This window comes from Oryx dammah, unplaced genomic scaffold, assembly GCF_014754425.2.
Source record: "Oryx dammah isolate SB20612 unplaced genomic scaffold, SCBI_Odam_1.1 HiC_scaffold_2, whole genome shotgun sequence".
NCBI lineage: Eukaryota > Metazoa > Chordata > Mammalia > Artiodactyla > Bovidae > Oryx > Oryx dammah.
In genome coordinates, this window is record NW_024070186.1 from 9917849 (window position 1) to 10426644 (window position 508796).

Consider the following 508796-nt stretch of genomic DNA (forward strand, 5'->3'; position numbering starts at 1 on the left):
GCATGGGCATGCACAGATGTACATATCTTCTCAAGCACACACACGCTTGTGAACATGTGTCCTCTACCCTGAGCAGTGGGATAGGAACTGAGCGAAGGAAACACACAGGTCTCACAAATGTAATGCAAAACAGAAGATGTAAAACTCACATATTAGTTCACTCATCAGAGGACCATTTATAAAGGATTCAAACACTCAGAACACGTCTGGTGAAGAACCACATCGAGGGATCCCTGCCTTCAAGGAGCGTACAGTCCAGGGGAGTGAAAGCCCCTGACAGTGCAGCCTGGGAAGTGCTCTGACAGAGGAAGCACGGCCAACTCTTTACCCGCCTCTGCTGTGTTCCCCTTCCCGGGTTACCCTCCACCAGACGGCAAGACTCCCTCTCGATACCCAGAGCTACCAGCCCCCAGCCCCAAATCAGGCCTAGCACCAGGATGCCTTGAGGAACCCTCAGAGAGAAGAGCCATGCTAGACCCCGCCGCAGGGAAAGCCTTAGAAGCTGGCCACAAACTGGGCTCGAGCTTCCTTTAGACCACAGCGAAGAAGGAAACACAAGAGACCACGTGACCCAACCGTGTCCAGAAATACTCTGACAGATTGCATCATCAAACGGTAGCATTTCTCCTGCCATTCATCTGTTACCTAATTATGGATGTCAAGAGGTTCTAGAGAGTGCTGCGTTCTCTAACTGCCACGCTCTCTCCTTTTCCCTCTTGAATCTCATCTTCCCCACTTTTGCAGAAATGAAGACATGCTAAAAAATTTTTTGAAATTTTTATTCAAAATGTATTGTTATCTATAATAACCAAGGTGGATTTGGAGGCAATATTTAAGCCTTTATATTAAGAAATGGTTTAGGCATACCAAAGAATACATGTGCATGCATGTACGTTACATTCAAGGTATAAAAATAAGGGCTTCACAGGTGGTGTTACCGTAAAGAATCTGCCTGCCAGTGCAGGAAACATAAGAGACATGGGTTCGATCCCTGGGTTGGGAAGCTCCCCTGGAGGAGGGCACAACATTCCACTCCAGTATTCTTGCCTGAAGAATCCTGTGGACAGAGGAGCCTGGTGGGCTGTGGTCCATAAAGTCGCAAAGAGTTGAACACAACTAAGCAGGCATGGACACATACATATAAAATAAACATTTGTGTACTCACCTCAGAGATCCAGGAGTAGAACATAAAAAAACATGGAAACTCCCTTTGCTTTCTTTCTAATTAGCAAATGAAACTAAGTGTTTATTATTGTCTATTTTTTTCTACAGATATTCTCTTAGGTTTATGCCAGTTTTGAGTATTTACACCTTTGCAAATGGCTCTCTGATGAATGAATGAATCTGTAAAAGCAACTGTGTTTGTGATGCCCATGTATTTTCCTTGCTCATCAATCCTCCATCTGTGTCTGACCATCTTTCTGGGGTCATTTTTCTTCCTTATGGAGTGTATCCTCTAAAGAAGTTCCAAGGGTGAAGATCTGCTAATAGATTCTCTCATTCATTGCTGTTTGCTTGCCTGAAAAATATCTTTATTTTGCTGAAAGACATTTCCACTGGGTACACAGCTTTGGGGTGAGTTGCTTTCTCCCAGCCCTCTGAACTTGTTTTTATTTGCAATTTAAAATTTATTTATTTTTCTAATTAAAGGATAATTGCTTTACAGAACTGTGTTGGTTCCTGTCAAACATCAACATGAATCAGCCATAAGAATACATATGACTTGTGACTGTTCTTCATTTTACCTCCTAATGGCCCCATTGCAGAAGCAACTTCCTGTCTAATTGTGACTCCTTTTAGCTCATTCCTCTTTTCTCTCCCCTACTTTTCAAATCACCTCCTTTATCCTAGGTTTTCAGCTGTTTCAGTACAACAAATCTACAATAAATCAGTACAATTTATCTTCATTGCAATTCATTAAAATTGCTAAATTTAGGAATTCACAAGTTTCATGAATTCAAGAATATTGACCACCACCTGGTCAGTGTTACATGAATAACCCTGTATTCATTTTATCATACCTTTCCACAAGACCAGCTGAATGTGGGTTAAGTTATACACCTTCTCACTTTATGTTCGTTTCTGACATTGTTTTCCTTGTTTCCACTTCTGAACTAAAGTCAGCAAAACTTCCCAAGATTCACTTGCGTTTTTCCATTTCTCTGCTCAGCTTTTCTAATGGAACTTCTCTGGTGGGATTTCACCAATAGAACTTGTCTAATCTGCCTTTAGTCCTTGCACTGAGTTTCAAATTTTATTCATTTTAGATTTATTTCCAGACAATGCATTGTTGCTTTTCAAATATGACTCATCAGTTTTCATACTGTCTTTTTTTGTGTGTGTTTTCAACTTATCCTTCTCTTATTTTAAACAAATGTGCTAAATTGCTTCAGTCGTGTCCAACTCTGTGTGACCCTAGGAACCACAGCTCACCAGGCTCCTCTGTCCATGAGATTCTCTGACAAGAACACTGGAGTGAGTTTGCATGCCCTCCTCCAGGGGATCTTTTCTATTTTAAACATAGTTGCTTTATATTTTTATCTAGTAAATTCAATATCTGATGTGCTCAGGCTTTATTCTGCTGTATATTATTTCTGCAGATCCTTGTTCATTGTTGCTTGTTTACATATGTACTCTATGATATTTTTTTAACTCAGGAATTTTGGAACTTTCTTTGAATCCATTCTTGAGAAGAGTAAAGGTCCCAAGTGCCTGGGGCCACCACCAATCTGGCACCAGAAAGTCACCCTCTCAGCTTGATGTTTTGCAGACCACCTGCCTATTAGGAATATGTAAAACCCATATGCAGTTGCTAAGTTCTCAGAGAACACTTCTTTCTTCTTACCAGGATCAACATTGACACTAGATAACGTCCCTGGTCACATACATTTTGTGGAAGGATATACTTTGGTTCATCCTTTCACAGAAGGCATGAGCCTTTGAAGATCCTAGTTTTACGTGGGTTCACCTAACCCATCAGCTCACTGCCAAGTTAAATCCAAAGCTCTAGCCTCCCAGAATAACAGGGCAACTTGGGCTGTTGACAGCTTTAGTGCTCACCTCTCTGGATTTGTGCTCTTGCTTTGCTTTATTGTCCTCTGGTCAATTCCCCAAGCCGTGCACTTAACAAGCATTTAATCCTTGATCCAAAGTCATAACATGGTATGAAGAGAGCAGCTTTTAGGATTTGTTGGGGTCCATATTGCCAAAGAAGCCTACTGCCCCTTCATGAGCCTTTCTAATTGGCAGTCAATGTACGAAAACGACTTCAATGTATGGAATAGTCTTTGTTATTCCAGGGTATTGAAGAACAACCAAAGGGAAAGTATCTTGGGAAAAGAACTGATATTTACAGAGCATCTGCCACAGGCCACTGTTAGAAAACGGAATCCTCACCCAATGCTTTGAAGGAGATGCTTTTCTTCTCGCAGACTTAGTCTTCAGTGGTTAGAAAACCCGTCCATCACTTTTCAAATTGCTTTAGCTAGTGGGAAGTTCGGGCTTCCCAGGTGGCACTAGTGGTAAAGATTCTGCCTGCCAATGCAGGGGACTCAAAAGATGCAGTTTTGACCCCTGAGTTGGGACAATCCTCTGGAGTAGGAAGGGGCAAACTGCTCCAGTATTCTTGCTTGGAAAATCCCATGGACAGAGGAGCCTGGGAGGCTACAGTCCTTGGGGCCACAAAGAGTCCATATGACTGAGCAGAGAGGGAAGATGCTGTATAGCACAAGAAGCCCAGCTCAGTGCTCTGTGATGACCTAGAGGGAAGCGATGGGAGCAGAGTGGGAGGGAAGACTTAAGAGGGAGGGAATATATGGACACCCATAGCTGGTTCACTCTGTTGTACAGCAGAAACTAAGACAACAGTGGAAAGCAATTATACTCCAATAATTTTTTAAAAAATCAAAGAGGAAAAAAAAAAAGAAAGAAACCCCTCCACAGTTACCCAGGGGCATTGCTGAGTCAGAACCCTTTTATTTGCTACTTTATAGATTCAGTTGTTTTTCACAGCACTTCTCCAACCATGGAAGAGTTTTGCTTTGGTGCTTAGAAAGTTATCCAGGGTCTTCTAAAATAGCAAAGGCCAGAACCTCTCTTTCATCAACTGATTCCAGACAACTTCATGCAAAATCTAGAATTCTAGCCAATTTTTGAAAAACTGTTTTATCAACATATTTATAACTTAGAAAGAGAATATATACATGCGTAGAGGTACATATATGTACATGTGCATATACACATATGTCCATATAAAGAAGGCTGAACACTGAAAAACTGATGCTTTTTGATTTGTGGTCCTAGAGAAGACTCTTAAGAGTCTCTTGGACAACAAGGAGGTCAAACCAATCAATCCTAAAGGAAATCAATCAAGCTGAAGCTCCAATACTTTGGCCGACTGATGTGAAGAGCTGACTCATTAGAAAAGATCCCAATGATGGGAAAGATTGAAGGCAAAAGGAGAAGGGGGCAACAGAAGACAAGATGGTTGGATGGCATCACTGACTTGGTTGACATGAGTTTGCACAAACTCTTGAGATTTGGTGATGGACAGGGAAGCCTGGCATCCTGCAGTCCCTGGGGTCGCAAAGAGTCAGACACAACTTTGCAACTAAACACCAACAATGTATATTATATTCATGTTTGTGTGTGTACACACTCTTTAAAAATAATGAATAAGCCCTTTAAATAACTTGGAGACACAGTACTTGCATATCTTCACATGCTTCACAAGTCCCAGCACGATGCCCTAATATCGCTGATGTTTATTAAATACCTCTTGGATGAACAATCGCCATTAGTCCTTACTGCAGAACCTAACTGCAACCGTAGACATCAATGTCATGGTTAATTCAAAATGTGTTGAGGTGAATCTTTCAGCCTTACAAAGGCACATACCTCTAAGATTAGGGTTTGAACATTCCAATCCACCCCGTGATGCTCTCAGCCTCATTTCTTCTCCCTGAGTCAGTGTGCATGCCCGCCTCCTACTTTGTCATTTATTTTTTCACCTCGCACCCTCTTCTGGTATGTGGGGGAGTCTGAGTGCAGATTTCAGTGACTCTGAAGTCAGTGAACTTGATGTCTGTCTCTCGGGTGGTATCACTGGTCTCGGGGAGCAGGATTGTGCCTCAATGTCCCCTTTTCCCAGCATAGGTACCTTCCCCTGAGAGCAATGATGTCCCTGGGATCCTCTCTGCTGGGCTGTTGTTATTCGACCCCTGTCATCCTGCAGATCTGTGATGCTTCCTGAAACATTATCATATTTTCTATTAAAGATCTCTTTAGGTTTGTTAATAGCCTATTTTCATCTGCTCACTTGAGGAGGACATCTTACTTCTCTTCACTAGGTCGAGTCATCTGGTCTCGTCCAAGGTGAATCAGATCCACCTTCCACGAGTGCCTTTGAGAAAGTCCATCTCTTTCCCTAGCAAGCTTATCTTTGGAAAGAGCTTGCTATTTAAAAAGTGAACCCCCTGTGGAGGCTCCAGCTTTCCTTAGCTAGTCTAGAGAGGCAAGAAAGCAAATAACTTTTTCAATCTCACTTTAAGCAGAAGCCTGAGACTGCCTCTTTGAACTGGGAAATGTTTGTTTTGAGTGCGTGGCTCCTGGCAGGTTGGCATCAAAAGGCTCTATGTATAGGGAAGGAGGTGGAGACAGGTTAATTGCCTTGAGAGAAACAGCTTGTAATATTAGCCTCTTTCCGTCCACCTTTCTTCCAGAAGTAGGGAGAGCTCAACTCAGAAACGGGAGTGCTTGAAAGCTTGGAAGCCTTCATCTGACTGCACATTCATGCGTTAAAGAGATTGGTCTCTTGTTTTGAATACCAAGGAGCAGTTTTTCTTAGAGCCTGTCCAAGCTCATTAAAAGATTAAAAGACAAACAATAAAGAATACGTATGTATTTAACCTTCTTTTCTAGAATTTTGCTCCTAACTGTAGCGTCAAAAACCAACAGATTCAGTACCTCAGAATATTAAACCTTCTCCAAAATGTAAAATGTTTCTTAATTACAAGAAAAGTTAAACTTATGTTATCTGAACAACAGGCAGTTTAAATAAACTCAGATAAAAAATATAAAACATTATTTTCAAACCAGTTTTTGAGACTGAGAAACATCTTCCTAAATTGAAAATATTAAATGCATGCTATATATCTTCAATTAAGTGGCCAAAACCTGTGAATGCACTCTAAATAAATTCATGTTTATTATGACGAGTGAAGTTAGATTTCTATTTTGGGAGGAAGAAAAACTCAATTTTTCCAAATTGCCAGGTATGATTTTAGAAAGGTAGAAGAAAACCAAGACACATTAGGATGAAAGAATTGCCTCATCCAATTTTGTGCACTTTTCTTGACAAAAAGGTCACCATTTGCCCCTCACTTCTCAACCCCACCCTTTTCATATTAGCATCCTGGCTTGAAATTCTACTCATTCTTTTTTTTTTTTAATTTTAATTGGAGGCTAATTACTTTATAATATTGTGGTGGTTTTCCTGAAGGTGAATTGCAACTTGCATTTCTAGGAATCCTTTCCCATTCATTCCAGTTCAGGCTGATCCCTCATTGGCCTCTGAAGACACTTTCTGCTCTGGTTACTTGTATGGCTTCAGTTCCTTCATCAAACACAAGCCCCACTGAGGTTCCCAGCTCTGTGCTGGGTCTTGGGATGAGGCAGTGAACACGACCTATCCCTGACATCCAACAGGAGGAGGTAATTAAAATACAAGATGAGTTCACCAAAGGCGCAGGTTCAGAGCATACTAGAAACCAAGGGCTGAACTTGGTTGGGAAGGCAATAAGAGGCACAGTCAGAGAAACAACTCAGGATCTCGGAGCCCTGTAGCTCAGCTGTCCTGTGCCTCCTTTCTTCACCTGCAAAGAGCAATTGTTTCAAAAGTATGTGAGGGTTAAAAGAGGTAACCTATGTAAAGTGCCTGTCCCAGTGGCCAGCACTTTGGCACATTCAAAGCATCCCTTCTGGGAACCTCTGTTCTATGGAGCATTGACATCCAAGAGGCTGAAGGATGACCAGCAACTCCTCAAACCAAAAGTTTTAGCCATAAGATAAGCTTGGTTCACATTAAGGAACTTCTGCTGTAGACTATGTTAAAAAGTCAGCACAACACCCCAAAACCTAAATAAGTCTACTCATGGAATGCACGTTTGCCATTTCTATTTCCACCCATTCAAGAGCTAACATCTGCCACGTCTTTCCAGAGGTGCATATATTGCTTAAATTATATCCATTCAGCTCATTTCTCAAAAAATCTTTGAAACTGAACTGAAACATAAATAGATCCCTCTGTACACATACCACGGTTCCCGTCGGGGAAGTTATTTTTGCAGAAAACTTTTTGGTTAAGTGATAATGTGGCACCTGGCAGAGAATCCAACAGACATTTCTGTTAAAGTAGGGTATAAAATAGTAATCAGTTAAGGATATTTATTTGCTATTTGGAAGTCGTCAGCTTCTGGTTTGGGAATATTTCGTAATTTTTATTTTGCACACAAATGCAGGGGTGGGGGGAGGGATACTTTTCAAACCCAGGCATGACAAACATCTGCGTTTGTCAGGGGGACACAAAGCTGACCCTCCCCAGTCCCCACGATAGTGAAGGGGTGGGCGTGTAGTAGGCAGAAGGCCTGGCAGACAAGTCCCGGAACAGCCCTAAGTCCCCAGGTCTGATAGAAGCAGAGGTTTGCCTCTTGGCTCAGCTGCCATCAACCAGCCCACTTCTCCATCATTTTCAGATCCTGGGGTCCATCCATCTTCATTCTATGGTTCTAGCTTAATAAATAGAGGACCAGGAACCTCAAGGTTTGGATATAAAATAAATAGAACTTAAAAATCATTGCTGTATAGCAGAAGCTAACACATTTCAAATCAACTATGCTTTGATAAAAATAAGTTTTTTTTTAAAAAAAAGAGAAAGGCATACAGACAGAAAATTGATGCTGATTGCAACAATAAGCAAACACGATAAATTGCATTGATAAGAAGTCCTTGTGCAGAGATAAGACCAGCAAGACCTTAAGGGGCCAAAAGAACTATACAGAATTGAGTTTGTGAGAAGCATCATTTTCTTATGACATAATATATTAGGCTTAAAGGCAAATAGAATACTTTTAATATCAGTCTATCAGTCTCCAAAAGAGATCTTTCTATATTTAAGTATCAGGAGACCTCACCTGGAAATATTTTGTTTTTTCATTATTTTTATTATTAACTATAAAGCAAATACCAAAGCTACTTGAAAGGAATAAAAAAAAAAACAAATACGTCCAATTTTCATAAAAAGTGTTTTATTAATTATTTGAAGCAATTTTGAAATTTTTTATATATCTAATTGAGTGTGGGGCCCTTCAGAAGATCATTTTTTTAACTAAGACTGGTGCTACCTTCCATGTACTATCCATCTTCTTCACAAAATCTTTAGCCATTTGCAGAGTTCCAATCTACCCTACAACAACGGAGGTTCAGGATATTGTATATATTTCTTTAAATTGCAACACACTCTCCAAAGCCATCAATGTAGAAGCTTATTCTTATGTAAAGTTAAAAAAAAAAAAAAGGCCAAATTGGGGGGAAAAAAAACACATTGAAACCAAAACTAACTTAAATTTTACTTGTATTTGAATGTTTCTCTTTCCCTAAATTCAAAGTGTTTTTTGCTAGTTAATTTCCTTCCAGAGTGACTGGAAGAGTAGGTCTATTGAACAAGGAAAAGCCAACAAATGTAGAAACATAAGCAATGCTTCCCCATGAAAGAAGAATTAAAATTCTGGTTCATTGCATGTGTGTAGAATATCAGCCAGTGCTCCCTAATGAAATAATCAATTCCAAATCTGTTAGAGTTTTCTAGATACAACTTGAAGGGCCTCCCTAGGCTTTACACACAACTCTCCCCTCACCCTGGAATACTTTCCATCTCTTGTCCGTCTGTCTGTTTTATTCAAACAGAGATTCATTCTTCAAATGCTAGATCTATCATTTACTCTTTTATAGACACTTTCTCAATCCCCTTAGAAGAATGAATCACTTCCTTACTCCTTTGTACTCTTATAAAAGCATCTCTTAGGGCACATGTCTGATGTTTTCTTATTAATTCTTTCCATATCTGTACCTCATTGCAGACTGAAGTTCCTATACTCTTCTTTATGTTTGCAACGTTGCGCATGGTGTCTCACAGATGTTTCTTGAAATGAATTGTAATGACCTTGAACATTGCTATACAGTTAATTTTCTTTCTGTTAACTCTTCCTTAGATTGAACCCAATTCTCCCCGTCTTTAACTTCTACTTACTGCTCCTGTTTCACCCTTTTGAGGCAACATAGAATAAGTCTTCTCTCTTCCTTCAAACAAAGCCTCATGAAAATTTCCCCCTTAGGGAAACATCCTTCAGTCTTTACATGCATGCCACATTTCTAGAACTCCTCACCCATACATGGATATGTCCACTCTTGTCTCACTTTCTCCAGAAATGTGGTGGCCAGGACAAGAGCCCAGAAGACAGACATAGCCTGACTAGCGAACACCACGCAGCATCATACTTACACTGGAGCAAACTGAAATTATATCGGGGTCATTTTAACACCTGACCCTCCACTACCGATTCCAACAAACTTCAGTATACTCTACGTCAGAAATAAACTGGTGCTAACCTGGTGCAAACTGGGCTTTGCTGGTGATTCGGGCGGCAAAGATTCCTCTTGCGATGCAGGAGATCCAGGTTCAATCTCTGGGTCAGGAAGAAGCCCTGGAGACGGAATGGTTACCCACTCCAGTATCCTTGCCTGGAGAATTCTATGGACAGAGGAGCCCAGCAGACTACAGTGGGGTCGCAAAGAGTCAGACACAACTGAGTGACTAACACTTTAACTTTTCTTTTTTTTTCAAATTGGCATTTATGTTATTATAATCTCTCATTTGCACATGATAGCAATTTGATTACATTTTTGTAAATGATCTTAAATAATTCTCCAGATATGGGGAAAGACCATCAGGCTATTGACATAGAGGGATGTCTTTCTGCCCTTGTGAATTATCCAATTGTGGGTCATCATGTGAGCAAGATTGATAAATACCTTGAGGATAGATATACAAAGTGATCCAGATTTGAGGCTGGATATTCTCCATTAGAAACAGTCTGGAGCAGATCTGCCTATTGTTAAGATGTGGAGATACGTCCTACACCAACAAGCAAAAAGCTGCTTCCTTCAGTCCCTGGAGTCTATGACAAGGATCCTTCAGGAAATTGTTCAAGCTCTGTGTCCAGTAGCCAATCCAGTTGGATAATGCTCTGGCCTCAGCCATCCGTCCATGAGATTCTCCAGGCAAGAATACCGGTGTGGGTAGCCACTCCCTTCTCCAGAGGATATTCCCACCCAGGGATTGAATCCAGGTCTCCTGCATTACAGGCAGATTCTTTTACCGTCTGAACCACCAGGGATGCCCTGTTAAATCTTACCAGTTGTTAAATATTTTGACCACTCTCTTCCCCTGAACTGAAAGGGATATTTCACCAGTGGCCTCCGAGTACACAAATGACTGTTTCAGTGAATCAGAGCGGTGAGCCTCCAAATCCACAGGGAAGAAGGCAAAAGGAGCTTCATTCAGCCACAGCAAGGATTTAGTGTGGACTCCAAGGTATGGGGGTGACCTTGGGGGTATCTTTGGATGTGCCTGTTCTCCAACTGACCAGCCTTGTAAGCTAGATGGGTCCCCACAGGCACTGAAGATAAAAGCCCAGGTCTGCCTGATCACAGCTCTGCATGGTTCCTTTGGGGTCTAAGATCCCCTAGACTGAAAGCCAGAAGAGAAGGAGCTTGTGTGGGAGGAACTGTTCTCTAATATTAGTCTCTCCACGCTTATAAGAACTGAAACAAATGATCGTTTACTGGTATCTTGCACCAAACCCGCCTGGAGAAGAGAAACTATCAGATGTTTCAACTCAACAGCTGCACATCAAAAATAGTAGTCTTTTAGACACTGGGAGCTGCGACATGAATGCCAGAAGCAGATCCAGGATGCTGGGGGTTCTGATGTTTCTTGTTCCTGGAATGAAAGGAAGCAGCATTGCTGTCACAGGTTCAATTCAATGCACTTGTGATTGCAATCACACTACTTTATGTGTTGTGTGTGTGTGTGTGTGTGTGTGTGTGTACACATGCTTGTGCATAAGCACTCATTTGAACACAGGCAAACAGCGGTTACGGAAAGTATATGCTAAAAGGCTAGCTTATCATATTCTAAAAATCTCTCTTAACAGATCTATGAGTCTCATTTTCTTCTAAATGAACCCATCAGGAAACTCACAAAAGGCAAAGAGCTGTGTCTATAGACCAGGGCATTGTGTGCACCATCTAGGTTTTCTCCCGTGTATTCTACCACAGAATAAAGAGAATGTGGTCAGTTCTTTAGGAAGCAGAGTTTCCATATAGACTGCGGTGGGTGTCATCAGGCTGGTAAGGCATCAGTTGGCACCAGGATGGATATATTCATTGTTCTACAGCCAGCATCTGTTCTGATGGTACAGCATCTAGACTGTACAGATTGATAAATATTTTGAATATATTTCCCAGTTATCATGGGCTTGTAATTGAGAAATAGTACGCCAGCATAGGGGCTTCTCCGGCAGCTTGGTGGCAAAGAATGCACCTATAATGTAGGAGACACAGGTGGTGCAGGTTCCATCCCTGGGTCGGGAAGATCCCCTGGAGAAGGGATAGGCTACCCACTCATCTTCTTGCCTGGAGAATCCCATGGACAGAGGAGCCGGGCGGGCTAAAGTCCATGTGGGTGACAAAGAGTCAGACACGACTGAAGCAACTTAGCACACACACACACACAAACCATGAACTTAAGAAAAAAAAATGGCAATGTGAGCTCTGCTTTGAAAAACAGAGCAGCTTTCTGGAGTGACTGGCTGCTCAGTAGACATGATATTCTTTTGTTCACTGATGGTAGTTGTGTAATGTTCTAGCATGTGTTTTGAATCTGGAAATTCATCGACTCTGGTCTAATATTTTGGGACATCTATAATTTGTTTAGTTATGTTGCTGTTCAGTCACTAAGTTATGTCTGACTCCCTGTGACCCCACTGACTGCAGCATGCCAGGCTTCCCTGTCCTTCACTGTCTCTGGAGTTTGCTTAAGTTCATGTCCATTGAGTCAGTGATTCTGTCCAAGCTTCTCATCTTCTGCCACCTCCTTCTCCTTTTGCCTTCAATCCTTACAAGCAGCAGGATCTTTTCCAATGAGTTGGCTGTTTGAATCAGGTGGCCAAAGTATTGGAGCTTCAACTTTAGCATCAGTTCTTCCAGTGAGTATTCAGGGATGATTTCCTTTAGGATTAGCTGGTTTAGTTATGTTTAAGATGTTTAAGGGCTTCCCTGATAGCTCACTTGGTAAAGGATCTGCCGGCAACGCAAGAGACCCCAGTTCTATTCCTGGGTCAGGAAGATCCCCTGGAGAAGGGATAGGCTACCCACTTGGTTTTTCCTTGTGGCTCAGCTGGTAAAGAATCTGCCTGCAATGCAGGAAACCTGGATTTGATCCTTGGGTTGGGAAGATCCCTTGGAGAAGGGAAAGGCTACCCACTCCAGTATTCTGGCCTGGAGAATTCCATGGACTACAGTCCATGGAGTCACAAACAGTCAGCCATGACTGAATGACTTTCACTTCACTTCACTTCACAAGATGTTTAAAAATCTTTATTTAGCATTAGTAAAATGCATTATTGCTATTAAATTTCTATTATAAAAGGTCTTCAGTAAAAATAGCTTTGGAATTATTTAAGTCCTTTTCCTCCAGCTTGAATAATTATTTTTTTAAGGCAGTTCTTGATAATAAAGAGTTCTCTTTGAATCCCAACAGTGAGTAACAGAGAAAAATTAATAACCATACCTTAAGCAAATGAAAAAGTTAGAGAGTAAGCAGTCCAGAGCTAGTATGGTGGTTAGCTCCCTAAAATACTCAGAGACCCAAACTCCTTCCAGCTCTGCACTTAAAGGACAACCTTGTTCCTCAAGGTCCTATATGGCTGCCAAAGCTCCAGCCATCTTACCTTCATTCCGGGTATCAGAATAGAGGAAAAGGGAAAAAAGAGCAATATAGACTATATAGATCTTAATGACCCAGATAATCAGGATGGTGTGATCACTCACCTAGAGCCAGGCATCTTGGAGTGTGAAGTCAAGTGGGCCTTAGGAAGCATCACTATGAACAAAGCTAGCAGAGGTAATGGAATTCCAGCTGAACTATTTCAAATCCTAAAAGATGATGCTATTAAAGTGCTGCACTCAATACACCAGCAAATTTGGAAAACTTGGCAGTGGTACCAGGATGAGAAAAATCAGTTTTCCTTCCAATTCCAAAGAAAGGCAGTACCAAAGAGTGTTCAAACTACCCCACAATTGCACTCATTTCACATGCTAGCCAAGTAATGCTCAAAATTCTCCAAGCTAGACTTCAAGAGTATGTGGACCGAGAATGTCCAGATGTTCAAACTGGATTTAGAAAAGGCAGAGGAACCACAGATCAAATTGCCAACATCCATAGGATCATAGAAAAAGCAAGAGAATTCCAGAAAAAAAAAAAAAAACATCTACTTCTGCTTCATTGACTGTGCTAAAACCTCTGCCTGTGTGGATCATAACAAACTGAAAAGTTCTTTAAGAGATGGGAATACCAGATCACTTTACCTACATCCTGAGAAAACTGTATGCATGTCAAGTAGCAACAGCCAGAACTGGACATGAAACAACAGTCTGGTTCAAAATCAGGAAAGGAGTACGGACTCCTTTCAAAAGAAGGCTGTATGTTGTCATTCTGCTGATTTAACTTATATGCAGAGTACATCGTGAGAAATGCCAGGCTAGATGAAGCATAAGCTGGAATCAAGATTCTTGGGAGAAATATCAATGACCTCAGAAATGCAGGTGACACCACCCTTATGGCAGAAAGCAAAGAGGAACTGAAGAGTCTCTTGATGAAGGTGAAAGAGGAGAGTGAAAAAGCTGGCTTGAAACTCAACATGCAAAAAATGAAGATCATGGCATCCAGTCCCATCACTTCATGGCAAATAAATGGGGAAACAATGGAAACAGTGACAGACTTTATTTTCTTGGGCTCCAAAGTCATTGCAGATGATGACTGCAGCCATGAAATTAAAAGACGCTTGCTCCTTGGAAGAAAATCTATGACAAAGCTAGACAGCATATTAAAAAACAGAGATATTACTTTGCTGACAAAGGTCTGTCTAGTCAAAGCTATGGTTTTTTTCAGTAGCCATGTATGGATGTGAGAGTTGGACCATAAAGAAAGCTGAGCACCAAAGAATTGATGCTTTTGAACTGTGATCTTGGAGAAGACTCTTGAAAGTCCCTTGGGCAGCAAGGAGATCAAACCAGTCAATCCTAAAAGAAGTCAACCCTGAATATTCATTGGAAGGACTGATACTGAAGATGAAGCTCCAATACTTTGCGTACCTGATGGGAAGAAATGACTCATTGGAAAAGATCCTGATGCTGGGAAAGATTGACGGCAGGAGCAGAAGGGGATGACAGAGGATGAGATGGTTGGATGGAATCACCGACTCAATGGACATGAGTTTGAGCAAGCTCTAGGAGATGATGAAGGACAGGGAAGCCTGGAGTGCTACAGTCCATGGGGTCACAAAGAGTTGGACACAACTGAGTGACTGAACAGCAACAAAGATCATTCTGTCATTCAAGGTGGATTGCCACAGGTTGTCATAGAACACACAGATAGCAGGTGGTAGATAGTCTTATGACTTTGACTATATACTTATAACCTGGATTTTACAAAGAGAATGGAGTAAAAGGGGGCAATATTTAGCTTATATTTTATTGGTCAGAACTTATCCAAAACCTGATCACATCTGACTGCAAAGGATGTTAGGAAAGGTTTTTTGTTTGTTTGTTTGTTTTTAAATGACCATGGAGTCAATAAAACGTCAGAACATCTATTTCTATGGAAGAAGAGTAGACTACATATTTGGAGACAGCTAATCATTTCTACAGCAAATCCATTTCTTTAGAGAAAAATAGATTATATCCTATTCACTTCTGTACTGATACTCACTTGGCTATTCTTATCCTACTCGGGTCTATTGACTTGTGAATTGGAAGGAGGGTATTCATAAGTTTGAGTCCCCCGCATGGTTTTATAACTTCATTCTTTCAATGAATATTGACAGAACACCTGTTATGGGATGAGACCTCTACTAGAGTTCATGGATAGTAAGGTGTCCATCATTGTCCCTGCTGTCATGGAGCTGTCAGTCACATAGAGAAGACCAGTACTGAACAGGGTATATAATAGAATGTGTACTCTGGGAAGCACGGGGCAGGGAGACTGCAGTCAACATGAAATTACTAGGGCCTGAATGACTAAGAGGCACTGATAGAATGTTCCATGGAAAGGGAGGGCATGTCCCAGGGCCTGAGAATTAGAGAGAACATCAGATTTTTGAGGACCTGAATGATTTTCAACATCTCTGGAGCATTAAATTCAGAAGGGAGAATGTTGTGAGACAAGGTTGATAAGAGGCAGGGACCCCAATATGAAGACTCTCTCAGCCATATCAGACTTCATAGTGTTCTTATGGGCATTGGGCAGCCATTGAAAGGGAGACATTGTGATTGCTGTCTAAAAGCCATACCTCATATCTATTGAGTGTTGACTTTGTGCTTGACATTGTGATAAGTGTACTTCATGCATCATCTCAGTAAATATTCACAATAAGCTCTAGAAAAGTATTAGTCACTCAGTCGTGTCCAATTCTTTGTGACCCCATGACTATAGCCTGCCAGGCTCCTCTGTCCATGAGATTATCTAGGCAAGAATACTGGATTGGGTAGACATTTCCTTCTCCAGGGGACCTTCCTAACCCAGGGACTGAACCTAGTTCTCCTGCATTGCAAGCAGATTCTTTATCACCTGAGCCACCAGGGAAGCCTGGATACTATCTCATTGTCCCCACTCCATAAGTGAGAGACATGAAGGCTACAGCATGGAAGAAACTTGCTCGGAGTCACTCAATTAATAAGGGGTTGTGCCAAGATCGAGGCAGAAATAGTCTGAAGCCATGCTCAGTCCATAACCTAGACTCCATGAAAACCAGATGAAACTAGATGGAGGTCAAGGCTGGAGGCTAACTATCAGAAGGGACTAGGGGTACAGTCACATTTTTTAAGGCTACAACCTTAGCTTCTACTGCAAATCATTTTGGAAGTCTTACCTCCAAACTTGCATCACGGTGCTGGGTTGTGACAGTTTGACCTTTCCTGTAGACTCCTCTTGTTAATTTTTAAATGGGGGTTGTTGTCTCCACACTACCAGTCAAACAACACTCCTGTCTGGCTCTATAGACCTGAGTTTTCTGACCTGTGGGTCACGGGGAGCTCTGACAGATTCTAAGAGCATATGGCACTCCCAACACCAGCCCCTCTTAGGCTGAGCACGTATGGTACCTAATAATCTAGAAAAGAGGGAATATGGGAAGGGGAAGGAGCCCTAATGCCAGTACTTTTGTAAAAGTCCCCTCTGCTCTTGTTTTAGGGTTCATTTGTTCCCTGGGCACAGTTAATGATTGTAGCAGGTCAAACGTAATGACCCTCAGGATCAGTTGGCTCCTTGGATCAATACAAACCAGTTTTCTTTGCTGCAGTAGAAACTACAGCAGGGCTGACTCTTGATGCATAGTCCGAGTTAAAACTGGGGGCGCCCTCTGTGTGCAGCCTCCACTCTGTTGGCTACTGTGCAGATAGCTAAGCCAGCGCCAGGCAGTATGGTGTCAAGATGCCGAATCCTGTTGTTACTATTTCTGAGAGCAGCAGTAACTTACCACCAAACGTTGGAATCAAAGGGCCAGGAAGGCCCATGCTCTCATCCACATCTGGTACTGCTGCTAAAACCAGCTCTGTTTTGTCTGCATTGACAGCATACTGAAAATAGCCAAGCCTCCACAAAACAGAAAATCTGACAAGTAAAAATACCTCAGTAATGTACAAAGAGTTGAGGTAATGGGTTTATTCATTGTAAAAGCAGCTGGTTTTCCTTGTTAATGTTTGTTTGGTTTAAAACAAGGGAAGATCCCTGTTGCCAAAGGAACGGACAGAATACACCATAGTTTCTTCTCTTTGAGCCCTCTCGCTTCTAATGGAGGCAAATTGTCAGTGAGTCTGCCAAGAGCCCTAATCTTCTTTGTCTGGATAATGTGTTAGATGGAGTTTAAATTTCTGGGATACAGCCTTTATCACATGCTTGTGTTTGTAGGAGGACCAACCCTCCACCTTCCTGACATGAATTTTATGATGGAAAAATAAAAGCTCAGAATTTATCCTGATGGAATACTGTTTTATGCAGAATGCTGTATTTTTTCTAGATGGAATCAGAATCATATTTTAAATTCATTAGATGTGCACTGAACCATAAATTATTCTCAGTGGGAGTGTAGTGTTGACACTTATCTATACTACTGCATGAAACGAGAATCTGTCCTGTGGTGGGAAGGAGAAAAGAGAGTATCAATCTGGTTTTTACCACAAAACTAGTAAGAAATGAGACATTCAGTGACTTGTGTCTTTTACTTTGTGAGTTTTGTATAAGCCACAAACACACAACTATTCCTATGAAAATGCACAGTGCAATTTGAGCTCAAAGAAGGAATGGAACCAAAGGGGGGTTGCGATATCATCGTTAGTGTTTTGTTTTTGGTGACAGATGTTCTTGAGGAAAAAAATAGGTAAAGAGAAATATATAACAGAGAAGAACAAATATGACTCCATATTATATCTGTTTCTTTAACTTTCATATTGCATTGTTTTTGATATTAATACAAGTTAATCACTTAAGGGATATTGCCTATAGCTTAATAATGGCCCATCTCCGGGAACCCTGCTTCTCATGACATAACTTTAAGTTAAGTGCGTTTGTTATGAATATTAACAAGCAGCACTATTTACAAGAGCCAGGACATAGCAGCAACCTAGATGTCCATTGATACATGAATGGATAAAGAGGTTGTGGTACATATATACAATGGAATATTCAGTTCAGTTCAGTTCAGTCACTCAGTCGTGTCTGACTCTTTGCGACCCCATGAATCGCAGCATGCCAGGCCTCCCTGTCCATCACCATCACCCGGAGTTCACTCAGACTCACATCCATCGAGTCAGTGATGCCATCCAGCCATCTCATCTTCGGTCGTCCCCTTCTCCTCCTGCCCCCAATCCCTCCCAGAATCAGAGTCTTTTCCAATAAGTCAACTCTTCTCATGAGGTGGCCAAAGTACTGGAGCTTCAGCTTTAGCATCATTCCTTCCAAAGAAATCCCAGGGCTGATCTCCTTCAGAATGGACTGGTTGGATCTCCTTGCAGTCCAAGGCACTCTCAAGAGTCTTCTCCAACACCATAGTTCAAAACCATCAATTCTTTGGTGCTCAGCCTTCTTCACAGTCCAACTCTCACATCCATACATGACTACTGGAAAAACCATAGCCTTGACTAGATGGACCTTAATCAGCAAAGTAATGTCTCTGCTTTTGAATATACTGTCTAGGTTGGTCATCACTTTTCTTCCAAGGAGTAAGCGTCTTTTAATTTCATGACTGCAATCACCATCTGCAGAGATTTGGGAGCCCCAAAAAATAAAGTCTGCCACTGTTTCCACTGTTTCCCCATCTATTTCCCATGAAGTGATGGGACTGGATGCCATGATCTTCGTTTTCTGAATGTTGAGCTTTAAGCCAACTTTTTCGCTCTGCTCTTTCACTTTCATCAAGAGGCTCTTTAGTTCCTCTTCACTTTCTGCCATAATGGTGGTGTCATCTGCATATCTGAGGTTATTGATATTTCTCGCAGCAATCTTGATTCCAGCTTGTGTTTCTTCCAGTCCAGCGTTTCTCATGATGAACTCTGCATATAAATTAAATAAGCAGGATGACAATATACAGCCTTGACTCACTCCTTTTCCTATTTGGAACCAGTCTGTTATTCCATGTCCAGTTCTAACTGTTGCTTCCTGAGCTGCATTCAGATTCCTATTACTCAGCCATAAAAAGGAAGGAATGTGAGTACAATGAACTGAGGTGGATGAGCCTAGAGCCTGTTATACAGAGTGAAGTAAGTCCGAAAGAGAAAAACAAATACCATATATTAATGCATATATATGGAATCTAGAAAATCAGTGCAGATGAATCTATTTGCAGGGCAGAAATAGAGATGCCAACATAGAGAATGGACTTGTGGGCAAAGTGGGAGAAGGAAAGGGTAGGATGAGTTGCCAGAGTTACACTAACATATATATATATACTAGCATGTGTAAAATAGCTAGTGGGAAGCTGCTGTACAGCACAAGGAGCTCAGCTTGGCGCTCTGCAATGACCTAGAGGGGTGGGTTGGAGTGGAGAGAGAGGCTCAAGACGGAAGAGATATGTATATAGTTATGGCTGATTCCTATTGTTGTACACCAGAAACAAACACAGACTGTAAAAGAGTTATCCCTCAATTAAAAATAAATAAATAAAAATAAGCACAAAGCTTGACATAAGGGGAAAAGATAAATTAAATGCCTTTGTTTAGCTCACAGGAAACATCCTGACCACCTATAAATGGCTACATCGGAAGAAGAAATTAACACATCCCCTTCAGAGTCTTGACCAGAACCAGGAAATATTTGCAACAACTCATCACCTTCTTCACTCTACTTTGTCATCTCTGTTTGCTCTATGAAAGAAACTAGCTTTCAAACTAGGTTGAAAGTTTGGATTTGGGGCTAGTTTCAATAGCAGTCTTCAGCTGTCAAGTGGCTCAGTTGAACTTGTTGCAATACCTAGGCTTAAGGGGCTTCCCTTGTAGCTCAGTTGGTAAAGAATCTGCCTGCAATGCAGGAATCTGTCTTCAAGGCAGGAGACCTGGGCTCAATCTGTGAGTTGGGAAGATCTTCTGGGGAACGACTGCCATTGAAGACTGCTATTGAAACTAGCCCAAAATCCAAACTTGGGGGCACTTATTTTGGGGACACTAGTCCACCACCTTCTCAGCCTGCTGGCTTTCCCAATCAAACCCCTATTCTTTGCCCCAGTGACTCATCTCTCAACTGATTGGACTGTTGTGCAGAGAGCAGCAGGAGCTTGGACTTGGTAACGGATGCAGTGAATACAAAGAAGAGAAGGGTCCCAAAGGCCCAAAGCAGCAGAGATGGATCCCCCAGGATGAGGACTTCGTGATCTTGACAGCTTTTCCAAATACAACACAACTTCATTTCTCATCTACATTTCCCATATTTCCCGGAACCGTGGGCTGTTTACAGAGTCAGGAGAATTTTTGCTTTGACATGAAGTAATCCTGTCCTTTGGGAGCCCCCAAAATTTAGCCAAGGTTTAAGAGAGTTCCAGAAACCACATTTTCGGTCCACTGTGGGTTTGTTTGCTTTCCTGTTGTGGGTGCTTATGTTGGAGGAAATAACAACACTGCTAGCACTTTTAAAGTTTTACTATATGGGAATGTTTTTTTTTTTCCCCCTTATAAAATCAGTAGTGTTGTGAAAATCATGAAACTGCTTCAAAATATTCTCTACTGTCATCAAAATTAGCCTGGCTCAAAATGTTATGGTATTTAAAATTAATTACACATCAGCAATGTATTTCAAGATTATCTGGGACTGAAGAAAAAAAGAATCAAAAAAGAACAGAACAAAACCCTGAGATAATCCTGCAAAGAGGATCACTTTTATTAATTCACCCATTTTTATTCCGATCATTTAATCCTAGGTGGTGGTGGTGGTGGTTTAGTCACTCAGTCATGTCTTACTCTTGCGATCCCATGGACTGTAGCCCGCCAGGCTCCTCCGTCCATGAGATTTTCCAGGCAAGAATACCGGAGTGAGTTGCCAGTTCCTTCTCCAAGCATCTACCTGACTCACGAATCAAACCTAGGTCTCCTACATTGAAGGCAGATTCCTGCTTTGCAGGTGGATTCTTTACATATTGAGCTACAAGGGAAGCCCCTTAAGCCTAGGTAGTGCAACAATTTCTACTGAGTACCTTTATAGCTGAAGCCTGCTTGGACTGAGTAAGTATATTACCAAGTTCTGTGCCAGCAGTTCTACAGCCTGTACGAGGTTCTGGAGAGTTCCAGAAGGCTCCCGATCTCCAGGCTAGGGAAGGAGGTCCATGGTAGAAGTAGATACAGACCTGGTCCCACAGGGGTCCAGTGAATGCACTCTTCCTCTGAGACAGAAATTAACAATGGTTCTTCTCACATCTGGTAGATTAGACAGTAAAGAATCTGAGAGTCAATGCAGATCTGGGTTCAATCTCTGGGTTCAGAAGACCCCCACCCCCAGCCCTGGAGAAGGAAATAGTTACCCACTCCAGTATTGTTGCTCGGAGAATTCCATGGACAGAGAAGCTTGGCAGGTCCCTGGACTTGCAAAGAGTCAACACCACTGAGCAATTAACACTTTAATGTCTCACAAGGTAACAGACCAAGTCAATTAGCCAAATGCAAGCTATCAGGGGCAGCTCTATCAGCAATGCCCTGAGGGTCCTCGAGAGACTTGCTAACTGCAGATGTGAATGGCTAAGCAAGTGGGAGACTGGAAAAGTGACCCTTGAGCAGACGCTCTGGGTTTCCAGGCTGTGAGATGGTAGATGCCCATGAAGGATGTGCCGAGTGGGAGGTGATCGTGAACAGGGGCCTAGGTATGGACCACTGCTGGCAGAGTCTCCTCGCGGGTCCCCCTGCCCTGCTCCTGGGAGGTGAGGTGCCCACTGCAGAGCTGGGCGTGAAGCCGCACACAGGTGCAGCCCTCCCCTCCGAGGCTACAGTCAGGCAGGAAGACAGGCTCACAGATGCTTAACCACAGCCCACGGATCCAGAGCACTCTGGGCGATCAGAGTGAGGCCCTACAGGGCTCACCTCTCATTCGGGACATGTTATTTGGGTGGCGGGGCACTTTATTCACTCTTCTCCTTTTCAGTCATGGCACCACACAGGGGATGAATTATTTCACTCATGGGGAAAAGAAAAAAAATACGTATGTTCACACATGTGAGTGCATTGTGGTATGAGCACCAACAGCCACTACCTGGAACAACACAGGCATTCTTGTGAGCATTTTTTGTTTCTCTTGAGGTTTCTAGGAGCCAGGACTCCTGGTTTGCTTTGCCTCTGTATCACTGAAGCCTAACATTTAGAATGGAAGCACAGAAGACGGAGTGGGGACTGGGGGAGGGGGGAAATGCTGGAGGACTACTGAACACAGCCGCTCCTACCTCTGCAGTCACCGGTCAGTCTGAGCATCTGTCCTCACTCTCACGATGACCCTTCTCCATCTTTCCTTCTCCCCAGTTCCTGGAATTGCCGGTGTCTTAGCTGAGGTAGATAATGCAGGCAGAGATGATCATTCATTCTTTCCCAACAGCTCCAAATTAGATGTGGCTGAGTTTCCTGGTATCTCCCTCCTCTTACGCCCGCCCGTGTGGACACTGGTTCTCAGCCCACACACGAGGCAGTGGAGCCCTCCCCTGGTGGGGGCCCCACCTCTTCTCTGTCCCCAAGGCACTTGGAAAGCCAGGTGTGGGTATGAATTTCCAGCAAGGCCAGGGAAGCAAGAAAGAGAGCAACCGAGATGTTGAGATTAAAAATAGGATAAACAGGAACTGAAAGGTCTGGGTTTCTATTTCTTTTCTGGTTCACTTTGTTTTCACATTTCCCTCAGTGAACTATGATGGTCAGAAGTTCTCTCAATGAAGCAGTCAGTTGTCATCTGGGATAAGAAAATAAGATTTCTCGGACGCCCCTATGTCAAATTCCCCATGGCCTCCTCCTGAGAACCTGTTCATTCATAGCACTTAGAATAATCTGCTGGACGGAAAAAGTATCAGCTTGAGGCTTGCTCAGAAAAGCCTTCAAGTTTTTCCTTTAAACGTCCTTGATGGTCTCAAATTGACAATGCCATAGATGTAAGACTATCGAGAACACATAGACAGCCAGCAAGCCTCACGCGTTGAGTTCTCACCATATATAACGGTCAGCCCCAGATGGGCAGCTGCGGAATAAACAAGCACAGCAGCGGCCCTGCCCAGTGACGACCAGGTTTCCACATCCAGGCCCCCACATCCCCCATGTCGCCTCCCTAGAATATTTCTCAGACCAACCTAAGAGAAGAGGTTGGACTTCCCAGATGGCACAGTGGTAAGGAATCTGCCTGCCAGGGCAGGAGACGCAGATTCAGTCTCTGACTCTGGAAGATCTTCTGGGGGTAAAACATGGCAATCTACTCCACTACTCTTGCCCGGAGAACCCCATGGACAGAGGAGCCTGGCAGGCTATAGTCCCTGGGGTCGCAAAGAGTCAGACACAACTCAGCAAGCAAACGACAGCAAGAGAAGAGATTTGCAAGCCTGTGTGTGTGGATCCCTGCGATCGACAGCCAGACCCTCATTCATCACAACTCTGCTTCCTAAAAGTGTAACTCCAGGCATGTAAAGCGCCTTATAAATCAAAAGACCCCAGAGCTCCACTAGCCCGAAACAGTAGACGGTGGGAGGCGCCTGTGTTGTCTGAATGAAACGCCCACTCAGCCAGCTGCAGGCTATCTAAAGCAAACATCCCCCTGTCATGGCCACTTGCCCAGAAACCAGCAGCTGAGCTAGCCTCCCAGGGTGGGAAGGAAGGGCCGTCGGCTCTGAGCAGAGGGGCCCACCAATGGATGGATGGATGGTGGAGGAGGGGGGAACTCAGGCCGTGTCCCGGTGCCGCCAATCAAAGTGGATGCTACAGTAATGACTGATTCGCAACACGGACCGTCTAACTGCTAAGTCGATGTTTATTATATTCTTTGGAGCAGGGACTCTTCTGAACTTCCTGTGATCAAAAACGCTTGTTAATCGTTCTTATTTAAAGCCAGATCTCCCAACATACAACTTTGTTACACATGGACTGAATTAAAAGCAGGAGATTGTTTTTGTCTCCAGAACTCAGCTAATGCCAAAACAAATGTACATTAAAATGCTAGGCCTTTTTTTTTCTCTTTTATCTCTTCCTTCCCCGGCCCCTCCCCCCGCCCCCTCCACAGGAGGCAGTGAAACATAGGAAAGAAAAATGAAAATGCCCGAATAAGCTCAGGGTGACTGGCAGGGAATTTCAATTCTGTCTAGGTGGAAGTGCTAGGTTACAGTAGGAATCATTAAATTGTTGTGTTGCTTTTACCTTTTTCCCTGCTGGTTTTCTGGGTGTAGCTTTACAATATGTGTCAATGGCTGGGAAAGGTCTCTTCAGAGTGGCTATTTTCTTGCTTAAATTAAATGTTTTTGATGTATTTCCTCTAGATACCCCACTTCTTGCAGAAAAATATTCAGAATGTGTTTTTGATTAAAGAGTACCCTAGAAAAGCTCATGCATCTTGAAGGGTTGCCAGATAAAATATAGGTTATTCAGCTAAAATTTAAATTTGAGATTTTTTTTTTTTTGATGTCCAGGTAAACTATGAATAATGAAATGTTGCACAGGGTATAGATATACTAAAATGTCATCCATGTTGACCTAAAATTCAAATTTGAATGTCCTGTATTTTTATTTGTAAAATTTGGCAAGCCAGCTCATTCGGCCATAGGGTCCTCTGAGCATGTAGAGAGGTCAAACATGTGTTCATGCTCCATTGTGTCCAACTCTTTGTAACCCCATGGGTGTAGCCCGCCAGGCTCCTCTGTCCATGGGATTCTCCAGGCAAGAATACTAGAGAGGGTTGCCATGTCCTCCTCCAGTGGCTCTTCCCAATCCAGGGATCAAACCCACATTTCCTGTGTCTCCTTACATTGACAGGCTATTTCTTAACCAGTGAGCCAGCCGGGAAGTCCCCTGAACACGTTCTAGATAGTAATTATTCTAAACACTGGGACAGCTGTTTCATTTCTATATTGCTACTCAGAACAGTTACCTAGAAATGGTTGAGTCATCTAATCTAATATTGCCAATTTGTCATCAGGTCATATGGCAAGTCACAATGAGAATATGGAGACTATTCCAACGTGTTTCCTAATAAGCTCAAGCCCTTTAGACTTGAAGGGGGGAAAAAAAGAATTTTAGCCGAAGTGGTAAAGGCACTGGGTAATTAATTAGAACACCTTGAGTGTGGAAGAGGGTGGTGATGCTTCTGCATTTGAAGCTGAGTCAAGGCCAGGAGTGTCTGCTATTTGAGGATATTTTTAATGAAGATTTTTTTCCTTAATTAGTTCCAAATTTGCCATTTTCTGGAAGTAAAGAACTGAAGAGTATATAGGCAGTCTAGGACTTCTGACCTTCCTTTCAAATCTCAAGTGCCAAAGTCAACGGAGCCTGATCTGAGTTTGAAAACATTCCCAGGTTCGGCACACAAGGTCTAAAATTAAACTTAATTATCATCGCTTCACGATGCTCTGTTAGAGGAAAGTCTGTGAGTCAACAGGAGGCGTCCTACTCAACCTATGCTCATCACCTTCAAAGTGGTCCAGCCAAGAATGGCTAGTGACGCCACCACCCACATGTGGACGAGGACGGTGTGTATGTGACTCCATAGCTTCACTTTAGACACACGTTTGCTCAAACATCAAAAGCAACAGGACGATTTTCTTGACTTACTATTGGAGGCACCTTTTTTGTATTTTAAAAACGTCCTTCCTCATACCACCAGAGACCCTGCTGCTTGTTCACTCAAAACACCTCATGGGAAACTCTGAGAAAAGCTTTATTTAGAAGCAAATGAGCCTGTGAGTCATGCAACTTTTTGCTTGTGTTTTTCTTCTTCAGTTCTCTGGCTCCCATAAACATTTATATGAAGACAGGATATTTTACTGCGTTTCAAAAGTCCATCTGCCACAGCTGGTTCTTCCCTACCTGAAGTCATCAACTTTCATGAAAAGAAAATATCTGGTTTTCTTTCAAATGCTGAGAAAGACAAAAATAGAAAAAAAAAAGAAGGAAAGAAAAATGACCCTTGAGCAGACTTACCTCTCCAATGAGTGTTTCTCAGCATCCTTCTGTAAAGCAGTAGTGCTTGTTTAATGCTGGAATCAGCCCAGTGGTGGGAGGTACAGTTTTATAAGATGAACATTATTCCAAGGCGAAGAAATCACCAAAGATGATGTCCCTTTCACGAGGCAGTGGAAACATCATTTCTTTTCTTTTGGAAGAGATTGAGGAGAGTGACAGGCTATGTAAAAAGCACAGATTGATTTCCTGATCACATTTTCCTTTTAAGTTTTTCAGATGCTTCATTTCAGCTCGAAAGTAGCTGCTCGCTAAAACTAACACATTCTCCAGGTCTAAGGATCCTGCTCTGATTTTGTATTATCCTTCTTGGCTCCAGGGTAGGTTTGTGGGTTCTTAGATATTTCATTAAAAGACAGATTTTGTTTGTGATCTAAAATATGACTTCTTTGGTATCAGCTTCAATCCTCTTTTAACAGTAGTTTTGTCAATATTTCCTTGTTTAAAAATAAACCCAAACAATAACACAAATTCTTTATTGTTGTTTTTCCTCCAGCACAGAATTAAACACTTTATTTTTGGATACTTTGCTTTCATGTTTTGATTACTCCTTTTCTCCAGTGCATGCACAGGTGCTGTTGAATTTCCCCTGGATATTGCTTAGTCACTGAAAGAACTAGGTTTAAAGGTTACTTTCTCAACTATATCAATACCAAGCAGATGTTAGTGGCAATACCTTGTTTCGGATGTAGAGAATAGACCATACACATCCTTGTACGTCGTTCACTGGGTCTACATCCTGAATCTAGAAGGAGAAGGAAGGCAGTGTGATGCTGTGATGGAAAACAGATGCTCCAGAGCCAGGTCACATGGATTCAGATCTCAGCTCCATCACTTACTAGCTGTGTGAGCTTCAGAAATTGATCTAATTGCTTGGAACCTCAGTTTTTCCACCTATAAAATGGGGATAAAAGTGGTACCTCCCACTTCACTTGGTTGTCGTGAGTATTAAAGAAACTGGCTTTGGTACTCAGAAGAGTTGTTTGTCCCATAGTAGGTGCTGTGAAATATTGCCATTGTTATTATTGAAAGGTTAGGACTATGGGGAGATACTCAAAGGGCTGGACATAGAAATTTGGACATTGTGAATGATAAAATGAAAGAACGAATAGTATTAAAACGTATTTGTTGGAGCACTTACTCTGTGTTGGGAACTGCGCTAGGTGCAAGGATATAAAAAGCCGAAGTTACAGCAAGTGTCCTAAAGTAGTTTAGTATTGGGAGAAAGTTGAAGGAGAGCAAGGCCACTGAAGTCAGAGAGCTCTGAGCTTGAGTCCAGCTCCATCAATAGAAATGGCCTTAGCAAGTGACTTCTCTCACTTGTAAAATAGAGATACTATCACCCCATTAGGTTGCTGTGAATAAGAATATGGAATACAGAGTATGTACATGGTGAAAGTTAAAGTGTTAGTCACTCAGCTGTGTCCGACTCTTTGACCCCATGGACTGTAGCCCACTAGGTTCCTCTGTCCATGGAATTCTCCAGGAAAGAACAACAGATTGGGTAGCCATTCCCTTCTCCAAGAGATTTTCCCGACCCAGGGGTCAAACCTTGGTCTTCTGCATTGCAGGCAGATTATTGTTACCCTCTGAGCCACCAGAGAAAGTCCCTGTACATGGTGAGGCTCAATAAATAAGTGGTGATGCGTATTATACACGCATGTTAGTACCTGTGTCTACGTGTTTAGAGAGGGAAAGAAGATGATGGCACAAGGTTACAGTCATGCTGAGAGGTTTGGCCCAGGTGAGGGTGGAGGTCATATTCTGCCTGGAGAAGTCTAGTCAGGGGGTGGAGGGTGGCAGAGGCAAGGACAGCTGGGTCTCCTTTTGCAGGAGAGCAGACATGTCCTAGGGAGGCACCAGTACCCAGAGAGGCTTAGGAACCAGAGGGACCGGTGGGTCTGGGAGAGACCATGGGTTTAGTGCTGTGAAACAAAACGCAAGGTGGAGAGGTGGTGGGACTGATGACGCCCAGAGAGGCAGGGCCTAGCTCATGCCTTTGTCAAAATGGCAGTGTCTCAATGAGGTCTCCTTGATTCCCCTATTTAACTAATTCCTTCCCCATCATTTCCTAGAATCCTGCTTGGCTTTATTGTTCTCAAAGTCATCTTCTGTACCTTTTCCACAAGTCATCTTCCAAACATACATATCCATATGTGTGTGTGTCTCTATCCCACACAGACATACCACACACACACACACACACACACACACACACACGATTTGTCTATTATCTGTCTATTATCTATCATCTGTCTATTATTTGTCTATTATGTGTCTCTCCTTGTAGAATGAAACTTCTATGAGAGCGTGAACATTGTATCTCCAGCACCTAGATTGATACCCAACACACAATAAATGCTCAATAAATAGAAAGGAATGAGGATAGTGAATGGATAGCTTTCTCTGATGGGCAAAAATGTGTGTTTGCCCTTTGGCCAGAGAAACCTTGAGAGTTCTAAGCAAGGTCCAATGCAGTCATATTTTCCTTTTGTAAAGAATGACCGTGATTATTATTGAGGGTGGACTGCTGAGAATTTCTTCCAGCAATCTGAGCTGGCTGGACCAGATCCAGACTCAAGGAGGGGAGAAGCTGGGGACCAGCAGAGAGGCTTGGAAGGCACAGCAGGCAGAACCAGATGACAGGTAACAGGGGACAAAAGGAAGAGTGAGCAGGTAAGGTCTCCTCAGGTGCCTGCCTCGAGCAGGTGAGCTTTATTCACTGAGACAGTAAAAGAATATATCATTGAATTAAAGAAAAACAATAATAATATTCACACTCCAAGAAGGATCAAGGATATCAGAGGTGCTCAGCGTTGATGACTGATTGAAAAAAAGAAAGAAATGAGCTGGTCAAATCCTATTATTATTAAACCCATAGTTTCCTGTTTGTGTTTCAAGCTGAAAGCACAAGCTGCAATCAACATTGCCAGGAGAAAGATCAATAACCTCATATATACAGATGACACCACCCTTATGGCAGATAGCAAAGAACTAAAGAACCTCTTGACAAAAGTGAAAGAGGAGAGTGAAAAACTGGCTTAAAACTCCACATTTAGACAACTAATAGTGTGGCATCCAGTCCTATTACTTCAAGGCAAATAAATGGGGAAGTAATGACAAACTTTCTTTTCTTGGGCTCCAAAATCACTGTGGATGGTGACTGCAGCCATGAAATTAAAAGATGCTTGCTCCTTGGAAGAAAAGCTATGACAAACCTAGACAGCATATTAAAAAGCAGAGACATTAATTTGCTGACAAATGTCTGTATAGTCAAAGCTATGGTTTCTCCAGGAGTCATGAGTGGATATGAGAGGTAGACCATAAATAAAGCTGAGCACTGAAGAATTGATCTTTTGAACTGTGTTGTTGGAGAAGACTCTTAGAGTTCCTTGGACTGCAAGATCAAATCAGTCAGTTCCAAAGGAGATCAATCCTGAATATCCACTGAAGAGACTGATGCTGAGGCTGAAGCTCCAAAACGCTGGCCACCTGGTGCAAAGAGCTGACTCATTGGAAAAGACCCTGACGCTGGGAAAGGTTGAAGGCTGGAGGAGAAGGGGATGACAGAGGATGAGATGGTTTGATGGCATCACCGATTCAATAGACACGAGTTTGAGTAAGCTCCAGGAGGTGGTGAAGAACAGGGAAGCCTGGTTGCAAAGAGTCGGACATGACTGAGCGCCTGAACAAAGTAGCTTCCTGAATTCCTTGTGGTCTCAGAAAGATGAGACTTGAGAAAATGTCTTTCTTAACAGCAATGGGAAAAATTCAGCAACAGGTGTCTGTAAAGAGCCAATGACATCCTAAAAGACTGTATTTCACTTGATAATGTTGTTATTTACTTTAATGAGTTTGCTTTGCATACACAAATCTTTCCTCCACAGCTATGAGCATGGTATTCAGTCTCTATTGATTGGCCACCATGAGGCAAACTGAAGAATCAGTGAAGCAAGGAGATAAAAGAGTTTCCATCAGAACTTTTCTCCGAATGCCCTTCTTAGAGGCAGAGGTGTCATACGGATGTTGCCAAACACTCATGATGACCCAGCCACACAGCTTCCATGGGTAAACCTATGGAGACGTTATCATCACCCAGCCCTGGTTTGAACTAAATTCCTGGCCAGGTTGCTGAGTTACTTCTACTTTCTGAAGGAGGGTAGGATACCAAGAGGCCATGTATTAGGTGTGGTTGGATGTAGCCCTTCAGCGATCTTCCGAACCCTGAGATTCATTCATTCTAGTCAATGACACAGCAGTGATCCACCCCAGGCTGGCCTGATAGATACCACTGGGATGAGTCCCATGTATAGTTCTGTCTCCTGGTGGCTGGGGCATCCTAGGAACCAGCTAGGAATCTAGAGCAAAGGGGCCTTCTCCACGTGTGAGGGGAGAATGGATGTTTCAACTGTTAGTTCTCTTACCCATAAAATGAGGATGAGAACATTGTGTTGAGAAAGTTAAATGGAATAAGACCATCCAGCTTAGCATGACACCTGAATGGGCAGGTTGCACAATCAGTGGTTACCAAGGTTGTGGTCCTGATGGTGTTCCATCTTATCTCTATTTCAGAGATGCTGAAACACATGCGGATTCTAAAGGGAGATATGTAGAAACAGGTTCATAAGTGAAGAAAGTGGAAAAAATGAAAAACTGCTTTGCTGAATATGAAAATAATTTTAGTTTCCTGAAAGGACTTGATCATTATTCAAAATTGACACCTTTAACTGAATATAAATTTCTGAATTTATATAAATAACTAAATATAAATTTGCTCATAAATGACACATATAAGCCAATTCAGCATTTTTAGGACTTAGTATCTACTATTATTGTTAATATTCGGAAAATGGTGCTTTGTTAGAACTGGTGTTTTTCCAACTTCTAAGTTGTATTTTTGAAGTTTACTGTATTTCTAAATATAATTTTTATACACACAAAAAAGATTTTTGTAAAAAGACACATCCTTAATTTTGCAGTGGAAATGAATGAAATATCTGGTCATCTTTTTCAGAAACTCACCTATGCGAAATTTGAGAAGTTCCAAATTTGGTGGGAGATTTCACTAAAAGACTTATCAACATCTAGTGTTTCTTTGCTCTTTCTCTCAAGTCGACTTTGCTAAGACTCAATATTTTAAAAGAAGTCATATATGTGTGTATATATATATATATATATATATATATATACACACCTATTTATAGCTTTTAAAAGTCTATGTTTTGTTTAGGTTATTGATTTACAACTTCCAAGGTGCATTTTTCCTCCCAGCAGTTTCTTAGTTTGTTTTCTTAAGTGTCACTTCTTTTTTCCTTTGTATTATCATGTACCTTTTATAACTCAACCCCAAATCATGCATCAAACATTGGTTATATACTGTGTACTGTCACACCATGTAAATCCAGAATTCACTGTGATCAGAACAGTATTTTATTCCTCTCCTTTCCTCCTTTCTCCAGTTCCCCACAGAATCCAGAAGAATGATGATGTGTGCCAGAAATTTTCAAATGGAGATCAAGCTGTTGGAAGACGCTCTTCTCCTCTTATTTCATTCCATTTGAATCTATGACGGTTGGTTGAAGTTTTCCACGTTCTTAAACTGACTCAACAAATGTCCCCTGGGGTATTTCCATCCTCTAACCATTAGCTCACTTTCTTTGCTTATTCATTGCCAGTTGCTTCGTGAGCTGAGCCAGGGTATCAGAGATGAATGACTCAGCGCTATCTCAGGAATCCCCAGCATTCTCCCTGCGCTGACTCACCTCACAGTTCTCTGTGCTCACCTGTCGGGCTCATGGCTGCGGCCGAGCACATGTGGCTCTGGGTGGTCAGAAGGCTCCTGAGACTTACATCCAATTGCAAAACTGTGATCCGAACAAAGTTCTTTTGCCTGTTTTTCCTTTGGCATCATCTTTCCCTTAAGTGAATTCCTTGAGGATAAGAGAGGGCTTTGTCTTAGTCATCTTTGACTCACCAGTGACTACCCATAGTACCTGGGGCACAATAAAACATCTGTGCTCAAGAAATATTTATTGAATGATGGAATAATGTAATCTCAAGAAATCTTAAAGGCAGTTCCTATGATTGTAAATATGGAAAAGAAATATTTTAGGAAGATGGAGATTTAAGTCAATATTTGAGAATGTATTTAAAAGTACTTAGTGGGGGATAAATTAGGACTTTCAGATTAACAGATACACACTACTATATACTGAATAGGTAGTTAACAAGGATTTACTATATAGCACAGGAAACTATACTCAATATGTTCTAATGATCTAAAAGGAAAAAGGATCTGCAAAAGATATATATGTATGTATAACTGAATCACTTTGTGGTACACCTGAAACTAACACAACATTGTAAATCAACTATAATCTTTTTTTAAAAGTATTTCAATTCTGGGAGTTTCCTGTAAAGGATGAGTATGACCAGAAAGTCATAAAATACCCAGAAAAGAGTTAAATCTAGGATTTCCTCGCCGTGGAGCCTGGTGAGCTTTCTCAAGCCCATCTTTCTTATGCTCCTCTTATTTCTTTCTGCTTTTAGCACTAAATCCAACTCTTTTGTTCATTCTAATTTCTTTCTCCAAATATAAGACATGAGTCCCACGAAATAAGAGTACGTGTGTATCAGGAGCCCCCAAGACCATTCCCAGAGATGATTCACCAGAAAGACCCATGAGAGTCAGTGTGTAGTCCTACTTGTGGCTACAACATATTACAGAGAAAGGATACCCAGAAAAATCAGCAAAGGGAAAAGATGAAAGAAGTAAAGTCCAGAGGAAACCAGGCACAGATGTCTACAAGTCTTCTCCACTGGAGTCACACACACAGGCATAGTACCTCCACCATCAAACTGCAACAACACACGTGACCTGCTGTCTACCAAGGAAGATGGTTAGAGACTCAGGGCTTTTACTAGGAGATCATCACAGAGGTACTCTTTCCCCAACACCTAATAATATTCCAGACTCTCAAAAGGGAAAGTATAGATCACATTGTGTGTATAAATAGGTTAGGCACAGTAAATGAGTCTTATCAGTTAAAGAATGGTGAAAACACTACTGAAATGCAAGCTTCCGGATATCAGCCAAGGGCCAAACTTGCAGGAAGGCCTTTCTAAATCCTTTCTAGGTCAGGTATATTGCTTCTTTTCTGCACACATGTGTACACCAAATTCATCCTCTTTCCCACCTTTGGAACACTGCACCCTTGCAGTGCCTGTTCTGTATGTAAATTTGAATCCCAGGGACAGAGGAGCCTGTGGGCTGCTGTCTATGGGGTCGTGCAGAGTTGGAGACGACTGAAGTGACTTAGCAGCAGCAGCAATAGAGGAAAAGACTAAAGCTGTCCTCGGGGGAATCAACACCCTGTATCAGACACTTGAAAGCATAAGTGTGGCTAAGATAACCCAGCAGTGACTTCTGGGCAATAGCATCTCACTCATTGGTAAGCAGAAGGAATGGTGTCTAATAAAGAGATGGAAAAGGTAGAATGAGAACCAGAAGAGTGCAAAATCAGGGAAACAAAGGAAGTAAAGAGCTTTGTGCATGTGAACTTGCAGAACTTCTTCAGAATCTCAGTGAGAAGCTCCAGGCTCCTCAGGGTGCTCACAGAGCTCTCCATCTGCTCTGGGTGGACTTCTCCAATCTCTTCTTCTCTCTTCCCTAATTAGCAAAGCCAGAGCTTCAGAAAGCCTGGAAATTAAGGACTGAACTTTTTATTAGAAATTTCAGTAAGAAGATTACTGGTTACTCACTGAGAGAGCTATTGCAATATAGTATGATGAGAGGAGTCAGACTGCAAAGGACCAAGGAAGGAATGGGTGGTAAAGGAGAAAAGGGCATGTTGGAAATACATGCTGATTGAAGATGCAGAGACAAGATGGGAGTAGACAGAACAACTTGGTGGTGAGATGAAAGCCCAGTCCAGGAAGAAGTGCTTAAATTGGGAAAATCTCAAGCTCATTAGTAGTTTAAATCCAGTAGGTCCCTTCCTTATGAACCTTCAAGTTAGGAACTTCCAAAGATATGAATGTGCATTCCATCAACATCTGGTGTAACTGAAATTTCAGCTTGCCCTCCATCTCCTGGGCTTCCCTCATAGCTCAGTTGGTAAAGAATCTGCCTGCAGTGCAGGAGACCCCAGTTCAATTCCTGGGTTGGGAAGATCCCCTGGAGAAGAGAGGGGTTACCCACTCCAGTATTCTTGGGCTTCCCTTGTGGCTCAGCTGGAAAAGAATCCTCCTGCAATGTGGGAGACCTGGGTTCAGTCCCTGGGTTGGAAAGATCCCCTGGAGAAGGGAAAGGCTACCCACTCCAGTATTCTGGCCTGGAGAATTCCATGGTCTTGTGTAGTCCATGGGGTCAAAAAGAGTCGGACCTGACTGAGCAACTTTCACTTTCACTCCATCTCTTATTGCTGATGGTCCTTCAGCTCTGCCATCTCCCACCTCCTCTCCCTCCTCCAGTGAATAACTTTTCTTGTTTGTTCACTTGATACCAGCCCCTGTATGCCAGCTGTTACACTATATGACTGTACTTTTCAAAGTGCTGTACTGGAAGATTGAAAATGTTTTCCTTATTTTTTGTGTTTGTGTTTATGCATTATTTGTGTGCAAAGTATTATAACCTATTACAGTATAGTCATTTATAGCTGATTATGTCAGTTGTGTACCTCGGACATTGTTGGACTTACGAATGCACCCTTGGCACAGAATTTGTTTGTATGCAGGGGACTTATTCCACAAGATTCAACTGAGAGGACTTCAGAGATACAGGAGAGAATAAGAATGATGAATGAAAAGGACATGAGGGGAGAGGAAAGAGATGCCAATAAAGTCATAACTTGTGAACTTCAACAAGAAAAACAAGCCTCATGATTTGAAAAGGGAATCATAAATATCATAGTTGGTCCACATGGATATATTTGCAATAAGGCTATGGAACAAACTGTCTATTCATCTCAATTTTCTATGAAAATGGCAAGTTTGGCTACCAAACTTGAGGCATCTGTATGAGAAATGATTCTTAAGAAGAGGGATGAAGGTTTTTAATGGACATTGAAAAGTATCAAAAATGTGTTGCCAAACAATAAGTAGGAGAACTGATTCATGACTGAAGATCTAATTGAGACATGAGATCATACATGCTCTTTGAAATCCTCCACCTCCACCACCAGGTCCAAGAAGGTGGCTAGAAGTGTTGATTCAATATTGTAGTTTCATTTGGGGAGGCTAGAGGGTAAGGAAACTGAGAGTCCTAGTGACGTTGATGACTGGAGCCAAGGGAGGGAAGATCAGGAGAAACCGATTCTGAAAGAAAGTGAGGGCGTGGGAAGTCTAACGAGCAGAGAGAGCAGAGGCAGTGATAAAGTCAGACAAACTGGAGATTTTAAAGAGTAGATTATTGTGTTGAGGAATTCAAGGATGGAGACATTCTATGATTTACCCTTGAGAGAGAGTGCCTGACAAGGAGTAGAGATGAAGGTCACTGTAGATGTGGAAGTTAAGAAGTATAGAACAAGGAAAGCATAAGGATCCAAAATCACTGAAAAGAATGGTGGATCCATGAGTTTAAAGGAAATAGGGAACTTTTTTTAGGCGCCCAGTTCTTCAGTCGATGCATAGGGTTGGCTTAGGAAATAGCAGGCGACTAAGAACAAGAAGAAGTAGAAAAGGATAATGTGAGGAGAATTTAGCCTCATTGTAGCAATGATCATGGCCTCTGGTCCCATCACTTCATGGCAAATAGATGCGGAAACAGTGGAAACTGTGGCTGACTTTATTTTTCTGGGCTTCAAAATCACTGCACATGGTGATTGCAGCCATGAAATTGAAAGACACTTACTCCTTGGAAGGAAAGTTATGGCCAACCTAGACAGCATATTCAAAAGCAGAGACATTACTTTGCCAACAAAGGTCTGTTTAGTCAAGGCTATGGTTTTTCCAGTGGTCACGTATGGATGTGAGAGTTAAGACTATAAAGAAAGCTGAGCTTAGAAGAATTGATACTTTTGAACTGTGGTGTTGGAGAAGACTCTTGAGAGTCCCTTGGATTGCAAGGAGATCCAACCAGTCCATCCTAAAGGAGATAAGTCCTGGGTGTTCATTGGAAGGACTGATGTTGAAGGTGAAACTCCAATACTTTGGCCACCTAATGTTAAGAGCCGACTCATTGAAAAAGACCCTGATGCTGGGAAAGATTGAAGGCAGGAGGAGAAGGGGGGGACAGAGGATGAATTGGTTGGATGGCATCACTGACTCGATGGACGTGAGTCTGAGTGAACTCCGGGTGATGGTGATGGACAGGGAGGCCTGGCGTGCTGCGATTCATGAGGTTGCAAAGAGTCAGACACAACTGAGCGACTGAACTGAACTGAACTGAAGCAATGACATTCTGAGGGTATTGGGATAATGATTTAGGAGCCTCAATGAGAAGTGAAAAAGAATGTTTAACCTCTGACACCTACCATCTGAGGCACCACTGATGCTGAGGCAGAAGCTCCAATACTTTGGCCACCTGATGTGAACAGCCAACTCATTGGAAAAAACCCTGATGCTGGGAAGGATTGAGGGAAAAAGGAGAAGGGGATGGCAGAGGGTGAGATGGTTGGATGGCATCACCAACTCAATGGACATGAGTCTGGGCAGATCAGGAGACAGTGAAGGACAGGAAGCTGGGTGTGCTGCAGTCCTTAGGGTTGCAAAGAGTCAGTTGGACAGGACTTGGTGATAGAACAACTGCTACCTACATCCTTGAGAAATAATCAGCATTCTCTCTAGGAGCTGCAAAGGAGTGGTATAATGTTCAAAGAGAAAATAAACCACTCAACTAAACTGAAGTCTTATTTTACCCTCGAAATCCTTATCATTGTCTTCATTATCATATGAATTAAACATCTATAGATATCATGACCTCTCTTTAGCAGGTTTCGTAATTATGTCAGAAGCTTTCAACAACAATCAGTGTATATTTGTATTCAAGCCAACAAAGTATAGACAAGCTTACATTTATGAGATCTATTTATTTTTTAAAAATGAATCAAAAGATTCCTTTACCTAATACTGCCAATTAATTTCAAGTAAGTTTTCAAGACTGGGTTTTAGTAAAAACATACATTTCAAGAAGGTTTGTCTAAGACTGTATCTAATTGTCATGTTTTTGAGACGAGTAGTTTAGTGTGTTGGTAATTTTATTCTGGAAAAAAATTTCAGATACTATAAATAGCACAAAGTCTGTTGTTAGCAATAGCAATCTAATAAATATTAAAATCTGCTTGTCATGTAAGATTAATGAGTGATTATTTAGGACTGAACACATGTTAAAACTATTTGGCCACAAAGTAGCCCATTAAAATAGTGATGATATGAAACCAGATATAATCCAGAAGCAGTTCAAATGTGGAAATACTTAATCTGTCCATCATTTTAGAGCTCTTATTCAATATTCATAATTCAAAATCCTCACATTATATGCATAAATCAGCAATTTGGCAAATCCTATATGAGAGAACTAAATAGTTTCTGTCTCAAAATTATTCCCTGAAATATTTTTTAAAAGTGTTATTCTAGAAAAGCAATGATTAGTATAAGAAATGTAGTAACTGACAGGTATTTTCCTCCTGCAAGCATTATTATTTCTGTTGAACATATGGAGCCATTTAGAAACTATTTCAGTCTCTCTAGAAGCTGTATGATACAGTTGTAAGAGATAATAAAAATAATCATAGTCGCTAAAATTTTTTGCGTTTATTATGTCCCTGGTGTGATAAATGGCTTTATTTGGATTATTTAATTATGATAAAAAAGACTCCCATAAGACAAATACTATTTTTTTTTCCATTTTTAAAAATGAAGTAACTGAAGCTGAGAAGGTTGAGAAACCTTATTCATAAAGCTGTTGAAGGTCAGGCTGGGATTTGAACCCAAGTCTGACTCTATTCTATACACCTGTCCATTTACATGAGCCCAGAAGTCTAACTGCCATGGACAGACCCTCATGCAAGGGGAACTGACAGACCTGCTCACCCTTCCTCTCTTTCCAGGCCATAACCCCAAAACTCAAGCTGCAGGTCAACCTTCCTTGAAAGGCAGAGAGCATGAGAACATTTCTAATTCATTAATGGATTATTTTGGGGATGTCATATTTTTAATGATTGGTTTGTGTTTCTAAACATCAGCAAGGTTAACAGTTGAAAGAAACTTGAAGTTCTGGAGCTCAGCTTCTCATGTGATGTAGGGATCTTCCTCCTTTCCCTGGCCCTTCTTACACTTTCAGAGACCAGCTTTGGATTAAATACAGTTTCATGATAATGAAACTAGAGTGTGACAATTTCTTTCTTTGACATCTTTCTTAGTGTCCTCACTACCGATTCCTGACTTGGCCCCTTCCTTTGAGCCTTCCAGACCCTGATGTTCTTAGTTCCTTGAAACGGTTGCATTTAGTCAGCATTGAGACCATTGCTATGGATCTATAGGCACAAGAAGACTGTGAAAGGGACCAAATTTTTTAATTCAAGCCTGTCTCAGTTAAGACACCTTCACGTGCATGTTGAGACACATTTTAGGACATTCAGAGATAAGTGGGTTCAGGATCAGTTTGGTGGCTCATTGATATCATCACAGACTAGGGCTCTTTCTTTGTCTGTGTGCCATCCTCTGGTGACAAAATGGATGCAGCTGTTCCAGCAATCACTACAGCAACATCTGACCATAAAAGAGGAACATGCCCTCCCAGGCAGTGCTTTGTAATTATGAAGTAAAACCTTTCTCATAAGTCCTGCAGATGCCTTCCCCTCAGATCTTAGCCTATAATTTATCCTCATGATCTAGCTATAAATCTAATATCTGATATTTTCAGGTACTCTAGAGGAGATGAGGTCTGTGAGCAGTAGGAGTATGGAGGGAGGAGAGAGTTGAATATAGCAACTTAGCTTGCTACTCTGATAGCTATAGAGCCAGGAACAGAAACAAGAACTTCATGAGTACTCATGTTTCCTCAGTTCAGTTCAGCTCAGTTCAGTCGCTTCATCATGTCTGACTCTTTGCGACCCCATAGACTGCAGCACGGCCAGGCCTCCCTGTCCATCACCAGCACCCAGAGTTTACTCAAACTCATATTTCCTAAGCCACTATTTTTAAGGCAAATAAGCAAACACTGGGCTCTAGTTTAAATGGATTAGATCTGGACAAGTGAATGTATTGCTCTGACTCTAACTGGGCAGTCTCAGTGTATTTTAACTGAGAGATGGATCAAACTAAAAAATCTCCAAAGTAGTCAAGTGTTTCCCATATTTGACAAAAGCAACTGGCACTAGTCAGTTGCCTTAACTACCAGTAAGGTTTCTTTTTACTGTCTGTCTGTCAGTCTCCAAGAGTAATCCTAATAAGGCTACCACCTTACCTACCTTCCTATAAGCCAGCTGGTCCATGATTGTCTGACCAAAGTCTCACCTGACATAGATGAATATATCAGCAACGTTGTTAGGCTCTCCTGAACCAAACAAAATAAAAGAATCCCCCATGAGGTTAAAAACTCAGCCTAGAACATCTTTCTGTGAACTAGAACTTTATTTGACCTTTACCAGGTTGAGATAAGCATCAGCAGCCTGGAGACAATGACTCATTTCTAAATAAGCAAGGATAAGTTTCACACCTGTCCAGCGAAATGACAATCTGTCTAAGTCTTCGGAGGAAACAAGGTCACACTTGTAGAATGACCCTGAAAGAAGGGGAGCTGCACATTATGGCTGGACTCCACGCTACCATTGCTGGCAAGAATATTCATGTGAACCCTCAAACACCCTCCTGATGGTAGATGACACTACCTTGAAGTTGAACTTTAAAAATGAAATTTCACCTGAAATATCAACACTAAGTCTATGTGTCCATCCATCCATCCATCCATCTATCTGCCCATCTATCTGTCTACCTATCTGCCATCTATTATCTATCTATCAACCTATCATCTGTCTAATCTATACATCTTTATAGATAGCTATATCACAATGGTTATTTGGTAAGTGTATCATACTTATAAAATATTTAACACTCAAGCTGAAAGGTATGGATAAATGTTTAAACATCTCTTTTGTCTACATTTTAAATGCTGATTTGTCTTTTAGAAAGTGTGAATGATCCCTTTTAAAGTTGTTTGGGTATTTGAAGATAGACAGCAATCTTGAGTTAATCATCAAACATCCGTTCAAACTCAAGGATGAAACAGAATTTGTGTTCGTGTTTGTGAGCAATTTTCCTGAAGCCACTAAATTCCTTTTTTTTTTTTTTTTTGGTAGTCTCTTTCACTATTAGCAAACATTTACATGTATTCCAGCTTAAGAAACTTTCAACTGTGAAATTAACCTATCCCCAGTCCCCTTTGAGTAAGACCAGGTGCTTCATATATTTCCCTCCTACCCACAGCAAGAGTCCCTTAGGAGAGAAGGGAGGAAGTAAGATTTTTGACATTTATGTTGTGAAAAAGTGTCAATAGACAATTCAAAAATGACCAGAGGCAAGCTACTTAAACCCATTGAAAATGATCTAATAAACCCTAACTTTTTACATGTAATACAAGACACATCTCCCTCTCTTGCTTAAAACAAAAAGCTCCCCCCCTTTCTCCTATTTAAACAACAGCTATCAAAGATTTCATGATTGTCCCATTGGACACAGTTCAAACAATACAGGCAGGAAAGAATGCACAGCTGTCAAGGAACCAGCCCAGTCAGGAGTGCCCCCAGACAAATCGCTGTACATCATCGGCTGGTTTTAATTAACAGCAGACTCTGGGCTGCTTTTTCTCCACTCCCCCCGCCCCACCCCACTTCGGTAACTTTAAACAAAGTGATTTGTAATGTTCTGTCTTATATAGCATCTACCCTAGTGGAAATGGAGGATGTTCATGGAAATAGCTGAGCCAAAGTTCAAAGCAGATTACAGCATCTGAAGGATACCTTGAGATTTTTATCTTGGCCCTTGAAGAAGAATGAGTTAAGTTCAGTCATTCTTACTCCTGAAGGGCTGAATTGCCTGTGGCATGGAGTTACACGGTTATTACTATACTGGATTGTTATGAATGCTGATCTAATTTTAAGGACATTTTTTTCCTGTCATTAGTGAAAAAACATATTCTGCTGCAAACAGCCACAGTCAAGAGAGATCTGTAGAGATTTATTTAAGGGAAGACTTCCTTTAGTGAATAAAGACCTTGGAAAGACTACCCACTCCAGTATTCTGGCCTGGAGAATTCCATGGACTGTATAGTCCATGGGGTTGCAAAGAGTTGGACACGACTGAGTGACTTTCACTCACATCCATCAAGGAAAGAATTCCCTCAGTGACAAATACTATGGGGGCCACTCAATAACACAAATATTATTGATGGAAGATACCTTAGAGGTCACAGTCTGACCTTTGTATTATATAGATGAGAAGCCTTGATTGCTCTATACTAATATGTGTAGAATAATTGAATAAGACCAGTGTTCAGAGAGAGAACTTTCCCCGAAGTCCCAGACTTGGTTAACAATGCCACAGGTTGCATGCGTATGATTCCTATGGAGGAAGGGGGCTTAAAGTGATTAGAAAATATTTAACATATAGACAGAGAAGATTGTGTTCAGAATGAAGCATCTTTTATGCAATAAATTTGCAAGCTTAGCTTTCAGTGCCATAGCAACCAATAAGATGATTGAGAAAAGCAGAGTTAGAAAGTGGGTCGGATGGTACAGACTCTGCCTGCAATGGAGGAGACCCAGGTTTGACCCCTGGGTCAGGAAGATCCCCTGGAGAAGGGAATGGCTACCCACTCCAGTATTCTTGCCTGGAGAATTTCATGGACAAAGGAGCCTGATGGGCTACAGTCCATGGGGTCGCAAAGAGTCAAACACAACGGAGCCACTAACACTCAATTTCTTTTCTCTTTCACTCCCCAGTTACCTTAAGTAACTTGGACCATCTCATTTAATGCACTTCATTCATGAATTAAACACTGTTTAGCCTAACTATTTTCAAATTCATGGACAGAGTGCAATAAAGTGGCCAAGATCATGAGCTCTTAAGCCAGTCTGCCTGGGTCAAATCCTAGACCTACTACTTACTCGCTGAGTAAATTCAGATGAATTATCTAGCTCTCTGTGCCTTTGTTTCCCCATCTGAAATGTACGGGCAAAACTATGACCTCCCTTCTAGAGTCATGAGAATTAAATGTTATTATATGGGAGGCTTAGAACAGTACCCAGTAAGTTCTAGAGACACACTGCCTATTATAAAACTGACCTTCATCCTTCCTGATCAGCTTTCTAAAAGATCCAAGGCACAATTTGTGACCACGTTATTGCTCTATAAATTATTTGGGGTGCAATATTTTTGTGGTGGTTTTTGATGTCTTTTGAGAAAGAAGAGGCTTAGAGATAGACTTTTAAGGTCAATAAAATGCACTGGTATTTTTTGATGAAGTTTTCAAGAACAACAGCATGCACGTCTATGAAGTATGACCTGGTGCCATTTTCAAGAGCAGAGTGGGGACTGAAAAGGGCATTTCCAGCTGTAAGGTGGCATTTGGAATCCTTGTGTAAAGGATTATCTCCACCATGAGATAACTCAAGAAAACAAGATCACAGAGAATAGGCAGTATATATCCAAATCACCTTCCAGTTTAAATAACTTCTCACTGCTTCAAGACAGCTTTAAAAAGGGTATTCTGGCAAATCACATTGTTTGCTAGAGAGATGGTACTTAGTATCTTTCACTCAGTGTATTAAGCTTTGAAGCATTACCAGCGATTGGTAAAAAATGGCCTGTGGGTCAAATCTGGTCCATTCCTTGTTTCTTTTTTTTTTTTTTAATTTTTATTGGAGTACAGTTGCTTTACAATGTTGTGTTAGTTTCTACGGTACAGCAAAGTGAATCAGCTATATGTATACACATATCCCCTCTTTTTTGGATTTCCTTTCCTTTTAGGTTGCCACAGAGACTGAGTAGAGTTCCCTGTGCTATACAATAGGTTCTCATTAGTTGTCTATTTTATACATAGCATCCATTTTGAACTGTTTTTCCCCCCACATATTTAAAGAGTTATAAAAATAACAAAATATGCAAAAGAGGTTGTTTGTAGCCCACAGAGACTAAAATAGTTCCTGGTTCTTTAGAAAAAGTGTGTTGACCATTGAGTTAGGCTATAACAAAATACACTTAACATACAAACCTCATGGAGCATAAATTATCCTTTCCTGGTTCAAAAGCCACTTCTAACGTGTAATATTCTAGGTTTAAGATTATGACCCTCAGTTATGATTGTCCTCTACTTTGTTTATAAGTATAAATTCCAAAATCAGATCACCTTGGATGGAATTAAGGCTCTACCACTTACCAAATGTGCAATCTTTTTCAAGTTACTTAATCTTCCTAAACCTTGGTTTCCTCATCTGTAAGAAATAAACATGATAATAGCTGCCTCATAGAGCTGATGTGAGGATCAAAGGAGATAATGCATGCAGGGTGCTTTGCATGTGAGGGAACTATAGTTAAATGTGCATGTGATATGAGTTGTTGCTATTAGGCCTCCTAACAAAAAGCATCTGGGTCTTTGAGTTCTCTAGTTATTTACATTGTTGCATGAATGGAAACTGACAACACCTTCATCCTGGTTGGATGATCTATCAGTTTCCCGACTCTAATTTCTAGTGTATCCATTATAATACCTCAGATTTAGAGATGTGGCTGTCACACATGACAGGCTTTGCAAAGACAGAATGAGGAGCATGATCCTCCCCGAAATCTACACACACAATTACACCCTCCTGCCATGAGTCCATTCTAGCACTGATGGCTGCACATGAGATGCACACATTCCTCTTCCTTCGAGGATCCCTAGAGCCCTAAGAATCCACCTGCAATGCGGGAGACCTGGGTTCCAAGCCCTGGGTCGGGAAGATCCCCTGGAGGAGGGCACAGAAACCCACTCCAGTATTGTTACCTGGAGAATCCATGGACAGAGGAGCCTGGTGGGCTGCAGTCAATAGGGTCGCAAACAGTCAGACACGACTGAGAGACTAAGCACGTAGAGCCCTAGGGTGGCCTTAAGATCACTGTCTTGTTCCTAAGAATCAGGTGAGTTGTGGTGGTCATTTCACAGATATTTTATCAAATCATCAATTTGTGTATATTAAATATAGCCTAGTTTGTGTGACTACAATTCATGAGCAGGGCTATTGGCAAAAAGTGCTCCTTTAGTTCAGATGCTAGAATAGAAGGCATGTGAATATACTATACCATGAGTGAAAAATGAACTTTCATTTTTAGGAGGTTCTCGGAGAAGGCGATAGCACCCCACTCCAGTACTCTTGCCTGGAAAATCCCATGGACGGAGGAGCCTGGTGGGCTGAAGTCCATGGGGTCTCTAAGAGTCGGAAACGACTCAGAGACTTCCTTTCACTTTTCACTTTCATGCACTGGAGAAGGAAACGGCAACCCACTCCAGTGTTCTTGCCTGGAGAATCCCAGGGACGGGGGAGCCTGGTGGGCTGCCGTCTATGAGGTCACACAGAGTCAGACACGACTGAAGTGATGTAGCAGCAGCAGCAGAATTGGGGGATTTTGTGTTATTACAATACAGCCTTACAAAGCCTGATTCATGCAATAACATAATAGGAAAAATCTATTTCTGTAGAGTTCTCTGATATATCTAGTTTATTCAAGTGAGGATTATCACTTGCCCATTTCTAACTACAATTTTTTTTTTTTTTTGCAATTTGTGATTCCAAGTCATGAGGTAGATTAAGAAAAGGCAAAATTTCAAGTTTTCAATTGTACTGAAAAGTGTTTATTCATGTTGAAATATTCTAACATGCTTTCATCTACATTTCTTTAAGGGTCAAAAAAGTCTGAATTTTCCTTTAGGCCTACATGACAAGTATTTCCTTTTAACACTTCAATAAAAAATATACAGAAATTTTCCATAGCTCCAAAAGGCTGAAGAGCAAGACAAAATTTCCACTGAATATTGCAAGTTGGCCTCCCAGATGGAGCAGTGGTGGTGAGAAAAGTAGTTCTCTTTTACAAGGTTTGGAAGCCCATTAAAATTTCTCCATCTCCCCAAACATTCTCTGACCAAGGGCCAAAATGTCCTACACTATTGGGGAAAAAAAAAAAAAAACACTGCCTGTGACTTAGAGAAATATTAGAACAAACTATTTGAGCCTCATGCATCTTCAAGGACAACATCAAAGGGCTTTTATGCTTTTATACTTGAGAGAAGATGAAGTAACATTCCCTCATCTTGGTTTATCAAACATAACTGATGAGTTCAGTTCAGTCTTTCAGTCGTGTCCGACTCTTTGTGACCCCATGGACTGCAGCACACCAGGCTTCCCTGTCCATCACCAACTCCCAGAGCTTACTCAAACTCATCTCCATTGAGCCAGTGATGCCATCCAACCATCTCATCCTCTATTTCTACCATACAACATTAGTTAGCATGCAAAATCTGAATGGGAAATTGCTTTCAAAATTTTTTTGGTTAACCAAGAACTGTCATTTGTAATTTTGTCACCTTTGATAGCTGGCCGTCCCATGCTCTGATAACAGAGGCTTTCTTAAGAGTTTGCTTTCCAATTTCTTTCTTAGCAAAATTCCCCACTAGTAGCATTTTCCTTCCTGCGGTCCTCAGAGGATGTGATGGGGGTGGGGAGTTGTTGCACATTACAAGCTGTTTAGTATGGTCCACAGCTGTAGTAAAATGCTTATTTTCCGCTTTAAGGAAGTCGCTTCAGCTTGCAACACTGCCTTATTACGGCCATTAAGAGATTTCACTTTTGTGAATGAATAAGTTAATAAAACAGATCCAAATGGGTCCCATTATTAGAAGCAACTCTCCAAACTCTACATGGAAAGCACTTTCTTGGAGATGCCTGATGGGCTGATCTCCATACACTTCATCAAATGCGTGTATCGGCATTTTGCTGTTGTTTTCCTCAGAACACTCTTCCAGGAGTGTTCAGACCCAGGAGTGGCGTACTCCCTAATTCTCATCTCCTCTATTTCATCTTTCAGCCAGGATTACAGCTATGAGAAGCAATTAAGAGTGGTGGAAATATAAAATAATATTCTTTAATAATCAGGGCTGTTGTCATATAAATAGCAGCGTAACTGGAAAGAGCGTTTCAAGGAACTCTGGGGTGGCTGCTATTCCATCTGTCTCGTGGTGATTGTTGTTAACTCATGTTTTTTGTTCATCTCCATACCCCCCAGTACTGGGATATAACCTCCTCACTCCTCTCTCCCCAGCAGGATTATTCCCAAGAAATGTCTAGACACTGTGGTCAGTTTTCTGCTCTTCCCACGGCAGTGGCCTCCTCCACTGTCTTCTGCGAGTTCAGCCGGAACAACTTTCCATCCCAACATTAGCTGTGATCATTTTCTCCTCTCCCAACTGTAAGCCAGTCCAACAGGCTGGGCCAACAGGTAAAGACTTTCTCATTCATCTTCTTTTGTTTCTTTTGGGTCTCATTCAACCACCTGCTAGAGATTTCACATCTCTTTAAACGTATGTGATTCTCATGATGACTCCAAAGGTACCTGTTACTATTGCCATTGTTTTGCAGAGATAAGGAAGATGAGGTTCACAGAGTTGAAACATTTGTCTAAAGGTCATGCAGGCAGGCAGAGGAGCAGCTGGAGGATTCCAAACCCACTGTAATACGTTCATTAAACACCTACATTCCACAAGGTCCTCTCTGCAATGTTATTAGTCTATTAGTAAACCCGGACGTTGAGAGATGGAAGCATCCTGTTGATGGTCTCTCCAAAAACAGAGTCAATATGTCACACTGTCAAAGAATAAAACTGTAGGCATTTCTGTAAAAGTTGAAGATTTGAAGGGCTCTGGTGTTTAACCATGTTCAGAAGTATCTGAAAGTGTAAGTCCATAATTCTCTCCATTCTGTGTTGCAGAGTCTAGCATTTGCCCATTACTCATGCATGATTCACACCTCTAGATCATCTGTGACATGAATTTAGTGGTTTGAGGACAAAGGAATGGAGTGGATCTGCTAGGTGTAGAGACTGAATCAACCTTTAGCCTCAAAGTGATTTTTTTTTTTTTTTTTTTATTAGAAATAGCTTCTTCAAAATCATGCATTTCTTGCAATCCTGTGACCCTCAGGTATCTTTCCATGTAAGCTCTTATTCATCCCCCTTTATTTGTTTGTTGTTTGATCACTAAGTTGTGTCTGACTAGGGACCAGCTTTTCTAACCAGATTTAGTTTGGGAGAATTGGTTTCACTTTGGATAACCTGTGTCTTATCCTATGGGGCATACTTCAATTCTTAAAAGCAATACTTGTATTAAAATATTCTCAACTGTATGAGAGCCGTGGGGTTTTTCTTTTTGTTTTTTTTTCCCAAGACTTTTTTTTAAAGTTATTTTAATTTTTAATGACGTATAGTTGATTTACGATGTTCTATTGGTTTCAAGTTTATAGCAAAATGATTCAGATATATACATATCCTGGAGGAGGAATTGTCAACCCATTCCAGCATTCTTGCCTGGGAAATCCCATGGATAGAGGAAGCTTGTGGGCTATAATCCATGGGATGGCAGAGTCGGACAGGACTAAAGCGACTGAGCATAGGCATATATATACATACGTATGTATATATATATACACATATTTTCCCTTACAGAGTATTACCAAATATTGAGGATACATCCCTCTGCTATACAATTGTTGTTGGTTACCTCATCTGTATACAGTAATAACAGAAACTTTAAAATACACACAAAAAATGGAAAGGATTGCACAGAAAATAGCCATACCCACTTTTTAGATGGATGTGATGCATATGATGCATTTTAAAGCAAATTGCTGGACACTAATATACTTCATCCGTAAATATTTCCTTATGCATGTCATTAGCGAGAGCTCAATATTTGCTTATATACATTTATTTAGAAAAGTTCCTCCAGTGAAATGCATAAATCTTATGAGTCTCTAAAACTTTTGACAAATGCACACCAATAGGTATGTAACACAACCCTTATCAAGATAGAGAACAAGACCATCACCCGCTAGGTTCTCTCACACCCTTTCTCAGTCAATTCCTACCCCCTCAGAGGCAACCAGTTATTCTTTTTTACTTTTAATTATGTATAAAATGAGCTGCCATGGTGGCTTACATGGTAAAGAATCTGCCTGTTACTCAGGGGGCCCAGGTTTGATCCCTGGGTTGGGAAGATTCCCTGGGGAAAGGAAAGGCAACCTCCTCCAGTACTCTTGCCTGAGAAATCCCATGGACAGAGGAGTCTAGTGGGCTACAGTCCATGGAGTCACAAAGAGTCAGACACAGCTAAGCACATGGTACACACCCATTCCAGTATGCTTGCCTGGAGAATTCCTTGGATAGAGAGGCCTGGGGGACCATAGTCCATGGAGTTGCAAAGAGTCGAACACGACTGAGTGACTAATACATGCGTGAAATGACATTTTGCAAAAGACACTAATTCAGGATTTATATCTATACCACTGTTGGAATTTGTTAACAAGTCATCTGTGACTACCTAGAGTACAGAAAATTCATAAGTAGGAATAACCACACACTTGCTGCTTTTCACAATTACCTCCCTTTGCCCTTTCTTTAACCAAGTTTTCTTTTTCCCCCTCATCCTTGGCCAAAGGTTCATCCACCTTTCCGTGATTTCCAAACTTGCACAAACAAACTTCAACGAAGTTGAGACTGGCACTCTGTGCTGCCCCAGTTTGGCCTTCACAGCTTCCGCTTTGCAACTGAAGTTCCATTGACTTTGGACATGGTCTAGTTATGGGGCGCTGAGTATGTCTCGAGTGCTAGGATCACTTGTGACACGCTGACACTGGAGATTTTTCTGTGCTTACTCAAGGGGTTTCTTGGCACTATTGGGCATTGCTCATTCGACACGGGGTACCGTAGAGTGATGGGACCATCTGTTCCAGCGATACAGCACAATGCCCAATTCAGGGCCAATCGTTAGTCAGATGGCACATGGCTCTGACTAAGCTGATTCTGTGTGTATGTCACAGGATGCCATGAAGCAGACTGACCTTTTACAGCATGAGCTGGTACATTCCATTGTTGGATTTTTTTTTTTTTGCTTCAGGCCTCTGCCAAAGTAAAGCTGTAGGAGGAAGAAAGGAAAATCCATAACGGAGCCCTCCCAGCTCAGTGGAAAAGAGAGCTGGCAGAAAAGCCACAAACATGGGTGCAAGTTGTACATGGGCCATTGAGACGTCCTTGGGCAAAAGCATGAAATAGGAAGAACACTAATAACATCTCTATGATTTGCTTCAAAAGAGGTTGTAAACATTCCTTCAGTGAATAGACAAATCCTTTGAAAACTAAAATGCCTAACACAAAACAAGATGTTCTCAGAATTCTCTGGATCCTTTGGAGCTATGTTTGACACAGAGATGTGGCACAGACTGAAAAGGGTAAATACGGGCTCAGAGTCTTCACTGCGTCTTCCGGAGCATGGACCAAGGATAACATAATAGAGGTATAAGTAACATGATAGAGGTAAAAATGCTCACTAATAGTTCTTGATGCTTACCATTAGACTCCTAGCAGCAAAAAAGATGCCTGCCTGCCTGCTGTGTTGCTTCAGTTGTGTCTGACTCTTAGCTACTCTTGGACTATAACCTGCCAGGCTTTTATGTCCATGGGATTATCCAGGCAAGAATACTGGAGTGTGTTGTCATATTCTCCTCCAGGAAATCTTCCCAACCCAAGGATCAAACCCCCATCTCCTGCATTGCAAGCAGCTTCTTTACTGATGAGCCACTGGGGAAACCCACAGGAAAAAGATGACCTGCCCTTCAGTTGTGGAAACGGGAGAATTTAATGAAGGTAACTATTTACAGATGTATGAGCTTGGGAAGCTCATAAGAAATAGTGAGGGACCCAGATCCTAGCACCTCTAAGTCAGAGGAAGCAAGGCAAAGAGAGGCTGAGACTGGAGCTGCAGAAGAAGGACCATCCAACTGGAGATGTAGCCATACAGCCCAGTCCCCAGAGGAGCTACAGCAAGGTGGGAAGAGGGGGACAAAAAAGCATTTTGCCCTTTCTCTCCGCTCCTCCTGCAGTCTTCTGCCAGAGGGCAAGGCAGCCCAAGGAACACAGTCATGGCCCACAGAGGTCCTCCCCAGGTGCAGGAAGCAGGGCAGAGGATCGGGGAGCATGCCTGGCATTATAAGGGGAGCATATGGTGAATACCCAGCATCCTTATCAGAGCTTCATCCTATGGGGCGGGCAGCCATTCTGATATACTGAGAAAATAGCCTTCTGGAACCATTCTCAAAGTCTAATTGGACCAATAGGCTCAGCAAGTCAACTACAACCCATATCTCACCAGGGAACCTGATGAGAGTTGCCTAAGATCAATATAAAGATCTCCTTTATGGTTCTGAGTGCTTTGTTCTAGAATGCATGAAGGGACTTCCTTGGTGGCTCAGTGGTAAAGACTCCACCTGGAATGCAGGAGACAGGGCTTTGATCCCTGGGTCGGGAAGATCCCTCAGAGGAGGGCATGGCAATCCACTTCAGTATTCTTTCCTGGAGAATCCCCATGGACAGAGGAGCCTGGAGGGCTACATTACAGGGGGTGACAAAGAGTCAGACATGACCTAGCAACTAAACAACAGCAATGAATTACATGAAAAATCCAGAAGAAATGCAAATCTGCGGACGCTTCAATTTTAGGTCTGTAAGACCCATTTTTCTGGGAGATAGTGGAGGACAGAGGAGTGTGGTGTGCTGCAGTCACTGGGGTCACAAAGAGTTGGAGATGACTTAGCGACTGAACAGCAACACCAAGACCCATTTTAAATTTTGGAGCTCTAGAACTGCAAGATGAATTTGTTATTTCAGTACTCTGTGATCATTTGTCACAGCAGCAATAGGAAAACAGCACAGCATGCACTGAAGGCTGTCCATAGAGGCATTCATGGCTTAGTTTGATGCCAGGTGGGCTGGTTGGGGAGGTCAGTCACTGCCAGACCCAGGGCATTGAGTGGCAGACAACAGATGACAGTTACACTATATCAAGGAACGATTTACCCTAAGTGTCCAAATTTAGGAGTATGCTCTGTAGACTTTCACATCTGTGCAGTCATCACGAAAGTGAAAAGTGAAAGTCACTCAGTTGTGTCCAGCTCTTTGCGATCTCTTGGGCTCTAGTGCACCACGTTTCTCTGTCCATGAAGTTCTCCAGGCAAGAATCAGTTCAGTTCAGTTCAGTTCAGTTCAGTTCAGTCACTCAGTCGTGTCCGACTCTTTGCGACCCCATGAATTGCAGCACGCCAGGCCTCCCTGTCCATCACCAACTCCCGGAGTTCACTCAGACTCACGTCCATCGAGTCCGTGATGCCATCCAGCCATCTCATCCTCAGTCGTCCCCTTCTCCTCCTGCCCCCAATACCTCCCAGCATCAGAGTCTTTTCCAATGAGTCAACTCTTCTCATGAAGTGGCCAAAGTACTGGAGCTTCAGCTTTAGCATCATTCCTTCCAAAGAAATCCCAGGGCTGATCTCCTTCAGAATGGACTGGTTGGATCTCCTTGCAGTCCAAGGGACTCTCAAGAGTCTTCTCCAACACCACAGTTCAAAAGCATCAATTCTTCGGCGCTCAGCCTTCCTCACAGTCCAACTCTCACATCCATACATGACTACTGGAAAAACCATAACCTTGACTAGATGGACCTTAGTCGGCAAAGTAATATCTCTGCTTTTGAATATGCTATCTAGGTTGGTCATAACTTTTCTTCCAAGGAGTAAGCGTCTTTTAATTTCGTGGCTGCAGTCACCATCTGCAGTGATTTTGGAGCCCCCCAAAATAAAGTCTGCCACTGTTTCCACTGTTTCCCCATCTATTTCCCATGAAGTGATGGGACCGGATGTCATGATCTTCGTTTTCTGAATGTTGAGCTTTAAGTCAACTTTTTCACTCTCCTCTTTCATCAAGAGGCTTTTTAGTTCCTCTTCACTTTCTGCCATAAGGGTGATGTCATCTGCATATCTGAGGTGATTGATATTTCTCGCAGCAATCTTGATTCCAGCTTGTGTTTCTTCCAGTCCAGCATTTCTCATGATGTACTCTGCATAGAAGTTAATAAGCAGGGTGACAATATACAGCCTTGACGTACTCCACTGGAGTGGTTAACCATTCCCTCCTCCAGGGGATCTTCCCAACTCAGAGATAAAACTCAGGTCTCCCACACTGCAGGCTGATTCTTTACTGTCTGAGCCACCAGGGAAGCTCATAGTCACTGTGACCGCTTGCCGACTACAGAACAATGTTGCCTTCCAACTGAAGTGGACATAAAATTACACCTAGGAGGGAAGACCTACTAAAAGCACCAACAGCCAATCAGAGCCAGCAGAATTGGTCACTTCACTAGGGACGTGGTCCACAGAGCCCATGGGTCCATCACACCATTGTGTTCCTCACAAGCCCAGAGAGAGACAGGGCTGTAACCTGCTTAGAAGGTTCCAGTGAAATGGTTCTCAGCTAATAACAGCCAAGCATGTTGCACAGTCTTACTGACTAATGAGAGGCCAAGAGAATGCTCTGAGAATAATTTATTGAAAAAAAAAATCCTCACAGCAGAATTCTGAATACCCTCCTAGCAGTGGTTTTTTCAAATATTTGCACTCTAGCAGCCTTTTCTGAGTAAATGGTGGCTTCGACTTCCTATGACTGCTGTGACAAAGGACCATAAGCTTGGTGCCTAAGAACAAAATTAATGTACAGTTTTCTCAAAGTTCTGGAAGCAGGAAGTCCAAACTCAAGGTGTCGGTAGCACCGTACGTTCTCTGAAAGCTCCCTTGAGAGAGCATTGCTTGCCTCTTCCAGCTTCTGCTTTCTTGGTTTTTGGCAGCATCGCTATCACCTCTGACTCCGCCTTTGCATGGCCATCTTCCCTGTGTGCCTTCACTTCATCCATCCTCTGTGTGCGTCTGTCTCTGTACCCCTTCGCCTCTTGTACTGGGGGCCCATGTTCACGACTAATGATGTGAACTAGATTAGAACTGCAAAAACCTTTGTTTTAGTCTGGTTGAACAGCTGTAGTAAAACATCATAGACTGAATCACTCAAGCCACAGAAATTAACTTTCTTTCCGTTCTAAAGGCTGAGAAGTCCAAGATCAAGGTGCCAGCTGGTTTGGTATCTGGTGAATGCTTTCTTCTTGGCTTACAGATGGTCACTTCCTTACTATGTCTTCACTGAGCTGAGAAAGAGAGCTGGAGAGCTTTTCATATAAGACCATGCAGATCAGGAAGCAACAGTTAGAACTGTACATGGAACAACAGAGTGGTTCCAAATAGGAAAAGGAGTACATTAAAGCTGTATATTGTCACCCTGCTTATTTAATTTATATGCAGAGTACATCATGAGAAACGCTGGGCTGGATGAAGCACAAGCTGGAATCAAGATTGCCGGGAGGAATATCAATAACCTCAGAGATGCAGATGACACCACCCTTATGGCAGAAAGTGAAGAAGGACTAAAGAGCCTCTTGATGAAAGTGAAAGAGGAGAGTGAAAAAGTTGGCTTAAAGCTCAACATTCAGAAAATGAAGATCATGGCATCTGGTCCCATCACTTCATGGGAAATAGATGGGGAAACAGTGCCTGACTATTTTGGGGAGCTTCAAAAAATAGTGATGGTGACTGCAGCCATGAAATTAAAAGATGCTTACTCACTGGAAGGAAAGTTATGACCAACCTAGACAGCATATTAAAAAGCAGAGACATTACTTTGCCAACAAAGGTCTGTCTAGTCAAGGCTATGGTTTTTCCAGTGGTCATGTATGGATGTGAGAGTTGAACTATAAAGAAATCTGAGGGCCAAAGAATTCAAGCTTTTGAATTGTGGTGTTGGAGAAGACTCTTGAAAGTCCCTTGGACTGCAAGGAGGTCCAACCAGTCTTTTCTAAAGGAGATCAGTCCTGGGTGTTCATTGGAAGGACTGACGTTGAAGCTGAAACTCCAATACTTTGGCCACCTGATGTTAAGAGCCGACTCATTGGAAAAGACCCTGATGCTGGGAAAGATTGAAGGCAGGAGGAGAAGGGGGGGACAGAGGATGAATTGGTTGGATGGCGTCACTGACTCAATGGACATGACTTTGAGTAAACTCTGGGAGTTGATGATGGACAATAAAGCCTGGCATGCTGCAGTCCATGGGGTCGCAAAGAATCAGACATGACTGAGCCACTGGACAACAACAACTTCCTAAAGACCTTATATCCAGATATAGCCACATTGAGGGATAGCTCAATATATAGATTTGTGGGTGGATGTGGCACAATTCAGTACCAGCAACCTTCTTTCCAATTAAGGTCATATTTAAAGGCCCTGGGGGTTAAGACTTCAGCATATCTTTCTGAAGGGACACAATTCCACCTACAACAAAAGGCAATGGTGGCAAGGTTCCAGTAAGTGTACTTGAAGTGGGCTTTGCCCCTAGATAGTGTCTAGAGTACTCACCTTTCCAGGGGAGCCCCAGTGAGAACAGAGAAGCTAATGCTGACCTCTTGGAGGAGGGGATCCTGACAACTAGAGGAAGCTTAGAGCAGAAAGGCAGCTGTGGCTGGGATGTGCTGGGGAGAGACAGAGATGCTCCCAGCCACATCTGCACACACAGGCCAGGACAGACCCCACACGCCCAAGGCTGCAGCAGCCCATGGCTTTGGCAGGGAGGGTGCGTCCTCCCATGTGGGTTCAAGCTGCTGCCTCTGGCCTGAGGCTCTGGGGGCTTTCACACCTCCTTCTTCTACTGCTCAGATACCCTCCACATGTCCCGTCCGTTGGGGGCTTAATCGTTTCCTTCTTTTTCACTACACTGATTGGTTACGTATGCCCATTCTGGAGGTAGTGGGGGGTCTACACTCTCTGAGGTGCTCAACACACCATAGCCCATCTTAGCCAGCTTGGCAAGGCCAGGGACCAGGCAGTCAGATGTGGGCAGAACCCTTTTGGCTCAGGGAAGTTGGAATGCCTTTCCACTCCCTGGACAGGAAATGCCCTCAACAGGGAACCCTATGCTTCACTAATGATGGAGCTGTGACCTGATTAGGAAACAGGAAGACCTGCTTTTCATTCTTCACATTGATATGATGCAAGGGAAGTTGTTTAAGCTCCAGAGACTCATCTTTCTCATCTGTAAAATGGGGCTATTACCAGTGCCTACTACAGAGGGTGGTTGTAAGGATCGAACAAGATGGTGAATTTCAAATGTGTGGTGTGTGAAACTATCACAACACTGTGAATCAGCTATCAGTTCAGTTCAGTTCAGTCACTCAGTTGTGTCCGACTCTTTGTGACTCCATGGACTGCAGTATGCCAGGCCTCCCTGTCCATCACCAACTCCCAGAGTTGACTCAAACTCATGTCCGTTGAGTCAGTGATGCCATCAAACCATCTCATTTTCTGTTGTCCCCGTCTCCTCCTGCCTTCAATCTTTCCCAGCATCAGGGTCTTTTCCAATGAGTCAGTTCTTTGCATCAGGTGGCCCAAGTATTGGAGTTTCAGCTTCAATATCAGTCCTTCCAATGAGTATTCAGGGTTGATTTCATTTAGGATGGACTGGTTGGATCTCCTTGCAGTCCAAGGGACTCTCAAGAGTTTTCTCCAACACCACAGTTCAAAAGCATCAATTCTTCGACACTCAGCTTTCTTTATAGTCCAGCTCTCACATTCATACATGACTACTGGAAAAACCATAGCCTTTGACCAGATGGACCTTTGTTGGCAAAGTAATGTCTCTGTTTTCAATATGCTATCTAGGTTGATCATAACTTTTCTTCCAAGGAGCAAGTGTCCTTTAATTTCACGGCTGCAATCACAATCTGCAGTGATTTTGGAGCCCCCCAAAATAAAGTCTGCCACTTTGCAGCTATACTCCAATATAAAAGAAAAAGTTTTAAAAAATGTGCAAGATAATATCATTTTTGAAACTATAATATTACAAATGCTTTTAATATAAAGATTTAAGTTAAACATATGATATAATTTGGAATTACATGGTGGCTCAGTGGTAAAGAATGTGCCTGCCAGTGCAGGAGCTAAAAGAGACTCAGGTTTGATCCTTGCATCAGGAAGATACCCTGCAGAAGGAAATGGCAATCCATCCCAGTAGTCTTGCCTGGAAAATCCCATGGACAGAGGAGTCTGGTGGGGCTACAGTCCTGGTGGGTGGCAAAGCGTCAGACAGGACTGAGCATACACACATACACGACATAATTTATGTAAGCAGAGATCTTTTATGAATGTTATGACCAAAATTATTACAATCTCACATTAGTTGCTGTCACCCTTAAAAATTATAATTGTGATTATCTTGATTAAATATTTCTATAGAAAAAAATAATAAATAAAAAAAATACATTGTGCATTGTGCTGAGTCCTGATTGTTAAAGCATTGCTCCATCATTCGTGGTAATTGTTTTGTTCCACACACATGGCTAGTAATATGTGTGCACCCAGCAATGCATCCAGGAAAGAGAAGCAAGGCCGGGGGGTATGCACGATCAACCAGTCCATTGTGTTTGAAGCTCATCTGTACAACTGCTGCCAGCTTTATTATCCCCTGACCCTAACCTGACCCAAACCCTAATTGATTTAGTGGTGAGAAGGCAACATCAGATTTTTGTGCGTGCGTGCTAAGTCACTTCAGTTGTATCTGACTCTATGCGACCCCATGGACTGTAGCCTGCCAGGCTCCTCTGTCCATGGGGTTCTCCAGGCAGGAATACTGGAGTGGATTGCCATGCCATCTGCCAAGAGATCTTCCCAACCCAGGGATCAGACCCAGTCTCTTCCCTCTCCTGCACTGGCAGGCGGGTTCTTTACCACTAGCGCCACCTGGGAAGCCCTCAGATCTTTGGGGCATGTCAATTTCCCTTGCCACCCAGGCAGCCCCATCCTGAGTTGATTTAGGGAATGTCTTTAATGTGGCCTCCAGGATCTCTAAACCCTTTACAGAGCGGATTTATTCAAGTTGCTGCTCTCAAGCCTCTTTTAACTTCAAGCTTGAATTTTATTTGTTTCCCTGGAGCTGCCAACTGAGCTATGATTGGGAAGGGAGCATTTACTGAAGTGAGCCACAAATGGTGTAAAAGGATAAATCTGTGACAGTTCATGTGTGTGATACTGCTGATCCCAGTGCTACTAGAAGGCAGAGCACAGCAGTCACCCAGTACTTCGTTATACAGCTGGGATCACGGTTACGGACACAGCATTTTGTTATCAGAAGAGTTAATATCACTTCTATTTCAGAAGAAAGCTTGTCTGTCTGAAATAGGTAGGTCTCTTTATTTGCTTTTAATAGGTAAGAAACCAATACTCATGGAGTTTGAATGACATTGAATTGAAAAATGGGACTTTGAACACCCCATCCACCAGCCTTTTTGCTGTTGTTCAATTGCCAAGTTGTTTCCACCTCTTTGGGACCCCACGGACTGCAGCACATCAGGCTCCTCTGTCCTTCACTCTCTCCCAGAGTTTGCTCAAACTCATGTCCACTGAGTCAGTGATGCCATCCAACCATCTCATCCTCTGCCACCCCTTTCCCCTTTTGCCTTCAATCTTTCCCAGCATCAGGGTCTTCTCCCGTGAGTTCACATCAGGTCGTCATATAATTTTGTAAAGTTCACCATTTTATCTGGACTTCTGTTTGTTGGACTGGTAAATACAGTATATATTTGCCAAGGTCATTGCCATGAAGAAATAAAGAAGCATCTATAACCACAGTGCTTGGTACATGGTGGATGATCTTACTTTAAGCAGCAAGAAGTGAGGCAGCAGAGCAGTTATCCAGTAAGGACCTCTGTGCTTCACAATCCCAGGTCCTTGATGGGAGTTGAGTTAATATGGGAGTTTGGGATGGGAGTTTGTTCTATGAGCCACATAGTGGGTATTTTCATCTCTGTGACCCATTTGGACGCTGATGCAACTACTCAGATCTGCTATTGTATCATGTGAGCAGCCATAGGCATTAGTCAAATGAATGATCACGACTGTGTTCCAATAAAACTTTATTAATGAAAACAGACACTAGCTTTCCTAGTGGCCCAGTGGTTAAGAATCCACCTTGCAATGTAGGGGTTGTGGGTTCGATCCCTGGTCAAGGAGCTAAGATCCCACATATCTTGGAGAAACTAAGCCTGTGTGCCGAGACTACTGAGCTCACATGCCGCAACTAGATACCGTGCACACCACGATGGAAGATTTCACATAAACAGTGAGGATCCAACACAACCAAATAAATAATGACAGACAGCAGGCCTGATCTGTTCCGTAACCCATGTGACAATCCCTGACCTCGAATAAGAAGTTGAATATAGCATGATAAGTAACAAGATCTAGTAGATAAACTCCCATTCATCCTTTAACACTCTAGTCTCAATCTTCCCTCTTCTGTGAAACTTCCTCCCTGATGATGCTAAGCAGACTCATGGCTCCTGTGACCTCTGCACCCTTGGGTGCATCACGTGACAGCCACCTTCCCACTGCGGGAGCATGATGGCACCATTCCCCAGTGGTCTGAGAGGCCCTTGCAGTCCCTGGCTATGTCTCTCCATTTTTCTCAAATATTTAAAAAGTGAACAACAATATGTCTCATTTCCCCCAAAGGATAAAAAAAAAAGTAGTGAAACGGCTTAAACTGAAGTTGGGGAAACTTAGACTAATGAGTGGTTCTCAGCTGGGGAAACATTTTTAACGATGGGAGTTACTTTATGGTGTCAAGATGGGAGGAGGGGTCCTATTTACCTCCATTGAGTAAAGACCAGAGGTGCTGCTAAATATCCTACTAGGCTCAGGGCAGTCTCTCACAAGAGAGGATCATCAGGTCCCCCACGTCAATGATACTGAGGTTGAGACACCCTAGACTGGCAAAAGGCAGTGTCTAAGTCATGTGTACCACACTTTACAGTTTATACTATGTTACTAATCTGTCCTCCACAAAAGGAGAGTGGGAAGAATCAGATGAGATGACATGTATAAAAGGAATCTGCATAAATCATTACATTTGTGCAAAAGTAAAGTCTTCTGTCAGTGAACCAATCCTGGAGTGTTGACACCATGCAGGCTAATTCTGGAACATTTTCAGTTTATCCCACCTGAATCTCCCCCTTCAGTCTGAGCCTTTTTCCCATCACTGTCTTCTCAGCAGGAATAGGAGTGCCTTTGGCCACCTTTCAAATGCAGAGGAACTGGGAAGCCACACCTAAGGGCTGCTTTCTGCAGGCAAAATTATCAAATTCCTTTTAGCCTTTTCTCTAGGTCCTATTTTTGAAGCCTTTAATTATTTCAGTTTTTACAAAGATCCCCCTGTGGATTTCTCCTAGTTTACCACATACCTCCCATGATAGTTAGTCTTCACCTAAAAGGGTTTCCAGCAAATCTTCCCCTTGGACAGAATTACCCCATGGTTTTTGCAAGCCATGCTGGCTTTCGTCTTAGATGCATTTATGCTTATACCTTTGGTAATAGTCTGTCTTCCTGCTGAGTCTGGCCCTCTTTTCTCTTTACTGTGATTGAGTGAAGTAAAAAAAAGAAAACCCCAGGGGCTGCTGTTTGGGGAAATGCTCGAAACGCCTAAGTTGACAAGGGGTACAATTCCTTGTTAGGTGTTTGCCTACTTAGGGAGACTGGGTGGGACAAAGTTTAGTGCTTTCTTTTCACTGAATCATGCTTTGGATTGAATTATGTCCCCTGGAGAGATATACTGAAGCCCCAATTCCCCATACAGAAAGGAAGCATAGTTGGAGATAGTCTTTACAGAGCTAATCAAGGCAGAATGAGGTCATTACGGTGGGTCCTAATCCAATAAGAAGCTTCCCAGGTAGCTCAGTGGTAAAGAATCTGCCTCTCAATGCAAGAGACTAGGGTTCAATCCCTGTGTAGGGAAGATTCCTTGGAGGAGGAAATGGCAACCCACTCCAGTATTCTTGCCTGGGAAATCCCATGGACAGAGGAGCCTGGTGGCTACATGGCATTGCAAAGAGTCAGACACAACTGAGCACGCACGAACAAACTAATCATTAGGACTGGTGTCCTCATAGGAAAGGGAAACTGGACATAGACACACACGTGGAGGAAGGCCATGGAAAGACGGAGAGGGAGAAGGCGGCATCTACAAGCTAAGGACTAAGGCTTTGATGTGGATCACAACAAACTTCGGAAAATTCTGAAAGAGATGGGAATACCAGACCACCTGACCTGCCTGCTGAGAAATCTGTAGGCAAGTCAAGAAGCAACAGTTAGAACTGGACATGGAACAACAGACTGGCTCCAAATAGGGAAAGGAGTATGTCAAGACTGTGTATTGTCACCCTGCTTATTTAATTTATATGCAGAGTACATCATGAGAAACGCTGGGCTGGATGAAGCACAAGCTGGAATCAAGATTGCCGGGAGAAATATCAACAACCTCAGATTTGTAGATGACACCACCCTTATGGCAGAAAACGAAGAAGAACTAAAGAGCCTCTTGATGAAAGTGAAAGAGGAGAGTGAATAAGAAAACTAAGATCATGGCATCCAGTCCCATCACTTCATGGCAAATAGATGGAGAAACAATGGAAATAGTGAGAGACTTTTTTTTTTTTGAGCTCCAAAATTACTGCAGATGGTGACTGCAGCCATGAAATTAAAAGACACTTGTTCCTTGGAAGAAAAGTTATGACCAACCTAGATAGCTTATTAAAAAGCAGAGACATTACTTTGCTAACAAGGGTCTGTCTAGTCAAAGCTTTGTTTTTTCCAGTAGTCATGTGTGGATGTGAGAGTTGAACTATAACGAAAGCTGAGTGTTAAAGAATTGATGCTTTTGAACTGTGGTGTTGGAAAAGACTCTTGAGAGTCCCTCGGACTGCAAGGAGATCCAACCAGTCCATCCTAAAGGAAATCAACCTTGAATATTCATCAGAAGGGCTGATGCTGAAGCTGAAACTCCAATACTTTGGCTACTTGATGCGACGAACTGACTCTTTGGAAAAAAACCCTGATGCTGGAAAAGATTGAGGGCAGGAGGAGAATGGGACAACAGAGGATGAAATGGTTGGATGGCATCACCGATTCAATGGACATGAGTTTGAGCAAGCTCCAGGAGTTGCTTATGGACAGGGAAGCCTGGCATGTTGCAGGGGGTCACAAACAGTCAGACAGGACTGAGCGACTGAACTGAACTGAAGTTGAGAGACTGGAACTGGTTCTCCCCTGGAGCCTTCAGAGGGGTCGTGGCCCTGCTGACACCTTGACTATGGACTTGACCTCAAAGCTGTGAGATGATGTAGTACTCAGTTTGTGGGACTTTGTAACAGCAGCCTTAAGAAACTATCTGCTGTAGCTTCTGCCACTCATGTACTAGCTGGAATTCACGATCATCTCAGAACATCTCTGCCAAGATTGTTTAACAGCATTTCTCTATGTAACTGAAGTCATCAGTGGCTCACATTTTCCTACCATACATACACACACCCCTATCCCAGACGCTACCTGCAGCGATGCTGATGGCTTCCCGCATCTCCTGGCTAAGAGCATCCTCCTACCATGGGTATACACACCCACATACAAAACAGGCTGACGTGCCAGGAAGTTCCCAGAGTGACTGTCAATCAAGGAGAGGCAACAGCGGTGAATAAATAACCCTGATATGTCCACTTAGAGTTGGGTTCAACACAACTTTTTAGAAGGTCCTCAGCAGCTTGAGCTCAGGTTGCCCATAATGAAACCTACTAATTAAGGTATCTCGTCTTGGCTTTGGGTCCTCCACTTTCTCACTTCCCCAGTCTTTCAGCATGCAAATAAAATGCTGTTGCTGTTGTTCAGTGGCTAAGTCGTGTCCAACTCTTTGTGACCCCATGGACTGCAGCACACCAGGCTTCCCTGTCCTTCACTGTCTCCCAGAGTTTGCTCAGATTCATGTCCAGTGAGTCGGTGATACTCTCTAATCATCTCATCCTCTGCTGCCCTCTTCTCTTTTTGCCTTCAATTTTTCCCAGCATCAGGGTCTTGTCCAGTGAATCAGCTCTTTGCATCTGGTGGCCAGATTATTGGACCTTTGGTTTCAGCATCAGTTCTTGGCCCAGATAAAATTCTTGGCCCAAACCCTTGTGTTGGAATCTGCTTTAGAGAAACTTCACCCTAGGTCACGCTGCTTCAGAAATATGAATGACGAGTCTGAGTGCTAGCACCATCCCTGAGGCTCAGAATCAAAGGAGAGAGGAAAGAGGTACTAGGAGTCCAAGAAAAGACTTATTGTCCCATCAACTGGGGGCAAGGTCAAGAGTCAAAGCCAAAACCTGAACAGGCACAGGATAAGATTCAGAGGTCCCAGCCAGAGCCACATCAGAGAATGAATGGTCCAGGGTGGCTGTAATCCAGGCAGGTGGCCATTCCCATTGACTTGGAACCATCCATGTGCCGGACACTGGGCTGGGAGCTAGAAACACAGAAGGAAATAAGATATGTTCCCTGAACTCAAGGAGCTCACTTTCTTGTAGGGATACCCAGGTGTAAAACAAATGTGACTTAAGTGCCATGAGATAAATCCTAAGTACCTGGGACCCTAGGGGAGAGGATGGAAGCCTTATATAATGTGCTAAGGCATTTGAATATCTCACTTGTAGGTGATAAGTGGGGCAGGGTTCATGACCATGTGATCTGGACCATCAGACAATATTTTGTGCTTAGAAAGCCCTCAACTTCAACAAATGCTCACCTGTCAGTTTCTTGTTGTTCAACCTACAAGTCATGTCCGACTCTTTGTGACTCCATGGACTGCAGCATGCCAGGCCTCCCTGTCCCTCAGCGTCTACTGAGGTTTCCCCAAGTTCATGTTCATTGCATTGGTGATGTCATCCAAACATCTCATCCTCTGTTGCCCCCTTCTTCTCCTGCCTTCAATCTTCCCCAGCATCAGAGTCTTTTCCAATGATACATGTAAATGCATGTTCATAACGGCATTCATGTAAATGCGTGTTCATTTCCAGGGTCTTTTCCAATGCATTTCACATCAGCTGGCCAAAATATTGGAGCTTCGGCTTCAGCATCAGTCCTTCCAATGCATATTCAGGATTGATTTCCTTTAGGGTTGACTTGTTTGATCTGTGTCTTGAGACTGTTAAAAACTTTTTAAAAAGGGGTCTTGATTTTGCACTGGGTCCCCCAAATTATGTGTCCTGTCCTAACAGTAAGAAGCCTAGAAATGCATACCATAGGGAATGCTTTTAATCCAGGTCTATGGTGTATGAATTGGAGATTCTAATGAGGGAAGCAGGCTGGTGGGAAACCAATGGTGGGTGCTTCATTGGGGAATTTTTTTTTTTTTTTGCATTGGGGTGATTTTGAGGAGCTCACTAGCCAATCAGAACCTCTCCTTCCAGTTAGGCATGTTAATGCTTCATTCATTCATTCATCTACCATGTTTAAACTGTTTCAAATCCTTCAAGATATTGACACATGATACAAAAGTACAGTTCAGTTCAGTTCAGTTCAGTCACTCAGTCATGTCCGACTCTTTGCGACCCCATGAATTGCAGCACACCAGGCCTCCCTGTCCATCACCAACTCCCGGAGTTCACTCAGACTCGCATCCATCGAGTCAGTGATGCCATCCAGCCATCTCATCCTCAGTCGTCCCCTTCTCCTCCTGCCCCCAATCCCTCCCAGCATCAGAGTCTTTTCCAGTGAGTCAACTCTTCTCATGAGGTGGCCAAAGTACTGGAGTTTCAGCTTTAGCATCATTCCTTCCAAAGGAATCCCAGGGCTGATCTCCTTCAGAATGGACTGGTTAGATCTCCTTGCAGTCCAAGGGACTCTCAAGAGTCTTCTCCAACACCACAGTTCAAAACCATCAATTCTTTGGTGCTCAGCCTTCTTCACAGTCCAACTCTCACATCCATACATGACTACTGGAAAAACCATAGCCTTGACTAGATGGACCTTAGTCAGCAAAGTAATGTCTCCGCTTTTCAATATGCTATCTAGGTTGGTCATAACTTTTCTTTCAAGGAGTAAGCGTCTTTTAATTTCATGGCTGCAATCACCATCTGCAGTGATTTTGGAGCCCCCCAAAATAAAGTCTGCCACTGTTTCCATTGTTTCTCCATCTATTTCCCATGGAGTGATGGGACTGGATGCCATGATCTTCGTTTTCTGACTGTTGAGCTTTAAGCCAACTTTTTCGGTCTCCTCTTTTACTTTCATCAAGAGGCTTTTTGGTTCCTCTTCACTTTCCGCCATAAGGGTGGTGTCATCTGCATATCTGAGGTTATCAGTACAGCAGTATCATAAAGTAAGCTGTGTGTCCTTGCGGCATGATTGTCTAAAGAATTCAGTCAATGCTTTCCATACAACAAAAGACTGTGAAGCATTTTTCCACCTTGAGTATAATTCCTTCAAGTTCCCTATGAGGACGGTATTGCTTTCTTTGTTTCACAGATTAAAACTGAAGCTCAAGGACGCTTCAGTTCATGCAGGATAAGTCCAGTCTTACTAGGAGTTCTGAGCCCAGACTCCCTCCAGGTCCTCCTGTCCAAGGGCTCCTTCCACCTCTCATCCACAGCCTCCCAAGTCATCTCTCACTCTAGTGTCTTTTGTAGAAGTGTCTCTGAAAGTTAGGGTTTCTTAAAGCAGTCACAATTTTGCAGACAGTGGACAATATTTTTTAATCTCCTCCTTGATGATACTTTAGTTTTGTAAAGTATTTCTGAATCTCTGCGGGGGAGCTCAGCATTTCCTACAACTTATGTTTAGACAGCAGTATTGGCTTTTCAGGGCTTTCCCTGGTGGCTCAGATGGTAAAGAATCTGCCTGCAAGGAAGGAGACCTGAGTTCGATCCCTGTATCAGGAAGATCCCCTGGAAAACAGAATGGCTACCCACTCCAGTATTTTTGCTCAAGAAATCCCATTAACAGAGAAGCCTGGCAGGCTATACAGTTCATGGGGTCACAAAGAGTCAGACAAGACTGAGCGCACACACACGAAATCATACAATGTGTGATCTTTTGTGTCTGGCTTCTTTCACTTAACATGATGTTTTTGAAGTAGATCCATGTTGTATCTGTACTTCATTCTTTTTTTGTGGGGGGGGTGGTGGATAATATTCCATTGTCTGTAGATATCATCATTTGTTTATTTATCCATCCATTGATGGACATTTGGGCTATTTTTACCTGTTGGCTATCGTAAATAGTGCTGCTATGAGCATGCATTTATATGTATTTGTTAGAATACCTGTTTTTAATTTTTTTTTTTTTTGGTATATACATCAGCATGGAATTGCTGAATCATGTGGTGATTTTAACTTTTTGAGAACCCTCCAAATTGTTTTCCACAGCAGCTGTATCCTTTTACATTTCTGCCAGCAATGCCTGTACATTATCTTACGTAGCCCATGATACTGATTTGATGAGGTCGGGTTATTTTATAAAGAAAAATCCTGAGATTCAAAGACTTAAAATCACTTGTCCATCTCAGTGTTAGAATTTGACTCCATATCTTTGAAAGTCCCATTTCTTTCCATTGTTTAAACTTAACTTCTCAGGTCTTTAGTATCAGTGACTCAGACAGCAAAGAATCTTCCCGCAATGTAGGAGACCTGGGTTCAGTCCCTGAGTCAGGAAGATCCCCTGAAGAGGGAAATAGCAACCCATTCTAGTATTCTTGCCTGGAGAATTCCATGGACAGAGGGGTCTGGCTGGCTACAGTCCTTGGGGTCACAAAGAGTTGGACACAACTGAGCTACTAATATTTTGGAGAGAAAAACTGCAAGTCTATCGTGTATGAACTGGTCCAGATACTGATTAAGAATTATGGGGAAATCCCAGCTCAGAGTATCAGACATTTAACATTCTGTTAACACACATATATGTTTATTTTGCAAACTTAAAGTCTAAAATGATATCCAGCCCATAGTACATGCTCAGAAAATATTTGAATGAATGAGTCTTATGCATTCACCTGGGACCTTTTGTGTCTCTGGCAGCTAGCAACCCATATATTGCCTTTTCTTTAGCATCTTTCTTTGCCCTGTAGTTCAGCCAGGAGAAAAAGTGACCAGATCTTGCAGATGTGATGGAACTCCAATGGTGACCCTTTAAATTGAAAATATGCCCTCATCAAACATGTCAGTATCCTTCTTCAAGTTGGGTGGCCATAGCTTTCTCAATGTAACTTACTATTGTCTGATTATTTAATCTACAAACAGATATATTGCTGATGTATTTTAACCAGCATGTTTGTCTTATTTATGAATTAGTTTTCCTCTTTCACACTTTTGATGTTCTCTTGCCAAGAAGTTAACTAGAACTAATTTCAAATAATGAATATCTTTTGTAGTTAATAAAAGGCTTCCCAGATCAATAAGGTTAATAAGTGATACAGTCACTTGGGCATGTTAATAAGTTTAAAAAAAAAAGAAAGAAAAAGAGGCTGAGCCAACTAAAAAGCTGGAACTGAAAATAGATTATAGCATTTTGCCCTGAGGCTTTGGCAGCAATTGAAACAAAGTGTTTTGAAACAGAGCAAATTGGCATTTCTTTGACTTCTAATGTTCAGTCTCTCCAAGCAGGACACCTGGTTCAACTACACAAAACAGCCATTCAGAATTATAGTCTGGGCTTTTGTTATGCAAAAGGTAAATGAGGGTAGCAGGAACTCTTCCAGGAAAAGCTGTTTTTACTTTTTCCCTGGGGAAAGCTCTCAAAAAAAAAAAAAAAAAAAAAGAGAGAGAGAGAGAGAGAGAAAGAAAAAAGAAAAGCAAAAACTGCTGTTGACAGGAAATCAGGAGTCCTGAAGATGAGTGAGTTCTGAAATTATTTTCCAGAAGACTATTTCACACAATGCTATAAAGTGTTTCCACCATCAGTGAATTAATGGAACTCCCAGAGTTCCCTATTCAGGAACATAAAGTTGTCAGAGAACATTTTGAAGAGTTTCTGGCTGACTCTCCTTCCCCAACTCTCAGTCTTCAGAGACTTACTTTGGTTTGAGTTGAATCTATGTTCTCATAGAAACCATTTGACCAACACTAATTGGTTGACCCATCAGAAGAGAACCTCGGCCCCTTATGGGGACTTTCCTGGTGGCTCAGCCTGTAAAGAATCTGCCAGCAATACAGAAGACCTGGGTTCAATCCCTGGGTCAGAAAGATCCCCTGGAGAAGCTACTCTAGTATTCTTGCCTGGAAAATCTCCTGGCAGGCTGCAGTCCATGGGGTCACAAAGAATTGGACCCAACTGAGTGACTCACAATTGGACCCTTATGACAACAAGCCTGTGAATGTGCACATACTTATATGCAAATAAGTGGTTTATTTGACACAATGCAAACAGTGTTGGAAATTGCACTTGAATTTGAGGTTGCTGGTCAACCTGTCCAGCCCATTATTGTAAAAACCTAGAGTCCAGAATAAAAGGAGAATGAAGTGAAGGTCATTTCACCAAAGCAAGCCCATGCGTGGCATTTACCTCCATGACTTTTAACCCTTTGACTCCATTGACTCTCTCATCATGTTGGGTGGGTGCTGGGCACTCGTGGAGCCAAGCAGCTTCCAAATTTAAAGGGAAGAGGTTTCTTTTGATGAGTATTGAGAGAGTGAGGGGATCACACATCCAGCAGGGGACCTCTGGAACCTTCTCTTCCTCTCAGGACAGGTCTTCATTCCCTCCTTAGCTCCTTTGACAGTGATTCATTGAGTGTCCACTGTGTGCTGGCCCTTACTTTGGAGATGGGATACACGGCAGGAAAGGGGACAAAGCCCATGCTATCATAGCGGTCACCTCCATGCAAGGAAGACATATGAAGAGAGGTCAATAGTACTGTACCTGTCCGTGAGTGGAAGTGCTATGAAGAAAGAACGGAATGGGAAATTCTTTAGTTCCTAAGATTCGAGAAAGTCTTAGGAAGGGGCAAGCCCTGAAAACAATCAGGAGAGAGACCAGAAGGAGGACTGAATGCAAGTGTCCTAAGGGGACTAGGGTGTGTCTGGGAAAGCCATGACTGTACAGGAGAAGGGGGACGGAGAGGAATACCAGAAAGGTGGACAGCGTAGACAGGGCCAGAGCCTGGGGACCTGGAGGGCCTCTCCGGTTCAGTACTCTTCACCTCTGGGGCTGCAGAGTTCTTTGTCATGGTGGAAGGAGGGAGGTCAGAGCCTACCCACACCAGGATGTTTAACTTATCCCCAGGCTTTACTCAGCAGATGCTGTTAGCACCTCCAAAAGTTGTGACTACCCTAAAGTTCCCAGACATTGCCAAGTGTCCCAGCACTGGGCGGGGTGTGCGTGTGTGTGGGTGTGGGTGCATGCAAAATCACTCTTGTAGGTTATGGGAAGAATAAGTCTTGGCATATATACACGACCTACTCCCGTATTCTTGCCTAGAGAATTCCATGGACTGAGACGGCTGGCAGGCTACAGTCCATGGAGTCACAGAGAGTTGGACAGACTGAGCGACTTTCACTTTTTCACAATATACACGATCACGTGTAAAAGAGATAGCTAGGGGAAAGCTACAGTATTTAGCTAGGGAGCTCAGCTTAGTGCTCTGTGATGACCTAGAGGGGTGGGATGGGAGGTGTGGGGTGGGTGTCAAGAGGGAGAGGATATATGTGTACATACAGCTGATTCATGTGGCTGTACAGCAGAAACTAAAATATTGTAAAACAACTATATCCCAATTTTTAAAAAATGAATAAGTTCAGTTTAGCTCAGTCACTCAGTCATGCCCAACTCTTTGTGACCCCATGGACTGCAACACATCAGGCTTCCCTGTCCATCACCAACTTCTAGAGCTTGTTCAAACTCATGTTCATTGAGTTGGTGATACCATCCAACCATCTCATCTTCTGTCATCCCCTTCTCCTCCTGCCTTCAATCTTTCCCAACATCAGGGTCTTTTCTAATAAGTCAGCTCTTCACATTAGGTGGCTAAAGTATTGGAGCTTCAGTATTGGTCCTTCCAATGAATATTTAGGATTGATTTCCTGTTTAATCTCCTTTCAGCCCAAGGGACTCTCAAAAGACTTCTCTAGTACCACAGTTCAGAAGCAACAGTTCTTCTTCAGTGTTCAACTTTCTTTATGGTCCAACTCTCACATCCATACATGACTACTGGAAAAACCATAGCTTTGACTAGAGGGACCTTTGTCCACAAAGTAATATCCCTGCTTTTTAGTATACGTTCTTGGTTAGTCATAGCTTTTCTTCCAAGAATTGTAAAGTAAAATAAAAAAGAAAGAAAGAAAGAAAAAAAAAAAGAACTGCATTTGCTGCATCCCTCCCCCCCAAAAAAGAAGCAAGTGTCTTAATTTCATGGCTGTAGTCACCATATACAGTGATTTTGGAGCCCCAAAAAATAAAGTCTGTCACTGTTTCCATTGTTTCCCCATCTATTTGCCATGAAGTGATGGGACCGAATGCCATGATCTTCATTTTTTGGTTGAGTTTTAAGCCAGCTTTTCCACTCTCTTCTTTCACTTTCATCAAGAGCCTCTTTAGTTCTTTTTCATTTTCTGCCATAAGGGTGGTGTCATCTGCGTATCTGAGATTATTGATATTTTTCCTGGAGATCTTGATTCTAGCTTGTACTTCATCCAATTTGGCATTTCTCATGATGTACTCTGCATATAAATTAAATAAGCAGGGTGACAATATACAGCCTTGACATACACCTTTTCCTACTTGGAACCAGTCTGTAGTTCCATGTTCTAAGTGTTCTTGACCTGCATACAGATTTCTCAGGAGGCAGGTTAGGTGGTCTGGTATTCCCGTCTCTTGAAGAATTTCCCACAGTTTGTTGTGATCCACACACTCAAAGCCTTTAGCATAGTTAAGGAAGCAGAAGTAGATGTTTTTCTGGAATTTTCCTGCTTTTTCTATGATCCAACAGATATTGGCAATTCGATCTCTGGTTCCTCTGCCTTTTCTAAATCCAGCTTGAACATGTGGAAGTTCTTGGTTCAGGTACTGTTGAAGCCTGGGTTGGAGAATTTTGAGCATTTGCTACTGTGTAACATCTCACACTCTAGCAAAAAAAAAAAAAAGAATAGATATTGGTAATGATCCTCGATAGTGATAGTGTTAGTCACTCAGTTGTGTCCAACTCTTTGTGACCCCATGAACTATAGCCCACCAGGCTCCTTGGTCTGTGGAAATCTCCAAGCAAGAATACTGGAGTGGGTTGCCATTTCCTTCTCCAGGGGATCTTCCTGGCCCAGGGATCCAATCCAGGTCTCCCGCATTGCAAACAAAGTCTGTACCATCTGAGCCACTGGACTTTATTCTAGATGTGATGGAAATCTGTTGGAGCATTTTAAGCTTGAGAGTAATTCAAAGTAAATTTCATTCCAAAGGGACCTTTGGCTGGTGGGCAGCAGGAACTTGGGTGGTTCAAAAGGAGGTGAGAGCAGGGGCAGAACCGCTTTTGTGGGACATCTGTCTTAGGAAGGGAGAGCGCCTCATACTCATGAGTGTCCCCAAGCATCCGACCATGGCAAGAAATGACCTTCTTGGCTGCCAAGCACCAACTCCAAAGTTGCTGAGTCAGCAGTGGTAGTGCCCAGAGAAAGTAGCTTCTTAGGGGAAAGGCATCTGGAAAAGGCAGTTTCTTAGCAACCTAACAGCTCAGTGGTACGAGGCTGAGGCTTTGGGTTGGTTCAGGCACAACCCAGGGGATTCATACTTATGGTACCTGGGTGTGTGACCCCTCCCTTGCTCAACTATGTCACAGCCTCAGGGGGTACTCACTGGAAAAGACCCTGATGCTGGGAAATATGGAAGGCAAGAGGAAAAGGGAGTGACAAAGGATGAGATGGTTGGATGGCACCATTGACTCAGTGGACATGAGTTTGTGTCCAGGCTCCTCTGTCCATGGAATTCTCCAGGCAAGAATACTGGAGTGGTTTGCCATTTCCTTCTCCAGGGTGATTTGCTCTATAACTCTGAAATACTGGGTATTTTCAAGTTCATCCCATGTCACCATTTCCCACCACAGCTTCTGAACTGTGTCCTCTCCAAATTCATCTGCTGAAGCCTCACGCTCAATGCGATTGTATGAAGAGGCAACACATTTAAAGAGGCAATTAAGGCTAAATGAAGTCCCAAGATGGGGGCCTATTCCAATAGGGGTGATGCTTTTATAAGGGGAAAAGGTACCAAGAGGGTCCATGCACAGAGAAAAGGATATGCGAGGCCACAACTAGAAGGTGGCCGTCTGCATAACAAAGAGAGGCCTCAGCAGAGACCAGATCTGACGGCACCTTGATGTCGGACTCCAGCCTTCAGAATGGAGAGGAAATAAACTTCTGTTGTTCCTGCCCCCTGGTCTGTGGCATACGCTTGTGAGCTGTAGTAGACTACTGCAAGCTCTCCTCCCCCAGATGTCATCCTTATGTGGATAATGCCACTGCACCTCTGGGACATTCATCTTTGATCTCAGTCTCGGTGGCTACTTTGGAAATCCTTACTGAGATCCTCCCCACCCACCCCCCAAGCCTGCGTCTGCCTCATATGGTGCTTCCAGATTCTCCAAAGGAGCCTCTGACTCCTGCCCTTCGCTTCACTTCCCTGACTCATCTTTCTTGGCTCCACTCTTTCACTAGTGCTCCCCGGGGTTTGGTACTCAAAGCTCTTCACATCTCAAGTCTAGACACCCGCCTAGGAAGGCGCGTTTGTTCCCAGAGCTTTAACAATCACTTCCATGCCCGTGACTCATACATTCATTTTCCCAGACTCTCAGTACCGCTCACGAGCTCCAGAACTTTGCTTTCTGCCCCTAACTTGACCTTTCCCCAGTGAAGGATATCACCACCACACCTCTCACCTAAGCCAGAAAGACACCTTTGGCTCTTTACTCTTTTTCTTCAGACGGTTCACAGGATCTTTTGAACACCACTGTCTTCCTTCAGTGTGTCATCTCCTGAGTCAGTTTTCTGATGCTTACATTTGACAGTGCTATCTTCCTACTTGAAAGTTATTAACACTGCTATATAAAAAGTGGAAAATGAATAAGAACCTACTTTATAGCACAAGAAACTTTTTTCAATACTCTCTAATGACCTATATGGGAGTAGAATCTAAAAAAGAATGCATATACATATATGTACAACTGACTCGCTTTGCTGTACAGCAGAAACTAGCAAACTAACACTGTAAATCAACTATAGTCCAGTAAAAAAATTAAACTAAAACATTATTAACAGCTTTCAATTAACCTGTTGAGAAATCCCAAGTCCAGTTTCCATACATGGTGCCTTTCCAGTAACATCTTCTCCCCTTTTCCCATCCAGATAACTATGTTCCAGGCCCACAAACACCAATTATGCTCCCTAAAATCTGTGTTCCTTTACCTCTTTTGCTTCTTCTGACTGTAACGGATCCACCAGCAATCCAATCTTTCATCGTCAACCCTTCTCCTTTGTCCCTTCTCTACTATGCAAACCATACTCTTTTTTGAAAATTTTATTTTAATTGGAGGATAGTTGTTTACAATATTGTTCTGGTTTCTGCCATCTATCGACATGAATCAGCCTCTGCCATAGGTATACATATGTACCCTCCCTCTTAAAACTCCATCTGAACTCCCTCCCCATCTCACCCCTTTATGTTGTCACAGAGGACCAACCATATTCCATTGTGTGTATGAAACACAACTTCTTTATCCACTCATCTGTCAATGGACATCTAGGTTGCTTCCAGGTCCTAGCTATTGTAAACAGTGAGGCAATGAACATTGGAGCACATGTGCCTTTTTAAATTACAGTTCTTTAGGGTATACACCCAGCAGTGGGAATGCTGGGCCATATGGTAGTTTTATTCCCAATTTTTTAAGAACTCTCCATACTGTTCTCCATAGTGACTGTATCCATTTGCATTCCCACCAACAGTGAAAGAGGGTTCCCTTTTCTCCACACTCTCTCCAGCATTTATTGTTCATAGACTTTTTGATGATGGCGATTCTGAAATGTGCGAGTTGATACCTCATTGTAGTTTTGATCTGCATTTCTCTAATAATGAGCGATACTGAGCATTCTTTCATGTGTTTATTAGCCATCTCTGTGTCTTCTTTGGAGAAATGTCTGTGTAAGTCTTCTGCCCAATTTTTGACTGAGTTGTCTGTTCTTTGGTATTGAGCTTCATGAGCTCCTTGTATATTTTAGAGATTAGCTCTTTGTCCGTTGTTTCATTTACTATTATTTTCTCCCATTCTGAGGATTGTCTTTTCACGTTGATTATAGTTTCTTTCATTGTGCAAAAGCTTTTAAGTTTAATTAGCTCCCATTTGTTTATTTTTGTTTTTATTTCCATTACTCTAGGAGGTGGGTCATAGAGGGTCTTGCTGTGGTTTATGTCAAAGTGTTCTGCCTATGTTTTCCTTTAAGAATTTTATAGTTTCTGGTCTTATGTTTAGGTCTTTAGTTCATTTTGAGTTTATTTTTGTGTGTGGTGTTAGGAAGTGTTCTAATTTCATTCTTTTACACATAGCTGTCCAGTTTTCCCAGCACTACTTATTGAAGAGACTGTCTTATCTCCATTGTATATTTTTGCCTCCTTTGTCAAAGATAAGGTGCCCATAGGTGCGTGGATTTATCTCAGGGCTTTCTATCTTGTTCCATTGTCTATATTTCTATTTTTATGCCAGTGCCATACTGTCTTGATAACTAGCTTGGTAATAGTCTGAAGTCAGGAAGGTTGATTCCTCCAGCTCCATTCTTCTTTCTCAAGATTGCTTTGACTATCCAGGGTCTTTAGTGTTTCCATACAAATTGTGAAATTATTTGTTCTAGTTCTATGAAAAATACCAGTGGTAGTTTAATAAGGTTTGCATTGGATCCATATATTACTTTGGGTAGTATAGTCATTTTCACAATATTGAGTCTTCTGATCCAAGAACATGGTATATCTCTCCATCTGTGTGTGTTGTCTTTAATTTCTTTCATCATTGTCTTATAGTTTTCTGCATACAGCTCTTTTATCTCTTTAGGTAAGTTTATGCTGAAGTATTTTACTCTTTTTGTTGAAATTGGTGAATAGGACTGTTTCCTAAATTTCTCTTTCTGATTTTTCATTCTTACAGACTGAATCTATCCCTTCACTCACAAAGCCATCTTCTCTTGCACAGACAGAGTCCCCAGCTCCATGGTCTATGTGCCTAAAGCCTTTTGCCTGCTTGTCTATCTTGCTCAATTAAGCTTTTTTTTTTTTTTTTTACCATTGCAACCATGCCATAGCTATCCTTGAAGCTTTAAATAACCTGGAATTATTCTTGACATCCAATTTGGTCTCTGAAAAACACTAGCTGAAAGAAGGAACTATGACTAAATATTCTCTGTGATTATCTCTGATGGAAAACTCTTTCTCATTTTGCCATTCCTAAAACTCTGAGATCGTAGTAAGGCTCGTGTTTGGAATGCAACAACAGAGGGCATCATTCTTTCAACTGAACTAGATTCAAAGGAACACTTAGGGGAGTAGAAACAAGAAGATATACATTTCCATAGAAACTGTGCGCCTCAGGTCCAAAATAACTTGGGAAATGGCTGAGTGAGAGGAAAAACAAAAATAAAATAGTATCATCAGTGTCATGGAAGATTATTACAGATTGTCTACACAGACAGAAAATACAGATGTTTCCTGACACCAAATAAGCTATGAAGGGGATCAGGGACATAAGGCACTCAGTATTATATCAAGGTTTTACTCTGTCCAATGCAATTATGTTGAAATATAAAGATAGTTATCAAAATGGTTTTTAAAAATAACAGGAAATAGTAACTATTATGCTTCTTTATTAACTCATTAAATATCAAGATGAATGGTTTTAATTTCAGAGTAGTGATGAGCATACACAATATTTTGATACATTTGTAACAACTATAATGCAGTGTGAAAATACCTATGATTTCTATTGGTGAGAAAATCTTAAGTATTTCATGGTTAAAGGAAATACTCTATTTGAGTGAGAGATTAGTAAAAGTAAAGATGTATTATAACGTAGGTCACAAAAATGCTAACCATAGAAAAACTCTAGAGATGCACAGAGACTAGTTTGTTTGACTTCTTCATGGATAAATAACCTTTGAGAAGCTACCTTTAGAAGGACATCAATAAATAGCCAGTGGACTCTTTGATTTTCAGGATAGACAGTGCTAGATTCCTCAGCTCAGTTCAGTCACTCAGTCGTGTCTGACTCTTGGCAACCCCATGAATTGCAGCAAGCCAGGCCTCCCTGCCCATCACCATCTCCCGGAGTTCACTCAGACTCACGTCCATCGAGTCTGTGATGCCATCCAGCCATCTCATCCTTTGTCGTCCCCTTCTTCTCCTGCCCCCAAGCCCTCCCAGCATCAGAGTCTTTTCCAATGAGTCAACTCTTCGCATGAGGTGACCAAAGTACTGGAGCTTCAGCTTTAGCATCATTCCTTCCAAAGAAATCGCAGGGTTGATCTCCTTCAGAATGGACTGGTTGGATCTCCTTGCAATCCAAGGGACTCTCAAGAGTCTTCTGCAACACCACAGTTCAAAAGCATCAATTCTTCGGCACTCAGCCTTCTTCACAGTTCAACTCTCACATCCATACATGACCACAGGAAAAACCATAGCCTTGACTAGACGGACCTTAATCAGCAAAGTAATGTCTCTGCTTTTGAATATGCTATCTAGGTTGGTCATAACTTTTCTTTCAAGGAGTAAGCGTCTTTTAATTTCATGGCTGCAGTCACCATCTGCAGTGAATTTGGGGCCCCCCAAAATAAAGTCTGACACTGTTTCCACTGTTTCCCCATCTATTTCCCATGAAGTGATGGGACCAGATGCCATGATCTTTGTTTTCTGAATGTTGAGCTTTAAGCCAACTTTTTAACTCTCCTCTTTCACTTTCATCAAGAGGCTTTTTAGCTCCTCTTCACTTTCTGCCATAAGGGTGGTGTCATCTGCATATCTGAGGTTATTGATATTTCTCCTGGCAATCTTGATTCCAGCTTGTTTCTTCCAGTCCAGCGTTTCTCATGACGTACTCTGCATGTAAGTTAAACAAGCAGGGTGACAATATATAGCCTTGACGTACTCCTTTTCCTATTTGGAACCAGTCTGTTGTTCCATGTCCAGTTCTAACTGTTGCTTCCTGACCTGCATACAGATTTCTCAAGAGGCAGGTTAGGTGGTCTGGTATTCCCATCTCTTTCAGAATTTTCCACAGCTTACTGTGATCCACACAGTCAAAGGCTTTGGCATAGTCAATAAAGCAGAAATAGATGTTTTTGTGGAACTCTCTTGCTTTTTCCATGATCCAGTGGATGTTGGCAATTTGATCTCTGGTTCCTCTGCCTTTTCTAAAACCAGCTAGAGACTACATAAACTTGAAAGACACAGGAATGGTGATTCCCGTAACATTCCCATTCAACTTGCTGATCTGGCCTGTGCCAAAGGCAGATGGATCTTGGACAATGACAATGGATTATTGTAAGCTTCACCAGGTGGTGACTCCAATACAGCTGCAATGCCAGCTGTGGTTTCATTGTCTGAGAAACTAACAGAGAACCTGGTACCTAGCGTGCATCTGTTAATCTGAAAAATGCTTTTTTCTTGAAATATATTTATAAAGGCCAGTAGAAACAGTGGTTTTTTTTTTTAAGCTGGCAAAGCCAGCAATACACTTCTACTCTCTTACCTCAAAGGGTGCATCAACTCTCCAACCCCATGTCATCATTTAGTTGGCAGAGAGCTGGATTGCTTTTCTAGTCTATAAGATACTTATTATACTGGTCATTATGTTGGCAGCATTATGCTGATTGGACTTAGTGAACAAGAAGCAGCAACTACTCTGGACTTACTGGTAAGACAGCTGTTTGTCAGTGTATGGGAAATAATCCAACAAGAACTCAGGGTCCTTCTACTTCAGGGAAATTTCTAGGCATCTAGTGGGGCAAATCTAGTGGAGCTTCCCTGGCCGCTCAGCTGGTAAAGAATCTGCCTGCAACGTGGGAGGCCTGGGTTTGATCCCTGGGTTGGGAAGATCCCCTGGAGAAGGGAAAGGCTACCCACTCCAGTATTCTAGCCTGGAGAATTCCATGGACTGTATAGTCCATGGGCTTGCAAAGAGTCGGGCCTGACTGAGCAACTGTCAGTCACAGCGGGGCAAGTCAGATTGATATATCCCTTATGAGGCAAAGCATAAATCAAGTCCATGGAATTTTCCAGGCCAGAAGACTGGAGTGGGTAGCCTTTCCCTTCTCCAGGAGTTCTTCCCAACCCAGGGATCAAACCCAGGTCTCCCACATTGCAGGCGGATTCTTTACCAGCTGAGCCACAAGGGAAGTGCAAGAGTACTGGATTAAGTAGCCTATCCCTTCACCAGGGGATCTTCTCAACCCAGGAATTGAACCAGAGTCTCCTGCATTGTGGGTGGATTCTTTACCAACTGAGCTATCAGGGAAGCCAGGGCCTTAGCAGAGACTGAATGCTTAACCATGAGCCACTAAGTTACCACATGACCACAAACCATAAAGCTGGTCATGCACAGCAATGCTCTGTTGTCACACGGAAGTGATGCTTAGGTGAGCAGGACTGAGCAGGCCCTGAAGGCATAAATAAGGTACACAAAGAAATGACTCGAATGCCCACGGTGCCCCCGCCTCCTGCTACTCTGCCTTCTCTCCCAGCCACACCTGTGACTCGAGAGGAGATCCCTGTAATCCCGTTGACAAAGTAAGAAAAGACTAGGGCCTGGTTTACACATGGTTCTGCCTTCCAATGGGAAGAACTCTGAGCCCTGCCCTTGGCTGCGCTTTGGTTAGAAGGGAAATGGCCAGGTGTGTGACTGTGTATGTTTCAGGCGCTGGGGCCAGTGGTCTGTCAGGAGAGTCCAGAAAAGCAGGTGATTGGAAAACTGATGACAAGGAAATTTGGGGAAGAGGATGTGGATAGACCCCTCAGAGTGGGGCAAAAAAAAAGTGAAGATAGTTGTGTCCCATGTGAATGCTCACCAAAAGGATATCTCAGCAGAGAGGTGGTTCAGTAGTCAAGTAAATAGGATGGCCTGTTCTGTGGGTACCAGTCGGCTGTTTTCCCCAGTCACTGCCATCACAGCCCAACGGGCTCGTGAACAGAGAAGCCGTGGTCGCTGGGTTGCAGGTAATTCACAGGCTCAGCCACAGGGACTTCCAGTCACCAAGGTCCACACAGCCATGCCTGCCCCAAGTGCCCAATCTACCAGCAGCCAAGGCTCCCGACATGGCACCATAACCAGGAATGACCACCAGCCACCTGGTGGCGGGCTGATGACGTTAGATTCTGCCTTCACAGAGGGTTAGCATTTTCTTCGTGCTGGAGAGACACTCTGAATATGCACTTGCTTACCCTACATGCAATGCTGTTGCCAAAACTGCCACTCCTGGACCTACAGAATGCCTAGGCCACTGCCATGGCATTCCACACATTGCTTCTGACCCAGGCTCTCACTTCACGGTAAATGAAGTGCAATAACAGACCCATCTCATGGAAGTCACTGGAATTCTAACTGTATTTCTGAAGCAACTGTATCCTGAAGCAACTGGCTTGATAGAACAGCGGAATAGTCTTTCGAGGACTCAATAGCATCAGCTAGGCATTGATACCTGGTCAGGCTGATGTAAGGTTTTCCAGAAGTCTCCATATACTCTGAATCAGAATGCAATATATGGTGCTGTTTCTCCCAGATCCAAGACTCCCAAGTCCAGGAATCAGTGGTGGAAAGGGGAGTGGTACCACCCACTATTTCCCTTAGTGACCCACTAGCAAAACTTTGCTTCCTGTTCCCATGACCTTAAGCTCTATCGGTCCAGAGGTCTCAGCTCCAAAGGGCACAGAGCTTCCACCCGGAGACACAACAGTGATTCCATTGAATTGAGAGTTAAGACAGCCACTAGGCCCCTTTGGGTTCCTCATTCTTCTGAATAAACAGGCAAAGAAGGGAGTTACTGTGCTGGCTAGGGTGATTGATTCTGACTTTCAAAGGGAAAACTGACTTCACTTGAGCCTTCAGCTTGCTGACTGAAGATCTTGGGACATTTTAGCATCCATAATTGCGTGAGCTAATTCCTTATAGTAAATCTTCCTATAATATAGGTACACACTTAGCATTGATTCTGTTTTCTCTAGAGAATCTAGTTAATCTCAAAATAGTTATCAAACTAGTTTTTTTTAAAATTATAATAGAATTAGTTATGCTTCATTATCAACACATTAAAGAATAAGACCTGGACTTCCCTGGTGGTGCAGTGGATAAGAATGTGACTGCCAGTGCAGTGGACGGGGGTTTGATCCCTGGTCCAGGAAGATTCACAGGCCTCGGAGCAACTAAGCCCATAAGCCACAACTACTGAAGTCTAGAGCCTGTGCTCCTCGACAAGAGGAAACCTCAGTGAGAAGCCACCACAAAGAAGAGTAGCCCCTGCACGTCAAGGAAGACCTGAAACAGTCAAAAATAATTTTTTAACTAATTAACTAATTAAACAGCAAAAAAGAATAAGACCTATTGCCAAGCTGAATAACTATAATTTCAAGGTGGTGATGAGTTTATACAATATTGTAATACATTTGCAATAACTATAATGTGGTTTAAAAATATCTGTGATTTCTATTGATGAGAAAATTGTATGTCCTTCTTTTAACCACTGCCATTTGTTCTCTATATTTGTGATTGAAGAAAATGCCATGTTTGAGTTAGAGATTAGAAAAAGATAAAGACAAATTTTTGTTGTAACCAATCTCATAAGGATCCTCACTCTCTCAGGGTCCATAGAGACCAAGAAAAGAAACTCTGAGATAAAAACAACCATCCCTTCATGCCTTCCTAGGATAAACTATGCTTTGAGAAACTACCTTTAAAGGGACACAGTAAACACTTACTGGACTCTTTGATTCTCAGGATAACCAAACACCAAACATCTGAAAAATATGTGCGCCATAGACAGGGCAACTGAGGTAGACTTTGGTTTAAAAAAAAAAAAAAGAGAGAGAGACTGGCAGAGAGAGAGAGAGAGTGAAGTCTCCTTTTCCATGAATGATTGGCTTTGGGGACAAAAATCTAAATCTCTTCCACAAATTATTTTAGCCCCTCTGGGTCCCCAGCATAGTACTTCCATGCAACAGACACTCAATGTTACCTAACAATATTACTTATTAAAGATCACTGATGGATGCATTGATGAACTTACAAGAGTGTCACTTAAAGTTGCAGAGAGAGCAGTGGACTCACACAAGTTGTTTCATTACTTGCTTTTTTCCAGTAGTCATGTATGGATGTGAGAGTTGGAACATAAAGAAGGCTGAGCCTGAAGAACTGATGCTTTTGAACTGTGGTGTTGGAGAAGGCTCTTGAGAGTCCCTTGGACTGCAAGGAGATCCAACAAGTCATACTAAAGGAAATCAACCCTGAATATTCATTGGAATGAATTGAAGTGAAACTCCAATACTTTGGCCACCTGATGTGAAGAGCTGATTCATTAGAAAAGACCCTGATGCTGGGAAAGATTGAAAGCAAGAGAAGAAGGGGATGACAGAGGATGAGAAGGTTGGATGGCATCACTGTCTCAGTGGACCTGAGTTTGAGCAAACTCCAGGAGTTGGTGATGGACAGGGAAACCTAGCATGCTGCAGTCCTTGGGGTCTCAAAGAATTGCACACAACTGAGGGACTGAACAGCAACAAAGCGTCCTCTTCCCTCCCCTCTCATGCTATCTTAGAGGCATGCCCAGGCTCTTCCCTTAGAGCAGCTGGCTCTGGCGGCTGTCTGGCATCACCATCCGGAAGCCAGGTGGTCTTACGGCCCATTCCCTCCATTCCAAGGGCAAAGAGGGTAAGATGAATACATCCAAACCACTTGATGTTCGTGCTGTTTCCATGCATGAAAACAAGGCAACTTCCCATCAGGAGCTCTGCCCTCCTTGGTTAGTGTATCCTTTCCTAATCTGCTCAAGGAGAGTGCAGTACCCCCTCATTAGACAAGATGCGCACTTCAGACAACCATATTTTGTGTTAATGAATTCATATATGAATTAATTAATGAATTACTTATAATGTGAGCCCCAAGGAGAAACAGAAAATACAAAGAGAGGAACAAATATGTATCCAATTCTACAATCCAGATATGCATATTACTAACATTTTAGCATATTTGATTCAAGATTTTATTCGCTTTTGAATAGTTTCTTACCCCTTACCCCCCGCCATGGGCATTTTTGTCAAGGAGCATGGAAAGGGGGATTGTATACACTTGTGATGATTCTAGCGTATGCTATCTTGTTTCTTTTCCCCATCATTTAATATAAGCTTGTTATTATATTTATATAAATTGTATGTGTGTATGTTTATATAAATTGTATGTGTATAATTTATATGTATATAATAAGACTAAATTCATGTCTATAAAAATAAATTTGATAAATAAAAGCACATATATATAAAAGTCTAACCCTAATACACATATGCTTTTATTTATCAATACTGTTTCAATGGTCACATATTTGCTCATCCGTTAAACATAGTAATGACATAGTCACACTGTTTCGCCTTTTCTCTGTCACAGATAAGGTTCCCACAAACATGTCTTTCTACCCATCTTTTCCTTTACTTAGTCTTTGGGCTGATTTCCTAGATGTGCAAATCATGCATGAAACAATGAAATTGCTTAAGGCTCTTCATAGAAATGGCGACCAAACTTTCAATGTGGTCTTCCATTTTAAGTTTTAGTAGTGGCTTCATTAACTAATTCAGGAGAAATCCCTAAAATCCCAAACAATTTTTTTTTTTTCATGCCCAATAAGCTGGAACTTTCTCAGTGCTAGCACATGAGGAGTAGGGTCACACAGCACAGCACTGAGGTCAAAAACACCAGCTTGGAGTTAAACACACATGTTCAAACCCAGCTTCGTCCCCTCCCTGCTGGACAAACTTGGGCCAGTTATTCAACTCCTCTGTTCCTGAATTAACTTATTTTAAAAGTGGGGATAAACAATAATACTTACTAAATAGTAATACTTACAACACATGGATGCTATGAGGATTAAATGAGCTACTGAATGTTAAGTGGTTTAACATATAGCATGACTTCAAAATTAGTTTTATTGTCAGTAACTGAGAACATAGTTTACAATAACTGTGGTCTTGTAAATAGTAATATATTTGAGGCAAAATTTGCCTCCTACTATTTGCTTTCTACTTATCCTACCTGTTTTGATAATCATTTTCCCTCTGTTCTTGCATTATTTTGGTTTCATGGAGTATTTCCACTTTGTCTTGTTTTCACCTCTCATTGTGGGGGGGTTACTGTTCTTTCATAGCTGACCTAGAGATCCCTGAGACCTGCTTGACTCATAAACTGAGACCTCACTTCATTCAAACTTGAAAGAACTGCTTTCCCTTCCTTTCAACTTATTTGCTTTTGTTGTCATTTATTTTAATTGCATACATATTCATATTCTATTAAAATATTATAGATTTGAACAATCTACATTCATTTCAGTTTACAGACGTAAATGCCTTTTCTTATTCTTCATCCTTTCTGTATCTCTAAGATCCCATCTGGGATCATTCACCTTCCTTCTGCAGAATGGCTTTTATATTTCCTGCCCTATACTGAAAGTGAAAGTCACTCAGTCGTGTCTGACTCTTTGCAACTCCATAGACTACACAGTCCATGGAATTATCTAGGCCAGAATACTGGACTGGGTAGCCTTTCCCTTCTCCAGGGGATCTTCCCAACCCAGGGATCGAACCCAGGTCTCCCACATTGCAGGCAGATTCTTTATTAGCTGAGCCACAAGGGAAGCCCTGTAATATCGCTCTAGTATGTGCATAGTATAAAATATGTCCTGTATAAAATAAATATGCCCTGTATAAAACAGTATAAACTATGCCCTGTAATATTGCTCTAGTAAGTGCAAGCTTACTAGTGACAAGTCCTCTCTGCCGTTTGCTTTTCTGAAAATCTCGTTATTTTATCTTCATTCTTAAAGAATTTTTTTTCATCCAGTATAGAATTCTAAGTTGGGAATTAGTTTTCAGTATTATGAAAATTTTCCTTTTATTACATTCTGGTTCTATTATCTATTTTATTTTATTATTGATTTTATTATCTCTACTTTCTATTTTATTTTATATTACTTTATTATTTATTTTTATCTTTGTTAAAATTTCATATATTGTTTTTATTTCATTTATTTCATTTTATTTTAGTCTATGTTTTACTTCACATTTTACTTTTACTATTTTTCTTTATGTTCTAAATTTTATGTCATTTTATTATAGCTTATATTTTATTTGTGTGTTTATTTTGAAATTTCACTATTTTATTTTATTATGTTGATTTACTTTATTTTTTCATAGAATTTTCCAGGCAAGAATACTGGAATGGGTTGTCGTTTCTTCCTCTAGGGGATTTTCACAATCCAAGGATTGCACTTGTATCTTTTGCATCTCCTCTATCAACCAGCAGACTCTTTATCACTTGAGTCCTCTTAGCAGGTAAAGAATCCACCTGCCAATGCAGGAGACACAGGAGAGTCAGGTTCGATCCCTGGGTTGGGAAGATTCAGTGGAGGAGGCAATGGCAACTCACTCCAGGCAATACTTCAGGAAAGTACTTCTTGGCTGAAAAATCCCATGGTCGGAGGAGCCTGATGGGCTATAGTTCAAAGGGTTGCAAAGAGTCAGCCATGATAGCAATTAAACATAGCATGCTCCAGAATTGAGATGATCCTAAGACGTGCTTCCATTCCCACAGGGCTGTGCTATTTCCCACTTACTGGGCTCTTAGGATATAGGGCTTGGGTGTTTCAAACCAAAGCATGAGAGGTTTTCTAAGCCCTGCTTTGTGGGGGGCCCTGAACTTCTGTTATTCTCACGCTCACCATGTGAGGTTGGCAAAAGATCAGCACATTTTGTATTTTCAAGTTCTGAGCTCCCTCTTTCAGAATGCCACTCACCTTTAGAATAAAAATGATCCCAAATGCTGGGATCATCTTTCTGTATTTCTGTCTCCTTCTGGATCTTGGCCGTGGATTTCTTCATTGCACTGACAACTCTCCAAAGATTTCAGTTACTCCAATTAGACGGTGTGCATGTATCTATGTGTGGGGGCGGGGTTGTTTTATTTAACTTTCTCTTTGTCTTCAGCAGTTGTTTTTGTTTAATCAGTAAGTCTTATCTGCCTCTTGCGATGGCCTGGACTGCAGCCTGCCAGGTTCCTCTGTCCATGGAATTTTCCAGGCAAGAATACTGGAGTAGGTTGCCATTTCCTTCTCCAGGGGATCTTCTTGATCCAGGGATTGAACCCACATCTTCTCCATTACAGGCAGATTCTTTACCACTGAACCATCTGGGATTGTCTTCAGCAGAGAGCTGATCCAAATTATTTGGATCACCTAGTCTACTATGTCAAGAAGTAGAAGTCCAAAGTTTCTCTTTTCAAAAGTATGATCTTCTGAATTATTATTATTATGAAAAAAAAGACCCAGAAAAAGATATTTAATTCAGAATTCCCTAACTTATTTTTCTACTAATGCCTTTATTTTTGTGAAGCAGCCCATAGAACAAATGTTCCACAGCATCTCAACTTACAAAAGGCTTAGATTTCAAAAGGCTGTCCCTAAGAACTTTGCCTTAAGTTCAAAGTGATGTTCAACAAGGAGCCATTGTATTCACGTTTATGCAAAGTTAAGTTACAAGAGAAGAATTCCGTTTGATGGTTTTGTTGTGACTCATCCCACTCCATGTAACAACTGTCATTCTTTCACCACTTTCTTTTGTTTTAATTATTTCTACTTTTATTTTCATTGTAATTGTACACACAGAGAACATAGGACTGCTCTAAAAGGCACTTTGGGACAGGTATGTAAAGCCATTGTTAAACATGTTTTATTTTGAAATAATACCTTCATCCATGTGTGCGCAGTCATGTGGGACTCTTTGTGACTCCATGGACTGTATAGCCCGCCAGGCTCCTCTGTCCACGGCATTTTCCAGGCAAGCAGACTGGAGTGGGTAGCCATTTCTGCCTCCAGCGGATCTTCCTGAAACAGGGATTGAATCTTTGTCTCCGTGTCTCCTGCATTGGCAGGCAGATTTTTTTTTTTTTAACCACTGAGCCACCTGGGAAGTCCTACCTTCATCTAGCTCTCCCCATTGATGACATTTCACACAACTAAAGTAAAATACCAAGACCCGGAAGCTGACACCAAGTATTGACACTGATACAATACTATCCAGTGACCTGCAAATCTTAATTAATTTCACCACTTTTTAACATGCATTCATTTGTGTGTGTGTGTGAACATGTAACTCTATACAATGCTCTCTAGTGTAGAGATTCATGTAACTGCCAAACACAAGCAAGATACAAAACTGTTTTATCATCACAAAGAAACTCCCTATTGCTACTCTTTTACAGCCATACCCACGATCCTTGTCTACTGGAAACAACCTATCTACTCTCAATTTCTATAATTTTGTTCTTTCAAGAATGGTGAACTGTACACAAAAGATCTTAATGACCCAGATAATCACGATGGTGTAATCATTCACCTAGAGCCAGACATTCTGGAATGCGAACTCAAGTGGGCCTTAGGAAGCATCACTATGAACAAAGTTAGTAGAGGTGATGGAATTCCAGTTGGGCTATTTCAAATCCTAAAAGATGATGCTGTGAAAGTGCTGCACTCAATATGCCAGCAAATTTGGAAAACTCAGCAGTGGCCACAGAACTGGAAAAGGGCAGTTTTCATTCCAATCCCAAAGAAAGGCAATGCCAAAGAATGCTCAAACTACTGCACAATTGTAATCATCTCACACACTAGCAGAATAATGCTCAAAATTCTCCAAGCCAGACTTCAACAGTACGTAAACCATGAACTTCCAGATGTTCAAGCTAGATTTAGAAAAGGCAGAGGAAATAGAAATCAAAAGGCCAACATCTGCTGGATCATTGAAAAAGCAAGAGAGTTCCAGAAAAACATCTATTTCTGCTTGATTGACTATGCCAAAGCCTTTGACTGAGTGGATCACAATAAACTGTGGAAAATTTTGAAAGAGATGGGAATACCAGACCACCTGACCTGCTTCTTGGGAAACCTGTATGCAGGTCAGGAAGCAACACTTAGAACTGGATATGGAACAATTGACTCGTTCCAAATCAGGAAAGGAGTACATCAAGGCTGTATATTGTCACCCTGCTTATTTAACTTATATGCAGAGTACATCATGAGAAATTCTGGACTGGAAGAAGCACAAGCTGGAATCAAGATTGCCAGAAGAAATATCAATAACTTCAGATATGCAGATGACACCACCCTTATGACAGAGAGTGAAGAAGAACTAAAGAGCCTTTCGATGAAAGTGAAAGAGGAGAGTGAAAAAGTTGCCTTAAAATGATATTCAGAAAACTGAGATCATGGCATCTGGTGCCATCACTTCATGGCAAATAAATGAAACAGTGACAGACTTTATCTTTCTGTGCTCCAAAATTGCTGCAAATGGTGACTGCATCCATGAAATTAAAGGATGCTTGCTCCTTGGAAGAAAAGTTACAACCAACCTAGACAGCATATTTAAAAGCAGAGACATTACTCTGCCAACAAAGATCCATCTAGTCAAAACTATGGTTTTTCCAGTAGTCATGTATGGATGTGAGAGTTGGACTATAAAGAAAGTTGAGAGCTGAAAAATTGATTCTTTTGAACTGTGGTCTTGGAGAAGACTCTTGAGAGTCCCTTGGACTTCAAGCAGATCCAACTAGTCCATCCCAAAGGAAATCAGTCCTGAATATTCATTGGAAGGACTGATGCTGAAGCTGAAACTCCAATATTTTGGTCACCTGATGGGAAGAACTGACTCACTGGAAAAGACCCTGATGCTGGGAAAGATTGAAGGCAGGAGGAGAAGGGGATGACAGAGGATGAGATGGTTGGATGATATCACGGACTCAATGGACATGAGTTTGAGTAAGCTCCAGGAGTTGGTGATGGACAGGGAGGCCTGGCATGCTGCAGTCCATGGGGTCACAAAGAGTTGAACATGGCTGAGAGACTGAACTGAACTGAACCAAACTGAAGAATGTTGTAGAAATGGAATCAAACAGCTTGTAACTTTTAAAAAACTTTTGTTTGTTTGTTTGAAAGAAAGTGTTAGTTGCTCAGTCATGTCTGACTCTGCGATCGCATGGGCTATAGTCTACTAGGCTCCTCTGTCGATGGAATTCTCCTGGCAAGAATACTGGAGTGGTTTGCTATTCCCTTCTCCAGGGGATCCTCCTGACCCAGGGATTGAACCTGTGTCTCCTGAATTGCAGGCAGATTCTTTACCCTCTGAGCCACCAGGGAAGCTTATCAATATTTTCTGGCTGTGCTGGATTGCTGTTGCTCTGTGCTGGCTTTCCCTCACTGTGACGAGCGGGAGGTACTCTTTGGTGCCATATGTGGGCTTCTTACTGCAGTGGCTTCTCCAGTTAAGAAACACAGGCTCTGGACACATGGGCTTCAGTGGTTCCAGCTCACAGGCTGTAGCTTGCTGACTCAGTAGCTGTGGTGCATGGGCTTAGCTGCACCAAGGCATGTGGAATCTTCCCGGACCAGGGATCGAACCCATGTCCCGTGCATCGGCAGGCAGATTTTCATCCCACTGAGCCACCAGGGAAGTCCAATATGTAACTTTTTGAGGTTTACTTTTTTCACTAAGCACAATATCCTTGAGGGGTCTACCCAGTAATCATATTTTTACTTGACTCAACATCGATGCTCTATTTCCTTTGCCTTTTTATTTTATTTTATTTTTTTACAAAGAAGACAAGAAACTGTCTAAAAGTCATGAGTGAATTAATGACAAAATTCTTGACCCTCTAGTTCAGACTTACATTTAACAGACCTTGTTTCTCCTACGACCAGTCCTTGCTTCCTGACTGGTTTGGAACAACAGGTCAGCTGAAGGTCATGATGGATAAACACAATCCACTGAGTATTTAATCAGAAGTTTGTTATATGAAAATCAAATTGCTCTTGACTTTGCCTACAGCAACTGCTGCATGATCGCACTAAGTACAAACTACAGAGTGGGTCACTTGGAAATCATTCACATACTTATTGTTGAAAGAATGTCTAAATAGAATTTCTAATGCCTGAGTAGAATTTCTAAACTCTTAGCTCAAGAGTTGTTGACTTCAAAAACAAGAAATGAATGCAGTGACTGTGTCTACGACATTTCCTAGTTTTCTTCTTTATCTTCTCTCATCTTTAGGGGTTTGCCTAAAAGGTCACCAAGTTTAGGAATGAAACTAATAAGTATTCCATAGCTTTCTGCAGTGGTGGAGAATGTTTCTGGCAAGGGCAGGAATATTTCATGAAGGAAGTCCAAGAGCAGACATTAGCAATCTGAGGTTTGTATCATCCCATAAGAAGTCTTGAAGTATCTTTTTTAGAGTACCGATTAAGTACGTGCAGGCATGCTAAGTTGCTTTATTACTGTCCAACTCTTTGCAACCCCATGGACTGTAGCCTGCCAGACTCCTCTGTCCATGGGATTCTCCAGGCAAGAATACTGGAGTGCCCTCCTCCAGGGGATCTTACCAACCTAGCGATCGAACTCACTTCTCTTATGTCTCATGCATTGGCAGGTGGGTTCTTTACCACTAGCTCCACTTGCGAAGCCCATTGTTGTTGTTTAGTTGCTCAGTCATGTCCAACTCTTTGTGACCCCATGGACTACAGCGCGCCAGGCCTCCCTATCCATCACCAACTCCTGGACCATGCTCAAACTCATGTCCATTGAGTCGGTTATGCCATCCAACCATCTCATCCTCTGTCATCCCCTTCTCCTCTCGCCTTCAATCTTTCCCAGCATCAGGGTCTTTTCCAATGAGTCGGCTCTTCATATCAGGTGGCCAAAGTATTGGAGCTTCAGCTTCAGCATCAGTCCTTCCAATGAATATTCAGAATTGATGTCCTTTAGGATTGACTGGTTGGATCTCCTTGCAGTCCAAGGGACTCTCAAGAGCCTTCTCCAACCTACAGTTCAAAAGCATTAATTCTTCTGTGCTCAGCTTTTTTATAGTACAACTCTCACATCTGTGCATGGCTATGGGAAAAACTATAGCTTTGACTATATAGGCATTTGTCAGCAAAGTAATATCTCTGCTTTTTAAAATGCTGTCTGCTGCTGCTGTTGCTGCTAAGTCACTTCAGTCATGTCCAACTCTGTGTGACCCCATAGACGGTAGCCCACCAGACTTCCCTGTCCCTGGGATTCTCCAGGTAAGAACACTAGAGTAGGTTGCCATTTCCTTCTCCAGAGCCTGAAAGTGAAAAGTGAAAGTGAAGTCGCTTGGTCGTGTCTGACTGCAGCCCACCAGGCTCCTCCGTCCAGGTTTGTCAAAATTTTTCTTCCAAGGAGCAAGTGTCTTTTAATTTCATGGCTGCCATCACCATCTTCAGTGATTTTGGAACCCAAGAAAATAAAGACTGTCACTGTTTCTATTGCTTCCCCATCTATTTGCCATGAAGTAATGGGATCAGATGCCATGATTTTAGTTTTTTGAATGTTGGGTTTTAAGCCAACTTTTTCACTCTCCTCTTTCACTTTCATTAAGAGGCTCTTTAGTTCCTCTTCACTTTCTGCCATAAGGGTTGTATCATATGCATAGCTGAGGTTATTGATGTTTCTCCTGGCAATCTTGATTCCAGCTTGTGCTTCATCCAGCCCAGATTCCAGCTTGTGCTTCATCCAGCCCAGCATTTCACATGATGTACTCTGCCTATAAGTTAAATAAGCGGGGTGATAATATACAGCCTTGACATACGCCTTTCCCGATTTGGAACCAGTCCATTGTTCCATGTCTGGTTCTAGCTGTTGCTCCTTGACCTGCATACAGATTTCTCAGGAGGTAGGTAAGGTGATCTTTTATTCTCATCTTTTGAAGAATTTTCCACAGTTTGTTGTGATCCACACAGTCAAAGTCTTTAGTGTAGTCAATGAAGCAGAAGTAGATATTTTTCTGAAATTCTCACTTTTTCAATGATCCAACAGATGTTGGCAATTTGATTTCTGGTTCCTCTGCCTTTTCTAAAACCAGCTTGTACATCTGGAAGTTCTCAGTTCATGAACTGTTGAAGCTCGCTTGGAGGTTTGAGCATAATTCTGCTAGTGTGTGAGATGAGTGCAATTGTGTGGTAGTTTGAGCATTCTTTGGCATTGCCTTTCTTTGGGTTTGGAATGAAAATTGACCTTTTCCAGTCCTGTGGCCACTGCTGTTTTCCAAATTTGCTGGCATATTGAGTGCAGCACTTTCACAGCATCATCTTTCAGGATTTGAAATAGCTCAACTGAAATTCCATCACCTCTACTAGCTTTGTTCGTAGCGATGCTTCCTAAGGCCTACTTGACTTCACACTCTAGGATGTCTGGCTCTAGGTGAGTGATCACACCATCTTGGTTATCTGGATTATGAAGATCTTTTTTGTACAGTTCTTCTGTGCATTCTTGCCACCTCTTCTTTATAGCTTCTGCTTCTGTTAGGTCCAGACCATTTCTGCCCTTTATTGAGCCCATCTTTGCATGAAATTCTCCCTTGGTATCTCTAATTTTCTTGAAGAGACCTCCAGTCCTTCCCATTCTATTGTTTTCCTCTATTCCTTGCACTGTTCACTTCAGAAGGCTTTCTTATCTCTCTTTGCTATTCTATGGAACTCTGCATTCAGATGGGTATATCTTTCCTTTTCACCTTTTGCCTTTTACTTCTATTCTTTCATCAGCTATTCGTAAGGCTTCCTCAGACAACCATTTTGCCTGAAGCCCATACTGAGTGCTAAGGGACCTAATATATCTCTGCAACCACGTTTTTTCAAATTACTTCCCAAGGCCATCCAGTGTAGATCAAGGAAGCTTTTCATACCAGTCCTTACAGCTGCTGAGTTTCCTAGTATGAGGCCCAGGAGAACATCCAATGTCCAGGAGGCTTTATTAAGCTCCCCTTGAGTGCTGGGTAGTCTAAGTGTAGAGACACCTGGGATGGGCAGAGTTTGGGGGTGATCAGAGTAGTGCATCACTGCACAGTATCCCATATGACTGACTTCCTCTTGATCAAATCTCCCAGTGGAGTTATGTTGTTTAGGAGAGAATGAAACACTCTGTTTGGCATAGCAAATGTAGCCAAGTAATTTTAACCTAAGGAACCACAGCCAGGATTGGGGAAAAAAAAAAAAAGCACTTACTCAGGCACATTCTCTCCAAAACCACCTTTGTATACATCTTCAAAAAATGGGTTGGATACTGATGCTGGGGTCAAGCTTTAATTGGCGATCTCTCCTATAGATACAAGGCTGATCTTGTATTTCAGAAAATTAACTCATGTAATTTATTCACATCTGTAATAACAGGTGAGCTGTTCTCCCTTTAAAATTCATTGAGTCCTTTTCCTCTGATGTTTTATCATCATAACAGCATTTTTAAAATGTTGGCTCACAGGCAATTTGCCTTGTAAGGTATTTTTATCAGTTTTAAACATGGTAAACATTATAGTAGCTTAGAGCAGATTTGGAAGTTGGAAGGTGCTTATCTAAACAGGAAGACTTTGAAGGCCTTGCCATTCTTCCATTAGTGCCTAATGATGGGTTTTTCCAACAAATGGGGGAGACCTGTCAGCTCCCTAGGCAAGAAGACTCTACTACTAAGAAAAGGAAGTCCTCCCTAACCCTACCTAGTTGTAGCTTGGAGAACTGAGACCATTTAAGATGTGGAAACTTTAAGTTGCAGAAAATAGACTGAAATGCTGGATATTGAGGATAATGTGCCCTTGGCCAAAGGTAATATCCTTTTTCTAGGAAAAGAGCTTTAACAAGACTTATTTAAAAAATAAAAACAAGGGGTATATTGGGCACCAAATACCTCTTAAACAAGTAACATTTGGGTGAGTTAACTATAAAGGTACCCACTGTGTATTAAATTTTCCTCTAAATAAGAAACTCATGGGTATGAAAAAATAAGGTGGAAAATTCACAGCTTTTTTCCTCACCCTATAGGTTAGAGGCCACCCACCCAGTTTGGGGTCTTGCACCTTTCATATTTGAAGCAGATCAAAGAATTTGTAAACCAAAATCTAACAACCTTGGCATATATTTATAACCCAAAAGGGGGAAAATGTCTTGCAGTTTCCATTACACACAGAAAAGTGATGAATTATATTGAGAGGGAGAAACTTATAATATTCAAAGAAACCATATTGAGTGCATATATTCCTCCTCATTTTATACTGGTGTAAAAGTCAAGGCTCTACAGCAATGTATGCGAAGGAGTCCCATGGGGAATGAACATTTCCAATAATCTATTATTGAAGTTTATAATTTATAGAACTTTACTGACTTTCCAAAGGTAAAAAATTCTCCAAGGTAAATTAATGTTGTTATTTACACCAAATGATCGTCCATGTATTTCTGAAAGACCATGAGATAAAATATAAAACATTGCATTGAAAGACCATCAACAATGAGTCTATTTTGCAAAAACCCCACCCATCTAACAATGCAATAATTTTATCGACTTTTCCCTTGGAATATGCCTTCCAAAGATGAGGCTGTCCTGACTTGCAGAAACAATAAACAATCTTGAGAGATTAAAATAAATGACTTCAGGCTTCTTTTAATTTTCTGCAAACCTTTTGTGAGAATAAAAGAATCACTATCCTTAAATAACTGGAGAATTACATCATTGATCAACTATGTCCCCAGTGGATAAGAGCTCAAGGTGAGACATAGTGTATGTGAAAGAAATTGCTTCTTTGGTGAAAACCCCTCAGCAATTAAACACTCCAGACAAAGGGCCTTCTCTCTCTATCCTTTCACCATCCTCCCCCACCCTTCCCCACCCCAGTGGGGAAAAAGATCAGAAGTTTGGATGTGGGAATGTGACATAGTTCTGGTTATACTTTTTCCTCTCTCTAAGATTAATCATGAAAACATTATGAGTTGTGGGTTGGAAGTGGTTTTGGAGAAAGTGTTTTCAAGCATTACAAATGTTGAAGAGTTTGAGGAAAACTTACTGTATTGAATTGAAATTTCATTCAAGTGACATCTTTTTTTCTTGTCTTTCTATGAGTTTTGGTTCATCTTGGAAATACTTCCAGCCTTGGTATTATGGTGAGATTCTTGCAAATCACCAGAGTCACCATTATGATGGAAAAGAAATCAGACTTTTAAAGGAATCTTCTGTTTGTGAAAGTGGAAGTCACTCAGTCGTGTCTGACTCTTTGTGACCTCATGGACTATACAGTTCATGGAATTCTCCAGGCCAGAATACTGGAGTGGGTAGCCTTTCCCTTCTCCAGGGAATCTTCCCAACCCAGAGATTGAACCCAGGTCTCCCGCATTGCAAGCAGATTCTTTACCAGCCGAGCCACAAGGGAAGTCCATCTTCTGTTGAGTGGCTAATATCTTCATGGGCATTAGTGGTTGGAGGGGGAGGGTCTAAACAGCTTTTCTCAGAAGAGTGAGATGTGCTGACACAACCAATCAACAGGATTCTTTAAGATTTGCTTTGAGAAAAAAGTATTTAAATTTGTGCTTCTGGGCTAATTTATTAAACATATCAGTTTGGGGGTTGATAAGACTACTAGTAAGTCTTTATCCTTCTGTTAACTAGCTTGGAAATGATAATTATGGTGGTGATAATGATGGTGATGATAGTAATAGTGGCTGAAAGTGAGAACCGACTATGCCTCAGTTCCCTTTCCAAGCATTGTACATGCAAATTCCAAGTTAAATTAGTCAATGATTATCTGAGATAAATACAATTATTCCCACAAAATAGGTCATAAAATGTTACAGTATGTGTTTATGGTCACATAACCAAAAAGGAATACAGTGGAGAAGGGAGTCTAGATATCTCTTGAGTCTTTATTCATTCTGTGATGGTCTTCCTCATCATCAATGCTTTGCAGCTATTATATAAAGGCTTTTGTACCAAACCTTTCCATCCAAAAAGCAAGAAACATTCAGACTCTACCAGCTCTCCCAAAGGGAATAGTCCATCTTCACTTATTTGGTCAGTTAAGTCTGGACTGACCTGTGTCCTTCCCCAAAATCCTATGTTGAAGATTTAATGCCCACGTATGTAACTCAAGAATGGGGTCTATAAGAAGGAAATTAAGATTGTTAGGTCATAGGGTGGGGTCCTCATCCTATAGGATGAATGTTCTTACAGGAGACACCACAGTGTACCCTCTCTGTTTCACTCTGTCTCTCTGCCATGTGAGGACATGGTGAGAAGAACAGCCTTGTAAGCCAAGAAGAAAGCCTCATCAGGAACCAGATCTGCTAGCACCTTGACCTTGAACTTACCAGCCTCCAGAGCTTTGAGAAATAAATTTCTATGGTTTCAGTCACATAGCCTTTGTTATGGCAGCCTAAGCAGACTAATCAATTGTCTGTTAAAAAAAGAAAGAAAGAATAAAGATAAGAAAAGAATAAAAAAGAAGCAAAAGGAAGAAATCAAGTCATGCATAAACACATAGATTGTTAGAAAAATGACTCTTGAAGTCCACTGTCCACGGCAGTCAGTTAGCAACAGACCAAAGACCATGGTTGAAGTCAAATTTAGTCGACTTTGCTATTTAAAATATTTGGTTGATTTTTGTAAAGTAATTAGCTTCCAATTAAAATAAATAAATTTAAAAAGGAAAAAAAGATTTGGTTGAGAAGGGACTAGAGGGTTCATCTTGGTGTTTTTTTGGACATAGCTAGAGTTTGGCAATCTAAGGTGGTAATACAGTAGAATGAGTTCAAAGTTTTCAATAAGCATTCTATTCAGTGTTTTATTCCCAAACCATCATAATTCCATAGAAGTATTTCAGGAAGTGGCATTTGGATTAGCTTCCCTGGTGGCTCAGTGGTAAAGAACCTGCCCGCCAATGCAGGAGACTTGGGTTCAATCCCTGGATGGGGAAGATCCCCTGGAGAAGGAAATGGCAACCCACTCCAGTATTCTTGCCTGGGAAATCTCATGGACAGAGAAGCCTGGCGGACTACAGACCACGGGGTCACAAAGGGTCAGACACGAATTAGCTACTAAACATCAAAAGTTGGATTAGCATGTATTTTTCCAAAGCACCCAGAGAAAATACACACAGTATTTTAATTGTCCATATTCAGAAACTCAGTTTGTGTTTTCATCTTTCTGGGTTAAAAAAGTATTTCAGAAAGGAAGGATCTGGAACTGTGCGTTAGCCATGGACATTTGTGTTTCCAGCAACCCTGCCTGGGATCTGAGGCTGCTGCCAAGCAGGCTCTCTGCCAGAGGGGAGAGGATTGTAAATCTGGAGAGAAAAATTCAGGAGGAAAACCTGTTTTTGCTTAATTAAAATAAATTTGGGGAAATAGACAGACAAGGGGAAATTCACTGCTTAATAGGATCATTAAGTCTCATCCTTCACCCCAAATGACTTGTCAAACTGCCACAGGAATCCTCGTGTGAAAACTTGTCAGGAATCCTGACCAGTGAATCAAACCATGCGCTCTCATCAGACTTTCTCATCAAAAGTTATGAAGGATGTTTTGGAATCCAGGTGTGATTTCCAGACACAGAAGGAAGTGAAGGTGTTTACAAAGGCAGAACTGTCAGTGATTCGGGGACTGTCTCTGCTTTTTTCCTGAAATGGAGAACAGAGCACAAAGACTACAATGTTCAGAAGGAAATTTCAAAAGTTGTAACATGCAAAAGTGCATCCGGTATTTAGGTGAGAGTTTCGGGGCATGGCTGGGGGTTCTGCTGGAGAGATGGGAGCCAGGTATTTGGTGGGCACAGCCTCTTAATTCGCTTGCTTTTCTCAGGCTCCACTAGCTTCTACAGATGATACACAACAGGTGAGAAATTACCGAGGATGCTTGCCCTAGAGGAAGTTAGCACTACAGGTGTGTTAAAGCCACCATAAAGAGCCTTCCATTTTATGCATGCCAAAATGTACAATTTTGACATTTCTAAGAAGAGTGTGTTTTATTCCAACACACCTTCCAGGCTGTGGTTCATACCTTGGGACACGTGGCAACTTCTTGCCCAGCACCATCGCTAACCAAAACCAGCCAATTGTAGGCTTCACCTAAACCAAAGCTTTTTCTGGGAAACTTCCTTCTAAAGACCCTCTAGACATCATGTGTTACTAGGACTCTTCTCTTGGTAAGCTAATACCATCAACCCAAGACTCTTTGAAAGACATCATTATTTAGCCTTACCAAAGCTATGTAAAAATTATTGATGTTGAATCTTTCAAGATGAACGTTTAAAAACAAAATGTACTCCCTTTGAAAATTGTTCATAAGCTGCATTATTTTTATCTGGGAGCCAAAATAACTAAATCATTCTAGATTCAAATCTAATATCTCTACTGACTCCATACAGGGTGTTTGCTGCTATTTCCATAAAATAAAAAGTAAATTTTTGTTTATTCAATTTTCATGTCCAGTCTAAGGTATTTTGGTCATACAGGGAGATATTGTCTGTGACCCAGCCCTGTTCTTGAACTTCTTGGATTTAGCTCTTATTCTGTTGTAAATGTCTGTGATTGACATTCTACAGAAACACTTTACAATTTTAAGCGCCGTTTCCTCGGTACTGGAAACAGATGCCAGTTAACACATGGGATACTTCTAGTAGAAATGACTTTGTTGGTTTTTTGTTTTATGAACATGATAGATAGGTACTCTAAAGAAATATAGAAGAAGAAACCTTAAAATGTTTCTGTGTCAATAAAAACATTTGCATATATTACACAATATAATTTTTAATAGTTGCACATTATTCCATTGTATGGATCTATCAAGATTTATTTCACCAGTTCTCTATTGATGGATATTTTGGATTATTGCCAAATGTTTGATGTCATAAGAAACCCTATGATGGAAAAGATCCTTATATGTACATCTTAATACACTTTTCTCCTAGGACAATTTGTTTAAAATAGAATTATCAGGTCAAGGAACATGCACATACTTTAAGGCTTTTTCCAAATTGCTCTGCAAAAAGGTTATGCCAATTTACCTCACCAACAGCCATCACATCCTCACCAGTAACAGATATTATCAATCATTTAATCATCCTTAATTTGATAAGTGGATATCATTTTAATTTATAAGAACAACTTTAATGATTAAGGTGATCAAAGCCATTATTACATTTTGATTGGACATTTAAATCTCCTTTTGTGTAATTTTCTGTTCACAAGTTTTTCTCATTATTCTATTGGTTTACTCATCTTACTGATTTCAAAAGATGCTTCATATAACCCTTCATCATCTATGTTGCAGCTATTTTTGCAAGTTAATGTTTGTCTTTTAACTATCTTCGCCACCAATAGGTGGTGGTGATGGAGGCTGTACAGAAAATTTTGATTTCTGAACAGACAAATGTTTTATGAAATCCCAAGTATTCCATTTTTGATATGTTTTTCAACTAATAAAACTAAAATCTTTTTGTATTTTAAACAAAAATTTTGCTTTCAGGTATTATGGGAATTGGTATAATGCACGAACGATGAGAAGTGGAGTCAGAAATCTGGGATTCAGTATCCAGCCTTCTATCGTCACCAATCAGTGAGGAGCTTTGGACTCTGTTTTCACAAGTGTGAGCTTAGTCTCCTCAAGCCTCTTCATTTTACCTGCACAACGAAATACTTGGTTTTCAACCTTGCCTGCCCCTGTCGTCACCTGGGGAGAGGTTAGCGTACCTGACACTCGGGACATATCCAAAACCATGTAAATCAAAATCTCCAGAGTGGGGCCCAGACATCCCATTTTTCTAAGCTTCATGGTGCTTCCAGTGTGCAGCCAAGCTTGAGACCACAGATCTGGATGCATATGTACTAAGTCACTTCAGTCAGTTCAGTTCAGTTCAGTCGCTCAGTCGTGTCCGACTCTCTGTGACCCCATGAATCGCAGCACGCCAGGCCTCCCTGTCCATCACCAACTCAGTTCACTCAGACTCACGCCCAGCGAGTCAGTGATGCCATCCAGCCATCTCATCCTTTGTCGTCCCCTTCTCCTCCTGCCCCCAATCCCTCCCAGCATCAGTCTTTTCCAATGAGTCAACTCTTCGCATGAGGTCGTGTCCAATTCTTTGTGACCCTATGAGCCCACCAGGCTCCTCTGTCCAAGGGATTCTCCAGGCATGAATACTGGAGTGGGTTGCCACACCCTCCTCCAGAGGATCTTCCCAACCCAAGAATCAAACCTGAGTCTCCTGTGGCCCCTGCATTGCAGGTGGATTCTTTACTGCTGAACCACCGGGAAGCTCACAGATCTGGATAGATGCTGTGTTTTCTAAACTTGCCTAATGATTTCTTTAATGGCTTACCAGGCTCTGACTTGGGATTATTTCTACTAGAAATGGCTTTTTCTTTTGCATTATGAATATGATAGATAGGTACTCTAAAGAAATTGAAGAAGAAACCTTAAAAGTAGGGTTTAGTGGCTATAGTAAGCCTGCCTTGGGTCCCAAGAATCAGTGTGATTAGCAAGTTTTTCCACAATTCTTCTTTTTAATAACATTCAGTTATTCGAACAATCTTTCTGGATGGTCTCCTTGCAGAGATGTTATTTCGAAGCTGAAGTTATCAGTGAAGACTTAAGTTATATCCTGGAAATGAGCACTCTCACACTTGTCCATTTGCTTGACACCATCACAGATGATTAACGTTGTGTGAGACATCGGCGATTTTCCATTCCAAACCCCTAAAAAACCTGAGCGAAGGCATACAAAGTCACTCAGATATTGAGTGAAAAAACCAGAGCTAGGACTCAGGCACCCTGGGCCCTGATCTCACCTCCTGTTGCCTCAGACTCTTCATCTGTGAAATGGGGGTGAGAGTGTCTCTGTACCAGCTTTGAGGAGTGTTCTGAAGGCGGGTGAGGTAATGTCTGTGGGACTCGGCAGCGACGTAGATGAAAGGCACTGTAATGAGTACAAAGTACTATTTTTCATATTACACTTTAAAGCTCTGTAAATGTTGAAAGGCCTTTTTTACATAAACATGCAGAAACAACAGTAAAAACGAAGTACCCCCTTTATTCCACTTTTTATATCCCCGGATTCCTTTTACCCATTAATTTTTCTTCAGTGTTGCCTCAACAGTGCATTTCCCTGGTTGGGAGCCAGAGGAGAGTGTGGAGATGACAAAGCCATATTCTAAACCACCTTTGCCTATTTCACTTACCATGCCACTGGGCACCTTGCTTTAACAATGCTAATCAGAACTTGTGCTAAATGCTTACCTGCCTGAGGATTTGCTGTGTGTCCACCTACCCCACAAAACCATGGGCTGCTATGAGGACTGCACCAGGTCCAATGGTCTCATATTCCCCAGAGCCTAGCATGCTGTCTACCCCGGGGATTTATTTTTTAAAGATATAAATGCGTGAGTGTGTAAATTAATGATCTCGGTCAAAAGGCAAGGCTAATCACTGAGTGAAGCCAACAAGGGCACTTTTATAAGCACAAAGAATAGTTTGTACTTGAGATTTGCACCCTTTACTCCGGGAACTTCAGGTTTTCCTGGGCATATTATTGATATTTTTCCATTCCCAACTCTATCTACTTCTACCTTTCAAAATATATGTGATGCCAGCTTTAATACTAGCCACTGTGGTGGACAGGAGGTAAGGATTGGAGGCTGGAGTACTCAGCATTTTTAGTTGTTTTGACTAAATTATACATTTTAGCCAAAATATCCCCTTAAGAGTTAATATTTATAATAGATAATATACATTCTCTCATTCATCATCACCAAAAACCCTGGGAAGTAGATATGATTAGCCCCTTTTTGAAGCACAAGCAGTCAAGGCTGAGAGAGGTTAAGTAACTAACACAAAGTCACACAGCTGAGTCTCGACTCAAGTCAAATCAGGTTCCCAAGTCCCTTCTTTCTGAGATATCACAGTGTCTTCTGGCCCCATGAACTTAAGAGGACTTTCTTCTAGATTATTTCTTTAGTTATAAATAAAAAGTCTTCTTGAATGCAAAGTGACTTGATGTTTTTGCAGGGGGCTGATGGTCAAAACATTTAACAGCTCACAGGCACAGACCAACCAGTAGACATAAATGCTGCTTGTAAAACCATCAGTTCTCTGCACAGGTTTCCCAGATAAAATACAGGACCTCAAGGTAACTTTGATTTTAGATAAAGAACAAGTCATTTTTCACTATAAGCAATACTTGGAACAAATGTACACATACACACACAAAAGGTTATGTATGGAGCTGAAAAACCTGGTCTTTCAGCACGACCTCACACACATAACAAGCACACGACACTTAGTAGTTCACTCGACCTTCGTTAGTGAACTTTCAGTTCACTAGTCTTGGCGGCTGGTTTCCGGGGACAATGTAAGAGCTGGTTTAATGGAACAGTGTCAACGTTGTTCTTAAAAATGAGTTGTTTCAGTATCAAAGCTGGAGCAGTCATGATTGGGGCAGAATCTCACCTCTTACCTCCACCTTGACCTGCATGCTACTGTGATCCCTGTGTACTCTGTTCTGATTTCAGTTTTATGATGGATAAATTTGCAGCCCTATTTAAACTGCCCTCTTTGCTGAAGGGCAAAGCAATGAAAGTCTGAAAAATAAAACAATAGCATTTTAAAAATATATTTTAACTTCAAAACTAATTCTGCACTATGATCATCAAAGCATTATTTGTATCCAATACTAATAGAATATTAACTTTTAATAATAAATACCTATTAAAACCATCAAATGCTCAATGCAAAAGACTGGTTAAATAAATCTGATGCTACTTTTTTCGGTCTTGTGGACCTGTAGCTGGTTTTCCTTTTCTTCATCCATATCTCCATTTTGAAATGTGCTGTGTGAGCTTGAATTACTTTTCTAATCAGAAAAAATAAAAAGAAGTGACTTTTAAGGTTGCTTCATGAACCAAGAACTGGACAATCTAGATTCATGATCAGACAGACAGAAGATGAGGGGCAATAAGGTTAAAAATGAACCTTCTTCATGAGGGAACAGTTTTATTCATGGAAAAACGTGGCAGTTAAATTCAGAGTGAAAATGGCAGTGATGGCTCACTATACAGTGGAAATAATCAGTCAACCCACCCAATGTTTTGTCTACATGACATAAATAACTGTTTGAGCTTTTTTTTTTTTTTCCACTCCATCGGCCAATTTAAGAATTCTGCAAACAGAAGATTTGATTACTGTTTCCAAAACTCCAGTTTAGTGCAGAGCGTAGCTTAACATTGACTGAGAACATTCTTGAACCCCCAGGGGTCATGGTCCCTCAGGAGCAAACAGGCCACCTCCTTCACCATCCCTTCTAAGTAGCTCATGTGCTTGCAGGGTAGACCCAGGAGATAAAACGCTCATGTGTTTTCCTTCTGACAGCCAGGGCGTGTTGTCTCCCCCTGGAGAACATTTGTTTATAAAGGAGTAAGAGTTTTTAATATATATGCAAAGGATGATAATGAAATGTGTCTGGCCAGAACATAGTCAGGCGAGATTTCATCTAGTTTCAACAGCACCGTGTGCCAGGGCTGAAGCCATTTTTACCGTAACTCACATTTGCAGGCCTGTGAAGTTGCCGCCCACACAGGAAACGACTTGGAACAGGTGGTCCTCAGAGCTTGCTGGTCTTGTCTGGCTCCTGGGTAATGCTTGTGGGATACTTAGTCACTGACTAATTATGAGCCTGAACAAAAGGCTCTCAGATAAGCTTGAAGTCAAGACACGGGAGAAGGTAAGGTGTAGCCAGGGACTGTCTGAGCGTGCTGTGCTGGCTGTCCAAACGGAGTTGATGAATGAGGTTCCTTGGGAAACAATGCCCCCTCGGTCTGGGCTCCTCTTCACTCCCCAGGCACCTGGTGGCAGCGGGACAAGAAAGAACAGGTGAGGCAAGAAGCCGTTGCTCATCTCAGACTCTAACGGCTGTAAACGCATCAGAAAACATCCTTCTTGGAGTCACCGCTCTCAGTGACAGGAGGGATCATTTCTCCACCACCTGAGCTATCAAGCCCATCCATGGATGTGTGTGCAGGCCATGTGAGTCTTTGGTCTCTTTGATCTCTTCCTAGAATGGGAAGAGGTGACGTAACACTTCTCATTTCCCGGGTGAAGAAACGGAGACTTTGGCAGCCCACGTGCTTGGCTCTCGTCCTCAGAAAGAGGATGGTGTCAGAGATGGAACTGTATCTGTGTAAAAAAGAGGTTCTTACGTCCTGACTGCTAGTACCAGGAATGTGACCTTATTTGGAGATGGGGTCATTGCAGAGGTAATTAATTAAGATGAGGTCATAATGGATGTGGTTAGGCCCCTCATCCAATACTACTCATAGACAGAAGTCCACGTGAAGAGACAGAGACACAGGAAGAAACTCATATGAAATGGAGGAGTGAGGGAATGGAGCTACAAGCCAAGGGAGGCTGAGAGGTGCCAGCAAACCAGCAGAGGCTGGAAGGCTTTCCCTACACGTTTCAAAGGCAGGGCAAGGTCCTACTGAGCCTTTATTACTAACTGCAAACTTCCAGTCCCCACAACTAAGAGACAATGAATTTCTATTGATTTCAGCCACCCAGTTTACAATACTTCATTAAGGCAGCGCAGGGAAATCCTGTGTTGGGAAGATCCCCTGGAGCCGGAAGTGGCAACCCACTCTAGTATTCTTGCCGGGGAAAAAATTCCACAGGGAGAGGAGCCTGGCAAGGCTACAGTGTCCATAGGATCACAAAGAGTCGGACACGACTGGGTGACTGAGCTCGTGCCTGCGCATGCTCATGTGCACACACACACACACACACACACACACACACACACACACACACACACAGGAAATCCATGTGGGTGGGAACTGGGATTTATTGAGAGGCTATGTTGTGTCATTTGGTCTAACTTTCACCATCCCCAGTGAATCTATACATCGTATTGAGCCTGCAGATTTGGAGAGGGAGTCTTTTAATTCTTCCAAGAGTAATTTTCCTTTCACCTGGATGGCATCGCTTTAAAAAACTCTATCAGCTGACTACTAGAAGTAATTGCTAGTTTGATGACAAGTGGCTCAAATGAAAATACTGCAGGTGGATAAAGTGAGATCAAGAAGAGGGAAGGAGAGTAAGTGGCTGTTAAGAAGTGGGAAAGTGAGAAGTTTCTAGAAGGCTCAGCGTGCACACCCTCAGGTCCTCACTTCAGAAAGAAGACCCCTGGTGAGAGAGAGAAGGCTCTTGCTTACCATAGACCTGTAATTTCCAGATGGCAAGTGTAGAGGGAGTGATGGAGTTGAAAAATTGCCATTAGGTATATTTAATTTTTTCCATTATATACAAATATATAAATTAGGAAAATGTAAAAAAAAAAAAAAAAGGAAAAGGATCCCAAGTGAGAGCTCCCACTAACTGTCCAGTTAGAGGGAGGGTGTCTGGAAGATCACCACCTTCACTTTCCACACCAATTACAGGTTCAGGGGTTCTGAAAGCACCTCAGTTTCAATAATTCGCTAGAGAGACACGCAGAGCTCACTGGAACCTGTTATCCTCCACTTGCATTTGTTCAAGGCAAAGAACGCAGGTTAAAATCAGCCAAGGAAGGAGGAGAGAGGGGGCACCAGACACTGAGGTTGCAGGGGGCCTCCTGGTGCCCTCAGGACAGTTATCCTCCTGGGAGTAAAGGGGGATGTACACACAGAGCGTTGCCAGCCAGCAAGTCACAGAGCCTCAGGGTCCAGGCTTTCCTGGGGCTCCGTCATGCAGATGGGGTTGAGGGGCAGAGCTGACACAGGAGGCCCAGAGCCCCCACTCTAAAGCAAGCGGCTCTGTCTCACAGTCTCCACCCGAAGTCCTGCTGTTATTATCTGTCTGGTCCAAGGCCCGGAGGCAAACAAAGACACTACTATCAGGCCTGACATTCCAAGGGCTTAGCGATTACCTCCCAGAATCTGAGGGCAGAGTCCAGATCTCTCTTTGGGCAGTTTTATATCTTCAGTACCCCCTCAACTGGACTGCAAGGAAATCAAATCAGTTAACCCTAAAGGAAATCAACCCTGAATATTCCTTGGAAGAACTGATGCTGAAGCTGAAGCTCCAATACTTTGGCCACCTGATGGCGAAGTGCCGATTCATTGGAAAAGACCCTGATGCTGGGAAAGATTGAAGGAGAGAGGAGAAGGGGGTGGCAGACGATGAGATGGTTTGATAGCATCGCTGACTCAGTGGACATGAATTTCGGCAAACTCTGGGAGACAGTGGAGGACAGAGGAGCCTGGGGTGCTGCAGTCCATGAGGCTGCAGAGTCAGACACGCCTCAGTGATTGAACAGCAACACCCCCTAAATTAGACCCAGACCTCCATTTCTTCATCTACCCTCACCCCAGGGAAACGCTGCTGCACTCCCAACTCGGAGCAAGCTTTCCTCCCTGCCGACCCTCTGGACGGGAAGAAACAGGGCCATCCCTCCCTCCCAATGCTCCATTGTGGGCTGAAGGCAGAGGTTGCTCTGAGCCTTCTTGCAGGCTGGGGTCTTTTGTGCAGCTGGGTCCTGGGGATCCTCAGTCCGCTGTGCTTATGGGCCTGTGTGCAGACAGAGCTGAGTGCAAGGGAAGGAAGGCTTGATCAATCAACAGGGATAGGGTGAGGGGCAGTGGGCCATGGGGCTAGGAGAGGAAGAGGACACTACAACCCTGCAGCATCAGGGGCCCCCCAAGGTCAAGGTCAGAGTCTGCCATTCTCTGCGGGTGTCCTGTGCCAGACATACAGGGAAGACAAGGTGTTCCCTCAGCTCAGACTGGTGGTGGGCGGTGGAAAGAAAGTGAAAGTGGAAGTCGTGTCTGACTCTGCAACCCCATGGACTGTAGCCCGCCAGGCTCCTCTGTCCATGGGATTCTCCAGGCAAGAATACTGGAGTGGGTTGCCATTCCCTTCTCCAGGGGATCTTCCTGACCCAGGAAAAGAACCTGGCTCTCCCGCATTGCTGGCAGATTCTTCACCGTCTGAGCCACAAATTTTCACTTTCATCATAATTTCGTTTTACTCCAAAATACACATGCGTGTGACCCTTTTCAGAAGCTGAACCAAGTTAACCAAAAGGAGCAGTGAGAAGAGATGCTGCTGATTATATTCTTCCTTCTGCTTCTAACATCGGCCTCTCCCACTTTTCAGGAAGTTCAAGATGTCTTTAGAAAACAATCACCTCTCCTTTGCTCATCAGCACTTTCATGCTTCTGTCTAATCTCTTAAAATTCCTCACCAAACGGCATTTTGTTATTTCCACATTTTCATTTAGCACGCCGACATTTGTTGAGCGTTTGAAACATTTTTACGATGTGGACAAAAATTACAGAGTGAGGGAGCAAGTTGCCTGAGCGACGGCCCATCCCAGCTGCTGCCTTAATGTGGGTCTTCTGTCCTCTCCACAGTTTTGATGTAAAATATGCCACAGGAGAAAGGGACGATTTTAAAAGGCAAAGGAGAAAAGAAATGGAAAGAAAACAGGAAATTCATGGAATCATTTACAGCCAATTTGAACTTTTTTCCATGATTTTACGGGCTTGAGAAAGAGTCATTGCATGGTAAATGACTGAAATAAAGAGACTGGGGTCGGGGTGGTATCTAGAACTCTATGAACAACATACCTGCAACTGACAATGGAATTAAAGTTATAAAAATCATTTCCATGGATGCAGAAGACCTACAGGATGGAAGAAATGTGTTTCAAATCTTGAGTTTTGACCCATCATTTGAAATTCGTTTTCTCTGTCTTTTCCATAAGCCATGCCAAAGAAAATAAAGGAGCCAGCTCTTGCCCCATCACAGGGCTCCCCCCTCACCCACCAGGCCCACTAGCTTTACTCTATCACCATGTGGCAACTCAGAGTCCCGAGGATTCAGATAAATACAGAGCAAGTCATCCCGAAGTCTGGTTTTCATTGACCAGAGTAGAAATTAGCATCACCTTCGGGCACATTCTGCGTTGTATTCCATAATGCATTAGGAGCCCCCTTTCTGATTCTGTTTTGTATCCTGGCTTGATAGCTCAGTTTCTCTTAACTTCAAAGGTTATTCTCTGCCTGAGTAGCTCCTCCAAGTTTAGGGGGTAAAAAAAAAAAAAATGAACCTTTGTACTAAATAAGAATTTACCTCCCAAACGAAGGAGGGATCCAAAAAGGAAAAAAAAGAAAAAGTCCTTGATAATGAAATAAAGTAAAATAAAACCTTAACAACACCTTATATGAGAACACGCTTCCTTTGATTTAGAAAAATCCAGATTTGGCCACGTCCTTAGATGGGGATTAAGTGTCAGCATCCTGACACCAGCCACTGCAAATACTTAAAACAAGCTGAGATCTGTTGCTTCTCATCCATTAGGGGCATTAGCGGGCTCAGGCTTTGCATGGCGCGCTTGTGCTTTTCCACTTTTCCACGGATCCTTTATCATATATTAATATCATGCGTAATGTCAACATTTGGAAACGGTTTGTGACTGACGGGGCTGAAAAGACATATTTCTCCATCAGCCTGTTTCTATAATAGAAGTCATTCTTCTTTAAGACTCAGACCACCATATGCTTCCACTTTTTTTTTTTCCTGTTTTTATCAGGAGACCTCAGCACATTGGATTTCAGTATAAATTTCAAATATATTAAGACAGTTCCAAAAAACTCAAGCCAGCACAGCCCAGGTTCCTCTTGGCACATCCTCATGAGGATTTATTGAGGCCTTAGAAGTTTCTCATCTATGCTCGAGGTCAGCCCTAATAATAGTAATAGCTGATGTTTATTGAGTGTTTACTATATGCTGGGCTCGGTGCTAAGTGTTTTTATGTGTGTTGAGATAGTTAGTCCTTCCAAGAACTCTATGAAGGACAGATGAGAAAAGTGTAGCATTGAGATATGTTAAAGAAATTTCCCCCAAGGCACAGAGCTGGTGCAAGAAGCCAGCCATCCAACGTTCAAACCCAAGTTCTTCTGTTTCACCATATTGGCCTGTATTGACTAGTGCCTGCTCAACACACACTCACAGAGACACAACCACACAGTCCCAACATCCCTTCTTTAGGAGCTCTCAGTTCTACCAATAAGGAAACAGTTCCTCTTTTTAATCTTCTCTCTCTATTCAGTCATTCAGTCATATCTGACTCTTTGTGACCTCATGGACTATAGCCTCCTCCGTCCATGGGATTCTCCAGGCAAGAATACTGGAGTGGGTTGCCATTTCCTTCTCCAGGGGATCTTCCTAACCCAGGGATTGAACCCAGGTCTCCTGCTTTGCAGGCATACTCCTTATCATCTGAGCCACCAGGGAAGTCAAAACTGTGGTTTTTCCAGTAATTATGTATGAATGTCAGAATTGGACCATAACGAAGGCTGAGCACCAAAGAATTGATGCTTCTCAACTGTGGTGCTAGAGAAGACTCTTGAGAGCCCCTTGGACTTCAAGGAGATCAAACCAGTCAATCCTAAAGGAAATCAACCCAGAATATTCATTGGAAAGGCTGATCCTGAAGATGAAGCTCCAATACTTTGGCCATGTGATTCAAACGGCCAACTCATTGGAAAAGACCTTGATGCTGGGAAAGATTGAGGGCAGGAGAAGAAAGGGGCGACAGAAGATGAGATAGTATCACCAACTCAATGGGCATGAAGTTGAGCAAACTCTGGGAGACAGTGGAGGACAGAGGAGCCTGGCGGGCTGTAGCCCATGGAGTTGCAAAGAGTCAGACACAGCTTAGCCACTGAAAAACAACACTTCACTCTAAGCCCTCATGGAGGGTGGGAGGGTGCAGGTCCCTTCCCTGGACTGGGAGCCATCATCACAAAATGCATTTGACCCAAGACTAATTTCTTTCCAGAGCCACCCATCCATGTGATAGAGAAATAATCCAAAGCAATATATATTTAGTAAGCACATATTTATAATACTTATATCATTATGATGAGTAATCATACAGATTCTTGCCTTCAAGCCCCTTTGCACACGCCCACTTCCACCAATACACACACACACACACCGCCACCCACTTCCACCAACACTCACACACACACACACACACACACACACAATATTTAGAAGTTTGGTATTATGGCCTCACGAGCCTTGTGGAGTATTGAGGGATCATGCAGAGAAAAATACTCTGTGTATTTCACAAGGGAGAGGACAAATCACAGGAGATCTTGCAGACAGTGAAGGAGATAGAGGTGGGCTGCAGGGATGGAAGAGGGGCGTGTCTAAGCCGGAGGCTGACAGCCATTCACTCTTTCCACAGAGCACCGTCCCTCCATTCTGCCTTTTTAGGGGACCTCGCTAAGGACTGACCTTACTCCCCCGTCTCTCACAGTCCACATTGCATCTCTTCCAGGTGTGGAAATTTGAAGGTGAAAGTTGAGAGCAGAAGGCAGTTAGACCAGGTACTAAGTAGGACAAGCAATGATCTGCAGTCTCAGACAATTTACCCCCAGGGATGCTACTTAAAAAGTTAATGCTCTGAAGCTCTAATGCAGAATAAACACACTGCAGTACAAGTTTGCAAGAGCAATGAAAAGAGATCAAAACTCATGTAAGTCATTGAAAAACTGAAGATAACTTCTGTCTGGTCCTGAGCAGATGGGGTGGGGGCGTGAGCAGTGTTTGGAGGGGTGCTGCTTGTGAGTGAGGAGGGAGGCAGCCTGACAGCCTCTCTGGCAATAGTTCCCGTCTCGGTGACACCGTGTCCTGGGAAACCCATTTGTCTTGGACACACTAGGAGTTTAATCAACTGTCGTCTATCAGTCACCAAGATTTACAGGTCCTGCCTCTTATGACATTCTCTGATCCCTGTTCTCACTCCCTCACTCTGCCACCACCGCCAGGGAAGGCTTCCGAAGTTTCCTTTCCTAAGTGATACAGCAGAAGACCTAACCCAAAGAGGAATTCCAGAAGAACATCTTATCTGTGGGGGGAACATTTTAAAGAAATGGGGGGAAAATAAGAGCATGAAGTATCTCTGTGAAGCTAAAGAAGTGAGTTGGCTTGTCTGTGGTAGATCTCATTTGCCTGGATTTGGAGGTTGGCATTCCCTGGTGGCTCAGACGGTAAAGAATCAGCCTGTGATGTGGGAAACCTGGGCTCGATCCCTGGGCTGGGAAGAGTCCCTGGAGGAGGGCATGGCAACCCACTCCGATATTCTTGCCTAGAGAATCCCATGGACAGATGAGCCTGGTGGGCTGTTGTCCATGGGGCCATAAAGAGTCGGACACGACTAATCGACTGAGCACATAAGGAATTATGATTCTGTTCTTGATGCAAAGGGACGTTGGCACCCCAGTGGGTAGAAAACAGAGCTTCCCCCTGGCCAGAAAGACCATTTCTGGCTTCAATTCCCAGAGGATGCTGAGAGCTTATGGTGAACAATGTCGGATTCGTGATCTCCAAAGAAGATTTAGCTTTGGGACCAGAGACTAGGCTTGATCATTCAAGAGCTTTTGTGTAGCAGAGTTTTATTAAAGTAAGGAAAGTAACAGAGAAAGCTTCTGACATAGACATCAGAAGGGGGACGGAGAATGCCTCCCTAGGGAGTCTTATCAAGGCCTTATATACTTTTTTCAGACCCACTCCCGCAACATACATTTTAAATTAATAAGATTAGAATGAACAATAGAAAGATCTTACCAGACCCACCCAAAGAAAGTTGAGCATCGAAGAACTGATGCTTTTGAACTGTGGTGTTGGAGAAGACTCTAGAGACTCCCTTGGACTTGCAAAGAGATCCAACCAGTCCATCCTAAAGGAAATCAGTCTTGAATATTCACTGGTGGGACTGATGGTGAAGCTGAAACTCCAATACTTTGGCCACCTGATACAAAGAGCTGACTCTTTGGAAAAGACCCTGATGCTGGAAAAGACTGAAGGCAGGAGGAGAAGGGGACGACAGAGGATGAGATGGTTGGAGGGCATTACTGACTCAATGGACATGCATTTGAATAAACTCTGGGAGTTGGTAATGGACAGGGAGGCCTGGTGTGCTGCAGTCCATGGGGTCACAAAGAGTCAGACAAAACTGAACTGACCAGACCCACTCCCATAATATAAATTTTAAGATGACAGGATTAGTCAGAAGGTTCTTGTTAAGGAGAAAATGTCCTTGAGCAAGATATAATGCTATATTGACTAAGACAAAGCAATGTAGAAAAGAACGTTTGTCCTTTTCTCTTTGAGAGCCCCAGACCCCTTTCTCCTTATCAAGGGCTCCAGAACCCTTTCTCCTCCTTGGGAACCCTGGACTTCTTATCAACCTACCTAGGAACTGACTCTCTCAATGACACGGAGGCAGATAGAAGGCAGGCTCCATGGAAGTGGGAGATGGTGCCATCTCTCTTACATGGAATGGTGTTTAAGGGAACCATGTGGGGTAAATAAATCCCTTCCTGTGCTGCAGTATAAGGACACAGTAGGTGAACTCTGAGACAACTGGGAAAATAGCAGACAAGCTGGAGGTTTGCTGGGCTTCAGGCACAGGGATTGGACCCTGTCACTCACGTTCCCACTGTTTGTGACATTCTGTTTCTCTTTTTCTTATCTAGTCTCACAGCCATTAGTAAAGCCATCTTGAGTATTGCAAATTTATCTTCAGAATAGTTCAGCAGGGTACCAACATGATCTTGGGTCAACAAAGACAAGGCAGAAACAATCAGGAACTTTCCCATCACCAATCCCAAGCCAAGTAGCTGCAAAATTGCAATATTGCAAAATAGCCAGATCTCCCCCCCAAAGGAGATTCTTGGTTTGAAGTTTAACTGTGTGATTCTGCATTTAATTTTTCACTAAAGAAATTATTTCCTTTTATGCTTTGCCAAATGCTGCCCAGTTTCTGGATAACATATCTTCGGATATGTATTTCCTCTGTGGCAGGTATTTGACAAATTGGCTTACCTTAAGCCATTGCATTTGGAAAAGGACTTGGGAAGATCGTTCACTAAGGCAGATGTGGGTCACCTGTTTATGGCTCATCCATCTCCCCTTTCTGAGGACAGCTGGCAGCCCTTGGTACCCTGACCTGCTGCTGTCTGTAACCACATCTTGGAGCCAGACTTCTGATCTTGGCCAGAGCCGATAATGACAGACCCCCTTGAATGAGAATAACTTAAGAATGGGCAATGCAAAGGCTCATTCAAGAAATCATGGCATCCGGTCCCATCACGTCATGGCAAATAGGGTAACAATGGAAACAGTGACAGACTTTATTTTGGGGGGCTCCAAAATCACTGCAGATGGTGACTGCAGCCATGACATTAAAAGACGCTTGCTCCAGCTTATTAAAAAGCAGAGACATTACTTTGCCAACAAAGGTCCGTCTAGTCAAAGCTATGTTTTTTCCAGTAGTCATGTATGGATGTGAGAGTTGAACTATAAAGAAAGCTGTGTGCCAAAGAATTGATGCTTTTAAACTGTGGTGTTGGAGAAGACTCTAGAGACTCCCTTGGACTACAAGGAGATCCAACCAGTCCATCCTTAAGGAGATCAGTCTTGAATATTCACTGGTGGGACTGATGGTGAAGCTGAAACTCCAATACTTTGGCCACCTGATACAAAGAGCTAAGGAGATGACAGAGGATGAGATGGTTGGATGACATCACCGACTCAATGGACATGAGTTTGAGTAAGCTCTGGGAGTTGGTGATGGACAGGGAGGCCTGGCGTGCTGTGGTCCACGGGGTCACAAAGGACTGGACATGACTGAGTGACTGAACTGAACTCAACTGAGCTGTCTGGTTTGCATGGACTTTGCCCACATTGAGGTCTGCCCTCCTTCGGCTTCCCAACTAGGCACTCACAACATAATCACTAGTGGCATGCTTAGCCCATGATTCAAGGGGATGAAAAATGAAAAAGTCAAACACTGACTTGGATTTTGTTACTTGGACCTCTAGGTGTTTGATATCATGAGGGTAAAGACACTGGTATCTCTAAGGCATACGATTATTTTATGCTCTGTCATATAAGCACTGCCCTTCCCAGGTTGCGTTAGTGGTGAAGAACCCATCTACCAATTCAGGAGACAGAAGAGATGTGGGTTCGACCCTGGGTCAGGAAGATTCCCTGGAGGAGGGCATGGCAACCCACTCCAGTACTTTTGTCTGGAGAAGTCCATGGACAGAGGAGCCTGGTGGACTACAATCCATAGGGCCGCACAGAGTCGGACATGACTGAAGCTACTTAGCATAGGGGCACATAAGCATCTTCAAACTTTATCTCAAAGAATAGTCACACAATTTGTGCCTTGTACCTCTGGAGCCATTGAGTGTTCCAGAACAATCTGAATGGACCTCCTGATAGAATCACAAGATGTACCTTATGCAGAAGAATCAACAAAGCTCCAACTTTCTCCAGGTCTCTCTTTCCCTGCCTTGTTAAGGAACCTTAACCGATGTGTTGAGACAAAGTTTCAAGAAGAGTTTGGAATTCCTTGGCCAATACACACGTAGAAGTGCCATAGCTTCGGTTCACTACCATTTTCGTTGGAAGCCTGGAGACCTGAGACCATCACTCCTGCTGGTGTGAAGACCAAGAGGACGATCAATACAGATCAGAGCATTGACCAGAGCCTCTTCTAGCATTTGGAAAAGTTTTCATCATTCTGTCATAAATTCATGGCACCAATCTTGAGCTGCAGGGAATCTTGGTGAATGCCATTTCAAGTGTAGATAGCATTCCTTGCTTGTACTGTCAGGGTTCCTGTGAAAATGTCAAGACTGTAATTAAATCATTTCAGAAGGATTTGAGTTGAACATTTTGTCCAGGGGTATATTACACCTTGAAGACTTCTTCAACTCTTCAACTGGAAGTTTGATAAGTTGGAAGGTTTGATAAGTTTTCTCTAGGAAAGAAACATAACAAAAAATTATTTCATCTAATTAGACCAAAAAAAAAAAAAAGATCACCATCAATAACGATAAATCTTTCTGAAATTTTAGAAATCAGACTTTAGCCTCTCCAGCTGTTCATTTTCACAGCCCTCTTAAGATTTATACCCATAGTTTTATTGTAATCATTAATCTAGATGATCTAAGATTATGTTATTGCCTTAAAGGCTAACGTGATGAAAAGATCAGGACATTTAATGAAGTGCAAAATTCATCCCACTTAAAAAAAGCAAGGCTTCGCTCCCAGGAGAAAGCCAGACAGAAAATGAGGCATTTTTCATGAAAGTTATTTGTTTTTGTTTTAAATTCTGGATGGCAGGATAAATCTGTGTCATTTTCACACAATAAATAGCAACAAGTGGCAATGAAGCAATTGAATTCCTTGGCACCGGGCCTCTTGCTCCAGCTGAATACCTCCCCCACTTAATGAGATCCATCAGTAGAAGGTTACTTATATTACCAAGCGGCTCAGCTGGTAAAGAATCTGCCTGCAAGGCAGGAGACCTCGGTTTGATCCCTGGGTTGGGAAGATCCCCTGGAGAAGGAAAAGGCTACCACTCCAGTATTCTGGCCTAGAGAATTCCATGGACCATATAGGCCATCGGGTTACAAAGTCTTGGACACAACTCAGCGACTGTAATATACATAGGTAATTTTAAGAGCCACCCCCAATACAACTTCCAGGAAGTAAAACACCTATTAAGGACTTAGAAGCTCAGATCCACCATGATTCCAGCTCAACTTATTTTCATCATAAGTTTACATTTTACCTGCAGCTAAAATTATGTTTATTTTTTAACATATTTTTTTCCTTTCTAAAATCATGTATTTCTTTTTTATTGTGTTCAGATATACAGAACATAAAATTTACCATTTTAACCATGTTCAGGGGTTAGGTGGGGTTAAGTTCATTCACACATTCTTTTCTTGTCCTCATGATAAAGATTTGGCTAAGTGTTAAGAAAGGAAACAGGATGGATGATACCGACGACTCCAGTCACAGGCTGCATCACCATGGGTGACAGACGGCCGACGGAGAGAGAGGAGATGGCACAGCAGGCGCTCAAGAAAGAGGTGTTCTTTTAATTTTTTTTAGCGTGACTTCAATTATATTTTAAAAAAATACATCAAAAGAGAGAAATACATTAACATCAGTAGCAGTTACCTCAAGGTGGTATGCAAATAGATGGTTTTCAATTTTGTCACTATAGAAGTCCCTCATTACTGACACCAATATCAATAAGTAATATTTCAATAGTAAAAAGCAGTAGTTTGATATATATTCTTATATTTGAAAAAAAAACCAGATTGAATGATCAGGAAATTCTTCTTTCCATTCTATAGATATAAGAAACATGCAGAGAAACTAAATGGATTATTCACAGTGCCTGTAATCGGCAGAACTAGCATTAAAGTTCACTTTTTCTGACAGTTATTCTTGTAAACTGAAGCCATGGATCCTCCCCCAGGCCCTGAAATTCAACATTTTCTATGAATTAGCACCCAATATTCTCTGCAAATAAGTGCACACACTACTTTCCCAACCCACTGTTGCTTTAATAGTACTATTTACTCATTCTTACACCTTTTCAGACATGCCAGTGTTTTTTCATCTTTCTCATTTGTTAGCTCACGGAAGGCAAGATTTAGGCTGTATTCACACTCAAGAGTATCAAAGGTAGAAACAACCGACTAATCTCTAAAACTTTGCAGGCTTGGAAAAAACCGCAGTGGTGTGTTTCTTGCAATCACCATGGACAACTAAGCTGAGATTAGGAAAGATGGTCACAAAGAAAGTGAGTTGGGTGGGCTCTACCTGCCTGTCTAGCTGTAAACATGGACTGGAGAAGAGGAGCCTGAGAATTAATTTTTGTCCATTTCCCCAGGAGCAAATTGAAAAGAGAATCCTAGTTAACCCTCGCTTGGTGTTAGCAATGTTGAAAGTCCACATGGACCGAGATAGCATTTGGAAACACTGCATGAGGTTTGAGTTAAAGCAAAGTTGGAAATGAAGACTCGCTGGTACCAAGTGAAGAACGACAGTGCATGCCAGTTTCCAGAGAGTAATTGATGCTGAAACTTGTCACTTCACTCTTAAAGCACAAATGTTTCAGAGCAGATGTCTCTACAGGAAGGGACCCACCCAGCGTGGCGGAAGGAGCCCAGAAGTAAGAACCACCAGTCCTGTGATCAGGGCTGGCCTAGACCCAGACTGGTGGAAGCTCGGACAAGGACGTAAATTCAGTGGCTCTCAGCTCCTCTTAAAACGAAACCACGTGGGCAGTGAAGTTCAAACCCAGCTCCTAGCATTGTGGTGTAAATCATAAAGGAAAAACCAGCACCATGTCTTGTGCATATTGGTATTAGCCTAAGGATTTCCTGATTGAAAACCTTCTTCCCAAGTTCACAGGGATGAGAGAGGTACCAGGAGTCATTTGTGATTTCGTGCCCAGGGCTGTCCCTTTTCAACAAAGCCCCTGATATTCACGAGTGTCCTGAGTGCTATGAATCTCAGGGGGAAGTAAGAACTTGCAGCTGTCTTAAATCACCTATCTGACTCTATGCCATTCTCTATTCCATATTCACTTTCTAGATACCCAGTTTAATCCAGCCAGAACTAGCAGTAAAAGTCATCACATGCAATCCAAGGGTCCAGTGTTCAACCTGGTCAACCAAATCTATCTTGTACCTTTACAATAAGCAGAATCGCAGCAGAAAAGCTTATGGAGGAAAAAAAAAAAAGTTCAGCAAGGAAACACAAAACTTTTCTTATTCTGGCATGCTTTAGTGAGACAGTTGGTGAAATGTGTAAATACCTCTATGCACATTAAAGACTACTTAATAAAAACCTTCCCTTGTGTGTGTTTATCCTTTAGCAAACATTAAAAAAAAATCTCAGCTTGTTTCATTTTCTCTCATCTTTTAATATTTTAGACGCAAGATTCAGTGGCATTGCCATGTTTGGGGTGCAGAGATGTGATCTGTGGGCCTTTGGATAAGTTGCCCTGTACAAGACATGGTAGCTCTCTGCTGCCTTGAGATAGTTCCCACCCGCTCTGTTGTAAATCCGCACTCTGATGACCTGTACTTTGGGAATGTTTGGGGAGCAAAACATTGCCTAAGGGTACCCAGATGCAAAGAGTAGTAAATGAGACAGAGATCTGAGGTACAACATAACATAGACAATGAACACAGACAACCATATTGTACTATAATGATACAGTGTAATAGAAGCGATAAATATAGCTACAATGGCAATTGCATTGCAATATATAAATGTATCAAATTAACATGTGGTACACCTTAAAGGTACACAGTGCTATATGTTGAATATATTCAATAAAATAAAAAAATAATTTTGGCAGATGTTTTTATATCCCCAAGGGAAAGTGTCCTCTCCATGTTACTTACTCTAGGGGCTCCTTACCCATGAAACAGCCCAACCAGCATCCCTCTTCATGTTAGTCCCTGCAAAGAAGATGTGACTGACCCTAAATCTCACAGCCCTGGCCATCTGGGATCAGTGAGGAAAGAACAGTAGAGGCTAAGAACTTCGTTTTCTCCCATTCTGTCTCTGTCTCTCTCACCTTCCCAGTTTCAATTTTATGAGGCTGAATTTTGGAAGATGGAAAATAAAAGATCTATTTTGAGACATGAAGGGAAGCAGGTGTCACCAAGAGTCCTCGGTGTTACAAATAACATCTCACTTAACTCTTGTTATTTCTCTGAGATGAGTGTCCTTTTACTGTGCCCACTTTACAGATGAGAAAACTGAGGCACAGAGAGGTCAACTGGATTGCTGAAAATCAACTCAGCTAGCAAAGTGGTAGAGGGAGGTTGCTAATACCCAGGCAGGGTAGCTGGAAAGTGGATGCTCTTTGCCACCAGGGTCTGTTCCCTGCAGGAGAGCCTGTGCACAAAGAGGAGAGGATGGCTGGAGGTCAAGAGAAAGCCCCTGAAATGGGTCTTGTGCATAAGTTTTCACATATTCCCTCTCTGGGCTTTCAAGGGTCTGTGCCTTTGCTTCATTACCCTCGCCTTTAACTTTTCTAAATGGGTCCCCAGATGACATCCCATATTTTAGCATGGCCCCCAACCCTGAGTCCTTCCTGCCTGAGGTGGGGGCTACATCTTCACATTCTTCTCCCTCCACTGAGTTCAGTGGATCTTGGTAAGAAGCACCCTCAGACCCGGCCTTCAAATACAAGCTCCTTATCAGCAGTGGGCTCCTGCCAGTCACCTCCCTTTTCCTGCCCTTTGGGCCAAGCCTGCAGCCCTTGGTGGTGGCTCCCAGGCCCCGTGTTGCCCCCAGCTCAGCTCCCACCCCTCTAAACTCTCCCCCCACCACACACTCTGCTCCCCCTCTAAGCTCTCTTCCTCCAATCTTTGCTATTCCAGTCTACAAGCCTCCATGCTCCTGGTCTGTGTGGGCACACTTTGTGTGTGTGTGTGTATGTGTGCACACTTGTGCGTGCTCAGTCACTTCAGTCGTGTCCACCTCTTTGCACCTTTTGGACCATAGCCCACCACACTCCTCTGTCCATGGAGATTCTTTAGGCAATAACACTGCCGTGGGTTCCCATGCCCTCCTGCAGGGTATCTTAGGTCTCTTGCGTTGGCAGGTGGGTTCTTTACCACTAGCACCACCTGGGAAGCCAGCGTGAGTGTGTGTGTGTGTGTGTGTACACATAAATACTATACATGGTTGATATTGGGCACATAGGATTTTATCAGCACCCTTGATCTCTACCCTGGTGGCTCAGGCAGTAAAGAATCCACCTACAATGCAAGGACCTGGGATCGATCCCTGGGTTGGGAAGAAGGAAATAGCAACCCACTCCAGTATTCTTACCTGGAGATTCTCCATGGACAGAGGAGCCTGGTGGGCTACAATCCATAGGGTTGCAAAGAGTTGGACACAACTGAACAACTAAGCATTTGATCTACTGACTAGATGCCAGTAGACCCCTCTCTACAATACAATGCCCCCAAATGTCTCCAGACGTTGCAAAATCACATTTGAGAACCTCTGGGCTAGGTATGGACCTCAATTCTGCCATAATGCGTCTGAGCCCTTCCCCTGCCCCCTGCACCCCCTGTCTTGCTCCACCCTCCCCCTTGGACCCAACTGTCCATGAATAGGTGTCCCTGTGACCGCAGCCCCACACTCCAGTCCTGAGTCCTATTTGATCCCCCAGGTCTGCAATCTACCCCCTGATTGGGAAACCAACACTTTCCCAGTTTGCAAGTTGACAAGACCCCAGATTCCTTGGCTTCTGGATCTTTCCTCTCTCCCAGCATCTCTGGAGTCCTGCTCCAAAGCGCATGCACTCCTCCTAGCCCCTGAGTGCTGCGCCATTCCTGGCCCCAGTGCTGCCTTGAGAGAGTCACTCTTTTTCCAGAGCTAGGCTGTGAGTGGAAGCATGCAGGTCAAGCAGCAACAGTTAGAACTAGAAATGAAACAACAGACTGGTTCCAAATTGGAAAAGGAGTAGATCAAGGCTGTATATTGTCACCCTGCTTATTTAACTTATATGCAGAGTACATCATGTGAAATGCTGGGCTAGAGGAAGCACAAGCTGGAATCAAGATTTCTGGGAGAAATATCAATAACCTCAGATGTGCAGATGACACCACTCTTATGGCAGAAAGTGAAGAGGAACCAAAGAACCTCTTGATGATGGAGGAGACTGAAAAAGTTGGCTTAAAACTCAACATTCAAAAAGTGAAGATCATGGCATCTGATCCCATCACTGCATGGCAAATAGATGGGGAAACAATGGAAACAGCAACTGATTTTATTTTCATGGGCTCCAAAATCACTGCAGATGGTGACTGCTGACATGAAATTAAAAAAAATATTTGATCCTTGGAAGGAAAGTTACGACAAACCTAGGCAACATATTAGAAAGCAAAGATATTACTTTTCACATGAAGATGCAAGTCCTTATGGTCAAAACTATAGTTTTTCCAGTAATCACGTATGGATGAGAGAGTTGGACCATAAAGAAGACTGAGCACCAAAGAATTGAAGCTTTCAAATCGTGGTGCTGGAGAGGACTCTTGAGAGTCCCTTGGACTGCAGGGAGATCAAGCCAGTGAATCCTAAAGGATATCAACCCTGAATATTCATTGGAAACACTGTTGCTGAAGCTGAAGCTCCAGTGCTTTGCCTACCTGATGTGAAGAGCCAACTTACTGAAAAAGATCCTCATGCTGGGAAAGAGTGAAGGCAAAACAAGAAGAGGGTGGCAGAGGATGAGATGGTTAGATAGCATCACCGACTCAATGGACATGAGTTTGAGCAAACTCCAGGAGACAGTGAAGGACAGGAAAGCCTGGAGTGCTCCAGTCAATGGGGTTGCAAACAGTCAGACACAACTTAGCAACTGGACAACAACAATGACAACATACGTGTGTATACGTGGGATCAGGTTATATATCCTACTAGTGTGTATATGCTTCTTTTATTTTTAGTTAAGCTGTGTCATGGACATCTTTGCATGTTTTTAGATAAACAGATTATCACAACAACTTTCACCACGATTGTATGGTAACCAACGCCTGGTCTGCAGCCCTCAATGTTAGCTCCCAGTTTATCAAGTTTCCCACGAGACAATGTCTACTATTCCCCCTCCAAAGCGGTAACCTAAGATACTAAGAACATTTTCATACACACATTTTGTCCCATCTTCGACAGGACAGGATAAACTCCTAGAAGTAGAACTGGGGTCAAAGGTGATAGAGGTCTTTGAGATGTGCTACCAAATTGTTGTCCAGGAGTTCATACCAACCAGAAGCCCCTCCAGCACCACGTTCGCCCTTCTGTCCTCATTGTGAGGGCAGGAAACATCTGTCTTCGTGCATTAAAGGGTGGTCCCCCAGCTGTGCACTTACCAGTTTGGAACCGATTAGGGGTATTTTACTCAGAATTTCTTTTTTTTTTTCCTGCGAGATCTGTGCCTTCCTTCAAATTGCAGTTTTTGGAAGCTATGACCATCTTTTCAGCCAACTTGGACTGAAGAGGCAAGCAAATGAGATACACTGATAGGGCAAACATTCTTGCCATATTTTCTCTGTTCAAGTACAACTGCCGTATAGTCAACCCTAACTTTCTTTGCTTAGTGTTTATGTAAGTTCCCAGAACAGCTACCTTAACTTTTGTGATCCCTATTTTTTTTTAACTCAACTTATACCTGATTTGCAATGTTGTGTTAGTTTAAGTGCATAGTAAAGTGATTCAATTTTATATACATATATTAATACATATTCTTTTTCAGATTCTTTTCCCTTATAGTTTATTACAAAATGCTGAGTATTGTTCCCTGGCTGTATAGTCAGTCCCTGTTGATTATTTGTTTTATATATGGTAGTGTGTATATGTTAACCTCAAACAGTCCATTTATCCCTCCCCCTCCCCTTTCCCCTTTGGTAATCCTAAATTTGCTTTTTACGTCTCTGGGTCTGTTTTGTTAATAACTTAATCTATATTATTCTTTTAGATTCCACATATAAGCAATATCTTCTGATGTTTGCCTTGCTCTTTCTGACTTGCTTCACTCAGTATGATCATCTCTAGGTCCATCAGTGTTGCTGCAAATGGCATTCTTTCATTCCGTTTTATGACTGAACAGTATTTCATTATACAAATATACGATCCCTATTTTTCTAAAGTATGGATTTGCTAATAATAATTATAAAGTGAGTTCTTATCATCCTTCACAGGGGAGCGTGAAGGAGAAGTTAGAACATGAATCTTGGAAGCAGGCTATGTGTTTGTGACCCAAAATTGTCCCACGACAGTGGGTGACTGGTCTAGTCCCTCCTGAGCCTATCTTTCCTCATCTTTAAATTGGGGTGAGTGTCTAACCACCCAGAGACTAGGAGAATGATCCTCATCTCACACAACAGCCAGGATTCAGTAAGTCTAGGATATGACAGCATTGACAAAAATGTTATTCATTAGTATTAAATTTGCAATGATGTAATTAAACAGAGTGGACTCATAGAACACTGTATGGTTTGCTAACACTGCCAGAACAAGGTACCACAGGCTGGGCAGCTGAAACAACGGAAATGTACGGGGTCACAGATCTAAAGGCCAGATGTCAGAAATCAAGGTGTCATCAACAGCACTGGCTCCTTCTAAGGCCAGTATCCTTGGCTTGCAGATGACAGTTTGTTCTCTGTATCTTCACATGCTATTCCTTCTTTGCATTTCTCTGTGTCCAGATATCCTCTTTTCATAGGGACATGAGTCATATTGGATTAAGATCCAGCTTCATCTTCTCATTTTATCTTGATTGCCTCTGTAAAGCTCCTATCTTCAGAGATGATCACATTCTGAAGTTTCAGGGGTTAGGATTTCAACGTATGAGTTTTGAGGGGACATAATTCAGCCAACAACCATCTCTGTAGCTGGAAAAGAAACCTAGAGATTCTCCATCTTAATAATCTTGAGTTCCACCATAATAACTGGAGGACAGATTCAGAAGCGTGACATGCTCTACCAGGGACCCCAAGGAGAGTGGTACCAAACGCAAGAATCAATCTTCCTAGATGATAAAATGAATTATTAACTCAGTTCCTCAGATTTCAGTTCACTTGTATTTCCTTGCACACTAGAGTACACAAAGTTTTCAAACACAGATTCAAAATTTTCTCAGGGAATGAAGATGAGAAGGCTGAGCTCATGAGAACTTCCTCACACACAAATCGCCAACAATCAGAGAAGGGAAGGAAGGTTCACAGCAGCTCAGGAGAGGAGAAAATCATTTCTAGCTCAGACAATAGTGTCACACGACTGCATCTAAACTCCAGTGTGTGAAAGTTCTGCATCTAAATATTAATATAAAAATCTGCACTTAGGTCATGATGGGGAAGTTGTTCCGTCACTCAGTCGTGTCCAGCTCTTTGTGACCCCATGGACTGCAGCACTCCAGGCTTCCCTGTCCTTCGCCATCTCCTGGAGTTTGTTCAGACTCAAGTCCATTGAGTCGGTGATGCCATCCAACCATCTCATCCTCTGTCGCCCCCTTCTCCTCCTGCCCTCAGTCTTTCCCAGCATCAGTGTCTTTTCCAGTGAGTTGACGCTTTGCATCAGGTGGCCAAAGTATTGTAGCCTCAGCTTCAGCATCAGTCCTTCTAATGAATATTCAGGGTTGATTTCCCTTCAGGATTGACTGGTTGGATCTCCTTGCAGTCCAAGGGACTCTCAAGAGTCTTCTCCAATGCCATAGTTCAAAAGCATCAATCATTTGGTGCTTAGCCTTTTTTTATGGACCAACTCTCACATCCATACATGACTACTGAAAAAACCTTAGCTTTGACTATAGGGATTGGGAGGTAGAAAGTTAAATTTTATAGTATTAATAGATCGTGTTCCACATGGCAGATATGCATTCAGTGCTTTCAGATAACATATTTCAATTCAATGTATGTGCATTTTAAATCAGTTAACTTTTAAGAATAATTTTATTTATGCATTTATTTATTGTGCTGGGTCTTCCTTGCTGCCCATGGACTTTTCTCTAGTTGTGGTGCCCAGCCTTCTCATCGCAGTGGTTTCTCTCACTGTGGAGCCCCGGTTCTAGAGCACAGGCTCAGTAGTTGTGGCTCATGGGCTTGGTTGCTCAGAAGAATGTGGGATCTTCCTGGACCAGGGATCCAACTAACCTTTACCGCTGAGCCACCAGGGAAGCCCCTAAATTGGTTAACATTTTGAATTCTCTTCCTCAAGGCTTATGTCCACCCACAGGAAAGCTAAAGTCTATCCCTTCATCTCAGAGACTGGAAGGATGGGTAAATTATCCCCTAGACTGCACACCAAAAATTGGGCAACCCAGTCAAGTTTTCAGATTCCTTTGTCTAAAATTCAGTCTTTGTATGTGAAAAATGGGAATAATTGGCCCTTTGTTCTTTTATCTTCTACTAAGGTGGTGCTGGAGAAGACTCTTGAGAGTCTCTTGAACTGCAAGGAGATCCAGCCAGTTCATCCTAAAGGAAATCAGTCCTGGAATGATTTCACCTGGAATGAAATCAGTCACTGGGAGGAATCATGCTGAAACTGAAGCTCCACTGCTTTGGCCACCTGATGCCAAGAGCTGACTCATTGGGAAAGACTCTGATGCTGGGAAAGATTGAGGGCAGGAGGAGAAGGGGCTGACAGAGGATGAGATGGTTGGATGACATCATCAACTCAATGGACATGAGTTTGAGCAAACTCAGGGAGATATGTGCTCCCTTCAGCAGCACATATACTAAAAAAGCTCTGGGAGATGATGAAGGACAGAGAAGCCTGGCATGCTGCAGTCCTTGGGGTCACAAAGAGTCAGACATGGCTTAGCAACTGAACAACAAGGACATAAGGCTACTAAGGCCTCTGAGTCAGCTAGAGAATTTCTGATATAAACAAGGCCAGTAAAATGAGTCAGGTCACCATGTATCGTTTCCTCCAGCTCAAGTCTCAAGGAAAACTTGGTAGAAAGTTTAGTGTGGATGAAACATGCAGGAAGAGAACCAGAGGTCAAAGAAAAGAGAAGGAAATGGAGTTACATAGACCATTTCTCAGTGCTAATATAAAATCTACAATATGTTTTAAATGAAAGACTTGGAAAGTTTTTCCTTCAACTTCATATAAGCTGTCATGATGGGGATTTGAGAATGAAATAGATGAGGAACTGATTTACCAACCTTGACTTTCTGGAAATGAATGTGCTAGTTTCCAAGTGTGCAGACTCTCCAGCCAGGTTACCAGAATCCAAAGGATGACTTCAGCTTCCAACATCGTCCTTACTCCTTCCAACTGGAGGCCAACCAAGTCAGTGACTAACAGAAAAACCCAGTGTGTACATTTCATTGCAGCCACTCAGGTAGACGGAGATAGGGCCTTAGGAATTGGTCACAGTACTGTGTCCAAATACAGTCAGGACGAGAATGTGGCGGTTCCCCCTGTTGTTTCTCAGGCACTCTTGATGTTCGTCCCCAAACAAAAGCAACGCATCATCCAGAAACCTTCCAGTCCCTGTGGTATGTGCTGCATATCTTCTTAAAGAGCTGCTCGTTCCAGGCATTTGTTGAAGCTGGAAATACACTTCCCACTTTGGGCTGATGAGTGGGTATGGGGCACTGGAGATGGAGGTTAAAAATAAAAGGAAAGAGAAGTTTGGCTTAATTGGTGCTCACATCTCTCCACAGCTTGGTTGAAAGATGTGAAAGTGTTTGTCACTCAGTTCTGTCCACTTTTCGTGACTCCATGGGCTATAGCCTGCCAGGCTCCTCTGTCCATGGAAGTCTCCAGGCAAGAATACTGAAGTGGGTAGCCATTAGCTTCTTCAGGGGGATCTTTCTGACCCAGGGATCAAACCTGGGTCTCCTGCATTGCAGCAGATTCTTTATGGTCTGAGCCACCAGGGAAGCCCATAGCTTGGTTATCACTCACCTTTTCCAAATCCCCCTCTACTCACTCAATGTCAAGTTCACAGAGTCTCTTGTATTCCAGAGCCTAGGTTGCTCTCATCCTTCCACATGGTTTCTCTTGTGCTTGTAATTGTAGTCTCCAGGATGTATTGAATCCATCAGCTGCATACATTGCTCATATATTATGCCTCTTTTTAAGTTACAGTCCCTTGTCTTTCATTATATACAGCTTCCCAACTTGTTTCCTTATATAATAGACCCTGGAAGACCCACTTCTCTTCTCCTTTGTTATTCTAATTCAGATTTTTATTAGGTATCAACCAGAAAGCTGTTGATATCCATAGAAGTGCACACCCCTGGTGAAGGATGGGTCTGTGACCCAGAACTGGCCACAAGATGTGAAGAGCTGCTTGCTGGGCACTTCTGAGAAAAATATTTTGATCCCTGGATTATGATGAGTGAATTGTCTCCCTCAAAAAGTTATATTCAAGTCCTAATATCAGTATGTGTGACTGTGACCTCATTTGGAGGTACAGTCTTTGCAGATTATCAAGTTAAGATGAGGTCACTTTAGGTCAGAGAGGGTCCTAAATCCAGTGATGGGTGCCTTTATAAGGAGAAAGGAGAGGGAGATTCTGACATCCAGACACAGAGGAGAGACACTCAGGGAAGAAGGGCAAGTGACGACAGAGGCAGAGATTGGAGTGAGGTAGCTACAAGCGAAGGAGTGCCGAGGATTGCTGTCGACCTCCGGAAGTTAGGAAGAGGGAAGAAAGAACGCTCTCCAGAGCCTTGAGAGGGAGCGCGGCTTTACCAAAGCCTTGGTTTCAGACTTCTCTGAACTGTAAGAGAGCACGTTGCTGTTATTTTAAGCCACCGGTTTGTGGCACTATGTTAAGGCAGCCCTGGCAAATTAATAGACCAATTAAAGGCGAGAGCAACACAAGGAGAAGTTTCCCTTTGCCCTAGTTACACCCCTGATTTCCGCTCTCGTTTGAGGTTATGCTGCATGAAGCTGGCAGTCACACTGTGGCTGTGAAGCTTGAAGCCCATAATGTGTGCTAAGCAGGGCAGAGCAAAGCAGCAGAAAGAGTTGGGGTCCTTTGTAGATATAATGATGGCTTCCCTGGTGGCTCAGCAGGTAAAGAATCTGCTTGCAATGCAGGAGACACAGGTTCAATCCCTGGGAAGGGGAGATCCTCTGGAGGAGGATGAACATCGGACCCCAACCAGCACAGCTTGAGCTATGTGACAGACACAGCTACGCTTTTATCAGCTCCTTTGAGAAGTATCCTGACTTTCAGCTGAAAGCATTCCTGATATACCACCACTAGTGTTTTCCCACTGAATCTAACTCCACATTGCTCTAACTCAACTACAGATCTGATCAAAAACGTCTTAACCATCTTTCCAATAATGCCCAAACTCCACATCCTGTCATTCAGGTCCTGCCATGATAAGGTCCAGCCTTATCTACTATTCCATGAGCTGGTTCCAACATAATTCTGGACAGAAAGCTTATACTTCACTTCATTACTAATTCTCCCTGCCTCTACTTTCTCATCCAATTCTACCTCCATTTCATTATCATTTCTTTCTAAAGAACTCTTCATATTATAGTACTCTACTGAGTTCAGTTCTCTTTTTACTGCTACTTGTTTGGAAGATAGATATTCAATTTTTATACTTTCTTAATTCCAAACTAATTAGAATTTTTAATAGCAATTACTTTAAAAAATATTAATCAATATTTCCTCCTCCTCCTGAATAATTAAGAGAAAATCAATACTGCTCTAATTCTTATCACGCTACATCCTGTCTTGTATATGATGCTTTTCCTGTACTGAGTTTTAATTCTGCAGTGTTCTTTATGTTGTAAGTCATCATAATTACTCTTTTTGGTCTATACAGTCAAAATATGTTTGATTTTTTTCCCATAGTTCCCAGTTTCTCTTTGCTAACATTCCTAAGCACATCTGAGATCCAAGATATTGCTTTTATGTTGATGTTCTGTTTTTCTGAAGTACAGTCTGCCCTTGAACAGCATAGGTCTGAATTGAACAGATCCATTTTTACACAGATTTTTTTCTCAGTAAATATATTGAAAAAAAAATTGGAGATATACAGCAATTTGAAAAACCTCATGGATGAATCACATAGCCTAGAAATATCAAGAAATTAAGAAAAATTATGTATATTCGGAATGTATAAGACACATGTCTGTCTTTACATAGGCATAAGATGAATGATACTGCATGTAAAATTAACAATGTGTTAGTTTTCTTATTATTTTATAACTTTGTCTTAAAAAATGCTTTATTATATAGAGGATGCATGTATGTTAAGTCACTTCAGTTGTTTCCTGACTCTGTGGAACCCTATGGACTGTAGCCTGCCAGGCTCCTCTGTCCATGGGATTACCCAGGCAATACTGGAGTGGGTTGTCATGCCCTCCTCCAGAGGACCTTCCCAACCCCGAGATCGAACCTGTGTCTCTGATGTCTCCTGCCTCGGCAGTCAGGTTCTTTACCACTGGTGCCATATGGGAGGCCCTCTCAGTACATGAGTACCTGTAAATAGATATAAAATTCTTTTTCACACTATATTTTCATGTTTTATTCCTAATATTAGTAATAATATAACATTTATTGTGTTTTGTATCATATAAAACAACATTGGTATAGGTACTAACAGAATTTTTCTTGTAGACAGTGTAAACTTATGTTATCAATAAATACAGTTCAGTATTGTAAATGTATTTTCTCTTCCTTATGATTTTATAATAGTATTTTCTTTTCTCTAGTTTACTATAAGAACACAGTATATATAATGTCCAAAATGATATTGATTGCTTATGTTATCAGCATGGCTTCAGGTCAACAATAGGTTGTGCTGAGTCACTTCAGTTGTGTCTGACTCTTTGTGACCTTGTAGACTATAACCCACTAGGCTCCTCTGTCCATGGGAGTTTTCAGGCAAGAATACCGGAATGGGTTGCCCTGCCCTCCTCCAGGGGATCTTCCCAACCCAGATATCAAACCCACATCTTTAACATCTTCTGCCCTGGCAGACAGGTTCTTTACTACTAGTGCCTCCTGGGAAGCCCAACAATAGACTATTAGTGGTTAAGCTCTGGAGGAGTCAAAAATTATATGTAGATTTTTGACTGCATGGGGTTGATGATCATAACACCCGCTGGTCAAGTGTCAATCATATATCTTTTACAAGCTCTTTATGTGAGGCTTCTTTAGAAGTAAGACTCCTTGTATCTTGTATGAAAATGTGCTTACCCTCATTCTTGAAAGATAGTTTAGCTGGGAAAAGTTCTCTTTGCATTTATTTCCCTGTCTTTGGATATTCATTATTGTTGAGAATTCTGCTGTTTATCTGATTACTGCTCGTTGAAATAACTGCCTTCTCTCTATGGCAACTTTGAAATATTTGGGTCAAAGTTTCATTTTGAAGTTCTATACTATCACTGTAATGTTGCCTAGATACCAATTTCCTTTTTTTTAATTCCACTTGCTCTTTAAATCTGAGAAGTCTATCTTTCATGATGTCTGAAAAATCATCAGCCTTGATATCGTCAACATTTCTTCTCTCTCAAGTATCTCCTGGAAATTTTGATGAGTCCTTCTTATTTCAATTTCCCTGTCACAGTTTCCATCTTCTCTCTGTGGGCAGAATTCCACATTTCTTCAAATCTATATTCTAATTTGCTATTTTGACATTAACTGCTCCAGGAAAGTAGGAACAATGTCTCTCTTCTTTCCTCTGTCCTGTGCATGGAACCTAGGAGGGGTCCCCAACCATCTCTTGACTTAATAAATTAATTTCACATTTTGTAGGATACTGAGGTTTAGTAATACCAGATATTTGCCCAACAGTACCCATCAAGTGCAAACTACAGTGAGTTTGCCCTGACCTGTCTGACTCCAAAGTCTATGAATGAATTAATGAGTCAGGAAACACAGTGAAGAAAACTTGGTCCAGAGACTGAAAACAGAGGTCCTGACACTTCTCCACACCTTTCCCTGATTATCAAATGGAAGATTTATCTCAGAGTTTTTCTCTCTCTCTCCAGTGTCAACATTTACATATTTAGTCCCTCAAAATAGCTCTATAAATGTCTCCAGGACATCTATGGGAAGCACTATAGAATTACTCTCAAACATTTATCACTGGATGACAAGAAGTGGTGGAATTTTGTGTCTTCATTCACTTTAACAGTTTCTTTTTTTCTTTTTTTTTTTTGACACTGACTGTACTGGGCATGCTGGCAACTTGGAGAGTAACAAAGAAATTATGGTGGCACCCATCCTTGCAGAGCTAAAAGTGCAAAGTGGAATACTCCATCTGTCTCAAATTAGGAATCTAATGTACCAGAACTAAAATGTCCTGTAGAACTTTAAGGCCCCTTCTAGATAGTGAAAAGACCATGTGTATATTGACCCATTAAAAGGGAAAAGCAAAACATGGAAAAGAAGCAAACTGCATGTTTTAGTCCGCTTGATTTTTTTTTTTGCTTTTTAAAAATTGATTTTCAACCATCTTTTAAAATTGAAGTATAGTTAATTTACAAGGTTGTGTTTGTTTCAGGTATAAAGCAAAGTGATTCCATTATATATATACATGTATATGTGTATATATGTGTGAGGCTATATATATATATATTTCCATTATAGGTTTTTACAAGATATTGAATATAGTTCCCTGTGTTGTACAATAAGTCCTTGTTATTTATGTATTTTACATATGGTAGCGTGTATATGTTAATTCCAAACTCCTGGAGTATCTCTCCCCTTACCTTCACTATCCCCTTGGTAGCCATGTTTTCCATGTCTGTGAGTCTATCTCTGTTTCATAAAGTTTATTTCACCATTTTTTTAGATTCTACATATGTGTGTGTTGGGGGGCTTCTCTGGTGGCTCAGATAGTAAAAATCTGCCTGCAGTGCAGAAGAGGTTCCATCCCTGGGTCAGGATCTTTGCAACCCAGTGGACTGTAGCCTGCCAGGCTCGTCTGTCCATGGAATTCCCCAGGCAAGAATACTGGAGTGGGTAACCATTTCCTTCTCCAGGGGATCTTCCTCCCAGGGATCAAACCTGGGTCCCGTGCATGGTAAGAAAATTCTTTACCACCACCAAGGAAGCCCCAAAGTGAAAGTGTTAGTCTCTCCATTGTGTCTGACTCTTTGTGATCCCATGCATGGTAGCCCCCCAGGCTCCTCTGTCCATAGAATTCTCCAGATAAGTGATATTATATGATATTTGTCTTTCTCTGATTTATTATTTATTTTTTATTAAAGTATAGTTGATTTACAACATCATATGAGTTTCAGCCGTACACCATAGTGATTCAATGTTTTTATAAGCTATACTCCATTTAGAGTTACTATAAAACACTGACTATATTCCCTGTGCTATATGTTACATCTTTATATCTTATATATTTTATACCTAGTGATTTATACCTCTTACTTTCTCCCTGTAGCATCCCACTAGACCTAACACACCTCTGAGAGGCTTACTGTAGGTTTTTTCAAAAGCCTTGGCTGCTGCCCCTTGCCTGGCCCACTAGGCAAGGTTGGGCTGGCTCCAGGCAGTGGCTATCTAGGGACAGGCACCTTTCTGCTGTGCTGACAACACTGGGAACTGCTTGGAGAGCCACGAGCCACACTAATCACTGCTGGTTGGTCTGGGGATGAGTTTCTTCCCTGGCAAATAATTCAAGGTTCAAAGAACCAACATGTTGAAAACTCCAAGGAAAGCTGTTAATATGTGTGAACGATGCTGATGATAAAAGCGCTTTTTTTTTCTCAGAAGACCACTTAGAAAAGCGTTGTTCACAATTGCACAGGGCTGCTGAGGTCTTATCTTGCAGTCCACATGTGATCCCACTTATCTGCCAGCACTTACTCCACTGAAGGCTATGCTCAAGTCCAACTCAGCACAGATGACCAACAAATGAGGATCAGGTGGTAGAAAAAAACTTTTTCTCCCCCATATGTATCCTCTATAGAACTGTGTATTTCAATTAACAGCAGTAAGAAAAGTATCTTTCTAAAATCATCACAGTTGGGTTTGTATTGAGATTTTTAGTGTCCTCGGGTATCAAAAATAGCATGAGGGTCCTGTTTGCAGGAGCAGCTGAAGTTATGAGATATCACAGGTTCCTTTGAAAACTGGGACCATGTAATCTGAATAGTCATGATCATCTGAATAACCTATGGCTGAGTTAGTTTTTCAAGAGAAATTAAGTACAAACTGGTAAACATAAAATAAATAAGATACAAAGATATAGTGTAGTGCACAGGGACTATAGCCAGTATAACTTTAAATGGAGTATAATCCATTTCCCAATCTATGCATTTGGTCAACTGGTGTCAATAGCTAACAAATGAAGATGTCCACTGAGTTTATCCTATAGGGTAAGGAGGAAGGATTAGATTTGCAGTATTGTTAAGGGACTGGTGTTGATCTAAGTGAGATAATGGACTTCTGTAGACACACAGACACACATGGACACATAGACATACACAGAGACACACACATATACACAGACACGTACACTTTCAGGTTTACATTTACACACATAGATCAGACGTACATACACATGTACAATAATGGAGATCTTTATACAGAAACCCTAGTGAATGATTAAAAGCATTGGCTCTGAAGCTAGACTGACCAGATTTGTAACCCAGTTCTGCTCTTAAGAGGTACATGACCTTTAAACATTCAACTGTATAGGAAGAGAATAATAGTCTGTACCCAAAAAGGGTTAAAAATCAGCATGTATGTGTAAGGGACTAGAAGAGCAGCTAGCACTCAGGGAGTGTTACATAAGTGCTTAGTAAATAGAAGACTCTCTTTATTAGAAGGAGGATGTGGTCTCCTTGTTTCTGTCTGGGCACCCAAGAGTCTGGCTAACTCAGACATTCCACCACCAAAGGTCAAGAGAGAAGTTAGATGATGGTTGATGATCAGTAGTCTCTGTCATTCCTGCATTTTGGGGCTGATTTTTATTTGTGTGAATATTTGGTTATCATTTGTAGACAGCAGTGTTCATGGGGCCAGGGACAGTGTGAGACTTTCTCAATTTTGTTCTCATTTATAGCATGCTGCTTGGCACACAGTAGTGCTTAATAAATACTTGTTGAATGAATGGTAACTGTTACTTCTACTCCTATTATAACTACTAATATAATTATTGTCAGACTTTGGTTTTGGAATTATTATAATGAAATATGAATTATTGGTTAGAAATTGTATCTTATGAAGATAAGTCCAGTTTAAATCATAGTAATAAAAAACAATGTTGTTCTATACAAAATGAAATAGAAGTTAAAAAATTTTAAGTCAAAACTAAAAAAAAAAATTAAAGAAGATAATCAAGGCTTTGTTCTACAAAAAGAGCTCAGTTCAGTTCAGTTTCTCAGTCGTGTCCAACTCTTTGCAACCCCATGGACTGCAGCTTGCCAGGCTTCTCTGTCCATCACCAACTCCCAGAGCTTTCTCAAACTCATGTCCATCAAGTCAGTGATACCATCCAACCATCTCATCCTTTGTTGTCCCCTTCTCCTCCCACCTTCAATCTTTCCCAGCATCAGGGTCTTTTCCAATGAGTCAGTTCTTTGCAACAGGTTGCCAAAGTATTGGAGTTTCAGCTTTAGCATCAGTCCTTCCAATGAATATTCAGGACTAACTTCCTTTAGGATGGACTGGTTTGATCTCCTTACAGTGAAGGGACTCTCAAGAGTCTTCTCCAACACCACAGTTCAAAATCATCAGTTCTTTGGCACTCAGCTTTCTTTATGGTCCAACTCTCACAACCATACAAGACTACTGGAAAAAACATAGCTTTGACTAGACGGATCTTTGTTGGCAAAGTAATGTTTCTGCTTTTTAATATGCTGCCTAGGTTTGTCAAAGCTTTTAAGGAGCAAGTATCCTTTAATTTCATGGCTGCTATTACCATCTTCAGTGATTTTGGAACCCAGGATAATAAAGTCTGTCACTGTTACCTTTGTTACCCCATCTATTTGCCATGATGGGACCGGATGCCATGATCTTAGTTTTTTGAATGTTGAGCTTTAAGGCAACTTTTTCACTCTCCTCTTTCACTTTCATCAAGACACTTTGTAGTTCCTCTTCACTTTCTGCCATCATCTGCATATCTGAGGTTATTGATGTTTCTCCCGGCAATCTTGATTCCAGCTTGTGCTTCACCCAGCCCGGCATTTCACAAGATGTACTCTTGTACATCTTGTACAAGATAATATACAGCCTTGACATACTCCTTTCCCAATTTGGAACCAGTCCATTGTTCCATGTCTGGTTTGAACTATTGCTTCCTGACTTGCATACAGATTTCTCAGGAGGCTGGTAAGGTGATCTGGTATTCTTATCTCTTTAAGAATTTTCCACAGTTTGCTGTGATCCACACAGTCAAAGGCTTTGGCATAATCAATATAATTTGAAATACCTCAACTGGAATTATTGAGTAGTGATGCTTCCTAAGGCCCACTTGACTTCACATTCCAGGATGTCTGGCTCTAGGTGAGTGATCACATCATCCTGGTTATCTGGGCAACAAGAGTAACATCAAATAAATACTGGGAAAATTTATGTGAAAACAGGGAAAATAATATCATATAATAATATGACTGAGAGAGTAATAATTTCAAGAATCATTTGCCAGAAGCCTAAATTAGTGCTTATGTCTATATCCCAATTGGGTAGGCATAAAATATAGTTTAACAAATAAAAAGGTAAAATGGATTTGAGCAAGGGAAGATAAGCATCACTACTTGCCATCCCCAGGATGTAAAGAAACAGACCCTTGACTGGCTGAAGACACTGTAGTTTATGAGATGTCTGTTCAAGAGAAATCAGGTTCGATGTTAAGCCAGTCAGGGTCATGAACACCTGAGGTGAAACATGTGACTGGGAAGATGAGGTTGTGCAGGACAGAGTTTGGTTGAAGATTAAAGGAAAGAAGCAGAGTGGGAATACGCTGAGACCACCCACCCAGATGGCGGAAGCAATGATGTTTTCCAGGCATGGATCAAACAACAGACACAGATGCAGCGAGAGGAGTTGGGTGATGGCAGAGGGAGGACGCGGGGTAGGAGAACCGTGGGACATCTGCTAGAAATCGACTTACCAAAAGGGGAAGCAACGCAGAGCTGCTTCTCTGGGTCTCTTCTAACCAACACGGAAGTGAAGGGGCCCTGGAAAAAAAAAGCCGGTTACTCCAGAGACAGCCACCAATGAGTGAGCTGGGTATTGTCAGATGAACGGCCTGGTTTCAAGAAGGCAGGGTTCTAAAAGTTGAGAGCAAAGACCAGTGGGACTCTAAGCTTTGGTGGAATAACAGGTTCCTTTTAAAAGAATAGAAATCTCTTGTTAATAGCATAATCCTGCCCAGGAAGAAAATGAGGAAGCAGTTAAAGAGGAGACCAAACAAGAAATTGTTTGTAAAGTCAAATGTAAAAACACTTGTTAAAAAAATGAATATAAATGAGAGTAAGGAATAGTGTCAAGAAGTCTTGTGCTTTGAAGAGGTTTGAAAAAAATACGCTAAGTCTGAAATGAGGGTCAATAAAAAAAACAAGGACAGGGTAGACCTTCTGGAAGGGCAGCTGGTAATATAAACAGACAACAGAGAAGAAGGTTAACAAATCAGTTCAATTAAACAAGCATTTACTGTTTTCTGTGTAAAAAGCCACTACCAGGAGCTCACAGACCGGAAAAAGAAAGTATACAAATCACTAGATTTTACATCAGGATGGTAAGTTTCCATAGTGTTAAGGGCTTCAGTTAGGAAATATTACACCAAGGAGAGGAATGAAAAGGTGGGTTTTGAAGGACGCTGGGGTAGGGACTATGAGTTGGGAAATGCTAATACTTTAAGGGAAAGCAGAGGAGGAGGAATCTGAAGAGGACAATGAGAAGAAATGGTCAGAAAAATACAGAGAGCGTGGACAGGACTATCAGAGCAATCTGGGCTGGAGAGAATTGCCAACCACGAAGTCCCAACAGAGACTGAATGATATGCCCACTGATGGGAAGGTCCTAGTGATTTAAGCATGCTTTTGGTGGCATGGTGGGACAGAAGCAAGGTCCCTAGAAGGTCTGTGAGATGACACAGAGGGCGCCACTCTTTCCAAAAGTTTGCCTGTTAGGAGAGTAAAAAAAGAAAGTGTTCACCATAGGAAGATATAAGATCAAAGATGAATTTATGCTTCATGCTCATTTAAAATTTTTTTCTGTTTATCCATGGGGGAACACTTCAACATAACCACATGTTCAGAGAGAAGAGAAAGTAGAACAAAAGTCACTGGAAATGGAAGATAGAGAGGAGGTAATTGATAAGGAAAGACTCTGGAGGAAACAGATAGGGTGTAGGAGTTGAAGGCCATGTGAGGACATTAACTGCAAGGTGAGGACATCAGCTTCTCCATGGAAATTTTGGGGCCCTAAAAGCAGATCCACTTACCTTCACTGCCTGTGGCAGAACACGAAGGTATTATATCTTGTGGTCTCCATTTTTAGAGAATTAAGAAAGACGGCATCCTCTAAGAGGGGGAAGGGAGACGGTCCCAGGGTATGTGAAGACTGGAGGGAAGTGGCAGTCTCCATTCCCTTAGGAGAATGAAGAGAGAACTAGGGATTTGTGGAAAGAGAATTTGGTAGAGTTGAGATCCCAACTCAAGCTGGAGACTATGGGTGTACAGGACCTCAATCTACATGGTATCCAAGTTTTACCAGTAGTCCAGGTGCAGAAAAGTAGATGGTCACATGGATCCAGGGATGGGGCTTGTCAAGCAAGGGTATTGGAGGGATAGGAATACCTAGAAATGGAAGATGGAGACAAGAGAGGGGTTGAAGTGGTGGGTCATGAGATCTAGGTTGCTTAGTGCTCAAAGTGAGACTAGTAAGAGATGAAGAGCCAACAGATCAGCCCAGAGTCAAAAGAACAAACACAGTAGGTATATAGCAGTATGAAAGAAAGAATAATACAATATTGTGGGCAGACGAAGGGAGGAATGGGTGTAAGTCTTCGCAGAAGAAAGAATTCCAGGTTATAAGAAGATCCAGGGCACAGGCCTGGAAATGTCTCTAGAGTGAGGGAAGGTGAAAATCAATAACATTGAGAATGTCAAGAAAAGAGTTGAATGGAAACTAAAAAAAAAAAAAAAAAAAACAACTCATCACTATATTGGTTTGCTCTTACACAAGGAAACAACTTAAGCATGTTTCTGTGCTAAGGAGAAGGATCTGGAAGAGAGGGAGATGGAAGCAGGCAGCTGAGAGGGGAGATGGTTGAGTGGTAAAGGTCTGGAGGAGATGAGAGAGAGTGCAAACCAGAGCCCAGCTGCTGGGATTGGCTGCAAAGAGCTGAAAGAAGGGGCAGAAGTTAAAGGTGAGTCTGTGCATGTGATACATGCCTCTAGGCCTGTGAGGCAAGAAGTTGAGGGGCTGGTTGTCCTCAGAGGCCAGGCCCTCTGCTGTGATAGAGGAAGTTAGGCAGGCAAAGGCATGGAGAAAGGAGGTGAAGGTTTGGAATAGCCACACTAGCTTCTTGGTGTGACTGGTTGAAGAATCTTAGTGATTTCCTCCATCTTTGTGCTGCCTCCCAGGCTTGAGCACAGATAGGATCAGTGAAGGAGGGATAGTTGGCATCTGGTCAGGTCTGGATGACAAGAAGACAGAGTGAACAGGCGATTGCTAGTGGAGTGGAAAGTTTGGCTTAAAGCTCAGCATTTAGAAAACGAAGATCATGGCATTCGGTCCCATCACTTCATGGAAAATAGATGGGGAAACAGTGGAAACAGTGGCTGACTTTATTTTTTTGGGGGGGGGGCAAAATCACTGCAGATGGTGACCACAGCCATGAAATTAAAAGACGCTTGCTCCTTGGAAGAAACGTTATGACCAACCTAGATAGCATATTCAAAAGCAGAGACATTACTTTGCCAACAAAGGTCTGTCTAGTCAAGGCTATGGTTTTTCCAGTGGTCAAGTATGGATGTGAGAGTTGGACTATAAAGAAAGCTGAACACCGAAGAATTGATGCTTTTGAGCTGTGGTGTTGGAGAAGACTCTTGTGAATCCTGTGGACTGCAACGAGATCCAACCAGTCCATCCTAAGGGAGATCAGTCCTGGGTGTTCATTGGAAGGACTCTTGTTGAAACTGAAACTCCAATATTTTGGCCACCAGATGCAAAGAACTGACTCGTTTGAAAAGACCCTGATGCTGGGAAAGATTGAAGGCACAAGGAGAAGGGTCTGACAAAGGATGAGATGGTTGGATGGCATCACCTACTCAATGGACATGAGTTTGAGTCAACTCCGGGAGTTGGTGATGGACAGGGAGGCCTGGTGTGCTGTGGTTCATGGGGTCTCAAAGAGTCAGACACAACTGAGTGACTGAACTGACAACCATTTCCAGTAAACCAAGGAGCCTGAACTAGAGAAGGAGAGAAGTCAAGCCTGATAGATCCTGTTGGGTGGAAGGAAAATGGAGGAACCAAGGTCTGGAGGGACTTTAGGAAATTGAGGGTGAGAAGACTGAGCATAAAACTTTGAGGGAGTATAAAGCACAACGGGGAGCTGTGGCTTAATGGGATTTGTGAGGATGGTTTGGGTATTGGACTTGACAGGAAGCACCTATGAGTCAATACTGAGATGAAATATCTGTGATAAGAGGTGACCTCATTGCACTCGAACCAAGACATCGTTAGCATCTTTCTCTTACTTAGCAAAGCTAGAGGACTGGATGAACACTTGGTTCCATGTCAATTCCGAGAATCTGTGTGAAACTCCAGCCAACACACACTGAAGCACATAAACATATTTTGTATCAATTTACACGTAACTCATTGACCCTTTGGGAACATGTCATAATTCTTTTCATGCTCTGCATGCTATACATGTTATGTGATGCTTTTAGACACAAATTGTGTTTGGGGAAAAGGAGGATCTAGCCTACATCATCACTGCTGTTGAACTTTAAGATGTAGGGATTAAAGGGCATTGATGTGATCTCATTTAATTCTCCACAATATTTCTGGGGCATGACCTTTGCTAGGTCCAGAGACTCAAAGATGAGGGCTGCCCATGTGCGAGGGCTGCCAGTCTGACTGAAGATACAAGTGGAATTCACTGAAATGGAAAGGGACAACCTCTATATCTTTCTGTCACTTTTACTTTAAGTAATGGCGTGAATAAAACCTTGTGGGGACAGAGACGAGAGAGACTGAATCTATCTAGAGAGTCATGTCAGGGAAACATTTAATAGAAGGGATCACACTGGGTCTACATCTTCACAGGAGAACATGAATCAGAAGAGAAAGAGGGTGAAGATGGGTATGGAAGGAGGGGTGTTAAGTGGGGAAACCTTTCAGGGGGAGAAGTTTAGACCATATGAAAGTGCAGGGTGTTTCCAGAAAACTGTGAAACGTGAGATGTGGCTGATGCTTAAGACCCAGGAGGAAGGTGAATAAACCTGGAAAGATCCCCTCCGTGGTGGCCAGGGATGCCTTTGAATCCTGTACTAAGGAATTTGGCTTTTAGGTTATGTGGCTGTGGCCAAACTGTGTTGCCTTCTGTGTAAGAATCCAACCTTTGATTAGTTCTGTTCTTGTGACACTTGATAAAATAAAAAATGTCAACTATGTGCCTAGGAAGCATTTGTTATGGTGAAAGTGAGCCTGATGCAGCTCACATCTGGACTGAGAGGAACCATCAATGAACCCAGTTAGGGTGCCCCATTTGGGGGTTTCCCTGAGCCTGGTAACGCTTATAATTAGCCATGGCCTGGCGGCTCCACCTCTGCAATTGTTACAAGATATCCTGCATCAGGAAGATCCCCTGGAGAAGGAAATGGCAACCCACTTCAATATACTTGCCTGGGAAATCCCATGGAGAGAGGAGCCTAGCCTGCTACAGTCCACAGGATTGTGAAAGAGTTGGACACGACTGAGCAACTAACACGTTCATGCTGGTGAACGTTGAGAGTAGGAGGCTTTGAAACCAGGGCAGCTTCCCTACATGTCATCTAGCTGCTGCATAGACAACTATCATAGAACGTTATGAGTATTGGACATTTGTTGGCAAACTGTGACTCCCACCCCACATCCTCTGAATAAGTGGATGTCAAGGGTATCCTATGATAACGTGTGAGTCTGAGGATTTAGTTGAACCTGAGTCTGAGTGAACTCCGGGAGTTGGTGATGGATAGGGAGGCCTGGCGTGCTGCGATGCATGGGGTTGCAAAGAGTCAGACACGACTGAGCGACTGAACTGAACTGAAGGAAGAACTCTTGATGGGTATTGCAGTGGGTAACAAAGACCCAAAAGAAGCAGTTAAGTGAAACTGTAAAAAAAGAAACGTCTAATATTATTCAGAATTATTTTTATTGTAACTATGGAGAAGAATTTTCCAGAACATGGAATTTCTAAATTAAAGCATTTTTAGATGACTGCATAAAGTTCTCGAAGAAATTTTTTCTCAAAATAAAACTTGGAGGGCGGCAATCACAACATGTAGATGTGTAAGGGTTGAGAAGGTTCATATGACTAATGAAAACAGTAGGGCAAGCCACAGACAGTTGGGAAATTATCTCCCTGGTCCAAAAGATGAGCTGAATTGGGGCACTATGACCGGGTTCACCTCACACTTCCAGTACAACTGGATAATAGCCAGCACAGAACCAAGTTCAGATGCTAATCTCTTACTTCTGGTTTTCACCACAACATCTCTATGTGAAAAGTATAGCAAACTGAAAGGAATTGCATTTACTGACTCATCAAGTGTGTGCTAAGAGTCCTCTGTGCCAGACTGGGGGTCAGTCATGAACGAAACGGACCATCTGTCTGGTGAGGGAGAGGGACATACAAACACCTAATTACATTCAATGTGACAAGTGCTTGTGAGAAATGTGCCTGTAGTCTTAGCGGAACCCAGAAGAAGGACCTATTGATTTCGTTTGGTTGGACTTTCCAGAAAAAAAAAAAAATAACCTAAAGACTGAATTTTTAGGAGTTTAAGTAGGATTTTCTAGGCAGAAAAGAGAGTGTGTGTGCGCATGTGCATGTGTGCGTGTGTGTGCGTGTGTAAAGGGTGAATGGAGAAATAGGGAGGAAGATGCTGAATAAAGCAAGAGTAGCAAAAAAGTTCCACATCTCATTCATGACAAATGCCCGATGCTCAGAGCACTGAAGCTCTTCGTGATGTTTCTGCCAGCATCAGGATCCCTGTGCTCTGACGAGGCAAAGACTATTCTAACATCCTTCAGGGAGAATCACTGACTGCCTGAGGCCTAATCTCAGACTGGCCATTCTCCACCAGCCAGACCTTGAGTTTCTGATGTTGTCATCACCAAGCAGTCTTCTACTGTGTGATCCAAATCCCATGTACTTGGCTTGGAGCTAGAGGGGGGATGAGTCAAGTAACGGTAGGATATACACTAAAAGTACAAGTACCTCTGGTCAGAGGAGGTGAGCTAAATAGTGATCCCTCAGTTTATCTACAGTCAGATTAAGAGCCTTTTATTTATTCTTTTATTGTGGAGTCAATAAAAGATTTCAGACAGTGTGAGGCACTGCAAATGTTTTAAGATGGCATGTCTAACACCAATGCTGTTTCAACCAGGATGCAGTGAGAAAAATAGAGCCCACAACAGGTAGTTTTAATAAGGGGACTTAGCTACAAAGACTTTGAAAGGGGTGAACATCCCAAGTGATGACAGGGCTACCCAGAGACGAGCAAAAAGAAGGGTTGTAGGAAGAAAGGGAAGCAGTAGAGTTGCCAGAGCTGGGAGCCAGAATCCCAGGGGAGATGCAGCCTCTCCTAGAATTGCCCCAGAATTTAGAGAGAGGGAGAAATATCTCTCATTTCTCAGCCAGAATCCTCTCCTCCAAAGAGAATTAAAAACATTCATGTTTCTGTACCCCTCAGTTCAGTTCAGTTGCACAGTCGTGTCCAACTCTTTGCGACCCCATGAATTGCAGCACGCCAGGGCTCCCTGTCCATTACCAACTCCCAGAGTTCACTCAGACTCATGTCCATAGAGTCAGTGATGCCATCCAGCCATCTCATCCTCGGTCATCCCCTTCTCCTCTTGCCTCTAATCCCTCCCAGCATCAGGGTCTTTTCCAATGAGTCAACTCTTCACATGAGGTGGCCAAAGTAGGCGTTTCAGCTTTAGCATCATTCCTTCCAAAGAAATCCCAGGGCTGATCTCCTTCAGAATGGACTGGTTGGATCTCCTTGCAGCCCAAGGGATCTCAAGAGTCTTCTCCAACACCACAGTTCAAAAGCATCAATTCTTCAGTGCTCAGCTTTCTTCACAGTCCAACTCTCACATCTATACATGACCACAGGAAAAACCATAGCCTTGACTAGACGGACCTTAGTCGGCAAAGTAATGTCTCTGCTTTTGAATATACTATCTAGGTTGGTCATCACTTTTCTTCCAAGGAGTAAGCGTCTTCTAATTTCATGGCTGCAGTCACCATCTGCAGTGATTTTGGAGCCCCAAAAAATAAAGTCTGACACTGTTTCCACTGTTTCCCCATCTGTTTCCCATGAAGTGATGGGACCGGATGCCATGATCTTCGTTTTCTGAATGTTGAGCTTTAAGCCAACTTTTTCGCTCTCCTCTTTCACTTTCATCAAGACACTTTGTAGTTCCTCTTCACTTTCTGCCATAAGGGTGGTGTCATCTGCATATCTGAGGTTATTGATATTTCTCCTGGCAATCTTGATTCCAGCTTGTGTTTCTTCCAGTCCAGCGTTTCTCATGATGTACTCTGCATAGAAGTTCAATAAGCAGGGTGACAATATATAGCCTTGACGTACTCCTCTTATTTGGAACCAGTCTGTTGTTTCATGTCCAGTTCTAACTGTTGCTTCCTGACCTGCATACAGATTTCTCAAGAGGCAGGTTAGGTGGTCTGGTATTCCCATCTCTTTCAGAATTTTCCACAGTGTATTGTGATCCACACAGTCAAAGGCGTTGGCATAGTCAATAAAGCAGAAGTAGATGTTTTTCTGGAACTCTCTTGCTTTTTCCATGATCCAGCAGATGTTGGCAATTTGATCTCTGGTTCCTCTGCCTTTTCTAAAACCAGCTTGAACATCAGGAAGTTCACGGTTCACGTATTGCTGAAGCCTGGCTTGGAGAATTTTGAGCATTACTTTACTAGCATGTGAGATGAATGCAACTGTTCAGTAGTTTGAGTATTCTTTGCCATTGCCTTTCTTTGGGTTTGGAATGAAAACTGACCTTTTCCAGTCCTGTGGCCACTGCTGAGTTTTCCAAATTTGCTGGCATATTGAGTGCAACACTTTCACAGCATCATCTTCAGGATTTGAAATAGCTCAACTGGAATGCCATCACTTCCACTAGCTTTGTTTGTAGTGATGCTTTCTAAGGCCCACTTGACTTCACATTCCCAGATGTCTGGCTCTAGATTAGTGATCACACCATTGTGATTATCTTGGTCATGAAGATCTTTTTTGTACAGTTCTTCCGTGTATTTTTGCCACCTCTTCTTAATATCTTCTGCTTTTGTTAGGTCCATACCATTTCTGTCCTTTATTGAGCCCATCTTTGCATGAAATATTCCCTTGGTATCTCTAATTTTCTTGAAGAGATCTCTAGTCTTTCCCATTTTGTTCTTTTCCTCTGTTTCTTTGCATTGATCGCTGAAGAAGGCTTTCTTAACTCTTCTTGCTATTCTTTGGAATTCTGCATTCTGATGCTATATCTTTCCTTTTCTCCTTTGCTTTTCACTTCTCTTCTTTTCACAGCTAATTGTAAGGCCTCCCCAGACAGCCATTTTGCTTTTTTGCGTTTCTTTTCCATGGGGATGGTCTTGATCCCTGTCTCCTGTACAATCAGGAACCTCATTCCATAGTTCATCAGGCACTCTATCTATCAGATCTAGGCCCTTAAATCTATTTCTCACGTCCACTGGATAATCATAAGGGATTTGATTTAGATCATATCTGAATGGTCTAGCAGTTTTCCCTACTTTCTTCAATTTGAGTCTGAATTTGGTAATAAGGAGTTCATGATCTGAGCCACAGTCAGCTCCAGGTCTTGTTTATGTTGACTGTATAGAGCTTCTCCATCTTTGGCTGCAAGGAATATAACCAATCTGCTTTCGATATTGACCATCTGGTGATGTCCATGTGTAGAGTCTTCTCTTGTGTTGTTGGAAGAGGGTGTTTCCTATGACCAGTGCATTTTCTTGGCAAAACTCTATTAGGCTTTGCCCTGCTTCATTCCGCATTCCAAGGCCAAATTTGCCTTACTCCAGGTGTTTCTTGACTTCCTACTTTTGCATTCCAGTCCCCTATAATGAAAAGGACATCTTTTTGGGGTGTTAGTTCTAAAAGGTCTTGTAGGTCTTCATAGCACCGTTCAACTTCAGCTTCTTCAGCATTACTGTTTGGGACATAGACTTGGACTACCGTGATATGGAATGGTTTGCCTTGGAAACGAACAGAGATCATTCTGTCGTTTTTGAGATTGCATCCAAGCACACTGCATTTCGGACTCTTTTGTTGACCATGATGGCTACTCCATTTCTTCTGAGGGATTCCTGCCCACAGTAGTAGATATAATGGTTATCTGAGTTAAATTCACCCATTCCAGTCCATTTTAGTTCGCTGATTCCTAGAATGTCGACATTCACTGTTGCCATCTCTTGTTTGACCACTTCCAATTTGCCTTGATTCATGGACCTGACATTCCAAGTTCCTATGCAATATTGCTCTTTACAGCATCAGACCTTGCTTCTATCACCAGTCACATTCACACCTGGGTATTGTTTTTGCTTTGGCTCCATCCCTTCATTCTTTCTGGAGTTATTTCTCCACTGATCTCCAGTAGCATATTGGGCACCTACCGTCCTGGGGAGTTCCTCTTTCAGTATCCTATCATTTTGCCTTTTTTCAGGCAGCTGCTACCGACTGGCGCACTAAGCGCGGCTGAGAGGAACTACCCCACATCCGAGGTCAGGGGCAGAAGCCGGGAGGACCCCATGCTGAAGGGCCACAGCCAAGAGGAGTTACCCACGTCTGAGATCAGGGGCAGCTGCCGAGAGTGCCAGGCTGCGACGGTGCAGGAATGGCCGAGAGGAGCAACCCCACGCCCAAGGAACTGTGGCTGCGCACGCGCAGGAGGGCCTAGAGGAGCTATCCCATGTTGAAGGTCAGGAACGGTGGCAGTGAGGAGACACCCCTCATCCAAGGTAAGGAGCAGTGGCTGTGCTTTGCTGGAGCAGCCATGAAGAGATACCCCACGCCCAAGGTAAGAGAAACCCAAGTAAGATGGTAGGTATTGCAAGAGGGCATCAGAAGGCAGACACACTGAAACCATACTCACAGAAAACTAGTCAATCTAATCACACTAGGACCACAGCCTTGTCTAACTCAATGAAACTAAGCCATGCCTGCGGGGCAAGCCAAGACAGCCGGGTCATGGTGGAGAGGTCTGACAGAATGTGGTCCACTGGAGAAGGGAATGGCAAACCACTTCAGTATTCTTGCCTTGAGAACCCCATGAACAGTATCTGTACCCCTAGGAAACCATAATTGTAAAAGGCACATGTACCCCAATGTTCATTGCAGCACTACTTAGAGTAGCTAAGACATGGATGCCACCTAGATGTCCGTTGACTGATGAATGGATAAAGAACTGTGGTACATATATATATATAATGGGATATTATTCAGCCATGAAAAGGAACACATTTGAGTCAGTTCTAATGAAGTGGATGAATCTAGAGCCTATTGTACAGAGCAAAGTAAGCCAGAAAGAGAAAAACAAATATATATTAACACATATATATGGAATCTAGAAAGATGGTACTGATGATTCTGTTTGCAGAACAGCTTGGAGATGCAGACATATAGAACAGACTTGTGGAAACAGTGGGGGAGGGAGAGGAAGGGACGAATTGAAAGAGTAGCATTGAAACATATATATTACCATATGTAAAATAGATAGCCGGTGGGAGTTTGCTGTATGACTCAGGAAGCTCAAACCCAGTGCTCTGTGATGACCTAGAGGGGTGGGGTGGGGTGGGGTGTGAGGTGGGAGGGAGGTTCGAGGGGGGGGGCATATGTATGCCTGTGGCTAATTCATGTTGATATATGGCAGAAACCAACACAATATTGCAAAGCAATTCTCTTCCAATTAAAAGTAAATACATTTTAAAAAGAAATGAAAAAATCTTTCACACTTAAGATATTACAATGAAAACAGAAAGACATGCCACACAGATTGCCTGAACATATTTGCAAATCACATATGTAATAAAATACTTGTATCCAAAATATACAACAAACTCATGAAAGTTATAACTTGAATATTAAAAGCTCAGTTTAAAAATGGGCATTTCACCAAAGCTGACATACAAATGATTAACAAGTACATAAAAAGATGCTCAACATCATTAGAGAAACACAAAACAAAACCACAATAAAATAACATCCACTAGCATACTTATAATAAAAAAGAAAGACAAATATAAATGTAAGCAAAAAGAAACTGGAATCCTCATGTTTTATGGTAGGAATGTAAATTAGACCCTCCAATTTTCAAACGGTTTGGCATTGTCTTTTTTTTTTTTTTTGAGTTCATTAAAATTTTATTTTATTTATTTATTTTTATTTTTACTTTATTTTGCTTTTCAATGCTGTATTGGTTTTGCCATACATTGACATGAATCAGCCACGGGTGTAAATGAGTTCCAAATCCTGAACCCCCCTCCCACTTCCCATGGCATTTTCTTATTTTTATTGGAGTATAGCAAATTGACAATGTGATAGTTTCAGGTGGACAACAAAGGGACTCAGCCATATATATACATGTACACATGGACATCACCAGATGGTCAACACTGAAATCAGATTGATTATATTCTATGCAGCCAAAGATGGAGAAGCTCTATACAGTCAACAAAAAGAAGACCAGGAGCTGACTGTGGCTCAAATCATGAACTCCTTATTGCCAAATTCAGACTTAAATCGAAGAAAGTAGGGAAAACTGCTAGACCATTCAGGTATGACCTCAATCAAATCCCTTATGATTATACAGTGGAAGTGAGAAATAAATTTAAGGGCCTAGATCTGATAGATAGAGTGCCTGATGAACTATGGAATGAAGTTTGTGACACTGCACAGGAGACAGGGATCAAGACCATCCCCATGGAAAAGAAATGCAAAAAAGCAAAATGGCTGTCTGGGGAGGCCTTACAAATAGCTATGAAAAGAAGAGAGGCAAAAAGCAAAGGAGAAAAGGAAAGATAATAGGCATCTGAATGCGGAGTTCCAAAGAATAGCAAGAAGAGATAAGAAAGCCTTCTTCAGTGATCAATGCAAAGAAACAGAGGAAAAGAACAGAATGGGAAAGACTAGAGATCTCTTCAAGAAAATTAGAGACACCAAGGGAACATTTCTTGCAAAGATGGGCTCGATAAAGGACAGAAATGGTATGGACCTAACAGAAGCAGAAGATATTAAGAAGAGGTGGCAAAAATACATGGAAGAACTGTACAAAAAAGATCTTCATGACCCAGATAATCATGATGATGTGATCACTAATCTAGAGCCAGACATCTGGGAATGTGAAGTCAAGTGGGCCTTGGAAAGCATCACTACGAACAAAGCTAGTGGAAGTGATGGCATTCCAGTTGAGCTTTTTCAAATCCTGAAGATGATGCTATGAAAGTGCTGCACTCAATATGCCAGCAAATTTGGAAAACTCAGCAGTGGCCACAGGACTGGAAAAGGTCAGTTTTTATTCCACTCCCAAAGAAAGACAATGCCAAAGAATGCTCAAACTACCACACAATTGCATTCATCTCACATGCTAGTAAAGTAATGCTCAAAATTCTCCAAGCCAGGATTCAGCAATACGTGAACTGTGAACTCCCTGATGTTCAAGCTGGTTTTAGAAAAGGCAGAGGAACCAGAGATCAAATTACCAACATCCCCTGGATCATGGAAAAAGCAAGAGAGTTCCAGAAAAACATCTATTTCTGCTTTATTGACTATGCCAACGCCTTTGACTGTGTGGATCACAATAAACTGTGGAAAAATCTGAAACAGATGGGAATACCAGACCACCTGACCTGCCTCTTAAGAAATCTGTATGCAGGCCAGGAAGCAACAGTTAGAACTGGACATGGAACAACAGACTGGTTCCAAATAGGAAAAGGAGTACGTCAAGGCTATATATTGTCACCCTGCTTATTGAACTTCTATGCAGAGTACATCATGAGAAACGCTGGACTGGAAGAAACACAAGCTGGAATCAAGATTGCCAGGAGAAATATCAATAACCTCAGATATGCAGATGACACCACCCTTATGGCAGAAAGTGAAGAGGAGCTACAAAGTGTCTTGATGAAAGTAAAAGAGGAGAGTGAAAAAGTTGGCTTAAAGCTCAACATTCAGAAAACAAAGATCATGGCATCCAGTCCCATCACTTCATGGGAAACAGATGGGGAAACAGTGGAAACAGTGTCAGACTTTATTTTTTGGGGCTCCAAAATCATTGCAGATGGTGACTACAGCCATGAAATTAAAAGACACTCACTCCTTGGAATAAAAGTTATGACCAACCTAGATAGCATATTCAAAAGCAGAGACATTACTTTGCCGACTAAGGTCCATCTAGTCAAGGCTATGGTTTTTCCTGTGGTCATGTATGGATGTGAGAGTTGGACTGTGAAGAAGGCTGAGCACCAAAGAATTGATGCTTTTGAACTGTGGTGTTGGAGAAGACTTTTGAGATCCCTTGGGCTGCAAGAAGATCCAACCAGTCCCTTCTGAAGGAGATCAACCTTGGGATTTCTTTGGAAGGAATGATGCTAAAGCTGAAACTCCAGTACTTTGGCCACCTCATGCGAAGAGTTGACTCATTGGAAAAGACTCTGATGCTGGGAGGGCTTGGGGGCAGGAGGAGAAGGGGACGACAGAGGATGAGATGGCTGGATGGCATCACTGACTTGATGGACATGAGTCTGAGCGAACTCCGGGAGATGGTGATGGACAGGGAGGCCTGGCGTGCTGCGATTCATGGGGTCACAAAGACTTAGACACGACTGAGCGACTGAACTGAACTGATCCATTCTCCCCTAAAGCAAACCATAACCTTAACAAATGACCCAGCATCATTACTAGTTACTAAGGGAGATGAGAATATTTGCCAACACAAAGACTTGTTCATAAATGTTCATAGCAGCATTCTTTGTAACAGCCAAGAACTGGAAACAATACAAATGTTCATCAGCTAGTGAATAGACAAATTGTGGTACATACATTCAAGCAAATACTATTCAACAGTAAAAAATACCCCCAAACTACTGATACATGCAACAACATGGACATATCTCACAAGCACTAAACAAAGTGGGAGAATACGTTTGCTGAATTATTTCATTTACATGAAACTATAAAAAAGGCAAAACTATGAGAAGAGGTGGAGAAAGCAATGGCACCCCACTCCAGTACTCTTGCCTGGAAAATCCCATGGATGGAGGAGCCTGTTAGGCTGCAGTCCATGGGGTCGCTAAGAGTCAGATACGACTGAGGGACTTCACTTTCCCTTTTCACTTTCCTGCATTGGAGAAGGAAATGGCAACCCATTCCAGTGTTCTTGCCTGGAGAATCCCAGTGACGGGGGAACCAGATGGGCTGCCGTCTATGGGGTCGCACAGAGTTGGACACGACTGAAGCGACTTAGCAGCAGCAGCAGCAGCATGGGAAGAGAGATCACACTAGTGGTTTCCAAGGGCTGGGGTATCTGGAGAGGAATTGATTGCAAAGAAGCAAGATGGGGCAAAAGGAGACTGCTGAGTCTGATGGAAGTGAAAGTGTTAGCTGCTCAGTCGTGTCTGACTCTTTGCAACGCCATGGACTGTAGCCTGCCCGGCTGTTCCATCCATGGGATTTTCCAGACAAGAATACTGGAGTGGGTTGCCATTTCCTTTTTCAAGTTATCTTCCCAACCCAGGGATCAAACCCGGGTTTCCCGCATTGTAGGAAGACTCTTACCATCTGAGTTACCAGGGAAGCCACAATCTAGTTTGTGGTGGTGATTGCAGGGTTTTTTTGGCAAAACTCATTAAATTGCACACCGAAAAAATGGTGAATTTTAATACATTTGAATTATACGTCAACACACCTGACCCTTAAAAATTGAGAAGCATTAGACTAGTGTCAGGGAGAACACAGCCAACAGGGAAGAGCAGTGAAGAAAGGGAAAGGATTTGATGAGGGGAAGCCTGCTTAAGAAAAAGGAACATGATAGAGACAAGCTTCCTGGAAGTCAGAGAGGTAAGAATTACAGAGAAGGCGGAATGATAAAATGCAAGACTAGTCATGACAATGGAACTCAAAATAGCCTCTTTGTAGAGACAAATACTAGGATAAAGAGGAAGGTTCTGGTAAGTCCTCCATGAATAAGAAGAAAAGGAAGCACACAATCACTCACTCATTCATTCACTCATGTGTTCATTCATTCATGCATGACACATGCATGCTTTGTATGTTCATTTTGTACTAGCTGTGGGCAGTGGTCAAGACAAAGGAGAAGGCAGAGTTGAATTCATCCTCTAGCAGCAGACATCTGCATGCAAAGCCCAACTTCAGACTGGGTCCAGACTTGACCCAGTAGCTGCTTCCTCCCAAACTTGTTTCAAAATGTTGAACAGAGGTAACTTCATCCCCAGGAAGCGAGGCCATTTCTCAATTTAGCATGAATCTTTATTAGCCTAGACCAATCATGAGAATTCTAATCCCCTTCACCAGTGATCAACAAGAGATGGGAGCCTGCCTTTGTTCTTCACCTTGAGACACAAGGAGAAATACACCGGAGGACCTTCATGTTCTGAATCAAAAGAGAGCTTCTTGAGGAGAATGCTTTTCATGTTAATACTTTGCTTCCTGCCTGGCTAACTGGAACAACATTGTGTCATCTGGAGCTATAGCAGCCATCTTATGACCATGAGGTGATAAGCCTGAAGACAAAAAGCCAACTGGCCAAAAATCTCAGTGAAGGCAGGAGAGAAAGAATCTGAGTCCTTGAGGACACAAACCATCTGCTACACCAAAGATAAAATCATCTACCTCCAAATTTTATGAAAGATAATTAAATGACTGTATTTCTGAGCCACCATTCATTTCTTTTTGTTCCTTGCCATCACAATTCAGATAACACGACGTCCAATGAGAGGTCTCAGCATAAGAACTTAGCAATGATCTACGTGGTTGTACATGTAGCCCTCATTCCTAGGGCTCATCAGAGAGGTGGCGAGAAGACAGGAAATCTCAAGAATGTGGACGAAGGAAAGACCCTTCTGGGCTGTAGGAAGTGATCCCATCTCTGAGATGGGAATTGGTAGGGAAATGGAAGTTTACAGAGATGGGATACAAGATCAATTCTAGTCTCTGGAGCCAATGAGTGATGATGAGAATCAGAGATTAGAGAGAGGAAGAACCCACTGGGGAGGGAGGGAGCAAAAGGAGGTCCAACCAGTCAAAGTGTTTTTCTCACCCATGGAGAATGAACTCAGAGTATCTCAGCAATGATCCCAGAGTACCCCCAACTCGATCATCTTGTGGTCATCAAGTCAGTGGATTCAAGGAAGATATGTGATTAACTGTCACATCATTTCCTAGCCCAGCCCATTAAAGTGTAGGCAGAGGGCAATGAAATGGAGAGAGAGGAAATTATGAGTTCAGATCTGTGCCGTCAAGTCACTTTGAGGGCAGTCACCAGGATCAGGCGTTTGAAAGTCTGAGGGGTCTTCGCTGACTCTCTTGGATTTCAATGCAGAGTTGAAATTGCCTCCACATGATCCTTTTCCTCCAGCTACTGCTCAAGGAAACACAAAATGTTCACAGTGCAGCTCTGCAAATAATTTCCCAGAGAAAAGGACTAGAAGGGAAGCAGAGAAATGTTAGAAGATTATCAGTTTTGGTTTCATAAAACAGTGGAAAGTTTAAGAAACAGATGTGTTCTTTTGAGACTGCATTTTCAATAGCTTGTTCCATATTTTCTTCATATCATGTTTTTTTTTTAAAAATCAATAACAACTAAGGTACAATGACTATCCATCTTCAATTTCTTGGCTTATGGTTTGGTTCTGGAAACTGAAGCCCAGTCTTGCCTCTATCCAGCTCTCCAGCCGCGTCAGCTTGACGTTGTCCCATTACACAACTCTTTTTATTAGTGTTCTTTCTCTGCCAGGCCTGACCTGAAACTGATGATCCTAAGCTTTCTAAATCCAAATCAAGACAGAGAGGAAGAAGATGAAGTTAGTGGGAAACACCAGCATCAATGTCACAATACTTTCTTCTCACCCCTTGGTCTGTACTTTCCTAAATATGTGATAACCGACAACTAGGTTAATGCCCCCTGCATCACAGTTTTCTCATCTCTTAACAGGAAGTAGAGTCAGTCTTTCCAGCCCTACTTTACAGAGTTATTCTGAGAACAGATCAACATTGAATTGCCTCATTTTTGTTCTTAACGTAGAAGGGCAAAATTAAATTGAGACCATGTGCTTTGAGCACTAATGTGTCATGGCATTGTAAAGAATTAGCATTATTAGTTACTGTTGTCATTATTATTATTTAGTATATAAAGTACATAATAAATATTGTGCAGAAAGTACATAACAAGTATTGTACAAAAAATACATAATAAATATTATTATTTAGTACAGAAACATGCAATGAAAAAGCATTTCAAAAAATTGATGACATTGTTCAAACAGAAGTTTTTCTTTAAAGCCCCTAAATTATCTTTTCTAGTTTCTATATTTATACTCAACAAAGAGACACATCAAAATAAAGATATAAAAGTATCAGAAGTATTTTTTCTTACTTTACAGCTTACCACATTCTGACAGGTTATTCCACTGAATGTGCTTTTCTGTGTGTTTTTTTCTTTTTGGCTGTTCATCTATTTTCAAAAAGAGACTGTACTAATTCAGACTGTATAACTTCTTTTTTTTTTTTTGCACTGATACATATTGTCTCAGTAACTCTCAAGGTGAAGTCCCTCAGTCGTGTCCGACTCTTTGCAACCCTGTGGACTGTAGCCTACCAGGCTCCTCCGTCCATGGGATTCTCCAGGCAAGAATACTGGAGTGGGTTGCCATTTCCTTCTCCAGGGGATCTTCCTGACCCAGGGATCGAACCCAGGTCTCCTGCATTGGAGGCAGACGCTTTAACCTCTGAGCCACCAGGGAAGCCCTCAGTAACTGTAGCTTTATAATAAGTTTTGAAATCTAACCATATAAGTCCACTACTTTTGTTCTTCTTGAATATAAAACTTGGCTAATCTTGACTTTTTGCATTTCTACATACATTTTCATGTCAACTTGTCAATTTCTACACAACTAAATACAAATTTGCTGTGATTTTCATTTAGATTATATCAAACTAAAAGTTCAGCTTGGGGAGAATTGTCTTTTGTGTGTGTGTGTGTGTGTGTGTGTGTGTGATAGTGAGACGTCTACTTCCCTAACATCATCAGTTGTTTTGTATTTACTTTCATTTGTTTATGTTCACTTTAATTTATCACAGACCACTTGTTTATAGTCTTCTCCCTGCTCTAGTCTGACAATTATCTGCCAACATATTCCCAGTAACTAAACTGTCCTTCAGCTGTATAATGAATGTCAGATTCTCTTCAACTAGTGTCCTTTTCTACAAGATATTAGACCCTCAGATCAAGTTCGTTTTAGTAACTCTTTACTCAGAGTTACACTCTGTGTGTGTGCATGCACAAGTGCACAAGCATGTACACAGGCCAACATAATCCAGCTTTTCCTGGTTCTTGATGGTAGTACTGGTTTGTTTCAAGCTGTCCCTTCAGAGTAACTGACTGAAGCCCTTCTCTAAAGATTAAAAAACAAAAACTCAAATAATCTTTCCATTAAATACTTCTTCTTTCCCCTTTAGGAGATCCTGGATGAAGGGATTTGAAGGCAATCTTGAAATTACCGCATTTCTCAATAGAATTCCATGACTCTGATAAAGCTATGACACATGTCAGGCGTAAAATGTTCTCTGGTTTTAAAGTCCTACCATATATTAGACTATGAATTCTTACATTACTGTAAATGTGGTAGTCATTAGTGCTGGTTTCCAAATATTCTAATTCTTCCTCCTTCTCAGCAATTCCACCTTCTGGAGGATTGCCCATCCTGGCTCCTCTGTGGTGGGATATGACTAGCTCTGTCCAATATGCGGTGAATATATGTGTGTATCACTTTCTGGCTAAAGCAATTCCTCAACCCAGTGAGACCCTATAGAGCTCTTGTTTTCTTCTTCCACAGTGACCATAAATGTTCTGGTGTGTCCCAAAGTGAAAATGATGACAACGTGGAACAAAGCCCTTACACCAGCCTCAGGGGATGAAAGTGCATAGTCAGCCAGTCAGCTATGTCTGATTCTTCGCAACCCTATGGACTGTAGACCGCCAGGCAAGAATACTGCAGTGGATTGCCATTTCCTCCTCCAGGGGATGAACATCTTGGGTAATAAATTAACTTTGCTTTAAATCACTGATTTATGGGATTATTTGTTACTGCAGCATAGCCCAGACTATGCTGACTGATACATTAAGGAAGGTTAAAAAAAAAAAAAGGTATATAATTATCTACAGTCCCATTTCACAGATAAAATTAAAAATGACTCAAATTATTGCCCAGAAAACTCCTTATAAATATGAAGAATGTCCTATTTATTTCTCCTGGCCTTTTACCTTGTATGGTTTATACAAACTATTCAATACAGAAGATATTTGAAAAATGTTTGACATGACTGGATAGATGACCAAATTAATCCCTTTGAATGAGTCCACATATAAGAAGACAAGAAGGCAAGATATTATGATCTCATTGATTTGGAATCAGATAAATATGAACTCAAGCCCTGATTTTATCACTGATGTGTGACCCTGAGCAAGTCTCCGAATTGCCCTCTCTGCTTCCTGAACAGTAAAATGAGAAAAATAATATCAACCTCTTGGGGTTATTCCAAGAATTAAATGAGGTAACATATGTTACCTCATTAGTGTAGTTTCAGGAATTAAGACTCAAAAATGGAAGCTATTATTATTATTATCCTTCAAACACCATCAAAAAAGAAAAAGAAAAATATAGGAAGCAATGTAGATGAGAATGTCAATATTTTAGAAGTTACTCATATATTCCCTCCAGACTTACATCAAAGTCCAAACAAATAAATCTAGAAGACAAAGCAAAGCTAGTCTGTAGGATGATAAACCAAAATCTAAAATAATTAAATTCATTAATCCATTCAAGGTACTATTAAATTAAAATATAAAGTGCTGGTGAATAAGATGGTGGAGCAGTGGTGGACGTGGAGTACATCTCTCTCCACCGACCAGAATACACCTTCAGACTCAGAAGTGCATGCAGAACACCAGCTGAGAGTGGACAGGAGTACCCAAACAGAGGAAAAGAATATATCGAACCAAGTAAAACTCGGTAGGATGAAGGAACTAGGGGGAAAATCAGGAGTGTTTGTAGGACTGGACCTGCCCTCGGTGGGTGGGGGAACTGAAGCAGGGGTCAGATCTCCATATTGGGGCAATTGTCTCAGTCAGAGGAGAAACATTTAAGGCTGCGAGTGAAACAGCTGACCTGTGGCAGCATAAACGGAATGAGAATCAGACAGTCCTTGCCGCAGCCTTAAATACTCTGGACAGGGATGAGGGTCCCCTGGAAGGCATAGTGGCTGGAAGTTGGAGTTTGGGGAGTGTGGAGTGATCCAACAAGGACAAGAGCTGCTGTTGACTGTGGAGACACGGATCTAGGGGATGTGAGGGAGGAGACTGTGGTGGGAAATGCCTGTGGAGGAAAGCCAGGCAAACATGGAAGCAAGGTGACGCTGCTGAGTCACACTTAGGGGTGGAGCCATCACCATAGCCTCTCTCTCCCCACACGCCAGCATCAGCAGCTTAACAATAGAGAGGCTGGCCCATCAAACACCTGATGCACTGAACTACAGAGCAGGACTCCACCAAGGGTGCTCCTTCAAGTGAATGATGCACCCAGCTACAGAGTAGGACCCCACCCAGGGTGCCCCTTTAAGTGCCTGACATGCTGATCTACAGAGTAGGACCCCAGCCAGAGGGGCCCCTGTAAATGCCTGACACACCGAATAACAGAGAAGGATCCCAGGTAAGGGAGCCCTCTATGTGCCCAATGAGGTGGAGCTACAAAGACTGTCCAAAGAAGCCTCTGATTGCCAGCCACAAGAGGCCCCAAAAAAGACTCTCATAGGGCCATAACTCCTGTGGCAGAAGCAGTCCATGTCCCTGCACACTTGGCTCCGCCAAGGTCCCTGCAAGCCAAGCAGCTGCACTACCTTCATACTCAACTGTCACTGGGGCAGAGCTGCCACAGGCAAAAGAAGTCTTGCATCTATGCACACAGGGTCACTTGGGTAGTGTCAGATTCTTTGCGACCCTGTAGACTGTGGACTGCCAGGCTTCTCTCAGGGGAGGGGACTTCTCCAGGCAAGAATACTGTAGCATATTGGCCAGTACTGGTTGCCATAGCCTTCTAGAGCACTATATTTCCTGCTTCCCTAGCTGCCAACTCCCCTGAGTACCTGGTGCTACCAAAACCCCTATGACCCAAGCAGCTGCACCACCTCCACACCTTGGCCTCACAGGGCAAACCCAAGTACTTCAGCAAACCCCAGTGAACGACTCACATGCAGAGGTGGAAATAAAATCACAATTGAAACCCAGGGGTGGCTAAGGAAGAAGACCCAAAACCTTCCCACCAGCTTTACAAGATACGGATTAAAATCTGTACGATCAACTAGGCAGACTCTGTGTCTATGGAATATACAAAAGGTCATTGAGAGCTCCCACAAAAGAAAACGCACTAGTTCTGATAGCTGTGGACATTGGAGGCAAGAACACACAGGAGTAGGACCCAATAGAATCTGAGCTGTCCCTACAGCAGGTCAAGAGATCAGCACAGTGTTGGAGAGCATCCTAGGGAGGTGAGGTAGACCGTGACTCCCAGTGAGGGAAAGGACTCTGAGAGCAGGGACTTAAGAAAAACATTTATTATTCTTATGTTTTGACTTGTTCTGTTGACTTTTTTGGATTTTTTCATCGCCCCCCCCACCCCGCCCCGCGCCGTTGTAGTTGTCAATTTTATTGGTACTATGAAATCTAATTAAGCTTTTGAGCTTTTTTCTTTTTTTTCCTAGTCACATTTTTTTAATTGCTATTATAAACCTCTGCCTCTCCATTGGGCTTTTGCAGTTCTGTGGAGTTTCCTTTTTTTTTCTTTTCTCTTTTTTAATTTTAATTTTTTAAACCTATTATTATTTTTTCTACATTTATTCCTTTGTTTGATTTTCCTATTGTTCTTTTCCCCTTGCAGCTAATCTTTAATATCTATAAATCTTCTTCCTCTACCTCTATTTAACTTTGCATATCTATTCGTTCTTTCTTTTATTTCTTTCCTTTCCTCTCAACGTATTTGTTACTTTTATTTTCATTGCTTAATTCCCCAGTTGGCACCTTGCTGTAGCTTTGTTTTCCAGTTTGTGCTTTAGTTAGTTCTGCTCTGGTAGATATAATTTTTGGTTTCCTTTGTTCGCCTGAATGATCTATTGTACTTTATTTTTGTTGGACTGTTTGATCATGAAAGATGATTGCTCCTTGGAAGAAAAGTTATGACCAATTTAGACAGCTTATTAAAAACCAGAGCCATTACTTTGCCAACAAAGGTCTGTCTAGTCAAGGCTATGGTTTTTCCAGTGGTCATGTGTGGATGTGAGAGTTGGACTGTGAAGAAAGCTGAGCGCTGAAGAATTGATGCTTTTGAACTGTGGTGTTGGAGAAGACTCTTGAGAGTCCCTTGGACTGCAAGGAGATCCAACCAGTCCACTCTTAAGGAGATCAGTCCTGGGTGTTCTTTGGAAGGACTGATGCTAAAGCTGAACTCTAATACTTTGGCCACCTCATGCAAAGGTTGACTCATTGGAAAAGACTCTGATGCTGGGAGGAACTGGGGGCAAGAGGAGAAGGGGAAAATAGAGGATGAGATGGCTGGATGGGATGAGTTTGAGTGAACTCCAGGAGTTGCTGATGGACAGAGAGGCCTCAGTTCAGTTCAGTTCAGTTCAGTCGCTCAGTCGTGTCCGACTCTTTGAGACCCCATGAATAGCAGCATGCCAGGCCTCCCTGTCCATCACCAATTCCTGGAGTTCACACAGACTCACGTCCATCGAGTCAGTGATGCCATCCAGCCATCTCATCCTCTGTTGTCCTCTTCTCCTCCTGCCCCCAAGCCCTCCCAGCATCAGAGTCTTTTCCAGTGAGCCAACTCTTCTCATGAGGTGGCCAAAGTACTGGAGTTTCAGCTTTAGCATCATTCCTTCCAAAGAAATCCCAGGACTGATCTCCTTCAGAATGGACTGGTTGGATCTCCTTGCAGTCCAAGGGACTCTCAAGAGTCTTCTCCAACACCACAGTTCAAAAGCATCAATTCTTCGGCGCTCCGCCTTCTTCACAGTCCAACTCTCACATCCACACATGACCACAGGAAAAACCATAGCCTTGACTAGACGGACCTTAGTCAGCAAAGTAATATCTCTGCTTTTGAATATGCTATCTAGGTTGGTCATAACTTTTCTTCCAAGGAGTAAGCGTCTTTTAATTTCATGGCTGCAATCACCATCTGAGTGATTTTGGAGCCCCCAAAAATAAAGTCTGACACTGTTTCCACTGTTTTCCCATCTGTTTCCCATGAAGTGATGGGACCGGAGGCCATGATCTTCGTTTTCTGACTGTTGAGCTTTAAGCCAACTTTTTCACTCTCCTCTTTCACCCTCATCAAAAGGCTATTTGGTTCCTCTTCACTTTCTGCCATAAGGGTGGTGTCATCTGCATATCTGAGGTTATTGATATTTCTCCCGACAATCTTGATTCCAGCTTGTGTTTCTTCCAGTCCAGCATTTCTCATGATGTACTCTGCATAGAAGTTCAATAAACAGGGTGACAATATATAGCTTTGACGTACTCCTTTTCCTATTTGGAACCAGTCTGTTGTTCCATGTCCAGTTTTAACTGTTGCTTCCTGACCTGCATACAGATTTCTCAAGAGGCAGGTCAGGTGGTCTGGTATTCCCATCTCTTTCAGAATTTTCCACGGTTTATTGTGATCCACACAGTCAAAGGCTTTGGCATAGTCAATAAAGTAGAAATAGATGTTTTTCTGGAACTCTCTTGCTTTTTCCATGATCCAGCAGATGTTGGTAATTTGATCTCTGGTTCCTCTGCCTTTTCTAAAACCAGCTTGAATATCAGGGAGTTCACGGTTCACGTATTGCTGAAGCCTGGCTTGGAGAATTTTGAGCATTACTTTACTAGCATGTGAGATGAGTGCAACTGTTTGGTAGTTTGAGCATTCTTTGGCATTGCCTTTCTTTGGGTTTGGAATGAAAACTGACCTTTTCCAGTCCTGTGGCCACTGCTGAGTTTTCCAAATTTGCTGGCATATTGAATGCAGCACTTTCACAGCATCATCTTTCAGGATTTGAAATAGCTCAACTGGAATGCCATCACCTCCACTAGCTTTGTTCATAGTGATGCTTTCTAAGGCCCACTTGACTTCACATTCCCAGATGTCTGGCTCTAGATTAGTGATCACACCATCGGGATTATCTGGGTTGTGAAGATCTTTTTTGTACAGTTCTTCTGTGTATTCTTGCCACCTCCTCTTAATATCTTCTGCTTCTGTTAGGTCTATACCATTTCTGTCCTTTATCGAGCCCATCTTTGCATGAAATGTTCCCTTGTTATCTCTAATTTTCTTGAAGAGATCTCTAGTCTTTCCCATTCTGTTCTTTTCCTCTATTTCTTTGCACTGATCGCTGAAGAAGGCTTTCTTATCTCTTCTTGCTATTCTTTGGAATTCTGCATTCAGATGCTTATATCTTTCCTTTCTCCTTTGCTTTTCACTTCTCTTCTTTTCACAGCTATTTGTAAGGCCTCCCCAGACAGCCATTTTGAACTAGCCATAGGGAGTATCAAATAGTGAAAACTCACACAAAGGAAACCATTTGAACACAAGACCCAGCATCACTCAACTACCAGTACACCTCATCTAAACAACAAACAAAACAATAATACAAACCCAATCATCAGCAAACAGTATTACCACCTCACTCAGCCTTGCCCATCAGAGGAAAAACAAACAATAACTCAGCACAAATCTTACCCTATACGAAGCTTACACAAACCACTGGACCAACCATAGGAGGGCAGAAACCAAAGGGAAGAAAGAATTCAGCCTTGAAGCCTGGGAAAAGGAGACATCAAACACAATAAGTTAAAAAAAAATAATGAAAAGGCAAGGAAATACTACACAAATGAAGGAACAAACCGGAAACATAGAAGTCCAAATAAATGAAAAGGAAATAGCAAGCTACCTGAAAAGGAATTCAGAATAATGATAGTAAAGATGATCAAAAACCTTGAAAACAAAATGGAGAAAATGCAACGATCAATTAACAAAGACCTAGAAGAATTAAAGAATAAACATACATAGACAACAACATAATTATTGAAATTAAAAATACTCTAGAAGGAATCAAGAGCAGAATATCTGAAGTCGAAGAATGAATCAATGAGCTGGAAGATAAAATGATGGGAATAACTTCTGAAGGGCAGAATAAAGTAAAAAGAATGAAAAGAACTGAGGATAGGCTCAAAACCTCTGGGACAATATCAAATGCACCAACATTCGAATTATAGGGGTCCCAGAAGAAGAGAAAAAGAAAGGGTATGAGAAAATTTTTGAAGAGATTATAGCTGAAAATTTCCCCAACATGGAAATAGTCAGTCAAGTCCAAGAGGCACAAAGGGTCCCATACAGGATAAACCCAAGGAGAAACATGCCGAGACACATAATAATCAAACTAACAAAGACTAAACACAAAGAAAGAATATTAAAAACAACAAGAGAGAAGCAAGAAGTAACATACAAGGGAAACCCCATATGCTTAACAGCTGATATTTCAGCAGAAACTCTGCAGGCCAGAAGGAAATGGCAGGATATATGTAAAGCATTGAAAGGGAAAAATCTACAACCAAGATTACAGTAACCAGCAAGGATCTCATTCAAAATCGATGGAGAAATAAGAAGCTTTTCAGACAAGCAAAAGTTAACAGAATTCAGCACCACCAAATCAGCTTAACAACAAATGTTAAAAGGACTTGTATAGTCAAAAAATACAATAGAAGAAAAAAGATCTACAAAATCAACCACAAACAATTAAGAAAATGGCTATAGGAACATATATATCAATAATTACTTTACATGTAAATGGATTAAATGCTCCAACCAAAAGACATAGACTGGCTGAATGGATACAAAAACAAGACCCATAGATATGCTGTCTACAAGAAACCCACTTCAGACCTAAAGACATCTATAGACTGAAAGTGAGAGGATGGAAAAATATATTTCATGCAAATGGGAAGCAAAAGAAAACTGAAGTAGCAATCCTCATATCAGACAAAATAGACCTTAAAATAAAGAAAGTTAGAAGAGATAAGGAAAGACACTACATAATGATCAAGGGATCAATCCAAGAGGAAGATATAACAATTGCAAATATCTATGCACCCAACATAGGAGCACCTTAATGCATAAGGCAAACACTAACAGTCATAAACGGAGAAATTGATAGTAACACAATAATGGTAGGAGACTTTAACACCCCACTCACACCAATGGACAGATCATCAAAACAGAAAATTAATAAGGAAACACAGGTCTTAAATGATACATTAGATGAGACGGATCTCATTGATATCTTCAGGACATTCCATCCAAATGCAGAAGAATACACCTTCTTCTCAAGGGCACATGGAACATTCTCCAGGATAGACCACATCTTGGGTCACAAATCAAACCGCAGGAAATTTAAGAAAATTGAAATCATGTCAAGCATCTTCTCTGACCACAATGCTATGAGACTAGATATCAATTACAGGGGAAAAAAAAAAAACTGTAAGAGACACAAACACATGGATATTAAACAATATGTTTTTAAATGACCAAGAGGTTACTGAAGAAATTAAAAAAGGAAATTAAAAAAAATTCTAGAAACAAATGACAATGAAAGTATTACAACTCAAAACCTATGGGATGTAGCAAAAGCAGCTCTAAGAGGGAAGTTTATAGCAACACAATCTTACCTCAAGAAATAAGAAAAACATCAAATAGACAACCTAACTTTACACCTAAAACAACTGGAAAAAAAAAGAACAAAACATCTCCAAAATTAGAAGGAAAGAAATCATAAGGATTAGAGCAGAAAGAAATGAAAAGGAAATGAAAGAAACAATATTAAAGATTAACAAAACTAAAAGCTGGTTCTTTGAGAAGATAAACAAAATTGACAAGACTTTAGCCAGACTCATCACGATAAAAAGAGAGAAGAATCAAATCAACAAAATTAGAAATGAAAAGGGAGAGGTTGAAACAGACAATGTAGAAAAATATGAGACTATTATGAAGAAGTATATGGCAATAAAATGGATAGCCTGGAAGTAATGGAAGATTCTTAGGAAAGTTCAATCTTCCAAGACTGAACCAGGAAGAAATAGAAATTATGAACAACACAATTACAAGTACTGAAATTGAAGCTGTGATCAAAAATCTCCCAAAAAACAAAAGCTCAGGACCAGATGACTTCACAGGAGAATTCTATCAAACATTTAGAGAACAGCTAATGCCTGTCCTTCTAAAACTCTTTCAAAAAATTGCAGAGGAAGGAACACTTCCAAATTCATTCTACAAGGCCACCATCAACCTGATACCAATACCAGACAAAGACAACACAAGAAAAGGAAACTACAGGCCAATATCAATCACTGATGAAAATAGATGCAAAAATCCTCAAAAAAAATTTAGCAAACAGAATTCAGCAACAAATCAAAAAGCTCACACACCATGATCAAGTTGGGTTTATTCCAGGAATGCAAGGATTCTTCAATATATGCAAATCAATCAATGTGATACACTATATTAACAAATAGAAAGATTAAAAACCATATGATAATAGATGCAGAAAAAGCCTTTGACAAAATTTAGCACTGATTTATGATCAAAACTCTTCAAAAAATGGGCACAGAAGGAACCTACCTCAGCATAGTAAAGGCCATATGCAATATGCCAAAGCAAATATTATTCTCAATGGTAAAAAACTAAAAGCATTCTCCCTAAGATCAGGAAAAAGCCAAGGGTATCCACTTTCACTCCTATTATTCAACATAGTTCTGGAAGTCCTAGCTACAGCAATCAGGGAAGAAAAAGAAATAAAAGGAATCCAGATAGAAAAAGTGGAGAAGGCAATGGCCCCCCACTCCAGTACTCTTGCTTGGAAAATCCCATGGACGGAGGAGCCTGGTAGGCTGCAGTCCATGGGGTCGCTAAGAGTCAGACATGATTGAGCAACTTCACTTTCAATTTTCACTTTCATGCATTGGAGGAGGAAATGGCAACCCACTCCATTGTTCTTACCTGGAGAATCCCAGGGACTGGGGAGCCTGGTGGGTTGCCATCTATGGGGTCGCACAGAGTTGGACATGACTGAAGTGACTTAGCAGCAGCAGCAGCAGATAGGAAAAGAAGAAGTAAAGCTCTCGTTGTTTGCAGATGACATGATACTCTACATAGAAAACCCTAAAGATACTATCAGAAAACTACTAGAGCTAATCAGTAAATTTAGCAAAGTTGTAGGATATAAAATCAATAAACAGAAATTTCTATGTACCAATGATGAAAATTCAGAAAGGGACATTAAGGAATCAATCACATTCACCACTGCAACAGAAAGAATTAAATATCTAGGAATAAACTTACCTAGGAAGAAGAAAGAACTGTACACAGAAAACCACAAGACACTAATGAAAGAAATCAAAGACAACATAAAGAGATATTTGATGTTCCTGGGTAGGAAGAATCAATATTGTGAAAATGTCTATACTACCAAATGCAATCTACAGATTCAATGCAACCCCTATCAAATTACCAATGGCATTTTTCATAGAACTAGAACAAAACATTTCACAATTCATATGGAAACACAAAAGACCCTAAATAACCAAAGCAGTCTTGAGAAAGAAGAATAGAGCTGGAGGAATCAACCTTCCTGACTTCGGATTACACTACAAAGCTTCAGTCATCAAGATAGTATGGTACTGGCACAAAAGCAGAAATATAGATCAATGGAACAAGATAGAAAGCCCAGAAACAAACCCATGCACCTATGGGTACCTTATTTTTGACAAAGAGGCAAGAATATACAACAGGGCAAAGACAGGCTCTTCAATAAATGGGGATGGGAAAACTGGACAGCTACATGGAAAAGAATGAAATTAGAATACTTCCTAACACCATACACAAAGATAAACTCAAAATGGATTAAAGACCTAAATGTAAGACCAGAGACTATAAAACTCTTAAAGGGAAACAGGCAGACCACTCAATGACATAAATCGAAGCAAGATCCTCTATGACCTACCTCCTAGAGTAATGGAAATAAAAACAAAAGTAAACAAGTGGGACCTGATTAAACTTAACAGCTTTTGTACAGCAAAGGAAACTACAAGCAAGGTGAAAAGACAATCCTCAGAATGGGACAAAATAATAGTAAATGAAACAACTGACAAAGGATTAATTTCCAAAATATACAAGCAGCTCATACAACTCAATGCCAGAAAAACAAACAACCCAATTAAAATGTGGGTAAAAGATTTAAACAGACACCTCTCCAAAGAAGACATACAGATGGTTAACAAATACATGAAAAGATGCTCAACATTGCTCATTATTAGAGAAAAGTAAATCAAAACTACAATGAGATATCACCTCACACTGGTCAGAATGGCCATCATCAAAAAGTCTACAAACAATAAATGTTGGAAAGGGTGTGGGAAAAAAATGGAACACTCTTGCACTGTTGGTGGGAATGTAAATTGATACAGCCACTATGAAAGATGGTATGGAGATTCCTTAAAAAAACTAGGAGTAAAACCACTAGATGACCCAGCAACCCCACTCCTAGGCCTATACCCTGAGGAAACCAAAGTTGAAAAAGAAACATGAATCCCATTGTTCATTGCAGCACTGTTTGCAATAGCTAGAACATGGAAGCAACCTAGATGTCCATTGACAGATGAATGGATAAAGAAGCTGTGATACATATACACAATGGAATATTACTCAGCTATAAAAAGGAACGCATATGGGTCAGTCCTAATGAGGTGGATGAGTCTAGAATCTATTATACAGAGTGAAGTAAGTCAGAAAGAGAAAGTTAAATATTGCATTTTAATGCATATATACGGAATCTACAAACTGGTACTGAGGAATTTATTTACAAGGCAACAAGGGAGAAACAGACAGAGAATAGACTTATGGACATGTGGAGCATGGAGGAGAAGGTGAGATGTATGGAAAGAGTTACATGGAAACTTACATTACCATATGTAAAATAGATAGCCAACAGAAATTCACTGTATGGCTCAAGAAACTCAAACAGGGGCTCTGTATCAATCTAGAGGGGTGCGATGGGGCAGGATGTGGGAAGGAGGTTCAAAAGGGAAGAGATATATGTATACCTATGGCTGATTCATGTTGAGGATTAAAATAAAACAACAAAATTCTGTAAAACAATTATCCTTCAATAAAAAATAAAAAATATAAAGTGTTAATATGTATGTATATATTGTATGTGTGAGACATATTTAGAATTTGACATTTAAGATGCATGGATAGATAGATAGATAGTAGCCACTAGATAGTAACTAGATACTGAATACAAGGGTCATAGTCATAGAAACTGGCAAAGATCTCTTGAATAGTCACTGTGGTGCAAATGGGTAAGGCTTCTAGGAAGGCAATGATAGTTACTTGGACATGAAGTCATTAAAAGGAAAACATTCATAACCTAGAAAAACATACATCATTTATTCATGCCAGTGATGGTATGAAAATTTTTAAGATTCATCTTAAATACACCATATAGTATAAGTAAACACTCCTGACAGCTAGTGTTAACAAAAAGTTTTTTTAGAAACACAACTTTTTGGCTCCAAACATGGAGTTGATGAAATGGTGATGCAATCTTTATATCCAAAGGCTTGCGTGGGCTGGGAGTCCAAGATGGCACACTCACAAAGCTCACAGTTGATGCTGGCTGTCACCTGGGAGCATGTGTGGGGGTGTTCACTGGGTCTATACATAGCTTCAGCGTGGTGGCTGACTCCTAGAGGCCAAGGCAGCAGGTGTCACTGCTCATAAAGGCTAGGTCCAGGACTGCCTTAGCATCACTTTTGCCAAGTCGCAGTGGTCAAAGAAGCTTCAGGCCACCTCGTCATCAAGTGGAGAAGCAATATGCCTGCCTCTTGATGGGGAGGTGCCAAAGAATCTGCACCATCTATTTTGTCACACTCCAGTACATAGAAGGCAATACATAATAAATATCCTTTTAACAAGTGGATGATTAAGCAGTTGGCTGCCTTAACCTATTTCTGTTATACATATTTTCTCTTCCTTTACCTCTGAATATATCAATTTTCCATCTGTTCCAAAATTTTAAATTCTTCCCTTCCACCCTCCCTTTGCATCTTCCTTCCTTTTCCTCCTTATCAATTTCTCTCTAAATCAGTCTTCCTTCATCTACCTCCCTGCCCTCCCTCCACCACACACACACACACACACACACACACACATACACGCACTTCGCCCATGATGAGGACTACAGCAGTTATAAAAGATGGAGACTTATCCATGCAGTTGCTGTAGATGCTTCTGGAAGTCATATGTTTGCAAGTTGGCAATACCCCCTTTGAAATTTGGAAGAGGAAAGAAAGAAAACAGCAGACACACATATTTCTTCATTGTACAAATTTGTGGTTGCAAGTCTACACTTTGCAAAATATGATTTTCCCTCTTTTTCAAATTAAAAAAAAAAACTGAAAGGATCTGTAAATCACAGAAGCATCGTTGAGCAACATCTTGATGATTTAAGTGTAAATGGATAAGAAACATATGGATTCCATTGCGCACAAGCACACACATTGGAAATGAGTGGGGAAAGCAGCTGGCAAAACGTGTTTCTGGTTTGGTAGAATCTGGACCACTCAGGAGGTGTGGTTCAGGACATCAGCAACCCAAATGCCAACTACAAGTTGAGTTCATTTCATCCTGCTGCCAAGGCAGAGCAGGGGTTTCATTCACGTTCAAATGCACTTCACCTAGACTTTTTTTTTTCCCTCCACATTATAAACTTGGCAAAATTTGAAGATTCCTTCCATTTTGGGTTTACATGAGCTCTATGTCCTGGCATGAGGAAAGTAATCTAATACAAAATGACATAAAGTTTGGGAAAAGTGACAATTTGATCTCATGTTCTCTTTAATATGGAAAGGTTGAATAACATTCAGTTACAATTCATTCCAATTTTCATCTTCTCAATGAAGGGCAAGGGGCTGCCAAAGAGAGGTAAACTGGGACCATTTCAGCATCTGGTGTGGAGGGGGAGGAGTTGGGAAGGGGTTCTGCTCAGGGTATGCACAGTCCTGCAAAGATTTCAGGATGGAGCACTTTTCACGCTGACATGATCATCTGTTCCTTTGACGATAAGTTAATTTGCAGCTTAAAAAAAAGCACGTTACTTTGACTTAGACATCAAACATTTGAGAAACGAAGATAGTATCTGATTCTAATCTCAAGAATTAAGGCTGGGGAGAGGAGCGGAAAGGCTGGTAGAAAGATAATCAGAGATGAGATGATAACTACTTGTAAGGCTGTCAAATTCCATCCCCACGTGAGATAACAAATTTGAAAGTATATTTCTGCCTGATGAGCCACCCCAGCCCCAACAGTGATCTGTAAAGGTATCTGTAAATACCAAGTCAGCCACTGGTTGACTTGTCCTCTTGTCAATACTGTGTGCTGTCCACCCCTGTCATACCCTAACTGGCCATTATCACAACTCATTGGGATGCTTCAACCACCCAAACCCGGAACCCCACCTCCAATCCACTTGCACACAGCAGTCAGAGCTCTCTTCTCAAACGGGATCTGATCACGCCACCCCCCCAGCTCAGCACCCTTCAGTGGCTCCTCAGTGCTCTGAAGCTAAGCCGTGACTTCTACAGCATTTCAGAGGAGGAGCAGAATGGTCGGTCCCCATGCTCACTCACCCCTCTAACCTCATATCTCCAGGACTACTTTTCCTCTTAATGATTTTTTTTTTCAGTTTCTCAAACTCCTCATGCTTTTCTTTCACTGTTTCATCTCTGGTGTGTTTTCTGTCCTTCTTTCACCTTCATCTCCTCTCGTGACTCACATCTGTTGTCCTCCAAGTCAGGGGAAAATCTTTCCGGGCCCCACAGCTGTCAATCAAGACCCCTCGAGGTGTTCTCGCAATGCCTCCAGATGTTATAACCCCTGCCCAGTTTGACCTAGATTGATGGGTCAATGGTAAACTCTGGCAGCAGAGGCCACAGTTGGCCTGACCACAATGCCTGACACTTACTAGGTGCTCAGGAGTACTGAAGAACAAGTTGGAATCTCAAGTCCACATGCTCCAGTCTGGAAATGTGATAGTTAATTTATGTGTCAACTTGACTAGGCTACAGCACAATGCCATTGTGTCAAACATCAGGCTAGATGTTGTCGTTGTTCCATTGCTCAGTTGTGTCAGACTCTTTGTGACCCCATGGACTGTACCACGCCAGGCTTCCTGGTCCTTCACCATCTCCCAGAGTTTGCTCAAACTCATGTCCATTCAATTGGTAATGCCAACCAACCAGGCTGGCAGTTATCAATTACCAATCATCCTCTATCATCCCCTTCTCCTCCTGCCCTCAATCTTTCCCAGAATCAGAGTCTTTTCCAAAGAGTCAGCTCTTCACATCAGGTGGCCAAAGTACTGGAGTTGTGGCTTCAGCATCAGTCCTTCCAGTGAATATTCAGAGTTGATTTCCTTTAAGATGGACTGGTTTGGTCTCCTTGTTGTGCCAAGAGTCTTCTCCTGTACCACAGTTTGAAAACATCAATTCTTTGGTAGATGTAGTTGGAGAGGTGTTGTCTTAGAAGTGATTAACAAGCAGATTATCCTCTATAGTGTACATGAGCCCCATTCAACAAGCTGATCTTAGGAGCTAAAACTGAGGTCCCCCAAAGACAAAGGAGCTCTTAAGACTACAGCATAGAAATACTGCCTGAGTTTCTGGCCTGCTGACCTGTGGAATGAGAGGACTCAAGACAATCACCTCAACTTTGAGCTGAATTTCCAGTCTGGTGGCCTGCCCTGATTCCAGACACACCAGGTTCACAATCCCATAAGTTAATTCCTTAAAATAAACCTCCCTTCTCTAATAGTTCTGTTTTTCTGAAGAACCATGACTAATACAGTAAGGAAAGTACAACTTCGATTTCTATTTTGACTCTCCACGCAGTCTCTGGGTCTGGACACTCATCTTCTCCAATTCAGTAGCATCCTGTTGGCCAAAGGCAAAGTTCTAGGCTCTGTTGTGTCCACTCAGGGTGGGAAAGTAGGCCTTGGGTCTTTGGTAATCTTCTGTCTCTAGGCTTGACTCTGATGAAGTGATCATCACCCCACCTGGTCAAACATTTCCTTTGCCACTCAGGTGGGTGGTGCCTTCAGGCCTGGCTTCCTCTTTTTCAACTGTCTCCATGCCTCCCTGGGGTGCACAGATGTGATTTTACTGAATCTAGAACTTGGGAGCTCAGAGACAGCCAGAGATCTGTCTGCCTGGGTAACCCAAATAACTCTTCGGCTCTGAGCATTTCCTTCCTTGCCAGAGCTGTGTCCAGGGAAGAAGGCCCTGCCGAGGGCTTAGCAGCTCTCTCTCAGGGACACATCAGCATCTGAGTTTTGGCACTGGAGAGGGATTAATGGTGGCTCCCGAAATATACCTCCATGAGCTAACTCCAAGAATCGTGAACATAAGTTTATTTGGAAAAACTATTTTCCCAGGTTGCGCTAGTGGTAAAGAACCCTCCTGCCAATGCAGGCGATGTAAAAGATGTGAGTTCTATCTCTGGTCTGGGAAGATTGCCTGAAGGAGGGCATGGCAACCCACTCCAGTATTCTTGCCTGGAGAATCCCATAGACAGAGGAGCCTGGCGGGCCACAGTTCATAGGGTTGCATAGAGCCAGACAAGACTAAAGTGACTTAGCACACACACAATAATTAAGGATCTCCAGATGAGATCATCCTGGATTAGCCAGGCCCTGTCTCCTTAAAAGAGTTCAAAGAGGAAAAGACATAGGGCAACTTCCCTGGTGGTCCAATGGTTAAGAATCTGCCTTGCAATGCAGCAAACATGGGTTCAATCCCTGATCAGGGAACTAAGATCCCACATGCTGCAACCAAGACTCAACACCAGCCAAGTAAATAATGATTTTTTTAAAAAGTGGAAAAGATACAGATAAGAAGAAGGCACAGACATGAGAAGGCCACGTAAGATGAAGGCAGAGACTGGAATGGGGTAGCCATGAGCTGACGGACACCTGGAGCTGCCAGAGGCTGGGAGAAGCAGGATGCATCTTCCCCTGGGACTATCAGAGGGAATACGGGTCCATCAGCACCTTGATCTCAGATTCCCAGCCCCCAGAAGAGGAAGGAGAGGACATTTCTATTGTTATACCTCCACTCTGTCTGTGGTACATGGTTATAGAAGACACAGGAAGCTTTACCCACTAATCTCCTTCACTTTGTGGAGAGATTTTGTAGTCGAGGCAAGGTGGATAATAGACTATTCTTGTTTGTTGTTGCTTATAGTCACTAAGTCTTGTCTGACTCTTTGCACCCCCTGGACTGTAGCCTGCGAGGCTCCTCTGTCCATGGGATTTCCCAGGCAAGAATACTGGAGTGGGTTGCCATTTCCTACCACAGGGGATCTTCCCCACCCAGGGATCAAACCTGAGTTTGATCAGTTTCAACTGATTTTGATTACCCTGCATTGGCAGGCAGATTCTTTACCACTGAGCCACTAGAGAAGCCCAGGCTATTCTTACTCATCATCAGGTTTTTTGGATCTCGTGTACGTGCTAAGAATCATTTCCATTCCCCTCTGGGACTAAGCTCCTGGAACTAAGAACACCAGTGAGAAACTAGTTGACTAAGTCTGGCCGGGGTGGGGGCAAGTGAGACAGGCAAACAGTATTACATCAGGGAAACCACTTTAAAGTGATCTCTTCTGAGAACTTTTAGGAACACTTTTTTTTTTTTTTTTCTGAAATTGTCCTGAATTCTCACTTAGAGGGTAAACACCCCGTCCAACAGACACATGACTTGGGGATTAATTCTAAATGCCACTTTCTTAACATGGAAACCCACCGCCCCTATCTCTGTTCCTAGTTTTGTTCTTCACGAGCATACAACCTTCATTGCTAGGTTCTCCTAGTGTATAAACATGACTGCCTTTTGGCCCTCAAAATTCCCAGTAACCAGCAAATAACTTCTGCAGTGATAGGTCTTTAGCCCAGAGGTTGTTCCTGGACATTATTTGTCAGTATCTCCGTCTGGAAATACTCTCTATTCCATGGACTTGTCTGGCTTCCTTTTCCAAATAGCAGAAAACCTGCCACACCTCAAGCATCTTCAAGGCTCTAAATTTTACTGTATTGACCCAAGGACCTTTCCTGAGAATAGAATCATAAATTATGTATCACTGTTATTGCAGAACGATTTGAACATAGGCTTACCTTCAGGCAATCCTGGGTCCAAATTCCAACTTTGCCCTAATAAATGTGTGTGACTTGTAGCTAATTATTTAAATCCTTGGTGCCTTAGTTTATTTATCTGTGAATTACAGACAGTAACATCTAGCTTATAAGACAATTGTGAAGTGTAATAGTCATAATGTGAAAAAGAATTAGCATTAATTGTGTCATCTTTTCTCTGTTTGCTATTTCTCATTCATTCCTAAACAGATTCTTTACCAACCATGATGGAAAATTATGTAGTTGTTAAAAATTATTCTTCCTAAGAGTGTTTAATAATGTCAGGAAGGCCTGGGTCATATTACTGAGTCAAAAAGGTTATTAGGCCGTAAAGATGATATGATCTCCGCTTATATTGGAAAATATACAAGAACCTCAAAAAATTCTGACATTAGAAATTATGCAAAAATAGAAGCATACATATCAAAACTTTCAGTTCAGTCACTCAGTCATGTCCGACTCTTTGCGACCCCATGAACCGCAGCACACCAGGCATCCCTGTCCATCACCATCTCCTGGACTCCACCCAAACCCAAGTCCATTGAGTCAGTGATGCCATCCAACCATCTCATGCTCTGTCGTCCCCTTCTCCTCCTGCCCCCAATCCCTCCCAGCATCAGGGTCTTTTCCAATGAGTCAGCTCTTCGCATCAGGTGGCCAAAGTATTGGAGTTTCAGCTTCAGCATCAGTCCTTCCAGTGAATATTCAGGACTGATCTCCTTTAGGATGGACTGGTTGGATCTCCTTGCAGTCCAAGGGACTCTCAAGAGTCTTCTCCAACACCACAGTTCAAAAGTATCAATTCTTCTGTGCTCAGCTTTATTTATAGTCCAACTCTCACATCCATACTTGACCACTGGAAAAATCATAGCTTTGACTAGACGGACCTTTGTTGGCAAAGTAATGTCTCTGCTTTTCAATATGCTATCTAGGTTGATCATAACTTTCCTTCCAAGGAGTGAGTGTCTTTTAATTTCATGGCTGCAATCACCATCTGCAGTGGTTTTGGAGCCCAAAAAATTAAAGTCTGACACTGTTTCCCAATCTATTTGCCATGAAGTGATGGGACTGGATGCCATGATCTTCGTTTTCTGAATGTTGAGCTTTAGGCCAACTTTTTCACTCTCCTCTTTCACTTTCATCAAGAGGCTTTTTAGTTCCTCTTCACTTTCTGCCATAACGGTGGTGTCTTCTGCATATCTGAGGTTATTGATATTTCTCCCAGCAGTCTTGATTCCAGCTTGTGCTTCCTCCAGCCCAGCGTTTCTCATGATGTATTCTGCATATAAGTTAAACAAGCAAGGTAACAATATACAGCCTTGGTGTACTCCTTTTCCTATTTGGAACCAGTCTGTTGTTCCATGTCCAGTTCTAACTGTTGCTTCCTGACCTGCATATAGGTTTCTCAAGAGGCAGGTTAGGTTATTGTGATCCACACAGTCAAAGGCTTTGGCATAGTCAATAAAGCAGAAATAGATGTTTTTCTGGAACTCTCTTGCTTTTTCCATGATCCAGCGGATGTTGGCAATTTGATCTCTGGTTCCTCTGCCTTTTCTAAAACCAGCTTGAACATCTGAAAGTTCACAGTTCAGGTATTGCTGAATCCTGGCTTGGAGTATTTTGAGCATTACTTTACTAGCGTGTGAGATGAGTACAATTGTGTAATAGTTTGGGCATTCTTTGGCATTGTCTTTCTTTGGGATTGGAATGAAAACTGACCTTTTCCAGTCCTGCGGTCACTGTTGAGTTTTCTAAATTTGCTGGCATATCGAGTGCAGCACTTTCACAGCATCATCTTTCAGGATTTGAAATAGCTCCATTGGAATTCCATCACCTCCACTAGCTTTGTTCATAGTGATGCTTCCTAAGGCCCACTGGACTTCCCATTCCAGGATGTCTGGCTCTAGGTCAGTGATCACACCATTGTGATTATCTGGGTCATGAAGATCACCAAAACTTTAATAGTGGCTATCTCTAATTGACTGTACATTATGAGTTTTAAATCCACACAATTTTCAAATGTTCTCTAGAATGCACTTATAATCAGAAAAAAATATTGAGTGTGGCCTTAAGTAAGTGACATTGCCTGTTTGCATACTGGCACATTGGACATAGTAACTTCTGGAGATTGAAAGGAAAAATAGAGATAAATGTCCTAGAAATCTTAATGTAAGAAATCAAAGTTTTTGTTGCTCACATAACAACTGAGTTTTGGGTGATTGGTGTTGGGCTCAAAGGAAAGCTTTAGCATGAAGTAAAAATTTGATTTTTGCATGCATGCTCTCTACTATGCACTTGTAAGGAGATGTGTGTGTGTGAATGTTGGGGCTGCTGTCACAGGCAGGCAACCCAGAAGGACTCATCTCAAAAGGGCCTCCCTCACTCTTGGTTTAATGCTCTTGAAATTCTGTTATCACCATTTTAAAATTCTTAATAAGTTCATGGCCATCTTGAAATTCTTTATAACAAAGGACCTATATTTTCACTTTGAACTGGGCCTCACAAATTACATACCCTCTCCTGAATATAAGTGACAGTGTGTATGAGGCCTTGTGTATATTTAAAGAATTGAGTCTTTTGTAGTAAGAATGATTGCTGGTGAATGGGAGAAGGAAGTACATTTGGCTAAACCTGAAAGAAGCTACAGGCAGAAATGAAGGGATCAGAACCCACTGGGAACTAAGCAAGTGGGAGTGGTGGCAGCTGGCTGTCTTTGTGAAATATGTAATCTGTTGGCAAATAAAACCAGTTAGTTAAACTCTGATTAAAGGGTTCTTTCCTCTCAGTTCGAGTAAAACATTTGAGGGTTTGTTCACACTTCAGATAAAATTCTAAGTAAAATGGAAAAAAAAAACTATAAAAATAGAAAATGCTTATTCTAGAATAAATCAGTGGGCTCTGTCCAGGAAGGAAACATATTACCTAAAAAAGACACCAAAGCTGTACATTCTACGGGATCCATTTCTGCCATAGAAATCCTTAACATGATCTATTCATCCAGAGATAAAGGCGTCTCAGGGATTTGTTTAAGACTTGGCTGGATGCCCCTGGTTTTGCTCACTCTGATGCTTCCTGAAGGCTGAGGTCATGGGGCTGGACGATGAAGGATGAGCGATGGTGGTTGGCTGTGGCCACTTCATCTCAGCCGATGTGATTGGCTATTTTGAAATTGTATTTAGCATACCCTCGGACCTTGGGGGTGATATCATTGCAACTCACTGGGAGGAAGTTGGTTGCTACCAGTTTCTGAATTAATCAGTTCCTCTCTTAGTGAAGTAACAGATTTCATATCAAGTAATTGAAGAGCTAAACATTTGAAATCAGGGTTGACGCCCTACGCATTTTTCAAACCACCTCTTTTTTGAGCCAGAGTCTCCTCACACCTTCTTTTATAAGTATTACCAAGGTATTTTTTAACCATAGTGGTTAATTCTTAATTAGGGAAAGATAAGATGAAACATAATACCTTCTGCCACTCCTGTATCTGTCTTTTTCAAACTGCTCCAAAATTCCAGAAGTAATTTTAAATATCGCCAATAATGCACTCTGTTATTTGAGATTTATGCTGGCTTACTTTTAGAAATTGGGCACCTCCAAAGTTTACACCTAAACATGGGAATGTATGAAAACAATAGGAAGGAATATTGGTTATTCAGTGGCCACTTTTTCCCCTTGCTCCCCACAGAAAAGATGTCTGCATATCAGACAGAGGAATTAAAAAAAATATATTTTTGATGTGGACTTTTTTCAAAGTCTTTATTGACTTTGTTACAATATTGCTTCATTTTATGTTTTGTTTTGTTTTGGTTTTGCCCTGAGGCATATGGGATTTTAGCTCCCTGACCAGGTGTTGAACCCATCCCTCATACATTGGAAGGCAAATGCTTAACCACTGAACCCCCAGGAAAATTTTTAATTTTATAATTTTTATTCAGATTTCATACGTAAAAATGCCAACTTCATGCCCTGGCATGGCACAAAGGCAAAATCTTTGCTTCCTTGTAGGTCAAGTTTATCAAGTAATTATCCTCTCTTACATGAAGAATCTGGGAACTCCAATGTCAGAATCTTAAAAGTCCTAGGAGAGGTCACTAATTTCCTGTAGCTAACGACTACAGAATAAATGCAGTCTGTTTATCTAGGACAGTGGTTTCTACATGTAACTGAAATCATATTTTTTTTAAACTAGATATAGGCTTCCCAGGTGGACCTAGTTTTAAAGAACCCGCCTGTCAATGTAGGAGAATCAAGTGGCTTAGGTTCAATCCATGGGTCAGGTCAGGAAGATCCCCTGGAGGAAGGCACAGCAACCCACTCCAGTATTCTGGCCTGGAGAATCCTCATGGACAGAAGAGCCTAGCAGGCTACAGTCCAAGGGTCGCAAAGAATCAGACATGACTGAAGCGACTTAGCATACACCCGTAAGTTCTGGAAAGACCCTCTCCAAATCCTTCTTCATCTTGTAACTTTGGAGACAACACGTCAAGAGTCATGCCTTTCTGAGCCTGCTTTGAAAGGATCACTCAGGACTCTGCCTATTTTAACTATATATATATACTCTAAAGAGATTTTTCCAATTCACTTTAAAAAATCCTCACATCTATTCAAGAAATGAAAGTCTCTTCCTTGCTCTAGTATTCAAATGATTTTCTTGAAAGGTGATGATGATTTGAGACCAGGGAAATAGTGTTTTCTTTACCCACTGAGGATCTTAGCCCTCCTGCTTCTCAATTGGCTTGTATCACAACTTATAAAGCAGAGAGATAGCCAGAAGTTAGCAAAACCCTTCTGTGGTTTAGGCTGGATAAGCTCACAGAAACAGTGGCCTCTCCACAGGAACGTTGGTTTTGCAAAACAAAGAACCAAGTTCCTTAGCTGTCCAAGGAGCCCCATCCAAAGGAGGAATCAGGCCTCTGCTTCCTGTATTTTTTCTCCCCAGCAGGTCAACCCCACTTCCCCACCTAATCCCCCTTGCCTGTCTTTGCAGGATCGTTGCGAGCTTAGAATAGAAATCGTTTTGTCTGCGTGTAGTGGAAAACACCAGTTTAAACAGGATGTCGGAGATCAGGACGGCTGACCCAGAACACGGGCCAGGGCAAACTTGAAAGCACGAGAGTTTCATTCACAAAGGTTTCCTGGGACCAGCTCTTTCTCAGCCTAAACAGAGTCACGCACAGGCTGGCCCTGGCGCTCCCACACGGCTCCCAGAGAGGAGGCGACGGCTTTGAACGTCCTGCAGATTCGCAGCCTCTGTGGATGGCAGCCCTGAACGCGACTGGGAGTAATTACCAGTTGGAGAGGGTGCTCCTTGTGAAGCCAGCGCTTCTGCCAGCTACCACCCTTGCAGAGCAGGAGGCAAGGAACATGGGCTGTCCCACGCCTCCTTGTTTTCTTTCCCTTCAGTGGGACAGTTTCAACTGATTTTGATTACCCTGGCGCCAAATAAATGAAAACATTTCATAGACATATAATCATCCATCACTGTGAAGAAAGGAAGAATGTTTCATGTTCGGTATGTTTATAAATACACTTAATGAAAAAAGGACAGTGCTGTCTTTTCTCCACGACTTCGCTGCTGCTGTTGGCCAGAGGGTCCAGCAGCTCTGGGATCCGCCCCCATCCACCCCCAGAGACCCCGCCACCCTCCCCTCCCACGGTTCGCCTTGACAACACAGCACGATGGCGCTCAAAGGAAGTCAAGAGAATGACCTGCTCCTCCAAGGTCATCTTCTGAACTCTAGCCCCTCTGCCAAGACAGTACAAGGACAGGGAGCCAGGAAAAGGTAAGTGTTGGCTTGTGTATTAGGAAGTCAAAAGCCAGCCGGCTTTTTTTTCCCCATCTGCCTTAAGGCAGCCCCAGGGAAAGAAGCAGCTCCATTTCAAAAGAATTAACAATTGTCTGTGCAGAACTGGTATAGCCCTTGCCTTGGGTTTGGTTAATAAACGAATGGCAGGTTGAACTTCCTGGAGTGTGTGGGTTATGTCAACGCCAGGAAGACCAGAGGAAAAAAAAAGCTTGTTGAGGGTTTGCATGTCCCATTGGTTTACGTACAATGTGTACTGCCATTTAAGGTAATTTGGGATTTAGGATTTTTACAGGCCATGGTAAATCTTTTGGGGAATCCAGAGCAATGAATTCTCTCTAGCCTCTCTTGCTGGCAAGGTCTTTTAATTTTGGATCCCATAGGCACTTGGGCTTCCCAGGTGGCTGAGTGGTAAAGAACCTGCCTGCCAATGCAGGGGATGTAAGAGACCGTGGTTCGATCTCTGGGTTGGGAAGAGCCCCTGGAGGAGAACATGGCAACCCACTCCAGTATCCTTGCCTGGAGAATCCTGCTGGACAGAGGAGCCTGGCGGGCTACAGTCCACAGGGTCACAAAGAGTTGGACACGACTGAAGCAACTTAGCACACACGCACACACACACACGCTCTCGGAAGTTGGTGATGGACAGGGAAGCCTGGCGTGCTACAGTCCATGGGGTTGCAAAGAGTCAGACACAACTGAAAGACTGAACTGAATTGACACGTGCTCTCAGGCACCATAAACACCCCCGTGGAGCCTCTCAGAGGCCTCAGTTGCTGACTAGAGTTCTGAATGTGGGGAAAAACATTGAGGGCAGTTCCCTGCACATATGAAATCAGGGCTGGGCCTATTTCCCCTAAATGTCATTTCTAGCAATGTGTTAAATATTTGCATTCACACTTGGCTCATAAACAGGGCCAGATTCCCCAGGGCGGTGGTGGGGGGGGGCAGGGGGGTATGTAAGAGACTCCCTAAGAGTCTTTCACGCAGAACGCATCTCGATTTTAATCACAAGGGCTGTCACAAGAAGGGGAAATCCACCCATTCAAATCCAATTGGTAAATACAATTGACTCGCCCTCTGTATCTGTATCCTTAGATTTTGCATCCCACATATGGATGGCTGACTATATTCATTTATATTCAATTGGGCAATTAAAAAAGCGACTTAAGCACCCTTGGATTTTGGTATCTGTGGGAGGTTCTGACCCTGGGTCGGGAAGATCCCCTGGAGAAGGAAATGGCAATCCACTCCAGGATTCTTGCTTGGGAAATCCCATGGACAGAGGAGCCTGGCAGGCTACAGTCCGTGGAGTCGCACAGAGTTTGACATGACTTAGTGACTGAGTATGCACACACGGGGGCTCCTGGAACCAATTCTCTATGGATACCAAGGGAGAACTGTTTTCAGTATCACCAGAGACTATTTCTCACTTCAACAAGGGCCATAAAAACCATCCTAGACAGCAGTGAAGAGGGATGTGGCCTCCCAAAATCTGGAAGAGAAGCTGTGACTTTCTTTTTTTACAGAGCTTGTTAATCCTTCAAGCAGAAACAAATAGAGAAGTCGGATGTTCTGCATGCCTCCGTCCTTTGGTGTGGGAGGCACCCAGGGCAGGAGCATATGAGAGGTGAGCGTGACCGCTTTCAGAAGGGATCTCGTGACGCCCCCTACACGAGGCAGCACCATCCCTGATTCTCAGGAGGAACGTGAAAAAAAGGCGGCTTAAGGAGATTTACATATTCTTTGCGGGTGCTATTCAGCATCTGTCAATAACAAGGTTCTTTCGGGTTGTCGAGACGCTGCTCAACCTTAAATAAAATAACAGCACTGATGATTCACACATGCATTGAGGTTTATAATTTACAGAGCAATTCAGGATGCTTTGTTCCGTTAGATTCCCCCAACAACCTTGAGGAGATGGGGGAATGACGTGACATGACACGGCAAGATATGACATGTTCATGATCCAGCAGCTATGGAAAGGGCAAGGATCTTAACCAGCTGCTCCAGCCTTTCCTTTTTTTTCCCCATTTAATGACACCATTCATTTTTGTTTATTTATTCCAGTGGTGGCAGATTGATTTCAAGGATGGCCACAACTCTTCACCGCTCCTGGTGGACATGTCCTTTATAATGGGATTCTGCTGCTCTTCCCATTGAGATATGCGGCTTACTCCCCTACCCCTTCAATGGTGCCTTGCCTGCTCACTTGCTTCAGCTGATACAATGCAGTAGAAATGATAACTTGCCAGTTCCCAGCTAGGTGTGTTTCTTCTGGCTCTCTATCACTGTCGTCTCCATGAGAATCTGCCTAGGTGGGTGTCCTGGAAGACAGGGGGCCATGTGGAAGAGAGCCTGGCTATCCTAGCTGAGGCTATCCTAGCTGAGGCTCTCCTAGACTAGCCAACTCCCAACCAGAAAGAGAGTCCAGCCAAGATGAGTAAAGCTCCCCACTCAACCTGCAGCTGATTGAAGATGCATGCGTGAGTGCCACTGACTTACAGACACAAGAACAATGATAAATGTTCATTGTTTAAGGCACTCAGGATGGGAGGATATTTTTAATTCAGCCTCATCGTGGACATGCTGCTGCTGCTGCTAAGTCACTTCAGTTGTGTTCGACCCTGTGCGACCCCAGAAACAGCAGCCCACCAGGCTCCTCTGTCCCTGGGATTCTCTAGGCAAGAACACTGGAGTGGGTTGCCATTTCCTTCTCCAGTGCATGAAAGTGAAAAGTGAAGTCACTCAGTCGTGTCCGACTCTTCGCAACCCCATGTACTGTAGTCTGCCAGGCTCTTCTGTCCATGGGATTTGCCAGGCAAGGGTACTGGAGTGGGTTGCCATTTCCCATACTGGTCAGCAAAAAAGCGATGGGACTCTATGACTTTCTAAGACCTAAAGGTGCTATAACAATGATTGAGACAGGCCCTTTTCAAGTATCATATTACAGTCTGTCAGGGGAGATAAGGTGTGGGCATGGGTAGCCAGGGTGGTACACAATATTCATCACATGAATGGTTAAAAAGTGCCCACACAATTTGGAGGAAGGAAAGATTTCATTTTTAATTACCTCACAGACAATCTAGTTAACTGCCAAATCATCCTCTTTCCTTGTTGAACAAGATCTAAAATGACCTGAATTCATCTTATGTTTTATAAAGACAAGGACACATGCAGGCCTGGGCATGGTAAACTCATATTATCCCTGAAAAATGCTATTTAAATCTCCAAAGGGAACATATGACCCCTTTGTAGTATAATTGAATATCTTGTAAATAATGCATATTGTGGAGACAAGAAAGACAATAAAATGTGGGAACTACCTCTGAACTTGAGTGAAAATATTTCTATTAACCTCAAGCAAATGATCCTAGTGCTGATCCACAAAGCATGTGAAGTTTGAATTCCTGTTGAAACAAATCTTCTCTTTCCTAATCTTAGCTGATTCTTGGATTGAGAATAAAAACAGAGTAAGGATGAAGGCTTGAAATACTCTGAGCACTATTTTATAGTGAAGGCTTGCATGGAATTTGGAGCCAGACTACCTAGGTTTGCAACTCTGGCTCCCCAACTTTCTATCTGTGTGGTCTTATATATTGCTTAGTCTCTTTATGCCTCAGTTTTCCCATCTATAAAATGGGGCTAAATATGGGGTTGTGAGAATTATATTAGTGTAAAGCACCCAGCAGGGGTCAAACAGAGATCATTGCTATTATAGACTTCCCTTGTGGCTCAGATGGTAAAGAATCCACCTGCACTACAGGACACCCTAGTTTAATCCCCAGGTCAGTCCTGGAAGATGCCCTGGGGAGGGTAATGGCAACTCATTGCAGTATTCTTGCCTAGGGAATTCCATGAACAGACCATGGTGTTCCAAAGAGTCGGACACGACTGAGCAACTTTCCCTCACTCACTCACTCAAATTATTGAACACAATGGATTCCACTGTTGATGAAATCAAGATGTCACCTGTCACATATCATATGTGTCAAAGACACATCAAGTGCTTTCCTATCATTTCATTTTAAATTTTTTATAAAGGAAGAGTTTTTAAATTATCAAAGGTTATTAATTTGACAATGGAAATAAACACGATCATTCTTCTCCTTCTCTGTTCATAGAAGAAAACATTCCTAGTGAAAAAAATGGCCACCAGAGGAAGAAAAACTACTTCTTGTTATCATCATCATATTTTTAATCTAACTCCTTACTCTGATTGAGATGCAAACTTCATTTGTCCATACTTACGTGAAATATTACAAATATTTGTTTTAGAGTTTTGTGTTAAGTCACTTCAGTTGTATCTGACTCTTTCTGACCTTATGTGAAGATAGCCTGCCAGGCTCCTCTGTCCATGGCATTCTCAAGGCGAGAATACTGGGGTGTGTTGCCATTTCCTTCTCCAGTTTAAGAGTTTAGATCTATTAAAAGCATAGTCATTTGGCAATTAATATGTAATATACCCAGGTTCCTGGAAATTTTACTTTAAAACTTAAGGAATTTTACTCCCCTACTTCTGGAACCCAGTGTGTATAACAACCCAAGTGCAAGTGGATGATGAGGGAAAAGAAATAGAAGACTGACCCTGTTATCTGGAAAGTTCTAGCCAGATGTTAATGGCAATCAGAAATATGTCTTCAGTGTTTATTACTTGGATGTTTTTTGGAAGGAAAACAGCAGGAAAAAAATTATCTTCTTTTCCAAAAAAAATAATAGAGTGTCAAAACCTGGAAAGATTTTGGTTACTTTAGATATCTTCCCAGAAGAGAAAGTTACTGAGGAGTGAATAGCCAATAAGAGGTAACTAACCACTGCAAGGAGATCCAACCAGTCCATTCTGAAGGAGGTCAGCCCTGGGATTCCTTTGGAAGGAATGATGCTAAAGCTGAAACTCCAGTACTTTGGCCACCTCATGCAAAGAGTTGACTCATTGGAAAAGACTCTGATGCTGGGAGGGATTGGGGGCAGGAGGAGAAGGGGACGACCGAGGATGAGATGGCTGGATGGCATCACTGACTCGATGGACGTGAGTCTGAGTGAACTCTGGGAGTTGGTGATGGACAGGGAGGCCTGGCGTGCTGCTATTCATGGGGTCGCAAAGAGTTGGACACGACTGAGTGACTGAACTGAACTGAACTGAACAGTATTGAGAAGATAGAGGGGACACTGGGGAAAGATTATTTTGATTAAAGGCACCTGATTATCATGGAAAGCTAAGGAGGGAGGGATGTGATTTAAGTTGTAACCCTTATAAAGGTTACTAGTTAGGGTAACCACTAAGTCAATGAAAATGAAAGCGAAGTCACTCAGTCGTGTCTGACTCTTTGTGACCCTTGTGGACTAGAGCCTACCAGGCTCTCCCATCCATGGGATTTTCCAGGCAAGACTACTAGAGAGGGTTGCCATTTTCTTCTCCAGGGGATCTTCCCAACTCAGGGATCGAATCTGGGTCTCCTGCATTGTATGCAGATGCTTTACCCTCTGAGCAACCAGGGAAGTTAATATCACTTTATAAAATATTAGAAGTCAATAGCACCTTATGAAATATTATAACTAGGGGCCAGGGCTTGAACTGGAGGGTAGATGGTAAAAGCTAAGCAAAGTGTTACCTTACTCAGCACGTAATGAACGTCTAAAATTTTATGTGTCTTTAAAAAAATGTTTTCTGCTATCTTGATAAGCTTTGGAAGACAGGAACCCTGACTTGTAAGCATTTCTGAATTGCCTCTCTGCTTCCCCCAGCACTCAGCCCAGAAAGTACTATAGACTGGGTGTTAGTCGAAGGTCTGTCCAGTGAATGAGTGAAAGAATGGTGAACTTCGATCAATGCGTGAGTGTTGGGTTCATAATCATTTCGTAAGGGGACAAGGGCTGTTCTAGACACAACTCTTACGTTTTAGTACATGAAACTTTGTATTATAACCAACTCACACAAAAGGAAGAATTGACCTCAGAGAAAGAGAGACAACCATGAGTCAGGTGGATAGTGGTTGTAGCGACTACATCAGACAGGATGGCCTAGGTCATGGGCACAGACTACCCACATCTCAAGGCCTATGACCACAGCAATTGAGCTCTGCCCCACATTGCTCGCCAGCTACACGTTGGCTGTGGTTTTGCTCCCTGTCTGCTGAAAAGCAGCCCCATTGGTGCCAAGCTCAGGGCAGACCGAGCAAGAAAGGATTTTACATGTGATTGTGAGGCCCAGAGGACCTCAGAGAGTGTTCTGGACAAGAATCTCGTCTAACCACCCAACAGGATAATTTTGATTTCTAGTTCAGGATGGTCAATGTGCTTTCTACATGTTCTGAAAGTGGGCGCATATCATTGATGTCATTCTGATAATTTTTAAAGAATTACTTAAAGGAAGAACTTATTTTTATTGCATAGCCCAGAAAACTGTCCTCAGTATCTTGTAATAACCTGTAGTGGAAAAGAATCGGAAAAATGTGTGTGTGTGTGCACGTGTGTATGCATGTGCCTGCTCAGTCATGTCTGACTCTGCAACTCCATGGACTGTACCCCACCAGGCTCTTCTGTCCATGGGATTTCCCAGGCAAGAATACTGGAGTGGGTTGCCATTTCCTTCACCAGGGAACCCTCATCTCTCACATCTCCTGCATAGCCAGGTGGATTCTTTACCACTGAGCCACCTGGGAAACCATATGTACATCTATATGCACACATCTGTAACCTCTATTCTAGGCTGCCTTGCCCCGGAACAGGCAGTTTTGTCTATCTTGCTCACTACAGCAGTGCCAGACATACGGAATATGCTGAATAAATGCTTGTTGAATGCGTGGAAGTTTCAGTCCCTGAGCTGTGAAAAGGAGGTGATGTTGCCAAGTGTGTCTCCCCATCCTCCCTCCTCCCCTTCCACTTCCTAATGCCCCTTTGGGACTTTTCTGTCAAAGCCATACGTGGGGAGAAAAAGAGATCTATTTTTCCTTTTAGCAATTTCTCAAGGAAGCATTTCATAGATGACAAGTTAGTTATGTCCTGCCTCTTTCCCTTTATTAAATCTTTTTCCCAGCACTGCGCACAATCTGTACCTGGTGTTTACCCAAAATAAATCAGGAGAGAAAGTTCCTAAATTCCCCATCTTTGGGCAGCGCTGAAGTCAGCTGTCCCAGGACAGAAGTGGGAGGGAGCCTTAGACTCAGATCCGGAGCCTGGCCCCCGAGAGGGGCTCCCAACGCCATGGGGCAGGTCAGAAGCCAGCAGCAGCCTATCCTCCGGTGTCTGGTGTCTTGTTGCTTGAGCGTTTGCCTCCTGCCCGTAGTGGTTGGTAATTGCTGGGTTCATTGTGTGCCTTTGGTCTCTCAGGTGTATTTTCTAAACCAACATAAAAGGAAAATGATAAGGGCAAGCGCATGAGGGTGTTTATGTTTTCAGCGCTAGCCAATTGCCTGAGACCAAAAACAAAAGTTAGTGCAGATGGAGGGGTGCAAGATTATGATTTGACTACAATGGAAACCCAAACCTCTCCTTCTAGAACGTGCCTCACTCCCAGCTGTCGTCCACCTCCGTTTAGCGGAGCTGCCACCCGGCAATTACCACGCCTGGGTTCTCCTTTGGAAAAGGAGCACAGAAGAACAATGCCACAGCCAGGCCTCCTGGACAAGAAGGCAGGTGAGTCCAGCGTGGAAAAAAAAAGTAAGGTAAATGATCCCTTTGGCCATTGTTTCTTTACCGATGGACAAATCGCTAGCAAGGTGAGCCTGGTTTTAAGTGCTCCTCCCGGACCTTAAACAGGCTGCAAGAAAAAGGGTAAACAACAACAACAACAACAAAATCCATGCCAGCCTGCTGAGATTGAAGGCCATTGGCATATTCTATTATCTTCTCCTTTATGCTTAAATTTACTCCCAAGGTGCTCCTTAGGTGATATGTGTATAGATCCATATGTCACATCTTGACCATCAGTGAGAACTGCCAGGTAAAATGCAGGTCACTCAGTTAAATCCGAATGTGGGTTAAACAGTGAAGAGCCCTTTCCTAGAAGTGTGTCCCGTGCAGTATTTGAGACAAATACTCATTTCTTGTCTAAAATTCAAAGATAACAATGCATCCTTTTTTTGTTTGTTTATTTTGTATTGCTATATCTATCAACCCTACCAGATTGCATGACAGAAGCATAGTGGTAAACTTGAACTTGAAAGTAAGCGATATGTTACTCCAGTATGGTTAGAGCTTTAAGAAAGTACAGTGAAATTATTAATGCTTAATTGTTCCAAATATTTCCAGTCCATCCTAAAAGGGAGAATGAGCTAGAATTTATTTACTCATTGGGTGAGGGATGTGAATAATGATGGAAGTCGTGGAATTAAAAGGTGTCTATTTCAATAGGTGAGAGGTTCTGAATTGAAAAGAAGTCATCGCCTCCTTCTCATCACCTTAATAACCAGGTCCTAGACAGCCCAGGGACAGCACAGCACAGGGGACATAATAGTCAGCACAGAGCCATCCCTCCTTCCCTGACTGTCAGCTTCCATTGGCACCTCTGCCAAGGGTTCACTGGAGTCAGGTCAGCCCAAAAAGGATAAAACAGTTTAATCAGCATGTTTTCGTGGGTTCACCTGATTGACCTGAGAGCTGGAAACATAGGAGGCTGATGGTGAATCCTTGACTAGATCCATGGAAAAAATAGGTATTGTTAGGATTAATCACAAGTGGAACTGTATTTACAGTTCAGGCATCAAACAAAATACTGTCTGCATATTAAGATGATGCAGCAAGAGGATTAAGCATTGGCTTATCATTAAAATGGCTCTCTCCTCCAGGTCTGCCCTCTGTGTGGTCTGCTAGCTACAGGAATGAGGACCACCGAAAGATAACGTTTGGGCTTGCTCCCACATTGGTGGCCAAGCAAGGGTAGATCGTAAACTGAAATCAGTATCCTGAATTCAGGTGTGTGTGTGTGTGTGTGTGTGTGTGTACTTGTATGCCTCTGAGTGTGTGGATCTCTCTTTTTTATCTATCTAGTTTTTGAAGCAAAATTTAGTACAAACTACCATATTCTGGAAAAAAATCTTAAATTTCATTTTTCTCAAGATAGAGCTCTAGATTCTTCTATAAGCAAGGGAAAAGCCTATACCATGTAAGATACAGTCAAAGTCAGAAACTTTCTGAAGAAGCATTTTTCTGGGAAGCCTTCTGATTTCTTCCAGTTATCAGAGAAATAATAAAAATTCAGTAAGTGCCTATCAGATAACCAGTACTATCTCAATTGTGTTGCACATGGAGTTAAAGGAAACTTCTGAAGAGACTCAAGCCATAAGATATACTGCATTGACAGACCCAACTATCTAAAGGCACTATCTATACAGGCAGAACTCGGAGGCTCTGCGGATTCAGTTCCTGACCATCATGATAAATTAAACACTGAGTAAAGTGAGTCACATGACTTTTTTGGTTTCCCAGTGCATATATAAAAGCTATGCTTACACTATACTGTAGTCTATTAAGCATGATGTCTAAAAAATAAATGTACATACACTCAATAAAAATACTTTATTCCTAAAAAATGCTAGCCATCATCTGAGCCTTCAGAGCACAGTAACTCTTTGCAACAGTAACATCAAGATCCTAATCACAGATTCATATCACAAATATAATAATAATGAAAAGGTTTGAAAGATGGTGATAACTTGGTAATAATTATTACCAAAATGCAACTCAGAGACACAAAGTGAGCAAATGCCGTTAGAAAGCTGGCACTGTTAGACTTGCTTGACACAGTCTCAAACCTTTGATTTTCAAAAAACTGAAATATCTGCCTAGTGCAATAAATGGAAGCACTGTACAATGAGGTATGACTGGGCTGTATCTGTTCTAAACTGGCTGACCCATCATTGCTAAGGGGAATAAACAATGATAAATAAAGAAATCTCACTACTCCTTACCCTGGAGTTTTGTGAACAAATATGCAAGAGTCCTGAGCTTTCCTGGTGGCTGAGTGGTAAAGAACCTGCCTGCCAGTGCAGGAGGTACAAAAGACGAGGGTTCAATCCCTGGGCTGGGAAGATCTCCTTGAGAAGGAAATGGCCACTCACTTCAGTGTGCTTGCCTGGAAAATCCCACGGACAGAGGAGCCTGGCAGGCTACAATCCATAGGGTTACAAAGAGTCAGACACAACTTAGTGCCTAAACAACAACCACCTTCCTCCTTAGGAAAAGTGATCACACCTCCCAGGCTTCCTTGCAATAAGCTGAGGCCAGATGACTAGCCAGGGACTAAATACTACACGCATACAAATGAATATAAAGTTGTTTTGGACACAAGGAATTCATTGGGTCCAATCATAAAAACCACTTGATTTTTCTTTATTGTGACAAAATATATGATTTTGTTCTTTTCATTGAAGTATAGTTGATTTACTATATTGTGTTAGTTTCAGGTGTACAGCAAGGTGACTCGATTATACACCCACATACGTCTACATATTATTTTTCCATTCTTTCCCATTATAGTTTATTACAAAATATTGAATATAGTTCCCTATGCTATACGGGCTCCCTGATAGCTCAGCTGGTAAAGAACCCACCTGCATCCCTGGGTCGTGAAGATCCCCCGGAAAAGGGATAGGCTACCCACGCCAGCATTCTTGGGCTTCCCTTGTGGCTCAGCTGGTAAAGAATCTGCCTGCAATGCGGGAGATCTAGGTTCAGTCCCTGGGTTGGGTAGATGCTCTGGAGAAAGGAAAGGCTACCCACTCCAGTATTCTGGCGTGGAGAATTCCAAGGACTATACAGTCCATCGGGTTGCAAAGAGTCAGACACAATCGAGTGACTTTCACTAAGCTATACAGTAATCCCTTGTTGTTTATCTGTTTTATATGTAGTAGTGTGTATCTCTAAATCTCATACTCTCAATTTATACCTCTTACCCACTTCCCCTTTGGTAAACATAAGTTTGTTTTCTATGTCTGTGAGTCATTCTGTTTTGTAAATAAGCTCATTTCTACTGTCTTTTGGATTCCACATAAAAGTGATATCACATATTTGTCTTTTTGTGTCTGACTTACTTCATTAGTGTGAAAATCTCTATTCCCATCCATGTTGTTGCCACTGTATATATATATACTCCACATGTTGTTTATCTGTTCAACCGTGAAGTATGCTTAGGTTGCTTTCATGCCTTGGCTATTGTGAAATGCTGCTTTGAACACTGGGATGTAGGTATCTTTTCAAATTAGAGTTTTTTGTCCTTTCAGGATCTATGCCCAGAAATAGGATTGCAGGATCATATGGTAACACTATTTTCAGTTTTTTAAGGAACCTCTGTACTCTTTTCCATAGTGGCTGCACCAATTTACATTCTGACCAACAGCATGGGAGTATTCCCTTTCTCCATACCTGCTCTAGCATTTATTATTTGTAGACTTTTTGATGATGGCTCATGTGAGATGGTACCTCACTGTAGTTTTTAGTTGCACTTCTCTAATGGCAATGTTGAACATTTTTCATGGGCCCGTTGTCCATGTGTATGTCTTCTTTGGAGAAATGTCTATTTAGTTCTATCCATTCTTTGATTGGGTTGTTTGCTTTTTTGTCACTGAGTTGTGTGAGCTCTTTGTCTATTCTGGAAATTAAGCCCTTGTCAGTTGCATCATTTGCAAATATTTTCTCCCAGTCCGTGGGTCATCCTTTCATTTTGTTTACATAGTTATCGTTTTAACCATAAGTGTATAATTCGGTGGCATTCACGAGTACACTCATAATATTGTGCAACCGTCCCCACTGTTCATCTCCGGATTTTTCATTTTCCCAAACTGAAACTGTGTACCCATTAAACAATGACTCCCCAACCCCCATTCCTCTCAGCTCCCCTTAACTAGTATTCTATTTGATGTCTCTGAATTTGACTACCCCCAGTACTTCACATAAGTGAAATCACACAATGTATGTCTTTCTGTGTCTGGTTTATTTCAGTTAGCATGATGTTTTCAAGGTCTGTACATATCAAAACATATATCAAAGGTCATCCCTTTTTATGGCAGAATAATATTCCATTGTCTGGACAGTCCACAGTTTATCCATTCATTCCTCGATGGACCCTTGGGATTCTTTCTACCTTTTGAAAAGCAACTTGAGTTTTGTCATTCACTGTCCTTCTAAAGCTATTTAGTGTGACTCCTTCCCTGCCACTCCCCCTCACATAGATAAGGAAAGTCACAGCAACACTCTTCATTGTACACAGAGTCCCAAGTAACCAAGACTGCAAACTTGATTGGATGCCCATGGCTGCAGGTGGAGACCTTTGGGTTTGGGCTGACTGCTGGAGTGATTAACAGAGTGTGGTCCAGCAACTTTCTCGCTACAGCCTAGCTTTTGTCTGTCCACCTCCAGCCTTTGATAACAGAGGCTCCTTACAGGTAAGTGCTGGAGAGGATGAAAGGAGAGAGGGAGAGCCATCAGGAGATGCTTATTTGTCAGTCACTGTGTAAGTGGCTTGGCTCTCTGGTCCTAGCAGATGTTCCATGGAGGTGTTCCATTGGTATCTCCTGTGTACCTTTGTGGGTTCTACATGGGCTGTCTCATCAGGTTCCTTAGGCTGTGCCCCTCTCTAGGCTCTTGGCCCCCAACCCTACCTCAATCCTTTGTCCCACGTGTGCACACCATAACCTCTTTGGGGTTGAAATCCTTTTACTTGGGCCGCCCACCCTCTAGTGCAGAATTCGTTTTCCTTTTTCTCTAGCCTCTTCCCCTTGCCACCTTCCTCTGGCTCCTGGCTCCTTCCACTCCCTTCTTGTATGGATGTCCCACCTTCCATTTTCTTTCACTTTGAACACTTACTGATTCTGCCTGACTGGCTCAGCCAGCAGCCCAGCACTGCTCTTTCTACATCTCTCTCTCTTCTACAACAAAAACTATCACCACAAGGATGCAATGTTACAAACCATCCCAAAAAGATGGCTTCTAACAACCACCATTCATTACTGCTCATGCGTCTGTGGGGAGGTTGGCCAGTTGTGCTGGTCGTGGCTGGGTTTGGTTGGTGTATTCTTCGGCTTTAGGCTGGAGCTCATTAAGTGCCTGGTGGTCAGCTGGCTACTGACTGACGTAGGAAGACCTCGGCTGGGATGATGGCACTCTTCCGAGTGTTTCACCTTGCAGTACACGAGTTCAGGTGTATTTGAACATGCAAGCACTTTCCCAAACTGTGCTTCCTTCAAATTTGTTACTGTCCCATTGACCAAAGCAAGTTATAAGGTTGAGCTCAGGGTCAGAGTGGAAGGGACCACGTTACGTGGCATTCCCCAGCATCTTGTCTTAACATAGTCTCATCTATCCATCTGTCTATCCGTCTGTCCATCCATCCATCCATTCATTCATTCAAAAAGTTTCCACATATCAAGCATAGTGATAGATACTGGAGATATGATAGTGATCAAAAATAGTCAAGACCCTACTCTCAAGAGTCAACAGATGAACTAAATAACCAGATCACCCCCAGATCAGTTTGCCAAAAACGCCAACTGCGCTCCATCACTTTTGTGGCCCAAAACTTTTTACAGTGCCCCATTATTACAGAATAAAAGCAGATTTCCTCATCCTGGCCTTGAGCTTTTCCTTCATGTGTCTCAGGAATTTTCTTTCTATATGAGTCCTTCTCTGGTCTCCATCATTTTCCTCTCTCATTGACAGGCTGGGCCTCTCACCATCTCCCAAGCAGGCTGAGTTTACTTCTGATCTGCCTTCAGCCTCATAACTCTGCTCCATTTGTCCTTTTACATATCAAAAGTGGATGTATCTAGTGAAACAAAATGAAACCCATATCTGCCAACATCCAGCTCAGGACTCTGCTATTCCGTGGCTACAGGCTTTTCGGTCACAGAGTTTCTTCCTGACTCAAACACTACCTTCTCCCAGCCCACGGTCCCTGCTCAGTTTTCTGAGCCAGACCTAGGGTTGTGGGTGGGGTAAGACACATGAGGTGCCTGGGGGGCAGTATTTAAGGAAGCGCTCACTCATGGGGTCATGGACCATCCGTTCAGAGTCAATGCCACCACAGTACAGTCAGTGCTTCCTTAAACATTGCATCCTGGGAGCCTCACTCACCTCTCCCTAGTCCCTGCCTTGGCCATACTTATCATTTTGATATCTTCTATTCATTTCCTTTCTTAAGGTCAATGGTTCATAAGACTATCTTCTTCTAACAGTACCAAGTCTGCCTCACCCAAGATTAGGAAATACTCAGTGGAATATTGTAATTAGAGTTGCAGGGAAAGTAGGGTGTTCCTGATATTTGGTAAGGGCTTCCTTCCGTGGTGGCCCAGACAGTAAAGAATCTGCCTGTAATGTATAAAGCTCAGGAAAAAAACTGGAAGAGACAAAGAATGAAGGGATAAGGGGGGATTGGATAATTCTGCCAAAGACGAAGACAAGTCAATTCATTTTGTCATATGAGTTAAAGGAAAGCAACCCTGCTATGTTATGTAGCAACCTTGAGAGGTGTGATGCTCGCTGGATGAAGAGAAGCATAAAAATTGTGGGTTTGAGCAGGGGAGAGGGAGGGCCCAGATGTAAATTCATACAGATGGAAAAAACCCACAGACGTAGGGAGACCTGAGTTTTCGAATGAGTAGTAGTACGGTTAGTTGCTAGGTTATGCCCAACTCTGCGACCCCATGAACTGCAGCCCACCAGGCTCCTCTGTCCATACGATTCTCCAGGCATGAAGTGGGTTGCCATTCCCTTCTCCAGAGGATAAAGCTAAATACATGCATGACTATGGCCATAGCCAAGACGGGGATCAAGAGAAGGGAAGCCATGACATCATAAAAATGCGATTCAGAAAAGACCAATCAGAAGGGCAATGATGGGTTCCTGTTTAACAAAAACAAAGGCACAGTAGGAAAACATCTGCAAAATTTGGCCAAGTACGTATTCCCTGTAAGGCTTCTCATCGACAGTGACACCAATGTAGACATAAGAACCACTATTCTGAAGGAACTCAGGGTTTTTTAAGAGCCCCAGATGATTTAGGTACAATTCCAGGCCTTTCCCTGGTGGCTCAGCTGGTAAAAAATCTGCCTGCAATGTAGGAGACCTGGGTTTGATCCCTGGGTTGGGAAGATCCCCTGGAGAAGGGAACGGCTACCCACTCCAGTATTCTGGCCTGGAGAACTCCATGGACTATATAGTCCATGGGGTCGCAAAGAGTTGGACACGACTGGGCAACTTTCACTTCACTTCCAGGCCTTCCAACATTCATTAGATTGACTTTCTGAAACCCCTAACATCCGTTGGACAACTACTTCAGTAAGTTCTGGAGTTACAGTTCATACCATACAGACCACATGGGCAAAAGCTAATGTCTTGAGTCTTCATTTTCAATGTTAATTTGAGAATTGTAAACAAACATTAGTAAAATCTGGATAAGCACAGGGAAACCAACCAAGGGTAATATCTCCCTAATAATGGAAATTCATTAAAGCTCTGATGTGTCCTGCAAGGAAAGATCATTGATAGCCCTCATGATGGAAACCCAGATGAACGTGCCTCTGTTTTACCTCTCTGTAATCCTTTAGTTCCGCCAAATCTCGCCAGTCCTGGAAATGTCCTTATCCTGCAAGGAATATTATCCCAGATATAAATCCTATGTGAGAAACAGTATCTTCAATAAAATCTCTGTGTGTATATGTATCTCTAAAGACCCCAGGTTCCAGTAATGATGTAATATGACCCCCCTTTCACAGGCAGCCCCAGAGGCTGAGGGAGTCATGGTCTGTTAGTTGGATGTAGCTGGAGTAGCATAAAGTGATACCTTGGTTTCTTCTTTCTGCTTTTGAATAAACTCAAAACTTAAGAAGAAGATGAAATGAGAACCAGAACATGAACAAGATTTTGCTTCCTGCCCTCCTCCCAGAAATCCAGCCAGTGTCTGAACTGGCAGCAGGAGGGGAAGGGAATTTGAGGAGGAGGAAATTAAAGCACACACCACAAATTGTAAGTGTGATATTCTGTTTTCTCAGTAAAGTTGATATTTTTTCATTTTGACATTTTGAGGTTCTGTAAGAATTTGCAGCCTGTATCTGCAAGTCTGAATGATACTCTTCCAAAAGAACATTGAATTCAATAATTAAGTGATGAACACCATGGGTTTCTTTCTGCAGAGGAGATTTGCGACTCATTCTTACCCAGACCTCTGATTTAGGGGACCAAGGCCATGTCTTTTTGACACTGGCAAGTGCAAGTATTAAAATTCACATATTGCATTTTTCCATATTGAAACATCAACCACAGATCTCGCTTATTCCATTCAAAACCACTTTGCATAGTCCAAAAATTAGTGATCCTCACAGCACCCTGGTGAAAAAGGCAGTATTATGCTTCATGCTTCTAAAGAGTCATGTGGACGTTTGTTGATTTGCTTATCACCAGGAAAACGAGCAGCAATTACAATAAAAGGCCAAAGTTCCTGGAGTCAGGTGCTCTGCTCAGGCTGGGCACATGCAGCATTCTTTGCCACCCAAACTGAAACATTGAATCCTCTGCCATCTCACCAATGTGAATTCTGGCATCTCTCACTCAGAATAATTTTAGTTTGCTCATTCCCCTTAGCTTTCTCTGCCTGGATCTCATGCTAAAATTAACCTCAAGGTTGGAGGAGCTGGAAAGTTCAGGACCAACCCAAAATGTTTTCCATCTTTTGACCAAACCTCGAATACTGAACATTTCTAACATTCAAAGAGGGTTTGTTGAAGTTTCCCAACTTTACCCCTCCTGGTTTCAAATGGCACCCGAAGCAGAAGAGCCAAAATGCTGTAAGGAGAAGCTATTCCAAACAAGATTCTTGGCCCAAGGCAGGCCTGAAAGGCTCCAGATGGATCTGATTGAAGTCGCCAAACTCCTGGGTGCCTGTGGAAAAGGGGCCTCTGGATTCTGGAAGGTCTGGCTGTTATGAGCAGGTACAGTATAAGGCTGGGTCCCTTTTTCTGGAACAGAGCGTTGGGTGTGACATTGTCAAGGCTGTGACTGGACGGCAGAGGCCGTAACCAGTGGGGAGGGGGACAGTCCCTCCTGGGACCCTTGAAGCCACCTGCAGTGCTGCGGCTCTGTGAATACGTGCTGTGCGGCTGTGGGGTCACAGGCAAGGCTTCCCTCGGAGCAGGAATGTGCTTCCAAAGTGTGAACAAGGTGGAAACTGACACTCTGATATCCCTGGAGGAAAAAAAAAAAAAAAAATATATATATATATATATACACCTGTTTACATGCATGTGACTACCAGTCTGGCAGAGGGAGCACACGGGAGTCTCCTACACTGTGGGTCAAGCCTCAGAAACGTGACCCAAACCCAGCGCTTGAGAAGTTCGAGTAGCCATTCAAGAAAGCTCCATCTTGGAGGACACAAGCCATGCCTCTTGGGGGTTTCTGCTGTCTAGAAACGTCTGGGGCTTATCAAGTTACACCAAGGTTGATGCTTTCGAATTGTGGTGCTGGAGAAGACTCTTGAGAGTTCTTTGGACAGCAAGGAGATCTAACCAGTTCATCTTCAAGGAAATCAACCCTGAATATTCACTGGAAGGACTGAGGCTGAAGCTGAAGTTCCAATCCTTTGGCCACCTGATGTGAAGAGCCAACTCACTGAAAAAGACCCTGATGCTGAGAAAGACTGAGGGCAGGAGGAGAAGGGGATGACAGAGGATGAGATGGTTGGATGGCATCATCGACTCAATGGACATGAGTTTGAGCACGCCCTGGGAGATGGCGAAGAACAGGGAAGCCTGGTATGCTGCAGTCCGTGGGGTCGCAAAGAGTTGGACACGACTGAGCAACTCAACCACAAGAAGCGAGGAAGAAAAGTCAGACCTTTCAGAAAGTGCAAAGGAAAAAACTGATCTCAAAGTATGTGAGAAATTAAAACATTCTTTCTTTACTGAATTCCTACACAGGCAAGGCTTTGCTCTGAGCCACGCTTCTCCAACTTGACTGGGTGGAGGAATTCCCCATGGGATCTTATGAAACTCTGGACTCCGGGAAACTCTGGACTCCGGCTCTGTCAGCCTGGGGGGTGAGGGAAACCCGAGATTCTGAATCCTAACAAATTCCTATGTGATGTTAGTGCTCCTGGTCCATGGGCCACTCTGAGCAGCTCAGTAGCTTAATCTCTTGTATTTGAAACAAGTGTCATTAAATAGCTCTTTATACCATTAGACAGCTTTCATTTGATGGGCTGGTTTCAATGCCTTTTTAAAAAATTCCTATTTCCCCATTGAGCAATATGTCTTCATCTCAGGCAGGTTAAGAAATAAACACTGAAACTCTTGCCTGTCTATCAAACTAAGTCTTGGGACTTCCCTGGTGGTCCAGTAGCTGGGATGCTGTGCTTCGGATGTGGGAGACCTGGGTTCAGTCCCTGGTCGGGGAACTAGATCCCACACACCGCAGTGAGTATCCAGTGCAGCCAAATAAATAAAATAACTAATTAAAAAAAAAAACTATCCTCTTAAATTTGAATTGTACACTTATCCTGAGGGCCTTTTGCACAAGACAGATGTCTCTACTCTGGACCCCACCCCAAGGGTCCAGGAGACACAAAACACTCCCACTGTGGCCTAGGAGAGTTATCTGCTGTTACGGCACTCAATACGCCAGCAAATTTGGAAAACTCAGCAGTGGCCACAGGACTGGAAAAGGTCAGTTTTCATTCCAATCCCAAAGAAAGGCAATGCCAAAGAATGCTAAAACTACCGCACAATTGCACTCATCTCACATGCTAGTAAAGTAATGCTCAAAATTCTCCAAGCCAGGATTCAGCAATACATGAACCGTGAACTTCCAGATGTTCAAGCTGGTTTTAGAAAAGGCAGAGGAACCAGAGATCAAATTGCCAACATCTGCTGGATCATGGAAAAAGCAAGAGAGTTCCACAAAAACATCTATTTCTGCTTTATTGACTATGCCAAAGCCTTTGACTGTGTGGATCACAATAAACCGTGGAAAATTCTGAAAGAGATGGGAATACCAGACCACCTGACCTGCCTCTTGAGAAACCTATATGCAGGTCAGGAAGCAACAGTTAGAATTGGACATGGAACAACAGACTGGTTCCAAATGGGAAAAGGAGTATGTCAAGGCTGTATATTGTCACCCTGCTTATTTAACTTCTATGCAGAGTACGTCATGAGAAACACTGGGCTGGAAGAAGCACAAGCTGGAATCAAGATTGCCAGGAGAAATATCAATAACCTCAGATATGCAGATGACACCACCCTTATGGCAGAAAGTGAAGAGGAACTAAAAAGCCTCTTGATGAAAGTGAAAGTGGAGAGTGAAAAAGTTGGCTTAAAGCTCAACATTCAGAAAACGAAGATCATGGCATCTGGTCCCACCACTTCATGGGAAATAGATGGGGAAACAGTGGAAACAGTGTCAGACTATATTTTGGGGGGCTCCAAAATTACTGCAGATGGTGATTGCAGCCATGAAATTAAAAGACGCTTACTCCTTGGAAGAAAAGTTATGACCAACCTAGATAGCATATTGAAAAGCAGAGACATTACTTTGCCAACAAAGGTCCGTCTAGTCAAGGCTATGGTTTTTCCAGTGGTCATGTATGGATGTGAGAGTTGGACTGTGAAGAAAGCTGAGTGTCGAAGAATTGATGCTTTTGAACTGTGGTGTTGGAGAAGACTCTTGAGAGTCCCTTGGACTGCAAGGAGATCCAACCAGTCCACTCTGAAGGAGATCAGTCCTGGGATTTCTTTGGAAGGAATGATGCTGAAGCATGTGAAGAGTTGACTCATTGGAAAAGACTCTGATGATGGGAGGGATTGGGGGCAGGAGGAGAAGGGGACAACAGAGGATGAGATGGCTGGATGGCATCACGGACTCGATGGACGTGAGTCTGAGTGAACTCCAGGAGTTGGTGATGGACAGGGAGGCCTGGTGTGCTGTGATTCATGGGGTCGCAAAGAGTCGGACACGACTGAGTGACTGAACTGAACTGAACTGAACTGGCGGCAGATAACCTGGAGCAAAGCAGCTCCAGGCCAGCGCACAGGCCTTCAGACTGCCCGCTGCTGCTCCGTGGCAGCTCCAGCCCCAAGGGCCACAGATGAGTACAACAAAGCGTGCGCGTGCGTGTGCGTACTCAGCCGTGTCTGACTCTATGAGACCCCATGGACTGTAGCCCGCTGGGCTCCTCTAGCGGAATTCTCCAGGCAAGAATACTGGAGTGGCTTTGCCATTTCCTTCTCCAGGGGATCTTGACAGATTCTTTACCACTGAGCCACCTGGGAAGCCCACAACAAACCATGAGACCTCTGCAAATTCCAGCCTTACTTTCATCTTTAAACATGACCTGCCATAGGAAGTTCCCACTGGGAAAGATCCCTACTTGGCTCCAACTAGGCCCACAGAGAAAAGCCAAGAAATTGGGCATTTAACGGGTACATCCAAACTCTCCCGTTGAGCATCTGGACACTTCAGGCCAAAATTTTCTGGGAAGTTTCTGGAATGGAATACCCTAAGGACTAGTTGCATCACCACTTGAATTTCTAAGTCATTATGAAGTCTCAACCGACTCTAACGTGGCAGCGTTGAGCTTGTAGGGTCCATCCGGGGAGTACTGAGTGTAGCAGAGAGAAAAGACCCTAGTATGGGGTTTAACCAGCCTCAGCTTTATCAGGGAGCCCAGAAACACACTGGTAATTATCTTAACAGAGGATTTCCATGGAGAGCTCAAGGCAACTTGCATGACATTGAGATCTTCATAAATTTGAAGAAATGCACACATTGTTATCCTTCTAAGTACTAATAAGGTGTCAAGCTTTGGCAAAATAACTTCACACCCGTCTGGGAGAAAGCAGTCTCTCTCTGGAGTTTCAATTCCTGCTTTAGTCAAAACAGGAGTAAGAAAGAATTATGTCTATTCCTTTTTAAAACCCTGTGCCCTGATCTCTGGCTGTGTTATCCCTGGTGTGTGGGGGTGAAATTGAGAGAATGGAAGGGGAAAACCCAGGGGGTTATTCTAATAGTACAGACTTTATTACAAAGTGTCTTTGCTGGCTATCACTGACCAGCTTGGAATCCAGGGTTAGCAGTTCAAAACCCCTTGTCTCAGGCTTCCCTGGGGGCTCAGTGTTACAGAATCTGCCTACCAAGGCAGGAGACTCAGGTTTGAGCCCTGATCCAGGAGGATCCCACATGCCGTGGGGCAACTAAACTGGTGCGCCATAACTGCTGAGCCTGTGCTCTAGAGAGTAGCCCCTGCTCTCCACAACTAGAGAAAAACCGGAGCAGCAACAAAGATACAGCAGAGCAACTCCAACTCACCAAAAAAAAAAAAAAAAAAAAAAATCCGTATTCATAGTGTCTCTTAACCATGTGCATTGAAATTAAGAACAGAGTGCCCTGGAACAGCAGTCCCCAAACATTTTGGCACCAGGGACCAGTTTAGTATAAGACAATTTTTCCAAGGACTGGGGGCAGGGGATGGTTCAGGTGGTAATGTGAGTGATGGGGAGCAGTGGGAAGTGAGAGGGCAGCAGGGGAAGCTTTTCTTGCTCACCTGCCTCTCATCTCCTGCTGTACAGCCTGGGGTGGGGGGTTGCGGGGGAGGGGTTGGCGATCCTGTCCTGGAGGATGTATACAGAACAGAGCAAAAGAAATAAAGTTATTAGTGGGGAAAGGAGATATTTACTTTGGAACTTCAAAATGAACAACATTTGATTAGTGAGCTGGTAAAACCAGTGGGCTGGGGCTTCCCACGTGGCTCAGTGGTAAAGAATCTACCTGCCAATGCAAGAGATGTAGGTTCAATCCCTGGGTTGGGAAGATCCCCTGGAGGAGGGAATGGCAACCCACTCCAGTATTCTTGCCTGGGAAATCCCACAGACAGGGGAACCTGATGGGCCACAGTTCATGGGGTCGCAAAGAGTAGGACAGAACAACAACAAAACCAATGGGCAGGAAAAATAAATAAACATGCGCGCCCCAAATGACTGGCCCATGTGCAAGATTAGCCTGATTTCAGCGCTTTCAAGTAGGCATGTCTTCTTCCTAGGCTACAGAACGAACTGTCTAGTATTCTTTTGTCAGTTCTTGTTCTGGAGGACCATCCCCTCTGCCCTCCCTATATTTTGTGAAGTCTTCTTAATGCTCTCAAAGTGCAGTTGCCACAGTGCTGGGCTGAGTTTTACCTACAGGTGTGAATTAGCCTACTAATTTGAATTGTATTTGAAAAAGGCAATACAGGGATCGTTCATGGGTGAAAACAAAAAGTGAACAGTGTTAAGGCAGCCACTGCTTCAACCCCAAGTACAATTTCGCTTTTCTTTGTTTTCCTTTAGCTTCCTGAGTTCAGTGTGTATGTATGTGTGTAAGAGATAAACATAATTTTATCCCTTTATTGAAAAGATGTCCACTTAGGAGGAAGAAAACCACATACTTTTGGTTTTATTAAAATGGTCTTTTAGTCACAAAATTAAAATGTTTTCTTCTTTGCAGGCTTTAAAATACCAGTAAGTTGCTAGACCCTCTTAGGGGTCAGATTCTCATCCAAATATTTCCTTTTATTATTTTTTCCTTTTATAGTTTCACTTATGCTGTGATCATCTTTACCAGGGGCTGAGTTCTGCTGATCTGATGCCCAGCATCTGAAATGATGGGCTCCATATCCTGTCTGCACAGCAGCCCGATGCCAGGGTTGAATTACTATTGAATAAGCAGCAGTGAAATCTTTATCAAAATAATCAGGGGTTCCCAAAACCACAAATAACAACAACCGGACTCAAGTTGTACTAAATCAGCAAAGATCATTGATATAATAAGATTCTGAGTCACTTTTTTTCTGCAGTCTCTCTCTCTCTTTCTCTTGCAAAGTCTCCTCGGCTATTTTCTTGCACCGCTTGGGGGAGGGCAGGTGGAGGGAAGGAAGGGCATTGCTCAGAAAGTTAAAAAAAAAAAAAATTGACATCACTGAAGTCACATGATTGGCAAGAACCAATTAAGATGGGCTGTGGAAAGGGGAACAGTTAAATTTGTAATTTGGGTTGTGTGAAAACTTCTTTGGGCCTCATAAACAACCACAGAACCACAAGTTGGGTAGCCTGGCAGTGTCAGAAGTCTGAGCCCAGCATAGTGGTCAGCAGGCAAGACGGATCACTCTGACTGGAAACCACAGGGCTTCGCAGAGTTCTGAACATCATCAACCCACAGCCAAGACGCCGCTTTTTTTTTTTTAATCTTTACCAATTTGAATATTTGACTTTGCAAAGGTACATTTCTTTTTTTTTTCCTTAGGGCTCAGGGAACCCCAGAGGTGTCGAGGGAAAAAACAAAAACAAAAACAAAAAGGACCTGTAGGGAACCATGGTTGGGGGTGAGGTTAAAACGGTGACCTTTCTTGGTTTCTCGCTCTTAAGGTAAAAGAACTCATTGAATCCCCCGCCTTCAGAAGAGGGTGCCTTTTCAGGAGGAAGCGATGGCTTCAGACAGCATGTTTGAGTCATTTCCTTCATATCCACAGTGCTTCATGAGAGGTGAGTACACTCTGAGATTTTAATATCTACTTTTGCTCGGCTCTGTAGATAATAAAGTGGCTGCCTGTTGTAACTGGGTGCAGAGAGCCCCTGCCGCTCTCCCGTCTGTTTGGAGGGAGGAATTCAAACACCTCTTCGGGTGTAAGATTTCAAGGCTATTGGATTACTTATTCATCAGATGGCCGCTTTTGAGAAATGTTTTCATAAATACTTAGTTAAGCTGTCGAGGGGTTCCGTCGGTGGGTGAGAACTTTGTCCGGGGCAAGTCAGTTGGGCTGTTCCTGATTAAAATCCTAGAGATCATAAAGCTTGCAGGAAGCTCTCTGGGTTTTCTCTGGTTGCCCCCCGGCCTGAGATGGCTGTGGCTGAGTTGCCCCGTGCTGGGCAGGCAGTGTGGCCCACATGCCAGCCTGCCCTGGGCTTTAGCGGACTCCAGCATAGCCGGCCAAGAAGGCTGGTGCCAGCGTGGGGCGGAGGCAGAGGTCGGCTCACCGCCCAGGCGGGGACACGGCAGGGACAAAGTAGCAAGTCAGTTGTCTCCGAAAGACGGATGGTAGAGGAGCCGGGCAGACTGGTCTAGGTTGAAAGCCCCAGAATGGGGCCTTGCTGGGTTATTCCTTGCAGCCTCAATGCAAAAGAGGCTGCCGGCATCTTCTGAGAGAGAATGAAAGCGAAGCATACACAAGTCTCTCCCGCCAAGAGCAACGAAGAAGTTGCCTAAGTCAAGCGTCTGAAGTGGCAGCTGAAGTCACTGGGATTGCGTGCTTCCTAATAGAAGCAGCTAGTTCGGGGTACCTGCCTGCATGTTGGCAACCGGCCTCTTGAAACGCGCCGAGCTGTGGTTGAGCTCTGAGTGTGTGAGTATGTGTGTGGTGTGCATGGGCGTCTGGGGTTATCTTTGCTGGGAAAAAAGAGGGCTGCGCCTAAACAAACACAAAGAAGAACGCAGAAATGTCACCAAGACATTGCCGTGTGCTTCGGGGCGAGCCCTTTGACCAACGCCTGCACAGCCTGTGGCTTAATGGTTTGGCAGAGCTGTGATGGAGTGGGATGGATGGGACGTGGGGGGGTGGGGATCATTCATTTTCTAGCTACAAATGCTTGCGCGCACCCAAATAGTGTCTGTGACTCATTATTTATTCATCGAGCCAAGTGAGCCGAAGAATGCAGAGGGCTGCCAGCCACTTTGTCACAACAAACGCTATTGTGGATGCCACAGAGCCTCTGTGTTTCCGGGTCTCTGAAATTTAAACACTTGACAAAGATGTGTGTGTGTCTGTGTGTGTGTTGTAGGGAGAGCAGGATTTCAGGAGAAGGGGAAGAAAGCAAGTCATTAACCGATTCAAAGCTTCAAGTTAAAGGGTTTTCAAGGGCTTCTTTACTGGCAGCTGAGGACATTTTAGTGAAGTTGAGTCGCGCGCTGGGTATGAGTCACACATCCTCATGGCGCTGAGCTTCTGCGGCAGGAACGCCGGCCGCTGGGGGTGAGAAGCTGTGAAGGGCCTTCTCGCTGCATTTCCTCTGGGCCTCTGACAAGCAAAGGAAGCAATATTTGTAGAATAACAGAAAGGAAAAAAAAAAATCTTCCTGCCTCGACTCTGCTTTCAATACTCTCTCCAAACGATGATTGTTTCCTATTCTATCAACTCAGGAAGGCAGATTCAGGAAATTTTTCAACATCCCACTGGGTAATAGATGGGATTTCGGTGTGCAGGGCTAGCCTGCCTTCCTGTCCTTACTGGTGAGACAGCAGAGCTAAGTGCGGGGGAACCTGGTGACCTGCTCAGATGCCGGCAAAGACAAGGAGCTCAGCCCCTAACCCAGCCCCGCAGTCCCTGTGTCCCCAGGATGGACACTGACCGGACCTGCCCCCCAGGTTTAGGAGTTGGTGGCAGCATAGATTTCAAGAGGAACTCTGTGCAGGGGACGCTAGCACCCCAACAAAGACTCAGAAGGGCTCATGGGAAAAACTCTTTTCTTTCCTTCCGGTCATTAAAAGAACTCAGGGATGATTACAAGAATATAAGAATATAATACGCACTCAAGAATATAATACAGAGACTGAATTTCAGAGAATCAGAGTGAAATCTAGGCCATTTTTCATGGCTCAGTTTATCAAGGTTATTTGTCAGGCTGAGGGTTTGCATGGTCTGGGTTCGCGGTCCACACCACTCGTTTGAGTCTGGAGAGGTAGCAAAATGTCACTACATTTGGTACGAGATGGGCCCTGCCTTAGAGCGCAATGCTAGAAGAATCGCCCTACTCTCTATTAAAGTCCGTATTCTCCTTGCAGCCAGTACCCTGTCCCCCGAGCCTGGCCGTGAGCAGTGCCCTGCACTGTGGTCATTTATTGCCGCCTGTAATTTATAGCGTGTGTGCCCTCCCCAACTGCAGCTCCAAGCGAGCAGGGAAAATATCTTGTTTTCTTCCTGGGATGGCCCTTTATCAGTGCATGCAATTCTCACAGGAGGAAACCCATAACTCATTTTTTGAGCAAGATACCCATGTGGAAATGGAGGCGAAAGAGAGGTGTGGGACCAAGCCAACCATTGTTCCCTTCTGTGTGACAGGCAAGCGAGAGTCTGAGAGCCTGGCATGCAAAACAAATGTGGTCTACCACAGAGAAGGCTGCCTCTGCGCCTTCTCACTGAATGTGCTCAGGCAAGAAGATGAGGCGTGATTGAAATTCCCTGGCATGATCCCCCGTGGTTCAAGGCACGACGTCCCTGCAGGACCCAAACTCGGGTCCACTGGCGGGGTACCACGTGCAGGCCTGCAGAGTGGGGAAGGAGTGCGGAGGAAGAACGTCGGCACGTATGTGTTTTTGCAAAATGCCTCAGGTAGCCGTGTTCTTAGAAGTGGCTTAGTGGTCTATGCAAAGCCTGAATGCTAATATGCCTCCGAGTTCCTAGAACCACAGGTAAAAATCTCAGCGGGGCTGACGCACCGCTGTCTTCTCGAGGTTATCTCTCAAAGGGAATTGCAGGAACGGAGGCTGAACGTGTGAAGCGTGCCTCTCCATGGGTCTCAGTTTGCCACTTCTTTGCAGAGAAATATTTGTGAAGACATCTCTGGCTCTGCTGGAGGTTTAAGATCACACAAAGCCATTGATTCAACTGGGTATCAGACACCGTGTGAATTCCGTGTCCGTTTGCCAAGGCTGCCATAACAAACAAGCATAGACTGAGTAGCTTAAACAACAGAAGTGGATTGCCTCGTGATTCCAGAGGCCAGAATTTCACGGACAATCCTGGTGTAGCTTTGGTCTTGGGAAGGCTTCAAGGCATCGGGAGGTTGGTTTCTTCTGAGGCCTCTTTCTTTGTCTTATAGACGCTGTCTTCTCCCTGTGGCCTCACGTACTCTTCCTTCATAATTATCTATGTCATAATTTCCTCTTCTTACAAGGATACTAGTCGTATTGCATTAGATCCCACCATGAGGACCTCATTTACTCTTAATGATCTCTGCAAAAACCCACTCTCCAAATACAGTCATCTTCTGAAGCACTGCGAGTTAGCACTTCAAAGTATGAACTTGGGGAGGACACACTTCAGTTCCTGACAGTATGTCTTAGCCAGTCTGACTCCCCCGGACCCACAAGGAACCTGTACTTTTCCTAAGTGCCCTCCTGGATGTGGAGGAATCAGATCCCAGCTCCTCCCATGTGAGACACAACTCTTGCGTTCTGAAACTGCCCACACATTTTGAAACTGAGAAGAAAAAAAAAGGTGTTAAAATCTATCTAAACTCACAATCAGACCCTTTGCTATTTAGTTCCTTTGCATGCTGAGAGACCTGTGAAAATGACAAGGCAATTTTGAAATGTTTAAGCTTTAAAAGAGCAAAGAGCAGTCCCCCAAGAGATGCCACCTCCTTGGCTCTGCCTCCTCCCCAGGGATCGTCCCTGTAATTCTAGACCTTCCCAAGGCACACCCCATGCCTGGGGGTGGGAGACAGGCCACAGGAGGCCCCCACACCTGCTCAGACTCCAAGGGCTGGCCCAGTGAGCTGCCAGGAGCAGAAGCAACTTTAGAAGGAATAGCTGAGCCAGGGGCTAACCGGCAAGCAAGCAGCCTGGGAGAGCTTTTGGAAGCAAATTCATCGCCAGGAGGTTTCTCTCTTCTCTTGAAACAGGTCTGAATTGTGGACTTTGAAAAGATTTGCCCTTTTCCTGAGAAAGCGAGTGATGCTGGGCCACTGCACACACAGAATCTAAGAGAGACAGGCTTTGGGGTGTTGGTCTAAAGCACAGAGCCCAGGAGCTTGTAAGAGCAGCCAGGATGAAAAAAGAGACGGAGCCAGGGCTGAAGAAGGACCAGGAAGACTTAGTATGGTGACGCCCTTCTCCTTTCTTTTCAGGTTTTCCGGCTCTTTGCCAAAATAGCATGGGACAGCTTCTTTCTTGAGCTTTGGTTTCCTCATCTCTAAAGTGAGGACAGTATCAGATTAGCCAAAAAGTTCATTCGGGTTTTTCTGTATGCTAAAACCCAAATGAACTCTTTGGCCAACCCGAAGGACCTGTTGTTAAGGTGACTGCAAGGACTAAATTAAACAACCCAACTACAATGCTTGGTGCCGTCATGAAAACCAGGCAGTTAATGTCGGCCAAGGTGACTGTGGTTCAGCTTTCCAGATGATGCTTAGTCAAGGCTGTCTACTCTCGAAAGGAGAGGTCATGGGGGACCCCAGGAGAGGCCTCCCAAAGACGAAGACCCAGGGTGGGGAGGAGACGGTGTGGAGAGTCAGAACCAAGACGAGCGGCAAGAGGGTCTGTCGTGGGGGTCCAGCCTAGGCCGGGGCAGCGTGGCAGGAGCCCAGTGGGGCGTGGAATTTGGTGAGTAAATTAGCCGTCCCCTCAACACCATGTCTTTCTTGCTCTATGAGAAAGAGGACAGAGAAAGGGTGAGGGCACTTTGTGTCACTTGATGGGCTTAGCTTTTCAACGTCATAGCTAGCTGGGGCGTGAGACAGGAATCCCGATGGAAGTTTCTCCTTTTTGAGGTCCTGGTATCACTTTATTCTCCTGAAGTCCCTTCTTAATGAAACAGCCACCTCCTCACCTGGTGACCCTCCACAGGTCCCCCTGGCTCCTTGCTTCTGGGGATATTTCTGTGTATTTGTCAAAGTCCTGGAGAATCCAGTGGATAGAGGAGCCTGGCAGGCTATATATGGGGTCACAAGAGTTGGACACAGCTTAGCGACTTCCCACCACCACCACCAGTGAAGGCACCTTGGTTGCTTGTCAGGTTGGGGGTGGGAGTGAAGGCCGCACAGGAAACTCAAGTGAAATTGCTGTTTCTCAGGTAACTTCCTAGTGACCTAGATGAGTCATTAGATGTCTCCGTGTCTCATCTGAGTTCTGCAAAAAGGACTAATAATGTTCTAGATGAGCTTGCCTCTGAATGACCGAGTTCCTGTTCAAAATCCTTGAACATGTCAGAGAGAGGTACCATAAAACACATCACAAAGTGTCTCAGTGTAAAAACATGAAGCAATTAAAAAAATATATTTTATTTCCTAGTGGAAAACAGTGATCCTACCATTTAACATATGGCAAGCATTTTCCCCAAATTCTCTTAAAATTTTTTCCAACTCCCATTCTTGAGAGAGCTCCCCAGAAGCTGCTCTGGTACCTGAAAAGAAAGTGTTAGTCTCTCAGTCCTGTCTGACTCTTTGCAACCCCACAGACTGTAGCCCGCCAGACTTCTCTGTCTGTGGAATTCTCCAGGCAAGAATACTGGAGTGGGTTGCCATTTCCTTTACCTAGACCTTAAAGTTTGCAAAATATTCTTTTTTCAAAAATTTTGTTCCTTGAGCTCCCCTGTCCCTTCTCCTCGAGGCCACCAATCCCCTCCTCCAGCCTCTTTGCTGAGTAAAAAGAGCCTCAAGTAATATGTCGTACTTGGCCTAGTTATCCCCCTCAAAAAAAATTCAGTATGATGCCCCAGGGTGGTAGAAAGGGAGGGAGCATCTCCTTCAAGAGCTTTGCAGACCGTGCACATAATCAGGGAGTGTTTTCAGAGAACTATGGGTGGTTCCTGGACACAAGTTCAGCTCAGTTTAGTCCCTCAGTCATGTCCAACTCTTTGCAACCCCATGGACTGCAGCACGTCAGGCTTCCTTGTCCATCACCAACTCCCGGAGTTTACTCAAACTCATGTCCATCAAGTCGGTGATGCCATCCAACCATTTCATCCTCTGTCATCCCCTCTCCTCCACCTTCGCTCTTTCCCAGCATCAGGGTCTTTTCCAATGAGTCAGTTCTCTGCATCAGGAGTTTCAGCATCAGTCCTTCCAGTGAATATTCAGGACTGATCTCCTTCAGGATGGACTGGTTGGATCTCCTTGCAGTCCAAGGGACTCTCAAGAGTCTTCTCCAACACCACAGTTCAAAAGCATCAATTCTTCAGTGCTCAGCTTTCTTTATAGTCCAACTCTCACATCCATACATGACTACTGGAAAAACAATAGCTTTGACTAGATGGACCTTTGTTGGCAAAGTAATGTCTCTGTTTTTTAGTATGCTATCTAGGTTGGTCATAGCTTTTCTTTCAAGGAGCAAATGTCTTTTAATTTCATGGCTGCGATCCCCATCTTCAGTGATTTTGGAGCCCAGAAAAATAAAATCTCTCACTCCTTCCATTGTTTCCCCATCTATTTGCCATGAAGTGATGGGACCAGATGCCATGATCTTCATTTTCTGAACGTTGAGTTTTAAGCCAAGTTTTTCACTCTCCTCTTTCACTTTCATCAAGAGGCTTTTTAGCTCCTCTTCACTTTCTGCCATAAGGGTGGTGTCATCTGCATATGAGATTATTGATATTTCTCCTAGCAATCTTGATTCCAGCTTGAACTTCATCCAGCCCAGTATTTCACGTGATGTACTCTGCATATAAGTTAAATAAGCAAGGTGACAATATACAGCCTTGACGTACTGCTTTCCTAATTTGGAACCAGGACACGAAACAGAGTCTGAAGCCTCATGTAAGCTTTCACCTGCTGGACAAGTAAGCTGGACACTCCCCTAGATAACACAACCTTCTCTTTTCATCGAAGGGAAATCCTTTCATCCTCTCTTAGCTCCTTGAATCTCTCCCTTCCTCCTCCCCTTTACTGTCCTGACAACACTGAATGATGCCAGAGAAAGAAAAGAAGGAATTCAGGTGGAAAACCATGCACCTCAAAGACGGCTGAAATGATGCCTTTTCTTACAGTGACATAAAGAGCCTGAAATTCTTGCTAGGGTTTACCGGTGAGAAGTATGTTCAGCTGTACATTGACCACAGTGGCTCAAGCAGCCAGGCCTTGTTCCAGCATGGGTGACATGTGGTTCAGGAGTAAGTGGTCCACTGCTGACATAGCAAGATGCTCTTGTGTTCTGGTTCCACCATGAGATGCATGCAACTCAGATCTGTCCATGCAGGAAGGAGATGGGGGCCTCAAACCCTTCTTCTTGGAGCTCTGTCTTTTTACTCAAGAAACGAAGCCCCTCTCTGCCAGCTCCCTCTTATGTATTTCATAGGACAGAACCGTGTCTGTGACATGGTGCCCAGGGCAGCAGACGTGTTACTTATCAGCTCACAGAGCAGAGGAAAGCAGAGGGGAAGGTGGGTGGGAATGATGTCGGGGGCCCAGGGCAACATCTGCCAGACCACATTGTTCCCTGGCGGGTAACCTGGCATTCCTGGTGACGTCCCTTCTGCTATGTCCTCCATGTGGTCTGTGCTTTGAAAACACACCCAGAGGTGGGGTGAGCTGGGAGACTGGGATTGAAATACACCAACTATTGATACATGTCTGCTTTCTCATCTCTGACTCTGAGACCCCATGGGCTGCAGCCCACCAGGCTCCTCTGTCCATGGGATTCTCCAGGCAAGAGTACTGGAGTGGGTTGCCATTTCCTCCTCCAGGAGATCTTCCTGACCCAGGGAATGAATCTATATGTCCTGAGTTTCCTGCACTGGCAGGCAGATTCTTTACCACTGAGCCACCTGTGTAGCCCCGATACTGTGTCTGAAATAGATACCTAAGGAGAACCTGCTATAATAGCTTAGGGAACCCCAGTCAGAGCTCCGTGGTGACCTAAATGGGAAGGAAATCCTTGAAAGAGGGGCTATGTGTACACGTATAGCTGATTCAGTAGAAATCAGTAAAAATCACCAACATTGTAAAGAAACTGTACTCCAATAAACTTTTTTTAAAAGAAGAAGAAAATACACTCAGGGAAGCTCTGAGTTATTCCTTCAGTCCTTGAAAGTTGCCCGTGGATCCTGGGGGTGAGGAGGATGGTTTTTTTTTTTTTTTTTTTTTTGCTTTATGAAGGAAAATGAAAGCACCTTCAAGTAAAGGTCTTGAATATTTTTTACTGAAGTATAATTGACTTACAATGTGTTGATTCCAGGTATACAACAAAGTGATTCAGTTATATACATACATATATATCAGATATATAGAGAATATATATATATATCCTTTTCAGATTTTTTTTCCATCATAGGTAATTATAAGGTATTGAATATAGTTCCCAGTGCTGTATAGCAGACACTCATTGTTTATCTGTTTCATATATAGTGGTTATGGTCTGTTAATCCAAGCTCCTAATTTATCCCTCCCCACTTTTAGTATTTTTTATTGGAATATAATTTCTTTGCGATGTTGTGTTAGTTTCTGCTATACAACAAAGGGAATCAGCTGTGTGTATACATGATCCCCATGCCCCCTCTCCTGAGGCTCTCTCCCACCATCCCATCCCACTCCTCCAGGTCATCATAGAGCACAGAGCTGAGCTCCCTGGGGCATAGGGCCACTTCCCTCTAGCTAGCTATCTCACGCGACTGTGTACGTACGTAGGGCTGCTCTTGCAGTCCGTCCCACATCCTCCTTCCCCTCCACGTCCACAAGTCCATTCCCTACACCTGTATTTAGAGCCTGTCATACAGAGTGACGTAAGCCAGAGAGAAAAACAAATATTGGGTATTAACGCACATACACGGAACCTAGAAAAATGGAACTGACGAATGCACTTTCATTTTTGATTTACTGAAAGCAAAATAGGCAGGAGATGGGATGGAGTGGGACAGGGGGCCTGTCAAAAGGAAGTCAGGGTCACACCTATTTTCAGGGTCGAAACCCAGAAGCACACTTAACTCTCACAGTGTTACAAAAAACAACCAGCTTTGTATAGACCAGAGTGTTGCTTATATAAAAGCCACCACACCTGGCCCCTGGGTGGATGTATCTACTAGTAACTGGAAATAATTTCCTTTTTTCTCTTCCTCACCCTTTTGAATTCTCAAAACCCCATGACCTAACCCTCTACACCTTTACTTTTTTTTTAAGAGAATTCTTTTCTACAGAATTTCTGGAGGGAAATTTTCTTTCAAATCACCCTCCTTAAATTTACCCAAAGATGTTCTATCTCTGATTGAAAGACAACAACCAGATAATACCCCTCTATCTGGGAGATAGAACACTTATTCATACCTTATGTTTCTGCAAGTTACAGATTATTTTTGCTTCGTAATTACTGGCCTGTCTACTTCCTGAGTCTGGATGAAAATCTACTTCCCTGAAAGTCGATGGCTTAAAAAAAAAAAAAAAGCCTTTATTCAGTTTTTCCCTGAAATAAGAAATAGTGTAAATCTTTCATCCTGCTTTGCTGCAAGATGAGTGAACATGGAGAATTGTTGATTTTGTGCAAGATACTGCCCTCCCTGCCCTTGGCCCTTCTGTGTCTAATCTCAGATGGACTTCTCTTTAAAGAGTGGGCTCTCCCAGACAGTTTGGGGGCCCCAAGGTAAAAGGTCACCCAAAATAAAAATCACAGTTGGCTAGTTGGGCTTATTCAATGCCTCTACTGCTTTCAAGACTGATGCTTCTTTGAGTAAATTTGCCACCTGTGCTAAACTGATTCAAAGCTAAGGACTCAACTTGTTAAGTCTTGAAGCCATGTCTGTTGGAAGAAATATGTCACTGACATTTTGCAAAACTTCTGCCCACCTTCCTTGCCAACCATCTGATTTTTACTCCTGGTCTTTTGGATGTCCTCTGTGAAGACTAGAACTCCTAAAAATAAACCCTTTCTGATAAGGAACAAAATTATAAGATATGAAGCATAAATCAAATATAGCCTCGGACCTCAAAGCAAGCCTCTATTTCCTCTTCTCTTTGAGAGCCATATTGATCCTGAACAGCACATAGGTTTTTCTGAAAATGTATAAGAATTCAGATTTTTTTTTTTATTAGTAGGATGTCTTAAAGAAAGAACTAGAAAATATTCCAGTGATCAACTTGCCAGATAGGGATATGTTAAAAAGAGCAAACAAAAGTCAGAACCCTGGGATTAACAGATACACACTACTGTATATAACATAGACAAACAATAAAGACGTACTATATAGCACAGGAAACTATATTCACTGTCTTGTAATAACCTATGATGAAGGGTCTGAAAGACCTATGATGGAAAAGAGTCTATGTATACACACACACACACACACACACACACACACACATATATATATATATACACACATGTAGCTGAATCACTTTGCTGTACACTTGAAACTACACAACATTGTAAAACAACTATACTTCAGTAAAAATAAAGTTAGAACCCTGAGTACATGGTTCACTCTTAGGTGGTCACAGGCTGCTGTGAGTGGAGTTTTTTCAAAGAGGCTAAGCACGGTGTCAGAAAATCTTTCATTGTTCAGTGAAGGAACAATTTCCATCTTCTACACACACACACCGAAAAAAAAAGATCACATATAACCTTTGATGTTCATTTTTATTACAGCTTCAAAACGTGCAAAAGAGAATGTAGACAAAAATACATTAGTTTGGGTGCCATTTTTCCAGGAGCAGTTTCAACGCCAACCACAGTTTGCTGTTTTATTACACAGCTTCTGTTTGCACTTTGAACTACGTGCTTGAGGCCGCTCACTCCACACCATCTGCAAGCTGCGTCTGTGACGCCCCACCCACCTCGCTAACAGTCACAGCTGAACTTGACATTAACCCACTTTGAAAGTATGCAATCTGTAAACTCTGAAACTGCATATAGATATATACACACATGCACACGTGCGCGCACACACACACACACATATAGCCCATGCAAAAGTCTGGAGGAATTAGGAGGAAGGGAAAAATTAGCCATGTCTTTTATGAGTTTGCCGTCATGTCTCTGCCTTTGCAGCCTGGGCTTAGTAACACAGAGGCACTGAGTGACGATGAAATGATCTAGGCACCGACAGGTATGAACAGAAACTCACACTGCTCTTTTATTATTATTGACTGACTCCACCGTTCAGAAATATTAAGATGGCTATGACTCCCAAAGTCTAGGAGGAAAGAAACAATTACCAAACAATTTTAAACAAATATTAGGGCTGCAAAGGGTGTGGGGTCATATAAAGAAGTACAAACACCAACAATGGAAATTCTGTTCAACTGCCAATCATCCTGCATCATTACTTCATATTAAAAAAAAAAAATTACACCTCCAACATGCTTCCCACTAGATTGTGTTCAAAACAAAGAAGTAATTGTATCCTAGAGGTGGATGAATCTGTTTAAATAACAAATGAACTATGAGACATATAAACTATGAGATATTGTCACATGTGATACGTTCTAAGGTATGTGTGTGTGTTTTCTATATATAGTTTTATCTAGTTTTGACTGGCATCTGGAATTATATAACTGTTTTATATAAAACTACATAACTATAAAAATATTTTTTTAAACTATGTTTTTTGGCTGGAATTGTGTTAGACATCTCTGTGCCTTAGGGCACCAGAGACATTCTCTTGTTGGAGGTCCTACCATTGGCTCAGTGCCTGAGTCAGAACTGGAAGTTGGGTCAGCTCTGCTCCTGACCCTAGAGTTTTGCAGACACTGGACTTCAGGGGCTGATTCCACTCAGGAGCCTAAATACTCAGCAGACTCTTCTCCTTATCACCCTTCATTCCTTCACCTCGGTCAGACGCCACAGCTCTTGTCAGGCTAAACCCCTTGCTCTATGTGGAAACATCAAGTAGACAATTTCTGTGGAGGCCACGGGCCCAAAGATCTGCCACAGGTGCATGCAGGAGGGGGAGCCGCCCCACTGGGGCAGCCTGGGTGCTCTCTCCTGCCCAGGGGTTCTGGGTCTCATCTCTTAACCCAGCACCACCCGAGCCAAGCATCCAACTGTGCCCACCCCCCCCGCCCCGAGGCAACCTTACGGTCAACCAGGTTGGTTCTGATGAGCATCTCTTGTGAAATCCGGACGACCAACAGAAGGGCAAGTGCCTGTGCTCACACAGAGGGACAGAGGGTGTAGGGTGGTGTCCCACTGAGGCTGCCAGCCTCCAGTTCTCAAAGGGCCCCCTGGGAAGTGGGGGTGGTGGTGCTCTCTTCTGACCAAATTTGAACCCAACTATGAGTCCCATCAAGAATATGTGTCCTCATGACACTCTGCATTCAAAGCTCTTACTCTCAAAGGTGGCCTCGCTCAGGAGAAACATCAGTCTGTCTCTCTGTCTCTCTTTGTCTCTCTGTCTCCATTTCCCTCTCTCTCTGTCTCTGTCTCTCTCCCTCTCTCTCTGTCTGTCTCTTGCGCACGCACACACACACACACACACACACACACACAGAGGCAGGTATTCAAGTCCCATGCTTTCTGGATTCTAGTGGCTCCTCTTCGTCTGAAGCACTCAGTTCAGCAAAGTTGCTTCTGAGTGAACTAATAACCACTGAACAGCAAGGCAGGCACTTCCAAACACTTTTGATCACATCAAATAGAAGTAAAGCTTATTTTAGCACACCCCCTAAACCTATGCGTATTTATTTATTTAGAAACTACACACCTATACTACTATACTCATACTACTGTACTGTATAATTATAGTATGCTCAGTGTACAACACACCCCCAAAATAGAAATTAAAATAAGATGAAAACTCAAAAGGCAAATTATGATGGTTTTCCTTCCCCTCCCTTGCTCCTGCATGAATACCTCAGTTTAAATCAGGAGGTCCCCAGGTGACTATATATTTCATGATCACTGAGACTCAGCTTATATCAGCATCCTTGAGTCCATCAGCTGCAAGTTGCAATAGATGTGTTTGGTTTGGTTTGGTTTTTTATTGACGTACAGTTGGTTTGCAATGCTAATTTCTGATGTACAGCAAAGTGATTCAGTTAGATACCTATAAATATATATATATATTCTTTTTTTTCTTCTTTTCCATTATGTTTCATCATAGGATAATCAATATATAGTTCCCTGTTCTCTACATTCAGACTTTGTTGTTTATCCCTTACGCAGATAATAGCTTATATCTGTTAACCCCAATCTCCCACTCCATCCCTCCCCCAACCTCCCACTGGTGTTGAAGTATCAACTCAAGGACTTGTGTATTCTTGAGCCCCAGGCTCTTCTCTATGAAATGTCATTGGTGCAAAAGCCACGAGGTGGACAGACCTGACCAGCCAGTAGATCAGGAAGCAGGGAGCCCAGAGCTTGGGGCCAGGAGATTGGTTCCTATCCCCTGTGTGAACTTGACCTGCTTCCCCAACCTTGCAGAGCCTGGGTTTCTCAACTGTAAATGGGTGCAATGATCCAGATGGTTGTCAAAAGGATTGGAGATAACATATAAAAAGTAATGGATACAGAGAAGAAGTCAATAAGGAAAAGTAACCGTGGGAAATGCCACTGAAAGTATCTAGAATGGAGGCAGGGAAGGAGCCTCTGCTGAGCCCAGAACATGGCCTGGCAGCTGTGCCAGGAAGAGCACCACATTGCAGAATGGAGAATTGGCTCTCTTCCCTCTCTCCACGCAGCCGTGCAGAAGTGGTCTTAGTGCTCCGTGGCAGAGAGCTGAGCTTACAAATATTAAAGCTGACCACGTGCTTGCTAAGTCGCTTCAGTCATGTCTGACTCTTTGCAACCCTATAGACTGTAGCCCACCCGGCCCCTCTGTCTGTGGGATTTCCCCCACAAGAATACCGGAGTGGGTGGCCATGCCCACCTCCTGGGGATCTTCCCTACCCGGGGATCGAACCCGCGTCTCTTGCATCTTCTCCATTGGCAGGCAGCTTCTTTACCACTAGAGTCACCTGGGAGGTCCTCTGCAAAGCTGATCACAGCAGCGGGTAATGTTTATTGATCATGTGCTCTGTGCCAGCCCTGGCACTGTGTCCAAATTTCCTTGTGTCACTTCGATAAATCCTTCACACAAACCTGTGAGTGGGTCGCCTTGTTGCTAATCCTCTTTTTATTCGGGGGTGTGGCATGCAGAGATGAGGGAACCTGAGGTTAGGCTTCTGGTAGAGGAGGGAGCCAGGTTCAAATGGAGAGGTTCTCTCTGCAGGACCTGAGGAGAAGAGTGGCTATTGCCGTTCTCTCAGTTTGACATGCTGGAGAGCTGAGCTTTATGGAGCCAAAGACTTGCCGAAGGCCCTGGACAGAAGGTGATACTGTGAGGAGGTAGGGAGGGGGCGTTGAACCTCAGGGGGCCTCGAGCTGGGGCCACTATCCACTGACAAAGTCCACTCTCCTGGATGGCTGGCATGCCTCTGAACACATTTGGTGGCTTTAGGCGCCCACCATTGGTGTGAATGCCTCTCCTGGTCACTAGCTACATCCTCAGGGCCCCTCCCCATCAGAGCTGCCCCCCCGAGAGAGAGAGAGATGTCCTGGTGGCCCCAGGATTGCCCATGAAGGATGCCGCTCTAAGCCAGCAGTGCTCAAACATATATCAGAATCACCCATTCCCAAGATGCTGGTGATAGGCTGGCTGGGGGTGGGAGTGGGGCGAACCCTGACTGAGCCTTTCTTCCCAACCAGATGGTTGTCAGTTTACCAGTCTGGCCATTCGTCTGGAGTAAGACTAGTTTGATTCAATGAGGCACTTCCCGAAAAAACCTTTAGGAGGCGCTCTTTCTGAGACTCATGTAAAGCTGACCCTGAACTGGGAAGACTTGGAGAGACGGCACCTTTTTTAAATGCCGTGTCTAAGGTGCTTCTCTTGCTCCATCCTAGTCCACGTCCTGGGACCCGCGTATGCAAGAACCCACCAAACGGCGCTGTTCCACCCGCAGTTAGGGACCTCAGACTCCAGTCCATCCTTCAGGAAGCCAGGGAGCCTCTGGGAGCCCACCTGTCAAAACCCTCACTCTGGCCAGTGTTTTCAGTGATGCTCCCAGTAAGCATTCACATCCAGCTATTCCCATGGTTGGGATAAAAACTCCACCCAGAAGCAGGTGATTAGCAAAACTGGCCTCACACCCTCCTGACGACAGACCTCCTCCCCCCTCAACAAGCCTTCAGTTGCAAAGCCAGAGACCCACTCCCTGATGGGCCTTTGGGAATCATCTCTCTGTCGTTCTGCAAATATCTGCCATTTCAAAAGCCCACATCTCCAGCCCTCTGACATCATTACAAATCCTCTCAAGCAGGTGGGTTTGAGGTTTTCTTTTTTTTTTCTCTCGTTCTCTGACCTTATGCGTACAAAAGGCACGTCTCATCTGATTATTCTACAGCGAGTTACCACAGGGTCACATGAAGTTCCTTCCCTTTCTCCTTGGGCTCCACGTGGCAAAGGACACAGTAATTAATTACATGCCCCACCACCACCTCTTCACCCAAGCCAGCTCCCAGCCAGCCAGCGAGAGTCCCCGGCTTGCCTAGAAGCAGGGAGCCTGGCCAGCTTCTAATTGTTGTTATCCAAACATCGTAATGGGAACAAATTAAAAGGCACTCAGGCTAATTATTCTTCGCAATAAAAAATAATAATAAACTAATAAAGCGCCTTTGGAAAGGTGACTCTGTGTTAGACTCGATTTCCTTATACAGGGTATGAAGGGAAATAAAAATTTCATGGTGTGAACTGAAAGATTATCACTGAGGAATTCTTGTGACTCAGAAAACGCCCTGCCATGCTTAGAGCCAGCTGCCTACACCTCAGGGCCTGGCCTGACCCCCAGCTCCACTTCCCTTCCTCCTTCTTCCATCTTCCCTCCATGAGTTCCACTTGACCTTTACTGAGGATGAGCTCTTTCTGGGGAGTCCTGGCCTCAGGTCCAATCTGACCCTCTCTCCCCACAGTGGTCTCCCTCTGAGGGCCAGTGCCCCCCACCCCCACGCCACCACTGTTTTGTGTGACAGATTTTACCCGCCTCCCACATCAGTTTCCAGGTGGCTCAGCTGGTAAAGAATCTGCCTGCCCAATCCAGGAGACATAGGTTCGATCCCTGGGTCGGGAACATCCCTTGGAGGAGGAAATGGCAACCCACTCCAGCAGTCTTGCTGGGAAAACCCCATGGACAGAGGAGCCTGGTGGGCTACAGTCCATGGGGTCGCAAAGAATTGGACATGACTGTGCAACTGAGCATAGAAGCACACACATACGTCTGGTTAGAACCCAGCAGGTCATTGACACAGAAGCAGTTGTTTCAACACAGCCTCTTCCCTCTAAGTCAGCTTTTGTATAAGAACCTCACAACCTAAAGGAGTGAAAAACTGAGGGACCTTGACCCCACAGCTTCATGTCAGCCTGGACCTCCCCTGTGGCCTGGGCCTGAGGACGGGTTCTAGAAAAGTCCGCAATGGGAGAGTGAAGAGAGGGAGTCCTCCGTCTCCTCAGGGAACCTGTCCCACTCTCCCACCTCCCTACGTCCCCACGCCCCCAACCCCGACCCCACTATGGCCCCCAGGCTCAATTACATCCTGCTTCTGGTTTGGGAAAGCTTCCGGTCTTCATGAGATAATTGACACTGTTGCTTATAAATGATGACAAGCACAGCTAACATTCACCAATAGTTTATAATGTGTCAGGCAGAATCCCTCCTTCATCTCTTTTAATCAAAAAACTTGTATGTAAGTACAACTCTTTTCTTTTGAAAGGGACTGTTGTGGGTTTTTTAATTAATTGGTGTTGGAATCCAGAAAAATAATATAGAAGATCTTATTTGCAAAACAGAAATAGAGACACAGATGTAGAGATAAGCATAGCTCTTAATCCCCAGTTGATAAAGATTTTAGAAGGAGGATGTAGCAGAGATGGATGAAGAAAGCCACCCCACACAGCTAGTAGGAGGCCAAGCCGGGCGGGGAGCACGGACCCTGCCTTACTCACTCACTCCCACCTTTCAACGTGGTGCAGAGCCTCTGTGTGTAAAGCCAGCTCCGTTTCCTGCTGCGCTGCCTTGGGCGGATGGCCTCACCTCTATGGGCCCCCGTTTGCTTCATCTGCAGAGTAACAGTGATGATGCTCATCTTGTAGTCGTGAGACCTCTGTTAGGAACAGCACGGGACACCTCGAGTTGATCTTACCACTTGTAAAGCGCTTTTTCTCTCTATCTGATTAGCCCTTGTGGATTAGACACCATTCAGTTTGATGTTCCTCTTTCCCTCTTTACACAGCAAGGACCCCCAAATCCCCAAAGTTAACCCTGATCCCATCATTCATATGACCGTGCATGGGTATATGATGCCTCCTGGCTGCTGGCCTCGAAGGACTGGCGTGTGGGGTGAGGCGTGCGGTGCAGTGACAGAGGAGCCTGGGGCTGCCGGGCAGTCTCTCCTGCGGCAGTGTGTGCCCTTGCACCCTGGTCAACCCCTCCCTGGAAAACTAAGAGGCAGCTGCCTGCGATCTCTCAGTCCTAGCACTCTTTTTTTTTTTTTTTTTTTTGCAGCATAGTTGTTTTCCAGTGTTGGGTTAGTCTCTGCTGTACAGCAAGGTGAATCAGCTATGCATATATATACACCCAGTCTTTGTCACCACAGAGCACTGAGTTGAGTTTCCTATGCTACACATTAGCTTCTCATTAGTTATCTATTTTGTATATATCAATAGTGCATATATGTCAACCCCATCTTCCAGTTCATCCCACCTAGCCCCCTTCCTCCCTTGGTGTCCATACGGTTGTTCCCTATGTCTGTCTCTACTTCTGCTTTGCCAATACGTTCATCTCTACAATTTTTCTAGATTCCACATATACGCATTAATATGCAATATTTGTTTTTCTCTTTCTGGCTTACTTCACTCTGGATGACAGTCTCTAGGTTCATCCACCTCTCTGCAAAGGACACAGTTTTGTCCCTTTCCACAGCTGCGAACTATTCCATGGTACCTATGTGTCACATCCTCCTTACCCACCCCTCTGTTGACGGGCCTGTAGATTGCTCCCATGTCCTAACTATAGTAAATAGTACAAAAGAAACATGCCCCCCGCTGTTCACTGCAGCTCTGGTTTTCTAAGGATGGCATCCAGCATCATGCAGCCTGACACTTTGCCCTCTGTTAACTTCACCAGTGTTGACATGGGGGTGGGCTCTTTCTTTGTTGAGGGGACCTGTGTGTCACAAGAAGTGTAGCTGTGATCTGGGTCCACACCCACTAGATGCCAGTAACTCCACCTCTTCAAAATGTGACAACAAAAAGTGCAAACATGGTCCAGTGTCCCTGAGGGCTACAGTTACCCTGTTTGAGAACTACTGGTCCAGAGATCCCTTAGGAACCAGTGCACTACGGTCACTTCCTATTTATTTATGGGCCAAAGCAATTAAAAAGTGTAGAGGAGACTGAGCATGTTTTCACTCAACATTCAGAAAACTAAGATCATGGCATCCGGTCACATCACTTCATGGGAAATAGAGGAGGAAACAATGGAAACAGTAGCAGACTTTATTTTCTTAGGCTTCAATATCACTGAGGATGGTGACTGCAGCCATGAAATTAAAAGACATTTTTTTTCCTCAGAAGAAAACTATCACAAACTTAGAGTATTAAAAAGCAAAGGCATTACTTTGCCTACAAAGGTCTGTCTAGTCAAAGCTATGGTTTTTCCAGTAGTCACGTATGGATGCGAAAGTTGGACCATAAGGAAACCTGAGCATTGAATAATTGATGCTATTGAACTGTGGTGTTGGAGAAGACTCTTGAGAGTTCCTTGGACTGCAAGGAGGTCAAACCAGTCAACCGTAGAGGAAATCAACCCTGAATATCCATTGGAAGGACTGATGCTGAAGTTGAAGCTCCAATACTTTGGCCACCTGGTGCAAAGAATAGACTCACTGAAAAAGACCCTGATGCTGGGAAAGACTGAAGGCAGGAGAAGAAGGGGACCACAGAGGATGAGATGGTTTGATCACCGACTCAATGGACATGAGTTTGACCAAGCTCTGTGAGATGGTGAAGGACAGGGAAGCCTGGCGTGCTGCAGTCCATGGGGTCGTAAAGAGTCAAATGTGACTGAGTGACTGAACAATGAACCACAGCAATGATTTGGTCCTCCACAGCATGGTTGGACTCCTATACCAAGTTTGAACCCTGGTCCCTCCCCATCCCTTCCTGTTAATTCAAGCTGTCTGTAACAGCTAGCAGTCTATGAGCAGGAAGCTTGAGAGCAGAGTGATCTGTCATATTCCCCATAATTAAAAGCAGAAACTAAAACCATCCATGATTCTAGTCTACTGAGGACAAACCAAAAATAACTAATAGGCTAGGATTACTTTCCAGCGGAACCTGGGCCTGTTAACTCAATCTTTAATAGTGTTTCTACTGAAAAAACTAGGGCAAGGGAGAGAAAATTAGGTACTCCTAGAACAATGCCTCTAGTTCGCTTTGGTTAATGTGCACGTGTGTGTGTTCAGTTGCATCCAACTCTGACCCTATGGACTGTAGCCCACCAGGCTCCTCTCTTTCATGGGATTCTCCAGGCAAGAATACTGGAGTGGCTTGCCATTTCCTCCTCCAGGGGAACTTCCAAACCCAGTGATCAAACCCAAGTCTCCTGAGCCTCCTATATTGGCAGGCAGATTCTTTACAGCTGAGCCACCTGGGTTAATGTACATAATGATTAAATTCAGAAAACAGAAGTAAGCTGATAAGAAGTGCTAAGAAAGCACTGTTGGAACCTCAAGTTTTATTGAACAAGCACTATTATGTAGCATTTTCCATGGGTTGGGCCCTGCTGTAAGTGCCTTACCCACAGAAACTCATGTCATCACTGTCACCTAGACAGCAGAGACAATTAGCCTCCTTTTTGACACATGCCTGGCTAGGGCACAGAGTGGTCAAGCGATCTGTCCAAGGCCACAACAGCTGAGAAGTGGCGAGGCTGATTTCACCTGTAGTCTGGTTTTGGATCTTGAGCACTTAACTATTGAACTGTGCCTCTTTCCATGAGATAGTCTTCTAGAGAGGGTATAACCTGGACACTCATATCATCCGGAATAAATTCAAAATGAGTAATCCGAGTCTCTAATTACAGACATCATGGGATGGTAGACTATGGTTTGATGATGAAAGAGCTCTTAACTGTTGACACTCCTAACAGTGTGTTAAGAGTTTGAAGCACATGGTACTGTCAGTCTGACTTTTTCCAGTGCCTGATTTTGAATAATTCATTTTCCTTCCCTTTTTGTAAAGGGATTGTTAGCAGGTCTTTGATGTGGCTCTTGAAATCTAGAAAATAAATAATCAAAAAGGCCAGCTAATAACTGATCCAAGGACCTACAAATCACTGATGATTTGGTCAAAAGTTTCAAAACTCCCAAAGCACATTCAGTTTCACTTTTCTACACGCTATTTTCAAATCCCTTCTAGAAGGATATTTCTCTATTCTGCTGTGCACAATTTCCATCACACCCCAAATTTCTGGTAGCAGGATCACTGTGGGTAATCACTGTGCAGGTTATGAGTGCTGGGACATGTACCCATGGCGGGTGCTGGGTACTAGAGCAGGTCTCCCCATATCCCCACCACAGACATGACCGGACATGATCTGTGTTTGCTTCCTGAAGCAACAGGGCTACCAGAGTGATGCTCTGATGACCAAGTCCTCTAGGATACCCATTGGAGGAGCATGCAAAAGACCACATTCTAGTTCTGTCTGGTGTTTATTCAGTCCATGAAGCTACCATAGCACCCACTGAAATGTTATCAATAACTCAAAGTTTCCTGTTCATGGGAGCATTCTCCTAGAGACTTTAAATTCTTCTTCGAGAGAAACTTTTCTCATTCTCTTTTTTCTCTTTATTCCCAATACATGGGAGTGTGCAGGCACTCAACAAATGTTAGATGGATGGACAGATGAACTGAGGGGTGGACTGATGGATGAATAGATGGATGGACAAATGAGTAGATAGAACGTTGGTGCTCCATCAGCCTTGTACTTACTGCTGAGCTGTAGAAACCCCAGTGGGTATGAGCAAAAGAGTCCACAGTGACAATTTAACCCTCTGCAGCATATTTGTACTCCTACACCTGATTTTGTAGCCTGGTCACACCTATACAACCATGGCAGAGAGCAAGTAACTAGGACCTCCACCCAGACTTGGTTCCCCCTTAAGACTTGTGATCAGCTAAGAACAGGAAGGAATATGTGGGCATATTGGAGCAAAGAAGAGCAAGTGGCAGGGGCTGGTTCCACTTCTGTCCAAAGAGTGTCGAGCTAGAAGTCCCATGGATGTTCCTTGTGGGAGGCTAGGCAAGTGTAAGAAGCATTGAAAAATGCTACATAGTCAAGGGGTTTCTTTCTGTTCCTGTGCTTTAAATAGGATACATATGTGGAGAGAGGAATGCCCATGACCAAGAGAGTCGTACTCACAGGACTGAAAATAAGGTCCAGTCCATTTCCCACTGGGTGACCTCTACAACAGCAAACAAAGACCAGAAAAGATGCTCTGTGTTCCTGTCATCTGCTCAAAGAAACTTTTTTAAATGGGAAATCTTAACTATCTCTTTTCCTGTTCGGAAGAGGGAAGTATTGGAACATCAGAAACGGCTGGTGGATAACACACAGTAGATTTTGCCTGAAGTTCTAGGTCTTGCCTGCCTTGGTGAAGTCGGGGATTGGGCATGCATGTGGACTGTCCTGCTAGACTTCAGACCCATCGTGTCCAGCACCATGTCTCTATACCCTTCAATTGATTATTGTTGTGTAGTTGCTCTTCACATCCACCTTTGGCAGGACCCACAGGACCCACACATTCTAGATTGTGAGCCCTCTCTTGCCATCTTATTCATATGCTGTGGATTTCCTCATGTCCAATTCTTTGCAGCCCACCAGGACTGTAGCCAGTCAGGCTCCTCTGTCTACGGGATTTTCCAGGCAATAATATGGAGTAGGTTGCCATTTCCTTCTCCAGGGGATCTTCCTGACCCAGGGATCAGACCAGAATCTCCTGCATTGGCAGGTGGATTCTTTACCATCTGAGCCACCAGGGAAACCCATCTGTCAATTTAGGGGAGCATTATCTTCAGGGAAATGTTGGGCAGGTGATGTTGTATTATGTGGCTTTCCCTTCCATTCCAAGACTTTGGGCATCTGTTGAATAATTGTAGGGTCTGGTACTCCAAATCACTCCTAACCATTCCCCAAAAGTCCCTCTGCACATAAATCCCCTTTAGCCAAGCCTGAACTTTGGGCATGTGGAAGCACCTAAATTTGTCCATAAGCCATGTCTTTGCAGGAGAGGAATTCCCTGAAGGTTAGACCTCATTCTTTGCTCCATTCAAGAATGTTCCTTAGTGGATCTTCTGTTCAAATAAATGCCTTATCATTGTAATACTTTTCTTTAACATTTGGTTTCCTGGTTCCTTCCTCATGGGTTTGTTTGCTCAGATCCTTTCTTTTATTGAGATCATACTACTCTTGGCAGAGTAGTCCCTCCTCCTTACTTTTCCTATTTTTTTCTCTATGGCTGTCACCTTTGAATATCTTAAATCAGTGGTTCTTAACTGGAGAGAGAGGGTGAGAAGTGTGGGAGTAGTTTAGTCCCCAGGACACGTTTGGCAATGTCTAGAGACATTTTGGGGCTTCCCTGTTTGCTCAGCTGGTAAAGAATCTGCCTGCAATGCAGGAGACCTAAGTTCCAACCCTGCGTGATCACAGCTGGCAGGGAGTAGCAGAAGTGGCATCCATGGGGTGAGACCAGAGGAGCTACTGAACATCTGTGACAGCACAGAACATCCTCGCCATCAACAAAGAATTCGCTTCTGTTGTTTAGTCGCTAAGCTAAGTTGTGTCCAACTCCTTAGCGACCCCATGGACTACAACACACCAGGCTCCTCTATCTTCTAGTATCTCCCAAAGTCTGCTCAAATTTATGTCCATTGAGTCCGTGATGCTATTGAATCATCTCATCCTCTGTCGTCCCCTTCTCCTCTTGCCTTCAATCTTTCCCAGCATCGGAGTCTTTTCCAATGAGTCAGCTCTTCACATCAGGTGACCCAAGTATTGGATAATCAGGTCCCACATATGAATAGTTGAGAAATCCAACCACCAAATGATGATTGTAAAGACATATTTCTGCCCTTTATTCCCTTTCAGCATTTTACTTTCTAGAAAGTGCAACCCTCCTTGCTTTTTGAAATTGGGAAAATGACTGTGCCTTTAGAACAGGTATGTGTCAAAGGGTAAATGGGGAACCTGTAAGGCCTTAGAAATTATGTCACTTTGGGATCTCCAAGAACTTCCATGGTTCAGCATCCACTGTAGGCATCTTAATATTATAAAAAGGAATTCTAATCTGTTTTCTATGTGGAGGAAGGAGCTATTACTGTAAAGAGATGATCTGGAGACTATCATAAGGCCTTTGAGTGTCAGAGGAAAAGGAAGAAGACAGAAGAGAACTGAGTATGAAGAGTCAAGACTGAAGGGACATCGAACGTGAAAGTGTTAGTTGCTCAGTCATGTCCGACTCTTCGCAACCCCATGGACTGTAGCCTGCCAGGCTCCTCTGTCCATGGGATTCTCCAGGCAAGAGTACTGGAGTCAGTAGCTACTCCCTTCGCTGGGAGATCTTTCTAACCCAAGAATCGAACTCAGGTCTCCCGCATAGAAGGCAGATTCTTTGCCATCTGAGTCACCAGGGAAGAACCCCCCAAAATATAAGCTGCCATTTGTGACAGCATAAGTGTTAGTCACATAGACATGTCTGACTCTTTATGACCCCATGGACAGCAGCCCAGCAGGCTCCTCTGTCCATGGGATCCTCCAGGCAAGAATACTGGAGTGGGTAGCCATTCCCTTTTCCAGGGCTTCCCAACCCAGGGATCAAACCCAGGTCTCCAGCACTGCAGGCAGATTCTTAACCATCCGAGCCACCAGGGAAGCACTGAGAGTACCCAGAGCAGAGGCTGGAAAGAGGAAACCAGGAGGAGGAGTTCTCAGAGCAGAGTCAGGGGCACCACCACGCTGAGGCTGACCAGATGCTGACACGGCTGTGTCTGAAGCCTGAGAAGGAAGGTCTTCCTACAGAGTTTAGAAGATTCCCTTAAGAGAGAAGCTGTGGACTGGAGGGCAGCAGCAGGGTGGACCAGGAGAGCAGTGGGTCTGAAACTAAGGTGATGGTAAAGGTGTGGGAAGCAAGGAATGGCCTAGAACATGAGCAGACATTCATCCACACTTGGGTTAGGGAGCAGGGAACCAGGGGTTTCTGGAAGCTGCTGGGGGCTCGAACCTCTCCGCAGTGCCTTGTGAACCATTATCGTTACGCTGACTTTGAAGATAAAAACACGGAGGCTCAGGATTTAGATAACGAAAACCAGCATTACGAGGCTTAGAAAGGTTAAGAAGGAAAAACCAGATTTCATGACTAGTAATAACCCTGGCCATGTCAGGATTAAAACAGAGGTATGCTTACAGCTTTCAGCTAAATCATTAAATTACTACCATTCTTTCAATCTATATGTCATACACTGAAATCTCTTCCAGCTTGAGCTTGGAGTTGGGCTACTGACCACCACCAACAGGACAAAAAAAAAAACCAAAGTCAGATCAAGAGACAGTGGGAGAGGCCACCCAAGAAATCTAGCAATGGGGAGTGGGAGTGAAAAGCAAACTTGGATCATAGATTTAATAGTCTAGATTTCAAGTAGAACGGAAACTATATTAACAAAAGGAAATTTCTTCCCCAAGTCACACAGCAGACAGATGAGCAAGGGTCCACACTCCCTTTTTCTTTCTTCCTCTGTGTCTTTTGTGACCACAGAACCAGATTCTCGATGCTTTTATCACTTTTTCCCTTCCCAGCTCCTTCTGATCCTAGGACCTAGGGTGCCAGGTTTATCACACACAGTAAAACCTGTCAGTAATGACCCATCAGTAAACTTACCGAACACGTGAGGGGTGTGGGTGACATCGTGTTGACAAAATGGCCTGCAATGCAAAGGTCATATGGCATGAAACATCTCTCCAGAAGCTTAGTGTCCAGTGAGAGGTGCAAAGCCAAGCATCAGAAACAGGCAGTGAACAAAAGGAGGAGGGAACAGCCCAGCCCAACCCAACAGTCATCCCAGAGTAGGAAAAGAACTGATTGCTGAATGAGAAATCGCGATCTGAGGAGGGCTCAGAGAGGAAGAAGAAGTCATTTTATACAGAGCTGGGAAGATTGAGAGGAAAAGAAGGAGACAGCCGTTCAGAGTGGGGGTCAAGGAGCGCTCACAGGCAACCAAGAGCCCTCTTCAGCACACAGGTGAACAGGCAAACTAAAGGCAGAACTTTGAACGCTGCCATAAGAATGTTGTACTTGAACTTGCAGACCAAGCAGTACATCGGAATCCCCTGGAATGTCTGTTAAAATGCAGATTCCTGGATGCCGTGAGAAATAAGATTCAAGGACCCAAGAGTCTGCGTTTTAACCGCCCTGTAATCTTAGTCGTACTTTGAGAAATACTCGGCAACAGGGAGCCCTTGACTGATTTTGATGAAGTCAAAATGGAATCTTCATGAAATTTCAGGGCTTAGCAAAATTTAGCAGAAATTTTTTTCCACATCTGACAGCACCGCCTTTGGCAGGACCTACACATTCTGGATTGTGAGCCCTCTCTTGCCATCTTATTCACGTGCTGTGGATTTCCTAGTCCAGTCCCTCAAAATCTCAGTGCTAATTCAACGTGACTCAAAAATATATACTTTATAGAGCATACCGCAAGATCCTAAAGGAAGTCTGAGATCAAGTTGGGTCTAGAATATTCAAATATGGGCTCCAAATTCTTACTGCTACCCAAAAGTGCACAGCTTCTGGAAAATGTGGACATTCGTTGAATTCCAACTGTGAGATGTAAATGTTTCCATCAATAGGAAACCTTGACTAAGTTGGGTTTGGGAGGTTGTGTTTTTACATCTCACCCTCGGGCTTCCTCGAGAGTTCAGTTGGTAAAGACTCTGCCCACAATGCAGAAGACCCTGGTTCAATTCCTGGGTCGGGAAGATCCACTGGAGAAGGGATAGGCTACCCACTCCAGTATTCTTGGGCTTCCCTTGTGGCTCAGCTGGTTAAGAATCCGCCTGCAATGTGGGAGGCCTGGGTTCCATCCCCTGGAGAAGGGAAAGGCTACCCACTCCAGTATTCTGGCCTGGAGAATTCCATAGACTGTATAGTCCATGGGGTCACAGAGTCGGACACGACTAAGCGACTTTCACTTCACTTTCATCTCCCCTCTAACTCTAGGCTCAGAACATCATCTTCCCTGAATCCCTGAAGGTGTTGCCTATTAGGACTGAAGAAATCTCTTGGCTCATTCAAGCTTCCCTTCCCTCTGGAACACAAAGGAAGTTTCTTCTCCATTAGCAAGGTGGCCAGTGTTAAACCCAAGCCACAGGAATAAATACAGCTGGGCTGAAACTGGATGGCTTGCATTAGGGTTCCCTCTAAATGCGGACTCCTCTGCACGTACCTTGTAGTCTATACAGAGACTGGCGGCAAGAAATGCATGGAGAGTGACAAGATAGCAATCTCCCAGAGCCTGGCCATTCACAGTGCGGTCTTTGGACCAGCAGACCAGCATCACTGGGAGCAGGGTTTAAAAGTGCAGACTCTCAGATGGGGGTCCCAGACCTGCAGCCACCAGAGTCTGCAGGTTTCACAAGAGCTGCAGGTGACTGGCGTGCACTTTCTAGTTGGCTTGCAAATGAAAATTTTCCTGCAGATTACAGTTTAAGAAACACCCTTTTCTGTCTCCAACCTGTGCCCCCCCCCATTTGGGCTTCTCTGCCTCGGGGTGCTTGCAGAGCAAGACTGGGCAGTGGAATCAGTTGCAGGGAGGGGCGGGTGGCGGAGGGAAGGCGGGTTGCACGCGGGTTGCACTTGCTCCAGCCTCCTGGTCCTCCTTGAAGTCCTCCCAGCCGCTGCACCTGCAGGGCTGTCGCCTCTCTGGGAAGACCCTTGAAGCTGAGACACTCCACCCCTCACCCCCGCCCCAGGCCTTGCCTGTACGGTGGGGCTGGACTACCTCTTTTCTCTCAAAGAGCCTGGGATGCTGACAGCCTCAGATGGAGGCATCCTGTTTGTCGAAAAATAAACCGGCAGTTAAAGCAGGGTTGCGAGAGCGAGAAAACCACAGGCCTGCGCGCCGCTGATAACGCGCGGGCGGGCAGCTTTTGCAGAAGTTCCGTCGCTGCAGCGCGCAGCGCGCCAGGGCCCGCGCCACCGCCTCCTTTCCTGTCTCTGCCGCTCGCGTCCTCGCCGTTTCTGGCTGTTACCTCTGCTCCCGCTCTTTCAGTTACTTCACTCGTTTTTTTTTTTTTTTTTTCTAAAGGATCCCCTCGCTGCCGCGCGACGAGGGATGGAGGGACAACTCTCCAGGCGGAGGGGTGCGCAGACTCACAGCGGGGCCCGAAATGTACAAGCTGTCATGCAAAAGACGGTTGTAGGAGAGACGGAAGTTTCTCCTTCCCCTGCAGTGTGGCGTGCTTTGACCTGGCTTTCAAAAAGCAGGACAAAGAAAAGGCGATCCAGATAAGACCCGAAGACCTAAATCTTGTATAAAAGAGGAATAACAGAAGCAAATTTGAAAATATCACCCAAGTCCAACATCCAGATTGTTCTCTTGCTTGGAGCAGGCTAACCTGGCCTGATTCCCTGCGGTGAATAGCTAATTACCAATCTTCCCCTTTTGGGGGATATTAAAAGCTCTTTCCCCCTTCGCCTGTTATCAGATAAGCAAAGCAGATGAGAAGTTGGTGGGTAACCACAGGTACAACCACAGGATTCGCTGGAAACCAAACGACTTGACCCTCCAAGGCAAGGGTGTAATTGAGAAGTAACCTGAAAATAGGTTCGCACAAGCTGTAAAACTCACTGTTCTCAAGTCAGTCACTGGGACTTCTCTGAGCTTCAAAAGGATAACCCCTCCCCCCTCACACACACACACACACACACACACACACACACACACACACACGAACATTATCAGCTACGGAAGACAGCTCCAGCTCCTACTGGGGCTAATTGAAAATCCAGCAGAAGGAGACCACCTAGCTTTCAAGGGGTCCCGATTATCGCTGGGGCGGCTAGCTACCGTGAAGTTTCAAATTGCTTTTGCTATTCCTCTTTGTCCCAAAAGGCAGGCTAGAAACAGACCACACCCGTTCATTAATGTTGCAGTGTTCCTGATGAGTAACTGCGCTGGGTGAATAAGAATCTACCTATTTTTAAGGATTTCCAGAGCGTTCTGTCATTTTTCCACTTCTTTCCCTAGAAACTTCTTCCAATTTTCTTCTGTTGAGCAGTTCACAGGAAATCACTCCTCTGACCTCTTATTAGGGGGCTCCTGTTCCCATTTCTGTGACCTTTGTTCTTTTATCTCAGATGTGGCCTCATGTGGTTGAAGTTCTTTTATTTGTTGTTGTTGTTGTTTTTTGGTTTTTCTTTATTTATTTGGTTATTCACTATCAAAGAGGAAAACAAATATTTTTTGAGTACCATTTGTTTTTTTTTGTGGGGGAACTCACTCAATATATCTTTTTTAAAAATTGATGAAGTTTTAATTGGAGTATAGTTGCTTTACAGTGCTGTGCTAGTTTCTGCTGTACAACGATGTAGATCAGCTATATGTATAATATATCCCCTCCCTCTTGAGCTAGGTCCTCACAGAGCGGAGCTAAGTTCTTTGTGCTATACAGCAGCTTCCCACTAGCTGTTTTATCTTTTGTTTGATCCAGATAAATAGAAGGCCCTATACATTCTGGCCAATCTAGGTATAGACAATTACTCAACTGGAACGATGAAATAAAGGAGTGAAAACTCAAGTCAAAGGATGGCTGATTCTTAGGGATAAAGGAGAGGTTGAGATGGGCTGACGTGAGCCAGGTAAGACTGATGAGATACAGTCTGATGGGAAACATTGGCTGTCTCCTAAGACTGATTTAGGTCATAGGAGGTGCTGGAGGGAGGGGGTAATACTGCTGCTCATGTGGGGATGGCCGATGGAGAGCTCTAAATACACTTAAGGAGGAACTTTCCTTTGTGGGCAATTGCCCAAATTGATGCGTGATTATTTTTGTTACCTACTCTGCAGACCTCAGCGATGCCCTAAATGAGCTATCTCATTTTAAAATGATCATAAACAGATGAATACAAAGATGGTGACTAGAAAATAATAGATCCGATTTTAACTATGTATTCTGGAATTTACACATCTATAATTGCAGTGTCCTTCAAAGTAGTCCCCTGGGGGAAGTATACCATCATTCCAACAGCTGCCTAATTATTTTAAGCCTTTTGGAAGCTACTTTTATGAAATGATTTTCAGGGCAGTTTATTGGTAAAAGCAAGTAAGATATCTCATGACTTTTAGATCCACCTCATTTTTGACCCAGACAAGCATTACCAGGCTTGATTAGCTACCTGATTTATCACTAGTTTCTGGATTAAATGGCTTCTGCATGTTTCTAAAGATCAAATCCATTGCTGATGTTCCAGACATTGTGGTCATTCCAAAAAGTAAGCTCCATCCTTCTCTGAAAAAAAGAGTTCTACTGGATGCTGAGAATTTCAGCATCACCAAAACATAATGTAAAATTGAACGAGGCAATATTAAAAAGTCAGCTTTAACTTACAGCCACACCTAATTTAAAAAGAAAACAGAAACCAAAAAATAACCACCCTGATGCACTAATGTCATGATGTAATACCTTTACTCTTAGGTTTCCTGCACTGGTAAGGAACTTTACCTTGTAACTGATCGTCACTATTTAAAAAGTTAAAAGAACAAGATGCAGAAAGTGTATTGAAATTCTGTAGTCTTTGGGGGAATGCTAAGCGATCAACTATTACCCAAGACATGCTCTACTTATTAATAGCAGGCTGATGACTACATTGTGCTGTATCAGGGGATTGGTTTGGCTGCTGTAACAGAGAGATTCCAAATTATTGGGCTTCAACAAGATAGAAGTGTGCTTCTCTCTCCATTATAGAAGTCTAGGTAGATTGGTATGGGATCTTCATAATCACAAGAAACCAGGACTCTTCCCCTCTAACATGTGGTTCTTAACTTATGGCTCAAAATGGCTTCTCTAATCCCCCATATCACATCCACATCCCAGCCAAAAGGAAGGAAGAATATGGAAGGAGAAGATCTATCCTTTCCCTTTAAGACCAGGTTCAGAAATTTGCCACAACACTCCTGCTCACAATCCACCCTCTAAACAAACACCTAGGGGCCACCTAGCTGTAAGGGAAGCTGGGAAATGTGGTCTTTTGCTCGGCAGCTATATGCCAAGCTAAATATATGTTTATACCTATTCACATTTAGTATATTAATGCATATTTAAATTATGTAAAACACACAGTTAATATAAGTATATAATATATAATAATATAATAAAATATTTAATACATAGTTATATTGCTATATTATTATATAAAATATAATTGTTTGTTGTTGTTTAGTCACTAGGTTATGTCAACTGTTTTGTGACCCCCATGGACAATTTCCCCTGTCCATGGGATTTCCCAGGCAAGAATTCTGGAGTGGGTTGCATTTCCTTCTCTAAGGGATCTTTCTGACCCAGGGATTGAACCCATGTCTCCTGCTTTGGCAGAAGGATTCTTTAGACTTCAGGAGCCACTAGGGAAGCTGTATAGCTGTATTAACTTGACTCCATGGACTGTACAGTCCATGGAATTCTCCAGGCCAGAGTACTGGAGTGAGTAACCTTTCCCTTCTCCAGGGTATCTTCCTAATCCAGGGACTAAACCCAGGTCTCCCACTGATTCTTTACCAGCTGAACCACAAGGGAAGCCTAATAAGAAATAGTTTAATGCATAGATTTTAAACATATTAACATATGATTTTAATATGATCATTGTAATAATGTATCTTATTAATATAACACATTAACATAATAATATAATACATATCAGCATCTACTATATAAAGATATAGCTAGTATATTTATATTTTGGGTGTCATCTATATATTATCTATATGTACAAAAGGAGCAGTCTGACATCCCAGAGCTTCTGACACCCATGGGTGCCCCCCGAGTTCTCCCTCCAGCACTCTCAGCAGTCCCCCACTGTGGACCAGGTGATTCTTGCCTGATTCCGGAGCATCACCCCCTCTACCTTTTTGCCATCCACAAGCTTCTATCCCATTGACATCTAGGTGAGTTTGCACGTGGGGAGCACCCAAGAAAGTAGCAGTGCTCAACCAGGACACAAAGTGCAGGAAAAGCCTGTCTGGCTCCCAGGACCCTCGGCCTCACTATGGAAAGGCAAGCCAGGTCACTGGCAGCCCCCTGCTTACCATGTAGCGTCAGGTTCAGCCCATCTGCCCGCCACACTGGGCAGGCAGGACCAAGAATCCCAGAAGGAGAAGAGAAACCTCTGTGGGTGAAGATGGGCCTCGTCTTCCTACAGCAAGGCCGGATGGGTTTCAAACCTGTCACGCCTGACTCATCTCACAAGAGTCGCTTGCAAATAATCAGGAATTGTGCCTGCTGGGAGTGTAAACACAACCCTCATTCAAAATGAATATACAGAAGCTTGGAGTTCAACCCCTTGTAGGACAACATATATAATACAATGCTCAAAATTTGTGGCTGCCAGATTATTTTACTATGGTTTACGGTCGTCTGCATTTGAGGTCATTTACACCTGTGATCTCTGAATGGTGGAAACATGCTGTTGCAGACACTGCTGCAGCGGGGAGATGGTGCTGATGGGTGATGGCTGACATCTGCAAGAACCCTACAGGCATTTTGTCCTGGGGAGCTGCTTGTTATTTTTAAAAAGTAAATAATTTACCTATTGTATATGCATATGTTTTCTATTTATAGTAAACCAGCTGCAGGCTGTCCTTGACACCAAATGCATTTCAGGCCATTCTGGGTAGGTCTGAGAGGACCACAAACTCCATCAAAAGCAAGGCCAAGAAGGAATCTCTTTGTTCCTAATCCTCTAATTCTCAACCATCTAATTCACAACCCTAGTTCTCACCATCCCTTGATTGCACACACCCAGTACACACCCTTCCACTCCCTTTGTCCTGTTCAAAGACCAGCCACGCTTCTATCTTCAGTGCTGTGCACAAACCACAGACTGCCAAGCAGCTCCCTCAAGGAAAGTTGCTACTACCCACAGGTCACCTCAGCCACCCCTGAATCTGTGCCCAGCACAAATTAGACAAATGATGATCCCTCAGCAAATTGCTTTTGGTACTTAAGTTGTTGTTGTTCAGTTGCTCAGTTAGTGTCTGACTCTTTGCAACCCCATGGACTGCAGCACCCCAGGCTTCCCTGTCCTTCACTATCTCCCAGAGTTTGCTCAAACTCATGGCCTTGGAGTCGGTGATGCCATCCAACCATCTCCTCCTCTGTGGCCCCTTCTCCTGCCCTCAGTCTTTCTCAGCATCAAGGTATTTTCCAATGAGTTGGCTCTTCTATACTTAGGTAGAAGACATCCAGAAATAAAAACATACATTTTTCACTGAGTCCCATGTTAGTGTTAGGGTTTTGTTGCTGCTGTTCAATTGGTAAGTTATGTCCCACTCTTTGCGACCCCCATGGACTGCAGCATGCCAGGCTCCTCTGTCCTCCATTATCTCTTGGAATTTGCTCAAATTCATGTCCACTGAGCTGGTGATGCCATCTAACTGCCTCATCCTCTGCCACCACCTTCTCCTTTTTCCTTCAACCTTTCCCAGCATCAGGGTCTTTTCCAGGAAAAAGGGGTTAGGAGACCATTTTTCACCTGCTCCTGGAGCTCTTTGGGCTTCCCGGGTGGTTCAGATGGTAAAATGTCTGCCTGCAATGTCGGAGACCTGGGTTCGATCCCTGGGTCAGGAAGATCCTCTGGAGAAGGAAATGGCAACCCACTCCAGTACTCTTGCCTGGAAAATTCTATGGACGGAGGAGCCTACTAGGCTATAGTCCATGGGGTCTCAAAGACTTGGACACGACTGAGCTTCTTCATTTTCTTTCCTTTCTGGGGCTCTTGCAGCCTGTAACGTGAGCACTCCTATCCTCTTGGAAACATGGAGATAATGGCTCTGACCTTCCTTTTCCCTACATTCCCCCTCCCCTGTGGGAGGAGAAGTGCACTGGATGAGAGCCCTTGGGACCAGGCTGCCTGGAATGGGTACTTGTCCTTCAGCTTTGGTCTCCTGGGATGCTGCCCCAAGCAGGCCAGCCTTCCAGAACACCTACTCTTTGTCTAACTACCGCTCACTTCAGGGCTCAGCAGGGATGAGGAATTCAGGCCCCCATGGCTGGCTTCCTGGGTCCTTAGGAGTGCTTTCCCATAATTCACACTTAGGCACAGACCGCTGGACTCCTGGTCTCAGCAACAAGCCCCATCCTCCAACCCATCTCCACAAGCAAAATGATAACACCCCTGATGTCTCCACTGGATTTTACGGTCTATTTCTCAGTGACTTTAGAGTTTGAAGTGGGGAGGGCTGTACTGATTGAGTTGGCATATTTCTATCATATTCTGTGTGCTCAGTCACTTCAGTCGTGTCTGACTCTTTGCAACCCATTGGACCGTAGCCCGCCAAGCTCCTCTCTTCAAGAGATTCTCCAGGCAAGAATACTGGAGTGGGTTGCCATGCCCTCCTCCAGGGGATCTCTCTGACCCAGGGATCAAACCCTTGTTTCTTGCATCTCCTGCATTGAAGATGGATTCTTTATTACTGAGCCACAAGGATGTACACCCACAAATACACAGAATACCCCTTACTGCCCCATTTACATGACTGTGTTTTTGGGTTTCTGTGGTTGTTGCTTACCTCACAAATAGCAAACAAACAAAATTTCCCCAAGATTACTGCCTAGAAGGTTAGGACCATCTCATTTAGTTCCCAACTTTATGTAGTGCTTGTAATATGCCAGGCCTTGTTTTAATGACTGCAAATGAGAACTCATGTCATCCTCAGAGAAATCCACATGGTAGATACTGTTGTGAACCCTGTTTCACAGATGAGAAATTGAGGCACCAATTAGTGCCCAGGGTTTTGAGTTCCAACTAGACAGGCTGTCCCCTGGGTTCGCGTTCACGTGCCCTAACCCTAAGGACAAGGTATCCAGGGGGTTCTGCCAGCCATGGAGTTGCCTCTCAAGAAAACCACGTACGTTCCCAACTCCCCCACAATTATTTCCCAGGTGACAGGGTCAGCCGGCATGGAGGTAAGCTGGGAATAACATGAGACCTCAAAGTCCTCTGTGCACCTCATTCGCTACCTCCATCTGGACCCAGGGAGGTTTGTGGTGAGTCACAAACCAGCTGGAGTCCCTTCACACGGGGAGGAAATAATGGCCTTCCCATCACCTTCCCAAAGGCCATGACAGACCCTTTTGTGAGACCCCAGAGAAGCAAAGTCCTCTTTTAACAGTTGTAGATTACACTACTATATATAAAATAGCGACTAGTAAGGACTTGCTCTATATCACAGGGAACTCTACTCAATAGTCTGTAACGGTCTATATGAGAAGAGAATCTAAAGAGTTGACAGATGTCTGTGTATAACTGATTCGCTTTGCTGTTCACCTGTAACTAACACAAACATCGTAAATCAACCATACTCCAATACAAATTATAAAAAATTAAAGTGAAAGTGGTAGTTTAATTGTATTTCTGCTACTATTAAAGGCAGATTCAAGGTATTCTCAGTCTCAATTAATTTAGTCACTTATTTTTTTTAAATCAAGATTTCTACCTACACCTTGGCCTAGCCCACAGAGAATGAGTCCTGGCTTAATTCTAAAACAGAGATGGACATTTAGCTTCCTCTTCTTCATCATCAAGATGACAGTGAGACTAAGAAGGCACTTCTCTGGGGTACATGGAAACGCTCTTGCATAACCAAACCCATTCAAGTCTCGTCGCCTTTAACTTTCTCCTCCCAGTCCTCAACTCTGCAAAGAACTCGACAAAGCCCCTCGGGAACATCCTTCAGAAATCTAAATGAGAGCAAACCCAACCCAACCATGAAATCGCTGTGTTTTCTACCAGGCACCGCCACAGCTCAGGATTCCTGGGTGCTGATAAATGGATGCTTCTGTGATGACACGTGAACAAAGAGACCGTTCTGTGTGATTCCAGGCTATCTGGAGAATAAGGTCTAGGAGGAAATGACAAAAAACTTTCTATAGAGAGTTTGAAATAGAAGTCACACTATTTATATTTCAAAACCACCTATGAATGCAAAGGATTTACGGAGTGATACTTTTTCAGTTCTTTCTTTGCCATAAGTACGGGATTGAATCATTAAGGGGGAGGGCATGACGGTGTTGATGTTTTGAATGTTTGGAAAATCTAAGGTTGGGAAACCCCAGGATCCCGGGATGCCCCAAATTGTGCAAACAGCCCATTGTCTGCTTAGACTGGCCTGCTTTGCCATGAAAATGACATCCGACTGATAAGCAGCCCTCTGCTAGAACACTCCAGATGCAGGAGAAAGTTGGTGCTCTGTGTCAGCCAAGCAGTAAATGGGTTTCCCAGTGAGTCCAAAGGCAATATGAACTTTCCTTTGTTCTGGTGATGATCTTGGCGTCTGTAGGTTTGGGCTTATGATTAACCAGGAGAGAGGCTGGCTGGGCAGGTTGTCTATCAATCCCGTTTCCTGGATGGTAGCTGAGAACAGCATCTTACTCGTCTTTCTGGGTCAGGGATGTGCCATATATCTCCATATGACCTACAAAACCCTGGGATCTCAAAGAATTTTACCTCCACTGACTGCAATTCCAGAACATTTTGCCCAAGTGTAGGTGATCTCAATAATTTTCCAAAGAACTTTAGGACTTCTAAAAACACGTGCTAAATTACTTTTATTGCTATGCATGAACATTTTATCTCAATCTGTGGCTAACTTGCTGTGCATGTTGACAATAGTGTACCAAGCTTCTCGTAAACATGCAGGAGGCCTGTGTAGCTTCTGCCTCCAGCAGTTACCCTGTCGTTGGGAAGGAAAGACACAGGCGTGTGGAATAGCTGGGTGACATCATAAAACTGCAAGGGATTGAACAGTACCTGCAGTGATGCAATGGCAGCTCAAAGAACTGGCAGGTCACAGTGTGGCTGGCACCATCACAGAGGCCTCCGGCCAAGTTAGGATTTAAACATTCAGAGAAGAGTAGAGAAAAGTTATCCAGGAAAGTGTAACAGCATAGGCAAGGCAGGAATTGCTGAGTGATGAGTCGATCACTTTGATTCAAGGAGAATGTTGTGTAGAGAGGTCAGGACAGGTTGGTGGGACCAGGCTAAACTAGTTCAGGTCGGTCCAAGCCAGGGGGTAGGACTTCATCTCGAAGACAGTGAAATGTGAGCTGAAGGTGTCCAGGCAAAATTAGTCCCTGTGTTCCTCCAAACCTGAAAGCCATTCAAATTGCTTTTTAATTTATTTTTTAATTGAAATATAGTTGATTTTACAATGTTTCAGGTATAAAGCAAGGCGACTCAGCTCGCTCTCTCTATATATATGTGTGTGTGTGTGTGTGTGTATGCAGTTCAGCTGTATATATAGAATAAAAAATATGTATCTATATAGAATGAAGAATCTGGAAAAGAATATATTCATATGCATAATATAAATTTAAAAATAAAATATTTATTGTGTGATGTATAAACATTTAAATAAGTATATGTAAATATGTACATATATAAATATATATGTATATGTATATATTCTTTTCCAGGTTCTTTTCCATTATCAGTTCAGTTCAGTCTCTCAGTCATGTCCCACTCTTTGCAACCCCATGAATCGCAGCATGCCAGGCCTCCCTGTCCATCACCAACTCCCGGAGTTCACCCAAACCCATGTCGATCGAGTCAGTGATGCCATCTAACCATCTCATCCTCTGTCGTCCCCTTTTCCTCCTGCCCCCAATCCCTCCCAGTGTCAGAGTCTTTTCCAATGAGTCAACTCTTCACATAAGGTGGCCAGATTATTGGAGTTTCAGCTTTAGCATCAGTCCTTTCAAAGAACACCCAGGACTGATCTCCTTTAGAATGAACTGGTTGGATCTCCTTGAAGACCAAGGGATCTCAAGGGTCTTCTCCAACACCACAGTTCAAAAGCATCAATTCCTCAGTGCTCAGCTTTCTTCACAGTCCAACTCTCACATCCATACATGACCACTGGAAAAACCATAGCCTTGACTAGATGGACCTTTGTTGGCAAAGTAATGTCTCTGCTTTTGAATATGCTATCTAAGTTGGTCATAACTTTCTTTCCAAGAATAAGTGACTTTTAATTTCATGGCTACAATCACCATCTGCAGTGATTTTGGAGCCCAGAAAAATAAAGTCAGCCACTGTTGCCACTGTTTCCACTGTTTCCCCATCTATTTCCCATGAAATGATAGGACCAGATGCCATGATCTTAGTTTTCTGAATGTGGAGCTTTAAGGCAACTTTTTCACTCTCCTTTCACTTTCATCAAGAGGCTCTTTAGTTCCTCTTCGCTTTCTGCCATAAGGGTGGTGTCATCTGCATATCTGAGGTTATTGATATTTCTTCCGGAAATCTTGATTCCAGCTTGTGCTTCTGCCAGCCCAGCGTTTCTCATGATGTACTCTGTATATAAGTTAAATAAGCAGGGTGACAATATACAGCCTTGACATACTCCTTTTCCTATTTGGAACCAGTCTGTTGTTCCATGTCCAGTTCTAACTGTTGCTTCCTGACCTGCATACAGGTTTCTCAAGAGGCAGGTCAGGTGGTCTGGTATTCCCATCTCTTTTAGAATTTTCCATAGTTTATTGTGATCCACACAGTCAAAGGCTTTGGCATAGTCAATAAAGCAGAAATAGATGTTTTTGTGGAACTCTCTTGCTTTTTCCATGATCCAGCAGATGTTGGCAGTTTGATCTCTGGTTCCTCTGCCTTTTCTAAAACCAGCTTGAACATCTGGAAGTTCATGGTTCACGTATTGCTGAAGCCTGGCTTGGAGAATTTTAAGCATTACTGTACTAGCATGTGAGATGAGTGCAACTGTGCGGTAGTTTGAGTACAGAGATACTGCATCCATCACCAGCCCCCAACCCCAGACACACATAGCGACCATCCACATGGCTTAAGCCTGGAGATCCTGCGGCAAGAGCCCTGCAGGCTGCTCACTCACAGCCCTTGGGTGGTGGCGGGGGGGCAAGAAAGCGATCTGGATGCATGGGCGCTCTGGGGGTGGGGGGCATGGGAGGCCCCCGGGCTCCTGTTTGGGGCTCTTGATTGCTGGATCCTCCTGGCCCCAGAAATGAAGTTCTGAAATGACCGCACTGGCCCTTGACTCGTGGGCCTGGAAGGACTAGGGCTGCTTTATCAAGACTCTCCACCCCACCCTAGGTAGAAAGAACTTGACTAACCGGTAATGAGATACACAGAGGCTAGTGGAGGCAGTGGTAGCCCAGGTTTGAATGTCAAATATTGGTGCTCATAACAAGTGTGAGAAAACTGATGGCAAGGTTTACCTAGATAGATGTCAGTGGCCTACCGGGTGTGCCTGATGATCATACAGGAAGGAGGAAGCAAAGCAGCATCTCTTGGGCATCTACTGTATTCTAAGCCCTGGATGACAGGACTGTTCTACTTGTATCATCTTCCATTCATCTCACCGGAACCTGATGGGGTGGGTGTTGTCCTCATTTTTTAGGGATGACAAAACCGAGGTTCAGAGAGGTGACGAGATCACCCAAGGTTGAGAGCTATTTCATGACCCAGCAGAGAGTTAAGCTTGGGTCTTTATGACTCCAACCCATTAGCTGCTTCACTCCATACCATGCAGCCCAACAGCAATTACAGAAACTATTGTGTGTGTGTGTGTTCAATTGACTTTGTTGTGAGTTTTATTTGAGGACTGAGGGTAACCTCGATGGTGGTTCAGGCTTCAGAACAGATCAAGTAGCCTGATCCCCAAATGACAGCATCAGAAGCCTGCAAAGAGCCATTCAGTGGGAAGAAGACAGAACTGGGGGGCTAGGCAAGCGGAAACAGTGTCTGTTTGGCAAGTTTGCGAGGGCAGGCCTGGCTGTAGTTAACTGTATCCCGCTTGCTCTCAATGTGGCATTGTGTTCCAAGACCCCATCCCCTTCATGCGGGGGATGGCCACAAGATGAAGGGCTGATCTGCAGCAAAGGTTGCGGGATGTCCATCTCTTCTTGTAAACAGTTTCTTCTCTCCTAAAGAGCAGTGATGAGTCAGTCTTTTGGAGCCTGGGTCCCAGGTGGCTCAGACGGTAAAGTGTCTGCCTGCAATGCGGGAGACCTGGGTTCGATTCCTGGGTCAGGAAGATCCCCTGGAGAAGGAAATGGCAATCCACTCCAGCACTCTTGCCTGGAAAATTCCATGGGATGGAGGAGCCTGATAGGCTACAGTCCATGGGGCCGCAGAGTCAGACACGACTGAGCGACTTCACTTCACTTCTTCAAATAAGGTTATACATTTCTATTAAAGTCAGATTATACATGGGAATCAGGTTTATGGAATGGTCCCCAACATACGCCAAGTGCAGAAATCCCTGAAGATCTGGGTCCTAAGATAAAGTTACCATGTGCTGGAGAAGGAAAGGATGGCAACACCCCCTTTCTAAAACAGGGGCAAAGTCTATAATAGGGTGGTTTGCTTCTCTCCTCCTCATTCTTCTCCTGTACTAGCCTCTCTGGCTCCCCTCCCTGGGGCCTTCTGAGTGTCCCAGTACCCATCCTTGGACAAACTTCTCAGATCAAATGAAGGACGCCACCTCTCAAGTGTCCTACCACCTTCTCTGTTGTCCAATCAAGAGACTGCTTGTAGCCCAGATAAACAGACAGGTAGGGACAAGCCTCTGTAAACACAGGGATATTTTCTTACTCAAAGTGGGTCCATAGAAAAGGTACACTCTCTTCCCAGGGACAAAATCTTTAGGGCAACAGGAAACACAGCTGCCAGTGGTTTTGCATCAATCCAGGTTCTGCAACTCACTTGCTCTGTGAGTCCGGCCAAGTCACCTTGCCTTCTTGGGCACGTTCCTCATCTAGAGGAAGAAAGGTGCATCATCAAAGGGACGTTTTCCAAAGAAGGGTGCTCAGAACCTTGTTCCTAGAGATGCTTATGGCAGACATATTTCTGCTGCCTGCAAAGCCCCTCTGGAAGAGTCATAAGAACTATTGGTATTGGGTTGGCCAAAATGTTCGTTTGGATTTTCTGTACAATGTTGCATAAAAACTGAATGAAATTTTTGGTCAATCAAATACATTACAGGCTCTCAGAAGGTCTGTAGGAATTAATGCTTTCTCTGTTTTAACTCTGTTCCCCAAACCGATGTAACAACAAACCCTCCTTTTATTAGTACTCCAGGACACACACACACACATTGGGATTAGCTGAACAGATCATACGTAAGGAGATCTGTTTTTTGACCCTCTCATTTGAAAATGAATTCATGGTGAACATCTCCAGAGAGATGGGAAAGAAAATCTTCTTCCTTCAAGTGGTGAATGACTTCTAAATGGTATCACAGTTTACGGGGATCGGTGCATCCTTGCATGCTAAGTCACTTCAGTCGTGTTGGACTCTTTGCGACCCCATGGACTATAGCCCACCAAGCTCCTCTGTCCAGGGGATTCTCCAGGCAAGAATCCTGGAGTGGGTTGCCATTTGCTACTCCAGGGAATCTTCCCCACCCAAGGATCAAACCCGAATCTGCTGCATCATCAGCAGGTGGGTTCTTTACCACTAGCGCCACCTGGGAAGCCCTTATGGGGGTCTGCGAATGGATAAGAAAATGTATTTTGTTAAAAAATGGAGAACTACCATTAATGATACTGAGAGAGGCTAAGAGAGAGAGCCTCTAAGAGAGGCTGATAGGGAAGTGTCTCAAAAGGTTTGAGTGGCAGTGACAAGACTGGTCACTGTTTCAGAGAGCGGCGAGCTAGGCTGACCACAATCCATCCCTTCCTTGCCACGGCCAAGGCTCTCAGCCTGCAGGGCCTCCCCTCCCACCCTCCCACTTGTCTTCGTGTTCTCTTGTGGTGAAATTTTAGGCAGGTTCTAATTAACGAGGCTGTAATTTGACCATGAGGTGGAGTTAAACATTTTCACCTTTGCAGATGGGTTTGAAGACAGTATAACGGTTCCTGAAAGGGAGCTCTCGTTTCCCATTTTCCTCCACAGTTGCCTCCACAGTAGAAACTGCAGGAAAAGGAAGGCAAATCGGATTGTATGGTTGACTTGAACTTGACCACAAAACTTTTGTTTCTACCTGTTCCTACCATCATTCTAAAATCTTTATCTTCGATTTCCTGCCTAAGTGCTACCTATAGTATTGAGTAACTATTGATTGAGGTAGAGGACGCTGTTCTTTTTTTTTCATTCTATGTCTTTTTTTCATGTTTACATACCGACTGTTTGGAGGTAAAGTGAGCAAAGCTGATCAGCTCCTCTTTATAGGTGTAGAAGCTGAGATAATGATCTATGAAATGTGCTTAAGGCTAAGACTTGATCCTGGACCAGAAGGAAAGTTGTCTGATTCCTAATCCAGTCTGTATGGCATCAGTGGAACAAGACTTACCACTATGTAATTCAGTAGCTGCAGAGGATTGAAATATTAGACTGATTCTGTGTGGTCCTCAATGTGAAAACCGTACTTTTAAATACCTGAAGAGGTGATCCATTTCTTTTTAAAAAAACATCCAGTTAATTAGAATTCAGTTGAATCTGGTTTCTAAATAAAGTTTGTTTTCTTTTTTCTTTCAAAAGCTGATTGGAATCTAAAAAGGGTGGATGTATGTATATGTGTAACTGATTCACTTTGCTGTACGCTTGAAACTAACACAGCATGGTAAATCAACCATACTGCTGCCAACTCGCTTCAGTCGTGTCCGACTGTGTGCGACCCCATAGACGGCAGCCCACCAGGCTCCGCCGTCCCTGGGATTCTCCAGGCCATACTTCAATAAAATTTTTTTTAAGAGTTAATTGGAGAAATTGTGAAAAATTAGAAAAGTATAACGAAGTTTCCTTTGTCTGTAAACCTAATAATTATTTGTGCTCCTTGTTGACATTGTGGTGTCCTTTAAAGTGCATTTTAGCTGATATCACATTTGAAGTATTACTTTATAAACTACCTTCTTAAAAATATATTTATTTTATATTGGAGTATACTTGGTTTACAATATTGTGTTAGTTTCAGGTGTACAGCAAGTTGATATATATACATGCAGTCTTTTTCAGATCCTTTTCCCATATAGGTTACAGTAAGTTCCCTACATGTGAACCTTCAAGCTGCAAACTTTCAAAGATGCGAATGTTCATCCGATTCTAGCAAGGAGCCAGAACCTGTGCCATCGATGTCAGACATGAGTGACACTGCAGCTTGCCCTCTGTCTCCTATGGCTGACAACCCTTCAGCTCTGCCATCTCCCACCTCCTCTCCCTCCTCCAGTCAGTAGCTCTTCTTGCCTGTTCACTCCATGCCAGCCCCTGTGTACCAGCTGTGGTACTATCAGTTCAGTTCAGTCGCTCAGTCATGTCCGACTCTTTGTGACCCCATGGACTGCAGCATGCCAGGCCTCCCTGTCCATTACCAACTCCCAGAGTTTACTCAAATGCATGTCCATTGAGTCAGTGATGAGCTCCAACCATCTCATCCTCTGTCATCCCCTTCTCCTCCTGCCTTCAATCTTTCCCAGCATCAGGGGCTTTTCAAATGAGTCAGTTCTTCACATCTGGTGGCCAAAGTATTGGCGTTTCAGCTACAGCATCAGTCCTTCCAATGAATATTCAGGACTGATTTCCTTTAGAATGGACTGGTTGGATCTCCTTGCAGTCCAAGGGACTCTCAAGAGTCTTCTCCAACACCACAGGTCAAAAGCATCAATTCTTCGGTGCTCAGCTTTCTTTACAGTCCAACTCTCACATCCATACATGACTACTGGAAAAACCATAGCCTTGACTAGACGGACCTTAGCCGGCAAAGTAATGTCTCTGCTTTTTAATATACTTTAATGTATTTTTCAAGGTACTGTAAGATTGAAATGTTTTCTTAATTTTTATATTTGTTATGCATTATTTGTGTTAAAACTATTATAAACCTATTACAGTACAGTACTATATAGCCAATTATGTTAGTTGGGTGCCTAAGCTAACTTTGTTGGATTTATGAACAAATTGGACCTATGAACTTGCTCTTGGAATGGAATTCATTTGAATGTAGGGTCCTTACTGTATTAATAGAATATTAAGTAGCTTTCTCTTTGCTATGCAGTGGGACCTTGTTATAAACTAACTTTTATATCTTAAACAGTAGTATGAGCTTTTCTGTGCCATTAAAAATTACTCAAAAAGTTATTTTATTTATTGCACGACACATAATCTATTTAACCAGCCTTAAATCTTTGGTAATTCAGATTGTTTCCAGTATGTCACTATAATGACTGATGCTAGAGTGAACCTTTCTGAACATAATCTTTGGGTACATTTCTGATTATTTCTTAGGATAAATTCCTAGAAAAGGATATTGTTTCAGAGGCTCCAAGCACTTTTTAAGGGTTTTGATACTGACATGTTACCCTCTGGAAAGGGTATACCAATGAACATTCCAACCCATAGTACATTCCAATCCATTTACCATCACTGGACACTAGCTTGGGGGTGAAGCCCTTTAATAACTCAGCTCTGACACTCTTTCCCTCTCATTTCAGCTTCTCAGAGTTGTCTTTCATTGTGGCAGCCTTTCCTTCCTCTTTATGGATCCATGAATAAGTACCTAATGAACAAAATCGTTGATATTCAGTTAGAAGTTAGATTTATAGGAATATTTAAAGATGTCTATGAATTAGTTGTACCTAGATAAGACTCCAAAACATGCAAGTATCAGCTCTCAAATGCTTTGCTTCAGCCTAGCTTTCTGCCCTAGAGCACCAAGATGAAAATTCAACTGTACCTGTAGACTTCTGTTCAATTTCATTTACTTACAAACACACGTGGACAGGAAAAGGACAGGACATCTTTAATGAGCAGAAATGATGTCAAAATGTACATTATGATTGGGATAATTTGCAGACATGCTATACTGTGGACACTTATGTTGTGCAGTCACAATAAGAATTATGATTTATATCAGGGATCGGCAAACTATAACCCGTGGGGCACAGATGACCACCACTTGATTTTGTGAATAGGTGTTTCCTGGCACGTTGTCTGTGGCTGCTCCCTTGCTAAAATTTCACAGTTGAGTCATTTTGATACAGACCTTATCCACAAAGCCTAGAATATTTGTTGACTGGCACTTTACCAAAAGAAAGTGTCCCACGCCTGATTTATATTCTACTTAAAAGCATACAAAGAGTTTCACTCTTCATTCCTCACTGTTTCGGGACAGAAACCTGGCATTATTACTCATCTCAGTGTATGGATGTGTAAATGGATCTCTTCAAGGTTAGATTTTTGTTCAAGGTCAGGCTTGGTTTCTGTGAGGAGGAGCTGAAGTTTGAATTCAGAACTTTAGATCTGCAATCTGATGCTTGCTTCTTTCTAGAGGGAAGAAGCTTCTCTATTTTGCCCCTTCTTTTGTGTCTCTTTACCAACCACTGTGTGTCAATGCCTTCCCAAATTCTCTTTATAAGATCCTTCCCTTGGGAAATTGAATGATGTGTTGATGGTGGTGACATATACAAGCAGATTCTAGCTTGTATCTTATATATATGCATATAAAATAAGCAGATTGGAGTCCTCAGTATATTGACAGAGTTGGCATGTAAGTTAACCTTTCTTCCATGATTCAGAAACCCGAGCCACCTTCAGAAATACCCGAGAGTTATCATATGAAAATTTATTAGTTTATCATGGCCCAGAATTACAGATGTGGGTGACTGAGTCTCCACAGATCTTACCATATCCGTTAAAAGTGACTTTAGCGTCCCTGCCACCTCACTGTAAATTCATTCATATTCCATCTGGTTTTCTCTCATTATGGCAGAAAAGGAAAAAGTATGTGGATATTTGAACTTTGGAGATGCTTGGATCCTGATAAGTAGAAATGTACTAGATATTTCATCATTAACACTTGAACTCTTAGAGAAAAGCACAGAGATCTATACACAAATAATAGATGCACACAGCAACCAATATTTTTAAGCCTCACTATTAAATGTGAACCTCATGTTCGATATGTTAGATATGGGAGATTAAGCTAACGATCGTATTTACTTTAGTAAACTCTTTAAAAAAAAAATCCTAATTCAGAGTTTGTTTCTGAACAACTACCTCCTTAATCCCATAGCACCTGCCAGAAGACATCCAATAACCTACTCTTTAGGTCAGAGAGAAACATACAAAAGAGAAAGCCTTGGCTGGAATGACTCATGTTACAAGCCAGCTGCTTTCCAGAATTCGTTAAGCTGTAGGGTCCAGATCTCCTTTTGTGGCTTTCTACAGACTTTATTTGCACAGAGAAATTACAGCAACCCTGCCCACATAAAAGCTAAGGGAAGAAACTAGTTGGGGTAGCAAGAGTGCCCAAAATTTTACTATACTTTGAAACAAAATGGCAGGGGTGTTAGCAAGCCTTCTCTTTGCTTTCTGGTAATACATGCTCCTTTGCTTTCATTCAGCGTTAAAACAATTAAAATGTGAACATGCTAGATTCCATTTGACAATCAGCAGGAATTTTTTTTTTTTTTTTAATAGTCACTGAGGCAGTGACTGTCAGAGGCACTAAAACCTCCTCTGGCATTCTGGTTAATGTAGGTTGATCACCAATCATCCTTTGTTTCCTTTGACCAACATCAAGTTGTTCTGAGTTCTTTTCCATTTCAACTCATTGAGTGATCTACCTTAACCCAACACATGAACATATCCTGGGCCAGTGAGAAGTAATGTCTGGTTTATATATTTATTTTCTCCCAAGTGACAACTCATGAATGAGTAGTGGTCTTCCCTGTGCCTCGGAGCTGAGGAAGGAGACAGATGTTCAGCAGAGTTGCCAAGATCAATTGTTTCTTGTGTAGAGCTCTATGTGTGTGTCTATGTATTTTCTACTCAGGATGGTACATTCATCTATTGATTCCTTTAACAAACTTTTGTTGACTATTTTTCTTTACCAGGAAGTATTCCAGAGACTAGGAATGGGAGGAACTCCAAGATACAAACAGATAAAGACATTCTCATAAACAAAGACTGTGCCTTTATATGATAAGTATAGTAGGAATGTTCTAAATACAGGAATTGTTAGTGCTTTGGGCCTCTGCTTATTCAAACATTATGATGGAAAAGATAATGAAAAGGAGATGAATGAACAGATTACGTTTCCAGCAGTGGTTATCAGTCTCCTCAAATCTATGGTATGGGGTGTTTTTAAAAAGTATTTTCCTGAAGTTTATGGAGCAATAATCCCTTGCTATTGGCCTAAATGTAGAGGGGAAAATAAAACCCTGAAACCAGACCATGCAATATGGTTTTCATATGCCCTAAAGCCAGAGTTGAAAGAGACTCCAACTTCATATCACCAAGCAATATTCAGGCTATTGCAGACTAAAATGCTTTCCCTGAACTATTCTAATGTAGGCTCTCATTCTCAAAATCGGCTCTTTATGAAACTCTGTGTGAACACTCAGGGGAGATTTTCATCTAGAATAGTTATACATGGGTGTGGTTTGTCTAACAAACCACTGATAGTTCTTCAGCATCCACGGATAGAACGTTTATGTTTGGGAGCAGCATACACTCAGATGCTCATTTTTTTGCATAGGAGGAAATGAAACATAGAAATGTTAAACTATTTGGCCACAGTTCGCATTTAGTTAGTGTCAAGATTTTAATCCAACCTGGAAAATAGATTTTAATCCAACCTGGAGCCTAGAAACAGCCATTCTTGAAGCATTTATCTTCCATTTTCTTCCTCAGTAAGCTTCATTTCATCTACTTCAACAGAAGTTGTTGATTCAGGCTGGAAACAGAGTTGAACAAAGCCATCTCTAATCAGCTCAGGTGGCTCTGCATTAACTGAATGCCCATTACCCTCCAGCTGGCCTGGCTCAAAGAAGGGTTTGAACGACCTTGGTATCCCTTATTTTTCAAAGATGTCTGTTCATTGCCTTGCGTGCTTATAGGTCAATGTGCAATTTCCCAGAAATATAATAATATAATGAAATATGCTCTTGCTGTTTAGTTTTAAGTCACATCGGACTCTTTGCGAACCCACAGACTATAGCCTGCCAGGCTCCTCTGTCCGTGGGATTCTCCAGGCAAAATGATGTATAATTAATACTAAAGCTGCATTGACCAGAGTGTCATTTTCTTTGAAGCATCAGACCAAACTGCATGGTCTTGCACCCCAGCTTCATGGTGGTGAGCAACACACAGCTAATTTATGCAAAAATGTTACTTCCTCCCTTGTGGATTGACTGCCGGATGGCAGAGAACACACAAAGCCGGATTAATTTCAGAATCACTCAGCAATGTCACAGACCCAGTTTGGATTGTTCAAACACATGGTCTATGAGAGATATTTATCCTCACATTGCCTTTCACTAGCAACTATTTGTGAGACTTCAAGAACAAAACGTATCATGGAAATAAAATGCATCATCAAAAATAAAATAAAATAAAATACGTCATCGACTCAGCAGAGCTGGCCCAGGGTTAACAGATGCAGTAGAATCTCCCTTCTGGTTGATCATGTTTCCCTTTGATGCTGTTCAAAATTCTTTAGTGATCACCAACGACTGCCTGTAATTCAACACACACACGACCAGCTCTCCTGAAAGTCAAGCATCAGCTTCTCTATCACAGTGGAGGGAGGGGCCTCAAGTTTCCATTTGTTTTTGTTTTTCTTTATTTTTTTCCCCTTTAGATCCATGGCTGTTTTTAAGCAAAGTCCAGTTTGGCATCCTAATATAAGTGCAATTTCATCTTTCTCCAGAAGCCTTCCTTTTTCACAGCCTCTAATGACTGTTCCATCATCAGTGCAGTTAGAACTGAGTCCACCTCTAGGCACCTGTCATACCTGTAATGAAGGAAAAGAAGGTGTAAGTGGTGGAATAAACAGTGTTTGAAGCACATCCTTGGCTCACTACTCCTGAAGATTGACCTTGTAGTCTTGAAGTTCACATTCAGCAAATATTTTGGTATAGCATAGTTAAAAAATCTGCTTAGAAAGATGTGCACAACCTATTTTTTCCCTTTTTTCTCCTTAAATGTTTCCCTGATCTGGCTCTTCCTCTTCTGTCCTCAAGGAATTCTCTCAGGGCAGAGCTGAGACAACCTGGTCTGTGATTCCCTCCAAAGAATATGCTAAGCACACACTTGTCATTGATCCAACTCACCCTAGGTTTTTGAGTGCCTTTCAAATGATGGTTGGAAACTGGGGCTAGTGGTCATGGGAAAGGGAGGGTCAGAAGATGAATAAATTAAATATTAAAGAAGTATACCTCTAGTTGGTTGGGAAGGGGGAAAACTTACATACGTTATGCTAACAGGGAACCAGCGTGAACGTGCTATTATGGCACCGTGATGAAAGGAGGAGGATACATCAGTTCTCACTGAGGGAGGAGCTGGACCAGCTTTTGGTGAACGTGGGTTTTAACTGCACTCTTGAGTTACACAGAACTCTCCCAAGTGAATGAGGTAGTGACAGGGACATCAGAGGTAAGAAGCAGGACCAATTCAAGACTTAGGTGTGGAAAAGCATGCTCATATAAAATAGCATGGTCTAGCAGTGGTAGGGAGAAGGTAGGCGGGAAAGGCAGCGAAAATAATAGGGAATTAAGCTGAATCCATAAAACAGGATTGGGTTCTCAAGGGCTTTCAATGTTAGAATGAAGAGCTTAGATACAATGAAAAGTCAAAAACACATTTTAAGTTGAGTTATGAAGTAGTTCTGGATTGTATAAAGTTCTTGCTGACGTTGCTTGGAAAATGTTTGGGATGGTGATTATGAGAGAGGCTAGAGGATCCATTTGAAGAATATTGAAACAAGAGGATCCATTTGAAGAATATTGAAACAACATATTATTTATTATATTTTTATAAACAGTAACACTTATTATTAAAGAATACAGGTGCCTGACAATGGAAGGTAGTAGCAAGAATAGAGAAAGAGGTGTGACAGGGAAGTGACCCAGGAGATTGGCGATTGACTTAGCCTCTGGAGGGAAGAACTTGAGGTCAGAGAGATGGTGATGTGAAAGTCTAGAGTCTGGTGAACCAAAGAGTAGTTATCCAGGGTGCAAAGCAAGACCAAGGTGGAACGTGGGGCCCAGTGGGGTCTGTTTTGGCCTTATTGAATTTGGGTCCCTTTCAAATATCTGTGTGATGACATGTGACCAAGGAGCAAAGGAGACAAGTCTGGTCTGGAGGCAAGGATTTTGGAGTGGAGATGCAGCCAGCCAAGGGCATTTGGACACAGTTCTGTGGGGAGGACAATGGCCCCTAAAGCTCAAGAGAAAATTCAGGGGCAGGCACAGCATGTGTCCAAGGAGCATTATATGTGTACGGTCCACACGTCACTCTAGAAGAGCACTGTCCAGTAGGATATAACGCAAGATCACATATTCAATATTCTGGTTGTTGTTGTTCAGACACTCAGTCATGTCCAACTCTTTGTGACCCATGGACTGCAGCATGCCAGGCTTCCCTGTCCTTCACCATCTCCTGGAGCTGGCTGAAGCTCAAATTTTCTAGTAGCCCCTATCAAATAAGTAAAAAGAAACCTGCAAAATAAAATTCTGCTTATATTTTTATTGAGTCCATATAGCCAAATAATGTCATTTCAACATGTATTGTGAAAATTATTCATGTAATAATTTACATTTTTTAGGTCTTTGCCATCCAGTGGGTATTTTACACTTGCTGTTCATCTCAATTCAGACCAGCTATGTTTCAAGGGTTTATTGGCCACATTTGTGAGTGGCTATCCCAGGTGGCACAGTGGTAAAGAATCCGCCTGCCATTACAGGAGATGCAGTTTTGACCCAGGTCGGGAAGATCCCTTGGAGTAAGAAATGCCAACCTACTCCAGTATTCTTGCCTGGAAAATTCCCTGGACAGAGGAACCTGGTGAGCTACAGTCCATGGGGTGGCAAAGAGTTGGACATGACTGAGCAACTGAGCATACACACACACACACACAACTATAGACAGCACAGTTCTGGAAGCTACCTAAGGTAGTTCGAGGATAGGGTGACCACATCATTTGTCCTCCAAACTGAGGCACTTTCAGGAAGGGAGAGGGATGAGGCAGGATATGGGGACTCTCCTGGTGAACCAGGAAGGGCGGTGTCCTACACGAGGCTCCAGGTAAGACCTCTGGTTTTCTCCCCTGTTACCCCAGCACCTTCTGTTTGGCAGAGAAAGGCAATGGTCTGTGTCCAAGCATTGATTCAGATCTTAGCGGCAGCCTGTCTAAAGCACCAAGCTGAGCCCTGGCGTCAAAGCTTGGGCTGACATGACTCCTCCACTGTGCACCTTGTTCCCACTCTGCAAAAAGAAAATGTTAATATCACAATGCCACTAACACATACTGAGCATGTATGTGTCCTGTCCTGGGCTGAGCCCTTCATATGTGATCCTTGACGTTGGTAAGGTGAAGTCGCTCCATCATGTCCAACTCTTTGTGACCCCGTGGGCTGTAGCCCTCCAGGCTCCTCTATCCATGGAATTCTCCAAGCAAGAATACTGCAGTGGGTTGCCATTTCCTTCTCCAGGGGGTCTTCCCGACCCAAGGATGGAACCCGCATCTCTTACATCTGCATTGGCAGGGGAATTCTTTACCACATGCACCACCTGGGAAGCCCATAAAAATATTGAGGACACTGAATTTGTAAATCTCCAATCTCTAGCGTGTGTATGTTTTCACCTCTCCTGGTAATCCTGTCTCTCAGCTTCAGTGCACCCGATCCCTGGCTATGAAGTTACATGTTAGTTCCTCAGTCCCTGGCAATGATGCATCACACTTGTTGTCAGTCTTGTCTTGGAGGATGACTTTATGCTTGGGATGAGCCTGCCAAGGATGATGTGAGAAACTTACTCATTGTCGGAGACCCCGGGAAGATGTTCCCAGCTGTGAAGAGGCAGCTGCAGTCAAGTACAATCCCAGGCATTCCAGCTGGGGGTGGGAGCACTGGCAGCCACGTGTCCCAGTTGGGCAGGGAGTAAACGTGTCAAAGCCCTGTAGCAATCCTGCCAGGGCAGCAGGAAATTCACAAAATAGTGCCATCCCACACTCCAGGTCCTGGCATGAAATTCAAAGGGAGCTTCAAAGGTATGCGGTGGGGAAGAGGTCCTGGCTGAGCCAAATGCCAAAGTTTTCTTCCTTGTGCAATGTCTTCCATGGCAAGAAAAGGTGCCCTGCTGACAAGTGCTGACGGAGGATTTAGAGACATACCCACTAGTGGCTCAGATGGTAAAGAATCCGCCTGCAGTGTGGGAGGCCTGGGTTCGATCCCTGGGTTGGGAAGATCCCCTAGAGGAGGTCATGGCAACCCACTCCAGTGTTCTGGCCTGGAGAATCCCCATGGGGAACCTGGCAGGCTATAGTCCATGGAGTTGAGAAGAGTCAGACATGTCTGAGCCACTAAGCACATAGCGCATGCCCACAGGAGACAGAGCTTCAGGAAGGAAGCTTGGCGGCAAGCAGGACCAATCTGTGTCCTTTATAGGAACAGGGCTTAGATGCCAGAGACAAGCGTGGAATTGTGGAGACAGTCTGTTAGGTAGTATAGCATGTTTGGAAAACAGAGGGTTTCTAGACTTAAAAACAGAGACTGTGTAATGTGGAGTTTCATAGCATTTATTAACTAAATAATTGCTGAGGTCTGGGGGGCGCGGAGAGAGAGGGGAACAAAAGTCTAATCTGACTCTAATTAGACTCAAGTCTAGAATTTAAAATGTGGTGCTTTAGAGGGCAGAAGAGGCTATTTCCTGGGATAAAAAATGAGTCACACAGAATCCAAATGGTGTTTATAGACTGTAGACAGCCTTGGGGAAGGAGGGGGTCTTTAAAAAGCAAAATATAGTCTCTGTCCCTGTCTGTCTGTCTGTCTCTCTTCCTCTGTCTCTCCCCCACCTGTCTCTGTCTCTCTCTCCCCAGTCCTCTCATTTCTGTTTGTCCTATTTCCGCATCATTCTGTCGAAGGGGCTGCGTATGTTGGTAGAAGCAAGAAGTGCTACTCTAATGAAGAGCACACGTTCTACCTCTGTGTAGATCAACAAAATCTGCCCAGGACTTCAGTGACTGAAAAAGAAGAGACATCAGGTTTTGAGGGTTTTGCTGTTAATGGAAAAAAGAATGAGATCGTCTTAAAACCCTGAAGCACAGAAATTTTAACTAAAACTAAGGATTTCCCAATCCCATTTTAGAAAGAGGCAAACCAAAGTCCCTTGATGATGAGCAAGTGATGTGAATTTGAATTATGGGCATCATGGCCAAGTTGTGCCCTTGAGGGTCCTGGTCTTGACCCTAGCCGGGACACAACCCAATCACATGGTGAGATCCACAGCTGTAGAAGCAATAGGATAAATTGGAGGTGGAGTGGGACCGTGTCAGGCTCCATTTCAAAGAATCCCTGGTCCATTCGGAAAACTTAAATGGCCAGTTCTACAATGGACAGGGTGATAAGAACAGGGTCAAAACTTCTGGGTTCTGGTCTGAACTTTATCTGACTTGACTCGTGACATGCCCTTAGCTGTGCTCTGTAATCGCTGTCTTATTCTTCAAGCAGCATAAAAAGAGAGCAGTTTTCACTCAGGGTCCTTTGAGATTTACCCTGATGCTAAGGTCTGTATCTTACATGCTGTCACCAGAGCTGCCGTTGCAAAACAAGGGAGGTTTTCGTTATTCATAATAAGGGGCTGTCCTAGTTACAGTTTCCAGGTCTTTTGGTTTTTTAGAATCATCTGATACAACAAGCATCTGCTGCAACCAAAGATGCTGCGCTGCCTGTGCAGTCTCACCACCATGGGTGTGACTGATTCTGCATGATGGCTAGCAGAGTGCAGGATGAGCACAGTTCTGTATTTTCAAGTTCTTCCTTCTTTGACTGGACCATTTCCTGAAGGCGGCTACCATGGCAACCTCGTACCTTCATTTTCTCAACGGCAAATGGTAGTGAAAACGGTTTTATACTTTAAAGAAACCTTAGACGGATGGGATTCATGAGTGCAAATGGATTATTTTGAAAATCTGTAGATAGATACATAGATAAATGCAAAGTTGGAAGGTCCACATTCATGCCCTACATAAAAACATATTTGAAAGAAAATTTCTAAAGCATATTTGTTCTATTTTCATTGATTTTACCTCACAAGTGTTCTAAATATTCTGTTCCACTGATGGAATGATCACTTCAGGAACATCAGCCCTGTCAATGTCAGGATGGGAAGAGTTCATCTGAGATCTCAGGGAGGCAGCAGGCTTCTCCTTCTCAGGACAGTAGCTGCCCCCTGAGAATGGAAATGCAGGAATTGAGCCTTGCAGGGAGCGGGGGTTGTCCCGATGCATTGACCCTGTCACTGAAACTGGAGTTCTGTGCTGTTCTATTGGAGATATCACGGACTCATTAGGTCGGTGACATCATTCAGGAGAACGCTCCCAAGATGGATGCAAAATAAGACGTAGATGAGTCATCTCTTATAACAGACAGCTTTCCTCCTTCTTGTTCGCTCATCATCATCAAAGTGAAAATCATAACTTTAGTATGTGAAATTGCAAATTTGTTTGGCATGTAGTTGTGTCTACACGTATTAAGTTTCCCACTCATGGGAGTCTCTCATTACCATTCAGCTCTCTTTTACTCACTTGCGTCCATTCCCGTTATTTTCCTACCAGCTGTCTGCCTGCTCCCTTGGTATCGAGATTTGCTCTCACCCAGCCAAAGTCAAGTTCTTGGCCTCTCACATATAGTCATAACTGACTCTTGACGCACTCAGGTCCTTTGCCATGGAAGATTAAGATGCATTAAGATACTCTGATGACTTTTTCAGACCTGGAAGTGATTTCAAATACATTGAGATTTGTGGAGCAGTACATTGGAAAGAGAACTGACTGTCTGAAAACAGCCCAAAGTGAACATGACATTCAAATAGGAGGAAATATATGAACTCACCACTTATTTGGCTGTTTAATGAAGCTGTATTATTCTTTTACCAACGTGTTTCACTTTAATGCTAAATTCTGTTAGGAGGAACATGAGGCAAAAATCCCATTAGTAGTCACTTGTTGCTCTTGTTTCAGGACAAAAGCAATAGACTCAAATGTATTTATTGTTCTTGTGTGTTTTACATTCCTTCACTCAATCTATCTTTAGAGCCTACTATGCGCCTGACGTGTTCTAGGTGCTAGGAATGTAGCAGTGAACCAACTGAAAAAAAAAAAATTCCCTGGCCTCATGAAATTTATATTCAAAAAGGGAAGTCACACAATAAGTAAAGTATACCATGTGGGCAGCTGATATTAAGAAAAATGAAGAAAAATAAGGCAAATAAGAGACGATTGGGAGTGCAAGGGTAGGAAGGGAGGGCCTTGATAAGAAGGTGGCTGAGGACATGTAACCTGGATGTTGACACCATCATACTTGCCTGAAGGAGCTGAGACAGGGAACCAGGCAGATAACAGGTGCCAGAGCATGTCAAGCAGAGGAAATAGCAAGTGAAAGGCCAATCAGAGTTCTAGGATGCATTTTTCTATTTCTCTGAAAATGCACTATTGGGGTTTTGATAGATTGCCTTGAATCTCTAGTTTGCTTTGGGTAATATCATCATCATTTTAACATTATCAGGTCCTCTGGCCCATGAACATGAAATGTCTTTCCATTTATCTAAATCTCCTCTAATTTTTTTGAGTAATGTTTTGTAGTTTTCAGTGTACAAGTCTTTTGCCTTCTTGGTTAAATTTACCCTTAAGTATTTTGTTCTTTTTGATAGTTTTATAAATGGAATTGACTTTTAATTTCCTTTTTGGATTGTTCATTGAGTGTATGCAACAACACAACTAATTTGATATGTTGATTTTATATCCTGCAACTTTGCTAAAACCATTTATTAGATTTTTTGAGGGTTATAGCATCACCTATGAACAGAGATCTTTTTTTCTTGTCTATTGCTCTGGCCAGAATTTCCAGTACTATGTTACACAGAAATGGCAAAAGTGGGCTTCCTTATCTTGTTCCTGAATGCAGAGGGAAACCTTTCAGTTTTTCATTGTTGAGTATGATATTAACTGTAGGTATTTCATATATGGTCTTTATCATGTTGAAGAAGTCCCTTTCTATCCCTAGTTTACAGAGTATTTGTTTAGGGGTGATTAAACAGTTTTGATAAGAGATAGTTATAACGGTCACACAACAACCATTGTGGATATAATTCATGACACTGAATTATTTACTTAAAAACAGTTAAAATGGAAAACTTCATGTTGCATATATTTTACAACTCAAAAAATAATAATGCAGTATACAAAAAATTGAATTTTGCACTTTAACTGGGTGAATTTTATGTGTATTATGTCTCAAATAAATATTAAAACAAAAAACTTTTAAAAAGGCAAATAGAATATTGCAAATGGAAGCAAGAAATTATAGTAATTCGTGGGAATGATAAAGTGGCTGATTTAAAGGTTAAAAACATTATTTGATGATAGTTTGGATAGAGGGCACAAGCAAAACAAAAGAGGCATGGAAGAATCAAATGTTCTTCTAAACCATTTGGAAGTTACAGTTGGTATAGAAGCAAGGAGGACTATGGGAGGACTAGATTTGGGAGGAAAGGATCCACAGTTTAGGCTCAGACACACTGGAGGCTGCCCTTTGCTTTCTGCTGCCTTATCCCCAGCTCATCCTGGCACTTCTTCCAGTGCCTCTCCACTGCTAGTAACTAACAACTGTTCCTTGTATGTGCAAGGCTATCATCAAGAGCTGCCCCAAACTCAGCTCTCTCAGAACAGAACTCAAGTGAGGAGGCCACTCCAGAATACAGGGATGTGAGACACAGTTGAGAGAGATAACAAAGAATTCCCAAATCCTGAAAATAGTTACTGCCAATTATAGAAGGGCAAAGAACAGGAACCACTGGATCCTGGAAACCTGCATAGAATCTTTGTGCCCACAGAGCCTTACACACAGTAGGCATATGGGAAATGTTTGCTGATTGGCTGGTACGTACTAGTTTCCAGTGAAAATTCTGGGCTCATCTTCCATACAGATTTGAAAAAGTCAGTAGATTTAATTTGCCTTTTTTGGAATTGATTATGGCCTTGTGCTGAGTAAGAAACAATCACTTAGTCATGTCCAACTCTTTCCGACCCACGGACTGCCCAGGTGCCACAGTAGTAAAGAATCCTCCTGCCAATGTGGAGACACAGGAGACTCAGGTTCAATCTCTTGGTTGGGAAGATCCCCTGGAGACAGAAAATGGCAACCCACTCCAGTATTCTTGCTTGGAAAATCCCATGGACAGAGGAGCCTGTTGGGCTACAGTCCATAGAGTCACAAAGAGTCAGACACGACTGAACGCACACATAGCTTATTATACTGCCCTGAGTAAAGGTCCCTTAGACATCTTTCAGCCTATTGGTTTGAGATGTCTTGGTGTCTTACCTTTTAGTTCCTAACTCTAGTAATCACTTAAATTTCAATGAAAGAATAATTTGTGTAAGATTCAAATATTGTAAATATGGCTCTGAGGTCTTAGGAGGGAAGGTTATCTTGTTTTGCCCAATGAAGATGAAGTTCCACGTGAGCAGAGACAGCTGAAATAAAACAGAGCCAGCTGGAAAATTTCCCAGTCAGTGGTGAGTCCCTAAGAAAATCGAGTCTTTGATGGTCACATTTTGCAAAAGAGCTTCCCAGGTGGTCCTAGAAGTAAAGAACCCACCTGCCTATGCAGGACATTCAAGAGACACAGATTTGGTCCCTGGGTCAGGAAGATCCCCTGGAGGCAGGCATGGAACCCACTCCAGTATTCTTGCCTGGAGAATCCCATGGATAGAGGAGGCAGGCAGGCTACAGTCCATAGCGTCACATAGAGTTAGACACCAGTGAAGTGACTTGATATATACATTTTGCACAGGAGAAAGACCAGAATCTGCATGGTCTTATGCTTCACAGGAAAGAAGGAACCAGGCCTTCTGTTCATTTCCACATGCTTCCTGGGGCATGAAGGCCTCAGCACGTGTGGTCACAAAGCCCAGTACTGAAGCAGCCGACCCCTTTCATCCGGGTCCACACATGGCGCACACTGGCTTGGGTGTGTGTGTTTTTAATACCACTCTCTCTTCCAGGGAGTTTGGAACACACGTGTTCCTTTTAACTCCCACCAGTCCCTGAGATCTGCCAGCCAGGAAGACCATTCTGGAGGAACTTTGGAGAGGATGAGGGAGCTGTTTTTGCAACCGCCTGAGACTCAGGAAGCACAGGTCTCCCCAGGTCAGCCCCTCAGCACTCACCCTCACACAGCAGAGCTCAAAGGCCTTGCTGTATCTTGGTTTTGTTGCCCATAAAACACAGATAGTAACACTTGCAAAACAGACGCTAAATGGAATGCATTTTGTGATCTTTGGAGGAAGGGCGGCCTGTTAACATATGCTGACAGTGTGTTTTTCGGGGCAGGCCTGGAGCCACGGCCCCACATTGCCACCAGAGTTGTTTCTGGAACCCGTGCCAAGAGCAGCCCGAAGCAATCCAGCCTCCCAGGCCTGTCTCTGGGTCCAGCTGGCAGAAGATTAAGGGCCGCTCTTGCCCAGCTGTGTGTGCCCTGCTCACCCACAGGCCTGAATTCAAGGCCCCCAATGCTTGACAGCCACCACAAGTCACCAATTCAACCCCATAATAGACCTGCTTACTACCATATGCCTGCCTCAGGGTCAAGTCTATTAAACCTACCATTTGGAGGGCAGAAGCAGTAAAGGCTGGCCCCTTCAAAGAGAAAGGTTTTGCTTTGGAACACAGATCCCCTGGTTGTGCTTCATGGGTGGATATTTCAGGGGATAAGAGGGTTTGTGGTTTGTTTGGGTCTTGGGAAGAAAGAAATTGACAAGATGGGCTGCAGACTGGACTCACGAGGATCTGGCTCCATCCCCACGCAGCAGAGTTGAGGTTCGTGGTGCCCCAAGCCAAAGAGAGATTCTCTGGGGAGGAAGACGGATGATGGGGTGGGGGAGGATGGAGCGGATGTTGCCAGGAACTGCCTTTGTTATCTCTACGAGTCACACAGTGACCTCTGGACATTGTGTGGTCCTGCCGAGGAAGCCACAAGGGACATTCTCAGGGAAGTGAGCCTGATCTATGTGGTCCCCACTCAGGTCCCCTTTTCCTAAGTCCCTTTTCTCTCGTCCCCATCCCCTCTCCCAGCCCATGTTGCTGCCCTAAATACTTCCTAGAGAGGAAATCAGGGCAGCAAAGATATTAATTTTAAGGGACTTAACCCTTTCCTGGAAGACCCAAAGTTTTGAAGAGAAACATAGAAGGAGAGGCAGGGCTTACCCCTGAGCTTAAATCTCGAGTGACAGACGTTTCAGATACTGTCACCAGGGAAAGGCCAGGCGGGTAGAGAGGGAGATAAGGGGAAGATAAAGATGCTGAGTGCCAAAGAATTGATGCTTTCGAATAGTGATGTTGGAGAAGACTCTTGAGAGTCCCTTGGACAGCAAAGTGATCAAACCAGTCAATCCTAGAGGAAATCAACCCTGAATATCCACTGGAAGGACTGACCTTGACGCTGAAACTCCAATACTTTGGCCACCCGATGGGAAGAGCTGACTCCCTGGAAAACACTCTGATGCTGGGGAAGATTGAGGGCAGGAGGAGAAGGGAGCGACAGAGGATGAGATGGTTGGATGGCATCATCAATTCAATGGACATGAGTTTGAGTAAACTCCAGGAGATAGTGAAGGACAGGGAAGCCTGGCGTGCTGCAGTCCATGGGGTCGGACACGACTTAGAGACAGAACAATAGCAACAAAGATGTGCTGGGCACGTGACCATTCACTCACTCAGCCCCAGTGTGAGTTTGGCCCTGACCTTTCCAGTCCTCCTTGCAGGATTTCATGTGCATCCCAAATGCACCCAGAAACCAAAATAAAGACCGCAGGACAGCATCCCAGATGAAGGGGGAAGGCCAAACCATGGTCTCAGATTATAAAGAAAAACCATCTTAGAAAGCCCAGAGGAAAATGCAGGGCCTGGCTGCCCGCCATCTGCACTGAGCCCCGAAGCAAGAGGAAATTGACTTGAATATCAGCATGAAGAGCTTAAGATAGAGGGAGGGAAGGATCTCCAACAGAAAGGCATTCCTGCCTGTTGCATAAGCCCTTCTCTTTGAAGGTCTGGAAGGTCTGACGGGTTCTATCATCGATGGAAGCAGATGATCAGCAAGATGCCTTCCAGCGCTGGGACTACCTCACCATCTAATTTTAGCAATTCCTCTTGGCAGAGGATGGGTCCTCCCCCTTCCCAGGGCTATCTGGGGTTCCACACACCAGCTCCTACAGCTTCCTTTGATGTTGACGGGGGGCTCTGTGGACTCAAGGCCAGATATGCTGCAGGAAGAGACACGCTCAAAGCCATTACACTGCCCTATCTCATGGCAACCATAAGAGGCCTGCAAATTTTTTTCTTTTTTTTTAAATTATGAAGTTGCATCACTTGATTTGAAGTTAAATGTGGGCTGTCAGGTTTGGGATCAATCCTCAGAAATGATTGTTAGGTCAATTGCCATCCAATATCCTCTCTTTCTTTGCAGGGGAGGATGCTTAAGGCATGACGTTATTTTGACTAATTTAAAGATTTCATTCATATTTTTAACTCATTATAACTGAACGCAATTTAAGCCCATCACGTAATGACAGAAAGTGGCCAGAAGCCATGGGAATGTGTTTCTCATTGTGGAAACTACAAGTTAGTCATTTTCTTCTCCCAAGTAAATGTCTTTGGTTTGGTTAAGGGAATTTTTTTCAAAGAAATCATAAGTTCCAAATTAGTTTTTCATCTCAAAAGTGAACCCTATGGAAAATGTAGCAATATTTCTGTAATTTCGCAAAATGTTTTGATAGTATCTATGTCCTATTTCTCAAGATCTAAAATCTTACTTTTGGGGTCTTTTTGTTTGTTGGTTTTTATGGTTGTTTCTTTTTTTCTGTTTTAGTTTTTAACCTCCTGGCCTCGGAATGTAAAGACAGGTGATAAGTTCCGGTGAAAGCAGTAAAGCAGAAATGCTCAAATTACTAGATAATTTACAGCCTAACTTTCTATAACAGGGATCTTTGTGAAACTAGCTTTTTTTCCACTTAACAGTTTTAATAGAGACGAGATGGGTTGTGAAGTCAAGTGGAGGAGGAGAGAGAGAGAGAGAGAGGAGGAGCTTGGTATTCTTTTTCAAGCTAATTGTTATTTGTGTTGATATTGTTCCGAGAAGTCTGCTTTTAGGCCAAAGTTTCGGTCTACAAGTTCCTTGCACACCCAGAAACTTCTAGAGGTGTGTGACGGGCTGACTTGATAGATTCATCTTTGGGGTCTGAGAAGGAGGAGCCATGGGCCAGAGGCAGGTGAGGTAGCATTTGGGGAACCACCTCTCCAGCCTGCTAGGCTAGGAGCCCCCCAGTCTCTGACTGCAGCCCTGCAGGCGAAACCTCTCCTAAGATCTCCCTTGATGTCAACTCCTCTCCCGCACCAGACTGTGGGCTTTTCTCACTTTGCCCTCAGTTTAACTGCCTCCTCATCCCCTCTGCAGCAGAGTTATACATCTGGGCTCCCCAGCTGGGAAGAAAGGCAGAAGCAGAGATGGAACCTGGTGAAGTGGGGTCACACACCAGGGGTGTGGTACTAATCCCTGCCCTATAAGATGGAGGCTCCCCTGGCTCCATGGTTCTACCAAGTCTGAGTTTCTATTACTCTGCACTCCTGGGGGCAGGCTGCAGATATATCAGGTTCAAGGTGTTTTAAAAAAAAAAAAAACCAGACCAAGAGCTTCAAATAATTCTTAGTGTTCAAGCCGACGCTGAAGATGGGGCAGCAATATTCTAGAAGGGAAGAGTGATAGAAGAAATCAACAATACAAAGACATACCTACACATGCCTGCCGAGAGGCAGAGAGGAGGTGGGAAGAACTAAGAGACACTTAGTTCCTGGAAGTCTTTTCTGGAAATAGTGCCCCGTGTCAGCTCAGGGCAATGAGTCAATTAGAGCATTTGCATATTTAAATCTCAAATTATCTCCCAGAAAGTTATACTCTGTATTCCAAAGACATCAAGTCTCCAACAGAATTGTAATGCTTTTTAAAAAAAAATTTTTTTTCAATTAGGAAAAAGATGATTTTAATGCATTACTCATTCTATCATTTTTAGTTTACCAAAGCCAGCAAGAAATTAGTTCCCAGGTCATTCAATTCCACCCTTTGTGGTCAGAGCTGAAAGGGCTGGACCGGCTCTGCTGGGAAGGGTGGAGTGTGGTTGTGTGCGGATCGTGGGGACACACTGGCAAGCCCTCCCCAGCCCTTGCTCACGAGCCAGCTGCCTGCCCCCCGCCTCCCCGCATCTGCACGGCTTGCTTGACACCCTGTGTTGACTTCGGCTACTGGTCAAGTTTCCCCTGGAGCCCCAGTGCCAAGGGTGCCAAGGCCGAGCTGACTCATGCTTTCCCGGACTTCCTGACACCCTGTTCACGGGCTTGTCGGCAGCTACAAGACACTCTGCCCCATCGGTGTTGCAATTCCAGCCAGGAAACCAAACTAACCGCCCCAGAATTTGGCTGAAGTCTCTGAGGGTGGACAAGAACAGAGGTTCTCAGTCAATATTTAGGCTGGGAGTGAAAGCCATTTTTTGTTTATTTCTTTCTTTTCTTCCATTCTTTTCTGCTCTGCTTTATTGAGATATAATCGATATACATCACTGTGTAAGTCTGAGATGTACAGCATAATGATTTACACATATTGTGAAATGATTATCACAATAAGATTAGCTAACATCCACCATCTCATATAGATACAAAACACCAATGCCTGCCGATTTTTTTTTTTAGGTCAACTTACATCTATTGAGCAATTTCTCTATGAGCATAAAAATGTTGATATATATGTGTATGAGTTTAAAATAGGAAAACTTTCATTCTATACTCGCCAGTGGAAAAAGATAAAGCATCATTTTATTTAGACAGTTTACATCTTGAGTAAATATCCTATCTCCAAGTTTATAAAATTTCTTCAGAGATTTACTTTAGTTGAACTGTGGTTAATTAGGCTTCCCTGGTAGCCCAGATGGTAAAGTGCCCGCCTACAATGCGGGAGACCAGGGTTTGATCCCTGGGTCGGGAAGATCCCCTGGAGAAGGAAATAGCAACCCACCCCAGTATTCTTGCCTGGAACAGTATTATATTAGTTTCAGGTGTATGACATGGTGAGTCAATATTTTTACAGATTATACTCCATTTAAAGTTATTTTAAAATATTGGCTATATTTTTAATTTAAGAAAAATTTGAATGTCAATGGTCAAGGAAACCCTGTTCTTCCTAGTTGCTCTGGAAGCATTTAGTGATCCAATGATTGTCAAAACAAGTTCCATATTTATTCAGTTAGAATCACAGTCTTTATTTTCTTCTTCATTCATAAAGGGAGCTCTCTTCTGTTGCTGAAGTGGCTCTTGAGGTCACTTGACATGTTAACAGCCACCTCAGAGGGAATATATGAGTGTGTGTGTGTTCAGTCACGTTCCGTTCTCTGCGACCTCACTGACTGTAGCCCATCAGGCTCCTCTGTCCATGGGATTCTCTAGGCAGGAATACAGGAGCGGATTGTCATTTCCTTCTCCAGGAGATCTTCCCAGTGATCGAACTCGAGTCTCCTGTGTCTGCTTCATTGGCAGGAGGATTCTTTACCACTGAGCCACCGGGGACACCCTTCAGAGGGAATATGACTTTCCCCAAATCTACTTACCTGAATTCAAAGTATAAGAGAAAATTGGCTTTTAGGAAAATTAGAGGATGGGGAATTTCAGTGAGCGACGTGGAAGAAATTAGACTAGTGCCTTTATTCCATGTTTTGCCCCCTACATTCCTCAGTCATGTGTGTGTGTGTCCAGTAATAAGCAAACAGGCCAATTTTCTCCTCCAATCCCACACTGGTTCAGATGTTTGACCTGAGAAAACAAACTGGGTGAAAAGTCACTGAGGACGCAGGAGCCCGGAAGCAGCTTTTATATGCTCCTGTCTCCAAAACAAGTTCTATTTCTCTCATTGCTTCTGTTACCCATGACTAAAGGCACCCTGTCTTTTCTATTGTCCTGTTCTATAGCTACATCACTGTGCTTGCCTCTAAAATCACCCTTGTTCGTGTTCACGATCATGTTCATTTGATTTGGAAAGTTTGCCTTCTGTTCTTCCTGAAGTTGGCACCATATGCCTTTCTAAAAGCGGCCACCCCACTGCACCCCCAGGGGAGTGAAATCTACAGACAAGAGGCGTGTCCGGTACCGGCACCTCTCATAGGCGTGTCCTCAAGGCCTGCAGATGCTCTTCCTGGCAGGGAAGGAGCGTGGCCCTTTCGGGGAACAGTCAGCCTTTCTGCCAGTTCAGCCTGGAGAACGGGCCCAGGGTATGTACTCTCTCTCCTGCAAGGTCTGGGCAGGCTGCCTGCCCAGTCATCTTTTTTATTGCTGGCCCCAAAAGGGAGAAACTAGACTTGGATGGGCCACATTCTGGCTGCACCTTAGGCTGGCCTTTGGCATAAGTCTAGCGGGGCCAGCCCGAGGCCCTTCTGGGTCAGAGCATGCAGACTCCCGCCTGGACCACCGGGCAGACATTTGTCCGATCGTTATCACGGGCAAACCACTCAACTCAGGTTTTGTTTTTATTTAGAATGTTTAATTTTGTGAAGCCTCGTTGTCTTTTGAGATGGGAATTTTTCTTCTTCCTATCGCTTGTCGTTCTCTGAAATCACTTGTTGACTGATGTAGTCATAGCCTGTCTTCCCCAGAATGTAAATTTCACGAGGACAGTGCATGCATGCTGAATTGCTTCGATCGCGTCCCACACTGCAACCTCACGGACCATAGCCCTCCGGGTTCCCTTGTTCATGGGGTTTTCCAGGCAAGAATACTGGAGTGGGTTGTTGTGCTCTCCTCCAGGGGATTTTCCCAACCCAGGTATTGAACCCACGTCTCTTATGTCGTCTCCTGCACTGGCATGTGGATTCTCCACCACTTGCACCACCTGGCCATAAAAAGTTAGCTAGAAAAGAATTTTAAAAGCATACTGCAAAGAACCATTTTTATATTAAATCTCATTCAATGTTTCCTCTGGTCTGAGGAGCCTGAATAAATGGGGCAGCATGCTTAAAGTATAAAGATTCTGCATAAACTCTTATCATCAATTCCTTCAAAGATTCAGACCTGATCAATTCCACTGTCTATTGTAATCTCCCACTGCCTATAACCATGCCTAACTCATGTTCACCCATGGGCTCCACTTTGTAAAACAAAAATTGAGGCACCAGGTGGCTGCCTCCAATCTTCCCAAAGTCCAGCTGCTGGGAATGTGTCCCCAGGCTCCTGCCTGTGTCTCTCCCAAAATACCATCTCATGAAAGGACAGGCAGGCCTGCTCTTTCCCCTGTCCAGGGAAAGGGTAGGGATGTCACAGTCTTCGTCCCCCCGCTCCCCGGCCGAGAAACCTTTTGCTTCTCTTTCTGAGAGGTAGTTTATTACTTTTCTGTGTCTGCCATAACAACTGCTCATAGGGCAGAGGCCTGGAAACAATGGAAGCGTTTTCTCTTATAGTTCCAGATGCCCGACGTCTGCAATTGAGGCAGGGCCACCCTGCTTCTGAAGGCTTCCTTCGTGGCATCTTCTCACTCCTGCTGGTTGCCAGCAATAGGCATTCCCTGGTGTCCAGCCACATCACCTCAGTGTCTGTCTCCATCATCATCATCTTCATCTCTCTCTCCTCTGTGGGATGCTGTTCTCTCATCTTACAAGGGGATCAGTCACTGGATTTAGGTAAGACAGATGGTTGGATGGCATCACCGACTCAATGGGCATGAGTTTGACCAAACTCCAGGAGATACTGAAGGACAGGGAAGCCTGGTGCACTGCAATCCATGGGGTCCCAAAGATTCGGACATGACTGAGCAACTGAACAACAACAGCTAATCCAATAACCTCATTTTAGCTATTACTTCTGCAAAGACCCCATATCCAAAGAGGGTTGTGCTCTGAGGCTATCAGTGGGCATGCATTTTGGAGACACTATCCAACCGAGATCAAATAAGTGGACCCCACGCACTTACTTGTTGTAAGTCATATGCCCTCTCTGTGCTCTGTGTCCTCAGCTGTAAAATAGGAATGCCAGTCATCCCTGCCTCTCTGAGTTATCATCATGTGCTTAGTAGGGTGACTGGCACACCTAGAGAGCTGTGTAGGGTAAGATGCAGTCAGCCAAGTGCCTGTAGATGCTTCACAGAGGTGAACTGGACACCCATATTATCCAGGACGCCTCCAGGGATGACAGGTAAAGGAAACAGACTCACAGGGCCAGCCAGGAAGCACAGGGCAGGACACCCAACCAGGCCAAGGCCATGGCACATGGGAATATTCTTTATCTGGAAGAATTGAGCCAAGGGAAGAGAGGAGAAAGGGGGCATCTCATCTGGAGAGAGGGGTGGTAGGAGTAGGAAAGGGGAGGAGGCAGGAGGACCTGGCGTGTTCAGAAATCGTCATTGGTCGAGATGGTTAGCAAGAGAGGCAGAGGAAGAGAGTCAAGGCGGTAGGCCCCTGGAGTTCTCCAAGGTCGCTTCTGGCTCTCAGCCATCTTAATCCGTTCAGACTGAGTTATCGAAAATACCATACACTGGGCAACTTATAAGCAGCAGACATTTCTCACAGTCTTGGAAGCTGGGAAGTGCAAGACCAAGGTTCTGGAGGACTCAGTGGTGAGGGCTGGCTTCCTGGTTCACAGGCGCTTATCGTCTCCATTGTGTCCTCATATGGCAGACGGGTCAGGGGTCCCTGGGGTCTCTGGGGTCTCTTTTGTGAGAACCCTAATCCCGTCCTTGAGGGCTCCACCTTCTCACCTCCCAGTGACCCCACTTTCAAATACCATCACCTGGGGCGTCAGGATTTAACATGAGTTTGCGGGGGACACATTCATTCAGTCTATAGCATCAGTAGTTCTCTAAGCCCTGGGTTGGTCAGAATAAACCAGTATTCCCTTGAACTACCCAGCTCTCAGGACTGATAACACGGGTTGCGGGTATCTTTGTGTTCACAAAGGAAGCCCAGAGGTGAGGTTTCCTATGAAAGAATTGCTGAGGTTTCATCTAGTTTTATGAAAAATGTTAGCAAAACATTCAGTATGTCTCCCAGTGTTGTATCTATTAAAGGAGGCATCCCAGACGTGTGTGTGTGTGTGAGCCTGACTCATGGTGCAACCACAGTAGGGCAATGAGGCTCACTGTCTTGAAGTCTTGGAACTAAAACCCGTCCTTCTGACCTACCTTTTTTAACAATAATTTTATTTGTTTATTTATGACCTTGCTGGGTCTTCAGCGCTGCACAGGCTTCTCTCCGCTGTGGCAACAAAGGCTATTCTCCGTGGTAGCACTCGGGCTTTTCATTGTGGTGGCCTCTCTCGTGGCGAAGCACCAGCTCTAGGACACGTGGGGTTCAGTAGTTGTAGCTCACAGGTTTTGTTGCTCTGAGGCATGTGGGATCTTCCTGGAACAGGAATGGAACCCATGTCTCCTGCATTGACAGGCAGATTCTTCACCACTGAGCCACCAGGGAAATGCCTCTGATCTACTTTTATGAGCCATCGCATCTGCTCATGTTCCCCACTGAGGCAAAGACGCACACCTGATTCTCTTGGGAATGCGAGGTCTAGACACATGGGTACCACACGGTCACACATGCAGTTCTTCCATGTCAAGGACCCTGGCTTCTACATGGGGAGCCTCCAGAAGCAATTGCCATGGTTAGTAGGGTCCAGACCTTACGTGCATCACCAGGAAACTAGAAGTAAGAATCCTGGCCCTTCTGCTACTTGAGGACACAAGCTTCCAAGTCTTCATGACTTGCCTGGGGCCACGTGGGCACTCAGGATGGGGGTCGTTCTTCAGCCAGGCTATCCTGTCATCAGCCAGGACCCTTCTCCCCTGGAGTGAGCCTCCCTACCAAGGCAGCATCCTCCGGACCTACTGAAAAACACCTGTCTTCTTTTCTCTTCCTGGGCATCTTCTGGTTCCACTGAATCCCTGTTTCAGAAGAGCCATAACCATTTCTCATCCCTGTATTCCTTGGTGTCTAGAACGGTCCTGGTCAAGACGAAATGCTTTTATTTTTTTCTTGTTGGTTTTATGAGGATTGTGTGTGTGTGTGTGTGTGTGTGTGTGTGTGTGATGTCAGACTTCAAAGGAAGCCTCCCACTGTAAAGATCACGACCAGACCCACATTAGTGATTCTTTCTCATTCCTGTGGGGGAAAGGACGGTGGTGCTAACACATGTCTCATCTCCCCCTTGACATGCAGTCTCTTTCAAGTGAGTTCACAAAGCCCCCTCACTTTCTCTTTCAGGTCCTAAAATAGTATGTCAGGAATCAACAGCTGCCTACGCAGCCAAGAAGCTGAGCTCCCGGTGACTTCATTCGTCACTGCACCCCCCCAAGCCCCCTAATCTTCGTGTTCCCAGCCTCGTGTCAGCACTCGGCTCCCCTCTCGTGTCTGGCTTTCCTCAGTAAATCCCTAAGTGCCCCTGTTCTCACTAAGTCACCGAAACCCTGGCCACAAGGCGGGCAAAACGAGATTTAATTGAATCTCTTGGCGATGATTCACAGAAGAAAAGCCCGACCGTCTGACCTGGAAACCACACAGTGGGGAGTTTAGAAACCGTCAGCGTAGTCAAAACAATGTTCCTGGTTCAGCCATTGAGTGAAGTTCAAAGGAACAAAGACATCAGTGAGAACAGTATCATGCCAAGGGCGGCCTGAAGAAATACACTAACCTGGGCATGAAGCCTTCTGGGGTGAGGCGTCCAGGACTTTCAGTCCTGTTAGTTACAGGAGGACTGGCTCCAGGGAGGCGCAGGTTGAGAGGATGTATCAGGATCGAAGGCTGTTGTAACAGGTAACCACAAGTGAGCTGGTTTAAAACTATAGAAATGGATTGTTTCACAGCTATAGAGGCTGGATGTTCAAAACCAAGGTGTCAGCAAGGGCATGTTCCCTCCTAAGGCTCTAGGCAAGAATCCTTTCTTGCTCCTGGTGTCTCCCAGTACTCCCTGACATTCCTCACATTGTAATCGCGTCACACAGTCTCTGCCCCCGTCTTCACAAGAATTCTCTTGTGTATATGTGTCTCCTCTTCTCACCAAGACACCCATCGTTAGCTTCAGAGGCTGCCCTAATCTGGCATGACTGCATCCTAACTGAAACCAATCACATCTACAAAGATCTCATTTCCAAACAGAATCACATTCTAAGGTTCCAGATAGACATGCGTATTTGGAGACAAAACCATAGCTCACTGGGGCACATCATCCCCTGCCCATCTTGCAGAGTTAGTTGTTCCTGGTCTTGATTTTGGAGCCTCCTGGACTAGAATCTGGGCTACCCTCATAGATCAGTTGGTAAAGAATCCCTCCGCAATGCAGGAGACCCTGCTTCAATTCCTGGGTCAGGAAGATCTGCTGGAGAAGGGATAGTCTACCCACTCCAGTATTCTTGGGCTTCCCTTGTGGCTCAGCTGGTAAAGAATTCACCTGTAATGCAGGAAGCATTGGTTCGACCTCTGCGTTGAGAAGATCCCCTGGAGAAGGGAAAGGCTACCCACTCCAGTGTTCTGGCCTGGAGAATTCCATGGACTATACAGTCCACGGGGTTGCAAAGAGTTGGACACGACTGAACGACTTGGTGCATAATGTTGAATCCTGACCTTTTGACTTCCATGTTTGAGGGAACAGTGTCAGCCTGTGATACATGACTGGTGTGGTTTGATGGAAAGAGCACTGAGTGTTACCGTGGGGAAATCTAGACGATGGAAGAGTGGGAAGTGTCGTCTGCAGAGTCTGGTCAGAGAGTTATGTCCTGATAACAGACACATTTCCTAGAACTGTTAGTTACATCTGATGTGTCCTCACTGAAGAAGGAAATGTTGATTGCATTAAAACAACAATCGTAATAGAGAAGAGTTAAATGATTGAATAAGATACTCTTCTACCCCATACATTATAGTCTTTGTCCACATATGAGAAAGGAAGCTACTCCCACTGAGGAATGTGGCAGGAACTCCCATAACGTGTCCCAGGGATTCCCTCTAACTTTTGGAGCAGGGAATCAGGATGGAGGTTAGAGAGACCATGGCTTTGGAATGTTTTAATGTTCACCATAGGCTATTAGCACAGAGTGAAAAAAATGGTACCGTTTCCAAGATCTTACATTCTGGAATGTTCCTCCATCTGTAGCCTCCACTCGTTCCCATCTACCAGGTTCACTCCCTCATGGTGACCCAAGAGATCTCTGGTCAACCCTTTTCTCAAGCCAGTCAGCACCTTGATAATCACTGTCCAGACACCGATGGGCTGGACCCTGCAGTCGATTCCCTGGAGGTCTCACCAGCGCCTACACTCCCATCACGCTACTGCAAGACACTGTGATTGGACCGTGAGCACTTTAAACCCAGCATTCAAATGAATTCCCTTCTACCTTTCAGCAGAGTTCTGAAGTCCTCACCCTCATTCTTCAGTCACAGAGAAGGGCTGTGGCAAACTTCAGAAAGTTTATAGAGTTGGAGTTTATAGAGCTCTGCCATGGTTGGGTGTGGAATGAAGGATGGGCCTTTCAAGTAAGTCAAGTCTGAAATTTTAGCCCTGGTGACTAAGGGCTGCTAGTAAAAACTCACAATGTCCTTTATCTACTCTCACTCTTAAGTCTCCTAAGTATTGGTGGAATTACCAAACCACCTGGACACAATCTTTTTAAAACTTTTTATTTTGTATGGGGGTATAGCCAATTAACAAAGAATGTTGTGATATTTTCAGATGAACAGTGAAGGGACTCAGCTGTGTATACATGTATCCATTCTTTCCCCAAAACTCTCCTTCCATCCAGGTTGCTACGTAATATGGAGCAGAGTTCACTGTGATCTACAGTAGGTCCATTTTAAATATAGCAGTGTGTACATGTCCATCTCAAACTCCCTAACTATTTCTCTCCACTGACCATCGCCACCCCCCCCCACCAGCAACCATAAGTTGGTTCTCTAAGCCAGGGACAAAATTTTATTATTATTATTCTAAACTGTGCATCATTTTCTCACACTTTCCAACTTCCCTCTTTCTAGAAAGTAGACCTGGGTCGCCAGGGCTGAAATTTCAGACTTGACTTACTTGAATGCCCATCCTTCACCCCACACCCAACCATGGCAGAGCTCTATACACTCCAACTCCATGAAGTTTCTAAAACTCTTCCCTCCCATCTGAGAACCAAGAGTGCTGTAGGTCCAGAACACAAGAGAGAGACCACATAGGACAACACAGTAACAAGACTGTATCATTACACTTATTGTAATTAACCTTTACATTACTCCCAGAAGGCATGTGGCATGCTATCAGATGTGTGAATGAGCGACGAATCCAACATGTTGATAACTTATCAAGAGCGAAGGCCATTTAGTAGTAGTCATAAATGTATTTATTTTTAATAAATAGAAGTCAATTTATTTTAGCATGTATTAGTAATAGTCACAATATTAAATTTAACTAGCTTTTCTTTTACCCCATTAACAAAAGTCTATCAAGAGTTGTAGAGAAATAAAGGCCATTGTTTCTGGAAAGAATGACTCACTCAGTATTTTAGCTTTGCACTTCCTGTGATTCACATCGCTTTTAGAGCTTCTGACGCTTAACCTTCCTAGAAGTCATATTGAAAGACAAGAGAGATGCTTGGGGCATAATTTGGGATGTCCCATAGGCCTGAATCTTCCCAAGATTCAGCTTCACACACTTGCTGGTTGACAACATGTGCGTTCAGTGCCTTCTCCTTGCGTAGTCTGCTGGATGTGGAGAAGAGCCGCACAGAACAGAGAGCTAGGTACTTGGGACATTCCCAAAGATTTACTTGGTTAACAGCATGATGAAGCAGACACCGGAACTTGCCAACCTGGCTTCAAATCTGGGTTCTATTATCACCTGGTTGTGAGATCTTGGGGGATGGCTTAAGTCCTTTGAGTTTATTTCCTTTTTTACAAAGTGGAGATAATATCACAGTTTGATTCACGAGGCTAAATTTTTAAATTATAAAGGAGAAAAATTGACAACAAAGCTAAGAGTCTAGTGGATGATAGCTTTCCCAACCAATCCATCTGTCTCTCTCTCAGGCACACATGAGTGTGTGTGCACACGTGTGCACAACCACACACACATACATTTATACTAGTATCTTCTGATTTCATAACTGAGTCTTGGGCTGACCCTGGGACCCTCGTAAGAGCTACACTTTCACCAACAGCAAATCTTCCTTTTATTTAACATCTGGTATCAGTGGTAGTTGCATGGGTAGGTTGGATTTAGAAATCTATCCCAGGACTTCCCTGGTGGTAAAATGGATAAGACTCTGCCTGCCAATGCAAGGGGGTTTGATCCCTGGTCCAGGAAGATGCCACATGCTGCAGAGCGACTAAAGCCCGTGCACCACAGCAATGAATAGCCACACGAGAGAAAGCCCTCGAGCAGCAGTGAAGACCCAGTGCAACCAAACACCAATTGGTTAATTAATTTAAAAAAAAAAGCAACTCTGAAAGAAATTCTGTCCCTGAAAGAGCTCTCTATACCTCGTACGTGGCAAAAGAGACCTTAAATCGTCAATGAGAAGGGGAAGGGCAATGTACAGTTGCAATGATTCCATGAGATAAGCACTGATGTACTTGTGACAAAGGAAAGTGGAGCTAGGCGCTCAGTGAATGTTGGACAAAAGGAAGCCCCTTCTGTCTGCACGAAGCCCTCAACCTCCACACGTCCCAATGAACATGCCCAGCCAACTGCCGGCAAGGCACACTGCAGTCTCCCTTTAGAGAAGCGTGTTTAGCAGCTGTTCTAAGACCCATCTTTTCAGACTTTTGTTCAAACAACAGCCCCATGTTAACAAGAGCAATCTAAAATGGGGGCTTCCACTGCAGTGATGGCAATGACCTACAAATAATGAGAAAACAGGTCTCGGGACATTTTCACTAAGGAAATAAACACAGCCATTGTGAAACTTAAAGCTGTATCATCATGGTGAACGGAAACTTTAAAAACTAGGTCATTGTTTAATAGTTTGGAACATCTAAATGATCAAACTAAATGGATCAGATTCATGATCAAGTGAAACATACCAGGAAAACTCAGTTCTCAATGTAAGCAGAAATAATATTCTTCTGAATTCCATGGCTATGTGGATCTACATCTTTGTAAAGTCTAGCCATGACTAAACTACCCAAAGATAGGTAGCAAATTAACTATTAAACCTTTTTCAGACTCTCAAATAAACTTCCAGGAAAAACAATTCATTCTTGGATGAGCTAAGACGATCCACACAGAATCTATTCTTGGTGCCAGATCAAAGAACTCCGTATTTTTACTGGTGTATTGCTTTCTTAAAGATTTTCTTTGATGTGGACCATTTTTTAAAGTCTTTATGGAATTTTTTGCCATATTGCCTCTGTTTTATGCTTTGTTTTTTTGGCCAGGAGGTATGTAGGATCTCAGCTCCCCAACCAGGGATCAAACCCACACTGCCTGCATTGGAAGGTGATATCCTAATTCTTGGACCGCTAGGGAAGTCCCTATTGCTTATTTTTATTAGGAAATTTGAATAGTTCTGTTATAGACTTTTCATATCTAATTTTCAGTGGGAAATCAGAAGAGTATTACCACATCTCAGTTATCCTAAACAACAATAGATTGGTCATTTTATCATCACCAGAATTAAATGTGTGACTCCGGGCTGTGTGGCCACAACAGAGTCTTCAAGAGGAAGCACTTAGGTTTCTTTCACATCAGACTAATGTAGAAATCAAGAAGTTCAAAATTCACTTCCCAAGGAATGTTAGTAAAACAACTCTCTCCTATTTAGACCTTCAGCTGCTGTTGATCTTAACAGGGGCCTTTCTACAAACTTCATCTCCCTCTTTGATATTTTAGCCTCTTAATCATTTTAAGTCAACAACCCATAGCTGACAGTTCTGCTGATAAAGTACCTTTATAATGATAGACTTGGTGTTTAAATTTCCGCCTACGTCTTCTCTAAGTTGGTGACCTAATTGTAGCTGATGCTTCCAGTAGAAATACTCACTTGTTAACCTTAAGTTATTTCTGGGCACAGCTGAAATAAAATAAATTGCTTTTTAAGCATACGGGTCCAGATTCTGTGTCTTATTTTCCATTTCTCCTTGTCCATTTTTCCATGTAGGTTTTATCTGCTACCTATAAACCATGAAAAACAAATTATTCCATTCAAATCTTTGGAAAGGGCTGTTCGCTGGCACAAAATCGCATTGTCTGGTACTTTTTCTCTCGTTTTGAATTTCTGGAAGGGAAATCCTCCTTATGAGAAGACTTAATTTTCCATCAGTAATGGGGAAAATGGTTTCCCTCGGGACGGTAGAGGTAGATTTATAAGAGAAAACTCAGCAGAAATAAAAATCAGTACAGCTGATTTTTAATCTGCGTCTGTTGGGGTTTTTTTGTTTGTTTGTTTGTTTGTTTGTTTTTTAGTGATGTTGATCCTTATTCTGCCAGTGACCTGGAAATAAATGAAGAGGGAAATTGAAAAAAAGTGGGAGGCCAAACAGTACAACATGTTTTAGAAACTGTTGTTTCAGTTGTGTGCTATTTAAATGCCACCTTTACAACCCAAAAAAGAAAATGCACTCTTCATATCTTCAAAGCAGAATCCCCTGTCCCCAGTTTATGTATGGCTCATGACATCTGCTATAGGTGGGGGACCACACTGATTTGGCTTATACCTATTGTCCTAGAGTCTTGGGTTGGCCAAAAAACTCACTGGGGTTTTTCCATACCATGTTATGGAAAAATAGGATTAGCTTTTTGACCAACCCAATAGTTCTTAATTAGTAATAGCACCGCCTTCCCAAATGGAGCTAGTGGTAAAGAACCTACCTGCCGATGCAGGAGACACAGGAGACTCAGGTTTGATTCCTGGATCAGGAAGATCCTCTGGAGGAAGGCAAGGCAATCCACTTCAGTATTCTTGCCTGGAGAATCCCATGGACAGAGGAGCCTGGCAGGCTCTATGGTCCATAGCGTAGAAAAGAGTTGAACATGACTGAAGCAATTTAGCACAGCACGCATATCTCTAGTCAAGCTGAAAAAATATTCTATTTTGATGATAAGTTTCCTGCCAGGCTCCTCTGTCCATGGGATTTCCCAGGCAAGGATATTGGAGTGAGTTGTCATTTCCTTCTCCAAAGAACTTTCTAAGACTTACCCCTAGGTGTTTGCAAGATGCCTTATTTAGACAGAAAACAGTAAGATGAAATGGTTTCAGAGAACTTAGTCCATTGTTCATACGGAGAGATGGAGACCCAGATGAGTCTAAGCCCTGCTCCTCAGTGACAAAGCTAGGATCAGAGTAATAAGAGCAGATCTTTATATGGTGACTTTTGTCAAGCCAGGCGCTACTCTGAGCCCTCTGTGTACACTGACTAATTTAATCCTGACCATAACCTGCAGGGTAGGTCCAATCGTTATCCTGTCTGACTACAAGCAGCTTGTCCCAGGCCATGAACCAGTGGAGGGCAAGGCTGTGCCAGGAGCCAGGCTGCCTGGTTCTAGCGTCTGGTGAGTTCCACACCTCACTCTTCCATCCAGAGCCAACACTTCTGATTCTCGTTCCTACCTTTTTCTCTGTATTATGTTGCTTTTGGACCAAGGAGAGAAAAGATTGTTAGTGAAAACTTAGCCTGATTTTTCCAAGCTGATATTTTTATATTACTCTGACCATTATCCAAGTACTACCAAAGTCACTTAAAAACAGAGAAGGTTTAAAAATAGATATGACATAGACTTACCAGACAACTTCCCCGGTAGCTCAGTTGGTAAAGAATCCTCCTGCAATGTGGGAGACCTGGGTTCGATCCCTGGGTTGGGAAGATCCCCTGGAGAAGGGAAAGGCTTACCCACTCCAGTATTCTGGCCTGGAGAATTCCATGGACTGTTTAGTCCATGGGGTTGCAAAGAGTCAGACATGACTGAACATTTTTCACTACCAGATGATAAATAGGTTTTCAGAGAAGATAACCAAAATGTTGAACCACAGGTACAGTCACTGGTACAACCACTTAGAAGGAAGGCAGCAGTAAGATGACCACCCCAGAGAGACTGGCTAAAAATCAGCCTTGTGGAGTTTTTCTTTTTAAATACAACTTTATTTTTTGGCCATGCTGTGCAGCATGCAGGATCATAATTCCCTGACCTGGGATCAAACTCATGTCCCCTGCAGTGGAAGTACAGAGCCTTAGCCGCTGGCCTGCCAGAGAAGTCCCAGCCCTGTGCTTTTCATGTTAGCATTTATTTGTCAAGGTCTGCTGAATGATACATAAGCCCGCGAACAAATCATGTACACATTTACATAATTCTCTTTGCAGAGCAGCTGGTAAAGCACCCATGGAAAGGTTTCTGTTAATAAATACTGTGTGATGGTGATAATATTCAGTACTTGCCTCTGAGGTGCCAACCTATGCAAAAAAAAAAAAAAAAGTATTGGCCATAGAACTTATAGGAAAAAATGAAGAAGGTTTACGGCATATAAAGCTTGGAGCATATGTTTAAGAGCACGGCCAAATCCAGAAAGCATCTTTCTCTCATCCCATGGACTGTGTGAGTCACAGCTGGAACCCTAGAACTTGGGCATGGGAATATGCAGAGCATCCTTGAGCCTTCGTGGCTCCCAGTTAGCCTTGAAAGTGAAAATGAAAGTTGCTCAGTCATGTCCAACTCTTTGCAGCCCCGGAGACTGTAGCCCACCAGGCTCCTCTGTCCATGGGATTCTCCAGACAAGAATAGCAGAGTGGGTAGCCATTTCCTTCTCTAGGGGATCTTCCTGACCCAGTGATCAAACCTGGGTCTCCTGCATTACAGGCAGATTCCTTACTGTCTGAGCCACGCATGGCTGGAAACTTCAGTGCTCATAGCCTACTGATGAGAGTGAGAATCTCAATGGAGCTAGTAAAGAGTAACTTTCCAGCTTGTGAAAAAACATCCATCTCCTAAAAGACAGGAAGAGCTTACCTAGTCCAGCATGAATAAAGGAGTTATTTTTGTCTGAGAACTCTGGCTGGGGAGACTCCATGGCCACCTAAAAACTCCTTTTTGAATCCAGGTGGCTTAGGAAAACATGCTTCAGTATCGGAACAGGGAGACTTGAAGCATGTAGAGGTTTAAATGATAAGGCAGCCCACGCTTTATCAGCAGAACTGGCAGAAACTTCAGACAATCCCTTAATTACCCTCTACAGCTGTTCTTAAATATTGGAATCTCTTAGCGCTGATCTGGTTCACAAAAGGAGCAGCAAATGTTGCAAAGTTAGTGCTTTTTAACCAATAAACACACGGTGATGAAATATGTGAAGCTGCAGTAGGCAAGTAAGATAAATAAATAAATAAATAAAAACTTTCCAATAAAGTGATCTTCTCTCAGTGACATCTTGTTATTCCAGTAAAAAATAGAATCCTCAAGTTTGGCAATAGTTTTTCTTCTTGTGAAAGTACAAATAACAACACAATGAAACTAGGCTTTTTGACATATACTTGAAGGTGGGTAAAAGGAAGATATATCCATTTCTTTTTTTACTGTGTGGAATAGTGTTCCCATTGATCTCCCCCATGAGGATCACTGAATTTTGAGTTCAGTAGAAAACTAACCTAGAAGCAGCACCTTCATACTCACCCATGTAAAGTAAGTCACTGGGGTAGACCTTTTGGACAGATCACTCACTGGGCATAGTTTGGTGTTTTCTTGGTGAAGATTCTGAACATTTCAAACAATAGCCGTAGTGAAATAAAAAACAAACAAATAATTAGATGCTCAACCTCTCTCAAACTTTAAATTAGCAATTTGGTTTTATTTAGTTAGTTTTTTTGTATTTTATGGAAATAGTCTTTAATTTACTTTTTATTGAAGTAGAGTCGCTTTCCAGTGTTGTGTTAGTTTCAAGTGTACAGCAAAGTGATTTGATGATTCTTTTCCATATAGTTTTTCCTTACAGGTTGTTACAAAATATTGAGTGTAGTTCCCTTTGCTATACAGAAAGTCCCTGTTGGGGGCTCCCTCAGTGGCCCAGCAGTAAAGAATTCATCTGCAATGCAGGAGACTCGCAGGAGACATGGGTTCAATCCCTGGGTCAGGAAGATTCCCTGGAGGAGAGCATGGCAACCCACTCCAGTATTCTTGCCTGGGAAATCCCCTGGACAGAGAAACCCCATGGGGTTGCAAAGAGTTGGATACAATTGAATGACTAACACAGACACGTGCGCACGCACACTCACACACACACACACACGGCAACACGAAAAAAGCTAGATTTGGTGGTGGTGGTTTAGTCACTAAGTCGTGTCCGACTCTTGTGACCCTGTGGACTGTAGCCCACCAGGCTCCTTTGTCTATGGGATTCTCCAAGCAAGAATACTGTAGTGGGTTGCCATTTCCTTCTCCAGGAGATCTTCCCAACCCAGGAATTGAACCCAGGTCTCCTGCATTGCAGACAGATGCTTTACTGACTGAGCTATGAAGGAAGCCCATTAAGGAGGAACATTTTCTTCTACTGCTTGCTGGTTGGGTCTACCTAGTGTTACACTTGCCCTACGGTCAGGTCGTCCAATCACTCTGAGCCTTGTTTTCACTTCTATGAATATTGTGATACAATGTGAGAATTTAACAACTTAAGATATCCAACACAAAGTAGAAGCTTAAAGCATGACACACGTATGTAATGTCACAATCTGTTGCTTAAAACGTTTTCCCCCAGTATTTCAATGGCTGACCCAAAATTACAACATTTTTAATGGACCTATAGAAAAGACAAGTGAGATAGGCTTTGCTATTTTTGCACAATGTTGATAATTCTGCTCCTTAAAAGAAAATCCCAAGGAACTAGTTAGTGTGCGGATAATTCTTTTCAGGAAGAATGTTGAAACAAAACAGGAGCAGACAGTAACCCAGGAGAGTGGGGTGGTTCTTACAGACGTGGTGCCACCTTTGTCTGCCCCAGACCTCATTCCACCTTCATGTTCTTCTGTTTGCACCTCTCATCTGAACCCCAGATTTCAGGTTTGGGAAACAAAACCAAATGACCCATGAAACATAAAACAAGATCCAACTAAACACTGTGAGCTCTCTCTGGCTTCAAGTCAAAACGTGGCTGAACCACAAAGCATCACCTGGTTTTGAGTAAAAACCACACTGAACCACCATTTTTTTTTTATGGTTTCGATTTGAAAACGGGGTTTCATGCAAAGCTTGCCCTAGTTTCAGAAGAGTTCCTTGGCAGAGTACAGGCAAGGCTTCAGCTAGTATGGACTCTGCGGCATTGGCAGCTTCAGTCGGCCTATGTGGAGGCAATTTCTTCTCATTCTGCCCTTCGAACACTGCCCAGGTTTTGCACAATCTTAATCACATGATCATTAAGATGACTGAAAATCATAAGATGTAATGATAAGAAATACAATCAATCAGTTCATCTCTTTGTACTTAGCTTTTACAAAAATGGAGAAGAAAATTTTTGAAAAGCAATGAATCAAAAAGAGTTGGGAAAATCTAAAGATTTATCTATGTATGGAGGCAAAGAGGAGATTTGAAGAAATTCTTAGAGTAATCAGGGCCAAAATTCCACTTTCATGGGAAATAGTAAGATAATAAATGCAAGTGAAAGTGAAAGTGAAGTCGCTCAGTCATTTCCGACTCTTTGCGACCCCATGGACTGCAGCCTATCAGGCTCCTCCGTCCATGGGATTTTCCAGGCAAGAGTACTGGAGTGGGGTGCCATTGCCTTCTCCTAATAAATGCAAAGTGGCCTATATGAGTATATGGAGCGATGAAACCACTCAGCAGTTCTTCCCTCTTTGTGTGTGTGTGTGTGCGTGCGCGCTCAGTAGTGTCAGACTCTTTGCAACCCCATGGACTATAGTATAGCCTGCCAGGCTCCTCTGTCCATGAGATTTCCCAGGCAAGAATACTGGAGTGGGTTGCCATTTCCTACTCCAGGGGATCTTCCTGACCTAGAGATTGAACCTGTGTCTCCTGTGTCCTGCATTGGCCAAAGAATTCTTTTCCACTGAGCCACTGGGAAGCCCTTTCCTCTCCTTAGAAGGAGATTAAAGCTCTTCTTAGAAGCCAAGAGTATCAGATGAGCCATTTTCCCTGGGAGGTGATGACATTTGGAGAAGGATTAATATGAAGGCACTCTAAGCAGAGTGCTCCATTACTTTAAAGGAGCCCGCCATTGTTCTGTCTGTAAATTAAATGAGTGCTTGAGATTTATAAGAGGATTATAATGTGAACACATGGAAGAATGGATTGAATCTATAAATAAGCATTTTTACATCAATAAATGCAAAATTTAAAAGACTAACAATAAGAGAAAATAAATGGCCTGCTGAAAAAGAGCTTATATCTCTGTAATACTATAAAATTCACACACAAAACTTCCCACATTGACATACTGGATCCTTCACCCCCTCTGCCCCCCCCCCCCAAAAATCCATGAGGTAATCAGTGCAGGCCCTGGAAAGAAGATGTATTTGTCCAATCCAGGTCTAGAAGTTAGTAAACTGCAGGAATTTGACCTTCTCTTATTTACCTCCATCTAAAAAAAAAAAAAATTAGGACGTCCCTGGTGGCTCAGACAGTAAAGCGTCTGTCTACAATGCAGGAGACCCAGGTTTGAGCCCTGGGTTGGGAAGATCCCCTGGAGAAGGAAATGGCAATCCACTCCAGTACTATTGCCTGGAAAATCCCATGGACAGAGGAGCCTGGTAGGCTACAGTCCATGGGGTCGCAAAGAGTCGGACACGACTGAACGACTTCACTTCACTTCACTTCACTTCACTTCACAGACAATAATGGACTTCCCAGGTAGCTCAGTGCAAAAATGAATCTTCTTGCCATGCAGGAGATGTGGGTTCAAACCCTGGGTCAGCAAGATCCCCTGAAGGAGGGCATGGACACCCACTTCAATGTTCTTGCCTGGAGAATCCCATGGACCAAGGAGCCTGGCGGGCCAGAGTCCTGAGTCAGAAACAACTGAGAAGACTCAGCACACACGCAGCACGCACAGACAATAATGCATCCTTGGCGGGATTACCGGGCAGAAGAAGGAGACAATCAGATGCACTATCACTGCAATATAATGTCCCAGGAACCAGGGTGGGAATATCCTATAAGGAGTTAAGGGTCAGGAATTAAAGATCCCCACACTTGCCTCCTCTCTTTCTGCATAATAGAACGCAAGGCAGAAAACTAGATACTCTCTGGGAGACAGAGCTGTAGGAAAAGAGACTTGTAACATGGTGCCATTCTGTGAGCTGCAGAAAGCCATTCAAGTGGGAGGCTTGGTTTTGAACATACTAGTTTTGAGGGTCTCGTGAAATATACAAGGTAAGCTCTCAAGATCCTCTAGAAAGTTAGGTATAGGTGTTCAGGGAAAGAGTTCTGGGCTGGAGACATGGATTTGGGAATGGGCTTCCCAGGTGGAATAGTGGCAAAGAATATAACATCTGGCTGCCAATGCTGGAGATCAAGAGACATGGGTTCAATCCCTAGGTTGGGAAGATCCTTGGAAAAGGAAATAGCAACCCACTCCAGTATGGTTTCTTTCATGGGAAATTCCATGGACAGAAGAGCCTGGTGGACTACAGTCCATTGGCTCACAAAGAGCACAAACATGATGTCGAGGTGGTAGGTCAGTAAACCCCCCAGGACAGTCTGTTGACGAAGGGAACAGTGGGGGTTTTGACCCCCAAGTCCTATACATGCAACTGGATAATATAGGACACCTAAGAGAACAGGCTTAGTAAATGATGACTGCTAGCCAAGGCCACATGCCACCAACTGAAAGGGCCATTCTCACTGTCATCCTTCAGAGCTGATCATGCAAAACCCCAAACCACTTTTGCCTTTAAGTATAATAGTTAAGTCACATCCCCCCATCCACTACAGGAGGCGCTTATGTGTGCATGCTCACCACTTCAGCCATGTCCAACCCTTTGTGACCCCATGGACTGCAGCCCACCAGCTCCTCTGTCCATGGGATTCTCCAGGCAAGAATACTGAAGTGGGTTGCTATGCCTTCCTCCTCCAGGGGAGCTTCCCAACTCAGAGATCAAACCCAAGTCTCTGGTAACTCATGCATTGCAGATGGATTCTTTACCTGCTGAGCCATCAGGGAATCACATTCACTATAGGATAGTCCATTGCAGATACCAAACCTAAGGTATAAATACCTTATTTACATAAAAGATCAATCAAGGGTGATCATATATTTATGATAGGGTTCACAGTGGAATTCTATCAAATGGCAAATGTCTTTGGTGATGGTAGCAACTGCCTCACCTCTCAAGCTGCAAAACAAAAATTACATTTTGCCCACACTTTGGAGGAACAGGTTTGCTTTTGCTTATTTTCATATGTTTGCTTTTTTAAGACAATGCATATTATAAATGGATAAATGGGGCCAACAGATATCAGTTTCTCCTTCCAGAAGTTCTTTGGCACAGAACCTAGTAAAGTCTTCTGTTTGTTTAATCACCATGGATTTGAAGAAATTTTGCTATAGAATATTGATACGGAGGCAGAAACCAAATGGACATTTCCTTAGATTAAAAGTATTAATTCCATGCCCCAGAGATCATGGTTGGGCTCTCTAGTTCAATATTTCATTAATCACTTGGAAGCTGGAGCAGTAGGCAATGAAATCTCCAGTGTTGTTTTTTTTTTTTTCTAGTGAAAAATGAGCTTATCCTGGTGTCATATAAGTGGAATAAAGTAAGTAAAGATCTGGGTAGTGGATATGAGAATATCACATCAACTTAAATGTTTGCCTGTTATTTTAGGAAAAAAATTTTTCAATCATATTTAGAAAATTATGGTCTCTAAGTTACAACTCTACAAAAGATCATTAAAATTGTCCCAGAAAATGTTCTTCCAGTAGAGACATCAGTGCAATGTACTGTTCCATCCAGTACAGGCCACAGAAATCCTTTAAAAGGGGCTGGTGAACCACACAACATGTTGTTATGCTTGTTCTGTGCAATATGTGGTGCTTGAGGTTTGATTGCTGCAATTCATGGGCCTCGTAGAAGAATCATTTCTCCCTCCTCTAAGCTGCTGGAGTTTCCCTCCCTCTTTGTGTCTGGTTGTACATGCATCTTCTTCAATTCAGTGAAGGCAAAATATGCACATTCCCTTTTACAAAGACCTTGTTCATAGTACATACACCATACATTCCATCATAATAGATGGTGGGATGATGGGTGGATAAATGAGTGGTTGGATGGATGGATGGATGAATGGATAAGTTGGCCTATGGATGAGTCGATGGATGAATAAGTTGGTGGATGGATAAGTGGATGGATGGATAAGTGGATGGATGGATAAGTTGGTGAAAGGATGAGTGGATGAATGGATGGATGGCTATATTGGTGGATGGATGATGGTTGAATGGATGGATAGATGGATCAGTGGTGGGTGGAAGGAAGGAAGTATAACAAAAATTTTAAATGTGCCTAGAAAGCAATTAAGACTATTAAAATGATAAAGTGTTTCTTAAGGTAAAAAAAAAAATATTATTCTTTAAACTGTAATGAATAAAAGAAAGGATAAAATTTTAAAAATTCCAAATGTTTAGCCTTTCCTGAAGTGACGTGTTAGTTGTGTTGTGTCTGACTTTTTGCGACCCCATGGACTGTAGCTCACCAAGCTCCTCTGTCCAGAGTTCTCCAGGCAAGAATACTAGAGTGGGTTGCCATGCCCTTCTCCAGGGGATCTTCCCAACCCAGGGACTGAACCTGGGTCTCCCGAATTGCAGGCAAGTTTCTTTGCTGTCTGAGCCACTAGGGAAGCCTTTCCTGGATTCTCCTTATTGCTGTACTATCTAAAAATGAATGAAGAAAAGGAATTTCAAGTTACACACCGCATTTCTTAAGGACAGAGTCTTGATTGAAACCTATTATGTGTTTCATAAGATTTTTTTGGTGAAAGGAATTGACCCAACATTGTATTTCTTTTTTTCCCAGAGCTCTAAGGAGCTTAACACTGTGTTAATAAGTCAATTAAAACTTCACAACCAGCATGGTGCACATAAACACTGGCCTTTTTGATATGTTCTTCAGCCTCTAGGAGCCTCAGTTTCCTCATGTGTAGAGTTGGGATAAATATATAATGCTTACCTCACCTTCTAGGATTATGAAGATCAAGAGGGGTTATCTATGCAAAACCCTTAGTTTATAAACAGCTGGTAAGTGGTGGCGCCAGTGTTGAAATTCAGAATTGCCTAACTCCTGAGGCTTCTTTTTTCTTTTTTACTTTTTATTTTGAAATGAGTTGAACATACAGGAAAGTTGCAAGAGTAATACAGAGAACTTCTGCATACTCTTCACCTAGGTTGACCAATTGTTCACTTCTTGCTCCATGAGCTGGTGTTTTCCATCACGGTGCGATGGGGTCTAGAAGAGTTTGTAAAGTAGGTGCGATCATTGTGCTGGCCTCAGAGGGCCATTGCGTGATTTGGACGAGTTCACAGATGTGAAAAAGAAAACCCATAAACATAAAAACTGCAGCAAAGCCTCAAGGGACCTCCAACCAATGGGCAGCCCACCACACAGGAGGTGACCACCGAGCTCAGTCTTTGAACACCCAGCCATCCAGGATCAGAACAAAAACAGTGATTTCCATGCACCACTGCTTGTCTTCCAGGGAAAGAGTTGGATTGGCCAAATCTCTAAAGCAGGGGTCTCCAACCTCAAAGCCGTGGACCAGTACCACTGGTGAGACCAGCAGTGGTATTAGATTAGAAATAAGGAGCCCAATCAATGTAATGGGCTCAAATCATCCTGAAACCATCCCTGCCCTCCAGTCTATGGAAAAACTGTCTTCCATGAAACTGGTCCCTGGTGCCAAAAAGGTTGGAGACTGATGCTTTCTAAAGAATATTGTGCTCAGTCACTCAGTCATGTCTGACTCTTTGCAACCCCATGGACTATAGCCCTCCAGGCTCCTCTGTCTATGGAATTTTCCAGGCAAGAATACTGGAGTGGCTTGCCATTTCCTTCTGCAGGGGCTAAAGGCTATTCGCAGCATATTAATTTGGAGAAGTGAGTGAGTGCTGCTAAATCCACCGCATCCGTGGAGTAGAGGTCATCTGCGGCACTTCCAAAGGGTTACTGTGAAGACTAGAACACCCTCTGGCCCATCTCCTTGCAAACCCCAGCCCTGGAATAGAATCACGATTTCCCAGTACTGAACACCGTTCTCAGAAGTGAGACATAGCCTTTCCAAAGAGTCTATTCGTCTAGCTGTACGAAGACAAATCCTTGTCCAAAGGCATGAAAACCACTTAAATACCATGTGCAGCCCACAGAAACCATCTCCATACACAACAAAGGATGTGCTTTGACAAATTCTCTCAAGAGGCAAAGCATGAGGGCTGGGAGACGTTAACGTCTGCCATCCAGGCCTTCATGGAGAATACACACGGCCAGCACCAGCCATGTCCAAATATCCAGAAAAGATATGACCCATAACTTCTAAAAAGTTCTGTATCACATAAAAACAAGCCTGGAGATGATCAATTTTGCAGAGTAAGCATGACCCTCTCCTTTTGTCTCTCTTTCATTCTCATTCTACTTTTGACTTATTTGTGGAAAGTTATAATTAGATCGTGATTTGCCTTTTTTTTTTCTTGAACTGATAAAGTGCCGTGAATCCTGGACAACATCCATGAGTGCAGTCACTTATGAATTTTGCTATATTTTTTGCACATAGCACCATATGCAGGCCCGACAGAGAGGCATGGTTCCGTATTGCTGGCATGCAGGAGAGCCACTGAAAGATATCATATGGTCTCCTGGCAGAAGTACAAAGTGCCTCTTGCTGTTTGATCTACTGTCTTAAACTTAAATGCAAAATCTGATAATTGAGTCAGGCAGGAGAAGAAACTGAGCAGTAAAGTTCTTTTCATTTCCTTTTGCTATTTCATCTTTTCTTCTCTCTCTCTTTTTTTTGCCTGCTTTTTCTCCGGACTCCCTCTCCCTTTTTTTTCTCAGCCCCTGAAGGAGACAGATTGCCTTGTGAATAGGATGGATTCAAAGAGGAGATGGGTTTATGGCCAGAAACCTGTCAGAGGGTCTCCAGGCACCTCCGTCAGGTCCTTGCTAGATGTGCGTTAGATTTTTGCTCCGTTAGCAACAGTCTGGATAACCATCTTGAGCTTTGCAGAAGCCAAAGTCATGGCTGGGTTTGCTTGTTTAGAAATATTACTGCCCTTCCAGACTTGGATTTGTTTAATGTAAAAGGAATTCATCGGAGTCTCACTGGCTTAGGGCATTAAGCAGACAGAGGCTTGTACTTCAAAGGGCACGCAGGAGATAAATGAAAACTGAACCTCATCCTCAGACAGGAGACTCTGATACAAAAGGCCTGACTTAGACCTCTCTGCTCAATTGTTCTAAACCGGGAAAGAGAACTTTTCGTTCTCAGTTTCGCCACTCCAAGACCTATTGCAGAATTGACTGTGCGGATACGGAATTGTTTTAGCTGGATGTAAACCCAAATACAGCCTCTTCCTAATATATACAAATTTAGCCCTCACTAAGGAGGGGACAAGTTTGGAAGTGACAAAAGTATCAGCCTTACTTTTTCAAATCACAAAGGGCAGTTTCTGTCTCTTGGGTGAGTCACTAAAGGTTTCCCCAGGTCAGGCCACCCTCACACTGGGGTACATGCTTCATGGACATCTTGCAGCGATGTTAGAATGTTCCAGAAACTTCCTCCCCAAAAGACCACCTGGGATTTGGTGAGAGGGGAGCCTGGAAGCAAGTCATATATCTCTCTTCATGTGTGTGTATTCAGTCACGTCTGAATCTTTGTGACCCTCTGGACCGTCACCCGCCAGGCTCCTCTGTCCCTGGGATTCTCCAGGCAAGAGTACTTGAGTGGGTTGCCATTGCCTACTGCAGGGGGTCTTCCCAACCAGGGACTGAACCCATGTCTCCTGCGTTTCCGGCATATCCTGCATTTGCCGGCAGATTCTCTACCACTCGGTCACCTGGGAAATGCGTCTCTCCTCATACGCACCCCATACCGATGCTGTCAGTTGGACTAAGCATGAAAGAACATTCTAGAAAAGAGCGTCTTGACTTTGAATAGAAAGTGGAGTCCCTGGGAGGCCGCCTGAATGGATTTTGCATCTGTGAGAACGTGGAGTGTAAGTCCTCCTCCCACTAATGGCTCCACAAGCCACTGCCTTCAGAGGGCCCTGTCCCAGCCTCAAACCCTTCAGAGGGTAAGGCAAAAGGGTCTTTTTAACCAGGACTTTAATTTCTAAAGCTTCCCAGGGTCCCTCCTGCTTGTCCCCTCCTGCCTGGGACTTAAGGGTCCCTGTGGAGGGTTGTGTTCTTGTAGAAGAGTGCCCAAAGCAGCAAGCTGCCCAGATTCAGCTTAGAATCAACTCGCTTGCTCAGACATGACAGGCAGGCCAGGACACAGCCCTAGATGGCCCTGCAGCCTGCCTCCTGAGGCTGTCGGGGACCTGGAAAGATGGCACAGAGCTGCATCCAAGGTGGAGAGGTGGAGAGGGAAATTCGGCAGCCCACCAAGGCTGATCGGTATTTTTCCCCCTGGACGTTCGGGCCCTGGGAAGAGAGGGCTTGGAGCAGAGGAGCCATCCATTTATTCTCTGGCTTGTTCAGACTCAGCAGCTGCATTTCGGAGGCCTCCCAATCGATTCTGATCCGAATGGAAAAGAGCCTGTTTCTCCAGAACAGGTGTGACACAGTTAGTTTGCAGCTCTCTTGAATGGAAGCTGCCTTAGAAACAAATGCCTGCAGTCCTAGGGTTTCCCTGGTGACTCAGTGGTAAAGAATCCACCTACCGATGCAGGAGGCATGGGTTCAATCCCTGGGGAGGGAAGATCCCCTGGAGGAGGGCATGACAACCTACTCCAGTAATCTGGGCCTGGGAAAGCCCATGGGCAGAGGAGTCTGGCAGACTGCAGTCCATGGGGTTGTAGAAGAGTCAGACACAACTTAGTGACTAAACAACAACGAACTGGGAGAGTGCAGCCTGGTTCTGGCAGTCTCCAAATGCAGCCTTCCAATCCAATATTTAGGATGCTCCCAGGGTCTCAGAGGACACCAGTACTAGCATCAGTTAGTCACCTTGCTGTCACAAGGACATCACGCCCTGTCATTTTACTTAACATGACTGTGTGTCACTTCTCACCACAATGGGGCTGGAGAATCTTTTCATCTAAAACATTAAATTAACACCAGAAGTGACTGTTATATGCCCCCATGCACGCCTCCAAAAGGGTGGATTTGCAACAACACGGATCCCCCGTGGTTCAGGGGCTTTAGGAGGGAGTCAGCCACCCTGGCTGATTCCAACATATTTATGGGAGAGAGAGATGGGTTACCATACTCACAGTGGCCCGGTGACAGGGATCCACCAACCACTACTTCCATCCAACCCAAAGCTCAATGCAAAAGTAAAACACAATTTTTTAAAAAATTGAGGATTTGTAAATTCGCTTTCATTACACCCTTAAGATTTTTTTTTTTTCTAGTGACTGAAGAAATGAAATGGTTGTCTGAATGTATTTGTAAATGGGCCCCTTCTTTCTCAGGCTCCTGATCCTCCCCTTCCTCACCTCCTCCACGTGCTTCAGGGACGAGAACCATTTCCCGTAATCGCAGTTTTCTTATTGGTAGCCTCCATCAACACGAAAAGTGAAAATCGAAAACTCTTAGGTGGAAATTAATTTAGAAACAACATTACCACAATCCTTGTATGGCATGTGTAACCATAATAGCCATTTCAGTGGGGAAAGCAAAAATAAATAGAAGGTCAAATGACTTTAATTTCCATTTGCAGCAAACCCATAATTGGATCAATTATCAGATCCTAGGGGAGAAAGTAGATTGTCATTGATTGGTGGGTGAAGCCCACATGGGATAGAAGGAAACGCATGTGATGATGTCCATTGAAACTGGAAGGAGTGGGGAACCCGGTGGGACTGGTGGTGACTGCCCCCCACCCACCCAGGGCTTCCTCTAGACTGCAGAATGGTCTTTAGGCTGAGGCGTCCACTTGTCCATTCATTGATAGGTGTCTTTGGGCAAGTTTCTTGACCCTTTGGAGCTCAATTTTCTCATCTGTTCATTGGAGATTCTAAAAGTACTTACCTGGGTGAGTTGTAGTGATTAAACAAGGATTAAATATGGTTGTAAAGATTAAATCTTAGGCAAAAATCTGGGAGATGGTGAGGGACAGGGAGTCCTGGCATGATGCAGTCTGTGAGGTTGCAAGGAGTCGGACACAACTTGGTGACTGAACAACAACAAAAGAAACAATGCACTTAAAGAGGTACCAGGTAATTGGCTAACTGAAAATGTTAGCTAATTGTGATTATTATATCTTTTTATTATTATTTATTATCCATGAATCAACGGTAATAAGAGTAGATTTGGGCTGAGAAGTTGCAAATCCGAGTTTAAGCTCTCCTGTTTTCTGACCGTATTGTTTTGGGCCAGTAAACCGAAGCCTCAGTTTCCTTATCTGTAAAATGGGCGTCTATCAGTTTGCCTAATGTGCTGACCGACAACACTGAATAAGAAATGGGAAAGCAGTTTGTCTCTGAACCTGAGTCCTCAGAATTCGCCTTTCTCCTGGGGACATTGGAATTGCCGCAGAGAAGAGAGTTCCAGCAGGGCTCCCTGGGACGTGACTAGCCAGTCCCTGACCTGGTGTGCAGGAGCGGGTTTGCCCCATTTCTGCACGAATTTCCAGAGCTGCTACCCACAGGACACATGGGCGTCTCCAGGCGTGACCCCCCAAGGATGTTCTTCCGCTTCTCTGCAGCCTGAGGTCAGGTCAGAGAGCGGTGAGGAGCAAGGTAGACACATCATGCAGAAATGCCCCAGATCTCAGAGAGAAGACCCAGACCCAGAGGACGCCCCTGCCCCACTGCATGTGTGCATTCTCTGTGTCTCGGGTTTTCATCTGAAGAGGCCGTAGCTGGTGACTCTGACCACCAGGAGTTCTAGGGAGGAAATAGGGCTCCACGGAAAGTAAACAAGAACATGCAGTTCTTTATACAAATATTCTCAAAGAACACATCAAAAATCCTTCCTCTCCTCCCTCTTTGGATGCGGGTTGAGAGCTTTTTTTTCTTTTGCACCCTTATAAATATCAATGCCTTTGCTCTCTTCTCCTAATGATTTGTTTCCCTGAAAGTGGTGCCTGCCTAAAAACTGAAGTACCCAGCCCTCTGCAGTGGAGAAAGGCTAAACCAGAGGCAGAAGTGCATCGGATGCCAATGAAAACACACCGAATGATTTTTATTTTAGTTTCCTGACAGGTCTGTTACCATTTTCTGAAAATTTGGAGATGAAGCGTGGAATCTAGACTCAGATTGGTTTGTACGGATGTGTTTGTGTGCACAAGAGAGTGTGTGCGTGGGTCAAATTATGTGTCAAGGAGTTTGTGTGTGTGTCTGTGTGTATGTATGAGCATAGCTATGTGGGTGTTGCATGTGTGTGGAAGTGTGCATGTCTATGAGCCTGTATGTGTGTGTGTATGTGTGTGCACGTGTGCATGTGAATGTGCATCGTTCAGTCACTAAGTCGTATCTGACTCTTTGCGACCCCATGGACTGGAGTCCGCCAGGCCTCCTTGTCCCTCACCATCCCCCAAAGTTCACTCAAGTTCATGTCCATTGAATTGGTGATGCCATTCAATCATCTCATCCTCTGCCGCCCTCTTCTTTTGGCTTCAATCTTTCCCAGCACGCATGCCCACAAAAACTGTGAGTGGGAGTATACCTGTGTGTGCGTGTGTGTGTGCAGTGAGAGCACTCTGGGTATGGACTCTGTTCCATCCATCCATCACACCTTCAGGATGTTCTTCCAGAAGAGACTCGAGACCACCTGGCATCAATCGTTGCCATCACATCAGGAGAGGGGTGGAGATTGCCTGATGGCAGAGCCGGTTTGAGGCAGAGGCCTGATCCGAGAGCAGTTTCCTCTTCCACCTCCCTTCCCATCGTGCTCCTTTTCCTTCCTCTTTGCTGACCTCTGAGACGCCACCACCTCTGGGCTATTTTCTCACCTCCCCCCATGTTAACGATGTGTTTCTCCAGCCCTTGCTCTGAGGGACATGCACCCAGGTCTAGAGAGTTGTCTGTAGTCCAGGGTGGGGACTGAAACACCCTGAGTGCCGCCAGGGCCACAGCCTCCCCACCTGGGTCTTCTCGGCTCCCAGGCTGCTCACGGTGACCCCAGGGCCCTGAGCCCCATCGGTTGGCTCTTCTCTGTGTTTCTCCCCAGTCCAAGTTCAGAGACCCTCTGCCATCAGCCGTGTGAGCACAGGATCTGGAGGGAGTAAATGAATGAATAGCAGCCTAGCCTTCCATCTTTGTAACTAACCTTTATTGATTTGAGCTAGAGGAAAGCAGGCTCTAAGAATATTTGGAGACGGAGGGCACAGCTCGAGTGCTAGGCTCTGCAGGAATGTGGGTGTGCTTTCAATGCAGGGGCTTAGCGAGAGTTCCTGCCATGATGCTCTGGATCACGTGACCAAGATACTAATGCCACGAGACATGGGCCTGCCCTCAAGAGGTCCACAGTCTTACAGAAGCCAAACTCACTGTCATCTGGACTCTCAACCTTGACTCCACATGACAATCCTTTGGGGAGCATTTCTTTCAAAAACACTGAAAGTCGAGTGCTGGGGTCAATAGGACCATTTGTTTCTTTCCTCCTTTTGCCGGGGCCTCTCCCAAGGACCATGGGGCAGGCACGAGTTTTGACTGGCAAAGCACAAGAACCTATATTCAAATATCATCCCCACAGCCACGCTGTCCAAGGTTGTAGGGAAAGTGACAACCGTGGGTGAATTTCATTTGCTTCTCAGAAGAAACACCCCGCTCTCAACTCTTAATCACCCTCTTTTAGATGGTTGCAGTAGGAATGTGTATGTCTGGGGCTGAGGACATGGAATGTTACCTGGTTCTTAAATCTGGATTGGGGTCATTTGGCCAAAAACCTTTGGCTTGGTTGTCTGAACTCAAGCATAACCTCCAATTATAGCCACTGATGCAATGGACATGAACATGGGCAGACTCCGGGAGATGGTGAGTGACAAGGAAGCCTGGCGCGCTGCAGTCCATGGGGCTGTGAAGAGTTAGACACAACTGAGCGATTGAATGACAACAACATAGCCTCCAAGTACCAGAGAAAAGCAGTAAAGAAATAAACACAAAGCAGCACTAACAGAGCCATGGAGAGATGTTAACTGTTTGCAGTTAAAAGAACGTGGGAGTGGGATATTTACCTCATTTGTGCAAATTTCTGTAAGCTCTCTCTTTACCCTGCCTGATGGCATTTGTCTCAAATCTCATCAAAAAGGAAGAGCTAATCAGAGCATTAAAAGCAGAGAAAGAGATTTCTTTTGGTCAAACAGAACATCCTGTTTTCAGTCCCAAGCAAGCTCTTAAGTCAAAAAGGGTGCTCAGCCTTTTGCCTTTGGCAAAACACAGCCTCTTCTTTCTAAATGTTTAAAAATGTTTAGTGGGAGCAGAAAGTGCAATGAACTTCTTAAGACATCAAAAAACTATAAATTAATAAAACACATAAACAGAACTTCCATTAAACTGGGCAAGAACTTTGAAACACAGAAAGAAGCTTACTTAGAGAAGGACACTGATTCAAAAAGATGATTGCTGAGAAAAGACCAAATATGCCTGCCCACCCCTTCCCCATTTCTCACAGAAGGTTTACTTGGGAAAGATTATCATCTGTGTATCATGACAAAAGTCATTGCTCACTGCAGAGATGGAAATAAAAAGGTGATGTAGGTTCACACCCTTATCAATAAAACCCAAGAGTTACCTTGAAATCACCTATGTCACACACTAGTACCAATGTCAAGGAAAGTTTCATAGTTGGAGTTTCAGGATAGCTAAATATCAAGATGAATTGCAGAAATGTCACCCAAATTTTTCATCACATATTATTTTTGACTCTCTAGAATGGGCAGTCAAAACATGGAAGAAGGGTATGAATTTCCTTATTTCTGTTTTTTTTTTTTTTTTACTTTATTACAAAAATTGCATTCAGGTATAGTTGATTTATATTATTATACTAGCTTCAGGTATACAACATACTGATTCAATATTTTTATAGATTATATTCCATTTAAGTTATTATAAAATATTGGCTGTATTCCCTGTGCTATAAAATGTATCCTCATAGCTTATTTCTTTTATACACAGTAGTTTGTACCTCTTAATGTTCTACCCCATGCCCCTTACTCCTTCCCCCTCCCCACTGGCAACCACTGATTTGTTCTCTATATCTGTGAGTCTGTTTTTGTTTTGTTACGTACAATTGTTTGTTTTTTAGATTCCATATGTAAGTGATAACAGACAGTATTTGTCTTTCTCTGTCTGACTTATTTTACTAAGCCTAATACCCTGTAAGTTCATTCATGTTTTTGCAAATAGCAAACTTTTATTCTTTTTTTATGGCTGAATAATATTGCAGTATATGTATGTGTGTGTGTGTGTGTATACATATTCTATCTTTATTCATTCATTTGATGATGAATACTTAAGTTGCTTCTGTATCTTGGCCATTGTAAACAATGCTTCTGTGAACATGGGAGCGTGTGTATCTCTTTGAATTAGCCTTTTTGTTTTCTTTGTATGTAAACGCAGAGGTGCAACTGCTGGATTATACGGTAATTCTGCTTTTAGTTTTTTCTATAACCTCCATACTGTTTTCCACAGCCGTTGCATCAACTTAAATTCCCACCAGCAGTGTCCTGGGGTTCCTTTTTCTCCACATCCTAACCAGCATCTGTGATCTTTTTGATGATAGCCATTCTGACAAGTTTGAGGTGATATCTTGTTGAGATTTTGATGTGCATTTCTCTGATGATTAGCAAATGTTGAGCATCTTTCCATCCATACTTGGTCATCTGTATGTCTTCTTTAGCAAATATCTATTCAGGTCTTCTGCCCATTTTTTGATCATTTTTTTAATACTCCATTGTATGAGCTATTTATATATTTTGGATATTAACTCCTTATAAGTTATATCACTTGCAAATATTTTCTGTCATTCAATAGCTTGTCTTTTCATTTTGTTGGTGGTTTCCTTTGCAGTAAAAAAAAGCTTTTAAGTTTAATTAGGTCTCATTTGTTTATCTTAGGCTTTGTTTCCTTTGCCTTAGGAAACAGATCCAAAAAAGTACTGCTATGATTTATTTTTGTATTTGGTGTGAACATTTTTCTAATTCTATTCTTTTACATATAGCTGTCCAGTTTTCCCAAAACCACTTATTGAAGGGATTGTCTTTTTCCATTATATATTCTTACCTCCTTTGTTGTAGATTAATTGCCCATAAGTACAGGGGTTTATTTCTAAGCTTTTGATTCTGTCCCATTGATCTATGTGTCCATTTTTTGTGTCAAATCATGCCACTTTGATTACTGTAGTTTTGTAGTACCTTCTGAAGTTAGGGAGCATAATATTTCTAACTTTCTTCTTTTTTCTTTTTTCTCACGATTGCTTTTGCTTTTCAGGTCTTTTATGGTTCCATACAAATTTTAGCATTATTTCTCTAGTCCTCTGAAAAATATCATGGATACTTATATAGTGTTAGTGCCCAACTCTTTACAACTCCATGGACCCATCAGGTTCCTCTGTCTATTGAATTCTCCAGGCAAGAATACTGGAGTGGGTAGTCATTTCCTTCTCCAGGGAATCTTCCCAACCCAGGGGTTGAACCCGGGTCTCCTGCACTGCAGGCAGATTCTTTGCCATCTGAGCCACCAGGCAAGCCACAGGAACTGCATTGTCTGTAGATGGCTTTGGATAACACAGAAATTTTAACAATATTAATTTTTCCAATCCATGGATATGGACTACCTATCCTTGTTTCTTAAAACTCATTAGGTTTGGGGTTTCCCTGATAGCTCAGTTGTTTAAGAATCCACCTGTAATGCAGGACAACCTAGTTTGATTCCTGGGTTGGGAAGATGGGCTGGAGAAGGGATAGGCTACCCACTCCAGTATTCTTGGGCTTCCCAGGTGGCTCAGCTGGTAAAGAACCTGCCTGCAACGTGGGAGATCTGGGTTCAATCCCTGGGTTGGGAAGATCCCCTGGAGAAAGGAAAGGCTACCCACTCCAGTATTCTGGCCTAGAGAATTCCATAGATTATATAGTCCATGGACACGACTGAGTGACTTTCACTTTCTTTCAATTTCTTATGATTGCTATGGCATCTTATGCCACAAGGATATCTTTCCTTTACAGTTATCTGCTAATTCAGAAAGGATATGGTTCCTGAATCCTACAAGAACTTTGCAGGACAGTGCCCCAACTTTCCCTTCTCCTCCCATCCTTCCTCACCCAAAGACATTTATGACACCCCTTTGTCCACACTTCACTCAGGGCCAATTCTCCCACCTTCTCCAATGTGTTCACAGACATGCTTGTCTTTGTTAGTACATTCAGAGGGGGAATTGGGTGAAGGTAGTCAAAACGTACAAACTTTCCGTGATAGGATAAATAAATTCAGGGGTGTCATGTACAGCTTGATGACTGTAGCTAATTATACTATTCTGTATATTAGAAAGTAGCTAACAGAGTGGATCTTAAAAGTTCTTCTGACAAGGAAAAAAATGTGTAACTATGTGAGGCAATGGTTGACTTATTAACCATGAGTTACTGCCGTTATCATTTCCGAATATATACACATATCAAATCATTGTGCTGAATGCTTTAAGCTTATACAGGCTTACATGTCAACTATATCTCAATAAAACTGAGAGAAATAAACTTTAGAGATTTTGTGAGACCAGCAAGGTCTTCTATCCACCATCTTATTATAAAAAAGGGTTGAGGAGAAAGTACAGACCAAACTTTAAACAGGGTGTTCTTTTCATAGCACCCAGGGGGAGGCGGCAAGCTTAAGAGGTGCTTCCTCTCGGCAAGTAAGAGGCACAGGTAGGTGCACAGTCAGCTCAGGATGCCTTGGGTGCCTAAGACAGGTTTCCTCTTCTCTGAGCTCCCAATATATTACTACTTCAGCTCAAGGAAGTGTTGACTTTCCAAAGATAAGGGAGTCCCTGGCTGGCTCCAGGTAATGACACTATGCTGAGTTCCTCCCATTTTACAAGCCACCCTGGCTCTATGCTTCCTGTCACAAGCATTTATATTTCCTGCCCATTCATCCCTAATTTTCCAGGGAGTTGTGTGAGGATTTATAATTGATCATGATCATATTCAGCGCCCCATAACGCTTTCCGTCTTCAAAGCAAACGTGAGTCAACCCTCATAACACCCATGTTGGCAAGTCGGTGTTTTTCTCCCTGTTTGGCACCTGGAGGCACACGACGTCCCAAGTCCAGGTGCACAACGTGCCAGCTTCTTTCTGGTGTCACTTCTTCCGGCATCCCCTTCCAGAACACCATCTTTTCAAACAAGAAAAGATGTGGAAACCTGTCCTGATGCCCACCTGTGCTCTGTAACCTATTGTCCTGCCATGTCGGAACCCTTTCTTCTTCACTGTAAAGCTGGTGGGCAAACTCAAAGCTGATGAAAAAGGGAACATTGACCCCATGAATGGAGTTTCGTCAGCTGGGAAGGATGAGCTGTATGCGGTGTTGGTACACCCTGTGAGTTACTGTCGTAAATGGCAGAGAAAAAGGAGAAATTGGAGACCATGAGGTCAAAAGTTCTAGCAACTCAGACCCACCAGGCTCAGCTTCCAGGGGCCTTGGAACCATAGCCCACGAGTGAGGTGGCCCCCCATCCTGGTAGGAGAACACGTAAACTCGCAACATCGCGTCTGGTGTGTGTCGTAAAAACAATACCCATCATCGGCAAGTGGGTGACAAGCAGGACTGGCCAAGAATTTGACACTATGTGAACAAAACAGCCAGGTGACTCCTTTCTTGCTTAGCGGCCGTAGGTTTAAGAAAGTGTAGACAAAGCAGGCAAAGATTCGAAGTTGTGTAATATCAGGTTCACCAAAAACTGACCATTTTTCTGGTCACTTCCTTTACTGTGCTCTGTACTTGTGATTATCCCTCCGTTGATTTTTCAAATGAGAAACTTGTTGGACTTTGTGTTTTCAGGAAAACGCTTTCAGTGGAAATCACCCTAACTAGAAAATCTTTCTCTCTGCACTTGGGTCATAGCAAAGCGTACAGTGACTCTCCCTGCTGTTCAGGCTCCTCCCAAAGCTGCCCCTCTTAAGTCACTGGAGATCCTTTTCACCCCCGTTCTGCAGCTGCTCTTTCCAGGGCTTTCTACTGTGTCCAAAAATCACCCCTCATCTCCCCTCCAAATAGAAAAGAAAAAACACTTCTTTTGCTAAATTTCATTTCACAAACATGCAAGGACTTACTACAAATGTGCTGTTGTGTTTTGAGTATTAGTTCACTTCATTTTTCTATTTTTGTTTGCATACGCATGAGAAAAAAATATATTGTTTGAACTAAAAGAAATTTGAGCCAAACTCCTCTTGACAGTTAACCTGGTTGAAGTGCAGTTGACTTCTTGCCTATTCCGGAAAAGCAACCCAGTGTTCCCAGTAGCTCCTTAATGCAATTACTTGATGAGAGAGAGGCATTTCATTTGCTAACCACTACAGGAATAAGCAATATAGCTGTCAATAATTTCTCAACAGGGCTTCAGGCATGGTGGGCACCAGACAACCACATTTGTATATGTTCATTAATGCATTTCCATCAATGCTTAAAAAATAGCTTTCCTAAAGCCTAGGGGTCTTCAGGGATTTTGCTGATAGGGGAATGACCTTCTCCTTCTTCTGTTATCAGGTTGTTACTTGTTTCTGAATATGCACCACATCACAGCAATTTGCCTCAACTCTCCATTTAAGTCAAATCAGGTTACACTCAGTGTGCCTGCCCTCCTGGCTTCCTTTGGGGCCAGAGTCACGAGCCTGAGAAAACGCAAAGTCTGCTCCCTCTTTACTTTTCCTGTGCTTGCGCACTTTCCTGAGAGGAGTTTTATACCACTGTGATTTCCAATGATGAAAGTAATTGCTCCTATCTATGAAGCCCTTGCCATATGCCAGATATTGTGCTGTGCATTTGTTCATATGATCTCATCTAATCCTCAAAACCCCTGAGAACAGACATTTTTAAACTTTAGTAAGTATAGGGATATCACCTGGGATAGCTTATTACAAACAAGACTTCCAGCTCTCCCACCACTGCAAATATTTAGGTTGAGTAGTGTCTGGATAGGTAGCCTATGAGATTACATTTTGCAAAATATTGCCCTAGAAAGCAGGTTCAACTATGATTGCCATTGTATTGGTAAAAATCTTGGGCTGAAAGACAGGAGGAAACTTGCTCAAGTTGATTCAGAAATCAAACCAGGCCTATATGATGCCAACTCCGAATTTCATGCCCTACCCGAAGGTGCACCAGTCCTCACTCACTTTATGAAGGACTGATTGATTTCCATAATGTCAGAGTAGTCAACTCTAGGTGACATTGCTAACAGTTCAAGTTCCAATGTCTTCTCACAACCAAGGCTTATTTCTCGCTTTGGCCAAGGCTAATGTTTTGTGAGGGTAACTCATCCACAGGGGTCTCCTCCAGCCAGTGACCCGGGGCTCCAGACTGCTTCCACCTGGTAGCTATGCCACCTAGAATACAAGATCTGGTGTCATCCTAATGGAGAGAGAGAATGCTGGGTGATCACCCAGGATACTAATGGGTCCCACCTGCAAAGGGTTAAATCATTTCTACCTACATCACATCGGCCATAATTCAGCCAGGTGGCCCCAGTCTAACTGTGAGAGAGGCTGAGGAAATGGTAGGATCACATGTACATTTAGTGAACACCCAAGTGAGAGATCTGAGACTAGGTATCAGTGCCCAAAGCTCCGCAGGTTTCACTAACCACAGGGACTGGACCTTGTTGCCTCATCCTCTGCTTTCTGCTCCTTTTGCCTCCTGCCTTTCATGCTCACCTCCAGCGTGATTCCTGCAATGAAACCGTCTGCAAGGTACTTCCCCCATAGGTAGTAAGGTATAAAAGACATTTGTATTAGCCATTTTAAGGTGTTATAACATAGGCCGTGTTGCTTAAGCAACAGGCATTTTTTTCTTACAGATCTGGAGGCTGAAACGTTCAAGATCAGGATGCTAGCATGATCAGATTCTGGTGAAGACTCTCTTCCTAGGTTGTAGACAGCTGTCTTCTTGCTGCGTCCTCACATAGCCAATGGGCTTCCCAAGTGGCACAGTGGTAAAGAACCCACCTGCCAATGCAAGAGATGTGAGAGATGCAGATTCGATCCCTGTGTCCAGAAGATCCCCTGGAGGAGGGCAAGGCAACCCACTCCAGTATTTTTGCCTGGAGAATCCCATGGACAGTGGAGCCTGGCTAGCTACAGTCCATGGGATCATAGAGTCAGACACCGACTGAAGTGATTTAGCATGCATGCATGCAGGGGAGAGGACAAACTCTCCGATCTGTTCTTATGAGGGCACTAATCCTATCATGAGTCCCCCACCCTCATGAGTTCATCTAAACCTAAATAAAAAGACCCCACCTCCTAATATTTACATACTAGGGCTTAGGACTTCAACATATGAATTTAGTAGGGGAAAGGGACACAGGCGTCTAGTCCTACTTCTTAACATCACCCCAGATGGGATCGCCTATAAATGGCACTTCCTCTCTTATTTTCTCCTCCCACCTCAAAACCAGCTATTTAACTCAGACCTAAAAATGTGAACTGTGTCTTATGCTCCTAGCTGACTTGGAGAATTCACTATGGTATGTCTTGAAAACGTCTGAACCACCAGTATGAAGTCCCCTTGGGAAGATGAGTTGATGAAACAGCCCTGCTGGGGATACCTAACAGTTGGCAACACTGTAAAACGTAAACACCTGGTCAGTCAACAGGGGCTGTGAACAAATTTCTTCTAATGAATTTTCTAGTGAACTTCATAATGAGCTATTACAGAGCAGGGCAGCATGTAGTCCTGTAATCATGGACTAAGTGTCAATAAAGGATTCATAAACAGAACCTTACTTATGCTTTCTAGACTTCATCAGGATGTCAGTGCTTCCCCTAAATCATGCTGGAAGTTAGCACAAAGAGGGACACCTGTGGGATTGGGGTGGAAAATCGTAGTGAAAGTGAAAGTCACTCAGTCATGTCTTACTCTTTGCGACCCCATGGACTATACAGTCCATGGAATTCTCCAGGCCAGAATACTGGAGTGGGTAAGCCTTTCCCTTCCCCAGGGGATCTTCCCAACCTAGGGATTGAACCCAGGTCTTCCACATTGTGGGCGGATTCTTTACCAGCTAAGCCACAAGGGAAATCTTAGGGGGCTGTCTTAAGATTCTGCCTACCATAGATACTCTATAAAATGCAACTAAATCTTTGCTTAATTATATGCATAATCAATTATTACTTAAACTCATACATACATGTTTTGCATTTTTTGCAGAACAAAATTGCATTTTATTTATTTCCTCAATGCAATTTTGTCCCATAATCTCTATGCACCTATGTATAATTTCTATTATTCATAGTCTGAAAGTGTTAGTAGCTCAGTCATGTCTGACTCTTTGTGACCCCATGGACTATAGCCCACCAGGCTCCGCCATCCATGGAATTCTCCAGCCAAGAATACTGGAGTGGGTAGCCATTTCATTCTCCTGGGGATCTTCCTGACCCAGGGATTGAACCCAGGTCTCTTGCATTGCAGACAGATTCTTCACTGTCTGAGCCACCAGGTAAACCCAATTCACAGTATAGTTTTAAAAATAAGATATTGGTTTTGAATACTAAACAAGAAATAGAGTGTGAGTGGTGATTTTTAACTTCAGATGTAATGAGGTGGTTATAAGACCCTGGACAATCACTTAACTTTGTGTCCATCTTTCACCTTCATAAACTGTGGCTTATACCAGATAATAATGTTTGTTTCAGTTCAGTTCAGTTCAGTTGCTCAGTGGTGTCCGACTCTTTGTGACCCTATGAACCGCAGGACACCAGGCCTCCCTGTCCATCATCAACTCCCAGAGTCCACCCAAACCCATGTCCATCAAGTCAGTGATGCCATCCAACCATCTCATCCTCTGCCATCCCCTTCTCCTCCTGCCCTCAATCTTTCCCAGCATCAGGGTCTTTTCCAATGAGTCAGCTCTTCTCATCAGGTGGCCAAAGTATTGGAGTTTCAGCTTCAACATCAGTCCCTCCAATGAACACCCAGGACTGATCCCCTTTAAATGTTTGTTTAGTTCTGGGTAGATTATAAACAACTATAACAATCATTTGATTTTGCCTCAATTTGCTACAAGATCTTTAAGATCCTTTAGTCTTAGAACATTCTACAGTCCTACGATGGCTATTGACCAGTGATTCTGTAATGCTGAGTGCAGTATGTCGCAACATTCACTGGTGTCCAGCCCGTTCAGAAGGACCTTAACTTGGTTAGCCTGGAAGAACTCTAAACTCCTTGAAGGAGGTCTTCATGTATTATTCATCTTTGTGCCTCCAGGGCCTAGCTCAATACTTGCCAGAAGGGATATGACCAATAAATATTAGCTATCAGTTGGCTGAACAGGGCTGGGTGACAGCCTGGAGATGTCCCCTCCTCACCCCCTGTAGGGCTGTGAGAGAGTACACATCTCAGGACGGGCATGCCTGGCCTTTTTTCTCACTGGTGTGGTAGTCTTGTCCCCTGTGGTTGTCTCCAGCCTTGGGGCTGCCTTCATGACCTTGCCCTTAATGGATGAGCGTAACTGTGGAAGGGCAGCCTGGTACTCTTTCCTCATTGGCTTGTGAAAATTTCACAATGTCCCCTTCCTCAGGCTCTGGCCAAAGCTTTCAACCTAGCCTCTTTGGGATGAAGATTATATGTCTGTTTTTATTACGGAATAAAAAACACACACCATTTACTTCATATAAATTCACTCTATGGTTCTGCAGCTGGAGGGCATATCTTCAAGAAGACAAAGGTTGATTGGGTGGGAAGGGGTGTTGTTTGTTTTATTTTGTTTTAATATTTATTTTTTTATTTGACTGTGTTGGGTCTTAGTTGTGGCACGTAGAGTCATGCAAATCTTTCGTTGCGGTACACAGATTCTCTGGTTGCGTCACTCAGGCTCAGTAGTTGTGGTGCGCTGATTTAGTTGCTCTGCACCACGCGGGATATTATCTCCCTGACACAGGGATTGAACCTGTGTCCCCTGCATTGCAAGGCGCGTTCTTAACCACTGGCCCACTGGGGAAGTCCCCATGTTACTGTCTTTAAATCCTGCCATTAGTAAAAACCCCCCAGTGAACCCCAAAAGTAATTTAATAGAAATATTCAAACTGATTGCTATCCTAGTAGCTGATGAACAGAAAGGATTTTGAGGTGTTGTATGGTTCATGCCAGGCTTCCCCTGTGATGTTAGTGGCAAAGAACCAGCTTGCTAATGCAGACATAAGAGACATGAGTTCAATCTCTGGGTTGGGAAGATCCCCTGGAGGAGGGCATGGCAACCCACTCCAGTATTCTTGCCCACAGAATCCCATGAACAGAGGAGAGGAGCCTGGAGGGCTACAGTCCATAGGGTCACAAAGAGTCGGACGTGACTGAAGCAACTTAGCATGCAAACATGCATGGTTCATGCCTCCACTTTTAGGCCAAACTGAACTGAAACCTCACAAACATCTGTTCATTACACTCTTCCATCTCTCTAGATGATTGAGCTGTTTGGGGGATGGATCAGAAAAGTACTGTATAAATAAATGATCATCTCTAGGCCAGATTCTGCACTTCCCCTGGTTTCTGCACCATTGAGACCCACAAGAAGTGGGCTGTGGACTTCTCTCCACTGCTTCAGATGCCCAGGCAGCCCAGCCTTGGCAATGGGTCATTCCCAAATCAGGGTGTAATCACTGTGTCCACAAGGCTACCTCAGTCCCCTTCATGGGCTCATAGCCCTGACAATCTGGGCCCTGGGAAACCTAAGCAGACCCCTTGAGACTTCCTCTGAGAAATTCTCCTCCCAAAGCCCATTCCTTTCTGGAATGGAGTCTTCTAAAACTCTTCTTGTGACAGGAAACACTGAGAGGTGTGTTTAGATGAATTAAATGAAAGGATGAACTGGAGCCCAGCCTTTCAAGGGAAAAAGGGGTCACATCAGTTGCGTCTGAAGCCTTTGGGGTCATAATGAATAAAATTCAGTCTCCCATTCAAAAATCTCATATTCTCTTTGGAAAGATGTTGTTGTTCAATTGCTGAGTCATGTCTAACTCTTGGCAACTCCAAGGACTGCAGCACATCAGGCCTCCCTGTCCATCACCAACTCCCAGAGTTTACTCAAACTCATGTCCATTGAGTCAGTGATGCCATCCAACCATCTCATCCTCTGTCATCCCCTTCTTCTCCTGCCTTCAGTCTTTCCCAGTATCAGGGTCTTTTCAAATGAGTCAGCCCTTCTCATCAGGTGGCCAAAACTTGGCCAAGATGGGAATAAATAATTGATTACAGACCACGATAGGACCAAGTGAAGTGCATACGGGTGAATCTGAAGGTGGAAGAGCTTGTCTCTCCTCTTAGCTCAGAAGATATGTGATACCCACACATTAGAGTTCTGTAGGGCTCACCGGTCCCTTTGAGATGATTAGCAGGGCCTGGAGACAGCTGGGATGTCTCCACTCAAACTCATTTCGGACTGCCATCAGCATCTGCTCGTCATTCACCAGATGCTCCTGGCCAGATGTGTTCTCGTACCCTCTCTTTGCAGAGCTGTAGCCTTTGCTAAATTAACCTCCACTTCCCCCACCACTTCCGATGTTGACTTGTCCTAGCATCTTGCTGTGTGATGTGATGCTCCCAACCAACTTCGTATCTGTAGAGCATTCAGCAAGCCCGGCTATGGAAAGGTGCAAAGCTTTATTCTAATTTTCACAGCATCACCACAAGCTTTGTGGAAAGTGTGACTGAGACTGGAAGGATGACAAGGGCAGGGACGTGAGAAGGAGGGTATTTCAAGTAGCTGGAACAGCAGAGACAAAGGGGCAGGGAGGGGAATGCCATGGGTGATTCAGACCATCACCAAATCCACTGGGTTTGAAGGACATGGTTACCTGTTTGAGGAAGAGCAAATATAAGGCTCCTCCTAAACATGAGTTTAGGAGTCAGAACACAACAAAGCATTTGAGAAGAGAGCAGTGTCACAGTGATATAATTTCTTTGAAACGATTAGCCTAGAGACCTTGTGAGCCAGGAGGACATTGGAGGGTGGGGAGGCTTTGGAACAGGAAAGACCAGTTCAGAGAGAGAATCCAGGAGGGACTGCATGGAGGGGGTGTCAGGGCAAACCAGGAGTGAAACATATCACTAGACACGGCGAGAGGAGGATTGACAGAACTGGACAACCAGCAGGTGGGGACAATGCCCATCCATGACTACATGGGCAACTGGGAGAAGAGGGTGCCAGGTCCAAACCAGAAAACCTGGAAAAGGAGACTACCAGGACGAAGGAGTCAGTGGGTTTCTCATGGGATAAGTTGAGTTCCAAAGTTCATCAAGAGACAAGGTGTACACACTTAGATTTTTTTGCTTGGCTCAAAGCTGGGCATGGGAGTATCATAAGGCTCACAGTTCGAAGAACTTCTGAATGATCACTTGGTGGATTATAATCTTTTAATTTCTATGTGTTTTCAATAGTTGATTTGCAGTAAGAGAATAAGTTGTTCCATCCAAACTTTTGTACGTTTTTAATCTAAAATAGCTCAAGGCAGTTTGGGTTTGTCAATAACTAAAAGAAAAAAAAAAAACAGGTGATCAGTTTTCTGGTCTTCTAAGTGTGCCAACAATGTACCTGTTAATATTCTTTTTGATGGGCTGAAAGGTGGGAAGTGGTATTACTGCACCCCCAGAGCCTTGCTACTTTTCATGCAGACCTCATGTTTTAATGTTGCTAATAAAACTGTTAGTAGCATGTAAGGCTGAGTACATTTGTAAAAGGAGGAAAGGAATAAGTTCTATTTCTTCATATGTTTATACAAAAAGAAAAGAGAGAGAGAGAGAAAGAGAGATGAGATATTCAGCTAAAAAACAGTGACAGAGGGCTGGAGTTGAAGAAGGCAAGTCTGGAGGCAAGGATTGAAAGGGCTTCCCTGATGGCTCAGATGGTAAGGAATCTGCCTGCAATGCAGGAGACCTGGATTCAGTCCCTGAGTTGGGAAGATCCCCTGGAGAAGGGAATGGCTACCCACTCCAGCATTCTTGCCTGGAGAATTCCATGGACAGAGGAGCCGGGGGGATACTGTCCATGGGGTTGCAAAGAATCAGACATGACTGAGCAACTAACACTTTCACTTTCATATATACAGTAGTCGGAATTCAGGAAATACCCAAGATCTACTAGAAAGGGTGTATAGACAGAGAAAAGAAAACCTTAAAGAAGGCTTCCATCAGGGCATGAGAGCAAAGAAGATGGAAGGAGGTGTCAGAGGGGTGGACAAACCCCCAGCTGCTACAGTGTCAAGGACACACCAGGGTTAGAGGATATTTCAAGAAGGGCATGATCAAGGATGTTGCAGAGAAATCTAGAAGGGAAGAATTGAATCAGCAGCTGTTGACACTGATGACATTTGAGAGAGCAATTTCAGGAGAGCAGTGGGAGTAAAAAGCAGGATGCTGGGCTGCGTAATGAGGAGATGGTGAGAATGTGGAGGTGGAAGGTGGGAGCACTTTTGTGGAGGATCTAGCAGAGAAGTGGAGAAAGGAAAGTGCGCTCGAAGGAGGGAGGGATCGAGGTCAAGCAAAAGTGGGTGACATGCCCACCAGGCAAGCCCCAATTTGTTTCTTTGTTGTTATCATTCAGTTGCTCAGTCATGTCTGACTCTTTGCGACCCCATGGTCTAGCACGCCAGGCTTCCATGTCCTTCACCATCTCCTGGAGCTTGCTCAAACTCATGTCCATCGAGTCAGTGATGCCATCCAATAATCTCATCTTCCTTGAGAACCCCATGAACAGTATGAAAGGCAAAAAAACTTGTTTCTAATCACAGGGAAATGGACCCGCATCCGGCTAACATGGAATCATTTTACTCTTGAAAAAGAAATAAACTCTAAAAAAAGTTTTTTCCTATATTTTATGTAATTAGGATATTTTAGTCCACCTGAAACTATAGATTATACAAATATTATAACCAATGGCCGTGAATGATCAATAAACATTCACTACTATATGGCTGGCACATGGCTGATACTCAACCAGTATTTTTTAGCAAATTACTTGCTGTGATAATATCTATATTCGCCTGCCTGTTCTCAGTGAAATTATTTATTTAGCTGTACTCATTAATCTTGGGCTTCCCAAGTGGCTCAGCTGGTAAAGAATCTTCCTGCTAATGCCGGAGATGCAAGAGATGTGGGTCAGTCCCTGAGTGGGGAAGGGCCCCTGGAGAAGGAAATGGCAACCTGCTCCAGTATTCTTGCCTGGAAAATTCCATGAACAGAGAAGACTGTGGGCTACAGTCCCTGGGGTTGTAAAGAGTGGAGCACGACTGAGTGCACAAATAAGCTCCTACATGCTTATTAATCTTAGGTATCCAAAAAGGTAATTTAGAAATAACATTGGAAACAAAAGATTACACTCAAATACGAGGCATCATTTGCCAAGCTTTATAAACCAGGCTTTGATGTTATAACAGTTCCCAAATAAGTCAGAGTTCAGTTCAGTTGCTCAGTCATGTCTAACTCTGCAACCCCATGGACTGGGGCACACCAGGCTTCCGTCCATCACCTACTCCCGGAGCCTGCTCACATCTCATGTCCATCAAGTTGGTGATGCCATTCATCATTCAAATAAGTCAGAAGTCATCTGTTAAACAAGCAATTCATGTGAGAGTGGAAGTGTTAACACTGAAATTATTTATTCAGTTCAGTTCAGTCGCTCAGTCGTGTCTCACTCTTTGTGACCTCATGAACCACAGCATGCCAGGCCTCCCTGTCCATCACCAACTCCTAGAGTCCACCCAAACCCATGTCAGTTGAGTCGATTGAGTCCAACCATCTCATCCTCTGTTGTCCCCTTCTCCTCCTGCCCTCAATCTTTCCCAGCATCAGGTGGCCAAAGTACTGGAGTTTCAGCTTCAACATCAGTCCTTCCAATAACACCCAGGGCTGATCTCCTTTAGGATGGACTGGTTGGATCTCCTTGCAGTCCAAGGGACTCTCAAGAGTCTTCTCCAACACCACAGTTCAAAAGCATCAATTCTTCGGCACTCAGCTTTCTTTACAGTCCAACTCTCACATCCATAAATGACCACTGGAAAAACCATAGCCTTGACTAGACAGACCTTTGTTCGCAAAGTAATGTCTCTGCTTTTTAATATGCTGTCTAGGTTGGTCATAACTTTCCTTCCAAGGAGTAAGCGTCTTTTAATTTCATGGCTGCAGTCACCATCAGCAGTGATTTTGGAGCCCAGGAAAATGAAGTCAGCCATTGTCTCCACTGTTTCCCCATCTATTTCCCATGAAGTGATGGGACCAGATGCCATGATCTTCGTTTTCTGAATGTTGAGCTTTAATCCAACTTTTTCACTCTCCTCTTTCACTTTCATCAAGAAGCTCTTTAATTCTTCTTCACTTTCTGCCATAAGGGTGATGTCATCTGTATATCTGAGGTTATTGATATTTCTCCCGGCAGTCTTGATTCCAGCTTGTGCTTCCTCCAGCCCAGCATTTCTCATATTATACTCTACATAAAAGTTAAATAAGCAGGGTGACAATAGGAGCCTTGACGCACTCCTTTTCCTATTTGGAACCAGTCTGTTGTTCCATGTCCAGTTCTAACGGTTGCTTCCTGACCTGCATACAGGTTTCTCAAGAGGCAGGTCAGGTGGTCAGGTATTCCCATCTCTTTCAGAATTTTCCACAGTTTATTGTGATCCACACAGTCAAAGGCTTTGGCATAGTCAATAAAGCAGAAATAGATGTTTTTCTGGAACTCTCTTGCTTTTTCCATGATCTGGCAGATATTGGCAATTTGATCTCTGGTTCCTCTGCCTTTTCTAAAACCAGCTTGAACATCTGGAAGTTCATGGTTCACGTATTGCTGAAGCCTGGCTTGGAGAATTTAATTACTTTACTAACGTGTGAGATGAGTGCAATTGTGCAATAGTTTGAGCATTCTTTGGCATTGCCTTTCTTTGGGATTGGAATGAAAACTGACCTTTTCCAGTCCTGTGGCCACTGCTGAGTTTTCCAAATTTGCTGGCATACTGAGCGCAGCACTTTCACAGTGTCATCTTTCAGGATTTGAAATAGCTCAACAGGAATTCCATCACCTCCACTAGCTTTGTTCATAGTGATGCTTCCTAAGGCCCACTTGACTTGAGCACCCCAATACTAATAAATCCAGAGGAATACTTGCCCCACCTAAACTCTTAGAAGAACTGCTCAAGAAAAGAAGTATAATTTGATCTTGTTTTACACAGCTTTCCCCTCATCACTATGTAGCTCAAGGAAACTTTATCCAATAAGGTTGACACACTCAAAGAATAAGAAAATTGTTGGGGAATATATTAAGCACATGAAATAATTTCCTAAATCTCCTATCTTTCCTCCTACTTGATTACAAAAAGAAAGAAAAGAAAGTATTTGGGGAAAAGACAAGTTATTATGTAAGCAAATACTCTATTTAGGCAAATCTACCAGCAGCATCCTTATCAAGTGACTGTTAATCGTTTAGTCTCTAAGTCATGTCTGACTCTTCTGTGACCCCATGGACTGCAGCCCACCAAGCTCCTCTGTCCATGGGATTTCCCAGGCAATGGAGTGGGTTGCCATTGGTTGCCTTCTCCAGGGGATCTTCCCTACCCAGGGATAGAGCCCGCATCTCCTGCATTGGCAGGCAGGTTCTATACCACTGAGCCACCAGGAAAGCCCCTATCAAGGGACTAGAAGTGAAGACACTTGGCTCAAACACATTTGTATACAATGGACTTGGGAAGATCAGAGGTTTTACCACACCCAGTTGTTGATGCATGGGATTTTTATTTGAGTTCATTAGAACAATCCCCAAAGCACAATCTTATAAATCTCTGAGCCTGCTTAGAGAAGTGGGAAAACACCATCATAAATAACATAAAGCAAATGATGGGATCTAATACTTGGACCAACACTGGGACCAATTCTCTCCCGACTGACCTTCTACAATCATTTTTCTCTTTTATATTAAGTAAAATAGGGTTTGAATAGTTGGTCCCCTGATCATTCTTTGGTGTAACAACTGGCAAACTGGCAATTCAAGTGAAGTACTCTGCCAAATAGACATTAAAGATGCTTTTCAGGCTTTAAGAATCTACAATCTTAGGTACTGTGTGCTGGACTGGACCTAAGCTCCATTATGGGATTCCTTTTGGAACCCACGGACTAAGTCTGGTCAATACAGTAGAGAAGTCAATGGGGGAAATTGTCCTCAAAACAGATTCTTTTCTGTGTTTAGTTCCTGAGCAGTTGTTGGTATTTTTCCACCCACTGTGAAAAACATGGTCATAAAACCAAGAACAGTAGAAGAGTCGGGGTGAAATTAGTTTATTTTCACTTGCACGTTTGTGGTTATTTTCTTCAGGATCTGATCTTGATGACATGAATTGATGGCCCCTGTGGACCTTTTCCATTTTTGTTTACCAGTTACTTGGAGACTTAGAGTGTGCCCACACAGCTTGAGGAAAGAGGGCTAAAAGCTGACCAGACTCACCTGGGGCACTGAACTCAGGGCAGCGGGTAGTCATGACAGCTTTGAGAAACTTCAGGGTCCAAGCCTGACATGACCATACATTCGGGGAGGAGGGAACTTTTCTCCAACCTGACCCAAGGCTTCAAGCCCACTTGCTGCCCCGCTGTTTTAGTGCATCAACTCAAAGTTGCACCACTGATGAATGGAGCCTCTTGGGTCCAAAAGAATGTGATCTACTACACAGAAAAACCCACACATAAGTGTACACTGAATGCCAGCAACAGAAAGGCATCTGGCATCATCTCATCCTTGGAAAGGGGACATGAACCCCACTAATTAAAACCCTGCTCACCCTCCCATGTGGATTCAAAGGATGTCTTGTACTCAATTTGTGGCCAGTTGCAGCATTTATCACCATCTGTCTTCATAAGACTACTGGAAATATCAATTAAGCCCAATCAAGATGAGCTCTTAGAGCCATAATGGACATTTACCTGAGCTTGAAGGAAAGAAGCTCCTTAAGGCATCTGTTGAGTGATTGTCAAGTGACTATGAAATCTGCTCAGTGGGGCAATGGACTGTGAAAATTCTGCACAATGATGCTTGTAGACAATCTTACCAGACAGTCATCAGTGTATAAGTAATTGAACCTGAAATTTTTACTTGATTTCATTAGTGCAAGTCCAAAGATGGTACAGTCTTACAAATCTTGAAAAACTGCAATATAAGTAACCTATAGAAGATCACCTAGCCTAATGATCAAACCACTGGAGCCTGGTTCCACATTCCATCCCCAGGATCCCAGCGGTCCAACCCAACATAGGTTGGTGCCTCAAGGGAATGACTTCTTAACAACCCATTATCATAACATCTCTGGTATTTGAATCTCATTAATTCAATCCTGGATTCGGTTACAAAGACCAGGGGGGTGACGAACTCATAAGCGTTGAAGGTACTTTTTCTTCATTGTTTTGTCATTCTCCTTGAGAAATCAGACCCCATTTGCATGATTCAGAGTGCCCTCTGAAAGAAAATCCACCATTTAAGGAGGTTTATGCATTGCTGAGATGAAGTAAGCTTGCAAGCTTTAACTTGCTGCATATGTCTCTCATTAAATAATCCACTGAACTTCAAAAAAAGAAAGAAAAGGAAAACCAAGTCATCATCTATAGCTAAACATCAAACAATAAAACTATTATTAACCCTCCATACCATTAAGAAATTAGATTTTATACCTTCATCTTTCAGATGTCTAGCTTTAGTAAAATGACCTCCAAAAAGAATGCGGGTGAATAGAGGTAAAATATTTTCTGCAGAGTATTTGGGCTGACATTTAAGAAAGTTTTTTTAGTAAGAGTCTTAACATGTCATACATGAAAAGACAAGAGTTTTGAAAGATTGATTGGTAGATTATGTTAAGAATCACAAAGTAAAGCATGTGCCTTTGGACTTATGTTTGGGTTGATCTTTGTGTCTCATTCTCAGACACTTTCTGTGTAGTATCATCAGATACCTCACTCAGGATGGGTTGAACCAAGCATGAATCTGCGCCCATATGGAAGAGGAGTAACTATTCACACAGAGTATTTGGGAGAAGCCCTAGGAGTTTCTGTAAGAACAGAGAGGCTGAAATTCCAAGATGAGGGGAGGGCAGATTGGTTCTGGTGTCTGAGAATACAGTCAGCAGCAGAGAGAAATTTCCAGGAGCTCTTTCTTCCTCCACGATAGGCACCATCCACAGTCAACCTCAGCTTCCTCCCTCAACACGTGCCATTGTGCTTATTTGTTTCTCTAAAACACGTGTGGGTACAAAATAATGCGTTGCACATGATTATTCTGAAAGTGTGTTGCGCTTAGTCTCTCAGTCTTTGTGACCCCGTGGACTACAGTCCACCAGGCTCCTCTGTCCATGGGGACTCTCCAGGCAAGAATGCTTCAGTGGGTTGCCATGCCCTCCTCCAGAGGATCTTCCCAACCCAGGGATTGAACCCAGGTCTCCCACATTGCAGGTGATTTCTTTACCGTCTGAGCCACCAGGGGAGCCCAGAGAAGGGGTTCATACAGATGGTCCACAGTTCCAGTTCATGGACGTGACTGATAGCCCCATTTTAAAGACACAGAAACTGAGTCCCAAAGCGGAAACCGCCCCATATCTCACTCCTAGTTAGTGGCAAAACCGGGAGGAGAAAAGTGGCTCTTAACTCCCCGTTCAGCAGTCATTCTCTCTCTCCATCTTTATTTAGACCCATGTCCCAGGAATAGACCCATGCCTCCCTCAGAGGCAGAACAGTGCCAACTTGCCAGTCTTGTCTGGGGTTCCCCGGAGGCACAGAGGCTAAAGGGAGCCAGGTTGCCTCCTGGACACCAGAGCGAACATAGGCATTATCCTAATTCTGGATAAAGTTTTGTCAGAAGCATCTTTCGGCTGTTCATATGTTGATCAGATGATTAAGGTTAGAGAAAGACACTGAAAAACCCTCAGCCAGGATCCTTAGGTTAGAGAGAGCCGAGGAAGGACCATTTCTGGGCATCTCCAGGGCACTGGTAAGCCACAGCCATCCCTCCAGGGTGCAATCAGACCTCTCCAGCTCTCTGCCATTTGAGTATTGCTGGGTCATTGCTCTCACCAAGAAGGAAAGCTAGGTTTGCATTCATCTGATTTCAAGTTGAAGAAGGCAAACATATTTTGGAGGAGCCAAAAGCACAAATCAAAGATTTCTGAGCCCAGTGGAGGAGATACCTTCTCATTATCAGTCTTTAGAGCGCCAGAAAGCTCCTATACTTCCCTGTGAAAGGTATAGGTGAAGCATCGTCTTGCTTCATTTGACAGTTCAGGGCTCAGTGGGTTTGACTATTGGTGAGGCTTCTAAAGGGCTCACAAGCTTCTTGCTCCTAACATAAAACTAAATGTGGTCAACTCATCTCTTTCCTGTACTCTATAGGAACATGGGCAGTGTGCTATCAAAAGACTGAGTTTTAAAATCCTGAGGATAATTATTCCTTTCATGTGCCATTTATTATTTTCTGTGTGTTTAGAACTTGGCTTGAGAAATTCCAGATTTTGATGACTAACAGAAACCACGTAACTGGGACACTACAGAACCAATGAGTCCTTAACCACTTGAGGAACCACAAGCAACATTTTACTTATGGCTCAAGAATTCTAGGCTGTGGCTTATGTGGGCACTGCCATTATTAATTTGCCTCATTAAGTCATTAGTGTCTCTCTCTCCCATTGGCAATTTCCATTCCTGAGATTCTCAGGAGCCAATTTCTGGCATTATTTCTCAAGTCATGGCACCCACTGGACATCCAAAGCAAAAGCAGTAAGGGTTGACTCTGGACCAGAAGAAACTAACATTGTTTTTTTAACAATGGGTGGTTGGCTGCTTATTCCCCATTTTAAATGAAAAACAAAAGCAAATATGAAGGGGAGAGGCATACCTGGTTATAGATCGCACAATTGTTAGGCTAACCTGAAAGGTCTTGTCCCAGAGGCGGGTGGAGTGGGCGGTGGGGGGGTAGGGGGACCTGGAAACAAAGTGATACGGAGATCACAGAACTTGAAACGCACCGGAGTTCTCCAGACCCCTCAGGGCAGCAGCTGGTGGGGTTCTAGCATCCCCACTAAGGGTGCAGCTATGTCTCCACAAGCTCTCATTTTTGATATATTTAGATTCTCTGGGTGGGAAGATTTAGGTAATCTCTAGTAGCCCTTGTCTTAGAGAAATGATGCTTATATTAGATACATCCCTGGGAGGCTGGACCCTGGACCCCAAGTTCTGATGTTTGTTTAAGGTACTCAAGACTGAGACTAAGGCACCCCTGTTTCTCCTCTCCTTCTGACTTTGGCTTGCCAGAGTCATATGTGTGTGTCCTAGCTATTGATCACACTTGATCATATGTTCTTATCTTTTAGCAATAAAGTCCACTGATGGGCAATATGGTAGCAAACAGATACTATTGACAATTGCCAATGCAACAAACGTGACCGTTTCTGCTGTGAAATCACATGTGTTCATCTTTTATTGTTGCCCATAGAAGCAGATGTTGGAATAAAAAAATATACCTATTGAGCCTAGCAAAGTATTAAATCATGTTTCTTGGATATTTTTGTTCCCTGGGATAAATTTTTTAATGAAAAATCCATTAGAAATCTAATATAGAAAGCACCTATCCATTAAATTAATTATTTCCTTAACTTTAAAGTATCAAATGCTGACACAGTATGATCATTAATTAATCATCCAATTTGTTTACAAATTTCATCTATAAAACCTTTGTGAAGAAAACATTTAAAATATGAAATTTGCCTTTATATGAACTGAATCTAGAAAAAGAGTGGTAAATATAAATTTTATTTAGAATCATTTTTACCAGTAAAATGCATAGGTCCCTTTGGTCTCAACACTTTGCCGAATAAATAACAAAACCAAGACTAAACTTTATCATCAGAATATTCTCAGGAACCTATCTGATAAAGAGTTTCATCAGAGGCTTACTCCTTTTTATTACTCTATATAACTGACATAGAAAAGACACAGGCAAAGACATAACAAAATTTTATTACAAATGATATCAAATACAAAAAGGTATTGGTAAATTGGGAGACTGGAATTGATATCTATGCACTACTATATATAAAATAGATAACTAAATAAATAACATAGATAATAAGAACCTACTGTATAGCCCAAGGAGCTTCACTCAAAGGGTCAGAGAAGTCCCAATGGTCTGTAAGAGAATAGAATCTGAAAGAGTGGCTTTATGTATAGGTTTGATGGATTCAATTTTTCATACAGCAGAAAGTAACACAACACTATAAATCAGCTATACTCCAATAAAAATTAATTTAAAAATTAACTATTGCAGAAAAAGAGAATGGCATTTGTTACATAGATTTTAATGAAGGCCAAGTTTCTAGCCTTTTTTATTATTATTGGTTTATAATCATCTTCTCTAATTAAGACTCTTTTAGAGCCGGTTTGGATTCACAGCAAAATTGAAGGGAAAGGTACAAGGTTTCCCCATATTCTGTCTGCCCACATACACTCACAGCCTTCCGCATTATCAACATCCCCCACCAACAGTGAGGTACATTTGTTACAATTGATGAGCCTACACTGATACCACATTATGACCCAAAGTCCTTGATTTACAGTAAGGTTCACCTTGGTCTTGTAAGGGTTTGGGAAAATGTCTAAAAATGTATATCCATTATGATATCATATAGAATATTTTTACTGCCCTAAAAATCCATGTGTTTTCCCTATTTAATCCCTCCTTTCTGCCCACAACCCCTGGCAACCTCTGATCTTTTTATTCTGTCTATAGTTTTACCCTTTCTAGAAGGAGATAGAGTTGGAATCATACAGTATGTAGCCTTCTCAGATTGGCTTCCGTTCACTTAGTAAAATGCATTTAAGAGTCTTTTTGTAGATCAATAGCTCACTTCTTTTTAGTATTGAATAATATTCCATTGTCTGAGGTACCACAGTTTATTCATTTACCTGCTGAGGGATATCTTGGTTACTTTCCAGTTTAGGCCATTATGAAAAAAAAAAAAAAAGCTGCTATAAGCATTATCATGCATGGTTTTGTGCAGAAATAAGTTTTCACCTCTTTGGAGTAAATACCAAGGAGTGAGATAGCTGGATCATGTGATAAGAGTATGTTCAGCTTTGTAAGAAAAAAAAAAAAATACTGCCAAACTGCCTTCCAAAGTTAACTGTATCATTTCGCAATCTCACCAGCAATGAATGAGAGTTCCTGTTGCTCACCGTTTGGTGTTATCAGCGTGTTTTGGCAGTTCTAATGGGAGTATAATGGTATCTTACTGTTGTTTCAGTTTACATTTCCCTGATCATCTATGATGTGGAGCATCTTATTTGCCATCTGTATCTTCTTTGGTGCGGTATCTGTTGAAGTCTTTGGCCCATTTTTTAATTGGCTTGCTTCTTATTTTGGAGTTGTAAGAGCTCTTTTTTTCAGAAAACAGGCCTTCGTCAGGTGTGCCTTTTGCAAAGATTTTTCCCGTTTGGTGGCTTCTCTTCTCATTCTCACAGAAGCACACGTTTTTAATTTGAATGAAGGCCAGCAGACCAATTATCTCTTTCCTGGACTGTGCCTTTGGCGTTGTCGCTAAACTAACCCAAGCTCATCTGGATTTTCTACTATACGACTTTCTAGGAGTGTTACAGTTCTGTGTTTTACATTTAGGCCTATGATTTATTTTGAGTTCATTTTTGTGAAGGATGTAAGGTCTGTATCTAGACTGCCCCTCCAACCACCACTGTTTTTCGGCATGTGGATGTCCAGTAGTCCCAGCACCATTGCTCGAATCCATCCTTATTTTTAAACAGTGTGTGTTCAGCACTTTGGCAGATGTAGCCAGAAGGATCCACAGATACAAAAGCATGAAGTTCCAAGAGAAAAAGGAAGGGCAAATGCAGAGCAGGACAAAAATGGAAAGGAACAGGGAAACAAGCAAAACCTGTCTGCACAGACCCTCAGCAAGATGTTGGAATAAAAGACTGTATCTAAGCTTGAGAGAGAAGATCATTCCAGTGAGAACTAATTTAGTTATAAATTAGAGACTGGAATAGTGTAGTTAAATATCAAGTACTGAGAGAATTCACTTCCTTTAAAGAATATAACAACTTTAGTTCTCCTGGAAATGCAATTGGCACGAGACTACTTGAAAGAATCCATGTATGATACATACAGGCATTTAATATCTCAGTCTCTTCTTGGTCACAGAGGGTCTTTTCACTATGAATATTATATAACTCATGGTTTATTAATTTCTCCAACTAATCAAAGTATAAACTTAGAAGCCATAGACTAGCACTCTGTAGCTGGGGGCTTGGGAGGAAGGCTCAAGAGGGAGGGGATACGTGTATACTTATAGTTGATTCATGTTGTTGTACAGCAGAAACCAACACAACATTGTAAAGCAATTATCCTCCAATTAAAAATAAATTTAAAAGAAAAAAATTAGCCCTATGCAAATTCTGAAATGCAGGATTACCTGCACAATAAAGGCCCTTAAAAGCTTGCATAATAAGATTTGGCATCTTTGGGGAGAATTATGTTAAAAAAATAGTAAATTTAATGTCTCATTTCTTTGGAGCTCAGAGGCCTTTTGCATTACCTGAGTTGAAGAGAAAACACTTTTAGAGACAGGAAAGTCAATCTCACCTGGCATTTTTTTTTTTTAAAGATTATCTCACTTAAAAAAAATAAAGTTGATTGACTTTAAAAAATAAAAAAACTCCAAAATATGGAAAGTATTTCCATATTTTAAAAAATAAAAACTTCAAATATGGAAAGTAGGCTCACTGATGTAGAATGGGATGTTCTTTATGTTTTTTCACTATGAGTCTGCATTGCTTAATGGAATGAGGGATGACACAAAAGGTGAACCCCAGAACCCCACATTGAGCCTCAAAGCATTTTAGGATCCAGTGTTTTAGATTTTTCCAACTGAAGAAAACCATTCCTGGAAGGTTTAGTCATGGTGGTGTAGTTGCTAAGTCAGCCCGAGCCTTGTGACCCTATGGTCTGTAGCCCTCAAGCGCCTCAGTCTATGGAATTCTCCAAACAAGAATACTGCGGTGGATTGCCATTTCCTTCTCCAGGGGATCTTCCCAATTCAGGGATCGAACCCCAGTTTTTCTGCACTGCAGGCAGATTCTTTACTGCCTAAGCCACTAAGGAAAAGAGCCATGGAATGTTTAGAGGGACTTCAAGTTAAAAGTGATTGTTAATGAGTTCATCTTACAAGGTGCTTATGGGTTATGCCATTTGTTTTAAATCTATTTCATATGTTATTAATGTATGTAAAATTAATTATTATTCATTTTATTTATTCATTTCAAAGGAGATAAAATGCAGAGACGGAGGAATATAGGCAGAACTAGCCAATGAACTTGTTGGGATCAGTGCAGACACATTACCCCAGCGCCTCTGCGAGTCACCCAAGGCGTTCCAGTTCTCAACAATAGATGACTATAGTTTTTTGGCTCAGAGCCATCATGTCACAATGGCACTCTCCCAGGTCCATCAGCGTCTTAAAAATATTACAGTACCAACAATAATAATAATGATGATAATTGTTTGAGTATTAAGAAAAGACTGCATGAAAGAATGTTGCATTAGTCAGTCAGGCAGAATAAATGATAACCTGGCCTTTGATTTAATGAGTCTTTATTAGGTGACAAAGATTGGACCCATCTGTGCATAATCGTTTGTGCTTTGGGCCAAACCTTCTGTCTGTACACGGAGGAAAAAGACACGGCGCGCCTAGGTCGGGGCACAATAGAATCCTTTGTCTCTCTCTGTTCTATGTAGAATTTTTTAAATACCTTTTTTGAAGCCAAACAGAGAATCATTTTTAGCTTTTAAATCAAATTAACCCCTTTTCCTAGTGAACAGTCATAAATAGTAGTCTGGATAGGGAGAAAAAAACTTGTTCAACTCGCAAGTATTTACATAGAAATTACAGGAGATGGTATATGTTCTGCTAAAAGCAGAGAGGAATGGCTCCAGAGCCTTAAAATAGAGTGCGTGATCTCCCACATGGGCTGGCAATTATTAGCAAGCAAACAGTTACTAAAGGGACAACCTGCTTGCCAGGGCTCTCAGAGCATCTGTCTACCGAGGTTTCTGACCACACTGAGATAGTTTTTCCTCTGTCCACTCCAGTGTTCTTGAGAACCCATCTCTGGGCAATTAGAGCTGAAATACCACACTTGTACCAGACTCCTACGTGTATGCAGTTACCAGCTTTTTTATCAGCAATGCCCTCTGCACGGACGCCCATCCTGTTTCCATTGAAATTCGTGAACATCTGTTACACAGGAGACGGGTTAGCTACCAAACACTACTGTTAGATTTCTCGCCAGCAACTCCCATGCCTTCATGTGGTTTTTGTTTTCTTCTTTAAACAGTTAATTATGTTTTATTCGTTCTTCTATAAAAGCTAAATTTAGCCAAGTTTTATACTAATTTAAAACATTTTCTGGAAATGACAGAGGGCTATTGTAAAAAAAAAAAAGAGAGAGGCTGAATTTTCAATGGTTATCAGAAATGAATCTAAAGGGGTGAATGAACACTTTGGCTTGGGTCTTTAAGTCTCAGGTTTTATTTGATGGATGTGGACAAATAACGTTGGGTTATAAATGAATTCACAGTTGGTGCTCACATAGGCATTCTGATCTAGAAGAGGGAGCTTCTGGACCTCTTCTGAGTGTGGTCTCGTAAGTATAGGTCTCTTCTAAGTGCGGTTGTTGTTCAGTTGCTCAGTTGTGTTTGACTCTTTGTGACCCCATGGACTGTAGCACTCCAGGCTTCCCTGTCCTTCACCATCTCCCGGAGCTTGCTTAAACTCATGTCCACTGAGTCAGTGATATCATCCAACCATCTCATCCTCTGTCATCCCCTTCTCTTCCTACCTTCAATCTTTCCCAGCATCAGGGTCTTTTCTAATGAGCTGGCTCTTCATATCAGGTGGCCAGAGTATGAGAGTTTCAGCTTCAGCATCAGTCCTTCCAGTGATTATTCAGTATTGATTTCCTTTAGAATGGACTGGTTGGATCTCCTTGCAGTCCAAGGGACTCTCAAGAGTCTTCTCCAACACCACAGTTCAAAAGCATCAATTCTTCAGCGCTCAGCTTTCTCTATAGTCCAACTCTCACATCTGTATGATTACCACCAACACCAAATCCCTGAATCCAGAGTGCTGTTGAAAAATGTTCAAAGTCACATTTCCTAGACATTTGATTTATCTTTCTTAAACTTCCATATTGTGTATGTTTGTGAAGGTATTATCTGAGTAGCAAAGAAAAGCTAAGAAAACATGTACTTCACTCAAGGTCATATAATGTTGAATTTTTGGAGTCAGGATTTAAGCCCAGTTTCACTCCAACTTCCATCCTGATGAGAAATATCCCATGATTTCTGTAAAGGGAAAGGGTGGTGTGGAAGGAGAGCCCACAACTGTGGGATCCATTTCTTAGTTCTCTTTATGTTCCTCAAGAGCAGTCAACTAGAATCAGTGGACATGTGAGAAACACATTATTTTAATTATAGAAGTATATTTTTGTTTCCTCTCTAATCCTTTTTATTAATTTCACTGTTTTAAATGTCATTGGCTTAAGAATTCATTAGCTGTAAAGAGATCATATTTTAAATCGTCAAATGTTGAAGACAGAAACAAAAGTATGAAAGAGAAAGGCCGTGAGAGAGAGTAAATGAATAAAGTTGGGGGGGAGCGGGGGAGAAAGGAAAGAGGGGAGAAATAGGCAAGGACTTCTGTTTCCTGGTGGGCGGCTGAATGTCTTTGACATGTGAGACCTCCGTGGAACACTTGGGTCACGTGCCTGTTCTCCAACCCAGCTCCCACCCCTGACTTCACAACTCTTGCCATGATTCACAGCCACACAGCCACCTTCTCTGAGTCCATCACACCCTCCACTCTCACTGCTAGACCTGCAGAGCCAGCAGCCACAAACCATGGCCCTCCGCACTGCCTTTCTGCTTCTCTGACATGGCCTTCATGACCCCTAAAACACCAGCACATGGGTCAGCCTATGCATTCACATTTTGGAATCCTTGTAATTCTTTAGTGCCTCCAGGGCCAAGGTTCCCAACACCTGGCAAGACAAAGCAAGCCAGACCAAGAAATAGGTAGCCAGCTGGGCATGACATGAAGGTCAAAACCAAGCTGAACTGAGAGACCCTTGTCCGCTTCGGTAAACTCCCTTTGGCAGTGTATTGCATGCCAAGTCAAACCAAAGACTAAGGCAAGACGTAGGAATTTTTTATTTAAATAGGAACCTGCTGCTACTAGTAAGTCACTTCAGTCATGTCCAACTCTGTGTGACCCCAGAGATGGCAGCCCACCAGGCTCCCCCATCCCTGGGATTCTCCAGGCAAGAGTACTGGAGTGGATTGCCATTTTCTTCTCCAAAATAGGAACCTAGGCCTTGACAATTTTCTACATTCACCTTGGTACACATTGAATGTAGTAAAACAATGGAATCAGTTTCCTTTTCTGGTAATAAATCTTAATGACTCCAACTTGTCAGAAGTCGGTTTTCAAAAAAGCACACCCAAACTTGGTGAAGGATGGATAACATCCCACCACTTCCAAAATATCCCATGTTAAGTGTATCTTACCATGTTAGAGTCACTGAAACAAATCAATGTAAACAGCATCACCTCATCACAGCCTAGCTCCGGATGTCCTCTGACCTAGTTATGTGGGTTTGGGAAACAGGCCTGCAGGCCTATATGTAGCATGTAACAATCATGTGTCTCATGGTGCTGAGGGTAGAAGGCAAGTGGCCTATAGGTTAGAAAAGAGGTGTTTAGTTCTAAACAACTTCACCATCAAGATGGTCTCAACCAATAATTTTCCAAAATAAACAGTCAATGTCTTATGCATAAGCCTCTCCAATCCCTGGTAAAAGCCAGCAGCTTTGAACCCATACCACAATGCACCCATGTTTGTCCCATGTTTTCTTACACAGATTATCTTGGATTTCTCCAAAGATGCGTGATCATTATGCACATAGATGTGTCTGTACCAATGAGAGAAATAGCAGAAACTGAGAACATAAAAGAGAACCCAGATGCAATGAGGACCCAGATGGGTCTGGGAAACAGGGAAGAACAGCTAAGTGGTCACAGAAGTAAGGATGAGGCAAATTAACAAGTAAGTAGGAAAGCATAGAAAATGCAAAGTGTGACGCAGGGTTCACCGTACATGATCAGTTGACATGAAATTAACAGCCTGGGATGAGCATTCTTTTAGAACAGATCACCTGGAAATGAGAGGCAGCATGAGAAAATGAAATAGGCCTGGGGTCTAACTCTGGGCTCTGCTACTTGAGTTAGTAACCGACTCTGTGGGCTTTGGCAAGTGGTTCAGCCTCTCCAAGGCTTGGTCTCTGTTTCTGCAGAAAGTGGAAATAAACTCTCCCCATCTGCTGGAGAAGGAAATGACAACCCACTCGGGTATTCTTGCCTGGAAAATTCCATGGACAGAGAGCCTGGCAGTCTACAGTCCATGGGGTCTGAAGAGTCGGATACAACTAAGCGACGGAGCATGCATGAAATATTAGGTAGTCATAAAGGTTTAATGACATACTGGATCACACGAAGTATGTAGTTTGAGTCCTCAATGAGTAGTCATTGTTTTAGATGGATAAAGCCCTCTGGCATGGTTTCCTAAAGGAGCATCTTGGCTCAGCTATAGGGGAAAGTGATGCATTGAAAATAGTTGCTAAGAGAAAGGAATCTACAATCTTTCAGTGGTGTCATGATTGGAGAAACTTGGGGAACTACATCTGGCCTGGGCACGTTTCCTCCATAGAGGCTCTACCAACACCCCAAACTCAGAATGTAGTAAAAGCTATCTAAACCAGCTCCTCCTCCTAGTTTTCATTTACTAACTCACTCATTCCTTCATCTCCTCATATATATATATATTTATATATATATATTTATATAATTCATTATCCTGTTCTATAATGTCTATGATATACAAAGCATTCTATTTGGGAAGTAATACAGAGAAAAACAAGACTCTCTATGAATAAATCATCCAAAATGGAAATTTCATGGTTTTCATTGGCTCCTGGGAAATTCTAATGTTTCTTACATTTGCCTTTTCCTTGTCTCTTTTTATGAACTCCTATTCGGGTACACTGTCCCACTTCAATTCATCTTACAGACATGGCCAAGCTGGTTGCCTATAAACTCAAATCTGATCATATTTCCATCATGCTCAAGACTCTTCCATGACTCTCCACTGCCTACAGAAAGAGATACAAATTTCAACATGAACCCAACCTTCCTGTACTGCCTTATCTTCCACTATCTTCTCCAAATGCCTTAGTCTGGAGATTGGAAGTATCTGGCATGTATACCCCCACACCTTCCCCTCACCCCTTGCCTATTGCAGACATAAATAATTGATCACAGCACTCTTTTCTCCTGAGTCTGAGTCATGGTTTCAGAATCCTCAGATTGTACCAATTGATCAGAACTGAGACTCCAGCTGAACCTTATTTGGCCATCCCTGCTGTATTTCCTCTGGTCAGAAAAAAAATGATAATCTAGAATCTACCTTAGGTTCAGACTGTTTGATTGCTACTGTTAGTTGTTTTTGTTAACAGCAAGATATGTTGGTTAACCTGTTTTCAATTATAAAAAATCCCTAGTAAACAAAGACTCTATCTTCCAGACACTTAGAAAAATAATAATATTATTGGAGACATTTTTTAAGGAGTCAGTCATCTCTTGGCATAGGTGTGTAAGAATAACTACCACAAACCACTTCAAAATCCCCTGTATACATTCATCAGGATTTTAGGCTCCAAGAATCACAAAGAAAAACTCAGAGATAAATTAGACAATCCTTATGCTGTGCTATGCTCAGCTTAGTCAATCAGTCATGTCCAACTCTTTGTGACCCCATGGACCGCAGCCCACCAGGTTTCTCTGTCTATGGGATTCTCCAGGCAAGAATACTGGAATGGGTTGCCATGCCCTCCTCTAGGGAATCTTCTCAACCCAAGGATCAAACCCAGGTCTCCCACAGTGCAGGTGGATTTTTTACCAGCTGAGCTACTAGGGAAGCCTGAGTTTGCCAGTTAGTAAATATGAAATACTCAGCAGAACCAACCATGAAATTCCTGGGAGACAAACTATCATCATCTTTCTACAAACCGAGAAGAAAATGGGTATGACCTTAGAGTTGATAACTGGCTGTAGATATGGGGCATCCTTATCCTTAAAGAACAAAGACTTTTGTGACACTTCTTCATATCTGCTACAGTGTATATATGAATACTCAAATATTAGAAATTTTCCAAGACAGTTCAAAGAATACACAGATAGCCCCATTCAGAGGTCTCAGGAGGCTACTGTGAGGAGTCTCCTACACACATGCTTGTGTGTGTGTGTGTGTATTTGGTGAAGGGGAATAGAAAAGGACAGCAGAAAACTGACTTAAGTAAAAACTACTATAGTTGAACCCTACTGAAGGGCTCAAGATTGTTCTTAGTTTTATCTCTTGAAGAACCAGTATTCTTGTTCATGTCACTTGTTCTCCTTACAGGAATCATATATTGAGTATTTTTTAAAATTGTCTTCATCAGTATTTTATCAAAACCAGCACTAGTTTTTCCCCTGGCAATTTTGTTGTTCCGTCAAAATCCCTTTCCACTGAAGGACTGATCTGGGCACTTTGGTAAGCTCCATAAAAAGTCAAAAATTTGAGAATCTACCTTAGGTAAAGAGCAAAGAGATCAGTATCCTCCCTGGATGCTTTTTTCTGTTGTCTCCCGTCTCTCTCCCCACCAAAAAAAAATTCTGGGGATAAATCTATTTCCATTAGTTTAAATGGAGTGAATTTATCAAAGTGATGCTATTTCCAAGTTGATGACTGGATTCCACTTTGCTTTTCCCCTAAAATCAATAGTGTTGCTATAGGAGCGTTTTATAATCAAACCCCTAAATAAATATACCTTTCTTCTTGGGACTTCCCTGGTGGCTCAGTGGTAAAGAATCCACCTGCAATTCTAGATACCCTGATCCCTGGGTCAAGAAGATCCCCTGGAGAAGGAAATAGCAACCCACTGTTGAATTCAGGAGTCTGTTGAAAGTTCTGACTTATATATCTGATTTTTCCAAATAAGGACTGCATTTAATAAGTTGTATTATTAACTCTGAGGATAAATCTGCTTCTAACCTTCTAGTTTTTGGTGGCAAGTTTCTTCAGGCTGAACCAGAGTTGTCATAAAGTGGGGCATGCCTAGATACTTCCTTACAGATTCCAGAATTGGAGGCAGAATAAGAACAGTTCTAAAGAGGATTTTATCCACAAAGTGAAATCCCAAGGAGATCTAGAGAAAGAAACTTACAAGGTTGTATAGACCTTTCTGAGCCCCAGAATTCATCAGTGCATTCTGGAAGGAGTGCCCCTTCTACAGGGCTTGACAACCACCATGGACCCCAACCACTACTATGATTCAAGAAAGCACACTACTGCTTTGGCCTGAACATCAGCCCCTTCTCCCAAGAAGGATGTAGCTTTGTCCAGAAAATCTTAAATTGTTTTAATTACCTTTCTCATTGTAACTTGACCCTTTCAGAGATGGATGTCAAGACAGAGAAATGATAACAATACTCAAAAATAGTTTACTTAAAATGCTTATCAATTAGGTGGTTGTTTGGTATTCATTTAAGGTGAAGAACCCTAACCTAAAACTCTAGACTGTAGAGTAATGCTGTCCAGTGGAAATTTCTGCCATGATGAGCACTTTCTACAGTCTACTCTGTCGCGTGTGGTAGCCACCATGTGGCTATTAAGTGCTTAAGAATTGCTTATTGCAACTGAGGAATTCATTTTAAACGATACCAAATTCAAATTACCGCATAAGACTAGTAGCTACTTTTAGATAGTCTAACTCTAGTCTGGAGTAGTAAACAGTCTTCAAATTGTGCTTCTTAATGAAATTAACTGGGGAGTTTCTCAAAAATTCCAGTGACTGGGTCCCACTCCCAGAGATTCTGATTTCATTTGGTCTGGGCAGTAGCCTTGACATCATGATTTTTAAAACAGTTTCAGATAATCATTAATGTATGGTCAAAGTTGAGAATCACTGTTCTAGAAGAGACATTACATTACTAGAGTTATTATAGCAGACTAGACGATACATTAATGGATGCACTCAAACCTCTGAATATCATCAATGCAAAAGGTGGTGTGATGGTGTCCCTAAAGCAAACTCTTTTCAGACAACCTGTTTCAAGTATATACTATGCAGCAGACACTATGTCTAATCTGTTCTCCTAGCATCCTTACCATGCTCTAACATAGCCAGTGTACAATGCTACAATGCTCAAAAATGGTGCTTCTGCAAATTACCAAGTCAATGCAAGGGAAATGTACAGAATTCAGAGTCCAAACGCAATGTCTTCTATAAACAAAGGAAAAGCCTTGAGAGAAAGAAGTTGCCCCATCCACCCAATGTACAGAAGAGAAGAGGGACCACCTTTAGAACAGGGCCTTTGCATACCACCCACTGACTTCTATCCTAAACAGCGCATCTCTGGAAAAGTAATTGCCTCATAGGTGAAAAGTGAAAGTGAAAGTTGCTCAGTCATGTCCGACTCTTTGCGACCCCATGGAATTCTCCAGGCCAGAATACTGGAGTGGGTAGCCTTTCCCTCCTCCAGAGGATCTTCCCAATCCAGGAATGGAACCTAGGTCTCCCGAATTGCAGGCAGATTCTTTACCAACTGAGCTATCCAGTCAGCAAATGGTAAACTGATTACTGATTGAATATCAAGTTACCCTACAATTGTGCACCAGAAGAAACCACACATGTAGCTTAGCGTGCATGCATTCTGTGTTGCAGGGAGTGTGGCAAGGGAAAAGAACGCTGAAGTCCAGGCTACTGTCGTTTGTTCTTGAGTGCTGCTTTCCAAGATTGAGTTCTCTCCCTGGGTCGGCACCCCATAAATGCTGTTCTTTAATGCACTCATTTTCTTCGTCAATTTTCTCCCTGCTCCAAACTTTCTGAAATGTTTGAGTTCACCGTTTTTGTTTTCTTGTCCACTTCTGGCTCAGCAACTCACTGTGCAGGCAACTGGTTCATTCTTTGTCAGCACTTCGTTTTTTATTTGCTCAGTCATGCCCAACTCTTTGCGACCCCATGGACTATAACCCACCAGGTTCCTCTGTTTATATGGGATTTTCCAGACAAGAATACTGGAGTGTGTGGCCATGCCCTTCTCCAGGGGATCTTCCCAACCCAGGGATCAAACCCGTGTCTCCTACAGTGCAGGAGGATTCTTTACCACTGAGCCACCTGGGAAGACATTGACAGCACTTTTGCCAAGTGGAAAAGCCCAGGACATCTAGGGAAAGAGATGCAGGGGGAAGGAAAAAAAATCACAGGGCTATTGAGCCACTGATTATAGACAGTGCCTGCCTCTCTCCCTATCCTTGCGTTTTTCTGTTGAGAAATTTTGATTTTCTATGGAAGGTGTGATGTCTTCAAGGAACACTTGTTTTATCTGTCTGACCAAGAGAAAAACTGAAATGCTGCATACAAAGAATCATAAACAACTACCTGCTTCTTCCTATGCTTAGGAAAAAAAAAATCCCCCTACTAAATCTTCAGTTCTTATTGCATTATTAAAAAATCCCACTTGGAATGACTCTTTCACATACCTTAACCTGATCTGTTTAAAACATTGCTTATGAGAAGCCCCAAAGAGCTTTAGAAAAACCCAAGTTTGTGTTTGCTGTGGATCCAAATGCTGACAGATTTAATCAATCAAGAATAAAATGTGCTGTCTTTTCATGTTGGGCACACAAGACATTTGCCTTTAAAAAGACAATACATGCCTTTTATTATGAAAGTAATACCTGTTCATTTTTTAAAAACCTAGAAATTATAACGAAGCAAAAAGTAGATCAAAGTTACTCGAAGTTTCACCTTCTAGAACAACTGTGTGCATGTTCTACCCTTAGTATTGCCTTTCATAGCCATGGAAGAGGGTAAATTTAATGGGGAGAAACCCAGCTTTTCCATGGCTAAATGAGATGCCCAGGAAGGCCCACCACAGCACTGGCACTTGGGTAACAGACAAAACTCTCTGCCCTTCTAACATTGTAAACCCCACCCCCACTCCAAGCACTCGGGCAGTAAATGAGGTTTCCTGAGCATGTTTCTGAGCTACGCTGTAATGATGCTAAAATATACCATCTATTTTCAGCCTCTAAGGAACTTATGATTTAGTTGGAATATTAGTTTCCTGCAGCTGCCTTAACAAAGTACCACAGACGGCAAGGCTTAAAACAACAGAAACCTATTGTCTTGCAGTTCCTAAAGTCCGAAATCAAGGCGTCAGCAAGGCCATACTCCCTCTGAAATCTTTAGGGGACAGCTCTTCCTTCTTCATAGCTTCTGGTGGTTGCTGGCAATCCTTGGGGTTCCTTGACTTCTGGCTACATCACTCTAATCTCTACTCCTGACATCATGTAGCCTTTAAAGTGTCTATGTCATCCTATGGAATTTCCTCTTCTTATAAGGACCTTAGTCATATTGGATTAAAGCCCACACTAATAACCCTCCTCTTAACTTCATTATAACTGCAATGGCCCTATTTCCAAAAAGGTCACCTTCACAGATAAACTAGGAGTTAGAACTTCAACATATTTGATCCAAGGCACTGAGGAAGCAAAAAGTCTCCCAGGATGCAGTTAGAGAACAATAAAAGACCTGTAAAATTAAGTGTTCAGCTATATGACCCAAACTACCAATGCTATGGAAATTCATAGAATTATTCTAGAAGGACGAGATAGTTTTGAAAGGGTTGATGGATTTCATTGCACTTGCTTGGATCTTGGTAGGGAAGATGGAGAAGCAGACACTCCAGGGAAGGGGACACAATTTTAACTTTAAAAATTAAATTTTAAATTAAATTTTAATTTTAGCATAGTAAACAAGGTACTTTTCCAGCTAGCTCTTGCTGTCCTCTTGAGTCTTAGGCCCCAGGAGACTTGCTAAACCACACAGGAGCCCCTCTGACGCCTTCTTCTTTTGCACCATCACACCTGTTCACATATTGCTCATTCTAACCAGAATGCCTCCTCACCAGTTCCTACCATCACCACCACCCCCGTCCAATTTCCGATTCATCCTTCCACAAGCCCAACGTTGACATCATAGCTCCGGGAATCCGGACCCCCGGAGAGAATTAGTCACCACTCTCCCAGGGCCACCAGCACACCTTGTGGATGTTGACTCATAGCCTGGTGTCCCTTAAGGATGAGAACCATGCCCCAGGAGTCTCTGTATTCCCAACACAGAGCACAGAGCTTAGCACTGTCAGTGGTCACCAAAGGTCTACTGAAATCTAGTTGAACTGAATTCTTCATGGGCAGGAAATGAGGGGATGAGCCTCACTGCAGCCTAGCCATGGGCCAGGATCTGCAGATGGACTGATGATGGAGCCATGGAGAAGAGAAGCAAGTAAATCATCATCGGGGAAGGATCAAGACAAACCATGGGTACTGGAGGGGGTCACTGTGTGAGTGAGTGAAGGCCTGATGTGCTAGGAAAGCACAAAACAGTCGATACAACCAGAGCCTGAGACTCAAGAGGAGGAAGACAGGAGACACAGAGATCCAGCGAGCGGGGCTTCCGTGATGAGTGACTGCAGAATTTTTTCCGGCATGGAAATGCATTTGGGCCTGAATATAGGAGATGTTACAGTAGCGACATGGAAGGTGATGGCAACCTGGGGGTCAAAGCCAGATGCAGGGAAAGAAATAATCAACTCTAGAGAGAACACGGCAGGCCAAAGAAACACTGGGGGTGGGAAGGAGTCAAGGAATGTGCCCCAAGCATGAGGAGGCAAAATTGACAGGATCACAGTGTTGAGAAAGAAGTGAGCGTCTCCCTTGAGGGACGGGTGACAGAATTTCTTCTCAGAGAAATGGGGACAACAGGAAGGTGTGGGGTTGGCCCCAAGTTCCATTTTGCTCATGCGTACTTTGAATTCCCATGGGACATCTAGGTTTTATAAAATTAGCAACTAAGTGGTAGGGGTTGTGGAGGTCATGTGGTTTGTTTTTGGTTTTTTTGTTTTTTTTTTTAGTAATAACTATAATTAGAATCGTGTTTGAGATCAAGTTCTGACTCTGGAGAATTGTGCCTCCAGTTTTCATAACATCATGACTTAAAAAATGAACACAACTGCCAGTTCAAGGCAAGAGGGACCCAGGTCATCCCCGCTCAGTTGTTTCACGAGTCTAGTTGTAACCTGGAAAGAAATGGAAACCACAAAGCTAACGGACAGTGACAGCCTGCCCCTTGAAGAGGTCCACTTAAATATAGACAGTTCGTCTCCGCTGCTGCACAGGATGAAAGGGGACCAACAGCCCTCAAGTGCTCAGTATCTCCACTTGGCATTCTGGGCTCCCTGAGCTGTGTAGACACCTGTCCTAACCGCCAGGGATCAGCAGTCTCAGAGACGGTGGACCGAGAACCTCACTGCCTAACTCCAGGGAGAGAAAGTTGATCTTGAGAATCTGACACAAAAGGAGGACGTTGGCAAAGTCCATCTGCAATTTGGGGGACCTCTGTGTGCTCCAAATCATGGCCCTGCCCATTCCTTGCTGTGTTAGCAGAAACAAGTTGCTTATCTTCCTTGGGATTTATTTCGCTCTGTAAAAGAGAACCATCTTGGGACCTACCTCTAAGGCTGGCTGTGAAGACTTAGAATGTTAAGACATGAGAAGTACTTGGAAGAGTGTCTGGCTTAGAAAAAACCATCAGTCCACGGTAGATACACCTTTATTCAGTAAAAATGATTTTTATATTTTCCATATGTTTATACCAGAAGCTTACAAGCGGCAGGGACCCAAATCAGGCAGAAAATATCATGGTTTCCTACTCTCGCGGTTCTCCAGAGGTCACAGTTGCGACCCTACCCAGAAGGAAACTGAGGGATACAGAAACCAGGGGCTCCCCTCCAAGCCTAAACACTGAGGGTTTCAGGAGGCAATTGGTTTTAATGTCTAAAATTTATTTTAAACTTTTTATTTTGTATTGGGGCATACGGCTTCCCTGGTGGCTCAGAAGGTAAAGTGTCTGCCTGCAGTGCTGGAGACCTGGGTTCAATCCCTGGGTTGGGAAGATCCCCTAGAGAAGGAAATGGCAACCCACTCCAGTACTCTTGCCTGGAGAATCCCATGGACTAAGGAGCCTGGTAGGCTACAGTCCTGCTGCTGCTGCTGCTAGGTCACTTCAGTCGTGTCTGACTCTGTGCAACCCCATAGACGGCAGCCCACCAGGCTCCCCCGTCCCTGGGATTCTCCAGGCAAGAACACTGGAGTGGGTTGCCATTTCCTTCTCCAATGCATGAAAGTGAAAAGTGAAAGTGAAGTCGCTCAGTCGTGTCCGACTCTTAGCGACCCCATGGACTGCGGCCCACCAGGCTCCTCCGTCCATGGGATTTTCCAGGCAAGAGTCCATGGGGTCACAAAGTCAGACACGACTTCACTTTCACTTTCTTTGGTGCTTCAAATGGTAAAGGATTCGCCTGTAATGCAGGAGACCTGGGTTTGATTCCTGAGTAGGGAAGATGGGTATAGAATGGCTACCCACTCCAGTATTCTTACCTGGAGAATTCCAAGGACAGAGGAACCTGGTGGGTTACAGTCCATGGGGTCACAAAGAGTCGGACCTGATGGAGAAAATAACACTAACTAACTAACTAACTATAGCCAATTAACGATGCTGTGTTAGTTTCAGGTGAATAGCGAAGGGACTCAGCCATACATATACATGTATCCATTCTCCCCCAAGCTCCCCTCCCATCCAGGCTACCGCATGACATTACACAGAGTTCCCTGCACTACACAGTAGGTCCTGGTTGGTTATCCATTTTAAATGTAGCAGTGTGTACAGGCAACCACAAGTTCCTTCTCTAAGTCTGCGAGTCTCTCTCTGTTTTGTAAGTGCATTTGTATCATTTCTTCTTAGATTCCACATATAAGCGGTGTCATACAATATTTCTCCTTCTCTGTCTGACTTACTCCACTCAGGATGACAATCTCTAGGTCCATCCATATTGCTGAAGATGGCCATTGCTTTTTAAGTCGCTTAGGATGCTTTGACGTTCTCTAATTCCTCCATAGGCCTTCCTTAGTCCATGCATCCAGCCTGCTGTTTCCTCTTCCTGGAATGCCCTTCCTCCCACCTTACCCTCCACATTACTTTGTGAGTTCTGGTTTGGAACACCTGAATAATAGAGTAGTTAAGAACTGTAAAGTGCTGTGCTTCTTACTAGGTGTGTGACATTGGATAAATTACTTACTCTCTCCAAGCCTTGGTTCTTTATCTATATTGTAGGGGCAAATAAAGCACCTACCTCATAAAACTATTGAGAGAACTGCACCAAACAGTATACAGCAGGGACCACATATCTCAGGGGCTTCTCCCTTGGATCTGATATCACCGCCACTCAGAACCTCCACTAACCATTCAGGACAGGTGAAACGCAGCTGCATTCTCCCTCTTTTTAGCCAGCACACACCTTTCTGAAGGCACACAGGGTGTGAGCCTAACCTATCATTTGGAGATCTGTCTCCTTTAAAAGCCAGAACCATACCTACTGGAATTCCCCAAATCTTATAGAGTGCTTAGTACCTGGTGGGCACTCATCTGTCCCACAGATGAATGAATCTATCTAAAGGGTACAAAGTATCCTAGAAAAGTTAAGTTCACCTTATTGTTACAGATTTGGGGGAGTGTGTTCACAGTTGAACCTACCACATTTTAAAAAATCTGTTTGTCAAGAGAGTGAATAAGAACATTTATATTTGTTCAAGCATGTTCAGAGCAGCATTAATAAAAGCTGGAAGCGGCCCCAGGGTCCATCGAACACTGAATAGGTTAAAAAAAAAAAATACAGTCTAACCATACAATAGGATATTATTCAGCCTTAAAAAGGAAAGAAATTCTGACACAAGTTACAACACAGATGAACTTGGAAGATGTCATTCTATGGGAAATAAGCCCATCACAAAAGGGCAGCTATTGCATGCTTACCCTTATATGAGGTGCCTAGGCAGTCAAAGCCACAGACACAGAGCACAGAATGTTGGTGACAGGGGTTAGGAGGAAGGAGGAATGGGAAGTTAGTGTTTAGCGGGTACAGAGTTTCAGTTTGGGAAGGTGAAAATTTCCTGGAGATGGGTGGTTGTACAACAAAGTAAGCGTACTTCATCCCATGGAGTTGCACACATAAAATAGTTTAAATGCTGAATTATGTACAGTTTACTACAATACATGGGCTTCCCTTGTAGCTCAGTCGGTAAAGATTGTACCTGCAGTGCAGGAGACCTGGGTTCGATCCCTGGGTTGGGAAGATCCCCTGGAGAAGGAAATGGCAACCCACTCCAGTATCATTGCCTGGAAAATCCCATGGACAAAGGAGCCTGGTGGGCTGCAGTCCATGGGGTCACAAAGAGTTGGGCACGACTGAGCGATTAACACTTTATTACAATACAGAAGGGGGAAAGCATGTTTAAGAAGCTCCTGGTAGTTGCACAAAGGGCTTATTTAGAGAATATGTGATTTGTCCATGTGGACACGTCTATAACTGTTCCAACCTCTGCAGTATCATCAGAGGATCGGGGCAGCCTGAGAACCCAGGCTTTTAATTCTAGATTTTAGATGAGGAACAGGATACTGCCTTTACTCTGCAAAGAGTTAAGACCTTCTGCGGAGATTCACTCTGAAAGATGCTTTCCGGTGTCTTCCGGAATGTAATTGTGTGTGGCATAAAACAGGAACAAAGGTGGGACTGCTCGTGGGCATGTATTACTCACTGTCCCCTTTGCTTAGAAACTGGAAAAATTCTTGGTGTGTTTCTGATTGACAGTTATCCCCTTATAGGTGGTACCAAGAGCTTCAAGTGCTTTTATGTCTGCTTCATCTTTTTTTGGCCAGAAACTGGGGACTATCACCATCTATGATGACTTGCCCACAAGTAGCTTGGAAAGGTGGGGAACCTGGGGTCTTGGGGAAGCCTTTGGTTGTGGGGTCAGAAATAGACATTTTGCTAGAATAGTAATGGACAGTTTTGGAAGGGGGTTTGGAGATGAGGCCATAAAATGTGCTAAGATGCTAAAATATATCCTTGGAAGAAAATAGCTGAGAATCCCCAACAAAACGGGGCAAATAGTGTGAAGGCGAGGATGTTAAAAATGAAGAGCATTTTTTATTTTAAAAGTGGTTATTTGCTTTGTCCACGTGCAAAACATGGACCTTGAATCTGTTCAGCTTTCCCCTTCTGAATCGAGAAGGTCGGCTTTCTAGAGGAAGAGGTTTTTGCCCTTTGGTTCACGGGCTCTTATCCAGGTTCCTAAAATAGTGCCTGGCCAGGAGGACTGGCTCAAAACAATGTATTCCGTGAATGATGCCTAAAGCTAGTTCTCAAAGATGTTTCAGAATTACAGCACTAACACAGAATAGGGTGTGCCTGTTCTATTTACTATTTGATTCACCCCTAAAAGTGTTCATCTGAAATAAGTGTTTAGTCATGTCCGACTCTTTGCGATCCCAAGGACTGTAGTCTACCAGGCTTCTCTATCCATGGGATTTTCCAGGCAAGAGTACTGGAGTGGGTTGCCATTTCCGCCTCCAGGGGATCTTCCTGACCCAGGGATCAAACTCAGGTCTCCTGCATTGCAGGCAGATGCTTTACTCTCTGAGCCACCAGGGAAGCACCGTCATCTGAAATAGTCTTTCCTAAAAAATCTCCAAAGTTTGCCTGGGGCAAAAACCTAAATCTAATAATACTCAAGTATCAGTTTCCAAAATACCTGCCACTTCCTGGATCTATTTTTGTTTCAGTTCTATAAGTAAACCACTCAATCAAAGGAGGAAGTATTTTTATCTCCACACTAATTTGGTCAATCATTTTTCCCCAAAAGAGTCAAGCTCTGCTGGGCACATGCAGATATGGGGTGGGGGAAAAAGCCCCAGAGGAATAAGGGCAGACCACTGAAGCAAAGGACAAGCCATAGTGCTGGTGAAACCTTATACAGCAGGGACTTCCATGCAAAGCTGGTAAAATAGTGTGCTGGGTCAATAGGTCAAGAAGTCAAAAGAACTGGGGAGGTCCCTTATCTGGTCTCCAGCAAAAGAATGCATATGTTAAATACAGTCATAAATGAATTTAGTCATCAGGTTCTCAGTGGTTCCCCAGAGAAGAAAATGGCAACCCACTCCAGTATCCTTGCCTGGGAAATTCCATGGACAGAGGAGCCTGGCAAGCTCCATGGGGTCTCAAAAGAGTCAGACACGACTGAGAACACATTCATCTTGTTGATTACTAGATCAGACCTTCTTTCTCCCCTCTAACTGTCTTGTCTCGGTGGTCATCACTTTTCAAACACTGTACTTCGGAATCCACACCAAGGGTTAAGTTTTGGTATCAACAGTGGGCACTTTAAGAAACTGATTAAGAGTGTGCGCTCTGGAGCCAAACTGAGTTCAATTCCCAGCCCTGCTAGCTGTGTGACCTTAAGCAAGTTAATCAACACCTTTGTGGCTCAGTTTCTTCATCTGTAAAATATGTATAATGATAATAATACCTACCTCATAGCACTGATGTGAAAGGGATTGGTATATTAGTTTGTAATGAATTGACATACTGCAATAGCATCTGGCATTAAATATCATGCTCTCTGCTCTGCTAAGTCACTTTAGTCGTGTCCGACTCTGTGCGACCCCATAGACGGCAGCCCACCAGGCTCACCCATCCCTGGGATTCTCCAGGCAAGAACACTGGAGTGGGTTGCCATTTCCTTCTCCAATGCATGAAAGTGAAAAGTGGAAGGGAAGTTGCTTAGTCGTGTCCGACTCTTTGCGACCCCATGGACCACAGCCTACCAGGCTCCTCTGTCCATGGGCTTTTCCAGGCAAGAGTACTGGAGTGGGGTGCCATCGCCTTCTCCGAAATATTATGCTATATCTCAAAAATTGAGCTTCCCTCATAGCTCAGTTAGTAAAGAATCCGCCTGCAATGCAGGAGACTCCAGTTTGATTCCTGGGTCAGGAAGATCCCCTGAAGGGACAGGCTACCCACTCCAGTATTCTGGGCTGGAGAATTCCATGGACTGTATAGTCCATGAACTCACAAAGAGTTGGACACAACTAAGCAACTTTCACTTTCATCTCAAAATACACTGTATTATGATTTTACATCTATTTTATGAATTTTTACTTTATGCAATTTATTAAATTTGTGAAAGATTGACAATATAGCCCTCATGATTATAAAATCATGATATTTCTTCCCAACCAACAAAAAAATCAGAGCATCTATAAGAGAGCAGAGTACATAAAATAAGCAAAAATTTTGAAAATAATCTGATAAATGTAGGTCTTTCCACATATCTGTTGCATCTGGGGATAACTACTTCACTGAATGAAATGTTAATCTCTCAGTGCTGATGACTGGCCAGACTTTTTCAACTCATAGCCAGAGGACAACTGTCATAGACTCATGTTGAAAAATGTTCCCAAGAGGTTTTCAAGGTGAGAAGTGTCACCATCCACTGAGCGCCCACAGGGGAAAAACTCGGTTTATTGCAGAGTGATTCTTAGGTCAAGCTGATCTTACCACAGCTTCATAACTTGGACAAGAGCCAAGGATTTATAGCCATCTCTTATTCTCCCGTTTATGGGTCTGGGGTTCTGTTGAGCCATCTCACACATTGCTTCCAAGTTCCAGTGGTGATAACGGGCTTGTCTTTCATACCTGCCAGACTCCACATTCATTTCAGCACTTATATGAGGGCTAAACATAGCAGACTTCCTCTCTCATTTTCTCTGTGTCTGTCCACCTTTCCATCTGTCTATCACCTTTGAGATATTTCTTCCAAGGAAAGAATATCAAAGGATACCATTATTTCATTATATTTCTCATCCAGTATAAAGGCACCCTAGGTTCGACTTAGCAGTATGACTCTGCCCAACATCTTTTATTGCCTAAGAATCAAATACTCGTGCATTCAGAAGTGGAAAGTAGAATGCTCATATACTAATAGAATTCTAATGTTTTGAATTCAACCAAAAGCCACTTAGTGATTCATTATGTGGGTTTGTTCCGTCTCCCAGCCATCCAGACTAAAATCCTGGACATCTCTTCCTGTGCCTGAGCCCCACTCCAACGTTCCAAGTTCTGACTCTTCTTTACCCCACCTCTTCTCCATCTGCCTTCCCTTTCCATGGCTGCCACAAACCCCTCACCAAGTCCACCTCCTTATCTCCTAAATGGTCTATGGGCTTCCAACCCCAGCCCACTCAGACTTGTCCTTCCCATGGATCCCTGATGCTCCCCCTGAAGCAAGGCTGTGCTGAGAACTATCTGTGGCTGTTGTTCTGTCTCTGAGTCGCATTCAACTCTTCGTGATCCCATGAACTGTGGCACTTCTGGCTTCCCTGTCCTTCACTCTCTGTCAGAGCTTGCTCAAACTCATGTCCATCGAGTCGGTGATGTCATCCTACCATCTCATCCTCTGTCATCCCCTTCTCCTCCTGCCTTCAATCTTTCCAAGCATCAGGGTCTTTTCCAATGAGTCAGCTCTTCATGTCAAATGGCCAAAGTATTGGAGCTTCAGCTTCAGCATCAGTCTTGTGGTGCCTCCATAATGGCTGCCTGTTCTTGGGAAACAAGTCTCCTGTGACATTGTGATTTATAATAAGAAATCCCATTTCTGACACAGAGTAGCTAAAACCATTGGAATTTCTGTGATGAGAGTGATAAAGAGGCCTCTTGCGGTATTAAGGTGACTTTGGGACTGCACCCCAGGATGGGGGCTGTTCGCCAGGAGAATCAACCATGTGATTGGAGGTTTAGAACTATCAGTCACACCCCAACCACCAACCTCTGGGCAGAGCGAGGGGTGAGGTGGGGAGGGCTAGAGGTTAAGTTCAAGTCCCAATGGCTAATGATTTAATCAGCCTGTCTATTGAATGAAGTCTTCACGAAATTCCAAAAGGTCGAGGTTGGGAGAACTTCCAGGCTGGTAACACACAAAGGTGAGGAGAGCTGCATGCTGAAAAAGGAGCAGGCAGGCTCTGGGCCCTTTTCCCATACCTTGCTCTAGGCATCTCTTCTATCCGGCTTTTCCAGTGAACCAGTGATCTGGTAGGACGGAGAAGCCTGATAGGCTGCAGTCCATGGGGTTGCCAGAGTCAGACACGACTGAGAGACTTCACTTTCACTTTTCACTTTCATGCATTGGAGAAGGAAATGGCAACTCACTCCAGTGTTCTTGCCTGGAGAATCCCAGGGACGGGGAAGCTTGGTGGGCTGCCGTCTATGGGGTCGCACAGAGTCAGACATGACTGAAGTGACTTAGGAGCAGCAGCAGCAGGTAAAATGTTGCTCTGAGTTCTCTGACCCACTCTAGCAAATTAATCAAACCCAAGAAGGGAGGTCTTTGGAACCTCCAATTCATAACTGGTGACAGCCTGGCCTTGCACTTGACATCTGCCTTGCAGGAGGGGTGTGGGCAGCCTCCTAGGACTGAGCCTTAACTCGTGAGACCTGACATTGTCTCCAGGTAGGTAGCATCAGAACGGAGTTGACTTGTAGGACACCAGCTGGTGTCAGAGAATTCCTTGGGACTTACTGTATAACAGGGTTCAGTTCAGTTCAGTCGCTCAGTTGTGTCCAACTCTTTGAGACCCCATGAATCACAGCACGCCAGGCTCCCTGTCCATCACCATCTCCCGGAGTTCACTCAGACTCACGTCCATCGAGTCCGTGATGCCATCCTGCCATCTCATCCTCAGTCGTCCCCTTCTCCTCCTGCCCCCAATCCCTCCCAGCATCAGAGTCTTTTCCAATGAGTCAACTCTTCGCATGAGGTGGCCAAAGTACTGGAGTTTCAGCTTTAGCATCATTCCCTCCAAAGAAATCCCAGGGTTGATCTCCTTCAGAATGGACTGGTTGGATCTCCTTGCAGTCCAAGGGACTCTCAAGAGTCTTCTCCAACACCACAGTTCAAAAGCATCAATTCTTTGGTGCTCAGCCTTCTTCACAGTCCAACTCTCACATCCATACATGAGCACAGGAAAAACAATAGCCTTGACTAGACGGACCTTAGTTGGCAAAGTAATGTCTTTGCTTTTGAATATGCTATCTAGGTTGGTCATAATTTTTCTTCCAAGGAGTAAGTGTCTCCTTATTTCATGGCTGCAGTCACCATCTGCAGTGATTTGGGAGCCCCCCAAAATAAAGTCTGATACTGTTTCCACTGTTTCCCCACCTATTTTCCATGAAATGATGGAACCAGATGCCATGATCTTCGCTTTCTGAATGTTGAGCTTTAAGCCAACTTTTTCACTCTCCTCTTTCACTTTTATCAAGAGGCTTTTTAGCTCCTCTTCACTTTCTGCCATAAGAGTGGTATCATCTGCATATCTGAGGTTATTGATATTTCTCCCAGGTATTATACTTAATATGTTGTAGTAACCTATAAGGGAAAAGAATCTAAATAAGAGAAAGACATATATCTGTAACTGAATCACTCTGCTGTACACCTGAAACTAACACAACACTGCAAATAAAATGTATTTCAGTCAGAAAGAGAGAAAAATGTGGTGCATATATACAATGGAATATTATTTGGGCATAAAAAAGAATGTATTTGATTCAGTTTTAATGAGGTGGATGAACCTAGAACCTATTATACAGAGTGAAGTAAGTCAGAAAGAGAAAAACAAATATCATGTATTAACACTTATACATGGAATTTGGAAAGATAGTACTGATGAACTGGTCTCCAGGGCAGCAGTGGAGATGCAGACATTGAAAATAGACTTCTAGACACAGGGGAAGGAAGGAGGGGGTGGGACGAATTGAGAGAGTTCAAAGCATTAAAATATATACATTACCAAATGTAAAATTAGATAGCTAGTAGACATGTGCTGTATGATGTAGGGAGCTCAAATCCAGTGCTAACAGTCTAGAGGAGTGCAATGGGGTGAGAGGTAGGCGGGAGGTTTCAGAAGGAGGGGACATATGTGCACCTATGGTTGATTCATGTTCAATCATATATTGAATCATAACCATCCATATATGACAGAAACAACACAATATTGTAAAGCAATTATCCTCCAATCAAAATAAATTTAAATAAAAATTTTAAAAAATAAAAAGAGAAAGAATTCCTTGAGTGTGTAGGGAAGCCCCCCAGCCCCACACATACTTTGGAATTGGAGTCAGAACTTTAATCTCCAAACCCCTTAGGGACAGACTTGGTTATAAGACTTCACATTATACAGGGAGCAGAATGCATTCAGGACAGGGGCTTGGCCAATGGCAGACAGAACAGAGTCCAGGTTCTGTCTCTGAACTTACGGTCTCAGTGGAACTGGAGACATTACTGACTCTCTTTGAAAGAAAGTGAAAGTGAAAGCCGTTCAGTCGAGTCTGACTCTTTGTGATCCCATGGACTATCCAGTCCATGATATTCTCCAGGCCAGAATACTGGAGTGGGTAGCCTTTCCCTTCTCCAGGGGAATCTTCCCAACCCAGGGATCAAACCCAGGTCTCCCGCATTGCAGATGGATTCTTTACCAGCGGAGCCAGCAGAGAAGCCCAAAAATCCTGGAGTGGGTAGCCTATCTCTTCTCCAGGGGATCTTCCTCACCCAGGAATTGAACTGGAGTCTCCTGTATTGCAGGAGGATTCTTTACCAGCTGAGCTACTAGGGAAGACTCTCTATAAATCTGCTGTTTAACTGAAGGGTTATTATGAGCATTAAACTAGATAATATCCATACAGGACTGACTTAGTGCCCAGCAGCCCACAGTAAGCACCCAGTAAATGGCCTCCCTGCAGCCTCCAGTCCCTCCTGGATCTTCTGTTCCCCAGGCCAGCATGTGCTACAGCTGCGTCCTGCATCCATCACATCCACTGTGAGTTCTTCCTCCCTTGCTCACGTCCTGTGAGCTATCTTAAAGTCTTTTCCCAAAGCCTACACTCTCTCCAGGCTCACACCTCCCTCCATCTCTTCCTCAAAGCATCCCCAGCCCTCTTCCAGATGGAGCTCGTTTCTCCCCTTTCCTAAGCTCCCTTGACACTGTGTTTATTCCTCCATCATCACATTCATTACCATCTACATTAAACAGTATTTGGTGATCAAACAGCCACTCCTTCTGGACTGTGCATTGGATAAGGGTTAGGGCCATGCCTTTAGTAGATATTACTCCTTGAGAATATCCAGGCCAGGTCTTTGTATATGGGTGCAAAGTGCTTGCATGACTATGGAATTCATATTTTATTGATTGCATCAAGAACTTTAAAGGTATTCATTTTTTGTTTTATTATCTGTCTATTTTATTATTTTTGGCTGTGGTGGATCTTCATAGCTGCACGCGGGCTTTCTCTAAGTGCAGTAAACATTGGCTACTCTCTAGCTGCTTTTTATTGCAGCATGCAGACTCTAGAGCACCAGCTCAGTAGTTGTGGCACACGGGCTTAATTGCTCCATGGCACGTGGAATATTCCAGGACTAGGGATCGAACCTCTGTCCCCTGCATCGGCAGGCAGATTCTTAAACCACTGGACCATCAGGGAAGTCTGGTTGTAATCACCAGGTGGTGCAGATATCACTACCCTTTCCCCTGCCCTGGGACACAAACTTCTAGAACCTGAAATGCAGCTGTGCACTGAACAGGGGGTGGTGTGTCAGACGTGTAAAACCAACGAGCCACTGGAGTTTCATTTCCCTTGTTGGGTCAGAAAATCAATCAGTGACTTCAGCAAAATCTCGAGACCGTCTTCCATCTCCAGGGCCATGGTAAATAATTGATGTCCCTTTCCCCACCCCCTCTACCCAAAAGTCTTCTATTCTTAAACCTGAGTAACTTTCAGAATATGCATTATTGAATCTGCTTGGATCTCCTATTATCATACTTAAAGAATAAAGAAGACAACTTCCATCTCAAGGTAAAAGCTTTTCACTTCCTAAGACAAAGAACGTGAGGAGGCTCTTGATATTCAACACTTGGGACCCTTGAGGATACTTTTTTTCATATATTTAAAATGTTATGGTTTGTTCTCCATGTCAGCAAAATAACACTGACTTAGAAGAAAAGATGGAATTTGCCAAGCATTAAAATTTGAAGATAATTCTGTAATGAATCATCCAAACATTCTGGATCTCTTGCCCTATTTCTTTAGTCTGACAACACCTTGCACTTTGCCAAGAAGCAACAAACTCAGTAACAGATGCCATCAAACTACAGTGGCATATACATATCAATAAGAACCTTTTACATTTGCATATAACTCTTCTTCAGTAAGTTTAAAATGCTTTTCTCCTTTGTGGTTCACCACGGGGCAACCCTTCTATGAAATCAAAGCAAGTGCTTTAAACATGTGTCTTTATACCCACTTGGGTTGAGCTCAACAAGGAGGAAGAAACGATAATTCGAATAATCACTAAATGTGAATGTCAAGTCCAAGTCCGTTCTCAGCACTATCAGAGGGGTGATGAGCTGAAATTTACCTGCGTGGTGTCTCTTACTGCTCTCCCACCTCTTAAAAGGTCCACTCCCTTTTCTTCCACCTGGCTTTTCATTCTTCCATTAAATTTTCCTCCTCATAAGACTCAGAGCTTAAAATGTTCTCAAATTAGTAAAAAGTAAAGTAGCACAATTGGGAAAGATTGAAGGCAGCAGGAGAAAAAGAAAACAGTGGATGAGATGGTTGGATGGCATCACTGATGCAATGGACATGAATTTGGGCAAATATCAGGAGACGGTGAGAAACAGGGAAGCCTGGCGTGCTGCAGTCCATGGGGTTGCGAAGAGTTGGACATGACTTCGTGACTAAACATAAAGTAGCACAATGTAGAAATGTTTTAAGGTTTTAAATACTTTTCTATGTCCTTCTTCTGATAGTTTGCAAGAGAAATAGTTCAAGTTCAATATGTCCAAGCCATAATAAGGCAACAGATTGGCTAAATATAGTCGAAGATTAGTCTTATAGGATATTTCATTGGATCCTCGTAACAGGGCTATAAGGGAAGAACTGTTCCCATTCTGTGATTCAGGAAAGTGATTCATTGACCAATCCAAGAAAAGTAACAGAGCCAGGAAGCCAGACTCAGCTCTCTGAGTTGAGTATATCAAGTTCACGTGGGCTCGTTCTCCTATGAGCCTATATCCTAGCTTGATGTTCAGATGCTCTATACTCTGTGAACACTGAAGATTGAAGCATGTCCAATCTTTGCAGCCTTCCTGAATCCTGAATCAATAATGTGACAGACAGAAAGGAGTGGCATAGACACAGGTCCAAAGGCCAGCTGTACTGCCGCTCAAAGCCAGGCTGCAGAAGGAAGCTTAGACCTGAGAGAGCAAAGCTAATGCCCGCCCTCCCCCACAACAATGCACTCGGTATCCAATAGACTCACTCTCGGTCTCAGGCACCTTTCGCCAGTGCTGGGCTTACAATACACACCACACAGAGACACAGACCAAAGTGTGTTCCTCCTGCAGTCACCAGCTCCCAGAGGAGAAAGGGAGGGGACCAAGTTCCTACGTGCATCAGTTCCTTCTCCCAAACCCACCAACTCCCCAAGTGAGGGGAAGAGAGGAGAGCCCGTCTCCCTGTGTGTCGGGGGTGGGGGAGTGGTGGAGGGGCGTGCCTCCATGCAGCAGCCGGCTTCGGGAATGGGGAAGAAACCCTGGTTTCTTGAAAGTTTATTCTAAGGAGTTTTACATCACAGGCATCATCAATGCTCAAATATACACAACTTCCTGGCAGGTATAACACTTTAATATCCCCTGTATCCTCATTGCAAAATTCTGTCACATGAATCTCTACAGAGACTGCGATGTCAGAAGACCTTGTTGTGACTCATACATGACCCAGAGCAAGCCGCTTAACTAGTCTGGGTCTTCATGTCCCCATTAATAAAGTCTGCACCGTGGATGGGAATCCTCTCTATGCAGAATGCCTCCATCATGGGCAGCCGTAAAGCATACTCCAAACTCAGCTACAGAAAGACCCGGTCTGCCAGGAGATGGGTGACAACCCCCAGTAGACAATTGGTCTGTCTTCTTCTAAGAGTCCTGAGCAAACTGTGTTTTGATGGCATTCCTCCTGTCAGACATCGACTGAGAGAGTGAATTCCCCCCGCAGACCCCAGGCGAATGTTCGTCCAGAATGTTGACCATATTGAGTAACAGTAGGTTATTTCATGCTTCTTGAATGTTCGACATCTGAGCAGCTACACACACTGGAACCTATATTTTAGCCCATTGACAGGCCTGGAAAGTACATATGGTTTAGATTTTTAGACAACACTCCATGTGAAAAAAAAAAAAAAAAACCTTTCCTTTTATAGATGCATATTTTTAGAGTCTCTGAAGCTAAACTCTGGGCTGAATTTAAGCCACGTTATTCTTCAACCCAATCGAGAACCTCAATGCAACTTTGTGTCAGTGGAATACATGGTTAACTGATATGTCAGAAAATCAATTAATTACTTTTAAGAAGCAGTTAAGAGTATCTTTACAAAGCTGCCATGTGAATTATTAAAGAATACAACCTAAAGGTCCCCACTGCCCGTCCCTACCTGAAGCCCTGTGTTACAGGGTGGTTCAAAAGATGCCCTGAATTCCAAATGAAAATCGTACAAAGTTGAAGGAACCAAAAAAGAAGAGAGGGAGGCGGGGAGAAAGTGACAAAGCTTTGGAGGCATGGAGCAGAAAAGTAGGAATTTGCTGATGCTGCTGAAGGCTATCCCATGATGCTAGCTAGCTCTGGGTTTGCCAACACGTGTCCCTAAGCCTTCAGACAAGACTGCAGAAGGTCTACTCCGGTCTGCTCATCTCCATTCATTGGTAGATGGGCGGCTCTATGCAAAGCCCGATAGGCTTCTTTTTTGCTGGAGTCTCACTTGGCCTAGAGACAAGCTCCTGCAAGGCCCACCACTCTCCCTGCTCCTGCAGTTCTAGGCCTGTCTCCAGCCTGGCCTGGGCCCATGAGCTGCCTAGGTGGAAAGGCCGGAGCTTCTCCCAGGCCCTGGTTTGTATCAACTCAGACTATTTAGATCAGATCCAAAGACGCTCATCCGTCTGAGTCCCGCATATCCAGGAACAATGCTGAGACTGGCCTGGCACTTCAGATACTCATCAGATATGGGTTCCCCAAATGTAGAGAGAATCCCTCCCACCTCAACTGAGCCTGCACCCCAAAGACGGGGAAAACAACAGTCTGTAGGTGTAGGATGAGGGCCTAGGCTGAAGCACTGGAATGTGGGGAGGACTAGACAGATCGGTCTGGTCTCCCTTGCTGTGTTTCTTTGGTTTTAATTTAACCAGAAATCTTTACCATCCAAGTGAGAAAAAAAAAAAAACAAACATTTGCATAACCAAAGCATCCATTGCTCCTGTTAGTGGGATGCCTCCTCCTCTGGCTGCGGGCCAGCTCTGATTATCGCTGTGTCTGAAATTCACAGACCATCTGAGGTGCTTCTTCGGGTTGCTGACCATGTCAACCTCCAAAACCCTCAAGGCAAAAAGAGTCAGAAACAGGGGAGCGGTTCCCTGGGCTCCCAGACTGAGACCTGGAGATTAAAAGAAGCAAGCCATAAAGGGAGATGCTGTTTCAGCACTCCACACCTGCCATCAGTGCCCCCTTCAATTTGAAACCTGGGTTGCCTCAGGGCACAGCAGGCTGGAGGGGAGGTAGCTGCCACTGGTCCTCATCACTCATTGGCCCATTCATTCATTCATTCATAAAAAGTACTTAATGAAAGTCCCTGGATCAGGAAAATCCCCTGGAGGAGGGCATGGCAACCAACATGCCAACATGCTTATTAGGAGTCCCAACTGGTGTGTGATTCGCTCACAAGCCCACCCATAGTGCCCGGTGCTGACGAGTAAGGATGACACCCACTGGGAAGGGTTCTTTCCCGTGTGCCCAGGGGTAGGCGGGGAGGCTTCTGTCTGGTGCTGGGTTTCACTGGGGCACGGGGAGCTTTAGTGCCGCATTGAGGACTTGTGATGGACAGGATGATGCACAAGGGAGCTTTCCGCCTCCACGTGTTGCTTTCATTATGCAGTTCTTGACTTCAGAAAGAACCAGTTCATTGGTTCTTAGTTCCCAGAAGCCCAAATGAATTCCCCACTAGAAAAAGTAGGTACATCTTGAAAACGATCTCCATCATTGACGACTGGATCAGGAAAGGAGAAAAACTAGGACCTGGGAGAGCCCAGAGCCTCTGGCTAGCGGGGAGGGGGGAAGGTGAGGGAGCAACAGAAGCTGAGTTCTTCGCTCCCTTGCCAGACACCAGGGAGCCATGAGGCATGACTCAGGACCCCACCCAGAAGCTTTGGTTTTTCAGGATGGCTGGCCTAGGATGGGAGAAGTCTGTGAGTCCCTAGGGAAGGGAGAGCTAAGCCAGGAGTCCAGCTGGTTGGTGGAAGCTGATTCCAGGGTCAGTTGGTGCACATTTCAATTTCTTTAAAATTGAATCCGTTGGCTTGTTTCACTGTCCATCCTGGCCTGGTGGTGTTCTTTCTGCCATAAAACACTGCAGAGTGGCCCAAGTGCAAGCCAGCAGGGAAGCTTTCAAAAGGAGGAGAAAAAAGAAAAAGGGAAAGAGGCAATGAGAAGTGAGGACATTTGGTGAGAGGACCCAGAAATCAAAAGAGCAGGTTTGAATCTTGAAGAGGCATATCTGCTTCTCTTCCCAACCCTGAGAGAAGCTCACCTTCCCGTCAGTGAAGAAAGGATGGTCTGGCTGGCACCAGAGAGCCACGATCAACCCTCCTGACTCATCTCAGCACTCACCATCCTCTGCGTCTCCATCCGGGGACCTGCAGGATATGAGATACGTCATCTATGTTTGTTTGTTTGTTTTTGTTGTTTTTGTTGTTGTTCAGTCACTAAGTCATGTCTGACTCTTTGTGACTCCATGGACAGCACGCCAGGCTTGCCTGTCCATCACCAACTCCCAGAGTTTGCTCAAACTCATGTCCATTGAGTCAGTGATGCTACCTAATCTCATCCTCTATCGTCCCCTTCTTCTCCTCCTGCCTTCAATCTTTCCCAGCATCGGAGTCTTTTCCAATGAGTCAGCTCTTTGCATCAGGTGACCAAAGTATTGGAGCTTCAGCATCAGCCCTTCCAATGAATATTCAGGCTTGATTTCCTTTAGGATTTACTGGTTTGATCTCCTTTCTGTCCAAGGAACTCTCAAGAGTTTTCTCCAACACCACAGTTCAAAAGAATCAATTCTTTGGTGCTCAGCCTTCTTTATGGTTCAACTCGCACAACTGTGCATGACTACTGGAAAAACCATAGCTTTGACTAGATGGAATTTTGTTGGAATTTTGATGTCTCTGCTTTTTAATACACTGTCTAGGTTTATCATAGGTTTTCTTCCAAGGAGCAAGTGTCTTTTAATTTTGTGGCTGCAGTTGCCGTCCACAGTGATTTTGGAGCCCATGAAAATGAAATCTAACACCATTTCCACTTTCCCCCATTGATTTGCCATGAAGTGATAGGACCAGATGCCGTGATCTTTGTCTATTTTTTAAAGAAGTGTAATATTGTCCCCATAAGCACTCAACCTTCTCTGTGTTGGGTACAACATATGAGCTGCCTGGAACAGCCAAATAAATAAATAAACAAAAAATATATTTTTTAAAAAAAGAAGTTGCCTCTGTGTCCCAGAAGGGAACAGTACACCCCCATCTGGCCCCACCTCTCCTTTTCTGGTTGATTTTCACAGAGCAGTGTTGAGATTTTGCATAAAACAAATGAGAAGGGAGGGACAGAGTTATAAACCTTTCTGGTGTGATCCAGATGAACTCCATCTGCTTGCTGTGTGAAGGAGATATAAATGATGTGATGGACTGTAGCCCGCCAGGCTCCTCTGTCCATGGGATTCTCCAGGCAAGATACTGAAGTGAGTGGCCATGCCCTCCTCCAGGGGATCGTCCCAACCCAGGGACTGAACCCAGGTCTTCCCCATTGTAGGCCAATCCTTTACCATCTGAGCCACCAGGGAAGCCCATAAATGATGTGAGATAGCATCAGTCCCTCTTGTGAGGATGGGTGCCCATATCAAATAGAGGAGCACAAGAATCTTATTGTTGTGTGTGCCCAAACTGCACACAAAAGGAACGTGGAGTTGTCCTGGTGTGCTGTCCACGCAGGGGTCCTGGCAACAAGACGCTCGAGGTCAGCCCCATCTTTTAGCACCATCCAAACCAGGCTGATAGCAATTTTGGGGCTGCCTTAATGTTTAGGTTTAATTTGTTCAGAAAACAAAAGACAAACGATTTGCTTAGAGTAATCTGTTGCGTAATATCTAAAAAGATAGATAACAAGATTATACCTCCTGTCCCTCCAGCATCCATGCCCACTTGTGCAAACACACACACACACTGGCCCCTCAAAAGTCTATTATAGCAGAAGGATCAATGACTCTGTTCCTCTTTCTTTAGAATTAGAAGATAAGCCTTTACATATACTGTATCATTGGTCACATTCGACGTATATGCAAAAGAAGTTCAAAGGCTGACTTTGACAAAGGGCGTTTGGAGAAGGATGATAAAATGTGTCTGATAAAACACACACAAAAGACTTTAGCAATAAAAACTTACAAATTGGGAAAGCAGGACTTGGGCAGTGGTGTGAAACTGTGTTATCTACAGCCTCAGCACTGAAAGATAGTGGCCCCGAGCACAAGGCTTTATCTGGCCTCCACAAGAATAGATTGCACCGCCCCTGAACAACCCTGCCTGCTAAGCCCAGGAAACACCTTGCAGAGGAGTTGATGCAATATTTGCCATCCTGGCCCTCAGTGACAGTTAAAGTAGTGTTACAACATAGCATTGAGCAACGACCTTGCTGTATCATCCGAGTCTTTTGCTATAAAAGCACATTTTCCCCCCACTGGAAAGACAGATGGGACATCTTGGGGTGACATGTTTTTGGTTCACTACTTTCAATTTAGACGAACAAAGAGAGAAAAGAGACGTCCTCTCTTCTGCCTTTCCAATATAATTTTTAAAGTCCCTTCCTGATTGACATTTCAGGTAGGAATTGAGTCATGTTCCTTTTTTGCATCTTATTTCATTATTTCTTGAGATTTCCCAAAGATTCTCAGTATCTCTCCTTGGAGATTTATTACTCAGTCCCTGCAATTTCTCCGGGGGCTGGAGTTTAGTTTATGTGATTGCAATCAGGAAACCACTTTGAAAGGGAAGAAATCAATTTACTTTCTCGTGAGCTGTAAATTTTCTGTAAATAAAATTTCACAAGACTATCCCTGTTTTAAAAGGAGTAACAGCAAGGCTATTGAAACAGTAGCAGGTTTGGGGACAGGACATTAATTCACAGGTCCAGAGGCCCCAGATGGGTCACTATTAGGGGATTTAGGAAAAACCACTCATTGTTTGGAGCCTTTTTTCTTTATATAGAATGAATTGTTCGTTGTTGTTCAGTCACTAAGTTGTGCTGGACTCTTTGCGACCCCATAAACCATGGCACACCAGGCTTCCCTGTACTTCACTATGTCTCCCAGTTTGCTCAAACCCATGTTCATTGTGTTGATGATGCCATCCAACTGTCTAATCCGCTGTCACCCCTTTCTCCTTCTACCCTCAATCTTTCCCAGCATCAGGGTCTTTTCCAATGAGTCGGCTCTTTGCATCAGGTGACCAAGGTATTGGAGCTTCAGCTTCAGCCTCAGTCCTTCAAATGAATAGCTAGGATTGGTTTCCTCTAGGATTGACTGGTTGGATCTCCTTGCAGTCCAAGGGATTCTCAAGAGTCTTCTCCAGCACCACAGTTCAATGAATAGATTGTACAAAATGTTTGCTCGGACTTTCTTCACCTCTCAAAATGATCAGAGGCCATTCCACAGAAAAGTGGCCTTCAAAACAGTTTCCCTCTGATTTGTTTTATAATAAGCTTTGACTTCTGATGATTATGTCTGCTTTTTCCAAGGGCTTCAGCAGTGATGGTTGAGAGGGATCTTCTCTATAAACCTTCTGCCAGTGGCAGAGGCTCTAGACTTGGCACAGCCAGGTTAGGGGACCCACAGAGACTCGTAGAGGCTCCCCCACCGAGTAACTTTAACAAAATAAGTATCAAGAAAAAAAGACATTTTAGGCCAGAAATTTTCAAACATATTTGAATTGCAAGTGACCATAGGAGGTAGGTTGCAGGTAAAAATTCCATGGACAGAGGAGCCTAGTGGGCTTCTCTGGGGTCGGACACAACTTAGCGACTAAACCAAAGAGTTGGACACAACTTAGCGACTAAACCACTACCACCATGACTCAGGAGATGGTTCTAGCAATCGAGAAAAGGGCCAGGAAGCAATACTTGTTCTGACTACTTGTGAAGTGCTCTTTAATTTATCTCCTTCTATTTCTTTTGCTTCCCTTTCTGGCATATGTATAATAGTAATAGTAGTTATCAGAGTCATCTCCGACTCTTTGTGACCCTGTGGACTGTAGCTGGCCAGGCTCCTCTGTCCCTGAAATTCTCCAGGCAAGAATACTGGAGTGGGTTGCCATTTCTTTCTCCAGAGGGTCTTCCTGACCCAGGGATTTTTCACCTTGCGGGCAGATTCCTGACCATCTGAGCCACCAGGGAAGCCTGTTGTGGCTGTTATTATTATTGTTTCACTTGAAATCATTGAATGGGTCACAATCTATGATTTTGAAGTCACTGTTAGGAAGCTTTTCACAGGGCAATGTCCTGCTGCTGCTTTCTAAATCAGAGACGTACAGCTGAGTTCCTGACCCCTCCACAGGGGATGCTGTGTGTTTTCCTCCTGTTGTGATTTTCTGGCTCTGTCGAGAGTGCCCCACCCCCCAGGCCTGTACACCAGGGAAGCACTGTCCTTAGGGTCAAGCCTTCCACTGCAGGCAGATCATGACCCTCCAGGCTATGAGTACACCATCAAGTCCTAATAAATAATGAATACTAATGACAACCCTGAGACACCTATTTGCTTTGTACTCCCAACAAAGTCAGAAGGAGAACCGGGGCTGCTCCCTAAAAATGGCATCCGGCTCTCTAAATAAAGGGCTTTAATGCATTTTATATTTAAACCGTAAGGCCCTGGGCTCAAACCCAAACTGAGATGGGCTCTCATCCTTAAGTACCATTCTGGAATAAGCCGTTGAAATATTAATCCATCTCTCTGGGTTCAGGGCTTCGGAAGCAGGTCAGTTCTTGGTGTCACATTCCTCGAGGGGACCTGCTTCGACACGCCCTTGAACTGGGGACGGGCAGCCTGGCAGAAGCCAAGGCTGTCCTTCTGGAAAGTCACTGTCTACCAAACTTCTTCGGTGAGAAACATGAAGACGAAAGGTTATTAAAAATACACACAATTCAAAGACTGACTTCTCAGTGCAGCCAGTCAAGTTCTTGCTTTCGTTGCTCCATCTCTACATAGCCGAGAGCATGCTCTTTAACCTCATTAGACTTAAGGGGATAAGAATTCCAAACTTAGTAAGATCATGGAGAGAATTAAATGAGATAACGCATCAATGGACACGCATGCATGCTAAGTCACTTCAGTCATGTCCAACTCTTTATGACCCTATGAACTGTAGCCCGCCAGGCTCCTCTGTCCATGGGGATTCTCCAGGCAAGAATACTGGAGTGGGTTGCCATGTCCTCCTCCAGGGGATCTTCCCGACCCATGGATTGAACCTGTATCTCTTAAGTCTCCTGCATTGGCAGGTTCTTTACCACTATCGCCACCTGGGAAGCCCCAAAGGATATGAGTTTGAGCAAACTCTAGGAGAAAGTAAGGGACGGGGAAGCCTGGTGTCCTGCAGTAGTCCACGGGGTCACACAGAGTCAGATATAACTTAGCAACTGAACAATAGCAACAAGGCCTGGGTAGCCCTTGTCCCATTGCCTGGGCCTCAGAGCAGCTCCAGCTCTGAATGAATGTTACCGATCATTCTTACTTGTCCACTAGCATAAAGAAAGCTTTCCGATTTGATGAATCAATTCTACAGCTTTCTTTGTTCTCGGAGACAAGTAACATGAGAGATCCCCAGAGGTCAAGTGACCTTGTCTCTAGTCTTCAGGCAAATGAGTCCCCCAAACCTGTTAAAACCTAGCATAGCCAAAATCCAACATCTTTGTGTGTCCTGAGTTACTGCAGGTTGTTCCCAATATGATCAATTATTTATTTGATCTACTAAGTCAATATAAACACATATATTAGTTTTCCTTAAAAAAATTATATTGCTTTTAAAGATCCAAAAATTTGTCCCATGGGGAGTTTTGCTTTTTGAGGGATTGCTGATTTATAACACACATCAGAAATGCTCCTTTCTCTTCTGTTGAAAGTGAAGCAAACAGACCTTCAGCAGAGAAAAGACTTTTGTTCCACAGGTTTCTGGCGAGGAGTTATTTGAGGTCTACGTACTTTGGATTTCGACAAAAAATTTTAAAGATCAACAAACAGAAAATATTTCTCTGTAGAAGTTTTTATTCTTAGATTTGTGAAGGGGAGAGCTTACCTAATAAGTTTCAGGTGTCTCAGATGCTTCTAGATATTTATCCACACTTCTCTTGTTTAGCTCCAGGTATTTCAACCTTAGGATAAACAAACAAACCAAAAAATTCCACTTTTCCTGTATCTATTCTCTGTAATACAGGGAAGAAGTGTGCATTTATTGCTATAACTTCTTAGGGTGTATCCAAATTTATATCTAGTTTTATTCATAAGAATTCTAGAACACATAAAGATGATAAGTAACAACATTCTCATAAAAGAAGTTTAGGTTTTGTTTTGGGGTCTTTTGTTTTGTTTGGGGTTTTTTTCCTGCTTTACCTTAAGGCATTATCACATTTTTGCTAAAGGAGTGTCTTTGGGAGATAGTATGATTAATCGAACCATCATTTACCATTATTAGAAAAATAAATCATATACAAAAGTGAAAAGAAAGCTTCCATGTGAGTTCCCGTCTCAGTCCTGGTAAGCGAGGCGTTAACCTGATGTCTTCATCCATTTCCACTCTAATAGGGAAGGATGGGGGAAAATCATTTCAGTAACGGAATAAAAATTGCTAGCCTATAGATGCCTGAGGCAAAAAGAAAAGAAATGAATTCTCCTGCGAGCTTGGTTAGCGAGGGGGAAAACCTGACTTCATGTCATTGTTTAATGTGCCAGTATTGAACAGTGATCTCTAGAACGGTGTGTGGATCCAGAGAAGGGGTCTGTCTGCCCAGGTCTCCTGCACTGAGATCACTAGGCAGTTTCTGGACACTCTTCCTTCAGGTTGTGCTGAACCTGGAGTCAGCACAGGTTGACAACTCATCATGGTGTTTACGGGCACAAAGGGGAGCCCTCTCTGGTACACGGGGTAAAGTTTTCCTCTTTCCTCCTTAGAAGTCCATGTCATTGCCTCATGTCTTCAGCAAAAGAGAGTTCTTAGCTAAATAAATATTTCCTATTTCATAAGTGGTAAGGAAATAGACTTGATCTGGGACATTTTTCTCAAAAACTAAAAAAAGTGAGATGCTTCCTAAATGGAGACCTTGACAATTAAAGAACTTCTTATAATTGAATGCTTTTTAAAAATTATTCAAATCCACTGTTATATAAATACTTACTACATGCCCCTTTTCAAAACTTACCCTGGAGTACTTTATTTCCCAATAATACTTGTGAAATTCTCCTTAGGCTGGGTATATTCATGGAATTGGCATTGTTAAGGTGTCAAAAGAAATAAGAATAACTCGTTTTGTAGTTGTGAAACATCAGTGAACTTCCAAATCAGTAGTTCAACTAGAAAAGAACCTGAGTTCATTAGGGGGGTTATGTGTCATCATATTTGGACTGTCATCTGTTCCTTTGCTCTTGCTATTTAAAAAAAAAAAAAAAAACTACCAATGCTGCAAAAATATATGACAAAAAGTCTTGGAGTTTATGTATTTAATTATTTCTAATAAGTTTTGGATGATCTCTGTAGATTGCTTTCACTGAACATAGAAGTACAAATTGGCAATTAGCTAGCAGATAATAGCTATTTTTCAGCTGTAATTTCATTAAAAATTATTTCATTCTTCCACTCTACCTTTTAAGAAGAGGTGAACTCTCTAGAATTAGCACCATTATTCTTTCAAAAAAGATAGCAAAATTTATTTCATTTTTTTGAACAGGTTTAAATTATAGCATTTTTCAGGCTTCCCAGGTAGCCCAGTGGTAAAGAATCTGCCTGTCAATGCAGGGAACCCAAGGGGCGCAAAAGTCTTGGGTTCAATCCCTGGTTGAGACGATCCCCTGGAATAGGAAATGGCAACCCACTCCAGGAATCTTGCCTGGGAAATCCCATGGACAGAGGAGCCTGGTGGGCTATGGTCCATGGAGTCACAAAGAGTTGGACATGACTGAGCGTGCATGCATAGCATTTTTCTAAAGAAGTCTAAGACAATCCTATCCTTAAGTTTAAATCTGACTTGACCATTGTTTGATCAAGAAATAGGCAATATGTTTCCTAAAAAATCTTCCCCAAAATTGTTTTCTTTAATTAAAACAAATTTTTATCTGACATACAGTTGCTGTACAATATATATGTCACAGGTGTACAATCTGGTTATTTACAGTTTTTAAAAGGTTATATTCTATTTATAGTTATTATAAAATATTGACTGAGTTCCATGTGTCATACAATATGTCCTTATTAGTTGTTAACAGAATTGTTATTATCTTACTTCAATCACTGGAGCATTATCCATAGAAATGTGATTATTACTGGAACACCGATTATATAATATTATTTAATAGTATTACCGTGGAGAAGGCGATGGCACCCCACTCCAGTACTCTTGCCTGGAAACTCCTATGAATGGAAGAGCCTGGTGGGCTTCCGTCTATGGGGTCGTACAGAGTCGGACAAGACTGAGTGACCTCCCTTTGACTTTTCACTTTCACACATTGGAGAAGGAAATGGCAACCCACTCCAGTGTTCTTGCCTGGAGAATCTCAGGGATGGGGGAGCCTGGTGGGCTGCCGTCTATGGGGTCGCACAGAGTCGGACACGACTGAAGCGACGCAGCAGCAGCAGCAGCAGCAGCAGCAGCAGCAGCAATAGTATTATGTAATCTAAAAATATGTAAACATTACAATGCAGATCTTAAGATTTTTATGAAACTTAGAAAATGTAGTTTTGCAGAATGATTACTTTCATTGTTGCTGATTCTTTTAGGTCTTCTTATTGCATACTATAACATGAAATTTTCAAGTTTTTGTGGTGTATAATTCCATGACCTCACAGCAAGTAGGATAATGATAGTTTTTTAATCCATTATTCCATTCAAAATTCTGTTTTTAAAATCTGAAGACAGAAGGATTAATACAAAAAGATTCATTTTGAGTGCCTGGGAAAACACTCTAAAATCAACATTTGGCAATTTATAATTTAATTGATCAATAAAATGGATCTATCACAGCTATCTCAGCAATTCCTTCAGTCTTTTTATAAACAATATTATTTATTTTTAATTATAAAATGATATTTCATTGGGAAAGCATAATTGAAAACAACTTCATACACCTGGAATTAATAGAATAAATCAACTATGACGTGAAAATGAAGTGAAAGTCTCTCAGTCGTGTCCAACTCTTTGCGACACGTACACGACTCTTTGCGACACTCTTTGGACTCTACAGTCCATGGAATTCTTCAGAATATGGGGTAGCCTTTCCCTTCTCCAGGGGATCTTCCCAACCCAGGGATCAAACTCGGGTCTCCTGCATTGCAGGCAATTCTTTACCAACTGAACTATCAGGGAAGCCTCAAAAATCAACTATATTTCAATTAAAAAAAAAAAACTTTATAAAGAAGGAAAAAAATTCTTAAACTTAAAAAAAAAAAAACTTTTGTATTGGGGTATAGTTGATTAACAAACAATGCTGTGATACTTTCAGGTGAACAGTGAAGGGACTCAGCCATACATATATGTGTATCCTTTCTCCCCCAAACTCCCCTCCCATTCAGACTGGCACACAGCATTAGGCAGAATTTCCCATGCTATACAGTAGGTCCTTGTTGGTTATCCATTTTCAATATCACTGCTTACTCTCGATTCTTAGGTAGATTTCCATGTTCAGGACAGACTGGGGAGTCAGCACCCAAGGTTTATCTCAGGCCTTTACATTCTCTTTCTAGAAAGTTCTGCTATATTTGGAGAAATTTCTCTACAGTCTACATGGGATCATAGATAGAAAAATTTTTATTTCAATTGGAAAAGAGCTCCAATTTGATGCACAGTTGTAATAATAATGATGAGGAACTATGTAGTTATTTATTCTAAAAGAATTAAAGTATGTTATATATGCATATTATGTTTTAGTTATCATTTCATAATACAGTATAGAGTGAAACCTCACTAGTTGGGTTGACATAGAGAAAACAGAATTAGTAAAAAGGAATGAATTTTAATATTTTTAAATAATTGTAGTAATAAATTATAGGTAATATTTATGAGTAAATATCTACTTCTCTCTCATCTTGTGCTGCATTGCTTTCAGTTCAGTTCAGTTCAGTCGCTCAGTCATGTCCGACTCTTTGTGACCCCATGAATTGCAGCACGCCAGGCCTCCCTGTTCATCACCAACTCCTGGAGTTCACTCAAACTCGTGTCGGTGGTGATGCCATCCAGCCATCTCATCCTCTGTCGTCCCCTTCTCCTCCTGCCCCCAATCCCTCCCAGCATCAGGGTCTTTCCCAATGAGTCAACTCTTGGCATGAGGTGGCCAAGTATTGGAGCTTCAGCTCTAGCATCGCTTTTGGTGTATCAAATTCTTTGGGACCCCATGGACTGTAGCCTGCCAGGCTCCTCTGTCCATGGGATACTCCAGGCAAGAATCCTGGGTTGCCATGCCCTCTTCCAGGGGATCTTCCCAACCCAGGGATTGAATTCTAGTCTCTTATGTCTCCTGCATTATCAGGAGGGTTCTTTCCTGCTAGTGCCTCTCTGATCTCAGCCCCATGTAAAATATAGTACAGAACAGCAATGTATTTCTGTTATTTTCCAGAAGATGCAGAATCTCAAAGTTATTTGTGTATGTATTTAAATCACAGCTTCTCAGGCCTGCTTGCATGAATAGAAAAGACATATGTGCAGTTGGAGGAACCCTATGTAAACTGGTAACATTCTTAAAATGTCTTGTCTTGAGTTGATCCTATGTTTTCTTTTTTCTTTTCTTTCCCCTCCCCACTGAAAATCCAAGTTCACTCCAGCCATATGCTGACCTCATTCAGTATCAGACCAGGTCAATTCCTCACAGTTCCAAGGGGCACTTAAATACAAAACTGGAAAAGCTTGTCCACGGCTCACATTTTTCAGATGAGGAAACTGAGGCCAGCACAAAGTGGCTAACCAAACGGACCTGCAGTTAAGCCCCAACCCTCCTCCCTGTGTCTGGCAGCTCAAGAACCAGGTAGACTGATTCACCTAGCTATCTTCAAACATAAACGATGCTGAAGGAAAAGAGTCAGACCTTCCCTTGTCATAACTGCCCCAGTGAGAGAGTAAAGGTAAATTATAAACACAAAGAATAAAATAAAGTGCTTGCTTTGGGGAGGAGAGTTTTCTGTTCAAGGAACCCTGGGAAATGACAACTGAAATTCCTAAATATTCATTCAGACATTCTCATTTATTTTTCCTTCCTCAACTTAGGAAACTTGTTTTGTTTCTTTTTAGTTTCTTTGGGGGTTCTTTTGTTTGTTTTTATTTTACTTTTATCGGAGTATAGTTGATTTATAATGTGTTAGTTTCAGGTATACAGCAAACTGAATCAGGTATTTTTTAAAAATCCACTTTTTTTTCTTTTTAGATTCTTTTCCAGTATAGGTCATTACCAAGTATTGAGTAGAGTTTCCTGTGCTATACAACAAGTTATTTAATATTTAGAAGTGTGTATATGTCAATCCCAATCTCCAATTTATTCCTCCCCCTACCCCATCCCCTAGTAACCATACATTTGTAGAAAATTTGTATTTTGTTTCTAATTTATAGTGGCAGAAATGGTTTTAAATATATTAATTAAAATGTCTAAAGCAGACTCTAAAAGTAATGTCTTTTTAATAGAAGCTACTTCTGTGATCTGCTAGAAAACTTGACTGCTGTAACATTCCCCAGTTAGGGACTCAAAGCCATAGAAAAGTGCGTCCACTCAAGTGTGTTTCTCAGGAGCAGCGGACTTTGAGAAGTTCCTAGACACTGGGGTACTTTCCATAGTGCTTGGATGGGGGAAATCACTCCGAGAACTAATTTTATGTGTCACAAGTGGCTTCTCAGCCTTTCATTAAAAGAGCCAGAGAAAATGATAGTGAAGGACAGGGAAGCCTGGCGTGCAGCAATCCACAGGGTCAGCAAAGAGAGGAGCGTGCCTGAGCGACTAAACAACAACAGCAAAGAGAATGTGGGGGAGACTGAGGTCCCATCCAACCCGCAACACCGCGGGCTGGAAACCGGGCTGCTGGCTCTCAAGAGATGCTTAGACCTTCAAAGATTCCAACAGCCCCCAAGGAACCAAAGAGACGAGGCAGGACCTGTAGTTTCTGTTACAAACCTGGCTCCATATTTCTTCTTTGTTGTTGCTTCTGAGAACTAGAAGAAAAACATAACTGAGGCCAGGAACTGACTCACCACTGATGGGAACTCATTATTTAAACTAGAAGATGGCTTCCAAATTGATATCTTGGGTGGTTTAATTTTGTTTTAAAATCTGTATGCAGTATTTCAAAATAAACCTGTTTGTTTGCTGTTGTTCAGTCACTAAGTCATGTCTAACTCTTTGCAACCCCACGGACTGCAGCACGCCAGGCTTCCCTGTCCTCCACTGTCTCCCAGAATTTGCTCAAACTCATGTCCATCGAGTTGGTCATGCCATCTAACCATCTCATTCTCTGCTGCTCCCTTCTCCTTTTGCCTTCAGACTTTCCCAGCATCAGGGTATTTTCCAATGAGTCAGCTCTTCAGATCAGGTGGCCAAAGCACTGGAGCTTCAGCTTCAGCATCAGTCCTTCCCAGAATATTCAGGGTTGATTTCCTTTAGGATTGACTGGTTTGATCTCCTTGCAGTCCAAGGGACTCTCAAGAGTCTTCTCCAGCGCGACAATTTGAAAGCATCGATTCTTCAGCACTCAGCCACTATTTGAGACTATCCCTCAATCACTTTGCAGTTCTGTTTTGAAGTCATGGGCTGGTAAACATAAAACCTCTTGTTCTAATACGTGTTGCCTGTATGAATTTCATAAAACATAAGGGTGTTGGAAAAGAAAGGGTCAAGAGATTCTTTAGTAGTATTCTTTCGGAGTTGAAGAAGCCAAAGCATATTGTATAGGCTGTGCCATCAGTGGCTGGTAAACTTAAGTGGAAACAAGCGATGCGGGAGGTACACCTGTAGCTCATCCATGGCTGTGAAAATGCATTAGTGGCAATGACAGCGGCCCCTAACCTTTGCAGCTTAGTTGTTTTCACCGTGTAGCTGTGCGTCCTTATGACACAGCCAATCAAGTGATGCTGTAATAAAATTCTGAACTTCACTTCAGGACAGCTCGGAGGGAAAACATGAGTCCAGAAGGATGCACTACTTAATGGCCTTTGCTAATAGCAGGTTATAAACAGGGCTTGCTTGAGCACAAGCTGAATAGCAGCAAAACTGCTCTTCAGAGGGAATTGTGTTTGAGTGGTCACCCTTGAACTGCACAGTCTAATACAGTAGCCACTAGCCACGTGACATTTGAGGGCTTGAAACACAGCTAGGCTGAACTGAGATACACTGTGAATACAAAATACATAAGGAATTTGAAAACTTACTAAAAGAAAAATAATGTAAAATATCTTATGAATGATATTAATATTGATTACATGTCGAAATTGTTTGGGCTGATACAGAATAACTGTACAAAAAAGATCTTCATGACCCAGATAATCACGATGGTGTGATCGCTCACCTAGAGCCAGACATCCTGGAATGTGAAGTCAAGTGGGCCTTAGAAAGCCTCACTACCAACAAAGCTAGCGGAGGTGATGGAATTCCAGTTGAGCTGTTTCAAATCCTGAAAGATGATGCTGTGAAAGTGCTGCACTCAATATGACAGCAAATTTGGAAAACTCAGCAGTGGCCACAGGACTGGAAAAGGTCAGTTTTCATTCTAATCCCAAAGAAAGGCAATGCCAAAGAATGCTCAAACTACTGCACAATTGCACTCATTTCACACGCTAGTAAAGTAATGCTCAAAATTCTCCAAGCCAGGCTTCAGCAATATGTGAACTGTGAAATTCCAGATGTTTAAGCTGGTTTTAGAAAAGGCAGAGGAACCAGAGATCAATTGCCAACATCTGCTGGATCATGGAAAAAGCAAGAGAGTTCCAGAAAAACATGTATTTCTGCTTTATTGACTATGCCAAAGCCTTTGACTGTGTGGATCACAATAAACTGTGGAAAATTCTGAAAGAGATGGGAATACCAGACCACCTGACCTGCCTCTTGAGAAATCTGTATGCAAGTCAGGAAGCAACAGTTAGAACTGGACATGGAACAACAGACTGGTTCCAAATAGGAAAAGGACTACATCAAGGCTGTATATTGTCACCCTGCTTATTTAACTTCTATGCAGAGTACATCATGAGAAACGCTGGGCTGGAAGAAGCACAAGCTGGAATCAAGATTGCTGGGAGAAATATCAATAACCTCAGATATGCAGATGACACCACCCTTATGGCAGAAAGTGAAGAGGAACTAAAAAGCCTCTTGATGAAAGTGAAAGTGGAGAGTGAAAAAGTTGGCTTAAAGCTCAACATTCAGAAAACGAATATCATGGTATCCAGGCCCATCACTTCATGGGAAATAGAAGGGGAAACAGTGGAAACAGTGTCAGACTTTATTTTGGGGGGCTCCAAAATCCCTGCAGATGGTATTGCAGCCATGAAATTAAAAGATGCTTACTCTTTGGAAGGAAAATTATGACCAACCTAGATAGCATATTAAAAACCAGAGACATTACTTTGCTGACTAAGGTCCGTCTAGTCCAGGCTCTGGTTTTTCCAGTGGTCATGTATGGATGTGAGAGTTGGACTGTGAAGAAAGCTGAGCACCGAAGAACTGATGCTTTTGAACTGTGGTGTTGGAGAAGACTCTTGAGAGTCCCTTGGACTGCAAGGAGATCCAACCAGTCCATTCTGAAGGAGATCAGCCCTGGGTGTTCTTTGGAAGGAATGATGCTAAAGCTGAAACTCCAGTGCTTTAGCCACCTCATGTGAAGAGTTGACTCATTGGAAAAGACTCTGATGCTGGGAGGGATTGGGAGCAGGAAGAAAAGGGGACGACAGAGGATGAGATGGTTGGATGGCATCACTGACTTGATGGCATGAATTTGAGTGAACTCTGGGAGATGGTGATGGACAGGGAGGCCTGTTGTGCTGCGATTCATGGGGTTGCAAAGAGTTGGACACGACTGAGCAACTGAACTGAACTGAACTGAACTGAAGTTAAATTTATGATTAAAATTACTTTCACCCATTTCTCTTTACTTTTTTCATGTGGTTATTAGAAAATTTTACATTCCATACATGGCTCATATTACATTTCTAGTGGACAGTGCTGCTCTAGAATAAGAGAGATGCCCACAGGGTTTAAAAGCAAATTGTCAAGAACTAGTAAAGAAGTTTGAATAACAATGACATAATGATGTGAATCTTGCAAGGTGGTTGAACTGGTTGGCTATGACTGACAATCTAGGGGCAAACTGGCCAATAACTGCATCTCAGTTTCTTCATCTGTAAAATGAAGGGAATAATGATGGACTGTTTACTGCTAGAAAGCTAAATGGAATAATGCATGTAAAGACTTTAGTGTGAGGTTCGATGCACTGATCAAAGGGAGCTTCAGTAATCATGATTGCCTTGGGCAACTCCAGCTGCTGTAACAAAATAGACTGGGTGGCTTACACAACAGAAAATTATTTCTTACAGTTCTGGCAGCTGGAGGTCCGTGATCAGAATGCCAGCATGGTTGGGTTCTGGTGAGAACTTTCTTCCTGGCTTGTATTAATACTTGGCTGCCTTCTTGCTGTGTGCTTATATGACAGGGAGAGAAAGGCTCCAGTCTCTGCTTACAAGGGCACTAAGTCCATCGTGAGCACCCCACCCACATGACCTCATTTAAACCCGATGACCTCCTAAAGGCCTCACCTGTTAAGACCGTCACACTAGGGTTTAGGGCTTCACCGTATGAGTTTGGTGGCAGAGCAGACACAGACATTCAGTCCATCATATTCATTTCAAAAGTCCAATCGGAGAGAGATTTCACATCGAGTTGCAATTTGTTTACAAACACCTTTTTGACACTGCATCCTAGTGGGTGCTGGGCACCGTTTTTGCTGGATACTGAGCCGCTGGCCTTGCCAACTCTGAGTGGGGTCCTTGAACCAGGAGCAGCAGCATCACAGAGAGCTTGCTGGGAATACAGGACCTCAGTCACCACCCCACCCCCAAACCTATTGAATCAGAGTCTGCACTTGACCTGGTCCCCAGGGGCTTGGGGTACACATTGCTTACACGGGGCTGTCTAGGATTTGAAGAGGAGGGAACCTCCCTGGCAAAGTGTTCAGACCTTAGTGGTTATGTGTTTGTGTGGGGCTGAGGGTGAAATCAGAAGAGAATGAGACAGTTACAGGGTTGGCCTGAGGGAGGCCAATACAAGACATCCTTGTCCTCCCATGATCCAGAACCAACTGTGAGGCAGGAAAACAAGCGGAGCAGACAGAGGTCAAACTATCAGCCTTATCACAGACAGGACTTTTGGAGAACAGGGACTTAGGTATGTGGCTTCCTGCCCCTGAACCCCAGAAACAGAGGCTCATAAAGATGCAGGTAGTGTCTCCCCAAAACAATAAGAGGAGGGGAAGGCGTGCTTGGTGTGCTGCTTTCCTATTGCAGCCAAACTAGCAAATTAGCACCAACTTTGCAGCTTACACAACACTTGTTCCTCCTGTTTATTCTACCAGCATCTTGTCCTGTCCATTCCAAGATGATTGCTGACGTCCACCTCCAATCCATCGTCACTGGTCCTGACTTCTCCTAATGGCACGAGGGCAGGAAATGAGGGAAGGTCCCTCCCTCTCCCTCACTTCAGTCCCTCCTTTTGTGTCCCCATTTTTTTCACCTAAATGCTCACAAGTCTTGCTTGGCAAGGTTATAGCTCATCTGCTCCTTCTCTACTCCGTCTAATTCACTTATCCACCTCTGATAGAGTTATTCTCCTAAAATAAGTCTCCACCGTGTTATTTCCCAGATTTCCAGGCTCTGAGAGAACCCGCTGCCCTCACACTGAAGTTCAGGTTGCTTTAGATTGTGTAAGCTGCCTCTGATCTGTCTGTGTTTGTGTCTGCCTACAAACTGCCACACCTACTGAGACAAATTGTGTCACCTACAAACTGCCACACCCCAACCTGATCCCCAACTTACACCCCAACTATTCTGAGTCTGTGTCATAACTTCATCCATGCCTCTCTCATGCTCATCCTTCTGCTTGGAACGGCTTCTCTCCCGACCCCCCAGGCACCCCCAAGCCTTACTGACAACCTGGTGAAAATCTACACGACCTCCAAAAGTCAAATCAATATCATCTCTAACCAAGAAGTGGGTCTTTTCAAAGCCCACCAGGTGGTGTCAATTCCTGTGCGTCCTTCCTCCAGCTTCCTGGACTTTACACACGTGTTCATCAGTGGCTTGATACTCCACGGCTCCCACTTATTGGCCAAAGGGAGCTTGACTCGCTCTCAAACTTTGTGGAAGGCCAAAAATAACCTCGGGATATGAATCCTAAATACTTGGTGATTCTGCTCAGCAAAGAATTTCAGGGCTATTTTCTGATAGAGACCTTGAGACAGGGAGGATAAAAGTCAAAGATGAGATCAGAGTTTAATCATTCAGAAGGCTAAAAAGGACACTGATAAAAATACATAGTTGTGGTCAAAAAGGAACAGCTCATCACGTATGTAGACCCAGATGTGGGGATGAGAATGTGCACGTGAGATCAAGAGTGAAGTAACTTTGGGCAGATTTCCTAAACCCTCCAAGTGTAAGGTTTCTGGCCTGTAAAATGGGAACGGGAATGGTGGTGTTGCAAGGAATAAATCGGGCAAGGTAGTCAGCTCTCACTGTTGTGAATACTCAGGACCTGTCTTCTCTTACAGTTCAGGTTCTAGCATCATTAACAACTCCTTGGGCAAATCATTTCAAATTCCTACAGGTGTGACTTCAGGTACAGACACCCGCCTCCTCTCTCTCCCCTCTTAACCCCCAACTTAATGATGCATGCTGTCTCCTTGAAGCTACTGACACAGGACAAATGAAGAAAGCTCTCAACAGACTGTTGCACACCTTTCAAAATCCTCTCACTTCTGCCCTTGTTTTTAGGTTAAAAAAAAAAAAAAAAACCTTGGCTCTTCTCTCAGAATCACTGAAATATTAGGTGTGTAGACAAAACACTTGCCTTTCCACTCTGCTTCTCCTATTTCTCAGTCTCAGACACGGAAAGGCTTCTCAGGGTCTCAGGAGAGAATTTCCAGGGTGGTTAATTCTGTTAGGTCTCTTTAGCATAAACTCAGCTGTCTGGTCAATCTTACTGCTGTGAATTTCCCCTGACCCCCACACCTATTAAAACTAAATTTACTAACTTCAGGATGTATTTGTTATTTTCTGCCTTAGCATTCATAATTAGTGCAAATAACACTTTCTCTGCTCTGTTTTTAAAAAAAAATTATGGAGTCACTTTATGTACTTGTAAACCACAATTTTGTGTGTATGTGTCTTTAAGAAGGCTCTTTTGAGAATTTTGTTGTTGTTTAGTTGCTAAGTCATGTCCACTCTTTGCAACCCTATGGATTCTAGCTGTCAGGCTCTTCTGTCCATGGGATTTCCCAGGCAAGAATACTTTAGCGGATTACAATTTCCTTCTCCAGGGCATCTTCCTAAACCAGGGATCGAACCCACGTCTCCTGCATTGGCAGATGGATTCTTTAACGCTGAGCCACCAGGGAAGCCTCCTTTGAGACTATACATACTTAATTCCTTTCATTTTTCATCACAGGGCAGTCCTTCAGAACCCCTTATTATTTAAGTTGCCCTTTTTGCTTAGCAAAACCATAAAACTAAGGAGCTGAAAATCTTGTTCTCCTGCCTATTTAAACAGCATCTGGAAATCTGAAATAATTACCTCCTTTCTTAAAGGTTTTATTTAAGCAATATTATACTAATATTGTGCAGTGGAGTTGAAAGCTCTAGGTCTGCAGTATTTGAAATGTTCAGATCTTAAGGCTTTGAAAAATGCTGTTTCCTCCATGTTAATCACTCAGTTCTGACTATTATCCATAACAAGGCTGATGAAATCATTTCAAATTCAGAACATTATACATAGATATTCAAGGGAAAGAGAAATAGCTTCATATGGCTTTACTTAATGGATTTACGTGTGACTTTACCTGTAACTGTACATGCAGGAGTATATAGTAAGTGATCCATATGTGGAAATTATCATGACAATTATTTTCAGTAACAACTGATATCATCTGTCACTTTAAGAATGAAAGCTTTCAGTATAAGCAATCTGCCCTCCTAGCAAAGGGAAAGAAAGGAAATCAAGTGAGAAGAAAATATTTCTAAAATATCTCATCATTGGAAGTAAATGATTATAATGTTTGTCTACTGGTTTCTTTTAGAAGACATATTCCAAATTGTTATTTTTATCACTTTGAAAACTATTCATATTTTTACTTTTTTGCATTTAGCTTCTAGTATGTCACAGATTTTTTAATGTGTTTATATTAAGTTAGGGTTTGGGAGCTTTTGTTGTTTGTTTTTCCTTACCTATAATAGTTTTTTTTTAATTTAATTTTTATTCTACATTGGTGTATAGTTGATTTACAATGTTGTGTTAGTTTCAGGTGTACAGCAAAGTGATTCAGTTACACATTCGCATATATCCATTCTTTTTCAGATTCTTTTCCCGTATAGGTTATCACAGAATATTGACTAGAGTTCCATATGCTATACAGTAGGTCCCTATTGATTATCTATTTTGTATCATATAGTGTGTATATGTTAATCCCAAACTCCTAATTTATACCTCCTCACCTTTCCCCTTTGGGTTTGGTTTTCACTTTGAATTGTGATCCATCCCTACATTATCCAAATGTATTTTTAACATTCATGAAATAAATCACATTTGCATCCCATATAGAGCTTAAAAGAGGTGATTCTATGAATGATAAAGACCTCAGTATTAGCTAGCAATGGGAGACATTGGTAGAAGGTACATAAAAACCATATGCATATGTAACAGTTCATTGTTTTATATGATGATTTACTATTTTAAGTTATTTTTGACCCAAAAGCTGGACAATATGCTATAAAAATCTCCAGTGCTAAAAAGTGTGAGAGGCAACAAGCTCCCAAAAAAAATGAGAGAGGGGATTTAGTTTTCACACTGGCATTGGTTCCAATTACAATTAATCAACTTCAGTAAATTTGGTGTTTGCTGTCAATATATTCACACAATTATTTTTATTTTCCTATTTTCTACTCTTTCAGAATGTGTTCACGGAATGAATCCATCTAGAGACGTTCACGGTATGTTAGATTCCAAATTATATTCTTTACATGCATATTCATATGTGCATATATATGACATTTTATCCATGTATCTCTATTAACCCAAATAATCAAGACTTTTTTTTTTTTGCTGATTCAAAAATATTTAAAAGCTGTTTTCCATATTGTAAATGTCAAACATATAAAACATTCCAATGAAACCTTAAATGATACCCTCGGTTCTACAGCATTTACCACAGGTGCGTTGTGCTGTTATTAAATGACTCTATACAACTCTCTTTCTCTAAAAAAAAAAAAAAAAAGCTTGGCTTCTATGTGTTATAACTTTATTACTTTTGCTATAGCAGTGCTAATTTTTAGGAGCAAAATGCTTACTTACTAAGCATCCTTAACTTTTAAAAAGATTAATTTAAATTCTTTCTCAGTTTGTTACTTGTGAGTTGTAAATTGATTTACAAAGTTAGTGAATAGTCATATATCAACCACAGGATCCCATGAAAACATTCACACAGAGGAAGGATGTAGTGAAAGAAACGAAGGAATCTGGTCCCCCAAAGTAATTATATTTCAAAAGTGAAATCATCTCAAATCCACAGGGAGAAAGGGATTCCAATGTTGAAAACGGGACAATGTGTATTACACATACATTTACATGTATGTTAGTCTCCATTAAAACTGTTCTCATTCCCTGTGCCGTTAGTACCAACTAATGTGGTCCACCTCTAGCAAAATACATTCTCTGCTTTTTATTTTCATTAAAATGGTCACTGAAAACAGAAATAATTCTTTTAGAAATGTTGCATTTTTAGGAATGTAATTTTAGAAATATATTACAGAGGGGATTTTAAGAGAATGGTTGAGATTCTTATTTTTGAGAGCATTTTTAAAGAGTAAAAAATGTGTAATATTTAAATGTTTTCTGAGACCCCCCATCATTATATATACCTAAAGTTGTAGAAAAAAAATGTCAATAAGCTGTTTTCCAGTGAAATTGTTTTATTTTCCCCTTCCAGCTAAGCAAATACGGATTTTTCAATTCACTGTGAAAACTCACATTTCATTCAATCAACTAGGAGCCTTTTGGAAATTTCCCCCATGCAGCAAATTTGGAAGAAGCTGTCACACAGCATCCATCCTCCCAACATATTGCTTCGTTGTAATGACAAAAGCAAATATTAGTATTATTCCAGGGGAACACTACGAGTGTATACAGAAATGTTTCCTTTCCTTTTCTCTTAGAGAAGCAAGGGAAGGGAAATTATATATAGCCGCTTAAATGAGCGCTCCTGGTGGAAAAAGAGTACATTCAACTCCATACGCTATATGTACAAAGCCCTTTAGATTAAGGGGTTCGCGATAGTTGAGTCCCAGGCTGCCAGCTTTCCATTCATTTTAGTTCCTCGATAAGGAGGGGCGGTGTGTTTTATATCTGGGTTTCAAGCGTGCACCCCGTTAGCGCAGTTACAGCCTGCGCAAGGTCCTGAGAACCCCAAATGCCCGGCGGCCCCACTCATATAAAATCAGCAGCAGCTTTCCCTGCTGCTACTGTCCTTGTTGGAGTTCGAACTCGGGCTTTACTGGTTGAGATTTTGAGCTAAACAGCGTCTGAACCGGGTGCATCTATCGCTAATCCTCTTCTCTTACTAAGGAAACCTGATCCCCACCTGGAAGACCGCGTTGCGTGGGGCGCCCGCGGCCCCTCGCACGGTTAAGGGTTTCAGGCAAACGGTCGCAGCCCCAGAGGAGCTTTCTCTGAGCTTTCCGAGCAGGCGGCTTATCCCCCACCCCCCGACCGCTACATCCTCCGAGGCAGAGCCCATTTTTGCCTCCACCACACTCTTGAGTCCCCCCAGACCCGGTCCTAGGGTGTCTATGGGGATGCACTTGATCGGCTCCTGAGGAAATAACACTCGAGCCCAAGCAGAAAGATTTCACTCAGCCCGAACTCGCCTCTAGAGCGGGCAGCGTCGAGCCCGGGCACAGAAGAGAGAATGTGTGGCCCCCGGGCTCCGGCGCAGACGGTGTGTGTGTGGCGGGGCGGGAGGCTGGGGGTTGTCTGGGGACTGCTCGGTATTTGGGATCGCTCGGCCCGGGTGGAGAGAAGACTGTTGTGGGAGGGGGGGTCTTTACACCTGCAATGTTTGAAATGAGGCTTCTTCAAAAATCACTTTTTAAAAAAAGTACAAGGGCGTTTTCTGAGACTCCCCTCAACCCTCAGACCCATTAAACAAAATACAGCTGAATACTGGAGGTTCCGGAATGTCCCAGTTTTTCGGAGCGAGAGGAGCGAGGGGACGGGCGCCCCAGGCGAGATGCGGGGCAGGAAGCAGGGGACCTGCCGCAGGGAGCCCGGGACGCCCGCAGCCCCTAGTGCTTGGGACCAGCCGACGGTGGGGACGGCCAAGGGATTTCGGGAAAAAAAGATCCCGATACGCGCGGGTCGGGACAGCCGGGACCTCTGCCCGAGGGTTCCCCTGCTGCCCTCCCGGCCGTTGGGATAGCGGGGCGGGGGGCGGAACGGGGCCGCGCAGGCAGGATCCGGTCGCCGTTTCTCCTTTCGCTTCTTCCCCAGCTGAAGTTCCTACCGGAGACCCAAAGGCCGCAAGAAGGACGGATCGACAGCCGCGCCGTCGGGGGCGTTCCCCGGCGCGCGGGCCGGCCGCCGGGCGCCTGCTGCCCCCTGGCGCCCGCGCCGAGCCGCCCGGCCTCTCAGGGCCTGGGGCGAGGGAAGCGGCCGCGGCGCCCGGAAAGGCCTCCTTGGGCTGGCCCGCCACGGCCCCCGCCTCTGGCAGGCCCCTTGGCGCTAGAACCTTGGGGAAGCCGGAGCGGCGGCGGCGGCAGCGGTCCGGCACCCCCAAATCGCGCGTCGGCAGGGGCAACCAAGGCGGGGAGTGGGAAGGGAGGGTCCCCCACCCGGGGGCGGGGGCGGGGGCGGGCGAAGCACCCCCGCCCAGGACGAAGTCGACGTGGAGGGCTCCGTGCCAGGCGAGGGGGGAGTGGATGAGGGCCCTCCCCCCGAGGCAGGGACCCAGTGGACTCCTCGCGGAGTGTAGCGGGGAGAGCCCCGCGGCCGGGAGGTGGTGTGGGGTTTGGGGGGGGGGATCCGGGGCCCCTCTAAGCTCCGCGAAAATGCCCGCGGCGCCGCTGGGACGGGAGTGGGGAGCATGTTCCCGCCCGCGCGCAGAGCCGGGGTGGCTTCAGCTCCCGGGGCGGCTGGCGCGCGCGCGCGCGCGGGCGGGGAGCGGAGCCCAGGGGCCGTTTCCGGGGAGCTGGAGGTGGGTGCGGGGCGCGAACGACCTGGGCCCCGCGGGGGAACCCAGCCCGGAGGCTTTCCAGTTTCTTTCCAGTCGCTTGTTCTTTGGGGTGGGGGGGCGGTTTTCTGAACTACGGAAATCCTTTGCTGGCCGCTAAGCTCAACTCCACCTGAGCGAGGCGCGCCGCGTCAAGACGCAGTGAAAAACACCAAGAAAACAAACCCAGAGAGAAAACTCAACACACCAAAAGCAGGTCGTGGAGACCGACCACCGTCTGGCCTCAGTAAATGAATCAGCGCCACTTCGCCGCGGCTGCCAACCGGCGCCGAGCGGCTCCCCGGGCTGGGCCCTCGGCCCTTCCCGGCCCCCTCGCGGTGAATCCCATCCTTGCCGGGAAAGTGGAGGCCTTGGGGCCGCCCGGCCCCCAGGTCTCGGGAGCCTAGCGGCGGCCGCTTCATCTATCTCCATGGCTCGCGGATGCTTCCCTCCGACAAACTCTGATCCCGGACCATTCGCAGCTCAGCGGGCGGCCCCAGTCCCTCCAGGCCGACCGGCCTTCTGCTCCACCTCCTGGGTCTCCGAACCACGGCCGCCCCTGGCGCGGCCACTCGCGGCAGCCCCCCGGGGCGGGCGGGCTGACTGCCGGCCCCGCAAGCCCGCGGGTGTGCAAAGCCGCCGCCGTCCGCACCGGGATGGCGGTCTCGAGCGAACGCGGGAGCGTGTGGGTGCGGGTATGTGGATGCGGGGAGCGCAGCGTGGCCACCGCACTGGCTGGCGGTGGACTCTCCACCCTGGCCGCGTACAGTAGCGCGCGGCGGCAGCGGGGGCGCGCGGGCCAATTCCAGGAGCCCGCGGCACCGAGCCGCGCCCTGCCTGATACCGGAAAGGCCTGTGATTGGCCGGCAGCCGCCCCTATGCAAACGAGCTGAGGGAATGGAATTCCTCGGGCCGGGCTTACAGTAAAAGCACGTTCATTTCCAGGCACTCTCATTCATAGAGCCAGCGGGCGCAGGCGGGACGAGCGCCCCGCGGCCGGACCCAGCCAGGGCACCACGTTGCCCGGCCCTGAGCCGGCAGGCACCTCTTGCTGGGGATACTGGGGACGCCAGAAGAAAGTCAGTCTTTGCCGTTTTTCATAGAACCGCGTTGGAACTTCGATTTTGATTTGTGTGTGTGTGGGGGGGGGATTTTGTTGTTGTTGTTGTTTTTGCCTTTTCCTAGTTTTGAATGAACTGGTTTCTTGGCTGGATGGTTCCATTTCTTTCCTGGGTGTGAACTTTTCTCCGGTTGTGTCCTTTGACAACAGCGGGAGAGAGTGCGCCGGGATTCGTGGCGAGTGGTGAAGTGGCGCGTGTGCGTGGCAGAGTGTGCGTGCTTGTGTAACTCGAGCCGCCCCGTCTGTTGCGATCTGCGCTGCGGAGCCTTTCTCGCCAGGGCCCGCTCCACCTGCTGCGGTTCCGCGGTGAGTGTGGGTAAATTGGCGCGTCCGAGCAGTTCACCAGGCCGGCGCTGGGGCGACGTTGGAGGAAGCTCGTCTCGCTACTGCCCAAGTCGGGGCTGACTCACCGGAGTCGATGTAGACGGCGGCTGGCTCCCGAATAGTGCGTGCCTGCGTGCGTCTGACTCCGCTGCAGCTCACCTCCCACCAAACCACAGGATCAGCCACAAACTTAACCAACATCCCCAAACCCGAGTTCTCAGATGTGGAGAGCTGAACCCTGAGTATCATCGACTTGGATTTTTTTTTTTAAGATCAGCTTTTTCTTTGATAAAGCTTGAATTTTCTGAACTGAGCATTTTGCCAGAATTTATTGAAAACATGACAAGTCCTTCTAGCCCAGCCCTTCTTCAACTACTGAAGCTGATTCTCAAGGCTACTTAGAGAAGAAGAAAAAAAAAAGTGCAGCGAACATTAATGGGTTTCTGTTGTGTTTAAATTCTCTACAGATTGTATTGTAAATATTTTATGAAGTAGAGCATATGTATATGTTTATATATATGTGCACATACATTAGAAGCAGGACCTTTTGGAAGTCTCAGCTCTCGCTTTTGAGGACCGAAGCCAGTTTTGCATGAATAAAAAGTGGCGCCGTATTTGAAGACACTCGTATATTTTCTGTTGTGTTTGGACTTTAGACAAAACTCACCTGGGGAAAAAAAAAGAAGAAGAACTTGACAGGCAATTAACTACTGGAACGTCCAAATCCTATATTTGCTGGTCCTGCTCTCCGCATAAACAGTTTAGGAAGTGTATGGGAATTTTTGCCTCCGGGTACTTCTGTAAGAGCCAAAGACTGAAACTTCAAACTCTCAAAGCAAAACTCAGAAGATAGGATCCCTTGGCCCTTGACTTTGGATTCTGGTCGCCCACTTTTCAAAGCACTAAGCGGTCGGTGCCCAGGTCTGAGCTGAGGCCGATCGTCAGAACTAGAACTTTTTCCGCCTTCCTGGACTGTTCGTAACTTAGTCTCCCCCTCTCCCCCAGCCACCTTGCAGCAATAAAGGTCCCTGAACTTGTATGTTGGTCTCCCGGGAGCTGCTTGCTGAAGATCCGCGCCCCTGTAGCCGTCTGGTAGGAGCTGTTTGCAGGGTCCTAACTCAATCGGCTTGTTGTGATGCGTATCCCCGTAGATGCCAGCACGAGCCGCCGCTTCACGCCGCCTTCCACCGCGCTGAGCCCGGGCAAGATGAGCGAGGCGCTGCCGCTGGGCGCCCCGGACGCCGGCGCCGCCCTAGCCGGCAAGCTGAGGAGCGGCGACCGCAGCATGGTGGAGGTGCTGGCCGACCACCCGGGCGAGCTGGTGCGCACCGACAGCCCCAACTTCCTCTGCTCCGTGCTGCCCACGCACTGGCGCTGCAACAAGACCCTGCCCATCGCTTTCAAGGTAACTCGGGCCGGAGCGGGTGGCGGGAGGACAGGCAGAGGCCGGTCGATCGCCCGGGCGATCGGGGAGGGCCGTGGCCAGGCAGGCGGGGCCGGGTTCTAGAAAGGGGCCGGCGCCGAGGCCCGTGGTCCATCCCTCTGCGCTGCGCACACGGGGGATGCTGCGTTGCCGTGGCTACCCTCGGTTGGGCTGGGGGCGGGGGGGGGCGATGGTGGAGGGGTCCCGCTTCAGTAGGCCGCCGCGGCCTCCGGGGGATGGTTGAAAAAATTCAGGGTGCCCCCCCCAAAGACGTCCACGGAGGGCCGGCGGGACCTCCTCCCCGGCATCGGTCCTTCGCTTTGATCCAAAGTAGGAAAAGTTATAACCCGGCCGGAACCCAGCCCTTCTGAGGAAGGCATCAGGAAATAAAATCGAGATACTTTGATATACCTTTGGATCCAGGAAAAGAAACTTGACAAGGAAAACTCTCAGGGCTTTTCCCCACGTCCACCCCCTCTTTAACAGCACTGTAGAAATTAGCAAGTTCAAAGTCCACGGCGGACTCTGTTAAATTTGAAAAAGTTTTCGGAGGGGTGTTTTTTTGTTGTTGTTCTTTTGAGCTTCTAGCCTATTCCTGCCAGAAGCCGCAAGTCGCGAATCCTGTTTCTTTTCTGTGAACCCTCCTGAACGTTATCGCCGGCTCACCTAGCTTGAAGCCCCGGGTCAGCGAAAGGAGGCAAGGCGGGCTGCCGTGAGCCTGGGGGTCTCGTCCGCCTGCTTTGCTGTTTGAGGGGAGGGGGACGGCGACGTGGATCAGGAAACTTCAGCCTTTTTAGCTTCAGAGGTCCGCGTTCACTTTTCACCCCTCATCTAGCGCTAGCTTTCAGCTGTCTTGAAAAACCTTGGCCTTCAAAGGGGCTATATAAACAACCCCGGGCGTTTTTAAACAACCGTCCCACCACCCCTGGCAGCAAACAGAAGACGTTTCATTTCAGCGGTAGGAATTCGGTTCTTCTGTCTCGGGTGGGTTGAAGAAGGGGCAGCTTTTTAAATACAATCAGTGCTGTCATTTCCTGTTCTTTTAAAGGGGCTAAGGCAGGCAAGGGGTGGGGGGTGGAAACTATAAAGATCAGCTACTCTTTTTTTTTCTTAAAAATAAAATAAAATAAAATCTGGCTACATAATTGTCCTCTTTAAGAGGAGATTAAAGTTTTTTATGGTTCCAAGCCTGGGATGGATTTTTAGTTAGTTACAATGAATAAATGTTCACTTTTTAAAACACAAGTTAACTATCGGAGTTCTTTATTTTTAAGTTTTAGACACCTTCCAAACTTAGATTATGGTTTTTCAAACAAACAAACAAACAAGCAAAAAGTGCAGTTGGCTGCCTGTATAGAGTTGCCTCAATTTTCTGAAAGGAGTTTTTGAAGAGGATAGATAGGCGAAGAGTCTGAGCAGCTGCTGGACTCTTTCCTGTCTCTTCCTCCACCTCTGTAGATTTGGGTTGGGAGCCCATTTCAATTTTAAATCACTCTAATCCCTGTATATAAACAGACTCAGCGGGCAGACCTCCTCAGCTCTGACAGGGATGGGCCCTCGGTCACTTGCAGATAAGTGCAGAGGGGAGGAGACAGGCTGATAATCAACCCGAGGGTCCTTTAAACCAGGTGCTACAGACTCACCATTGGAGTGTGGGTTCTCAGAGATCTGTGGCTTCCTTTGGGCTAAGTCATAGTCTCCTCGGCTAGGGAACCCACACCCCAAATACTAACTGATTAAGAAAGAATCTGAAGAAGTTAGGGCCAGGTCATTTCTCAAGCCACCCCATGAAAGTATTTCCTTCTAAAAGAATGGGGAAAAGGGGGGGAAAATCAGGTAAATTGCTTTCCTGAGCCATCAGGGAATTCCCTTTAGCAGAAATCTTAATGACCCTAGACGTTTCCTTTTTAAAAAGATCTGTTTTACTGAGTGATAGTTTCTAGGTTCAAGATCAACGTATAAACCTCTTGAAAAAAGTTCAAGTGGGTCTTGACAACTTTGGGGGCAAAGGAAAGGACAATAGAGGAATCAGACCGCTTGGTGAACAATCTGTCGCCACTCCAGTCCCCAGGAAGAGAGGCCTCTTTCTAAAGGAGACCTGCTCACCGCCTAACGGAAGAAGCAGACAAAACTGCCAGTGAGGGACCAAGCACAAAGATTAGGAATAAAGCAAGCTAAACTTTTGTGTCCCTGACTCCACTCTGTACTCATCTTGCACTACCTACCTCCCAAGCACTTTCTATAGAAATTACTACTTTAGAATTTGGATTTTATCTATGCCCCAGACAACCTCTTTAAGAAGGTAAGCACTAAAGAATTACTAAGATCCTCCATACTAAGGAGGAGAAAATGTAAAACCATGATAAAGTCTGACGGTATTGATGAGAAGGAGCACTAAAATGATTCTTTAGGCATCTCCTGAATATGTGTAAATCCTCTGCTTTAATCTTTGAAACTAAAGGGAGATTTAAAGGTGTGAGTTTTCCTTAAAATAGATGAAAACTATCTTAATTGCTTATCCTGGGCCCTAAAATATCCTCCATGCCCCCGCGTCTCTGGTGAAATTGCCTTTATTTTTTAGCCTAGGAGAGATTCCTATTTTACTACAGAGAAAAGTCTTAAATTTGCTACCTGTTACTCATTAATTACCGAAGCAGTCAAAAAAGCTGTTTGGATGACTTAGGATGTGTTTTGTAAGACTGTAATATTAAAGTTTATTTAGGCCCTGGTACACCACAGTCCGAAGGCATAAACATGCCTTCAGCAAGTTGAGAGGCCTTGGACGCTGATAGTAATATTCTTTTCATAAGAAAGAAAGAAGTAATGTTTCTGTCGGTGAAATCATGGTCTCCTAGCTATGCAGTAAATGTCATCTCAGCTGAATGCTAAGTTCCACCCCACAGCTTTCTTTAAAACACTGGAAATTTAAGGAATTTGAAATAAATAAATTGTGACTATAATTTCAGCCTAACTAGAGCTGGTTTAAAATGCCAGTTTCAGCCGTGAACAGGCTGACCAAGAGCAGTGTGGGGAGGTTCTGTAATATAGAAGAGGCTTGATATTTTGCCCAACTTCCTGATACTTTAAAAACAGAGAAGTTAAAAAAAAAAAAAAGAGAGATATCCTTTGGCCAGCAAGTCTCTTCTTGTCTGTTTGGTCTGTGTTAAAATGTAAACGTTTGTGTTTCTTTACCTATTGTTTATAGCTTTTCATTCCAGTTCTTTCTTTTATTCTGTTTGAAGTTAGATTTTAAAAAAAAAATTCTCTGCATATTGCCTATCAGTGATAAAATCTATATCAAATTAACAGAAATGTTAGTTTTTAAGTTAAAAATATTTTTCTAGTCTAAGAATGCTTGCTAACAATTAGATGATATTCTTTATTATTGTAATTTTCTTGGATTTAATTCTTTCCCTCCTCCTCACCAAGAAAAATCTATAAAAGGCCAAGTAAATGATCTTTGAGCCCCGAAATATCTTTGACTCCTGCTTCAGTTTGAAAAAAGGGAAAAGGAGTTAAACTCCTAATTTCTTTAGTCTTAAATTCCAGCATCAACAACTTTTTCTTGTTTAGCCACCATGATTATTTTACTCTGTATTTTTGTTTGGTGACTACCTCATGAATTTGCCACATTACTGATGAGGATAGTTTGGAAAGATGAGTGAGGCTCAGACATGGAGCACTGTGAGAGGGGCCAGTGGGAAGAAGGTGATTTAGAATACATTTTGGTAGTTATAAAACAAGATTTATTTATTTTAAGCTCTTTAACCAACAATGAGTTATTCAGTTTGAAAACCATGCAGTTGATCCGGTCCCTGTATACTTACTGAACGTGGAATTAAAACAGAGACGCCAGGTCATCACAGGGAGATGGGGATGAGGAAGTAAAAATATGTTTTCAAGGAGGACATTTCAACATTGTGAGCTAATTTTACAGAGGGAAGTGAAAACAGTTGCGGGGTGGTGGGGAGGGGGAGGTGGGACAGACGGGGTGGATTTTTAAGAGACTGAAAAGAACAGAATAAAGCAAGTCTATTTCATAGCAATAGAAAAAACGGTAACAAGAACATAACTGATCAAGGAGATTTATTTCAATAATGGTTTTGAAACAAAAGGGAATTGTCATATTACTGCTCTTAATTTAACAGCAACAAACACACTTATAATGGGCTCTAACTACCTAATTAGAGGGTGCTTGGGGAAGAAATAGCTGTGCTTTTAAATTTCCTTGTAGAAAACACATCCAACATTTGGATGGAAAGGACTGGAAAGAAAGCTAAGACTGCAAGTTGGATAAAATAGGTGAGGAACGTGCCTGCCTGTTGCTATAAGAATTGAGTCTCCTGGTACAGTCCTGGGGTCCGAAGGATGCCTACCTCTTATAGTGAGTCGGTTCAATTTCCCCATCATAGTCCTTAGAATCCAACAGCTGAAGCACCCTAGGAAATAAAAGGAATAAATGGTCAAGTGGATAACAGGAGAAAGGGTGATGACTAAGCAGGCAACGAAGATGAGAATTTAGCGAAACGTGGCTTTTCTATCATTCACGGGGGCCTATGGCAGCCTTATATGCAGACAGAAAAAGAGGACTGAAATATAGGTGTTACCCCTGCAAAAATTATGTGTCAAATATTAGGTAAAAATGGGGAAGTGGAAAACAGGAGGAGGAATAACCACTGTGGAATGCTTTATTAACACAACTCAAAAATAAAACCCTATACCCACTAGCAGTCACTCCTGATTCCTGTCTCCCTCAGCCCCTGACAACCAGGCATCTATTTTCTATCTCTGTGGATGTGCACATTTTAGATTATTCATATAAATGGAATCATACAATATGTGAACCTCTTGTGAATGGCTTCTTTCACGTAATGTACTGTTTCAATGGTTCATCTATGTTGTAGCATGTATCAGAACTTTATTCCCTTTCATGATGAGATAATATCAATTGTATGGATCTATCACAGTTTTAAAGTCCATCATCAGTTTATGGACATCGGGTTATGGAATACTTTATTTTTGTTATAAATTTATTGTAATAAGTTTAAAAAATATAAGATGAAATAAACCCCCCAAACGATTATAAAATTGGAATGATGAGCACACATTTCACTAGTGACTGAGAAAATACCAATCAGGGGGTATTGCAAGTGATAGGAGATCGTGATCACGAGTAGAACTTGTTTTGATTTGAAATTCTATGACCACTTTAGAAAACACAAACAATGGAAATAGTTTTGACCAAGAAAATAGTTTTTAGAAGGATCAAATGATGACCCAAGAAATGGACACTCCTACATGAAGCATCACTGGCCAAGCATTTTGCCTTAAAATTCCTGCTTTTTAAAAAATTTACCTAAGTGTCAAAATATTTATTTACTAATTTACTTTAATAGTCCTGATAGGAAATCCGTTTCCATTCAGGTGCATTGAAGGAATTCTTCTTCAACATCATCTGGGTTTGGAAAAATTCTCAGTTATCTATCAGGTCCATGTTAAGATATCTCTGGGACTCACAGAATAAAAATGTGTTGAAATTTTGCTCCTGAAATCAGAGCAGCACATCAAAGTGAGCACCCCTCTTCTCTGAGGTCTATTCTGATATTTTTCTCTTGCATACTGCAATTCAGTGCTAATGAAAAGCAAGTCTTTGGAAATCAAGTAGGGACAATAAGGATGAACTAATTGTGAAGGGAGGGTGTAAGTCATTCACGAATAGTCAGCAATTCAGTGGAAGCAATCAGATTTAATTTTAGCAGAAGTTTAAACACCTCAAAGGCAAAATCAACCCTCTTAGGCCTATTGGTGGAGGTCTGGACAAATGAAAAATGGGTTAGGCTATAAACTTACAAAAAAACAAGACATTCTGTTTCTCAAATATGGAGAGTTAAGAGGAGATGATTGTATTCATGAGAAGCCATAGCTTTTCAAAGCCCTTGCTATAGTGAGCCTTATTCCAGCCGTGTCCTATGACCTTATGTGGCTTTATTAGGTGAATGTTTTATGATTTAAATATCTATAATTTTACATGTGTGTGTGTGTGCGCGCGCGTGTACTTAGTCACTTAGTCGTGTCCAACTCTTTGCGACCCCATAGACTGTAGCCCATCAGGATCCTCTGTCTGTGGAATTCTGCAGGCAAGAATACAGGAGTGGGTTTCCATTCCCTTCTCCAGGGGATCTTCCCCACTCAGGGATCAAACCCCTTACTGTCTGAGCCACCAAGGAAGCCCAAAATTTTACATAGTGGAATTTAAAGTAAATCTTCCCATTAATAACTTTTCTGTTGTTTTAATTTATGATATCAGTTATGATTTAGTTCGCTATTCCTTTGCAAACTAAAAAGCATCACAATATCCATTCAGTTTTAGAACAGTTACACAAATGACGTCAAAGTTTCTAATATGCCTGATGTCTGTGTTTGTCCCTTGACGGGTGTTTAGGTGGTGGCTCTGGGGGATGTTCCGGATGGCACTCTGGTGACTGTGATGGCAGGCAATGATGAAAACTACTCAGCTGAACTGAGAAATGCAACCGCGGCCATGAAAAACCAAGTTGCGAGATTCAATGACCTCAGGTTTGTCGGTCGGAGTGGAAGAGGTATGTGTCTGTCAGAACTGAACTTAAAACACTCAGTATTTACATGGCAACAAACCCAGATTTCAAAACGTCTAGAAGTTTCTGTGATGGGATTCCCTAGAAGCATAGTCATTTCTTCCCATTATTGTTGCTACGTCAACCTTGTTATTTAATATTTAATGTTTCTAACAGAATCTGGCTTTACATTATTGCTTTCTGTTATTGAATTGGTTTAAGACTGATTTAAAGCAGATAAGACATGAATCGCAAATTCCAAGAAAACCTCTCAGATCTTTACTAAAACGTAAAAATATGAAACATGCCATCCTGGAAGCTAAGATTATACAACTGGGGTTCTCTCTTTAATAAATTTCAGAAATCTCTTTACTGGAAGCCTTTAACTTCTGGTCCATGTGCTATGAGTGACCGAGTTTCAAATGATCACTTCTAGTAATTTTTAAGGGTTGTATAGTAGATGATTATTGCAATATGTTTCAAAGAAGCACTTTTTATGGTGAAATACGAAGAAATAGTGTTAGTAACATTCTGATTCGGTGATTCTGATGGTAACGTGACTTTCCTATATATAATTTGGATGGCTTATTATTATCTGTAGGGAGGGGGTGGGCCCAGTTAATATTTTAGGTACTAATAATATCAAAGATTGAACTCTCCTGAGAAATTGTTATATCAGTGTGTTTCTATGTGTAGTTTTCTTTCTCCATACATGTTATCAAAGTATTCAACCAGAAAGAGAAATCTTGGCTTGTAATCTCCTCTGGTTTCCAATCATTTTCAAATATTGTGTTTTCTTTATATTGTAAGAACCTTGGTCCTGTTTTATAAATAGCAGTAAGTACTATTTGTTTAATTGAAGGAGGTAAGATAGTTTGTTTTGAAAATCGCATTTTTGTGATGCAGTGTTGAATAAGCTTATGAATAAAAGTTATTTTGAGTATGATATAAAATGACGTAGAAAATACCTAAATAACAGGATGACTCGTTTTGAAAAAAAGTAAAAGTACAACCAACAGACAGTTAAACAGAAGAGTAATCATTAGTCTTTATAAAGGCATTTGCAAATCTGTATTCTTGGGGAATTTGATTAGGCAGAGAGGAAAGGCAGTAAAGGCATGTTGCTTTTTTTGGTTGTTGTGTTTGTGTTATCCTAGCTGTCTGGGGAATTTTCAAAACAGAATCATAGGTGGAGAAAAATTTTTTAAACTTATAACATGGTTGAAAATGTTTGTTTATAGCACTATGTTAATAGTAGGCTAAGGCGAAGAAAATTATATCCACTTATTGAAAGCATAAATGATGTTATAAGGTATAAAGGCACAAGTTCATCTATGGGTTCACTTGTTATATTAAAAGTCCTCGCCTTTCAGTAAATGGAATTACCATTGTGGTTCAGAGATACATGTTTGCAAAACATCTTGGAGGTTTCGGATGAGTAGCTGGCAGAGAGGGTAAGAAGCCAATAAAACACAAAGGCCGGACCGTCTGGTCCAGTAACCATCTCAATTCAATGCCTGTGGATTTCTGTTCCTAAGAAGCCATAGCTGAGGATCACTGGGTTGTGTTTCCAGAGGAAGTAGTATTACATCGTGTACATCTGTGTAGGTCTATGGGTCGGGTTTTGGTTATTCAAGTTCTGGGAACTCTTCAGTGGTCCATGCCATTTTCCCCTAAGAAGTGCATAAGTGGCCTTCCAGCAAGGGCCAGGAGGTTGGTGATGATAAAGAAGGACTTGGTGAAAGCAGCTTGCTTTCTGTGCTGGCATTTCTCATCCCTCACTGGCCATGTCTGTTTTGAGTGGGTGACTAAGAGGAGCTTGTGTTGACTTGGGGAACAGTGAACTGTTTCCCCAAGGTGTGGATTGTTTGCGTTCGGCTGCCTGATTAGTGCCAGGATGCCTTTGAGTCTGCAAAGTGGAATAGCTGCAACCAAGGCTGGGCTGTCTTCTGATGGTGTGGAATGAGACAATTAATTGAAATGCTGCAAATATGAACAGTATCTGTTTTGACCAGGCTTCCCATGTGTGCTAATAAGTGATCCAAAACAGAGGAACCCCAAAATAAATGTTGTACCCAATTAGTTACCGTGTATACTGTCGGTCTTGAGTGAATTTTTTTTTTTTTTTTTTTGGTTAAGTTCTGCAAGACAAAATGAGCTGTCAAAAGGCTCAGTTTGACTCTGACTGGTAATTTCTCTCCATAATCGTAAAATACAACTTTATTTTACTCTTTCAAGTCTTGAGTGTCAACATCAGCGCCTGCCAGGTTTTTTCTTTTTCGTTTTTTGCAATTTGCTTCTCATTATGAAGGGAGCGGATGACTTTCCCTCATTTTAACAATTAGCCTTAATCTCCGTTGCGGAATCTCGTCCTTTTAAAAGTTTCGTAATGTTTTATTAAGTGATCTTAAGACTATCCCCTGTTTTGTTTTCTGGTTTTGAAAATGTGTCTGAAAATACAACAGTGGCATCAACATGCCACACTGGGGCCGGGAAGGTCCTGGCTGCTGGCTCATCCGAACGTTTCAACGCCAGTTTCCCGTTCTGTCCAAAGCCAGTGGTCTGCTGAGTTTTCTTAAAGCGGCCTGGTATCCCTTCTAAATAAAGGGTAGAAAAAGCAACTCCCTTTTCTTTTCTCAGCCTTCAGTCCCTAGGGATTGTAAAAGCTCCTAGAAATTGTCAGAGGTGGAACATGGAAGGGTTTTTCTCTGTTCCACAAAACCGATCTGCCTGGGCGCTGGCTCGGGTCCAGAATCGCGGTTCCTAACCTCGGGTTCAGCCTGCAACTGGGAAAACCTGCCCATCCGGCTTTGAAGGCCTCGCTGACAACCCTGGCCCCTAAAAAATACTGGTGAAGGCTGCAGCCGTCTGGGCCTTCCTCCTTCCTTTCTTTTCTGTCCCTGACAACTTAAATCTCTCCTTCAGGGCTATCTCACCCTGGGAATTTTCTCCCTTTGATTCAGTATCACCATATAGATCCACCATTCCTTTACAATGGAAGGTGAGATAGTAGATCCCAGGAGAGGGGGTTGTTATTCAGAACTGTTCACACCTAAACACACTTCCTGGGGACTATCCCTTACCTCCAGAAAAATCCAAGTTCAGGATCAGGGGGAGCTCTTCTTTGGTGACGTTCATTAGTGGCAGCTCATATAGCTTCCATCACCGTTGAAGCAGGTGCTATGGATATTTTCAGTTATAAGAAATTGTATCATGGCTGCAGTCGAGAGACGGAGAAATTTTAGCGATGAAATCCGTGAGTGCTTCCTCCCCTGTTGGAGTACTTAATCAGTTGGAAAGGAATTGATCAATCAGGGAATACGGCCTTAGTTAATTCATTTTAGAACCAAAGAGGAAATCTACCGGACCGTATTATCTATCATATAGTAAATGGGGGAAGAGAATCCACTGCAGATTTCCTTCTGATTTTTCTAAGACTGAGATTTTTAATTTTCGGAACGTCCAGGAATCATTTTGAACATCCTTGAAAGCCTTCTCCCCGGGGTGGGGGTGGGGGCAAATGCACTCACACACCCAGTTTCTCGTACAGTTGCAGTTTCAGGGCTGTTGAAGCTCCTTTATGGAACTTCTGGGGATCCCATGGACCCGCTCTCCCCCAAGGCAAGAATCTGTGAATCTGGAACTTTGCCTTGACCATGGAGGGCCAGCCTAGCATGGTGCTGCACGTTATAGATAACTAGAAAATGAGGAAATAAGGAACACATGAGTTAGACATTCTTCTTGCTCCCTGGGATTGTGCTGTTTTGGTTACACCTGCTTTTATTGTATCCAGGGCCTGGTTTGCATAATTAGGAAAGGAGATCCCATTCAAACTACTGGTCCAGACCTTTAAGAGGTATGCACACAGGTATACACACAGATGGTCCCTTGCAAAGGAAAAGGGCTTATTTTGTCACTGAAGGGGCAACCTCCTCTCTAGTGACTTCCCGGCCCCCTGGCTACAGACCTACAATTCGAATTCCCAACCAGCCCAGCAAGGCCGCATGGTTCCCCCACCGTCCGTTAGGACCGGGCTTAATTTCTTGGTGGAAATTTCTGTTTATGTTGACCTCCATGGCAACTTTAATCTTGCCCACTTTCCAAATAGTACCCTTCTCAACCCTTTTATAAAATGAAATTCCTTCCTCACGTTCTTGCTGTGGACGACTTCCCAGACATAATATTTACCCTGCCACAATCAGGGTGATTGTACATTTGTGTAATGTTCGTTACTGAAGGATTTTCATTCTTAAGGTATTTGACTATATTCGCAGGACAGGATGGGAAGACTGCCTTTCAGATAAGTAAAAGACTGGTTGAAGCAAAGGTACATGCAGGAAAGGATAGTGTACCGGTATTCTAAACAAAGCGAGAGGTGTCTTTATGGAGTGGTTATTACTAAGAAATGGTCTGGATGACTCACGATATTATCATCGGATCCCAGTCCTTCTCTGTTTTATCACAGACTCATATAATAGGGGGAGGAAAATTCATCTGACAATCCCAGCGTTGTTTTGTGGATAACATTCAAGATAATGAGTTGGCAGTCAGACCTCCTGGAGAGAATACAAGGAAAAGACATGGGTTGTATTAAAATCACCTCTCCCATTACCAACCCCGTCCCCTGGGTTTTTTTGGATTGCGATAGACCTACCTTTTAAAATGATAATATATACATTGAAATCTGTTTTCAGACTTCCAGGTGGGCAAACACGGATAGGAAAAGACTCAGCCTCTGATACATGCAGCCTCAGGCAGCCCAAGCAAATAATGCCTTTTGATGGCAGGTGGAAAGCTGGTATCTATGATCTGATGCAGAGTTCATCTCTAGAGATTAGTTTTCTCATTCTGTTTCACATTTGCCCATGAAAGAGTAACGTTTCCTCAAAGCAAGTTGCTGCCCACCACCCAGCAGTTCCTGTCCTGCTTGGTGTCATGGCAAAGACCAAGGAGGAGAGCTTTCTTGAAAAATGCTTGTGCCTGGAACATGTAGCTTCGTGATTGATCTCTTCATGGTTTTCTTGCTGATTTTATGAAGTGCCATCGTTGATGATGTTAGACAGCTTTTTTAAGTTGAGGTTATTTGTATGTACAATATTTAAGAGTTGATGGGCAGAAGCTGGACTCTGTCCACCACTCCCACCCTCCTCCACCTCCCATCCCGCCCCTGCAAACTCCTTCCTTGCCAGCCCACTCGCTTTAGGTTGAAGCAGCTCTTTTTGGCGGGGACAGAAGACTATCAGTCAGAAAGCGCTTCCGAGAGAAATAATGGTTGAGTGATTTTTAGAGCTTCCTGTTTCAGCAGCAAGCATTATAGACATAAACAGTGATCCAGCCAATGGCTTCAGTGCTGCACTGGTTCTAATAAATCAGTATTGTATTTTCTTTTGTGCTGGTTGGCGAGGGGTGAGAGAGGGTGGAGAAGACTGGTCATGGAAGAGCATATTCTGTTCCTTTTCTTTATTATTTTTAAAGAAAAATGACTTGCTGGAAAGAGAGACGGTATACAGCCTGATGAGTGTTTTCTTACTGTTGGTGATTATAAAACATTGTCAGATCAGAAAGGGGTTGTTTATGAATAACCATGTACTGTTAGTATGAAGGGTTATGTAGTTTTGAAGGATCTATTGGAGTTTGAGTCACAAGGGGTGTGTGTGTGTGTGTGTGTGTTGTGTGTGTGTGTGTGTGTGTGTGTGTACTTCCACTGAAAAGACTTCCTGGACCAAATTATCTTTGAGGACTAAATCTATACTAATAACATCTCATCTGAAGCCCCCCAAAAGCAATTAACAGAAATTAATAAGTGAGCAGTATAGCTTTAATGAGCTGCCTATGAATGAATACTTTCAAAGGTTTCTGGTTTTATCAATTCAGTCTCAGGGTGTGGGGGATGAACTGCTGCTCTTTAAGATTTTTATGTTTATGAACATGCATTAGCGGACTTCCAGCAACACTTACCCTCTGTCATTGGTCCTGATGCGAGTACCGTATTCGACAGAGATGTATTATTTAATCCAAGTTGAGAACAAAGCTTTCCCTGGCATTCCTGTTGTTGGCACTGATTTGAGATTCTAGCACGTTCCAGTTACTATTAGGCTATATCAGGCAGTGTATCCCGTTTAGAAACTCTATTTTGTCACTGAACTTCCTCCATCACCAAGGGTTTCAGATTGCTGAAGACCCAAAAATCGTAAGGTGATCCCAGCAACCTCCTTCAGTAGACCCTGTGGTCATCCTGTCAGTGGACTAAGAATGTGTTTCCTCTGGTTTCCTTGGTGAGGAAGCTTTCATGTAGGAGCCACTTACACTGTTTTTATTGAAGATGGAAGTACATTTCCTGTCTTTTTCTCAACTTGAGTGAATCCCTACTTTTACCGTGAGATTTCAGAGCCTCATGACGTCAGTTCAGTTCAGTCACTCAGTCGTGTCTGACTTTTGGTGACCCCTTGGACTGCAACACGTCAGGCTTCCCTACCCATCACCATCTCCCAGAGCTTGCTCAAACTCATGTCCATTAAGTCGGTGATGCCATCCAACCATCTCATCCTCTGCAGTCCCCTTCTCCTCCTGTCTTCTATCTTTCCCAGCATCAGGGTCTTTTCCAATGAGTCAGTTCTTCTTCACATCAGGTGGCCAAAGTATTGGAGTTTCAATGAATATTCAGTCCTTCCAATGAATATTCAGGAGTGATTTCCTTTAGGATGGACTGGTTTGATCTCCTGCAGTCCAAGGGACTCTCAAGAGTCTTCTCCAACACCACAGTTCAAAAGAATGTAGGGGCAGCCTAGGCCACAGAGCTGCGCCTCCTCCACCCCCAGCCCCACCCCCAGCCTCCCATCAAGGACTCTTCTGCGTCTGGTGAATGGGAGGTCTGGCCAGCACCCTCCTGCTGGTGGTGTGTGGCCTTAACTGAGTCACCGTATGCAAACAAAGGAGACTTCCTTGGCGCAAACAAAGGCAGTGCACAGGAATATGGGCGTTTGAGCACAGTTGGTGATCTGTGTGCTTATCAGATCTCAGCGGAGGAGGCAAGGTGGGATGGGCCTGTTTGGAGGTGGAAGTGCTCCAGGTTGCTCCAGGCATTGATTTGGGGTTTTTAGAGATATTTGTCCTTGATTCCATTTGAAATCACTGTACAGAGTATAGTCACCGTCTGTCTGTCTATAACGAATAAGAAACAGTTTAAACTCGTATCCTAACACAGCTTTCACCTCTTTAAATGGTGTGTTTCCAGCACCTATGACCCGGGGTCGGTCCAGACATTTTTCTGCTTTCCCCATCTTGTTTGAAACCTCAGGGCTGGTTAGAGCTGATAGATCTTATCTGTGTATCTGCTTATCAATTTTCATGGTGGTCTCCCACAGTGGATCCCCACATTTGGCAATATCTTCAAACATTTTTGGTTGTGTCCCGCCCCGGGGTGGGAGAGCAGAGGCCATTCCGCAGTGCATAGGACAGCCCTACCATGCAGAACATTAGTCACGCCGTCGAGACTGAGAAACCCTGGGCTGGCCTCTCACACTGATCATGATCAGTGGTAAAATGTCTCTTTTTTTCCTAGCACTTTCTGCCTCTTTGCAAAATTTATGAAAAACTTAAATCAGAAAGTTCGCACAGAATTTTAAAAAGTACAGGACATCACTAAATATGAAAGTCTTTTTCTAAATATCAAAATATACTAGAGTTCCGTATACACAGAACTGCACCATTTCCGCATCTCCTGGGTCGGGGGGTATGTGGCTGCCGGAAAAAGAGACTGCAGTTGGAGGGGGTTCTCTCCATTGCAGGTGGAGGAGGGAGGCAGGAAAATCTCTTCCTGGAGGACTGCCCCCCTCCTTTCAGTCTCTCCCTTAGGAATGTCACGCAGGTGCAGGTCCATGGGGACCGTCAAAAGCAGTGAAAGTACACAGCTGGCTTCTCAGTGCCTGTCCCTATCCATCAGGCACCAGTCAGGGGCCAGAGATCCACTCGTCCAGGAACATGAATTGATGTGAGTACACAGTGTCCGCCTGAACTACAAGGTGCTAAAAGCAAGGTCCTGGTGTGCGTCGCTGACCGGTACCTTACAGAGACCAAAAAGGAGTCGGTTTGCACACCTTGGGGAGATGCAGGGACGGATGGAGGCTGACTTGCCATCCAACCCTGGGAAGCCCTGGTTAGCTGCCAAAAGGCTATCTTCTCAGGGACGACAGACAGACAGGGAACTGGGTTCTTCCGGAGCTTTTTCCCACCAGCTCCGTGTTGGTTCTGCCATCACTTGTTTGCTACAAGAAGATTCAGGGAAAGATGGCTTAAAAAAAGATCTGGGAAAAAAGTCCTCTGGCATTCTCAGTGAATCATGGTGGTGTCTCCTACGGGTGGAATTTTCTATTTTTTTTAAATTTCTTTTTAACTGGAGGATAATTGCTGTCCAACGTTGTATTGGTTTCTGCTGTGCAACCATGAGAATTGGCCATCAGTATACATACGTCCCCTCTGTCTTGAGCCTCCCTCCAACCCGCTTCCCCTACCCCTCTAGCTTTTCCCAGAGCACTGGGTTGAGCTCCCTGTGTTATACAGCAGCTTCCTGCTAGCGATCGATCTCATGCCTGGTAATGCGTATGTTTCAGCGCTACCATCTCAGTCCGTGGCACCCTCTCCTTCCCCCGCTGTGTCCACAAGGGCATTCTTTACGTCTGCATCTCTATTCCTGCCCTGCGAGAATAGGATCATCAAGGACCGTTTTTCTCAATTCCGTATGTATGTGTTCACGTACACTGTTTTTCTGACTTGACTTCACTCCATGAAGCAGGCTCTAGGTTCATCCATACAGGAGGAATTTCTTGAATATGCTTTGCTGTGACTGCGGACTCTGGTTGGTTGGTTGCATGTACTCTGCCTGGGGACCCTCACTCTGACCTTGCCTGCCGCATCCGCTTCCTGTGCGTTTCCCTCAGTAAAGTCATCAGCTCCCACATCCGGCGTGGAGGTCGGTTGTGTGTCACATCCTCTGAGACTGGTTAACTCTCCACGTGGGAGTTCCTGGGCGGCTGCAGGTGTGAAGGACCAGCTATGGCAGGCAGGCACACAGGGGCACGGTGATGCTGAGACCCCAGCACCCGGGAAAGGATGGACGTGGGCCCCAGAGTCCCCAGGAGACTGCCTTCCAAGAATTTTCAAAACACAGGAGATTCCACCCTGAACTAGAGAAGCCCTGTGTGATATCAGTGGACCAGTGCCTGATACAGAGTGGGGACTCATTAAATATCCAAATGAGTGACCACCCCAGGCAGTAGAGCCTAGTGGTTACTGCATGGATGATCCTAGATTCGCCGCTGGGAGTACAGCGTCTCATCCTAGGCACCAGCAATGTTTCGGGTTGATTATTCTTTGTGGGGGCCATGCTCTGCATTTGGGGATGGTTAGTGGCATCTCTGGCCTCTACCCAGTAGCCTAGAGCATTCTCCCTCCAGTCCTGGGTGCTCACAACAAGAAATGTCAGCAAAATTTGCCCAATGTCCCTCTCTGGGGGAGAGGTGGAGGCAAGGAGCACTGGCTCAGAGCTGTGTGTCCGTGGGCAAGTTCCTTGACCTATCTGAGCCCAATTCAAACATTGTCCAAAGGGGATGGAGTGCAGTGAAGATTGCCTGAAATAAGACAGTCTTTAGGGGTTATTACTTGTCATGGCAAGGTCAGTTGCTATGACCCTAATTCTGCAGAGTCGCTGATGGCAGCTCTGTGAGCTCCTAACAAATAATACGACCGGCACCTGCTTTTTTTTATTTGTTTAAATGAGTGACTTTTCTCTGAGACATCAGGCCCTTATCATGATCCTTTGGCCCCCGTAGAGCTAGCTCTCAGGTCATGAAAGAGTTATGTGTAGCAGGCATGGCAATTTCAGATCAGCAATGGAAGGGACGAAATTAAATATGTACTGTAATCCGAGGCACTGTTTTTCATGGGAAAAGAAGTCCTCTCAACTTAGCCCTTGCAACTCCTTTGTCCAGACATTAACGGCATGCAAATATTTATGATTCATACATGCCCCTTTAGTTCCCGATCATATTTTAACAATAAACACTGCCATTTTCACAGTGAGGCAGAATAATCCCTTTGTCCTGTCGCCGGCTCCCCAGGCTGGCACCCGGCGGCATCGCATTCTTCCTGCTAGGTAATTGCTGACTCCACCCAAGTGGAGGGGGGTTTATAGTTGCTCCACGGCGGCACCCTGGACCACGCACTTCAGGACCTCCTGGCTGTTCCCCTGCAGGCCATCTTAAGGTTGTATCTCAGCATGTTGAGAAAACACAAGCCAACTTCCACACGTGTTTTTCTTTTTGGGCCACATCTTAGCAGAGAATCGATTCACCTGGCTGTTGGCTTGAAGAGGTGTCTTGCATTCTGCCAAAATCCATGGACTCAAGAGGCCCCCACGGCCATCATGTCCCAATTGATAGTGTTCCGTTTCCTGATAACTATGCATGCATCTGTTTGTGCCGATCCTGCGGCTCTTTGGAAGGTAGTGTGACAAAGTACCAGCAGGTGGCCTGCTTGCTGGACTCACGTAGGTGTGCTGGCCTCACTCTCCTCATCTATACAGTAGGTATACCAGCGCCCTTCATACATACCACAAAAGGTTTTTAGAGTGATTCAAAGATGCTGTGTGTAATAAGACTTAGGAGGAAAGAGGTATGACTCACCTCCGTGTCATCCTTCTTTCTACAGGAAACTCTCTAAGGGAGGCGGGCAGAGACTGGGCAGGTGTTAGCCTGTGTCCCCCTGAATCAGCAAGGCAAGAACGATACCATTTCCACTTTCCACTCCGCACTGGCAAGGAATTTATGTTTCTTTATCTTCCAAAGGAAGTTTGTAAAATGAGAATGCCTGTCAGACACAGTAGGAATTTCATTAATATTCATAAATAACACAGGAATAATAATAATATAATCATCCCAGGCATTTGCTGTATTTATCTGTACATAAACATAGGAATAATAATGTAGTCATCTCAGGTATAGTCATACCCTGTGATCGACCTGATGTTCTCTGTTTTCACTGGTGAATTTTTCACAGGCTTTGGACTGTCTTTGATCAAAGAAGTCTAGCGCCCACGGCTACTTTATTAGAACTGTCCTCCACCCACAGAGGTCATTTCATGAGGGTATTTCATTCATTCATCGATCAGATGAACAGTGTGCCTCTGCCATGTGCTGGGCATTGGTCTAGCCCCAGGGACACAAAGGTCAGCCAGAAAGAAGCCACAGCCTGCAGGGGTCAGTGAGGGGGTCCCCCAGCTAACAGATGTTGCTGTTCTGAGGGGCCAGTGCCAGGGTGAAAGGACAGGAGTGACCGAGGCAAAATGCACCACCAGGTGCCCCACCCACTACAAGCTCAGGGGTCTTTCCAGACCACTTGTCATCTCAGTGGAGACATCTCAGCATGACGAGGTGGCTGTCCAGGTGAAGGCATCAGGAAGGATGTCCAAGCAGAGAAAACTCAGTGGGAGAGGAGCATCCAGCCAGCAGAGAGGGCCTTGACATCCCATGCTGGGAATCTGGTCTGATCCCAGCGAAACAGAGGTTTTAATCAGGGAATTGACATCACCATATACAAATGGTGTGAAGAGGCTGGGGCTGCAGGCTAAAGAGTAGACAGGGCTTTGGGAGCATAGCTGGAAGCTTAGAGGTGGGATCCAAGGTTGTTTGGGGGTTGAATCTGCACGTGCTGAACCCGCGGATACAGAGGTAAATGTCACTGTTTCTAGAAATCAGCTCCCTGTAGGCCCCGCCTACCAGGCCCTGCAGTCTTGCCTGGAGCTTCCCTCTTCTTCCTGCTCAGCCTCTGTCCCCCACCCGCCTTCCTAGCCTCCTGCAGCAGAGCTGTGGGTGCCAACAGGCTGGTGAGCAGGCCCTGAGGACTCTGATGCCGGTTTCCCTGCAGAATGCCCACCCCGGGCTTCTCTGTCACAGCGCCAGGTGGCCTTAGGCTCTGTGTTTCAGGCACTGGGCTGTGGGCACCATCGGGTCAGGGAGGCCAGCCACAGGAGGTCACTGTGGTCAGCTGTCCCGTGTGGCATTTGGCCTGATGGGTGGAGAATAGGGAATTGGAGTGCGCCAACCAGAGGGCTCCCCAGGGTGGAAACAAAGAGCAGAAGGCGTGGCCTTGGCCTAAAGAAGCTGTGAATTCAAGGCCCTAGAGGTGTTTGGGCTGCAAGGATTAACCTTGGTTGCTCATCCGAGACACGCAGGCACTGGGACACCAAAAGGAAAAAGGAAGATCAGAAAGGGACTGTGGTATCTAGTGGGTATGCTGTGCTTAGTCGCTCGGTCTTGTCCGACTCTTGGTGATCCCATGAACTCTAGCCCGCCAGCCTCCTCTGAAAGAAATGCAAAAATCATGTGAGAGCATGATGGTTCTTTGGGCTTTGGTTAATGCTTCTCATGAAGAGAAGGACTTGTCCAACCATCCCCTTACTAAAGCAGAGCTCACATCCAGGCCACTAAAAAGGAGAGTCAAACCTTCCAAGTGAAGTCAGACATCATAAAGAACCAGCTGTCAAACTGCAACTTTACAGAATAATTCACTGATCCATTTATCAAACATTTTTCTATTGCCTCAGAACAGAAGATGCAAAGATTAATAAAAGACCATCCCTGTCCTCAAACAACTCATTTTTCTAGAACAGCTCCAGAGAAAACACTTGGCATGTTTTGGCTTTTCTCCAAGCAAACTGCTGTTTTTCAAATGCTCCATCATATCCAATGCATGCTGATTTTTTCTGGAAAACTTAGTTCTGTATTTTAAACACTTGACTTTCAGGCAACTTTGGGGGGGTTGTCCTTGTGCCAATATCTGGGAACGCCCCCTGCATTCTTCCTGCATGGCTGCAGGTGCTATGGGAAAAGGACATCTTAAACATGGGCACTTTGCATCCAAGTGGACACACACTGACATCGTCACCTCAGTTCAATTCAGAGAAACCAGGAAAATCTGCGCCACTTGAAGAATCTGTCTTCTATTCAGAAATCCCCAAATAAATAATTAAACAGCCCCAGTGTCGAAAATAGTGGTATGTGTTTGGGCAAGGAAATGGTTGAGGAGCAAAAGCATGCATTTTGGCCATTAGCTTGTTCCAGTGGAAAAGTGAAAAACATAAATTAAGATACTTTGTGAAAAACATCCTCGATTCAGATTTCTCCCAGAATCTCTGAGGATTTGTTCATTTTCATATTTAGTTACTGGGTGATCACAATTAGACCCGGGCACAAACTACATAGTAAGAGGAGAAATTTTCATGCCGCATCTCAAAATCTTCTGGCATTTCCAGAATTTGCAAAGAGCAAAACTTGAGCTTTCCCTGGCTTTCTTCATTTTCCAAAGTTGCATTTTTTTTTTCCTTTGACTTTTCCTTTCTCACTCTCTTGGTTGCTTAAAGTGTGTGAACTCAACCAGTCTCCCGGCAAAGATGCACAGATGAGTGGAAAATGTCGTGATTGCGTTTCCTTAGCTATGTGACCCCTTTCAGCAGACAGTCCTTGGTGCACACAGCCTGCCCTTGCGTGACAAAGGGCAAGTTTCACATCCCAACTGAAACTGGCCCCAAAAAGGAGAAGATGATTCACGGGGTCCAAACCTTCACCAAGGAGAGTGACCGAAACAGTGAGCCCAATGCGGGCGGCTTGGCTGCCCATGAACCAAATGATCACAAGAGTTCAGATGGAGGGAGACACGCCCGTGGCCATAGGAGCTCATTGCCTTGACCTGAGGAACTTCTAAGGACCTGCTTCCACTCTCAGGCCCCAGATAATCTTGAGTCACCTTTTTACCTTCTACTCTTCTCCCCACCCTTGCCCTTGGAGGGGGAGCAGGGCGCCCATTTGCAGCAATCCTGAGGTTTCACCACTTCCAGATGTGGTGAGGAAGTGGCGTGGTGCCCTGGGGCCCTGGCGGAACTGCAGTGTCCAGCCATGGCTTTATGAGACCACAGCCAGCTGCCCGAGTCCACCAGCCCCGTGGCTGGTAAACGTGGAGCTGGAGAAAGCAGAGACTTGGAGCCTCATCCCTGCCTCACCTTGGAAAGCATGTCGGTGGCAGCCGATGTCCAGGAAGACGCGCCCCATGACCTTCTTCCCAACTAAATAAAGCACTTAGTTATTTTGTGCTGGCATTTGGATGAACATAGTGGTGTCGAGGGGAACAACACATGCTCTGGGGTGGGGGGGGGATGGGGGGAGTGTTTGGCTGGCTGGTTGTCAAGTGGCTCAGCCAGTTGCAATTGTGCCTTACAAAGGTGGCCAGCTGGCAGGGCAGGAGTGACCTTGAACTTGAAGTTCCAGTTGAATGTGCAGTTTTCCTGATGGGTTTTTAGGCCCCATCCTTGCCTGCCTATTGGTCCTGTGTGCTCCACCTGGGTCTGCTGGAATTTTCTAGAGAAGAGAGGATAAACCTGAAGAAGCTCCATTAGCACCACCTGCCAAACACTAAGGCTCCGCTCACTGCCCATCATCAGACCTCGATGCCGAATTGCCACCAGCCCCGCCTCACGGGACTGCCTGCAGCTGTGATCTTTGTGGAATTGTGTTTGTCACATCTTTAATGATAATTAAACTGATATTTGCTAATGCCTTATTTCATGTAATTTGCATAACAGCACTGTGAGATGGAAGGACCATGATCACCCCTGTTTTACAGATGATGAAGCCCCTCAGAGAGGCTAAGTCACTTGCCCACGGTCGCACAGCTAGCGAGGGGCAGAGCTGGCATTCGAACCCAGGCAGCTCGCATTGTTAACTACTAGCACCCCATGCCTTGGCACTACCACGGGGTTATGTAATCAAGTTCTCATCTTGTGCTGCTTCCAGGCTTTATAAGTCAAGACAGCCCTTCTCTCCTTCGTGGTTTCTTCCACCTTCTTAATTCAGTCCTAGTGTGTGTTCTTCTAAATAGAATTCCTCCTGGACCCAACCACTGGCCAGAACTCAGGGTGCTGTCTGGGTGAGGTTTGTGGGCAGGAGAAGGCAGGTCTGAGTGTTCCCCTTTCCTTGGCTCCCTCCGCTGTGAACCCACACAGGGCCACCTCCGTGACCCTGCAGCTCGTCCCCTCCGGAGGCCAGGGCCGCAGTCTTTCAGCAACACAGCCGGGGGCACCTCAGGTCCCACCATGGGCTGCAAGGAGCCGCCCAGCCTCTCCATGAAATAACTCACTCAGGCTACACATGGGAACATCAGTTCTCTCTATGGCAGCCCCATCTCCCAGCCCCGTGTTTGATCCCGAAAAGCCGATTTCAGGGTGGTGGTTATGGAGCTGAACTGTCTTTCCTTTGCTCTCCTCTGCCTTCCTACTAGTCTGCCCACAGCTTGCTGAGAAAAACACTTGAGGCTTTCACTCTCCACACCTACGCACTTAAAATACCAGGCCCATGGGTCATTTTGATGAGGGAATTTGGTTAATAACACATTAGGCCATGGGTGCATCTACCATCACGGCAGGTGCTGGCCAGGAAGGGCTGTGTCTTGGCGGGAATGAGCTGGGGTGTGGCTAGGTGTGATGGGGCGTGGTCAGGGTGTGGTGGGGCGGGGCCATGATGTGGTGGGGGTGTGGGCAGAGGGCAGAGGGCAGGGGCTCCGAGGGTCTGACATGCCCACTGGCAGGCCAGTCCCCAGGTGTCAAGTTCTGTGCCAGGTCTGCACAGAAGAATACAAGGAAGTAGAAGGCAGAGCTTTCTCAGAGTGGAAAAATGTCACACACACCTGTGAGCCAAATGTCATCACTTACCACTGCTGTCTATGAGGTCATGAGCAGATGTCGTGGTGTTCAAAGCTGTACACAAGGGCTCCGTTGTGAGCCGGAATACCTCCACCTTCATGAGCCATAGTTACTGGGGCCAAAACGCCCCACCTAGTAGCTTTTGCCGGACAGACGCTTCTTGACTGCACATAAAATGATGGGCATAAAATAGTAAAATTTTAATTATAATTACAAGCAGCGATTTCACAAATATTCACTTTGGTTGAATTTCCTTCCCAATTCAGTAGGGCAGTGTCTGTGGTTAACCAGGGGGCTGGCATTAAGTGCCAGGAGCCTAAATTCAGCTCAGGAAGAAAGTAGTTTTGAACTATAACCCAGGCTCTCAATTAGCTGTTGAGTACGGTTTGGAACCATTATTATCCCCAGGACTGTGTTCTCTTTTGAGGGCAGTGGCAGAGCATGGCGAAGGGACCACAAGTCTGGATTCCTAGTTCTGGTGCCACTGAGTTTGAAGGTAGAGCTTGGGAACCTCATGACAATAATATGAAACACAAAGCTGGGAGACCTGGGTTTTCTGTGTATCTAAGCTGTGTGACTTTGGACAAAGCACTCGCTCTCTCTGAGTCATAGCTTTGTTGTCTGTTAACCAAAGGCAATGAAATCTGTCTTGTTTATTTCATGAGAGTGCTGGAAGGACCAGATAAAATAGTATATAGGAAAGTGCTTGAAAACTTGTAAGTTCTACACAGTCCTGAAAATGCCAACATTAGGAAGACAGTGATCTATGTTGTCATTTAGGAAATCAAGGATAGGATGATTGTTAACTTGGTCGCTCAGCCATGTCCGACTCTTTGCAACCCCATGGACTACACAGTTCATGAAGTTCTCCAGGTCAGAATACTGGAGTGGGTAGCCTTTTCCTTCTCCAGGGAATCTTCCCAACCCAGGGATCAAACCCAGGTCTCTTGCACTGCAGATTCTTTACCAGCTGAGCCACCAAGGAAGCCCAAGAATACTGGAGTGGGTAGCTATCCCTCCTCCAGCGGATCGTCCCAACCCAGGAATTGAACCAGGGTCTCTTGCATTGCAGATGAATTATGGTTAATTCCTTATGGTTAACAAAGGGGAAAGGGGCAGAGAGGGAGAAATGAGGAGTTTGTGATTAACAGATACATACTACTATGTATAAAATAGATAAACAACAGGGACCTACTGACTAGCACAGGAAAATACATTCAATATCCTTTAATAACCTATAATGGAAAAGAATCTGCAGAAGACTATCTATCTATATATATATATATATAAATATCTGCAGAAGACTATATATATGTGTGTGTATATGAATCAATTGGCTATGCACCTGAAACATACAACATTGTAAAGCAACTATACTTCAATAAAAATTTTTAGAAAACAAAAAATAGGATGGTTATAGGAAGGCCACCATAGGAGTAAAACCGTTTCCGGTGGGTAGAACCCACAGGTAAAACCTAGAAAACAGTGGTCACTTGTGGTGCTGCGACTGGAACCCTTGTGACGTTTAGTGTTTGTACTGAGTTGAATGTTGTTGTCTTTCAGTCATTCAGTCATGTCCGACTCTTTTGCCACCCCATGGACTGTATCCCATCGGGTTCCTCTGTCCAGGGATTGCCCAGGCAAGAATACTGGAGTGGGTTGCCATTTCCTTCTCCAGGGGATCTTCCCAACCCAGGGGTTGAACTCACATCTCCTGCACTGACAGGTGGATTCTTTACCACTGAGTCACCAGGGAAACCCACTGAGTTGATTAGCATTCCCTAAAAAGTCATGTCCATGAGTAACCTCAGAATGTGACCTTATCTAGAAATAGGGGCTTGCGGATATAGGCAAGTTAAGGGAAATACCATACTGGAGTAGGGTATGCCCTAAACCCAATGACAGGTGTCCTTATAAGGAGAGGGAGATTTGAAGACAGAGGACACGGAGGGAGGGAGGCCATGTGAGGAAGGAGGCAGAGACTGGAGGGATGCTGCCGCAAGCCAAGGAGAGCCAAGGACTGCTAGTCGTACCAGAAGCTGGGCAAGGCCAGGAAGACTTCTTTCCTGGTAGGGGACGGCCCACTCAGCACCTCCGTTTTGGACTTCTGGCCTCCAGAACTAGGAGACTGTAAGTTTCCGTTGTCTTAAGCCACCTGCATGCACGCATGCCAAGTTGCTTCAGTCACGTCTAAGTCTTTGCAACTCTATGAATGGTAGCCCTCCAGGTTCCTCTGTCCATGGGATTCTCCAGGCAAGAATATTTCGGTGGCATGACTGGAGTTGCCATTTCCTCCTCCAGGGGATCTTTCTGACCCAGGGGTCAGACCCACTTCTCTCGCATCTCCTGCATTGGCAAGCGGGTTCTTTACCACTAGTGCCCCCTGGGAAGCCCTTAAGCCACCTGTGCTGTGCTTTAGTCTCACAGTCGTGTCCGACTCTTTGAGACCCCGTGGACGGTAGCCTGCCAGGCTCCTCTGTTCATGGGGATTCTCCAGGCAAGAATACCGGAGTGGGTTGTCATGCCCTCCTCCGAGGGATCGTCCCAACCTAGGAACCAAACCAGGGTCTCCTGGACTGCAGGCAGGTTCTTAACCAGCTGAGCAACCAGGGAAGCCCTTCAGCCACCTAGTTTGTGACCATTTGTTACAGCAGCCCTAGGAAGGAAAGACAGTGTTTTAATGGAATCTGAAATGCTGGCGTTTCAGGCAGCAGAGGAAGCACCCTGGGTGCAGGCACACGCCTACCTGTGGAGATGGACAATGGGATTTATCTCAAAGATAAGACCAGAGTGAACAGTGACACTGTATGTATCCCATGAAGGCCTTCGTTTTGCAAACCAGGAAACTGAGATCTGGAGAGGCTAAAGATGTGTACAGGAACCTAAATGTTCTGTCTTGCAGGGAGAGCTGTGCCTCTCTCTCTCTCTCTACACACACAGAAACACACACACACACACCTTTGAATACCATATGCCAGATGCTGTTTTAATGATTTTACTCATATTAACTCATTTAACTTCCTCCACAATTCTATGGGCTTCCCAAATAAAACCCACCTGCGAATGCAGGAGCTATAAGAGACACAGATTCAATCCCTGGGTCTGGACGATCCCTTGGAGGAGGGAACAGTAACCCACTCCAGTATTCTTGCCTGGAAAATCCCACGAACAGACAAGCCTGGCAGGCTACAGTCCCTAGGGTCATACAGAGTCAGACACGACTGAAGTGACTTAGCATGCACACAGGTACAATTCTATAAGGTAGAAGAAGTTATGTGTACCCATCTTCAAGGATAGGACACAGGCAAAGGGAAGACTAGTGAATTGTTTAAGGTCAGTTAGCCGGAATTCAAACGCAGAGGACATTCTCTGAACCACTTTGCCAAGAAGAAATGCTTTTAAATAACTAATGTATTTATATATTAATATTTTTATTATAAATTATGTTTTAAACAATTTTTTTTAATTATTAAAAACACTGCATGACATGTATGCAATGAGTACATACTCACATTTCGTGAATATGTATAAGACACTTAGATGGAAATCCATGTGCATATTTATGCTCCGAATTGTCATTGAATCTGTCAATTACATATCCTTCTGTCTGGCCAACCCTGTGCCTGCCTATGGAATAATCAAAATAATATTTTAAATCACCAACAATTAGTATTTTCAAAATACAGAGAGAATCATTCCAATTAAGCCTATCCTCAGAAATTCTATCTCTCCTAATCCTTGGAGGTACAAAGAACATTAGAGGGGAAAGACAAAAATGGGTTCTTTTACTCCTTTTGCCCTGAGCTTTTTGAAAGGGAGGACATGGGGGTTTCTAGCTGCCAATCTGCCCCTATGTTCCTGGGCTCTCGACCTATAAGTAAACACATCTGAATCTCTCTTGATCCTGTGTTATTAATGACCAAACAAAAGCCATGTGACTACCAGACGTGCCACATCTAGACAGCATAGTTGTACTTTCCAGAATGTCAGCAAAGCCAAACTAAAAGGAGTATTGGAAAAATCGACAATGTGCGCTCAAGCCCTGCCCCCTTTCCAGGACGAGGGCTGGAAAGCATACGTTAATTTTGAATTTCCCAGCAATATAATCAGGCCATCGCCTCATCCTTCTTTGCTCTCTTTTGTGTTTCAACAGGGAAAAGCTTCACTCTGACCATCACTGTCTTCACAAACCCACCGCAAGTCGCCACCTACCACAGAGCCATCAAAATCACAGTGGATGGACCCCGAGAACCTCGAAGTAAGTGGGCCCCCTTCGGGGCTGGCACTCTCCCAACCCCCGCCCCAGTTGGTACACTCAGGCACCAGGGACCATGTCTTCAAAGCCTTGCGTTCAATCAGCATCATCCAGATGTGGCTGAAACCTCTGCCAGAGGGGAATGTCAGGCCCCTGTAGAGAGAGAGAATTTTACTTTCGACGTTTTCACTTGTCAGAGGCTGTCTCTGGGCTCCAGGCTTTTTTGTGAAGCATCCTTTTAGAGGGCAGAAGGAAATCAGACTGACTCAAGTGCATGTTAGAATCATTTGGGGACAGCACGGGCCTAAGGACCAAATACGTGGTAAAGTTCCGTGGAAGACTGGCCAGGCACAGAGGTGGCCCCCAAAAGGCCAGAGGGTCAGAGTGGACCACAAGGGGCTGATTACCATCCATGCTGGTCTTTTATTCATTTGGAGGCTGGAGATGAAGTCTATCCAAATGACCCTTTTCTTTCTGTGCCACAGATCGAAATTTTATGACAGGATTGTTTAAAATAGAGAATGGGAGGCGGGAGGAATGCCTGGGGGAAAACCAGCAAATATAGAAAGATGGTACCAGAAAAATAACTCCTGCGAGAAAAGTTTTTTTAAAAAAGGAGTGGGGTTGTTTAGTCTGCAGAAAAATGTCTTCACGGTGACTTAATGACTATCTTTGAGTAAACACAAGAGTAGCAGTCTTTTCCAGAACCACACCCTTCCCTGGGATGGAGGCTGGGTCACACTTGCCGATGTGTGGAGCTGGCTGGCGCTCCAGCCCGGCATCTGCATGCCTTCTAACCATGTCAGGCCCCCGGTGGGAAAAATAATATCCTCTATTCTCAGGGTGGGGGTCAGGGGTGAAAAACTGGGCTTCCTGCTAGGCCAGGAAGTTGAGATGCAGGCGTGTCAGGTCGTAAAGCGAAGTGGTTAAGCATTTTGAGTGCTGGGCTAAACAAGAGGAGTGTGGGGCTGAGGTGCTTAAGATTTCAGGAAGTTATGGAGCCTCTCTGAACCTCAGTTTCTTCATCTGTAAAATGGCGATGTTAATGAGAGCTTCTCTATAAACTGAAGGAGACAGTGCGATGTGCCTGGCACGGAGAATGAAATCAGGAAATGCCAGCGATCTCCAGTTGCGCCTCCCTGCCTGTGTCTCAGGGTGCCCCTGCACCCCCTGCCCCCTAGTCCAACAGGACCTGCCCTGTGGTGGTGTTGGTGGCCCCCGGGGCACGGCTGTCTATAGGTCATCCTGTAAGCGCTACAACTTGCGGCAGTCTTCCCTGGAGTCCCGGCCACAGCCTCATGGTACCTCGATCACCCTGGGCGCTGTGTCGGTCAACCACGCCCACCAGGGACCACCCCTCAGGACAAGCTGTCCGTTCACCACCTCTTTGGTGCCCTTTGCGTGTTTTCTTTCTGACCTTATTTCCCCCGCCCTGCAGATTGTTCTCTTTAAGTACCTGGAGATGTTCTGGCCACACCCAGACTCAGGAAACTCCGGGACTTGGTAACCACCCCCGATTCCCATTTCTGTGTGAAAAGAAAACCGCAGGCACAGAACCACACAGTTCTAACCAAACCCAACTTGGGAGCTTTCCAAAGTAGGAACGGCAAATTGAAGACTCCTAGTGACCCTGCGTTAAACACGCCAGACACACCACGCAGGCGCCCTGGCGTTCCGCAGAGGACCAAAGAGGAAGCAGGCTCAGATTACAGCAGGCGCGGGATGGGGGCCAGGCTGCTGTAAGGTTGAAGGCGGTTGACCTTGAGAATACTTAAACTTCCAGAAAGGCTCACTCAGGAGGCTGTAGAATCCCTTTCTTGAAAAATAGAAGCAGGTGGACTTCCCTGGTGGTGCAGTGGTTAAGACTTCTCCTTCCAGTGCAGCAGGTGAGAGTTCCATCCTTGTGCATGGAGCTGAGATCCCACATGCCTTGTGACCAAAACACTGAAACATAAAACAGAAACAATCTTGTAATAAATTCAATAAAGACTTTAAAAAAATAAATAAGCACACAAAATTTAAAAAATAAAAATGGAAGCAGGAGGTTAAGAGATACCAATGATGATGCATAAAATAAATAAGATACAAGGATACAGAGTTGGAGGAGGGGATGGCAACTCACTCCAGTATTCTTGCCTGGAAAATTCCATGGATAGAGGAGCCTAGTGGACTACAGTCCATGGCATCACAAGGAGTCAAAAATGACTGAGCGACCAACACATACACGCACACAAGGATATGTAGTACAACAGGGAGTTTGACCAATATTTTATAGTAACTATACTTGGCAGCCCACTCCAGTATGCTTGCTTGGAGAATCCCATGGGGGAGGAGCCTGGTGGGCTACAGTCCATGGGGTCGCAAAGAGTCAGACACGACTGAGTGACTTCACTCACTCATACATGGAATATAACCTTTAAAGCTTGTGTATCACTATGTTGTATACCTGAAACTTATTAATATATAATATTGTACATCAGCTATGAAAAGTGAAAGTGAAAGTCACGTCTGACTCTTTGTGACTCCATGGTCTATATAGTCCGTGGAATTCTCCAGGCCAGAATGCTGCAGTGGGTAGCCTTTCCCTTCTCCAGGGGATCTTCCCAACCCAGGGATCGAACCCAGGTCTCCCGCATTGCAGGCAGATTCTTTACCAGCTGAGCCACACAGGAAGCCCAAGAATACTGGAGTGGGTAGCCTATCCCTTCTCCAGCAGATCTTTCCAACCCAGGAACCAAACCAGGGTCTCCTGCCTTGCAGGCAGATTCTTTACTGAGCTATCTGGGAAACCCTGTACCTCAGTTAAAAAAAAAAAAAAAATTAAGTAAAACTAGAAGAAACAGCCATCTCTGGGAGAGTTCAAAGGCAAACCTACCAGCAGGAAGAAACTTAAATCAGGTGATCCCTCCATATGCCTTCCACTGCCCCTCTTCATTGATGCATTTTTTTAAGGACAGTTTTTGCTGTATAGCCAGTATTTTCCTGTAAGATTCAAAGAACTAACAGTGATTGAACTTCAAAAAATAAATGATGGGCGCTTGAATTTTTAAGAACTGGCAGTCAGAGGGGAGAAATATGTGATTGTAATGGGCCGCCTGCTGCTTTATGACTTAAGAAAACAGTCATTATTGAGAAGGGTTTTGGAGTAGGCAGAAGGGAGTGGCTCCAAAGAGGCACCCATTTTTACAGAGTCTTTCCTGCCAAATGGAATTTGGGGTCTGGGGAAAAATTAACTTAAAAAGCAAATTAAATTAAATATATATATATTTATGAGTATATATAAGAATATATATAAGTATGATATAAAGAGGTGTTACAGGCTTAAGTAGAGAGTGTCTATTTCACAAGGGACTTCTAGAAAAAGGTCAAATGCACAGTCTGCCAGGGTGACTGTGGTAATGTTGCCTTTTCACTCTTGGAAGCTAGGTGGGCCTTTAGCATGCATTTTTATTATTATCATTTGGGTGTCTAGATTCAAGGTGGGACCTACTTTTTGATGAAACTGTGTTCATAGCCACTTTTTTTTTTTTTAAAGAAGTTAACAGAATTGCCCCACCCCTGCAACTTTATTGAGATATCGTTGGCTTATTGTGTCAGTTTAACGTTTACAACATGATTATTTGGTATATGTCTACAGTGAGAAATGATTACTGCAGTGAGATTAGTTAACACATCCTTTACATCGTGTAGTGACAGTTTGTTTGTCTGTTGAGAACTTTTAAGATCTACCCTCTTAGCAGTTTTCAAATATATAATGTGGTGCTGTTAACTATAGTTCATGCTATACATTAGGTCCCCAGAATTTCTTCATCTTGTAACTGAAAGTTTGTACCCTTTAATCCCTTTCCCCCATCCCCTACCTATAGCCACCACCAATCTACTCTCTGTTTCTGTGAGTTTGTGGGTTTTTTTTTTTTTTCATAAGATTCCACATATAAGTGAGATGATATAGTATTTGTCTTTCTCTGTGTGACTTATTTCACTTAGCATAACACTCTCAAGGTCTATCCATGTTGCAAATGGTAAATAGCAGGGTATCTTTTATATGCTTGAATAATGTTCCTCTGCATGTGTGTGTATCTAACACATCTTCTGATTGTTATCATGTTTTGAGTATTGTGAATTATTCTTTCCAATGTAGTTTGAGGGTTTCCCTGGTAGCTCAGCTGGTAACGAATCTACTGGCAATGCAGGAGACCCCAGTTTGATTCCTGGGTCGGGAAGATCCCCTGGAGAAGGGATAGGCTACCCACTCCAGTATTCTTGGACTTCCCTGGTAGCTCAGATGGTAAAGAATCTGCCTGCAGTGTGGGAGACCTGGGTTCTATCCCTGGGTTGAGAAGATCCCTGGAGAAGGGAATGGCTACCCACTCCACTATTCTGGCCTGGAGAATTCTGTGGACAGAGGAGCCTGGCAGGCTACAGTCCATGGGGTCGCTAAGAGTCGGACACAACTGAGCGACTTTCACTTTCAATGCAGTTTTAAGAGAGGTCATTGCATGTAAATTAGAATGCCCAGGCAGTGTCAGATCTATAGTAAGATCTCCCAAGTCCCTTCCATCATTATTATGGTGCTGTGAATTCTGGGTGATTCTGGCAACATGGTTCCAGCATAGCCAAGTTGAATCATTTTGAAAAGTTCTTTTGTTTCGTGAAATTAATGACCATAAGAGCTCAAAGGGACCTGAGAGAGCCTTTAGGGCTAACTGCCTCATTGATAAGAGAAAGCAGCCACAGAGAAATGAAATGGTCTGCTTAGGTTGGAAAGAAAGAGTTGGTGATGCAGCCAGAATTACAATGAGGAGCTCCTGATACCTCATACTAATCCACTCTATCCATCCATTCGTCTGTCCGTGCATGCATTTACCTCCCCATCTCGCACCACACCATTTGCACATGACCTATTCTAGACTCTGACCTGGCCCCAGTACTCTCATTTTTGAAACTAGTTGTTGGCTTGTATGACTTCTCACATTTGTCCCAGCTCTAAGACTGTCGAGAAAGGGCAATTCCCAGGGCCTAGGGCAGGCAAGGAGCCTTCAACTTAAAGCGTTTCTGCAAAAACCGGAAGGAAAGCTTATCTCATTCAGCCTGCCAGTAAGATAATTAAGAAAAGGCCGAAGAATTAAGGAACGTGCTGCTGCTAGCCTGCTGGCCAGGCTTATGGAATCACTCGATGTTTCCCAACCAATTTCCTGGTTTTCAGTGGCGAAGTTGTAGCAAAAAGTGTCTTCCAAAGAGAAATGAATTTTTTTTTTTTCCATTTCAGGTGTCACTTGCCCTTTTCCATAACTGACCTGCCCCTTAGTAAGTCAAAAAACTTGTTTTTCCCACACCTTGCAGGGTTATTTGTACATCTCAGGTGAATAGAGAAATGATTAATTGTTGAAAATTTAAAATTATTATGGGGAAAGAACATCAGCAGAAGGCAACTTTTGCTGGAATAGTACTTGTAAGCTGCAAGGTGGGACCTGTTTTCAGTTTGTAAGTAGAATATTTAGAAGCTTGTCAACATATTAAAAAAATGGTCTTCTCTTTAAGCATGAAAGATTGAGTGAAAAGAGTTTTCAAGGAAAGGATATTTGAGATTGCTTTTATGTATTTTTTTTTAATATTTCAGGAAACCTAATGGGAAATTCCAGCACTCAGCCCATGTGTCTGTAATTTAGCCCATGTGTCTATAATATGATAATGTTGAGATACCAAAGTGTATTCTCTGCAGATATTTCACTTAATAATTTGAATGCATGACTTAGTGCCGTAGAGAAAGATACTTTGCTAAGGAGGGGTTGAGGGGCAGGGCAGGGGTGGGAGTGCCCCACTGGGGTGGGCTCAGGATTGGACAGTCACTGTGAGGGCATGAGCCATCACCTGGCTGGCCAGGTGTCCGTTACATCTAGAACACTGAGTAACTAAAAATTTAAAAGTTTCGTAAAACAAATATTCACCATTTCTAGGACAACTTCTGCCCTTGAGTTAATGGAGCCCTTCAAGGTACCTGCTGTGTTTGAACTCTTGAGATTCAGAGTAACAGGATAGCTAGGTGGAGCCGTGACGTAAAAAGAATATGCTACTTTCTGGGGCATTAGCCTTCTTGCCAACTAACAACATTTTTATGGAGAGTTATAGTTGAAATCGGTCGATTTAAAATAGACTTCATTCCACATCACTCAATTGCTTTTGTTAAGGGCTTTATTGAGACTATATCACACGAATATAACTTTTTTCTATGATGTTGAATGCAAATAGCGATGCTATAATATATATATATATATATATTATATATATATGGAGAAAGAAATGGCAACCTACTCCAGTGTTCTTGCCTGGAGAATCCCAGGGACGGGGGAGCCTGGTGGGCTGCTGTCTATGCGGTCGCAGAGTCAGACACAACTGAAGTGACTTAGCAGCATATATGTATATATATATATATATATATAGAGAGAGAGAGAGAGAAGATATATATATAGAGAAGAAACAGAATCTTTGTTTATGGCGAGTATGTTTCAAATAAAAAAGAAATGCATGAAAGATGCATTTAAATGCCTATAAACTATGGCGATCATGGACCGAAAAATATTTGAAATCAAGTTTACCCAGAGAAGTATGGGATGAGCAGAAATGTAATGTACAATTTTCTTTTAAAATGTTGTTTTCTCTTAATAATAAAAATACCCAATAATAATAATAATGGGCTCCCTTAGTGGCTCAGATGATAAAGAATCTGCCTGCAATGCAGGAGACCCAGGTTCCATCCCCTGGAGAAGGGAATGGCTACCCAGTATTCTTGCCTGGAGAATTCCATGGAAAGGGGAGCCTGGTGGACTCTACAGTCCATGGGATTGCAAAGAGTCAGACATGACTGAGCGACTAACACTGTCACTTTCACTTTTCAATAATAATATGAAACACTCCCATAGTGCTGTTTGCTCAGCACTGTACAAAGAGCCACACGTACCTTAATTGACATAATTTTTGCAAGATCAAGTAAGGATAGATCCTTACACAAAGAGAAATCCAGTCCCTTGCCCAAGGTCACACAGTTAGTTCGTAAGCCAGAACTGAAACACAGCCATCCAGACACTGCCAGCCACAGACGCCAAAGTCTTATTTTTAAGAACTACACCAACTGCTACTTGAGCTTTATTGTATTGAAATTTTCTATGCAGAAATTTTTTATTAGAGTTTATCAATAAAATTCGGGTTCAGTTTTCTTCAAGGAAGCAGAGCCTGATGGTCTTGACATTCATCATTTTTGTACCAACGGGATGGAACCAACATTTTCCCTGGGGTGAGGATGCTGTCAGATGTACCACCCACACTGCCATACGGGCTGACAATGGGTTCCATGTCTGTCACCAGGGTCTGCTTAGGGGCCAGGCATCTGGAGACCTGAAGCTTACCTCTCCCTCCAGCAGAGGCAGGCAGGAAAAATGAGTAATGTGACAAAAATGACCACAAATGAGCTGTCCAAGTCCAGTTCCTCCTTCAGCAAAGAGATTCCTAGAGGGCCCACGTGCACAGTGCAGCCTGCTTCTTACTGTTTAGTCGTTCGATTGTGTCCAACTCTTTTGCGACCCCATGGACTGTAGCCCGCCAGACTTCTCTGCCCATGGGATTTCCCAGGCAAGAATACTGGAGTGGGTTCCATTTCCTTCTCTAGGGGATCTTCCCGAGGAAGGGATCGAACCTGCGTCTCCCACATTGGCAGAAGGATTCTTTACTGCTGAGCCGCCAGGAAGCCCATGCAGCCTGCTAGGAGGATGCAGATTTTTTCATTTTTTGCCCCTGACTGGTTAGTGGAATGCCAGATGGTTTTCCAGATCTGTGATCTCAGGATTGTAATTATCAATCCCTAATCACCTTGTTCTCTGGGAATTGCTTTAAGCATGTCCTTTAAGTAATGAATGATCATCTACTTAATCCCCCTTTCCCTGGATTCTTCAGATGCTGGATTTGGACTTTCATTCTTTCTGGATGAAATCATGATCCCCAAAAGAAAAGAAAAAAAAGAAAAGCATTCTTTCTTTCCCTCTCACCCAAATATAAAGGAGACAGAGGGTCAAAGAGGTAGAATGTTCTGCTTAGATTCCTCCTCCCCACTGTGAACGGCACTTCGGTGCTAAGATGGACATTCTGGGGTGACTTCCACTGAAGCTATAATCCCCGCTGTGCTAAGCTCCTCAATTATCTGATGACTGGGCAAAAGCAGTCTTTAAAGCACTAATAATCCTGCCTAAATGTTTCCAATGAATTTTAGAATGTCTTTCTGTTTGTTATGCTTAGTAGCATCAAACTAGACCAAGAAGTATTCTATATAGATAAAGACTCCTACAGGCTTCCCAGATGGCTCAGTGGTAAAGAACTCGCCTCACAGTGCCAAAGATGCAGGCTCAATCCCTGGGTCAGGAAGATCCCTGGAGAAGGAAGTGGCAACTCACTGCTGTATTCTTGCCTAGACAGTCCCACAGTCAGAGGAACCTGGTGGGCTACACAGTTGACAGGGTCTCAAAAGAGTGGAATATAACTTAGCAACTAAACAACAAAGACTTCCATGACTCTTGAGTTTTTAGTGAACTTATTGTGGCTTCCCTGATAGCTCAGTTGGTAAAGAATCCACCTGCAATGCAAGAGACTTTGGTTTGATTCCTGGGTTGGGAAGATCCGCTGGAGAATAGATAGGCTACCCAACTCAGTATATTCTTGGGCTTCCCTGTTGGCTCAGCTGGTAAAGAATCCAGCTGCAATGCAGGAGACGTGGGTTTGATCCCTGGGTTGGGAAGATTCCCCCAGAGAAGTGAAAGGCTACCCAGTCCAGTATTCTGGCCTGGAGAATCCCATGGACTGTATGGTCCATGGGGTTGCAAAGAGTCAGACACGACAGAGCAACTTTCCCTTTACATTCCCTCCACATCCAGGCTAAGGTCTGAAAGAGCCCTTTGGATGAGAGGGATGTAAGAGGACCCTGGAGGGAGTAAGCTTCTGCCCCTGGAAGCAGTGATAAGCCACTTCATTAGCTCACCAGGACCTGGGCAGGCCTGTGATCTCTTGGTAACTAGCCCTATCTTATACAGAAGTCCTGAGATGTTCTGTGTTGCTGCAGAAAAGAAGGAAAAAATGGTTCCTTCCAGGTACCAATGAAAACATAAAGAAATGATCTAGGTAGCATCTCAATGTAATGTAGGGGAGCAGGGGGTGGAGAAGGAACATGGACTGAATCTTAAACCATGACTCTGAATAGCTCTGTCCCTCTGAACCGTTGGAAACCCACATCACTATTTTAAATGCCACCCTAGTGAAGTCGAGATATAAGCTAACATCCCAGTCCTTGTTAGAATTTAGTATATGAAGTGCTAAAAAAAAAAAAAATCCTGTCTGCATTTAGGCTTCAGTTTCTTAATCTTAAAACATGTGAAAAGGTTTCTAGATCCTCAGCTGGGGGACCTGGATTTCAGACTGGCGCCACCAGGCCAGTGGGTGTGAACTCATGCAATTATCTTAAGTACTTTCTCCTCACTGTCCTCTTCTGTCCAACCAGGCAACAGGACCAGTGATAATCTCTAAATTAGTTCCCGCTGAAAGGATGGCAAAGTAATATCAGAAAAACAGAAGCCCTGCGCTCCCCGCAAACAGCGCCCCCTAGAGGTCGACCCTTGGCGGCCTCCTTCCACAGGGTGGGGCGGGTGAGGGGGATATATCCTTCATCACATCACGCATATGTGTTTACACCAGTTCCTACGTTAGATGTTTTTTTGCTGTAAATTTTTGAATGGCTTTTATCACTTGGTGTTGAAATTAATCTGGCTATGAGTAACGCATCTAATTTCCTGCAGCCCTGATGTCATTGCCATCAGCATAGTGATTACCACTGGATTGCAATCCCCCTCTTGGCATCTGCTAACTGTATGGGTGACCGTGGGGTGGGCAGAAAGAGTGCTGGCCTGACCCAGCCTCCAGAAAACAAGGACAGTGGCCGCATGAACCTCACAGGGCGGGGAACCTGAATGCGACAGCCTCGGTCAAACATTTTGAACCAATGCCTGGCACACAGTCGGTGTTCAGGAGATGCAGCACTTATTTGCATTAAATCTTGGTATCCTTTGGAAATGAGAGGACTCGAAACCAAAACAATCTGTGATTCCTAAGTTTAAAAATTCATGAAGTTGCCGTAATGTTTCATTTTTTTTAGACACTTAATTAAACATTTATAAATTTTGATTTTTTTCTTTTGTATTTAGACACAGTAAAATTTCTTTTCTTACATTTTTATGGACCCTTGAAACACTCTGGTTCAGCATTCCTAAGTCCCTCAATGGGCATATCGGTTTGCCCCCAAAGGTTGAGATTGGTGGAAAAAACTCAGAGGAGCCTGGCAGGTTACAGTCCATAGAGTCTTGAAGACTCAGACGCAACTGAAGCGACTTAGCAGCAGGGGGGAAACTTCTGTCTGAGTAAAAAGTGGGTGTTTGAGATCTCACCTGTGGGTCCTTTCAGATATACGCATGACATGGCTTGGGAGAGGCTCCTCTACTTTGTTTTAGAAAACTGACATGAAATGTGCCAAACTCTTCTTGGGGTCTCAAGCCTCACGGCAGATGCACAGGGCTCACCTCCTGGGGTGCCTGTACGCCCTCGTTAACCACAGCCAAGCTTCGTGGGCATGACACTCAGCCACTCTCTGTGTTTCCTAAACCAACGTGTCTCTCTAGACTTGTCTTGGATTTTTCTCTTCTGGTATGTGTTTGGTAGGGGTTTCCTTCATTTCCCCCAGAGACACTCAGAGATGTGTTTCAGTGACCACATGTCCACCTTTCACCATCAGAGACCCTTCTGGGCATCGCAGTGCCTGTCTTAGCTGTCCATGCACCTTGTGACCTGATGGAACAATGCATTACCGTTGGCACAGCATTTTATAATGCATTCTTTTGTCGGCTTTGGGATGGACTTAGAAATCTTTTATACTCTAACCACTTTCCATTTTTCTTAAAAACTCTCCTTAAGCTTTTGTGAAGGCTTGGATTTTTTTTTTTTTTTTCCTGTAAGCCATGTAGCTAAGAAAAGCATTAGGAAGAATCGGATCCAGTGGGTCTGATAGAACTCAGGGACACCGCCAAAAAAAAACGAGAGGTTCAGTTTAAGTAAAGTAGGGTTAACCCGCCTTGCTCTAGATCTGTGTTTAAGTTCCTTTGAGCTAGCTTGCAGTTTCTGTGTTCTCCCATTCTTCCCGTGTTATTTTCCTTTGTAAACAATTTATTTTAAAGGTTTGCTTTTCTTGCTATGAACAGCTGACTATCAAGAAGGGGTAAGTTAGGTATAGCCTATTACTGAGCATTACAGCTGTATTATCAAACATGTCACAAACACTGACATTGGCTGTGAAATGCCTTTCTCAGTTACATGTGACATATTTACAGTGAGTTCTTTGTGCAAGTAAGTTATGCATTGTCACTGGGAAAATTCCTGATAGCCAAGCCAAATATTCTGGCTATATATTTGTAGATGAAAGCCAAAGTAACATTGAAGTACCCAAAGCAAAGTTCTTTTCTGTTTGCCTCTTTCTAAGGAATACAGTTGAATTAATCTGCCAACTCCCTAGACCCCTATAAAGTAAGTTAATGGCAATACATTACTTTGGTATTTCCACGATTTACATATACTCAGGTTCCATTAAAGCAAGTATTGACTAAAACTCAACCTGTTATTGAATCTTTCAGAGTACTTTCATACACTGAAATGGCGAACATTTGAGATTCCGTTTGTTTGTTTTTGTTTTTGTTCACCATGGCTTAGAAGTCAGCCTTCTGGTCATTTGAGATAAAAAGTAAATATTTGAAATATCTAAGCTCTTAAGAACTATATACATTTATGACCCTTTTTGGATGTGTTCCTGGTATCACCTTATTTTTACTTACCTCTGAAGTGGTTTTATGATTTTCTAATTCACTCGTTTTAAAGCGCTCCAGAGAAATACCCATAGTCACATCTTTCTGTTTGTTTCTGGCATTGCTAAAGGGCACAGCCCCGAGCTTCAGAAATGAAACTCTGAGTTGGGGGAGTGAGAGAGGAGTTTGGAGGTGGACCGATATGGCCTTCCCCATCTGTAGAATGGGTGTGTGACACCGACCTTGCTAAGGGATATGAGGATTAGAGGCGGTCTGAGCCACAGGCTGGAGCAGTGGTTGGCGGCCCGGCTGGAGAGCTGATGGCCTGATTCAAGGTCACCTCTGCCCTGTGGTCAGATCAGTCTGCCTGAGCTTGGCCTCCTCACATGCAACCCTGGGAAGATGATGTGTTCATCTCAAGGGATTCTGGTGCTTATTGAAGAAAGGAGCACGTGATGACACATGGTGCCTGGCACAGAGATGCTCCTTAAATATTAGCTTTTATTATTAAAGCACATGCCCTGGACACAGGGGGACCCCCTTCCTGCATACCATAGCCCTCACCAGGGAATCAACTAGAATTCTGCCTAAGTAGAGGCCAGATACTTGCCATTGCCGAGTTTTTTTTGTTTTTGTTTTTGTTTTTAATCATTGCAGATTGAACTCTCAGGATACAAGACAGTAAGGGCTTTTTTGTCGTTTTCCTTCCAGCCCAAATACTGCAATAAGATACTATTTTAACCCCAAATACTGCAGAAATACTGCATTTCTTCACCAATTTTCTCCTCACTGAAGCCAAACTATGTTCACCATATTTCCCTGCTCCCTTTGTTTCTTTTCCCAAACAAAGATTTTATCAAAATGTAGTTGTTTCTTAACTGAACATGCTGCTGTGTATCTGCCAAGACACTTAGCATCTAGAAGCTTCCATTGAGTCATCTATAAGGTGGAGATAATTACAATAGCTCTAATGCAGAAGATTGCTTTGCATGAATTGAGATGATAAATATCCAAGTGCTTTGTAAACAGTCTGTCAGGTAATCTATCAGTCTATCAGAAATCTATAAATACGTAATTAGATAACAGAAAAGCATAGGAAATGTTATTATTGCTGTGTATATTATACAAAAATCTCAGGGATCTAAAATAAAACTTGGCTTCTTGAAGGTACATTTCATCTCATCCTGTCTTCTAGGATTGATGAGAAGAAAAACCATAGGGGAAAAAATAAAGGCATTTAAATCAGCCCCACTGTGAATCCATACTTTTAGAAGCTTTACTTTTTGCCATCAGAATATCTTAATATTTCCTTTCTTACTGTTACACACCCTGTAGGCATTTTGGAAACAAACAAAAGGCAAACTTCACAGTTAAGAGAACTGAGTTTACTTTTAATATCTATTTCTTTTCCAAAACCAAATGCAGTTCTTCCTCTCTGGCTGTGCTATTTCATTTTCTTTCCATGAAAGGCTTAGGAAGAGTTGCAGAAATCGTAGTGTAGTTTGCTGAGTCCTTGTTCCTTTTTTTTCCACCCGTGGCTTTTTATATATGCTGCTCACCTGAGATTTGGGGATTAGATTGCAGGGAGGTGAAATATTACACCCTTGAGCCTTCCTGCCAGTTTCCCAGGAGGAGTCAAAACCTGCAGCTGCTCCGAGGTGAGAACCTTGCAAGGCTCCAGAGGCTGGCTTGTTGTCCTGTTCCTTCGTTCACATGCTGTCAGAGCCGGTTGGGAGGAGAAACTCGCTCTATTCCGTGGGTGATTCAGCCGGTCTCAAAATAAATAAGTAGCTGAGGGCAGGGAGAAAGAAACCGGGAACTGCTGAAATTTGAGTCTCAAGGGCTGGGCCATTCTCGGAGCCGTTCTGTTGAGCCATAAGAGCAATCCTGAACCCTGGGCAAGGGAGAGGCAGCCACGTGGAAAGATCGCAGATCCCGGCCCGGTTGGCTCTGCAGAGCTCAGCAGCCCCCATCCCCTCTCAGAGCCTCCGTTTCCTCATCTGCCAAAACAAGAGAGAGAGGATCGGATGGTTTGAAGATCCTTATCAGCTTCTAAAAGAGAGTTGATGTCTGTAGGAGCAAGCGCATCCCCCTGGGGGGGTCACCTGGCCTGGAGGAGAGCCCAGGTTTGCAGCCAGCCCACCAACCTGGGGAGCCAGGTTCAGGGCTGAGAAGATGGGCAAGCACCAGGTGGAGGGCACAGCCACTCACAGCCCAAGCAGGGGGAAGAAATGGATAAAGGTCCACCCAGAGGGACATGCCCTAAGGAGGGGAAATTATCCTAACTTGATTTCCTATGACTTTGGCATCATTTAAAAAAAAAAGAAAGAAAAGGGGCCGGGGGGAGTCACCCTTCTACCCACAAAGTGCTGGATTGTGCAAGCTACAGAGCCCCAACCTGGCCAAATTCCGGAAGCTGGTCGGCCAGAGACCTTGGGGTTCATTCTTCAGCCAACTTAAAAAAAAAGATGGTTAGAGTCCTGTTGACCGAATTGTTGGATGTTTCTGAGCGAGGCTGTCTTCCCCTCCTTTGCCTCTTCACAGCCTTATGGGCTGTTCTTCACTACCTGCCTTACCTATCTGCACCATCTAGCCGCAAACAGCTTGGGTTGACCACACCACTTCCCTATTGAAAGTTAATACTGTTTGACTCATTCTGTGTTACTAACCTGAAGCCAAAGAAAACAAGCCAGAGAATAACCGGCTTGTACGGGGCTTGGAAGGCTCTCAGAGGCCCTGCTTTCAAAATCCTATACAGTAGCTTTACTATATCTCTCCACCGCAGCTGCAGAGAAAATGAAGGAAGCAGAAGTGGTTTCAGAAAAAGAAAAAAAAGTTGGGTGTGGGGAAGAGACCCAGAAGGGAGTGAGGTGGGGGCCGCCCTCTCTGGCTGAGAAAAGACGGGGAGTAACCTGCAGTTTATGAGGGCACCCTCTCCCAGTAGAGGCTGTGCTTTCACACACCAGAGTGTTTGCACAGAAGAGGGAACCATGGACGGAGTTAAAAGGAGAGAAGTTTCAAAACACCCGTCGCAAAGTCGGTTCTCCTGTTGGTGTTGGTAGCAGAGGCTAGCGGGGAAGCTGGTCCCACAAGAGTCAGCCTTGCAGAGACAAGAGTCCCCAGGTGAAGACGAAAGGAGGAAGGCCTGCTGTTTGCTGCTCTCCAGTCTGGAAAGGATTCCGACAGGAGAACGGTGCAAGGGTTTTGGAGGGAAATATCGATACCCTTCTTGTCCGTCCCTCCAGCACTGGCTCAGATGGGGTCATCAGGGTGAATAGCGGGCACTTGTGTCTTGGCATAAATAGAACTTTCCCTCCCAAGATCGCCTGGCAAGCACAGGACCAGCGTTTCTGTCATCATGCAACGCCTCTTGGGGAGTCCCGAACAAAGAACCACCACCCTTTCAAGTAGCTGAGGGGGGAGGACCCCCACCGATGCTGTTTCTCAGCTGTGTGTGGGCAACAGTGGGTAATAACTTAGCCTGAGTGAGACCAGTATGCCCCAAATAACCTGCCAGCTTTTTCTTTAGATGGCGTGAGGTAGGGATAAGGACAGGTTGCCAACGACTGCTGGTTACTATTGGCTTTCTTAAGAGCATGTGGTCAGTGACTGATCAGAGGGCCACTGTCCTTTGGCACCTGCTTGGCTATCTATTAAACGACTTGGGCGAGGGCTTTGAGTTGGCCTTTTGGCCTCCGGCTGCTGTGAGGCCAGCCCAGAAGTCAGCGGGCATTTGTGACGTTAGAGAAGATGGGAATCAGATGCTGTTCACTCCTGCCCCTCCCCTGCTGTTGGAAAAGGCCCCCCACCCACCCCACATTCACCATGGACCAACAGGAGAGCTTTTAGCAATGAGAGGCGATTTTTCCTTACATTTTGAATTTTCCTTACTGCTGTAGGATGTACGTCCCTGAGTAGGTCTAGCTTAGGAAGGGGGCTGGACATCTATTTATTTATTCTTGAATGCATTCATTCATCATTCATTCATTCATTCACCCGGCATTGGCTGAGGCATACCATCCCACCTCCAGGGCCCTCAGTTTACCGCAGCCCTGTCTGAACAGGCTGGGGGCCCTCTGTCTTTTGTGCATAATGTGTGCAGGTCTTGGAGGGGAGTGGAGACCCACAGGGGTGTCAGAAGGCTTGTGGGAGACCAGCATCACCCAGGCAGCTGGAGGGGACAGGTGGAGCCTATGGACATCTGGGACGGTGTCCTTCCTCCAAGCCTGCCTGCCTGTCTTCCCCAGGCTAATACTTTTGAGGCTTGGACTCCACAGCCAGGTTCATGCCTCTCAACTCGACCCCTGCTTCACCACCAAAAACACATCCTTCCAAAGCCACCTCCCACTCACAGAGCCTGTCCTTCTGGGGAGGAGCCCCTCAGATTAATGGATCCACACACTCCCAGGTACCACCCTGGGGTTACTTTTTCTTGCCCGTTCATGGGGTTTTCTGCAGACTGCCCCTTTCCCAAGGACAAGCTGACAGTACTTGCAATCACAAGCTTGCAGAGGAGAAAGAATCTCGAACTTGTGAGCTGTCTGCACCCGTCCATGGCAGTTGCCTCCCCTGCCCCCGCAGAGGGCTACCTCTGGTCAGGAGCGCAAGAAACTAGGCGGGTCCCCCGCCCTAAGCTGCAATTACCTCCTTAGTCACCAGACAGAAACAGGGGGTAACCATGGTGACCGATGACTACCCGTCCTGACTCCTCTGCTTTCAGGGGGCCTCGGGTCTCCGAGAGCTCGTGGGGATGAGCTAAGAATCCCACTGCCTGTCACCGTGAGCCTGGCACTTCAGGGAAGCCCATTTTGCTTTGTGTTTTTGTCCCGCGAATTCTGAGGGCACAGTTTAGCAGGGGGTGGAGGGGGCAGGCCCTGTGCAGCCCTTTGGCCTCAAGTCAGGGTTAGTTGTTCTTGTCGTGGTCCCAGCCGGCTTCACTCTCCACTTTCTACACCTTTCCTTTCAGGCTTTGCTCTAGCAGTTGTGTCTTAGCCTGTTGTCTTAGCCTTAGCAGTTGTGTCTTAGCCTGTGTCTGCGTACATGAGACACTGTGTGTGTGAGTGTGTAGGTTGGGGGGGATACTCTCCAAATACACAAGGAAGCTCTAGCAGTGCCTTGCTTATGTGAGGGTACTGCACTCAGCTCCACACAAAAGGCCTTTTATCCATTCTTTTTATCTTTTTGTGTAATGAAGGAAAAAAAAAGAGAAGACCAGTTTTACAGACTGTTTAACTTCCCATAACACAGCTCTCCACACAAAACTCTCTATGTTCCATGATGATATTTTTCCTCCCTAAGTAGTTTTTCTGAGCCCTCTACAGTTTCATTTCAGCTAAAAACTGTCGTTCAAATTTCCTTTGCCCTGAATAATCCTACTTTCCCACAATCTAATGGAGGACAGTTGGTTGGCACCAGCATTCAGCTGGTCAGTCAGTCAGCCAGTGAACGTTTGTTCAGTGAGCCTGCTGTGTGCCAGGTACTCTTCTCTGCACTGGGGATACAGCTGTGAAGAAAAGGGACACAGTCCCTGGCTCATAGAGCTTGCAGCCTAGTGGGCAGAGACAAACCATAAACAACATTAATAAATGCTGTGGAGAAAACCAACGATAAAGGTATTGGAACTGGCCAGGTTGGAGAAGGTGCGGCTTAACCTAGGGTGTTCAGGAATTCCTAAGGGAGAAGATGAAACTTGTGTATCTGGAGACTAGATGTCCTGGGAAAAGGAAACAGCAGGTGCAAAGGCCCTGAGGCGGGCATATAGGAGCAGTCATAAGGTGGCCAGTGTGGCTGGAGCAAAGCAGGGAATCCAGTCTGTCTGCCTTCTAGTCTAGAAACTAGGCTTAGCAAAAGCCAGCCTGACCTTTAAAGTATGTACATCATGCCCTGTGAGGAGCCAGTGTAGGACCATGGATGGGAAGACCCAGGATAGACAAGCCCCCACCCCCGCCCCCCGCCAACACAGACTCAACGCTCACTCACTTACCTAGAAACAATGACAGACTTTATTTTCTTGGGCCCCAAAATCACTGCAGAAGATGACTGCAGCCATGTAATTAAAAGATGCTTGTTCCTTGGAAGAAAAGCTATGACCAACCTAGACAGCATATTAAAAAGCAGAGACATCAGTTTGCTGACAAAGGCTCGTCTAGTCAAAGCCATGATTTTTGCAGTAGTACAGATGTGAGAGTTGAACCATAAAGAAGGCTGAGTGCCAAAGAATTTATGCTTTCGAACTGTGGTGTTGGAGAAGACTCTTGAAAGTCCGTTGGACTGCAAGGAGCTCAAACCAGTCAATCCTAAAGGAAATTGACCCTGAATACTCATTGGAAGGACTGATGTTGAAGCTGAAACTCCAATGCTTTGGCCACCTGATGTGAAGAACTGACTCATGGGGAAAAACCCTAATGCTGGGAAATATTGAAGGCAGGAGGTGAAGGGGATGACAGAGGATGAGATGGTTGGATGGTATCATCGACTCAATAGATGTGAGTTTGAGCAAACTCCAGGAGATGGTGATGGACCGGGGGGGCCCGGCATGCTGCAGTTCATGGGGTTGCAAAGAGTCAGACACAACTGAGCGACTGAGCAATCTGCAAGAGAACCGAAGCTCCTCTCAACTATACCCATCACAGTCCCTGTTGGTGATTCTCCGGGGGTAAACGTCACGTCTATAGAATCGGTCGGTTGAAACCCATGGCCTAGGAAGCGCTGGCACCCTGGTGGCTTCTCCCCCCGCCCGCCCCCCCGGCTCTGTGTGATTTAGAAGGCTCACGCATGAAGGGAAGAGAAGCCGTGTACCAGGCGTGTGGGTGAGGGAGCTGGACAGCTGCACACGTGAGACGATGGGCGTTGATCTCAGCCTTACATTCCTCTGACTGCTGACGGAGGGGCGTGGCCAGGGAACTGAAAAGTACCATTGTTTTCCAACCAATGAGGGAAGCAGGAAGATGATACCCTGGATTAAGGTTCAGCACAGTGATCTTCCTCCCCCCGCCCCCCAGCTGCAGCCCTTGACAACATGTTAGAAAGTTTTTAAGTTGACTTGAATGGCCCATTCCCTCCAGATGCAGCCTTTGGGCCGTCGTGGGGAAGGGGCGGAAACAGAAAGGGGATGTCCTGGCTGGTAGGTCCCAGGAAACGCTCAGTGAAGGCTCCAGGGGAAAGGGGGAAAGGATCTGTGAAAACTGTTCAGAGGGCCGTGGCTGAAACAGCAGCAGACACGGGATAGGAAGTGAGTTTTCAGGATGCCTTGTGCAAAGCTGCCAGCCATCGGCACACCCGAGTAGGGCAGGCCGGAGAAATTCCCGTTTTTGAGTTAGAGTTCTGAAGACCAGCCTGATGGCTCCCAAAGGCCAGGGATCTGCCTGAAAAAGAGACAGAAAGCAAACTCTTGAGCGTCCTAACGTCACGTGAAGTTGTTCAAGAGAGCAAGAGAGCCCCTGCTTAGAGTCGTCGAACAGGATCCGGTTGAGCCGAATCACCGCAGATGTAATTGCTGTGAATGCTTTCAGAGCCCCTTGCAGTAATCCGTCTTAGTCCTTTAATTCCAGGCTTCCAGATAAAGAGGCTGAGCGATGAAGAGACTTGCTCTTGTCCACAGGAAAGTTGGGTGGAAAAGCAGATTTAGGATGGAGAGTTATTAGCATCCAGACTGGCAGTCCCATTTCGCTGGTGCCATGCTGTTTCTCTCAGGGAGAGGGGTTAAATCATCCGTATGAACACCCCCTGGCTTCCCTGGTAGCTCAGCTGGTAAAAAAAAAAAAAAAAAAAAAAATCTGTCTGCAGTGCAGGGTTCCCAGTTCAGTTCCTAGGTCGGGAAGATCTGGAGAAGGGATAGCCTTCTCCACTGAAGCTCACTCCAGTGTTCTTGGGCTTCCCTCGTGGCTCAGACAGTAAAGAATCTGCCTGCAATGCAGGTTCGGTCCCTTGGTTGGGAAGATCCCTTGGAGGAGGCCACTGGCAACCCACTCCAGTATTCTTGCCCGGAGAATCCCATGGACAGAGGAGCCTGGTGGGCTACAGTCCACGGGTCGAACAGAGTGAGACACGACTGAGAGACCAAGCACAGCACAGCCCATGAACACCCCCATCCTTGGAGGGGCTCTGAGGTCATAACCCCTGCATTTCTGGGAAGGACTCATAGGATCCACATAACCCTTTTCTGCTGTTCCCTGAAGCCTCTCCTTAGACAACAGGGCAGAAGTCATTTCCTATTTGAGAATTCTGGGTTCTCCTCCCAGACCCTCCTGATGATTGCAACAGTGACTCACAGGGTCCTCTCCAGGGTGGTGGGAGAGAGACAGTCACAGCTGTCTTCAGGCAGAGTTTTCCCATTTTCAGGCACTCTGTACAGCACACTGAAGAATCTTTAAAAAAAAAAAAAGTTTTTAAAGACCACAAAATAGTTATCACCAAACAAGGCCATCACTCAGTGTCCATGGACACGTAGTCTAAACACGGTTCTGGTAGATTTGGTGTTTTAGTTTCCAGCCCACGACAGATAGGCAGCAGGTTGGAAACACGTGCACGGCAGGGAGGGGTGGCTGACGTTCACCGTCACACTCCCGGGGAACCCCAGCAGCCTCTGCGTCAGCCGGATCTTCTGAACTTGCCGGTCCTGCCCCCAGACCGGCCAGGACATCAGGAGACTCTGATGCACGCGCAGATGTGTGAGACCCAGCTCTCTGGGAGGGGTGCCCCTCACAGCTCTGGCTATCTTGTTCTAAGGCAAGCCAGGAACGAAAGTGGGATGGTCAAGGCAGAGGGTGCATGTCGCGCAAGTGCCCAGGGTCCGTCCGTGCGACGGACAGCCACGGGACGCTGGCTCTGATCACGTGGGAGTCAGGGAAATGGGTATTTCTAAGTGCGTGGAGCGTGAGGTGGGGGGTGGGGGTGTTGAGGGAGTGGGTGTGTTTTCAGACCTGCTGTTTGTCTAGTTGGCTGTGTGAGATTGGGTAAATGAAATAATCTCTCTGAACTTCACAGCCACGTAGGAGTTTAACAATGAAGCTAATTCCTCTAGCCTTTCAGTTTGGAAGGACTTCAGCCTTGCGCTGTTCTCTAAGCTTAATGGTATGGGAGGAGGTGGAGGGAAAGTTGGGCTGCTTGTTCAGTCACTCAGTCATGTCTGACTCCGACCGCGTGAACTGCAGCCCGCCAAAGTTAGGCTACCCGTGTATATGTACCACTGGGTGATATATAAACATGTGTTATAGTATGACTCATTTGAAAAGACCCTGATGCTGGGAAGGATTGAAGGCAGGAGGAGAAGGGGACGACAGAGGATGAGATAGTTGGATGGCATCACCGACTCGATGGACATGAGTTTGAGTAAACTAAGGAAGCTGGGGCTGGACAGGGAGGCCTGGCATGCTGCAGTCCATGAGGTTGCGACTAGTCGGACACAACTGAGCGACTGAACTGAACTGAACTGAACTGATAGTATGTATTCCTATAGTAACATATCTCAGCATATGTTTTTATGTATTGTGTATATAATGTATATACAATCTATGTATTATTATGTAATTAGATATATAAATCTGTATATATAAATAACCTATACACAATATGGGACAGTATTTCCCAGTGTTTCATTAGCTAGCAGATGGATAGGTTTGCAGTTAGAAAGGTTTACTTCACCACCTGCAAGGGGCTTTGAGGAAGGATCACATCCATATTCAGAATCATTGCTTTCAAGTCCCAATGACTTTGTTAACCCTGGAGCCCAGAAGTTAGAATATTATACTGGGAAAAATGAGCCATCTTCTCTACTCGTCAGTTTTTCTTCCCTAGTCCATAAAGGATAGCATAGTAAAGGAAGAAATGTTGATGTTTTTATATCCAGATATTGTCATTAGCATCAGATTGATTGGCAAACATCTTTTGAAAAAATACACCCTTTTAAAAGAATCACAGTGAGATGGATGGATAGATGGAGGGAGACAGAGATATACATGGGAGGTTTTAGTCACTAAGTTGTGTCCTGCTCTTTTGACCCCGTGGACTGTAGCCCACCATGCTCCTCTGTCCATGGAATTTCTCAGGCAAGAATACTGAAGTGGTTTACCATTTGCTTTCCCAGGGGATCTTCCTGACCCAGGGATCGAACCTGCATCTCCTGCATTGTAGGCTGATTCTTTACTGCTGAGCCACCAGAGAAGCCAGAGAGGCGTATACACACACATATATAGATGGAGGTCTTTTTGGTCTTTTCACTTTGCATCAGTTTTTCTCAGCTGCTCATGTTGACAGTGCTTTGAGTACATGCCTTTTCTAGTTTTTCTGCTGAGAATCTATCAAGAAAATCAGTACACTTATATCAGAAATATGGACTTACATGTTTACTGTCAGAAAGTGATTCTCTCTACACAAAACTTGACAAGAAAAGATGACAACCTAGTCTTATCCGTTTTCTTTCATAGATGATTGTACACAGACTGTCCCTGACTTAGAATGGTTCTACTTAGAATTTTTTTTTTTTTTACTTTACAATGACATGAACGTGGTGCATACTCAGTAGAAACTATACTTTGAATTGTGAACTTTGATCTTTTCCCGGGCTCGCGATGCATGGTGAGCTGCTTGTGTGATCAGCCATGACCTCTTAGGGATCAACAACGGATAAACTTGCAACCGCCTGTATTCAGTCGACAGTTCTGTTTTTCAGTTTCATTATGCACAGTATTTAATAAATGACTTGAGATGGTCAACAGTTGATTATGAAATAGGTTTTGTGTTAGGTGGTTTTGCCCAACTCTAGGCTAATGTGCTGACAATGTTTAAGGTAGGCTAAGATGTTTGGTGGGTTCAGTGTTTTAAATGCATTTTCAGCCTATGATATTTTCAGTGTAGGATGGATTTATTGGGACATTAGCCATTGTAATTCGAGAATATTGTATTTCAGTTACTTTGAGCCACAGATCAACAATGGTTTCCTGAAAAGGGGACTTCAGTTGTCAGTGAAATATGCATACCCACTCAGCCTTGTTTTCAATAGCAGAAAACTAAAAGCTGGTCTCATTAACCATCACAAATATCCTAACATTTAGGGATGCCCAGTGGGCACCCATTCCAGAAGACTGCAGGATGTACGTCTTTGGAATGAAGTAAAATTTAGCAGATGGGATGAATTAGTTTTTATTCTTTTTGATGGTTGTTCTTTTGGCTTTGTATAGTTTTGCATATATATAAAATTCTAATCAAGTACTTTTTAAAACAATGTGAGAATAGTAATAGAGAAACATAATTTAGGATCACATGTCCCTGTATGACATCTTGAGGTTGTGACTGTGTTCAAGACAACCTTGTAAACATTCACAGTTGACTGCCAACGTGTCCAAAAAATCCAGGCTGCCAACACGCATGTGTTCGAGGCTTCACATAATTTCTACCAGAAGGTTTGATCCAGGGTTGAATTCCCTGTTGCCCTCGAAAGCCTAGTAGTCAGTAAGAAAGAAGAAAAATGAATTTGATAGTGGACATTCTCCATACTCCTGTATTTAAAATTCAGGGAGCAAACTGACATCTTAATTGCACACAGATACAGGAAGCTGGAGACAGAAAAAGCATTCATTTTCCCCAGCTTGAAAGTTTATATCGGAAGCTTCTATATTTCATGCAAAAAAAAAAATATATTGCTCTTTGGCACATGAAATCTGATGGTTTCAGAAAAGAAGAATTAGGTTTTCCTTTGATCTAGCTTCTGAATGCATCAGAACCACACCTTTAATATAATGCTTTTTATCTCCCCTGTGTCTCGGTGTTCCAGCTCTCCAGCTCGAGTGGGGAGGAGGGTCTCAGGGTCCCCGGGAGAGTAATAGCACTCTGACTTACTCCAGGATCACACGCAGGGAGGGTGTGGGGTGAACTCTCACCCCTCCTCCGGCATTAAACTCAGCCCTGAGACTCTCAGGGCTTAGAACAGAGCTTAGAGTGAAGAATTGTTTTCTCTGAGAGCTATGCCCAAACATTCCTGCTGAAGCAGACAGTCATCAGTTAATCTCTGTAAATGACTGCGATTTTGGCAGGTGTCAGCTGGTGCAAAAACTGCTCACACGTTGAAACTTTCTTTTTCAAGCATAGGGTAATGAGAAGGGGTCTCGTTAAAAAATATACATATATCTTGCGTTATGCCCGGCCACAGTAGTGGCTTCCCTGAAATGACTTATTCCTGTTTAGTTTCTTGGTGGCACTTGTTTCCCAAGCTTGGGGACTGAGGTAGACACAACCGAAGGCCTCTCTTCAAAGGCTGACCAGAGGCTCCAAAACACCAAACGCATGTGTTCGGAATGATCTGGTACACATCATTCTCCTGGATTACCTACTGTCCTTGACACGCTGTTCTTCAAAAACACCACTGGGTGCCCAAGGAATGTGCAGTTTTAAAATGGGTACAAACCTGCTAGAAGCCTCTGCACCACCCCTATGGCAACTGGCATTCTTTCTGAGGTGCTAGAACTTTCCAGAAGTATATGTCCTGCTTTCTTCTCTCCTTGACTCCTAACTCCAGGCGCTAGGTGGTGATAGGCATGGAAAGGACCATACTAATGTTCTTGGGATGACGTTTGAGTTGGTAGCGTTTGCTCCTCTGCAAGAAAGCTTCAGATTTTTCAATCTGACTGTCAGGAAGCTGAGAATGTGTCTCAGAGATAAGAGGAGGGAGGAGTCTCCGAGACGTTCCATCCAGATACCACGAACCATGATGGACTGACATAGAATGTTCTAGAAAAAGATTGTTTTCGTCCCTCTGAGGAAAAGGGGTGGCAGGGGTTGTTCTGGGAGCTGGCCCTGTGGCCTTTCACCCACAAGGCCGGTGCTTAAAATACTCAGCGGGTAAGAGGCCTTGCATGTGTGCTGGGCCCACGTGACATGGGCTGCCTGGTTCAGGCAGAGGGCTGTGGGCTGCAGGGGCGGAATCAGAGACCAGATTTGCCTTGGTGACACATGAAAAGAGGGAGCATTGCATTTGAACTACACAAATATTATGCTTAAGTATTTTTCCTCATCTCGGAGCCAAACAGGTCTTGCTCGTGATAAAATCACTGCAGTATAGTGGGTCCTTTTTCTGGTCTGGAATTTGAGACAGCATCAGCTGTGCCAAGGGGCCTGGCAGCAGGAAGAAACGGCAAACCACGGAGATTTGGAACCATAATACAAGTTATAAAATTTAATTTTATAATTGTAACCATTGGGAGCTGGGCTAAAATGTACTTCTCCCAACTCCACTCCCACCCCGGACTGGGGGTGGCAGCGGGGGTGCTGGAATCCAGGGATCATCTTTCTCACTGAGGAGGGGGTCGGGCATGGGGAAGGCCATTGGAGTGTGCTGGCAAGGGGGCTGCTTCCCCAGTCTTGTTTTGAGGTCCCTTGACAACAGAGGCGGGAAGGAGGTGAGTTGTGAAATTGGTCAGTGGCTCTTTCTTCCAATGAATTGGCCAAGCCCAGCCCCACCCCTCTAACCCTCGTGGCTACGTGGGTACCTGGGATCCTCAGCTCTGCTCGACGGGCCTAAATCTCTGCTTTAAAGACATTGTGGAGACCCCCCTGGACATCCATCGGTTAGGACTCTGCCTTCCCACTGCAGGGGGCACGGGTTCAATCCCTGGTCGGGGAAGTAGGATCCCACAAGCCCCGAAGTGCAGTCAGAAAGTAAATACATTTTTAAAAAAGACATTTTGATGAAGAACTAAGGGAGTAAAGAGAAAGCCCAACCCTCCCAGCCCTTCTCTAGTGAAGGGTTTCTGCTCGCATCCTGGTGACAGTGACTTTGACCAGGAGCCAGGCAGGCGAGGACGCTTGCTGGCTTCCGAGGTGCTGAGGGTCCCCCTCCCCACCTTGGATTTCCAGAGGCCCCCTGGGGAAGCGCCTCCACTCTGCTGGCAGCCCACTCTGGGCTCCAGGGGCCCTGGCTGCTGCGAATCTCCGACCCGTGGAGGCCAAGCCCAGGGAAGTCAGCTCCAGGGAAGAGAGGATGGTCTTGGAGAGCTGGCGAGGAGCGGAGAAGGGGCCCTTGCCCCGCACTTAACAGGAAATCTGACCTCCCAGGGCTGTGGTTTGCAGCCACACCTCATTTCCTGTTGGCAGGGGCCTGCCGCTAAACTCCAGGGCCCACTTCGCTGCTCTGAAACCAGCCGGGCTTGGGTGTGTGGTGGGGGGCAAGCTGTTGGGGCTCCTTCTCCAGCCCACAGCTCAGGGCCAAGCAAGTGCCAGCAACGTGCCCCTTCCCCCACTCTCCCGCCATCCACCACCTCTGCCACCAAGCCCAGCGTACTCTCTGCCTTCCACCCCATGCAGATGGGTGCAGAAGGTTGAGGTGGGCGCCCGGAGCCAGACCGAAGGAGTGCCCCATGAGCAATATGACGAAAGAGGTCCCCCGTGTGCCAGCCCCGACTCCCCAGGGGTGCCTGTGAATGAGCAGGTCTCCAGGTCCATGTGGGGCATGGGGAGGAGGTGAAGGGAGAGGGAGGGGAGACCCAGAAACATCCGATTTCTAGCAAATCCACAGTGTACATTTTCTGATCTCTTGCCTCCCTCCTTCCTTGCCTCCCTCTCCCCCTCCCCATCCCCTCCCCGCAATAGGACATCGTCAGAAACTAGATGATCAGACCAAGCCCGGGAGCTTGTCCTTTTCCGAGCGGCTCAGTGAACTGGAGCAGCTGCGGCGAACGGCCATGAGGGTCAGCCCACACCACCCAGCCCCCACACCCAACCCTCGGGCCTCCTTGAACCACTCCACTGCCTTTAACCCTCAGCCTCAGAGTCAGATGCAGGGTAAGTACCCGGACGGAGCCCACGTGCTGCCTCACCCTTGGGCAGAACCCACCCAGACCCATCGTGGCTTCTCCTCCCCACTTCCCTGGACCAGCAAGCAGCCTGGGAGCTTGCTAACAGGAGAGTGTCCCCCTACCCCACCCCACCTGCAGCCCACCCCAGAGCTACTGAGTCAGAGTTGCTTTGTGACAAGAACCCCAGACTGAAAGGCCCTGATACAGAGGATATAGAGAGGGTGTTGCTGAGTCGCTCAGTCCTGTCCATCTCTTTGCGACTCCCTGGACGGTCCCCCGCCAGGCTCCTCTGTCCATGAGGATTTCTTCAGGCAAGAATCCTGGAGTGGGATGACCATCTCCTCCTCCAGGGGATCTTCCCGACCCAGGGATCAAACCCATGTTTCCTGCATTGGCAGGCAGATTCTTTACCACTGAGCCACCAGGGAGGTCATGTATATCCAGATATATATATATATCCCTATGTAGATCATGTCTGGAATTTCTCACGCAAGAGCTCTGGCTTTGCCATTTTCTCACTTAACTTGGCTTGAAGATACACATGGCATGCAACAAGCCAGGTGATGGTCAAGATGTTTCACGTCCTTCCCAATTATTTGTGGGGTTTGTATTTTATGCACATTCTTTTGAAACTATAAGGAAATAGGAGTGTCTGGACGCCACCCTATTCAGGGTATTATTGCAACTAATGAATTTGCAGTCAATCCAGAAGGTGGACTCTCCCTGCTCTCACCACCGTGGGGGTTAGCTGGCAATGGCAAAAACACTGTAAAATACAGTAATTGCATAAAACCCACTGTGCCAAATGAGATAATACCCAGAGTTCATTTACACTGCAGAAAGCACTGACGTCAGTGATTATTTGCTCTGTGATACCATTTCAAATTTCCGAAATGCAGTGGTTTTTCTCAGGGCATGCGAGACACAGCTGTGTACAATAGGATCGCAGTAAGATTCCTTTCTCAAAGGGGCAGGCTTGCTTGACTCACAGGAAAAGATAAGGGGCCCATCTGGGGCAGGTGGATGGCAGGGGACATGCACCTGCCCTTCTGGGACAGCAGAACTTAGATTTCTGGGGTGTTTTCTGTGTTCCGAGCTGTTATTGTGAGATGCGCAAGAATCCCAAGTCCTTGAGGGTTTCCAGCCTATAGCTTTTTTTTTGGGATTAGCACGTGTGTGGCTGTCCAAAGGGAATTCCATCATCTTCCCCAGAGCCTGATAGCCCGTGCCATTCGCTTTCACACTCATGTCTCTGGGGAAGGTTCTTTTATTTGCATGAAAAATTCCTAGAGATCCCCCTCATGTAAGATCTTATGTGGACAGCTGTCAAGGGGTCTTTCTGTAGATGAGCCCTTTGGTGGACAGCAAAAACCCAACTTTGGCTTTGGGAGGGCTGCCTCTCCAGTTGCCTCTGAGCTGCATTTAAGAAGAGGTCCCACGAAACCATTGGCTTCCTGGTGCTTTGTCATCGCTTACTCATTCAAAATATGCATATTGATTTTTTGAAATTCCAAAATGCAAGCATGTATGAGAAATTAGATCAAATGGCACATTAAGTGAGATGGGCTTGGCGGGGCGGGGGAATTGCTGCTTTTCTTCTAAATAGAATAAAATTATTTAGGAGGTGGCTGGATCTTGTGTTTAGGGCTGTTTACATGCGTGTCATCTGCAGGATTCCACTTGTAACATTCAAGGGGAGACTTCTGTTTTCTTATCCTCTCACGGCGTCACTGACCATTTCTACTTCTGGGCTGATAAAGGAATTTGCTTTTTTCTACTGCTCTTGAAACCAAACTTATGAAGCATTTTGAAAGGCAATGGAAACATAAACCACACGGGGGCCGGTGGAAATCATCACCAGGAGTCTGGCTTGGTTTCGGTTTTGGTGAAGAGTGAACCAGATCTGATTTCTCTTCCTGGTCAGATACACTCTCTTTACCGAAAAGAAAATGGTGGGCTTGGGGGTGGGGTGTTGAATTCTTATCCTCAGCCATCAGCAGCTCTCGGTCTGAGGCATTGCCACTGACGGGCATTCCTCAGCTTATTGGAATACTGTATGCTTAGCACAGTATCAGGTTTAACCCCCTTTCTTGTTCCTTTTAAAAACTTTTTTACTTCTGCAACCTCTAAGTAATAATAACTTGCTTTGAGAGTGCCCTGGAGTCTTAGTTGCTACTCTATAGAGAATGTGTTAACTATGTCACCGATGTCCTTTCTTTTCAAAATGTGATTTGCCGTTCAGGACATCACTTGTAAAATTGTAGGAACAGCTTTTAAAAAATAAGTATCTGGGAGAGTTTTATGTAAAACGACTTTTCCTTTCTTTGTTCCCATTAGAAATCTAATGCTTTTTTACTTTCGTCCTGTTTCGAGTAGACCCTTGGGATTCCCCACCCCCCTGAAATTAGAAAGTTAACAGGAATCACAGTAAAGTCTCTTTCAGCCAAAACCTTCATTTTGTTCTTGATGAGTATGAAAATGGTTATTTTCCCAGCTTAGCACTAGAGCTTCTATATTATATTTAAGAAGATGCTTTGTATAAAAATTCAGCATGTGTTTATGGCTCTCTTTGAAATGGCCGCAGTAATTGGAAGAAAAACATCCCCATAGTATTAACAAGAGCAGTTTTACAGCCGTGCCGAACCAATGGGTGGCTGTTTTCAGCCTGGTGGAATCGTCAGCAGTTAGGGGCTCCGAGAGATCCCGGGTCAATAGGCTGATGGACCCGATCTTTCTCAGGCTTCATCGCAGGGTCATGCCTGGCACTTTAACTCCTTCAGTACGAAATCATAGATCTAGGATACTGCCTCTATTTATCTAGAATCAGATGTGCTTAAGAAGCACTCAAAATAGATACCTCAAATGATCTGAAGCAGGGTACAGATGGAAAAGGGGGCTAGGTTGCCATGCCACCAAACCACTGTTTATTTGTTGAGGTTTCAGCTATAAAAGGGCTGAGGTTAATTTCAACTTCCTACTTTACCAGGTCTTAAAATCAAACAGAAAGCCATTTGGTCATGGCTGCACGTTTAAGCAAGTCAGGACATTATCACGCACTTGTGCGGCCGTTTTAGATTTTTTTCCCAGTCACAGGAAAGAAAACTCGACACACGTTCTTTGAAAGATGGACCAGGCAGAGTCTAGACAAACAGGGAGCTGCTGCCACCGCGTCAGCCACACCTCCCCTTAGAGATGGCTTCAGGCAACCCGAGCAAGTAGGTTTAAGAATCTGACTCCTGATTTACAAAAATGACGAACCACATTTAAGCCATGTATGTAACTCCCTCCTTTCGGGGAAAGCAGAGACAGGGTGAAATCTACTGGTGTAGAAAACTGTCAAAACCAGAGAAACTTAAGAAGCCAAGTTTTGTTTTTGGTCTGTCTTGCCGTCAGCATCAAGGCACAAGGCTTAACTCTTTAATGGGAACAGTTATCTTTTGGTACAAGTCAGACCTTTTTTTATACATTGTGTTATTCCTACAATCCTGTAGGTGTGGTTTACAGGCAGAGAAACTGGACCTCAGAGGTTAACGATTGCCAGAATTCTCCAAGATTGGAAGTGAACTCAAACGGAGACCCTTTCTGGCTCCAAAACCAGTGCTGGTGGGTGGCAGTTTCTCCCAGGCTCCCACCCTGGGATCAAGGACTTAAACACAGGGCTGGTCAGTATCAAGTAAAACCCCTGTCGCCTACGGGGAGATGGGAGCAGTGCTGGGCTGGTCATTCCCTCAGCAGTCCTGATTAGACTGGGTTCTATTATCATGAGGTATTGATAATAATGAACCATTAGGGCCAGACTCGGGGGTGGGCACCTGAATACTTTCCTGCTTTGGAGACGTGTGTTTTTAAAGGTGGGGAAAAGAAGACTCAACTCAGAATAATAACTCTCTGAGCGCTGCACGCGTGAAGGAAAGATGTGTGGGTAGGCAGAGGGCTTCTTAGCCGTCCATTCACTTTACTGGGGCAACCCTTCCTGCATGGAAGGCTCTCTTTGTGGGTTTCAGTGGCACCGAGGCCTTCTTAACCTCTAAACCCCAGCAACATCTGATCTGCCTGCAGGAGTGTGGGTGCTCTAAGACTTTCATATGGCTGATGGGGTTTTTGACCTCTTAAATCATCTCCTAAATTTTAGTATTCCAAGTTATTTTGTTTTGCTAGTGATTTACCCTAAGTTACTTTGGAAACACCATTTTCTGGCACTTACTATCTGGGCAGCTTTTTGAGATACTGAGTTGACTTTGTTTCTCAGCCATACTGGGTTACTTACGTCAATCTTTGTCAGCTGGATTGACCAAAGAAAAAAGAAAAAAAAAATCTTTTCACTTTCTGTAGGAGGAGAGAGAAATTCCCTTTCCAGCCTTGGGGGTAAAATAAAATGCACAGTGTCTCTTCCCTTCCCTGTGCCCCCCACCCCCCTCTCTGTTTCTCTCTCTTCAGCAATTCTAGAAGTGAAAACAAAGTAGGGAGCCGGGAACGGTTGCATTACCGTGGACGTTGCAGTCAGTCATTCTCCTGTGTCAACCTATAAATGGTCATGGTTACACAAAGCAAAATATTGAGGGTGCTAGAAATCAACTTACAAGACATGCTATGAACATGAAAAGGGAGTGATCTAAACGTAGCCCTCTTATCTAGGTGTAGTAGAGTTTGAGAGCCTGGCAAGGTCTACAACAGCAGAATCTTACACGGAAAACAAGCCTGGATCAGGTGTTCCCATGAATAAATAAACATAAATAAATGTAAGAAGGAAGTGGGGAAAGAGGGGGAGGGAAGGAAGGAGAAACCATGAAATGGACACAAAATGAAGAGCTCTCCTGGGCCCCTCTTCTCACCCATGGGCAGAGAGGTTACAAGGTGTTAGAACTAGATGACTGGAGAGAGTTGGAGGAACTCAGAACTCAGGTCCTGTTTTCCATCTTCTTGGCTAATACAATGTAGAAGTATTAAGGAAAGCTTGAAAAGTTCATGCCCATCAGTTGCATCATAGACATTTAAAAACTTTGGGGATGAAGGATGGAGAAAAAGCTAAGTTTTTGTTTTGTTTTTCCGTTAAAAAAGGCCCTCAGGCCTTGGCTTCCTAGTCCGCCTATGGTTTCAGCAGCGCGGGCTGCCCTTGCTTTCCATCCGAGACCTGGGGTGACTTACAGAGCGGTGCTCAGTGGCAGCCCGCCTTACTTTTTCTCCGCACTCTATTTATGGACCGCGTGGTCACCAACACAAAACTCCCTTGAAGAGTGCTGCTCCAATGCCTGTGATGTATTTACAAGCACCTCTCAGCTAAGTACTTAATAAACCAGCCCTTCAAAGGAGCTGCCAACCTGGCGAGCTGTCAGCACCCTAGTCATCATAAACCACATTTTAGCAGGACCGCGTTCTCAGACCGAACGTTTTCATGGATGTCATTCAAGGTGATCAGACCATGCTTTCCGGAACATGTTGTTAATGCCTGTGGACATCTTTCCTAATTAGAGAAAAGAAGGGTTCATTTTAGGTCTTGATCCTAATGATGAAGTATTCCTTCTGTGAATTTGATACATTCTGAAATGTTTCCTTATTCATGTGATCTCTAGGCCAGTTCTGTCTCTTTCGTTTTCACACACACACCCAAAGGTTTTTGTTCGAAAAGTAAGTTTTTAAAATAGCTGTAGTTGGAACGCTTACTTGCTATTGCTGGTGAAACAGTAGGCAGGTTAAGCTGAAAATCTCATGGCCAAGAAAGATAGCAGAGCCTGATGGCTAAGAATGAGCTCAACAGGCAGACTACCTTGGCCTCCAATTGACCTCTACCACGTATCACTGTAGGACTTTTGGCAAGTTACCTAACCTCTGAAAGCCTCAGCTTCCCTGTCTGCAAAATGGGAGTAAAAATTACTTTTGGCGATCCTAGACCCACTCGAAAGGTGAGCCATCCCATGGGTAAGGCTTGGTAACTGTGGGCTATTTGGATCAGCATCACCAAACCAAGCATAGTAACTTCCTACGGCTGGTATAACAAATTGCCACAGACTTACTGGCTTCAAACAATAGACATTTATCCTCTTCCGTTTCTGGAGGCCAGGGTCCACCATCAAGGTGCCACACCCCCTTTGAAGTTCCTAGAGGAGGAACCTTTCTTGCCTCCTCCAGTCTTCGGTGGCTCCTTGCATCCCTGAGCTTGTGGCCCCATCATTTTCCACCTCTGCCTCCCTCTTCACATGGCCTTCTCCTCTAAGTCACCTCCTCTTCTGTCTCTAAAGACATTTGTGATGGGATTAGACACCCACCTCCCCCTAGATAACCCAGATGACCTCACCTCGAGATCCTCCACTTCATTACACCTGCAAAGACCCTTTAAAAAAAAAATAAGGTCATGTTCATAGTCCCGTGGATCAGAACATGGACACAGCTTTTCTGGGACACCATTCTACCCATTACACCAAGGTAGAAAGGATGGGGGCATCAGGTTGAGTTCAGAGGCAACTTTCCCTTGTCTGTTTCCCCCAGAACAGATGTGATGGGCAGGTAGTGTGAACTCAGTGTCTTATGCCACACTTACATCTTCCAACTACTCTCATTCAGGCCCTCACTTGCTGGAACTCATATCAGAGTCTTTTTATTTCCTACCACAAAAACGCATGATTTTTTTTTTTTCCTAGATGAGATCAGATAGTTCTTAACATTTCCTAGCCCACCTATGTTGATGGAACTAGAGGACCCAGCAGTGGTAGAGAAAGGGCATCTTTCCTGGGAGACGGAGGCGATGAAAAGCGGGAGACAGGAGGCCTGGGTGCCTTTTGCCCTGGCCCCCAAAAGCTCATGACATAGTTAGTGGCTGGGAGTAAGTGTAGGGACAGAAGATGACACGGAGACCGCAGCCGGCCAGCTGGGATGGACTCAAGAATGTGACCGCCCGGAGCCTGGCATATCACTTGTTTTGAAACAAGCTGCCTTGTTAAAAATGGCTTTAATGGCCAGGCGCTGTGGACCAGAAACCCATTGCGAAAGGCTGGTGATTCACTTTGCATATCTCATAATCCCACATTTACAAATCACCCCAAGATAGCCTTTCACATTTGGATATTTAAAAACGAAACTTTGACTGCGGCCATGAAGTAGTATCAGAGTTTACCAAAAGTCTGTACCCAGAGAGGGGGCAAACATAGAAGCCGATAGGAACAAAAAGGCTCTGGGGAGGGAAAAAAAACTTGCGTTTTCTTGTTGGTTGTAGTTCTCCAAGCTGGAGCTGATCTTCCTCGTTTGCATTATCCCCTTCCCCCCGCCAACCCCCCATCATGGAAGAGAAATACAGGTCCCCTGTCATTCAGTTATTTTCATGCTCTTTAAAGTTCAACATGTATGATTGAAATAATGCTGAGGAACGGTCATTACTTCTGTCTTCCCTCCCTTCCTTCTGGCCCTCTGAGCACCAGAGCTTGGGGAAAATGTAAAGAGGCAGGGGAATGCTCAACTCTTCGTAGCCACTTCAGGGTGTATATGTATTTTCACATTTTACTTGGAAAGCCTTTAGCCCCACATGAGCTTTCTTATTATTGAACAATTGCTTTCAAAGCCCTAGAGCAGCCCAATTGTTAATGGAGATTAAAGATCCGGATTGCAAAACTCCTCCGGTAAATAAAATCTTTACTGAGGAACCCAGTTTTTTACCTGTAGACTTTTCTTCCGTAATCTCTTTCTGGCAGAACATGTGATGTTTTGCTACTAGAGATTCAGTTACCAGCCACAGTAAATAAAACAAAATAATGATCATAATGGTATAGAACTCACCCCAAGACAAACACTGGCCAACCATATTTATTTCCTATTTTGAGGGGCACTTCTAATAATTTATGGGGGGGGAATGGAATGTACCAGTTGATTTTTGATGATCAAGCTTTGGAGTATCTTGAGATTGAGTGTCTAATTCAGGCTCTTCCAAGAGGCATGGAATGTAAACATGTACTGTTCAAAAGAAATAAGTGTTTTCCCAGGGAAAACAGAACCATGGCACCAGGCCCCTGAATGAGCCGTGAGTAGGAAAGACAGTCATTGGGCGGAAAAGACAGTCCTTCCCTCCAGACACAAGCTAAAGCACCAACACTTTGGGGCCCGTCGTGATTTCACACCAGCTCAGGGTTAGCTTTGGGGTCAAGAACATTCCAAGTATCATTTCAAGATGGTGGGAAAGAACCTCCAGTTGTAAGCAGTAGCAAGAAAGTCATCCTTCTAAAAATGGGGACCCCCCCCTTGCTTTCCCACCTGAAAGAAATGGACAAACAGGCGGAGGAGGCAATGGGAGACTCTGACCTGAGCATTTCCTCAGGTCACTTAGTGGCTGGTGAAACTTGAGCGTTAAAAACACACACCACCATGGGCTGCAACAGGACTTATTTCTGCACCCTGCTGGTCCTCCCACCCAGCGTCGCTGGATCCGAGCCTCCATAAGTCAGTGTCACTGGGTCTGGTTAATGAGAGATTTGGGTCCTCACAGTGGTGAGCTCAGTCCTTTGGGGATCTTGAAGGAGGATGAGTTATGGTCCTTTGGATCTGACACTTGGGTATGACCACACACGGGTCAGAAGACCAGAGCATCCCTAGGGCAGGAGGGCAAGGAAGATCCCTGAGGAGCCCCAGGGAGTCAGCATGACTCTGGTTGGCAGCAGCTCACCTGTCTTAAGGCATGAAGTCTCCAGACCCCATTTCTTGCTGATTCCTACTGCGGACGAAGTTCTCTCTGTCCTTCAGCCTTATGGGCTCAACGCAAGTCATTCCAAGGCCAGATCAGCATCTTGGGAAGGGCTCCACACATACACTTGCTGGGTAGGTTTTTAAACAGTATCTCAGGGTACAAAGGGAGGAAGAAATAATCTGACAAGTGATCGCACTTCTTGGAGCTGTAGGTCATCTGAGGAAGCGAACCTCATTGTTGTATTTCATCTCCTGGGGGTTATCCCACCGTTGCGGCCATTAGTGAATCTCTCTGTACGTATCAGATGGCAGATTATATAATGATAAAGTTATTAAAATACTGCAAAAGTCAGCACAAGCTCAAGGGCTCAACTTTGCATTTCTGTCCATTAAGTGGTTTATTGGGATTGTTCCTCTCGGAGTCTGTTAATCTTCATCCGTCCTTGGTTGTAAATCGCCTGAGTTTTAAGCTGTGCTTCAGTGGGTCATCCAGTGGGACTGGGATCTTCAGGATGACCGTGGAAACTTTTGAAACATGCAGTTCTTTCCCCCACCCTTCACCAAGGTTTGAAACTGCAGCGTGTGTCTGTGATGGGGTCTACACCTGGCTTGTTTTTGGAGCCGGGGCCCCCGAAGAAAGACAGGGACATTGCCTGGTTCGCACGTTGACTGAAGGCAATCACAAAGTGGCTGTGGTTCACATTTCTGGACTGACTGATGCTGTTGGCTGCTGTAGTCCCCACCACCAGCCACCCATAGTGTGTCCTGGGGGTCTTGCCTGTTGTGCCGGCTCAGGGGCTGTCAGCCACATGAGTCCCCACCCTCGCCCATCATGAAAGCCATTAACGAGGTGGCCCTAAACTCTAATAGGTTGTAATTCTGGGCAGATTCTGGGGCTCTCGAGGATTAACCCCCACTGTTCTCAGGAAGCCAGCAAGAATGGCCCAGGGCCCTCTTCCCCCTACTCTGCTCCCCTGATTAAGAGGCTCTTTTCTTCATAATATTTTTGCTATGTGCTTGGGCTTTCTGAGCCACCATATGTTGCTAAATGGGAAAAGCCATTGCCCAGACGTGGTTCTGTTTAATATGATTCTCCACGAATTACAAAGCTTGACTTTACAATTGAATTTGTGCAGAATTACGGACGGCCAGTTCAGGTGGAAGGGAGAGGAAATCTTGTTACTCTTATTCCAGAATCTCTTCCCGATTTCCTCATTTGGTTCTTTCACGCCTTGGCGGAGGGCGGGGGTGGGGAGACGCCTTAGAGCCTCTGTAAGGAATTTCTCTTATTTTTCAAACTTCTTGCCTGGCCGCTCACAGTGAGCCACTGGGAGCACACAGTGGCCTGTGGACGTCAAAGTGGGCTGCCAGTTCTTCTGTTCATCCACCCCATCAGTCAGCTGTTCCTCCCACCTTTACATCAGAGGGACTCCGAAAACACATGGAAACCCCCAGAGTGCAGTATATGGGGAAAGCAGAATCTGGACCCATAGGTGTGAATATGGATAATGGGAATTCAGATGCCAGGTTGCCCACTTCCTGATTAGGTAACCTTGCAAGAATTACTTCAGTTCTCTGCCCTGTGGTCCCCATCTGTGAAATGGGCACAGTAATGATGGTGCTTAGATCACTGGAGAGTCGTGAAGATACACGAAGTACTGGATGCCTGGCGTGTGGTATTGACTCTCATTTCCTTGTGAACAGGGACTGAGATATATTTTTGTCATGTGTTTAGCATAGAGCCCAGTACACGTTAAACACTCCTATGTGGTCAGTGGTCTTTTTACTATGATTGCTATCATCATGCTCTTGTTGGTAGTGTTGCTGCGTGACCAGGGCGTTGCACGTCTGTTCTGGGAGCCACATAGTTGCTCTGTGATAATGACCTTGTGTGTCTCCTTACTTCCAGGAGCGATGAGAGCCCTGAGGTGGACAAGGGCAGGAGTGGTCCTGGTGTCAGCTTTGTTCATATTCCCTTTCCTTGGGTAAACTAACAAGAGGGCCCAGACCCACTACTCCATAGGGTCAAATGAAATCGAAATGGTTACAGTTGAAAGCAAAAGTTGTTCAGTCGTGTCCGACTCTTTGTGACCCCATGGACTATACAGTCCATGAAATTCTCCAGGCCAGAATACTGGAGTGGGTAGCCTTTCCCTTCTCCAGGGGATCTTCCCAACCCAGGGATCGAACCCAGGTCTCCCGCATTGCAGGCAGATTCTTTACCAGCTGAGCCACCAGGGAAGCCCAAGAATACTGGAGTGGGTAGCCTATCCCTTCTTCAGAGGATCTTCCCGACTTAGGAATTGAATCAGAGTCTCCTCCATTGCAGGTGGATTCTTTACCAATTGAGCTATCGGGTTACAATTGAAAGGGAACGTACATGTCTTTCTGTGTGTGTATGCTAAGTTGTGTCCCACTCTTTGTGATGCCACAGACTGTAGCCCGCCAGGCTCCTCTGTCCGTGGGATTCTCCAGGCTAGAATACTGGAAGGGGTTGCCATTCCATTCTCCAGGGGACCTTCCTGACCCAGGGATCAAACCTGCATCTCTTAAGTCTCCTTCATTGGCAGGCAGGTTCTTTACCACTAGCACCACCTGGGAAGCCCCAAAAATGTCTTTCTGGAAGTCCTTCATTTCATGGATGAGGCATCAGGCCCAGGAGTGTCAGTGACACTTGGAGACAGACTTGAGCTCTTGAGTCTTAGGGCTTAGTCCAGGGGCCGTCCCACTGGCCCGCCGTCCTTCTGTCAGGGTGGGGCGGGCGGGAAGGGGCACAGCTCGTGGGCCCCTCTGTCAGTACAGAGGGTACCCCAGGACATTTACTCCTGCTCTGCCCCTCACTGAGATAAGATGATGAGATGATGATGGATCCCCTGGTTCAATTCTGTATCACGCCTTCTCTGTGTCCCCATCTTTTCAATGCTGAATTTCCTACTGAAGGAGTAGGGATCTTGTTAAAAAGTAAGAACACCCATCTCAAGGCCACCCGCTGTCCTCCTCAGTCCCACCGAGTGTCCCCAAGCCCTGTTTCGGGGTGTGGGGTACAGCTGCAGGGACACTTCTGACCACCGGGCCCACGTGGGCAGTGGCCGGGAGCTGGGGGGCACCCTTGACCCGCCTCCTTACGTGCCTTTCCCCTTATGAATAGGATGCATTCAGAGAATGTGAATGGTCAGCCTCTTCTGCATTTTGGATGAACCACCTACAAAAGGTTTCTCTGAACCACATTTCACCTTCCTGTGTGAGTCTGCCCACCAGCCTGGGCCTTGAAAGCCTGCTTGTGGCCTGTGCCACCTCCGGGCCAGAAGGAGGCCAGGAAACAGGTGTGGAGGGTGATGGGCTGGGGTCGCAGCCGTGGGAGTGCATTGAGGGGGAGCCTGGGCAGGCCAGGGCTCAAACTGAGCGACGGTCCCCTCGTCCCCTGCCAGGACGCTGCCAAGTCCCATGCTGTTTGCTCCCGGAACGGCGTCCGGCAGGGACAGCCAGGCTGCCTGGCTAGGCCCCAGCATCCCTGCGGTAGCCATGCCCTTGGCGGTGAATTCAGGGTCAAGGGCACGAATGGCTCGGCCAGCGCCACCCGGGACCGTCACAGGAATCCTAGGAGCGCAGCCCAGATGCCTCTCTCCCTGAGGCACTGTACTGAGGCGGGGCTTCCAGGCTCCTTCCTGGATTGAGATGCTGTGACTCTGTAGTCGTCTCTCCGAAATGATACTTCATTCAGAGGCGATGGGAAAAACAGGGACTTGGAGGCTCTGCTCAAACCAGCAGCACAGACCTGTCGTGTCCTCCTGGCCTCCCACAGCCTGCCCTGGGGCCTGGAGCTCTGGGCTCTGCAGAGGCCAGGTTCCTAAGGACCAGATACGAGGAGGAGTCCAGTGATGGGTGTTTGTTTGCTCCAAGAATCCCATCCACTCAGAAACAGAGCATTCAGAGGGTTTGCAAGTTTTCTCCCAAAGAGGATGGTTTCCTCCTTTAGGCAGTTCTTACAGAGGTGTCCCTTGTGGCTCAGATGGTAAAGAATCTGCCTGCAATGCAGGAGACCCGGGTTCAATCCCTGGGTCGGGAAGATCCCCTAGAGGAGGGCATGGCAACCCACTCCGGTATTCTTGCCTGGAGAATTCCATGGACAGAGGAGCCTGGGGAACTACAGTCCATGCAGTCGCAAAGAGTCGGGAGCGACTGAGCGACTAACGCTTTCACTTTCAGGCAGTTCTTACATGGTGACTTTGAACTTCTGAGCACTGGAGATGAGTGAGTCAGAGAAAGCTAAACCAGCATGAGATGTTTCCCCCACCCCATCAGATAGAGGAGACACTGGAAGCCCAGCAAGGTGGAATGACTGCATGAAGGTCACACGGACAGCATCCGTATTGGAGCGCTCGGCTTCCCTCTGCCTGTCCTGCCCAGCTCGAACACAGTCTGAGTCTTTGGTTAAGAGCGAAAACGAAGCTTCCTGAGCAGTCCCTTCAAAACAGCACTTAGGAAGAAGCAGGGGCCATCAGAACAAGAAAGGGCAAACACCAGTGTGCCTCTGTGCACTGCTCCACCCAGTTTCTCATCTTTATATTACCAAAAAAAAAAAAAAAAGGTCTCAAATAACCCAAACAGGCAGGGTCTGATCTGCAGACAGTCTGCAGGCATCCGCCCAAGAAACTGCCGGTCGGCCGGTCCATCCTCCTCTGATTTATGTTGTGTGTGTTAAGCCTTAAATTGTTGAGACTCTGGCTGGCTGCAGTGGTATTACTGGAGGGTTGGTGCATGTTTTCAGCTCACATAGCTGGCTCTGGGGACTGGAGGTGTTGGCCCCGAATCAAGTCCAATCTCACACCTGTCTGAGACAATGAGGGCCTTGTTAGACGCATCTCCAGCCCAGGCGGCTCGGCCTGCTTACTTCTCGACATTCAGAACAGCGGTGGGGCGGGGGGGGGGGGGGGGGGGAGGGGGGGGTCCGGGGCGGGGGCCGGGGGCTAGAAGAAGCCGAGCTGAGCCTGGGACATGCTGGGGTCGCCGCCTCCCTGGCCCTCTCGTCCTCCCCACCCCCCCAACCCCATTTTATAAACCTTTCCTTATTTTTGGAAGTTATTTTTTAAAAAATACAAATAAACAATACCAACAGTAGCACCCTTATGAAGGAGAGTTTTCTACTGCAAAACAAGCAGCCCAGGGCCTGCTGCAGTCTAAATTCAGTCGCGGCCCCCGGGGTGGGGGTGGGGGGGTGAGGAAGTGGGTTAGCAAGGTGTCTTAGCAGGGGTGGAACACCGGCCCCACCCCTGCCCCAACTAGGGCTGATGCTTGAGCTCCTCCCATGCTGATGGGGGTCTTTTCCTGGTTTCCCCTTCCGTTGCTGATGTGTCAGTGATGGGAGTGGAAGGGAGCTTCCTGCTCAGCTTTGTATCACGATACTCACTACGCGGCAGACGGTGCCGTCGCGGTTCCACCTTCCTGTCCCTTGTCCTAGGCAGAGGACGAGGCCGGCCACCAGCACTTTAGTCTGTGGGCCCTTTGCAAGTCCGCTTTTCCCCGAGACCTCTGACCTTAGGCAGCCACTTGAGTGGGACCTTCTCTGGGTCTGGGCTGATGCCCCTTAAGGCCAGTGGCTCTGGGTGGTCTTTATTCAGTCAAAGCCATCCTGGGATGACTTTGTCTTTACAGGGAGGGGTGGTGTGGAGGCCCGTGGGAGAACCATCCCGAAGGGAGTTCCCCAGAGTTAGGAAAACCGCCCCTTGGTGCCAGACTCCCCAGTGGGGAGCCCACCTTGGGGGTTCCTCTCCTGTGGAGCTGTGATGTTTTGACAGCCAACACCTCCCAGCCTCCCTTCTCTTAAGGTAAACGCAAGGCTCTTACCCTGAGCTGGGAGGCATCTGGGCACTGGTGGTCACTCCGTTCTGCAAGAAACAGGCAGCCTCGTCCTACTTGCTGGCAGACAACTGCATAAGCATTAAAGGTCCCTGCAGGTCTCATGATCCCAGCCTCGGAGACATGGCACAGGACACCCAAGGCCTAGGACTTACCTGAGGGGAAGTGGGACCTGGCATTTTCTTAGCACAAATCACCTTTTTAAAAAAAAATATTTATTTACGGCTGTTGCTGCCTGGGTATTTCTCTAGCTGTGCTGCTCGGGCTTCTCACAGTGGTGGTTTCTCTTGTTGTAGATCACAGGCTCTGGGGTGCTCGGCCTTCAGCAGCTATGACACATGGGCTCCTGGGCTTGAGAGCGTGAGATTGTAGTCGTGGCGCTTGGGCTTAGTTGCTCCATGGCTCATGGGATCTTCCCAGATCGGGGATGGCACCCCGTGTCTCTTGCACTGGCAGGTGGATTCTTTACCACTGAGCACACCAGGGAAGCCCTGCATAGATCGCCTGGAACAGGTATCTCTATGTGAATATCAGCCAAAGTCCCCAAGGGACGAGAGGCTCACTTTTCAGGGGTGGCAGAGTGAGGCACATAAACAGCAAGGGACAGAAAAACCTGGGGACTCACTCTGGCTCCCCTCCAACCTGGCCATGGTTCCCTTCTCTGTGACCTTGGGTGTGACCTTGACCACAAACGTGAAGACCCAGTGCAGTGATAGGTGGCATCACCAGCCTCCACTGCGAGGCTCCTCCTCCTGTCTAGACACGTCACCCGGCGAGGATCTGATGACCACAGAGGGCTGGTCCAGAAATAACAGGGCCCACTGACCTCATAGCTCTGACCTTCCCCACTGACCTCATAGCTCTCCATCCATTGGAGGCCTGGCCTGTCTCTGGGCTGTGAGATGGTCCACGGTGAGCCCACCCGTGCTCCGAAATGGCCGAAAAGGCAAGCAGGTAAGGCGAAAGGAGGCTGGGGCGCTGAGGCTGTGAACAGTTGTCTTTCTCCCTGCCTTCTCTACCGGCCTCTGAACACCGATCGCCAGCCCTGCCCATCTATTTTGGTCCATGCTGAGGCCCACCTGGAAAGCCCTGACCCCTCACCCCCCTCCAGCTCCCCCGTCCTGCCCCTTCTCCTTGAGGACATCTCTGTCCCCACCAATGACCGCATTTCTCTCCTCCTGGACCTGTTGGTTGAGACCTCTCTCTCCACCTTCTTCCCTCCTTCTGTACAGTCCGTTGAGACCCAGGGAGGGTAGAGATTGGCTGCTTTTCCAACGGTCCTGGGCTCCTGGGAACGAGCACGTGAAGTTTTTCTCCTCCATGCTGCGACCTCGTCAAAACCTCAGAACGCACCCCGGGGCTGCCTCTCTGATGGTCAGCACAGAACCCCGCCCACCTGTGCCCAGAACTCCCCATTTGGAATCGTGGCTCTGAGTATGACAAGTTTTTTTTCCTAGAAGTCCCAGGCCAGGGGGGAGCTCTCTCCGGGATGTCTCCAGACCCCATAACCCTGGCCCGGATGCCTGGGGTTGGGATGGGGGCGGGTAGGGAAGGGGGTCAATGGGCATCATCGAGCAAGCATTCTCCCTGCTTTCGAGAGTTGCAGAGTTTAATCCCAACTTCAGAATTTCCTGCCCCTAATGATTTCCTTCCTCCCCAAGCACCTGCTGCCTTGGTGCTTTTCTTTCTTGCTTTCGCGATCTGCCCTTTCTGTGATTCGCAGAGCCCAGCTGGGATGGGGGGGTCCTGGATGGGCCCACCTGGGTGACCCACTACCTCTCCCTGGGTCCTTTCCCTCCACTTTTGTGACAAAGAGGGAACCCGGAAGTCCCTCCGCTTCTTCATCTCCTGCCCCCATCAACTTGCACAGCTCCTGTTAACTCGAGTGCTGCCCCTTCCCCTTGGCTGAGCCACCCACCTGAGCCAGACTCTCTCATGTCTGCCTTCCCTCCGTCCAGCATCCCAGACAGCTCACCTGAGCCTGCCATTCAGATGCCTGAACCTGGCTTCCCAGATTTAATGACAGCTCGGAACCCCAAAAGTTGACACGAGGTTGTCTGTCCGCGGCTTCCTCATAGCACCGTCCCCCCGACCTCACTGCCATCCCCTCGGCACCTGCGTTCTGTCCCCTCGCCCACCCCCTGTTCAGAGGTCCCCGTGTCCGCTCCTTCTCCAGCAGCATCCACACATAGATCCCTCTGGGTTCCAGCACTTTTCAAATCCGTTCTTCCAAGTTTCACTTTTTTATCTTGATAGCCGATCTTACCTTCCCACCCCTGATCACAACCTCTTGCCCAAACTGACCCACTGACTGACCTCAGGGGCCCGGGTCCCCAAATATTGAAACCTTTCCACTACTGTCCCCTGGAGTGCCTCCCTCTGGGTCTGATAGGACTACGGGAGTCCAGTTAACCCCCCCTGCCCCCAGACCCCATTTTCACGGTCACATTATAGATTTCAGCTGGTGGACGGAGGACCATTCCAACACATCTGTCTGGTCTCTGTCTGAAAAAAAGTCCTGAAATGTGGACCAGCGGCCGGAAAGGCGTTTGCCACCCGCCTTATCAATCTTGCTTTTCACTTCTGTCTCTTCTCCTTCGGTCCCTCAGTTCCAATCAAGGGGAAAGCACTTTGGACGTGCTGTTGAGACTGGTTTGCTGGGGTTTTGTTTTGTTTTGTTTTCAGTGCCGTCAGGAAGTTCCTGTTTATTGCAAAGGTGGTTCATTTCCAAAGACATTACAGAGCAAAGCAGCTAGCTCTAGGATGATTTCTTGCTGCCTTTTTTTCGGCGAGGTACACAATACCAAAAAAAATAAACCAATGGGAAAGAGTCAGCGAACACAAAGGGAGATGTTATAATAGGCTTTTGTTGGTACTTGCAATTTCTTGTTGAAAAACAGAGCAAAGACCCTGAGGTGCTGAGGTGCGGACAGAAGCCTGATGTTATCGGGCCCCTAGAAATCCTGCCTGGAGTCCAGTGGCAGGCAGGATCCAGAACTCAAAAAGACAGAGGCAACTGGTCTTGCTTAGTACAAACGGTGCTTTTAGTCTGTCGTAAACAGCCTGTGCCCCAGGGCTCAAATCCTTCAAAAGTTTGCCTAGGTAATTGCGTTTCATTGCCGTCTGGCATGTGCTCGTCTGTCTAATCTGGAGGTTCAGACAGCCGGGCCAAAGCTTGCGAGACTGCAGGGGAACGAGCTCGTGAATTTAATCCACTTGAAAGACAGACTGATACAAGTGCGCCTTACTCATTATTTTAAGTGATGGCAGCAGAAGAGGGTATGGCACTTTCCATAGAGGGGTTTAAAGTCAGCATGCTGGTCGCAGCCACTTGGCAGTGGAAGACTATTAGGAGAAAAGGCAGAACCAGAAAAGGCAGTGACCGTGGGAGCCTTACTGCAGACTCCTGGCTTCTGGAAGCCTGCCTCTCCCATGCCCACCCCCAAAACACCACAGGGAGCGAGGGACGAGGAACTTCGGAGGGGGAATGGTATCCTCCCGACCTAATTTTGAGTTGCATTATTCATGAATTCACAGCAGCAGCGACAGATTTCCACTTCCACTTGAGATCTGGGGTTGTCTGGGCTTCGTTTCAGAATGGAAGGGAGATATAAATGGAGTCAAGACTTCCCAGCCAGTCCCACAAAGCTCAGATCTCAGATCTGTAAGTAGGAAAACGTACCCCTCCCCAGCATCCAAAGAGCACTGTACTTGGGGACTACTTCCGTGTGTGTATATATATTTGTTTGTTAAGCTTAGACTGGCTTCTTCGTTTTGTCAGTATCTGGTAACTAGATGCAGGGTAGGGGCAGCTGGCTGCAACCATCAGCAGCCCTCCACCAGCACCCAGCAAATCTGTCCCCACCCTGCCACTAACCTGCTACGGGGGACAGAGGGGGCCATCTCACCTCGCCACGCCTCGGTTTTCTCTGACGGCAGAGGGTTGGGGGCTGGCTCACAAAGGCTCGAGGTTGCTTTCTGCTCTGTTACCCCCTGAGATGTTGGAATGAAACCTTAGACATGCAGAGAGATCTGCATCGTTATCTGGTTACATGTGACTCATGCCCGGGGAGCCCGGGGGAGGCAAGTGCCAGCCTGTCCCCTTCCCTAGGTGGCACGGCTGACCGTCAGCTTGGGAGGAGTGGTTTTGTCGGTTGTGCACACCAGCGGCTCACCCGGGGCTCGGCACACCAGACATCCGAGACCAGGTGCCAGGCCATGAGGCTGTGAGCAAAGCTGCGGTCCCCAACTCTGGCATGCTGGCCACAGCGTAATGGCAGACGAATGGCCTCCAGCCACCCCTGGGTTCCCAGAAGGGATCCAGAAGGTGCCTTGTTGCTTCACACCCCTCACTTCCACTTGTACTCAGCCCAGGGCTTGTGCTGCATTAAAATTATCTGAGTCTGGGGGCACTCTGGAAGTCACAGCATTCTGGTTTGTCATCATGGTTGGTCAGGTGCGTGCCTACCCTGGGCTGGGTTTTCCTGAAGCACCGCTGCCATTTGGGGCCAGGTCATCCCCTGCTCTGGGGGGTGGGGTGGGGTGAGGGGTGTCCTGTGCCCTGGGGGATGTTAAATACAACCCCCTGGCCTTCACCCATGCAATGCCAACAGCATCCCCCTTACCCGAGTGGCAACAACCAAAAACATCTCCAGACACTGTCTGGTGTCCCCTGGAGGAGACACCGCCCCTGTTGAGACCCCTCTGGGAAACTCACAAGAGTTCAGTTGTTCCACCAGGATGTTAAGGTCAGTGTCGACCACAGATGGCAGCTGCTTGGACCTCAGGAGTAAATCCACACTGACCCTTGACTTTTGCAGGCCAGGGTCATCCCTGTTCTCTGGGGTCAAGCCTGTTCTCCGAGATCATCCTTGTTGCTGAGCAAGAACGTCTAATGGTCTGCTGTCTCAGACTTGGCTTTTAATTTTTTCTAAAAAAAAAAAAAAAAAAAAGTCTTCATTTTAGTCCAAGTCACTAAAAACCTGCTGCTTCTCCGAGGAAGTCTTCCTTGACCTTGAAAATCAAAGCGGTTCTCTGGAGGGAGGTTTCCCACTGCCAGGCCCACGGTATCATCTTTCTCAGGGTGACCTCATCTATCAAAGTATGAAGGTTGTATTTGAAATGCCATTTACTTTCTCTAAGTCAATACGTGAAGCTGTGGCTCTTTAGATCATCAGAGGGCTGCTTATTACCAAGAGCTTTTGGGCGTGTGGATGTGTCAGTTTTTAAATCCAGGTCTGCGCCGCAGTTTAAAAGGAATTCCGGCAGATTTCTGTTTGCCTTTCTGAATCAGAGTTTGGGGTGATGGTCCTCTGTGAGCGCAGATTGCCCCCAGATGAGTCTGACTTTATTAGTCTGCGTCCTTTGTTCAGAGCACCAAGGATGAACTTGTGAAAACGCTGGCAGCTCTTATCTTCAAAGGCCTCCTCCCTGCCGCAGAACTCCACCTCGGCAACCTGTGCTATTCATCTGTTGCCGTCCCAATTAGTTCACATCAAGGTCAGTTCTTCGGGGTGTGCGGAAACGGCTGTAGGCTTAAGCGAGCCGGTTCCTCTCGTGCGGGTCTTGCAGCCGGTGGGGTGGGATGGGGAGATGGCAGGGTGGGGGGCGGAGGCAGGGGGAGCCGTGGGCTCCCACAGAGGAAGCCGAAAGGGATGCCCCCAGCTCACGAGCCGAAGACACCTAGATATATTCTGGCTCACGGAACTGCCACCAGGTGACCAGACAGCTCAGCTTCTTCCTCCCCACTTGCTGCCCTGCTGGAAAATGTCTTGAGTAGTGAGCAATTTTCAAAAAACCACGAGAAGCATAAAAGGACCCATTTCTTGGGCAGGGAGGGGGTGGTGGGGTTCTTTGTGTATGGAGAAACCTCGTGTTTTAAGATGTCTAATAAAACGTTCCTCCTCCTGAAAGATGTTTATGGACGGGGAACCAGAGCTGGTGGGTCTGGAAGGGCGTCCTGTTCCAGGATGAAAGCGGGATGCTGGGGTCAGGACGGCCAGTCCTGTGGTCGCCCCGAGGTTAGCAAACGAAAAGGTGGGAGTCTGAGAATCGCAGTGCCTCCTGTCTCCAGCGTGGAGAGGATAGGCTGCCTCCACGTGCCATCGCTGCAGGCACAGCAGGGCGGAGGGAGGAGGGTCAGGGGTTGGCAGTGCCCTGGAAGCGGGGAGAAATGCATCGTTCTGTGCGTCCGGAGACTCTCCCAGCGCGTGGTGGACCGGCAGTGTTGGAGGAGATGGGACAGGCAGGGGCCATACAGTGCCGGGCTGGTCCTCAGGCAGGTGCGAAGTGTCCCCCGCAAAAGGATGCTAGAGGGGTGCAGACGGGGGGTGCCCCGAGTGGTCCAACCCCCCCAGTCCTACGGCTGGGATTCCCAGGAGCCTGGGCCGATGTGTGGGAAAGGGAAAGGCTTGAGTGTGTGGGATCGCTGGGACTGGCTGGCGGGGACAGGAGGGGAGGACAGGAGAACGCTGGGCTCAGGGCCCGCTGCCTTGGCCAGTGAGCGCACGTGGGAGGTTGAGGCCCCCCACTTCTTGGGGCTTCCCTGCACTTCCCTTATCTTCTGTGGGGACATTTTTCTGGCTGGGAGCTTGGAATGGAAGCTCTTAAAGAGCCACTGCCGTGAGCCCAAGTCCTAGCCCCCCCTAAGGGGAAGAACCACACATCCTTAATGTGCATCCTCCACTTTCTGGATTCTGTGCGGTGATGGGTACCCTCAGTGGCGTGGCCTGGGGGTAGGCTGGTGCTCCAGGGGGAGGCAGCCCATGTAAGTGAGACCCTGACTTCCCGGCGGAGGGGCTGGGAGCATTTTTCCCCTGGGACCTCGGGGCCAAGGCCGAGGCAGGTTTCATCCCCCTCCTCCCTCTGGTGGGACCATGCGGGTCCTCTCTGGACGCAGAATCTTCCTCTGAATGGACAGGGAGTGAAGACTTCAGTTCAGTCGCTCAGTCATGTCCAACTCTTTGCAACCCCATGGACTACAGCACGCCAGGCCCCCCTGTCCATCACCAACTCCCGGAGCTTGCTCAAACTCACGTCCATTGAGTTGGTGATGCCATCCAACCATCTCATCCTCTGTTGTCCCCTTCTCCTCCTGCCTTCAATCTTTCCCAGCATCAGGGTCTTTTCTGATGAGTCAGTTCTTCGCATCAGGTGGCCAAAGTACTGGAGTTTCAGCTTGCTTACTGGGAGCCAGATACTGCATGAGCAACGGTGAGGTTGGAATCCCATCTCCTCTTTCCAGAATGCCCACCCCGGGGGAATCGTGGTCTCCCGTGGCTTAAGCTGCTTGCCTCAGCACACAGGGAGCGAGGAGCTAGCCAGGGGCTCAGCCTTCATCTCTCAGAACCTCCCTCCAAGCCCTGCCCTTGTTGCAGGCCCTTTCTCCCCAAGGGGCGGCTTGGGGACAGGGTCCCAACCCTGAAAATGTCTGGAGCCACTCGGACCAAAGGCAAGTTCAGTGTCTTTCATGCTGTGGTTCGCCCTTCTCTAGATGGTCTTCATTGTGCTCTTTTTTTCCCATTCATGTGAGTTCTGGTTTTATTGGGATGCTGTGCTACTGGTTCAAGTCAGAGTGTCTGGTGTCAAATTCATTTGGGATGCACCAGGGGCCACATCACCTGAGAGCACAGGATGCAGAGGATGCCTGAACAGGCTTCGAGCTACTCTTAGAATGCATGTGAGGACAGCCCAGAGCAGGCGTGTGTTTGGCAAGATGGATTTTTATTGTGACTTTACAACAAATGGGCTTCCCTGGTGGCTCAGCTGGTAAGGAATCAGCCTGCCATGCGGGAGACCTGGGTTCGATCCCTGGGTTTGGGAAGATCCCCTGGAGAAGGGAAAGGCTACCCACTCCAGTATTCTGGCCTGGAGAATTCCATGGGCTGTATAGTCCATGGGGTTGCAAAGAGTCAGACACGACTGAGCAGCTTTCACTTACAACAAATACATAAATGTCATGATAATAGTAAAAATTTGTCAAAAGGGTCTAACTTTTTACAAAGCCGCAGGAGCGCTAAAAGTGAAAAGTTCACCACGGAGCAGGATGCGGGTGGGACCTCAGAGACAGCCAGCCTGCAAAGTGGCCTCCCGAGGACCTGCTGTGCACCGCGTCTCCTGCACCTTAAGCGCGTCCTCCAGTACCAAAAATTCACGGTCACCTTCTGGACCCCAAGTCCCACTGACAACATCACTTTTTTTCTTGCCTGCTGCCAACCTGAGGCATTTCAAGGACCCTGGATCTGCCCAGGGGACGCCTGTTACTGTATCTACTTCATGGGAGAGGCCCTGCTGCCTCCCTGAAAGTCCTGTAGGTCCCCTCTCCCCACCCTCATCCACAAGGGACTGCGGCTTGGTTCTGACAGCCTCACGCCCTGGGCCACGGGACGAAAGACTGTCAAACCTGCACAGTCCTCTTTATAGCATGTGCTGCCCTCGGTGGAATGATCCTTCATCAAATTCCATTTCTTTAGTGGTCCTGGGGGTTCCCTAGGGACCCAGCGGTGAAGAATTCACCTGCAGTGCAGAAGACATGAGTTCGATCCCTGGGTCTGGAAAGTCCCCTGGAGGAGGGCATGGGAACCCACTCCAGTATTCTTGCCTGGAGAATCCCATGGACAGAGGAGCCTGGCGGGCTACAGTCCATGGGGTTGCAAAGAGTTGGACACAACTGAGCGACTAAATAGTCCTGGGGGGTGCTGTGTGTCTCCTGCACGTGGCTTCCCACATGTTAGGTGTCAGGAATTTGGCTCCTATGAGGAAGGGTCCTCATTTACCCACGGGGGTGGGGGGTGGACGGGGCGGACACTCAGCCCCAAGCTAGAAGCTGCTTGAGATCTCCCAGCCTCCCCTCTGGCTCAACCCTTTCAGGACCAGTGAAGGGGGCGAAGTTGCTGAAGATGAGTGGTTGGGAGCAGAGAGATACCTTTACCCTCCACGTTCTGAGATTTTTGTTGTTGTTGGAAGAGACAAGACATGGAGGAGTGGACAGAAATTAGCAGGGCGGTTGTGGAGTGATTTGAATGTGCCTGTGATGGCCTGGCCCTACCAGAATTTACCAGCCCATGTGCACAATCAGTTCAGGCCTGGAAAGTGTGCTCTGGGGTGGGCGGGGGGGGGGGGGGGGAGTCGGCGTGGGGGAGCGCAGCGAGGTTCAGAAAGTGAGGGTGCAGAAAAATCTTTGGTGAGAAAAGTCTGGTGAGATGTCTGCGACGGATGCTTGTCTGGCAGTGTCCAGGGAAATAATTTGTTTGCCAGGCGGGGGAACATGGCTGATGGCAGAAGGCGCCTTCCTTTCCCTTGGGACCAAGGTCCCTCTGACCATGTGACCTGAAGGCTACCGTCCCTCCGATGCAGGGGACAGTGCTGGCAGAGAATCGGGTGTTATCCAGACCCTTGTCTCTTCTAGAAGCCAGTGACTTATCCCCTGAGCCCTGCCTCGGAGACGACGGTGCCTGTGTCCAGAGCCTTTTTCCAGACGTGGCTCAGACTCTGATCTGGCCGAGGGGAGCGGCCTCGTGGCAAAGGCTTGGACAGTTTCCCCTGGGAACTGTCTGGCAGGTCTAATGAGGAATGGCTCTTTGCGTTTATAGAGCGCCTTTCATCTGCGGCGCTCAAAGCTGCTCCACAAACAGTAATTAACTCTCAGCACCTGTGAGGCAGGTGAGTCTGGTCAGCCCCACTCGCAGAGATGAGGAAACAAGAGGTTTGAGAGGCTGTGCTGAGCCACAGCAGGAGCTGGGGGTAGCTCTGGGTAAGGACCAGCATGCTAGACTCCCAGCACCCTGACCACAACATTGGGAAGCCTCTCCCTGCTGCGGAGACGCCCCCCTCCCGAGTCTGGGATCCCAAGGCAACGAGGGAGTAGGGATGAGACCACAACATGGCTCCCTTCTGCCCTCCAGTAGGCAGCCTGCCACCTCCTGGGCCCGCCAGTCAGCTACGAGGATGGGTCCTAGCCTTTAAAATGCAGCATCCTCAGGCGGGTCTCTGCCCCCGCTTGGGGCCGCATGCGTCCCTTCCAAGTAATCGCTGGAACTAAGGATGCTGCTAACTGTACATGACTAACCAAGGAGTCTGTGGCCAGAGGGGGCAAATAAATGGTGGGCAGATCCTTGGAGCTGTTCTGTAGCTTCTTATTCCAGCACCCAGAGCTGGCGGGGACCGATTCACGTTACCAGGGCCTTTCACTGATAGCAGCGCCAGGCCAATCGGTGTCTCCGCCTGGGCGCACGTGTAGGGGCCGCCATGCCTGCTTGCTGTGCCACCTGCATTGTAGAGGCCAGATGAAACAGGGCTTCAGATGGATGGCTGGACATTTCAGGAAATGCCTCTTTCGTAGCAGAGCCTGACCTGGCTCTGAGGGTGGCACTGGAGCCTCTGGGAGTGCCCCCTTTTTGTTCCCAGGAGAGCCTGCATCTACTATCCAGGGGTCCCAGACAGGGAGAATGCCGGTGAGCCATCACCGGGGCTCGCCCTGACACATCGCCCTGGAAACTGACTCACATCTCTGAGTCCTGAGTCACATCCTGTTGTGTGTGCTGAGGCACACAGGAGGGCATTACACCAGCTGCCCGTGGCTGAGGTGAACTTGGAGGGCACCCTGGGAACTGCCCTTCTGCCTCCCAAGCTGAAAAGGGGGTGCGGCGGTTGGAGGGGGGGAGATCCTCTAGGGAAAAACCCAGCACTGCCCTGAGGGTGTATATGTTCACCACGTTGGCTTGGCTCTTTTAAAAATAGACACTGGGGCCCTGGCATGTACACAACTGTCTGGTCTTTGTTTTTAAGTGGCTCTGAAAGGTGACTGAAAGATCACTTCTTTAAAGAGGCCAGCAAGATAGCCAAGGAAAGGGCCTTCTAACTCTAACCAGCAACAGGGCCTCCATCAACTTTCTCCTGGCCCATTGGAAAGCCAGGTTTTGAGGGTGCTCATAGACATACTGAGTGTTCAGAGACCCAGGAGGCATCTCTGGCCATCCTCTCCTGTGGCCCTCCAGGAACAAGAGGACAAAGTAGGATTTTTTTTTTTTCCTCTTCTTCTTCACAGAGAATAAGAGTTTTATTTTTAATTGGAGTATAGCTGCTTTACAGTACTGTCAATTTCTACTGTTCAGTAAACTGAATCAGCTATACTTAAATCCCCCACTCCCCTTCCCATCTGACTGCAAGGACATCAAAGCAATCTATCCTAAAGGAAATCAGTCCTGAATGTTCACTGGAAGGACTGATGCTGAAGCTGAGGCTCCAATACTTTGGCCACCTGATGGGAAGAGCTGACTCATTGGAAAAGACCCTGATGCTGGGAAAGATCAAAGGCAGGGGGGAGAAGGGGATGACAGAGGATGAGATGGTTGGATGGCATCACCGACTCGATGGACATGAGTTTGAGTCAACTCTGGGAGCTGGTGATGGACAGAGAGGCCTGGTGTGCTGCAGTCCATGGGGTCGCAGAGTCGGACACAACTGAGCGATTGAACTGAACTAAACTTCCCCTTTAGGTCACACAGAGCATACAGTAGGTTCCCATCAGCTATTTTATACACAGTGTCAATAGTGTCGATATACACAGTATATATAGGCCAACCCCAATCTCCCAGTTCATCCCAGCCAGCCCCCTGTCTCCCTTTGGTGTCCATACGGTTGTTCTCTACATCTCTGTCTCTATTTCTGCTTTGCAAGTAAGATGATCTATACCATTTTTCTAGATTCCACACATATACGTTGCCGCTGCTGCTGCTAAGTCGCTTCAGTCGTGTCCAACTCTGTGCGACCCCATAGACAGCAGCCCACCAGGCTCCCCCGTCCCTGGGATTCTCGAGACAAGAACACTGGAGTGGGTTGCCACTTCCTTCTCCAATGCATGAAAGTGAAAAGGGAAAGTGAAGTCTCTCAGTCGTGTCCGACTCTTCGTGACCCCATGGACTGCAGCCTACCAGGCTCCTCCATCCATGGGATTTTCCAGGCAAGAGTACTGGAGTGGGGTGCCATCGCCTTCTCCGATATATATGCGTTAACATCTGATATTTGTTTTTCTCTTTCTAACACATGCACTTCGCTGTGTATGACAGCCTCCAGGTTTAAACTCTTCAAAAATCTTCTCTAGTTTCCTAAGGTGGAAGCTTATTGGTTCTGAATCATTCTTTTCTAATAAATGCATTAAAATGCGATAAATTTCCCTCTAAGCACTGCTTTCGCTGCATCACAAATTGTGATGTTGGATTTTCACTTAGTTCAAAATATTTCTCTTGAGACTTATTTAACCCGTGGGTTATTTAGAAGTGTGTTGTTGAAACTCCAAGTATTTGGGGGATTTTCTAGCTGTCTTCCTGTCACTGACATTTTAGTTTAAATCTTTGTGGCCTGAGAGTGGACCCTCTATGATTTCCATTCTTTTCTATTTGTTTAAGGTGTGTTTTATGGTATATCTTGAGGGGCACGTTCCCTGTGAGCTTAAAAAGAATGTGAATTCTGCTACTGTCAGATGGAGTTTTCAAAAGATGTTGATCGATAGCACTCTTTGCATCAACTGTACCCCAACTTTCTGCCTGCTTGATCTATCAGTTACTGAAAGAGGGCTGTGAGGATTTTGGCTGTAACTGTCTTTTTCTCTTTCTTGCTGTAGTCTTATCAGTTTGAATCTCATGTCTTTGGACATTCTGTTGTTAGGCACACACATACTAAGGATTCTTATGTTTTCTTAGACATAACATTTTTTCATCATGTAATTCCCCTTTATTTTATTGAATTATAGTTGATTTACAATGTGTTAATTTCTGCTGTAGAGAAAAGTGATTCAGTATATAACTTTTTCATGCAATTCTCCTCTTTCTCTCTTGAAATTTTCCTTCTTCTGAGGTCAGTTTTATACAAAATTAATACAGATGCTCTGGCTTTGATTAGTAGTAGCCCAGTCTTTTCCTATCCCTTTACTTTCAGCCTGAGGCTTTATATTTAGTTTCCTTGTAGACAACACATAGTTTTGTTTTTAATCTACTCTGACAATCTCCTTCAGTTGACACATGCATTAGACCATTCATATTTAAAGGGATCACTGGTATCATTGAATTAACATGGACCATGTTTGTAATTGTTTTACATTTGTTGCACCTGTTTTTTTTTTTTTTTTTTTTGCCTCTTTTTAGGCCTTCTCTGGCTTTAACTGAGCATTTTATATGATTCCATTCCATTTTATCTCTGCTTTTGGTATATCAGTTATACTTTAAAAATGTTTTTAGTGATTGTCCTGGAGTCTGAAAAACACATGTGTAGTGAATGTAAGTCACCATCAAATAACACAAGACCACTTCTCCCTTCCCACTTCTGTAATTCATGTCACTTACCCGTATCTTACAACCACCTGACACGTTACTATTAACACTTTAAACAGTTATCTTTCGGGTCAGTTAAGAATACGAAAAGTAAGACTTCATCTTCATTTATTCTTCCATTCTTTATGTAGATCCAAGTTTCTGGTATTATTTTCCTTTTCCCTGAAGAATTTTTTTTTAACATTATCTGCAAGGCAGTTCTGCTAGATAAATTAGCTCAGTTTTTGTTTGTCAGAGAATGGCTTTATTTCTCCTTTATTTTTGAAGGAAATTTTGTTGAATATAGAATTATAGGTTGGTAGCTTTTTTCTTTCAACATTTTATTTACAACACACTATTTTTGCTTGCATCATTTCTGGAGCAAAGTCTGAAGTAATTCTTACCAATGTTTGACCCTGGCTAAGGTGCTCCCACCCACATTTCCTTTTTGGTTTCTGTCAAGATTTTCTTTTTTTTTGTAGTTTCAATATATGCCTACATGTAAATTATTTGGTATTTATTTTGCTTAATTGGTGTTCCCTGAGTTACCTGGATCTGTGGTTTGGTGGGTGTCATTAATTCTGGCAGGTTCACAAATATCCCTTCCACTCTGCTTTCTTATTTTCCTTCTGATATTTCTATTACACATATATTATGCATATTTGAAAATTTTCCCAAAGTTTGTGGATATTCTGATTTTTGCTTCTGTTTTTCATCTTTACCTTATAGTTTGGTAAATAGGGCTTCCCTTGTGGATTAGTTGGTAAAGAATCCACCTGCAATGCGGGAGACCTGGGTTCAATCCCTGGGTTGGGAAGATCCCCTGGAGAAGGGAAAGGCTACCCACTCCAGTGTCCTGGCCTAGGGGTTGCAAAGAGTCGGACAGGACTGAGCAACTTTCACACTTTCACTTTCCTGATAGTTTGGGAAGTTTCTACTGACATATCTTCAATTTCATTGAAATTCTTTTCTCACTCATGTCCAGGCTGTCAAAGAGCCCATCAAAGGTATTTCTCATTTCTGTTACAGTGTTTTTCATTTCTGGAACTTCCTTTTGCATCTTAGAATTTCTTCCCTGCTTACATTACCCATCTGTTTTTACATGCTGTCTTCTTCAACGAAACTGAAAATATGTCAATAGAAACAGTGGCTGTAATCAAGCAAAAATGAAAGTGAGGATGTCATGAACCTAAGAGTGAATGAATGAAGTATCTCAGCATGATGATTAATACAACAAGAAAGAGGGTCTCCAGGCATCTTACAGGCCTGGGACCTTCACTAACATCAGACTCTAAGTTCCAATGGGGCAGTACATAACTGGTCTTACTCACAAATTAACACGTGTATTAATAGTAAGTTTCAAAAAACTTGTTCATTTTGGTGGATTGACCTATCAAAGGCATTCCCTTTGAGAAGAAGCAGCACTTCTCTGAAGACTGGCAGACAGGGGTTCTCTTCCTCAGCCTATGACTTTCTTTTCTCTATAACCATCTTACCCCCATCCCACTTCCGCTTCCTGGAATACACATATTTATTATTACAAGCACTGTTCTTCACCTCACATGCCCACCTTATTCTTCCCTAACTCTGATTTACATACAAGCAGAGAGCATGCTAAGTCATTTCAGTCATGTCCAACTCTTTGCGACTGTATGGACTGTGGCCCACCGGGCTCCTGTCCACGGGATTCTCCAGGCAGAATTCTGCAGTGGGTTGCCATGCCCTCCTCCAGGGGATCTTCCCCAGCCAGGAATCAAACCTGCGTCTCCTGCATTGGCAAGTGGGTTCTTTACCATTGGCGGTACCTAGGAAGCTCCAGCGGAGAAGGCAATGGCACCCCACTCCAGTACTCTTGCCTGGAAAATCCCATGGGTGGAGGAGCCTGGTAGGCTGTAGTCCATGGGGTCTCGAAGAGTCGGACACGACTGAGCGACTTCACTTTCACTTTTCACTTTCATGCACTGGAGAAGGAAATGGCAACCCATTCCAGTGTTCTTGCCTGGAGAATCTGAGGGACAGGGGAGCCTGGTGGGCTGCTGTCTATGGGGTCGCACAGAGTCGGACATGACTGAAGTGACTTAGCAGCAGCAGCAGGAAGCTCCAGGGAGGTACTGTTTGGGGCCTGTTTGAATTAAGATCCTGCACTGTCACCATTGGAAGGGGCTTAGCAATCATCTCCTTTCAGAGATGAGAATAAGAAAGTGTAAGCACGTGATCCAGGGCCATCACACAGACAGGCTAGAGGCCACTTCTCCCGCCTCCAGCCCAGTGCTCAGGTGCCCAGAGCATTGTCATTTCCATACTTGTCTTCATGTATTCACGTTGAGGGGTAAACTCACCATAAACCGTATTATTGGCCCTTCGTTTTGTTTTGCTTGCATTACTAGTCCATGTAACATTTAGAAGAAAACATGCAAAACTCCCGACATGAGAAGCTCGCCATCACCACCTTCTGGCCCGCCACTGCCAGTGAAGCCAAACACAGTTCACTGTGGTCGCAGATATGAAAACTGATCAGGGGCCACTGGACTTCTAGTACTGCCCATCCATTCCCCGCTCCCACCCCACTCCCAGCACTGAAAGGCTGAGTTGTGGTGTGAACTCAGAAGACGTTGAATTTGAAACCCTGTGTTAAAAAAAAAAAAATCACAGAACCTGGACTTTAATCATAAAGATTATTTTACCAAAGCATATTTTTAAAAGGCTGTGAAACATTATGCAACGTTTGCATGGTTTAATTATGAGTTTAGAAAAGCCTAGCACAACTTTTTCACTACAGTAAAACATGACAGAGCATGAATCATGGCATAATACTTTATGCTTACTGTGGTTTTAGACGTGGGGTTAGGGGTGCTGGGCTGTCTACACAACAGGGCATGAATTACTGTACCGCAATTCACACCCAGAGGGCTTTATGACAATTATAAAACCTCTTTTGTTTGCTTTTTAAATGATTAAAATATTTGAGTACCATATATATTCACTTAGTAAATACGTATATATCCAGGACATACACATGGCTTATTAGAAAATATCTGAGGGTATAATTTTTATTTTCACTTGAAGCAAAATCCTTGTAGCAATATGGGAATATCAAACAATCTGCTGTTGCTATTTGCTTTCAATTACTGGAAGCACTGCTCTAAGATTATGCAGGATCTTCGACTGTGGTTGAGCACTTATTTTCCACTGAGCCTGGAGTGGACCAGTACTTTATTCCTTGCCATCCCCTCCGATTCTCTCAAATTCAGATGGAAATAAAGACCTTTCTTTAACATTAGGTTTCAAAGATTCTAAATTATTTCCCCAGGTTTTTCAACATTCAAAATTAAAAGGTCAGGATTCTTTTTTTTTTAATTTTAATCGGAGGATAATCGCCTTACAGCATTGTGCTGGTTTCTGCCATAAGATAACGTGGATCAGTTCCCCTCCACCCCATCACACTCCACTCGGTTGTTACAGAGCACTCAGCTCAGCTCAGCTCCTTGTGTTGCACACCAACTTCACACTGGCTGTGTGTTTTACACGTGGTGATGGACGTGTTTCAACGCTACTTTCTCAGTCCATCCCACTCCCTCCTTCCCCCACTGTGTCCACAGACTCGTTCTCTGTCTCTATTCCTACCCTACAAATAAGGTTCATCACTGCCATTTTTCTGGATCCCATATATACGCGTTATTAATACAACGCTTCTGACTTCCTTCACTCTGTGTAACAGGCTCTAGCTTCATCCACCTCACGAGAACTGATCAGATTCGTTCTAGGCCAGTTACTTCAAAGAAAAGAAAGAAGTCGATCAGTATGAGAGGAACTGGGGTGAGGACTGTCAGGAGAAGAGTAAGGATAAGAAGGTAGACTCGAGTCCCCAAATGCCTCATTCTGTCCTCCACTGTGACGGTTTCAAAGGTATTAAAGACGAGGGAAAAGTTAACTGCTGCAAGTGAAAAGCCCCAGCATTCTGCCCCCTCAGCAAGCGAGGGAGCAGAGGCAGACTGTTTAATGAGGAGTAATCATTTCTTTATGTGACGACACACACAGAGCTTAGCAGCTGGCATTTCCCTCAGGAACTTTGCTCTTTCTGTATTTACTCCCAGCACCCTGAATGCACGGCTGTAAAGACCCCTGGGAGGCAGTGTTGTTTGCTGTCACCTTTGTCCACTAAGAAGGTGCGACACAAAGAGAAAACTAATGTTTGATCCTAAGACAGAAATGTAAAGCTCTCCCATGGTGGGACAGTGGTCAGTTTTTTAATTTTCTTACACAGTTGATCTAAGAATAGAAAGGATTTTTTTTTTTCTTCCTCCTTTTCATCTGCAAACAGTATGATGCTTTTGAAAACCAAGATGTCTATGACTTCTGGAGTCAAATTTACAAAATCCTTTTTACCTAAACCTTCTGAAGTCAGATTTTTGTCTCTTCTCTATCCCAGGAAGGCCTCTTTTAATGGCAGTCTATAAAATACTTGCTCAACATTCTGCTCTTTAAAAGTTGCAAACTTGAGGTCTTAACAACAACAAAAAAATACAAGACATCTGTTAGTCTGGGATGACAGACCCAGCTCTGCACTGCCGGGTTCATGAAACAGTGATCAGGCCTTGCTGCCAGTTTCTCAGCCAGACTTTCTTATCAATTATCCCTGGGACAGAGATCACCTGTACAGAAAACATTAAACAGCCATGGAATAGTCTTGTCCAAGGTGCCAAAAAAAGACCCAAACCCTTGCATTCTTTTCTGCTTACTGAGTATAGAGATGGGTGACAACTTGATGATGATGACTGTAATTACTGGTAAACCTGGGCAGTCAGTGTGTACAGCAGGTCAACAGTTTGAATATTAACATTTCCACCTGGAAAGTGTAACTAACTCCTCTCATCGTTGTGTGTGTATGCTCAGTTACTCAGTTGTGTTCGACTCTTCGTGACCCCGTGGACTGTAACCCACCAGGCTGCTCTGTCCGTGGGATTCTCCAGGCAAGAATACTGGAGTGGGTCGCCATGCCCTCCTCCAGAGGATCTTCCTGACCCAGGGATGGAACCCACGTCTCCTGCATTTCCAGCACTGGCAGGCAGATTCTTTACCACTGAGCCACCTGGGCTGGTGAGGTTACATAAAACCTTTGAAGGAATAATTAGCAGAAGAAAATCTTCAAGAGTTAAACATAAATTATATATCAGTATCATTTTTTGGAGGGGGGTGGTATCATCACAAAAGCAAATACTTGAGACTTAAGGAAGCTTACTAAACACTGGTAAGTAGGCCACAAACATGTCTAAGAGTTCAACAAAGATAGCTGGTTTTTTTCTTTTACTAAATGCGTTCGTTTTTCAAATCCTGCCCCCTTCCATGCATCACTGACCTCCTCGATTCTCTGCAGATACGAGGCAGATCCAGCCATCCCCACCGTGGTCCTACGATCAGTCCTACCAGTACCTGGGATCCATCGCCTCTCCCTCTGTCCACCCAGCCACACCCATCTCGCCTGGGCGGGCCAGCGGCATGACAACCCTCTCAGCCGAGCTTTCCAGTCGACTTTCAAGTAAGATGCTTAAAATATACTCTTTGAAGTCTGGCTGCTGTGCAAGTTTCTGGAGGCCAGACAAGATGCATGAAGGCAGGGGAGGGGGCAGTCATTTTTAACTGGACACAATGCGGTTAAAGACAACGCTGTCAGTCTCTTAAGTCTCACACCCATGCACTGATTTTCCTTGACATTCAGAGGCAGAGATTATGGATATGGAGGTAGAAGCAGCTTGGAAAAAGTGGATTCCTTGGGCTTTTGGGGGTGCTCACCTTTATTTGGCAAGCAGGGGTGGGAGCTGAATGATCAATAATAGAAAAGGCCCAAGTAGTCATCTTCTGGAGTTCAGATGGGATGCTCCATGTTGCAGTGGCGAGTTCGCACAGGTCACGTGAACGGCGTGCTGGGGCACATGTGCAAAGGGACACAGACCTACCCCAGTGGGACACTTCCAACTAAGAGCTGCTCACAGCAGGCCAGAGGAACAGCCTGGAGAGCTCAGGTGTCATGGCTGGCATAATTGTTGTTAATACGAGCTCATTAAATATTAGTCATTTAACCTATGGGACCTTTGGGCTTGGCACTCACCTTTGCTCGTGGGCAGGGAAACTGGAGTTACAGAGAAAAATTCCTTTGTTGAAAGCAAAAAGAAGCAACTCCCTGTTTGGGGCTTTGAAATTGGAGCTGGACCAAACTGTGAAAACACTTCAGAGAACTTCAGCTTTAGGAGGCCTGCGAACACACTCCTTGTGTGTTGGGGGGAGGGCGGCTGTTCTTGCTTTTCAATTCTTGGGATCAGATTATATCAGATTAAGGGGGCGGGCAAAGGGGCAAAGGCATCACGTCTGTCATTTTCAAGTGCTGTGGGATGTTGTGTTCTGCGGACAACTGTGATTACCTGAGGTTTCCACCAAATGCTTTAGCTTCTTCTCAGAGCTTCACAGAATACCTCTCCGGGTCTCAAAAGCAGCACTGCTGACACTTGGGGCCGGATAATTCTTCTCCATTGTGGAGGGCAGTGCTGTGCGATGTTGGGCCTTCATCAGTGTCTCTGGCCTCTAGATGCCAGCAGTATCTCCCCACCCCCAGTCATGACAACCAAAAATGACCAGATGCTGCCAGATGTCCCGAGGGCCGACACCGTCCCCCGGTTGAGAACTGTCTTAACTTGTTCTTGGGCGTGATAGTGAAATAGGGAAGCCAACTTACTTGCCCAGTTTCCACATTATTTTCGGCCACTGGTGCCAAGGATTTCATGGCACCTGCTGGGCCCAGGAATTAAGGGACTGAGGTAGGAATCATGAAGTCCGCTCAGCTTGTTGCTACAGCAGCTCTGTTCCTTTGGGACTGGCTGTCTGTTATTGTTTCTTCTTCTTGGTGGCACTATTCTGCCTGCTGGCTATGGCCTGCATCTGAAGCAATGCCTCTTTTCCTTGGAACTGTCCCTGCTGCAGGTCCTGTCCCTTGGAACGTATATCACAAGTCTTCTGACTTGGTCAGCACCCAGGATCTCCAGCACCTTATCCCTTGGGGCCAGCTGCTCTGCTGACCAGTTCAGAGGGGAGGGTGACTTCTTTTTTTTTTAATAGGAATGAGTTAACATGTGCTCTCCCCTGTCCCGTCTCACAGTTATACTTCTGAATAGCCTGGACTTCAATTAGCCAGGGAGTCGTGGAAGGGCGTTTTTACAGCCCCAGGGTATGAAGGAGATAAAAGCCAGGTCCCATTTCGGCACTCAAGCCTAACCCTGCTGCTGTCTTGGAGGGTGGACCCAGGAGAATTCCAGGGGTGCTTTCACCAGTGGCAGCAGAGAACAGCATGGGAGGCTGCTCTTCAAGTTGGCAGATCTCCCTTTGAGAAATGGAGCCCGGAGTCCAGGCCTGAAGAGTGTCATCTTCTGCCTGGAGGCAGGAGGGGGTTGGGATACTTAGAAGAGGCTGCTTTTGCTTTTTTTTAAAATGCCTAATCAAGTGAAGTTTTATTCTTTTCTTTTTCTGTTTATTCTTACTTTTGTCACTTTATTTTTTTAATTGAAGGGTAATTGCTTTACCAAACTTTGTGGTTTTTCTGTCTTACATCAAAAATCAGTTATAGGTCTACCCATCAATGCTTTGAGAGCCTGGCATAGTTCATAGCCCACTTTCCTTGAACCCTGCCCCCAGCTAGCTTAGAGTGCCCCAGCCTCACCTGAGCTTCCTTCTGCAGGAGGGACCTGCACTCTGTATCTTTCTTTGCTTTGCAGACAGACTCCACAACTTGTCTGAAAAGAGTTGTCATCTGGAGGTTTTTTCCTTTTCTTTTAAAATAATGTTTAGCTGCCAACCTGGGCGACAGACAGCAAGCATTAATCTGAGTCATGCGAAAGATCCTTTTAAGGCAGCCATTATCTGCTCAGGCTGTTTAATCCTTTGGGGGCAGTGGGAGGGGCCCAGCATAGGGCAGCTTTCATCCACGTCAAACTGCAGAAGGAAGACTTTTAGCTGTCATGGCAAATATTTAGCCCCATCGGTGGGGCAACATTTCCAACTAAAATACCTATACCGCCTAATCCCCAGATATCCTTCTCTTTTAAAAGCTCCCTGTGAACGTCAGGGGTCCTGCCCACACTGCTCTTGAATAAGGGAGCACCAGGCCAGCTGAAAGGACAAATGAGTTAAGGCCAGGGGCATGGTGAACTGTCCATGACTGGTGGGGCTTGCTTGGGTAGGGGGTGTCAGGCTGGACATAAAAATGAGGACAAGTATTTGAATAGGTCATTTGAATCTGAGCCTAACTCATGGGCCGAAGTTGTTTCATCATCACAATGTGTGTTGTAAAGGATAAACTGGCAAGTTGGACGGTCTTTCATAGTGTGACACCGGTACTCTGTGGGCAGAAGAATTGCAAGCAGCATCTAAGATCTTTCAGACATTCTGCCCACAAGTGAAAGAACTGTTTTCCCCTGACAGCTGAGAGCGTAACATCATTCCATTACTTATGTCCATGACAAATCACGGGCTCACTCGGGATTCCGGTAACTTGCAGCCATCACCAGGTTACCACATAGTAGTTGGAACAGACTGGCAGAGCATGTCCAGACACCGTCATGAAACAGGGTGACCTTTCATTCATTTTCCAGTGGATTCACCTTTTTGTCTCAGGGCAAATGAAGCAAGAGGAATCATGGGTGGAGTCATTTATTTGTGTCCGGAGTATTGCATCAGATGACAACAAATTGATTGTGTTTGCCTAATGCTTCTCCCTGACTATAGACATCTAACTGGAAAAATGGAGTAAAGCTTCCTGTTAACTCTCAAGCATGTCACGGCTCTCTGTGCGAACACAAACAAGTGACACAGGGCTTGCTCACAGATGGCCCCAGCGGGCAGGGACAAACCCTGTGGAATGGGGTGCGGCCTGGCTTCAGGATGAGCGAGAGAGTGTCCGTGGAAGGGCGGCCCTAGAGCTGCTGTCAGTTTACAGCTTTGTCCCTGCCCACATGTCTGATTCGCTTTGAAAAGATTAACAGGACTGTTTGTTTGAAAGTCAGACTCCTGGTTTCCTCATTAGTGGAGAGATTTGCTGCAGACTTTGGTTGTTTCTATAAACTTTAATTACCTCTCTGATGAGGAGTACAACCCCTCATCACAGGCACCCCAAAGTTAGAGAGTGCATTAGGAGGAAGGGGGGGAGGGGGAAGAGAGAGAGAATGAGAACACTAGCTCTCCCTGCTGGAATAATAGGCTTGAAATATGAGGAAGTTGATCAACAGCCGAAGCTGTCCAAAAACAGATTAATCCACCCCGGTAGCTTTCCTTTCAGAGCAAGCTTTTGGCTCTGTCAGGTTTCTCTGTGGGCCTAAACACAAAAGGACCCAGGCCACATGCCATCTTGAGCCTGGAGTTATTTTGTATGTTGATTTGGGAACTTACAAATTTTAAACATTCAGTTCTTGCTTCTCCTCTGTTTTGTTGCTGCCTTTTGGGTTTGCTGACATAAAGACTACAGTCCTGGCCTGGTCACTTAATGAATAATTCTGAGGAACAGAAACTCCCCGAGGACACCATCCTACATCAATAGTAGGAATGTTGTCTCATCAGAAGAGCACTTTTGCACCCCCCACCGCCCCCCGCCCCACCCGGCCTCACCCCTACCTCCAGGGCATTTGGAAGGTCAGGACCTTTTTGGTTGTCCCAATGGGGGGAGTGAGGGCACTACAGACATCTGGTGGGCACAGGCCAAGGATACTGCCAAACATGCAACCACGCACAGAACAGGCCTGCACAGGACAGGCCCACATCACCCCATAGAGCTGGCCCCCAATGTCAACAGTGCCACTGCTAGGAAACTGATCTATAGGATACAGGAAACTTGTCCTGGCACCCAAACCACCATCCCCCGCCCCCAAAAAAAGTTCCCAAGGGCAGCCTGTGATTAAGAGAAAGGCAGAAGGATGCAACGAAAGACTGCCAAAGCCTGTCTGTGAAAGGGTAAATGCATAATCATAACAAAATGAGCTTTATAGACCAAGCTTTGCCATTGCTGGTAAAACTTCAACATATATAAAAATGGAGTAGGTAAGTCAAGGCCCTGTGGCCATTCCTGTTAACAATCAAGTGATGCATATTAGAGAAAAGCATGTGAAATCGAGGCTGTACTGTTTCTAAAAATGTAGAACTAGTCTGAAGGTAGATGTGGAAGAGAAAGAGATTGGTGGTTCATGGACATCCACTCCCAGCCACTACTATGGCATACATTAGCTTTAATAATAGGAAACTGCCTATTTTTAACTATTGCAGGCCTATAGAAATGGCAAATTTCTAGAATTCAACCTAAATATTATATATAACATATTAAAATGTTATTACATGACAGTATCATATTATGTATATGCACATGCTAAGTCTCTTCAGTCGTGTCTCTTTGTGACCCTACAGACTGTAGCCCTGCCAGGCTCCTCTGTCCATGGGATTCCCCAGGCAAGAATACTGGAGGGGATTGTCATGCCTTTCCTCAGGGGATCTTCCCAACCCAGGGATCGCACCCACGTCTCTTCCCTCTCCTGCATTGGCAGGCGGGTTCTTTACCACTAGCACCACCTGGGAAGCTCTCTTTGGGGGTTATATATATTTATATATATTCTATTAATATTAATCTATTAATGCATCTAATGCATCTATTATATTAATAGTTCTTCTAGTGTTATACTGTTTTGTCATATATTGTTATAATAAGACATTAATACTGACATATTAATATGTTGATTATATACAGAGGTGGCAAACTTTTTTCTGCAAAGGGCCAGATACTAAATATTGCAGACTTTCTGAGTCCTACAGTCTGGCCCTACAGTCTCTGCCATGACCACTCTGAAGTGGTGACTTAAAAAGTAGTCATAGTTAATACTTAAAACAACAAGTGAAGGTCCTTTCAATAAAACTTTATTTATGAACACTGAAATTTAAATTTCATATCATTTTCGAGTCAGGAAAAAGTCTTTTGATTTCCGCCCCCCAACCATTTAGAAAAGTAAAACACATTCTTAAGACTGTGGGCATACAAAAACTGGTAGCAGGTGAATCTGGCAGGTGGGTATGCCAACCTCAGAGTTACAGCAATATTTGTTTATATTAAATCAGTTATATCTAATATGTTTATATTAAGCAAGTATGACTACATATTACATTATATTACAACCTTATTACATTGCATGAGATCATATATTACCTTGGAGAAGGAAACGGCAGCCCACTCCGGTGTTCTTGCCTGAAGAATTAATTCCATGGTCGGAGGAGCCGGGAGGGCTGCAGTCCATGGGGTCGCAGAGAGTCGGACACGACTGAGCGAGTCACTCACTCACTCATATATGACCATCTTCATCATACCTGCTCCCTGGACAGCAGCAGCATTGTGGGAAATTCTCCTGGGCGCCAGTTGGGAGAGGGAAAGGCCGTGGCCTCCGTGAACCCTAATCTCACGGTATTTCTCACCCACCACACAGCTGCGCCCGACCTGACGGCCTTCGGCGACCCGCGCCAGTTCCCTGCGTTGCCGTCCATCTCCGACCCGCGCATGCACTACCCTGGAGCTTTCACCTACTCCCCAACTCCCGTCACGTCGGGCATCGGCATCGGCATGTCGGCCATGAGCTCGGCCACGCGCTACCACACGTACCTGCCGCCGCCCTACCCCGGCTCGTCGCAGGCACAGGGCGGCCCGTTCCAGGCCAGCTCGCCGTCCTACCACCTGTACTACGGCGCGTCGGCCGGCTCTTACCAGTTCTCCATGGTGGGCGGCGAGCGCTCGCCGCCACGCATCCTGCCACCCTGCACCAACGCGTCCACCGGCTCGGCGCTGCTCAACCCCAGCCTCCCGAACCAGAGCGACGTGGTGGAGGCTGAGGGCAGCCACAGCAACTCCCCCACCAACATGGCGCCTGCCGCGCGCCTCGAGGAGGCCGTGTGGCGGCCCTACTGAGTGAGGCTGCGCACGCGCGCTCCGTGCGGCCGGACGTCGTCCCGGAGGCGCCCGTCGGGTGCCCTGCGCCGCGTGGTGGAGAAGCCCGCGCCGGCCCCGCGGCTGATGCTCGCCACCTGCCTCCTGCCTGTGGTCGCCATCGCTCGCTTCTGAAGTCCGCGCAGCTCGCCGCCGCTGTGGGCCCGTCTCAGATTTTTTTCTTCTAACCTGACGCAACTTGAGGGTGTCCGGTTCACTGCCCTGTGGGCACTTCGTTAAGGCAAACAGGAAGATTCCCGGAGGGAAACTGTGAATGCTTCTGATTTAGCAATGCTGTGAATAAAAGAAAGATTTTATAACTTTGACTTCACTTTTTAACCAAGTCGTTTATTCCAAAGAGTATGGAACTTGGGGTTTTCTTTGTGGGGGGAGGGCGGGGCGGGCAGAGATGCAACTCATTCTGTTTGGCATCTAATTCATATTTTTAATTTTCTTTTCCAGCACCTTATAAATTGCAAAATGTGTATTTGCATTTGGGGTGGTTTTTTTATTTTTATATATATATATATAAATTTGAGCTTTGCTTCTTCCTTGGCTTTGACAAATGAAAGAAATATGATTCCTTTTTCTGTAAGTTTTATTTAACTTTTCTTTTGGACTTTTGGTGCAGTTGTTTTTTTGAGAAACAGCTGCAGCTTTGGGTCATTTTCAACTACTGTATTCCCACAAAGAATCCCTAGATATTTATGTATCTTGATGTTTAGACACTTACTTAATGTGTTGATACTTTTTTATTATTTAAATGTGCTTATATTAAGAAAAATATCAAGTACTACATTTTTTGTTTTTGATAGTAGCCAGAGTTAATTGTATCACATTGAAGAAGGTTGGGAAAAAAAGAAAAGATGGGTAATGTGATCACTTGGTTATCTAAATATTGTTTACATTAAACTCCCTTTAATGTTAATTCAACGAGTCAGTAGCTAATGCAGCCATGTTTTTATTAGGCTTTCTAGATACTGAGGGTTACTCCAAAGATCTGAAGTATGGAATTTTCTGCTAAGCTCAACAAAGGGTCTCATACCTGACTCCCTCCCTTCAAATCTGGTTCCAGAGGGTTGGGGTAGATGCCAGTTGCACCTCTGGAGAGGATTTATTTTCTGCCTAGGGGGTTTGCTCACTCCATGGCCTCTTAATAATGTTAGACATGCTTTGTAACAGAATGAGTCCAAAGTCAGCTGTGTGGATGAATGGTATCCACGTGGACACCGAACGAATGAATTTAGGGGTTCCTTAATTGCTCCATTCTGGGGTAGGAAGGAGATCATCTGAACCCAGAGTTCAGATGTTTGTTTAGCTCCAAGGAGATATTCCTCTTTGATACTATACCTGTTGGTTGATGCAGAAGAAAGCTTGTGGCTGTCCCCCAAGGCTGGGAGTGGAAGGGACCGGATGCCTTTGACAGCCGAGGTGTCCAGGTCAGTGTTCATAGGGTGGGCCCAGAAGCAGGCCCGAACAAGCCCAATTCCCTCCACCTGCCTCAGTGAAGTCGTGTGGGGAGGGTGTCATCCCACCCGTGCAGGACCCATCCCATGCTGCTCCTTCCCCACCCAGCTTTGTATTGCTCTCACCAACCGAGACCCTACCCTACAGGGTGTGTGCACTTTTGCCAGTGCATCAGCGTGACAGGAAAAGATTCATGTCACTGCCCATGGCTACAATTCAAACATATCCAATGTCACTGTAAATTTTATGGCACTATTTCTATTGGAGGATTTGGTCACAAGGCAGTTGTTGTACAACTCATAAATACTAACTGCTGATTTTAACATATGTGTGCTCAAAATGATCTGGTGGTTATTTAATGTACCTCTTAAATTAGTTGAAATGATTTCAGGTCAACTCTGAAGAGTATTTGAAAGCAGGACTTCAGAACAGTGTTTGATTTTTTATTTTATAAAGTTAAGGATTCAAATTAGAAAGATCTTTGGCTGCAGGCAGCAAAACAGCTGGTCTTATTTAAAACAACTTGTTTTTGAGTTTTCTTATATATATATATATGTATTGATTATTTGTTTTACACAGATGCAGTTGCACTTTGGTAAGAATTAAAGAGTAAAGCAGTTTGTGTTGTCAGATCGTTCTTATCTAGAAAAGAGCTAACGCAGATCTTAGAGAAACTCAGAATATCCTATTTATTTTCATTTTAGACATAATTCTCCCTCCATAAATCATTTTCATGTTTTATTCTGTATACATTTTTTGCAGCAAAATTACCCTTAAATGTCAATAGATTTCAATTTTTTTTTTTAATCTGAAAAGGACCATTAGCCCACTCACCCCAAACTGAACTTGTGTTCTTTTCAGCACATTGCGTTATCTGACCTGACAAAATGTTGATTAAAAAATGAAGGAAAAGTATATTTTTCAGTTTAGTTCTGGTACCTGAAGATATTCCAACTCAAAATCAGTGTAATGCCCTACAAGGGAAATCATAGAAATCTCTCACATTGAATCTTCACTTTCAAAGCCATGTGTGAGGAGAGCTTGTCACTTTGTTGTAGACCCACAGGTTTAGCCATTCAGAGATTCACAGACCATTACCAGCATATATAGTATTTAATCTCTCCAGAAAGAAAAAGTTAAACCTTAGTTGTTTTAGAGATAAACCTCATACTTAAAGCATTCCCCCCCTCCCCGCCCCCTGAGGAATTCCATTCTACTGCCTTCAGGTAAATTAAGGTGGTCCTTTCATCAGGTAGACCCTTAAGCCAATAAAGTAATAACTGGATGTATCTGGGAGCATTGGTCCAGAAGAAGAAAGATTAAATAAGCCATCTCTACTGCTTGTAAATGTCCTTATTTATAAGTTCAACATAGACACATATTTCTGTTCTTTTTGTTTTTCTAACTCTCTAAAAATACTTAACATTTTTCCTCCTCTCTGCCCCCACTAAACATCTCCATCTTTCTCTCTCCTCGTACCTCCTCTGTTCTCCAACTTTATATAAGGAAACAGCACTCACACCCATCCTGACACCAAACACAGGACTGGAGGAGCTGCACTTTCCCTCCCTTTACATAAAAGAGCATAGTGAGTCAGCCTTTCTCCTGTGTATGGGTTTCTTCCAGCAGAGGAGACCTTGCCAACATTTTGGATCTACTTGCTTTCAGAGTGCAGCAATAGAAGCCTTCCTGGGCAAATTACAATCAGTGAGTTAAAGAGACAGACTTTCTGCTGCCTAGAGTTTCTGTGCAGATAAACAGAAATGCTCTGATTAGAAAGGAAATGAATGGTTTCACTCGAATGTCCTGCAATTTAGGATTGCCAATTTCTCTCTTGAAATACCTGTTTCCTTGGGACATTCCGTCCTGGTAATTTTTGTTTTTTGATGTTTTTTGTTTTCTGGGGTATGACATGTTTTGAGTCTTTTATACATGAAAACTCGGTTTCAACAATGATATCAGAAAATATTTTTCACATCTGAACAAAATGCTTTTTTGTTTACCTGCAGTATACAATCTTTTGGGATTTTTTTTTTTTCTATTTCTTTCTTTGGGGTTTTCCCCTCCCTTTAGCCAGATCAGTATTGACGCTGATCATTTGGCTTTTTTTTTTTTTCCCTTCCAGAAGAGTTGCATCAACAAAGTTAATTGTATTTATGTATGTAAATAGATTTTAAGCTTTCATTATAAAATATTGTTAATACCTGTAATAATTTCTTTCCAATTTTTTGTGTGTGTTTCTAAGGACATTTTCTTATGTTTGCTAAATACTGTAGACAAAAAAATGCTTCTTTCTTTATTTTAGACTTAAAAACGAGCTACTTTTTATTCACTTTTGTAAAGAGCTAATAGCATGGTTCCAATTTTTTTTTAAGAAGTTCATTTTCTGTTATGAGTAAATGAATGTGCAAAAAAAAAAAACTTGGTTATTTGTGATATTCTGGATGTATAAAAATCAATGGAAAAAAATAAACTTCCAAATTGAAATGACAGTATATAACACATCTGTTGAAAACGCCATAATGAGAAATGGTCACTACCTGCCTAGGCCCCATCTTGTGTCTATTTGTGTAGCAGTTTCTGGATCCATTCACAAAGCATCCTGGAAATTATGTGGTTTCTTTCTTCCTGGTACTGACCTGTGAACACTTTCTGCAAGGGAACTGTCAAACGAGATGCGTTATGAGCGAACACCCCAGAAGCCGTTCTCCAAGGTGTTTCTAGGTAGCGCAGGAAAGCAGACACCCCATTGTGTGTGGTCTACTCACTGCACAAAATCTGAGTGGCCGTCTCCTCTGCCAGGAGCATCCCCTTGCCCAGCCTGTGCAGGGCAGCTGGACTGCCATTGCCTAGGAACCAATGGAACCTTACTTTCTTTGCACCCCAGTTTATTGTGTAAATCCAATATTATAATTGGCAAATGGCAAATAAACCATTTGGCAAGTATGCACACCATATCACATTGGTTTCGTCTTTCTCTGAGAAGGAGAGCGGAGAAGTGAAGGCCCCTTACAAGTCTGGAAGCCATGGTCTGTACCTCCTCCCAGGGCGTCCTACTCCTGAAAACACCATAGCCTTGGTACAGCCCAGGTTCCCAGAGTTGCTACTTTGGGTACAAAGGAACAAGGAAGCATGCAGAAATGCCTGTTCTAAAAAAGAAAAAAGATACAAGATAAAAGGGTATATGTTCAACCTGAGGCCAGGCACCCTTGCATGCCTGCAAGCTAAGTCACATAAGTCATGTCCCACTGTATGCAACACTGTGGACTGTAGCCCACCAGGCTCCTCTGTCCATAGGATTCTCCAGGCAAGAATAGTGGAGTGGGTTGCCGTGCCCTTCTCCAGGGGATCTTCCCAAGCCAGAAGTCGAACCAGTGTCTCGTCTCCAGCATTGGCAGGCAGGTTCTTTATCACTAACACCACCTGGGAAGCTTCCGAGGTACCCTGCCTCCATTCCTGTAAATTACACAAGTCAGCCTGGATGACTGTGATGAGGAGTTGCTTATAAGGATTCCACTTACCACCACCCCTGCACAAAAAGGCATATAAGGATTTCAGTCTCTAGACTGTTCTCCAAGGTGCCCCCTGGCCAAGATTTAGGCCAAAGGTCCTTTGCAGTTCTCGCCACTGCCGCCTTACCATCTTAAGTGAACTGCAAGGTGGCCACAAAGAATGTCAGGAACCAAAGCTGCTGCTGCTAAGTCGCTTCAGTCGTGCCCGACACTGTGCGACCCCATAGACGGCAGCCCACCAGGCTCCCCTGTCCCTGGGATTCTCCAGGCAAGAACACTGGAGTGGGTTGCCATTGCCTTCTCCGAGGAACCAAAGCAAGTGGGATCAAAAGAAATGACAGGTGTAGGAGGTAAATGGCTAATGAATAGAGGCAGGATATTGGTGGAAGAATCAGATTATGTACATTCAGAAAGGGAGCCTAGAAAGTAGAGCCACCAGAATCAGGTACTCAGGAGTCAGACTGCCTGGGTTTGAGTTCCAGTTCTTTCTCACACAGAACAAGTTAACATGGCCTAGTTTTTCTCACCTGTAAGAGAGTTAATACTACTTTAAGTTATGTAATTTAAATAAGTTAATATATATCAGACACCTTCAAGAGTGCTTGGGACGTAATACATGTTCAATAAATGTTAAATACATGAAGTGACATCACACATTATTAAACACATGCGAACATACTAAGTCGCTTCAGCCGTGTCTGACTTGCATCCCTGTGGACTGTGGTCTACCAGGCTCCTCTATCCATGGTGTTCTCCATGCAAGAATACTAGACTAGGTTGCCTTTCCCTTCTCCATTATTAAACATGTAAACTATAACAAATGAAACATTTAAATGCCTTCTATTTTGCCCAGTCCGTGCCTTGCTATTACTATTCACTGTTTTGTGTTCACTATTCCAGACTTTTTTCTATACCTATAATATATGCCACATAGTTAACTATACCTATGCAGAAAGGCATCAGATGATTAATATCTGATATTATGATATTATCATCTGATATTAGAATCTGATATCATATGCATATCACTGCATAGATTTTTCACTTTGGTAGACAACATGCATCCTTCCACATCAACCCACTTAGATCTATGTCATTCTTTGTAAAGACTGAACTGCATAACATCTCATGGTTTTACTCAATTAACCTCTTTCTTTATTAATGGACATTTAGATTGTTCCCACCGCCTTGCTATGAGAACAGTTCCCTGTATATATCTTAGGACCTTATGCAAGAATTAATTTTTTGTGCATTGAAAAAAAACTGCCAATTCAAAACAGTTTTACATTTTGGCATGTATCTCTAGATACCTCTTTCAGAAGGTATTTTTAGATTTCTAGGGTCAGGGCTCTGTGCTTGGAAATAGAAAACAGAAACTTGCCAGATAGATGTTTGATTCCTGTCTGTAGCAAGTTTTTAATTCAAACCTTAGTGTCTGATCCTCTAAAGTGCTCAAAGCTTTCCAGAGGAGGAGTGTCAGCCTGAAGAAAAAATTACATTTTTCAGGAGCCTAATGCCACTCCAGTATCCTTGCCTGAAGAATTCCATGGACAGAGGAGCCTGGCGGGCTACAGTCCATGGGGTTGCAAAGAGTCGGACATGACTGAGAAACTACCACTCACTGCAAGCTGGGCTCTGGCTTACCTATTTCATGTATGCTAGCTTATACAGTTCTGACAATGGCCACATGGAAGAGATCCTATTGTTGTTCCCATTTTACAGACAAGGAGACTGAGATCCATGAGGCTAAGCCATTCGCATGGTCCTATGGCTATTGGAGGAGCAGTGATAGGAACCCCAGCGATCCAGCTGAGGACCCCTTGCTCTTCATCAGTCTCCTCTACTGAAGCTCTGAGCAATGCCCGACACTCCTTGATGAAAAAGGAGCTGTCTAAACCTTCAAGGGTGGCCTGTCCCTTCAAATAATGCCTCCTTCTTGCTACCATGAAAAGCAGAAGGGGAAAATTGACTGTGGGAGAGTTTCCGGTTAAAGGGCATGGAGCGTGGAGTCAACAGGACTTCCATGGAGATCGTTCATCTCTGCTCAGTGCTTGAGACAGAGGAGAGGCTTAAGGTGAAAAATTTCTTCTCTGCAGGACTGAGTGTATCAGTCTTCTGAGGGGGAGTCTCATCTGGAGTCCTCCACACCTTCCTATAAATTGGTACAGGCCCTGTGTAGAATAATATAGAGCCTGCCCTCCATTTATCTATTTTTTTTTATTGGAGAATAATTACTTTACAACGTTGCCCTAGTTTCTGCTGTTCAATGAAATGAATTGGCTATATGTACACATATATCCGTTTCCTCTTGAATCTCCCTTCCAGCCCCATCACACCCCTCTAGGTCATCAGAGAGCAGGAGCTGGGCTCCCACTAGCTCTTTTACATGAGATCATGTGGATATGTCAATGCTAATCTCCCAATTTGCTGCCACTTCCCCTTTTCCCTCCGTGTGCTCACGCCCATTCTCCACGTCTGTGTCTCTATTCCTGCCCTGCAAATAGGTTCATCTGTACCATTTTTCTAGATTCTACATATAGGCGTTAATGTACAATATATTTGTTTTTCTCTTTCTGACTTACTTCACTATGTATAGCCAACTCTAGGTCCATCCATGCCTCTATAAATGACCCAGTTTTGTTCCTTTTGATGACTCGGGAATATTCTGTTGTATATGTGTACCACATGTTCTTTATCCATTCGCCTATTGATCGAGATTTAGCTTGAATTAATAAACTTGATTTGGGGGATGGTTTTAGATTCACAGAGACATTGAGCAGATAGCATAGAGAGCTCTCATCCCCCCACCCCAACACATCCCCCTTCCCTTTCACCTGCACGCCATTTCCCAGATGATTAACGTCTTCAGCATGAAGACGGTGCACGTGCAGCGGTGAATGAGCCAATATTGATTCCTCATTATTAACTAAAGTCCGTCGTTCATTCCAGTGTCCTCAGTATTCACCTAATGTCCTGTTTGTGTTCCAGGATCTCCCATTACATGTCCTTGTCATGGTTTCTAGGCTCCTCCGGGCCAGGACATCTTCTCAGACTCCCCTCATTCATGAGGGTCTTGACCACTTTAAAAAGTGCTAGTCAGGTATGTCATCGAATGCCCCTATATCAGGATTTTCTGCTGTTTTCTCTCATGATTTGACTGGGGTTATGGGTCTGGGGAGGAAGACCACAGAGGTACCCTGCTATTTTTACCATATCATATCAAGGGTATATGCTATCCACATGATTGATGACTATTGCTGTAGACCTCAGTTGGCTGATGGAAGTTGTGTTTGCCAGGTTCTCCTCTGTAAAGTTACCCTTTAATTTCCCCACTTCCGTATTGTACTCTGGAAAAAAAACTCGCTACACACAAGCTTCATTGAAATGGGGAAACACATTCTCCCTCCCTTGGCTGGGGCAGGCCCAACAGCAGGTGGCAGGCCCTGTGGGATGCAGGGGCCACGTGGCCCCCCGGCATGAAGCAGTCTGTCTGCTCCAGAGGGGATGGGCCTATCTCCTCCTCCGACTGAGTGCATGTGACCCCACTGACCCCTCCAGTCTGGAGAATCCCAAGCTTCCAGGTTCTAGAAGCACATCACATTGCCTATCTTTTTGGACCCACTTTGTTCGCAGCCACGTTTTCCCTTTATCCCCACCCCCAACCAGATGACGTTGATAAAATCCTCACCAAAGGGACTTCCCTGGTGGTCTTAAGAGTTCACCTTCCAATGCAGGGAGTGTGGGTTCATGTTCCTGGTCAGGGAACTAAGATCCCACTTGCCTTGTGGCCAAAAAATCAAAACATAGAACAGAAGCAATACTGTGACAAATTCAGTAAAGGTGTTCAAAATGATCCACATCTAAAATAAACATCTTTTTAATCCTCACTGAAGTATCAAGTGTCCTAGTACAGCGAGAGGTCACCAGCAATTTTTCTTTCTCTTTTCCTCTTTCTTTTCCCCCCTCCCCCTTTTTTTGGTGGGGGGGGGGTGCTGGCCATCATTGGCTGAGCTTTGTCTGAGGCCTGATAGGATTCGCCACATCTTTGTTCAAAACCAGCCCACCTGTTCCTGATCTTTTCAGGAAGGATCTCACAATCCTAGATTCCAGGGGCCTGAGGGAGCTCGGAAGCCACCCCTCTCTCTGATGCACGTAACCACCTCCCCATCCCTTGATGTTTCTCAGGAAGAACTGCGCCTCCATCCTGATGTATTACAGAACTAAGTTCATAGCTCAGTTGGTAACGAATCTGCCTGCAATGCAGGAGACCCTGGTTCAATTCCTAGGTCGGGAAGATCCCCTGGAGAAGGGATAAAGTTACCCACTCCAGTTTTCTTGGACTTCCCTTGTGGCTCAGCTGGTAAAGAATCCGCCTGCAATGCAGGAGACCTGGGTTCAATCTCTGGTTTGGGAAGATCCCCTAGAAAAGGGAAAAGCTACCTACTCCTGTCTTCTGGCCTGGAAAATTCCATGGACTGTATAGTCCATTGGGTCACAAAAAGTCAGATGCGACTGAGTGGCTTTCACTGTCACCTTTTTTTTTTCACTTTCAAGTTTCCTGCTCGTTTTTCCAAAGGGAAAGGAGATGGCATGGGATGTGTTTACTGCCCAGCCAAGAGGAGTGTTAGTTGTGTGCCAAATGTTCAGTTCAGTTCAGTTCAGTCACTTAGTCATGTCCAACTCTTTGCGACCCCATGAATCACAGCACGCCACGCCTCCCTGTCCATCACCAACTCCCGGAGTTCACTCAGACTCACGTCCATCGAGTCAGTGATGCCATCCAGCTATCTCATCCTTGGTCATCCCCTTCTCCTCCTGCCCCCAATCCCTCCCAGCATCAGGGTCTTTTCCAATGAGTCAACTCTTCGCATGAGGTGGCCAAAGTACTGGAGCTTCAGCTTTAGCATCATTCCTTCCAAAGAACACCCAGGACCAATCTCCCTTAGAATGGTCTGGTTGGATCTTCTTGCAGTCCAAGGGACTCTCAAGAGTCTTCTCCAACACCACAGTTCAAAAGCATCAATTCTTCACAGTCCAACTCTCACATCCATACATGACCACTGGAAAAACCAGAGCCTTGACTAGACGGACCTTTGTTGACAAAGTAATGTCTCTGCTTTTTAATATGCTCTCTAGGTTTGTCATAACTTTCCTTCCAAGGAGTAGGTGTCTTTTAATTTCATGGCTGCAATCACCATCTGCAGTGATTTTGGAGCCCAGAAAAATAAAGTCTGACACTGTTTCTACTGTTTCCCCATCTGTTTCCCATGAAGTGATGGGACCAGATGCCATGATCTTAGTTTTCTGAATGTTGAGCTTTAAGCCAACTTTTTCACTCTCCTCTTTCACTTTCATCAAGAGGCTTTTTAGTTCCTCTTCACTTTCTGCCATAAGGATGGTGTCATCTGCATATCTGAGGTTATTGATATTTCTCCCAGCAATCTTGATTCCAGCTTGTGCTTCTTCCAGCCCAGTGTTTCTCATGATGTACTCTGCATATAAGTTAAATAAGCAGAGTGTCAAATGTTAGCATTAATAATTAAATTTTGCATGCTTTAAATTTTCCCTCATTTCCATTTCACTGATGCTGTGGTAAGGATTAATTAATGTTTTGAAAATGTTTTGAAGATAGAAAGTCTTACACACATAGAAAGTACGATTATTTGTCACTACAAATATCTGTATGTGAACACTTTCTTCCTTGATGACATGAGAGTTTCGGCAGGCAGTTGAAAACAGGCAGTGTCACTCCTAAAGAATGGCTGCCTTGGACTTCCCTGGTGGTCCACAGGTTAGGAGTCCACCTGCCAGTGCAGGGAATATGGGTTCAATCCTTGGTCTGGGAAGATTCCACATGCCATGGAGCAATTACACCCAGGTGCCACAACTGCAGAGCCCCATGCTCCACAGCAAAAAAAAAAAAAAAAAAACACTGCAATGGGAAGCCCGCACTCCTAAAAGAAGCCGAGTTCTCACTCACCAAAACTAAAGAGAGCCTGAGAGCGACAGTGAAGACCCAACACCTCCAAAATAAATAAATAAATAACATTTTTAAAAAGGACAACGTCCTTCATCAAAAATGTATTCTATTCTAGTGAAGCACGGAGTCCTTTCCTTCCTTCCATGCTGCACTGCATGGGGTCACAAAGAGTCGGACATGACTGAGCTGAGTGACTGAACCGAACTGAATTGATACCCCGTGTACTATTTTCCTCTTGCGCTGGTTTAGAAGCTGCTGTTTCTTTGCTGTATGTTCTCTATATTGTTCTGTGGTCGATTTGTAACTGCATCTTGCTATCAAGTGAGAGGGGGTGGCCAATCCCAAACCAAGGAAGGAGTAACACACTGTGTGTTAGAAGGCATAACCACTTCCTAGAGTTGCTGTAACCAAGTACTACAAACTGGATGGCTTCAAACAACAGACATTTGTTGTTTGAGCTAACACTTAGGGCACTGCTGTGGGACAGTGCAGACTTTTATTGTCCCACAGTTCAGGAAGCCAGGAGTCCAAGATCAAGATGTTGGCGAGGTTGCTTCTGTCTCTAGACTCAGAGGGAGAATCTGATGCTCACTCACCCTTTGATGTTCCTTGCTGTACGTGTATCACTACCCTCTCTGCCTCCTTCATTAGTCATTCTCTGCCGTCTGTTCTGTGTGCAAAATTCCCTTTCTCTTTCAAATTTTTTATTTTGTACTGGGGTATACAGTCAATTCACAACGTTGTGATAGTTTCAAATGAAGGGACTCAGCCATACAAATATGTGTGTCCATTCTCCCCCCAGCTCCCCTCCTATCCAGGCTGCCACATAACAAACGTGGAGCAGAGTCCCCCACGCTATACCGTAGGTCCTTGTTGGTTATCCATTTTAAATACAGCAGTGGGTACAGGTCCATCGCAAACTCCCTAACTATCCCTTCCCCAACCGTTCCCCCCTGGCAACCGTAAGTTCATTCTCGAAGTCTGTGTCTCTTTCTTTTCTCTGTGTCTCTTTATTTTGTACGCATGTTCATTCGTATCATTTCTTTCTAGATTCCTCATATAAGGGATGTCATATGATATTTCTCCTTCTCTGTCTGACTTACTCCACTCAGTATGACAATCTCTAGGTCCATTCGTGTTACTGCAAATGAATGGCATTATTTCATTCTTTTTAATGGCTGAGTAATATTCCATTGTATGTGTGTACCACATCTTCTTTATCCATTCCTCTGTCAATGGACACTTAGATTGCTTCCATGTCTTGGGTGTTGTAAACTGTGCTTCAATGAACACTGGGGTACGTGTCTCCTTTCTGATCATGTTTTTCTCCGGATATATGTCCAGGAGTGGGGTTGCAGGGTCATATGATAGCTCTATTTTTAGTTTTTTAGGGAACCTCTATACTGTTTTCCATAGTGGCTGTACCAGTTTACATTCCCACCAACTGTGTAGGACCAAGTTCCTTCTCCTTATATAGATATCTCTCTTCTTGTATATGGATCCACTGTGATCCAGTATGACCTCATCCAGTATGATCCAACTTGACCACATCTCCAAAGACCCAATTTCCAAATAAGATCACATTCACAGGTGATGAGGGTTAGCACTTGAACGTATCTTCTTGGGGAGTAGAGTGCAGCCCACAACAAATGGGGATATGGCTACCGAGGGTGAGGAAGATGGGGCACCCCAAGGATGGAACACTACGTGTCAGGGAAGGAGTCACTGTGAAGAGACATGAAGGATGAGAAGGCAATGGGCCGTTTAAGGGACTTTAAGCAAAGAGGACAGGAAGTGCAAAGGCCTTAAGGCAGGACCTTGCTGGGGGCATTTGAGATTCATCAAGAAGGCCAGTCGGGCCCAAGTAAAAGGAGGCAGCATGACAGAGGTAGCAGGGCCAGGTCATGCACAGCCCTCACTGTGGGATTTTGGCTTTCTTCTGAATGAGAGGGTTTTGAGCAGAGGAGTGAAGTGAGCTAACACATGGGGTGGCTGCTTATCTGCAGGCACATCTTGGTACAAATTGAAAAGGGTGCCCTTTGTCCAAATGATGTAGCCTTGGAGCAAAGCATGCCTTTCAATGAGTGAAGCTGGGCTGGATTTCAGCTCCTGTTCACCTGTTCGGTCAGGCACTCCAGGCAGGAGATTGACTGCAGCAGAGGTGGCAGGGAATGGTTGGTTTCTGGATCCATTTTCAAAGGCGAGCCAACAGGGTAGGATGATGACTTGGATCCGGTGTGTGAGAAAGAAAGGATTTGAGGACACCTTCAGGGATGTGGGCTTGAGAAACTAGAAGAATAGAGTAGACATTCCTGGAGATGGAAATTTAGGGAGAGTGGAGTTTGTCTAGGACCCCAGTCTTATGGTGGAGCAGGGGAAGGAGAGACTGGACAGTGTGCTCTTCACAATTTCTCCCAACAATGAAGCATCTGTCCAGGTGGAAACAAAAGCTGTGACAAAAAGTTGACCCACCTCGCTTGTTAGGAATGCCGCTTGAGTGTCACACATAGGTGTGATAAGAAAGCAGAATTCCGTTTTCTGATACGTACTCCATGATCTAGATCTGACTCTGCAAATCCTTGAACTCTCCTCTGCACATTCTCATGGTCCACTTGGATAAGTAAGGAATTTCCTCTTCCTTTGGCCTTACTGTCAACGGGCAGGCAGCCCCACTGCAGGGCCCTAAGTGTTAGCTCACCTTCCCTTATACCAATCAGCTGGCACCCAAGGATGGAGGAGGATTTCATGAAATCTGTGTGTACCTTGATTTTGGTGGCCGAACAGAATGGCCTACATGTTAAAATCCGCAAAAATAGGATTCATAGAGCTGAAATTCTCTGAATCTTTCTTGTGATTTTGAAAAAACCCCAAACCATGATATAAGATGCTTTTCAAAAAAAGAGAGAAAGAAAGAAAAAAGGAAGGGAAAAGTTCACCCTGTTCTTGCCTCTAAAGTGGGATCAGGTCAACTGATGACTGAGTATAGGGGCAACAGTTTAGTTCTGTTTCCTTCCATGGTAGGTTTCAAGCTTGGGCTCTGGCAAAGTGGCATGAACCTTTGGCATCTGATAGTGTCTTCCCTGGGGCTTCCCTGGTAGCTCCCTGGTGGTAAAGAATCTGCCTGTGATGCAGGAGATACAGGTTCAAGTCCCTGGGCCAGGAAGATCCCTTGGAGAAGGAAATGGCAACCCACTCCAGTATTCTTTCTTGGGAAATCCCGTGGGCAGAGGAACCTGATGGGCTGCGGTCCATGGGTTCACAAAAGAGTTAGACATGACTTAGTGACTAAACAACAACAGAGCTGAAATATACCTGTATCTTCCCTCCATTAATGAATTCAAGAGAGTGGAAACCTGCTAGTTGCCCACCCTAGTATCCATTTTCCTTAGCAATAGCTTCCCCTGGATACATGACTGCCTGAATGAAAGACCATATCTCCCAGCCTCCCTTGCTGTTTGGTGGCCCATGTGATGAATTTTGGGCCAAGGTTATGTAAATGGAGGTTGGATGTGGCAGCTTCTAGAAAATCTTCTTAAAGAAGAACTGGTGTGCGTACCTTGCCCCTTCTTTATCCCTTCCCCAGCCTTGCTGCCTAGCATAAGGAGGTGATGCTCAGAGGGAGACAGCCACGTGCCATTAGAAGGAGCTTAATGCCTTTGTGGAACCCTCATCCCAGCCCCAGGCTGCCTACCTCTGATTGCACTGACATAAAAAAAAAAAAAAAACACTGAATATTTATCTCTCACTTAAGCTACTCATCTGTGGGGGTTTCTGTCACTGGAGGCAAACTTATTCCTAATTAACACACACATGAATGGTTTCTGTGGGGTCACCTCTGGCAGGAGCACTGGATAAGAGAAGTGTTTTCTTTTCTCCCAAATTCTGGTTCCTTCCAGGTTACTCAGGGTCTGCAAATTAATGAGGAAATGAGAGAAGGTGGTATGGTGGTTCCAGAATCTACATAAGACGGGCAGCCTTGTGCCCTCATGGATAACTCAACCCTAACTCTGCCCTTGGGTTTGGAAAACTCAAAAATGTCTTCAGTTCAGTTCAGTTGCCCAGTCATGTCCGACTCTTTGTGACCCCATGGACTGTAGCATGCCAGGCCTCTCTGTCCATCACCAACTCCTGGAACTTACTCAAACTCATGTCCATTGAGTCAGTGATGCCATCCAACCATCCCATCCTCTGTCTATGTCATTTAATTAAAAACTACTTGACCTGTGATCCATTTGCCTGAGAGAGTGAAGTCACCTTAAAATTCAACCCAATTTCAAAGGTTTTGGCATTTTTCCCAGATGTCTCATCCTCATTTGCCATCCTGGTTTTTAAACTCTTGAATATGTGTAACAACAATTCTGACTATTTTTTTCATCTTTGATAAGCAGTGTGCAAATTTGCAGTGTTTTATGGATAATGTTTACCTTCCTGTATGTAACACACTTTCAGAATCTATGCTCCTTAAACCTAATCAAATGACTTGAAACCTCCAAGCTTCAGCTTCCACAAAGATGCGATACAGATAAAAGTGTCCATTTAACTATTTTGAATAATAAACATATTTGACAAAAAAAAAAAAAGGAAGACGACAGAAAATATTGGAGAGGATGAGGAGCAACCACAACTCTGACACCTCACCACTGGGAATATAAATTAATTTTTTCGCTTTTGGAAAACAAGTTGATGTTAACTCTCAAAAACCTGAATGCATACTTACCCAAAGTCCTAATATTTCTACTACTAAAAATATATATATATACTCCATAAATCCCCTCACACACAACAAGGAGATGTGTACAAATGCTAATACCAGCACCAACTGTGATAGCAAAAACTGGAAACACCCCAAGTGTCCACTAAAGAAGAATGGATAAATTGGATAAATAAGTTATGTTTTATTCTTACAATGGGATATTTGGATATGAAAGTGAATGAACTGTCATTGTATCTAAACAAGGTAAACCATAGGGGAAAAAAACAAAAGAATATATAGAGTATAATTCCATTTTGGAGGAGGAAATGGCAACCCACTCCAGTATTCTTGCCTAGAGAATCCTATGGACAGAGGAGCCTGGTGGGCCGCTGTCCATAGGGTCGCACAAAGTCAGACACAACTGAAGTGACTTAGCAGGCATGCATGCTTTGGAGAAAGAAATAGCAACCCACTCCAGTGTTCTTGCCTGGAGAATCCCAGGGATAGAGGAGCCTGGTGAGCTGCCGTCTATGGGGTCACACAGAGTTGGACACGGCTGAAGTGACTTAGCAGCAGCAGCATCATTCCATTTATATAAAGTTTCAAAACAAGAAAAACTAAATAATTTTTTTAGAGACTCATACATAGGTGTTGTAAAAAAAATTGTTGCTCAGTCACTCAGTTGTGTCCGACTCTTTGTGACCCCTAAGAAAGTGGCGCATCAGGCTCCTCTGGCCATGAGGATTTCTAGGCAAGAACGCTGGAGCGAGCTGCCATTTCCCTTCTCCAGGGGATCTTCCCAGATCAGGGATCAAAGCCACATCTCCTATGCCTCCTGCACTGGCAGGCAGATTCTTTACCAGCTGAACCACCAGGGAAGCCCTATAAGAAACTTAGGAGCTGATGAGCACAAAATTCAGGATACTGTTACATTTGGTGAGTAAAAGGAGGGACACTTGGAGAAAGCAATGGCAACCCACTCCAGTACTCTTGCCTGGAAAATCCTATGGACGAAGGAGCCTGGTAGGCTGCAGTCCATCGGGTCGCTAAGAGTCGGACACAACTGAGTGACTTCACTTTCACTGTTCACTTTCATGCATTGGAGAAGGAAATGGCAACCCACTCCAGTGTTCTTGCCTGGAGAATTCCAGGGACAGGGGAGCCTGGTGGGCTGCCGTCTATGGGGTCGCACAGAGTCGGACACGAGTGAAGCGACTTAGCAGCAGCAGCAGCAGCAGCAGAGACACTTGGGAGATTCTAGGATACAGCTGTGTTCTCTTTCTTTGCTTAGGTGGTAAATATGTGTATTTATTTTATTATTTTTCATAGAACTTAGTTCAAGTAGACAGTTAATGTGATCAAAACTCACTCAATGGAGTTTGCTCTAGCCCAAAGTCCCCTTGGATCTCAAGAACCAAACTGTCATGTGACAAATACCTACCTGTGGTCACCATGGAAACCAGGTAAAAGAGTACCACAACTCACATTCCCCTTTCCAGTACCTGTGGCTCTTATACTCAAGGTAGAATTTATTGCTTCTCAGGGATGAACCATCCCGGTCAAGGGAAGAGAAAAAACCAGCATGCTGTTGGGACCGAGAGTAATCATGAGTGTTGAGTTCTATAGTTATTTGACTTCCTTTGAATGTCTCCCAACAACCACCAACCTCAACAGCCTGACGATGGCCCTGCAGTTATTTATGAGCCCTCTCTAGTGGTTCCATGAAACAGAGGAAATAGGCCTATTGTCCACAGATTAACTTTCCAGATGTGGTTAATGAGTTCAATACCAAAGAAGGGGTATATATATATATATATATATATATATATACATATATACATACATACACACATATAGGGGTGGCACTGAAGGTTAGGAGATACTTGGAGACCCTTCACTGAAGTAAAAGAAGGTGGCAAAAACAGATTTAATTCAGAAACAAAACATCCTTTCTTTTGGCTTTAATTGCTTCTTTCTTTCTTCACAAATACCTCACATCTGTGTAATGATTGGTTCAAGCCTCACTTAAAAAACAAGCCCTTAGCAAGATTCCAGTTCATTGGTTAACAAGGAAGGAAGAAAGCTTGTTCCATGCTGTAAGAAGTTTGATGTAATTGCCCTCCTCCTGGCCTCTTTTTGTCTAAACTGCAAACTCCTGTAGTCCTGAGACTCTGCTTGGATTTTCTCCCAATATTTGAATACATAAATATAGGTCTAGAAGTGCACTGCCCCTGTTTATGAGCCTTTTAAAGATCAAAGAGTCATTTTCGGCTCTTGGGCTTGTCACTTTAAAACATACTTTACCTTTCAACGGGTGGTTCTTTCAGAATGGCCCATTAGGCTCTTCCCATCTTGTCTTAACACCGAGTCCTACAGTTTGTGTAAAGAAATGCCTTTAATGGACAATCCAACGCTATTCCCAATGTGTTAAAAGGTCCAGCACCTCCCTTTAATGAAGCTGAATTTTTAAAAGTGCAGGTCTGAGCCTCCATGTATATCATTCTGAAGATGCCATAACGCTGACTCAAAATTGGCTGGTCACACTGACAACAGAAACCATCACAAAGTCAGGAAAAAGAGAAAACTTACAAAACACCATTTCACCAGGTGCTGCCAGAACTTGAAGTGTAAGAATGGCTCCAAAGTCATGTACAGCCTGGGGACCTGGTCGTATTGCTTAACAGTCACGGTCCTCCACCTTTACCTTGTGCTTTATTGGCAACAGTTTTACGTTCAACACTGAGTTCAGATCTGAACTTTCGGGCTGCTGACGTATTTCTTGCGCAGACTAAAAGATGGTCGGCCAAAACTGAAGGATAAACAAATACCAGAAACTTTTGAGTTTTACGCATTTCATGACATCATAAACATAATTTAGGTTTTCAAAGACTTGATTCTCAGACGTGTACCAAGCTGCCTGTCTTGATTTATGCATCTGGTAAGTGAAGAGTAGATTTTGAAAGATTCCTGCCTCCAGTAATGACAGACTAGTGTGTTGCAAACACTCCCATAGATAAGAACTAAAAAAGACTTCAAAGGGTGTATGTGTGTGTCTGAGAACATTAAACCAAGGGGAAAGAGACTTAAGGAACCAATATATTAAAAGCATACAGAGCCTCAAATTATCTCATAAAATGTTTATACATGAGCTTAGGGTTCAACTGGATATCACTTGGTGCACCAAAAGATGTGACCAAATAACTGAAAACCAAGAGAAATCATCAGTAAAAGAAATAGTCCCACAGGAATTATCAGCTCTGAACTTCAAAACATGTGATTAATAAATGCAAAAAAGTTAGATGGCTATGACATTGATCATTAGCAAAAGAAAAAGTGGACATTCTACAACTGAAAATACTTGAACTGAAATTAAGAAGTTAACCAATGAGTGTAATAGTAAATGAGAGACAGCTGAAGAGAGGATTAGTGAACTGGAACACAGATCAAAAGCAATACCCAGGCTTAAATACAGAGTTAAGAGAAAAAGCAGTATGTACAGAACAGAGCACAGGAGATAATAAGGGACATGGTAACAGGCCTGGCACATGTGTAACCAAAATTTCGGGGGAACTATAGCAGAAACTAACACAACATTGTAAAGCAATTATACTCCAACTAAGTTTTTTTTTTTTTTTTAATTCCAGGGGGGAAAAAAAGAAAATAAGTAGATACAATATTCAAAGAGATGACACCCAAGAAATTTCCACAACTAATGGCATCAAACCACAGATTTTAAAGTGTTTTTTTTTTTAAAAGAAAAAGCTTACAAGCAGTGTAAATACTAAGAAAAATACACTTAGGTACATCCTAATAAAATTCTTGAAAACCAAAAACAAAAGGTAAGAAACTTACTATCAGCCAGAGAGAGAAGTAAAGACATATTACCTTAAAAAAGAACAACTATAAGCCTGGCAGATAATGTTTAAACAGATAAATGATAGGGAATAATGGAGTGGTGTTCCAAGTGCTGAAAGTGGCAAGTGCTGAGAGAAAGTATGCAAGCTTAGAGCACCTTATTCTTACACTTCTGACTCCTACATGTCAAAATATTATTCTACATGATAGAATAAAGACAGTTTCAGACAAACAAAAACAGAAAATTTGTCACTAAGTAACACTATAGTACAAAGCAAGCACAAACAGAATTCTCTGGGGAGAAGGAAAATGATTCCATATGGAAGCATACAATGCAATGCAAAGCAATGGAAATGGTAGAACATGTGGGTGTGAAACGACTTGTGATAATAATGTCTTGTGAGGCTTAAAAAATATAGAGAAGTTTAAAATATGTCATGATAACACTAAATACAGAAAGAAACTTAAGGTATCTTAAGATCCTTGCTGTGGATCACAAAAAAATGTGGAAAATTCTTAAAGAGATGGGAATACCAGACCACCTTACCTGCCTCCTGAGAAATCTGTATGCAGGGCAAGAAGCAACAGTTAGAACCGGACGTGGAACAACAGACTGGTTCCAAACTGGGAAAGCAGTATGTCAAGGCTATATATTTTCACCCTGCTTATTTTACTTATTACAGAGCACATCATGAGAAATGCTGGGCTGGATGAAGCACAGCTGAAATCAAGATTGCTGGGAGAAATATCAATAACCTCAGATATGCAGATGACACCACCCTAATGGCAGAAAGCAAAGAGGAACTAAAGAGCCTCTTGATGAAAGTGAAAGAGGAGAGTGAAAAAGTTGGCTTAAAACTCAACATTCAGAAAACTAAGATCATGACATCCAGTCCCAAAACTTCATGGCAAATAGATGGGGAAACAATGAAAACAGTGTCAGACTTTATTTTCTTGGGCTCCAAAATCACTGCAGATGGTGACTGAAGCTATGAAATTAAAAGACTCTTGCTCCTTGGAAGAAAAGCTATGACCAACCTAGACAGCATATTTAAAAGCGGAGACATTATTTTGCCAACAAAGTTTCGTCTAGTCAAAGCCATGGTTTCTCTAGTAGTCATGTATGGATGTGAGAGTTGCACTATGAAGAAAGCTGAGTACCAATGAATTGATGCTTTTGAACTGTGGTGTTGGAGAAGACTCTTGAGAGTCCCTTGGACTGCAAGGAGATCAAACTAGTCAATCTTAAAGGAGATAAGTCCTGAATACTCAATGAAAGGACTGATGCTGAAGCTGAAAGCAATATTTTCGACACCTGATGTGAAGAACTGACTTCTTGGAAAAGACCCTGATGCTGGGAAAAATTGAAGACAGGAGGAGAAGGAGACAACAGAGGATGAAACGGTTGGATGGCATCACTGACTGGATGGACCTGAGTTTGAGCAAGCCCCAGGAGTTAGTGATGGACAGAGAAGCCTGGTGTGCTGCAATCCATGGGGTCGCAAAGAGCTGGACACGACTAAGTGACTGAACTGAACTGAGAATCCTTGCATCATTCATGAGTGAGTAAAAATTCTAATTTAAAGTAAGTTTTAATGCCACTGGTTCCAAATAGGAAAAGGAGTACATCAAGGCTGTATATTGTCACCCAGCTTATTTAACTTATATGCAGAGTACATCATGAAAAACGCTGGGCTCAAAGAAGCATGAGCTGGAATCAAGATTGTTGGGAGAAATATCAGTAACCTCAGAGATGCAGATGATAACACCCTTATGGCAGAAAGTAAAGAACTAAAGAGCCTCTTGATGAAAGTGAAAGAGGAGAGTGAAAAGATTGGCTTAAAGCTCAACATTCAGAAAACTAAGATCATGGCATTCCAGTCCCATCACTTCATGGGAAATAGATGGGAAAACAATGGAAACAGTGGCTGACTTTATTTTGGGGGGCTCCAAAATCACTTCAGATGGTGATTGCAGCCATGAAATTAAAAGACGCTTACTCCTTGGAAGAAAAGTTATGGCTAACCTAGATAGCATATTAAAAAGCAGAGACATTACTTTGCCAACAAAGGTCCATCTAGTCAAGGCTATGGTTTTTCCGGTAATCATGTATGCATGTGAGTGTTGGACTATAAAGAAAGCTGAGCGCAGAAGAATTGATGCTTTTGAACTGTGGTGTTGGAGAAGACTCTTGAGAGTCCCTTGGACTGCAAGGAGATCCAACCAGTCCATCCTAAAGGAGATCAGTCCTGGGTGTTCATTGGAAGGACTGATGTTGAAGCTGAAACTCCAATACTTTGGCCACCTGATGTGAAGAACTGACTCATTTGAAAATATCCTGATGCTGGGAAAGATTGAGGGCCGGAGGAGAAGGGGACGACAGAGGATGAGATGGTTGGATGGCATCACCAACTCAATGGACATGAGTTTGGATAAACCCTGGGAGTTGGTGATGGACAGGGAGGCCTGGCGTGTTGCAGTTCCTTGGGTGGCAAAGAGTCAGACAAAACTGAGCGACTGACCTGAACTGAATGTCAAAGATGCATGTGTAAGCTAGGATTCCCCAATGGCTCAGCAGGCAAAGAATCCACCTGCAATGCAAGAGACACAGGTTCGATCCCTGGGTTGGGAAGATCCCCTGGAGGAGGGCTTGGCAACCCACTCCAGTATTCTCACCTGGAGAGGTCCATGGACAGAGGAGCCTGGAGGGCTACAGTTCAAAGGGTAGCAAAGGGCTGACTGGACTGAGCGACTCAGTGTGCCTGCAAACAACCACATAATATAAATGCCTGACAGGTGGGGTTTTATTTTTTGACTATTGTCATGCAAGTGTCCTACTTAAGTTTTTGATTGTTGAGGCATCTACTTCAGAGATCAGTTGAGTTCAGTTCAGTTCAGTCACTCAGTCGTGTCCGACTCTTCGCGACCCCGTGAATCACAGCACGCCAGGCCTTCCTGTCCATCACCATCTCCTGGAGTTCACTCAGACCTACGTCCATTGAGTCCGTGATGCCATCCAGCCATCTCATCCTCGGTTGTCCCCTTCTCCTCCTGCCCTCAATCCCTCCCAGCATCAGAGTCTTTTCCAGTGAGTCAACTCTTCACATGAGGTGGCCAAAGTACTGGAGTTTCAGCTTTAGCATCATTCCTTCCAAAGAAATCCCAGGGTTGATCTCCTTCAGAATGGACTGGTTGGATCTCCTTGAAGTCCAAGGGACTCTCAAGAGTCTTCTCCAACACCACAGTTCAAAAGCATCAATTCTTTGGCGCTCAGCCTTCTTCACAGTCCAACTCTCACATCTATACACGACCACAGGAAAAACCATAGCCTTGACTAGACGGACCTTAGTCGGCAAAGTAATGTCTCTGCTTTTGAATATACTATCTAGATTGGTCATAACTTTTCTTCCAAGGAATAAGCGTCTTTTAATTTCATGGCTGCAGTCACCATCTGCAGTGATTTTGGAGCCCAGAAAAATAAAGTCTGACACTGTTTCCACTGTTTCCCCATCTATTTCCCATGAAGTAATGGGACCGGATGCCATGATCTTCATTTTCTGAATGTTGAGCTTTAAGCCAACTTTTGGCTCTCCTCTTTTACTTTCATCAAGAGGCTTTTTAGCTCCTCTTCACTTTCTGCCATAAGGGTGATATCATCTGCATATCTGAGGTTATTGATACTTCAGAGATAGCTATCTCAAATAAACAAATTGCCAGCCAGGGACTAGATAAAGAGCCAGGCTGCCCTTCCCCGGAAGTTCCTTTTGTCTTCAAGATCTCTGGTTCACTTGGATAACTATTTGTTCTAATTGTTTTTCTCTTCCTATGCTTTAATTCTCACTCTTAGGTTTTGAATTCACCAATAAGGAATTAATCTGCAAAACCCTAAGCCCCCATTCTTGACTCCAATAAAAGCCAGGCCTGCTTGCTCATTCTCTCTCCTCCTCCCTCACACCCACCTTGCTGTGTGGCCCCAGGCATGCCATGTACTCTCCAAGAGTTGGGACTGATAGATCTTATCTCTTTTTTTAAAGTTTCCAAATGGTTGCTACTGAGGGCTTCTTGCAGTCATAATGAGAAGGACTGGTCCAGCTACATCATTGGTTTTGAAAGGGAAGATGTCTACAGGGGTCTGGACGTGGACCCAGGCGAGTGTCCTCAGGAATTTCTAGCTGATAGTATCGCTACCATAAGCTGTGCTGTGCTCAGTAGTTTCAGTTATGTCAGACTCTTTTCAACCCCATGGACTGTAGCCCTCAAGCCCTCCTCTGTCCATGGGATTCTCCAAGCAAGATTACTGGAGTGGGTTGCCATGCCCTCCTCCAGGGGATCTTCTTCACCCAGACATCAACTCCATATCTCTGTCATCTCCTGCATTGCAGGCAGTTTCTTTACCCTCTGAGCCACCTGGGAAGCCCATCTATAAGCTGAGTCAGGTGCAAATAACCAGAGTAAAAAGAGCAAAAAAAGGTATAACCAACAGAGTAAAAGAATAATAAGAAATAATTATTCCAAATAAAGTAAGAAACATAGCTGCTTAAGGAAAACAGCAGCTTAAAACAGCAAAGCATTTGATGTTTCATAGTTGCTGTGGGTCAGGAATTTGAAAGCAGCTTAGCTAAATGGCTCTAGTTCAGAACCTCTCCTGAGGTTGCCATCAGGATGTCAGCCAGAGATGCTTCAAGGTGACTCATGCCTGAGGCTATTGGCAGGAGGCCTCAGTTCTTTAAAAGGATAGAAGTAGATATACTGCATGAAAACACTAACCAAAAGAAAGAATATGTGGCCATATTAACATAAAAATTTGTTTGAAGGCAAGAAGCATTACCAGATAAAAAGGAGCATTTCATAATGATGCTAGCATTCTGTAGTGAAAGGGTTTATCCTCTAAGAAATACATGCATGTGTGAGGTTAGTGGCCCAGTTGTGTCCAACTGTTTGCAACCCCTTGGACTATAGCCTGCCAGGCTCCTCTGTCCATGGGGTTCTCCAGGCAATAATACAGGAGTGGGTTGCCGTTTCCTCCTCCAGGAAATCTTCCCAATCCAGGGATCAAACAAGCATTTCCCACATCTACTGCAGGCAGGTTCTTTTACACCTGGGATATTAAGTAGATGAAAGATATTAAGAACAAATCTATGCTAATTAATGTGAAAATTTCAATGAATGAAAAAATTCCTAGAAAAATACAGCCTACCAAAACTGACATAAGAAAAAATGAAAACTCTAAATAGATCTCATGTCTAATTAAGTAATTGGCTCCATGATTTAAAACCTTCCCATAAACAAAACTCCAAGCCCATATATTTCATTGGTAAAAAATTTGTACACAATTGTGCTATTAATTCCTTAAGATTAATAGCACCAATTGTACACAGACTTTTTCAGAGGACAAAAGAAAACACGTTCCCCACCTAATTTTATGAAACCAGCATGGCCTTGACACCAAAACCCGACAAGAACATTGCAGGAAAAAAAGGCAAAGTACAAACCAATTTCACTCACAAGCCCAGAGGCAGAAAAGTTGAGCAAATAGTATAAAATTGAATCCAGCAATATAGAAAAAGATAATACATCAGATAAAGTTGGGTTTGCTCCAAAAATTCAATCTGGCTTACCATTCAATAATCAGTCAATCTATTAGATTAGTATGAAGCATGGTTTATTTATACAATACTATACTAGACTTCCCTGTCTATCAATGCGGCAAACCTGGGTTTGATCCCTGGGTCAGGAAGATTCCCTGGAGAAGGAAATGGCAACCCAATCCAATACTCTTGCCTAGAAAATCCCATGGATGGAGGAGCCTGGTGCAGGCTACTGTCCATGGGGTCGCAAAACGTCAGACATGAGTGAGCAATTTCACTTCACTTCGTTTCATACTATGCAGCAGTGAAAATCAATAAACATCTGCTTCTTCCTCACAAACATAAGGTTAAGAAGCTAAAAAACATACTGGATGATTTCATCTACATAAAGTCCAAAAATAAGTAAAAAGGTCAGGATAACTGTTACTGAGAGTGGGGTCCAGCAGTTTGCTGCCCAAAAGCCAATAAAGAGCAAGGTGGGTACAAAGGGAAGTTCGCTTTATTTTGGAGCCCAGCAATGAGGGGTCCAGAGGTGGGTAGGAGCAAACTCTCATTCAAAGGCCAACAACTCTCCTCAGACAATCAGTGGGCAAGAGCTTTAAAATGGGGATTTCTGGGGTAATTGTTGGAGGGAAGGAGCTACGTGCAGAAACAGCACAGTCAGCTCTGACAGTCTTCTTGAAATTGGTCATTGGTGGTCTGACCAGCATCGTCTTGATTGTTTTTAGTACAGTTAACCTTCAGTCTTACTGTCAATTTGTTCCCATATCTTTGAGTCCAGTTCTCGGAACTGTGGCAGCTTATGTTATGGCTACCATTTTGTCACTACATAACTACTTCCACCTGGCAAAGGTTTCAGTATCTACAAAACAGCCCATGGGTTATGGCTCAGAATATTATCTATAGCCCTTGAGAAGGAACTAACAGTCCTTGACTTTGCTTAACGACTAAACTTTTTTTTTTTCCCCTGTGTGACTGCTTTCCTTTGCTTCTGCATTTTCTCACCTCTCTGATTAAACTTATTCTTTAACTAAAGGTTTTGCACAGACAAAAGGAAGGCTGAGGACTTGGCCCACCATGTCCTCAGGGGTAGGAGGGAGGACCATAGCGTCTGGATCTTTTTCATGACTACCTCTAGGAAAAGAGAAGGGCGTGGTGAGTGGGTGGGGGCATAGGAGAGGCATTTGAATATTGAATAATGTTCAATTTCTGATGTGGATAATTACATTAAAATGTTTCATTTTGTAATAATGCATCAAGTTAAATCATGATTTGTGTGTCTTTTTCTGTATCTGTGTGTGTGTGTGTCCTCAGTCATCCCAACTCCTTGCAAGCCCATGGACTGTAGCCTGCCAGGCTCCTCTATCCATGGGGATTCTCCAGGCAAGAATACTGGAGTGGGTTGCCATGTCCTCCTCCAGGGGATCTTCCAGACCCAGGGATCAAACCCATGTCTCTTATGTCTCCTGCATCGGCAGGCAGGTTCTTTAGCACTAGAGCCACCCGGGAAGCTTGTACTTCAATTTAAAAAAAAGTCTAAATGGATTTGAATGCCAGAACCAAAAGCTAACATTTGGATACCCCAAACCTAATAAACCAAGTTAGACCAAACCAAAATTGCATAACAGTTTACAATTCAAAAACATGTATTTATACTTAGTTGACCTTCACTGAATTCAGTCATCAGAGGTAGTATAGGGTATGGAAGAGGATATTACTATTACCCCAGTAGACAGATGAGGAAACTGAAATATTGAAAAGCTCAGTGACTCATCCAAAATGAAACAGCTGCAGTCACAATGCCAAGTCATCTAATGATAGCAGAGCCATCCAAAATTGACCATATTTTCCCCTTGGAGTCTAACTTAACTAAACTTATTTAATGATATTCATGAGCATGGCTACACAGATCCCATTGCTTTTAAAAGCTGGATCATCCTGTGTGGAATCATGGATGGAGTATATAGATTTTGAGTACCCTGTTATAAATTAACTGTGTAAACTTCATTGCCCTAAGCACTGCTTTCTTAATCTACAAAATGGAATTAATAATATGCCTCTCAATAGGATTTGGGGGAAGAGTAAATTTGTTGTTGTTGTTCAGTCGCTCTGTCATGTCAGACTCTTTGTGACCACAGGGACTACAGCAAATCAGGCTTCCTTATCCTTCACTCTCTCCTGGAATTTGCTCAAACTCATGTCCATTGAGTTGGTGATGCCATTCAACTGTCTCATCCTCTGTCTTCCCCTTCTCTTCCTGCCCTCAAGCTTTCCCAGTGTCAGAGTCTTTTCCAGTGAGTCTGCTCTTTGCCTTAAGTGGCCAAAGTATCGGAGCTTCAGCTTCAGCAATTAGATGACACAGAAAATTGCCCAGCATGTACCTGAACACAACTGGTGCACAGTCAGGTTCTTTCTACGCCTCCCTCCCCACCGCCAGCTTCGTAAGGGAATTGAGTCATCTGCCTCAAGGAGATCAACCCAAAAAGCTTTCAAACAATTGTGGGATAAGGCATAGAGGGACACCTGAGTTTATCTAATCCCACAGAAGCCCTTGCAGATAAACCAGCTTATTCAAGGCCATTACTTAGTCAGGCACAAGCTAGCCTTAACAGCTAAGTCTAAAAGCTACCAAGGCTCCCCAAACTCAGATAAATCTACTCCCACCCCACCCCCACCATTATGACCAACCTTTTTTCCCCTCTGTTTCTGCTTTTATCCCAGCTGAAGGCAAGGGTGAGACATGTAACCTCTATAGAAATCCCTCCAGATCAGCCTGTGGGAATAGAGGGTCAATCCCAGGCAGAAGCAATCCCTCCCTCCTCTTTTCTTCCATCGCCTCCTACCTTTAATCTTTCTGTACGCACGGTCACACGTCACTGTGATCACTTGCTGGTTTACTCACTGTCTTCTCTTGGGAGGGCATCCCGGGTGGTTCAGTGGTAAAAGAATCCACCTGCCCATGCAGTAGACACAGGAGATGTGGGTTCAACCTGGGTCGGGAAGATCTCCTGGAGGAGAAAATGGCAACCCCGCTGTGGTACTCTTGCCTGGAGAATCCCATGGACAGAGGAGCCTGTTGGGCTACAGTCCGTGGGGTCACAGAGTTAGACACGACTGAGCCACTGAGCATATACACTTCTCTTGGGAACTGAGAGAGGACAAGTTCTGTGTGGTATTTATTTTTACAGGCTTACTGCCAAAAACACATAGTAAGCCTCAAAAAAATTTTTTTATAGGAAGAAGAAAGGAAAGAAGGAAGGAAGGGAGGGAAGTGCAGGAAGGAATAGAGGGAGGGATAAAAGAATGTAAATTAATTTGGGGGCAAAGGAAGCAAGGTTTCTCTTTAAACACTCCAGCTTCTTTCCCTGCTACCCTGTCTCTCTCCTCCCGCTGCCTCTCTCACCCCACTGCAGCTCCCAAGTTGGGCAGTACCTTTTCCATTTGCCAGTGTTCTCTTATCCTATCTCACTCTCAGGAAAAGGCCCAAGGCCAGTGATTTACCTTCTAGTGTGTTAGAAGTCACTCTGGTTTTATTTTTCCTGCTGCAGTGTGAGATATACATTTCAAGTATCCCATGGGATTACCGGAGGCATGTTCCCTGGCTAAGGGAAGGAAGGTGAAGAGTATGTGGGGTTGGGGACCAGGACCCTTCCCAATGAACTTGACCCTTGTGTAAGTCACAAGGAAAACGAGACCTGAGGGGCTGACTTAACCTCAAAGCCCTCGAACTTCATTTCCTGTTTGTCTTCTCAGACCTTCCTCCTCCTCCCACCCAGTTTCCTCCCAGGCCACCGGTTCCTTGGAGACTCTGCTCAGATGCCTCCATCTCTCCCCACAGGTGTCAGTGTGTTTTGGGTGAGTAGTCAGCTCACTCAGGTTCTGCCGCTGAACACAGCCATGTCGTCCAGCCATCTTCCAGCCTCAAAGCTGAGTCAGTCTGGATGGTATGATGATGCCATCATCGCTGTGCACATTTGCTGCACGCGGGCTGTTCTGTGGTTTGTGTGGCATTGTCTTCCCAGTCTCTGCCACAGAGCCCGGGGCCAAGTAATCAGCTCAACTCTGGCTAGTCCTGGGCTTCACGATCGCTTCTTTGTCCGTTGCATGTCTGTGTCCTTGCCCTTCAAAAGGTGGATGTTTTTAGAGGGCATCTGGAACCATCTTCTGGCATCTTACCATTGGGAGAGAGTCTGGGGGCACCTGCTGAAGCACAAAAGCAGCTGAAGTCCACCCAGCTGTGGCTTAGGGCTGCCCACGATCACAGGGCCATTTGAGGTAGATGTTGAGGCTCCATTCACTGCAGTGGGAAGGATTTAGGTAGAGGCTTTCCACGAATGGGTCTACCGGGAAGTGATAAGCAGGGATCACATTTTCCCTTCAAGGCTCAAGTCTACCCAGTGGACAGTACTGCCCATGGGTTATTAAATTAAAAGGGGCACATACACACACGCACATTTTTGGTAAGGGGATGGGCACTCACCACAAAGGGGCACCGTAACTTCTCTGATCCAAGGGCAAGGTTATATTCATTCGTGCATCCCTGCAGGCTCAGTCACTTCAATCGTGTCTTTTTGTGGCCGCATAGACTCTAGACCATCAGGCTCCTCTGTCCATGGAATTCTCCAGGCAAGCGTATTCGGGGTGGGGGGGTGGGTGGGGCTTGCCATTCCTTTCTCCAGGGGATCTTTCCAACCCAGGGATGGAACATACATCTCCTGCACTGGTGGGCAGGTTTTTTACCACTGAACCACCTGGGAAGCCCTCTCTTTGTCCATCCCATATTTTATACCAAGTGTAAGCTCCAAGAGGGCAAAGACTATGTCCTCTATGTCTTTGAGTTACAAGATAAAGATTTTAGATATGTATTAATTTTTAGAGATGCATTGTTGGCACGTTGACAATATGCCAACCAAAAAGACAACTGAGACAAAACAGAACAAAAATCCCTTCCATGGTGGATGCACTCTTCCCCGTTGCTGCCTTGTCCTCCCCATGACTCTCTTCCTTTGTTCCCATGGAAACTAAAGAGAGGCATTACACAGAGCACAGAGATCAGAGTCCAATGTCCTAAGGTAATCCCCAAAGAAGGCCAAGCCCAAGTCAGGCATGATGGTTTGAGAAGAGCACAGATAAGAGCTAGATGACCATTTCCCTAGAGGCTGGCGAGGGGCTGCCCCAGCTAGGGAATGAAAATGTAAGGGAGAATGTTGTGGGTGTTTAGGGAGGTCTCCTGTGGCCTACCCATGGTGAGCCTGGAACCTGCTCATTCCAGCAGCCAACTGTTTCATTTTCAGGAATTTTGTGAACTGCTTGACCTTAGTAGCTTGAAACTGGTCAGGGTGGGAGTTTTCACACTCCTGAAAACAACAAATGCTACAAATGGGTTCCTCTCTGCACACCCTCCCCCCCCACCCCCGCCTAGATCAGAGCCAATTTTTAGACATTTACCAACACAGCGGAGCCTGCAACCTCACAGGCTCCCACCACCCTCAGAAGCAGTTGAGTAGGAGAGGCAGCAGAGCCAATGAGGGGGCGGGGGGTAGGGTGGAGGTAGCTGAGATAGCAGCCAAGAGGCTCAGAGAGCGTCAGAGGAGTGTCATAGGGCCTCAGTCAGGACAAGAGGAAACAGATGTGCTGACATCTAGAGACCTGAGTGGGGCCACAGACTCATAAAATGACTAATCACTTTAATCATTATTAGAAATAACTTACCCCCAAAAGTAGGCCATAGCACCTTCCCTGATGGCTCGGATAAAAGAATCTGCCTGCAGTGCAGGAGGTACAGGAGACATGAGTTCAATCCCTGGGCCAGGAAGATTCCCAAAGGAGGAAATAGCAATGCACTTCAGTATTCTTGCCTGGAGAATCCCATGGACAGAGGTGCCTGGCAGGTTATAGTCCATGGGGTCGCGAGAATCGGACACGACTCAGTGACTAAACCACCACCACCACCAATATTCTTGCCTGGAAAATCCATGGACAGAGGAACCTGGTGGGCTACAGTCTATGGGGTCATGAAGATATTTTTTGCTTTGCTATATTATTATCATGTGCTCTATTGAAAAAGAAGAAAAAAAATACAGTTGCATTTCTGCACACCTGAGTTTGAGGCTTGTTAAAGATTCCTACCTCCTCAACCTGTGTCCTCCACATTGAGATGCTCAGGGAGTGTTTTCCTATTGACTGATTCTGATCTTCTGAGTCATGAGCATGACATTCTTCCATCGAGGCCCTTGGGAACCTTGAGGACTGCTTGAATGAAGCAGCCAAGACAAGGATAAGGGCAACAGTTTGGCAAGAGAGCACGGCAGAGATGTGTCCAGGGGTGTTCGGGGGCCCAGAAGAGGGCTGTCCTTCTCCGGAGTGTCCAGGGAAGACTTCCTGCAGGAGAGGGGTGATGGGGGAAGGGAATCCAGGCAGAGAGGAGCTGGAGAGCAGGCATGTGGCTCAGGGAGGAGTGACAGGTGGACCCGTGTCCTTCCTGGGGTCCCACCCACGCTGATGCTCCGGGAGGCCATGGCCCTCCAGGGGACTGTAGGGGAGATATCCTCAACCTTGGTGATCAGGGCCCAGGCCAAGTCAAGGGCAGTGAAAGCAAAACGGGGCTCCACCAGGACCAGGGCCAAGGAAAGGTCCCCTTGCACCCAGTAGAAGCCTAGACCAGGTAGGCAGGCACCCCTCAACCCCAGGCCCAGCAGCTTTGCCAAGCTCCCTGGGAGCTGCCAGCCCTGCTGCAGAGAGGGGTTAGGGAGATGGTCTCTGGCATCTGCAGACTTCCGCCCCCAGAGCCTCCTCTCCTCGGTGCCCGTGGGAAATGTGCCCACCCTAGATCTCATCCCTCTCCCCATCCCATTGTAGCTGCCGGCATGACCGGCTGCTCAGCGGCCTTGTAGGAACAGCCCCTGAACTTATGTTATGTGGCATCCTTCTCATCTCATTTGAATCCCACGACAATCTGTGAGGTCGTCACCCTCTATTCTTTGCACAGATGAGACACTGAAACTTGAAAGGGTTACTGGCTCCTGGTCTCGGGGACACTGAGTGGCAGGGCCAGGGTTCAGTTCCAGGGCCTTTATTTCCAAGCCAGGGAACTCGGCCTAGAAGGGAAGGTCTGTCTGTCCCTTCGCTTGCCCAGCGGGTGGTCCATCCAAGCCATTCAAGCTTCATCCCAACCACTTGGGGCGAGCTCCTCCCATGCCCACGCATCCCCCACTCCCCAGTTGAAGGCCAGCCCCACCCCCTCCCCTGAGCTTGGCTGGATCAGATTAGCAAAAGCAACAGCCCTCACAAGATTGCCCCACTTGGCTCCAGCAATTAATTAAGAGCCGTCTGGGAGCCTCCAAAGGGCCTGCAAGCTCCAGCAAGACACAGCACACATAGCTGAATCCAAAATATTTGCTGTGTTTTTCCCCTTGCTGGGGAACCAGTCCTTACCTGTTACCTGAACCTGATTAAATTTTAAGCTGTTCATTCTCTGTGCCAACTGTGAACCAGCCGGTCGTCATATGGAAGATGGGGGAGACGGCTGGAAACTCGACAGTGATAATACCTGATGGATCAATACATCGTTGTTCACTGGCTGTACCTTGAAGCACCCAGGACCCGCCTCAGGCACTGCCCATTCTGGTCAGCAGTGCGGTCTGCACACTGGAGCGCCAGCCATGCAGGAGCCCACAGGTCCTGCCCAGAGGGGTCTGTGGGCAGGGCCACTTTGTAGCCAAGATGGCAGACCCCTTGATCCTACTGGCTATTGGCCCACTGGCCCCCCACTGTCTTAGAAAGTTCTCAGAAATCAGACAGCCCCATGCCCATGCCTCATATTCTACGCCCTGCCAGCATTAAAGCTCTTCCTCCCAAACTGATCTGAATCCACCCATTTTCTGCCCCTCGGTGCCAACAGCTACACCAGGGGTCAGCAAACCTTCTCTATAAAGAGCCAGATCATAAAGATTTTAGAGGCTGGAAACAAAAAGGCCAAATGGACACCTTTATGCAGGTTTTCATATAACAAGGGAGAAAACATATTTCTACACATTTTTATGGAATGTGTTAGTCGCTCAGTGGTGTCGCAGTCTTTTGCCATTCCATGGACTGTAGCCCGCCAGGCTCCTCTGTCCATGGGATTCTCCAGGCAAGAACACTGGAGTGGGCTGCCATGCCCTTCTCCAAGGGATCCTCCCAACCCAGGAATTGAACCTGAGTCTCCCACATTGCAGGCAGATTCTTGACTATCTGAGCCACCAGGGAAGCCCACACATTTTTTTTTTTTACTTTATTTTGCTTTACAATACTGTATTGGTTTTGCCATACATTGACATGAATCAGCCATGGGTGCACATGAGTTCCCAATCCTGAACCCCCCTCCCACCTCCCACCCCATATCATCTCTCTGGATCATCCCCGTGCACCAGCCCCAAGCATCCTGTATCCTGTATCGAACACAGACTGGCGATTCATTTCTTACCTGATAGTATCCATGTTTCAGTGCCATTTTTATTGATAAAGTTTAAAGTAGACCAATATGAATCACTGAGCACAGTTCTAAAAATAGATGCCAACCAAAGAGAAGCATGGAATTTCTTTCTTTCTAAAAATTGTTATTGTATTTATTCACTGAACTCTTTCCTTGAAGGGGAGAACTTTTCCCTTCATTGGGATTCAAAGCTAGTGCTCTTTATTATCAGATCAGTTGAGGACATTGGCCAGTCTTATTCACAGGACAGGAAAAAACAGAGGCCAGCCAGACTTGGCCCTTGGCTGCAGTCAGCAGATTTCTGCTCTCCATGAGATATCTCATCAAGGTACCGGAACAGCTTCCCTTAGGACTTACACTTCTCCTGCGTCCATTCTTGCTCCCGACAGTCTGTGCCCCATAGCAATAGGCAGAGGTATGTAAAGCCTTGTATCATTACCCCTCTGCTTTGGACTTCCCATCACCCTCCATGGCCATTTTGGCTGGGATGTGGGACTCTGGTTCAGACATCAAGCCTCCTGGGAGAAGGACAGTCTCCAGCACTGATACCCCCACCCCTGCCTTGGGGAAGCTCAGAGTGGGACCCAGAGGGTGGGCCTGGGAGAGCCCGAGGGTAGGACGCTGCAGAGAGAGGACATGTCTCTGGGCAGCATAGCTCCATCTGGTACTCAGGGAGGCATGGAGGAGTCATAGAGCGAACCAGTCTGGTGACCCAAATACCTGCCTGTTGTGATCTTTTGGGGGGCTCAGTTATGAGTAGGGTGCTAAGCACAGTGTCCCCCATGGCTTATTGCCCCCATGGCTGCATTGGGAGAGCCAGGCCCGGTTTTCTGCTCCACCTTTAACCACAGTGACCTTAGCCCCATCTCCAGGTTCTTCGTGAGTGAAAGGTGAGAGGGAGGTCATCCCTGAAGCTGCTGATAATCAGAATTAGGGTAGTACTTAAAAGAGATTCCTGGGCTCCACCAAGATTTAGAATCAGAAGGTAGGAGACTATGGGGTTGTATTCATAGACACATATCACTCATCTAGAGCCAGACATCCTGGAATGTGAACTCAAGTGGGCCTTAGAAAGCATCACTATGGACAAAGCTAGTGGAGGTGATGGAATTCCAGTTGAGCTATTTCAAATCCTGAAAGATGATGCTGTGAAAGTGCTGCACTCAATATGCCAGCAAATTTGGAAACTTAGCAGTGGTCACAGGACTGGAAAAGGTCAGTTTTCATTCCAAACCCAAAGAAAGGCAATGCCAAAGAATGCTCAAACTACTGCACAGTTGCACTCATCTCACATGCTAGTAAAGTCATGCTCAAAATTCTCCAAGCCAGGCTTCAGCAATACGTGAACCATGAACTCCCTGATGTTCAAGCTGGTTTTAGAAAAGGCAGAGGAACCAGAGATCAAATTGCCAACATCCGCTGGATCATGGAAAAAGCAGGAGAGTTTCAGAAAAAAAATGTATTTCTGCTTTATTGATTATGCCAAAGCCTTTGACTGTGTTGATCACAGTAAACTGTGGAAAATTCTGAAAGAGATGGGAATACCAGACCACCTGACCTGCCTCTTGAGAAATCTGTATGCAGGTCAGGAAGCAACCGTTAGAACTGGACATGGAACAACAGACTGGTTCCAAATAGGAAAAGGAGTACATCAAGGTTGTATATTGTCATCCTGCTTATTTAACTTATATGCAGAGTGAAGTGAAGTAAAGTGAGGTGAAGTGAAGTAAAGTGTCCAACTCTTTGCGACCCCATGGACTATAGCATACTACGCTCCTCCGTCCATGGGATTTTCCAGGCAAGAGTACTGGAGTGGGTTGCCATTTCCTTCTCCAAAGGATCTTCCTGACCCAGGGATCCAACCCAGGTCTCCTGCACTGTAGGCAGAACGCTTTACCGTCCGAGCCACCATGAGAAATGCTGGACTGGAAGAAACACAAGCTGGAATCAAGATTTCCAGGAGAAATATCAATAACCTCAGATATGCAGATGACACCACCTTTATGGCAGAAAGTGAAGAAGAACTAAAAAGCCTCTTGATGAAAGTGAAAGAGGAGAGTGAAAATGTTGGCTTAAAGCTCAACATTCAGAAAACTAAGATCATGGCATCCAGTCCCATCACTTCATGGGAAATAGATGGGGAAACAGTGGAAACAGCATCAGACTTTATTTTCTGGGGCTCCAAAATCACTGCAGATGGTGACTGTAGCCATGAAATTAAAAGACGCTTACTCCTTGGAAGAAAAGTTATGACCAACCTAGATAGCATATTCAAAAGCAGAGACATTACTTTGCCGACTAAGGTCCATCTAGTCAAGGCTATGGTTTTTCCTGTGGTCATGTATGGATGTGAGAGTTGGACTGTGAAGAAGGCTGAGCGCCGAAGAATTGATGCTTTTGAACTGTGGTGTTGGAGAAGACTCTTGAGAGTCCCTTGGACTGCAAGGAGATCCAACCAGTCCATTCTGAAGGAGATCAACCCTGGGATTTCTTTGGAAGGAATGATGCTAAAGCTGAAACTCCAGTACTTTGGCCACCTCATGCGAAGAGTTGACTCATTGGAAAGGACTTTGATGCTGGGAGGGACTCGGGGCAGGAGGAGAAGGGGACGACAGAGGATGAGATGGCTGGATGGCATCACTGACTCGATGGACGTGAGTCTGAGTGAACTCCGGGAGATGCTGATGAACAGGGAGGCCTGGCGTGCTGTGATTCATGGGGTCACAAAGAGTCGGACACGACTGAGTGACTGAACTGAACTGAACTGATACACATTCATATATATATAGTATCTATACGTTGGATATGACTTAGCGACTAAACCATCCATATATAACATATTTGAACATTTTATATATTATATATGCTACTGAATGTGTATATGTGCATGTGTCTTTACATATATGCATATGTATGTATATAAATATATGGTGGATGCTGTTGTTTACTTGCTAAGTTGTTTCCAACTCTTTTGTGACCCCAGGCTTCTCTGTCCATGGGATTTCCCAGGCAAGAACACTCGAGTGAGTTGCCATTTCCTTCTCCAGGGGATCTTTCCGGCTCAGAGACCAAACCCTGGTCTCCTGCTTTGCGATCTTTACTGCTGAGCCACCAGGAAAGCCATATACATGTATACTATGTACTGTGTATGTTCTTATGTACTGTACAGATTTTTATATATATTCCTATATTTTGTGAATATATATGTGCCTGTATATGTATGTATGTGTGTGCACAAACACATATACAAGTGTACACACACATACATACACACAAAACTACATGTCATATGTGTCCATGTCCCCTTGGTGATTTTGATGATTAAACACATTTTAAAGACATACTATGTGTTTTTGAAAAGGGGTGTGAGAAAGAGTTCCCCTGATGCTGGGAAAGATTGAAAGCAGGAGGAGAAGGGGGCAACGGAGGATGAGATGGCTGAATGGCATCACTGACTCAATGGACATGAGTTTGAGTAAACTACGGAGTTGGTGATGGACAGGGAGGCCTGGCGTGCTGCAGTCCATAGGGTCCAAGGAGTCGGACATGACTGAGTAATTGAACTGAACTGATGTGTTCTTGTCCATCTAGTGAAAATGATGGTTTTTCCAATAGTCATATATGGATGTGAGAGTTGGACTATCAACAAAGTTGAATGCTGAGGAATTGATGCTTTTGAACTGTGGTGTTGGAGAAGACTCTTGAGAGTCCCTTGGACTGCAAGGAGATCCAACCAGTCAATCCTAAAGGAAATCAGTCCTGAATATTCATTGGGAAGACTGATGCTGAAGCTGAAACTCCAATACTTTGGCCACCTGATGGGAAGAACTGACTCATTTGAAAAGACCCCAATGCTAGGAAAGACTGAAGGTGGGGGGAGAAGGGAATGACAGAGGATGAGATGGTTGGATGGCATCACTGACGTTATGGACATGAGTAAGCTCCAGGAGTTGGTGATGAACAGGGAAGCCTGGTGTACTGCAGTCCATAGGGTCACAAATAGTCGGACACGACTGAGTGACTGAATTGAACTGATGTGTTTTTGTGATAACAAAGGGATGCCTACAAATTCTGTATTTCATGCAACCTAATGGTAAGCATGCGTGCCTGCATGCTCAGTTGCTCAGTCGTGTCTGACTCTTTGTGACCCCATGGACTGTAGCCCACCAGGTTCCTCTGCCCATGGGATTTTCCACCAAGAATACTGGAGTGGGTTGCCATGACCTTCTCCAGGGGATCTTCCCACCCAGGGATTGAACCTGCGTTTCTTACATCGCCTGCATCGTAGGCAGGTTCTTTACAACTAGCACCACTTGGGAAGCCCATTGGTAAACATATTTGTAAATTATTGCTAAGCCCAGAAGTTGAAGCCCCATGAAGGAATCTGGCATCTCTTAAGTTTAAGAAAGCTACTCATGAACAACTAGATTTGCATGATAAAAAAGACTAGACAAGTTATGAAGCACTCTACAGTTTGCCATATTGTTTCATCATGTTTAAGCTCACAACTAACTGGAGATTATTACTGGTTTTACAGAAGAGACCCACACCCTTTTCCAGTATTACTTAGCTAATAAGTTGCCGATCTAAGATTTTATCCTAGGTTTTCAAACTTTGGATTCAGTCAAAAGCTTAGCTGGTAAGTACAAATTTTTTCCATGAGAGAACAAATTATTTTGGTCATTTTTTCATGGAGATTTAGATGGACAAGTATATTACTGCAGATTGCAAATTCACAGGATCCAAATTAATGACATTACTATTGAATCAGTGACTGGTACATGAGAAATTATAGTTCTTTAAAAGCTCCTGGTCCCTACAAATTTTTATTGAGAGAACTTTCCAACTTTCTACTTGCTCAGGGTTATGAGGTTCCTATTTATTTATACAAGCAAAGTAGAATTTTACAGCTAGATTTCTTTTGACGGTTATGTTAGAAGGAAGAACAGCCCCTGGACTCAATTAATTCCCCTTGATCCCCTGTGGGCAGATAGAAATTCCATTCCCACATTGGGCTGTTCATTCATTCCCCAGACAGCTGAGTGTTTGAAGCACTGCTCTCCCGTGGATATCTTTCATTTTCGCATCTCCCATGACCCTATCAAGCCGAGAAGTGAGGAGATTGGTAGAGCCCCTGTCACCAAGGCAGCAGCTTAGGGGACAGGAGGTTGACCTGCTCAGAAATTGTCAATGCAGCTTGAATCTCTCTAGGACTTCGACTTCTGTGACCGATGCCTGTCCACAGGTTTCCATTAATACTAAGCCCTTTCCAGAGGACTGACAACTGAAGACCATGGTCTCAGATGCTGATATGTGTGAGGCAGTTGTTGGAACCACTTCCCAAGGCATCTTAGTTTTATTGCAAACATTATTTTAAAATAGACCCACATCTGTATTCTGAGTCTTTTTTTTTTTTCAAATTGAAGTAAGGTTTCCCTGGTGGCTCAGACAGTAAAGAATCTGCTTGCGATGCAAGAGACCCGGGTTTGATCCCTGGGTCTGGAAGATGCCCGGAGAAAGGAATAGCTACTCACTCCAGTATTCTTGCTTGAAGAATCCCATGGACAAAGGAGCCTGACAGGCTACAGTCCATGAGGTCACAAAGAGTCAGACACGACTGAGTGATGAATACTTTTCATAGTTAATTTACAAAGTTGTATTAGTTTCAAGTGTATAGCTGAGTGATTCAGTTATACTTTTTTTAGATTCTTTTCCCTTATAGGTTATTACAAGATATTGTGTATAGTTCCCAATGCAATACATGTACAGTAGACTTTTTATCTATTTTATATATAATAGTGTGTTAGCTCTTGATCCCAAACTTCTAGTTCACCTCTCCCACCCCCTATCCTGCCACTATCCCCGTAAGATTGTTTTCCATGTCTATTTATGTTTCATAAATAAATTCATTTGTGTAATTATTTTTAGAATCCATATATCAGTTCAGTTCAGTCACTCAGTCATGCCCCACTCTTTGCGACACCATGAACCACGGCACACCAGGTCTCACTGTCCATTACCAACTCCCAGAGTTTACCCAAACTTATGTCCATTAAGTCAGTGATGCCATCTAACCATCTCATCCTCTGTCGTCCCCTTCTCCTCCTGCCCTCAATCTTTCCCAGCATCAGGGTCTTTTCCAATGAGTCAGCTCTTCGCATCAGGTGGCCAAAGTATTGGAGTTTCAGCTTCAACATCAGTCCTTCCAATGAACACCCAGGACTGATCTCCTTTAGGATGGACTGGTTGGATCTCCTTGCAGTCCAAGGGACTCTCAAGAATTTTCTCCAACACCACAGTTCAAAAGCATCAGTTCTTAGGTGCTCAGCTTTCTTTATAGTCCAACTCCCACATCCATACATGACCACTGGAAAAACCATAGCCTTGACTAGACGGACCTTTGTTGGCAAAGTAATGTCTCTGCTTTTTAATATGCTCTCTAGGTTGGTCATAACTTTCCTTCCAAGGAGTAAGCGTCTTTTAATTTCATGGCTGCAATCACCATCTGCAGTGATTTTGGAGCCCAGAAAAATAAAGCCAGCCACTGTTTCCACTGTTTCCCCATCTATTTCCCATGAAGTGATGGGACTGGATGCCATGATCTTAATTTTCTGAATGTTGAGCTTTAAGCCAACTTTTTCACTCTCCTCTTCCACTTTCATCAAGAGGCTCTTTAATTCTTCTTTACTTTCTGCCATAAGGGTGGTGTCATCTGCATATCTGAGGTTATTGATAAGTGATATCATATGATATTTGTCTTTCTCTGTCTCATTTCACTTAATATGATAATCTCTAGGTCCATCCATGTTGTTGCAAACAGCATAATTCCATTCCTTTTTATGCCGTGGAGTCTTGCATCACCCCCACATCTTACTTTCCCCACTTCTATGTCTACCTGTGCAGCCCATGTGCAGAAGACAGGCCTGCTCGATGCCCCCAGGGGGTCCTTGGGTCTGCTCCTTGGGTCCCTTGAAAGCATTAGTTCTTAATCTTGGCTGCACTGGAACCACCGGGGGAGCTGCACAGAATACTAATACCTACTGGCCCTCCCCCCAGTTCTCACTTACATGCAGTCTGCCCATCAGGACTTCTAGAAGTTTCCCAGTGGTGCCAACAGGCAGCCAGGATCTAAACCTTCTCTGACGCAAAGACTTATGATTTTGGAGGCTCCAGCTCCACATAAAGGGAACAGTTAAACTTTTATTGATGTGAAAATATTCATTGCTCAGTCATGCTCAACTCTTTGTGACCCCGTGGACTGTAGTCCACTACGTTCCTGTGTCCCTGGAATTCTCCAGGCGACAAATGGGCAGCCATGCCTTTCTCCAGGGGATCTTCCCTCCCTAGGTATTAAACCTAGGTCTCCGCATTGCAGGCGGATTCTTTACTGTCTGAACCACTAGGGAAGAGGTATCTATACTTCCACCTCTCCAGATGGTCACCAATTTTCATAGCTCTCTAGAGCTTAGGAGGCTTCCCTGGTAGCTCAGATGGTAAATAGTCTGCCTATAATGCAGGAGACCCAGGTTTGATCCAGTGGAAACTGGCAGATTTTATTTTCTTGGGCTCCAAAATTACTGTGGATGGTAACTGCAGCCATGAAATTAAAAGACACATACTCCTTGAAAAAAAAAAGCTATGACAAACCTAGGCAGCATATTAAAAATCAGAGATATCACTTTGCTGACAAAGACATGTCTAGTCAAAGCTTTGGCTTTTCCAGTAGTCATGTACAGATGTGAGAACTGACCCATAAAAAAGGCTGAGTGCTGAAGAATTGATGCTTTTGAACTGTGGTGCTGGAGAAGACATTTGAGAGTCGCTTGGACTGCAAGGAGATCAAACAAGTCAGTCCTGAAGGAAATCAGTCCTGAATATTCATTGGAAGGACTGATGCTGAAGCTGAAGCTCCACTATTTTGGCCACCTGATGCGAAGAGCCAACTCATTAGAAAAGACCCTGATGCCAGGCAAAATTGAGGGCAGGAGGAGAAGTGGATGACAGAGGATGAGACGGTGGGATGGCATCACCAAGTCAATGGACATGAGTCTGAGCAAACTCCAGGAGATGGTGAAGGACAGGGAAGCCTGGTGTGCTGCAGTCCATGGGGCTGCAAAGAGTCTGATATGACTTAGCAGCCGAACAACAACAGCAACTGAAGCTTAGGCTACTTCAAGTTTTCCTGTGTAACGTGGGTTTTGTGGTGATACACTCACACAACCATTCCAAACTAATTATAAAATAATGAAAACTCCTCAACTGAGTTCAAAGAATAGCTATTTAACACGTATATACACGTGGCGGATTCATGTTATGTATGGCAAAACCAATACAGTATTGTAAAGTAATCAGCCTCCAATTAAAATAAATTTATATTTTAAAAAACCATAATAGTCATCTTGTTGACCCACAAGACAGATGATCAGGGTTGATGTTTTCAAATATACATATAATACAGAGGCTGCTTGAAAATGAAGTATTCATTGCATGCATACCAAAGAGTTTTAAGTCTTTTGAATAGATTTTCAAGAGCTGTCTATGTTTGGTTTGTAAGGCTACTGTAACAAATAATCACAGACTTTGAGGTTTTAGAAAACATAACTTTATTCTCTTACAGTTCTATCAGTCAGAAGTCTGAATGGGTCTCATTGGGCTCAGATCAAGGTATCAGCAGGGCTGCATGCCTTTCTGGAGGTTTCAGGGGGAAATCCATTTTCTGGCTTTTTCTAGCTTCTAGAGGCACCCACATTCCACAACTCATGGCCCCTTCCTCCATCCTAACTCTAGCAATGGCAGTTGGAGTCACTCCTGATGCTGTCTCTCTACTCCTAACTCTTCTGCGTCCCCATTCAGGAACTATGTGTTTACACCAGGTCCCCTATACAATCCAGGACTATCTCTTTATTTCAACAACAACCCATTAGTAACCTTGGTTCAATCTGTAACCTTAATTTCCCTTTAATATGTATCATAATCTAGTCACAGTTTCTGAAGAGTAAGACTTGGACACATTTAAGGGGCCATTACCCCCATCTTATGTCCAAATGAATTGATGAAAAATTATTCTAAGGGCATAAACACTGCTTGAAAATCTGTCTTCACTGAAGAGGAAAACTAGAGAAAAGCTCATCACCAAAAGGGGACCCATATGTCATCCGAGTCATTCAGGAGTAGCGATGGTCACTCTGATGTCTGACCTCTAGCTTAATGCCATCTGGTCATGGTGGAAGCAATCTTCACCCGTGTTGCAGATGTGAAAAAGCAGCATGATTTTTTGTGTGTTTTAGGGGCCACTGTAAAAACCCCAGCTTGAAACCATTCCTTCCTGGTTCAGCCTTTGTGCTCGCTTGTGTATGTAGGGGCACCCCCCACCAACATGGGCATCTTTTTCCTTTCGTCTCTGGGGGTCTCGCTCTGGTGCATCTATGTGGGGGTCTCGCTCTGGTGCATCTATGTGGGGGTCTCGCTCTGGTGCATCTATGTGTTTGATACAGAATATTTGTCTCGTTTTCCCTCTCAGTCAATCATCTTTCTCTTTCCCTTCATTTTCCTTCTCTTCCTCATTCTCTTCTGCCTCTCTCCATCTTTCTTTCTTTTTAAAGAAAATATTTATTGGCTGCCTCGAGTCTTAGTTGCGACACATAGGATCTTCATTGCATCTTGTGGGGCAGATCTATGTTGCGGCACAGGGACTCTCTAGTTGGGCATGGGTTTAGTTACCCCACAGTACATGGGATCCTAGATCCCGGACCAGGGATCAAACCTCTGTTCTCTGCACTGGAAGGTGGAGTTGGATTCTTAACCACTGGACCTCTAGGAAGTCCCTCCATCTTTCTGATTTCCATCTACCCTCACTTTCCTCCTCTTTCTGTCCCCTTCTGTTAACTAGTTTCAACGTTAAGTCAATGTATGTATGTATTATTTTGTCTAAAATCAAAGAGAGTTCTCTGTCCTACGTTGTTTACCAAAAGAGTAGATGACATTGTATGTATTTCCTCTCTCAAAATAAAACCCATTATTAAATTGTTTTCTATTATGTAGCTCACAAGTGATTTTTTTTTTTCTCCTGGTAGCTCAGGGACCCTCCTTAGGAGAAACATGTTATACGTCAAGAGAAGACATTTGGAACTGGAGCACAGAGGGTTCATTTCACCTCATCCTCCAAAGTCTTATTGTCAATGACGCAACAAGCCAGTTTAAGGAACTGAGGGAAAGGCCTTCTGGTGGAACTTTGCATCTGGTTTTGTATTCTTAACCTCTCTTTGCTTTTCAGAGCCTGGTGTGTCCGAGGCAGGTATGCACCAGACTCTGATGTAGGTGTTCAGGACCACACCCTGACAGCACTTAGGGATGTGAAAGCCTCCAGAACCTTCCATGGTCTTGCTTGACATCTGCCTCCTCCCACTCCAAGGATGGGCTGGACCAGAGCTCCAGGGAATTTGAAGGGGCGATGCCCACTCAACTGCAGAGCAATATCTCACCCTGGGAGGCTGTGACTTGAGCCTGGCCCTGGAGGGTCACCTGCACCCCAAAGCCACAGAAAATGAATGCTCTTGTCCTTACCAGCTTAGCTGGGTCAGCAAACAACTGGTGATGCTGTTAGGATTATAGCTCCTCATTCATTAAAAACACCTGCCCAAACCCTCTCCTATTTTGAGTTAAATATTTATTTACAATTTTTTCTTTTCGTGTAAGATTTACATGTAAGGAAATGTACAATCCTTAAATGTACATTTGTGATCATAAGTGTCTGTACCTACCCATGTAACGTAACTGCTTATCAAGATACAGAAGTGAACATTATCAGTTCAGTTCAGTTCAGTCACTCAATCGTGTCCGACTCTTTGCGACCCCATGAATCACAGCACGCCAGGCCTCCCTGTCCATCACCAACTCCTGGAGTTCACACAGACTCGCGTCCATCGAGTCCATGATGCCATTCAGCCATCTCATCCTCGGTC

The 508796-nt window shown here is 44.0% G+C and overlaps 1 protein-coding gene across 2 annotated transcripts; it reads left to right on the top strand.

The window, feature by feature from the left end:
• The first annotated feature begins 198937 nt into the window (after positions 1-198937).
• On the top strand, positions 198938-468238 carry RUNX1 (RUNX family transcription factor 1). 2 transcript variants are annotated; one of them, XM_040264316.1, is made up of 9 exons: positions 198938-199331; positions 199479-199595; positions 365013-365051; positions 370919-371172; positions 377633-377789; positions 397682-397786; positions 424246-424437; positions 457650-457811; positions 463774-468238. In XM_040264316.1, the coding sequence occupies exons 2-9, from the start codon at positions 199538-199540 to the stop codon at positions 464247-464249; spliced, it is 1443 nt and encodes a 480-aa protein (XP_040120250.1). In that variant the 5' UTR covers positions 198938-199331; positions 199479-199537; the 3' UTR covers positions 464250-468238. The 2 variants fall into 2 exon arrangements, with proteins under 2 accessions (XP_040120250.1, XP_040120260.1); XM_040264326.1 differs by lacking the exons at positions 198938-199331; positions 424246-424437 and having other exon boundaries at positions 199341-199595.
• Positions 468239-508796: the final 40558 nt, after the last annotated feature.

Coding starts and splice junctions, on each gene's coding strand:
- RUNX1 (XM_040264316.1), top strand. CDS start 199,538: ATGGCTTCAGACAGCATGTTTGAGTCATTTCCTTCATATCCACAGTGC. Junction 377,790..397,681: donor TGTCGGTCGGAGTGGAAGAG/GTATGTGTCTGT, acceptor GTGTTTCAACAG/GGAAAAGCTTCACTCTGACC. Junction 424,438..457,649: donor GCCTCAGAGTCAGATGCAGG/GTAAGTACCCGG, acceptor GATTCTCTGCAG/ATACGAGGCAGATCCAGCCA.